Source organism: Lissotriton helveticus, assembly GCF_964261635.1.
Source record: "Lissotriton helveticus chromosome 1_1 unlocalized genomic scaffold, aLisHel1.1 SUPER_1_unloc_61, whole genome shotgun sequence".
NCBI classification, from domain to species: domain Eukaryota; kingdom Metazoa; phylum Chordata; class Amphibia; order Caudata; family Salamandridae; genus Lissotriton; species Lissotriton helveticus.
This window is the reverse complement of record NW_027611705.1, coordinates 600,781-1,177,496: the sequence shown is the minus strand read 5'-3', so window position 1 is coordinate 1,177,496 and position 576,716 is coordinate 600,781. Positions and strand designations below refer to the sequence as shown.

The following is a 576,716-nucleotide window of genomic DNA, read 5'->3' as shown; positions in this document are numbered from 1 at the left end:
TTACTAAACCATTCGCATTATCTAGCATGTTTCCCCCAACTCAGAAACTCTGCAATGGACTATCGGACTTCTTTCATCCTTCGTTCTACGGAGGCCTTCCTGGCCGTGCTACCCAGAGTAAGGAGAGCCAGGACCGGAGGAAGGATGTTCTCCTTAAACGCCTCTAAGATGTGGAACTCACTCCCCCTACAACTCCGGACTAATTCAAACCTACTCTCTTTCCGCAAACAATTGAAAACCTACCTGTTTGCTAGATCCACCGAATCCTAATCCTCTCCATTACTCCCAGTTCTGTCTTCATGCTTCAGCGCTTGGACGCCCACTAGGCAGCAACCGCGCTATATAAATAACAATACAATTTCAAGATAAAATTTTAGACATTTACTCTACGTTTGGCCCTACTCTGGTTTGCACTGTCCAAAACTCAGTGGTAACCAATAGTGAGCCATTCACCACGTTTTTAAAAATTACCGCCCCGTTTTCCCTGGTACCTAAACCAGCCAAAGTCCTGGAAAAAGTAGTTCAGGAGCAATTAATGACCCATCTTGAGACGTAGTCGTCAAGGAGGAGGAAGGGTGATCAATCGATCAGTCGGGCACCAATTACCACCCAAGGAGGGGGAAGGTCCAGTGTCAGCTTGTGCCCGTGTCAATTACACGTTAAACAAAGGAGATTGCTGAACTGTTCCTAAAGAAAGTGAGGAATTAAATGAGACTGGTGTGACCGGAGGTGTGTGTGTTACACATTTGGACATCCATTTTGTTGGACGTGTTTGCCTCACACACCCAAAAGGGTATCATGCTCCATCATAGGTGTTGCTCCGCGTCGGGGAGGCGGTGCAATCCCCGACGGGCTCACCTCAGAGAGGGGCTCTTTGGCGGAGATCTTTTTGTCCAACAGCCTATTGGTGAAGTGCGGGTGTGTGGGTTAGGGCAGTAAGTTTCCTGGAGAAAGTGATTAAAATGTAGCAGGGGGTGCCGGAAAACACTTTATTCTGGGGGTCCCCCTACTGCAGTTAAAAACGTGAGTCTAGCTCGCTGGGTGACGGCAGGTTAGGTAGCGTAACCCTAGAAGAGACTAGAGTGAGGGTTGGTCGACATGTTTCTCGCATGGGAACGTTTCCAGCGATTCTTCAGGACCTAGTGATGGTGAGAGCTAAAAAGAAAAGAAAAACATGCTGGTGTCATGTGTTAGGTGTGGGTATAGTTTACCTCAATGGTTAATCCTATGCCTAAACAGGGGAGAAAAAGGAACAAGGTTAACATATTTATAATTCTCCTGTAAGCATATGAGGTCAGAGCCAGAACAATAACATGATACAGTATGTTAGCGGCGGTGTAGAACTACTCGCACGGCTAAGACATGCCTGTGATGTCGCAGGGTGCAGTGCATAGTGAACACTCTTACACACTATGTACGTGAAAGGAATGGTGTGGTGAAAACTCATTTAAAAACAGTGTACTAAAAACCGCAGCAGCAGTCTCGGAGAGAATCCCATGACTGTGGATGTGGAGGGCCCAACAGTGATGGTGGTACAATGCTGACTCCTGACTCACCTAATGGTCGGGGATTAATTACCACATGAGTAGTCGGCGAGTCGGTACATCAGGGTTGTGCCTACAGTTTTGGCTGAGGGAGAAGATGAACCTGTTAGCTTTGGAAGGTTCGATTCAGAAGGGGTCAAGTCAAGTTGACTCCTGCGGTGGGTTTGCAGGGGTAACCAGGGGTTGGTTGGGAGGGGATTGTCTTACCTCAAACTTCCCGTGTCCGTGCGGATTCACCTACCCATCGCCGCCGAGCTCGAATAGGTAAAGACGCTCGGGGGCGTGTACTATTTATAGGTGGCCGCGTCATAAGGATGCGTCAGTTTACGCCCACTTAGTGGATCACGTGTTAAGTAAGAGGATGGTGTCAGCCATAGTGCAATGGTTTAGATGGTATCTGGAGTTAACGGCCGAACTGAAGTTCGCTGTATCATTAAAAGGGAATTTTTGTTGGGCTGGCAGATAAGCACAAGGGAAGTGGACGGTTAGCAATGGATGAGAGCATATTAAAAAGCTGGTGGTTAGCGGGACAGTCAGTGACTAGTTTACAGGGAGTGCCAAGGAATATCCTCATTGAGTCCCTGTTTATCAGAAGAGAGGACCCACCTTTGTTCTTTCCGGAATAAGGCATTCTTGGGGCAGTTAGGACTGGATTCAAGCACCACCCACCTCAATAAGTCCGCGTTGTGGTTGTTTTCCACATAGTGCTTACACATTTTAGTGTGGGTTTTCTTACAGCGAAAGTTGCTTCGGTGTTCAATGATACGTGTTTTGATTGGGCGGGTTGTCATCCCAATATATTGTAGACGACATGGGCATGTCAGCATGTATATGCAGTGGGTGGTGTTGCAGTTAGTGTGACCCCTGATTTCCCACTTGGAAGTGTCAGAGAGTTGTATGGATTTATGCAGTGTAGTGTATTTACATACCCCGGATGTGCCACATGGGTAATGGCCAGTGACGGGAGGTAGGTTCCATAAGGTCTGCTGAGTGCATTTCTTTGTCGTTTTAGGTCTTGTATTATTCAGGATGTCTTTAACGTTCTGTGACCTTTTGAATGCGAATCTAGGTTGTTCGAGGTTCATATCGCCTGTGTTAAGGATACCCCAGTGGCGTTTGATTGTGCTCTTGATTTTGTTTGATAGGGGGGTGAAAGTGATAACACAGGTGATTTGCTGGTTCTCAACAGGTGTTTTCTTCAGTCTTTCCAGTAGGGCTTCTCTGTTGTTGTTTCTGGCCCGTTTGTTTGCCTTAGGGACTTCTCTTTTCGGATAATCTCTGTCAAGTAGATTCCTAGAAAGGATGGTAGATTCTTTTTTGTAGTCTGCCACATCACTACAATTACGCCTGATCCGGAGAAATTGCCGAAAGGTAAATTGGAGCGTAAAGCTCTCGGGTGATGGCTTTCGTAATGGAGCAAGCTATTACGATCTGTGGGCTTTCTGAACATCGTGGTGTTGAGTCTCCCCTCTAGTAATGAAACGTATTCCCTCCTACATTCAGGACACCACCGATGTCTTGCGACTATTGAACTCACTCCAAGACATAGGACACATTGACCTCCTGGTTACTCTAGATGTGGAGGCCCTCTATACCAACATCCCCCAGAGGGCCACACTAGAAGTAATAGAGGAACGGTTAGGACTGGAAGAGTGGAATTCGAACACTCCACCTTCGTTCATCATGGAATGCGCCACCTTGGCTCTTACTGAAAATTTCTTTGAGTTCAAGGGTAAATATTTCCATCAGACCCAAGGGACTTCGATGGGCAGTACTTTTGTCCCCTCAGTGGCATGTCTTTACATGGCTGATTTCGAAGAGAAACATATACACCACCAATCAAACCCCTTTTCAGATAACATCAAAATGTGGAGGCGCTTCATAGATGATATTCTTGTCCTATGGACGGGCCCACCCAATTCACATGAGGCTTTCTTTGAATAGGTTAATACACTCAACCCTTATCTACACTTTACTATGTCCTCCTCAGCGAATGAGATTGCTTTCCTTGACCTGACGATAAGATTACTAGAGGGGAGACTCAACACCACGATGTTCAGAAAGCCCACAGATCGTAATAGCTTGCTCCATTACGAAAGCCATCACCCGAGAGCTTTACGCTCCAATTTACCTTTCGGGCAATTTCTCTGGATCGGGCGTAATTGTAGTGATGTGGCAGACTACAAAAAAGAATCTACCATCCTTTCTAGGAATCTACTTGACAGAGGTTACCCGAAAAGAGAGGTCGCTAAGGCAAACAAACGGGCCAGAAACAACAACAGAGAAGCCCTACTGGAAAGACGGGAGAAAACACCTGTCGAGAACCAGCCAATCACCTGTGTTACCACTTTCACCCCCCTATCAAACAAAATCAAGAGCACAATCAAACGCCACTGGGGTATCCTTAACACAGGCGATATGAACCTCGAACAGCCTAGATTCGCAGTCAAAAGGTCACAGAACGTTAAAGACATCCTGATTAATACAAGACCTAAAACGACAAAGAAATGCACTCAGCAGACCTTATGGAACCTACCTCCCGTCACTGGCCATTACCCATGTGGCACATGCGGGGTATGTAAATACACTACACCCCATAAATCCATACAACTCTCTGACACTTTCAAGTGGGAAATCAGGGGTCACACTAACTGCAACACCACCCACTGCATATACATGCTGACATGCCCATGTGGTCTACAATATATTGGGATGACAACCCACCCAATCAAAACACGTATCATTGAACACCGAAGCAACTTTCGCTGTAAGAAAACCCACACTAAAATGTGTAAGCACTATGTGGAAAACAACCACAACGCGGACTCATTGAGGTGGGTGGTGCTTGAATCCAGTCCTAACTGCCCCAAGAATGCCTTATTCCGGAAAGAACAAAGGTGGGTCTACCGCCTCTCTTCTGATAAACAAGGACTCAATAAGGATATTCCTTGACACTCCCTGTAAACTAGTCACTGACTGTCCCGCTAACCACCAGCTTTTTATTATGCTCTCATCCATTGCTAACCGTCCGCTTCCCTTGTGCTTATCTGCAAGCCCAACAAAAATTCCCTTTTAATGATACAGCGAACTTCAGTTCGGCCTTTAACTCCAGATACCATCTAAACCATTGCACTATGGCTGACACCATCCTCTTACTTAACACGTGATCCACTAAGTGGGCGTAAACTGACGCATCCTTATGACGCGGCCACCTATAAATAGTACACGCCCCGAGCGTCTTTACCTATTCGAGCTCGGCGGCGATGGGTAGGTGAATCCGCACGGACACGGGAAGTTTGAGGTAAGACAATCCCCTCCCAACCAACCCCTGGTTACCCCTGCAAACCCACCACAGGAGTCAACTTGACTTGACCCCTTCTGACTCGAACCTTCCAAAGCTAACAGGTTCATCTTCTCCCTCAGCCAAAACTGTAGGCACAACCCTGATGTACCGACTCGCCGACTACTCGTGTGGTAATTAATCCCCGACCATTAGGTGAGTCAGGAGTCAGCATTGTACCACCATCACTGTTGGGCCCTCCACATCCACAGTCATGGGATTCTCTCCGAGACTGCTGCTGCGGTTTTTAGTACACTGTTTTTAAATGAGTTTTCACCACACCATTCCTTTCACGTACATAGTGTGTAAGAGTGTTCACTATGCACTGCACCCTGCGACATCACAGGCATGTCTTAGCCGTGGGAGTAGTTCTACACCGCCGCTAACATACTGTATCATGTTATTGTTCTGGCTCTGACCTCATATGCTTACAGGAGAATTATAAATATGTTAACCTTGTTCCTTTTTCTCCCCTGTTTAGGCATAGGATTAACCATTGAGGTAATCTATACCCACACCTAACACATGACACCAGCATGTTTTTCTTTCCTTTTCAGCTCTCACCATCACTAGGTCCTGAAGAATCGCGGAAAACTTTCCCATGCGAGAAACATGTCGACCAACCCTCACTCTAGTCTCTTCTAGGGTTACGCTACCTAACCTGCCGTCACCCAGCGAGCTAGACTCACGTTTTTAACTGCAGTAGGGGGACCCCCAGAATAAAGTGTTTTCCGGCACCCCCTGCTACATTTTAATCACTTTCTCCAGGAAACTTACTGCCCTAACCCACACACCCGCACTTCACCAATAGGCTGTTGGACAAAAAGATCTCCGCCAAAGAGCCCCTCTCCGAGGTGAGCCCGTCGGGGATTGCACCGCCTCCCCGACGAGGAGCAGCGCCTATGATGAAGCATGACACCCTTTTGGGTGTGTGAGGCAAACACGTCCAACAAAATGGATGTCCAAAGGTGTAACACACACACCTCCGGTCACGCCAGTCTCATTTAATTCCTCACATTCTTTAGGAACAGTTCAGCAATAACCATCTTGAGACGTGCCATCATTTACACGACTCACAATCCGGGTTTAGATCCGGATATAGCACAGAGACTGAGCTGCTGGTGGTTTCTGAAACCCTTTGTGAATGTTTGGACACAGGTGAAGCAGCGATGCTGGTGCTTCTCGACCTGTCAGCGGCATTCGATACGGTCTCTCATGATATTTTGCTTGAGAGACTTTACATCCTCGGGATTCAGGGTACCCCTCTATCCTGGATCAGATCCTTTCAAGATCGCCGCACTCAACAGGTCTCCCTTCAGCCATTTGTGTCCGAGGAGAAACCACTGAACTGTGGAGTCCCTTCGGGCTCAGCACTGGGCCCGCTATTTTGTTATGTATATCTCTCTCCTCTGGCCGCAGTGGTAGAATCTTGTGATGTCAGAGTGATTTCTTATGCTGACAACACACAATTGGTGTTCTCATTTAAGGATTACTCTGAAGCAGCTTTCTCAAATTTTAGACACTGCTTGTGCAACATCTCCACCCGGTTGGCATCAAACACGCTTAGGCTCAACTCTGATAAAACCGAGGTGCTGTTTTTTCATCAAAAAACCCTCCTGCACCTCTATGATGGTGGCCATTGGAGTTAAACCCCCCTCCGGAACCTGTGGACTCAGCCAGGAACTCGGATTCCGGTTCAACAACGAGTTATCCTGTAAATTTCAATTTAACCAAGTTTCATCAGCGTGTTTCAGTAAATTGTACATGAATCACAAAATTCTCCCTTTTCTCCCTCTGGAATTTTGCCATACCATTGTTCACACCCTGATCACCTCACATCTGGAATATGCCACCTGTCTCTACGCTGGGGCTCCTGCCTACCTGATCAAACGCTTACAGATTGTTTAGAACGCGGCGGCCAGGTTGATCGATAACATCCCATACCGCCACTCGATTTCTCCCCACCTGAAGAAGCTTCACTGGCTTTCAGTGACCTGGCGCATTCAGTTTAAGTCATTGGTTTTGGCTTTTAGAGCAATGCAGGGTCAGGGACCGTCCTACTTTAGACCCCGACTTAAGCATGCTTTTTCTAACCGCTCACTCAGATCAAACCATCTCCGCCTTTTGGTGACTCCCCGTTTTCTCCGCTCCAGAATGGATGGCAGAGCTTTCGCAGTGATCACAGCCAAAGCCTGGAGCAGCCTGCCAATGTCCTTGTGGATGGCTGAATCTGAATCTATTTTCCGATGAGTACGGCCAGAAAGAAAGCTACAAAGCTTTCTTTCTGGCCGTACTCAAGGTGTCAGACTGGGCTCCCACTCCTCACCCTCAAGGGTGTTAACTAAGGGAGTGCCACAGGGCTCGTGCCTTAGCCCCACGCTTTTTAACATTTATGTGGCCCCCTTAGCAAATCTGATAAGATCTTATGGATTCTCTCCGGTGTCATACGCTGATGACACCCAGCTCTTGTTTCCCTTTCAAACTCTCACACCGGCAATTCAGTCAACCTTTGCGGATGGGATGAGAGCAGTAGCGCATTGGATGGCTCAGAACTTCTTCCAATGCAATGTGTCCAAAACCAAGGTCATGCTGTTTGAAATGAAATGAAATGAAAATTAGGTTTATAAAGCGCTGCAGTTGCCCTGAGGCGTCCAGGCGCTGAAGCTAACCTAACAAACCTGACCGCTAAGGCTGTTAATTGTTGAACAGGAGAGTTTTGAGCTGTTTCCTAAAGCTGGTGAGATTTGTATTGTTTCGCATCTGCAGCGGGAGAGTATTCCACAGTTTGGCAATGTTGTATGAAAATGAGCGTCCTCCTGCTCTGGATCTAAATATTCGAGGGATTGTGGCAAGAGTAGCAGTTGAGGAACGTAGAATTTTATTGGGTTGGTATGGGGAAATCAGGGAAGAGTTGATTTCTGGGCCCGTTTTCCAGAAAGTCTGGTGGGCGATGCAGAGAGCCTTAAACTTTACTCTCTCCCTGACAGGCAGCCAGTGCAAAGTTTTTAGGCCGGATTTTATTGAGGTCCTCCGAGGGATTCCCAGGAGCGCCCGGGCAGCACAGTTTTGAGTGCGCTGAAGTTTTTGTAGAGTATAGTCCGGGGCTCCAAGATAAAGGGCATTGTTAAAATCCAGCCGTGATTGGATCAAGCCCTGTATGACAATTTGTCTGGCCTCGAATGGAAGGAGGGGAAGGATTTTTTTAATTACCCTGAGAAGGCCAATACAAGTGGCTGACACTTTGGTGGCTTGAGTGTTTAGGCTCAGCGACTTGTCAAGCCATACTCCCAGACTTTTGATAGTATCTTTGGGGAGGGGGGGGGAGCCCATACTTGAGGGCCAAATTAGCTCCAGAGTAGAGGGAGTTGCTGGGCCAAGGAGCATAAGCTCCGTTTTATCATCATTAAGTTTCAAGCATGAGCTCGACATCCACCCTTTTACGTCCTCCAGACAGGCCGCCAGGTCAGGTGGAGTCTGAAGACCGCTCTTCTGTGCAAGGGAGACCACCAGCTGGGTGTCGTCCGCATAGGAGATGATATTAACACCATGCGGACGAACAATCCCAGCCAGCGGCCTCATGTACACATTGAAGAGCGTAGGGCTTAGGGAGGAGCCCTGCGGCACTCCGCACCCCAGTGGCCTACTGGAGGATACTGCTGTGCCGTCGAAGACCTGGAAGGTCCTGTCTGACAGGAAGGATTCCAGCCACGACAGGGCATCTCCGGATACCCCTAGGTCGGCAAGACGGTTCAACAGGATCTTGTGATGTACCGTGTCGAACGCGGCGCTTAGATCGAGGAGGATCACTGCCACTGATCCCCCCTCGATCCAAGATCCGTCTTGCGTCCTCGGTTACAGCTAAAAGGGCAGTCTCTGTCCCGTGTTTGGGGCGAAAACCCGTCTGGGAAGCATCAAGGAGGTGGTTGTCCTCGAGAAATGTCGTCAGAGTGGCATTGACGTGCTTCTCCAGGATTTTTGACACCCAAGGGAGCAAAGAGATAGGACGATAGTTACCCGCATTAGCTGGGTCCAGGGAGGGTTTCTTTAGGAGGTCCCGCACCATTGCGTGCTTCCAGGTTACGGGTACTGTCTTGCTCAGCATAGAGGAGTTCAGCAGCTCCAACAGGGTGGGGAAGACAATATCACTGGCTAGACCCAGTGGGCCTGGAGGGGCTGGATCGCGGGGAGAGCCTGTTTTTATTTGTAGGGCTAGTTTCTTCAAAATTTCCATAGTTAGCAAGGGAAATGATTTCAGCTCAATATCCCTGTCAGGGGCAAAGTCCAAGCATTGAGAGGACTGATCGGTGGGTAAATTGGGGAAAGAGGAGGGCGACTCTTCTATGGTCCCCAGAATGGTGGCCCCTGGAGTTAGGCCCTGTCCCCAACCCCAAACCAATAGCAAAAAACCTTGGCGTCAAACTAGACCAGGCGCTCCTGCTCAAGGAGCACACCACTCAAGTGGCAGGTGCTTGCCTCCACGTGGTGGGGCTACTGCAACACGTTTTTCCATTTCTGCCAGACAATCATAGAAAAACACTCATACAAACCATTATAATAAGCAGAATGGATTACTGCAACGGTCTATACCTATCGGCAAATGAGGAACAGCTGGATAAACTTCAGGTTGTCCAAAATACGGCAGCTAGACTGGCTCTCAATGCCCCTCCCAGAACACCTTCCCGTCCTCTACTTCGCCAACTTCATTGGCTGCCAGTAAAGCAGCGCATCAAATTTAAAATTTGTAGTATGATACACAGATGCTTGTTTGGAACTAGCCCCAAATACCTAAAAGAAAAATTTGTCCCATACACCCCCGGACGTACTCTACGTTCAAGCAACCATCAGCTGCTACAGGTCCCAAAGATAAGAAGAGCCAGACAGGGCGGTCGAGCCCTGTCCTAAAAAGGACCTATCCTCTGGAACTCCCTACCCACTGAACTGAAACAGATCAGTAATCTTGAACCCTTCAGGAAAAAACTCAAAACTTACCTCTTTACCCTGCCATAAAGCTAGTCAACTTCCCCCGTACAGCTCAAATCGTACAGTAAACTGTCCAGTATAAGCAACAGCGCAGAGATATCCCTTCGGGAATTGACTCAGGCGCTTTACAAGCAAATAAATAAATAAATAAACTTGAAGACCTGGCTGTTTTCCAACTCTTAGCCCTCTATGAGTTCCCGCTCCTGCCACTTGTCTTAGAGCCGGGAAACGCCTGCTGGGGGTAGCTGTGCACTTTACAAGCTTTAAATATTAATAATAATAATGTTGATTCTGTTAATGACCTGAGTTTGACTCCGTTCCACATTCCTCTTCATTAGAAGCTCAGCCTTTGACTTCCCTTTCTCTTCTTTCTTAATCCTCAACATGCAAGGTACAAGTTTTGAAGAAAGTTTCCTTCCTCTTAACACCTCAAACGGCATTCTACCTTTTACTGAATGAGGTTTTGCAGCCCCCCCATTGTACATTGGAGGCCATCTTGGACAAGATGAATGCAGCCTGAGAGCGGAGGAGGAGAATGGCAGAAAACAATAACTGCAGAAATGATGCAAAAGACACAAACAAGCAGAAACATGCCAATAACAAGAAGGCAGCAATGCACACTGGAGGTGGGAGTCTAGCGCCACACCAGGAGCTGGATGACATGGAGGAAATGGTATCCACCATATCAGTCTGGAGACGATGGCAGGACTCGGGGACAGGAAACTGCACCAAACAACAGACACAACAGCAACAGGGAGAAGAACCAGCAAGGACTGGGGGAAGGGGGAGGTCGGCACAATGGCACACATGAACACCTAAGCACAGCACAACTGCAGACAAACCATGCCCAAGAGTAACAAAACCAACCAGGAGCACAAGTGACACAACACAGCAATGTGACACCACTGAACAAGAACAGAAGTGAAGACAACACCACCTGAAAGGAAGAAGGGTGAGCCACATCAGAGAGGAAGGAACATTTCACACACAATGCAGCACACACACATAGGAAGCACAGCACCCCAACATCGAACACAATGTGGTACAAACTCCAACTTGTGCACAAACAAACACAGGACACAAGTGCACCCGCCTGTGGCCGGTAAAAGTCCATATGCAACTGGCATAGCATGAAACAGGGACATGATAATGCCCAAGTAGAAACACACAGTCCTGATGGCCTAGAAATGCACGTATGGCAGGGAACCAGAGAGTCTGTAACATACACATTGGCATACAAATCAAGAAACGACACCGTTGGAGACAAGTGAAAGTGCGGAAACTTTATCAACAAGTGCGAGTCAGTATGGCCAAGAGAAGTCAATAAACAGCCTGTGGAGACTTCGAAATATCGCAACATCGCAAAAACAGGAGCAGGAGTGGGTTAATTTCCTCAGGGAAAATTTTAAAGACGAACAACCACATGACCTGGACAACTTCCATTTACCAACTGTGAAGCACATTGGTGAAAAAGGAATACAATCGCAGATCACTTGAGTAAACTACTCAACAGAAGGAATAACAAACATAATAAAGAAAGGCAAAAGGGATTGTGCTCCCGGTCCAAATGGTATTCCCCAGGCTACTTTTAAATATGATTCGGAGTACTGGAGCCCAATACTAGGGAAACTACACACTGATGTAGAATTAATCAATCAAATCCTAGAAAGCTGGCAAGGATCAATCATTACTCCCATTTACAAAGGAGGGGACAGATCGAGTCCAAAAAAGTATAGGCTAATCGCCTGACAGGATGTTGAAGCCAAATATTTTGCCTGATTAATCCTTAAAGATCTGTCTGAATGGTCTAGTGATAGTAACCTTATACACCAATCAATCAAACTGGATTTAGGAGATGCATCGGAACCCCTACAAATATATTGTCACTTTCGTTGATCGCAGAAAGATGTAAAAACAGAAAACAAGATCTCCATCTCTTTTACATCGATCTAAAAGCTGCCTTCGACAGTGTCGATGGGAAACTCTTGTGGTTCAAATTAAAATCCTGGGGTATACCTGAAAGGATATTGAAAGGTCTACTACTTTTTTATAGAGATACCTGGGTACGTATGAAACTTGGAAATGGAGCCAGACTATCAAGGAAAGTGTACACCCACATGGGTCTAAAGCAGGGGTGCCTACTAGCACCACACCTTTTTAATTTATTTATTTTAGACCTTTCAAGAAAACTAGATGGAATTAACTCACACCCACCTAAATTATGAAAACTTTTATTATCGTACCTGGTCTATGCAGATGATATTGTTCTCTTAAGCCTGACTAAGTTAGGTCTGATAAGGCTATAAAATGAACTCTCCGATATTCTGTTGGCAAACAACCTGGAATTAAATCTCTCAAAAACCAAAACGATGCTTATTACAAATCAGACAGCTACGACTCAACGAAATAGACTAAAGGTAAACCCGCTGGAGAAAGTATCATGTATTAAATATCTGGGATTTTTCAATGATGATAAACTTTCGTTTCATGATCACCAAAAGTACACGAAACAATGAGAAGGGGGCCTAACATTCGCCCTCAAAACTTTGGCTAAGAAGTTGGAGGGTCCGTCCTTGAAACCATTACTAACGATAATGTCAGCAAAAGCGCTACCAACATTATCATACGCCAGCGCTGCAATTCATGGAAACGACCCAGAAACCCTAAACAGTCTAATAACGCCATTTACAAAAACTGCCTCACCAGCTCAGATGCGCTTGGAGTTCAGGCTAATGAATGAAACATTGGGTAGGCTCTACTCATACATCAAAGTATGGCATCAAATAAAACAAAACATAGAAAAAACGGCCTTAATGAATCCCTATGGCAGGAAATGGATCGAGATAAATATTCGCCAGTACGCAAATTTCTTAAACACTCCTTAAAGATCACAAGCACAAGGGAGCTGTGGAGTAAACAAATGCCTTGCCAAGCATTCAAATTAATAATAAATAAAGCTGCAAGGTGCCACTCATTACTGACCGATAAAGATCTTTTTTGCACAAGAAGTCACTCGTGGACACTGATCAACACCTATGAAACCTTGAAACAAGCAGCCTATCTGAACTCTACTTATTCCATCTACATAAAGAGGAAATTAATAACGTTAAGGTTCCGGCAGTTCCCTACTCTTGCGGAAGCCCCTCACTGGAAACTAAAAGAAAACAAAAATTGCTGGCATTGCGGTCATAAAAAAGAAGATTTGATTTATCTTGTATGTCACTTTAAGACATTGCAACCAGCCCGAACCACAATATTGCGGCGAGCAATTCAGGACAGAGGCATAAGATCGTGCCGGTCAGCTATCATATGTGGACTAGACTCCAACGACCCCCAAATGAATTGCAAATTGATTACATTTTTACAAAATTCACAGGCACGAACTGAATGTTAAATCACAGTAATAATATGATACGCATTTTACAATTATATAACTTTCTAGGATTTTATGCTTTTACAGAGATGTAAATTTTATGTGACGCAGACTTTTTAAAATTAGAATTTGGTATATTGTTATGGTTTTAACTAACTGAACAATAAAATAAACAAACAAACAAACAAACTACTCTACATTAAGAGAAGTGCCACGATATGCAGACAACAGCAGCAGAATGTCAGAATGAGGAACATAGGAAAGGGCCCATGTCCACCCCGGGGGAGTAACTCACCAACACAAGTCAGTGCCAACCTGTGTTGGTTGTCCGCGCCTGGAACATGAATCCTGGCCAATGAAGCCATGTCCACTGTCATCTTGGGACATGTGACCATACCCACAACATGCAACCATGTGTCGGGACACGTGCAATAGCTCACATCCAGTTGTGGCTGCAGGTACCTTGTCACTCATCCATGAATGCAACTGCAGCTGCGTAGGCCAACATTTCAAATGAGCGATCATCGTCCACCACATCTGACATGTCACGACATAATCCATCTGCTGACCTCAACAGATGTGCTGACTCCAACTACTGGACCCATTGTGCACCAAAGCCCAATCGGGTAGTGGGTCAATGTGCTCCCTGCACACTACAACTCGTGCAATCTCCCAGGTCCAGTTTTCAGCCTGCATGCCAAACATCCATGCATTCCATAAAAGGTCATCCTGGTGACACTCTTGGTCGTGGGCCTACAGGGGGCGCACACACACCTAGTAATCCAGGTCAACTATCATTACGTTAGAGAGGCAGACATCCATGGGCCAATCGAATATGCACGAGCGACAATGCAACACAAGCTGCATGCAGGTGACGTGCGCAAGGCGGAAGCTCAGCTGGTAACTGTTATGCAGCACTGCCAAAGGCAGTGCACCCAGTACGTGCAGCAGACGTGCATGGTATAACTCCAAGTCACTGGAGTCGAGCATGTGTCCAGGATGGTCTACCATTGCGTCTGTGCCTCTGCTTGAAGCAGCACTGGCTTGCCCTGGGACAGTCCGGTAGATGAAATGGCACAGCTCGGTGCAGTGAGCAGTGTCTGTGTGCAATGGGTGCAGTCCTTGCGTGGGGTGGGAAGGCCATTTCACGCTAATTATGGGCGAATGTTACAAATCAGCGGTTCGCGAATTCGTGCGAAATCGCAAAAAAATTAGCAGATTTTCCTGTGAAATCGTGGATTTATTTTGTGATTTTGCACCACTGCTAGTGTGTGTGGGGAGGTAAACGGGGGGCTTCTATGCGACTTCACATGCCTCTTGTGCGTATAAAAGGGCAGGCACCGATCAGAGCAGCAGATGAGGAGAAAGAAGCTTGTGGTCACAGGAACTGCACGGGGATAGAGCTCGTGAAAGTCAAGGATGCAAAGGCCTCCATCAAGCATAATAGCTAATTTTCGATGGTAGATATGAGGAGAACACACACCTGCCCAGCCTCGACAAAGCGCACTTTTTTTTGGGGCTGATTAACTTTGCCATCGCGCTGAAGGGCGCCGGGTCCCTCGAGTGAGCTGTCCATCATAGTGGCTAAAGGGCGGGAAGACGATGCATGCCACCCTTCTTACCCTGGAACTCCTCAATCAGCTCCTCGACAAGCTCAAATCTGGATCCCCCTTGGACCCATGTCCTTTAAAAATTCTGAAAGAGTGCAGAGAGGTCTTGCTAACCCCTTTTCTAGAGATAATGAACCTGGCAATCTCCAAAGGTGTCTTCCCCGCGCCTTGGAAGATGGCCATTGTTAAGCCCCTTTTGAAGAAGGCTACCCTAGACCCCGGGATTTAAAAAAACTTTCGCCCCATATCCCTGCTCCCCGCTCCCGCCAAGATGCTCGAGGCCCACCTTAACTACCATCTGAACGCCTTCCTGGATAAATCTAGCCTTCTAGACTCCTCTCAGCATGGCTTTCGGAAGGCGCATAGCACGGATCCAGCCCTTACAGTGGTGATCAGTAACATCCTCGCTAAGGTCGGCAGTGGTCAGACTACCCTTCTGATCCTGCTCGACCTTACAGCCGCATTTGACACCCTGTCCCCCACCATTCTGGCCACCCGCCTTAGTGAGATGGGAGTGGATGGGCCTGCTCTGAGCCTCTTGGCGTAGTTTCTCAATCAGTGTGAGCAAAGGGTCAAACTGGGCGACTTCCTCTCCCCAGCTAAGCCTGTGCAGTGTGGGGTCCCTCAGGGCTCATCTTTGAGCCCTACACTTTTTAACATATATGTGGCCCCACTTGCCAGGCTAGTAAGATTGTTCGGATTGGAAGTACTGTTGTATGCTGACGACACCCAGATTATGGTTTCCCTTTCTCAAACTGTGGAGATTGCGGCCTTAAATTTCAGGAACTGCATGGAAGCAGTGGTAGGATGGATGACCAAAAATGTCCTTAAATTAAATGGGGAAAGACCGAGGTCCTCATCTTTGGAGGTAAACAGGAGGTCTGGTCGGCTGACTGGTGGCCGCCTGCCCTTGGAATCTGTCCCAAGCCCTCCCCTGCCGCCCGTAATTTGGGTGTAATTCTTGACACCACACTCTTATTTGACAAGCAAGTCAATAGGACCGTTTCCACCTGTTGTGGTGTCTTAAGGATTCTGAGAAAACTCACACACTACCTCTCTCCAGAAGCCCGGAAACTAGTCTCGGTGGCCCTCATCTCCTCACTGTTGAACTATTGTAACGCTCTCTATTTAGGCATAAATAAGAGGCTGATTCATCGCCTTCAAGTTGTTCAGAATGCGGCAGCTAGGTTCGTTGTTGATGCCCCCAGGCGTTCATCAGGCTCCTCTATCAGAAAAAACCTTCACTGGCTTCCTGTGCAGGCCAGGATAAACTTTAAGGTTTTGTGTCTTACCTACCGTGCTCTTCATGGATCTGGTGCAGAAGACATTAGGTCTCTTGTGTCCTACTGTACCCCGGGCAGGGCTTTGCGCTCTGCCAACAAGAACCTTCTGTCTGTTCCCCGAACTGTTAAGGCCAGGTGGGGAGTGAAGGCCTTTTTTCCCTTGCCCCAAGACTCTGGAACATGCTTCCAGTTGAACTCAAGGGCCTGGCGTCCCTCGCTCTTTTCCGCAAAGCTCAAAAAACCTGGCTCTACACAGAAGCCTACCTGTAGTCGACATCTGGCTTTACCTTTCAGGGGCGTGGCTTGGATGCCGAGGAGGTAGGCAGCGTGAGCTCGGAGCTCCGTGCCCGATCCCGGAAAATATCCTGAAAATTCGCTCGAAACCCGAGATAACTGATATTATCTGGTGCTGGACGGTACTGCGGAGGGTCCGGGACCCACGGAGGACGACACCGAGCCTTCCCACAGCAGTACTTCGATTTGGGAAGCTGAACCCAGCCGAGAAGTCGCGGACCCCAAAATGGCGGCGAGGGCATGAGATCCCTTGCGACGGAGACATCTGCCCGGAGACCCACTGAAGTCTGCTCCCGGACACACTAGAGGTGTTGGCGGCCGCATCGCGTCTCTCCCCAGGTGCTGAATGGACTTTGGGCGCGCCCGTGGGCGGTGGTTGAGGACCGTCTCCTGATTAGGGCGCCGACGGTGCGACAGTGACCCGGAGACGAGAGCCCCGGACCTCTGGCGCATCTGGAGCTGGCCGGGCTGCGACCGCTCGGTGTCTCCTGCTTCTTGGTGACGTATCCGGGCCTGAGAACCCGACCGGAGGACGGTGCCCGGCGACGATCGGAGGGCGACCAAGAGCACACTTGAGGACCACCGCCCGTCCCGGCCCAGATGGGGAAACCGAAGGGGAAGGGAGATGGCGCGACCGACACTGAGGCGGCGGAAGGAGCGGAAAGAGACCAAGCGGCATTGCAGCGGATGCAGGATCGTATCCTGGAAGCCATCGCCACCACGAAGGACGCCCTGCAGCAGGATATAGCTCAGGTGGCGACGGGCCTGGGCCTCCTGAAGGCCGACCACGACAAACTCAAAGACAGGGTGAAATCCGTGGAGGCCACGGTTAAGGACTTAGCCCCGGGCCAGGCAACGATGAAGGCCCAAATGACCGACGTGATGGACCGACTGAAGGTGCTGGAAAGAAGGGCCGAGGATGCAGAAAACAGAAACAGGCGCAACAACGTACGCCTAGTGGGCCTGCCGGAGAAAATTGAAGGTGACGACATGGTGGGCTACTTGGACAACTGGCTGCGGACGGAGGTGGCACCAGAAGGTCTGTCCCCCTTCTTCTCCCTGGAGCGGGCACATAGAGTTCCGGCGCGTCCGCCAGCCTTGGGCCTTCCTCCTCGCCCGGTGGTGTTCAAATTGCTCCATTACCGGGACAGAGACTGGCTATTACAGAGGGCGAGAGAGGCAGGGCCCTTTCAAGTGGAAAATAACAGAGTCACCATGTTCCCGGACTACACGTTTGAGACGCAGAGACTCCGGGCGAACTTCCTGTCCCTCAAGCGGGAGCTCCGCCAGGAAGGCATCAAGTACTCCCTGTTGTTTCCTGCCAAGCTGAGAGTGGTGGTGGACGAGAAGTCTCTATTTTTCACGACCTCCGCGGACGCATGGGACTGGTGGGACACTTATAAAGCGGGTACGGACGGTGCTAAGGCCAGGGAGGAAGAGGCTAAGGAGGCGAGGCCGGTCAGGCAGTCCCAACGGATCAGGAGGAACCGCAAGAGAACCGGGAAACCTTCGATGTCGCAGACGGAGGCGGAGAGGCAGGCGGCCCTACAGGCGGTGGTGGACTTATCTAGAACCGCCAGGACTCACTCTGGGAAGGGTACAGATTCGGAGGGCCCGGGCACGGGCTCAGAGACGGGACAATCAGAATTTGGTGGAGCCCGGGGCCCTATTGTGACGCCGCAGACCTCGGGGGAGATACTGGAGGCGTGTTGAGCTGACCCGGCGGAATGGACTCGCTGGTTGGACACCGGGGCAATGGGCCCGCAGCAGTGGAACGATATTGACTGAGGTTTTGGGGAGTTGTACTGTGGGGATTGTGGGATGGAGCGCGCGGGGCTGATTTGTTTGAGGTCCTATAGCATTGAGCCGCGCCTTACTGGCCCCTAAGGTCATCGCAGTGGGGACTGCGATTATTGCCACCTTTCCTTGAGGGGTGGTCGGGAGTGTGGGTTTGGATGGGGGTACTTCCAGTTGCGGGGGGACCTGTCCTGGGGGGGCGGGAGTGGCGAGCTGTTGGGGTTGCTCGGGGGGTTGTTGTTGTTGGAGGGGTTCGGCTTCCTGTTTGGAGAGGGTGGGTGGGGGGGCCCGTGGTCGCGGGACTTATGCGAACATTGTTCTTTGCTGTATGGTCCGGTTGTGTAGGGGGGAATGGCTAGCACTGGAGCGTTGAAATGTGTGACCTGGAATGTGCGGGGTATGCAGTCCATGACGCGCAGACATAAGGTTCAGGCGTACCTTAAGCGTAGGGGGGTTCATATAGCGTTTCTGCAGGAGACGCATCTGAATAAGCAGGAAGGGGCGGCTCTGCAAAGGCGCTGGAGGGGGCAGTTATTCTATACGACATTTTCAGCATTCGCAAGGGGGGCATTGATTTGGATACGAGCGGGGGTCCCCTTCCAAGTCTCGAAGTCATCGATAGACCCTGAGGGCAGGTTTGTGGCTGTGGAAGGGAGGCTGAGAGGCAGGATGATTTCTCTCTGCAATGTGTACGCTCCTAATGTAGACCTGCCCGCTTTCTTGTCTAACATCTCGGGCAAATTGGCGGGTTATTTGGCAGGGCCGGTTCTCTTGGGGGGGGACTTCAACTCAGTTGAGGATGTGCTACTAGATAGGTCCCATCCCCCGCTGCGCGCGTCCCCGGTACATAGGATCGCCAAGCGTAGATTAGAATGGCAGGAGAGCTGGGCCCTCACGGATGCATGGCGGGCATTGCACCCCACCACTAGGGACTACTCCTTTCATTCGCACCTGCATGATTTGCATGTGAGGCTGGATGCGTTTCTTTGTTCGGAATGTGTGCTCCCCGCGGTGGGAGGGGCGGAATACTTGGCCAGGACGATATCGGACCACAACCCCTTGTTGATGTCTCTGGAATGGATGGTGACTGTTAACTGCGTGCCAACATGGCGCCTGCAACCTGACACCCTGGACGACTTGTTGTTCAGGGAGGCCCTGAGTGACTGTATTGAGAGGTATTTTGAAGTGAACAGTGGCTCGGCTTCCACGAGGGCGGTTGAATGGGATGCTTTCAAGGTGGTGGTGCGGGGACACTGTATTGGACACACGGCAGGGGCGCGGAAGACTCTGTTGGATGACTTAGATAAGGCTGAGACACGGCTGAGGGATCTCGAGAAGAGGCGCCCGAACCACCCTGAACTGCAGGAGGGGCTTAGCGGGGCACGGGAGGGGCTGGCGGTAGAGCTAGAGCGGCTGCGTAGCTTCGACCATAAGGCGTACGTGACGAGGGCGCATGCGGAAGGTGATAAGGCGGGGGCGATGTTGGCTTGGCTTGCTAATCCTAGCCGGGGGGGAGGGCCGATCATGAGGATCCAGGAGCCAGGGGAGGAGCCTTGCCACTCCCAACCCGGGATCCTGAACAAGTTCCGTGCTTACTATGAGGGGCTCTATCTGAGTGGTGATACGGGAGGGACGGAGGAGCTTGAGGAGTTCTTAGACGGGCTACAGTTGCCGCGAGTGGAGGACTCGGAGGCAGAAGAGTTGGGGCGGCCCATCTCCCTCGGAGAGATAGGCTGTGCTGTGAAACAGATGGCCAGAAACAAGACCCCGGGCCTTGACGGTCTACCGATTGAATTTTATGGCAAATACCTAGAGCATCTTGCTCCGCGGCTGCGCGAGGTGTATAATGAGGCGCAGGCGAAGGGCCGACTCCCGGGCTCAATGCGCGAGGCCCTTATGATCCCACTCTTGAAGCCGGGCAGAGAGGGTGCGGCGCTGTCCTCGTATCGTCCGTTATCTATGTTGACGACGGACTACAAGATCCTCAGTAAAATTCTGGCCAACAGATTGCTAGTGCATATGACAGGCCTGGTCCATGGTGACCAGTGCGGTTTCATACCAACACGCAATACCACTCATAACATCCGTAGGCTCACGAGACTGATGGGTGAGGACTGGCCCGACACCGTCTCCCCATTTGTCCTGTCCATTGACATTGAGAAGGCATTTGACAGCCTCGAATGGGGGTACCTGTATGAGGTGATGCGTCGCTTCGGATTGGGAGACGGATACATACGATGGACCAAGGTCCTTTACACTGAGGCGGTGGCGAGGGTCCGAGTGGGCGCACTGATCTCGAGACAATACCCGATTAGGCGTGGCACTAGACAGGGTTGTTCCCTATCCCCGCTATTGTTTGCATTGGCAATGGAACCCTTCGCTGCGGTAGCCAGACTGGGCCGCCACTACACAGGCTTGTCCTTTAGGGGGAGGCCACATTTCATCTCCCTGTACGCAGATGATTTGCTGATGTTTTTGGCCGATGCGGGCGCCGACTTACAGGGGGCGCGGAGGTTACTGGAGCAGTTCGGTAGGCTGTCGGGCCTGAGGGTCAACTGGCCTAAATCCTGTCTGTTTCCCCTGAGGCCGGGGGAACCGTGCCCACTCACTGCTCAGGAACTCCGGTGGGAGCCGCGCTGCCTGCATTATTTAGGGGTCTATGTTTACCACGCCCCGTCCGACCTGCTGGATGGCAACATAACTCGCTGTATTAACGCCCTGCGTGGATCTATGGACTTCTGGGCGACTCTACCGCTCTCCCTGGCTGGTAGAATTTCCCTGCTTAAAATGATAGCCCTGCCCAGGCTTTTGTACTATTTTAGGACACTGCCGGTATGGGTCCCGAACTCTGTTTTCAGGCGCCTGAGGTCACTGATCATAGCGTTCCTGTGGGGCACGGGTAGGAGGCGCATAGCGCTCGACACGCTGTTGCGCCCCAAAGATGAGGGGGGTATGGCAGTGCCGGACTTCGAAGGATATTACCTAGCCGCACAGCTGCAGACTTTTACTCAGGAGGTGGCGAGAGTGTATAGAGGCCCCGAGGACGCGAGAGCTGAAGGCACTCCGCGGCACGTTCTGGCCTATATCACGCTGCACCAGAGACTCCGAGTGGGAGACCTGACGGTCGAGGAGCAGACTTTCCGGCTCTGCTGGGACCGGGCCCGTAAGCGAGCGGGTGTCCGCCTTATGTATGCCCCCGAAATACCGCTGGGAATGGTCACTGCCCTCCCACATGGAGGTGACTGGTCGCGCTTGCTAGGGTGGGAGGAGGCGGGAATACACATGCTGGGTGACCTCTACGAAGATGGGGTGTTGCTGCCGTTTCGGGACCTGCAGGAGAGGTTTGACCTACCGAGGGGTGACTACCTGCTACACGCGGCAGTTACGGGCGCCATGCGAACCCACTGGGGGGAAGGACTGCAGGAACCGGGCACCTCGATGGCTTGCCAGTACGCCATGATGGCGGCGGGAATCTTTAAGGCCGTCACGTGCCTGTACTCGAGGATGCAGCGGGAGGCCTTGCAACCTTTGGCAGCCCTGAAGGCCAAGTGGGAGCTGGACCTCCAGGTGGAGATACCAGACACGACCTGGGGCCAACTGCTGAGGCGGGCACGGAGGACCTCGAGGAATGCCAGGTTCCAATTGATCCACTTTTATGTTATTCACAGGGCGTACCTCACGCCCGGGAAAATCCAACAGTATTTTGGGGCGGCCGACGCTGCTTGCCCCAGATGTACTACAGAGGGGGCGGATCTGTGTCATATGCTGTGGGATTGCCCCTCTTTGGGCGAGTATTGGCTGGCAGTTGGGCGGGCCCTTAACGGCGCGACGGACAGGGATATCCAATATACTAAGGCAGTTGGCATCCTTCACTGGTTCCCGCACACACCTAGAACTAAGATGTCAAGTAAATTTATAGATTTAGGGCTTATCTTGGCCAAGCGGGAGATCACACGAAATTGGAAGTCCCGAGTGGGGCCCACGTATAAAAGATGGTATGGGGAGTGTCTGAGATGGGCCGCGTGTGAAAGTACCCTGCGGTACCAGATGGCCTGGAGGTCGAATGACGAGAAAGCACTGGAAAGGGCGACTGCATGGGAGGTGATGGTGCAGGCGCTCAGGGATGTGGACGACGAGGGGCAGGATGGCGAGAGCGAACTAGCTGGAGCAGACCCTAACACTACACAGGAGAACACACCTTAGCGATTGATTACTACCTCCTGCTCTACCCCGGGCACTATTACATGGCTACTTAAATACAGCGCGACCACGAGGGAGGGTGGGTAGGAAGCTAATCTGGGGGGATGTTGGGGTACCGAAATTTGGGGAGGGGGAGGGGCGTAAAGCACAAAAGCATTCCAGAGTTATGTGCATGATGAAGCGGTCGGACAATGTAAGATGTACGAGAACGGGACACAGATGAAGTCACCCACGTCAGGAGCGAGGTGCTCCCTCCGGAAGATGACCAAATATATCAACTGTATCGATACATGTCATGTTATTATTGCTGAATATCTTGTCTGTACAATTATATTGGTGATGCAATAAAAATGATGTTAAAAAAAAAAAAATCTGGCTTTACCTTTCATTCAGCTGTACCATCTGATGTGCCTTGACACCTCAGCGCTAAGTCGCGCAATATAAATCCCAAATTCGTTCATTCATTCATTCACCACTAGTGTGTGGGGGGGGGCAAATGGGCGGGATTCTATGCGAGTTCACATGCCTCTTGTGTGTATAAAAGGACAGGCACCGATCAGAGCAGCAGATCCAGGGAGAAAGAAGCTCATGGTCACAGGAACTGCACGGGGATAGAGCTCGTGAAAGTCAAGGATGCAAAGGCCTCCATCAAGCATCATAGCTAATTTTCGACGGTAGATATGGGGAGAACACACACCTGCCCAGCCTCGACAAAGCGCACATTTTTTTTTTGCTGATTAACTTTGCCATCGCGCTGAAAGGCGCCGCGGTTCTTCAGGTAAGCTGTCCATCATAGTGGCTAAAGAGCGAGAAGACGGTGCACACCACTAGTGTGTGTGGGGTGGGGGGGCAAACGGGCAGGCTTCTATGTGAGTTCACATGCCTCTTGTGTGTATAAAAGAATAGGCACCGATCAGAGCAGCAGATCCGGGGAGAAAGAAGGTTGTGGTGACAGGAACTGCACAGGGATAGAGCTTGTGAAAGTCAAGGATGCAAAGGCCTCCATCAAGCATCATAGCTAATTTTCGACGGTAGACATGGGGAGAACACACACCTGCCCAGCCTCGACAAAACGCACATTTTTTTGGAGTGATTAAGGAGTTACTGAATTTGACCTTCAACTCAGGCACCTGCTTTATCTATATCTGTAAGTGGGGAGACAAGCCAGCACCTACCAGGAGGACGCCGCCACCGCCACGAGTCATTTTGGGGCAGACAGGAGCCTTACCAGCACGCCGCCACCGCCAAGAGTCAAGTAACAGCAGACTCCACGCGCCGCCGCTCCGGGACTACAATTCCCGGCAGCCTACGCGGCGGCGCGCGTTCTGACGACGCGAGGGCGCCAGGAGGCGCACTTAAGCGGCGCGGCTACCGGCGGAGCGGGGGAGACAAGCCAGCACCTACCAGGAGGACGCCGCCACCGCCACGAGTCATTTTGGGGCAGACAGGAGCCTTACCAGCACGCCGCCACCGCCAAGAGTCAAGTAACAGCAGACTACACGCGCCGCCGCTCCGGGACTACAATTCCCGGCAGCCTACGCGGCGGCGCGCGTTCTGACGACGCGAGGGCGCCAGGAGGCGCACTTAAGCGGCGCAGCTACCCGCATCGCGGGACGCCCGGAGCGAAGCCCGGGCAAAGGGCGGGCCCTCTATGGCCCTCATCGGCACGAAGAGGCAGGAGCAGGGCCAAGACCGCTGCTCAAAAACATCCAAGTAAGTGAAGCACTCTCCTCATTCCTGTAAGCGCCTGGGTCACCATATTGATTCTAACCCTACGGACCAGCATTGTTGCTACCTTGTAAAATGTCTAAAGCTAAAGCATCTTCTGCTCCACTTAATACAATAGACAATTACATGGTACAGAAAGTTGCCAAAATTAACCAGGATAGGAGATCATCTTTGGGTCTTAGCTATTCACCGGACTTGCTTATCGACAACACGCCTCTACCACCCTCAGTTCTTGATATTAGTAATGAGGTCTTCCAAACCCCAGATAATAACCCTCTGACCCAATTACTAGTTGCAATCAATGAACCAGTTCCTGAATGTATAACTGATACTGACATTATTACTCTAGAAGAAGAAACCCCTACACCGGTCCCAGCCCCTAGAGTAACAAAGGGAGGGGGAAAGAATATACCAAAAAGGGGTGGTCTTCGATCAGGTAAAAAGCGCCTTGAGGCTTCTCCTCTGGAGAAAACTGGAGATGATACTAGGAGTAACGGGGGAGGAAAGGTTTACCTGGATGAAGATCAATTCAAAAAGCTACTGAATGCCATAGATAACAAAATTAAAACTATCACCAAACCGCTCCTAAGCAAAATTGACCAGCTCACAGCAGAGGTTACCAGACTGGGGTTACTTTTGCAAAAAACTACAGAAGAAAGACCAAAGCCTGCTCTAACAAATTTGGTTATGGTTGACCCGAAAACTACCAAAGCCGCACTTGGGCCAGATTCTACAGCAAATACTTCCCAGAACACCATGTGGAGGCCTGTCCAAGGGGGAGAGGGGTCGGGAATCCCAAACCCAGCTTCCATGGTTGAGGATTCTGCAAGGCCCACCTCTAGAAGTACAAAAGAGATAGAGAATACAGATAAAGGGCCTGTAGAACTAATAGTGGAAGCTTCCCCACTAATATTGGTTTTAGCAAATGTCCCTCAATTAGAACCAGGGCAAGTAGAGAACATCCCTTCTTTGATAAATAAATCACTTCACTGGTTATCAAAGAACATGGCTTTTAAACCAGGAGGCAGGGATCAGTTGGCACAGGAAGTAGTAAAATCTAGAAGGGTTGAATGGATCGGGGGTGGCATCAAAAAGTTCAGGGGGGATTGCGTGGTGTTGCACTTCTCAGATCCCGAAGTCCTTCCAAACATACTAGCTAATATATATCCCCCCAGCGTAGATCTACTGAAATAGTGCCATTAACGTTGGACTTCTTTTACATAAAAAAGGGAAACAATATAAATCCAACACTGTTAAAAACCATATGGAACCCTGTAATAAGAAAAGCCAAACTCCCTGTAAATAAAAACAATTGGGGAATTTCGATAGAAAACAGGTTCTCTGCCCTTTCAGGGCTAAGTCAATGTGACTGACTGGAAAAATCAATGAGTTTAGGGGAATCAAAGATTGCAAAGGTCAAACACGGGAATACTAGTATTCTCATGACAATAGGAACAGATTGTTGTGAGTGCAAGATACCTGACCCTAGAGATTACACCTTTAACCCAGTAGAGAACAACTCACTACTTGTTCATACTGGTATTAATGTAGATGAAGTTAGTTCTCCACCTTGTGCGCCTCTCCCTAACCTGACTATTCCCTTAAATAAGAGGAATATGGAAAGGGAAGGTAGCATTAAGATCATCTCATGGAATATCGCGGGTATCCAACATAAAATAGAGACTCCAGAAGGGTGTGACTTTATAGACTGTTATGACATTGTGCTACTACAAGAAACATGGTCAGTGTCACCAGTCTTTCGTCAGGGCTTTTTAAACTTTTATGTGCCCGCGAAAAAGAATAACAAGGGACACCCTTCAGGGGGTCTAATTATCTGGATACGTCAATCCCTGCAATGCACTATCAAGCAGAGCCATATTACTAATAGCGACCTACTTTCTATAGTGCTCACCTGTAATGACGGTTACAAGTTGGCAATATATAATATCTATGCAAGGGGAACCCAAGGGGGCACGTCCTCTGACATAGTAGGAGCTTTAGACAATGACCTAGAGATGCTACCCACGCAGTACACTATTCTGGTGGGTGGAGACTTAAACACAACATTTGAACCTCTAGGCTGCGAGGATAACGATCTGACACATGAGGAAGACACCAAATGGGGAATTCCCTAGTTAGACCTTCCGTTGGTAAAAAATGGACAGAAGTAGCTATACAGGTTAAAAGTTTATGCCTATCCAGAGGACTGAGGGCAGCCAATGGCCGCACCCCTTCTGACTTTCAGGGCAGGCATACCTTTGATAACCTAAGATCAAGTAGTAGGATAGATTATATTCTGATAGATGTTAGAGGTTGGAGCAAAGTGGATGACATGCAGGTCCATATCCAGGTTGGAGAGCGATCACAATCCTTTGTCTTTGCTATTCAACTTAGAACAAAAAGCAACTATAGAAAATTTAGCTAGGAACTTTACGACCTTAGATGTTGTCCCATCTAATAATCTCCGTCACATTAGATGGGCAACTCTAGCAGGCAACCCAGAGGATATGCAGGTCCTTGAGGGGTTAGTTATTGATGAAGTCGCCAGACTACAGGTTTTAATGAATGATGAAAATTTTAAATTAAGAATTGAAGAGTCACAGCCAAAGTTTTTTGCTAATATCCAGAAGCTATTCTTTAAAACAAACAAGAAGAGGAAGCGTACTGGACCACCCATAAAGAAGGGATGGTACGACCAATCCTGTAGAATAGCAAGACATAACCTTAGCATAGCACTAAGATCTAAAACGGGAGTCTTAAATGCTAGGGATGAATATAGAAAAATCCAGATCAAGGCAAAAAAGCAATGGGATGAGAACCTTTGGCTAGATTTGAAGAAGGCATGTGCTGATAAACACCAGAAAGAGTTCCGGGCCATACTAAAGTGGGGCTCAGGGGGTGTAGCTGACTGCCCGAAAAATCATGTAGCAAAGGAGGATGGATGGATTTTTTCAAACCCCAATATGCAGACAATTCAGGTTCGCAGGCTGTTCCCCTCCTAGAAAGGGTATTTTTTACTAATGAATTATTCTCATTAAAAGATGTACACGAGGCAATGGATGGAGTGACCAGAGATAGGGCGCCAGGAATCGATGGTATACCGGCAGATGTTTTCCTATCGGACAGGGATAGCTGGTGTAAATACTTTGTATGGCTTGGAAATGCCATTTCACAAGGGGCAAAGATACCAGCAACATGGAAAGGAGCAGAAATAATCCCAGTCTACAAAAAAGGGGACAAGGCTCTACCAAGCAACTATAGGCCCATCAGCCTCATCGATTGCGCCCAAAAACTGATGGGCAGGATGGTTCAAAATAAGATACAAGCCTGGATAGTTGATAAGGACATCCTTTCCCCATACCAAGCGGGATTTCGCCCTTTAACCAGCTCTGTCGATCAGGTATTCCACTTTCTAACTATATACTGGAAAAATGTAACCCTGCTAAATGGTCCTCTGTTTGCTGTTTTCGTTGACCTGAAGTCAGCATTTGATTTAGTTCCCCGGCAAAAACTCTGGGATGTCTTAAGGGATTTCGGAATAAGTCCTGAATTACTAACTTTGCTTGTAAGGCTCCATGAGAACAATTATGCCCGGATTAGGTGGGGAGCCCAGGGAGAGGTCACGGAATCCTTCCCTGTTGAGAGAGGCGTGAGACAGGGCTGCGTCCTGGCCCCCACCTTATTCTCCCTCTACATTAATGGCATAGTGGACTTTTTGAAGCAATTTCCGACGGATGCTCCATTATTAGACGGGAAGCGAGTTCCAGTACTAATGTTCGCAGATGACACCCTGCTGGTCTCGCGGACCCCTAGTGGTCTACAAAAGACAATAAACGCTTTTGGTGATTTCTGCCGGATTCGGGGCTTGGAAATAAATACAACTAAGACTAAATTTATGAATCTGAATCCCTCTAAGAAATTCAAGGGGAAAATGGTTCACAATGGGGCCTTTTTGGAAGAAGTGGATGCTTTCACCTACCTAGGTATCTCTTTGAATGCTAACATGAACTGGAGATCTCATATGGACTCTGTAGTGTGAAAATGTAACCAGTTGGCAGGGGCAAAAGCCCAAAAGCACAAATCTTCATTCACAAAACCAATACAGCCAATAATGGAGATCTATGGCATGAAAGTGCTGGGTGCATGTCTTTATGGATCAGAATTATGGGGTTTCACCAATTTGAACACTTTAACAGTGGCAGAAAACAAATTCCTGCGGCGCTTAATTGGTGTTCCACAGAGCACCCCCTCGACCCCACTCCACCACGACCTTGGGAGGAAAAGGATCGAGGACATGGTCAGACTGCGTCTGACCCAGACTTTTACACTGAGCTGTGGCACCAAATAGTGAAAATGGGCCACGGAGCTATAACCTCGGGGGGGAAATTTTAATGTAATCCTAGATCTGAACTAGAGAGATCAGGAGCTGCTCGGCGGGCCCATCCTAAAGAAATGGCACATGCTTTAATGCAAGATTTCAACATAAACGATGTATGTTGATATAAGAACGGGACACGTATGTAGGGATCATGAGTGACATTAGCACATGAAGCGTGGTCGCGCATAGACTGCTGGCTGACCACCCGAGACGTGACTTCATGGTCAACAGCAACAGCCATGACACGCCACCATTGGACAGTGTCTGACCATGTTCCAGTGCTTCTAGAGCGTACCCTTCCTACGACCTCAAACTGTGCCTTCACTTGGCGCCACACGCAGCGGCGCACAGTGTGATCAGGTATTCTAGGCTGAAATACACTAGGCCATCACAGATATTTTTGTAGTCTATGAGGGCTCAGTCAGCTTCCCCCAGATACTATGGGAGGCATTCAAGGCTGTGGTAAGAGGGGCTTGTATCACAAAGCAGACTGGGGTGCTAAAAGCAATCCATTCCAGACTTGCTGGAAAAAGATCTGCGTGAACTCGAAACGCTACTCTGTGACATGAGATCCCGTGCTACACTAGCGTCAATACGAGAGAAACTCACCGAATACGAGGAAGAAGCAAACCGCTAACTTCACTATTTACCCACAAATCCTAAGCGAGACAGTACAGGGAAGGTGAAGGTGAAGGTGCTAGCAAACTCCTGGGAGACATGCTTCGCAGGCCTAGAGCTCAACACTATATTACGGAACGCCAGGATGAATGAGCAATCAACAAACCAGATTTCCCCACAGGCCATACTCGACACGATGACCTCCTTCTACTCTAATCTCTACCATACTACGGAAGAGATACCTGAGGAAATGCTAATAGAATACTTTGATTGCATGAAACTGCTGTGGCTTGACGATGTGAGGTGACAGTACTTGGACTCACCCTTCATTGAAGAGGACGTCCTGCAAGTCAACCGCATTCTCCAGTATGACAAACGCCCTGGTCTAGACGGCCAACCTGCCTCTTTTCATAAAGAATAGGCCACCCTGCTAGTCCTCCATATGGTAGTTATGTACCAAGGATCGTTAGAGGCCCAAATGCTGCCACCCTTCTTGAGAGAAACAATGATCATTTCCATACCGAAACCCAGGAAATCACCACATTTATGTGACTCTTATCACCCCGTGTCAGTGATTAACAGTGATAACAAAATCCTAGCTAAACTGATTTCCAATAGAAAATGGCCCATTTTTCCAGACATAATTCTCCCCGACCAATCAGACTTTGTCCCAGACAATTCGACAGCACATAATCTCAGAACACAGTTCACACTCAAGCAAAGTGTGGAGCCCACATTAGCGGCGGGCACCACCCTCCTAGGCGCCACAAAGGTGTTTGATTCCCTGGAATGACCTTTCCTGTTTGGTCTCCTCGGGCGATTAGGATTTTGCCCCCAGTTCATCCGCCTCATTACTTTGATATATCAGTCCCCGATTGCACCATTACACCTTAACGGAATGACATCAGCCCCATTCCAAGAGGTACCCGACAGTGATGTCCTCTTTCTCCCATTCTGTTCGCCATGGTAATAGAACCACTAGCAGCCCAACTACGACAACACCACGTGCACAGAGGGCTTAACTTCAGACTCCGCAGAGTGATGGTCTCAGAGTATACAGATGACATAGCCCTTTATGTTCTAGAACCCCATATTAACCTTGAAGCGGTTATCTGGGAGGTCATACACATCGGGGAACTGTCGGGCTTCAAAATGAACTGGACTAAGTCACGGAAAACACCCCACAAATTGAATTAGGAATACTCACTAACATGGGTGACGGAACCAGTCAAATATCTGAGGGTATGGCTTAGCCACGACAGCGGAGACCTCTGGACAGAAAATTACGGTAGGGTCATCTGGCTAGAGGACAGACTCCCAATATGAAACCATCTACCGCTCTCCCTCTTGGGACTGTTGGCAATACCCAAGATGGTGGTTCTGTCAAAATTCCTGTATCAATTTGGCAACCTGACCTTATCCTCCAAATTCCCAAAGCGCCTAAGATCACTATTAATAACACTTGCGTGGTCTGGGAAACAGCCCATGATAGCATGAGAAGTCCTCACCCTGCCCCTCCGGCAGGGTGGATTAGACGCCCCAGATATGACATTATATGTTTTGTCACCCTTAAAATGCTAAGGAAAACTTTGGACATCCTTCCCGCCTCGGCAAGGAAAACTGTAGTCCACACTCTGATGACCTCGCAGCTGAACTATGAGAATGTCCTATATTTGGGAGCATCAAAAGAAAGCCTGCAACGGTTGCATCGGATTCAGAATTCAGTGGTACGCCTAGTTCTCAATCTACCTAGACGGGCTGCAGCGACGAAAGCCCCGGACTCCCTTCACTGGATGCCAATCAGTAAAAGAATTCTCTTTAAAGCTTTATGTTTCTGTCACCAGAGTCTACAGGAAAAAGGTCTTAGCTACCTGTATGATCTCCTGACCCCCTACAAACCTACTCAGAAGTTGAGATCGACAGGAGCACATCTGCTCAAAGTAACGAAAATCAAAAGGGCAAGGATGCGTGCATGCTCATTTGGCTATCTGGCAGCAAAAAATGGGAACACTCTGCCTGGAAGATCTGCACAGGTCATCTAAGGCCAGTGTCAGGTTCTCGCAGGATCTCAGGGTTACCAGGGACCTGGCCATTAAAAGGGGAGTTAGACAGGGTTGTATAATGGCCCCATTCTTATTCAACTTATATATAAATGATTTGGACAAAGTCTTCAGTAACCTTGAGGTAGATTTGCCATATGTAGGGTGTTGTGGACTTCCTGTTCTACTGTATGCGGGCGATGCTGTCCTCATAGCGAGGATGACATTAGGCCTCCAAACTTTATTGGAGGCTTTTTCTAGCTTTATGTCCGACTGGGATCTGGCTATCAACCACTCGAAATCGTACGTTATGCAAGTGGGACTACGCCCAAAAAAAAGCCTTCAATTTAGGGTTGGCTCTTCCCCCATCGCCTGTACAAATGTTTTCTCATACCTAGGGGTTCTCCTGGGTGATAAGTTACAATGGGAGCCTCAAATCATTAAGAACAGGGGGGCTCTGATCAGGGCTAATGCAGCAATTTAATGTTTTCACAAAGATAGGGAGGAAACCAATAGGTGCCTTGTTAAAGGTATATCAGGCAAAAAGCCTGGCTATAGCCAGTTACGGGAGTGAAATCTGGGGTCACACTATGGTGAGCCCCTTACAGGTGGCAGAGAACACATTTTTAAAGCGCCTGATGTGCGCCCCTCAAAGCCTTTCTAATTTGTCGGCCCGCGAAGAATTTGGGGTTCCGTTTTTGTGGGGTACTCTAGCCTCGCGCCCTATTGTATTTTGGTTTAAATGCTGGCTGAATCCTGAGCTAAATCTCACTCACATTATATTGAGGGAGTCTTGGGATGCCTGGAAGAGATAGGACGTGTAGAGCTATTTCATAAGCCTGAAACAATCACCAAGAGGGATGTGGAGTCAGTAAAGTTAGCCTATTTGTACTGGATAGGGACGAGCAGGAACTCAAAACAGTAAATGTCCGCAGGTTTATAATGCTCAAAACAACCGCAATTACGGAGCCCGACCTCCTGGGGGCCCTGTCCACTCACGAGAAGTTTCTTCTAACCAGGTTCAGGATAAATTTGTTTCATTTTTTGCTGGCTAGACCCAAGGGCTGTCACAGAGGTCAAGTGGTAGCGTCCTGTGACTGCGACGGCTTGCCTCCACAGGATTTGCTGCACTTTATGTTCTTCCGCAAATTTGACTCTGTTCCATGGAAACATTTCCTGGTACCTCTCTTGACAAGTTCGCCCAGCCCTCTTGTACCTACAACTGTTGAATGATGACTGTCTGTTCTTTGTTGTGGGGTTTCTAAAATCTACAATGAAATCAAGGGCTTGTATGGATGCATAATGTGTGGGCCGTTGGTCCACGGGCATTTCACAGTATGTTACCCTAGCTTTCTTTAAGGTGTAAAAGGAAAGCAGGCCCATTTTTAACTTTTATGATGTTTTATGGGGCGTCTGCTCTTTATGATTAGTAGCTTTGTATATTTTGATATTTTTGGCATCTCGCACTTTATATCGAGTAGTATTTTGGAGTGGGCTCGTTTTTTATGCTGTTTTTTTAATATGTCTGAATCTTTCTATGTATTGTAAAATTTTAACTTTCATGGCTGCCTTTGTGTAACCGAATAAAGTTTATTTGGATTGGAACACTCTGCTACCTTTGCTGCGTGCATAAAAATCTGAGAACATCTTCCACAGATGCCTAAAAACCTGGGGCCTTATTTATGAAGGACTTGCGCCGCCGGTGCGTCACTTTTAACATGGGAAAAAGTAACGCACCGGTGGCGCAAGGCTCTCATAAAAGAGGCCCCTGGCTTTACCAGTTATAAGAATAATGAACTTAGAGCGAGTATCACTCTAACCGGACGCACAGCTGATTCACGATGACGCTCTCCAATATACCACAAAAGAGTTCAAGAGTGTGTTTATCGTTGATATTCCATAATTTCATTCGATTACAAAATCCTTCTCCTGCCACAAGGGAGACGATTGTTTATGCAAGGAAAGTTTCTGATGCGTCAGATATGCCATTCCGAGCCTTTTTCTGAGGCACGAAGTTTGCATGAAACATCCTCAGTAGTAGTAAATCATGTTCCCAATGCATTTCGAGCTTTGTTTAGCTCTTCGTCAGGGGACTACTGTAAATATTAAAAACAACAACATTTAGACTGTGTGATCTATCCTTAAAGACATCACAAGTCGTGCTTTTGGCTGCATTTCTTCTCTTAAAGGAGCACGGCTGCGGGCTCATTGTGGGCCATTGTGAAAATATTGATGTTAAGTGCAGCGCATTACGGCGCTACAATTAACAAATATTTTCACAATGGCCCACCAACAGCCCTCAGCCGCACTTCATGAAGGAGAAAATACAGCAAGTGCAGGAGCCACCATTAACATTTTTCGCACCGGCACAAATTATCTCCTGGGACGTGCTGTGGGTGCGCGCTCCACTTGAAGCACTGCGCGCTCGGAGGAACAGTCACTGCTTATAACCATTTCTATAGTGCAGGGACACACCAGTCGGTGTAGCCAGGCACTTTACAAATTACTTTATTATTATTATATGCACTATGTGCACAGGCTCTATCTGCCCACTACTGGACATATCCCATCAAATTTCAACCGCACGTGGCGGTGGAGGGAGACCTGGTACATCGCACGCCCCTATCCACGGCACTATATCATCCACCCTTACAGAAGGACAGATGTTACCACGACTGACTGTGTGCGATGGGTATGGGACGGCCTAAGACGTCATTGCATTGCTCCCATTTTCTTACGCTCCTTCCATTCTGATAATCAATAACCCACTGATACCGGCACTGGTGGACTCCAACACTAAAAACAAGCATTTGCAATGCAATAGGTCTTGCATTTGCGAGAGTTTAAGCTACTGGCATTATAAACGACAATGCCTTTAATTTATGTTTTAAAAACCAACACATAAATAAAAAGTATTGTCATTTACAATGCCTATGGCTCAAACTCTTGCAAACGATTGACCTATTGCATGGTAAATGCTTGTCTCCCTAGGCGGCCGTGCTTCTTGTGAAGATTACTATTTTGTCTCGGCTGTGAGTTATTGCCATCCCTCCTTCTTTTTTTAGGTCGAGCCTAGGCAGCGCAGCTGCCAGGTGATCTGCTGTGTTTACTTTGTGGGATCTGACACATCCCACTGGTTCGGATTGGTTTATGTCTGTGTCATTCCAAAATCATAGCCTACAATTGGTTAATGGTTGGCACATGCCCATCCTTTTCTTGCAAGTTCAATCAATCAATCAATCAGTAATTAGTTAAGCGCACTACATACCCGCGAGGGTCTCAACGCGCTGGGAGGGCCACTACTGATCAAACAGGCAGTGCCCTCCCGAAGGTCAGCAGGTCTTGGGTCTGACATAGGCTCAGTGGGAGGGTGTTCCATGTCTTGGCGGCGAGGTGGCAGAAGGATCTTCTGCCGGTGGTTGTTCTTCAGACACGGGGACGGTGGTGAGTGAGAGGTCGGCAGAGCGTAGCTGGCGGTTGGGGGTGTAGAAGGAAAGTCGTCTGTTGAGGTAGGCTGGACCGGTTTTGTGGAGTGCCCTGTGTGCGTGGATGAGGAGCTTGAAGGATATCCTCCTGTTGACGGGGAGCCAGTGCAGGTCTCTCAGGTGGGGGGTAATGTGGCCGTGGCGTGGTACGTCAAGGATCAGTCGTGCCAAGGCGTTTTGGATGTGTTGTAGTCATTTGATGAACTTGGTGGGGGCTCCTGCGTAGAGGGTGTGTCCATAGCCGAATCTGCTGCTGACGAGAGCCTGGGTGATTGTCTTTCTTGTATCTGTCTGGATCCATCTGGAGATCTTGTGGTGCTTGCAGAGGGTGTTGAAGCAGGAGGTGGAGACGGCGTTGACTTGCTTGATCATTGAGAGCATTGAGTCGAGGATGATTCACAAGTTGCGTGCGTTGTTGGTGGGTGTCGGGGCTGCCCCCAGTGCCGTCGGCCACCAGGAGTCATCCCAGGCTGAAGGGTTGAAGCTGAGGATGAGGACCTCCGTTTTGTCTGAGTTCAGCATCAGACGGCTGATCTTCATCCAGTCGGGGACGGCCTTCATTCCTTCGTGGAAGTTGGCATTGGTGGTGATGGGGTCCTTGGTGAGGGAGAGGATCAGCTGAGTGTCGTTGGTGTAGGAGATCATGTTGAGGTCATGCTGTCGGATGACGTCTGCGAGCTGGGCCATGTTAATGTTGAACAGTGTTGGGCTGAGGGAGGATCCCTGGGGTATGCCGCAGATAATCCCAGAGGCTGCGGATCACAATGGGGAAGGCAGACGCTCTGGGTTCTGCTGGAGAGGAAGGAGGTGGTCTGTTCCAGAGCCTTGTCTTGGATCCTGTGGCGTGGAGGCCTGCGGTGGCAGACGGTGTCGAAGGCAGGGTAGAGGTCTAGGAGGATGAGTGCTGCGGTCTCGCCGTTGTCCAGCAGGGTCCTGATGTCATCGGTGGCAGCGATGAGGGTGGTCTCGGTGCTGTGGTTGCTGCGGAACCCTGACTGGGAAGGGTCCAGGATTCTGTTTTCTTCGAGGTATCGAGTTTGCTGTCTGTTGATGATCTTCTCGATAACCTTGGCCGGGAATGGGAGCAGAGAGATTTGCCGGAAGTTCTTGAGGTCTCTTGGGTCTGCCTTGGGTTTTTTGAGTAGGGCGTTGATCTCGGCATGTTTCCAGCTCTCTGGGAAGGTCACGGTCTTGAGGGAGAGGTTGATGACATTGCGGAGGTGGGGTGTGATGGAGCTGCATGCTTTGTTGAAGACGTGGTGCGGGAGTGAGTCTAACGGAGAGCCGAGTGGATTGTGCTCATGGTCTTGATGGTGTCATCAGTGCTCACGCTGGCCCAGACTAGCATGGGGTCATGGTCGATGATGTGCTGAGAGTCTGTTGTGTTGCTGTCTGTTGGGGCTGTCTGGGTGTTGAAGCTGTCCTGGATGTCTACTATCTTGCAGTGGAGGAAAGTGGCGAGGGAGTCGCACATGGCTTGCAACGGTGGTATGTCGTTGGTGTTGGAGCTGGGGTTAAAGAGTTCCTTCACAATGTTGAAGAGCTCTTTGCTATCGTTTGTAGTGTTGTCGAGTCAGTCTTTGAAAGTGGTCCACTTGGCAGCCCTGACGAGATGGTGGTTTATTTATTTATTTATTTATTTAATTTGTATAGCGCTACAGCTACCCACCAAGGGGTTTCCCGGCGCTAGTATTTCAGAAATGCGTATTTTGCCAGTCAATATCAGATGTTAAAAAGCCACGTTTTTAATGCTTTCCTAAACTTCACATGGCTGACTTCCGAACGTAAGGAATGAGGCATCTTGTTCCAGAGGGATGGGCCTAAGAAGGCAAAGGATCTTCCCCCCATCCGTGATAATTTGATTTTGGGAATAATGAAATTGTTAGCGGTTGCTGATCTAAGGACTCTCGAAGGTAAGTAAGGATGCACAAGGTTCCGGAGATATTTAGGAGCAGTTCCAGTTGAAATTTTGTGCATAAAGCATAAGGATTTGAACCTAATCCTATTTTCAATTTTCAACCAATGGAGGTCACGGATGTATTTAGTAGTGGGGCAGGACATAGGGATTTTGAAAAGAAGTCTCGCCGCTGCATTTTGTACTAATTGCAGCCTTCTGATTGTAGCTTTCTTTGCCCCTAGGTACAGCACATTACTGTAATCTAGCCTTGAAGTAATCAAGGCATTGATGACAGTTTTTTTGGTGCCATCAGGGAGCATCCAGCAGATCTTCTTTAGCCATTTTAAGACTGCAAAACATGTAGCAGAAGTCTTAACGGCTTGCTGGTGCATATCTAAAGATTCGTCAATGATGACTCCCAAGTTACGTGCCTGTGAAACAGGTATAGGAAGAGGGCCCATTTCAGATGGCCAGTGTTGTGGTCCCCAGGCCTCTCTATTTTTTCCAAGAATAATTAGCTCCGTTTTCTCGCCGTTAAGCTTTAGAAAATTATCCTGCATCCATCCAGCGATCTTACCTAACCCTAATTTTAGCATGGAAGGATGGTTACTTTCGGCTGAAGAAAGAGAGAAAAGGAGCTGTGAGTCGTCAGCATATGAAAACTTATTCAAACCTGTCTCCTCAACTAATCTCGCAAGAGGACTCATATACAAATTAAAAAGCAGTGGACTTAAAATTGAGCCCTGTGGTACTCCATGTTTAAGAAGTAAAGTCTCAGAGCAGGCAGACTGAGAAAAAACTTGAAACGTACGATTGCTTAACAGTGACTCAATCCAATTTATGGCTGCGCCATGAATACCTATGGAGGAGAGTGTTCGTAACAGCACCACATGTGAAACAGTGTCGAACGCGGCACTCAGGTCTAATAATATGAGTGCCACAGTTTCTCCTCTATCTATCATGGTGCGGATGTTTTCTGTCACTCCAAGTAACGTCATTTCCGTAGAAAAACCTACACGGAATCCAGATTGTTGTAAAGGAAGGAGATCGTGTGTTTTTATGAATTCCGACAGCACCTGATGCACGTGCTTTTCCAAGATTTTTGAAAAGATAGGCAGAAGAGATATTGGTCTAAAGTTGGAGGGCATATTTGGATCTGCTCCAGCCTTCTTCAACAATGGGTGGACCATAGCATGCTTCCATTCTGCTGGAACGTATGCTTCCTGAAGAGAGGCATTAAGTAGATCTGTAATGGACGTCAATACATTTCTATTCAATTGTTTTAGGACAGAGCAGGGTAAGGGGATACTGCAGATGCGCAACAAGGGGAGGGTCACCTGGTTTACAGGTAGGCCAAGATTAATACAGCCTTTGCTGTCTATTATTCTAACGTCTATGGGTGCTCTGATGTGGCCCCCTCTGTCAGCAAGTACGAACCAAATGTCACCGGCAGTGGCTGCATCCTTAGGAGGTGAAATCACAAACCAGGAAGTGATGGGAGCGATTAAAGCCCTGGGCAAGGTATCAGGCTCTAATGGCTTACCCATGGGATTTTGTGCATTGTATGTAGACACGCTTACCCCAATCTTGACTACATTGTATAATGCAGCAAGAGCAGCGGGGGTCTCCCGCCAACGATGGGAGAGTCCCTCTTTGTTCCCCTCCACAAAAAGGGTAGGGTGATAAGGTACCATCCTGTAGAGCCCTCTTCACATTAAATGTGAATTATGAAATACTCAGTAAAATGTTAGTGACTGGGCAACCATCTAGGTGATCTTATTCACATAACCCATGCGGGTTTTATACCTGTATGATCCCTAATATTCACCGAATGCCCCATACCCCATTAGTGGACTATTCTAAAGCACTAGCGATCCGCACTGACATAGAGAAAGCTTCTGCTCTGGGTCTTTTTTCACATTAACTGGTGAGCATGGGATGGGAAACGGGCTACCTCACCTGGGCACGTCAGCTAAATTCATCCTCGATGACTTGAGTCTGAGCCTGGGCTGTCATATCAACACCCTGTAGGATGGGGCATAGCACCCAACAGTGTTGCCTGCTGTCGCAAGTGCTATTTGCCACGACTGTTCTGCTCTGCACCGCCCATTATTATCGCGGAATAGTGTCTGACAAACACCCCATCTCCCTATATAGGGATGATCTATATGTGTACCAGCAAGGGGTACGCAACGATGCGGTGGGTGCATTTAGAAATTTGTATAATTATAGCCAGATATCACGAGTCCGGGTGAATTGGGATAAGTCAAATGCATTCCCAATATGTGCTCCGACGGTGGGTGCTATTCTGCCAATGGTAGGATAGGATCTCCGCTGGGAACCAGTCACATTTCGCACTCCGGGCGTTTGTATTTACTAGACCTTGGCCGACCTCCTTGAGGGCATTCTTTGGCTGGCATGGACTTTCATACATTTCTGGCTAACACTTCCTGTATCCGTCGCGGGAAAATCATACTGTTGAAAATAGTTTTCCTTGCCCATCTCTTGTATTACTTTGCAGCTCGGCCAATTTGGCTCCCGGAATCCATCTTTCGGGAGATGGACAACCTCCTGGTGGAGAAGTGTGGCTCACTGGTTAGAGGAGGCAGACCTGACCGAGGTCAGCCCGGGACCAGGGTTCAATTCCCGGCTCGGCGGGGTCTTGAGTCCATGGACTCGACAATTCTCGCTCCGGTGCCTAGTTGATTCACCGGTTCACACTCTGCGACTCTGGGCAATAGCTTGCTTAATCTCCACAACGGCCCCTCGCGGTGGGATGCCTGGCTTTCACCTTGTGGATACCCTGTTGGGTTATCTCACAGGGGAATACCAGGACAGGTTCCCTAAGCAAGCGCTTAGAGACCGATTGGTGATTTGCACTATATAAATTCCTGCACATTTATTGATATACCTCATGTGGGGCATGGGACGTTGTAGACTGGCATTAACCAAACTGTGGCTCCCCACTCATGGAGGTGGGCTGGTGTTCCCTGACCTGGAGCTTTATTACCTGGCAACACAACAGAAATGGGCAGCTTACTGGAGATACTGTGAATGGGGTGGGGAGGGGAATAGCGACTGGCATACATTTTCTCCCCACACATACCACGCTATTGGCCACATTGATTAGCCCTAATGTTCCAACAGGCATCGACAATTCTGGTCTCCTACTGAATACCCTACGTCTGGGCTTTGGCTTTGCAGCGAACACAGACAAGGGTTCCCTACGCAAAGGACACCCCCGTTGGCATTATTACAACTCCCACATGAGGGATATTGGTCTGGGTTAAGGGAAAGAAGGGATATGAAAGTGCTAGGGAACTGGGCATGAGGATGGAGAACTAAGAGACTTTGTGGGTCTCATAGACAAATAAACTCTACCTTTACATCACTTTTTACTGTACGGGGATTGTGGGGGCAAACATGGAGAGCATGAGGGAGGACAGGCAAAAAACCCCCGAGCAGAAACCTAGAAACCATTTGCACCATCACCGGGCCAACGCTTGCGATTACTCTCTTATATAGAGCGCTGTCAACACAGACACAAAACGCATTGCACAAACTACGAGACCAATGGTCTCGCCCAGGCACTCTCAGATGAGGACTGGCACAAAAGTCTATGATATACGCCCGGTATATCTCACAAGCCCGGTTCCAACTAATCCAGGTATATTATCTCCACAAGGTATATTTACCTCCCAAGCGCATTAAACTGAAGTTCCCAGGAACACAGGCGAGGTGGATTTTTATCACGTAGTGTGGGAATATGTGACCCTTGCCCTTTATCAGGAAACAGTGATAAGTTACATTAATGCTGCAACAGGGCATAACATAGTCAAATCCAATTCCTCAGTGGCTTGCCTCCTAGGCGTATTTCCTAAACCTAAAGCCAATAAGATTTTCTCAGGATTTGCAGATCTAACCTTGGCTCTTGCACGAAGCTAGATGACCCGATTTTGGAACCCTTCAGGGGACCCACACTCCAAGAGTGGGGAAATGAACTAATCAAATGGGCCACATGCAAGGGAACAATACTAAAAGCTGAAGCACAGAAGGGGCTGAGGAGTCCAGACCACACACAGGCATGGGAATTGATTATTCAAGATTGTCCCTATATAGATGATACAGCTGATTACTCCTGCTGTTGGACGATGACTCCACTGAGAAGGAATAGATTATCTCACCCCTGGCCTTCCAGATGTAGTGGTGTGTGGCGTTTTAGATTCTGAATGGATTTTCCCGATTCATGCCCTTATATAGGTACAATTCTCGTTGCCTTTATATAGGCATAAGAAATCCTGCCCTTATTTAGGTACAGGCCAGGCTACCCAAATACAGGCATTGCTACTTCCATTCGTTCACCAAAAGTCACAACGATTTTTTGGAAAACCAGCTTAAGCCTGTTTAGGGACTTTCTCTAGCTTGGATATTGATTTCTCCAAGAACTCAGTTACTTTACAATGAACAACTATTCCCCAGGGGTTCATTCATGACGTTCTTATGCCCGACTTTACGTCAACTATGGTATAAATATACCTTCACTTGCTATTGCAAGATACAGTGGTTCGGAGCAGTTCGAAGACCTACTTGCCAGACGCAGCTCGCTACAGCAAGTGCCGAAGGAAGCCGACTTCCCAGCTGACGCACTGATCAGGAAGCTGCCCTTCTCTGCCGAGAATCCAGCTGTGGTGTTTCCGGCTTCCCTTGCAGGGTGTTGACAAATCGAGTCCCGAGACAGAGATACCAGACCTCCTTCGTTCTAAAAAGGTATGGAGCTGATTAGAACCTAGAGAAACCTTTGGTAGATTCTTGGCAAAAACTAAACCTATGCAAAGACCATACTTACTTCCTCCCTTGTACTAGACTTAGGTTAGGTACATTGGGGTAAGCGTATTTTAGAAGCACCAGTTGAGTATTTTAGTCTATGTTGTAAATGTAAATGTATACGCATTTATATAGCGCACTACTTACCCGGAGGGTCCCAAGACGCTTCGACCGCTGCGAAACCCTTCCTGGCTTCCCTGAGAGATGGTCCCTTAATGGGTATCTCCAGGGTGAGACCAGGCATCCCCGGCGGTCTGGTGGGGCCGTTAGTGAAGATGAGGCAAGCTAATGCCCAGAGTTGCCGAGTGTGATCGCTGATCAGAGTGGGCACCGAGGCGAGAGAATTATCGAGTCCGCTGACCCTGGTCCAGAAACCTGCCGCGCCGGGAATCGAACCCTGGTCCCGGGCCGTCCTCTGCTCTCGGGTCTGAAACCATACAATGCTCTTACAGTATTATTTCATATTATTGTTTACGCTGTATGCATTATACTTTGCATTCTGTCTAACGATTGTATCAGTTCACCTCTCTTGCATGAGAAAGAAGACTGTTCAATAACCCTTTTTATTGAAAACGCATGTCTCACTATTTCTCTGCAACTCTGTAGAAACGAAGCATGCACAATTGACTTAGTAAAATAGTTATCTATTGTTTCCACGACTCTGAGAGATATATTCTTATTCTTGGGAAACAAAGTTGTCATGTTTTATGCGGTTGTCAGAAACTAATCCCTTCTTGTTTATTCGAGAAAGTTTCTAGGGACCTCTGAGCTAGCTGGCACTCACTATTAAGTTTAGTATATTCAATAGAGACCTATTGACTTAAGTCCTACGGCAAATCTATAGGATATATTATTCCAATGTGCAGAGCCTATTGGGAATATAGGAACTACACTACATGGCGCCCAATGTTTGGTAAGGCACTAATTTAACGCTAGATACTAAAGTAACTCAGTCGTGCTTTTCTCAGAGACCCCTTTTTTCCCGTAAAATAGTCCAATAGACGTCTGGAATGGGTAAAAGGATGAGTAGGACGAAAAATCCTATGTATTCGTTTTTGGTTTGTTCAACGTTGAAGGATACAGTGTTCCAAACTATTGTGCACCTTATCTTTGTTTTATCAATGTTCTCTCTGAGCACTCTTGAATATCACAATTCCAAAGTAAGTCCACAATCCAATATCAAAGTCTCATATCGCAGGAAGAAACACTCCAATCCAATTGATCCACAGTAATGGATTTTTATCATCCACTTTAATCTTCAAAACGCAGCCAACACGTGTTTCGTCATGCCTTATAATACATATTGACTTCTTCAGGGCTGCAACCCAAACACATAATATATATATTACTCGAGCATTATATATTGTAAGACGCTCAAAATCAAATTCAAAGCACACGGAAAAACTACTGTTTCACTAGAATCCCGTGAAGAGGAAATTCCATAAAGTCAAAACCAGATACTGGTCACCAATTTATTGTGCCCACCATGCCACCCCAGTTTAGACCTGGCCATATGCAAATCAGTCATCAATTGTGTCACGCTTGTATTTTGTGTTTCTGATACTTGTGAAGGAGGTCGAAGTGGGACGTTCTCCTCTTACCCCTCAACCTTTGTGTGTTCAGGGAAATTCTTTCGTCATAATAGGAGGCCTGAGCCAGTTCCAGTTCGGCTTTATATGACTGATCTTATGGCTTCCCTGTATTCCGTTCTCCTGTTTAGTGAGAAATACTTTCTCCAGGCTCTTTCATGTTTCTTACAAATCTGTTTTAGTGTCCGGAGCTTGGGGGAACATCACAGTCTTCTGTTCGGACCTACTTTCAATTGGGTCAGTTTTTGTGGGAGAACTTGGTCTAAAGTGCTCTTGATCCAGTAGTTGAATCTTTCGTTGGCGATGGTTGGATCGCTACTGGTGCACAGGTTGGCGTTTTCTAGCTCCCGTATCCACTTTTCTGAGAGAGTTTAGACCAGGGACGTGACTGCATTTTTATTGGCCTGGATGAGGAGCTGAGGCATGTGGGGGTCCAAGAGAAATAGATCAAAAAATGATCCGATTAAGGTATGGGGAAGGGGGCATTCCTGTTAATTCCTCCAAGTTAGAGAAAATGGGGTCTAAGACAAGACTTTTTGCGTAGGTCACGTTGGTGACCTTCTGTGTAAGTTGATACGAGGCAAGATCTTTAGTGATCTGTGACGTGGCCACATGAGATGGATCATCAAAATGCAGGTTGAAGTCACATAACAGGGTGAAATTGGCCGGGTTACTAGCGAGACTGGCGGCCATCTCTGGTAACATTTTACAGAATTTACCCAGGCCACCAAGGGGGGCGGTAGATTAGAATGCCTGTCAAGGAGAGATTAGGGGTGAATCCTATTGAAGGTAAGAGGTTCTCGCAACTTGGTAAAGGAATTGTAAATGTTCGGGAAACCAGTGTGAGTGTAAAGCAAGTGAACTCTTGACACAAATGACCACATGAAAGTATAACTGAGTCAGTAAGCCTTGGAGGCTTTAAAAGTTATGAACTACAATAATGCTTTGGTAGGTACAGCAGAAGAAGTGTGAAGAGAATACATCGTAGTAAGAAAGACGGGTCCTGTGACCTGCTGGAATCAGAGAGATCATCTTTATGCAAATAAACCTGTAAGGGATACAAGGGCAGTGTAATGAACACGAGCAGAAAGAAGTCCCGACCAGAACGGCTGAATACACCCAGGAAGACGCTACACCTAGGTACTCTCAGGGAGGAACTGACAGATACAGGGGCTGGAAGAAGTGATGACCAGAGCAGCTGAAAACGCTCTCCTGGACACTCCACCTGGGTACTCTCAGGCAGGAGCCGTCGGATACAGTGGCTGGAAGAAGTGATGACCAGAGCAGCTGAAAGCACTCTCCTGGACACTCCACCTGGGTACTCTCAGGCAGGAGCCGTCAGATACAGGGGCTGGAAGAAGTGATGACCAGAGCAGCTGAAAGCACTCTCCCAGACACTCCACCTGGGTACTCTCAGGCAGGAGCCGTCGGATACGGTGGCTGGAAGAAGTGATGACCAGAGCAGCTGAAAACACTCTCCCGGACACTCCCCCTGGGTACTCTCAGGCAGGAGCCATCGGATACAGGGGCTGGAAATGCCTTTTCTTGGGGTCTTGTGATCAGTCAGTGGTGATGGGGCAGTATTACTGGCAGGCACAGTGTACAACAGCGACACCAATGCTGCATCACTTCAACTGAATGACCAGGCTGCTTCCTTTGAGTAAATGACTCTTGAAGTAGTAAGGCCAAGCAGTCAAGGCATGACCTGGAACAGATTAGAAATCAGACACAGCACAACACAGTAAAAGGCACAATAAGGCAAATGTTCAACCAGAGCTACAACAATAAATAGGAAGTGGAATTTCACCAAGAGTACAAAAAAGGAGCAGCTAAAATGTACAGAAGATGCTGATACCCTCTTAGGGAGAGATACAAAGCCAAAAACATTTATTGTGCTTTTGTGCACAAGCTGAGGTCTCAAACAACATTGAATCCCATGTCCATTTTAAAACTTGGGGATAGCGCTTGGGTGTTCTCAGAAGGGTCTAGGACTCAGTAGCTCTTCCTACGTTTGTGAATAAAACTACTAAATTGGAAAGTGGTGCCACATATACACCAGACAACACATTGAGTCTGCGTCCCTGCTACTGTGTTTCAAGTTATAAACATTAAAAAAAATCCCTCCTTGACACCAAAAAACATTTAAGCAACAAAAGGATCCACCAAAGTGAGGTTTATGGCACTAAGCGTCTCAGTGTCCAGTCAGAAAGTCGTTGATGGTTCCTCTGATGTCTGGCATTGACCCACACAAGAATACCTGCAGGTGTGAATATTTTGTCACTCTATAATTTTCAACCACATCTGCGTAGAATACACAGGTATGGTTTGCTTTGTCAGTTTGTAAACTCCAATTTTAACCTTCCACGACTTAGAGAAGATTCGATTTCTCTTCAGCAGGATGCCGGAGTAGCTCTCCTACTAGAGGGGCAAAAGGAAATGGATCACCCGCCAAACTTGGTGGCGTGTACAAGGGTTTCTCTAAGGAAAACTGGCGAAATGGCAAAAAATCCTGAAAAATAGTATGATAATAAAGAGTGACAACATTTCCACTGCAAATAAGTTTTAATTTTAATTTTTTCAGTTAGGGCACTGTAGGAAGGTGGCTACCTGACTATGGTTACCCCAGATTTTTTGCCTGTGTTTAGCTGGTTTTTTGACTTAGTTGACCTGGTTCCCTGCTAATCAGGGCCCCAGGCCATCTGCTCTCTCTGTAAAATGGATTCCCTGTACCCTAGGTACATACCAATTGGAAATGGACTCCTTGTCAGCCCCTGTAGAATGCACTATAGGTGCACAGGGCACAGGAGCCACTAAGGCCTACCAGGGGCTGCAGCATATCTTTTGCCACCCCTGGCTGGTTCTTAAATTGACACAACTGGCTGATCACTCAGCTGGGGTAAGGTGGTGTACACACCCCTTGCTTAGATATAGTATACCTATGTCTAAACCTATATCTGGACACATGTAAACCTGTGAGCCACTCCTATAGACAGGCCTCACCAATCCTGGAGGCTGGGTGCTTGGTTTTTATGTGAGATGGAGCTCTAGCATGAGCTGAGCCTGTCTGCAGCCGTCGGGAACAAATCCCTAAGCTGTTTCAGGATAATGCCATACCATATACTATTAAGTGCCTTATAATCCTCGCGGTTATTTAGCAACTCTGGTTTGGCTTTATCAAAACATGTCGTGTAAGGTGTCATACGCTTTGGAATACCATCCCCTCGCCAGTTCTGGCGACGGGGATGGCATTCCACCCCTCTAGAGGGGTAAGACATGTTACTTCACTTTAATGCGGTTGATTTCTCCAAAGGCCTTAAGATCCACAAAATGGATGCCTCTGCCACAGACAAATGTCTGGACCCCTGGAGCTGACCGAAACCCAGTCAAGGGGGTCCTGGACAAAGGGTTTCCTGTCACAGGAGGGTGTCACCGCCCTCCAGACAGGAGATAGTGTATTGTAGCAGGGAGGTTTGAAAGAAACCAGACACTGCCTGGGGCGCACAAGGCTGCCCCTTGCATAATCCGGCCAAACCGGTTCTGGGGCACTCCAGCCCTCGTGCCAGGGCGGCCTGGATCAAAGGAAGGGGGTGTATCCACCCACTTCCTGGGTCCCACCCATAGGAGGGGACCTAGCAGGTAATCACGCCCACCAGATTCGAATAAGAGTGGGAGCAGTGCCAATGCACATCAGATTTCCTGGAAGAAACATTTGAAACGATATTCTGGACCCTTCGCCCTCCATCTCAACGTGGAAGCCCGAAGAATCTCCCTTGTGGTCAAGGAGTGACCACCCTGCAGCAGCAGGCACCATCCAGCCCTCGACGTCTACTTGGTTGCAGTTCCCGCCGGAACTCGAGCGACTGAGATCGACGAGATCAAGCCTGCCCAGCTTCTAACAGCCCGATCCACAGTCCCTGCAAAGCTGAGACCCGTGGAGGCGACCGGAAGCGTGGGGCACGCCATCTTGAAGTGACCACGAGACGCTGACCGTGCAGCCCACGAGTGACCCTCGAAGCTGTACACCGGGGTTTGAGAAGCCCCCACCCTGAGCTACTCCTGAGCCGAAGTTCAGCCCTCCACACTCGACGAGTGCTGCGTGGGGCCCTTTGGCACGATTTGGCTCAACGCGTTGGCCCGGTCACTTGCCAGCTGGCTTGTGGTCCCTGTGCCGACGAACTACAAAAGAAGACTCGTGATTCTGGTTGCTCCAGATCCACACCAGCTCCCCTGAAAGGGAGCCCCGACTCTGACCTTCCTGGTCCGAGTAAGACGCCATCTTCCAATCCCGCGTGGATTGCTCTTACCAAGGCTTGTTTGCTCCAAACCGGAAGCCGACTGCACCGACGGTGAGAGCCTGCGTGGGACAGATCGTGACCTGCTCCTGGACGTCGCAGATGCCCCAGAGCCCACGTGACAGCGAAGAGAAGCGCCTCGACGACCACCTGATTGCGCCCGACATTGCCTGGTTCCGTCCTGGTTCCACCCTGGTCACTGCTGAGTGACCCAGACTCTGTCCCCTCTGCTTTCAGGTACTCTACAACTTGAGTCCACCCTTGGACTCCACCGGACACTTCGTCTTCACCCTGCCTGCAGCCCTTTCAGCTTCAAGCACCAAGAGCCTGCGTGTCAAAACCCGACGCCACTTCGACCCTGTGCACCCACTTCCTGTGGGTGAGGTAACTTTGCTCCGCCGGTGTTCCCACACTGGTGCACACCTCTAGGGTCTGTGTGTTAAGTTTTGTTCCTCTAGGTTCAGCGGAAGTGTCCTTAAACTTTAACTATTTGACTTTTACGCACCATTGGTTAACATTGGTGCATGCGTGCGCTTTCCGCACATCTCCCGAATCCCGAGGGCCATTCCCGACTTCAGCATTGCTTGTCCTGACTGCTCCCAGCGATTCCCTAGGCCCTAGGCCTAACCACTGTTCGAGTGGCCTCTCTTATACCACTTGTTTAGTATATGGTTTGAGTGGCCCCCTGCCCTCATCCATAATTGTGCAACTTTGTATGTTTAAACAGTGCTTTTGATTTAACGCTTGTGCCCCTTTATTCATAAAGAATACTGGGGATTGTTTTTAGTAATAAACACATATATTTTTATAATATATACTTGTGTGGTGTCCTTTCATTTGGTATTACAGGATTGTATGTGGTAAAACAGCTCGCTTAACACGACCTCTTAAGTTAAGCCTTTAGGCTGCTTAGTCCATGCTACCACTAGGATAGCTTGTCTAATAAGGTTGACTTACAACCAGACACCATAAGGGGATTGTTTGGTCAGGTAGTAGGTGGTTCCAGAATTGGAAACATCCCCTACCAGGCCAACTTACCACATTGGTGAGCAGCGGTGCGGATTTGAGCTTGCTGTTGTTTTACCATTGCAATCTTTATATCAAATTGAAAGATCACATCAAGTACCTCTAGGTACATATAAAATCAAAAGCTTAGCATATTAAGTTCTACTGAACTTAGTAGTTGTAGGTTGAAGGGAGTAGCACACCCCTGACTACAACTCACTAGCAAGGTCCAGTAGGAAAACACTTAGTGTAGGTAAGTGCACCACTTACACCTCACTAGTAACCATGTCCGACACAGGAAAGGCCTCAGGGTCTAGTCCTGTGACAGTTGACCCTACCCAGGCAACTTCTGGATATGACAAACTAACCCGCAGAGACTTAATTGTCTTGTGCAAAGCAAGAGGGTTAAAAAGGGGCAGAAGCCCCACCTGCCTAATCCTGATAGGACTCCTAGAACAGGATGACTTAGAGAGGGCAAAAGCAGCTTCCCTAGATACAGGAACTGGAGGGAACCCCCCTGCAGTTGATCCCCCTGAAGAGGAGGATGATGATGACTTGGATGAGGACTCAGAGGTTGAGGACTTAGAAGTACAGGATCAGGGTAGCCAGGTTCCAGTTGGTAGGCTTAGCCAGGCCAACTTGGACCTACTGGGGAATGGAGAGGGCCAGCACCTCCCCAGAACCCAACATATGATTCCCCCAGGCAACAGAAGAGTGAGATCTCCCTCAGGAGACTCTCATCTTTCTAGTGCCTCCAGGGAATCACAGAGAGGCATGAATGCTTCTCAAAAGTTAGAGCATAGGGCCAGAATGAGGGCTGTCAAACTCCAGATAGAGAGGGAGGAGGTAGCCTTGGCTCAAGCTAGACTTGCCTTGGCAAGAGAGCAGAAATTGTGTGGCTTAGATGCCACTGGTGGCAGCAATATTCCTAAAGAGAAACCCAGGTCCTATGATAGTAGAAACCTGACAAAGATTGTGCCCCCCTACAAGGAAGGGGATGACATCCACAAGTGGATGACTGCTCTTGAGAGAGCCTGCATGGTACAGCAGGTTCCTGAGGAACAGTGGGCAGCAATCTTATGGTACTCCTTTTCAGAGAAAGGGAGGGACAAGCTCCTCACTGTCAGACATGAGGATGCAAACAATTACAAAGTCCTGAAGAGTGTTCTGATAGATGGGTTTGGCTTAACCACTGAACAGTACAGGTTCAAGTTCAGAGACACCCAGAAGACACAGACTCAGGACTGGACTGATTTTGTAGATTGTGCTACTAAGGCTCTGGAGGGTTGGCTACATGGCAGCAAAGTACATGACTTTACAGGATTGTATAATTTGATTATGAGGGAGCAGATCCTAAGTAATTGTCAGAACCAGCTCTTACACCAGCACCTGGTAGACTCTGATCTGACCTCTCCCCAAGAATTGGGAAAGAAGGCAGACAAATGGGTCAGAACCAGGATTAGGCCTAAGAATCAGGACAGTAACCAGAAGAAGGAGTCTACCAAGCCTCAAGATAAGGGTGGGGATAAAAGTAAAGAAAAGACTTCCCCAGGGCCCCAAAACTCCAAGGATGGGGGTGGGTCCCAAGACACTTCTTCAACTGAGAAAAAGCCCTATTGTTATCCCTGTAAACAGGTGGGGCATTACAAAACAGACAGCTGTTGTCCCAAGAATAACAATAAAGAAAATATACCTCCAAAGCCAGCTTCAACACCTCCTGTTACTGTCAGCAGTAATCCCCCAGGAAGTGGAAGCACACCCAGGAATCTGGGTGGGTTTACTTTTGGAAATCAGGTGGACCCTGGCCTATCCAGGTCCCCATCACCCAATGATCTTGTTTATGAGGCTGGCATGGGGTTTGCCAACTTCTCTGCTTGCCCAAATACTTTGAGCAAGTATAGACAAGAACCCATCATCAATGGTTTAAGAGTTGAAGCTTTTAGAGACACAGGGGCTAGCATCACCATGGTGGCTGATGGCATAGTCCCCTCTAAGCAACTTTTACCTGGTGCCACATACCAGGTAATAAACATTGATGGCATCCAAACAAATCATCCCATGGCAGTAGTAAGTCTCAGCTGGGGAGGTGTCACTGGCCCAAAGAGAGTGGCAGTGTCCCCAAACTTGCCTGTAGACTGTCTACTGGGTAATGATTTAGAAATCTCAGCCTGGGCTGGGGTTGAACAGGAAATCCATTCTAGAATGGTAAATTCCAATGGAAAGGTTAGTGGGGCTGTAATGGCTACAGCCCCAATTCAAGATGTCCTTCCTGAAAAGGTTGGTAGGGCGGAGATACTCCCTGCCCCATCTTTAGCAAAAGCTCTTCCTGAACAGAATAGCAAAGCTGTTATGATAACAGCAGAAACCCAAACTGAGTCTCCTCCTGAAAAGGTTGGTGGGGCTGTGATGGCCACAGCCCAAACTCAAACTGACACGTGTGTTGTGAAACCTGAAATGATGGATAACTCCACACAAACTGAGAGCATGGAGGAGGAAGAGAAATCTCCCCCTCACCAGACTTTAGGACAGGATCAACCTCCTCAGGGAACTGATCTTACCCCTGATGAAGGAACTGCCCCAGAGGTGGTTGGGCCTAGCCTGACAGAACCTCTGATGTCAGTGGACCCTTCTCAGGTGGGACCCAGTCTGGAGCAGGTAACCTGCCCCTCTCTCCCTTGCCTTAGCCAGCCCAGGGCTGCAGAGGACAAGAAGGACAGTGAGACCCAGAGGGCCCCCTGTCAAATAAAGCACCCCCATCAAAAGATTAGGTGCACCAAAACTAGTAGCCCTAGTAAGGTGAAAACTTTAAAAACTCCTGAGGGAGCCCCCTTAAAAACAGTTAGGGACCTCCCCCAGATGGATTCTGTTGGGCACAGCCAAACCTGGGACCCAAAGGGCCCAAACCTGAACTGTCCCTCCAGCAAGCCAAACAGAGGGACCCAGCCTCCAGCTTTAGGTAGCCAGAGGTTGACCCTGAGAGCACAGTGCAACTCAGTTAAAGAAAGAAAGGCACACATGGTGGAAGATAATTGGAGGAAGCTAAGCCCTAAATTAGTAGAGCCTCACTTCAATACTCCATATCCAAACCAGCCTTTAACTTTGCATAAACACACCCAAGGTAGTGATTCCCTATGGTGGAGACCCTCTAATACCCAAAGGGTGAGGGACTGCTTAGTGGACCATGAGACAGGGGGTACCCATGCTAGTGCAGGTACTTCCTTATATGGCCACTCAGGCAATATAGGCTTACCTGGCCAAGGATAGCCTTATCTCCTTTCGTTTGGGGGGGGGTTATGTAGGAAGGTGGCTACCTGACTATGGTTACCCCAGATTTTTTGCCTGTGTTTAGCTGGTTTTTTGACTTAGTTGACCTGGTTCCCTGCTAATCAGGGCCCCAGGCCATCTGCTCTCTCTGTAAAATGGATTCCCTGTACCCTAGGTACATACCAATTGGAAATGGACTCCTTGTCAGCCCCTGTAGAATGCACTATAGGTGCACAGGGCACAGGAGCCACTAAGGCCTACCAGGGGCTGCAGCATATCTTTTGCCACCCCTGGCTGGTTCTTAAATTGACACAACTGGCTGATCACTCAGCTGGGGTAAGGTGGTGTACACACCCCTTGCTTAGATATAGTATACCTATGTCTAAACCTATATCTGGACACATGTAAACCTGTGAGCCACTCCTATAGACAGGCCTCACCAATCCTGGAGGCTGGGTGCTTGGTTTTTATGTGAGATGGAGCTCTAGCATGAGCTGAGCCTGTCTGCAGCCGTCGGGAACAAATCCCTAAGCTGTTTCAGGATAATGCCATACCATATACTATTAAGTGCCTTATAATCCTCGCGGTTATTTAGCAACTCTGGTTTGGCTTTATCAAAACATGTCGTGTAAGGTGTCATACGCTTTGGAATACCATCCCCTCGCCAGTTCTGGCGACGGGGATGGCATTCCACCCCTCTAGAGGGGTAAGACATGTTACTTCACTTTAATGCGGTTGATTTCTCCAAAGGCCTTAAGATCCACAAAATGGATGCCTCTGCCACAGACAAATGTCTGGACCCCTGGAGCTGACCGAAACCCAGTCAAGGGGGTCCTGGACAAAGGGTTTCCTGTCACAGGAGGGTGTCACCGCCCTCCAGACAGGAGATAGTGTATTGTAGCAGGGAGGTTTGAAAGAAACCAGACACTGCCTGGGGCGCACAAGGCTGCCCCTTGCATAATCCGGCCAAACCGGTTCTGGGGCACTCCAGCCCTCGTGCCAGGGCGGCCTGGATCAAAGGAAGGGGGTGTATCCACCCACTTCCTGGGTCCCACCCATAGGAGGGGACCTAGCAGGTAATCACGCCCACCAGATTCGAATAAGAGTGGGAGCAGTGCCAATGCACATCAGATTTCCTGGAAGAAACATTTGAAACGATATTCTGGACCCTTCGCCCTCCATCTCAACGTGGAAGCCCGAAGAATCTCCCTTGTGGTCAAGGAGTGACCACCCTGCAGCAGCAGGCACCATCCAGCCCTCGACGTCTACTTGGTTGCAGTTCCCGCCGGAACTCGAGCGACTGAGATCGACGAGATCAAGCCTGCCCAGCTTCTAACAGCCCGATCCACAGTCCCTGCAAAGCTGAGACCCGTGGAGGCGACCGGAAGCGTGGGGCACGCCATCTTGAAGTGACCACGAGACGCTGACCGTGCAGCCCACGAGTGACCCTCGAAGCTGTACACCGGGGTTTGAGAAGCCCCCACCCTGAGCTACTCCTGAGCCGAAGTTCAGCCCTCCACACTCGACGAGTGCTGCGTGGGGCCCTTTGGCACGATTTGGCTCAACGCGTTGGCCCGGTCACTTGCCAGCTGGCTTGTGGTCCCTGTGCCGACGAACTACAAAAGAAGACTCGTGATTCTGGTTGCTCCAGATCCACACCAGCTCCCCTGAAAGGGAGCCCCGACTCTGACCTTCCTGGTCCGAGTAAGACGCCATCTTCCAATCCCGCGTGGATTGCTCTTACCAAGGCTTGTTTGCTCCAAACCGGAAGCCGACTGCACCGACGGTGAGAGCCTGCGTGGGACAGATCGTGACCTGCTCCTGGACGTCGCAGATGCCCCAGAGCCCACGTGACAGCGAAGAGAAGCGCCTCGACGACCACCTGATTGCGCCCGACATTGCCTGGTTCCGTCCTGGTTCCACCCTGGTCACTGCTGAGTGACCCAGACTCTGTCCCCTCTGCTTTCAGGTACTCTACAACTTGAGTCCACCCTTGGACTCCACCGGACACTTCGTCTTCACCCTGCCTGCAGCCCTTTCAGCTTCAAGCACCAAGAGCCTGCGTGTCAAAACCCGACGCCACTTCGACCCTGTGCACCCACTTCCTGTGGGTGAGGTAACTTTGCTCCGCCGGTGTTCCCACACTGGTGCACACCTCTAGGGTCTGTGTGTTAAGTTTTGTTCCTCTAGGTTCAGCGGAAGTGTCCTTAAACTTTAACTATTTGACTTTTACGCACCATTGGTTAACATTGGTGCATGCGTGCGCTTTCCGCACATCTCCCGAATCCCGAGGGCCATTCCCGACTTCAGCATTGCTTGTCCTGACTGCTCCCAGCGATTCCCTAGGCCCTAGGCCTAACCACTGTTCGAGTGGCCTCTCTTATACCACTTGTTTAGTATATGGTTTGAGTGGCCCCCTGCCCTCATCCATAATTGTGCAACTTTGTATGTTTAAACAGTGCTTTTGATTTAACGCTTGTGCCCCTTTATTCATAAAGAATACTGGGGATTGTTTTTAGTAATAAACACATATATTTTTATAATATATACTTGTGTGGTGTCCTTTCATTTGGTATTACAGGATTGTATGTGGTAAAACAGCTCGCTTAACACGACCTCTTAAGTTAAGCCTTTAGGCTGCTTAGTCCATGCTACCACTAGGATAGCTTGTCTAATAAGGTTGACTTACAACCAGACACCATAAGGGGATTGTTTGGTCAGGTAGTAGGTGGTTCCAGAATTGGAAACATCCCCTACCAGGCCAACTTCTCACAGGCACTCTGTGTTTAGTTTATCGAGGCCCTGTGTTTAGTATCAAGTCAACACATGCTGAAGGGTTAGACTAATTAATACCCTAATTGGTCTCGTGGTTGCAAGGTACTCAATAGGAGATAAAGGCAGTGCTGAGTCAGTGCCCTGCATGGAGTGATCTGGGATAGGATTTCACTGCCGTGTCATGAAAGCTTCCAGCTTCAGACACTGCTTTTAGTGGTGGAGGAAGTTTAAGGACTGAGTTCAGTCCCTAGTCTGAACAGTTTTTGAGTCTGTCAAACACTTCTGGTCGCCTATCCCTTGATAGAAGGCTTTGGAGGCAGGCTCTCCAATCATTCTGCCCTTGTGTGGGGGTTCTCACAATGCCGCTCTTCCGCTCAGCAATAAAACTGAGCAACTCAAAGGCTATGCCATCTCACCCTTAATATGTATGTGGCATCCCTGAGGGGTTTGTCCACGCCTTTGGCGTGAACGTATTGACCTATGGGGATGAAACACAGCTGTTCCTCACACTGGACCAGGATTCTGACTATTGCCTCAGTCCTCTGGGGGGGTCTGCTTGATAGCCACTTATGTCCCGATGACTACTAAATATATTCCAATGAACAGAGATAAAATAGAATTTCTCGTTGTTGGTGGAACAGCGTACCTGGGAAGTTGGAGCATTGGTTAACACCGGTTGTAGCTGAAAGGATTATGGTTTTTACTATGTCTTTTTAGGTTAAAGACAAGCTAAATTACCAGAAGCCAGCAGTCCCAAAGTAAAATGCAGAAGAAAGATGGGAAAAGGCTTCTCTTCACTTTGGTAATATAGAGATATAGGTCTGTGTAACACAAAGACTGGAAATCAGAATTAATCTAGATCTGAGATTATCAGAGCAAACCCTTTTCAGCCAGTGACCCTAAAGATACCTGTACAGAGAAGAGAGGCCAGGAAGAGTGACTGACAGCCTGCCAACATCTGCGACGACATACACCCTGCAAAGAGATGGACGCACTACAGACACACCACACACACACACACACACACTGCAGTGTGTACAAAGTGACACACTGCAGACACACCTCATACACACACACAGCCTGCAAGACAACCCTACCCTGTTCAAATGCACAAACGTCCAATTTACAGACACACACATCTCCTTGTAGAGATACATTAAAAATACAGACATATACCTTCCACTGCTTGACAGGCCTACTACATGGCATGCCCAAAGTCTGTGCACACACACAATCTCTGCAGCAGGCACACAACCTCTGTAGCAGATAATGCCATAAGCCAACCTATGGCACAGGAAACTATTGCAATGACTGAAGCTTCTGCCTAGTCTGAGAGATGGAAGGGCCAAGGGAAGAAAAGGGGCCCAGGGCAGCCTTGACGTCAACTGCCTGGGGGACATGCTTCCGACATGGGGTAGAGGTGGGCAAGTCAATAAAATTAACAGCAAGAGCTGAGCAAACGGTGTGTACCCATTCCTCACAGTGCAATAAGATACAGAGCAGCGTGCACAGATACCTCACCGTGCAGTAAACGGCAGTGCAGTGGCACAGAAGTCTCAAAGTATATTAAGATGTAGTGCAATGCATAGATTTATCATAGTGCAGTAGGATGTAGTACAGTGGCAGAGATTGCTCATAGTGCATTAAGAGGCAAAGCAGCAGAACAGATTCATCATAGAGCAGTAAGATGCAGTGCAGTGCACAGATCCCCTCTTTAACACAAATGAAGCCCACAAACACCCCCAGGGCGGTAGGAAAGCCCCCCAGGGGCCCCCGGATAGAAGAGCCCAGCTCAGCCCCAGTGGCCCCGGATTGAAGAGCCTAGTTCAGCCCCAAGGGCCCCGGATAGAAGAGCTCAGCTCAGCCCCAAGGGCCCCGGATAGAAGAGCCCAGCTCAGCCCCACGGGCCCCGGATAGAAGGGCCCAGGGGCCCCGGATAGAAGAGCCCAGCTCAGCCCCAGGGGCCCTGGAAAGAAGAGTCCAGCTCAGCCCCAGGGGCCCCGGATAGAAGAGCCCAGCTCAGCCCCAAGGGCCCCAGATAGAAGAGCCCAGCTCAGCCCCATGGGCTCCGGATAGAAGAGCCCAGCTCAACCCCAGGGGCCCTCGGATAGAAGAGCCCAGCTCAGGCCCAGGGGCCCCCGGATAGAAGAGCCCAGGCCAGCTCCAGGGCCCCCGGATAGAAGAGCCCAGCTCAGCCCGAGAGACCCCGGATAGAAGAGCCCAGTTCAGCCCCAGGGGCCCCGGATAGAAGAGCCCAGCTCAGCCCCAGGGCCCCGGATGGAAGAGTCCAGCTCACCCCCCAGGGCCCCTGGATAGAAGTGCCCAGCTCAGCCCCGGGGCCCACGGATAGAAGGGCCCAGCTCAGCCCCAGGGGCCCCGGACAGAAGAGCCCAGCTCCGCCCCAGGGGCCCCCGGATAGAAGAGCCCAGCTCAGCCCCAGGGGCCCATGGATAGAAGGGCCCAGCTCCGCCCCAGGGGCCCCAGACAGAAGAGCCCAGCTCAGCCCCAGGGGCCCCCAGATAGAAGAGCCCAGCTCAGCCCTGGGGGCCCATGGATAGAAGGGCCCAGCTCAGCCCCAGGGGCCCCGGATAGAAGAGCCCAGCTCCGCCCGGCTCCTGTAGAGATTCCCTCCAGGATTATTCAGTATATTTCTACAAACACAGCAGAAGATGCTGACAATCTCCTACCTGAGCAGAGACCTGTGCAGACATGTCCAGGCTCTCTCGTCCTCTTGGGGCTGGGGGAGGGGGCAGATCTGGGGTATGAGGGGGGCAGATCTGGGGTCTGTGAGGATCTGAAGATGGAGGTAACTGCACACCAGACAGGGGTCCTTCCTCCTTGGCAGCAGGCTGGACGTATGAGGAGAGGCCGGAAGTGATGTCACCACCGCTGCTGGCGCTGTCACCCGGAAGAGGAAACCCTTCTCCCTTTCATACAATGTGCAGCTCAGTGGGATCCATCAGCAGGCCAGGAGCGCCCTCTGGTGGTGGCTGACGGAACCGCTGCCTCCAGGCTCCAGCAGTAAATACATTTCACACAAACAAGCATTTATACCTGTAAAGACCTGGGATTTCAGATGTCACAGACGTGAATGTTTTTAGGGCTCAGACAGTTCAAGTACAGGGCCTCCCACCTGGCTTCTGCTGTAAAAAAGTATTTAAAGCTTCACTTCAGATGAGCATCTTCCAAACACTGATGTAAAGGACTAAAGAGTATTTACAGAAAGGTGATAACTGGAAGTGGCAGTCTGTATTTCAATGAATATATGAACATATTGGTCAGTTTTGCAATTAAACTGGGCAGTTTATTTAAAAAAAAAATGTATTTGCAGTTTCTCAAATCCACAGCGTGGTACATAGGAAAGTAAACAGTGGAAAATACCATGGCGTTTTAAACACCAGATCAGTGACAATGTGGCATAGGTCATGTATCAAAGTGAAAATTAAAGGAACAGCTTATTTCTAATTTTACTGTGTGCCAGATTGCTGATATTTGATACGGTTTTATATCCTCGAACAAGATTGAATTTTAGGCCCTAATTAGGTTTTGAGTTTTTGATTTTAGAGCACAACTGTCTCCAACAATATCAGTGTAATTTCCAAACAGCGGGACACATTCAGCCACCTTGCACATTGTTGTCTGCATTCGATCACAACAACGTGTAGGCGGGAACGGGGCTTTCTTATTTCTGACTCCTGCTGTCCCTTAACAAAGGCCAAGTCTGAAGGGTCATCAGGCCTCCTTTTGTTGGAGTTTCCTGGCTGGCAGCATTCAGGAGCCTCACACCTAATGCAAATGCAACAGAGGGGAAACAAAGGCTCGCACCTTGTTAGCACGTCACACATACTTGAGGGGCAGCTTTTCACTTTGTTCAGGCTCTGTTTAGGAGATATGCATGCACTGTTAGAACGTCAGATGTGTTGATCTTTCCCAGTATTTGCACAAAATAAATAGCATTTATATGCGCTTACTACCCTTGAGGAGGCGTTGCAATAATTTAAGTATCACTATTTCTTTTAAAGAACTATGGCTATAGAAAGCTTAACGCTGACAAAAGGTAACATTGTTTTATGTGTAGCCTACAAAAGTGTGAATCTTGTGCCTAAATCATTAGGGTTTCCAAGTATGCTCGAAATGTGCTCAAACGTACTCATGATACACCTGCTAAACATATATGTGAGGGCTTAAGATCTGATATCACGTCTTGTCAGGCCAGTTCCTGTGATTTCACACACTGTGATGTCACACGCTGCGATGCCGCGCGCTGTGATGCCTCGCGCTGCGATGCCATGCACTGCAATGTCACACGCTGCGATCCCACTTGCATACTGATTAACTAGTTTAGTCCCCCCACTTCCTTTTTTAGGACTTGTGCCCAGGTTGCAGACATGCCAACGCTCCCGATTCAGACAGGAGACTACTGATTTCAAGGCTAGTCTCCCGATTCCTGCAATCAAACCCCGATTCTGATTTCTCTGGTTTTCAGCGGACAGGCTTGATATTGTGTAATGTGCTAATTCTCCCACCAATAGTCAGAGTGGCGATGCAGGGGCTCTAGATGGGGGGAAAACCCTCAAAGCCTCATTAACAAGCGAATGGTCTTTTAAAGACCTGTGAAGTATTCGGAGGCGGCTGTGTGTGTGCCTGGGAAGCTCTTTCAGCTCGGACTGCCATATGGGAGGGGTGAGGGGGGGTGGTGGGCGGTATATGCACTGCCAACAACATGCCAGGCCAGTGCACAACACTTACATCACTCTCTCTCTGCCTGCTACTGCGCTTCATGCTTCTGAAAGGAAAGAAAAAACGTGCATTTGCGTTTCAAAAGTCCGATCCTGCAGCAGCACTCTTCCAAAGCCCATTCATGAGAGTAACCCGATTCAAGGCCCCATTATCCCGATTTAGTTTTTTAAATCTCCCACTTTGCTCTTCTGAAATGTTGGCATGTATGCTGTTGTTTAGTGAGTGTGTCAACTCTTTGTATCATTGTCATGCAAGCAGCCTTGAGTGCCAGTGACATCAGTTCAAACGTGCACACATTTGAGCCCTCAAGCCTCACTCATCACGAGTGACACTCACACATTTAGAGGTCGTGATGAAGTCTCACTCAAACCTGGCTCATTCTTCTAAATTATGGGGATTTACTAGAACTTCACACATGCTGTGTGCTGAGTAGGGGCGTGGCTTGGACGCCGAAGGAAATGGCAGCGTGAGCCCGGAGCTCCGCACCTATTCCCCACGACTAACGGAGCAAGGAGCCCAGGAAAGCCCCGGAGACGAGGGGTCATAGCAAGGGGGCTCGAGGAGTGTACGGGGAACTGCCGATGGGGCTGACTGCCTGAGTGCAGCCGCCAAAGGCCGGAGTCGCCGGAGCACAGAGGAATCCGAAATGGCGGCCGCGAGGAGAGGCCGATTGCACTGAGGCTAGCCCGGCCGTCTGCCGGGGCGCGGCCCTGTACTGCCGCCGGCGGAGGAGTGATCACCAAGCGGTGTCCCCCGGGAGCTGGGGGCCCAACGGGAATCTCGCTCACTGCTTCGGGAGACGGCTGAACCGCATTGCGGAGTGCCCAGGTGGCTGCGCCGCGAAGAGGGAGCCACCCGAGTGCGCCCGACACTGAAGCCGGTGTGGAGATCGGACCGGCGAGGCCGGGACTCGTGAGACGGAGTCTGCGCCAAGCCCTCCCCCACAGGAGAAACGGTGAGAGGAGGGACTGAGCATTGGGCCGGCGGCGGGAAGGGACAGTCGAGAGCTGCCTGAGGCCCGGTGGAGCCCGGGTGTTTCCCAGCGCTAAGCGGTCGACTGAAAGGGGAGAGAGCCGATATGGAGGCAGGGACTGCTGCCAATAGACGCAACGAGAAGCGACATCGGCCTGCCTGAGAGTTGCGGGGGAGCCCAAAAACTACACAGGGGCAGTTATCTGAGGCCGGATTGCTCACGCCGAGCGGCCTATGAAGAACGGCGGACAGTGAACGATCGCCGGAGTTCGGGGGTCGGAAGGGATAGGCGGGATTCCCCCGATAACCCCAGTTGAGAGCAGTAGAGACCGCGGCTGACACCGCGGCGTTCATACAGCGGGACCTCACCGGCTGCTGGGGGGCCCACGGGACGGCAGGAGGCCTGCGGTGTTGCGTGCTTATCTAGGTTCCTGATCGATACTGTGACCTTATGCCCCTATTGGGCTATAAATCAATTTATTCCCTATATTGGCATAACCGTTCAAGTGCGATTTTCTGAAAAGTCATCTCTGGCCTCACACGAACAGAGCCACATTCCAGCATAGTTCTCTCTGCCACTTCCTTTGCGACCAATTAGTGCAATGACAGAGCAGCAGTCACTATCTGATATTCCTAGATAACACTCCGAGTTCTTCAACAAGATAAAAACTTAGCAAACCTGGAAATCCCCGCTTGCTATGTTTTGATTAGTAATGGAACTCTAATGAGCAACTGATAACTGTCACTGCCTAGTGACATCTTTAATTGACGTCTTATGTCCAGCAAACTTGCGTCAAACCCGGCACCTGTCAGGTATAAATATTACCAACATTGCCTTAAGCAAGAGAGAGATACGAGCTGTGAGTTCGTTGCCTGTTGCTGATGCCAGCTGCCTGCATGACCCTGTGTTGGTAAAAACTAGCACTCTGTCGCTGCAGCCTGCTATCCTGTGGTGGTGAAGCTGCTGATTACCATTATCGCCGCTACAGCGCGACCTATGGTGCAGTACGCTTGAGGAGCCGAGCAGCCGTCCTCTGCGAAGACATCCAGCCGATTCCAGCTGCCCGCGGACGCTGTCACCCCTCCTTCCTCGACGCGCTGAGAGAAGCCGCTGCATTTCTCGTGCAGAGAAATCCAGTCCCGGCGCTTCCGGTTTACCCTCGCGGGTGACTGGGATATCGAGAGAGACCCCTGAAGGAGATACCAATCCTCCATCATTCTATTCAGAGGTATGGTGTTGACTAAACCCTTAGACGAGAATTCTTGAAACAAACCTTGGCAAAACCAACTTAACTTAAAGCTACTTACTTGCTCCCCTTTCACGTGTTAGGCTTAGGTCAGGCACACTGGGGTAGGCTTAGTTAGAAGCACCAGTTGAGTATGTTAGCCTAATGTATATATGACTGTATATATGTGTTATTACTTTTAAACCATTGTATGGCTAAGAAACCATATCAATGCTTTTACAGTTCTATTTCGCAATACTTATCTTACTGTACGTACTTTTTACAATAACAGTTATTGCAATTGTGGCAATACATTTCTCTTGTACGAGAAGAAAGACTGTTCAATAAATGTTAACCCTTTATTGATAAACGCCCGTCTCTCTATTCTCTACATACTGTGAAAGTAAACTGCACTAGACTGACTGAGTGAAATCTGTGTCTATTGTTTCACACGACCCTAGAGATCGACTCTTGATCTGAGGAGCAAAGTTGTCATGTTGCACGGTTGTTGGAAAACTGAATCCCTTCTTGTCTGTGCCAAGGAAGCTGATCACTTCCTATGCAGAGAAGAAAGTTTCCAGTGACCTCTGAGCTAGTTGGTAACACAACCCAATTAAGTTTAGCATAGTCAGTGGAGGCCTGGAATATAAGCAGTTCCACGTCGATACTACTGTTTATGTTATTCCAATGCGCAGGGCCTAGTGGGAAACTAGGAACTACACTACATGGCGCCCAACCGTTTGGTAAGGCGATAAACTAACGCAAGACTTGTAGAGTAACTCAGTCGTGCATATTTCACACCCCTTTCTCCCTTAAATACTCCAATAGACGTCTGGAGTGGGTGAAAGGTTAAAATCCGCCGACCTTAGTAGGAAGAGATTCCTATGTAAAGCTCTGGTTTATTCAACGTTGAAGGATACAGTGTTCCAAAATATTGTGCATCTAATCTTTGTCTCCTTGGAGACCTACTCTGCAAAAACTGCATTTATACAATGTCAGTAGAAAACAACGGCACCGCTGGGGCCACAGCAGATGCGACTCAGCAAGGTCCTGAATACACAGACCCGGGTGCTATTATCATCCCGGTCCAGTTAAGAAGATCTATAACTTTAAAACTTATAGAACACGGACTGACACCTCAAGGTGGTACAGTAATTTTCGTGATAGAGGCTCACGAATATCGGCAGACAGAGGTATTCTATTCATGGATAAACTTTCCAGCGGTAAACGCTATAACACAAGAGTTTCACTATTACAAAATAGAGGAACCTCCGGGAGAGTACGCTCCTTTCGAGGAGATTGAAATCCCACTTAAATTTCAAGAGCACCTGCTCTGGTTTAATGGCGCCCTAAAACACAATGATCACATAACCAGGCTCGGTCCACTAGGTAGACCAGGAGCCACGTGGCCGGTTCTAGCCAGCTACACACCACATCCTGACATTGCAAAAATGTCTAAAGAAGAACTCTTAGTTAACATAGGAGAATTGACAAAAGCATATAGAGAGTTAGTAAAATTATTTAAAAATTATTTAAACACTCCTAAAAAGAGCTGGGATGGAAATAAACAATCCACTCCCAAGGAAAAAGTTTTCCAGTCCAGAGGAAGGTCTCCTCGACGGAGGGAAAGAACTCCGACTCGAGAACGCCAGTCTCCCCAGCGGGAGCCCTCTGAGAAAAGATATAACCTTAGAAATAGGGATAATATAAAAAAACCTGATAGATATCAAAGTATTGATACACGTCCCTCTCGATCTTTTCCACAGAATTCGGAAAGAAGAGGACGGTCAGACCCAGGAGAGCACACCAAGTCCAAAGACAAGGAACCTGCTCAAAATAAGAAATCTCAATTTCAGAAAAAGAAGGTAGCCAGTATTAGAGTAATCAACCATGCCGAGAATACTGAGGACACAGTTGAAAAACGGGGAGTGGGCATTGACAATGTTGGACAGTGCAGCAGAAATCAGTATAGCGCGCAAGATCTTGATGAGTCATCTGGAGACAGTGGACACGAATGAATACATTCAGGTTGAAACTGCCGACGCCAGACTTAGCGAGCCCCATAAAATATACGAAATAACATTGCGTATAGAGGGTGATAAGACTAGGAAAATTAAGGGTCTATTTTGGGATAAGCTCTCAAAAGGCTATGATATTCTGTTAGCTGAAAAAGATTGGCCCCCGGAGTTTGTCAGGGAGTGCCCTCGTGGCGAAGAAGTGATTATGCCTGCCTTCTCGAATCACATTCCGATTCACAAAAAATACACATATGCAAGGAAATGGGCAGTAGCCCAGGCACCTGCATTGTATAAAAATCATGTAGGATGGGATGAGGATTCACCGCCTCACAAAATCCAACTAAAAAGTGAACCAACTGCCCAACGGCAGTATCCCATAAAGCAAGAAGCTAAAAAACAAGTCAGGGAGATCTTAGATCAACTTGAGTACCAGGGGGAGATTGAAACATGCACCTCTCAAATGAACAATCCTTTGTTTCCTGTCTCCAAGCCAGACAATTCATATCGTCTAGTTTTGGACTACAGACATCTTAATACATGTTGCAAAACTTTTGCGGTACAAAACTCGCATAGTGCAGCCCTAATGAATAACATAGTTAGGAAAAAATATAAAACGACATTAGACATTTCTAATGGTTTCTTTTGTCAAAACATTGCACCAGAAAGCAGATATTTGACCGCTTTCTCCGCATTTGGGTCACAGAAAAAATTCTGTCGACTCCCACAGGGGTTCAAGAACAGCCCAGGACTATTCTCAGCTAGGGTAACAGAGTTACTACAAATCTATGATGATGAAGCATTATCTTACGTAGATGATATTTATCTCACAGACGACGACTTGGATACTCACTTGAAAAGAGTGAACACCATTATACTTGGGTTCGCAGCAGAGGGTTACAAATTCAACTTTAAAAAGTCTTGAATTGCCCATCTGACAGTACTGTTCTTAGGGTACGAATTATCAAGTGAAGGGAAAAGCCTAGCGGACAACTTCTTAGAGAAGTGCGCTGTACTCCAAGCTCCAAAAACGCTGAAGAATTTACAATCCATACTAGGTTTTCTGAATTTCGGAAGAACTTACATTCTAAATTACGCAGAGAGGGTTAAACCTCTCTACGAATTAATAAAACCTGATTTAAAACAAATCAATTGGACTCAAAAACACACAGAAATTTTGAGATCACTGCAAACAGACATGTTAGCAAAAATTAAATTAGATACACGTGACAACACGATCGATCTTGTAATCCGAGTCATCCCAGGAAGATGCGGATTCACGTACCTGACCTCTAATGAGGGAGAAAAGGTACCAATTTCAATTAAATCTCACTTGTACACACAAGCAGAAAAAACATTCAGTCACACAGAAAGAACTGTGAAAGCAGTGCAAATCGCATTAGCATATGAACGAGAACTAGCACACGGCAAACGGATTAATATCCTTACAGCGGAATCCGCCTTCGAGGCGCTATTCAGCCCAGTAAACCTGCCTACAGTGTCACTGGATCCGAAATGGATACAGTGCATAGATTCTCTAGGAGCGGAAGACGTGAAATACTATTTCGCCCCGCAATTTGAAGAACTGAATGATTTAGAATATGATGAAGAATATCCTCTGCCAATTGAAATTCTGCCTCTCCCACAATACGCCTGTATAATCTATACAGATAGCTTTGTACAGCATTTTAATGTAGAGAGTAGATCCTACAATGCAGCATGTGCGATCATTAAAGGTCGTTGGCTGTGCGGTAAATTCAGACCGAAAGTAACAAAAACTGAATCTGTAAGAAACTGTTCGGTTCAAAGAACTGAAATCAGATCTTTAAAGATGGCGCTCGAAAATGCAGAACGCGAATTCCCCACACTTATAGTGTGCGATTCTCATTTTTGCGTCAACTCTTACAACAATAAACTGCAGAGTTGGATCGAAAACGACTACAAAGATGACACAGGTGCCACAATAAAGCATAAATTGCTCTGGAACGAGGTAGCTCTTTTAAGTAAAGAACTACAAAAGACTCACGTGATTCACGCACAGAGTCTTCAACGTGATGGCGTTCACGTTGCAGGGAATTCATTGGCTAATACAGCCACCGCGGAAGCAACTAAACCGGCTTCCGTAGCCACAAAAAAGCGTACAGATAAGTACATAGACGGGGAAACCATGCTGGCAGTAAAAACGACCGTAAAAGGCGACTGTGCAGCACTACCCGTAAACTATCCACTCAATTATGCATACATAATCGATGCAAACTCCGTTCCTTTTGCTCGAATCCCTGGAGTGGGGGACAGAGTAATTCCAAACACGAACAGGAGAATATTTTTAATAGCAGACGCACACATGGGTTTGGGTCTAAGGCACAGAGAGATCAAGGAATCACTGACTGAATTACAATCAGTATTCTGGTGGCCGGGAATGAGTGTAGAACACCAAATATATGCAAACAACTGTGAAAACTGTAATAGGGATCGCAGTAGCGAACCTTGCTACCGGCTACCAGTCAGAAAGAGCGTAACGCTGCCTACACCCCATCCTGCGTCCTATTAATAGTTAAGACGAAAAGCACTTAAAAAATGAGGTCCCCAGCGCTCGGCTGACGCTAGAACGGTTATAAAAGATTTGCGAGTCAATATCGGCACATACGCAATTACCACGTTCCATTCTGACCAGGGTCCTGCTTTCAGCTCTCGAGCCTATAAGGAGGCCATGGCCAACATGGGAATTGGGTTGCGGTATTCTTGTCCGTCGCACCCCGAAGGGAATAGTGTGGTAGAAAGAAAAAACCGTGACATAAAGCAATCTATAACAGCGAAGGTATTAGGTTCAGGCGCTGGGTGGGTCAAACATTTAATAAGTGTCCAGACTAGTCTTAACAACATGCCAAGAAATTCTCTAAAAGGTTTCAGCCCATACGAACTATTGTTCGGAATTAGAATGAACGTTCAGGACCTCGATAGTCAGATGTCAGTGGTACAAGAAGAAAAAACGCACTTTGATGTAAAAGACCGTTTGGCTGTTTTACAGGAACTGAATGAAACAAGAAAATCATTAAGCAACATAAAGTTAAAGCAACAGCCAAGTACCACTGACGAGGCACCACCCGCAACAGCCCCAGCAAGGCCTGTCTGGATTCCAAAGATTGGGGATCTAGTCAGAGAAAAGATCGCGGTTAAGAAGGAATTTGGGCCTTCTTACAGAAAAGCAGTACCTGTCTTGGCAGTCACCGGAACAAGATCAGTTGTGCTACCGCCCCTTGCTGGTAAAAAGGAGAACAGAGTCGTGTCTATCGATCTGGTAAAACCACAAGCATGTGGCCTATAATCAACAGTAGGCCCAGTGGACTCCCGAGAAACAACAGAATACCCAAACTTGCAACAATCCAAGAGGTTCAAACTGAAAGACTAATCACATTCGATCAGCCTGCAGTGTACTATGCAATAATGCCATGGAACTTGTGCCTCTTGAAACACAGATTGAAACAGTTCATCAAGAAACAACACCAGTCTACAATGATGTGGCATCAGAAAGTGCTACCGAGAGACAGATTGAAAGAACAATCCCATCAATTGACAGAACTGCCTCTGGTTATTTCATCAACTTCGACAACTTCTCTGAAGATTTAAATGACCCCGAAGTGATGCCAGAAACAAAAAAGTATTCTAAAGAAAATACAACAGGACTCCTTCAACAAATCAAAGAACTATATCTGGATTCACCGTTGATTGAGCATTGGATTATCTCAGGGGTATTCATACTCCTACTCTGCCTAATTTTAGTTTTAATTTTAGGAAAGTTCATTACAATTGAATGGACACAGGAAGTCAGAACATCAACCTAGTCCTGAAACCACACAGATCATCCCACGTGAAGAAAAGAGAACTGTCAACAGTAAATGTCACAGCAATTCCAATACCTGGTGGGGTAGTATGGGAGAAAACAGACTATGAGATCTATGGTCCGGTCGAAATCCTGAAGTATCCTCATCAACTAAAGGTTTCCTTAAGTGACTTTTTGACACCAAGTACATTCTCTGATGATTAGGACTTTAACAGTATTAATGACATGATGTCTGATTTAGTAATGTCAGCTAGATTCACAGATCATGATTATTTACAAGGTTCATCTAGTTATGAGCAGTTATTCTGTTACACCCACTATGGGGATCATTACTTGCATAAATCTGCACAGCCTAGAAATGTTTTTATGTATAATCAATGGGAACATTGTTCTACACCACCTAAAAGCAGTTCTAAAGCATTTTTTGAGAAATTCAACTACTTCTCAGGGTTTAACACCAGTGATGCAGAAACGTTTTATTACAAACTGTTAGATAAAACAGGAATGAAAACAATGCTGACAAATTCTAAATTGATATATTCAGAAGCATTTTATGACAAAATGATGACATTTGGTTTTGATTATTGGAAAAATAATATTGAAACGAAAACGATTTGGGGTACAAAAGATTGGCAGGTGCAAGGCATAGAAGCACTATTTAGAACCTGCATGATACCAGAACAAATGTTATTTTTAAATGACACAATACACCAAACATCTTGTCTTGGCCTAGCCAAGAACAAAGAAATGAAAACACCAAAGCCAATACCTGAAAATGCAACAGCTGATATTGAGTTAGACGTGTCACAAATTTTACATTTCAACAGAACACATCCTGATTGGAAAAAGTGGTTAATCTGGCCTACAGACACAAATAGCTGTCAAGATAGGTTCCTGAATAAAACACAGGGGTTAAAAATGACCAGATTAGACTCTAGATATTCCCAGAGACAACATCCAGGGATTATAACAACATACAGTGTAGGGAAACTCTGCCTTGAATGGCTAACCTCATCCACACTGGCTGAAATTAAGCAACACTTGTCTTTATTAAAAGATGGTGCTGATTTGCGCGATTTCATTCTTGGACCACGCAAACAGCGTCAAAAGCGTTTCATAGCGACCAGTATCTATGCTGCTTACAACGAGGCTTGGAAAGTAAAGCAAATTGAAACTGCTGAAAAAATACGTGAGATTGATAGTATTAATTTGGAGAAATCACTTTCTGTGGTAGACAATGGGTTAATGACTCTGTCTTCCAGAATATATTCTTTGGACAATATTGTATCCTCTGCCTTTGATGTGATAGACAGAGATTTGCTAATGTTACAACATGGCCAGTCTCAATTACGCTCTATTATAGAACTAGGCTGGACGCTGCAAAATCTTCGTTCAGGCTATGTGCCTTGGCGTTTAATCAACACAACGTCATTATTTTCCAGTTTTAACCTTACTGATAAACAGATCATATTGGCACAGAAAGGAGCAGACTATACAATCCTGAGCATCGAAAAACTCGAGAGATTATCATTGACAATGTCAGAGAGTCCTGTCATTGAATGGATAATACACGGAATTATCACAATTCCGATAACAACTTTCCGATTTAAAAAGTGCCTTGAGTACATACCTGCTGGCCAATATGAACAGTTGGGTAAAGGATATGTTAAATCTATATGGAAATTACCATACACTCATTCTTGCTATAGTGACAGCGACAAAAATGTATTTCTTAGTGGTGACAACTGTAAACACTCACTAAGCGGTATACTTTTGTGTCAAGGTATTAATTTACACGGAGCATGTGATGGAAATTCAAACAACCTTTCATGCCACAAGCTAGTCACACCTGCAACTCAGATAGAGCCCTTCTTTATGCAACTCGCAAACGGGAGTTACATTCTTAGAACGGATCACAGGTGTTGTGGCCTCGCGCCAGGGAAAAGTTATCTAGTACAAGTTACGTCCATGGTCAAATGCTGTATGCAAGCATTGTTCCCGAGCGGGCCTCCAGACATAGTGACTCCCCTCTGGCCTCGTCTGAATCTCTATTCTATACGAATTGATACATTAAGCAAAATGAAATCTGTGCTTTTACAGACAACAGTGCCTATAACGTCATCTAAAGAGACGTATGATCTTCTAGTCGCAAGGACGGCTACTGAAGTCCATGACCTTTTATCAACAAATTGCCCCGTGCATTTCGTAGAAATGTTCAGCCAACTCCTTAACATGTCTAGTGCAACAAGCATCCCAGGCATATTTAAGACAGTCTTTACGGGACTGCTAACACCCTTCCAGGCAATTTTGGGAATCTTTCCTAATTTTGTGCACTCCATCTTTGGCGGCATACCACTGTTTTTGGGACTCATTGCAGGGATTCTATTTTTGATCCTCCTGCTACGATATGGCAAGCCTCGGCTCAGACATAGCTCCCATGGGAATGGAAGAGACAATCCTAGCAATGCGCTACAGGGACAGGATAACTAACGTCCTCGGATTGGCCAGGCTGAGAGATCTAAACATGACCTGGTTCCTTTCATTCAGACCGATATGGCAAAATTGCATTTTACCTGTGCTACGGTGTATGCTTTGCAGCGAGGAATGCGTGTTAGACATCTGTCTTTCACTTCCATCAGCAGTACCAATGGACGTCGATACTTTGCTCAGTCCAATAACGGCTCACGCATTGTGTTGTCCCCAGCGGCTACCAATCCTGATGGCGGCATTCGTGGAGACTCCTGTACTACAGCCAAGTGGTAACAGTGGAGCGAGTGACAAAAGCAACATCATCCAGGTACAACGTTCTGTGAGCATTGCTGGTCCCGACTATGATGACAGCAATCATTCTCACACCTGCCAAGTTACAGCGCTATCTAATTTGGTTGAACTATCACCTGATTTTGTAGACCAATTCTTTGAGAGCCTGTCTGATACGATGTTCTCACCCATAGAGAAACAATAACTTTTGAAAAGCTTTCCGACACACAGCGTTCCCATGAACTCTGAATTCGGCCTTCAGTTTTGATCAACAAAAACTGCCAGGAGCTTTGGAAATCTATTCCTTTTTTGAATTGGACATTTTTAATAATTCACCCTTTTTGGCACGAACAATTCTTTGCTTAACGTAAAAACTATTCTTAGAGAACAGAAGCTTCACACTTCTATTTCTAAACACATCTAGAGACATAACAACTTAACACCAGCCTCTAGCACACATGTTATTACAATGCATTTTTATGTGATGATTTATCTCGCATTTCTTCTGTCAGAGATACTTCATGTGTAATTCCTTATGCATAATCGTTCATTGATTTCATATGCAATAATTTTTTGAATGATTACTATGCTTTAAAAAACGTACAGTACCTAAATTCCATGTATTACAAGTACGCCTATTTCGAATGCATTATGTATTTTGGGGTGGGCAATGTTACACATGCATCTTATTGCTTAGTTTTAGTAATTTTGATGGACATGAAAACGTGGAGTGGGTGTTGCGTGCTTATCTAGGTTCCTGATCGATACTGTGACCTTATGCCCCTATTCGGCTATAAATCCACTTATTCCCTATATTGGCATAACCGTTCAAGTGCGATTTTCTGAAAAGTCATCTCTGGCCTCACACGAACAGAGCCACATTCCAGCATGACTCTCTGCTACTTCCTTTGCGACCAATTAGTGCAATGACAGAGCAGCAGTCACTATCTGATATTCCTAGATAACACTCCGAGTTCTTCAACAAGATAAAAACTTAGCAAACCTGGAAATCCCCGCTTGCTATGTTTTGATTAGTAATGGAACTCTAATGAGCAACTGATAACTGTCACTTCCTAGTGACATCTTTAATTGACGTCTTATGTCCAGCAAACTTGCGTCAAACCCGGCACCTGTCAGGTATAAATATTACCAACATTGCCTTAAGCAAGAGAGAGATACGAGCTGTGAGTTCGTTGCCTGTTGCTGATGCCAGCTGCCTGCATGACCCTGTGTTGGTAAAAACTAGCACTCTGTCGCTGCAGCCTGCTATCCTGTGGTGGTGAAGCTGCTGATTACCATTATCGCCGCTACAGAGCGACCTATGGTGCAGTACGCTTGAGGAGCCGAGCAGCCGTCCTCTGCGAAGACATCCAGCCGATTCCAGCTGCCCGCGGACGCTGTCACCCCTCCTTCCTCGACGCGCTGAGAGAAGCCGCTGCATTTCTCGTGCAGAGAAATCCAGTCCCGGCGCTTCCGGTTTACCCTCGCGGGTGACTGGGATATCGAGAGAGACCCCTGAAGGAGATACCAATCCTCCATCATTCTATTCAGAGGTATGGTGTTGACTAAACCCTTAGACGAGAATTCTTGAAACAAACCTTGGCAAAACCAACTTAACTTAAAGCTACTTACTTGCTCCCCTTTCACGTGTTAGGCTTAGGTCAGGCACACTGGGGTAGGCTTAGTTAGAAGCACCAGTTGAGTATGTTAGCCTAATGTATATATGACTGTATATATGTGTTATTACTTTTAAACCATTGTATGGCTAAGAAACCATATCAATGCTTTTACAGTTCTATTTCGCAATACTTATCTTACTGTACGTACTTTTTACAATAACAGTTATTGCAATTGTGGCAATACATTTCTCTTGTACGAGAAGAAAGACTGTTCAATAAATGTTAACCCTTTATTGATAAACGCCCGTCTCTCTATTCTCTACATACTGTGAAAGTAAACTGCACTAGACTGACTGAGTGAAATCTGTGTCTATTGTTTCACACGACCCTAGAGATCGACTCTTGATCTGAGGAGCAAAGTTGTCATGTTGCACGGTTGTTGGAAAACTGAATCCCTTCTTGTCTGTGCCAAGGAAGCTGATCACTTCCTATGCAGAGAAGAAAGTTTCCAGTGACCTCTGAGCTAGTTGGTAACACAACCCAATTAAGTTTAGCATAGTCAGTGGAGGCCTGGAATATAAGCAGTTCCACGTCGATACTACTGTTTATGTTATTCCAATGCGCAGGGCCTAGTGGGAAACTAGGAACTACACTACAGCGGGAAGGCCGGGCGCTGGGCTGGTGCTTGAGGCAAGACGCTGAGCAGCATGGGGAAACCAAGAGGTAAACCGGAGTGAACGGCGACCTCAGATGCAGAGGAAGGCAACCCAGTTGAACCCACAGACCTGCAGTGGCTACAAGATCGCATTCTGGAGGCCATAACGGCCACGCGGGACACGCTGCAAAATGACATTGCGCAGGTGGCGTCGGGGCTGGGCCTACTCCGAGCGAACCATGATAAGCTGAAAGATAGGGTTAAGGAAGCTGAGATCACCCTAAAGGACCTGGCTCCAGCTCATAAAACTCTAGAGAGTAAACTTACAGATGCCCTGGACCGAATCCAAGTCTTAGAAATGCGGGCTGAGGATGCAGAAAATAGAAGCCAACGCAGCAACGTTCGAATAGTAGGTGTACCGGAAAAAGAGGAAGGAAAGTACATGGTGAACTATCTTGATAATTGGCTTAAAACTGTGGTGGCACCAGAGGGCCTGTCGCCCTTCTTCACCTTGGAGCGAGTGCATCGAGTCTTGTTCGGGCCGCCGAAACCAGGGCTGCCGCCAAGACCGATCGTAGCCAAGCTACTACATTATAAGGAGAGGGACCTGCTGCTACAAAGAGCCCGGGACGCAGGCCCATTTCAAATTGCGAACAGCAAAGTCACACTATTTCCTGACTTCACCTTTGAAACACAAAGACTGCGGGCCTCCTTCTTAACGCTTAAAAAGGAGTTGCGAACCGAGGGCATCTCGTACTCCTTGCTATTCCCAGCTAGACTCCGGATAGTGGTGGATGACAAAACGCTTTTCTTCAGTACGGCAGCGGACGCTTGGGACTGGTGGGAAACATATAAGGCGGGAACGGACGGCGCCAAGGTCCGGGAAGAAAGGGAAAAGGAACGTGAGCGAGCACCGGCGGGCCTGTGGAAGTCGCAGAGACTGCGCAAACGAAGACATGGGACACGAAAACCAACGGCCACACAAACCGAAGCTGAACGGAAGGCTGCGTTACAGGCAGTGGAAACGATGGCACGGGCCGGGGACTCCCAATCCAGACAGGGCACGGACACGGGAACGCATGCTTTGGCATCAGGCTCAGAATCGGACCTATCTGGGATCCATGATGCCAAAGGCCCGTTGGTGACGCCGCAGACGTCGGAGGAGATCCTGATGTTTGACTTGCACCTTGCGGGTAGAGGGAGGGGTAACTGATGAGAATCCCCCGACTAGCAGGTATGAGGAATCGGGGCTGGACACTGGGCGCACAGCGAGATACTATCATGGGGGACCGGAGGAAGGGTGCGGGGACGGGCCACGTGGCTCCCTTCTAGGCAAGGCCACGCTCCATAGGCCCTTAAGGCACCCACGGTTACGGCCGTGTATTAGCAACCTGGGTCGGTCAGGTACGGGAGTTTGGATGGAAACTGATATCTTGGTATTGGGGCTTACTCTTGGGGGGGGGGGTTGCACTGTTGGGGACTGTTTGCATTCTTTGAAACCGCTGACCCCGGAACTGCTGGGGGTTGGACAGTTGGGAGATCATGGTTTGTTTTGGGGGGACCACCATCTGCAAGGGATTGACAATGGGGGGAAGACACTGTTTTGACCTAATGGACAATGGCTAATGTGAATGTGTTGAAATGCATAACCTGGAACGTGAGGGGGCTACACACGATGCAGCGCAGACATAAAGTGCACGCCTATTTACTGCGAAGGGGGTACATATTGCGCTTCTACAGGAAACACACATTACGAAGCAGGAAGGAGCGGCGCTGCAGAGGAGATGGAGGGGGCCGATCTTTCATACTTGTTACTCAGCATATGCTAGGGGCGCCTTGATATGGGTCAGAGCAGGAACACCTTTTTAACCAACACGACAGCTGATAGACCCGGAGGGGAGGTACGTGGTGGTGGAGGGTAAGCTGAGGGGCAGAGACATTGTCCTGGGTAGTGTGTATGCCCCGAATATAGAGCAGTTGGCTTTCTTTGCAGGACTATCAGGGACACTGGCACATTTCCTAGGGGGCCCGATCCTACTTGGGGGGGGGGACTTTAACTCCATAGCGGACATAACTCTAGATAGATCTCACCCGCCATTAAGGGACTCCCCTGTACATCGACTAACAAAGGGTAGGCTGGAGTGGCAGGAGAGTTGGGGGTTGACCGATGCATGGAGAGCACAACACCCAACCGACCGTGACTACGCGTTCTTTTCCGGGTTACATGATCTCCACGTCCGACTGGACGTGATACTATGCTCTCAAGGCGTATTGCCAGCAGTAACCTGGTCTGAGTATTTATCAAGAACAATCTCAGACCACAATCCGCTCCTGCTTCACTAAGCCTGGGTGAACGAGACGCCCCGAGTGCCGACCTGGAAACTTAGGCCGGAAACTTTGGAGGACCCGCTATTTGGGGCGGCCCTGGAGGAGGGTATGATCCAGTACTTCACTGACAACGAGGGGACAACGGCCTCTAGGGCAACGGAATGGGATTCTTTTAAGGTGGTGACGAGGGGCAAATGTATAACAAAGTACGTGGGCACGAGGAGGGTGTTGCTGGAGGACCTGGGCAGGGCAGACACTAAATTGCGGGACGCAGAAAAGGAGCGACCTGGCCGCCCTGATCTCCAAGAGGCAGTGAGCTCAGCTAGAGAGGCGGTAGCGGTAGAGGTGGAGCGGCTCCGTGCTTTTGATTATCGGGCATATATGCTTCGGTCCCACGTAGAGGGGGATAAGACAGGCACCCTAATGGCGTGGCTTGCAAACCCTACGAAATGTTGCTCCCCCATTCTGCATGTGAAAGATGAGGAGGGCCATATGCACTACACCCAATCGGCTATAGTGGATGGCTTCCAAAAGTATTACGAGGGCCTTTATAAAAGCGACCCGGGCGACCGGGAGGGTGCGGCCATGGCCTTCCTAGATGGTCTAACCCTACCGAGGCTGGATGAGGAGCAGGCGAAGGAGCTGGGGAAAGATATTGATTTGGGAGAGATCAGGAGAGCCGTAAAGAAAATGGCCCGCAATAAGACGCCGGGGATAGACGGGTTACCCATTGAATTCTAAAGCAAGTATCTGGACATCTTAGCAGCGCGACTCCAGACAGTTTACAAGGAGGCCAGAGATACGGGCCACCTGCCTCAATCAATGAGAGAAGCAATAGTGGTACCGCTCCTGAAACCAGGTAGGGAGAGCAGCAGCCCCGCGTCTTACAGGCCGCTCTCCATGTTGACCCCCGACTATAAAATCTTGAGCTCTATACTAGCGGCGAGGATCTTACAACACATGCCTGACCTGATACATGAAGACCAGAACGGTTTTATCCCTGCCCGGAATACGACACTTAACATTAGACGGCTCATACGCCTCATGGATGAGTCGCAAACGGAAGGCAGAGCCTCACTGGTCCTATCAGTTGACATAGAAAAAGCGTTCGATAGTTTAGAATGGGACTATCTATACACGGTAATGGATCGTTTTGGATTAAGCGAAGGTTATATTCAGTGGACGCGGGTTCTCCATGCGGCGGCAGTGGCGAGAGTGAGAGTCGGAACCTTGATTTCCCACCAATACCCGGTGGAGAGAGGCACCCGACAGGGATGCTCCCTGTCCACCCTTTTATTCGCGCTAGCGATCGAGCCGCTAGCATCTGAGGCTCGAGCGGGACGATATTTTGCCGGAGTGAGTGCCAGAGATGGGCAGCAGTTCATTTCACTGTACGCCGACGACCTACTGTTGTTTCTTGAAAACGATGCAACAGAGCTGGAGGGCGCGGAAGGAATGCTAGAGCGGTTTGGTGAACTATCAGGGCTGAAGGTTAATTGGACGAAGACGAGCCTGTTCCCGATGCGGGGGGGCACTGCTCGGCCTGACCACCGGCCGACGCTGACTTGGGAGCCGACTTGTCTCAAATACCTCGGAGTTCACATTTATCATTCAGCCGCGGATCTGTTCGAGGGTAATGTAGGGCGCTGTGTGCGGGGGCTGAAGGGCAGCATGGCCTTTTGGGCCACACTTCCACTCTCCATAGCAGGCTGGATATCCCTGTTGAAGATGGTCGCGCTTCCGCGATTGTTATATTATTTCCGCACGCTCCCGGTCTGGATCCCCGTCTCTTTTTTCCGGCAACTCAGGTCCCAGCTGTCCGCATTCCTGTGGGGAGCGGGTAGATGCAGGGTGGCACTGACAACGCTCACCCGCCCGAAGGATGAGGGGGGACTTGCAGTGCCGGACTACGAGCACTATTATCTTGCTGCCCAACTGCAGATTTGCACGCAGGAGGTGGCGCGAGTGTATCGGGGCCCAGAGGACGGCAGGCTGCGGGGCACGCCACGGCATGTCCTGGCCTATATCGCCTTACAACAGAAGATTGATGTTTGAGACTTGTCCCTTGAACAACGCACGTTTCGGCAGTGCTGGAACCGTTCGCAGCGGCGCGCGGGAGTACGGCGCCCATACGCCCCAGAAATACCGCTGGGCATGTTAACGGCATTGCCGCACGGGGGCGATTGGTCGCGACTACAGCAATGGGAGGAGGCAGGCATACAGGTCGTAGGAGACCTTTACGAAAACAGGGCGTTCCTCCCGTTCCAAGACCTTCAGGAACGCTTCGACCTCTCACGGGGGGGTTACCTTGAAGGACTGGGTTCTTTAAGACCCAGCGGTGCCAGGGCACAACACCTGAAACCTTCGTGGGTAACCTGCTCCGGCGTACGAATGACAGAGACACGGGGCACTTCCTTCGGCGTCAAAGATTCAAGGTTTATTTACTGCAGGGAACACAGAAGTCACGACAAGTACAACACGTGCAACTTGGGGAGACTGCTTCAAATTGGTTCTGTGGATCGCTCCTTTTATACAGATTTTACCCATAGGACAACATGGTACACAAAAGTTTACAACCCGGTTCCCATAATTATCCCCCAGAGGGGTCGTTTTGGTCACTTTGATACACATAAGGTCCGGAACACAAGTGCGGAAACATTTGGCGGTTCCCAACTGTAAAAACCCATCTTCCCAACATTAGCGCATTCCAATCGGCAGTAAAACAAATCGAAAATAGGAACAAAGACAGGTGCAGAGGAAGACGGAGACAGTGGGGAGATCGGAAAGGGTGTAAAAGGGGAGGTATCGGGAAACACGAGATACAGGCATCAAAGGGACGTGCTTAATGAGATGCACGGCTGAGACAATAAACCGGCACGGCGAGATGAGCCTCAAGCGGGGCCATCTGCCTTACAGTATCATCCCCCTCGTCATAAAGACACTTTACAAAGAACATGTGTCTTCCACAAATATCTTGGGAGTCCCAGGGTCGCGAAGCGGACAGCGTCCGTTCGCTGGCTACTTGAGGGCAAGAAACAAAATGGATGCCGTATCTAAGATGGAACCCGTGGGTATAGATGAAAAACCCACATAACAAACGAACGGTTTAAGTTAGCACAACAAAACTGCACACACTTACTAAACTCGTCATTTGCGGTTCATAGATACCAGACTCGACCATATTCGTGCGAGTCGAAAACATCACTTACAATTGTCACGGAACCTCAGACGCTCCTTTTGCCCTCATGTAGGCAAGCACTAATCAGAATCATATTCGATATTCATCAGACCATCGAGATGTCGCTGTAGCATAGCTCTGTCCAACCGAGTCCCCTTGGTAACAGGTGGCTGTCTCATACACGTTGTAGCACAGAGGCCACATAAGGCAGGACCGCACTGCACACAAAGGCAACACGTGAACAGGAACGCCACAACGACTCCAATGATCATCAGAATCTTCCAACCCCAAGTCGACATTAGGCCCCAAAACCATCCAAGTAGCGTCCAATCCCCTACATCCACGTGTATGGATTCGGAGATCTTATGCAACTTCGAGATGGCTTGATAAACAGTCGGAGCGTTATCAGGAATGTAAATACAGCAGTTCGAATGGATCACCTTACATACCCCACCACGATCTGCTAAGATCACGTCTAAAACCATACGGTTTTGTAACGTCATAAGTCTATCCGCCTGAAGTTCAGTGGTGATATTACCAAGGGCGCTGGCAGTAATATTAGCTGTCGATTCTACCACTCGAGTCAACTGTCTCAGGTTCCTACTATTAACCATAGGTCCCCAAAACGGGAGGAAACCCTTGAAAAAGTCTCCTGCCTCTTGACCGGCAGTATCCTCTTCGCTAATTACGCCTCTCACAACTCTAGTCTTGTGATAATCTGCATCTACAGTGAACGTCGGAGGCAACAAGTTGGCGATGAAACATGAGCCCATGAAGTCAGAGGGCAACCATGCATATGCACGATCATGACAGATAAAGTATGTACCCTTGGCGGCCAGGAACACAGGGGACGAGACCATTGGCAGAATGTAATTTTCAGTGCAAGCACTCTCTCCAAGTCGGGCTTTCGATCTTCGGCCGCGACCTATGAGACAAAAATTACCAATGTGGGGTACGACCCATATCGGAGGCGAGCTTTTAAGCTGCTTTTCACTAGTGAACACACTATATTCGCCTCTACTTAGGACCCTATAGGCTTGTACCTCTTCTTCAGGAATAAGCGAGGGATCATAGATATCGCTATCTAAATCCTCTATTGCTATAGACAAAGGTTTTTGGTACGAGGTAGGACCAGAGTAGGGGGAACGTGGTTCTCGAATGGGGTGGAAACCCAGTGCGCTTCGAAACATTGTCTGAAATGCTCGAGCAGACCCTTGGGAACTATACGGTAACACCAGATATGGAATTCCCTTATCCGTAGTATGTGGCATCAACCCACACACCCAACAATTAGTAGTGTTAACCACTAACTGATGCTGATGGAGGAGCTGAATAAAGGAATTGTTGCGGAATTCTGCACGTCTAGCCTGCTCGTGTTCAGGTAAGATATGAAAAGAATGAGGAGAAGCGGTGGAGGTAAGTTTAGGGTCAGGGGTAGGAGTAGGTGTAGCAGAAGGTAAGAAGTAAAACATCGTGTAATACACCCCACCCGCCAATAATGCAGAAACAGTCAAAAACAATACGAATATTTGGAATATAAAACATTTGGTACGACTGAGTTGCTGCAGCTTGAATCTTTGTGCTTGAGCTCCTTCCAAATTCATCAGCTTCGAGAATGCCATTCCCTATGACCGTCCGCAACGTTTCTTGACGCACTTCGTTCTGTGTAGCAACAGTCAATCCCTAGGAGTTCCCAGGAGCCGACGGTCTTTAACCTAGCGTCAAGACCTACTAACCAGAAGGAAGTACGCGCGCGGCCCTACGGCCTTTATTTCACAAGTGTATATATGCGAAAACAATGTTTCTCAGCTGTGGAAGCAAAAAGTGTAAGGAACGAAGCTCAATAAATATGTACAAAATAATTACAATGGTACGAATGTTCAAACTGATCGTGGAAAACGGGATAATGCAATTATCAAGGGACAGAACAGGATCTTTTATCAGTCTTTAGTGCTGGATCGCAAAAAGTATCGGGTTTTCCCAGGACGTGTCTGTTCGTCAAACAAAGGATCCGTTGAAGGGACAACGTCCTGTTGATCAGCTGAATGTTCTGGTCTTGAGTCTTTTGCTGACAAATGTTCAACAATGTCTTTTTGCTGCACTGAGGATTCTCCGACAGGTTGTGCGTCACTGAAAGGTACAAACGCCGGCAATCCTTCGGTTTCAGTTGATGCAATGCCTTTCCTCACCCACGAGTCTGCTGGCAACGGGATAGGGACTTTCTTTGTATGGGTGGCGTGCACCCAATTCTTCCGCCCCTCAAGACGAACTGCAGTTCTCGTGGCAAGGAGGACCTGGTAGGGTCCAGTGAACCTGGGATCCAAGTTGTTCTTGCGCGAGAAGTTGCGCGTCACCACCCAATCTCCGGGCTGGAGCTGGTGGCCTGGACCCTCCGTCTGCGTCGGCAATGCTTCGTGAACCTGTTGGTGAATTAACCTTAGTTTAGCAGTCAAGTCATGAAGATAATCGATCAACATTGGATACTCAAGGTCACAGAAAGTACCCGGCCTAGGAACCCCCCAAACATTCGCAGGACGACCGAATACTATTTCATAGGTACTGAGCCCTACTCGGGAGTGTACAGTCGCCCTAGTTGACAGTAATGCTAAGGGTAAAGCGTCAGGCCACGAGAGACCAGTCGTAGCCTGAATCTTTGCTAGCTTTAGTTTAAGGGTGCCGTTATACCCTTCAACCAAACCAGCTGACTGGGGATGGTTGGCACTATGGAATTTCTGATTAATTTCAAGGCCCTTACACACACTCTTCATCACACTCCCCACAAACTCACTTCCGTTATCTGACCACACAATTCTAGGCATTCCGTACCGAGGAAAGTATTCCTTCAGTAGGATTTTCGCAGTAGACAAAGCAGTATTGTCTTTGAGAGGATAGGCCTCGATCCATCGGGAGAATGCGCAAACAACAACTAAAACGTATTTCAGGTTATTGCATCGCTCCATATGGATGAAGTCCAATTGAATCACCTCGAAGGGACATGAAGGGGGAGCAAAACTGCCAGGAGGAGTTGGGGTTCCCTTGCCAGGATTGTACATCATACACACCATACAGTTCTTAACCAAGCGTTCAGCACATTTCGTAATACCATCATTCTTCCACACAGGGGACAACAACTTACAAATACCTTTCGCACTAATATGTGCTAACCCATGCGCCATTGTCACAACGGCCAGCACACACGCATCCGGAAACATCCATCTTTTCTGATCCGATAAATCAATCCAACAACCATTCGCATCCAACTTTCCCGTACTTTCTTTCCACTTCGTCTTTTCAGTCTCGGTGGCCCCATTCTGAATTGCCTTTACACTCTCGATAGTGTCCTCACACATACTCGATTCTGTAGGCCACCTAACCGAACTCGTCACATACATTCGAGTGCTAAGGTTCCGGGCAGTCTCCTTAGCAGTCTCATCCGCAAACGCATTACCACGACCCACATCATCCGTCACCTTACGATGCGCACTACATTTAACAATCGCCACTTGCTTAGGCAACGTAAGTGCATCCAAAAGATCATTCACAAGCTGGCCATGCTGAATATTCGTACCATGCGATGTTAGAAAACCTCTCTCTCTCCACAACCGTCCAAAACTATGGGCGACGCCAAATGCATATTGGCTGTCGGTAAACACATTCACGCGTTTCCCTTTCGCTAACACACACGCTCTAGTGAGAGCGATCAGCTCTGCAGCTTGGGCAGAATTCTGATTTAATCGTGCAGTCTCAACAACAGTATTCAATGTTACAACAGCATAAGCAGTAGTCACATCACCATTCGGCAACTTGAAACATGAACCATCCACATACAGTGTACCATCTGGGTCTTCCAATGGGGTGTTTTTAAGGTCCACTCGACCTTTCGTTTCCTCCTCTGTCCTCAAATAACAATCATGTTCTGTTATTTCATCTGACTCTGAGCTAATTGGTAACAAAGTCGCCGGGTTCAGAACATTGCAACGTTTTATTTGAATGTGGCTTGCCAACAGCGTCAACTCGTACCCAGACAACCTCGCACTCGTCAAGTGCTGAGTTTTCGTACGATTCAAAAGAGTATCGACTGCATGCGGAACCATCACCGTAAGCATATTATCCATGACCAATCCTGCTGATTGTCGGATAGAGACCGCGGCTGCCGCTGTTGCTCTCAAACAACTCGGCAATGCTCTAGCTACCGGGTCCAAGGTCGAGGAAAAATATGCACATAGACGTTGCTTACCACCAAAAGGTTGCGTTAAAACACTCAACGCACAACCTTCTCTCTCGTGAACATATAATGTAAACGGCTTACTATAGTCAGGAGTACCTAACACAGGAGCCGAACACAATGAATCACGTAATTCAGAAAAACTTTTCTGACATTCTTCCGTCCATGGTAAAGGAGTCGAAACATCCTTGCACGTAAGAGCTACTAATGGTTTCGCTAGCAATGAAAAATTTGGAATCCATTGCCTGCAGTACGACGTGATACCTAGAAAGGCACGCACATCTCTTTGGGTTTGTGGCACAGCCATTCGTGCAATTGCTGCAATTCTCTCTGGGGTCAACCGTCTTCCCTCCTTTGACAATAAGTGACCTAGATAGGTTACTTCTTGACAACAATATTGGAGTTTAGAAGGTGACACCTTGTGATTTAGCTCGCAGAGATGTTGCAGCAACGACACCGTAGCAATTTTGCAAATGTCCTGAGTATCTGCAGCCACCAATAGGTCATCGACGTATTGGATTAAGGCCGCACCAGCCGGCAACCTAAACGCATCCAGTTGACCCTTCAAGGCTTGACTGTAAATCGACGGACTTTCACAGTAGCCCTGAGGAGCGCGTTTAAACCGGAAGCTGCGTCCACCAAGAGAGAAACCGAAAAGGTCTCTGCTCTCTTCTGCAATCGGGATGCTGAAGAACGCATTTTTCAAGTCAATCACCGAAAACCACGATGCAGAAGCTGGAATCAGAGTCAGTAGCGCCGTGATGTCAGGCACAACAGGGAACTGAGGAATCACAATTTTATTCACCTCCCGTAAATCGATAACAAAACGATAAACAGGTGGTTTTGAAGGATCAGTACGTTTTAGAATAGGCAGTACAGGGCTGTTGCACACGTTTCCCCGTGTTTCCTCAATAACATCTTTCTCGATCAAATCATGGATGATCGCTAACAATGCTCGTTCACCATCAAGAGAGATACGATATTGGGGAATACGTGGCAATCGCACGTTAGATTTCAACTGAACAACATAAGGGGAGATGTCAAGCAGGCCCACATCATTGGGACCTGTTGCCCACAAAGACGCAGGAAGAGAACTCAATTCCGGTGGAAGCTTGTCGAGAGACAAGTACATGGGAGAGACAACCCTCTCTCCCAACGTAAGCTTTACACCCGCAGGAGAACAATACAAAGTTGCATACAAACGTTTTAGCAGATCCAGGCCCAAAAGATTCTCACCACAACCCGTGGTTAAAATCAACGGAGCTTCTAGCTCACGAGGCCCAATTGTAAGGGGCAAAGGGCGCGAAACTGGATTGCTAACGGGGGCGCCAGAGAATCCAACGGAAACATTTGTTAAGCCAGACAAAGGTGCGCCAGGGAGTTTCGAATGCTTTATGGAACTTTTCGCTGCACCAGTGTCCAACAGAAAAGGCTCAACGACGCCCGATGTAGCAACTGCGACGTAAGGCCCTCTCTGATCAACCGGAACTGATACCACTCCCTCTCCTTGTCTATAGCTGTCCTAGTAATTACTGTCGTCAGTTCCCTGATCGACGTAATAATCGTCTACATTATACTGCGCAGATCGTCCTTGCGACGATCCACGTTGATCAAAACAATTATCAGAATTTGATGAGTTATCTGAGCGATCGTTCTGAGCACCACGACCTCTACCACGTGGTGCCTGCTGTGAACCACCACGACCTCCTCTAGATGAATTACCACTATTACGTTCGTTTAGAACAGGACAATTGAATTTGATATGTCCCTCCTGTCTACAATAAGCACATTGATTGTATCCCAATGAGGATCTTTGGGAAGAGGAGTCATTACGAGATTGTGATCTATTCGATTGCGACTGCGATCTATTTTGTTGCGAATTATTCTGATTCGAACGTGGAGGATACGCTTGCTGAAGCAACACTTTAGTTTTAAGCTCTTTAAATATGTGCATGTACAGGAAGCGCCGCGGACGAGCGCAGCGGGCGCGACGATTGCGCGCCGAAGGCGCGCATAAGGCAAGCTCGTCTGCGCTCGTCCGCGCCGAGTACGGGCCAAGGGCCAGAACCCCTGCCCCCCTAACTACCGATCGTATATTCTACAGTGCGGACCTCCTACACAGTCTGAGGGCCCCCACAGACAACCACAGTTGTCACAGTTTCCTCGCTGACAACCTACCCCAACTCTGCCCAAAGTGCCTCAAACCCCTCAAACCCACTACTACCCCCAAACCGCTTCACAATTTTCGGATGTTTTTGCTGAACTGCCGCTCCCTCCCCAAACATACAGCCGAAATAATGCTGTTAATAGAAGAACACTCACCTGACATTTTGTTCCTAACAGAAACCTGGCTCTCCCCGGAAGCCGATCCAGCCGTAATAGCTGCGCTTCCTGCAGGCTTCCAAATCCTGCGCCAGGACCGGCCAAAAGGGAGGGGAGGAGGTCTAGCTATAATATACAAAGAGCAGTTCAACTGCAGAGTGGTCGCTGAAACCATTCTAGACTGTGAAAGCCTCACCTTTAATATTGAACTGTCCCCCAATAATTGCCTCTCAGGCACTCTGATCTATCGACCTCCAGGCCCCCCGAGACAGTTCCACATCAGCTTACCCACAAATGTATCCGAACGCATTATCTCCTCACCCAACTTTATCCTGCTAGGTGATTTTAACTTTCACTTTGACTCACCCTCTGACCTCACTGCTTCGATCTTAACAGGCGACCTAGCAGCCCTGCTGCTCTCACAACGGGTTACCCTGCCCACACACGTAAAAGGCCATTTGCTTGACCCCGTTTTTAGCAACTGCACTGATTTCCTAACTAGTCCTCCCATACCGCTTCCCTGGACGGATCATCTCCTGATCCCCATCAACTGGTCTATCCCTAAACCCCCTGAACATATCCCCACCACAAGACTCAAGAGAGCCTGGTCCCATCTAGCGATAGATAATTGGACCAATGCACTTACAGAGACCCGACCCCTTATCACGGATAACCCCGATCCAGCCTACCTGGCCTACGTCAACTGGATCTCCCAATCTCTCGACAGCACTCTCCCGAAAAAGGAAATTACGCTTAAACGCCTCCATAAAACTGCCCCGTGGTACACGGAGAATCTGAGAGAGGAAAAACGGTGCTGTAGGAAACTCGAAAGACGCTGGCGAACTGATTACTCAGCTGCACATAAAACCTTCTACCGAGAAGCTATCAGTAACTACAAAAGGCTGATTAAGGAAGCCCAGGCCGCCTACTTCTCGGAAAAAATTGTCCTTGCTAAATCCAAACCGAAGGAAATTTTCAAAATCATTAATCAACTAACCAAAACCCCCCCCAGCCTACCAGTGGACAAACCTGTTTCCCACTGCAACAAAATCGCCGACTTTTTCCATCAGAAAATCAGTTCCATCTACTCGGCCTTCCCCTTGATCACCCCTCCTCCGCCCATTACAGCTCCACATCCGGCTGAGCCAGTTCGTAACTCTCAATTTCCCACGCTGTGCCATTTTCCTCCACTGGAGCTTACCTTGTTGGAGTCTCTGGCACGCAAAGTCAAATCTGGCTCTCCCAACGACCCTGCCCCCCAGAGATAATAATGGCAGCCGCTCAAACTACCCTACCCACACTAAGGGACGTCCTAAACACTTCCATCTCTACAGGCACAGTTCCTACAGTTTGGAAGCAGGCCATGGTGAAGGCCCTGCTGAAGAAGCCCAGCCTAGACCCCACGGATATGAGCAATTACCGCCCAATATCCCTGCTCCCCTGGGCGAGCAAGGTCCTGGAGAAATACATAAACCTCCAACTTACCAACTTTTTAGAAACCCACCTTCTTCTGGACCCCACCCAAACCGGCTTTAGACCCAAACATGGGACCGAGACCGCCCTCCTCATGGTCACCGAGGAGGCCAGGAAAATCTTAGATCAGGGAGGATCAGTGGCAGTGATCCTCCTTGATCTCAGCGCGGCCTTCGATACGGTCAGCCATGTTACCTTGCTGGACCGTATGGCCCAGGTCGGGATCAAGGGTAAAGCATGGTCCTGGTTCCGGTCTTTCCTGGAGGATAGATCCTTCCAGGTGTTCGATGGTAACTCAGTCTCCACCAGCATTCCCCTGAACTGCGGCGTCCCCCAAGGATCCTCTCTGAGTCCGGCACTCTTTAATCTGTACATGAGACCACTAGCTGATGTCGTCCGTCCGTTCGGGATCAAGATCATTTCCTACGCGGACGACACGCAGCTGGTGGTCTCCCTAACACAGGAGACCAATCTACCTGTACAGAGCGGACTCAGAGAGTGTCTAGAGGAGGTAAAATCCTGGATGTCCCAATCATCCTTAAAATTAAACGGGGACAAAACCGAGCTTATGGTCCTCGGCAATTCGGTCCCTAGCCTCCCGCCCACCCTTTGGCCTCCCAGCATGGGCCCTCCACCTACCCCAAAAAACAGTATTAAAAGTCTGGGAATATGGATGGACAGATCTCTCTCCTTCGATGTACAAGCCACCAAACTCTCGGCCACCTGCTTCGGCATCATGAAGATGCTTAGGAAAATCTTCCCCCTCCTTCCTATGGAAGCCAAACAAGCTGCGGTACAAGGCCTGATCCAATCCCGTCTCGACTTCAATAACGTCCTCTACCTTGGAGCCCCAGAATCCACCCTGAGGAGATTGCAGATAGTGCAAAACTGCGCTGCACGTCTGCTACTTGACATCCCTCGTAGACAGTCAGTCAGGTCCGGGCTACTCTCTCTCCACTGGCTACCTGTACGCCTAAGGGTTTTGTTCAAAGCCTTGTGCATAGCCCACCAGTCCTTTTGGAACTCTGGCCCCAGGATTACACAGGACCTAGTCCATCACTACAGGCCCAACAGGAACCTAAGATCAGACCAGTCCTTCCTAGCAGTCACTCCGAGAGTAAGGAGATCCAGATCTGGAGGTAGGTCCTTCTCCTACAATGCGGCGAGGGCTTGGAACGCCCTCCCATTACATTTAAGATCCAACTCCAATCTCACGACCTTCCGCAAACAACTAAAAACTTTCCTATTTCATCCAGTCTAACTCCCCCCCCTCCCTCTGTGTATTTCTCTCCTCGGGTCGGATCTGGTATTCTCAGCGCTTGGACGCCTCCGGGCAACAATTCGCGCTATACAAATCCACATCCTATCCTATCCTATCCTATTGTCTTTTTATCAGCACGGTCGTTCTCTTCTTTCTCCCTATTCTCATAATATTGTGCCGTGGCCAATATCTGAGCTGAAGTAGAAACGGCCCACGCACTTTCCGAATTCTTTAATTTGTTGCTCAAATCGGGCAATAAGTTCGAAACAAATTTATCCACAAACAATCGTTGACCACCCTCGGTACCCATATCCTGTCCACTGTGGTCGATGAATGCCTCCTCGAACCTCGTAAAGAAGTCGGAAACACTCTCGTCCTTTTTCTGCTTACAAGCTGACAATTTGTCCCAATTCACTCTCATAGCTGGCATAAGAGTTTTCATTAACGTGATTATTCTTTGAGGGAGAGCAGTAATCAACTGGTCGGGTTTAGCGCCACCAGTTTGCAACCCATCCGCCGCTATAATGGCCGCCCAATCACCACCTAATTCGTTTGCGTGATTTTCCTGACGAATCTTAGCCCATACCGGTTGCGGTACAACATTGCCAAACAGCATATCAATATCGGCAAGATTCATTATCGTAGCATCTACAAGCTGCGATAATTCCTTATAATACCCTGCAGGATTTTTGCGAGGGTCAGGCAAAGATTGCTTCACCTGTAACACTTCTGAGCGTATCCACGGAAGATGTATCCATACTCTCTGAAAATACGGCAGGATAGGTGGAACGTGAGCAGCATCACCTGGCATCCATACGGGTGGAACTTCACGCATAGGAAACTGACCAGACTCATCTGGCAGTCTTTCGACATCCTCAACAAACAAGGCTTGAGGTATAGGAGTGGGACGGAGAGATAACAACCGTTCGACAGCACGCCGAACATTGGTATCCACTATCAGTCCAGCCGAAAACTGAAGCTGTAGATCAGACAAAGCGGTCAGCACCTCGTCAGGTGCGTCGGCCGATATCTGATCACGAAGGACCTTACACATTTCCTCGAACACAAATCTTTGGGTTGGTATATTGAACTGACAAAACGTGTCGAGTACAATACGTGGTGGATTTCTAAGGGGGTGCGTCATCCAACCCATCGCCATATTATATAGCGAAGCACGTTCCCTATTACCAGGAAGCTGACTACGTCTCTGAGGACCATCTGAACCAGCGGACCCAAGAACAGGTCCGAGTGAGTGAAAGAAACTAGGCGCAAGAGGAGAATTACGACTACGAGTAGAGGGAGAAGTATAGGACACAGGACTAACAAGTGAAGGAGTAGAAACAGAAGCAACAGCAGGAGTTAACAGAGCAGGAGCAGTAGCATGAGCAGGAGTATGTGGAAGCGGAGGAGCAGTAGAAATAACAACAGACGAAGGAGCAGGAACAGTCGGAAGAACGGGTGCAGGTTGAGGAACAGGCAAAGGGAGAATAGGTGCAGGATCAGGTACAGGGGGAATCACAGGGGCTGTGGTACCCTGTACATACGGAGGTGGTGATTTCATAAGATAGGACATTAAAGGATCCTCAACTGACTCATCCTTCTTTTCCGACTCCGTAGGCAAAGTAGGATAGCATTTATCTATAGTCATACGCTGTAATCTATCAAACACTTCCTTTTCCTTAACCTCCTTATCATGCTGAAACTGCTCTGCTTTCTTTACAATAGTAGCAACATTATCTCTCTGATTTCGTTTAGTCTGTCTGATTTCTTTCTGTCGGGCTTCTTTACGCCAAAACCGAAAGGCATCAAACATGGCCGGCCTTGAGTTTTTCTCGAACAATTTAGCCTCTAGATTATCTAAGATCGGGGCCTCGAAGCTACCATGTGGTGGCCAGCGAAGGTCACCGTCCTTCTTCGTGTATTTGATCCAGTATTCATTAAAAGTAATCGGGCCTAGCCCATGTTTACTGTACAGTTCATAAGTCGGAGTTCCAACCAGAGGTATCGGACACGAGTCCTCCAGTCGGGAATCCGCACCACAAGGTCTGAAACAACTGAACAAAGTACTACGACCAGGCATCTTGCACACTAGCCGAGTTTCACAAACTTCAAGGGTTACGGAATTTACCAAGTCCCCAGCAAAGAACAAAAACCCTCGGTTTTTGGCGGCTGCAGTCGTCAAATAACACAACAAAGTACGCTAGCAAAGTGTCACCGACAAAAACACTCACACAGCGTCAACAACAAAAACACTCGCTAAAGTGTCAACAACCAAGAACTCTGGGAGCGACCCACAAATACTTAACTCAAAGATCGATGGTGTCTCCAGGAAGGCCCGTCAATCGTCTCGCTATACCAAGGTCTACGCCAGGCGCCAAAGCAGGTCTACAGTCAGGGCAGCAGTCCGTCGCAGCCGTCAGGAGGCGGGAATCTTCGCGGGAAAAGTCTTCGGGCCACTTATTTCGACAACAGGATCGATGAAGCGGAGTGCACCTTCCCTCGGAGATTTCACACGAAGTTCCTCACGATCGTCGGGCTTGGACCGGTACCACTGATGCAGCCCCACGTTGGGCGCCAACTGAAGGACTGGGTTCTTTAAAACCCAGCGGTGCCAGGGCACAACACCTGAAACCTTCGTGGGTAACCTGCTCCGGCGTACGAATGACAGAGACACTTCCTTCGGCGTCAAAGATTCAAGGTTTAGTTACTGCAGGGAACACAGAAGTCACGACAAGTACAACACGTGCAACTTGGGGAGACTGCTTCAAATTGGTTCTGTGGATCGCTCCTTTTATACAGATTTTACCCATAGGACAACATGGTACACAAAAGTTTACAACCCGGTTCCCATAATTATCCCCCAGAGGGGTCGTTTTGGTCACTTTGATACACATAAGGTCCGGAACATAAGTGCGGAAACATTTGGCGGTTCCCAACTGTAAAAACCCATCTTCCCAACATTAGCGCATTCCAATCGGCAGTAAAACAAATCGAAAATAGGAACAAAGACAGGTGCAGAGGAAGACGGAGACAGTGGGGAGATCGGAAAGGGTGTAAAAGGGGAGGTATCGGGAAACACGAGATACAGGCATCAAAGGGACGTGCTTAATGAGATGCACGGCTGAGACAATAAACCGGCACGGCGAGATGAGCCTCAAGCGGGGCCATCTGCCTTACAGTATCATCCCCCTCGTCATAAAGACACTTTACAAAGAACATGTGTCTTCCACAAATATCTTGGGAGTCCCAGGGTCGCGAAGCGGACAGCGTCCGTTCGCTGGCTACTTGAGGGCAAGAAACAAAATGGATGCCGTATCTAAGATGGAACCCGTGGGTATAGATGAAAAACCCACATAACAAACGAACGGTTTAAGTTAGCACAACGAAACTGCACACACTTACTAAACTCGTCATTTGCGGTTCATAGATACCAGACTCGACCATATTCGTGCGAGTCGAAAACATCACTTACAATTGTCACGGAGCCTCAACCTTCTTCACGCGGCTGTGATAGGTGCGATTCAGACGCACTTGGGAACAGGGCTGGCAGAGCCTGAGACGTCCCCGTCTTGTCAATATACTATGATGGCAGCGGGAACATTCAAGGCGGTGACGTGCCTGTATAATAGGATGATCCGCGAGCGTCTGCCACCCCTCGTGACGCTAAAGTCTAAGTGGGAAACTGACTTGGGCAAAGACATCCCTGAAACGACGTGGGCACAGCTCGTGCGCCGGGCCCGTAATAGCACGAGAAATGCGAGATTTCAGATCATCCACTACTTCATACTGCACAGAGCATATATGATCCCTGGGACGATTAAGAGGTATTTTGGGGTGGCAGAGGCGGCGTGCCCTCGTTGTATAGAGGAGGGAGCTGAGCTAGTACACATGCTGTGGTCTAGCCCGGCCCTCCGGGACTATTGGCAGGCCATAGGGGAGACCCTGAATGAGGTGATGGAGAGAACCATCGACTTCGACCCAGCGGTGTGTATACTGCATTGGTTCCCTCATACCCCCAAAAACAAACTTTCAAGCAAATTCATTGACATGGGATTGATGGTAGCCAAACGGGAGATAACCAGACATTGGAAGGCGAAAACAGGCCCAACTCACAGGCGTTGGTACAACAAATTTTTGAAATGGGCGGTCTGCGATAGCACACACAGGTACCAGATGGCGCACAGGACTCCTAATCCAAGGGCGCTGGAAGTGGCGACAGCCTGGGAGGTACTAGTACAGGCCCTCAGGGATAGCGAGGTGGTAGAGGAAGAGGAGACCCTCAGCGCAAACAGGGATTGCACTTTAAACTAATTGAGAGGGAATAGAGCCATTAGTCGCAGGAGACCCGAGATTACGCCCTAGGCAGATATACCAAGAGACCCTTTGAGCGGATGGCGGGGAGGGAGGGGGGAGGGAGGGGGTGTTCCACCAGTTAGGGGGGATTACGGGGGGGCTGTATAGGTCAGATAGGAGAGGGAAGAAAAGTAGTCATGCACACACTACTGAGGAACGTTATTCCTGCAACATCGTCCTCAGGCATAGGGGAGCTGAGAGATTGCTGCCGCCCGGCCCCCGGGATGTGGGCACGCAGGCTGTGTATAATAGGATAAGACATGATATGAAGCAGCACCCTGATTAATATTGTACATGTATGAGCAATGGCTTGAGCAATGTGTGGCTACAATAAAAATTACTTTAAAAAATAAATTAAAAAAATGATGTGCTGAGTAGCATCTCCCAAACTTTTCTGCACATAGCAGACTCTCTGTCCCACATTTCGGTGGCAAAGCCTTTCTCATGATTGACCTTGAGCACTGCACATGTTATAGTTCAGTAGAATGCTAATGTGAATGTCTGTTTTAGTGAGACTGAGTGGTTAATTGTATCACTTTACGTGTGTTCTCATCATGTCTATAAATTCAGTAATGTCTCTAATGGCCTTTTTAATATCTCAATTCTTTATTGATTTTCTATATACAATCAGCATATAACTCGTATGAAAGATTATTAAGTAATTCATTATTGTTTGATTATTTAAAATCTTACAATGTTACCAATATAAAGCATATACTATAATGTTAAAACCAATAAAAACAATTACATATAAAATACATAACAACTTATTAAGCCTCTTAATTTTACAACTTAATCTCCCAAGTTTGCTTTAGCTACCAGTAAAAACCTTACGAAGGCAGAGTTCATACTTATATCATTAGGGTGCAGACACTTTATTAGTGCGTGCCTACATGTCCTTATTCCTCGTATATTAAAAGGTAGTTTAAGTAACATTTTTCTTTCGCTCTGAAGTCCAGGACAAATGCATAGCAAGTGGACAATATTCTCCTCTCCATTTTTACACAGTCTGCATAGCGTACAACTCTCCATTTTGTTCCACGGTGGAAGATGACTAAGGCCCGGGAGTATTCCAAATCTTGCTTTAACAAGTACTTGCTTATTTTTTTCTGACCAGGGTATTTCCAAATATTCTTGTACCTTCTTTTTTGTATATCCCTTTATTATTGACCATGCATGTTTTCTTTTTACCAGCATATCTTTGTCATTTACAAGCGACAGTTGATTTGTTGTTCGGTTAATTATTTTTTTAAATGATGCCTTACTTATTGTGTTATTCCAGATTGGTATTCCAGAAAATTCTTCTATCGCTTTTTTAAGATAATTCCAGGCAGGTGACTTTACATTATAATTGTGACAACTGATTCTCGTGGTCATTTTTTATCCGATTCCATGTTTTGATAAATTGGCCCTTTCTTGCATAGTACTGGTTATTTAATCCAAATTCTAATCTAATTTGTGCAGGTGAGGCATTGTTTGGGAGGTAGAAAAGAGATTTAAATGTTTTGGTTAGAGCATTATTTATTATTTCAGAATCTTTCCCAATTAATGCCTCAGTGCCATATGTGATAGTCGGAAGAAGTTTTGCCGCTTTAAGAGGGGACGGTATGTGAGATTACCAAGGGATTTCTGTAGGATCCTGAAAGCTGTCATCAGAGCATTTACCTTCCTTTGTATGTCCATTTTTTGTGGATGATAATTTCCCTTTTCATCGAATAATACACCCAAATACCTATATACTTCGAGTTGTTCAAGTTGGGTGTTCTCCATATACCATTTGCTTTTGTATCTTAAATTTACATTTTTAGTGACCACCATGATTTTAGTTTTGGTTTCATTTATCACCATTCCATTTTCCTTTGCGTACCTGGTTATTCGATTAATTAGACGCTGTAATCCAACTTTAGTTTGGCCTAAAAGGATGGCATCATCTGAATATAGTAGATTAGAAATTTGTTTGCAGGCTAGGTTCGGCGGATGTGCATTTATTTCATCCAGGAACACTGTCAAATCTGCCTGGGACGAATTAAAAAGTAGGGGGGCCAATACCCATCCCTGCTTAAGACCTTCAGTTGTTGGGATTTCTCTTGTTAATGTTTGGCCATCCCCCATCCTCACTCTGACCCAGGTTTTAATGTAGAGAAGTTGAATCAGTTTTAATAATTCAGTTGGAATATTTTTTTGCTAGAGCTTCTTCCGCAGTAGGTTTCTTTGGACGCAATCAAAGGCAGATTTAAAATCTAAAAAACATAGGTACAGCGGCTGTTTGGCTCTAATTGATTTATCGATTAGTAGAGATAATGCTAAGATGTTTGTTGTCATTCCGAGTCCTCTAATAAATCCAGTCTGGTTTGGAGGCAGTACCTTATTTTCTATTGCCCATTCATTTAAGTAGGTAAGCAGAATCCCTGCAAACAACTTATCATCTGAATCTTGTAGAGTGATAAGCCTATAATTTTCTTATTATGAATCCGAAACCGGTCCCAGGATGCTTGTTTCCAGTCCAGGGAAGACATGGCAGTTCGGGCTGGACTGTTCCCATGAGGCACAGGGTCAGACTGTTGTCTGAACTGGGGTGGCTGAGTGGGCTAAAGAATGGTGATGGATTAAACCCAGATCAGTTGACTGGGGGTGAGTGTTTGATTTGCTCAAACGCTCCGTCCATCATCCCCTTTTGTATCGCTTTATAATTTTCAGGAAGCGCCCAGTTTCCTTTTTTAAAGATTGGCGAAATTAAGGACCCTCGCCATGATTCAGGAATAACACCTGTCTGTACTATTTCTTTAAATACTTTTACAAGATATCCTGCCCATAGATCCCAATTTTCTTTATAGAGAGCAAACGGAATTCCATTTGGTCCTGGTGCCCCATCTTTTTGTTTCTTAATTCATTTCGTTAGTTGAGCTTTTGATATGTCAATTTGTTCTTCAATCTCGTACTCTAGTCTATTTGTAGGCCGTGTTTCTTCCTTTGTTTTTATTTTTTATTTTCGATTTAGGTGTTTTTTGAGGAAACTGACCCATTCTTGCTCCGTTAATGTTGATGAGACCACCAATTTATTTGGTCCCACTAGACCATTTATGATTTTCCAGAATTCTCTTGAGTTTGCTTGTTTGCTTGCATAGAATAGTTCTGACCAGAATACTTGTTTGGCTTGATTTTTTTCATTCCATATTAGTTTCTTCAGGTTTTGATTTAAAGTTTTTAAATTACTCAGTTTTTCGTCATTGTCGGTGGAATTTGTAATTTGTCTTCTTACCTTATTACGAGTTCTTTTTAGTTTCGTTATTGTGAATGGAAGATTTATATATATGAATATGTTTTCATTCCATCTCCTTGCTTGTTTTGGTTCCTCTTATTTGATCGTGTTTGAGCTTGAGGTTTGACCAGCTTCCGGGTAAAGTTTACCCATTGTTCAATCGGCGATTCCAATGTTTTATCATTGAAACAATTCTCTATAAGTTTCTGGACTGGATCATTCATCTCTTCCTTATTCTGGATAGTCCAAATCAGTTTCTTATAATTTATCGTTCCGAGGTGCCTCGGCACAGTTTTGTATGGTTGGTATGTATTACTCATGATGTGTGTAGTTGCGCCGTTGCGCTATACTAAATAAAAAAATAACATAACATAACATAACATAACAATTATCTGTTGGCAATGGTCACTGTCTGAAACCTTCTCCAGTTGATACGAGGAGATATTACAAAAGATGTTAACCCCTTCGGAGCTGATGACGAGCTGGGCTCGTCATCGCGTAGCCCGCTCGCACGCTGATGCCGAGCCCAGCTCGTCACGCAAAGTGCGATTTTCGAATTCTCAGCGCGAGAGCGGAATTCCGCTAGCGCGCATGAGGTTAAGTGATGCCATTGTGTAATCAATCCTAGTCTTTGCATTATGCGAAATGTACGTATATGCAGGAGGAGTATCTGCTTTAAATCTCCCATTAAAGATTTGTAAACCCATTGCTTCTATATCCTTGACAAATTGTGTGCCAATTTTGTTTCCTAAGGGGTTTGTCTCCATTCCTAAATCCTGATGGGGGAATCGACCATTGATGAACTTGTGATTGGGTAATGTCGTCTCTTATAAAAGGTGCTAATAAATTCAGGTTAAAATCCCCTGTCATCATGTAGTCTGCTAATGGGTCATCCAACGTTTGTTCCAGCAAAAAGTTATTAAGTGTTGCACATGATGATTCTCTACTACTTCACGTTGGATGTATATATACATTAATCAGAATTAAGGTCTTTGTTTTCTGATTACTTGTTTTGTATTTCAACTTGACTATTAGAATGTCAGGGCTAATTGAGACCAATTGCTCATGTTCAGCACGTAGGTTACTAGAAATAAATATTGCTAGCCCCCCACTTGGACGGTCATATTTATGGGTTTTATTTGCGTATTCAAAGTAATCTATATAGCCCTGTAACATAAATGGATTGGTCTCCCATGTTTCCTGCAGTAGGATGATCTTGCTTGGATGTGCAATAGAATTTATGTGAGCATTATATATCTTAGTTCCTACTCCATTTATGTTCCATGAACACATCGTAATTTTTCCGAGATCTTTTTCGTTCTTTGCGGGGACAGTGATTATATTCCGTCATGGATCCTTCTTGCTATGTAATGCCAGGGTAATCCTTTTTTCATTTATTCCTGAATTTTTTTCTATTTTCCTTTGCGGCGATGTTGCTCCTACATTATGGGCAGATCCACCCCTGACATTTTTTAATACGGTACAGATTTGCATGTTACACTTTACCTTCTGTGCCTGATCTATCTCACTAATGAGTGGTGTTGGATAGACCTTTGGAGCTGGCTTACTAATTACTATACCCCAGGCATTGAATGTTTTCCGTTTGTTTATCATTTGATCTGCTGTTAACATTGAATTTAACGTAGTTAATGCTGGTGCCTGGAGACTATCCGTATTAGTCATAAATTCAATGGAGTCGATATCTTCACTCACAATTTTAGATAACGACGGGATTGATTTAAATAGTCGAAGAATATTCCCTCTATTTAATATATCTTGTTTGCCTCTCGATTCGAATTCTGGTTTAAAAATGAGTTGTGCCTTTTCATTAGATAGATGGTCATCATGTCTATCTATTTCCATAGCTTGTTTTACTTTGTAAGTAATTTGCTTTACCCCATCCTGATTTTCAATAACAAGTTGGTCCCAATCTGGTAATTTTGTTTTTGTCTCTACTGTTTTTAATGTATTCCTTCTGTCCTCATTTACATTGGGTTTCCTGTGTGTTTCTATCTTTTCGTCAACATCTTGATTTTGATGTTGACTTGTTTTTATAGTTACCTTTAAAGGTGTACTGTCGTTCCATCTCTGAGAACTATAGTTAGTCGGGCCAGTATCATGTTCTTCTTCCTCTTTTTCTAGTAACTTGTCTTTAAGTTCAAGTGGGCTTGTTGTAATCCTTCGTTCTACTGATTCTTCTAATTGTCTCCTTTTTTTGAACACCGGCGCCTGCTCTATATTGGGCTCTTTGCAAGAGGATTTTATTTTTCTCAGACTGTTACTTTCCTCCATTGTTTTCTGTTCCTTCCCCAGTTGGCTCGTTTTAGCTGTCATAATAGCTGTATTCTTTTGGGCATTTATTTTTTCCGTAAATGGTTCTTTTTCAAATATTGCAAAATATTTGTTGTCCCCACTCTTAGTTGTTGGTGAGCTCTTTTTTTCCTCTCTTGGCAATTCATTTCGTGGTTCATATCCTTGAGTGTCTATAGTTGTTATCAATTCTTCATCCGGTTGTATTACTACGCAATTTAGGGGTTTCGCCTTTTTTCTTGCCTTACGTAATTTTTTCCTATGACGTTTTGTCATGGTAAAACCGTGAGAATCATGGTCTTGAATTTCTTGATCTGCCCTTGTTTCTATATTGGTTATCTCATCCCTTGCCTGGTCCAATGTTTGTATGACTATTGATGTTATCCCTTCGTTTTGTGTTTTTGAGTTTGTCTGCAACTTTATTGCTGATGTTTGTTCTAGCCCATCAATAATTTCCACACTGCTGTTATATTCCTCATCAGTCTTCATAATGAACTTGTTTTTTTCTTTCATTTTTTCATTATCATTTTCTTTTTCCTTTTGAAGAGTCTTTTTAGTATCTTCTATTATGGTATACAAAACCTCAGGTATTGTTGCTAACTTGTCTATAATAGGTATACAAATGCAGTCTGTGACCATTTTTTCACTGTCAGTTTGAGCTCTAACTATCAGGCCATTGAGCTGGGCTAGTTTTTTGTCAATCCCCGCAACTGCATTTGCCATCATTTTGAGGAGATCTATTTGTATGTCCATTTTGTTAGATTGGTACTTTAGTGCTTCTAATAGCAGAGTAGAAGTTTGGTAAAAAAATGTCCCAGCTCATCCCCATATCTTGTTCTTTTATTCCTATTCGATTATCTTGTGTTGGCTTTCCATTTTGATCTTCAGTGGTTAGTGAAGTTGAATGTTCCTGCATGGGCATGTCATTTATTTTTCAGTCACTACCTTCATTTATTTCATTTCTTGAACCACCCCCCCCCCCCCATTTAGTTTGTACTGCTTTGTTCCATGAAGATCATCATCTTCATGATTGTCACTCCCTGCATTGCAGTTTGATTAGTCAATTGTCTAGGCATTCTTTCCTCAGTAATTGTCTGATATCTGTTCTTGATTTCTACATTTACTTCTATAGGAACCATTGGCCTAGATGGAAGTTTTTCTTCATTCGTACCGCTTTGATTAGCATGATTAACAATGGTATAATTAAAATCAGTATGACTTGTGTAGCAATTTATATCATCATTATATAGTACACCTGACACATCCATTGCTTTTAGTTTATCAGGTTGATTTCCATTGAATGGTGAAGTTACGCTTAATGTATCCTGATCTGTAAGTTGGAATTCATTATCCTTTGCTTCATTAATCTTAATTTGTGAGTTGCACTCTTCTTCTTCTTGGATGTTTTGTGTGACTTGCATGCTGGATTTCTCACTACTATTAGGTTTGATTGGGGTTTGTAATTACATTTTTTCTGCATCTATTTGCATTGTCATCAGAACTCCAGTTGGATCTTTCATAAATTGAAATTTATCCGGCACTTTTCCCGATTTTTCAAAACATCCTTGCTATTGGAGATATTAGTGACTGATTCACTCCTACGGTGTTAACTTTCACCTTTTTTAACACTTTCAGCATTTGTATTTTCTTTGTACGTCTTGTAATTGGTCCTGATGCCTTCTCTTTACCAGAGCGCATAGTTCCCCCCTATTGCGTAATATCGGGTACCGCTGATCCCTTTTCGTGTTTTCTTACCCTGATCGTTGCCTGAGGTTTTTGAGTTTTGAATCTTTTGAGTTTTGATTCCCCTGCAATCAGTCCCTCAGGATTTCCTAATAGAGGGTAATTAGAGTAATTGCTGTAATTCCACTTATAGTTCAACACAAACTGACTGATCAGTTGGGTGGTAACCTCTCCAGTTAGTTTTTAGGCTATACACACCCCCTATGTTCTCCTACACTACCTTATTCCCTTATTCAGACCAACTGCTCAGTGGCTCAGGGGATCAGGGGGCTCAGGAGGCCAAAGAAATAACACTCTCCCCCCGTAATGCTCTCGGCCACTGCTCAGCAGGCCACTTATCCCAACAGCTCCAAAATCTTCTAGGATATAATGTATTTCTATGCTCCAAAAAGAAATGAATTAACACTCCCCCGTAGTGCTCACCACCAGAGTTCGCTTGTCCAAGCAGGAGCAAGAGCCACTCGGGTGTAATACTCCAGTCTCCAAACTCCGTCCCCAGGAACCGCGTCTCGAGGCTCAGCAGGAGGGGAGCGCCAGACACAAACCCAACAATCGGCAAACGGCAGCCGGCAGGCTGACTCTGGCGACTCCAATCAACGGTGAAGGCTCACAGCGTGCTCCACGCTGCGCCTGCCAGTCAATGCCAGGCTCCGCGTCTGCTAGCTCCCGAGTCCGGGCTCCTGACTCTGTGCTCCTGGCTCCACGGGAGGTGGGAGGAGGGGGGGTGTCCACGCTCAGCAATCAGCAACCGGGAACACAGCTACCGCCGACTTGCCGACTCGACCTGCCGACACACTCGCTTTCCGCGCGTTCTCAGCAAAACATGAACTGGACTCGACTCACAACGAACAGGAGAGCCTCTCCAAACAGTGGTACAAGAGCGAGAGTAAGACCAAAACATCAAGATTATTGATTCAGCAGAGTCCAAGATACTGTGTAAACTAGAACTTGTGAGAATACATCGATAACAGGAAAAACAATAAATAGCATAACTCCTCCAGATAGAGGTGGTACAGCCCAGAAGATCCCGCAGATGATCAGGGAAGGAGGACGAGGGGAAACACGAGGGGAAGGGACATGGGAACGTGAGAGAAAAGTCAGGGTGCCAGGCCACCTGGCAGCCCCTCAAGAAGCTAACTCCCACCCCCGAAGTAGTCAAGGGGCAGGCACAGAGGACGGAACTAGGCCGATTGGTGTTAGCGTATACCGCTACCCATGTAGGAAGGGACCCCAAACTTCTGCAGTTGGTCTTTCAGCTTACACATAGGTCTTTTGTAAGTGGCCATGTTGTGCATGTCAAAGAGCCATGTACTATGAGACGGTAGTGTGGTGGATGACCAATGGTGTAAAATACCACCTTTGCCTCTACGAAGGCCGTAGCCAGCCAACTCTTACCATGGTGGGTTAAATCTGGGAATATTGACATTTTGTGAAGCAGGTCAGATGGGTCATTAATTGTGGTGTCACCCCTGGGTTGGTCATCAAGGTATCCCAAACTGAGCCCCAGTAGCACAAAAGTACTATACAGTCCCACAGGAAATGCAAAATGTCACAGGCCAGTGAACCACACCTTCAGCACCTCCAGGACTTGGAATCCTCTGCCATATGTGCTTTATAGACAAACTCCGGTGTCCAGTGCCAGTGGTGTAGGAACTTGAAATAACTGAATTTCAACCTTTTTGATTCAGTCCTTGGTGCAATTATATCACACCAATCGGACTCTTAGATCTATCAATAAACAACTTCTTGCAGTCCCTAGGATTAAACAGTCACGGACGGGAGGTCGACAGTTCCCCTACAACGCGGCCAAGTTTTTGAACCAGCTTCCGGACCATATTCGTCTTGAACATAACTATCTTAGGTTCAGGAAGCAGTTGAAAACGTTTCTCTTTCCTTGAGCAGTGGTGAATGATAAGGTGTCACAAGAAGCGCTGGGATGCCCTTGGGTAGCCATGCGCTATACAAGTGCGTATTTAGTCATTCATTCAACCTGGCCTCTTGAAGGGAACTGCCATGGTCTTTCCAAAGTTCATGGGAGTCCTCCTCAGAGAGTGAGAGGCACAGCCTCTGCTCCAACAAACAGCATACATTTTGGAAGGTGACGCTCGAAAAAATGCTGTCTGCAGCAGTGTAGCAAAGTAGGATCTGCTTCTATGGTTGCCCGGTGTTTTACTGTTTCTGACTAGTCTGGCTGGGATCCTGCTAACCAGTACCCTAGCCTATGTTCTTTCTTCCCTAAATTGGCTATGGCAAGTACCTTGGTACATTCCTGCTTGGCTACTGGTGCACCCTTGTAAGTCCCTAGTATATGGCACTGAAGTACCTGGGGCATAGGTGCCCCAGGGTTCCTCCCTGGGCTGAAGAATGCATTATGCCATCCGTGAGGGTCCCCCCAAATCCTGACTACAGGCCTGCCATTGCAGACCGTGTGAGTTGATGCCTGTAACTTTCAGGAGAGATATAAGCTCCTTATATCTCTCTCCACTGCACTTAGACCCTATAAGTCACCCCTCTGGCAGGCCTTTTCAGCCCCATAGGCAGGGTGCTCGGTTTTAAGTGTGAGATGCCCCTGCATGAGCAGGTCACCCCTACAAACTCTGGAGTCCATTCTCCAGGCTTTGTAAGTGGAACAGCCATCCTGAAATAGAGAGGTCAAGAGTCATTACGCGATGACCATCTCGAAACTGACTGGAACGAACCTGGGCATGTTTGGTATCAAACCTGTTGGAATCATACATGAACACCATATCCGGTGTTGAAGGTATGATTCCAATCATAGGAGAGATCTTCTAGGGAACCCTCCCTGCTCCCGGGACCGATGTTACAGAGCATAACAGCAACCTAGGTCTGCTGCCGATGCCAGACACAATTCTGCCCTCCTGCTGCTGGGCCATGGCCGAGCAGGGGAAGTTAGGACAATAGGTTTCCTGTCACAGGGAGGTCACTCCCCACACTGCAACAGCACCACCTGTTTGCCCGTGTCTCCCAGCTCGCTGCTGTTGCCTGGGACAGGAGTTCAAGGCCCTCCTCCCCCCGCAGGCTACCACCCGTGCCTCATCCCTGGTGGCCAGTGGTAGATTGCTTTGTGTAATTGTATTGCTTGTATTGTTTATTTTGTTTGCTTTATTCCCCCTGTTGCCTCTTGCACTACTTCTGTGGCCTGTGCCCTTCTGCCTTCTCGCCATTCCTCCTGTGGTTTCCCTGCCGCTGTGTCCCCTGCGCCCCTGCCCCCGCTCGCTACACTTAGCCTTAGTGTATTTTGTATTGCATTTTGTTGGATTGTTCGTTGTTTTCCTTTCCATTCCTCCTTTTCCACTTGTGCCATTTCTGTGCCCTTTTTGCCTTCTGTACACTCGCCGTTCCCCGTTTTCCCGCCGCTGCGCCCCCTGCGGCCCCAACCCCCCGCTCGCCCATTCATGCGCCCCCACCTCCCAGATGCTCCTCCTTCCCATCTTCCCTTCTTATTGTGGCTGCTGCACGGTGGGGAGAACGACCCTTGACCCTTTCACAGACAGGTGGCTCCCCACGCCGCAACAGCACCACCTGTCTGCCCGTGTCTCCCAGCTCGCTGCAGCTGCCTTGGACGCGAGTTCGGGCCCTCCTCCACCTGCAGGCTACCACCTGTGCCCCATCCCTGGTGACCAGTGGTAGGTTGCTTTGTGTAATTGTATTGCTTGTTGTATTGCTTATTTTGTTTGTTTCATTCCCCCTGTTGCCTCTTGCGCTACTTCTGTGCCCAGTGCCCTTCTGCCTTCTCACCGTTCCTCCCATGGTTTCTTCGCCGCTACGTCCCCTCTGACCCCACCCCTCCACTTGCTACACTTCGCCTTAGTGTATTTTGTATTGCATTTTGTTGGATTATTAGTTCTTTTCCTTCCCATTCCTCCTTTTCCTCTTGTGCCATTTCTGTGCCCTTTCTGCCTTCTGTACCCTCGCCGTTCCTCCCCCGTTTTCCAGCCGCTGCGCCCCCGCCCCCCGCTCGCCCATTCATCTGCCCCCACCACCCAGCTACTCCTCCCTTCCACCTCCCCTTCTTATGGCGCCCGCGCCTGGACCGCGCCCAGAGCCAGAACACCTGGCCCCCGCGAACGCCACGACACCCGTCTCCGCTACAACTTCAGCTCCCTCCACGCACTCAATGCCGGACAATCATGCACCTGCTGTCTTGCTGCCCCGTAACGCACCCAAGGACCCTTCTCTTGCCGGAACTGCAGCTTCACCAGCATCCGGCCCGCCAACCCTCCTACCAGGAAAGAACCCAACTACCTTAGATGCATTCATCTCAACACTCGCAACACTAGAAAGCATGTTAAGACTCACTTACCAGCCGGGATGAGATGAAAACTGTGGATCAATGTTTTATCCCCGGGGCAAAGTAACATGATTTGGAAAATTAGCTAAATTAGGATTGCTATATAAGATACAGTGCCAAAGTTCATAATGCCACCTTTGATGTAATCTTTCCTAGTTTTTCAGTGCAGGGCAGTAGAAAAACAAATTTGCAGGAAGTCGCGCTGAGTATGGCACTTCTTTACAATCCCAAAGAGATTCTATAAGGACAGTATCCACTTGTCCTAGCTCAAATTTACATTTTGTTACAATCAGTCAGGGAGCTTAGAGTCAAAGAACTTAAAGTATAAGTAAAAGATTCATATATTCATTTGAAATGTAAATGCTCCACGTTCGATTTCTGAAGAACGAATAAATCATTGTGGCTTCTCTCCGCGCTTCTAGTTAACAAAACATGGCTGAGAAGACCTACAACATAAACGGGATGCAGCCGGCAGCCACAGCGTGTATATGCAGTGTTCAAAGGCCTCGTGTAAGATGGCCGATCAGTTGGGTGGCGGTTTAGCTGCCGCTTGCTGTATGGTACAAGTGGGATTATACGAAGTATGCATCTAAGACTACCCAAGGTTACAGTCCTGTTTTTCTATCACAAACTTACTTCAAATGTTTTGTTTGATTTAAGCTATTCCTGTAACTGTTCAAAATGAAGAAATTGATCTTGAGAACACAATTTGTCACAAGGGTAGGCTGATAATTAAGAAAAACAACAAATCTCCTGGTTTTATAGATGCCATCTTGTTTCTTAGTGTATGTCACTGTCTGTGATGGTGAGACCGGGACTGTTCTTATCATGGAAATGCCACTGAGTGCAAGCTGCCCAGACCTTAAATAGAGAGTTCTCAAGTACAATATTTTGGAAAAGAGTTGAAGCCACAAATAAATGAGTGAGGTTTGTGGCTGCCCAAATCAGTGAACACCTTGTTGGCGGGGGGGGGGGGGGGGGGGGGGTTGGGGAGGGGTCTGGATTCACAAGAATTTTTTTAAAGCACTCGCTACTTTAACAGAGCCAGTTTCCAAGCACTCAAAGTGTTTACCGATAAGAGACTAAGGGCCAGATGTAGGTAGCTAAATACCAGTCGGTAACAGCCAAAAGTCAGTGAATTTTCCGTTACAGCCTGGTATTTAGCCCTTTCCAATGTAGGAGGCTGTAAATAAGGATTCAGTAATTTACCGATTCGTTATTTTAGGGAATCGGTAAAATACAGATTCCTTATTTTAAGGAATCAGTAAATTACCGAATCCTTAAAACCTATGTAGGTAGCACTTAAGTTGTAGTGTAGTTCCTATATTCCCAATAGGCTCTGCGCATTGGAATAATATATCCTGTAGTTTAGACGTAGGACTGAGCTTTACTAGGTCTCTACCGGCTATATTAGACTTAATTGTGAGTGCCAGCTAGCTCAGAGGTCACTAGAAACTTTCTCAAATAAACAAGAAGGGATTAGTTTCTGACAACCGCATAAAACATGACAACTTTGTTTCCCAAGAATAAGAAATCAAATCTCTAGAGTCGCGGAAACAAAAGATAACTATTTCACTCAGTCAACTGTGCATGCTTAGTTTCACCAGAGGTGCAAGAGAAATAGAGAGACGGGCGTTTTCAATAAAAAGGTATTTATTGAACAGTCTTCTTTCTCAAGCATTGAAAATGAACTGCTACAATAGCAAAGCTCACTATGAAGTACAATGCATATATTACGAACAGTATTTTAAAGTAGTACTGTAAAAGCATGATATGGTTTCTAAGCCATAAAGTGAATAAAATGTATAAAATACATACAGTGATAAAAGGAGGACTAAAATACTCAACTGGTGCTTCTAGAATACGCCTACCCCGGTGTACCTAACCTAAGTCTGGTAAGAGGGAGGGAGTATTAGAGGAGGAGTTTAAGTGTAGGTGTTCTCTGCCAGGAATCTGATTCCAATAATTCTCTAGGAGGTCTAATCAGCTCTGTACCTTTGTTCTAGCATGAAGGAGGTCTTGTATCTCATTCTCGGGACTCGATTTCCCAGATACCCGCAAGGGTAGCCCGGAAACACTGGAGCTGGATTTCTCGGCAAGAGAAATTACAGAGTCTCGCAGTGCGTCTGCTGAAGGGTCGGCTTCCTTCAGCACTTGCTGATGCCGGGTGTCGGGGAAGTAGATAGTCGATCTGCTCCAAACCACTGTGTGTTTGTTTAGGCAAATCAAGGCATATTTATACTTTGAAGGTGCAGAGTTTGACGCATGTTTGGACTTAATAACGTCACTCAAAGGCTCATTTCTTGGAAAACGCCGGGAGTTCTAGGAGAACTTAATATTCAAGCAGGGGGAAGTCCCGGGCTGCTGAAGGCAGGTTTTTCCAAGAAAACTTTGTTTATTCTTGGAGCTTAGTGGAAGTATCCATGCCGTATTTGGGCTGTTTGGGCCAAATATGGTAATGATTTCTACGCCTATATAAGGGAATGATAAAGTATACCTATATAAGGGCATGAATCGGGAAATTTATACTAGGGTCCGAGATTCATTTACAATACCCACTCCACGGATATTAAGTTCAATAAAGCTAGTATAGCAAGCACTGAACATATCTAAAGCTAGTTGAAACACAATCCTATGCACACACAAAAGTTCAATATACAGATACATAGATGATTAAAACATGCAACAACATCAAAAAACTCAGTCCCAATCTTCTTGTTTGTGAAGTTTTTTCTTTTTAATACTCGAGTTACACCGCGCCAGCCGACACGTGTTTCATCAAAACAAGTGTTGCTTAGACTCTTCAGGGCTGCCTTCTAATCAAGGCTTGTGTTGTCTTTCCGCTTAACCGGTGATAATTCCAACCCGGTAAGGGTATCTCTGTATATCCCGGTTCGGACGGGGCTCGGTTATCCTAATTCCTGGACACTAAATTGCCAGAGTGTGGCCGTACTATAGTCGAGGAACAGAGCAGGGATCTCAATCACTGAAAATGTAATGTGCTTAGGTTATTGTCACTAAAATTCACATCAGTATCCGGTTTTCTAGAAATAAAATGTATAAATGTCCCTCGGAGAACTCTTTGATTTATGTCTTATATTTGACCATCCATATCCGTTTTTCTAAAATGTGACCCCACTTCGTAGGAACCTGCTCTGTCTTCCTGACGCGAATCCGGCGTTCTCTCTTGACGGTGACTGCAATTGCAGTCACCGTCGAGAGAGAACGCCCTGAATAGTGAAAGCAACACTTGTTTTGATGAAACACGTGTCGGCTGGGTGGCACGGTGTAACTCGAGTATTAAAAAGAAAAAACTTCACAAACAAGAAGATTGGGACCGAGTTATTTGATGTTGTTGCATGTTTTAATCATCTATGTATCTGTATATTGAACTTTTGTGTGTGCATAGGATTGTGTTTCAAATTTCAGGTGTTGTGTAAACAACATCCCTAAAGGGGTTGGAAGGGTCGCCCCTTTCCTGTAGCACCACCACCATAATTGATCGAGCCTTACAGGCACATTCAGAAAATATTTGCAGAGCGCAGCCAATCCCCATGATAAAGAACCCTGCCCGTTGCATAAACATATCTAAAGCTAGTGTTTACAATCCCACCCCAAAACAAAGAATGCATTTGAACTGGGCAAGTAGAAAAAATATTTTTAGCATTTCTACAGTACACATAATGCTTAATGGAAACATTTCTAAGCATACAGTCTTTTAGTCTAATTCATGCAATTTGAAAAGAATCATGTGATTACATTCATAAAAACGTCTCTTAAATACAGAAGAAAAAGACGAGATCATTCCATAACATACCATCTCATAGCAATCTTTCTATTAATAGGGATAAGGCCTAAATAATTCTTTTAGTCAGTCTTCAAAAAATGACTTATTCTCTAGGAATAGTTCTACTTTAAGCAGATTAGTCTGTGCCAAAAAGTTCAATGTTTTGGAAAGAGAAAAAAATTACAACTTTGTTGTGAAAATAGAGTTCCAAATGTTAGAAGTCATTGTTTAAAATTTTTTTTTAAAAACCAAGGCCGAAGGCCGAATTTCAGAGTTCAGAGAACACTGTGTGCATGACTCAAAAGTTATTCTCGGTGTCAGGAGAAAACATCAAGTCTTCTAGGCTGGCAAAGAAATCGTCTACCACAGTAGGTGAAGGTGAAACCATTTGATCCAGCAGATCAAATGTGCATAGATGCCGTCAGCACTTGTTGCTGCATTAGCAATAGTCATATCAGATGGTACCTGTGTGCCTGTTGTTTCTCGTACCTCAACCTCAGTTAGACTTACTGGTGAGATCTCAATAAATGCCTTCATCAGGATTTGCAGCCATTGGGGGGCAACACAATGCATGAGCCGTTACAGGACCTAGGTGTGAGAAGTTGGCCTGGTAGGGGATGTTTCCAATTCTGGAACCACCTACTACCTGACCAAACAATCCCCTTATGGTGTCTGGTTGTAAGTCAACCTTATTAGACAAGCTATCCTAGGGGTAGCATGGACTAAGCAGCCTAAAGGCTTAACTTAAGAGGTCGTGTTAAGCGAGCTGTTTTACCACATACAATCCTGTAATACCAAATGAAAGGACACCACACAAGTATATATTATAAAAATATATGTGTTTATTACTAAAAACAACCCCCAGTATTCTTTATGAATAAAGGGGCACAAGCGTTAAATCAAAAGCACTGTTTAAACATACAAAGTTGCACAATTATGGATGAGGGCAGGGGGCCACTCAAACCATATACTAAACAAGTGGTATAAGAGAGGCCACTCGAACAGTGGTTAGGCCTAGGGCCTAGGGAATCGCTAGGAGCAGTCAGGACAAGCAATGCTGAAGTCGGGAATGGCCCTCGGGATTCGGGAGATGTGCGGAAAGCGCACGCATGCACCAATGTTAACCAATGGTGCGTAAAAGTCAAATAGTTAAAGTTTAAGGACACTTCCGCTGAACCTAGAGGAACAAAACTTAACACACAGACCCTAGAGGTGTGCACCAGTGTGGGAACACCGGCGGAGCAAAGTTACCTCACCCACAGGAAGTGGGTGCACAGGGTCGAAGTGGCGTCGGGTTTTGACACGCAGGCTCTTGGTGCTTGAAGCTGAAAGGGCTGCAGGCAGGGTGAAGACGAAGTGTCCGGTGGAGTCCAAGGGTGGACTCAAGTTGTAGAGTACCTGAAAGCAGAGGGGACAGAGTCTGGGTCACTCAGCAGTGACCAGGGTGGAACCAGGACGGAACCAGGCAATGTCGGGCGCAATCAGGTGGTCGTCGAGGCGCTTCTCTTCGCTGTCACGTGGGCTCTGGGGCATCTGCGACGTCCAGGAGCAGGTCACGATCTGTCCCACGCAGGCTCTCACCGTCGGTGCAGTCGGCTTCCGGTTTGGAGCAAACAAGCCTTGGTAAGAGCAATCCACGCGGGATTGGAAGATGGCGTCTCACTCGGACCAGGAAGGTCAGAGTCGGGGCTCCCTTTCAGGGGAGCTGGTGTGGATCTGGAGCAACCAGAATCACGAGTCTTCTTTTGTAGTTCGTCGGCACAGGGACCACAAGCCAGCTGGCAAGTGACCGGGCCAACGCGTTGAGCCAAATCGTGCCAAAGGGCCCCACGCAGCACTCGTCGAGTGTGGAGGGCTGAACTTCGGCTCAGGAGTAGCTCAGGGTGGGGGCTTCTCAAACCCCGGTGTACAGCTTCGAGGGTCACTCGTGGGCTGCACGGTCAGCGTCTCGTGGTCACTTCAAGATGGCGTGCCCCACGCTTCCGGTCGCCTCCACGGGTCTCAGCTTTGCATGGACTGTGGATCGGGCTGTTAGAAGCTGGGCAGGCTTGATCTCGTCGATCTCAGTCGCTCGAGTTCCGGCGGGAACTGCAACTAAGTAGACGTCGAGGGCTGGATGGTGCCTGCTGCTGCAGGGTGGTCACTCCTTGACCACAAGGGAGATTCTTCGGGCTTCCACGTTGAGATGGAGGGCGAAGGGTCCAGAATATCGTTTCAAATGTTTCTTCCAGGAAATCTGATGTGCATTGGCACTGCTCCCACTCTTATTCGAATCTGGTGGGCGTGATTACCTGCTAGGTCCCCTCCTATGGGTGGGACCCAGGAAGTGGGTGGATACACCCCCTTCCTTTGATCCAGGCCGCCCTGGCACGAGGGCTGGAGTGCCCCAGAACCGGTTTGGCCGGATTATGCAAGGGGCAGCCTTGTGCGCCCCAGGCAGTGTCTGGTTTCTTTCAAACCTCCCTGCTACAATACACTATCTCCTGTCTGGAGGGCGGTGACACCCTCCTGTGACAGGAAACCCTTTGTCCAGGACCCCCTTGACTGGGTTTCGGTCAGCTCCAGGGGTCCAGACATTTGTCTGTGGCAGAGGCATCCATTTTGTGGATCTTAAGGCCTTTGGAGAAATCAACCGTATTAAAGTGAAGTAACATGTCTTACCCCTCTAGAGGGGTGGAATGCCATCCCCGTCGCCAGAACTGGCGAGGGGATGGTATTCCAAAGCGTATGACACCTTACACGACATGTTTTGATAAAGCCAAACCAAAGTTGCTAAACAACCGCGAGGATTATAAGGCACTTAATAGTATATGGTATGGCATTATCCTGAAACAGCTTAGGGATTTGTTCCCGACAGCTGCAGACAGGCTCAGCTCATGCTAGAGCTCCATCTCACATGAAACCACGCACTCTGCCTCCAGGATTGATGAGGCCTTCCATAGGAGTGGCTCACAGGCTAATATGTGTCCAGATATAGGTTTAGATATAGGTATACTATATCTAAGCAAGGGGTGTTTACACCACCTTACCCCAGCTGAGTGATCAGCCAGTTGTGTCAATTTAAGAACCAGCCAGGGGTGGCAAAAGATATGCTGCAGCCCCTGGTAGGCCTTGGTGGCTCCTATGCCCTGGGCACCTATAGTGCATTATACAGGGGCTGACAAGGAGTCCATTTCCAATTGTGGTATGTACCTAGGGTACATGGAATCCATTTTACAGAGAGAGCAGATGGCCTGGGGCCCTGATTAGCAGGGAACCAGGTCAACTAAGTCAAAAAACCAGCTAAACACAGGCAAAAAATCTGGGGTAACCATAGTCAGGTAGCCACCTTCCTACATAACCCCCCCCCAAACGAAAGGAGATAAGGCTATCCTTGGCCAGGTAAGCCTATATTGCCTGAGTGGCCATATAAGGAAGTACCTGCACTAGCATGGGTACCCCCTGTCTCATGGTCCACTAAGCAGTCCCTCACCCTTTGGGTATTAGAGGGTCTCCACCATAGGGAATCACTACCTTGGGTGTGTTTATGCAAAGTTAAAGGCTGGTTTGGATATGGAGTATTGAAGCGAGGCTCTACTAATTTAGGGCTTAGCTTCCTCCAATTATCTTCCACCATGTGTGCCTTTCTCTCTTTAACTGAGTTGCACTGTGCTCTCAGGGTCAACCTCTGGCTACCTAAAGCTGGAGGCTGGGTCCCTCTGTTTGGCTTGCTGGAGGGACAGTTCAGGTTTGGGCCCCTTGGGTCCCAGGTTTGGCTGTGCCCAACAGAATCCATCTGTGGGAGGTCCCTAACTGTTTTTAAGGGGGCTCCCTCAGGAATTTTTAAAGTTTTCACCTTACTAGGGCTACTAGTTTTGGTGCACCTAATCTTTTGATGGGGGTGCTTTATTTGACAGGGGGCCCTCTGGGTCTCACTGTCCTTCTTGTCCTCTGCAGCCCTGGGCTGGCTAAGGCAAGGTAGAGAGGGGCAGGTTACCTGCTCCAGACTGGGTCCCACCTGAGAAGGTTCCACTGACATCAGAGGTTCTGTCAGGCTAGGCCCAACCACCTCTGGGGCAGTTCCTTCATCAGGGGTAAGATCAGTTCCCTGAGGAGGCTGATCCTGTCCTAAAGTCTGGTGAGGGGGAGATTTCTCTTCCTCCTCCATGCTCTCAGTTTGTGTGGAGTTATCCATCATTTCAGGTTTCACAACACACGTGTCAGTTTGAGTTTGGGCTGTGGCCATCACAGCCCCACCAACCTTTTCAGGAGGAGACTCAGTTTGGGTTTCTGCTGTTATCATCACAGCTTTGCTATTCTGTTCAGGAAGAGCTTTTGCTAAAGATGGGGCAGAGAGTTTCTCAGCCCTACCAACCTTTTCAGGAAGGACATCTTGAATTGGGGCTGTAGCCATTACAGCCTCACTAACCTTTCCATGGGAATTCACCATTCTAGAATGGGTTTCCTGTTCAACCTCAGCCCAGGCTGAGATCTCCAAATCATTACCAAGTAGGCAGTCTACAGGCAAGTTTGGTGACACTGCCACCCTCTTTGGGCCAATGACACCTCCCCAGCTGAGACTTACTACTGCCATGGGATGATTTGTTTGGATTCCATCAATGTTTGTAACCTGGTATGTGGCACCAGGTAAAAGTTGCTTAGAGGGGACTATGCCATCAGCCACCATGGTGATGCTAGCCCCTGTGTCTCTAAAAGCCTCAACTTTCAAACCATTGATGATGGGTTCTTGTCTATACTTGCTCAAAGTATTTGGGCAAGCAGAGAAGTTGGCAAACCCCATGCCAGTCTCATAGACAAGATCATTGGGTGATGGGGACCTGGATAGGCCAGGGTCCACCTGATTTCCAAAAGTAAACCCACCCAGATTCCTGGGTGTGCTTCCACTTCCTGGGGGATTACTGCTGACAGTAACAGGAGGTGTTGAAGCTGGCTTTGGAGGTATATTTTCTTTATTGTTATTCTTGGGACAACAGCTGTCTGTTTTGTAATGCCCCACCTGTTTACAGGGATAACAATAGGGTTTTTTCTCAGTTGAAGAAGTGTCTTGGGACCCACCCCCATCCTTGGAGTTTTGGGGCCCTGGGGAAGTCTTTTCTTTACTTTTATCCCCACCCTTATCTTGAGGCTTGGTAGACTCCTTCTTCTGGTTACTGTCCTGATTCTTAGGCCTAATCCTGGTTCTGACCCATTTGTCTGCCTTCTTTCCCAATTCTTGGGGAGAGGTCAGATCAGAGTCTACCAGGTGCTGGTGTAAGAGCTGGTTCTGACAATTACTTAGGATCTGCTCCCTCATAATCAAATTATACAATCCTGTAAAGTCATGTACTTTGCTGCCATGTAGCCAACCCTCCAGAGCCTTAGTAGCACAATCTACAAAATCAGTCCAGTCCTGAGTCTGTGTCTTCTGGGTATCTCTGAACTTCAACCTGTACTGTTCAGTGGTTAAGCCAAACCCATCTATCAGAACACTCTTCAGGACTTTGTAATTGTTTGCATCCTCATGTCTAACAGTGAGGAGCTTATCTCTCCCTTTCTCTGAAAAGGAGTACCATAAGATTGCTGCCCACTGTTCCTCAGGAACCTGCTGTACCATGCAGGCTCTCTCAAGAGCAGTTATCCACTTGTGGATGTCATCCCCTTCCTTGTAGGGGGGCACAATCTTTGTCAGGTTTCTACTATCATAGGACCTGGGTTTCTCTTTAGGAATATTGCTGCCACCAGTGGCATCTAAGCCACACAATTTCTGCTCTCTTGCCAAGGCAAGTTTAGCTTGAGCTAAGGTAAGCTTAGCTTGACTCAGGGCTACCTCCTCTCTCTCTATCTGGAGTCTGACAGCCCTCATTCTAGCCCTATGCTCAGCTTTTTGAGAAGCACTCATGCCTCTCTCTGATTCTCTGGAGGCACTAGAAAGATGAGAGTCCCCTGAGGGAGATCTCACTCTTCTGTTGCCTGGGAGAATCATATGTTGGGTTCTGGGGAGGTGCTGGCCCTCTCCATTCCCCAGTAGGTCCAAGTTGGCCTGGCTAAGCCTACCAACTGGAACCTGGCTACCCTGATCCTGTACTTGTGAGTCCCCACCATCTGAGTCCTCATCCAAGTCATCATCATCCTCCTCTTCAGGGGGATCAACTACAGGGGGGTTCCCTCCAGTTCCTGTATCTAGGGAAGCTGCTTTTGCCTTCTCTAAGTCATCCTGTTCTAGGATTTCTACCAGGATTAGGCAGGTGGGGCTTCTGCCCCTTTTTAACCCTCTTGCTTTGCACAAGGCAATCAAGTCTCTGCGGGTTAGTTTGTCATATCCAAAAGTTGCCTGGGTAGGGTCAACTGTCACAGGACTAGACCCTGAGGCCTTTCCTGTGTCAGACATGGTTACTAGTGAGGTGTAAGTGGTGCACTTACCTACACTAAGTGTTTTCCTACTGGACCTTGCTAGTGAGTTGTAGTCAGGGGTGTGCTACTCCCTTCAACCTACAACTACTAAGTTCAGTAGAACTTAATATGCTAAGCTTTTGATTTTATATGTACCTAGAGGTACTTGATGTGATCTTTCAATTTGATATAAAGATTGCAATGGTAAAACAACAGCAAGCTCAAATCCGCACCGCTGCTCACCAATGTGAGAAGTTGGCCTGGTAGGGGATGTTTCCAATTCTGGAACCACCTACTACCTGACCAAACAATCCCCTTATGGTGTCTGGTTGTAAGTCAACCTTATTAGACAAGCTATCCTAGGGGTAGCATGGACTAAGCAGCCTAAAGGCTTAACTTAAGAGGTCGTGTTAAGCGAGCTGTTTTACCACATACAATCCTGTAATACCAAATGAAAGGACACCACACAAGTATATATTATAAAAATATATGTGTTTATTACTAAAAACAACCCCCAGTATTCTTTATGAATAAAGGGGCACAAGCGTTAAATCAAAAGCACTGTTTAAACATACAAAGTTGCACAATTATGGATGAGGGCAGGGGGCCACTCAAACCATATACTAAACAAGTGGTATAAGAGAGGCCACTCGAACAGTGGTTAGGCCTAGGGCCTAGGGAATCGCTGGGAGCAGTCAGGACAAGCAATGCTGAAGTCGGGAATGGCCCTCGGGATTCGGGAGATGTGCGGAAAGCGCACGCATGCACCAATGTTAACCAATGGTGCGTAAAAGTCAAATAGTTAAAGTTTAAGGACACTTCCGCTGAACCTAGAGGAACAAAACTTAACACACAGACCCTAGAGGTGTGCACCAGTGTGGGAACACCGGCGGAGCAAAGTTACCTCACCCACAGGAAGTGGGTGCACAGGGTCGAAGTGGCGTCGGGTTTTGACACGCAGGCTCTTGGTGCTTGAAGCTGAAAGGGCTGCAGGCAGGGTGAAGACGAAGTGTCCGGTGGAGTCCAAGGGTGGACTCAAGTTGTAGAGTACCTGAAAGCAGAGGGGACAGAGTCTGGGTCACTCAGCAGTGACCAGGGTGGAACCAGGACGGAACCAGGCAATGTCGGGCGCAATCAGGTGGTCGTCGAGGCGCTTCTCTTCGCTGTCACGTGGGCTCTGGGGCATCTGCGACGTCCAGGAGCAGGTCACGATCTGTCCCACGCAGGCTCTCACCGTCGGTGCAGTCGGCTTCCGGTTTGGAGCAAACAAGCCTTGGTAAGAGCAATCCACGCGGGATTGGAAGATGGCGTCTCACTCGGACCAGGAAGGTCAGAGTCGGGGCTCCCTTTCAGGGGAGCTGGTGTGGATCTGGAGCAACCAGAATCACGAGTCTTCTTTTGTAGTTCGTCGGCACAGGGACCACAAGCCAGCTGGCAAGTGACCGGGCCAACGCGTTGAGCCAAATCGTGCCAAAGGGCCCCACGCAGCACTCGTCGAGTGTGGAGGGCTGAACTTCGGCTCAGGAGTAGCTCAGGGTGGGGGCTTCTCAAACCCCGGTGTACAGCTTCGAGGGTCACTCGTGGGCTGCACGGTCAGCGTCTCGTGGTCACTTCAAGATGGCGTGCCCCACGCTTCCGGTCGCCTCCACGGGTCTCAGCTTTGCATGGACTGTGGATCGGGCTGTTAGAAGCTGGGCAGGCTTGATCTCGTCGATCTCAGTCGCTCGAGTTCCGGCGGGAACTGCAACTAAGTAGACGTCGAGGGCTGGATGGTGCCTGCTGCTGCAGGGTGGTCACTCCTTGACCACAAGGGAGATTCTTCGGGCTTCCACGTTGAGATGGAGGGCGAAGGGTCCAGAATATCGTTTCAAATGTTTCTTCCAGGAAATCTGATGTGCATTGGCACTGCTCCCACTCTTATTCGAATCTGGTGGGCGTGATTACCTGCTAGGTCCCCTCCTATGGGTGGGACCCAGGAAGTGGGTGGATACACCCCCTTCCTTTGATCCAGGCCGCCCTGGCACGAGGGCTGGAGTGCCCCAGAACCGGTTTGGCCGGATTATGCAAGGGGCAGCCTTGTGCGCCCCAGGCAGTGTCTGGTTTCTTTCAAACCTCCCTGCTACAATACACTATCTCCTGTCTGGAGGGCGGTGACACCCTCCTGTGACAGGAAACCCTTTGTCCAGGACCCCCTTGACTGGGTTTCGGTCAGCTCCAGGGGTCCAGACATTTGTCTGTGGCAGAGGCATCCATTTTGTGGATCTTAAGGCCTTTGGAGAAATCAACCGTATTAAAGTGAAGTAACATGTCTTACCCCTCTAGAGGGGTGGAATGCCATCCCCGTCGCCAGAACTGGCGAGGGGATGGTATTCCAAAGCGTATGACACCTTACACGACATGTTTTGATAAAGCCAAACCAAAGTTGCTAAACAACCGCGAGGATTATAAGGCACTTAATAGTATATGGTATGGCATTATCCTGAAACAGCTTAGGGATTTGTTCCCGACAGCTGCAGACAGGCTCAGCTCATGCTAGAGCTCCATCTCACATGAAACCACGCACTCTGCCTCCAGGATTGATGAGGCCTTCCATAGGAGTGGCTCACAGGCTAATATGTGTCCAGATATAGGTTTAGATATAGGTATACTATATCTAAGCAAGGGGTGTTTACACCACCTTACCCCAGCTGAGTGATCAGCCAGTTGTGTCAATTTAAGAACCAGCCAGGGGTGGCAAAAGATATGCTGCAGCCCCTGGTAGGCCTTGGTGGCTCCTATGCCCTGGGCACCTATAGTGCATTATACAGGGGCTGACAAGGAGTCCATTTCCAATTGTGGTATGTACCTAGGGTACATGGAATCCATTTTACAGAGAGAGCAGATGGCCTGGGGCCCTGATTAGCAGGGAACCAGGTCAACTAAGTCAAAAAACCAGCTAAACACAGGCAAAAAATCTGGGGTAACCATAGTCAGGTAGCCACCTTCCTACACTAGGAAGGTGTCGACATCCGATGGCAGGACTGATGGAAGTGTAAGACAAATGTCTAACACGCATTCCTCTCCGCAAAGCAGGCATCGTAGAACAGGTAAGATGCAATCTTGCCAGATTGGTCTGAATGATAGAAGCCATGTCGTATTCAGATCTCCTAAACGAGCCAAGCCGAGAATCTGTGTTATCCTCTCACGATACCTCTGGGCACGGACCGTCTGTTCCATGAGGTTCTGGGTATCGCCGGTTACTGGACTTGCTATATCGGAGCAGAAGAAATAAAAATAGTATTCCTGCGACGAGTCCCAAGATGAGAGGCAGGCCGCCGAACACAGAGTGCACGAAATTTGGGAAAATGCAGAGGACTGCTTCAAATGGTGCTAACAGTCCAGAAAAAATCATTTTAAATACATGTGCGATGCCACTGGTATCAGACATGTTTAAGATTTGACTTAACATTTCTGCGAAATGTACAGGGCAGTTTGTTGATAATAATGCATGTATCTCTGCAGATGTCCTTGCAACTTGCAGATCATACGTTGCTTTTGATGATGTCAGTGGCACAGATTTTTGCAGAATAATGGACTTTAGTCTGCTTAAAGTATCAATTCGTATAGAAGAGATATTCGATGAAGGCCATATTGCCGTCTGACTGTCTGACTTGAGAGTTGGATACAATACTTGCATACAACAAGTGACCATGGATGACACACTAACCAGATAAGCTTTTCCTGGCACCATTCCACAGCAGCTGTGATCATTTAACATAAAGTAACTGCCATTGGATAGCTGCCTGAAAACGGGTTCTATCAGAGTGGAGGGAGTACCGTGCAGGTGGCATGAAGACACATGTCCGGGTTTAGGGTCTATGTGGAGTGTTTTTTTATTCGGATCGATAGGATCCAGTCGAAAAAGTTCTTCCTCTTCGGTAGACGCTTTCGGTGCCGATCTTTTCGGGTCCAAGCGAGGTTTGGATTTCTGCTCCGGAGCCTTGGAAAGTATTTTTGGAACCGTCGGCTTCGATGTGGAGGCGGAAATCTTTTTCGGTTCCGAATGTGTTGATTTCGGATCAGATGCCTTTTCTTTCGGCGTCGGGGTGGTCGATGCTGATTTCTTTCTGGGAGTAGGCTGTGCTCCCGACTTCGGTGCCGATGGAGCCTGTGGGACACTAACATGCAGCTTGCTCGGTCACAAGCTGCCTGAAGGCTTATCCTTTGTCTTTGGAGCTGAGCCTGGGGGCGGGGCTTCTGAATATTGTTTTCGGTCAACAGGCAAAGTCTTCTTTTTTGCAGGTGGGGTTGGGGTTGCGGCGGTGGTACTCACTCGTTGATCTGGAGGGATGGGGTGGTCTGAGTTGGAGTCGTCTGTTTCGGACACGATTTCCAGTTCCTCCGAATCTTCCTCCGGGACATCGGGCCTTCATCAAAAATGTCCACCGGTACCAGAGCTGCTTGCTGCGCCATGATGTGTCGTCGGGCCTGGCAATCACGGATGGTCTTTTTGGATCGAAAGGAGGCGCAGGCATGGCAATTATTCTCGTCGTGCTCTGTCGAGAGACCCAGATTACAGACCTTGTGGTGGTCACTGTGTGGAGTCCTTTCCATGAGCAGTAGGCCCGAATGGCAACGATAGGCCCAGCGGCCCGTGTCGACGACTGGAATGGGATATTTGAGGAGCGCGTCGAAGGTCACACGATCGAGAAACAATACCGTCGAATTTTATGATGGTTGGCGCGTCGAAAAGGTTTGGAGATATGGTGCCGAACCGGAGCGCAGAAGTTACATCTGAACCCGATGGCAGAAAAAAAACAATCTGAGGATGATGCCCATGCACACTATCGTCCAAGGGAGGAGTCACCTATCGTGTGACTACAAAAGACTTCTTCAAAGACAACAAGGTGCAAGCATCCAAACCCAACACCATATGGCGATCTATGCACAGAGTGTGAATTCTGCAGCTCATATGCCTCGAACAGTGGGATTCTGTTGCAGTAACTTGGTGCAGAACAAAATGAAGAGTCGACATGGCACACATCCTTGTGTGCCATGCCCACAAACCACTGCCCTGTCATACAACAGTCACCTCTCTAAATTGGGTGCCCTATGCCAGTGGTGAGTGTACAGGTGCATGAGCCCTATATCTCTACAGTGCCCAAGTCTATTCCTGGGCATTGTAAGTGCAGTGCTGCCATTAAGAATATATGGTGCTGGGAGCTTGTCATTACGAACTCATCAGCACCATAATGGCTACAGTGAAGACTGGGAAGTTTGGAAGTTCTCAGCACATTAAACCCACACTGATGCCAGTGTGGTATTTAATGTAAAATGCACAACAGAGGGCATCTTAGAGATGCCCCCTGAAACTCGACCAACTCCTAGTGACCTGACTGAGTGGCTGCTTAGGCTGCCACCGCCAGACATGTTTCTGGATGCCTGGGTCGAGAGCTTGCTGCTCTCGGGGGCCTTAAACAATGCACATCCTGGGAAGAGGTGCCAAGCTTCCTCCCCCAGGATAGGCAGGGTTCACGAAGGGGAAGCTTCAAAGGCATGCCACCTTTGTGAGACTCTCCAGACCATTTGCCGCTTTCAGCAATGGGTCCCCAGTGGTTCTACCCCCCACTTTGGGCGGGAGAACCGGCGGGAAAAACAAGTACGGAAGAGAGGTGTGCCCACCTCTGCCAACTCCACCCCTAAGGTGGGGGAGGCGAGGTGAAGCACAACCTCGAGTCCCCACCATCTTGAGATTGGGGGACCCAGCCAACCGGGGACAGGCTCCTGCCCCCCTCCCACTAGAGAGTGACAGAATAAGGGGTGTACCCACCCCAGGGAAGGGACCTATTGGTCCCTGCCTTTTACCTGAGAATAGAACAAAAGAAAGCAACCCTGTCTTATGATATAATGGTCCTAAAAGTGGGATCCAAACAATGTATACGGGGTGATTTATCTAAGAGCCAGCATTGCACATAACAAGAAACGGGTCAATCCAAGTATACTCAAAGAAGATTTTTTAGAATATATATATATTTTTATTTTTTTGTATTCTTTGAATTAATGTAGAAAAAGGTACAAAAATAGATAGCATTATTTAGAACATCAAAAACATCCATTGGTAAAGGGAACGATAAAAAGAGGAAAATTCACCTACCTGTAACGCCCCTAAATTTAGTATTTAGTGGCAGCTCTTTCTTCGCTTCAGCTGGACTCTAACGCACTGGTGGCGCCGCTAGGCCCTGTTTGCGGCCCTGACAATGACACGCTCCAGAGGGGGCAAAGCGGATCCAGCAACGACCTCGAAGACCAACTCTGTGGTGGCCATGTGGGGTAAAGCAGGGGAAACGACACCGACCGAGAGCTCCTCCCAACCCGCAGAAGAGTCGCCACCAGAGACCCAGGCCTTTATGTCCTCCTTTATGGCTGAACTCAAGACAGAGATAGGCTCCCTGCGCTCGGAAGTGCACTCCTGTGTTAAAGAGTTGCGCAAAGAGGTTACTGAGCTGGGGGATAGGGTTAATGGCCTCGAGAAAATTGTCGATGAGCGTACGGGGGACCAGGAGCAGCTCTGGCAGAGGGTAGCAGCACTGGAGGAATAAAACATCGAGCTGCAGGTCAAACAGGAGGATCTCGGAAACAGAAGTCGCCGGAACAACCTGCATATTCGGGGAGTTCCAATTGAAGCAGAGGGGAAAGACATCATGACCTACGTGGCGCAGCTCCTCCACCAGGTCTGGGGAGACGAAGATGCCTCCCCCTGACTCTGGACCGTGCGCATCGGGTTGCTGGCCCCGCGGGTCGTAGAGGCCTGATCCCGGACATCCTGACCAGAGTCCACTACTTCACTGAGAAGGAAGCCATCCTCAAGGCGGCGAGAGATAACCCGGACCTCACCTATGACGGCCACAAGATCCAAATCTTCCAGGACCTGGCCCCCAACACCCTGCGCAGGCGGAGAGGATTCCGGCCGGTGACGGAGAAGCTGCGGTCCCTCAACATCTCCTACCAGTGGGGGCATCCCTTCGCCCTCATCTTCCACTGGGAGGGCAAGCGTAGAGTCACTCGATCCTACAGGGAGGTGGCGCAGCTGCTCAAGATGCCGGAGTCGCTGGCGGGAAGCCCTCCCCGACCGCGGCCCCAGGGGAGGATTCCGCCTAGACCTGACTGGACTACAGTTCTGCGCCGGCGTCGCTCCCCCCGGTGGATGAGAGATCCTCCTCGCAGGCTAAGCAAGACATCATAGCGCACATCCGCTCTCTTGAGGGTGATCGCGAGGGGACGGGATCCCATCCGTCGACTCCGTGACTTGTTGCGGCTCCCGTCGCCTTTGACTCCTGCCTCCGATGGTGTTTGCGTTCCATTCAGTGCGGACGCTGGCCACTGGATAAGCTGTCTGCTCTTGTCCTATTTTGACGGGTGGCATGAGCCGCTGCTGCGACACGTAGATCTGCCGCCCTTACTGGGTGCCAGCCTTGTCTTCCCTGGGGCTCGCTGATCCTTTCTGGACCTGCAGTCACGGTGCTCCACATGGCGGCTGGAGACTCCTCGCCCTCGTCGATTGCTCGGGGCCTCCCAGGAACCGGGGCACACTACCTTGGCCGTTCTGCTTGATCCACCCCGGGTTGCCGTGTCTTGAAAACAGCCACGATACTCTGTTTGTGAATTTGCATTGCATCCTGACTCCCACTTGGGCGGTGGGGGCACTGGGGCTGCTGTCTCCTGAATTTCTTGAGAGGTCCCCCCCTCTTCCTGGTACTGCTCCATAGGGAGTGACATTCCTGAGTGCGTCCAAACCCTTGGGTAGAGGATTCCCGGCGGCTGGGGCAGTCCAATGTGGCCCTGTTGGCCTTTTTTGACCTTGAACGTTGTGAGGCCTGCTTGGCCGTTTCCGAAGTCTCTCTCCCCTCTTCTTTCTTCCCCTTTCTCCTTCTGGTCTGGTTTCCCTCTGCCCTCTCCTCTATCTACCCATTTTGACTTGGCGTGTGGTGGGGTGGTGGTGAGCTGGTTGCTGTCCCCTGGGTGGGATGAGTGGAGTAGGGTTGCTTCTGCTCGTTCCCCCTTGTGGTGGTGGGAGCGGGGATCAAGGGCGGACCATGACTGTTACCCGCTATGTCTGCGCCTATCCCCCAGACCCTAAACGTATTGACACTCAATGTCAAGGGCTTAAACTCCCCTAATAAGCGAAAACAGGTCTGGCGCTATCTCCTTCAATGCCGTCCTGATGTCATATTCCTCCAGGAAACTCATTTAATGCAGGGGACACACACCGCATGGCGCACCCCAAGTATCCCCTTCAGTTCTGGGCCTCTACGGACACTAAAACTGCCGGGGTAGGCATTTTGTGCAGAGCTGGTTTCGGGCGGAGGGCTCCAAAACCCTATAAAAGTGGGATGGGCGCTTTCTTAAGGTTACGGTACACGTGGGGGGGTGTCGACTTACCCTATGTAATGTGTATTCACCCAATCAGCTGCAAGACCGATATCTCCAGACACTTTTGCGGGACCAGCTCCCATGTGGTGATCCGAACTTGATTTTGGGAGGAGACTTCAACTTAGTCTGGGACCCGACTATGGACCGCAGTGATGCTGCTTTTAATGATACTGGGGCAATGTCTTCTGCGCTGCGTAAACAGATCGCGGACCTAGGGTTAATGGATGTGTGGCGCTACCACTACCCGGATCTGCGGGACTACTCGTTCTACTCGCACGCCCACAGTTCCTACTCCCGCATCGACTTTCTCTTTGTCTCGCTGGAGCTGTTACACGATACACTGGGAGCCTCCATTTCAGACATATCGCTGTCCGATCATGCTCATGTCGAGATGCTCCTCCAGGACCAGGCTGTGCGCTCCCCTCGTGAGGTGCGTTGGACCTTACCGCCAAGTATCCTTCGGGATGCTGAGGATGTGGACAGCATCCGAGAGGCCATCAACTCCAGTTTGCTACTAATTACACCCCAGAGATGTCCTTCCCGGGGGTATGGGATGCCTTCAAAGCCACGGTCCGGGGACACGTCACCTCTCTGGCAATTGCTCGGAGGCGGGCCGCCTGCAAATTGGAGGCGATCTGGCGGGAGACATCAAAAAGGCCGAAGTGCAGGATAGGGCACATCCGTCATTTGCCTCTAAGAGGAAGCTAGCTAATCTTAGGGGGCAGTTGCGGCTCTTGCGCACTAATAAGGCGGAGGGCGCTTTGTTGGCTCTGAAGCAGAGGTATTTCGAGGGAGGCGACAAGGTGGGCCGACTACTGGCGGGGAGGTTGCGAGTGCGTGCCACCAAGGCCCATATAACTAGTGTTCGGCTGCCGGACGGGACGCGAGCTGTCTCGGAGGCGGCTAAACAGGCAGCATTTGTGGACTACTATGTTGCCTTGTATAGAAGGGAACCGACCTCGGCTGATGCGATTGCGACAGTCCTGGCAGACTACGAGGGGGCGACACTCCCCCCGGGGAGCGCGGCGGACCTGGAAGGCCCCATTAATGAGGGGGAAATAGCGGCGGCACTCGCAGATCTTCCTTTAGGGAAAACGCCTGGCCCGGATGGCCTACCCTTATCCTTCTATCGCACATTCCAGGCTCAACTTTGACCTTACCTCCTGCGACTGTTTAACTCTTTTACAGATGACACAGGGCCATCCCCTGACATGGGCATGGCGGAAATAGTGTTGTGTTCTAATCTAGGACCCTGATCGATACTGTGACCGTATGCCCCTATACGGCTATAAATCCATTTATTCCCTATATTGGCATAACCGATCAAATGCAATATTCAGAAACTCGTCTCTGGCCTCACACGAACAGAGCCACATTTCAGAATCGCTTCCTCTGCCACTTCCTTTGCAGCTAATTAGTGCAATGACATCGCAGAAGTTACTATCTAAGATTCCTAGATTAACACTCCGAGTTCTTCAACAAGATAAAAACTCAGCAACCTGGGAAATCCCGCTTGCTATGTTTTGATTAGTAATAGAACTCTAATGAGCACTGATAGACGATCACTTCCTAATGACATCTTTAATGACGTCTTATGTCCAACAACTTACGTCAAACAAGGCACCTTTCAGGTATAAATATTACCAACGTTGCCTTAAGCAAACGCTGCTGTTTTCGCTGAGCTGATCCTATCGCTGCTGCAAGCTGCTGCTGCTGCTGCTGCTGCAAGCTGCTGTTATGCTGATTATACCATAGCTGCTATCGCTACTGCTATCGCTTATAACCAGCGAACGATGGTGTGGTGAATTTAGGAGCTGAACAGCCGTCCCCTGCAAGAAGCCCAGCAAAAGCAAGCTGCCCGAGGACGCTGCCCCTCCTCCTCTTCCTCGACGCGCTGAGAAAGACGCTGTCTTTTCTCCTGCAGAGAAATTCAGCTCCGGCGTTTCCAAGCCACTCTTGCGAGTGACTGGGATATCGAGTTCTCTGAAGGAGATACCAGACCTCCATCATTCTACTCCAGAGGTATGGTGTTGACTAAACCCTTAGTGAGAATTCTTGAAGCAAACCTTGGCAAAACCAACTTAACTTAAAGCTACTTACTTACTCCCTTCCACGTGTTAGGCTTAGGTCAGGCACACTGGGGTAGGCATAGTTAGAAACACCAGTTGAGTATTTTAGCCTAATGTATATATGACTGTATATATGTTTTATTCATTTTAACCATTGTATGGCTAAGAAACCATATCAATGCTTTTACAGTATTATTTCGCAATACTCATTCTACTGTACGCACTTTATCTAATAACAAGTATTGCAATTGTGGCAAACCATTTCTCTTGTATGAGAAGAAACACTGTTCAACAAATGTTACCTTTTATTGAAAACGCCCGTCTCTCTATTCTCTACATATTGTGAAAGTAATCTGCACAACAACTGACTGAGTAAAATAACTGTCTATTGTTTCACACGACTCTAGAGATTGACTCTTATCTGAGGAGCAAAGTTGTCATGTTGCACGGTTGTTGGAAAACTGAATCCCTTCTTGTCTGTGCCAGGGAAGCTGATCACTTCCTATTCAGTCAAGAAAGTTTCCAGTGACCTCTGAGCTAGTTGGTAACAAACCCCATTAAGTTTAGCATAGTCAGTAGAAGCCTGGAAGACCCGCACTTCTACGTCGATACTACTGTTTATGTTATTCCAATGCGCAGGGCCTATTGGGAAAATAGGAACTACACTACATGGCGCCCAACGTTTGGTAAGCTAACTAACTAACTATAAACTAACGCAAGACGTTAGAGTAACTCAGTCGTGCATTTTTCACACAGACCCCTTTCTCCCGTAAATACTCCAATAGACGTCTGGAGTGGGTGAAAGGTTAAAATCCGCCCGACCTTAGTAGGAAGAGATTCCTATGTAAAGCTCTGGTTTATTCAACGTTGAAGGATACAGTGTTCCAAAATATTGTGCACCTAATCTTTGTCTCCTTGGAGACCTGCTCTGCAAAAACTTTCCTGACAATAAAATGTCAGATTTAGAGAACGGAACCAATGATGCCGCAGTAAATGCGACTCAGCAGGGTCCCGAAGTAATCACTGAACCGGGTGCGATTATCATCCCGGTCAATTTAAGAAAAACTATAACTTTAAAACTTATAGAAAACGGACTGACACCACAAGGTGGTACAGTGATTTTCGTGATAGAGGCACACGAATATCGGCAGACAGAGGTATTCTATTCATGGATAAACTTTCCAGCGGCAAACGCTAGAACAAAAGAGTTTCACTATTACATGATAGAGAAACCACCGGATGAGTACGCTCCTTTCGAGGAGGTTGAAATCCCATTAAAATACCAAGAACATTTACTTTGGTTTAAAGGCGCCCTAAAACACAATGATCATATTACCATGCTCGGTCCACTAGGTAGACCAGGAGCAACGTGGCCGGTTCTAGCCAGCTACACACCAGATCCGGACATTGATAAAATGTCAAGTGAAGAACTCTTAATTAAAATGAGAGAACTAACAAATGCATATAGAGAATTAGTACAATTATCTATTAAAAATAATTCAAACACTCCTAAAAAGAACTGGGATGGAAATAAACAATCCACTCCCAAGGAAAAAGTTTTCCAGTCCAGAGGAAGGTCTCCTCGACGGAGGGACAGAACTCCGACTCGAGAACACCAGTCTCCTCAGAGGGAGCCCTCTGAGAAAAGATATAACCTTAGAAATAGGGATAATTTGAAGAAGCCTGATAGATATCAAAGTATTGATACACGTCCCTCTCGATCTTTTTCGCAGAAATCGGAAAGAAGAGGACGGTCAGACCCAGGAGAGCACACCAAGTCCAAAGACAAGGAACCTGGTCAAAGTAAAAAGTTACAATTTCCAAAAAAGAAGGTAGCCAGTATTAGAGTAATCGAACATGCCGAGAATACTGAGGACACAGTTGAAAAACGGGGAGTGGGCTCAGACATTGATAGACAGTGCAGCAGAAATCAGCATAGCTCGCAAGATCCTGATGAGTCATCTGGAGACAGTGGACACGAATGAATACATTCAGGTTGAAACTGCCGACACCAGAGTTAGTAAACCTCATAAGATATACGAAATAACACTGCGTATAGAGGGTGATAAGACTAGGAAAATAAGGGGTCTATTTTGGGATAACCTCTCAAAAGGCTATGACATCCTGTTAGCTGAAAAAGATTGGCCCCCAGAGTTTGTAACGGAGTGCCCTTGTGGCGAAGAAATGATTATGCCTGCCTTCTCGAATCACATTCCGATTCACAAAAAATATACATATGCAAGGAAATGGGCAGTAGCCCAAGCACCGGCATTATATAAAAATCATGTAGGATGGGATGAGGACTCTCCTCCTCACAAAATCCAGTTAAAAAGTCAACCTACTGCACAAAGGCAGTATCCCATTAAGCAAGAAGCTAAAAAACAAGTCAGGGAGATTTTAGATCAACTTGAATACCAGGATGTGATTGAAACCTGCACCTCTCAAATGAACAATCCTTTGTTTCCTGTCTCCAAACCAGACAATTCATATCGTCTAGTTTTGGACTACAGACACCTTAACTCATGTTGCAAAACATTTGCAGTGCAAAATTCGCATAGTGCAGCCCTAATGAATAATATAGTTAGGAAAAAATATAAAATGACATTATACATTTCTAATGGTTTCTTTTGTCAAAACATTGCACCAGAAAGCAGATACTTGACCGCTTTCTCAGTAATGGGGTCACAGAAAAATTTCTGTAGGCTCCCACAGGGATTCAAGAACAGCCCAGGACTATTCTAAGCTAGAGTAACAGAGCTACTACAAATATATGATGATGAGGCATTATCTTATGTGGATGACATCTATCTCACAGATGACGACTTGGATACTCACTTGAAAAGAGTGAACACCATTATACTTGGGTTCGCAGCAGAGGGTTACAAATTCAACTTTAAAAAGTCCCGAATTGCCCATCTGACAGTATTATTTTTAGGATAAGAATTATCAAGTGAAGGAAAAAGCCTAGCGGACAACTTCTTAGAGAAGTGCGCTGTACTCCAAGCTCCAAAAACGCTGAAGAATTTACAATCGATTCTAGGTTTTCTGAATTTCGGAAGAACTTACATTCTAAATTACGCAGAGAGGGTTAAACCTCTCTACGAACTAATTAAACCTGATTTTAAAACAATCAACTGGACTCAAAAACACACAGAAATTTTGAGATCACTGCAAACAGACATGTTAGCAAAAACAAAATTAGATACACGTGACAATACACGCAATTTTGTAATCCGAATCATCCCAGGAAGATGCGGATTCACGTACCTAACCTCTAATGAGGGAGAAACGGTACCAATAGCTTACAAATCACACTTGTACACACAAGCAGAAAAAACATTCAGTCCCACAGAAAATACTGTGAAAGCAGTGCAAATTGCATTAGCAAATGAACGAGAACTAGCACACGGCAAAAGGATTAATATCCTCACAGCGGAATCCGCCTTCGAGGCGCTATTCAGCCCAGTAAACCTGCCTACAGTGTCACTGGATCCGAAATGGATACAGTGTGTAGATTCTCTTGGAGCGGAAGATGTGAAATACTATTTCGCCCCACAATTCGAAGAACTGAATGAATTGACTTATGAAGAAGAATATCCTCTGCCAATCGAACTTCTGCCTCTCCCACAGTACGCCTGTATAATCTATACAGATAGATTTGTACAGAATTTCAACGTAGAGTGCAAATCCTACGATGCAGCCTGTGCGATTGTTAAAGGTCGTTGGCTGTGCCGTAAATTCAGACCGAAAATAACAAAAACTGAATTACTGATAAAATGTTCGGCTCAGCGAGCTGAAATCAGATCTTTAAAGATGGCGCTTGAAAATGCAGAACGTGAATTCCCGACACTAATCGTGTGCGATTCTCATTTTTGCGTTAACTCTTACAATAATAAGTTGCAGAGCTGGATCGAAAACGATTACAAAGATGACACAGGTGCCACAATAAAGCATAAATTGCTCTGGAACCAGGTAGCTCTTTTACAGAAAGAACTACAAAAGACTCACGTGATACACGCACAAAGTCTTCAACGTGATGGCGTTCACGTTGCAGGGAATTCATTGGCTAATACAGCCACAGCGGAAGCAACTACACCGGCTTCCGTAGCCACAAAAAAGCGTTCAGTGAAATACATTGACGGGGAAACCATGCTGGCAGTAAAAACGTCCGTAAAAGGCGACTGTGCAGCACTACCCGTGAACTATCCACTCAATTATGCATACATAATCGATGCGAACTCCGTTCCTTTTGCTCGAATCCCTGGAGTGGGGGATAGGGTAATTCCAAACACGAACCGGAGAAAGTTATTAATAGCAGACGCACACATGGGTGATGGTCCAAGGCACAAACAGATGAAGGAGTATCTGACTGAATTACAATCAGAGTACTGGTGGCCAGGAATGAGCCTGCACCACTATAAATATGTAAAGAACTGCCCGGACTGTGACAGAGATCGCAGCAATGAGTCAAGCGCATTAATGCCATGGTAGGCATAATGCTGTCTAAATGCCATCCAGCGTCCTATTAATTGATTTTAAGACTACATTCACTTAAAAAATGTGGCCCCAGCGCTCGGCTGACGCCAGAACGGTTATAAAAGATCTGCGAGTCTTTATCGGCACATACGCAATTGCCATGTTCCATTCTGACCAGGGTCCTGCTTTCAGCTCTCGAGCTTATAAGGAGGCCATGGCCAGCATGGGAGTTGGGTTGCGGTATTCTTGTCCGTCACACCCTAAAGGGAATAGTGTGGTAGAAAGAAAAAACTGGGACATAAAGCAATCTATAACAGCAAAGGTATTAGGTTCAGGCGCTGGGTGGGTCAAACATTTATTAAGTGTCCAGATCAGTCTTAATAATTTGCCAAGAAATTCTCTAAAAGGTTTCAGCCCATACGAACTATTGTTCGTAACTAGAATGCAAATTCAGGACCTCGATAGTCAGGTATCAGTGGTACAAGATAAGATCATTTGGCTGTTTTACAGGACTTGAATGAAACAAGAAAATCCTTAAGCAACATAAAGTTAAAGCAACAGCCAGATACCACTGACGAGGCACCACAAGCAACAGCCCCAGCAAGGCCTGTCTGGATTCCAAAGATTGGGGATCTAGTCAGAGAAAAAATAGCGGTGAAGAAGGAATTTGGGCCTTCTTACAGAAAAGCAGTACCTGTCTTGGCAGTCACCAGAACAAGATCAGTAGTACTACCGCCCCTTGCTGGTAAAAAGGAGAACAGAGTTGTATCAATCGACCTGGTAAAACCACAAGCATGTGGCCTATATTCAACAGTAGGCCCAGTGGACTCCCGAGAAACAACAGAATACCCAAATTTGCAACAATTCAAGAGGTTCAATCTGAAAGACTTATCACATTTGATCAGCCTGCAGTGCACAGAGAAGGACTATGCAATAATGCCATGGAACTCGTGCCCCTTGAAACACAGATTGAAACAGTTCGTCAAGAGACACCAGTCTACAATGATGTGGAATCAGAATCTGCTACTGAAAGACCAATGGAGAATACAATTCCAACAATTGACAGAACTGCCTTTGGTTATTTCATCAACTTCGACAACTTCTCTGAAGATCAAAACGACCCCGAAGTTATGCCAGAAACAAAAAAGACTTTTAAAGAGAAAGCAACGTAACTCTTTCATCAACTGAAGGAAATCTACCTTATTTCCCCATGGTTAGAGTTCTGGTTCGGTCTAGGTGTATTTTTCCTCCTGCTTTGGCTCATCATGGTACTTTGTTTGGGAAAATTCATTGAGGGAAAATATGGTACAATGGACACAGCAAGTCAGAACATCAACCTAGTCCTGAAACCACACAGATCATCCCACGTGAAGAAAAGAGAACTGTCAACAGTAAATGCCACAGCCATTCCGATACCCGGTGGGGTAGTATTGGAGAAAACTGACTATGAGATCTATGGTCCGGTCGAGATCCTGAAGTATCCTCATCAACTGAAGGTTTCCTTAAGTGACTTTGTAAAACCGAGTACATTCTCTGATGATTGGGACTTTGAAAGTATTAATAATATGATGTCTGATTTAGTAATGTAAGCTAGATTCACAGATCATGATTATTTACAAGGTTCGTCTAGTTATGAACAAATGTTCTGTTTTACACATTATGGCGATCATTACTTGCATAAATCTGCACAGCCTAGAAATGTTTTAAAGTATAACCAATGGGAACATTGTGCTACTCCACCAAAAAGTAGTTCTAAAACATTCTATGAGAAATTCAAGTACTTCCCAGGGTTTAACACCAGTGATGCAGAAACGTTTTATTACAAACTGTTAGATAAAACAGGATTGAAAACAATGCTGACAAATACTAAATTGATATATTCAGAAGCATTTTATGAAAAAATGATGACATTTGGTTTTTATTATTGGAAAAATAACATTGAAACAAAAACCATCTGGGGTACAAAAGAGTGGCAGGTACAAGGCCTAGAAGCACTGTTTCGAGCCTGCATGATCCCAGAACAAATGATGTTTCTAAATGACACAATTCATCAAACATCCTGTCTTGGCCTAGCTAAGATCAAAGACCTTAACAAACCGTCTATTCAAAAGCCAATTCCTGATAATGCAACTACAGATATTGAATTAGACGTATCAAAAATTTTACATCTTAACAGAACACATCCTGATTGGAAAAAGTGTTTAATCTGGCCTACTGACACGAATAACTGTCAAGATAGATTCCTGAACAAAACACAGGGGTTAACAATGACCAGACAAGACCCTAGATATTCCCAGAGACAACATCCAGGGATAGTAACAACATACAGTGTAGGGAAACTCTGCCTTGAATGGCTACAAACATCCACACTGGCTGAAATTAAGCAACACTTGTCTTTACTTAAAGAGGGTGCTGATTTGCGCGATTTTCTTATGGGACCACGCAAACAGCGTCAAAAGCGTTTCATAGCGACCAGTATCTATGCTGCATACGAGGCTTGGAAAGTCACACAAATTGAAACAGCTGAAAAAATACGAGAAATTGATCGTATTCATTTGGAAAAATCACTTTCTGTAGTGGACAATGGGTTAATGACTCTGTCCTCCAGAATATATTCGTTGGACAATATTGTATCTTCTGCCTTTGATATAATAGACAGAGACTTGCTAATGTTACAGCATGGCCAGTCACAATTACGTTCTATTGTACAATTAGGCTGGACGCTGCAAAATCTTCGTTCAGGCTTTGTGCCTTGGCGTTTAATCAACACAACGTCATTGTTTTCCATTTTTAACCTTACTGATAAACAAATCAGAAAGGAGCAGACTGTACAATCCTGAGCATCGAAAAACTTGAGAGATTACCATTGACAATGTCAGAAAGTCCTGTCATTGAATGGATAATACACGGGATTATCACAATTCCGATAACAACTTTCCGATTTAAAAAGTGCCTTGAATACATACCTACTGGCCAGTATGAACGATTGGGTAAAGGTTACATTAAGTTAGCATGGAAATTACCATACACACATTCATGCTATAGTGACAGCGACAAAAATGTATTTCTTAGTGGTGAAAACTGTAAACGTTCACTAAGCGGTATACTTTTGTGCCAGGGTATTAATTTACATGGAGCCTGTGAAGGTAATACTAACAACCTTTCATGCCACCAGCTTGTCACACCTGCAACGCAGATAGAGCCTTTCTTTATGCAACTCGCGAATGGGAGTTACATTCTAAGGACGGATTACAGATGTTGTGGCCTTTTGCCAGGGAAAGCATATCTCGTGAGCGTAACATCCATGGTCAAATGCTGTATGCAAGCATTGTTCCCGAGCGGCCCTGGAGACATAGAGACTCCCATCTGGCCTCGTCTGCATTTCTCTTCTATACGAATTGATACTTTAAGCAAAATGAAGTCTGTGCTTTTGCAGACAACAGTGCCCATCACGTCATCAAAAGAGACGTATGATCTCCTAGTTGCAAGGACAGCTACGGAGGTTCATGACCTTTTATCAACAAATTGCCCCGTGCATTTCGTAGAAATGTTGAGCCAACTCCTTAACATGTCTAGTGCCACAGGCATCCCAGGCATATTTAAGACGATTTTTACGGGACTGCTAACACCATTTCAAGCAATTCTGGGAATCGTTCCAAATTTTGTCCACTCTGTATTTGGCGGCATACCCCTATTTTTGGGACTTGTAGCAGGGATTTTATTTTTGACTCTCCTGCTTTGATATGGCAAGCCACAGCTCAGACATGACTCCTATGGGAATGGAAGAAACAATCCTAGCAATCCGCTACCGGGACAGAATAACTAGAGTCCTTGGATTGGCCAGGCTGAGAGATCTAAACATGACCTGGTTCCTTTCATTCAGACCTATATGGCAGAACTGTATCTTACCGGTACTTCGATGTATGCTATGCGGTGATGAATGCGTGTTGGACATCTGTCTTGCACTTCCATCAGCAGGCCCAATGGATATCGATACTTTGCTCAGTCCGATAACGGCTCACGCATTGTGTTGTCCCCAGCGGCTACCAATCCTGATGACGGCATTCGTTGAGACTCCTGTACTACGACTAGGTGGTAACAGTGGAGTGAGTGACAAAAGCAACATCATCCAGGTACGACCTTCTGTGAGCTTTGCTGATCCAGACTTTGATGACAGCAATCATTCTCACACCTGCCAAGTATCAGCGCTATCGAATTTGGTCGAACTGTCACCTGATTATGTAGACCAATTCTTTGAGAGCCTGTCTGATATGATGTTCTCACCCGAACAGAAACAATAACTTTAGAGAAGCATTCCGACACACAGCGTTCCCATGAACTCTGAATTCGGCCTTCAGTTTTGAACAACAAAAACTGCTAAAAGCGTTGGAACTCTGTTCCCCCGTTCAGCAAGAATTCTTTTGAATTGAACACTTTTTAATATTCACCTTTTTTCTGGCACGAAAATTCTTTGCTTAAAGTAGACCTATTCTTAAAGAACAGAAGCTTCTACCTCTATTTAGGTAAATCTAGAGACATAATAACTTTACACCGACCTCTAGCACATTTTACTGCAATGCATTTATATGTGATGAAATTATCTCGCCCTTCTTTCTATATTCAGAGATATTTCATGTGTAATTCTTTTTTGCAAAATCGTTCATTGATTGCATATGCTATAATTTTGAATGATTTCTATGCTTTACAAAAACGTACAGTAGATACCTTTTCACGTATTTCAAATACGCCTATTTCAAATGCAAATATGTATTTTGGAGTGGGCAATGTTACACATGCATCTTATTGCTCTAGTTTTTAGTAATTTGATGGACATGAATTCGTGGAGTGGGTGTTGTGTTCTAATCTAGGACTCTGATCGATACTGTGACCTTATGCCCCTGTACGGCTATAAATCCATTTATTCCCTATATTGGCATAACCGATCAAATGCAATATTCAGAAACTCGTCTCTGGCCTCACACGAACAGAGCCACATTTCAGAATCGCTTCCTCTGCCACTTCCTTTGCAGCTAATTAGTGCAATGACATCGCAGAAGTTACTATCTAAGATTCCTAGATTAACACTCCGAGTTCTTCAACAAGATAAAAACTCAGCAACCTGGGAAATCCCAGCTTGCTATGTTTTGATTAGTAATAGAACTCTAATGAGCACTGATAGACGATCACTTCCTAGTGACATCTTTATTGATGTCTTATGTCCAACAACTTACGTCAAACAAGGCACCTTTCAGGTATAAATATTACCAACGTTGCCTTAAGCAAACGCTGCTGTTTTCGCTGAGCTGATCCTATCGCTGCTGCAAGCTGCTGCTGCATCTGCAAGCTGCTGTTATGCTGATGATACCATAGCTGCTATCGCTACTGCTATCGCTGCTAACCAGCGAACGATGGTGTGGTGAACTTAGGAGCTGAACAGCTGTCCCCTGCAAGAAGCCCAGCAGATGCAAACTGCCCCTCCTCCTCTTCCTCGACACGCTGAGAAAGACGATGTCTTTTCTCCTGCAGAGAAATCCAGCTCCGGCGTTTCCAAGCCACTCTTGCGAGTGACTGGGATATCGAGTTCCCTGAAGGAGATACCAGACCTCCATCATTCTATTCCAGAGGTATGGTGTTGACTAAACCCTTAGTGAGAATTCTTGAAGCAAACCTTGGCAAAACCAACTTAATTTAAAGCTACTTACTTACTCCCTTCCACGTGTTAGGCTTAGGTCAGGCACACTGGGGTAGGCGTAGTTAGAAACACCAGTTGAGTATTTTAGCCTAATGTATATATGACTGTATATATGTTTTATTCATTTTAACCATTGTATGGCTAAGAAACCATATCAATGCTTTTACAGTATTATTTCGCAATACTCATTCTACTGTACGCACTTTATCTAATAACAAGTATTGCAATTGTGGCAATCCATTTCTCTTGTATGAGAAGAAAGACTGTTCAATAAATGTTACCTGTTATTGAAAACGCCTGTCTCTCTATTCTCTACATATTGTGAAAGTAATCTGCACAACAACTGACTGAGTAAAATAAAGTCTATTGTTTCACACGACTCTAGAGATTGACTCTTATCTGAGGAGCAAAGTTGTCATGTTGCACGGTTGTTGGAAAACTGAATCCCTTCTTGTCTGTGCCAGGGAAGCTGATCACTTCCTATTCAGTCAAGAAAGTTTCCAGTGACCTCTGAGCTAGTTGGTAACAAACCCAATTAAGTTTAGCATAGTCAGTAGAGGCCTGGAAGACCCGCACTTCTACGTCGATACTACTGTTTATGTTATTCCAATGCGCAGGGCCTATTGGGAAAATAGTAACTACACTACAATAGCACTGATACCGAAACCCGGAAAGGACCCTACAGTATGCGCCTCCTACCGTCCTATAGCCTTACTAAACACAGATCTTAAAATATATACGAAACTCCTTGTCAAGCGCTTAGACCCGCACATGCCGGGGTTTGTGGACCCTGATCAGGCCGGATTTATTCGAGACCGGCAGGGAGCGGACAATGTGCGTAAGCTTGCACACCTAGTGGGGAAGGTGCATCATTGGGAAATCCCGGCCTGCCTTCTATCCCTGGACGCGGAGAAGGCGTTCGATCGGGTAGACTGGGCCTTCCTTAGAGCGGTGCTCCACAAATTCGGGCTGGGTCCGAAAATGATTGCCAGGATTATGGCCCCTTACCTAGGGCCTCAGGCCAGAATCCGGGTTAATGGGGGCTTAACACCTCCGCTGACGATATATAGGGGCACTAGGCAGGGGTGCCCCCTCTCACCCCTATTGTTTGCGCTTGCAGTGGAACCCCTCACGGAGATGATAGGGCGCGAGCCGGACATCCACGGGATAACTCATGTCGGCCGGGATAATAAGGTGGCGCTGTTTGCAGACGATTTGATTCTTACCCTCACACGCCCGCGCGACTCTCTGCCAGCTATCCATAAGATGCTTTGCCTTTATGAGAGCTCCTCTGGTCTCAAGATCAACCATGATAAGCCCTGGGCTCTTAATCTTACCATCCCGATAGAGGAGATCCCTGCTTTACAGAGGGCTGTGCCCTATCAGTGGGCTGAGAATCATATTCGGTACCTGGGCCTCACCTTGACCTCCTCATTGGACGCCTGGTCGTCTGTGAATTGGCGGGACTGCCAAAAGGAAGTCCTGGAGGATCTAAAACGTTGCAAGCCACTGATGTTATCTTGGTTAGGACGGCTCAATGCGGTTAAAATGTCGATTCTCCCCAAAATTCTATACGTGTTTCAGTGCCTCCCCACCCCAATCCCGCTACACTGCATACGGAGCCTGCAGCGCGAGCTTACGTCCTTTGTGTGGGGTGGTAAGCGTCCGCGCTTCTCCAAAAAAATTCTTATGGCCCCACGAGACAGAGGAGGTCTCGCCTGTCCCAACCTAGCGCATTACTATTGGGCCGCACATCTCCGTTTTGTGGTGGAATGGGGGTGCGAGAGAGTGAAAAAGGATGGTTGCACATGGATAGGGCGGTGGCAGGGCGCACAATCTGGGATTTGCCGTGGCTCCATCGAACAGCCCGTTCTAAGAGTGCATACATGGCGGTACCCACGAAAACGGTACTCGACGTTTGGATCACCGTTGCCGTGTCCAGAGGGCTCACCACGTTCCCATCCCCGCACACTCCCACAGCATTGAATCTGCATTTTCCGCCGGCTCACTCGTCGCGAGCCTTTACGCCCTTTGAAAAACTGGCACGCTCCCTTGGGGGTTTGAAACGATTGGTCACCCAGATCTACTACATCCTGCAACATTCGACGCATGTATTTACCCACCCATACCAGCGCCAATGGCAGCAAATGATCGCTGCAGACATTGAGCCTACACAATGGGATAGAGTATGGAGGGATATCCCTAAGGTTTATCGGAGCATCCCGCAGAGGGAGAATGCTTACAAGCCCCTAACTCAGTGATACTACACTCCTCTGCGACTGCATAAGATGTTCCCCAAAGTTTCCTCATTGTGCTGGAGATGTCGGTCTGCAACGGGGGATTTTGTTCACATTTGGTGGTCGTGTCCGCTCTTGACTGTATTTTGGAAGGAGGTCCTCAGCCACGTTAGGGGGGTGTAGGGGGGTGTTGGGGTTCCCCTTACCTGAAGCCATAAGCACAATCCTACTTGGCCTACCTTAAGGCACTTACCCGCAGTGACTGGGTTCTGGCACTTCAAATGCTGGGGGCGGCCAAGCAGCTTATAGCCCTATACTGGAAGAAGACTGAAGCGCCCCCCATAGCCTCTTGGTTCGTCCGGCTCTGGCATGTTTTAGCTATGGAACTACTGACTGCGCGAATACAACTGCGCGACACTCACTTTGGGACAGTTTGTAAGCCCTTGGTGCGTTATCTTTGCTCATTAGAACACGCGCGATACATGCCCACTAGACTTCGGACTTTACACCTTTTCGATGACGCTGTCCTTCCCACTGACCCCTACAGACTGCTCCCTTAGACATCCTACAGGACGCGGGAGCCCCTGCGCCACCCCTGCTGGGCACCTGCCCCCCCCCCCTCCCCTCCCTAGAGCAACATACACGCCCAGCTTGCATGACACCCTCCCGGTCTTTCGCTTCCTACCCTTCTCTTTCTTTCCTATACTCATCTTTAACTCTCCTTCATGTTTGTTGGCCCCCGTTGGCCATGTGTGAGTGCTAGCCTTGTTACACGCCTACCTGCTCTTACTGTCCTGACGCCTGGACTTCAACCACACCACATAGGCCTTACAGTTGTTTCTATGCCACGCGGCCGGCCCTGATGGGGTTGTAGGCATGGCGCTGTGTTAATTCGTTCCTATAGGCGGGTCATATAACCTACTTGCTATTTTATACGCGGCCGGCCTCGAAAAAGAGGTTGTAGGCTTATCGCTGTGTTTCTTGTGCCCCTGTCCGGGGATTTGTTTAAAATAAAACAGACTTGGTACAAAGAAAAAAAATTTAAAAAAATGCTGCAGTTGTAAACACATATCAACTACCATTTGTTGTGTTTGAAACATTTTATTGAATAATAAAACCTAATAAACATAAGCTGATTATTAAAGCAAACAGATCAGTTGCCTTACACATAAGAAACGAAAGTTGTACATAAAAATCAACAAACTGTAACTTAGCAAAGTTAGGGAGAGCACAATTCTTAATTTCGGGCAGTCTTTGAAGTTCAACAATAGAAACGTTCATAAAGAGCAGGAAAGGAAAGAAAGAAAGTGGGATACAGTGGTTTCATTAATGTAATGCTTGCTACATATAGAAAAACAAATACTAATTATTTTCCTTAAGCAATAAAGTCCTCACATTAAAATACTAAGAGAAATATATTGAACAATGAACATTTCATGTGTAATTAGAATTCAATTTGAATATTTTAACCTTCTCAGCTTTATTTGACTCATGATTACAACCTGAATGCTTTCTGGAAAGGAACCACCTCATGGGGTTCAAAATTACATCTTTTCTAACAATAGGATTAAAATGATAAACTTGAATTTCAATTCGATTTATTGATTTAAGCCTTTTTGGAGATCAACAATTTTAATTATATACAAAATCCATACACTTTTGTAAAATTGTCACCTAAACTTGAATTCAATCCACCTTTTGATTAAACACTTCCTATTCCAGCAAGCATCACAGGACCACGTGTTGTTATCTTCCCAATTAGTGATCATGTTTCAGATGGCAACAACAATAAATATGTTTAGAATTTTACGTCCGAAAGCAAAAACATGTTATTTCTGAATCATGGTGCACAATAAAATGTAGGAACAGAAGGGCATCTTTAGGTATAGCATTCATTAAGGTTTGACCAGGCTTGAAATTAGAATTCCTGAACTTTTGGACATTTAAATGTCATATTTTAAAAGAATTCACACAGACCCAGCCTGAGCTCCGTGAAAAATTGAAGATGAGTGAATTGTACTGTCATATGGTTACTACGTTTCTATATATTGTGTTAAGTTAGCATGTGCTTATTAAATGTTTAAACGCCATATTTTCTTTCTGCTTCGGTTTGCACACGACACCTAATTGTTATTGTAGCTTTCAACCTAGACGAAAGATGTGATTTATTTGAGAATAATATGTTATTACCCTGGTATCAGTCGTGCTTGGTACACTTGGTACAACTGTCTGCACACTGAGAACTGCACACTCTAACAATAACCTAACACAAGGTTGCTGAAGGCCTGATCCTCGCACCACGTTAGTCATAACACAAATAATGTTGCTGCCAACATTGGGCTCTACGTGGGTTTAAGATAGAGTTACAGGGAATGAAAAACACACTTGATGCTTCGCATGCTGAGAGCTGATAGCGGTTGATGTGATCTCCTCCTACTGAGAATTAGAGGTATGGGTCCGACCTGCTAAGAACCCAGATGAGACCTTCTTAGATATAATATAATATGCTAATTAGGTTGCGCGAAATATAGGTGATACAGAATTCTATAGATCTTTGCATCATAACATGCTATCACCTTTTGCTTATTATGGATTAGTGACTATGCTGCTAACTCTGATTTTTATAATATGTATGTTGATATTATATAAGATACTGCGTTTGAGAATGTTGCATTGAAAAATAAACATTTCAAACTTGCACGTGTGTTCTCTGCCTCCCAGTTTCGGTTTGTAATGATTATATAACGAAAGAGTGTTCATGTGTTCCACGATACCTGAGGTATTCTAAGTTCATGTTCTGGATTGTCTAAGTCATTGGGAAGTATTTACTACCGATGAGACACTGTAGCTAGCTTGGTAAGGGGATTTCTGAAACAAAGGTGAGTTCTGGGTCACCCTGACTAACCCAGGTTCTAGATCTCTGTGCACAGTTCTGTGGGAGAACGGAAACCCTGCTACATGGCGCCCATACGTTGGTTGGCCTTATATCATGACACTCGAGTAGTATAACATTCAAACCCTAACGCCTTCATTCCCGTTTCCGGAAAACGGCGGTGTCGGAAAAACCTACCTATTTTTGAAATAGGTCTTTTTCAAGCTTGAATCTATCTGTAAACGGTTTCTTTGAATTACTACCCAGTTGTGCTACAAAGTAATCTTTGTGTTTTCACTTTCCTGTGCTGACATGGCACAAGCCGTGGACATCCCGCAGCATAGTCGCATTGCGGTGCGTGACCATTTGCGGATGTATGATGTTCCTGTGGAAGGTTTGGCTGTCGTTCTGGTAGTGAGTGCGGAACATGCTTACCCGTACGAACTGTTTTATTCGTGGGTGACGTTTCCGCCAGTGGACGCTAATTCTGGAGTGTTCCATTCATACACTGCTACAGCTGTACCGGCTGCGTATGCTCCGTACAGAGCACTGGAAGTTCCTATTGATGCATGGCAGCATGGAGTTTGGTTTGGTGGCGCCCTACCACACTCATTATCGGCTTCGAGGTTAGGTCCTTTGTCCATTCCGGGCACACCTTGGCCCGCTTTGGCTGGGTTCACTCCTCACCCTCAACGCGCCACTTGTAACGTGGCTGATCTGCGGCGGGTTCATGAAGTCGCAGTGGCAGTGATTAGAGCGCTTGTTCATTACACTAGCCGTAATGTTCAGGACGCGCCCCCACGGGGCGCACAGCTTTGTGCAGAACATGCTGGTCTGAAAATCAATCCGGTCATGGTAAATTCCGTGATGGGTAAAAAGCCCCAGGAAAAGGATGATTTTCCGTTCTGGCTTGCTGAGAAATTCGGCCAGCTGGAAGCTGTGTTTCCCAACACGAGTCCGGGTGATAAACACCGGATTCTTACTCTAAGCTTGCCGAAGGATTTGGCTCCTGAACTTGTTGACTGTGAGACCTGGGGCAAGACTGTCGCAGCGGTCTATTCGAGGTGCTATGGCTCCCCGTCTGTGACCGATCTAGGTGGGGTCCTTAAACGTGTTCAAGACGAACACGGACCGGAGTCGGCTGTTGAATTGGGTATGCGCCTGTGTGGCTCCTTTGATGTGGTTTGCGATCTGATCCTTGCGAATGTCAAGGGGGATGCAGTGAACTTTCAGGTTACTAACGCATTGGCGTTGGTTCCAGAGGCCGAACGACCCCGACGGTTAGCAATGATAATTGTAGCTGCTTACAAAATGGTTGGCCGCAATGCAATGGGGGTTAAAGCTTTTCCTGATAAGGAGAAGAAACAGCCCCAGGGTCAGACTTCGGAAACTAGTGGTCAACAAAAGTCCAAGAAGCAAAATTGGCCTAAAAAGCAGAATCAGGGTAAGCAACAACAACAACAAACACAGGTTTCTGCTCCTGCGTCTCCGTTGCCTGCGCAGTCGGATCGTGTTTATGATTTGCGCGACCGCGCGATGATTAAATCGCCTGAGAGGTTTTAGGCTTCTGACCAACGCTCTCCTCGTTCCTTTCAGGACTCATCGGCTCCGTCAACCGGTGGTGGAGGGGGCGGCAGGGGCCGGGGTGGCCAGCAAGGACGTGGTCAGCCCCGCCCGCGAAACAGTGGAGAGCAGCAGGAAGGCTCTACGCCCAAGAGACCACAGTTTGCCACGAAGAAAGTCGCCGCCCTGACAGCGCATCGTTATGCCCCAGATAGTGAGAACGCGGCTTCGGAATCTGACGTGGGCTCTGACCTTGCTGGACAGCGCAGCAGAGATTACCATAGTGAGAGAGGCCCTCCGTCCACTGTTGAAGGTGACAGCGACTGATACTTATGTTGTAATTGAAACTGCTGACACGCATGTTGCTCCCCCTGAACGTCTTTTTGAAATTGTCCTGTTAATTGAAGGCAAACTGTAAAAGGGGTATTTTGGGAAAATCTCTCGTCTACGTATGACATTTTGCTTTCGGAGGCTGACTGGCCCCCACCTTTTGTTCTCGCAGCTCCGCGAGGGGAGGAGGTAATCCTACCCAGTTTCGCGCACACTGTGCCGAGAGTGGAAGCGCTGCATTTTGCAGAAGAGTGGGCTCTGGCGCTTGCGCCAGCTGTGTACCGCAATCAGTGTGGCTGGGATAAATTATCACCGAGCCACGAGATTCCTTTACGGTCTCAGCCACAGCCTCAACCTCAATATCCCATACGGCGTGAAGCCAAAGCTTCAGTTGCGGCTATCCTTGAACAATTGGAATATCAAGGTGTAATTGAAACGTGTGTGTCACCGATGAATAACCGCCTTTTCACTGTAAACAAGCCGGACGGCTTATATCGTTTGGTTTTGGATTATAGGCATTTGAACTCGCATTGCCGTAACTGCGCAGTACAGAATACTCATGGCTCTGCGTTAGTGAATAGTCTTGAGCGTAAACGGTTCAAAACCATGCTTGACATTTCCAATGGTTTTTATGCCCATAGATTAGACGGTCTAAGTTCCCAATGGACCAGTTTTACATGCGGCGGTGTGCAAAAAATGTTTTGGCGACTCCCAATGGGCTACAAGAACAGTCCTGAAGTATTCTCCGCACGCATTGTCTCTCTTCTGGAGAGTTTCGACCCAGTTGCTTGTTCGTATGTGGATGACATTTATCTCACAGACGACGATCTTTGGGAGCATCTGTGTCGAGTAAATAGCATAATTTGTAACTTTGCTGACATAGGTTACAAGTTTAACTTTGCAAAGTCGCACATTGCAGAGTACACAGTGTTGTTTCTAGGTTACGAGCTTAACAACGAAGGAAAGGGTTTAGCACCCCACTTCCTGGAGAAATGCGCACAGTTGCGTTCTCCGACAACACTGAAAAAATTACAATCTCTGCTGGGCTTTTTGAATTTCGGGAGGACTTACATTCCGGAATATGCCCAGCGTATCAAGCCTTTGTATGCTTTGATACAACCATCTTTTTCCAAATCATGCTGGCTGCCTGAGCATTCGGCCATTCTACAGTCTTTGCAGGCTGATTTGCTCGCTTCTGAATACTTACAGACTCGTGATAACCAGACCAACCTGGTGATAAGGATTATCCCTGGGGCGGTGGGTTTCACGTACCTGACTTTTAATGAAGGAGATACAGTACCTATTGCTTACAAGTCACACTTGTACACTTCGGCTGAACTGCGATTTCCCACTGTAGAAAAAGTTTTAACGGCTGTGCAGATGGCGATTCTTAAGGAACGTGCCCTGTCACAAGGAAAGCGCATGTTGGTTGTTACCCAGTGTCCAGCCTTAGAGGCGGTTACGAAAGCCAGTGTACCTAATTCCAAAGCTTTGCACCCTCGGTGGATTCAATGGGCTGCATCCTTGACGTCACAAGATTTCACGTTTATTTTTGACGCCACTTTACGGTTGCAGGAGTATTTACAGTATGAATTTGTTCATCCTGCTCCTTTAGCAATGCGGCCGTTGGAGGATTTCCATTGCATCATTTACACTGATGATTCGGCGCAGGTTGCGCATGGCTCTAAACATGCCTACGTTTCCGCTTGCGCCATTGTGGTCGGTGCCATGGTGAACGATGAGTTCAAGTCCAGTGTCGTGCACACGCAGACGCTTGGGGACTGCACCGCACAATTAGCAGAGCTTCGTGCTCTGATGCTTGCATTGGAGTACGCAGATCCTAGTGTGACGACTTTGATCGTAAGTGACTCTTACTACTGTGTCCAGTCTTACAATGAAAACTTGTTCTTTTGGATTCAGAATGAATTTTGTGACTCCAAAGGTAGCACAATAAAACATAAAACGATCTGGGTCCGAGTGGCGGAACTTAAAGAGAAGCTGCCACTTGTGTTTGTGATTCATACTCTCGGTCATCAGCGCGTGGGGGTCCACGCTGTTGGCAATTCGCTTGCTGATGAAGCAGCGAAGTCAGCAGTATCAAAATACTTGGTTGCAGCAGTCACGAGGTCCAAAAGCAAAATAGATGATGACATCTTGGCAGCTGTTGCTGCAACAGAGAAGGGAAGTAAATATCCTGCGGGGTTCCCTTCTAAATACACATACCACTTAAGTCCCGATAAGGTTCCTTATGTGAAAATCCCTGATGTTGGCGAACGTCTAGTTCCCAACTCGGATCGCAGGGCTGCTTTGATTGCAGCGGCTCATGAAGGTGTGGCGTCTGCGCATGCGGGCGTCTCAGCCACTGTAACTCAGCTACAACAAAGATTCTGGTGGTGGGGACTGTACAAACAAACGCGCGAATATGTTCTTCTATGTGACATTTGCCAGCAGATTAAACCTTCGACTGCTGCGCGTCCGCCTCAGACACAGTTGTACATCTCGAATAAACCACTTGGATGCGTTTATTTGGATCACTGCGGTCCATTTTCCTCTGATACTGCCTACAAGTACATCTTAGTAGCAGTAGATTCATGCACACGCTTTGTGTGGGTATGGCCACATCGGAGCGCTGATTCACGTACTGTCATTAAGGATTTGCGAGTCTTTGTGGGAATTTTTGCCTGTGGTACCTTCCATTCGGATCAGGGTCCGGCTTTTGCCTCTAAGGCATATAAGGATGCTATGGTTTCGATGGGGGTCCAAGTCAAGTTTTCGAGTCCCTACAGACCTGAGGGTAACAGTGTAGTTGAACGAATGAACCGCGACTTAAAGCAATCTTTGACAGCTCGAGTTATAAGCACTGGCAGAAACTGGTTAGCCCACCTCATAGGCGTGCAGCGTGCGCTTAATAATCTCCCTAGAAGGTCTCTGGGTGGGCGGACACCATACGAAATGCTCTTTGGTATCAAGATGTATGTCCCTGACCTCGATGGGCTGGACTGCAAGGCCCAGACCACGGCCTTTGACGTAGATGAACATTGCAATGTTTTACAGAATCTACAAAAGACCAGAGACAGTCTTGCAAAGTAAATGTAAATGTAAATGTAAATGTGGGATACTTGTATAGCGCACAGTTACTCTACCCGAGTGTCCCGGCGCTGTAGACCGCTGGGGAACCCGTCCTGGTTTTCCCTGTGAGATGGTCCCTTTTGGGTATCTCCAGGGTGAAACCAGGCATCCCTGGCGTCTGTGGGGGGCCGTTGTAGAGATGAGGCAAGCTAATGCCCAGAGTTGCCGAGTGTGCTCCCTGGTCGGAGTGGGCACCGATGCGAGAATTATCAGTCCGCTGATCCTGGTCCAAGACCCTGCCGCGTCGGGAATCGAACCCTGGTCCCGGGCCGTTCTCTGCACTCGGGTCTGCCGCCTCTAACCAGTGAGCCACACCTCAAAGGAACATTTGCCCTCCACATCGGATGATGCGCTGCAGATCCCGGTAGTTGGCTGGCTACCCCAGGTTGGAGAACTGGTTCGAGAGAAGATCGATAACAAGAAAGAGTTTGGTCCCTCATATAGAGCACCGGTTCGAGTTCTTGGAGTGAAGGGCACAAGAACAGTGATTTTACCACCACTTCCAGGTCGTAAGGAAAACAGATTTATTTCTATTGACAATGTCAAGACACACAGGGTGGCCGATTCTTCATAGCATGACACCGGCTGTATCCTGTCCTTCCATGGTGAGGCACTCTGTACTAGCAATAACATCTGGCGCAGAACAGGAGGTGTCCCTCGAGATGCCTGCCATATCCAGTCCTTTATTAAATACTATTCCTGTTACTGACATTGATGAGCTGAACTACACTTATCCTGCTGATTTATCGATGCCTGATTTGCAGACCCGTTTGGCCAACCAGTCCAGATTCTCTTTTGACTCTGTTTCGGAACCTTCAAAGAAACCCTCAAACATTGCAAGATATGCCACGTTGTTTAAAAAACATTTTTTAATTCCCCCTTGGACATACATTTGGTTGATCCTATTTTCATTTTATCTTTTTATGTCAATTGGTTTTGTGTTTTATTTTTTCCGTCTGATTGATGGTCACTACGTTAAAGAAAGAACAGGAATTCGGTACCTTAATGGAACATTGGCCCCTCTTTCCTCTTCACATTCAGCGCACAGACTGAAACGAAACTTAAATACAGTTAACATTACTGCTTGGCCTGTCCTTGATGGAATTGTGTGGGATGCGGTTAGGTTTCAGATACATGGGCCCACTGAAGTGATTAATGTTCCAAATGTGCTTAGAGTAAACATGGGAGATGTAATTAAACAGAATATACGTTCTGATGATTGGGATATTCAGGCCGTAGAAGCATTATTCTCTGATTTGAAGTATTATGCTGCCTTCGATGCTGAGGATCTGTACACAGATTCTATTAATTATGGTGATTTGTTTTGTTATCAACACTATGGTAATCATTTTTTACATAAGACAAATTCCAGGAGGGTTGCTGTAAATTATACACAATGGGAACATTGCCCTGCTCCATTCGGTGGCAGCTCCAATACGTTTCTGAAAAAATACACCTATTTTACAGACTTTAATCAATCTAATCCCGAGTCATTTTATTTTAAAATGACACAAAAGTCAATGTCCAAAGTTAAACTTACCAATACAAAATTGCTGTATTCGAAGTCCTTTCTAGACAACTTGGCTGTAGATGGCTACGAGTTTTGGAAAGGAACAATTGACCTTAAATCGGTTTGGGGTACCAAAGATTGGCAGGTACAAGGCACTGAGGCTTTGCACCGTGCATGTCTCATCCCGAATCACATGTTGTTTTTAAATTCAACCATTTTCCAAACAACATGCTTTGGATTGGCTACTTCTAAAAAATTAAATACACCGACCATCCCAGATTTAGAGGAATATACAGGTTGGGGTAATTTTACTGATTTGTCCATTCATGAGTTGCAAACTCTTTTACACAATTCGTCCTTTAACATTTCCAGTTTGGATTCCAAGGGTTGGCTGGTGTGGCATAGGAGTGCTGATTCTTGCCACCGCCGTTTTCTGGGTTTGGCTGAGGGGTTCACAGAAGTCAGACTCGATCCCCTTTTTGAAGAAGACTATACTGTCACGACTTATTCTGTGGGGAAGCTGTGTCAGAATTGGTTACAACATTCCACATTAGCTGCAGTTAAACTACATCTGTCTCTATTAAATGATAATGTGGATTTGAACGATTTTATAAAAGGCCCAGCTAAAGGTAGATCTAAACGATGGCTGTATGCGATTTACAATGAAATTTGGAAAGTTACCCAGGTTGAGGCTGCTAAACGCCTGAGAGCTATTGATCAAGCAAATTTAGAAAAGGTGCTTGCAGTTGTTGATAACAGTATTAACACGCTTTCTTCCCGAATTTACACGTTGAACAATATAGTGTCTTCTGTTGTTGACATTGTACATGATGAAGTGTCCGTGTTATATCATGGTCAAAATCAATTGCGTTCTGTGATGCAGTTTGCTTGGACACTTCAGACTCTTAAGTCTGGTCGAGTGCCTTGGAATTTTATGAACGTCTCATCACTATTTGCCCCATTTAATTTGACTGAAAAACAGCGCATGCTATCAATGAGAGATGCGACATTTTCTATGTTACACATTGAAAAATTAGAATCCTTGCCCTTTTCTGTGGCTGAGGTGACCGCTGCTACATGGCTTATCCATGGTGTTATTACCTTACCTTTTGCTTTGTATAAATTTACAAATTGTATGAAATATATAGCCATTGGGCGATATGAACCATTAGGCAGTGCTTTCCTCCATGAGACATGGTCTTTACCATACACTTACAGATGCCTAAAAGAGGGAAATGAAGTGAATCTGAATGGTGAAGAATGTACACAGTCGCCTGACCGCTCACTAATATGCAGACACATCCAGTTGCATGGTTCTTGTAATCAGGACAAACCTAATTTGGCCTGTGTTTTGAAAGGGACACCAGTTCCTGCAATAGTTCCCACGTTCACTTTGTTGTCCAACGGTAGTTATTTACTTTTGAATAACGAATTTTGTTGTGGGTTAGAGGCCGGTATCGCTTATGTGGTTACCGTGTCAGAAAGGGTGGTTTGCTGCAAGAATGTGTTATATCCACCCACGCATGGGAATTCAGATGTTTTAATTTGGCCAAGAATACCAACCTTGAGAGCTGAGTTCAATGGTTTAGGCCGTATAAGAGCCCTATTGTCTCAAAAGCAGGTGGCCCTGAGCTCTGCCCGCGAAACTTATGTCCTTCACATAGCAAACACACGCACAGAAGTACAGGCACTTTTAAGTACTGATTTGCCGTTTCATTTCTGCGAGCTGGTTCATCAAATCTTCAATGCCTCCTCCACAACGAGCCTGGCTCATTTTTTTAAAATGGTTAGCAGTGGTCTTGTGACTACATTTGAAAGAGTATTTGGTATTATCCCTGCGTTCTTTCATTCTATATTCGCTAGCCTGTTTGGCGGATTTCCTGTTTTACTGGCTTTGGCTGCAGGTGTTCTGGTGATATTTTACTTTATAAAACATGGATGCCCACCCTGCGCAAGGAAACGCTCAGCCCCTACTGATGCAGTTTCGCAACCGGATGCTTGATTACTATGGCTCCTTGCCGCTTGCGACTTTAAGCACGGCTTTTGGATTATCCTTCAGATTTTCCTATTTCACATGTGTCCAGCCCGTGTTTCATTGCCTGAGCTGTGATTTCGACTGGGCCATTGATTTGTGTCTCTGTTTACCGACTTCTCCTGACGTCAACTTTGATCAGCTGATGAACCCCGTAGTGGCTCACGAGCTGGTCTGTTCTGGCGAAAGGGTTATGGCTGTGGCAGCGATGCATGGACTAATGGGTCAGTGGGACATATTCGCAGCGGCGCATGACTTTCTGGCACAGAGCGTTCTCGAGAACCCACTGAGTTGTCCTCTGATGTTGCTAGAGGAATCAGTGTTGGAGGAGCACGTATGTTCTTTCCCATTGCTTAATTGGATGGCTGAACTGTTTTCGGATGATGACAGTGATTTCATGTTGGAAGCTGTGGCTACCTATTTTGCATATTCATTCAACCATGAGTGACTTTGAAGACTTCCATCATTATGGCACGTGACTTTTTAGTAATTCTGAATGGTGCCTTTTTCAATACGAACATTCGATTTTTTCATATGTTCTGGGCCTATTAACTGAGAGTAGGCCTTAAGTTCGACTTTTTATATTTTGTGTGGCCACTATAGGCATTCATACATAAATTTTGTTTTTAAATTTTACATACATTTGCATACATTTAGCTTGGCTCAATATCATTGAACTCTGCTTTCATGTCTTGCCTCTCATAGAGTATTGGCTTATATTTTTTCTTTTTTAACCGTCCTCGGATCATTGGGGGGGTGTCATATGGTTACTACGTTTCTATATATTGTGTTAAGTTAGCATGTGCTTATTAAATGTTTAAACGCCATATTTTCTTTCTGCTTCGGTTTGCACACGACACCTAATTGTTATTGTAGCTTTCAACCTAGACGAAAGATGTGATTTATTTGAGAATAATATGTTATTGCCCTGGTATCAGTCGTGCTTGGTACACTTGGTACAACTGTCTGCACACTGAGAACTGCACACTCTCAGAATAACCTATCACAAGGTTGCTGAAGGCCTGATCCTCGCACCACGTTAGTCATAACACAAATAATGTTGCTGCCAACATTGGGCTCTACGTGGGTTTAAGATAGAGTTACAGGGAATGAAAAACACACTTGATGCTTCGCATGCTGAGAGCTGGTAGCGGTTGATGTGATCTCCTCCTACTGAGAATTAGAGGTATGGGTCCGCCCTGCTAAGAACCCAGATGAGACCTTCTTAGATATAATATAATATGCTAATTAGGGTGCGCGAAATATAGGTGATACAGAATTCTATAGATCTTTGCATCATAACATGCTATCACCTTTTGCTTATTATGGATTAGTGACTATGCTGCTAACTCTGATTTTTATAATATGTATGTTGATATTATATAAGATACTGCGTTTGAGAATGTTGCATTGAAAAATAAACATTTCAAACTTGCACGTGTGTTCTCTGCCTCCCAGTTTCGGTTTGTAATGATTATATAACGAAAGAGTGTTCATGTGTTCCACGATACCTGAGGTATTCTAAGTTCATGTTCTGGATTGTCTAAGTCATTGGGAAGTATTTACTACCGATGAGACACTGTAGCTAGCTTGGTAAGGGGATTTCTGAAACAAAGGTGAGTTCTGGGTCACCCTGACTCACCCAGGTTCTAGATCTCTGTGCACAGTTCTGTGGGAGAACGGAAACCCTGCTACAGTACTTAGACAACATGTGCTGATTAGTAATCTATTGATGTAAAATACAGTGGTCAGGCAATGCTTGTGGATCTAATCTATTCAGATTTTAACTCCATAGTTTGTTCAATAAATTGACTTTGAAGGTCCATCTCTCAGATCAGTTCTATTACAGTTTTATTTGCGATAACACTAAAAGAGATCAATGATAAATAGATTTTAAAAGCCATGGGTGGAATAGATCCTTGGTCTAAATCTAGATTATTGTCTGCAATAGAAACCAGTACAAACAGATCAAATCTAAAAGCATTGAAAATGTTTATTATAGTGGTTTAGAGTAAACACAGATAACACACATTGTTCCTGGAACTCAGAAAATGTATCGAAAGATTAGGATTACAACCTATTTTATGTCCAGAGACCGGTTTAGATTCTTTCCTGTTTAAGTGGCAACATTTGCAAATATATTTAACAAAACATTAAAGCTGGATGTCAGAAATTCTGTCTTTAGGTATTGTGTAAGAGTTATGTATGATGGTTTTTATTTGATCTGAAGCAACACTAACACTAAATAGGTACATGCACCGGTTATCATTCAACTAACATTATTAGGAAACTTAATTTGGAGGGAATTGAGAACAATTGACTCATGTACCAAGAGTTTTATTGTTCAAAAATCCACTAGTTCGGTAATTCACAGAGTTTGCAAATGCTAAACCGCTTTTTGAAATTTACTAAGCCCATTTAACAATTCAGAATTTGGAAGGGGAATGTTAATAGTGTCCCTTCTAAATACGTAATACATCCTTAAGGTATGTATTAAGCTTTGAAACTATACATGGGCTGAAAAACAGTAACAGGAGGTAGTAACCCAAGGGATCATTTGTGAATCTGAAAGTAAAATGGGGTGCATTAAAAATGCCTTTATTTAAAAGCAATCGCAGACACAGTAGTGTGCTGACTCCACAAGCAACCAGTTTTACCAAATGGATTATTAATACATGAACCTCAGTATTTCCTATATTGCTGAAATGTAGTCTCTAATATTTTTGTCATGTGGTGTAAATATTTGTTTCTATTATTTTATTTCCCAATTCCATATTGTCATGAAATGTACCTATTCTTTTTGTCAAACATATTGAAATATCTTTGTCACAATTTTTGAGGCATTCTAAAAAGTGTTTTCACTCTCCAACTTAAAGCTTCCTAAGAAAAATACTGACGCGTTGTGGAAATTAGCAAAATTAATGTACCTAAGCGGCGTTCATTTGCCCCCTCCCGTCCCCCTCCCTGTAGGCACCACGTATACCCTGAAATATTGACCGTATCACTCCGCCAGTAAAAGCCCGTGCCCATATGTACATGACAGCCATTTTAGGCACCTTGGCCTCTTGCCCACTCATTAGAATCACTGGCTTCCCTCCTGCGCGCATTTGAGCACCCCCCTCCCACTCTCACATGCATAGACCATGAAACCCAGCACTCTGCGCGACCCTGCTATGAAAGGCAACCCTCCTGCTTGACCCAGGCACCCCCCCCCATTTCCCTCTTGAAGAAGCATCCTTCGCCTCAGCCGACATAGCCCCCCAGCTGTATCTGACTGCCCCTGTTCTCTCATGTACGGGTCATAAGACCTCTCTCTCTCTGTGCGACTCTGACCCTGCGCGCACCCTGACCCCCCTCCTTCTCCCTCACATGGACAAGTCATAAACCTTCCTCCTCTGCAAGACCCTGTCCTTGGGAGTCACGGCCGCGCCTGACCAACACCTCCTTTCCTTTCATGAATAACCCCTCTGTTAGCAAACCCTCCCTCCGCGATGGACTGTCCACACATGTCCGAGGCCATCGCCTAAGCCGGGAGACACTGTTTACTGCCCTTTATTGTATGGAGTCACTCCTCTTCAAAGGACCCACTATTGATCCTGGCCTCCCCACCCCCTGGGCTACGATCAGGCGCACACATCCTAATAATCAGCGGAACATTCAGCTGCGTCATTGCCCCCTCTCTTATCAGCAGGTCAAGGGTCCCTATTGTGAACACATGTGGGGTAGGATTGACACGAGGATTATGGGGTTGTCTTTTCTGTGTTTCACAATGCTGTGACTGTAATGCCAAGTGTTTTGTAAAGTATAAAAGACAGAGTCTCAGCTCACTTGTTAGAGCACCTCCCGATGGCACCTTGTTTCGTGTCTGACATGACAGGCTCTCCTCATGAGAATTAAACTCTGTTCTTGATTCCTGCTTTCAGCGCCCGTCTCTTTATTTTGGTAATTATTCAGAATGGGAACTAAGAGGCGTCTTGCGCCAGCAGCCTGCGCATCGATGGTAATATGGGCTCCTGTTCCACAATTGGCGTCCCAACGCGGGGTCCATCAGTGACATAAGGTCCAGTAAGAGAGATCCAGACGATGAGGTGAACATCTAAATGATCGGAGTATACCTGCCTTGAGAGGGCCCTCGTCCGGCTGCCGATTGAATGAACTTCACCAATTCTGAACGGACCTCTCTTGAGTGACCTACTGTCCTGACTGGAATCCCACAGGACTGCTGCGGTAAATTCATGGAGTAAGAGAACGATCGGGCGCTGGAAGGAGGAAGGCGAAGAACTGCCCACACGGTCCGGTCCGGGTAAGGTCGCATAAATGCGACAAATTGTGAAATGATCGTTTGTTGGATAATACTAGTATTACGCTTTTGTTGAAACCTCTGGAGATTCACCGTCTGCAAACGGAGAAAAACAACAGGCTCTCCCTTTGCAAGCAGTGAAGGATAGGTAACGCAGACTTTTGTCCCCGTTGTAATCCGTCGTGCCTATCTTCCTCCCCCACTGTTTCCCGAACTGTCGTTCGTGGATTATTGTCTGGAGATTCTTTGTCTGCAAACAGGGAAAGAACAAGGTCTCTCTTTGCAGGTAGAGAAAGAGTGGGTAGCGATAACTTTTCGTGCCCACTTATTCTCCCCACTGAATTGTTTGATTGGCCGATTATTCGGTATTGGTTCGTTTGAGGTATTCACCGCCGCCAAACAACGGAGAATAGAAATATTCTGCCTAGTCTTTGCCCGCCGTGATAAGATAGGTAATGCAGACTTTTGTCCCCGTTGTAATCCGTCATGCCTATCTTCTCCCCACTGGTTGGTAGCCTGTTTAGCCCGGACCGCTTATTAGAGTTGAACCATCCAGCTCCACTGGAGGGCACATCTAATAAGGACCTGTTCATTAAGTGTGGACTAGTCGCTATAGCTTATAATAGGTTATGGCATAAAAAAGAAAAATACAAGACAAAGGAGTTGAGCGAAATCAGTAGGCCACTGAGGAGTTATCAACTTCGCTAAAAATAAAATAAGAAACGTTAAGAAACAGCCCGCAATAAGAAACATAAAAATGGCGAAGGAAGACAAGCTTGACACCAAGGCAGCCACGAGGTAGCTAGGTTCCGTTGCCTATTCCTGCCCTAAACATGTTTGCCTCATTGCCCACCACGCCCAAATAACGGTCACATGAAATAGATACAAATCAATAGGTACCTACCCCTATTCCGGAAACTCCCGAAGTGCCACAGGTCCGCGGTTACGCCCATCCGGTAGGCGAGGCCTCGAGGCATGCGGGGCTCGCCTGGACGCAGTCGGAAGGGGAGGCTGTGGGGCGGACGGCCCAGAAAACCGTGATGGCCTCTCCTTCTCTCCTCTTCTGCTGCCCTGCAGGCCACGGGGGGGGGGGCTGTCTTGCCTCAGCCACCGACCACCCCCCCCTCTGTCTCTCGCCTGGTCCGACCCGCGAAGAAGGCCGAAGCCAAAAGCGAGAACGGCGGCGCTTACAGGTAGTCCCGCCACATGTCAAATTCCTGGATAGTTACAGGTAGTCCCGCCACATGTCCACTCCTGGAGAGTTGGAGGTAGTCCTGCCACATGTCAAAAGGAGGAGGGGCTGTCTTGCCTCAGCCGCCGACCACCCCCCCCATCTTCAATAGCTGGCACGGCCAATATCGAAACGACGGAGCCGAGGATCGGCGAGGGGTCGCTGGAAGGGGGAGGCGGCGCGAACGAGCCTCCCCCACCTCCCTCCAGGTGGAGGCTTCCAGCGACACCCCAACGCTCTTACTTAAAGAGGGTCCACATCGAAAAGCGGTCTTTTGCCCGGGGCGGGCACACGCCCCATGCCTTCTCTCCTCAACCTTGAAGATTCTATGAGAGCCGGGGGGGACCCCCGACCCCTCCGCATGGGTGCCCCCGTCCTCCCCACTGGAACCGCGACATCGGCGCACTCCTGCCGGCGCCAGCCTCAGTTTGGAAATGGCTAAAACACCGCCAAGGTACAGACTTGTTCAGTTCCGGTGGAACGCCAGAGTGACCCGGTAGGAAAATTGTTGTTGCCCTCCCCACTCTTTGACTGATGGTCCATATTGTTAGACTGTTACCACATTGCGAAAAACTTTTTGAACTGCCAACGGAAGGCTCTGGTCCAACCATGAGTCGCTGGAGGCATTCTGACTATACCGAAACCTGCCTGACCTCGCCCAAAATGGCGCCGATACACGAAACGAAAAACTTTCGAACTCCCTGTTCACCTGGATTGCTCGAATATTGATGCTCTGAGATATGTATGCAATGGAAGTCGATAAGATGGATAATGAGTATGTGTTTAAAGAAAGAAGCAAATGTAAGACAGATATTGACCATGTGTTTGGACAATGAACTGATTTAGGGTGGGTACTAATTATGAATGGGAACTATGGATTGGTGTAAATTAGACAGTGAACGAGCATCTGGATAATGAATTAATGAATTAATTGAAAAACTGAATTCTTGATATGCATCATGCCTGCTCTGTAGTAAAGTTCGGTACGATTTTATTGCACTGCCGCACTTTATGCAATAAACTGCCACCAACTTCTTTCTCCCTATGTACAGTTCCAATCTGCTCCGTGTTGGTCCACTGGGTTGTAGGCCTGTATTTTATACACCAGCACTTTTTATTAAAAGCATTTTTGAAAAAGAAAGCATAGTTGTAGTGGTTGCATTAATGAGTTTTGAATGTATTACTACTGAGAGCAACGAGAAAAATATGATGAAGGCTGAAGGTTAAAAAGGACCCGATATTTAGCAGCTACATTATGTGTGACAGGCAGCCGGAAAAGTGTTTTAGACGCTTTTAAACGACACCACAGAAACACCACCTGACCGCCACCCTTGCACACAACCTAAAGGGGTCGCGACCAAGTAACTCATGTAGATACGCAGATCGTCAATGATTATCTATCTGACACTACTGGTCCCTCTGGGCTTAAATGCCGAGATGGCAAAGAAATGCACCACGTGGAGATAGTTCGAGTATGTGGTAGGTAAAAACATTTCCGGATTACTGCATGCTGATGAGGTTTGAATGCTGCCCCCCCACCCCTTCTTTCTCCTCCCTTCTGCAGGTCGCGTTGGAACATCGGCTGAAGTATGGGAGAACGATGATCGAACCACCGACGAAAAAGGGAAGGAGGGAATATGAGCATAGTCCTTATGACGATAAGTTTTTAGAGACGTAGACTTAAATATGACTGCTCCTCCATTAGGGCATAGCGACTGGAAAATGGACTGACATGGAAACTCGACGGGTACTGTATGACGGAAATTGACTGGAAATTAGCACGTTAGAACGTCTGGGAGGAGGGACTAAACTTGAAACTCGACGGGTACTGTATGACGGAAATTGACTTGAGATAACACGTTAAAGAATATAACTAGACGTTTAACTAGGTAGGGAAAGGACAAAAGAAAAATGTACGGGTAAGGGTTACCAAGGCTACTGCCGTCTGGGAAGTTAGAAATGTTGCTAATGATCAAAATATACTGCTCCCCCCCCTTCTCACACTCTTATAGATCTAGCCAAGCTGTCCGACTGTTCTCCCGATCAATACTTGCCGTTGCCTCAGCCTGGAGAACTTCCCACCAAAGGAAGGAACTGAAAAATGGTTTAAAATCCAACCATGGGTAAATAGCGCGACCAGGTTAATTTCAGATCGACTGATCGAGGTGTAAGTATTGGCAATTGATAACGCTCGCAGAAATAACAAGCGAGAGGGAAAAGGAGGGAAAGGTAAAAAGAGCTAGGCACGTAGATAAATAGGATAGTAAAAGATAAATGGGATTTAAAAAGAAGATTTTGTTGGCCAACTATTGTTTTCTGTTTTGTTATGAACGTCTTATATATGTAATACAGGTACTGTCTACCTTCGTCTGAGTTTTGTGTGTGTGTGTGTACTGTAGGGGTTTATGTTCTCCCTCTGTTTGCGTCTCTCCTTTACCTGACCCCCCTACTGTTCTGTGTTATGAACGCACTAAATGACCTATTTTTGTACACGTCTCTCCCTCTCTCTATCTCTCTCCCTTTCTCTATCTCTCTCCCTCACTCTGTCTCTCTCTCTCTCTACATGTCATACGTGTACCAAATGGCTCGTTTAGATTGCGGACGACTCTCACTCTCTGAGAGTCTCCCTATTTCCTCTTCCTTTTTATGGTAAAATTGTGCCTCGCTGGCACCAGTCTGATTGGATACTTATTGAACGCGAAGGTGTTCAGCGAAATTGACCGAAACTAAAATGATTGTATCTCGCCATATTACTACCTCTCCTTTCTACAAAATGAATGAACCCGAATTGGCTGAGAAGGAAAGGACAGGTAAGACGACTAAGGTCTCCCAATTTGGCCCTTTTTTTAGGGGGAACTGTAAGTCAATGGCACCTTATTTTTCTGTTCATTAGAGACAAGCACCAACGTCTAGATTGACCCCCAATGCCCAGATTGCCCCACCCCCTTTGCACCCAAGCGCGAACGCCCGAAGCATCCCCGCCCCATTTGATAGACCCCAGCTGCTGTTCCGGATATAAACATGATGACCATGAGTAACTGCCGTCCCTCGAGAAAAACCTGTTTTACCCTGACTCTCGATGATAGCGTCCCCGCCCTGTTTAAAAAGGTTAGCCAGCCTTGAAGGGAAATGTTCCGAAATGTTGAATATGGTGAAATGCACAGTTGATGGGAATCTTATTTATCCCTGCTTGAGTTATAAATAGGACGATGAATAAACTTGGCATGAACTCAGTAGGAATGCCGACATATGCACTGCTTGGTAATAGATCTCTGACTGTGACCGATGAGCGTATCTCCCAAGTGCGTAGATTCGAGGGAGGAATTCGCCTGCATAGATGACTTCTTCTGTCAGTTCTCTAAAAACTTGTTTTGTACTTATTCAAAGATTTGCGATCACCGGAGGAGAAGGGTCGGACGTGCCTGGCTGCAGATCTTGAGACACATGCGACCTCGACCCAAGGTGGAGCTGCAGAGCAACAAGATACGGGACGAGACAGCAATTTCAAACGTGGAAAATGAAAAATGACGGGCTGCCCTGAAGCCCTCCGTCTGCTAACCCACGTGTGCCTGGAGTCTCCGTCCCCCTTCTTTGAGCCCGATTGATGGGCCTGCCTGCTTGTTATCCTTTGCTCCCTTGGTCCCTTTTGTGTGTCCCAGGAACTCTGACCCAACCCTGCTCTCTCTCCTATCGACTATTCGAACCACACCCCCTTTTCCTTATGACTTCACGCCAAAAGGAAGAACGGCATTTAGATGGGAAAAGGGTGTTGCCACGGAAATATAGGTGCCGAGCATAAGGCACCACTAAACGGATTGGTTAGGGAACAGGACTGTGGTCTAACAGCAGAGGACTGACTGCACCCTGCAACGCGTAAGGATAAGACCCGAGCTGGACCCATAGCTCCACCACCGGTGCTCAACAGCGCCAACGAAAGGACACGGACTAGAGCCTACCAGTGATGGCTCACTGCTAAAAGACACTGTGACGAAGAGATCTTGTGTATTGAACTGAATTCCGCCCTCAACTGCTTGGTCAAAATGTTCATTGGTCACATTTTTAAGTCAGAAACATTTATGCTATGTAGTGCTTTTGAAATGATAGGAACTCGACAAATGCAATTTCCTATGTGCTGCATTCTGCCCATCACATCAACTGTTCATGATTTTTATGCAATATGTTAGTATTGACAAATGCTATTTCATCAACCACATGTTTATATGTACGCCCCTTAACTAGGAAGAATAGGAAAATGAACTCGCTTATGTTAAAAGCGGCGACTGTGGAAATTAGCAAAATTAATGTACCTAAGCGGCGTTCATTTGCCCCCTCCCGTCCCCCTCCCTGTAGGCACCACGTATACCCTGAAATATTGACCGTATCACTCCGCCAGTAAAAGCCCGTGCCCATATGTACATGACAGCCATTTTAGGCACCTTGGCCTCTTGCCCACTCATTAGAATCACTGGCTTCCCTCCTGCGCGCATTTGAGCACCCCCTCCCACTCTCACATGCATAGACCATGAAACCCAGCACTCTGCGCGACCCTGCTATGAAAGGCAACCCTCCTGCTTGACCCAGGCACCCCCCCCCCATTTCCCTCTTGAAGAAGCATCCTTCGCCTCAGCCGACATAGCCCCCCAGCTGTATCTGACTGCCCCTGTTCTCTCATGTACGGGTCATAAGACCTCTCTCTCTCTGTGCGACTCTGACCCTGCGCGCACCCTGACCCCCCTCCTTCTCCCTCACATGGACAAGTCATAAACCTTCCTCCTCTGCAAGACCCTGTCCTTGGGAGTCACGGCCGCGCCTGACCAACACCTCCTTTCCTTTCATGAATAACCCCTCTGTTAGCAAACCCTCCCTCCGCGATGGACTGTCCACACATGTCCGAGGCCATCGCCTAAGCCGGGAGACACTGTTTACTGCCCTTTATTGTATGGAGTCACTCCTCTTCAAAGGACCCACTATTGATCCTGGCCTCCCCACCCCCTGGGCTACGATCAGGCGCACACATCCTAATAATCAGCGGAACATTCAGCTGCGTCATTGCCCCCTCTCTTATCAGCAGGTCAAGGGTCCCTATTGTGAACACATGTGGGGTAGGATTGACACGAGGATTATGGGGTTGTCTTTTCTGTGTTTCACAATGCTGTGACTGTAATGCCAAGTGTTTTGTAAAGTATAAAAGACAGAGTCTCAGCTCACTTGTTAGAGCACCTCCCGATGGCACCTTGTTTCGTGTCTGACATGACAGGCTCTCCTCATGAGAATTAAACTCTGTTCTTGATTCCTGCTTTCAGCGCCCGTCTCTTTATTTTGGTAATTATTCAGAATGGGAACTAAGAGGCGTCTTGCGCCAGCAGCCTGGGCATCGATGGTAATATGGGCTCCTGTTCCACAATGTAGTCCTGGTTTCTCCTAGATCATTTCGCTTTCTCACTAAACCAAGCACAATTTTCCTTTGAGAGAGGTGGTTATTGTAGTTATACGCACTGGAGTTAGTTTAGAAAAGACAAATATAGAATTTCCTTTATCTTTAAAAATAATACTTGCAAAAGTATATGTGCAATAATTTTAGATAAGTTACTGATAAAGATATCAGATAAAGATCCCCTAATTTCTTATACCTTGTGGTATTAATAATCTGCTTGAATTAACAGACTTCTCTTCTAGATAAATCCAGGTATGAGAAGGTATTAAATGCAATTATCAACTTTCCGTTATTTTAACACATTTTCTCAGTTCACAGAGTATTTTTCCTACATTGATCACAACATTTCAAGCAATGGTCTGTGCTTAAACGTACAATGAAGGGGTAAAAATGTATTTCTACCACAATCAAGAAACCCTTGGGTCTATGAGGATTACTGTTGCAAATGAAGACCTAGCTAAGATGAAATATCCCTTTAAAGGGAAGATTTCCCTCACCCACCATAGTTGGCATGCTTCCTCATTCAGAACCTCCTCCCACCGTTATACCTAGTTACAGTACAGGGTACAACCCCCTCACTGAGAGGGAGGAGTTCAGGCATGTTTTATTATAGAGAATGGTATACACAATACCACAAAAATGAGCTCAGGGTAGTGGGGGCAGCAGAGTGAAAGTTAATAAGAGGTCAACATGTTTCAGCCTATTAACCCTCCAAAGAGGTGTATGCGGCTTTCTTCAGGACCTAATCAAAAGTGCTGATGCTCATTGTACTCAATCAATAACAAGCATTGGCATAGCCAATAGGTCTCGCCTATGGGACCTTATAAGTGTTTAGCCATGCAGATCCAGTAACAATGTGAAATAATTTCTCTTAAAAAAGAAGACTATAAACTAACTAAGCTAGACGTGACTTTATAACTGGTTAATCAAATGTTTCTGGAGGTTTAGTATATATAAAGAACTCCTTTTTTCTATGGCGTGTCATATAAAATTGATGCTCTAAATTTTGGTAAGAGTACACAATATCAAAAAATTCAATACTGCTTTTATTTCAATTTACTTTTGAAAGCTTGCAGTGAAAGAGAATTCTAAATGTCATTTGCTTATGAGTAGGCGCTAATGACTTTTTCCGGATGACAATGTAGTTAACATTTTTTTGTAAAAGATGTGTTAGAAGTATGGGTAGGGAAAATGGCTATTTTGGCCAAAGGCTCACCTTTCTTTATGCATGCTAGTTTTAATTTGTACACAGAATCACCATTTTTTTATGTGGTACACTATAATGTTAGATGAATTTGTTTTACCCTTTTGATAAGCAAGAGATGACAATGAATAGGTTTTTCGTCCCTGGGTTTAAATGGATTCAGGTTGGAACAGACAAGGTGTTGACTGCCTCAGAAAATAGTTGTTTCCCGCATGCTGCTTTCATGCGACTTAAATCTCTTCAGTCGAAGAGGCGGCTGCATGCCTGCAGATATGGCCAGATCAGTACTTGGCTGGTTCAGTTCACCAGTGGGGCTAGAATAGAAGCTGTTAAGGGCAGGGGCTTAGCTTCCTATTGGTGCAGCAGGTGCAGTGGCACCAGGGCCCAGACGCCTTAAAGGCCCACTGAACCCTGATAACTGCTGTTTGTCACAGTTCAAACAAAGGCCTGAGGGGCCCACTGAACAATGATTATTGCTGTTTTCCACAGTCCAAACAGAGGGCAGGTGTCACATTTCCTTTCTTGCCTTAGGGCCCAGGGCACACTGGCTAGGCCACTGGTTAAGGATTCATTGGGGAAGAGGTGGGGAGACAGGTGGATATTTAAACAGCTCGACAATGACTTCATGCCTGGGTATTAAAGTATTCATTGCAATTAAGGACTGAAGCAGGAATAGATCTCATAATATAGGGAGGCCTATGTACAAATGCAACTCGATTAGCAGCTGCCTTTAACTTCTCACTTATCACCTCTCCTAATTTACAGTTTTATTTTAGATGCAGACTTAAATCGTGACCTATGAATATGTTTTATCTATCTTTAGGTTCCAAATGGCCCATCTTTTCCATATGCAAGTATCAGACAGGTCGGGAACACCCAATGGCTTTGAACTTCATAAAGCCACATTAATCACTGGTCTTGAAATGCAAATGGCAGCATTAGGCACGCAGAGGTGTAATCTACGTAATCTCATTATGTTCCGGGTACGGGAGGGTGTTTAGGGCGTTAAGACTTTGACAAAAACATTGCTGCCACCGTAGAAATTCAATCTTCCTTGTCCTACCTTAGTATACAAGTAGTACCACATACTTTGCATACCTGAATTAAATAGGCACACAAAATAGTACAGTATTTAAAGGCCCAGTTCAGAATTACAGGGAAGGTGCACTGTCCCAGACTACACAACGGTGCAGTCTTTAGCGGGTGCTGTCATGTCACACAGGGGGAGTACACCAGATTATGCTGGAAAAAGCATGTAGTGCCCCAACGTAGGTGCAGTTGTAAACCACAAGTCTGATTACAAAGTAAACCGTCTGGCAGCTATTAAACAAGGTGGCATGTTTCTCCTGCAGGTGGTTGGGGTCTGTCACCATCCTGTCAGGTGGGGGTATACAATCAGTGCGCCTCCTAACTGCCTGTTTGCCCTTTTGCCCGTGTCAATAATACAGTGCAGTCGCAAGACAAATGGTTTTCCCACATTTGAATGTGGCCATGCCCAATACAAAGGAAAGCATGCCCGCTCAGAATCTCTCCTACGTGATCCACACTACATAAAGGGCTATGGAAGTGTCTGCAGCCTCTTCTGTAGAACAAAAGACAAAATGCCCATGGGACACAGAAAGAGGGTGCACCCCCATGCTTCCTTATGTACGAGGACCTTTGGCGTTCGTCTGTACTAAGCGAGTGACAGAGTTAGTGGAGTGTTTTTTGCCCTCTATGTCACTCTACTTCTAAGCACCTAATACAGCTTGTACAGAGGTTACTGTCATCTGTTCACCTACATTATGCTTAATATAAATAGTGCCCAATTTCAGCGTTTGTGTCTGCCTACAACGTGGACCTGATACAAATAGCAGTACCTACAAGTTGGATGGTACAATTCAACAAGAGTCTAGGATACTCAAGCACAGATGACTTTGCATCAACATTACGGGGCATCAGTCTTGATGGAAAGCCAACTTTGTATACATTATTATCAGAGACTATACTTGCCTCTTAGATACAACTTTACAACAGAATGTTATGAATTTTCGTACAGTTGAATTAATATAATAAAACAACCTACCCACAATAATTGATCTATCTATTCATCTTGTTGGGTTCTGGAGTAGCAAGCTACTCGCTGAAAAGCACTTCAACACTTCATCAGGGGTAGCAAGCGCTATATAAATTTAAAACCTTCCCTCTTCTATCCCTCCACTCTCTTCTTCAACCCAACTAACAGAACAACATGTCCAGCTCTCAAATACATTTTATATTTCCCTACACTAATTCACCACTAATCATTTTTGGATCCTGGAGTAGCGTGCTACTCGCTGAAAAAGCGCTTCAAATTGACCCTAACGCACTCTGCTGCTCGCAGAACTCTGAATTGAGCGGTTGAGTTTTTTTGACACTTTGCCGGGTTCTTCATTGCGGAACACTGCCTAGGCCTAATCTTATCATGAAAATCTAGATTTCAGTCTTATGTTAAGAAACAAGTGTGAGTAGAAACCTTTTGGGTGGAGAACATTTAAGACATTATTATTGTGAATTTTTTGTTAATTAGTTGATTTTTGCAAGTACGAACACTTCTCTGTGTCAAGTAAAGACCTTGAGAGTTTTGTAACTTTCAGATACTCAAATTGTGGATTCTGTTGCAATTAAAATATTTCCAGGAGGTTGCATGCGGGCAGCCTAAGTTATCCTGCAAGAGTTTCTTGATGAATCCTATTGCAACTACAATATGTGCTCTCTCATGTAAAGTCAGGTTGTTAGAAGCTTTTCTGCAACTCAAGATACGCCTTACTTTTCACCTGGTGTGGGTGCATTTCTCATGTTAAGTGAGATCTCATTTCTGAGTATAACGTTTCTGGCTTTCCCCTCCTGTATAAGGCTTTAGCCCAGTGTGAATTCTCTCATGTGAAATGACATTGTATTCGTGAATAAACCTTATCTAACATTCCGAACACACATAAGGCTTTTTTCTCCTGTGTCAGATTGCTCATGACAAGTGAGATGTAATTTGTGACCAAAACTTTGCTTGCATTTCGAGCACTCATAAGGTTTTTCCCCAGAGTGGGATCTCTCATGAAGCATAACTCTGTCTTTCAGATTCAAGCTTTTATGGCATAAGGATTTTCTCCAGTGTGGAGTTTCTCATGGTTTCTCTGGCATTCAGAGCACTCATAAGGTTTTTCATCAGTATGGAGTCGCTTATGGTTAGTGAGGCTGTGCCTATCAAATAGGAATTTCTGGCATTCACAGCATTGGTAATGTTTTTTCCCTGTGTGCGTCTGCTCATGTAGAGTGAGATTGCATTTAAAATTGATGCTTTTCTGACACTTGGAGCACTGAAGTATTTTTGATGGTGTGTTTTCTTATGGTGCATGTAACCATCACTACCTCTGAATCTTTTCTGACATTTAGAGCACTGATAATGTTTTTTCCCCAGTGTGGATTCTCACATGTGCAGTGAGATCAGATTTACAGCTGAAACATTTTTGGCATTAGGAGCACTGATAAGGTTTTTCCCCAGTGTGGGTTCTTATATGGTGAATGAGATTGATTTTTTCACTGAAACATTTGTGGCATTCAATGCACTGATAAGGTTTTTCCCCAGTGTGGGTTCTTGTATGCCGAGTGAGTATTCTTTTTTCACTGAAACATTTCTGACATTCAATGCACTGATAAGGTTTTTCCCCAGTGTGGGTTCTTGTATGTGTAGTGAGTATTCTTTTTTCACTGAAACATTTCTGGCATTCAATGCACTGATAAGGTTTTTCCCCAGTGTGGAATCTCATATGTGCAGTTAGAAGTGATTTACAGATGAAATGTTTTGGGCATTCAGAGCACTGATAAGGGTTTTCCCCAGTGTGGATTCTGATGTGCTTTGTGAGTCTACTTTTTAAACTGAAACATTTCTGGCATTCAGAGCACTGATAAGGTTTTTCCCCAGTGTGGATTCTTATGTGCTTTGTGAGACTACTTTTTAAACTGAAACATTTATGGCATTCAGAGCACTGATAAGGTTTTTCCCCAGTGTGGGTCATTGCATGTTGAGAAAGACTTTGTTTTTTACAAAACCTTTTCTGGCATTCAGAGCACTGATAAGGTTTTTCCCCAGTGTGGATTCTTGTATGTTCAGTGAGTCTGAATTTTACACTGAAACATTTCTGGCATTCAGAGCACTGAAAAGGTTTCTCCCTAGTGTGGGTCCTTATATGATGAGTGAGACTGTTTTTGTCAATGAAACATTTCTGGCATTCCGAGCACTGATAAGGTTTTTCTCCAGTGTGGGTTCTTCTATGCCGAGTGAGACTGTTTTTGTCAATGAAACATTTCTGGCATTCCGAGCACTGATAAGGTTTTTCCCCAGTGTGGGTTCTTATATGATTTATGAGATTGTCTTTCGTACCTAAATATTTGTGGCATTCAGAGCACTGGTAAAGTTTTTCCCCAGTGTGGGTCCTTGTATGTACAGTAAGGTCTCTTTTTTCACTGAAATATTTCTGGCATTCAGAGCACTGGTAAGGTTTTTCTAAAGAGTGGGTTAATACATGTCGATTTAGACTCCCTTTGAAACTAAACCTTTTCTGACATTCAGAGCACTGGTAAGGTTTTTCGCCAGAGTGGGTTATTACATGTCGAGAAAGACTTAGTTTGTTATAAAACCTTTCCTGGCATTCAGAGCACTGATAAGGTTTGTCCCCAGTGTGGATTCTTATATGTTCAGTGAGATGAGATTTACTGCGGAAACTTTTTTGGCATTCAGAGCACTGATAAGGGTTTTCCACAGAGTGGGTTAATGCATGTTGATAAAGTTGCGATTTGAAACTAAACCTTTTCTGGCATTCAGAGCACTGATAAGGGTTTTCCCCAGTGTGGATTCGTATGTGATGTGTGAGCCTACTTTTTAAACTGAAACATTTCTGGCATTCAGAGCACTGGTAAGGTTTTTCTACAGAGTGGGTTAATACATGTCGAGAAAGACTTTGTTTGTTACAAAACCTTTTCTGGCATTCAGTGCACTGATAAGGTTTTTCCCCAGTGTGGATTCTCATATGCTCAGTGAGATAAGATTTACTGCTGAAACTTTTTTGGCATTCAGAGCACTGAGAGAGGATTTTCCCAGTGTGCATTCTCTCAAATTCAGTGAGATGAGATTTATGGCTTAATCTTTTTTGGCACAGGTAACTTTTTCCCCAACTTGGGTTATTTTGCTTTGATTGAGTGTAGGAAGGTGGCTACCTGACTATGGTTACCCCAGATTTTTTGCCTGTGTTTAGCTGGTTTTTTGACTTAGTTGACCTGGTTCCCTGCTAATCAGGGCCCCAGGCCATCTGCTCTCTCTGTAAAATGGATTCCATGTACCCTAGGTACATACCAATTGGAAATGGACTCCTTGTCAGCCCCTGTAGAATGCACTATAGGTGCACAGGGCACAGGAGCCACTAAGGCCTACCAGGGGCTGCAGCATATCTTTTGCCACCCCTGGCTGGTTCTTAAATTGACACAACTGGCTGATCACTCAGCTGGGGTAAGGTGGTGTACACACCCCTTGCTTAGATATAGTATACCTATGTCTAAACCTATATCTGGACACATGTAAACCTGTGAGCCACTCCTATAGACAGGCCTCACCAATCCTGGAGGCTGGGTGCATGGTTTTTATGTGAGATGGAGCTCTAGCATGAGCTGAGCCTGTCTGCAGCCGTCGGGAACAAATCCCTAAGCTGTTTCAGGATAATGCCATACCATATACTATTAAGTGCCTTATAATCCTCGCGGTTATTTAGCAACTCTGGTTTGGCTTTATCAAAACATGTCGTGTAAGGTGTCATACGCTTTGGAATACCATCCCCTCGCCAGTTCTGGCGACGGGGATGGCATTCCACCCCTCTAGAGGGGTAAGACATGTTACTTCACTTTAATGCGGTTGATTTCTCCAAAGGCCTTAAGATCCACAAAATGGATGCCTCTGCCACAGACAAATGTCTGGACCCCTGGAGCTGACCGAAACCCAGTCAAGGGGGTCCTGGACAAAGGGTTTCCTGTCACAGGAGGGTGTCACCGCCCTCCAGACAGGAGATAGTGTATTGTAGCAGGGAGGTTTGAAAGAAACCAGACACTGCCTGGGGCGCACAAGGCTGCCCCTTGCATAATCCGGCCAAACCGGTTCTGGGGCACTCCAGCCCTCGTGCCAGGGCGGCCTGGATCAAAGGAAGGGGGTGTATCCACCCACTTCCTGGGTCCCACCCATAGGAGGGGACCTAGCAGGTAATCACGCCCACCAGATTCGAATAAGAGTGGGAGCAGTGCCAATGCACATCAGATTTCCTGGAAGAAACATTTGAAACGATATTCTGGACCCTTCGCCCTCCATCTCAACGTGGAAGCCCGAAGAATCTCCCTTGTGGTCAAGGAGTGACCACCCTGCAGCAGCAGGCACCATCCAGCCCTCGACGTCTACTTAGTTGCAGTTCCCGCCGGAACTCGAGCGACTGAGATCGACGAGATCAAGCCTGCCCAGCTTCTAACAGCCCGATCCACAGTCCCTGCAAAGCTGAGACCCGTGGAGGCGACCGGAAGCGTGGGGCACGCCATCTTGAAGTGACCACGAGACGCTGACCGTGCAGCCCACGAGTGACCCTCGAAGCTGTACACCGGGGTTTGAGAAGCCCCCACCCTGAGCTACTCCTGAGCCGAAGTTCAGCCCTCCACACTCGACGAGTGCTGCGTGGGGCCCTTTGGCACGATTTGGCTCAACGCGTTGGCCCGGTCACTTGCCAGCTGGCTTGTGGTCCCTGTGCCGACGAACTACAAAAGAAGACTCGTGATTCTGGTTGCTCCAGATCCACACCAGCTCCCCTGAAAGGGAGCCCCGACTCTGACCTTCCTGGTCCGAGTGAGACGCCATCTTCCAATCCCGCGTGGATTGCTCTTACCAAGGCTTGTTTGCTCCAAACCGGAAGCCGACTGCACCGACGGTGAGAGCCTGCGTGGGACAGATCGTGACCTGCTCCTGGACGTCGCAGATGCCCCAGAGCCCACGTGACAGCGAAGAGAAGCGCCTCGACGACCACCTGATTGCGCCCGACATTGCCTGGTTCCGTCCTGGTTCCACCCTGGTCACTGCTGAGTGACCCAGACTCTGTCCCCTCTGCTTTCAGGTACTCTACAACTTGAGTCCACCCTTGGACTCCACCGGACACTTCGTCTTCACCCTGCCTGCAGCCCTTTCAGCTTCAAGCACCAAGAGCCTGCGTGTCAAAACCCGACGCCACTTCGACCCTGTGCACCCACTTCCTGTGGGTGAGGTAACTTTGCTCCGCCGGTGTTCCCACACTGGTGCACACCTCTAGGGTCTGTGTGTTAAGTTTTGTTCCTCTAGGTTCAGCGGAAGTGTCCTTAAACTTTAACTATTTGACTTTTACGCACCATTGGTTAACATTGGTGCATGCGTGCGCTTTCCGCACATCTCCCGAATCCCGAGGGCCATTCCCGACTTCAGCATTGCTTGTCCTGACTGCTCCCAGCGATTCCCTAGGCCCTAGGCCTAACCACTGTTCGAGTGGCCTCTCTTATACCACTTGTTTAGTATATGGTTTGAGTGGCCCCCTGCCCTCATCCATAATTGTGCAACTTTGTATGTTTAAACAGTGCTTTTGATTTAACGCTTGTGCCCCTTTATTCATAAAGAATACTGGGGATTGTTTTTAGTAATAAACACATATATTTTTATAATATATACTTGTGTGGTGTCCTTTCATTTGGTATTACAGGATTGTATGTGGTAAAACAGCTCGCTTAACACGACCTCTTAAGTTAAGCCTTTAGGCTGCTTAGTCCATGCTACCCCTAGGATAGCTTGTCTAATAAGGTTGACTTACAACCAGACACCATAAGGGGATTGTTTGGTCAGGTAGTAGGTGGTTCCAGAATTGGAAACATCCCCTACCAGGCCAACTTCTCACATTGGTGGCAGCGGTGCGGATTTGAGCTTGCTGTTGTTTTACCATTGCAATCTTTATATCAAATTGAAAGATCACATCAAGTACCTCTAGGTACATATAAAATCAAAAGCTTAGCATATTAAGTTCTACTGAACTTAGTAGTTGTAGGTTGAAGGGAGTAGCACACCCCTGACTACAACTCACTAGCAAGGTCCAGTAGGAAAACACTTAGTGTAGGTAAGTGCACCACTTACACCTCACTAGTAACCATGTCTGACACAGGAAAGGCCTCAGGGTCTAGTCCTGTGACAGTTGACCCTACCCAGGCAACTTTTGGATATGACAAACTAACCCGCAGAGACTTGATTGCCTTGTGCAAAGCAAGAGGGTTAAAAAGGGGCAGAAGCCCCACCTGCCTAATCCTGGTAGAAATCCTAGAACAGGATGACTTAGAGAAGGCAAAAGCAGCTTCCCTAGATACAGGAACTGGAGGGAACCCCCCTGCAGTTGATCCCCTTGAAGAGGAGGATGATGATGACTTGGATGAGGACTCAGATGTTGAGGACTTAGAAGTACAGAATCAGGGTAGCCAGGTTCCAGTTGGTAGGCTTAGCCAGGCCAACTTGGACCTACTGGGGAATGGAGAGGGCCAGCACCTCCCCAGAACCCAACATGTGATTCTCCCAGGCAACAGAAGAGTGAGATCTCCCTCAGGGGACTCTCATATTTCTAGTGCCTCCAGAGAATCAGAGAGAGGCATGACTGCTTCTCAAAAAGCTGAGCATAGGGCCAGAATGAGGGCTGTCCAACTCCAAATAGAGAGGGAGGAGGTAGCCTTGGCTCAAGCTAAACTTAGCATGGCCCAAGCTAAACTTGCCTTGGCAAGAGAGCAGAAATTGTGTGGCTTAGATGCCACTGGTGGCAGCAATATTCCAAAAGAGAAACCCAGGTCCTATGATAGTAGAAACCTGACAAAGATTGTGCCCCCCTTCAAAGAAGGGGATGACATCCACAAATGGATGACTGCTCTTGAGAGAGCCTGCATGGTACAGCAGGTTCCTGAGGAACAGTGGGCAGCAATCTTATGGTACTCCTTTTCAGAGAAAGGGAGAGATAAGCTCCTCACTGTTAGACATGAGGATGCAAACAATTACAAAGTCCTGAAGAGTGTTCTGATAGATGGGTTTGGCTTAACCACTGAACAGTACAGGTTGAAGTTCAGAGATACCCAGAAGACACAGACTCAGGACTGGACTGATTTTGTAGATTGTGCTACTAAGGCTCTGGAGGGTTGGCTACATGGCAGCAAAGTACATGACTTTACAGGATTGTATAATTTGATTATGAGGGAGCAGATCCTAAGTAATTGTCAGAACCAGCTCTTACACCAGCACCTGGTCGACTCTGATCTGACCTCTCCCCAAGAATTGGGAAAGAAGGCGGACAAATGGGTCAGAACCAGGATTAGGCCTAAGAATCAGGACAGTAACCAGAAGAAGGAGACTACCAAGCCTCAAGATAAGGGTGGGGATAAAAATAAAGAAAAGACTTCCCCAGGGCCCCAAAACTCCAAGAATGGGGGTGGGTCCCAAGACACTTCTTCAACTGAGAAAAAGCCTTATTGTTATGCCTGTAAACAGGTGGGGCATTACAAAACAGACAACTGTTGTCCCAAGAATAACAATAAAGAAAATATACCTCCAAAACCAGCTTCAACACCTCCTGTTACTGTCAGCAGTAATCCCCCAGGAAGTGGAAGCACACCCAGGAATCTGGGTGGGTTTACTTTTGGAACTCAGGTGGACCCTGGCCTATCCAGGTCCCCATCACCCACTAATCTTGTTTATGAGGCTGGCATGGGGTTTGCCAACTTCTCTGCTTGCCCAAATACTTTGAGCAAGTATAGACAAGAACCCATCATCAATGGTTTAAGAGTTGAAGCTTTTAGAGACACAGGGGCTAGCATCACCATGGTGGCTGATGGCATAGTCCCCTCTAAGCAACTTTTACCTGGTGCCACATACCAGGTAATAAACATTGATGGCATCCAAACAAATCATCCCATGGCAGTAGTAAGTCTCAGCTGGGGAGGTGTCACTGGCCCAAAAAGAGTGGCAGTGTCCCCAAACTTGCCTGTAGACTGTCTACTGGGGAATGATTTAGAAATCTCAGCCTGGGCTGAGGTTGAACAGGAAACCCATTCTAGAATGGTGAATTCCCATGGAAAGGTTAGTGAGGCTGTACTGGCTACAGCCCCAATCCAAGATGTCCTTCCTGAAAAGGTTGGTAGGGCTGAGAAACTCTCTGCCCCATCTTTAGTAAAAGCTCTTCCTGAACAGAATAGCAAAGCTGTTATGATAACAGCAGAAACCCAAACTGAGTCTCCTCCTGAAAAGGTTGGTGGGGCTGTGATGGCCACAGCCCAAACTCAAACTGACATGTGTGTTGTGAAACCTGAAATGATGGATAACTCCACACAAACTGAGAGCATGGAGGAGGAAGAGAAATCTCCCCCTCACCAGACTTTAGGACAGGATCAGCCTCCTCAGGGAACTGATCTTACCCCTGATGAAGGAGCTGCCCCAGAGGTGGTTGGGCCTAGCCTGACAGAACCTCTGATGTCAGTGGACCCTTCTCAGGTGGGACCCAGTCTGGAGCAGGTAACCTGCCCCTCTCTACCTTGCCTTAGCCAGCCCAGGGCTGCAGAGGACAAGAAGGACAGTGAGACCCAGAGGGCCCCCTGTCAAATACAGCACCCCCATCAAAAGATTAGGTGCACCAAAACTAGTAGCCCTAGTAAGGTGAAAACTTTAAAAACTCCTGAGGGAGCCCCCTTAAAAGTAGTTAGGGACCTCCCACAGATGGATTCTGTTGGGCACAGCCAAACCTGGGACCCAAGGGGCCCAAACCTGAACTGTCCCTCCAGCAAGCCAAACAGAGGGACCCAGCCTCCAGCTTTAGGTAGCCAGAGGCTGACCCTGAGAGCACAGTGCAACTCAGTTAAAGAAAGAAAGGCACACCTGGTGGAAGATAATTGGAGGAAGCCAAGCCCTAACTTAGTAGAGCCTAACTTCAATACTCCATATCCAAACCAGCCTTTAACTTTGCATAAACACACCCAAGGTAGTGATTCCCTATGGTGGAGACCCTCTAATACCCAAAGGGTGAGGGACTGCTTAGTGGACCATGAGACAGGGGGTACCCATGCTAGTGCAGGTACTTCCTTATATGGCCACTCAGGCAATATAGGCTTACCTGGCCAAGGATAGCCTTATCTCCTTTCGTTTGGGGGGGGGTTATGTAGGAAGGTGGCTACCTGACTATGGTTACCCCAGATTTTTTGCCTGTGTTTAGCTGGTTTTTTGACTTAGTTGACCTGGTTCCCTGCTAATCAGGGCCCCAGGCCATCTGCTCTCTCTGTAAAATGGATTCCATGTACCCTAGGTACATACCAATTGGAAATGGACTCCTTGTCAGCCCCTGTAGAATGCACTATAGGTGCACAGGGCACAGGAGCCACTAAGGCCTACCAGGGGCTGCAGCATATCTTTTGCCACCCCTGGCTGGTTCTTAAATTGACACAACTGGCTGATCACTCAGCTGGGGTAAGGTGGTGTACACACCCCTTGCTTAGATATAGTATACCTATGTCTAAACCTATATCTGGACACATGTAAACCTGTGAGCCACTCCTATAGACAGGCCTCACCAATCCTGGAGGCTGGGTGCATGGTTTTTATGTGAGATGGAGCTCTAGCATGAGCTGAGCCTGTCTGCAGCCGTCGGGAACAAATCCCTAAGCTGTTTCAGGATAATGCCATACCATATACTATTAAGTGCCTTATAATCCTCGCGGTTATTTAGCAACTCTGGTTTGGCTTTATCAAAACATGTCGTGTAAGGTGTCATACGCTTTGGAATACCATCCCCTCGCCAGTTCTGGCGACGGGGATGGCATTCCACCCCTCTAGAGGGGTAAGACATGTTACTTCACTTTAATGCGGTTGATTTCTCCAAAGGCCTTAAGATCCACAAAATGGATGCCTCTGCCACAGACAAATGTCTGGACCCCTGGAGCTGACCGAAACCCAGTCAAGGGGGTCCTGGACAAAGGGTTTCCTGTCACAGGAGGGTGTCACCGCCCTCCAGACAGGAGATAGTGTATTGTAGCAGGGAGGTTTGAAAGAAACCAGACACTGCCTGGGGCGCACAAGGCTGCCCCTTGCATAATCCGGCCAAACCGGTTCTGGGGCACTCCAGCCCTCGTGCCAGGGCGGCCTGGATCAAAGGAAGGGGGTGTATCCACCCACTTCCTGGGTCCCACCCATAGGAGGGGACCTAGCAGGTAATCACGCCCACCAGATTCGAATAAGAGTGGGAGCAGTGCCAATGCACATCAGATTTCCTGGAAGAAACATTTGAAACGATATTCTGGACCCTTCGCCCTCCATCTCAACGTGGAAGCCCGAAGAATCTCCCTTGTGGTCAAGGAGTGACCACCCTGCAGCAGCAGGCACCATCCAGCCCTCGACGTCTACTTAGTTGCAGTTCCCGCCGGAACTCGAGCGACTGAGATCGACGAGATCAAGCCTGCCCAGCTTCTAACAGCCCGATCCACAGTCCCTGCAAAGCTGAGACCCGTGGAGGCGACCGGAAGCGTGGGGCACGCCATCTTGAAGTGACCACGAGACGCTGACCGTGCAGCCCACGAGTGACCCTCGAAGCTGTACACCGGGGTTTGAGAAGCCCCCACCCTGAGCTACTCCTGAGCCGAAGTTCAGCCCTCCACACTCGACGAGTGCTGCGTGGGGCCCTTTGGCACGATTTGGCTCAACGCGTTGGCCCGGTCACTTGCCAGCTGGCTTGTGGTCCCTGTGCCGACGAACTACAAAAGAAGACTCGTGATTCTGGTTGCTCCAGATCCACACCAGCTCCCCTGAAAGGGAGCCCCGACTCTGACCTTCCTGGTCCGAGTGAGACGCCATCTTCCAATCCCGCGTGGATTGCTCTTACCAAGGCTTGTTTGCTCCAAACCGGAAGCCGACTGCACCGACGGTGAGAGCCTGCGTGGGACAGATCGTGACCTGCTCCTGGACGTCGCAGATGCCCCAGAGCCCACGTGACAGCGAAGAGAAGCGCCTCGACGACCACCTGATTGCGCCCGACATTGCCTGGTTCCGTCCTGGTTCCACCCTGGTCACTGCTGAGTGACCCAGACTCTGTCCCCTCTGCTTTCAGGTACTCTACAACTTGAGTCCACCCTTGGACTCCACCGGACACTTCGTCTTCACCCTGCCTGCAGCCCTTTCAGCTTCAAGCACCAAGAGCCTGCGTGTCAAAACCCGACGCCACTTCGACCCTGTGCACCCACTTCCTGTGGGTGAGGTAACTTTGCTCCGCCGGTGTTCCCACACTGGTGCACACCTCTAGGGTCTGTGTGTTAAGTTTTGTTCCTCTAGGTTCAGCGGAAGTGTCCTTAAACTTTAACTATTTGACTTTTACGCACCATTGGTTAACATTGGTGCATGCGTGCGCTTTCCGCACATCTCCCGAATCCCGAGGGCCATTCCCGACTTCAGCATTGCTTGTCCTGACTGCTCCCAGCGATTCCCTAGGCCCTAGGCCTAACCACTGTTCGAGTGGCCTCTCTTATACCACTTGTTTAGTATATGGTTTGAGTGGCCCCCTGCCCTCATCCATAATTGTGCAACTTTGTATGTTTAAACAGTGCTTTTGATTTAACGCTTGTGCCCCTTTATTCATAAAGAATACTGGGGATTGTTTTTAGTAATAAACACATATATTTTTATAATATATACTTGTGTGGTGTCCTTTCATTTGGTATTACAGGATTGTATGTGGTAAAACAGCTCGCTTAACACGACCTCTTAAGTTAAGCCTTTAGGCTGCTTAGTCCATGCTACCCCTAGGATAGCTTGTCTAATAAGGTTGACTTACAACCAGACACCATAAGGGGATTGTTTGGTCAGGTAGTAGGTGGTTCCAGAATTGGAAACATCCCCTACCAGGCCAACTTCTCACATTGAGGCAGGTTTGAACGCTGAAATTGTTCTAACAGCCCGTGTTTTTAAAAGGTGTATTCCTAGAGTTAATATCTCTACATTTAGTTTTCTCTTGCTTATATGCCACGATAAGAGTGAACCCGATTTTAGAGTCGGGCTTGTTTAGATAATGTTCAGCATTTATCTCTAAAAGATATTGTGTTTAATCTTCTTAACACTTGCATTGAGCAAAATATGTCTGGATGCAGCCCTGTAACACCTGTCGAAATGTTTGTAGCAGATAATAGTCTTTTGGTTATAGCCTCTCCGGCAGCAACTTATTTTGTGATTGAAGTTTTTCTCAAATCTATTTGTATAGGTTCTCAGCAATGCAGTGATAAGGCGTTAGTCTGATATTTAATGATTAAACTGAGAAGTACCTTTTTGCACTGGCGTAATGGCAGTAACTGAGAGCATTAGAACATGCACAGTAATATTGTAGCTCATCAGTCACAGAACATCAGTTCCTTTTACCCGTTCTGTGTTTAGTGTACGGTTAAGGATTGTAGTTATGAAGACGAGGATTTATTTACATTAGCTATAGCGCAACGGTGCTCATTTAATCTATTTTGATATTTAACAGTTTTACATATCATTCCTGCACAACAGATAAGGTTGAGGCGATTTACATAGAATTACAGAACAGTACACAATAAAAAGGAAACAATCTGAGATGGTCATGAACAACACAATAAAGTGGTGAATTTTTAAGGTTTTCGCCAGAGTGAGCAGAGTGGGTCGAGGTGTTCTATCCCGAGGCAGATAGACTCAAACTTGCGTAACTGGTTAAAAACAGTTGTTGAACAAAGGTGATTTTTCAATCTTTTGGTTGTTGGTTGTTAGCGTGTCAGCTTCGGAGTCTTCTATCAGTGTCTTTTCTTTGATGGTTTGCAGAAGAAACCTTTTGTTATATCTTTCTTTTATGCAGTGTGTGCTTCCTCTCTGGAATTACATGATGCTTTAGATCATGCGTGCTTTAGATGAACGTTATTCTGTCATGCTGAGGCAATTTGTCTTTCTGATAATATTTCAGATGAGGATGTTGTGATTGGCTGGCACTATTTCTGATGCTGTGTGGACAGATATGACTTTGTTCTGGGTTAACGAAATGCAAAATTAGAGACTTCACTTACAGGTATAGTACTTTCCTCAGCTCCCACTTCCTCGCCACACCTAGATTTTGGAAATTGTTTAAACTTAGAATGCTGGATGTCCTTCGGTTTTTCAAAATAATCCTTCTTATGGCACTAACATTCAGTTGGCTGGTGCTAAATCTTGCTTTCTTCGTCCGTAATTTCAATCACCTATAGTATTAAAATTAAATAGTTAATACATGTAAATATCCCAAAAATAATTTACAAGCCATATCAAAGCAGAATTGCAGAATTTTGAAAGTGTTGAGCTGTTCTTCAGACAGAGCAGAGTGTAGAATGGTAGCATGAGAGTACTTGGATGTAGGAGTGAGGAATTGTAGAATGTCCAACATTTCATTAAGCTCGGAAAGGATGCATGTACCCTATGGACTTGTAACATAGTATCCCAAAAGCAGACATTAAAGTCATATGGACTGGCACCAAAAAGATATTTAAAATAGAATTCTAATAATTAATTTTTAATGTAGATTTCTAGGATGGGAATTTCCCCTCCACGGACAACAGGCATTTCGCCCTACCCTGAGTTACCACCTACTTGTATCTGGTAACCTGACTTTTGAGCTCTGGCCTCTGCCGCAAGCAAATCTATTGTGTGTTGTGAGGACTATGCCTAGACCTATCCCTCAACTATGGTCCAGAGTATGAATCAAGGGCAATGAAATTAAGGAGTACGTTCATGTGTTGATTTTATTCCACCTGATTATCAGTTGTTAGGCTTTTGTGCAGAAAAACAGGACACCATTTTTTTCCAGACAGAAAAATTAGACTGAAAAGACCCACAAGACTCTGGGTGCAGCAGAAGCAGCCAAGACTTATGCTGTTTTTCTTACTAACTGGGGGAAACACACAATTCTTCCCTCTGTTAGAAATATCTTTCCCCTTCCCTCCCCTGCTTCGCCCATCTCCCCCCCAACCAACCACATGCATAAAACAAGTGGTAAGTAAAAGCAGAAAAACACTATGAAATAGTGAATGGCATGTGGTTTGACAGGCAGAAGAATATCAGACCATTCGCTGGTGGAGGTGCAACTCGATGGTCCGGTTGGTATGAATTAGGTGACTAAAAACGGTTCTGACATTTGCAGGTGGTTCACGCTCTGCAAGGTAACATCTGGGAAGGGGGGGGGGAAGTTGCCTGATGCATCCCCACTGGAGGACCAGCTGCTAACTAATCCCCTGACTGAAAAAGCAATCTCAACCATCTATAGGAAGTTGATCTACAATATGTGTTGTAGTAATGTGGCTCACTGGTTAGAGGCGGCAGACCCAGAAGCAGAGGACGGCCCGGGACCAGGGTTCAATTCCCAACGCGGCAGGGTCGTGGACAAGGGTCAGCGGACTCGATAATTCTCGCTTCGGTGCCTACTCTAACCAGGGGTCTCACTCGGCAACTCTGGGCATTAGCTTGCCTCATCTCCACAACGTCCCCATCAATGCCGGGGATGCCTGGCTTCACCTTGGGGATACCCAGGAGGGACCATCCCACAGGGAAAGCCAGGACGGGTTCCCCAGCGGTATACAGCGCCAGGACGCCGCTCGGCAACAGTGCGCTTTACAAGTATACATTACATTACATTACACCACGCTTGTGAAGGAGTACCCTGCTCACCAAAGTCTAAATCAAGACCTTCATCTTGTCTGTGCTATGCATGTATCTCTAGGTCCGCTTCATTATGTCCATCAGTCTTTCTATGATGTACCTGTTATTGCGGCGTGTGTGTTTAGTACAGGTTTAATCTTACGGTGTGTGTGGGGGTTTATTTGAACCCTGTGGTTTAATCTGCACTTGTTGCTTATGCGGTGTTATGTGGTGTTGTCACACCCTTGTAATTATAACAAGCATTTGCAATGCAATAGGTCTTGCATTAGGAAAGTTTGAGCTATTGGTATTGTAAATGACACATTTTTTATTTATGTGTTGGTTTTGAAAATAGCGAAATTAATAGCTATGTCATTTACAATGCCAATAGTTTTAACTTTCGCAAATGTGACACCTATAGCATTTGTAATGCAATATGTGTTGTATTTACGTGACTTAGATTATTGATGTTACAAATAACAATGGCTTTTAATTTTTTTAAATAATTAATACTTAAGTAAAAGTTATTGTAATTTATAATGGCAATTGCTTAAACTTTTGTAAATAATTTTATTGTGACGAAAATCCAAGAACAGAAGTGAAATATTAACATCTTTTTGTGACATTTGTAATAAAGCTTGAAACATTGAGAGAACATATTTGAACTAGTTGTTGAATTGTTGCACAGATTGCTGCTGTGGTGGCGCTGAGTGATGTTTTGGTGGCGCTGAGTGATGCTGTCGCGTTCAGTGATACTGTGGTAGCGCATAGTGATGTTGGGGTGCCCCTGAGTGATGCTGTGGTGATGCGACAGACAGACAGAGGGAGGGAGGGCGACAGACAGAGTGAGGGCGACAGACAGAGTGAGGGCGACAGTCATGTCAAAGTCATTAGATATGGTCCAAACTCCAGACAATCAGGCGACAGCACCCTCTGGAACCTTCACCTCAGAGGCTCAGGCTCTCCAATTTTTTAGCACAAGTGTGGCATAAGAGCCAAGGAGAAGAGGGGAGCCTCTGAGGGGAGGTGGGTGAGTCACATGTGAATCTATGAAAGATATCAATACTGGAGAAGCACAGTTTTCAGGTAAGTAACTTATGTTCTTCTCCAGTATTGGGGTATCTTTCATAGATTCACATGCTTGAATCAGAGAAGATAGGAGTAATTCGAGAACTGTGCATAGTAAGCCATACGTACATTGTAAACAGAGTACGAGAGAATACATATACGTATATTACAGTATAGCAGTAAACATGGGCACATCTGCAAAAAGCAGAAATATATACATGTATACAATGTGTGCAGGAGGAGGTAAGAAACAGAGGCTCACCTTACTTAAAAAGATTACGTAGCACCGCTTGCCCAACAGCTGTGTCAGCATTGTTGGCAGCTTCCATACAGTAGTGCTTGGTTGCAGCTCTGCAAATCTGATGAAGAGGCACACCAGCAAAGAGAGAAGTAGAAGAGGAGACTGCTCTAGTAGAGTGCGCTTTAATCGTTGCTTGAAGTGTCTTGCCTGCTTGCTGATTGCAAAAGGAAATTGCTCTAGATATCCAACGTGCAATAGTCTGTTTAGCAACTGGAGGTTCTGTACGCATCCTGCCGTAGGCTATGAAGAGCTGATCAGTTTTACGGATACTGGTTGTTCTTTGCAAATAAAATGTCAAACATCTCTTAACATCTAGAGAATGTAAAGTCTTTCCTGCTGGCAACTGTGGATTAGGGGAAAAAGTCTTCAAGATGACTGGCTCATTCAGGTGGAAATCAGAAGGAACTTTAGGAATTAAGGCCGTATTAGTGCGGAGCACCACAGCGTCTTTGGTGAATTGAAGAAAAGGTGGTTTGATAGTAAAAGCTTGTATCTCGCTGACTTGAAGTAAGAGCTAAAAGCAGCGAGGTCTTCCAGGAGATGAATTTAAGATCAGCAATACGAATGGGCTCAAATGGGGACTTCATGAGTTGTGCCAACACAATGTTCAGATGCCAAGGAGGAGGCGGGCGTCGATTGGAGGGAACATCTGAAATAAGCCTTTGAAAAATTGTTGAATAATTCTTGAAGAATAAAGAGAATTGGAGCCATTGTGCTGGAATCTGGAAACTGCATCCAGAAAAACCTTCAGGGTAGAGTGAGAGTGGACGGATTTTGCTAATTGTAAGATAAAAGGCAGAAGCTGCTCTGGCGTAGAGGGAACAGGGTGAACATTTATTTATTTTTTAAAGTTAGCAACTGACACCCTATGGGTAACCTGGCGCTGTGATACAGGCGACTAGATTAGGGCCGAGAGACTGTGTCCCCTGTCAGGAAGGAGTTAGCAGGATGCCAAGGAGCCTACTCGAGGGTAGAGCCAGGTTTTTAACCTTTTTCTAAACTGCAGGATGTTGTCCATTTGTCTTGTATCAAATGGAAGAGTATTCCAAAGGCAGGTCTCCGACGCACTGAAGGCCCTACCTCCTGATTTGACTTTCCTAACTCTAGGCACACTCACCAGATTAGCCGATGAGGAGCGCAGTGCTCATGAAGGGACATACCATGTCAGTTTCTCCTACAGAGATTTGGGCCCTTGACCATGTGGAGCCTTAAATACTATACATAATACCTTAAATCGTATCCTCTGCAAGACTGGCAGCCAGTGTAAATCTGAGAGTGCCCGGGAGGCGGAGGAGTGGCGTGGTTGCACTAGTACCATTTTGGCCACCATGGTCTGTACTCTCTGCAATCTCTCAATCAGATATTGCGGGGATTCTAGTAACAGGGCATCACAATAGTCCAGCTTACTGAGGATGGTGCTCCGGACTATCATCGCTCTGTTCTGTAAGAGAACATCGGAAGGATTTTCTGAAATGATCTGATCAGAGTAAAACCACTTCCAGCTGTTTTGTTGACAGTTTTCTAATGTCAATTTGTTGTCAACCATGACTCCCAGATTATGTACCACGCTACTGGGAGCCAATGGAGTAGCAGGGGATGTTGGCCAAAACTCAAGCGGAAGTTTAGGAGGGATTCTATCTACTGCACAGTGTAGAATCTCTGTCTTCTCAGAGTTAAACTGAAGAATTTGAAGCTTCACACCAAAGATAGAACCGTTTCCACTTGAGTTTGTAGGTTTTGATAGTGGAGGGTGCTCTAGCGTTAGTGAGGACCTCCCTGCAGTCTGGAGGAATAATCAAATTAGAAAACTCATAGTGCTCATGCACCAGTAGGATTCGGATGGCAGATCAGGCCATGGTTCATAGTAAGAAGATTCGAAATTGGGCGCAGCCAAATTGGATTGCACTCCGACAGAAGGAGGAGCTCCGTAAAACAGAACTGGCGAGGCCATCTGGGGGCTATGAGAAGAATGCCGCAGGGTTCTTTCTGCATTTTCCAAAGTACCCTTGCGACTAGAGGAATCAGTGGAAAAGAGTGAGCATATATTTTTGACCAGTTCATCAAAAACGCATTTCTGCACGATTCTGAGTGGGGAAGCCAACTTGCATAGAATGGGCATTTGCGGTTCAGGTTGGTCACCAATAAATACAGATTGGGGTGTCCGCAAAGCTGAAAGATGCGGTCCAGCGTCGGCTGATGAAGTTCCCACTAGTGGTTTGACGAGACCGACCTGCTCAGGGAGGTCGCTAGAAGGTTGGACACCCCCGGAACATGCACTGCTGTGATCTGATGTTGAATCGCCCAATCCCAAATTTGCTGAGCTTGTAGGGATAGCAAAGTGTATCTCGTGCCCCCTTGTTTGGTCGAATAATGCATTCTTTTTTCTTTTTTTTAAACAGATTTTTATTGAGTGCATAATAAGCAAATATTCTGTAATACTCTGTCACCCAGAGTCAATCACCATCATCATGAAAGTTGAACACATATGCAGTCATTTTCTCGTGTTACATTATAAGGAGATGAAAAGAAAATGCAATGCAAGGATACAACAAACTGGTCCCTCCCCTCCATCCCCCCACCACCCGTAACTCCCTCCCCCTCCCTATGCGCTGCTGCCTGCTCAACTGGGTAATGCACTTCCAGTGCACAGTGTGGTACTGCCACTGATCATTGTTCAGTAGTGCCAAGGTAGTCCGGCTACATTCGAGGCTGCTCCGTGGTGTCATCGGGAGGCGGGTCCAGTTCCAGACCACGATAGTCCGCCCACCGCTTCCACACCCTGTAATGTTTGAGCGGGCACCCCCTGGCCACAAATACAGGCTGCTCCATCCCCATGCAGAAGTCCATGCCCCGCTTCCATGCCGCCAGAGAGGGAGCCTGGGGCGCTTTCCACGAACGCGCAATGTCTCGTTTCGCCAAGGTTAAGCCCAAGAGGAGCAAGTGGCGCTTGTACCTGTTGCCTCCCACCCCGGCCATAACATGTAGCAGAGTCAGTTTAGGGTCCCTCTGAAGTACCTAGGCTAGAACCTCATCCAAGCACCGAAGCACTCCCGTCCAAAATCTCTGCAACGCTCTGCATTCCCACACTGTATGAAGCAGCGTTCCAACCTCTGTCCCACACCTGAGGCAATCCGGGGACGCAATCAGCCCCGCCTTCCATAAGCGCTGCCTAGTGTAGTATGTGCGGTGTAGGTACCTAAATTGTATGAGTCGCAGGCGCGTGGATATTGCAGCTCCCCTTGGGCTCTCCAGTGCCTCCACCCAATCCTCCTCATCCATGTCCCCAACATCCTGTTCCCATATTGTTCTAAGGTGCTGCAGGTCTGTGGTACAGTGTCGGACTACGGTCTGATAAATTCGGGACAGTTTCTTGTCAGGTAGCTCCCCCATGAATAGTTTTGCCTCTATCGGGCTAAATTCAGGCAGGTCATCCAACCCCACTATATATGGTGTCAAAGCATGTTGGAATTGAAGATATTTATAGAACTGGGTTCTCGGCATCGCGTATCCTACGCGCAGGTCATCGAAGGACTTGAGCACACCCCTTGACACAACATCGCCTAAGGTGGAGATGCCGATCGCATCCCATCCCCGAAAGCCCGGCAAGGTGTCCAACTGAGGAAAGCGGCCATTATGCAAAAGTGGGGTCTCCCGGGTTAACACATTCCACCAACCCATTCTACTTAGCGTCTGCCTCCACGTTTGAAAGACCACCTGCGTGGCTGATGGCAAAGCCTTCCTGAGCGGCGCTGAGTATAGAAGCGTATGGACGGACGCGGTACCCATCAAAGCCCTCTCCACCGCGAAGGCGGGGTCACTCCTGTCGGTATACCACCAGTCATTCAGGACCAACAGGTGGGATGCCTGGTAATAGGAAAGAACATCGGAGGTAGCCAGGCCCCAGTATAGGTTGACCGGAAGCAGGTCCGCAGGGCAACGCGCGCCGTGCCCCCCTCCCATAGAAAGCGGCTGAGCGCCGAGTTAAGGCGCCGAAACCAACTCTGCGCAATCAGGACTGGGTGATTCGGCAGCTGGTATATCAAACGTGGGAGAGCCACCATCTTAAAAATGGCCGACCTACCATGTATGGAGAGTGGCATTCTGGACCAGACTTTAAAATCGTCTCGGGTGCGCTCCCACACCGGGGTGATGTTACGTTCCATAGCAACAATGGCGTCCTCCGACAGGAACACCCCCAAGTATTTCATGCCGTCTGAGGCTATTTGAAGCTCCCCCACCCAAGTCCCAACAGGCTGCGAGCCGCCTAGGATCCACAAGGTAGATTTCCGAGGGTTCAAGTACAATCCAGAGGTTTCACCAAAGATTTGCAGGATTCGCAGGAGCCTAGGCCCCGAGCGCTCCAGGTTGGTGAGGAAAAACAGTACGTCATCGGCGTACAGCGCTATTCTGTCAGTCACTCCCCCCGCCCACTGGAAACCCCTGAGCTGAGCGTCTATTCGCACCCACGCCGCAAGGGGCTCCATAGCAAGGGCAAACAGATATGGGGAGAGGGGGCAGCCCTGCCTCGTCCCACTTTCGAGCCGAAAGGAGCGGGAAATCTCCCCCCCCCACCCGTACCGCCGCCGTGAGGTCAGTGTATAGGAGCCTCACATAAGCCAAAAATCTAGGACCCAAGTTGAGACGTCCCAAAAGAGCGAACAAATACGTCCAGCTCAGGGAACCAAACGCCCTATCCATGTCTGCTAAGAACAGTGCAGCCCCCTCCCCCAGCTGTCGCCAGGCCGACACTGCAACCTGCGCCCGTCGTATATTATGACGAGTAGCCCGCTGTGGCTTAAAACTGGCCTGGTCTGGATGCACCAGATCGGTAATGTATGGCTTGAGTCTATTGGCGAGGGCCTTAGCTAGTATCTTGGTCTCTGTGTTGAGCAGAGATATCAGACGGTAGGACGCATGAGCCTCTGGAGGTCGCCCAGGCTTCAAAAAGACCACCACCTCTGCGTGGCTCCAGTTCGGAGGCAGCGAGCCAGTCTCACGTGCCTCCTCTATGACTGGGCGAAAGTGCGGGCCCAACTGAGTCACAAAGTGTTTGAAGAACTCGCTAGGGAACCCATTCGGCCCCGGAGCCTTGCCCGGGTTCAGTTCACCCAGCGCTGTGGCGAGCTCCTCATCCGACAGGGGGCGGTCTAGCACCTCACGAGCCTCATCGGTGACTGCCTTTGGAGGAAGGTCATCTATGAAGCGATGTACCATCTCCACCTCCAAACATTCACGTGGCGCGTAAAGAGCCTCATAATATATGGCGAAACTGTCAGCCAACGCCGCTGGCTCCATGAGGGGCTCCCCATCCATTCCCACTAATTGGGGCAGTGGCTGGGCGTGCATGACGCCCTGGCACAGGCGATGTAGCATTTTACTGGACTTATCGCCCCACTGATAGATACGACTACGCGTGGCTAGCCATGCCTGCTTGGCCTCATCTAAGATAGGGGTAGATAGACTAAAAAATAGTAAACAATTTACACCCTACAATATTTCTTTGCTAGAACGTCAAGCACTTGAGAATTTGAAAAAGGATACCTCTATAATATTCAAACCAGCTGACAAGGGGGGAGGAATAGTAATACAGGAAAGGACTGATTACGAGGCTGAAGTGAATAAACAAATCTCTGAAGAAAAGCATTACAAAAAACTCCACCATAACCCTCTAAATGAAATTCGTGAAAGGATTGTGTCTATTACCAAGGAAGGATTGGATCAGGGATTTCTGACCAAAAAAGAATTTGAATTTCTAAATTCCACTAATCCTAGAACCCCTGTCCTCTATACTCTCCCTAAAGTACATAAGAGTACAACACAACCACCTGGGAGACCGATCCTATCAGGATGTGGCTCGATTTTAGAGCCTATTGGCAAGTATATTGATTTTTTTATAAGAGACTATGTGCCCCTACAAGCAAGTTATGTTCGTGACACAATGCACATGATAAACTTAATAGAAGACCGAGCGTATAACAGAGACACTGATTGGCTAGCAACTCTAGATATATCAGCACTCTACACAAACATCCCTCAAAAAGAAAGCATTGAATGCATACAAGAACTACTTGACTCTCGACAACGACCATTTGATGTTCCCACTTCTTTTATAATTTCCTTATTAGAAGTGGCACTTCAGAGAAACTACTTTGTCTCAAATGGACAATATTATGAGCAATGTGGTGGCATGAGCATGGGAGCAGTTTTTGCTCCAAATTTGGCAAATATCTATATGAACAAAGTAGAAAATGATCTTGTACTGTGTGAGAAGAATCCTTTCTATGCCAGCATTAATTGCTGGTATAGATACATAGACAACATTTTTTTCATTTGGAGAGGGAATGAAGAGGAGTTTAAGAGTTTTGTTTTATATCTGATTACCATTCAAATACATTTGACCTTCACATCTACCATACAGAAAGATACCATCCCATTTCTGGATTTAAACATCCAACATGATGAGAACAAACTATACACATCCCTTCATAGAAAACCCACTGAAAAGAACACTTTACTGTCTTATAAAAGTCAACACCCCAGGGCATTGAGAGATGGATTGCCCTTTGGACAATTCCTGAGGATCCGTCGCAATTGTGCCCGTAGAGAGGATTACCTGAAGGAAGCAGAAATATTGAAGAATAAATTACTCTTAAGAGGTTACCCCAACAAAATAGTCAAACAATCGCTCAAACGTGCCTGGTATTGTCCCCGAGAAGAACTGTTGATCACCAGACCAAAAGCCAAAATGGAGAAAATAGTATGCGTAACGACTTTCGGAACTCATACTAACAAAATCCGGAATAGCATTACGAAGAATTGGGACATCATACAAAGTATTGATCCTACAATTGAGGTGCCCTTGTTTGCGTACAAAAGAGGGAAAAATTTGAAAGATCACTTAGTTAGATCTTCCAATGAAAAGACCACTAAGACAGGGAGCACATTAGACACACTTTGGAATCTTCCACCAATTCTAGGCCACCATCCCTGTGGAAACTGTGTGATCTGTCCATTGACAGAAAAGACAAACATCTTCAAATTTGGAAACTCTGAACATACACTAAAGTTCTTTTCCAATTGCAATACACGCAATGTTGTATACTGCATTTGGTGCCCCTGTGGTCTGCCCTACATTGGACAGACGCAACAACCGGTTAAGGCGAGAATAGGACAGCACCGAAGTCGCATACGAAAGGCAGTTCTGACAGCCCCATTGGTATGCCACTTTCAAGAAAAAAATCACTCTGCAGACCAGTTGAAATGGCAAGTCATAGATATCGCTACTGTACCTGAGAGAGGTGGTGACATTTCACAAATACTGCAACGTCGTGAATGTCACTGGATTGACAGAGTCAATTCCATCAATAATGGGCTCAATTCTGCTGACGAATGGAGAGGATTTGTCTCCAGCTTGACAAATTAATTGTGACCAATTTTTCAACTATACTTCCCTGTACTAACCTGAGGTATAACTATATAATGTAGGGTGGTTTACTGTATGCATGGAAGAATCATTGTTCTGTGACGAGTACATTAATATGATTGGTATAATTTTAATTCTACATATTATGCTGATTTAATCATGCTTAAAACATCTTGTAAATGTGGTAGCACATATTACTGTTATAACTGTTTTGTGCAGCCTTATCCTACCAACAAGTGATAATGACTGTTGTAATTGTAGAAGATAAATGAAGTGGTAATCCATGTTTTTCAGGTTGATATAATTTATGCAATTGCGGTAAAACATCTTTAAATCGACACATAGCCACACTTCATTATCAATGCGTGGCGAGCTGCCTTGTATATTAGTACACATCGCACTATCTCGCGCACCCGCCTCCCATGCATAAACGCTACCTGACAACAATGACGCGCCATGATTACTCCCGCCCTCCTAGATGCGCGCGCACAATCTACGTTATAGACGCGCTGACGCACTGAACCCGGAACTCCACTGTTTACCAAACAGCCGACCGGGAAAGTGCGATCGAGCGATTCCGCGTCCATAGAGCAGGTAAGCTCTGAGACACTTTGTCCAATACCACCCTCTCCCGTTATTAGACAACATTCTTACCACATGGCCCTTTTTCACCAGGTATTATCCTGTTTCTCCAACCGCAACCTTAGTGCCAACAGACTGAAATACCACAATCAACCACAGTGGTAAGTGGCCTTACTATTCCATGACTGGCCCAATGGTAACCTTGTCCCACAGCGCTCGTGAATCTTAACCAATGTTTTACCTTTTTCCTCAACAGTGCCCGGCTGGGTACACTGTAAGTCCGATTTAATTTATTTTATCACGCATGGGTTGCGCCACGTCAAGACACTACGAGGTATTACAATCCCCATTTTTTAAGTCCACACAACACTGTAAAATACAGCAACCACACCTATTAACACCCACTCTCACCTTCTCCCTAGATGTCCCCCACTGTCTAGTCCTGACGAGACCTCCATCTAACAGGTCGAAACGCCGTCGACGCTATAGGGAAGGAACCCATTCAGCACAGTGATTTGTGATTTCATGTAGTCACTGTTAGCAATTATTGTATTATATTGCTTGGTCCTTTCCCTGTGTAAAATACCCAAAACGCAAAAACTGTATAGACCCTTTATTATTTGTGTTTGTTCTGGTTTTTTGTTCACAAAATCACTTGGGACGCACTGCACTTTTCACTGTATATACAATCTTTTGTATATGTGTTGCTGTTGTAAATATGGACACTTTTCATGAGTTGAAATATAAGAAGCCCTTCTTATAAATTTTGCATATGTGTGTTTCTTTTTCTGCCAAATCCTTCTCTGTTACAAGTGAATATTGCTTATTTAAGCTGTCAAGTATTGTATATTCTATAAATTCGTATGCCACAGGAACCATTGTTCTTTGGATATACACTTTGCCCTGGTTCCGCTGTGAGTAGGGTTCCCTTGTTTCCCCTTTTCGCATTTGGCCTCATCTAAGAGCACCGCTGAGTATTGCTGCTGAGCTAAGACCAACTGTCTCCTGGCCGCCCCTCCATCCTCCTCTATGCCCCTTCGCTCCAGCGCCTCTAAGTCCGCCTCGCGCCGCACCAGGTCCCTACGCCTCTCCTTGCGCGCAGCCGCACACCATGAGATGTCCACACCGCGCAGCGTGGGCTTCATCGCCTCCCAGAGCATCGCCGTGGTGTCCACTGTGCCCACATTCACTGACAAATAGTGTGCAATCTCACATGTCATATGGGCCCGATATGGTCCCTGCACCAGTTGCCACAGCGACAAACGCCACCTGAACGGCTGCCGGGCTCGACCAGTGTCTAGTATTACGTACACCGGCGAGTGGTCAGACAACGCCCTCGGCAGGACATCAGCGGACAACACTCTATTTACCATGCCTCGGAACAAAAATGCAATCCAGCCTGGAGAAGGAGTCGCGCGCTGCCGAAAAATAAGTATACTCCCTGCGCATGCCATGTTTATGCCTCCACGCGTCCACCCAATCCAAGCCTGTGGCCAAAGCCCGCAACCGGGACGTGTGACTGCCCCCACCCGCCGCTCCACGCTCACCATCCACACTACGCCATCTATCCATTGCAACATCCATTACGTCATTCCAATCCCCACCCACGACGGACAAGGCGTTTGGCATGTCAACCCATAGGGAAAGCAGTTTCTCTACTAGGGGCCATTGTAGCGGTGGTGGGGCATACACACTACCAATGAGGACCGGGTCACCCCTAATCTCACCATGTACAAACACAAATCTACCTTGTGGGTCTGTTCAGGTACATTTATGAATAAATGGGACCCTTCGATGGACGAGGACCGCTACCCCCGCGAACCCCTAGTGAACCCTGAGTGGTATGCATGTACGAACCCATTCCTCTGCAGACACAGGGCTTTGGTACCGAGAAGATGAGTTTCCTGCAGGAGGAGTATATCCGTCCCCCTCCTCTTGGCCCATGTAAAAACAGCCCCCCGCTTCACTTTATCCAACATGCCCCGCACATTCCAGCACAAAAGTCGTGTCCCACCCGGGCCTAACCGCACCCCCTCACCCGCCATAACCTTTGTAGTAGTGCAAATTGTCGCAGCCTCACGCTGCCCAAGCAACCCCGGCACCCACCTGGACAGTCAGCAAGCAGTAGTTTCAGCGCAACCCTACCCCCCCTTCCCTCGCAAACAAACCCCAACTTCCCCCCTCCCACCCCTCACCCCGCACCTGCCAAACGTGGAAGCACCTGTTGTGGTCGGAGCATGATCTCGGCCCCAACTGGGAGCCAAGTACCACCCCCTCCAACTGAACCCCTCGCAGCAGCCCATATAGAACTGGGCCGTCGCCCCCTCCCAACCAACCCTTGTGGGAACACCAGCCTCGACAGTTAAGTGACCGGTCTCTATACATACAGTATTTAAACAAGTTATTAGTCAGGTCTCACATAAGTCAAGGCACATCCCCCTGTGCGTCCTGGGCTCACCCGTCTCGACGCGTGGCTGATATAGATTTCGAGCTGCGGCTTGAGCGTGAACGGCCCCTGCGCTTACGTTGGCTTTCCTGGTCTCCCCCTGCCGGATTACTTGTAGAGGAATCGGACTCTCCTCCCTTTGCTCCGTTGGGCCGAATTTTCAGTCTCATCCGTCCATTGAAAGACCTCCTCTGGGGTGTTGAAGAAGAAGGTGCGAGACTGAAAGATCACCCGCAGCTTTGCAGGATAAAGTAGGGCATATTGTAGCTGCAGACCCCTTAGGCGGGCCTTAGCCGCTGCGAAGGATTGGCGTTGTTGTTGCACTTGCTTGGTGTAATCCGGAAAGATCAAGATATTGGCATTGTCATAAGTCAGCTTGCCCTTCAGCCTCGCCTGCTTTAGAATCACATCCCTGTCTGCATAGTTCAGGAGTTTAGCAATCATGGGGCGCGGGCGCTCGCCAGGCGGCGGCTTCTGAGTCAGCGCCCGATGGGCCCTCTCGATCACAAAGCAGCGTGAGAGAGCCTCAGGTGGAATCCAACTCTCCAGCCATTGTGTAAGGAAGTTTTCAGCATTCCCCTTCTCACAGCCCTCCGGGAAGCCTATAAACCTCAGATTACTACGTCTTGCCCGTCCTTCCGCCTCCTCAGCCCGTTGTACAAGGCCCTTCTGCGTCCTCTCCAGGACCATGACTCTCTTCTTCAAGGACGTAACATCATCTTCCACCTCGGTTATGCGCATTTCTGTACCCGCTATCCGCTCCACAGCATTCCGCAGGTCTTGCCGGAGGAGCGTAACATCTGAGCCCACTGACCCGATTTTGGCATCCAGGACATCCCGAGACTGCGTGATGGCCGCCATTAGCGCCGCATTGTCCGATACCTGCGCCGGAGTACCCTTCGTGCCAGCCGCCTCCGTGAACTTGTCAATGGGCTCCTGCTTACTCTTGCTGCCGTTACCCCTCGTCATGTTGGTTTTTTTTTAAAATATATTTTTATTGCGAAAGTATAAAATAGGCACAAAGTACATGGTCATCGAGACCGCTTATATGTAAAAGATGATAACACGCTGGTGCAAGGATAATACACAGCCAAATATGGCCCACATCCCGGAGGCTGGGCGGCGTAGGAGCAAAGCATGTAAAAAGGAAAGGAAAATTGCATTTGTGCTCTGAGGATACGAAACTATTATTACATTCGCTAATTTTCTTATTTTGCATTCTTATTTTATGTAACATTTTAACAATAACCAAAACCCCAAATATGGCATCATTAGTACAGAGTCGAACGAAGTAGGTCATATATGTGGGGCCCAGCTAAGGCACAGTCATTATAATGTAGTATGGACCTATGGGGATCACAGCTGTGTACAAGCATACATATCAAGGAATATCGGTGCGGCTACGGAGGGTCTTTACACTGGATCCAAGCTCCCCACATCAGCCTCCTCCCCAGCACAGTCAGACTCCGAGTCAGCGGGAGTAAATAACTCAGCGCTGGTGGCATCCGAATCATCTTCCGCCAGCCCCTCCATGCACAACGCCCTCCATGCAAGCAGATCATCCTGCAGCTTCCCATCCCTGCGAGTGCCTTGCATGTGCGTCTCCTCAGCCAAGGCCCATTCTCTTGCATCCCTCAGCCAAAGGGAAATCTCGGGTGCCCTCTGACCCATCCAAGTGATATCCACGCGCCTCCTTGCCAGAACCAGCAAGAGTTGCAAGAATTTATAAGACAGCTTCTTCTTTCTGGGCTTGGGTACCAGCGCCAGGAGGCAGTGGATTGGGTCTAAAAGAAGCCTGATTTGTGTGGCCCGGGCAATGTGGGCCACCGCTTTCCGCCAAAAGTCCTGAACCAGAGGGCACACCCATGCCAAGTGCAGGAAACCCACCCTCTGCGCTCCACACCTCGGGCAAGTGTGCCGTCTATCCGCCAATATGCGATGCAGGGAGACAGGGGTCATATAGGTTCGATGGACAAAGTTAAAATGTATAAGTTTAAAACGCGCATTGCAGGAGACCTTACGGGTCAAAAGCCCGATCCGTTTCCGTTGGTCAGGTTCCAGTTCCACCCCTAAGTCCGTCTCCCAAGCCACCCAAGTTGGTGCCATCGGGGGGGTTGAGTCCCGGCGCATGGCCGAGTAGAGAAGGGAGACTAACCGTTTGCCTCTTCCACAGGATAAAATGATGTCGAGAGTATATGTGAGTGGAGGCGCCTCCGGATATTGGGGCCATGTTGTCCTGGCCACGTCTTGGAGGCTTCTGTAGTGGAGGTATTGCCCCCCTCTTAGCTCAAAGGACTCCATGGCACGTTCAAAGGACAGGAAGGAGTCGTCCGGATAGAGGTCCGCTAGTGTCTCACATCCGCCAGAGCGCCACTCCCGGTAGGACATATTCTCTTCCAACCGGAGCATCGGGGCCAAGATCCATATTGGGAGCTCCCTATGAAACGGTGCCCGTCTCTACACCCTTTCGACAAACCGCTGCCAAATTCTGGCTGTGTGGCGCACCACATATGGTAGAGTGTTATCGGCGCCGCGGCCCTGCATCAAAGCCTCCCGTAGGACCCTTTTATTTGCCGTACCAGCCAGCAGCGCCAGTTCCCAATTTTCCTCTTCAGCAAACCACCTTGCGGCTGGGAGAAGCTGCGCCGCATAATAATATAGGTCAAATCTCGGGCCTCGAGGCCTCCTTCTTCCCAAGACCGCGTTACCGTGCGCAAAGCTACCCTGCTGCGCCCACCCGCCCAGAGTAGGGAGGTGAGGAGCGAGTCCAACGTGCGAAACACTCGGAGAGGTAACGGACATAGGGTGTTCTGTAACACATATAGGATCCTAGGGAGCATCACCATTTTGGCGATCGCCAACCGTCCCATGAGAGAAAGAGGAAGTGTATTCCAAAAGGTAACAGATTTGTGGAGGGCTTTGAGTACCCTGTCTACATTGTGAGTCAGTAGGGCCTCATCAGATGTGGCCACCTGGATGCCAAGATATCGGAACGCCTCTTGCTCACAACGGAGGCCCAGATAGGGCATATCCATGCCCGGGTCCGGGACACAGCCCGTCAGCGGAAAAAACAGGGATCTGTTAAGATTAATACGCAACCCAGAGGCTGCACCAAAGCGGTCCAGAATCAGCATCAAGACGGGGAGGGCCTCAGAGGGGGAGGTCAGATAGAAGAGCGCATCATCTGCGTAGAAGGAGACCACATTAGTAGTGTCACCCACAGCTATCCCCCAGTGCTGTAGTTCAGTGTGGGCGGAAACGGCAAGGGGCTCAATTGCGAGAGCGAAGAGGAGAGGGGAGAGAGGACAACCCTGCTGGGTGCCTCTCTCCAATGACCACTCCTCCGAACGGGCCGATCCCAACCGCACTCTGGCCCGGGGAGCTCCATAGAGCACTCGGATCCAACTGCGGAATCCAGGTCCGAACCCTGTCCTCCGGAGCACCTGCATCAAATATCCCCAATGTACCGTGTCAAAGGCTTTAGCTAAATCAATCGACACCAACACGTGAGGACCCTCTCTTCCTCGTACATCATGCAGGACATGATTTAGGCGGCGTAAATTAATCGCCGTGTTACGACCCGGGATAAATCCGCACTGGTCGGAGTGTATCAGTCGAGTCATGAGTGGGGCAAGGCGAGTGGCCAACAACTTAGTGAGGATTTTTGCATCCGTAATAATCAGGGTGATAGGGCGGTACGCCGCGGGATCAGCACTATCACCGCCTGGCTTCAAAATTATGCACACTTCTCCTCGATTCATGGTCGGCGGAAGGGCGCCCGTATGCAGAGCCTCATTGTAAACTTGCAACAGGAGGGGAGCCAGGATGTGCCCGAAGGAATAATAGAACTCGGCCGGATAACCGTATCCACCAGGGGCCTTAGCACGAGGGAGAGCGGCTATCGCTGCACTAATCTCACCCAGTGTCAGCTTCGTATCTAGTTCTTTTGCCGCCGCCTCCGGCAGGGTTTGAAAGTCCAGGTCCTCGAGGTACGAGTAATAGGTATCCTCCGTAACCGATGGGTCAGCTTCATATACAGCCTGCAGATGGCACCGGAGGACCTCAAGGATATCGGACTCCGAGTGGACCATAACTCCATTCGAGTCGCGCAAAGCAACTATCCTTTCAGGTGCGAACTCACGGCGAAGTATCCAGGCCAATAAGCGGCCAGATTTATCGCCTTCGCGGTGGAGACGTTGCCGGTATTGGCCCAGCGTAAATTTGTCAAGTCGGGTGAGGATGTCATGGATCGATACCAGGGCGTCCTCCTCCGTTCGTTGATCTAATGCGTCCGGATCGTATCGTGACTGGGTGCGTTGAAGCACAACTTCTGCATCTTGCAACTCAGACAACAATTGTTTCCGGACCCCATAAGTGAGGCCCATACACGCTCCACGCACCACTGCCTTCAAGGCGTCCCACTTGATAGAGTAGGGTAGCCCATCACCCCCCCAGTTTAGGTCCAAATCCAAATAGTCCGACAGCGATGCTGCCACATGGTCCTTGCCCACCTGATCCTGGAGGAGGTCAGCGGGCATTCTCCATGTGCGGGGACGTGCAGCTCGATCAGGCCACTGCGCAACGCATGTCACTGGGGCGTGGTCCGATAAATATCGGGCCTGATGGGTAACCGTCAAGGTGAGAGACGGGGTGAGGTTAGCCGCAAGAATGCGGTCCAATCTGCTATGGGTACCATGTGTCGGGGTGTAACATGTGTAGAGCTTCTGGGCAGGATGACAAGTACGCCACACGTCTAGCGCCCCAAGATTGTGCATCACTTCCCGTAAATGCGCCGTCAATCGGGGCTTAGTGCCCGATCGGGGTGGATGACGGTCCAACTCAGGGTGCAATACGCAATTAAAATCCCCAAACCAAAGGAGGGGTGCATCCAAACTCGGGGCCACAAGATCTTGGATTCGAGGGAAAAAGGCCGGATCGTCAGTGTTTGGGGCATAGGTGTTAAGAAGCAGGAGTTCCTTGTCGTCTAATCTAAGTCTCACTAATAGATACCTACCGTCCACATCCGCGTCAATATACTGAACAGCACAAGGAATACCCGGGGCCACCCAGATGAGGACCCCCCCTAGCATACGTAGAGAAGGAGGAATGGAAAATCTGGCCCCTCCATTTCCTGGACAGCCGCTGCGCGCCGTCGTCATCTAGATGGGTCTCTTGTAGACAAGCTACTGAGACCCCATGTCGTTTAAGGAAGGTGAGGACTCTATGTCTCTTGGTGCAAGTACCCAAACCACGCACATTCCACGTTAAAAATGTAAAACCCATGGCCAATGATTACGTCCATTCAGGCCACAGTATAGGTACAACATGACCTGCCACCACTCGGTCCCCACTGTAGTAGCCCTGTCAGTGAGCCATCCACAAATCGGATTCAATATACACATGATGCCAGCAATACCTTCTTCACAAACCCCAACCCACCCTCCAGAAACCCCAAAACACGGAACATTTGCAAAAACAGATTCCCCACCCCCACCCACGAGCAAGAGGATAGCAACAAAGAAAAACGCCACCCCGCCCTTCCCCTGCCAGTGCCAGGACGTACACAGCCACCCCATACAACTCACTCAACACACACTCACACACAACAAATCAACCCCATCCACCCTCCCTCCCAGCTCCCTGAAAGACCCAATGATCCTAAGATAGTACCCGGGCATGTCTTTTCACCTCTATTAGCAGTTCGGGCAAGATGTTACTCAAGACGAAAGTTGGCCCCATTCCCCCCCCCCCCCGCTCAGTGATAATGAGGAGCCGTGGTAGCTTACCAATGTGTCAATATGAGGTCCCCCAATCGGTGGACATCCGCACATACAGGAACATTCAACTCAAGTCAATTTATTCCAACCTTGGCTCAGGGAGGGCCGTCTCCGGGACCACCGGAGCTGTAGAGTCTGTGTCCAGCGGCGTTTCCTGCAGAGTGTCTGGAACCAAAATCTCACCAGGGGTAGGACCCCCCGACGATCTCGGTCCCGCTCTCAACGGTGATACCTCCATATGAATAGCTCCATCCGCCCCCACTGTAGGTCGAGTCTCAGGAGAACCACGGGATCCAGACCGGCGTCTTCCCCTACCTCGGCGCTTCTTCTGCGGTCTGGTCCCCCAAGTTTCACGGGGGCCACCTCGCTCACCCGGGGGTAGGTCATCTCCTCTGATCTCAAGCCACTCCCACACCTCCGCTGGTGTCTCAAAGAAGTGCGCTTGGCCCTGGGAGAGCACCTTGAGTTTGGCCGGATATAAAAGCATATATTGGAGTTTCATTTCACGGAGTTTCTGCTTAACTCCCAAGTAGGATTTTCTTTGTTCCTGAACTTGTTGGGTGTAGTCAGGGTAAATTGACACGCGGCTGTTCTCAATCATGAGGGACTCCGTCTCCCTTGCAGCTCTGAAAATACAGTCACGGTCCTTATAGTTCAGGATCTTTGCGATGAGGGCTCTAGGAGTCTCGCCTGGGCGCGGAGGGGGCACAAGGGCTCTATGCGCTCGTTCCACAATGAATACACTCGACAAACCAGACGGGCACAGATGCGTGCAGATCCAAGTTTCTAGGAAGCGATCAGGGTTTCCCGCCTCCAATCGTTCCGGCACTCCCAGGACCCTTATGTTGCTTCGACGGGCCGTCCCCTCCGCGTCCTCAGCACGTCTCTCCAACGCACGGGTGGTAGATGCAAGTTGCGCGACTGTTTTTTGTAAAGAGGCCTCCTCACCCTGTAATCGTGTAATATTGCCCTCCGCATCCGAAACTTTGTCTGCCACTTTGCGGAGATCGGTCCGGAGTAGGTTCACATCTATAGAAACAGTCTCTATCTGTCGCTCCAGGGCACAATGAGAACCTTGAATAGCTTTCAAGATTTCGGCCCTAGATGGTTCCGCAGGGCCCTCGCTCCCGTCCTCGGGGCCCGTCTGACGCGTGATCCTCTGCGATGGCAGGCGTGGGGTAGTATATTGCACAATAGTATTAGGTTGGGAGCCTTTTGAGGACCGATCTTTGCGTGCCGCCATCTTACAAGGTAGATGCTGCACCTATCTAGCGTGTGCTAAAGGACTCTCCCTAGGCTTCGCCGGTCTGAGAAGGCAAGTGCGAGGAGGCCCAGGCCAGGGGCAGGTAGCGATAAGGTCGCGGTAAGACTCGCGACAATCAGAGTACAGGCAGCGTCCAACGCAAGCCAGGCGACCCCACAGCTATGATAGTACGGTGGTAGCAGGTTCCCGACCCCCTGACAATGTGACGAGTCCAGCAGTGATCAGAGCACTGCGCCTGTCAAAGGAGCAAAGAGGGGGCGGTCGGTCTGCTCATCAATGCACCCCACTAAGAACCTCACACCTTCAGTTGGCAGCAGTTCGGTCTCAAGGACTCCAGGAGCACCCAACCGGACGGGCACTCAATTGCAGGTCAAGCTGCATCAAGGATCTCCCCCCCGCAGGCGTCCACAGTGTAGGAGAGTAGGGTCTGCAATCCTATGATCACCCAGATTTTTTGCTTTTGTTTCACTGGTTTACGACTTTCTCTGGCTGTGGGCCTGCCAATCAGACCCACAGCCTAGCTGTTCTCTCACTAAATTGACATGTGTACCTTAGGTGCATTATCCAATTGGTACTGGGCCACCTTATCAGACCCTGTAACTCAGGGCATAGGTGTGCCCAGGGCCTACCAGGGGCTGAAGCATGTATTATGCCACCCCTGGATGGCCATCTAAATCTGACACAACTGGCTGCACGACAGCTGGGGCAAGGTGGTGTAATCACCCTTTGCTTTAGATATAGTATACCTATATCTAACCCTAAAAAATGGACACACAGATTCCTATCAGTCACTCCTATGGCAGGCCTTGACAGTCCTGAAGGCAGAGTGCGGGAATCGTGTGAAATGGTGCTCTGGCATGAGCTGAGCCCGTTTGCAGCTTGCGGAACCAAGTCCTAATAGCTGTTCCAGGATAACGCATACCATATACTCTTAAGTGCATTATAATCCTCGCGGTTATATGCTATCTCTGGTATTGCTTTATCAAAACATGTCGAGTAAGGTGTCATACGAATTGGAATACTAACCCCTCGCCAATTCTGGCGACGGGGTTAGCATTCCACCCTTCTAGAGGGACATGACATGTATGTAACTGTGAACCCCGGTTAAAGTTAACTGAAGCCTTAGCTCCACAAAATGCTGCCACCACAGACACGAGTCTGACCTCCTGCTGCTGGGAGTCCCTCCAGCGAGGAGAGCTTGGACTAAGGGTTTCCTGTCAGGAGCGGTGCTAGCACCATCCCAGACAGGGTTTTGTGTATCCTGGGTAGGCAGGGCTTTACAGGAAGGTGACTGCAGAGTGGCACCCCGGTGCTCACTACGCATCTTCCGGCTAGAACCAGTTCCAGGGGCACACCAGCCCCTGGCCTGGGGAAAGTCCGGCATGGGAGAGGGGTGTAACCACCCCCCTTCCTGGTCCCACCCCTAGGGCAGGACCTAGTCGAGTACCCACCCCTTTCTTTAGGATAAAGGCAGGAGTGGGGACCCTTTCAAATTAGATCATCTTTGAATCAAGAACTACTTTCTACGAAAGGAAACTCAAGACTCTTCTCAAGATTTCTCCCTTGTGGCTAAGGAGTAGTCACCCTGCATCCGCAGGCACCATCTAAGAACTCTGCGGTTTGCTGCACGTCCTTCCTCAGGAATCCGACCGACCAGCACGACGAGACCCGGCTTCCCTGGCACCTCTGACCTCTACCTACCTCTACAGCTAAGCTGAGAACCATAGGTGCGACGAGACCTCGAGGGACCGGCCATCATCTGAACTGCACGACTCTTATCCAGCACGACCGCCGAGGGATCCTCTGGTGAGTGCTTTGGGGTCCGAGAAGCCCCGACCCTGAGCAGCTCCAGCACCGAAGTCCAGCCTCCCAGCATCTCCACGATCTGCGTGGGGCCCTTCTGCTTTTTGCTGCTCACCGTTTGGCTACTAGCCCGCTGGCTTGTGGCCTTCTTAACGACACCCGACGACATCACTGCTGCTGGTCTGGTTGCTCCAGACTGGCCCTTGCTCCCTTCCAAAAGAGGAGAACCCCGGACCCTCCTGGTCCACTCCAGACGCCATTTTGAGTCCACCGCGTGGGCTTGAATTTGCCAAGGCTTTGTTGCCCAATCCTGGGTCCAGCGACGTCGACAGCATCATCCATCGTGGGACAGCTCGCACCTCCATCCTGGTCGCCGACAACGCCTCCTGGTCCGTGAGACTGCAGAGCCCAGCGTCGCCCACTCACCTAGTCGAGGTGACTACCATCCGGTGCCCTCCTGGTGCCACCTGACTACCGGCTAGTAGTCACGAACTTGATCCCCTCTGCTTTCAGGTGTCATCCATCTTCGATCCAGGCTTGGATCACTCGAACTATCTTCACTGGTTGCCTGCCAGCAACTTCTTTCTTCAGGCTCCTGGTCCGTCTACGAGGATTCGCGACGTCTTTTGAGACATATGCAGCTGCAGCCCCTGGGCTAGGTAACTTCGGCATTTCGGTGCCCCAGCATAGCCTCACTATCCAAGGGTCAGGATCCACTTTCGTTTTCCTCCTACCAGGTCGGGTTCGCCCGAGAATACTAACTTTGTCTTTTCTAGCTACCATAGACTTTGTCCCGCATCCCGCGTGAGAGTGCACACTCTGCACCCGAGTCCCCTAGGCCTCCTATTAGTAATCTGAAGGTTCAGTAGTCAAGTCCTAGCGATTCCAAAGCCTATTAGTACAGTACTTACCTGCTAGTAATTTCGCATTCCACTTTTAGAGTATATGGTTTTTCGTGCCCCTCGGGCATTTGTGTAAATTGTGCAACTCAAAGTATTTTCCAAAGAGTTTTGTTGTGTGCTTAGTACCCTGTCCTCATAAAGAGTACAGGGCTGTTGTGATCTAAATAAATACACTGTTTATTTTCATAACACTTGTGTGGTGTCCTTTCACTTGGTGTTCAAGGGGTATATGTGATGGTATAACAGCTGGCTTAACACGCCCTCTAGAGTTTAGCCCGAAGACTGCTCGTATCCACGCTACTAGGATAGCTGGTCTATAGGTTGACTTACAACCAATCACCATAAGGGTCGTTTGGACTGATACAAAGTGCTCACTAGAATAGTGAACATTATATATCAGGCCAACTTCTCACATTGGTGAGCAGCGGTTGGGATTTGAGCTTGCTGTTGTTTTACCACACGTATCCTAAGAATATCTTGTGAAAGATCACATAAGTACTTCAGGTACATTTAACTTAGTTTAGAATACTCTGAGTTCTACTGAACCAGCTGTTGTAGCTCCTCAAGGCTTAGCACACCTTGGCTACAACTCTTAGCAAGGGAAGGACTTGTGGATGAAGTTCCCACTCGTGTATTTGTTTAGTCTGACGACTTAACAGATCCGCTATCTGATTGTTTACTCCTGGAAGATGTTCTGCCATTTAGACAAGGCCACCCAGCGTAATAACCCACCAAGGCCCCCTAATTCCTATGGGAGTTCAATCTTTGGGATCACAACGCACAACAGATACCAGGCACTGAGTTCGATAGATCAGAATGATTGACTCCCATTGATTGACAGAAATTGTTTGGGAACCAATCTAAGTAATAAAGTAGGTAAACCTAATATGACTAGTCTAGAAGCTGAATATTCACAGGAGCGGGTAGTGGTGCACACACTTAATACCAATGACAGGTTAACACACAGGCCTGTTCAAAGGGCTGTTGAAATGGATAAGATTACTAACTGTGTTGGTGACATTTGTGATACCCCAGACGAGGGGATCACATGCCAGTTTGATAGGAGTGTGCTTGAGGGCCTTAATAGAGCAAACAATACTGTGAATGAAATATGTAGTCAAACACAACCCCTGGCCGCTAAAATCACACAAGACCCACTGTTGGATGTACCCTCACCCAGTCCCAGTGACAAGTTATTTTTAAAATTAATATCATGGAATATAGCGGGCTAGCTAAGAATCTTCGGGACCTTGACTGGTGTACTTACACTGAGGACTACGATATCATCCTCCTTCAGGAGACTTGGTCTCTAATAGCTCCACACAGGCTTGGGTTTAAAACCTTTAGTTGTGACGCAATTCCCTCAACAAGAGGAAGACCATCAGGGGGCCTAGTGATCTGGGTTAAAGTTAATCTAGAAATAGAAGTTACCCCATTAAATATCCCTTCCCCAGATCTGTTAGGAGTAAAGATGGTTACAAGGGGGAATGATACTATATATCTAATAAACATATATAATAGGCCACAGGCACCAAATAAAGATTCTAAGGTAATAGAATTATTAGATACCTTCTTAGATACCTTAGGACCCAACGCCCAAGTAATAGTAGGAGGGGATTTTAATTGTAAATATGAACCGGTACTGGGCCTAGACAACTTACTTGAAGAGCAGGACACTGCAAATGATATTCCAAACTTGGATGTTAATGGGCCAGTTAAATGCACTGTAGCGGTAACCCAAATCTACCAGGTAACTGTAGGTCATGAATTAAGAGCTTGTAATGGCCGCTTGCAGTCAGACAGACCGGCAGCCCCAACTTTCTGCAAAACAAATTGCAAGACCCATATAGACTTTATATTGGTGTCTCTGAACTTATGGCACCTACTCATTGATCTAAAAATAGACACCAGAACCGTGAGTGATCACCTCCCACTCCAATTATGGGTAAATTCACAACCTTTTATATCCAATCGAGATGAGGAGGTTGCACAAAATAGCTTCTCAGGGGAACCACAGATATCTAACAATAGACGTGCACTAAGATGGCCCAATATCCTGTCTAAAGAAGATGTAATGACAAATATCTATAATACTTTTTCTGATATTGTTGCATCTTGTAAGGATCCCTTATTGGGTAGCCAGGGAGTCTTAGACCTTCACTATAAATTGGTTGATGCTCTAGGCCCCCTCTTGAGCAAAGCTTGCAAAGGAGAAAAGACCCCAAACCATTTAGAGTTGGTCAACCCTTGGTTGACCAACTCTTCAACCCCAACGCCGGAAACAACGACATCACCCCTTCGCAAGACCTCTGCAACTCCCTCGCCTCCTACTTCCACAACAAGATCGCGGACATACACAACAGCTTCAGCACTCAACCGACGCACGCCACGACCGAACCACCGCCCCCCACCACCACCCTCCGCGCCAGGACCCCGATCAGCACCGAGGATACCGTCCGCACGATGAACTCCATCCACTCCGGATCTCCGACCGACCCCTGCCCTCACCACGTCTTCAACAAGGCCGACGCTGTCATCGCACCCCACCTGCGGGACATAATCAACACCTCCTTCGACACCGCGACCTTCTCAAGAAGCCATCAGCCGACCCCACCGACCTCAAGAACTACCGCCCCATCTCGCTGCTCCCGTTCCCTGCAAAAGTCATCGAGAAGACCGTCAACAAGCAGCTGGCCGCCTTCCTCGAGACGAACGGATCCCTCGACCTCTCGCAGTCTGGCTTCCGAGCCAACCACAGCACCGAGACCGCCCTGATCGCAGCCACCGATGACATCCGAGCACTGCTTGACAACGGAGAAACAGCGGCCCTCATCCTCCTAGAACTCTCCGCGGCCTTCGACACTGTCTGCCACCGTACACTAGTGCAGCGACTCAGCAACGTCGGAATCCAGGAGAAGGCACTGGAATGGATCATCTCCTTCCTCGCCGGAAGGACACAGAGAGTCCGCCTCCCCCCGTTCAGATCTGAAGCCACCGAAGTCATCTGCGGCGTTCCTCAAGGGTCCCCGCTCAGCCCAACCCTCTTCAACGTCTACATGAGCCCCCTCGCAGACATCCCACGCCAGCACAACCTCAACATCATCTCCCACGCCGACGACACCCAGCTGATCCTCTCCCTCACCAACGACCCGCCACCGCCAGAGCCAACCTTCATGAAGGGATGAAAGAGGTAGCCGAATGGATGAAGAACAGTCGCCTGAAACTGAACTCGGACAAGACGGAAGTCCTCATCCTGGGATCCTCACCCTCCGCCTGGGACGACTCCTGGTGGCCCCCCGCCCTAGGCAGCGCACCCCAACCAACAGACCACTCACGCAACCTGGGCTTCATCCTGGACTCCTCCCTCTCCATGACCAGACAAGTCAACGCCGTCTGCTCGTCGTGCTTCAACATCCTGCGCATGCTACGTAAGATCTTCCGGTGGATCCCCACCGAGACCAGGAAGACGGTCACCCAGGCCCTCGTCACCAGCCGTCTGGACTACGGCAACTCCCTCTCCGCCGGAACCACGGCCAAACTCCAGAAGAGACTCCAGCGGATACAGAACGCCTCAGCATGACTCATCCTGGACATCCCCCGTCGCAGCCACATCTCCGGACACCTGAGAGACCTGCACTGGCTCCCGGTCAACAAGAGAATCACCTTCCGTCTCCTCACCCACGCACACAAAGCCCTACACAACCAAGGCCCGGGATACCTCAACAGCCGCCTCAACTTCTACGCTCCCAAACGCCAGCTTCGATCGACCGGCCACGCCCTCGCCACCGTCCCCCGCATCCGAAGAGCCACCACAGGGGGACGGTCCTTCTCCTACCTCACCGCCAAGACATGGAACTCCCTCCCGGCCCACCTCCGCCTGACCCAGGACCACCTCGCCTTCAGGAAACAACTCAAGACCTGGCTGTTCGAGCAGTAGCGGACCCCCCTCCCCTAGCGCCTTGAGACCCTCTGGGTGAGTAGTGCGCTATATAAATGCCTTGATTGATTGATTGATTGGTACAACAAGGAATGTCGCACAGCAAAATCTAATCTCATTCAGGCTGTTAAAACTAAAAATTCCCATTCTATAAGAGAATGCAGACATGTCTATAATAAAATTTTGTCCCAAACGAAAAAAACCTGGGATGATGCATTATGGGAAGATTTACTAATAGCAGCCAAACTAAGAGATGAAGGTACCTTTTGGAGCTTATTATTCAAAGGGAACAGAAAGGGTAGATCACCCAAGGACGTCTATTTAGACGAAAAAAGTTCCCATTCGTGTATTTGTTGAGTCTGACGACTTAACAGATCCGCTATCTGATTGTTTACTCCTGGAAGATGTTCTGCCAGGAGATATATGTTTTGTGTAATGGCCCACCTCCATATATTTTGCGCTAGGTGAGACAGCTGCAAATTCTATGTTCCTCCTTGCTTTTGTATGAAGTACATTGCTGTCATATTGTCCATCCGGACTAAGGCAGCCTTGTTGAGAAGATGTACTTGGAACTAGAAATATTGCCAGTGGTTCTAGGTGATTGATGTGGAGCGCTTTTTGTTGAGTGGTCCACTTGCCCTGAATTGTGTAATTTAGGAGATTGGCTCCCCAGCTGGTGAGTGATGCGTCTGTTGTTAGCACTATTTGTGAAACTGGCTCTAGGAACGGCCGTCCTTTGGAAAGGTTTTGTGTGTTCCATCACTGCAGAGAGCGATGTGCTTGGCTGTCTGCCAACATCAGATCTGTAAGTTGTCCCTGAGCCTGATTCCACTGACATGCCAAACATGCTTGTAAAGGGCGTATCTGAAGTCTTGCGTGAGGTACAATGAAAATGCAAGACCCATCATCCCTATTAGCTGCATAAACACCTGTGCTTAGAGAGAGTGCTGAGGCTGAAACTGGGTGATGAGGATTTGCATGCTGGCTATCCAGGCTGGATTGGGGTATGCTAGAGCTTTGCAAGTGTCTATTGTAGCTCCTAGATACTGATGTACGTAGGAGGGTTGAAGGTGTGACTTGGTGTAGTTTAGTGTGATCCCTAAGTCGTGTAATAGCTGGATCATTTGATAAGTGTGATGAACACACTGACGTATGACTTGGCTTTTAAGAGCCAGTCGTCCAGGTATGGAAATGCGTGGATTTTCTGCCTTCTTAAGTGCGCTGCTACTACTGCAAGGCACTTTGTGAACACCCTGAGTGCTGTGGTCACCCTAAATGGATGGACCTTGAACTGATAATGCTGGCCGTCCACTGTGAATCCTGTGAGCAGGGTGAATGGGAATTTGGAAGTAGGAGTCCTTGAGATCTAGTGTGGCAAGGAAGTCGCCTCTTTGAAGCAGTGGAAGGATCTGCTGAAGAGTGATCATATGAAAATGATCTGATTGAACGTAGAAATTGAGAGGTCTGAGGTCCAGTATTGGTCTTAGAGTCCCGTCTTCTTTGTGGATTAGGAAATACAGGGAGTAAACCCCTGTTCCTTGATGTTTTATGGGAATGGTTCTATTGCGTGCTTTTGAAGCAGTGAAAGAACTTCTTGTTTGAGGAGTGTTAGATGTTCCCCGGACATTGGACGCTGTTTGGGTGGTATGTTGGGGAGAGTAGCAGAAAGTTCCAGGCAGTAACCATACTGGATAATATGTCTTACCCACTTGTCCATAGTGATTGAATTCCAGACAGGTAGCAACTGTGATAATCTGCCTCCGACCGGAGTGGAATGGGCTGGAGGGAAGTCACTGCTTACTAGCGGGGGAGGTGCGAGTGTTGTTACCTCAACCTCTCCCTTTGTTGTTACTTTCCCTGTATCAACCTCTAAAATATCCCCTACTGGTATATGTTTGTGTGGTGTTTTTGTATGACGAGGACGTAGTGTCTGTACCAATGTTCTTGGATTATCCTCTGTAGAAGGAGCGGCGAAAGGAACCACGTGTGGATGGAGACTGTAATGCTCCCATGGATTTAGCAGTCTCCGTGTCCTTTTTAATTTTTTGGTGTCTACAGCCGGTCCAAAAAGGTGTTGCTGATTAAACACCTGGTTGAGGATAGTTGTTTGTACCTCCTGTTTGAAGCCAGAAATGTGCAACTAAGCATGTTGTCTGAGTAACATGCTAGTGTTAAAGGTCCTAGAGGCGGTGTCTGCTGCATCAAGGGCACACTTGATTGATGCATTGGTTATTAATTTACCCTCTTGGATGAGATCATTGGCCTTGGTCTTGTATTGATCTGATAAATGTTGCAATAGGGTTTCTAGTTGGTCATAGTGAGCCCTATCATACCTAGCAAGTAATGCTTGTGTGTTGGCTATCCACCAGTGATTAGCTGCTTGAGCAGCAACTCGTTTGCCGGAAGCATCTAATAATTTATACTTCTTTCCGGAGGTGGTACCTCACCAGAGGTCTGAGAATTAGCCCGTTTTCTAGCATTAGCTACCACCAGGGAATCTTAAGGGAGTTGACTTTGATGTAGGCGGGATCATTGAGAGGAGGTTTATTATTTTTGAATAGTGTGTTGAATGCTAATATCATCTTATCACCTGTATTAATAATATTTGGAATTCAAATGGAACTTACAGAGTTATCGGCAGCTGAAGAAGGTTTTCTATTTATTGCAATGGCAGTATTACGATCTTGCATAACTTCCCGTTGGCTCGACACGGATTCGCCAACGTTTTATCATTGGCAATCTAAATTATTAAATATTTATAGGCTGGAGAATGCTGTTTACAAATTTAAGGGTCGGAAAAGGAAGATCTTTGGCCAAAAATTATGGTCACCAATCGCAAATTGGATATGAGAATTCTGTCTAGTTTTTCTTTTTCTTTTAGGGTGTTTCTTCTTTCTGTAGTTTTATTGTCATGAATAATTGTGCCTTCTTCTGTTATATGTATTGTATGCTATATGTGCTGTATATGCAATTTACCACTGCCCAAAAAACTCAATAAAAAATATTTTTAAAAAAAAGAGAGGAGGTTTATATTTTTTGTCAATTCTCACATTGAGAATTCTAGCCCTAACAGGGTCTTTAAATATGTCAGGGGCATGTTTAATGACACCTTTTAACATTGGCAGGGTTTGTACAGTCTTCAGTGACTGCTCAAAAGTGTCTGAATGCATTGAAACACCATGGTATGTAGCTGCCCTATTTACCAACTGACTAAAACCAATATTGTCATCTGGGGAGTTGGCTTTGTTGGGTATGCCTGGGTATGCCTGTTGGGTATGCCTGGGGATCAGGGAGGTCTGGAGGGTCGACCGGGTCATCATAATCGTCCCAGTCGTCCTGTGGTACGTCTGTTGGTATCAGGGTCTGTAAAAGGGTCATTGTTGCCTCCCCCATCCCCTAAATCATCATCGACCTGTGGTAATGGTAAGTTTGGTGGAAGTATAGGAGAGTGTGGAGGAGAGATAGGATTGGTAGGAAGAAAAGGAGAAGAGGGTTGTATAGGTTTAGTAACACCGTTTTTTTCCTTAACAGGCACTGCAGGAATGTGGAGTGTTTTTTTATTCGGATCGATAGGATCCGGTTGAAAAAGTTCTTCCTCTTCGGTAGACGCTTTCGGTGCCGATCTTTTCAGGTCCAAGCGAGGTTTGGATTTCTGCTCCGGAGCCTTGGAAGGTATTTTTGGATTCTTAGGCTTCGATGTGGAGGCGGAAATCTTTTTCGGTTCCAAATGTGTGGATTTCGGATCAAATGCCTTTTCTTTCGGCGTCGGGGTGGTCGATGTAAATTTCTTTCTGGGAGTAGGCTGTGCTCCTGACTTCGGTGGCGATGGAGCCTGTGGGACACTAACATGCGGCTTGCTCGGTCACGAGCTGCCTGAAGACTTGTCCTTGGCTTTGGAGCCGAGCCCGGGTGCGGGGCTTCTGAATATTGTTTTCAGTCAACAGGCAAAGTCTTGACCAGGGCCTTCTTTTTTGCAGGTGGGGTTGAGGTTGCGGCAGTGGTACTCACTCGTTGATCTGGAGGGATGGAGTGGTCTAAGTTGGAGTCGTCTGCTTCGGACACGATTTCCAGTTCCTCCGAATCTTCCTCCGGGACATTGGGCCTTCATCAAAAATGTCCACCGGTACCAGAGCTGCTTGCTGCGCCATGATGTGTCATCGGGCCCGGCAATCACAGATGGTCTTTTTGGATCGAAAGGAGGCGCAGGTATGGCAATTATTCTCGTCGTGCTCTGTCGAGAGACCCAGATTACAGACCTTGTGGTGGTCACTGTGTGGGATCCTTTCCATGAGCCATAGGCCCAAATGGCGTCGATAGGCCCAGCGGACCGTGTCGACGACCGGAATGGGATATTTGAGGAGCGCGTCGAAGGTCACATGATCGAGAAACAATACCGTCGAATTTTACGATGGTTTGCGCGTCGAAAAGGTTTGGAGATAGGGTGCCGAACCGGAGCGCAGAAGTTACATCCGAACCCGATGGCGGAAAATGCACACTATCGTCCAAGGGAGGAGTCACCTATCTCGTGACTACAAAAGACTTCTTCAAAGTCAACAAGGTGCAAGTATCCAAACCAAACACCAGATGGCGATCTATGTACAAAGTGTGAATTCTGCAGCTCATATGCCTCGAACAGTGGGTTTCTGTTGCAGTAACTTGGTGCAGAACAAAGTGAAGAGTCGACATGGCACACATCCTTGTGTGCCATGCCCACAAACCACTGCCCTGGCATACATCAGTCACCTCTCTAGCTGGGTGCCCTATGCCAGTGGTGAGTGTACAGGTGCATGCGCCCTATATCCCTACCATGCCCAAGTCTATTTCTGCGCATTGTAAGTGCAGTGCTGCCATTAAGAATATATGGTGCTGGGAGCTTGTCATTACGAACTCCACAGCACCATTATGGCTACACTGAAGACTGTGAAGTTTGGTATCAAACTTCTCAGCACATTAAACCCACACTGATGCCAGTATGGTATTTAATGTAAAAGGAGGGCATCTTAGAGATGCCCCCTGAAACTCGACCAACTCCTAGTGACCTGACTGAGTGGCTGCTAAGGCTGCCACCACCAGACATGTTTATGGACGCCTAGGTCAAGAGCTTGCTGCTCTCGGGGGCCTGAAACAATGCACATCCTGGGAAGAGGTGCCAAGCTTCCTCCCCCAGGATAGGCAGGGTTCAAGAAGGGGAAGCTTCAAAGGCATGCCACCTTTGTGAGACTCTCCAGACCATTTTCCGCTTTCAGCAATGGGTCCCCAGTGGTTCTACCCCCCACTTTGGGTGGGAGAACCGGCGGAAAAAACAAGTGCGGAAGAGAGGTGTGCCCACCTCTGCCAACTCCACCCCTAAGGTGGGGGAGGCGAGGTGAAGCACAACCTCGAGTTCCTACCATCTTGAGGATGGGGGACCCAGCCAACCAGGGACAGGCTCCTGCCCCCCTCCCACTGGAGAGTGACAGAATAAGGGGTGTACCCACCCCAGGGAAGGGACCCATTTGTCCCTGCCCTTCACCTACCTGTAACGCCCCTAAATATAGTATTTAGTGGCAGCCTGAACCTTCCTTCCTCAGGTCCAGCAACAACAAGAAACGAAGAGAAGAAGGATGAGAAGCCGTGCAGAGCTAACAAGAGGACGAAGTAATTGTAATTGTAATTGTAAAAATTATTTATAGAGCGCTCGGACACCACTGGTTTCATGGCGCTGTAGGACAAGGAACTCAGAAGGAGGAGACAGGGAGAAGGAGCATGTGATCAGTCCTTATATGCTTGTCAGAACAGGTGGGGTTTTAGTAGTTTCCTGAAGGGCATGTAATAGGTGGTTGATCGAATTTCGTGAGGGAAGGTATTCCAAGTTTTAGGGGCCAGAAAAGAAAACCCGAGGCCGCCGTGTTTTTTCCGCTTAAAGGAAGGGACTGACAGGAGGTTGTGATGCAAGGAGCGCAAGTTACGAGAGGGAACATAGCGATGGATCCTGGAAGTTATAAAGCCCGGACCATGGCTAGTCAAGGATTTGAAGACGGTGCAACCAAGTTTGGAAAGACCACGTTTCATCACTGGTAACCAATGGAGCTTTTTCAGTATAGGGGAGACATGTTAATGTCTAGGTTGACGAAATACGAGTCTCGCCGCTTGATTCTGCACCAGTTGTAATTGGCGGAAGTCCACTGACTTGGCCCCAGCCCTACAGGCCTGTCTCCCCTTGAACCTTCTCCTGCGAAACCCCAGCCTTTCCAGCAGCCAGCACCCTCACAGACCCCAGAGGACCTGCCTGCCTTCACTTTCAAGACTGTTTCTCCTGTGAACACCTGACGTATTTAAACTGCAGCTTCTGGTGCCAGCCAGAAACCGAGAATCCAGCCCACTCCACACCCGCCGAACCCGACCCAAGCTCGAGTGGAAAAACACCACAAGGAGGTCCCCCCGGCGGTCCTGACCCGAGATCCGGCGACCCATGACTTGCTTCAAGCCTCCAGAAGACGTCTGTAGCCTCAATCCAGAGGGCTCCCTCTACCGTGACCGGAGCGGGTAAGAAAATCCGACGTCCAAAGGCACCCCTACATCCGACGCCCCACGGCCTTGTGTGCCCAACCCAGTGGTGCCTAACCAACCTACAAGATCCCAACTTACCACTCGAAGTGGTGGTCGCTCCTGAAAGATCCTCGTCCACAAGCCTGCAGTGTTTCTTTGTCCCGGAGAATCTCCATTGAAATCAACAGGGCACCCGACCTCAAAACAGCCCCTGCCCCCGGCCGCCCTAATGCCGCTGAGGGTGCACCTTTGGTCCCCAACTTGCCCCGAGCTAAACCCCAGGAGCTTTGCTCCCACAATCCTGTGGCCTGCTTGCCAGCGGCCACCAAACGAAGCCCCCCTATACTCCATAGGATAACATTGGGCCTCAACACTCTGCACCCGTCCGTCCTAGTGCCGCTGAGGGTGCAACAACAGTGCATCACTGACCCTGGGAGACCCCCTGAGTCTAACCCCAGAACCTTAACTCCGACAGTCAATTACTTACCTGAGAACCGTTAACCTGTTTTCCCTCCTTTGGATAACATGGACACTTTTTCTCCAAAATGTTTTGAAGTGTGGAGTTTTGAAATCTAAAAATATTTTTTTAAATTGCACAAATAACTAAAACGTGTTTACTTACCTGTTCCAAGGGAATGTCCCAGTGCTGAATCTAGGTATCCAAAGCGATACAAAAGGGGATGATGGATGGAGCGTTTGAGCAAATCAAACACTCATCCCCAGTCAACTGATCTGGTTTTAATCCATCACCATTCTTTAGCTCACTCCGCCACCCCAGTTCAGATATGGCCATATGCAAATCAGTCTGACTCTGTGCCTCATGGGAACAGTCCAGCCCGAACTGCCAAGCCATGTCTTTCCTGGACCGGAAACAAGCATCCTGGGACCGGTTTCGGGTTCATAACCCTCATCAATGAGGCTAACTTGAATCCAGTGGCAAAGTGAGCAAGGGACTCACGTCTGAGCATACCCTGCCAACTTAGGGTGAACAACGCGATACAAAAGGGGATGATGGAGGGAGCATTTGAGCAAACCAAACACTCACCCCCAGTCAACTGATCTGGGTGTAATCCATCACCATTCTTTAGCTCACTCCGCTACCCCAGTTCAGACATGGCCATATGCAAATCAGTCTAACCCTGTGCCTCATGGAAACAGTCCAGACCGAACTGCCAAGCCATGTCTTCCCTGGACCGGAAACAAGTATCCTGGGACCGGTTTCGGGTTCATAACCCTCATCAGCCAGGCTATCTTGAATCAAGTGGCAAAGTGAGCAAGTGATTCACATCTGAGCATACCCTGCCAACTTAGGGTGAACAACGCGATACAAAAGGGGATGATGGAGGGAGCATTTGAGCAAACCAAACACTCACCCCCAGTCAACTGATCTGGGTGTAATCCATCACCATTCTTTAGCTCACTCTGCTACCCCAGTTCAGACATGGCCTTATGCAAATTAGTCTGACCCTGTGCCTCATGGGAACAGTCCAGCCCGAACTGCCAAGCCATGTCTTCCCTGGACCGGAAACAAGTATCCTGGGACCGGTTTCGGGTTCATAACCCTCATCAGCCAGGCTATCTTGAATCAAGTGGCAAAGTGAGCAAGGGACTCACGTCTGAGCATACCCTGCCAACTTAGGGCAAACAAAGCGATACAAAAGGGGATGATGGACGGAATCAAGGTATCCAGCACTGAGTTATAAAAGTAACACGAAAAGTAACTTACCTGCAATTTATTGTAGAAGCCCATTCATTTCAATGTACTGCTCCAAAAAGTTTCCAAGTGTGGAGTTTTGAAAACTGGAAATATTCTTTAAAAATCATGCGAATAACCAAAACGTAATTACTTGGCTGTTTCTAGGAAATGTACCAGTGCTGAGTCTAGGTATCCAGCACTGAGTTAGAAAAGTAAAGCAAAAAGTTACTTACCTGCAATTTAGTGAAAAAGCCTATTCATTTCAATGTACTGTATTTGCTAAGTGTTGCATACTACTGCTTCCCTGTAAATCAAACAAAGTACAATTTCTACTGCCTACTTGAATTGTGTTGATACAAGTAAATGATTACCGCAAAGTATTTTTATGCTTACCTGTGCCAGGCTTGCTTGGTTCTAGAAATAAAACAACAATTTATTTTTTTATACAAAAACAATTGGCCTAGAGTTCAGTTCTTGAGTGTGTGAATTCATTTGCTGACTGAGTGTGAACATCAAATGCTTAACACTGTCCTCTGATACTGCCTTACTGCTCGACCAAGCTACCACTTTAGAGAGTAAGGTTCTATCTAACTTTAACCTCTGCCTACCTCTGGAGACCCTTGGACTCTATACACACTGTACCTCACTTTGGTGCAGTATACAGAGCCAGTTTCTTACAATACCTCACTGTATGTCTCTCTCAATTTACATTGATGTTGTTGCCCAGTGGAAGGAGCAAGCTGCTCTGGTAACTTTTTCAACGCTGGCGTTAAACACCCGGATGAGGGAAATATAACTCTGCTGGGGTCTGTACTTCAGCATAGCATCTTGAAAGGTCAGAGTTATCACTACATTTTTTTAACAGGGGATTTTAACACTCATGTGTATGGACATCATGCAAGGAGGAGTGAAAGCTATGGGCTGTGCACGAGAAGCAGGCTTACACATGGAACATACTCCCCAGGGTATTGAGCTTAACTCCATCTTGCTTGAATTTGATCTAACATCTGTAATAAATAAGCTGCCTCCGGGGAAAACAGACATTACTCCCACCTTTATTGGGAGAGGGTGTGAGACCGTTATTGGTTTCACCTTTGTATATACCCCCTTTTACTCTCTGTGCAGGCGAGTGAATGCAGTGACCACAACCCCATTTGTGTCTCAACTGGCTGGACCCTAACACTCGGACACACCAAGGTGGGCGGGGGGTTGGTGACGATGAGGCAAGTGCTCCGGACAGCATGGGTGCATTTGGATCCATGTCTACTGTCATAAGGAACTTTCTACGGGGTCTGTTGGCAACCAGGTCCACAATAGATTTATTCGGCGTGCTCCCAGGCTTCCAGGAACCTGAGACAGGCCTTGGGTGTTAAGCCCCGAGACCGGGTGTCGGTCAAAGGACTACGAAGAGCATATAAGGCTGCTCTAGCAACTCGCAAGTCTGCCCTGAAGGAGGAGGCCTGGATCGATTTAGTGAAGGCTAGTACACTGCGTAATAGCTCAAAGTTCTGGGGTATTATTAACAGCCCATTTTTATCTGGAAATATAGCTAATTTACTGGATGCCCAAATCACACAGGACGGTTCGGTACATCATTTTGAGGGTATCTTCCAGTCTGATACCCTGCCAACTGAAGGGCAGAAAAGGGTGGAAGGCAAGTCGGAACTTATTTTCACCACGCCAGAGGTGAGAGCCGGTATTCTGGGTCTATCTAAAAACAAGGCCCCCGCGCCAGATGGGATCCCGCCAGATCTCTACATCGCCCACATAGAAACCTGGGTGCCTGGCCTCACAGATGTTAGCAATGCTGCAGTCCAGGTTGGCCGCCCAGATTCTTGGGCTTTATCGATTATAGTCCCGGTATTTAAAAAGGGATAACAGGACAGTACCTATTGTTATAGGCCCATTTCTCTGCTGCACTCTGTGGTGAAGGTGGTGGGCCGCATGGTACTTGACACACTTTTATCATGGGTTGATGAAAAAAACTTTTTATCCGATATCCAAATCGGCTTTCAACCAGGTCGTTCCACTGTGGAACAGTGTTTAAACCTGTACATGGTCCTGAACAAATACACTGTGGCTCGTTCCAGCCCCATATACCTAGCGGTTGTCCGCTATTCAAAGGACCTGAACGTGTCCTGTCAGCTTGACATCAAGAGAGGGGTGCATCAGGGGTGCATTTTAGCAACTTTTCTTTCTAACCTATATAATAATTCCATAGAGAAGGCCCTTTTGGCGACAAACGCGGATTGTCGCCAGGTAGGCAAGCGTAGACTGCCAGACTCCTATACGTGGACGGCGCAGTCCTCTTGGCGAGGACAGCTAGGGGCCTACATCTGCTTCTGAATTCTTTTGCCATTTTTATGGAGGACTTGGACCTGTTGTTTCATCATGCCAAGTCGTAATTGCTTGTTGTTTCCCTCTGAGGCGGAAGCCGGAGGTTTGTTTTGCTTACTTGCACCTTTTGCTACTAGAAACGCTAATAAACGATTGAGACACGAATTGTTTTTTAAAGCCTTGTAAAATATTTTAATTGGTGCGCTTTTAGATCCCTGTCAGCCCCTAAGGCGAGATTACTTCGCCGAGGCTCGAACAAACTCCCTTCCCACAGCGCCGCTGTATTGAGGCGCAGGGAAGCTATCTACATTACTTTGGCCGCCATCTTCAATTGGGAAGACTGGCCGATAGCTCTGCGCCCCTCCCACCCTCCTCCCGTCCCGCCCAAATCATGTACTTTAACAACAGGACCGCCCGTCTGCGCCCGTCCGCGCCGGGACCGGGCCCAGGGCCACAACCCCTGCCCCTCCTCTCTCATACAGCCGTAGTACGTTTCTGGAGATCTGTCCCTCTCACGCCCCGCTCTGCTCAAAATACGATTTATCTATCTTGCCTCTGGAGAAACAAACACAATGCCCACAGTGTAACATCGTGCCCGTGTTTGTTAACCCCACTATCGCTGCTAAATCCTCAGCTTTTGAGAGTGACACGCACGTATCCATGGCACTCATTAATGCGCGCTCCCTGAGCAAACATTGCCAGGAAATAGCCGATCTCATCAGCGACCTCAACTTAGATGTTCTCTACATCACAGAGACATGGACCGACGAGGCGTCTGCCCCTGACTATGTAACGGCAGTTCCCTCAGGCTATAGCGCCTATCGGCAGGACAGGCCCAAAGGGAAAGGAGGTGGGATAGCCATCATAGCACGAGACCAATTTGAGGTCCGCTTCTACCAGATTCCCACTATCTCATGCGAAGCTATGCACTTTAATATAAAATTGTCTTCCACCTATAACTTCAAGGGAATACTTCTTTACAGACCCCCTGGGACCAGATCTGCGTTCCTTGCTAATCTAAGCAATATCACTGAGTCTATAGTCACAGAAGACTCCATTACTATTATGGGCGACTTCAACTTCTATCTGGAGCAACTCAGTGATAGGGATACTACTACCCTCATGTCAGATTTAGAAATAATGGGCCTCAGACAATTGGTCACAACCCCTACCCATCAGGCAGGCCACACGCTGGATGGAATTTTTTCAAATGTGGAAGGACTATGCATAACCTCGGTTCTCCCCATGACATGGACAGACCACTCAGTCATTCTTAGCAGCCTCACCATTAAAAGCCCGCGGAAAAAAAGGCTGCTCTTTCGAAAACCGGCACGTTTAAAGCATGGAAGGACATTAACCCCAATGACCTATCATTGCTTCTAAATAACACCAGCCCGGAACTGTCCACCGATCCCAACATCGCAACCAACCAATTCCAGACCTGGCTGGGCGAAGCCACGACTCAGCTGGCACCTACCAAATCCCTCTCAAGAAATAGAAATTCGCCTAAAGCTCAGTGGTATACAAAAGAATTAAAAATCCAAAAACAACTAACTAGGAATAGGGAAAGGCACTGGCGAAGAACCTACGACAGCGAAAATAAGGAAAAATACAAAAAAGCCCTCGCCACTTATAAAGCAATGATAATAGCAGCAAAAAAACATTTTTTCACACTCCACATAGAGACTGCGAAAAACTCCAGTAAACAGTTATATAACCTCGCCAAAACTCTCTCTGGAAATACCCCGGATCTTAATCCACCCCCATCACAAGCACTATGTGATGCCTTATCGGATTTTTTCTTCGCAAAGGTCAATGATATTTACCAAACCTTTAACTCAGACCCGTCCAGTAGTAGTGCTACTATCCCCATGATCACTCCAAAAATTACCACGACCAGTTTTAAACCCCTCACCACTGACCAAATCAAGAGCATAGTAACCTCGATTAAAGCTGGCTCAGCTCTGGATCCATGCCCGACCTCTGTGATCGCTACGGTGCCAGACACAGTAATCCCCATTATCACCTGTGTCTGTAACACTATATTGACATCTGGAAGTTATCCCGATTCATTAAAAAACACACTGATCAAACCCCTGCTCAAAAATCCCGGTCTAGATAAAGGTGAACTAAAAAACTACCGCCCCATAGCGACCTCCCTCTTCTAGCCAAAGTCACAGAAAAGGCTATGAATCAGCAGCTATCGGCCTACATCGAAAGTCACAACCTGCTGGATGACACTCAGTTCGGTTTCCGTAAGCATCATGGTACGGAAACCGCTCTCATCAAAGCAGCTGATGACATAAAAGTCATCCGCGATCAAGGAGGAACAGCTTTGCTTGTTCTCCTTGATCTATCAGCAGCCTTCGACACGGTTGACCACAAGATCTTGGTCGACCGTGTCGAAAGGATGGGTATTCAGCTTACTGCTAGGGACCTACTTGCTTCCTTCCTAGCCAACAGAACCCAGGCGGTTACACTGGGCCCCTTCCAATCAGCTGATCTGTCGCTACCGTGTGGGGTTCCCCAAGGCTCATCCCTAAGTCCGACACTATTTAATATATATGTGTCGGACATTGCCAGTGTCATCAAAGCATACGGGATGAGCCTAACCTCATACGCCGACGACACTCAACTGGTGGTGGCCATAAAGGGTGATGGACAGGAGGTGGCAGAGAGATTCCAAAGAGGGATGACTGCTATCGGTGAGTGGATGGCAAAAAATTGCCTTAAGCTCAACTCCGATAAAACGGAGGTAGTTATCTTCGGTAACCTGCTGCCAGTCTGGTCTGCAGCCTGGTGGCCTTCGGCCCTAGGTACTCCTCCTTGCCCCACGGTCAAAGTCCGAAACCTAGGGGTAACATTCGATGACCAGCTTAATCTCATGGCCCACGCAAATAAGGTGGCGACCAACGCCCATTTTAAGCTCAGAATGGTGAGAAAAATCCTGCCTTATCTACCAGACTCAGCAGCCAAAACGCTAGTCACCTCCCTGGTATTGACATCGTTGGACTACTGTAACGGTCTTTTGCTCAACGCACAAAACAGAGTTACCAAAAAGTTGCAGACCGTGCAGAACGGGGCGGCACGCGTACTGTCCAAAAAACCCAAATTTGCACCTATCTCGGATACGCTGAAAAGCTACCACTGGCTAACCATCCACAACAGGGTAAAATTTAAATCGTTGTGCATAGTCTACAAGACATTACAGGACCAAGGACCCCGTTTCCTCAAAGAGCAACTGATTCCCTATAACCCGCCTAGAACACTTCGATCTACCTCACTCAATCAACTAGTGGTTCAACGCAGTAGAACAGTTTCTTGGGGTGACCGCCGCTTTTCAATTGCGGCCCCTAAACTCTGGAATACCCTACCAAACCACATAAAAACAAGCCCCTCACTTCTTCAGTTTAGAAAAAAACTGAAGACCTGGTTATTCAATCAGTAAATCATGCCTCTGGACAATCGGATCAGGTAGAGACATCATTGCATTTTAGCGCCGAGACGCCCACGGGTAATTGTACGCGCTCTATAAATGTTACTAATAAATAAATAAATAAATAAATTATGCAAGTGGGACCTCGTAAAGCTAAGCAGTTTACTTTTAAACTCGGACTATCATCAATACCGAAGACCAATGTTTTCTCCTGTTTGGGAGTTGAATTTGACGATTCCTTTGAGTTGGTGCCCTTTGCTTACTTGGAAGAAAGGGGATCTATTGAAAGCTTTTGCAGCTGTTTTTAACTTTGCCAGCAGAGTGGGAGGGAAGCCAATAGAGGCTTTTTTGAAGACATATGAAGCCAAATACATCTCAAAGGTTATTTATGGGAGTGAGATATCGGGCCACATTGGGGTAGGGGCAGTGCAAAGTGCTGAAAACTTTTTCCTGCGAAGGGCCCTTTCTGCCCCACAAAGCACTCTGTTTTATGTTGTGCACGAAGAGTTGGGAATGCCTTTTGTCTCAGATGTACTGGCATTCCGTCCCCTGGCTTTGTGGCTTAATATTTGGGCTAAACAAGAAAATACACTTAGCAAACACATCCTACAGGAATGCCTTTCACTTGACCGTGTCTCACGCATCTGATGGCTCCAGTATATAAGAGTTGGCCTCTCCAGGGTAGGTAGGAACTATTCGATAACCCTGAGAGCATATGTAAGAGGGACCTTTCTTTGGTCAAAGAGTGCTTTTTAAGAATGAGCCACTGTGATAGCGAGGGAAATAAGATGTGTAAGCCTAGTGTGTGTAAGTGCAACATGTTAAAAACTGTACAAACTCCCGAACCTTATCATCTAGAGCTTAAAAGCATCCATGATCGTTTTCTATTGACTCGGTTTTGGCTCAACCTCGCCCATTACCTCATGGCACATCCTTGTGGCTTCCACAGAGGCCAGTGCCTCATGCCCTGTGGCTGCAACGGTGAGTCTCCTCAGGACATGATGCACTTTACAATGTTTTGTAGTTTTTATGCTGTCACTAGAAAGGTATTTATAATTCCCATTCTCAAGACAGCGGGTTTTAGGAGGGTGAGACCAGCTCTTATCTTTTTACAACTCCTCTCTAATGACACTGTTTTGCATACGCTTAACTTTTTACGGTACGCTGCTAGACTCAGATCAAGCTGCCATTAACTAATGTATTGTAATTCATGAATTTGTATCTTGTGTTTTGATTAACTTGGACATATTATATATGTCAATCTGTAACTTGGAAGATGTTTTCTCATTTTATGTATGACTTTTATTGTTTTCATTTTATAAAACCGAATAAAGTTTGTTGATAATAATCACTAGTGGATTCATTTAGAGGGTAGCATGGTATCACTCAAAATAACTCCAGGAGTCACAGTCCACACAATGTACATGCGTTGTTCCCCCTACTTCCAACCTTACATGTACCCCTAATCACCTGCCCAAACCTCTCTCTGCTGATGCCAATGTGGTCCTCCGTCAACCCGCAGACCATATTTTTTGGCCACTTTGAAACTGCCCATACAATAAAAATGCTGCAGTTGTAAATACATATCAACTACCATTTGTTGTGTTTGAAACATTTTATTGAATAATAAAACCTAATAAACATAAACTGATTATTAAAGCAAAACAAAACATCAGTTGCCATACACATAAGAGACACAAGTTGTACATAAAAATCAACATACTATAACACAGCAAAGTTATGTAGAGCACAATTCTTAATTCCAGGCAATCTTTAAAGTTCAACAATAGAAACGTTCATAAAGAACAGAAAAGGAAAGAAAGACGGTGAGATGCAGTGATTTCATTAATGTAATACTTCCTACATATAGAAAAACAAATACTAATTATTTTCTTTAAGCAATAAAGTCCTTAAATTAAAAAACTAAGAGAAATATATTGAACAATGAACATTTCATGTGTAATTTGAATTCAATTTGAATATTTTAACCTCCTCAGCATTATTTGACTCATGATTACAACCTGAATGTTTTCTGGAAAGGAACCGCCACATGGGGTTCGAAACCCATCTTTTCCAACAATATGATTAAAATGATAAACTTGAATTTCAATTCAATTTATTGATTCAGGCCTTTTTGAAGATCAACAATTTTAAATATATACAAAATCCATACACATTTTTAAAATGATCACCTAAACTTGAATTCAATCCACCTTTTGATTAAACACTTCCCATTCCAGCAAGCTTGTACAGTGGTTATTGTCATCTGCTCACCTACATTATGCTTAATATAAATAGTGCACAATGTCGGCGTTTGTGTCTGCCTACAACGTGGACCTGATACAAATAGCAGTACCTACAAGGTGGATGTTACAATTCAACAAGAGTCTAAGATAGTCTAGCGCAACTGACTTTGCATCAACATTACGGGGCATCAGTCTTGATGGCAAGCCAACTTAAAACTTATCAGTATTGTATATATTATTATCAGAGACTATACTTGCCTCTTGGATACAACTTTACAACAGAATTTTTTTAATTTTCATTCAGTTGTGTGTATATAATAAAACAACCTACCTACCATAATCGATCTATCTATTCATCTTTTTGGGTTCTGGAGTAGCATGCTACTTGCCGAAAAGCGCTTCAACACTTCATCAGGGGTAGCAAGCACTATATAAATGCAAAACCTTCCATCTTCTATCCCTCCACTATCTTTTTCAACCCAACATGTCCAGCTCCCAAAATATTTTCTATATTTCCCTATACTAATTCACCACTAATCATTTTTGGATCCCAGAGTAGCGTGCTACTCGCCGAAAGAGCGCTTCAAAGTTCGTCTGGGGTAGTAAGCGTTATATAAATGCAAATACATTACAATTACTGTTTACATCGGGCTGCACTAACACGAGGATAGCAGTAGAGTGGGGCTTAGAGTTTATCTGCCCAGAACGAATCATACTACAGAAAGTGTGTGAACAGTCTATATATTGTGTGCCAGGCAGATAAAAAACTGCATACAATATTTATCTTAGAGTCTATTGGCTCAGTCAAGGCTTCTATTTTTAATACAATTCATGTTTGCAAGCACAAGGGTAGGAAAAAAGCTTTCTAAATACACAAAAGAAAATTTAATGTGTTTGAAAAACGTTCCGGCCCACACCCATCAACCATATAGCAGGAAGGATACACTGTGAATGCAATATCCTCTGTGGAAATGTGTGCCTTTACAGGACTTACATTTGAATTATCAAAAACATACCTCCTCCCAAAAAGAAAATGTTACAAGGCCAACTGGAAAGTAAATGTAAAGGAATAAATAGGCACTGTATCAATACTGAAGGCATTTTTCACAAACAGGGGTTAAATGTTTCAAAAGGCAACAATTCGATGAACCAGACTACCAAAGCACAGGAATGCGGTCTCCAGCTCTGGGTAGGATTCCTGTAATGATGCACGCGCCGCAGGGAACAGATACAAGGGGCACGCAGCGTTCTCGTAAACTACCTTGACCTATATGGTGCAAAAATCTAGGCGCTTTCATTATTTGTTATTAAAACACATAGATATAGAAGACAGACCCCACGCTTCGGACCTCAAAAGAATGGATTCTTAGGCATTCTGAAATTTTTTTGTGCATGGAGGGATTTAAAATTAACTACATTGACTGCAAAAGGTCAGAGGGCACGACATGCTCCGCAGTGTGCATGACTTGGTTCCCAGAACTCCTTGCAAGGAGCTTCTGAATTTGAGTCTCCACAGAGCTGCTGCGGGATCTCTGATGGGTCAGTTCATGTGTCCAAGCTATTATGCAATTCATTTCTCCTTAGTTAATGCTCAGAAACCAGCAGACGAGGTCCATTTTTCATGGGTTCGTCGTACTCCAATCTGCCATAATTTACTAGGAACAGGGTGATAAAAAAAAGAACAACGATCGGTCAGCAGGTTTTACAGCTTTTTGTTAAACACTGAAAAGGTCCCAAAGAAAGAGAGGGAAAGGCAGAAAAGAGGAAGGTGACAAAGAGAGGCAGCAAGGATGAACAAGCGAGGCCGCGAGCGCCAGGTCGGCGGCGAAAGTGAAAGTGCCACATTTGGAGCAAAAGTGCACCAGGGCCAGCGCGACCTCCATCTGTTTCCAATTACCGCGACAGCGAGACGCGGGCATGATAACTGGAAAAAGATGGCACTGCTGCTCGCTCCCGAGCTGCCTAGTCCAGGGGTGAGAGAAGGCGGGACATGCACCCCCCTTTGGCCAATTGCATGCTGTCTTTCTTAGAAAGACAAATGTAAAGGCCGATAGCTAGTGATAAAAAACAAAAAGCACACGCATGGGCGTGTGTTCAGAATTTAAAGCACTTACTAAAAGCCTTGCAGAGCAGCGCATGCACGCTGGCTCAGGCGAGACCGAAAAATGGTGTACGAACGAATATAAGTATACAGAAGGGTTTTAATGTACAAAACCATCCATTGATCATATTAATCTACATAGAGTGGTGAATTTACTGGTGGTACCTAAAAGAATACATACATAGGAAATATAAGAATAGTTTGAAAAAATCTAGGTCAGGCATTTGAACATCTGTGCAAGCGTTACATATCAAAGCTATTCAGTCCAGGACATACAAAACCATCTGAACGGGACTACCGTAAACTGTATAGTCAATGTCTGTTATTCTTCGTATATGTGAAAAATAAAATCATTTTTAGACAACAAGATTCACTACAATAACAATATACTGTAGAAGGGTTAATCATCTGACGTTGGGAAATGTGCCTCAACTCACCGTGGCATGCGGCTCAGGGTGACTCTCCGCCCTATCAAATAATTATAGGAAGGGGAGCATGGTAAGAAAATAAGTCTTTTGGAAGGCTGTAAGTGTTCTAGGCATTTCACAAACAAGTGCAAAGATAAAGTGTGCCCATGTAGATTAAAAACCATCCAAATACTCATAGGCGGTGTCTGCAATAGTGAATTATGTATTTTCGTATGGCTGTGAAGTCCCTAATAGGTTCCCCAAGCATGTATTCAAATGTCACTAAGGTCTACCGAGACAAGCGGGCAGCGTAATGGTGTTGAACACTAGGGGGAGACACACCAAGACCATAGAGGCAGTCGTGTGTCTGCCTTGAAGTTTGTGTATCAATGCATTTGATGGCTTGTGCTTCATAACAGGCGTGTGTTAAGGTGGCGCAGGGTGAACAAAGGCAGAACCTAGTGCAGTATCTTCCATAGCAAACGTGGTGTTTTAGGGAAAAAAAAGACTCTTAGAGCTAGTTGGCCTAACACACAAGTACAGTGTGCTTAAATTTCAGAAGCAACTGCCCCATCAAAATATGCAGCGGTAAGGCACATGATAACACTGCCTAGTTTAAACATAGATGCAACATTCTTCAAGTAAAAACAGCGGACGTGTTTGATGTGCACTGCAATAACAAGGCTGCGATGCAAAGGAGGAAATGCGCTTAAAATTGTTGACCTCAGCACGGGTGCAGCATGCTTTGTTTTCAAGACAAAACACCTGCCACATATGTACTGAGAGCTTTCCTATGACATGAGATAGTGTGCTTTGAAACCTCCATATCTTCAACACAAATGCAACATTCTTTACGTTTTCATAACAAGAAAAAAAAGAAAAGACGCGCTCAAGGCACAAAAGATTCAAGTAAAACAAAAAGGTAGGTTCAGGGACCCATTTCTGCATACAAGGAACAAGCTGCTTCGGTGCAGAAACAATTACAGATATAACAAACGTAGGGTCAGAGACCCATACCTATATACGGGGAGCCAGCAATCCGTTATACCACTGCAGATGAAGGACGGTGCCCAGAGTAATTGTTTTTTGCTTGAATAGAGGATCCGGGGCTAGCTAAAGCCGAATTTGGTGTGTGGCTACTCACTCAGGTTGTATAATCGAATCACTCTGATGCAGTCACGTGACCATGTGTACTTGGGAAATGTAGTCCCAGGCCAGCAGCATGAATCTGAATGAACACGCACTAAATGCTGAAGGCTTTCGTGCCTCTGTCACATGCAGCAGGGTTCTTCTTGTGGAATAGAATCACTAACGATGGGCCTCCATCGAAGTTAAATGCAAATGCCACGATGTACTGGCATGTGTTTTTAATGGGTCAGCGCCATAAACCCAAGGGCAGAAGACCCATTAGGAAATTCAGCACACCCGAAAATCAGATTGCTCATAGTAGAAATGAGTGATGGGTGTGTAAACCATGTCCCTTGTGCTACGCATGTATCCTGTTGCAAGCGGTCAGCCCCATATGTCTAAGGGTATAGAGAAGTCAGTGCACCCGACTCAGAGTGCCCAGGCTTGTATGGATAGGTGTATGATGCCCAACGGACAGTCTGTTACAGGTATCTGGTGGTGGTAATCTTCTTCTGAGCTTATGAGAGGACAATAAAAAAAAATATATATGAAAATATAGGAAAGAACAGGCAGTGTCCCTGGCACATATTCTATGGGACCTGGTTATCAGGAGCCATAGTTCTATATGGTTAGCCATACGTATTCTCTTGTATGTTAGGTGACCTGTGGCACTGCACCACACACCCTGAAGAATTGCTCACGTGGAAAAGGTCAAGTCTAATGGGGCCGCCTCCGCCAGAGAAGGGACAACTCCCTTGTTCCTATAGCAACCAATCGAGATTTGGTACCATCCTACATGGACAAGGGAAAATGGTGTTCAGGCCCGGTCCTATCCCAATCACTGCTTTTGTTACCATGGTTTGTCTGTGCCAATTGGGATTTCAGTTATATGTGTATATCAACGGTATTTTGGTCATCTGTCGAGGTGAAGATCAATCTATCACTACCATCGAAAAATCGATTTGCAAAAACAAAGAGTGTGGCATGCCAATGACTGCTTCCACAACAACTTCAAGAAATGATTGTCCTACCTTATGGTCCCTATTAACTGGCACAAATAAAATTTTCCTAAAGTAAACAATTGGTTTAATAAGGAATTCAGACTATCAAATAGATATCTGGGTAAGGCACTTTGCACAAAGGACATCACAGAAATCAGTCTGGGTGGAGAGAGGTACAAAAGGGCCCAGGCTCGGGCTACGAAAGAATGGGAGGAAGAAAGATGGCAGGAACTCAAATTGGCTTGCTCTCTTAAGAACTCCACCAGGTTTTGGGCACTTGTAAAGTGGAGGGGAGAGATGTCTCTGCTTCACCTCTGCAAAATAACATGTATCCCCAGACCTGGGTTGATCATTTCAACAATCTTTATTCAGTAAGTCCATTTAATGAGCCGGACACTGTGCTGGGGACTGTGTAAACAGACAACTCTATAGCTATACCTGGCTCTTTCCTTGACCTGGCCGACATCCTCAGCTCTGGATGCAATAACCAGAGGTAGGGCTCCAGGATTAGTCAGCATTCCAGCTTATATCCTTCTGCTAGAAATTCGGAGCACTGAATTATTTTGATGGTGTGTTTTCTTATGTCGCTTGAAACCATCTCTACCGCTGAATCTTTTCTGACATTTAGAGCACTGATAATTATTTTACCAAGTGTGGATTCTCATATGTTTAGTGAGAGTAGATTTACAGCTGAAACATTTTTGGCATTCGGAGCACTGATAAGGTTTTTCCCCAGTGTGGGTTCTTATATGCAGAGTGAGACTTCTTTTTTCAATGAAACATTTCTGGCATTCAGAGCACCTATAAGGTTTTTCCCCAGTGTGGGTTCTTATATGGTGAGTGAGACTGATTCTTTCACTGAAACATTTGTGGCATTCAGAGCACTGATAAGGTTTTTCCCCAGTGTGGGTTCTTATATGCTGAGTGAGACTGCTTTTTTCACTGAAACATTTGTCGCATTCAATGCACTGATAAGGTTTTTCCCCAGTGTGGGTCCTTGTATGTTTAGTGAGTTTGCTTTTTTCACTGAAACATTTCTGGCATTCAGAGCACTGATAAGGTTTTTCCCCAGTGTGGAATCGCATATGTGCAGTTAGAAGTGATTTAAGTTTGAAATCTTTTGGGCATTCAGAGCACTGATAAGGTTTTTCCCCAGTGTGGAATCTCACATGTGCAGTTAGAAGTGATTTAAGTTTAAAATCTTTTGGGCATTCAGAGCACTGATAAGGTTTTTCCCCAGTGTGGGTTCTTATATGCTGAGTGAGACTGGGTTTGTTTCTGAAACATTTCTGACATTCAGAGCATGGATAAGGTTTTTCCCCAGTGTGGGTTATTGTATGTCGAGAAAGACTTCCTTTGTCGCTGAAACATTTCTGGCATTCAGAGCACTGATAAGGTTTGTCCCCAGTGTGGGTTTTTATATGCAGCGTGAGATGGCACTTTTCACTGAAACATTTCTGGCATTCAGAGCACTGATAAGGTTTTTCCCCAGTGTGGGTTCTTGTATGCCGAGTGAGCCAGCTTTTTTCACTGAAACATTTGTGGCATTCAGAGCATTGATAACGTTTTTCCCTAGCGTGGATCTTTGTATGCCGTGTGAGACTACTTTTTACAATGAAACATTTCTGGCATTCAGAGCACTGATAAGGTTGTTCCACAGAATGGGTTATTGCATGTCGAGAAAGACTTTGTTTGTTACAAAACCTTTCTTGGCATTTAGAGCACTGATAAGGTTTTTCCCCAGTGTGGAATCTCACATGTGCAGTTAGAAGTGATTTAAGTTTGAAATGTTTTGGGCATTCAGAGCACTGATAAGGGTTTTTCCCACAGTGGATTCTTGTATGTTCAGTGAGTCTGATTTTGTAACTGAAACATTTCTGGCATTCAGAGCACTGAAAAGGCTTCTCTCCAGTGTGGGTTCTTCTATGATGAGTGAGACTGTTTTTGTAAATGAAACATTTCTGGCAATCGGTGCACTGATAAGGTTTATCCCCAGTGTGGATTCTTCTATGCCGTGTGAGAATGAATTTGTCAATGAAACATTTCTGGCAATCCGTGCACTGATAAGGTTTTTCCCCAGAGTGGGTCCTTGTATGATGAGTGAGTCCTCTTTTGTCACTGAAACATTTCTGGCATTCAGCGCACTGGTAAGGTTTTTCAACAGAGTGGGTTAATACATGTTGAGAAAGACTTTGTTTGTTACAAAACCTTTTCTGGCATTCAGAGCACTGATAAGGGGTTTCCCCAGAGTGGATTCTCATATGTTCAGTGAAATAAGATTTACGGCTGAAACTTTTTTGGCATTCAGAGCACTGATAAGGTTTTTCCACAGAGTGGGATAATGCATGTCGAAGTAGACTCGGTTTGATACTAAACCTTTTCTGGCATTCAGAGCACTGATAAGGTTTTTCCCCAGTGTGGATTCTCATATGCTCAGTGAGATAAGATTTACGGCTGAAACTTTTGTGGCATTCAGAGCACTGAGAGAGGTTTTTCACAGTGTGCATTCTCTCAAATTCAATGAGATGAGATTTATGGCTGAATCTTTTTTGGCACGGGTAACTTTTTTCCTCAAATTGGGATATTTTGCTTTGATTGAGGCGGGTTTGAACACTGAATTTGTTCTCACAGCCCGTGTTTTTATAAGGTGTATTCATAAAGTTAATATCTCTACATTTAGTTTTCTCTTGCTTATATGCCACGGTAAGAGTGAACCCGATGTTAGATTCGGGCTTGTTTAGATAATGTTCAGCATTTATCGCTAAAAGAAATTGTGTGTAATCTTCTTAACACTTGAATTGAGCAAAATATGTCTGGAAGCAGCCCTGTAACACCTGTTGAAATGTTTCTAGCAGATAATAGTCTTTTGGTTATAGCCTCTCCGGCAGCAACTTATTTGTGCCTGAAGTTTTTCTCACATCTATTGTATAGGTTCTTAGCAATGCAGTGATATGGTGTTAGTCTGATATTTAATGATTAAACTGAGAGATACCTGTTTGCACTGACGTAATGGCAGTAACTGAGAACATTAGAACATGCACAGTATTGTAGATCATCAGTTGCAGAACATCAGTTCCTTCTACCCTCTCTATGTTTGGTGTAAGGTTAAGGTTTGTAGTGCTGTAGACGAGGATTTATGTACATTAGCTATAGCGCAACAGTGCTTACTTAATCAGCTTTTACAAATCACTCCTGCACAACAGATTATGTTGAAGCGATTTACATAGAATTACAGAACAGTACACAATAAAAAGGAAAGAATCTGAGAAGGTCATGAACACAATAAAGTGGTAAATTTTTAAGGTTTTCGTAAGAGTGAGCAGAGTGGGTCGAGGTGTAATATCCCGAGGCAGATAGTCTAAAACTTGTGTAACTGGTTAAAAATGGTTGTTGAACAAAGGTGATTTTCCAATCTTTTGGTTGGTAGCATGTCAGCTTCGGAGTCTTCTTTCAGCGTCTTTTCTTTGATTGGCTGCAGAAGAAACCTTTTGTTATAACTTTCTTTTATGCAGTGTGTGCTTCCTCTCTGGAATTACATGATGCTTTAGATTGACGTTATTCTGTCATGCTGAGACAATTTGTCTTTCTGATAATATTTCAGATGAGGATGCTGTGATTGGTCGTTCTGGGATTATTTCTGAAGCTGTGTGCACAGATATGACTTTGCTCTGGGTTAATGAAATGCAAAATTAGAGACTTCACTTACAGTTATAGTACTTTCCTCAGCTCCCATTTCCTCGCCACACCGAGATTTTGGAAATTGTGTTTAAACTTAGAATGCTGGATGTCCATCAGTTTTTCAAAATAATCCTTCTTATGGCACTAAAATTCAGTTGCCTGGTGCTAAATCTTGCTTGCTTTCTTCGTCCGTAATTTCAATCACCTATAGTATTAAAATTAAATAGTCAAAACATGTAAATTTCCCCCAAAAATAATTTCCAAGCCATATCAACGCAGCATTGCAGAATTTTGAAAATGTTGAGCTGTTCTACAGACAGAGAAGAGTGAAGAATGGTAGCCTGAGAGTACTTGAATGTAGGAGTGAGGATTTGTAGAATTTTCAACATTTTATTAAGCTCACAAAGGATACCTGTACCCTATGGACTTGTAATATAGAATCCCAAAGGCAGAAATTAAGGTCATATGGACTGGCACCAAACAGGCATTTAAAAAAGAATACTATTAATTAATTTTTAAAGTAGATTTCTGGGACGGGAATTTCCCCTCCACGGACAACAGGCGTATTCCCCTGCCCTGAGTTACCACCTACTTGTATCTGGTGTTCTGACTTTTGAGTTTGGCCTCTGCTGCACGCAAATCTATTGTGTGTTTTGAGGACTATGCCTAGACCTATCTCTCAACTATGGTCCAGAGTATGAATCAAGGGCAATGAAATTAAGGAGTACTTTCATGTGTTCATTTTATTCCACCTGATTATCAGTCGTTAGGCTTTTCTGCACCTGGATTTAGAGAAACAGGACACCATTTTTTTCCAGACAGAAAAATTAGACTGAAAAGACCCACAAGACTCGGTGCAGTAGAAGCAGCCAAGACTCATGCTGTTTTTTACAAACTGGGGGAAACACACAATTCTTCCCTCTGTTAGAAATATCTTTCCCCTTCCCTCCCCTGCTTCGCCCATCTCCCCCCCCAACCAACCAACCACATGCATATATCTACCTCCTGCTTAAAACAAGTGGTAAATGAAAGCAGAAAAACAGTATGAAATAGTGAATGGCATGTGGTTTGAAAGGCAGAAGAATCTGTTCCTCGTGGCAACTCCCCAGTACATTGCGTCAAAACTGTAACTGCACGTTACTGGGATAAATCTACCACAAAACAATTACATGAGATTTTTCTGCCACCCCAGTACTGTGCAACTTCTAACAAGGGACTATAAGAGATCTTGGACCGGTCCTGTGACCTGGAGGGTCACACCAAGTGTGCCCTCATTTAAGGCAGAGGACTGTCATGTGTTTAACAGCTAGAGCGGTGGTGGCAATGCACCCTGTTGTAAGGATCAATAGCCTGATTAGATCTTTGCATCATGGTCAGTGGAGTGGCTTTCTACTGACACACCCATGTAATGCTCCCTTTCTATACCTGTGCCCAGACTTTGCAATAACATCAAGTGCATGTTTACGGTGTTGGTGTGCGTAGCATAAATGCAATGTGAGAGTGTGACAGAGTAAACACCATCTCCTGCCTGCCAGTTGTGTATACAAGTGGGACCATCTTTCCCTCATTTATACCAGAGTTCAAAGTCCTCTGTTACCAAGGAATAATGTGCTCTACAAAGTAAGCAGGTGCCTGCTGTGGCACCAGGGATGGTGTCAGCCTGACAGTTTATCTAAATTGAATGGACATCACCTGTAGGCTGAATTACTTAATGGAAAAGCTGTGTAACTGTCCACAAGAGCCTAGAAGTCTGCCTAGAAGCCTGCCTGTCTGGTGAGAAAAGGAAGGGAGTTTCACTATCCAGCAGGAGGACAAGGCTGTCCTGGAAAAAGCAAGGTCCGACACATCCTCGTTATCTGTAGGGCGAGCCGGAAAGCCATCCAGCAAGACCAGCTAGTCTGAGGGATGCCAAGACTCTCCCAACAGTTCAAGGTAGAAAATAAAACTCTACGACAACATGATTGTTGAGGCCCAGTAGGACGATTGTGTGCTGCCAACGGGCCCATTCAAGGTTGCATTTGCCAAATTCCTAACACAACAAAGTCTGAATCTACTGACTTGAATGTGGGCTCAATTGCTGATGGTCAGGCCTCCAGAGGGGGCTGCACTTACAGACAGGCCAGGTGTGACTTGCTACCTTGGGACTGCTGATCTACAGGCAACTGCAAAGAAAAGAGAGTGGGTGCCCTACTGAATGCAGCACTATATCCAGGACAAAAGCGCTCCACAAAACCTGCTGGTGGGTCACTGCTCTCGCGAGTCTTCGGAGGTGCCATTCAAATGTCGGGAAACAGGAAAGAGACCCAGACAAGACTGACTCATCCTGTGAAAGGGTAAGACACTTACGACAGAGCATACACGCATTGGGGGTAACTGGAGTGACAGAACTGACCCTATACTATATTCATGATACTCATAAATGCCCCTAGAGCGCAAGAGGGTATCAGAACTGGACGCACCTGTCTGCAGCACATGGTAGTCTGGCATGCCTGCACTATCTTTTCACCCGGACTGTCCATAAAGATGACTTTAGGGCCGCTACACACATAGAAGGGGGAATCTCAGACCATTTGCTGGTGGAGGTGCAACTCGATGGTCCGGTTGGTATGAATTAGGCGACTAAAAACGGTTCTGACATTTGCAGGTGGGTCACGCTCTGCAGGGTAACATCTGGGAAGGGGGGGGAAGTTGCCTGAGGCCTCCCCACTGGAGGACCAGCTGCTAACTAATCCCCTGACCGAAAAAGCAATCTCAACCATCTATAGGAAGTTGATCTACAATTCTCTGGATCCCTTGGGACTATGCTGTTACCACCTTGCATACAATTGTAGAAACAGCACGCATTAGGAAGAATTCAGCCCAAGCAGCTGAATTGATAGCTCTGACTAGAGCTTGTGTATTGGCTAAAGGAAAAAGAGTGAATGTGTTCACCGATAGCCAATACGCATTCGGGGTAGTCAATAGTTTTGGCCGCCTCTGGAAGGAAAGAGGATTCTTTACCTCACACGGTACTAAAATACAGCATGGCCAGCTAGTAAATGACCTCTTAGAATAACTTGCCTTGCCCACTCAGATAGCGATTGTGAAGTGTAGTGCACATAAGAGGATCACTGATGACGTAGGTGAAGGAAATGCTTTCGCGGATCAGATAGCAAAAGAGACAGCTAGAGATGTGACAAGTCGTATGTATTTTGCTGGACCTGCCAGATGGGTCAGTCAAGGAGGAATGTGTGAGGACACAATAGAAAGTGTGAAAATGATTCAGGAAGAGGCTACAGAGAAAGAATTAAGTAAGTGGAAAGATGGTACGGGAATGTTAGATGTGACGGGGTGTTGGATAGAATTGTCGGAACATCAGCGTTGGCTGCTAACAGACGCCTATGTACTTCCAGTAGTGACTATGGCGCATTGTCCAGTCCACATCAGAGCGAAAGGAATATGCAAGCTTTTGGCTATGGTATGGCAGAATGCGGGAATCCCTAAATGTGCAGACAATCTAGTTAAGCATTGCATTGTTTAATGCATAACCCAGGAAGAGGGACACCAACTCCAGCAGGCCATTTTGCTCCCCCAACATATCCTTTTGAGGTGTTGCAGATAGACTACATTCATATGGAGAGATGCAATAACCTAAAGGATGTCCTTGTGGTGGTGTGCGCCTTTTTCTAGATGGATAGAGGCCTACCCCCTAAAGGATAATACTGCTTTGTCTACAGCAAAGGTCCTTCTGAAGGAATACTTCCAGAGGTTTGGTTTACCTCGAATTGTCTGGAGTGACAATAGAAGTGAATTTGTGGGCCAAATCATGCAGAAAGTATGTACAGGTCTTGGTATTAAGCAGAAATTCCATGCGGCAAATGACCCTCAGTCAGCGGGTTTGGTAGAGTGCTATAATGGCACTCTCAAGCTTAAACTTGCAAAGATACAGGCCAGCACGGGTCTTGCCTGGGCCGATGCTTTACCTTTGGCTCTCTTGTCCACCCGAACAGCTGTTCATTCTCGTGTGGGACTTCGCCAATATGAAATTGTGTTCAGATGCCAGGCTAATGTCTGGGGTGTCCCTAGGCCCAAAAAGTACTCGGATATAGAGTATCCAATGTTGGTTGATTATTTGCATGACATCACCACTAAATTGCGTGTTCTCCATCAGCAGGTACAAGACGCTTTTGCCTCAGGCCTCTTCTGATCCCGGGCACACCATCCAACCTGGGGACTGGGTGTGTCTGAAGAATTTCCAAAGAAAAAAGAATATGGAGCCCCGCTGGGGACCGCCAAGACAGGTCCTGCTGACGACACGTACAGCCGTGAAGGTTGTTGGGAAAAAGAACTGAACTGCATTCATGGTGTGCACTGCAAAAAGGTACCCTTGCCTTTGCCTTTTGACCAGTGGGTCCGCGATGGTATAGGTGATTTTGAAGGAGAAAGGGTCCCCCGGTTTGTACCTTGAATGAACTCGGACTGAGAAGGAAGACGATGATGTTTTGCAAGAAGCTGTACCATCGCATCTCAAAATAGATACAACTGATCCAGAGACACTTTTTCAGGACCAGACTGCGCCGAACAAAAACAAATACAATCTTTGGCCTAGAAAGACAAGAGACATTTGAAAACTTTTCCTTTTTCTGAACTTACATTTCAAATTTTGAATTGCATATATATTTTTTTCTCTCCTTTCCTGTGTGATACTGGAATCATCCAATTTAAGTTGCAGGGTCGTGGTAGGAGACTTGGTTTGTGACCAGAGTAGTGGAAATAGGCCTGCAGGACCTGTAGTGTCATAGGACGGCTAATAACCACAACTAAGTGAGATAGGAAGATTGCCACGAGCAACACTTTAGAGGATGAATTCTGGTGAATCGGAAAATGATAAAAGAGCAGAAATGAAAAAGAAATATTGTAAAATATTGTTTAGTAGATGTGGCGTAGTATTATGTGTTTTGATTTTTCTATGTGTTTTATTAGCTTGTGTGGGTTGGGTTACTCACACTTTGCAGCCAATACCTGTACCCATACCCACCTCTCACCCTATATCTTTTCACACTACTGTCTCCCCGCACCAGCTACGTACCCTCTCTGAACATGAACAGACCAGGAGAACGGAATACTTTAACAATTCATTCATACAGTTGTTGCATCAGCATCAACTGGTCACTAACACCACCGATTGTTGGGTCTGTGGGCTCATGCCTCACAGCACGGATAAGGGGATGCCATATTTAGTCTTGCCGTTTTCTTATGAAGGATCCTCCTGGGCATTTCTGGCCATGCTTTCCAACGCATATGAGCACCAACCTCGATACCCTGTTAATACTGATGTTTGGTCACGAACCCTTGATGAAGGGAATAGTAGACCATGACAAAGAATACTGGTGAAGGTGGGAAGATCCCACCTGACGAGAAGCAAGCATATGATGGTTGGAACTTGACCCGATACAAAAACAGCCTTACAGATAGGGCTGGACGAAAAAGATCTCCACCCGTTTGGACTCTACCCCGTCGAGGCCATTACTGTTTGCAAGGGAATGGTCAGAATGTCAAAGCCCAATTAGGAAAGAGCACTTGTAACCATACTTATACTTTTTCATCTCAGACTTCTGCTCTGTTAATACCAGCTCAAGGTACATATTTTGTCTGTCACATGGTTGCCGATAAATTTTTCGGGATCGTGTTATGTGGCTTTCCTCCTTCCTCCAACATATACAGCCCCACACGGCAGGACAAGAGGGAGGGGACTTTATCAAAGGACTCCTCCAATTTTGGGGCCCTATGGCTAATAGCGGAGACATCAGACACCTTATTCGCGTTGTCGAGGCTACAGTAAACAATACGGTGGGGGCATTGAGACCTCACCGCTGAGCTTCTGGCGGACTGTCTCGTAACTTTACAGAACAGAATGGTGTTGGATGTTATTCTTGCAGATAGAGGCGGAGTATGCAAATTGATTGGGCCTAGCTGTTGTATTTACATACCAGACAACGCCCCTACAGTATACCTAGCCACTTTGTGAATAGGTCTGCTTTTCCCTGGAGACCTTGGTTTTGATCGAAGGCAGGCAGTCCTCCCAAGGTTCTGGAGGTAGCTGGGCTGCAAGACGAGTTGACTTTTGGTTCAGGATCATCCAGGGATGCAGGCAGGCCAGTAGGGCTGGGACCATGTCCGGCTTTCGAGCTGGGTACTCGACAGAATCCGCGCTGCTTCTTGCCACTGAATCCATCAGGCAATTTGTGGATGCAGGTCAAACGGTGGCCTTGATCCTGTTGGATCTAAGTGCCGCCTTTGACACTGTAGCCCATCACACGTTGGTAGTGTCTGAGGAAGGGTGGGGTATCTGGCAATGCCCTGAATTGCCTACAATCTTTTCTGTCGGGTCACTGCTTCCAGGTGAGACCGGGCAAACACTACTCCAGGGTCATCATGCTGAACCAGGGAGTGCTGCAGGGCTCGACCCTGAGCCCGACCCCGTTTAATCTCTATGTAGCTCCCGTAGCGGAGACTGCTGAGGGGTCGGGATCAGGGTGGTATCCTATGCCGATTAAACGCACCTGGTGGTCTCCCTGACCCAGGCACAGGAGTTGGCTGCCTCCAACTTCATGGCATGCATGCAAGAATTGGCTGCATGGATAGCTAAGAACTGCCTGAAGTTGAATAGCAACAAGACAGAGGTGCTTGTGGTGGGTAAGGCCCCGACTGTGTTGTCATCGGCATGGTGGCCCCCAGGACTTGGGGGGTCACCTACGCCCTGTGTGCAGGCAAAGAACTTGGGAGTTTGGTTAGATCCCAGTCTTTCCTAAGACTATAAAACAAGACGGGTAGCAGGCGCCTGTTTTGGGATCCTGAAGGTCCTGCGTTAAACCTTGGACCTACTCCCTGTAGCGTCTAGGAAGACTCTGGTTCATGCCCTGGTGACGTTGCGCCTGGACTATGGTAATGTCCTTTATCTAGGCGCAACAACCAAGTGTATGCTCCGTCTGTAGGGAGTGCAGAATGTGGCAGCCCGCCTTATTTTGAGGCGTCCGAGAAGGGCATCGGCTAGGGCAGCCCTGGCCGCGTTACACTGACTCCCAATTAAAGAAAGAGTCACTTTCAAGGCACTTTGTGTCTGTCATCGGATCCTGCAGGGAAGGGCCCCTCCGTCGCGGTCGGATCTCCTGACCCCCCTATGTCCCCACACGTCAGCTGAGGTCAGGTGGGGTAGGATTGGTGTGCGTACCCGCCATTAAGAAAGCCAGTAGTGTACTGCCAGTGTCAATGGAACAAGCTAAGAAAAAACGGTGCAGAAAACCACAATAAGTGTAAATAATGCACGAGTAGTGTACTGCCAGTGTCAATGCAACAAGCTAAGAAAAAACGATGCAAAAAAGGCTGGCGACGAGTAGACGGACCATGTCGCGGGAATAGAGGCCAACGCTATCGGAACGAGAACGGAGATTCAAGCAGCCAAGATCAAAGGCAATCAGACCGGGAATGTTCACAGCGGACAGAAGTGGACGACCTCGACCACGGATAAAACTGGAAAGCGGGCCGATCAATAGACACCCAAACATAGATAACGCTGCAGACGCGCCGGCTTTGGACACTGGGCTGATGCGGGCCATGGAGGGAAGGGAAGGTCTGCGCTTCTCCATGGACTTTCTACCCCCTTCACGCAAGTACACTGTTCTGGGTTGGGATGAAGCCCTCTGCTGAGTTGGGGTAGCGGGAAGTTCAGAGTCCGTCGGGCAGGGAGGCAGGGTGGGAGGGTTTGACAAGGGGTTGGGAAGTATGGGTTCCGAGTTTTTTTGTTCTAGTTTGTAACGGCAATGATAACATGGTGGAATATCCCCTGGCTGACAGGTTTCCACATAACATGGTTGGATTACGGCTCACGCTCATCAACTACCGCATCACACACCCCAGTTGATTGTACCCAGGACACAGCCCCTGAAGCTGAGGTGACCCCGTCACACTACTCACTTGGAATGTACACAGGCTAGGAGACAAGATTAAGAGAGGACTGGTGCTACAGGCCCTGAAACGTCAAGCTCCCACATTGGCACTCCTGCAGGAAACACACCTCACAGTCACTGAGTGTAAGGCATTAGATAGATGGGGTATAAGATGGTGGTACACTCGGAGTTCTCGTCGGACTCCAGGGGAACGGGTATCCTGGTGCGGAAAAACTCTTCCTTCATAGTAATCCAAACCAGAAAAGATGATCAGGGGAGATTTGCAGCAATACAGGGTCAATGGGAAGGTAAGCTTATTAATGTGAGATCAGTATACATCCCCCCGGCGCTCCACACAGTGGCATTCCCAGCTCTTAGTGAATTTCTGCCTGCCCTGCCGGAAGGAGACCTTATTATCGGGGAGGGGGGGGAGTTTAATGACACAATGAATGCTAACTTAGACAGATATCCAATGGTGACGCGGGCACCTGGAGTGTCTCGCTTGTAGAGTTTCGCAGAGGCACTGGGGCTGGTTGACGTATGGAGGCATACCATCACACAACGCGACAATACACGTTTCATTCAAATGTACACATCAGTCTATCTAGAATAGACTATTTTTTGACATCGGAACCAGTCCGCAGAAAGTTGATGACATTACGATCAAACCCAGAGGTATATCAGACCACTCACCAGTAGTGTTAACCTTCTCCTACCACCACATGTCCCGTAAGAGGCTTTACTTTATCTATCCCGGATACTTACAAGTCCCGAAAATTTTAAAAGAAATCCGCAAAGCCACGAAATACTTCTTTGGGGAAAACACTGCATCTGTTGGTTCCCCGTCAGTTTTATGGGAAGCTTACAAGACTGTAATTAGGGGGCAGGCAATAGTCTCCAATACGGGACACAAACGAGAAAAAAAGAAAGAACTAATGGATCTAGAGCTAGAATTACACTCAGCCGAAACAGACCACTCGACGGACCCCACACCTGACTCGACGCACACTCTGCACCTCAAACAACAACAGTATAGGGATCATCTGCGAAGAGAGACGATGTCCAACCTCACAGCAACCAGACATAAGGTATATGATGTAGGGGACAAGGACGGGAAGCTCCTGGCTTGGCTTGATCGGTAAGAGCAGAGCACTAAGGGAATAGCGCACCTACAGGCAGCAGAGGGACAGTTCACAACAGACCCGTGGGCCATTATACGCACATTGGCAGGGCATTTCCGAGATGTTTATACATCGGCATCGGGCATGTCCGAGGCCGAGGCAGCAGCCTCCATAAAAGGTATAGAAATGCATAAAACTAACGCAGGAGGCTTCCTTGGAGCTGGAGGCGGATCTCACAGAGGACGAGTTGCAAGCCGCAATCTTCTCGCTGCAGTCAGGCAAAGCGCTGGGACCCAAAGGGATCCCGATAGAATTATATAAACAGATGGCGGACACTATCAGTTCACACTTACTGCGAATGTACACCGACAGCTTAGATAGAGGCGAACTGCTGCTTGACCAGCGACTGGCCACAATAGTGGCTATCCAGAAACCTGGTAAACCTCTGTCAGAGTGTACCTCTTATCGCCCAATATACCTGCTCAATGCGGAGGCAAAAATGTTTGCTAAAGTACTGGCAAAAAGACTGATGGCACACCTCCCGCATTTAGTTCACCCGGACCAATCAGGCTTCATGCCAAATAGAAACACTGCGCTAAACCTCAGACGCTTGCATGGAGCGATGGCTCAAGCACCAGCCCTGTCAGAGCCGGCGGTTGTCATATCCCTAAATGCGAGGATGGCTTTTTATATGGTGGAGTGGAGTTACCTTTTCGCTGTCCTTCCTCATTTGGGATTTGTCCCTAAGTTTTGTGTGTGGATCCGCCTACTGTACACCGGACCACTGGCGTATGTAACGGACAATGGGCACATATCGAACGCTATACCACTGGCGAGAGGAGACCTGCCGGAAGGAGACCTTATTATCGGGGGGATTTAATACCACAATGGATGCTAAGTTAGACAGATATCCGGTGAGGACGCAGGCACCTGGATTCTCTCGCTTGCAGAGTTTCGCGGAGGCACTGGGGCTGGTTGAATTTGGAGGCATACCCATCACACAACACAACAATACACGTTTCATTCAAATGCACACAACAGTCTATCTAGAATAGACAATTTTTTGACATCGGAAACCAGTCTGCAGAACGTTGATGACATTACGATCAAACCCAGAGGTATATCAGACCACTCACCAGTAGTGTTAACCTACTCCTACCACCAAATGTCCCGTAAGAGGCTTTACCCTATTTACCCCAGATACTTACAAGTCCCGTACATTTGGAAAGAAATCCGCAAAGCCTCAAAATACTTCTTTGCGGAAAACACTGCATCTGTTGGTTCCCCGTCAGTTTTATGGGAAGCTTACAAGACGGTCATTACTTTGGCACCGCATCGTGTACATTGGGAGTTTGTTGCATCTTTTGAGTTTCACTCACGCTTGTTAAGCGGCACTGCAGAATTCCAACACCGACGAACGTCCATGGCAACTGAGTCTTGGCAATGATTTCAGCGCGTTGATCTTCGTCAAGACGTTACACAAGTCAGCGCGTTGATCTTCGTCAGGACATAGCACGCTTACGTCTGATGTCATCAGCAGGCATTTTTATCACCGGGGCAACTGTTCTTAAACAAAACACGAACAAATACGGTGATTTACATCTAAAGACTACACGACATTAAATGCTTCGTTTTTCTTGTTTTCTACAGTTTAACACTACGCAGCAATTTATTCTTCATTTTCTGGTAAACTACAAATAAACACTACGCAACCATTTATTCCTCAAAGTTAGCCAGCTTCTCTTCCTGGTGTTCTACGAAGAAATACTACACGGTGATTACTCTTCATTTCAACGCAAAGGACAACTAATGTGGTGTTTCTTTACAATGTGGTATTTAATTTTTTTTTAAATGATAGGGTATTTTCAAATGATATTAATATGTTAAGAGTCATAGTATAAAAATTATCATTCTATTACCACACAATATATAGTTACACATTTAAAACTTAGTTGATGCATATATACTGTATTTAATTCTGCTAGTTACATTTTCTTAATACAACGTGTAACTATGCAATTTGACCCCCAGCAAAGTTTTTGCAGTCCAAGGGTGATCCTCCCATGCCTTGGGCGAGATGGAAGGAAGAATTTATCACAAACATGAAGGCTATAGATGGCGAACACATGGGGGCAGAAAGAAAGAAAAGTATTTTTTTGCATTGTTTAGGTTCGGAGGGCAAGTTATTTTTAGATCATTGCCTCAAATTACTTCCCAGAGCTATGGAAGCGGTGATAATTTGAATGTGTATAATGAGGCTTTATTAAGAACAGAAAAAAGATTTAAGCCTGTTACAAGTATTGCTTTAAACAGATTCAAGTTCTATACTAGAGAGCAAAAATATGATGAAAGTTTCGATGACTTCCTCACAGGATTGAGATCTTTATCTTTGCATTGTAATTTTGGGTTGTTAACAGATGAAATGATAAGAGATCAAATCATAGTACATGTTAAAAATAAAACAATACAGGAAAGATTATGGGTTTTAGGAAATCCTAGTTTGGCTGAGGCAATTTCAGAAGCAAAGGCATTAGAACAGTCGGAAAAATGGATGGAGGTTGTCAAAGACAATGCAAATAAAAAATGGCAGAGGAGGAGGTTTGTTATATTAAACCAAAAAATGAGAACCAAATGCAACGACAACCCACACGTTTCCAACACAACTATCGAGGAAGTTCGAACACTAATATGTACAGGAATGTTCAAGGGTCAACACGGAACAATGCGGTTTGTTTTAGATGTGGCAATAAGTCTCATTTAGCATCATTTCCGGGTTGTCCTGCAATCAACAAGGAATGTAGGAACTGTGGTAGAGTAGGGCACTTCACAAGTGTATGTCGGGACATTAGACATAATGTCACACCCTCCAGAGGTGCAGTGTCATGTGTTGCGAATAATGAAGTAAACAGGCCTAATCTTGTACATGAAACAGACAAAGTAGATAGATGTTTTGTTGTTTCTATTATTGATGGAGTTCCTGATTATATTAGGAAATAACCTAATGGTGATTTTAGAGTTTGTGGAGTGAACATAGTGTTAATGGTAGATTCAGGGTCCCAGTAGACAATTATCACACATCAATATTTTGTAGAGCAGTTGAACAATTGTGTTTAGAGAATTTAGTACCATCTCACTTTTTGGCTGAAAGTTTTGAAGGCAATCAGATTGAAGTTGAGGGTTACTTTGGAGTGAGAATCTGTTTTAAGCATAGGAGTACTGATATTAAACTGTACATTGCAAGGAAAGGGGTTAATGTCCTGGGATGGCGTGATCAATATAAACTAGGAATTATATTGAATCCAAGAGCAAAAGAACCAGTCACTTTATAGTTCAAGTTCAAGTTCAGGAATTTGTATAGCGCACTACTCACCCAGAGGGTCTCAAGGCGCTTGAGGGAGGGTGGGTGCATTACTTATCGAATAGACAGGTTTTAAGCTGCTTTCTGAAGGAGAGGTGGTTCTGTGTAAGGCGGAGGTGAGTGGGGAGAGAATTCCAGGTTTTGGCCGCTAAGTAGGAGAAGGATCTTCCTCCAGCGGTGGATCTATGGACGCCTGGAATTACGGCGAGGGCTTGATTGGATGATCGTAGTTGGCGGGTGGGTGTGTAGAAGGACAGTCTTGTGTTGAGGCATTCGGGTCCTAGGTCCTAGAGGGCCTTGTGTGCGTGGGTGAGGAGACGGAACATTATTCTCTTGTTGACGGGGAGCCAGTGGAGGTCTTTCAGGTGACCGGAAATGTGAGCTTGACGGGGGATGTCCAGTATGAGTCTGGCTGAGGCGTTTTGGATGCGTTGGAGTTTTTTCTGTAGTTTGGCTGTGGTTCCGGCGTAAAGGGTATTTCCATAATCCAGTCGGCTAGTGACCAGTGCGTGGGTGACTGTCTTTCTTGTTTCGGTGGGGATCCAACAGAAGATTTTTTTGAGCATGCGTAGGATGTTGAAGCATGAAGATGAGACGGCGTTGACTTGTCTGGTCATCGAGAGGGAGGAGTCTAGTATGAAGCCCAGTGAACGTGCGTGATCTGTAGGTATGGGTGCTGTGCCCAGGGCCGGTGGCCACCATAAGTCGTCCCAGGAAGAGGGGGATGATCCTAAAATGAGTACTTCTGTTTTGTACGAGTTTAGCTTTAAACGTCTGTTCTTCATCCATTCGGCTACTTCGTGTAGATTGGATTTGGCGGTGTTTGGGTCTTTGGTGAGGGAGAGGATCAGCTGGGTGTCGTCTGCGTAGGAGATGATGTTGAGGTTGTGTTGTCGCGCGATGGATGTTGGACTCATGTAAACGTTGAAGAGGGTGGGACTGAGAGATGATCCTTGTGGAACGCCGCAGATGACTTCGGTGGCCTCTGATTTGAATGGGGGGAGGCGTACTCTCTGAGTCCTTCCGGCGAGGAACGAGATGATCCAGTCCAGAGCTTTTCCTTGTATTCCGACATTGCTGAGGCGTTGTATGAGGGTGCTATGACAGACTGTGTCGAAGGCGGCGGAGAGGTCGAGTAGGATGAGGGCAACTGTTTCTCCGTTGTCCAGTAGCGTTCGGATGTTGTCTGTAGCTGAGATGAGGGCGGTTTCGGTACTGTGATTGGCTCGGAAGCCAGACTGTGAGGGGTCGAGGGAATTGTTGGATTCAAGGAAGGCGGCGAGCTGATTATTGACGGCTTTCTCAATGACTTTGGCAGGGAATGGAGGAGTGAGATGGGGCGGTAGTTCTTTAAGTTCTTTATGTGATGATACACTATATAATCAGATTGCCACCATTGGTAACAACGATAACTGTAATGATAAAGAGAAGCAATTGGTAAACAGTTACAAGAATGTGTTTTGTGACAAGTTAGGGAAATTAAAGGATTTCTCTCATAGAATAGTTTTAAAGGAAAATGCCACACCTATCAAACAAAAAATTAGGGGAGTTCCAATTAGTGTAGGACAAGAATTGAAGGATATGTTAAAGAATTATCAGATGAGGGCATTATTGAAACTATTGAATCGGCTGAGTGGGTTTCCCCCATAGTTTTGGTCCGCAAACCGGATCAAAAATGGAGAGTATGTGTTGACCTTAGAGCTCTCAACTCTAATATTGTCATAGATTGTCACCCAATGCCAAATATTAACGAAGTTGTATCAATGTTTGAGGGAGCCCAGATATTTTCAATGTTAGATTTGCGATCAGCATACCACCAAATAGAACTTGAGGAGGAGTCAAAGAAACTCACAGCGTTAATTACGCCTTTTGGCCTATACCAATATACGAGAATGCCATTTGGCCTGGCGTCGGCGCGTCAGTGTTCCAAAGAGTGATGTTCCAGATATTTAGAGATTTGGATGAATTTGTCAAATGCTTCCAGGATGATATTTTAATTTTCTCAAGGAACGAAACTCAGCATGTATTTCATTTAGATGAAGTGTTGCAAAAGGTTAGAGAGCCATGGTCTCACATTGAGGGCACACAAATGTTATCTTTTCAAACGTACAGTCGAGTATTTGGGTCACACATTGTCTGGAAATGGAATTGTTCCAAAGAAGACTAATGTAGATGCAATTGTTAAAGCCCCATAATCTATTAATAAGGATCAGTTGTTATCGTTCACGGGTATGTGTGAATATTACAGTAAGTTTGTGGAAAATTTTGCGACTAAAATGGAACCATTGCGGGTTTTATTAAGACAAAATGTGTGGTCAAATGAACAACAGGAGGCTTTTGAATGTATAAAGATGGATATAATTAATGCTCCTACATTGAAACCCATTAGAATGAAGAAAGAGTGCATAATCACGGTGGATGCCAGTTTATATGGTTTAGGGGGCATTCTGTCCCAAAGAGAAGGAAAAGAGAAGTTGTGCGTGGCTTTTGCCTCACCCACATTGAACGAGTGTGAACGGAAATATGCAGCAATTGAGAGAGAATTGCTCGCGTGTGTGTGGGCGGTGGAACATTTTAGGTTATATGTGTGGGGTTGTAGATTTATCCTTAGGACAGACCATAAACCGCTAGTTAATATATTGTCCACAGGTGGCGGTTGGTATTCTTCTGCCAGGATTGCGAGGTTATCATCAAGATTGCAGGAGTACAATTTTAGCACAGAGTATGTTCCAGGAAAGAAAAATGTCACTGCCGATTTTCTATCTCGTCTGCTGTGTGAACAGGACAAGGTGGATGTGGTTAAGGAAGGAGAATTTATTGTGACTATAGCTGATGTGATGGGTGACCATTTTCAAGAGATTACAGAGGAGAAGTGGGACAGTTGTGTCAGGATAGAGGATAGGTGGAGTACTCTTAAAAAATATATAATGGAAGGATGGCCTAAAAAAAATTTAATTAAAGAAGAGCTCTTACCATTTGCAAGGGTGACGGATGAATTGGAATGGGAAAATGGTTTCTTGTTTAAGTCAGGCAAATGTGTTCCACCACAAGGTATGCAGGATGTCATACTCAAGTTGTCTCATAAGACACATCCGGGTATATCTTCTATGAAGAGGTTGATTAGGAGTTTCTTTTGGTGGCCTGGAATGGATGCATTTATAGATAGGACAGTAAGAGAATGTAAGAGTGTGTGTCGAGTAAGAAAATTCTAAAAACTAATGTTCCACCTTTAAAGGTTGTTAAGTGGCCAGACATGCCGAGGCAAAAGTTAGCCTTTGATATTTCAGGCCCATTTAAGAATTTACCAGAAAATTCACAATATGCGCTAGTGTTGATTGATTTCCACTTAAAATGGCCAGAAGTAAAATTTGTACCCAATGCCACTACCAATGCGGTGATTGTTTTTTCAAAGAGATATTTGCTCGAGAAGGTTGTCCTTCTGTGTTAGTTACGGTCAATGGGGTGCAATTGAAATCATTAAAGATGGAGAATTTCTTAAAGGAACATGGTATTACACACAAGTGTATATCAGTATATGAACCACATGAGAATGGCCAGGTGGAACGGTTTAATAGGGTGTTGAAGTCTTATATAACAGATGTGGTGAGAACGCGTGGTGAATGGATGAATGAGTTAAGAGAGAGATTGTGGGTGTATCAAATTACACCCCATACAACAACAGAGCTTAGTCCATTTAAACTACTCAAAGGAAGAGATCCAGCTTCAAAAATGTGTCCATGGTGGTTTAAGAATAAGTGTCAAGGTAAACTGGACATTAAAGAATGTGTACATGATACAGCTAAGAGAGTAGAAGCGAAGCAACACAAGACCATGAGTTGGTACTGTAAAAAATGGAAGGTCAAAACTCATAATTTTGTTGTGGGGGATTGGGTAAGGATTATGAGACCAGGTCTGATGATGAAAGGGTCATGTAAGTTTGGTAAACCTATACAAATCAAAAAAGTGTTTAGTAATTCTGTAATTACTCAAGATGGAAAATTGTGGAATGTAAGAAGAATTGCTAAGTGTAATAATGTTGTTTCTGATTCTAGTTATAGATATAAACCCAAAACAGATGTATATATACAGATATAAACCCAACACAGATGTTTTGGCAATTTAAATACCTCAAACACTAATAATGTGCAGAATAAGAGATGATCCTTGCGATGTTTGCAGGAACCTGGGAAACTGAAACATGAATCAGACGGCACACAATGGGATGTCACAGTCAATGGTCCCAGCCCAACTGGCCTTTGTGACGAGCATGCAGAATCAAAGGCAGATATATTGGAACATGCCTTCAGTCCTGATGGCCCCACAGCCCAATACAGAATAGAAGAAAACAAGTTACTTACCTGTAACTTTGGTTCCCCAGTATTGGTAACTTTCATAGATTCCCATGCTTTGTATCATTCCCCGTCGTCGGAATGGGAGCCTCGGTAGTATAAAAAATCATAGAAACAAAAGAGAAACCTAGGCCTAGGCCTCATCTCATTTTGTATTCTATCCACCTCTTTTTGTGAAAAAGAGACCAAACTTTTGCCAGGACCAATCAGAGCAGCCTCACCCTCTAGAACCTTCCTGAGAGAGCTCAGAGCCTCAGATTTTCGTAGCCGTTGTGCAAACAGCCACTAACTCTGTAAAAGGATGAGCTTTCCCAGGGGAGGTGGGCGGGCGCATGGGAATCTATGAAAGTTACCAATACTGGGGAACCAAAGTTACAGGTAAGTAACTTGTTTTCTTGCCCCAGTATTGGAACTTTCATAGATTCCCATGCTTTGTATCAGAATAGCTAGCAGTACAGCACCATGAACACATTTTGTAAATACATGGCATCACATAACCATAGAAAAATACATAAAGTACAGTAAAAACAAACAAAATGTGCTCACCAGGATGGAGGGATCGTAGGGAAAGCTCACCTCTCAATGAAACAGATTACGCAGGACTGCCTGGCCAACAGCCGCATCATCTCGTCCTGCAGAATCCAGGCAGTAGTGTTTCGTGAAGGTATGAGTACTGCTCCACGTTGCTGCCCTGCAGATGTCTTTAATGGCAACTCCCGAAAAGAGAGCCACAGATGAAGCCACCGACCTCGTGGAATGTGCACGGACTCTGCCGTCCAGCGGCTTGCCCGCTTCCTGATGACAGAATTGAATCGCACTGGAGATCCAGCGGGAAATGCCAGTCTTTGCCAAAGGCAACCCCTTACGAGGTGCACTGTAGGACACAAACAACTGAGTAGACTTCCGAAAGGGACGTGTGCGCTCCAAGTAAAACTTTAAGCACCGTTGAATGTCCAAAGAATGGAGCGTACGCTCCGCAGGTGTAGAAGGATGTGGAAAAAATGTTTTCAGAATCACCGGTTCATTCAAGTGGAACTCAGATGGCACTTTCGGGATGAATTTGGGATTAGTCCGAAGAACCAGACCTTGTTTAGTAAATTGCAGGAATGGATGCACTATGGAGAGTGCCTGAAGCTCACTCACTCGTCTAGCCGATGTTAGAGCTAAGAGGAGTGCTAGTTTCCAGGAGAGGAACTTTAAGTCTGCCTTGTGAACCGGCTCGAACGGAGCTTTCATGAGTTGAGCCAAGACAAGGTTGAGCTGCCACACTGGTGGAGGAGGACGAACTGGCGGATACATCCGGAATAGGCCCTTCAAGAATTGTTTAACCACCCTAGAGGACCATAAGGAAGGACCTGCCGAACTGCGTCGAAACCTTGATATGGCCGCTAGATGCACCTTTACTGATGAATGTGCCAAACCAGACTTAGCCAGAGATAGCAAATACGGCAGCAACTGATGAGGTTGGGAAGTGTAAGGATGGAGACCTTCCCGTTGACACCACAAGCAGAATCTCTTCCATTTTGCCGTGTACGTCTTGTTGGTACTTGATGCTCTGGCATGAGCCAAGACCTCTCTGCATTCTTGAGACAAAGCTAGATGACTGAATTCTCTGTGTTCAGGAGCCACGCCGTCAAGTGGAGGGATCTCGGATCCGGGTGGAAAACCTGTCCCTGACTCCTGGACAAGAGGGACGGAATGGGCCTCAAGTGAATTGGAGGAGCTTGGGAGAGTCGCAGCAGTTCTGTGTACCAGAATTGTCTGGGCCACGCTGGAGCAATTAGAATCATCCTGCAGGGTTCCGCCTTCATTTTCTTGAGAACTCGAGGAATGAGGGGAATGGGAGGAAAAGCGTAAAAGAACGCGCTGTACCAGGCCATCGAAAGAGCGTTCCCTAGGGACCCCCGATGGTGAACCTTGCTTGCGTAGAACCGGCATTTGGCGTTCTCCGGCGAAGCAAAGAGGTCGATGGTCGGCATCCCCCAAACTGAGAACACTCCGTCGAGAATGGATTGATTCAACTCCCACTCGTGAGTCACTTCCGTCTGGCGACTCAAGGCGTCCGCCTTGACATTGAGAGTTCCCGCCAAGTGCTCGGCTCTCAGAGTGATGTTGTTGTGAATTGCGAAATCCCAAATCCGTTGAGCTTCTGCGGACAGAGTCTGCGATTTGGTGCCTCCTTGTTTGTTTACATAGTGCATGGCCGTCGTATTGTCCGTCCGGACCAGCACTGAGCGATTGCCCACTCTGGGTAGAAAAGCTTGCAAGGCCAACCGAATGGCTGTCAGCTCCAGGAAATTGATATGGCACTGCCGCTGTCCTGGACTCCAATGGCCACTGACTTGAAGCTCTCGGAGCACTGCACCCCAGCCTTCCAACGAGGCGTCCGTGGTCATCACCATGGGTGAAGGAGAAATCCTGAATGTTAGGCCTTGGGCGAGATTGCTTTTCTGAAGCCACCATTCGCTCGCTGTTCTCATTGCTGATGTTACGACAACCCTGTCGTCGAACGACCCCTCTGCTTGGCGCCATTGCTTGTCCAGCTCCTCCTGTAGAGGACGCATCCTTAGCCTGCAATGCGGTACTAATGGTATGCAGGAGGACATCGATCCGAGAAGGGATTTGTATTGGCGGACCGATAGGACCTTGCTGCGGCAGAGTAGTTGAGCCGAAACCATCAATTTTTGTTGTCGCTCTTCTGAGGGACGAGCCGTACAATGCGTGGTGTCCAGCACGGACCCCAGGAATCTTGCAGATTTGGAAGGCAGGAGGACTGACTTGTGTTCGTTCAACTGAAGGCCCAGGCAGCGGAACAAATGGAGGCAAGTAGACACGGCTTGCGAAGCGTCCTGGAAAGATGGTGCCTTGACGAGCCAGTCGTCCAAGTAAGGGAAAACTTCGAGAGATTGTCGTCGAAGGAAAGCTGCCACCGGTGCCAATACTTTGGTGAACACTCTCGGTGCCGATCGAAGGCCGAATGGAAGCACTTTGAACTGGAAATGGCTCTTTCCCACTGTAAAGCGAAGGTATTGTCTGTGAGCTGGGTGTATTGGAATATGGAAATATGCGTCTTCTAAATCCAGCGACGCCAAGTAGTCGCCTGGATTTAAGAGAGGAAGAATTTCCTGGAGAGTGACCATCCTGAAGGAGAGCTTTACGAGATAGGTGTTGAGCTCCCGAAGATCGAGGATGGGACGCCAAGTGTCTTTCGTCTTCCGCACTAGGAAGAATCTTGAATAGAACCCCCGGCCCCTCTGAGAGAGCGGGACCGGTTCTATTGCTCCTTTGAGGAACAACTGGTGGGCTTCTAGATGTAGTAATCCTAGATGTCCTGAGCGGATGGCGCCCGGAGCTCGTGTTGGAGGAAAGTCGTGAAACTCCAACGTATGGCCACTCTTCACTATGTTGAGGACCCATTGGTCCGATGTTATTGACATCCAACTGTCCAGACAAAGGGATATCCTGCCCCCCACTGATGTGATCGGGAGGGGAGGAACAGCAGGTAGAGCCGGGAGGCCGCTATTGTCGTTTGGTGTTGTCACGGCCTTGTCGCTGTTGACGGCCTCGCGGAGGGTTGCGAGAGAAAGATGCTGATTGCCCTTGTCGCTGATTCGAGTAATTGGGTTTATATGACTGGGAAGACTGCGAGGAAAAACGTTGTTGGTTTCCTCTGTAAGATGTAAATCCTCTCCCTCGTGCGCCCCTAAAGGGGACCTTGCGATAGGTGAGAGAGCCCAAGGACTTTGCTGTGTCTGTGTCCTTCTTAATATTCTGTAGGGTATCATCCACATGCTTCCCGAACAGCATCTCCCCATCAAAAGGGAGGTCTAGGACTCTGTTCTGGACCTCCTGACGAAACCAGGTGGCCTTCAGCCAACCCTGACGCCGTAAGACGGCGGAGCCGGCCAAGGCCCGGAAGGCCGTGGAAGCAATGTCCATTGCGCAGTCAATCACTTCTGCAGACGATTTCTCTCCTTCCGCCAGCACCTTCTTGGCGTCCTCCTTAGTGGGCTCAGGTAATAGGTCCACGAAGGGTTCCATGTCGCACCACATCTGGCGGTCGTAACGGCCTAAGATGGCAAGGGCATTCGCCGCTCTAACCAGTAAGCTGGCCATAGAGGAAAATCGTTTTCCAACATTATCCAGACGTCTGCCGTCTTTGTCCGGAGGAGTGGTCAACGGTGTGGACGGATTCTTTGACTTGCTTTGTGCCGCCTGAGAAATCACCGAGTCAGGCTTTGGCTGACCAATAAGGCAAGCTGGACTGCCTTCAGGAGCTTTATATTTCTTCTCCAGTCTGGGGAGGACTGGAATCACCGTGGCAGGACTCTGCATGATCTTCATGCCCTCCTCCCATACATGCTCTATAATGGGAATAGATTTGACAGAGCGTTGGTGTTGTTCCTTAAAGTCATAAAGGAAACATTCCGATTCCTCTCTTGAAATAGGTAGTCCAAACCTCTTAGCAGCCCGTTCCATCAGATGATGAAAACCCCCTATATCCACCGGAGGGGAGATGGAAGTGTCACGACCAGCAGCATTTGGGTCTTGCGGGTCAATGTCCCCCTGATCCGGGTCAGGGTCCTGTAAAGGATCCATCAAGGGATCCACTGGAACAACCTCCTCATCCGAAGAGGTATCCTGATGGGCATCGGGCAGTGGTACGGGATCTGGTGTGGGAACCCGGGCCAAAGGTGTCACTGGCGGTGGTGTGGAGGGTACCACCGGAACACTAGTAGCCGGCTGCACTTGCGGCTGTGGTGGAAGTGGAAAAAACGTAGTCTGTCCGGAAGGGTCTGACGGAAACCTTTTACGATAATCCTGAAGCATGTCCTGAAGATCCGAAATGAGAGAGGAGGGCATGGCTACCATGCCTTGTCCCAAACTCGGCGGATGTCGCTCTTCCACAACATAAGGATGTAGTTGTTGGCCACCTGCCTGGTCGAAATACTCCTCCGTGTCCGTCTCCTGCAACTTTACGTTCAAGTCCGAGGGACTATAGGCAGGTCCATAATTGTCCTGAAACTCATCCTCGTCAGACTCATCATCTAACAGCATTGTCGGTAGATGGGAAGAGACTCGTCGCGGAGACGTCATCTCCGGCGTGATTTTCATTCTCTGAACTGGAAAATGCAATTTTTGGACCGTCGACGGTCTCGTCGACGACGCCGTCGTCGTCGGAGCATCAGTTACTGTAACCGTCGACTGCACCACAGCCTTCGTCGACACAATCCTCGTCGTCGATGGGACCACCGTCGACGGTCTCGTCGACGAACTCGTCGTCATTATCATCGTCGTCGACGTGGAAGCCGTCGTCGTCGACGTCGTCGACGTAGTCTTCGTCGTCGTTGCGGCCGTCGACAGCGGCCTGCTAGTCGTCGTCGACGTGGAAGCGATCATCGTCGACGAGCTCGGAACCTTGAACGTCGACGAAGTCGTCGTCGTGGACACCACTACCGTCGACGAGCCCGTCGACGGAGCCACAGAAACAGCGGGAACTTTAGCCAAAGTCACAGCCGTCGACGTACCTGGTGTTCTCGTCGTCGACGGACGCTGTTTTTTCTCCGGCCCAGATCCTGACGTGCCAGTAGAGTGTTTATCACTGGGCTTGATCTTTTTGGACGGAGGAGAAAGGATCACCACCTCCTTTTTGTCCTTTAAGGCTGGCACCACTGCTGTAGCCTGTCCCTGCCTCTCCTTTACACTTTCGTGAGGAGATTGAAGGGGACCAGCCCTCTCAGACCTGTCAGAGATCTTGTGAGGGGCTTTAAGAGGGGGCTCAGATGTCGAAGAACCAGGGGGAGACCTACCCCTCTTCTTTGATCTTTGCGAGGAAGCAGCAGACACGGAATCCTCCTCATCCGAAGAGAGCACCTCCTTGCGTGTCTTCATCTTCTGAAGCCAGGTAAGTAGCCGGCCTTCTCTGTCCCGAAGAGTCTTGTTCGAGAAAGTCCTGCAGATCTTGCAGTCTGTGGCCTTGTGGTCAGGATATAAGCAATAGATGCAATTATCGTGCTTATCCTCCACAAAAAGACGTTTTTTGCCACAAGAGGCACAGGACCTGAATAAGGCCTTCTTCTCCTTGTCAGACATGACGATTTGAAGCAGAAACTTGAAGAAATAAGTAGAAAAACAGTGAAAACTGAGCAGAGCTCAGTGGAGACTCCCTAGCACAACGTGCGGTAGAAAAATCTGAGGCTCTGAGCTCTCTCAGGAAGGTTCTAGAGGGTGAGGCTGCTCTGATTGGTCCTGGCAAAAGTTTGGTCTCTTTTTCACAAAAAGAGGTGGATAGAATACAAAATGAGATGAGGCCTAGGCCTAGGTTTCTCTTTTGTTTCTATGATTTTTTATACTACCGAGGCTCCCATTCCGACGACGGGGAATGATACAAAGCATGGGAATCTATGAAAGTTCCAATACTGGGGCAATGCCAAATTCTCAACAAATTCAGGATTTCAACAAAATTCTTCAGTGATTAATAAGGATTTTTCACAACTTGCATCTACACTAGGAGTTTCTACTGGACTGAATCAGACTCAATGACTGTGCCTGAGACGGGAGAAGGATTGCATGCTTGGTGCAGTCCTAGAGGTCACCCAGAGCGGCCCTTTTGTTGAAGAAGTAAATGGTAATCCAGCATCTCTTTTAATCAATAAATGTCCTACACGTTCCACAGTCAGACTGACGGGAGCTCCCAACCCACCCCTCTTGGGAAAGTAGTGCAGGTTTAATTTGATTTGATTTGATTTATTATTTTATAGAGCGCGCGAATGCCCGAGGGCATCTTGGCGCTAAGACATAAGAAGGTTTTCTGGCCTGATCAAGCCCTCTAGCAGACTACCGTGAAAAGCCAGGTTTTCACTGCTTTTCTAAAAGAAAGCAGGGATGGACTGTTTTTTATAGAAATTGGAAGCAGGTTCCAAACTTTTGCTGTATGTAGAAGGAAACTTCTGCCTCCCCATCTGGCTCTTTTGAATCTGGGCACCAGGATCAATTTGGCTTGACTGGAAAAAAAGAAGCCTGGAGGGTTCATACTGTTTCAGACGGGTCTTTAAGAACTGAGCGCCAGACCCCTGGAGTGCCTCGTAGGCCAGACACAGTAATTTAAATTGAATCCTTTTGACGATAGGGAGCCAGTGCAGGGATTTTAAATTTATGGGTAATTGGCTCGTGTTTAGGAATGTCTAGCACCAGCCTTGCAGCTGCATTCTGCAGGCGCTGAAGTTTTGATAGAATTTGCAGCTTAGCTCCGGCATACAGGGCATTCCCATAGTCTATCCTAGACAGGGCAAGGGCAGTTACCATCTTTTTCCTGGCATCCTTTGGGATGAAGGGCAATAGTTTTTTAATCATTTTTAAAATGAACCAGACTGCCGAAGCCAATTTACTGGCCTGGGCGTCGAAGGAAAGATTGATATCTAAGGTCATACCCAGATTTTTGACCTTCTCTGCTGGAACCGAACAGCTGCCCAGGCTATCAGGCCACCACTCCGGGGACCAGATGTTTGAATCACCCCCTAGCACCAGAACCTCACTTTTATCTCCATTCAATTTCAGACAATTGGTGAGCATCCATTGACTGACTTGTACCATGCAGGATCTGAATTTCTCCGCTGTCTCTTTCACATCCTTGCTAATAGACACCACAATCTGGGTGTCGTCGGCGTAAGACACCGGTGTGAAGCCAGCTGCCCTAATGATTTCAGCTAATGTGGCTACATACAAATTAAAAAGGGTTGGACTTAAAGAGGACCCCTGGGGCACTCCGCAAGGGGAACTGAAAGTTTTTGAACTAGCTTCCCCCAGCTCGACTGAACAAATTCTGTTGCACAGATACGAGGCTAGCAGAGCCCGTGCCGAGCTGTTAACTCTAGCCTCGGTTATTTCTAATAAACAACTAATGAGCTGTCAGCAAATGTTCCCGTACAAATTGGGTCAATTATGAATGGCCAGAAACTTAAACTGTGATTAAGATCCAGTTATTATGTTAGGGAATAACCTTGTAAAATGACTTGTGGCTTTTAGGGGAAAAGTCACAATTAATTATTCATTTTGTAGGTGTGGTTTACTTAACTACATTTTGTTGTGCCATGTTTTCATGAACATTCATTGGTTGCTGTCATTTTTACCTCATCATGAACCATGTCAATAATGTGTTCTCTCTGTCTTAAAACTTATAAAATGTACTGTTTTGGGATATTTCCTGGAATTGTTTTATTTTACAGTTTTCCTATAGTCAAACTACATGTCAGTCCTCTTACTGATTTTGTACTTAAGAACTTTTCCTTGATTTTTACTTAAGCAAATTCTATGCCAGTTTGCTATTTGATATTATAGAAACAGTTTTTCTTATTTCGTAGCACACATTTGTTGTGGTGGTCTGTCTATTGACTTTACAGATAGAGTTATTTCTGAGTCTGGCTTTTGATATACTTTAGAGGATACCTTTATGTGATCCTCCTGCAAATATTATGATAATTATTTCTCTGACTGAGTAACCATGTTTATGCTTTCAGTAATTATTTGAAACCTTTAATATAGCTTTGAAGCTTGTTGTAGCTCCAAAGGCAATGGCCTTTATCAAGGGAGCGATCCTTTAATGGGCAGTATTGCCTGCTACGGCTAACTATAAGGTCATTACACTGTTTGCCCCATGAGGGCAGAATGTGTTCATTAATAAAACAACGGTGTCCCAGAGACCGAGGGGGTTGAAACACCGCCGGTACTCTGAAACCTTTGTTTCATAGCTGTTGCTGTGAATGTTCAACAGTTAACAGCTGCATGCAGGACCATGGCGGTTAATTGTTGAAAATTTACAGCAATAGCTGTGAAAAGAGGCTGAAGTCAGCCCCTGGTTCTCCCTGGGCTCGGCTAAACTGCTTGTCATCATTCAGGTGAGCCGGAGAGATGCAAGAGATGAGCAGAACCCCACCTCCTTCCTAGACGCCAGTGACACTGCGAGGAGGAAGGGGGGGAGGCTCTTGTGTGCCCTGCTGCAGGCTCTATCCTCTGCCTTCTCCTGCCCAATCCATATATTTTGGAGAGGCAGGGGAAAGAGAAAGGCAGAGGCTGTGTTTTAGGACATTGTGATGTTGAGAGCAGCGGGCCTATATCCGTTTTTAGAGGCTGCTGCTGCTCCGTTGACTTCAATGGAGGTCTCAACATTTCAATATTCTAAGCTTTGTCTTGCGAAGGATTTATTCCAAATTAAAGTCCTTGGGTCGCCGTCCTGTAGGGCTCACAAGACACTGACCCTCCGCATCACACCTTTAAATAATTTATAAATTCAAAGCGCCAACACATTGATGCCTTGTTGCTCCCATTGGTCAGCATTCAGTGAGCCACTACTCGCACATAAACGTTGCGATGAATTAGCACATTATTTTGCTACTAAAGTGGCCAAAATCTACTCCTTGTTTCAGCAGGTTGACCCGGTACCACTCCTCCCTCCCCCTCTTGTGATGACTAGGCTTGAGGAGTTTAATCCGCTCGACTGCTCGACACTGCAGTTACTGCAGGGAAATCTTAAGTCCGGGTCCCCCGCCGATGCTGCTCCCCGTACCATTCTTAAGAGGGTATCAGAGACGGTGGCGCCAGTCATTCAGGAGGTAATTCATTCTTCCATGGCATCGGGTCTTGTTCCACCTCCTTGGAAGCAGGCGAGTGGAAGGCTATTTTAAAAAAAAAACGAATCTAGACCCGGAGGACTGGACAAATTATCGCCCCATTTCCTTGCTGCAGGGCATTAGTAAGCTGGTGGAAAAACATGCGAACGCTATACTTTCCACCTTCCTGGAAAACCACAAATCCTTACACCCCACCCAGACGGGCTTTAGGCGCAAACAGGGCACAGAGACCGCCCTCATTGCAGTGGTCAAAGAAGCCAGGAAAACTGTGGATGCTGGAAGCTGTGCAGCCATCATCCTATTAGACCTAAGCGCAGCCTTCGACACTGTCAATCATACAGTCATGATTCAAACGTTAAGTGACATAGGGGTATCTGGTGTGGCCCTGAAATGGCTTCATTCCTTTCTCACGGACAGAACTTTTGCTGTCTTTGAGGAGGAGGTAATTTCAACCCAGATGCCCCTGCACTGCGGCGTCCCCCAGGGAGCCTCCCTCAGTCCCACCAGTTTAACATCTACATGAGGCCGTTGGCTGAGGTGGTTTTGCCCAGGGGGGTGCAACTGGTCACCTATGCCGATGACACCCAGTTAGTAATTTCACTCTGGTCAGGGCTCTGCTTGTAATAATCTCTCTGCATGCCTAAGTGAAGTACTCGATTGGATGGACGAGTCCTTCCTGAAGCTTATGGTACAAAAACCGAGGTCATGATGTTGGGGCACAATGCACCCACTACTGTGGATGCTTGGTGGCCTAGCAGCTTTGGCCAGCCCCCTTCCCACAAGAAACAAATTAAGAGTTTAGGTGTCTGGCTAGACCCACCTCTTAGTTTCCTGGTTCAATCTCGTAAGGTGGCAACCACCTGTTACGCCCTAATAAGATTAATAAGAAAGATTCTTAAGCTTTGAAGCCAGGCGCCTCCTGGTGCAGGCCCTGATCCTATTGCGGCTGGATTACGCGAATGCAGTTTATCTGGGTGCCCCTCAGGGAACGATTAAAATCCTGCAGACAGTCCAAAACTGTGCGGCTCGTCTGCTGTTGGACATCCCTAGGAGGAGCTTGACTAAGCCAGCATTACGTCAACTGCACTGGTTGCCAGTGCGACAAAGGATTTGGTTCAAGGCTATGACTATTGTGCATAAGTCGATGATAGATTCCGGACCTGCCTTGATACAACCTATGTTCAAACTCCATCAAACTCCACGGACTTTAAGGTCCAGCAATAAGAAATTTCTGAATGTCCCTAGGATCAAAAGGACCCGTATGGGTGGCAGACGTTTTTCCCTACAGGCTGCGAAATTTTGGAACCAGCTTCCCGATGCCATCCGATTGGAAGTTAACCATCTGAGGTTCAGGAAACTTTTAAAGACCTTTTTGTTTTCCTGAACCGTTGAGTAATGACTAGGTTGTCTAATGCGCTGGGATGCCTCCGGGTAGTCATGCGCTATATAAGTGCGTATTCATTCATTCATTCATTCGAACTCTGCATCAGCTTGAGCTAGAATTGCAGTTACTCAGAGAACATGGTTTGGAAAAATCTAAGAGTCTGGTTGAATTATTTATGAATGGTGGACAGAATTATGTACAAGGACTTTAACATGCCTTTTGTGAACCAGATTGTTTTGATATGCAAGTTTCATGGGATCTAAATGGAAAGATGGGGGTTATGAAAACGTGGACTGGGTTGTTAGGGTTTGTTCTCTGACACTGTGGGTGCACTCCATATTCACAGAGACATTTCCCAGCAAAGGATCGTGGTTCTTGAACCAAAAAAAGTATTTATTCATAACCAGAGTTGCTTGGCAATGGCGTCCAGAGAACAAGAGATTCTTTTGTTTTGGAAGTTCAGGACGGTTATTTGGAAGATGGGATGAAATGTGATCGTCTGAAGCAAAACTATTTCTTTACTTCCTTTCAAGATATTCTGGTGATGACCAGGCAGTGCAGCGTGGCTGCCACCCTCGGAGGAACAAAATATAATATAACTGTCAGGTAAGGATTCCTATAACTCTAAGTTTCCTTTTCCCCTGTTTCTTCTTTCTCTATTCCCTTTCTTAATCTCAGTTTTTTTTGTCTCTTCAACTTCAACATTTGACTCCCTCTGTGCACTATTCTTGTTGTTATCAAACTTCTGATAATCACCTGATGGAGCAACATTCCTCCTGGAACATGTTGGGAGTGTAGTGCAGGTCCTGTTCCTTTTTAGGTCTCGCTGAGCTAACGCACATGCGTTGCTCTGTGAGAGTTTAGTAAGGGGTTTTCAAAAGTGCTCCCAAAGGCTGCAGGCGGATGAGATACAGTGCATGTGCGCTATGCGCGTGCACCATTCGTCAGCCTGCTGCCATTGGGAGCACTTTCACGGCCGCTTTGTTGTTCTCAGTGAGCCGCGTGGCACTGAGAACATTAAAGTGGCCGCGACAGTGCTCACCATTTGCCACCCCCTCCCTTATACCACTTCCTGCTTGTGCTGTTCTCGTCTCTGTCCTCGTATGCTGTTCCTTCACCACCCTTTTTCGACGATCCCTCCCTTCCGAGTGAACTGACCGTTTCTTTCACCCTCGCCAGCCCCTTTTCTCGCTCGTTTCTGTGCTTCTCCCTCCTTCCTCACCAGCATATTTCCTCTTGTGGCCTGCCGCCCCTCTGCCCTCCTTCCTCGTATTCTGTTACCCGTCCTTCCCTCATCCATTGTTACTCTGCCCCGCTTTCTTATGATGCCCTGGTACGCCTCTTAGGATTTCGATCAGCGCTGGGCTTTTTTCAACAGCCGAGTTCGCATCTCTTAAGACCCATCTTCTACGGCACTCTCTTTCTGCACCCCAAGCTGTCATGTTCTTATCTAGGTCCCTAATCTAAATTGCCCGATTCATGCCCGATAACGGATTCAATCATTCAAACCCCTATGTGGACATTAGAATCAAGCCCATATTAGAGTAAGAGTTGACGCACTCCTTACATGGCGTTTCCTCTTCCACCAAGCCCCTAGAAAGTACAAAACTGGCTCTGAGACAAAATCAGCCCACTGTAAGTCCCGGGGAATTTTACCCACGTCTTCAGTATTGATTTGTACCCGACCCATGGAGAGATAGACGCACTTCGTGCATATAGTGACGTTAATATGTCCACCCTTGACATTAATATGTCTACCTTGATGTTAACCTGTCTACATTGACGTTAACATGTCTACATTGACGATAACTTGTCCACCTCTTGACATCAAGCCAGGCACCTGTACAGTATAAATATGCCCAGGTTTTTCCAGTAAAACACACGGTGGTATTCATGGAGCAGATCGACCGTCTTCACGCCCGATGTCCTACTGAAGCTGAAGGAAGGCGACGCTCCTGTCCGACGCACTGGGATAGACGCTGTCTTTTCTCCAGCCGAGAAATCCAGCTCCGGTGTTTCCCGACTGCTCTCGCGGGAAGCCGGGAGATCGAGTTCCGAGTGAGATACAAGTCCTCTCGCATTCTAGATAAGGTATGGAGCTGATTAGACGCTGAGAGAATTCTTGGTTTTATAAATTTTTAGCAAAACGATTTAACTTAAAGTACTTCTCACTTACTTCAACCCAGTACTAGACTTAGGTTAGGTACACCGGGGTAGGCGTAACTTAGAAGCACCAGTTGAGGAAGTTTCGTATTTTATTACAGTATATATTTTAAACCGTCTTAGATGCATCATATGGCTTAGAAACTATATTATGCTTTTACAATATTATTTTATGCTACTCTTTGTACTGTACGCACTTTACTTTATGACAAGTATTGCGATCGTAGCAATTCACTTCTCATGTACGAGAAAACAGACTGTTTAATAAATAGCATCTTTTATTGAAAACGCCCGTCTCTCTTTCTCTAATATTCTGGTGAAACTAAGCATGCACGAACTTACTGAGTGAAACATCCCCTCTATTGTTTTTCACGACTCTGGAGATTCCCTCATAACTCATGGAGATGCAAAGTTGTCATGTTGTATGGTTGTCAGAAACTAATTCCTTCCTGTCTAAGTAGGAGGCGTAAAACCCTCTTGCACATTCGAGAAAGTTTCTAGTGACCTCTGAGCTAGCTGGTAAACACTTAAGTCTAATATAGTCAGCAGAGACCTAGGTGACCTCAGTTCCAGGTCTACACTGGTGTCTATATTATTCCAATGCGCAGATGCCTATTGGGAATATAGGAACTACACTACAAAGCTACCCACGTAGTGTTATTTAGCGCTCCCTCCTCTGCCCACTAGTCTGTGAGCTACCAGCATTCCACCGCCCTCCGTAGGCGGGGCTGTCTCTGTGCCCGACTCTCTCTACTGCTGCCAGTTTCTCTGGTATTTTGTGGCCACAGGGCGTGTGCGCCGCTACCCAGTGAGCTGTCTCTGTGCTTGGCAGTCTGTCCCTCAAACCCCTCTTAACTCTGCCTCTTCGTGGTCACGGGATTGTTTACCCTCTCCAACCGTCCTGTCTCCGTCTCTAACTATCTCTAAAAGCCCCGCCTCCCCCTCCGCTTTCATGCTACCCACAGTTGGGACATTATTCATGTCCAGGACGCTTGGCTGAAATATCCCCCCTCGTGACATCAGCGTGTTGTGTTCTTCAACCCGCCCCCTCCCGAAACACACACAGTCCCTTTCACACTCCTCCCACACCAATCCCCTCCCGTGGTATTGAAATAGATAAAGAAGCCCCACCTCTAAAGCCTCCTGTAAAAAGAAATGACATTTGCTATGCGTGACTGCGTTGTTACCCAGCTCTTATTCCAAATTATATGACGTTGAGTGGAATCGTGTGGCATTGTGTAGTATGGATTGGACTTGCATTACTTTAGGCGGGCAAGGGTCCATTGGACTGCCTGAATTAGTGGTAAGCACCTCTTGCCGAATTTACCTGCTGTAGGAGGGATGAAATGGAACAGTGTGAATTGGGCTGATTGTTCCGCTAGATTTGTTAGGTGTGAGAGAGCCTGGGCTGCGTTATCTGGGTGGTGACTTTTAAAGGAATCATAAACTTAGGATACCTTGTTGACAAAGAGTTCACCCAATGTGTTACGACATTGCTTCCGAACTATTGTTTCCAATTTTTTATAGTTTTTTTTACAGTGGCAAAGAGAGCTTTACTAGAATTTTTTGACTCATTGATTTTTTGCACAAAGTATTTGCTTTTTTCCGTCATTGTTAATTTTTTATAGCTAGCTAGGACTGCTTTATATTCCTGTTTGAGCTTGGTGTCGTGATTGGTTCTCCACTTTTTCTCTGCCCTTCTGCACGTCTGTTTCTGTGCCTTCAGTGCTTCTGAGAACCATGGATGTGAGGGGGTTTTCCCTTTGAAAGTCACTCTCCTTTGTGGGAAGTGACCTGAACTGCGGCATCCAACCACCCATTAAATTGCTTACAGGCTGTATTGCTGTCCGCATCAAGAACTGGGTAGGATGAGCGGAGTGTGTCAAGAAGAGCCTGAGGGTTGACTTTTGACCAGTCGGGATATGTAGTGTTCCTAAAAATTTCAGCGGGCCTCCCTGTGTCTTCTTTAATTTCTAATAGGAAGAAGACCAGCTTGTGGTCTGACCATGGAACCTGGAGAGTGCCAATTTTGTTTAGGCTCATGAGGTGAAAATACCATCTAAGGTATGGCCAGCACAATGAGTGTCGGGTATACCTTTTGGTCCAAGGCAAAGTTTGCCAATGCATCCTTGAATGAAGCTACCTTGGGATCAGAAGTTTTCTCCAAGTGTAGGTTAAAGTCTCCTAGAATTGTGTAGTCAGGGCCTATCACACTAGATTCTAAGAACGGACTTCGTAGCTCAATTAGAGGCGTTTTGGCACTGGGTGGTCTGTAAATTAATAGGCCATTGAACGTGTAATTGTTTGTGATCTTAATCTGAAAGATCAGGGTTTCACAGTCCGGGTTACTCCCTTTTTCTGAACTCTTGATTCTAAGCCCCTCTTTTGCTATGATTGCTAAACCTCCCCCGCGTTTCATTTTCCTGTTGGCTCTATAAATGGAGAAGCCCTCGGGGATAGCCAAGGTCAGATCAGCATCCGAGGCTTCATCTGCCCAGGTTTCCGTAACAAATAGTAGGTCAATTTTTTGGCTTTCAATCAGTTCCGCTGTGTGGATGTTGTGTTTAACCAAGAACCTGACATTGATTAAGCCAGCCTTGATAGTGGTGTTTCTATGATTTGGTATCTTGGACTGGTTTTGGGGCAGGTTTGGGTCCCCGATAGATGCGAATGCAAAAGCGCGCGAGCAGGATGGACAGTTTTTAACTTCCTTCTGTAACTCGATAATGGGACATTTAGCACTGGGCCTTAGCGATAGGAGCTCCTGGCTGGAGTAAGTCAGCTGCCCTCTGTCAGGAAGATTTTGGGCAGGGAGTGTGGCCCTTGGCCCGGACGGGCGCAGACGGGCTTGCCTTAGGCGCGCCTTTGGCGCGCCCGCTGCGATCGTCCGCTGCGCGGTCGAGAGTGTGATGTCATTTTTTGCTGTTCAGGGTGGGATCGTCCGGCCAAATGCACCGTCACCCAGCACCTTCCCTAAGATGGCGGCAAAACTATCAATCAGTTTCCCCTCCCAGTGCCTGATAGGCTGCAGAGGGCAAGGCCACTAAATTAAATGGGTAAGGGTAAGTGGGATGTGCAAAATGAGCAATGTGAGCAATATTACAACAACAATTTTAAATTTTAAAAAAAAAAATCTTTGAGCTGCTCCCGGCTTCCGCCTCAGGAGACAAGCGCTCTGTCAATGAAATGCGCTGCTGAGGAGGCGCCTTAAGAACTGACTGGGGGTGGGATCGTCCGGCCAAATGCACCGTCACCCAGCACCTTCCCTAAGATGGCGGCAAAACTAGCAACGAGCATAATGATGGATTCAACCCAGATCTCTTGACTGGGGGTGAATGTTTTGATTTGTTCTGCATTCCGTCCATCAATTGTGTGTCTTTTGCTCTATTATCATTGCAGCACATAAATTCTATACAAGAATTCCGATGGTTCAATTAATAGTGAAACTGCTAATGATATGTTTTTTTAATTTGATATCGCACACAAGGTACCCCTAAGCAGAAACTACTTTAAGGAGAAATTTAGGATTGGTACGTAGAACCCCTCTGTCTTTGTGAAGTTGAAAGAAAGGCTCTTGTATAGGTAATGCCTGAAGTTCATCAACTCTCCTTAGTGAGGTTATCGTTATGGGGAAAGCAACTTTCCATGACAGGAATTGTAACGGACATGTGTGCATTGGTTCAAAAGGCGGGCCCATTAGCCTGGTAAGGACTATGTTTAAGTTCCACTCTGGAGCAGGGGGAATACTTGGCGGTATAACCCTTTCTAATCCTTCCATGAAGGCTTACATCACTGGTACTCTGAAGAGAGATAGGTGTTGTCTATTTTGCAAGTATGCAGCTACGACTCCCAGGTGTAAACAAATGGATGTGTAAGTGAATCCACATTGCTGTAAATGCAACAGTTAACAAATGATGTTCTGCACAAACGCATCAAGATGATTGATATTGTTGTTGTTACAATATGCAACAAAACGTTTCCATTTGCTGCATAACATGCTCTAGTAGTAGGCTTTCTAGCTTCCTTTAGAATATTCATACAGTCTGATGGTAGTTGTAAATAACCAAACTCTATGACTTCAGGAGCCAAATCGCTAGGTTGAGTTCTCTGTGAATTGGATGTCTGATTTCTCAATGGCTCTGAGTAAGGAGACTAGATGTGAGATGTAGCTTTTGATGTGGAACCACTGAGAGTTCTAAGGATGAGAGTACCACGGTTGACGAGAACATGTGGGGGCTATTAAGATCAATGTGAGGGACGTTTGTCTGAGCTTCCGAACTAGTAATGGAATTAGCAGGAAAGGCGGAAAAGCATAAGCAAATATCCCTGACCAAATCGTCCATAGGGCATTGCCCTTGGATGCTGGGTGTGGGAACCTGGATGCAGAGTTTGGGTATTTTGTGTTGTGCACTGTGGCAAACAGATCTATCTGTGGAAAATGTACGTTTTAAACGTAGGGAAGAAGAACTTGGGGATGAAGTTCCCACTCGTGGACTTGCTACCTGTGTCTGCTGAGCAGGTCTGCAATCTGATGGTCTACCCCTGGGAGGTGTTCTGCTAGGAGATAGATATTTTGGTGAATCGCCCAATCCCAAATGCTTTGTGCAAAGTGCGACAGCTGGAGAGAGAGAGTCCCTCCCTATTTCTGTAGGTAGTACATTGCTGTCATGTTGTCTGTGCGAACTAAGATAGTCTTGCCTACAAGTTGGGTGAGAAAAGCTGAGTGCTAGGAACACTGCTAGAAGTTCCAGGTAGTTGATGTGGAGACGTTTGTGTTTGTCCGACCGCAGCCCCTGGACTTTGTAATGTTGAAGATGGGCACCCCAACCGGTTACTGTGGAATCGGGTCTATGAAAGGCCGCCCTTTTACTAAGTTTTGAGGGTTCCACCACTGCAGCGAGCGATGGTTGCCACTGCCTACCAACACTAGGTCGGGGTCGCAAATTGCAAGCCCATTGGGAATGCCAACCCAACCAGGGATGGTGGCCTGCTGAGCTCAGCAGACCACCATGTCTGGGATTGTTTTTTAATAAAGCAGCTTTTATTTCTTTCTTTTTTTTAAATGCAGCCTGTTTTTCTTAAAGAAAACGGGATGCATTTTTTAAAAAAATGAAACGTTCTTGTTTCATTCTTTAACGGCCCTTAAAAATATTTTTAGACAGTCACAAAGTGGAAGGGGTACCCTGGGGACCCCTTCGAAATTGCGACTGCAATGTCACCCTCTTAAAGAGGGTGGTCATTTGCAAGTGTTTTGCGACCGCAATTGTGGTCACAAAGCATTCACACATAGCATTGTGGACGGAAATAGGAAGGGAATACCCCTTCCTAATTGCGACTTGCAATTCTTAAATAGAGAGTCGCAAATAAACTGCAACTCGCTATTTTGGAATTGTACATGGCCAACAGTGATTTTGCATGTGCAAACGGGTTCGCAAATCCGTTTGCCCATGCAAAATCACGTCGTACATTTGGCCCCCTGTGATTGATTCCACTGACTCGCTAGACATAGTGGCAGAGGACGCATGTGAAGCCTTGCATGAGGTACGATTGCAATGCACAATGCCATCATTCCAAGCAGTTGCATGAGGACTTTGGCTGGTAATGATTGGTGGGGTTGAAATTGTAATAGTGTGGCCTGGATATTGTGACTCCTGGCTATATTTGGAGTGGCAAGAGCTTTGAGAGTGTTGATGGAAGCTCCCAGATAAGATTGCACTTGTGCCGGACACAGGTGAGATTTTTGTGCAATTATTGTAAAACCCAATTGGTGAAGTAGATGTACTATTGTCTGATTGTGTCCTTGGTGAGAGAGAGGATGACGTGGATGTCGTGGGGGTAGGATACTATACTGAGTCCGTACTGTTTGACGATGGTGGCGAGGAGGGCCATGCAGATGTTGAAGAGCGTGTGGCAGAGCGACGATCCTTGTGGTACTCCGCAGTTGATTTCTGTGGGTTCGGAGAGGAAGGGTGGCAGTCTGATTCTTTGGGTTCTGCCGGTGAGGAAGGAGCGGATCCAGTAAAGGGCGGTTCCCTGTATGCCGGTGTCGTGGAGTCTGCCGGTGAGGGTGCACTGGGAGACGGTGTTGAATGCCGCAGAGAGATCGAGTAGGATCAGAGCTGCAGTGTGCCCTTGGTCGAGCAGGGTGTGGATGTTGTCTATGGCAGCGAGGAGAGCTGTCTCGGTGCTGTGGTTGCTGCGGAATCTGGATTGGGAGGGGTCGAGATGGAGATTTCTTTGATGAATTTTGTTAGCTGGGCATGGACGATCTTCTCTGTGACTTTGGTCACGAAGGGGAGGAGGGAGATGGGTCGGTAGTTCTTGAGGTCGGTGGGGGCGCTGAGGGCTTCATGAGCAGGGGTCTGCCTTTGGAATGGTTTCCTCTATATCCTCCTCTGTAGAAACCTCTAGAGGAAATGGATTGGATGTTACCTTTGTAAGAGGAAGCATTTGAGTCGGAGGGTGTTGTTTTGGACCCTGCTATGTAAAAGGAGTGGTGAAAGGAGCCTCTATTGGATGGGGACTGGGGTGCTCCAATGGATTTTGCTACTTCAGTGTCCTTTTCTTCTTTTCTAAGGTTTGGTCAACTACAGGAACAAACAGGTGTTCTTTGTCAAAAGGAGTGTTCAAAACGGGCTGTTGATCCTTAGGCTTAAACCCTGAGATCCTAAGCCATGCACGCCTTCTGAGGAGAATGCTGGTATTGATCTCTCGAGCTGAGACCCTAAGCCATACACGCCTTCTAAGGAGAATGCTGGTATTGATCTCCCTAGCTGAGATCCTAAGCCATGCACGCCTTCTGAGGAGAATGCTGGTATTGATCTCCCGAGCTGAGATCCTAAGCCATGCACGCCTTCGGAGGAGAATCCTGGAATTGATCTCCCGAGCTGAGATCCTAAGCCATACACGCCTTCTGAGGGGAATGCTGGTATTGATCTCCCGAGCTGAGACCCTAAGCCATACACGCCTTCTGAGGGGAATGCTGGTATTGATCTCCGGAGCTGAGATCCTAAGCCATGCCGCCTTCTAAGGAGAATGCTGGTATTGATCTCCAGGGCTGAGATCGTAAGCCATACACGCCTTCTGAGGGGAATGCTGGTATTGATCTCCCGAGCTGAGACCCTCAGCCATGCACGCCTTCTGAGGAGAATGCTATTATTGATTTCCCGAGCTGAGACCCTAAGCCATGCATGCCTTCTAAGGAGAATTCTGGTATTGATCTCCCGAGCTGAGACCCTAAGCCATACACGCCTTCTGAGGAGAATGCTATTGTTGATCTCCCGAGCTGAGACCCTAAGCCATACACGCCTTCTAAGGAGAATTCTGGTATTGATCTCCCGAGCTGAGATCCTAAGCCATGCACGCCTTCTGAGGAGAATGCTGGTATTGATCTCCCTAGCTGAGATCCTAAGCCATGCACGCCTTCTGAGGAGAATGCTGTTATTGATCTCCCGAGCTGAGACCCTAAGCCATACACGCCTTCTGAGGGGAATGTTGGAATTGATCTCCCGAGCTGAGACACTAAGCCATACACGCCTTCTGAGGAGAATGCTGGTATTGATCTCCCGAGCTGAGATCCTAAGCTGTGCATGCCTTCTATGGAGAATTCTGGTATTGATCTCCCGAACTGAGACCCTAAGCCATCCACGCCTTCTGAGAAGAATGCTGGTATTGATCTCCGGACCTGAGATCCTAAGCCATGCACGCCTTCGGAGGAGAATGCTGGTATTGATCTCCGGAGCTGAGATCCTAAGCCATGCACACCTTCTAAGGAGAATGCTGGTATTGATCTCCCGAGCTGAGACCCTAAGCCATACACGCCTTCTGAGGGGAATGTTGGAATTGATCTCCCGAGCTGAGATCCTAAGCCATGCACGCCTTCTGAGGAGAATGCTGGTATTGATCTCCTGAGCTGAGACCCTAAGCCATTCATGCCTTCTGAGGAGAATGCTGGTATTGATCTCCCGAGCTGAGATCATAAGCCATGCACGCATTCTGAGGAGAATGCTGGTATTGATCTCCCGAGCTGAGACCCTAAGCCATGCATGCCTTCTGAGGAGAATGCTGGTATTGATCTCCCGAGCTGAGACCCTAAGCCATGCATGCCTTCTAAGGAGAATGCTGGAATTGATCTCCCAAGCTGAGATCCTAAGCCATGCACGCCTTCTGAGGAGAATGCTTGTATTGATCTCCCGAGCTGAGACCCTAAGCCATGCATGCCTTCTGAGGAGAATGCTGTTATTGATCTCCTGAGCTGAGACCCTAAGCCATACACGCCTTCTGAGGGGAATGTTGGAATTGATCTCCCGAGCTGAGACACTAAGCCATACACGCCTTCTGAGGAGAATGCTATTATTGATCTCCCGAGCTGAGACCCTAAGCCATGCACGCCTTCTGAGGAGAATGCTGGTATTGATCTCCCGAGCTGAGATCCTAAGCCAAGCATGCCTTCTAAGGAGAATTCTGGTATTGATCTCCCGAGCTGAGATCCTAAGCCATGCACGCCTTCTGAGGAGAATGCTGGTATTGATCTCCCGAGCTGAGACCCTAAGCCATGCACGCCTTCTGTGGAGAATGCTGGTATTGATCTCCCGTGCTGAGATCCTAAGCCATGCACGCCTTCTGAGGAGAATGCTGGTATTGATCTCCCGAGCTGAGATCATAAGCCATGCACACCTTCTGAGGAGAATGCTGGTATTGATCTCCGGAGCTGAGATCCTAAGCCATGCACGCCTTCGGAGGAGAATGCTGGTATTGATCTCCGGAACTGAGATCCTAAGCCATGCACGCCTTCTGAGGAGAATGCTATTATTGATCTCCCGAGCTGAGACCCTAAGCCATGCACGCCTTCTGTGGAGAATGCTGGTATTGATCTCCCGTGCTGAGATCCTAAGCCATGCACGCCTTCTGAGGAGAATGCTGGTATTGATCTCCCGAGCTGAGATCATAAGCCATGCACACCTTCTGAGGAGAATGCTGGTATTGATCTCCGGAGCTGAGATCCTAAGCCATGCACGCCTTCGGAGGAGAATGCTGGTATTGATCTCCGGAACTGAGATCCTAAGCCATGCACGCCTTCTGAGGAGAATGCTGGTATTGATCTCCCGAGCTGAGATCCTAAGCTGTGCATGCCTTCTATGGAAAATTCTGGTATTGATCTCCCGAGCTGAGACCCTAAGCCATCCACGCCTTCTGAGAAGAATGCTGGAATTGATTTCTTGAGCTGAGACCCTAAGCCATGCACGCCTTCTGAGGAGAATGCTGGTATTGATCTCCCGAGCTGAGATCCTAAGCCGTGCATGCCTTCTATGGAGAATTCTGGTATTGATCTCCCGAGCTGAGACCCTAAGCCATCCACGCCTTCTGAGAAGAATGCTGGAATTGTTTTCTTGAGCTCAGATCCTAAGCCATGCACGCCTTCTGAGGAGAATGCTGGTATTGATCTCCCGAGCTGAGACCCTAAGCCATGCACGCCTTCTAAGGAGAATGCTGGAATTGATCTCCCGAGCTGAGATCCTAAGCCATGCACGCCTTCTGAGGAGAATGCTGGTATTGATCTCCCGAGCTGAGATCATAAGCCATGCACGCCTTCTGAGGAGAATGCTGGTATTGATCTCCCGAGCTGAGACCCTAAGCCATGCATGCCTTCTGAGGAGAATGCTGGTATTGATCTCCCGAGCTGAGACCCTAAGCCATGCATGCCTTCTAAGGAGAATGCTGGAATTGATCTCCCGAGCTGAGATCCTAAGCCATGCACGCCTTCTGAGGAGAATGCTTGTATTGATCTCCCGAGCTGAGACCCTAAGCCATGCACGCCTTCTGAGGAGAATGCTGTTATTGATCTCCCGAGCTGAGACCCTAAGCCATACACGCCTTCTGAGGGGAATGTTGGAATTGATCTCCCGAGCTGAGACACTAAGCCATACACGCCTTCTGAGGAGAATGCTATTATTGATCTCCCGAGCTGAGACCCTAAGCCATGCACGCCTTCTGAGGAGAATGCTGGTATTGATCTCCCGAGCTGAGATCCTAAGCCATGCATGCCTTCTAAGTAGAATTCTGGTATTGATCTCCCGAGCTGAGATCCTAAGCCATGCACGCCTTCTGAGGAGAATGCTGGTATTGATCTCCCGAGCTGAGAACCTAAGCCATGCACGCCTTCTGAGGAGAATGCTATTATTGATCTCCCGAGCTGAGACCCTAAGCCATGCACGCCTTCTGTGGAGAATGCTGGTATTGATCTCCCGTGCTGAGATCCTAAGCCATGCACGCCTTCTGAGGAGAATGCTGGTATTGATCTCCCGAGCTGAGATCATAAGCCATGCACACCTTCTGAGGAGAATGCTGGTATTGATCTCCGGAGCTGAGATCCTAAGCCATGCACGCCTTCGGAGGAGAATGCTGGTATTGATCTCCGGAACTGAGATCCTAAGCCATGCACGCTGTCGTAATTGGCATGGCCGCGTTAGCGATTAGCTGAAACTACACGTTTTCCTCCTTAACTTGGCTATATATGAAAACACCATTTTGAATGTTACGGCGGCCATCTTAGACCATAAGCGGCCTCGTGGCTAGCGTGCCCTTTAGTCCGTTGTCCGTACCACTGACCACTACAGTTTGCCCAGCAACAGGCTATTTTTAGTACTGGTCAAGCTTGTACATGCGCAGTCCCCACTGACCAGTCACCCCTCAGGAATGTGCCGCCAAACTGACCAGCGGAGTTGTACCCCCTCCAATGAGCTAGCTGTGTTCCAAAACATGACCATATATGTACATAATGTCTTGTAACTTGTGCCGCCTATCTTTATTACCTCAAAAGTGTATAAAAGACGGGGTCACACCGGTGTTCGGTGTGATACCTCTTGCATTACCGAAGGGTGCTGTATGAGTGTACCACCACCCCATGGGGTCTTAATAAACTTGCTCTTTGAATTTTACAGTTTCCGTGCCAACAGTTCTTGAGTGTAAGTGGGTTATCTACGGAGCATGTAGGCCTTGGGAACCCTGATTACTTCAAATTGGCGACCACGACCAGGGACTCATCGGCGACTCGGATGCCCGAAGGAGAGGTCGTGACGAAGGCTTGGAAACTCGCCATGGACGCGCGCTGCCACTGAGTGACCCGAGTCTTGGCACCCACGGTGTTTCTTCCTTTCCTTCTGATCTGACCTTCCAGGTGGCGCCGGTCTCCGACTGAGTTTTCGATTGTCTGCGTTGCTGGGAAAGTGCCGTTTGGCTGATTTGATTACAAGACCTTGGCAGTTGGAATCTGGACATTTGAGATTTTGGGTAAGATTTGTGTTCGGTAAGGTAGTCTTCGGACGCTTACTGAAGTTCTATGATTTGTGTTCGGTAAGGTAGTCTTCGGACGCTTACTGAATTTCTATGATTTGTGTTCGGTAAGGTAGTCTTCGGACGCTTACTGAAGTTCTATGATTTGTGATCGGTAAGGTAGTCTTCGGACGCTTGCTGAAGTCCCATGATCTATGATTTGATTTGAGTTAGCTAACGTTTGTGAATTTGTGACCTTTGAATCTATATGTGTAGTGCACTTCACATAGGCAGGCATGTAGAGATGTTTCTCTAACTTTGTTTTTTCCTCTGAGCGGCACATTTGTGTGAAGTACTGTAAGTGCCATTTTATACGGTGTCACGCTTTCGTGATACTTCTTGAACATGCCTGTTTTCAGCACACTCCGAGGGATGTGCTGTCTTGGGAATGGTACCACAATTAGGTTAGCAGAAGCACAGCCGGCTCCCCCAGAAGGAACACCAAACCGTGAGATGTACATCAAATTTGGTCTTCCCCCTATTATGTACAGCAAATTATGGCATAAATATACAAAATCCGATCCTGAATTGCAATGGCCTCTACATGGGTCGTTCGATTTACGTAAAGTACAGTTTGTGGAACAATGTTTGTTTCAACGCAGGTCTAGACAAAACATGTTTGATTGTGTGCGAATGTGGGAGAAAGCGGTGCGCGAGCGAATGAAACGTGAAGTTGCCTTGGCGGACAAAGAGCAGCGCAAGGCTGCTCGGATAAGGCTTTACAGCTTGAGGAGAAAGAGGCTCAGGAGAAAAGAGAGAGGGAGGAACGGGAACGTAAATTGCAAACGACTGGTCAATTTCCTATTCGCCGACCGCTTTATCCTGTCCTTAATAATGAAATTGATGATTTTTCATTGCTAGATCGGTCACCGCCTCCGTACGTTTCGCCTACGGCTCCAGCTGCAGATTCGGAAGATGATGGACAGGATAAGCCGGAAAAGAAGGGTGTATCCGCTCTCAGGTTTACTGCGGAGAGGTCCGCACATTTACGTAGTTGGGCTCGTAAAGTGAATAAGAATTGTGTTTCTCAGTCTGAGGTGATTGCGGAAAGGAGTAGTTGGACGGATCATGAATTACTGTATTTTCTGTCTAATTTGGCGGAAGAAGTTGTTGCCGCGTATCGTCTACTTTCAGATACGTTAGAATCTAAAGTTGTGTCAGTTCATCGTGAGAATCTGGATAAAGGTTTATTTGCTCTTACAGATGTCGATGACTTTTACAAGCAACTGGTCCAGCTGCGAGATGAGACTACCGGATTGCGGGAGGAGCGGAAAAGGAAACAAAAGGAGTCCGGGCCGGAGTCTAACGAGCGGTCTAAGGAGTGTTCTCTCCGGGGTTCAGATAAGAGTTCTGCACTGCATGTTATGCCTATGCGTGAAGCCGCACCTTTGTATGTCCCTCCTAAAGGGCAAGGTACAGATGATGATAAATTGTCAAAGGATGCGAAGGGATATTTTATATATGACTGGGTGTATACGCCTTGGAATAGAGCAGATGTTATGGCATTGAAAAATTCTTTACCTGACCTCCGGAAAAATCCGGCGGCGTTTTATGAAGGGGTGGAAGGGGCCATTTCGTCTTGTGTGATGACTCTTGTTGACATAGATTTGTTTTTTGGGTTAATTCTTCCACCTGATATGTGGAGGCAAATTCGTAAAAATAATGATGAAACAATACTTGGGGGGACATGGAAAGAAATAAATGCTGCCGATTTAGATAGGGAACCGGCATGTAAGCCTTGTCAGTTGATTTTAGACCTTCCGGCGGCTGTCTTGATTAAATTAAAAACGCTTGTTCCTTCTAAAAAGATCGATTGGACCATGTTAGCTTCGTGTAAACAAAAGCCTGATGAAACGGTTTCAGATTTCTTTACACGCTTCGAGGAGGCGTTCCATGATTACAGTGGTCAATCTTTAACAGACGATACGGGTCGGCATTTGTTCGTAGATAAGTATGTGGCTAATCTCCTACCGGAGATTGCAAAGCGATTGAAATCGAGTGAAAGTTCCTGGGCCACGGCGACCCCTGCGTCTTTGTTAACTATGGCTCAGTATTATGAGCGGCAGGAGTTGGAGGCTAAGGAAAGTGTTGATAAGAAGGCGAAAGAATTGAAAACGAAGGTGATGTTGGCGCAGGTTCGGGGAACACAGGGTAGAGGGAATGATAGAGGTAGACGAGGTGGAGGAAATACGTCGTATGGTCGTACGGATATAGCGGAGGATCAATGTGCCTATTGTAAGGAGTTTGGGCATTGGGCTGATGATTGTCCGGTACTTCGTGAGCAGCGTAGCCAGCGTGGTCGAGGAGGTGGTAGGTCGAGAGGCAGTTATACGGGAGTGAGAGGTGGCGGAGGTGATCGTGGAAGGGTTGAGGAAAGGGGCCGTGGCCAGGATGAACGAAACACGTTTGATAGACGGAATCAATATCAAATATCGGAGGGTGAGAATGTGGAGCACCAGGATTATGTGCATGCATAGGACTGCGTAGGATGGGGTAAGGAATCAATTGAAGTGCCGGTAGATCAGAAGGGTCCATATGTAACAGCGGGTATTCTGGGTTCTACTGATCAATTTCTAGTCGACACAGGGGCTACTCGTAGCGCTTTGTCGAAAAATTTGGTTCCGAGGGCTCCCCTGTCTGGCGAAATGATAACATGTGTAGGGTTCGATGGCACACCCTCCCCTAGCCCATTGTCAAAACCCCTTGCACTATGTCTTGACAAATTTTTCAGTTTTGGTCAATTTTTGTTATCGCCCCATACACCAGACAATATCCTGGGCATTGATTTGCTTAAATATTTTCGAGCAACGATAAGGTGCGCTCCTGAGGGAGTGCGGGTTATCCTGAATGACAATTATCCTGACCCAGATAGGTTTTGCACTATATTAGACATTCCAGCTTTGGCCTCTCTACCGCACACGTTATGGGCGACCTCAGATACGGATGTGGGAGAGATGCGTATTCCACCTATACACATTACTGTTAAGGAGGGGGCCCCTCTACCACGAGTGCCACAGTATAAGATTGAGAGAAGGTGAAATTGCATTGACACATATTGTTCAGGATTTGATCTCTGCAGGAGTGGTGGAGGAGGTTCCTTATAATGTTTGTAACAGCCCTATTCTTCCGATCCTTAAGAGAGATACTGACGACAAAGTCTATCGGTTTATTATTGACTTGAGATAGATCAACAAAATTGTCATTCCCCAATACCCGGTGGTGTCCGACATTACGACCTTGCTTACATTGGTGCCACCAACGGCCACAACCTTTAGTGTTATTGATTTGAAAAACGCGTTCTTTTCCATTCCTGTCCATCCTGATAGCAGATATTTGTTTGGCTTCACGTTAAATAATAAATCGTATAGATTTTGTCGTGTTCCCCAAGGTTATACTGAGAGCCCGAGCATCTACAGCCAGGCTTTGAAAAGACAGCTAGATTCCTTTGAGTTGCAGACTGGCGTTGTTCTCATCCAGTACGTGGATGACCTTCTGCTTGCTGCAGACTCTTATGCACAATGTGAAGAAAGTACAATTGCGTTGCTTTCCTTTCTGGCACAGAACAATCATAAGGTTTCGAAGAAAAAGCTCCAATACTGTAGACCTCAGGTGACCTACCTCGGTCATCTTTTGTCTAAGGAGGGGCGTGCATTAACATCTGATCGAATTCAAGCAATTTTAGACACACCAGTCCCCCGCACGCAGAGAGATGTACGTGCCTTCATAGGGTTGACGTCCTTTTGTAGACAGTGGATCATGGGGTTTTCACACATTATAAAGCCTTTGCTAGCGTTACTGTCCAAAGCTACACCAATGCCCCTTGAATGGACAGATGAATGTCAGAATGCTTTTGAACAGTTGAGACAGGCTCTTTGTTCTGCACCCGTGTTAGGCACACCAGACTACACGAAACTTTTCACATTGTACGTGCACGAGAATGATGGGTGCGCGTTGTCAGTGTTAGTGCAAGTACACGGGGACAAGCAGAGACCATGTGCGTATTTCTCTGCCATTCTTGATCCTGTAGCACGAGGGTTGCCTGGATATTTCCGAGCGGTAGCAGCAACAGCAGTAGCCATACGGCAGAGTGAGGGAATAGTGTTATCACACAAACTGCTGGTGTTAGTTCCTCACGCAGTAGATGCTCTGCTAAATCAAACAAAGACCCAATACCTTACGAGTGCACGGCTAACAGGATATGAGCTTACACTTTTGGCGCCACATATCACACTGAAAAGATGCGCTACCCTGAACCCTGCCACTTTATTGCCCTATCCGGTCGAGGAGGGTCAGGAAGAAAAACATCACGACTGTGTTTTCCTGACCGAGGAACAGACAAAGGGTCGTGTTGACCTACAGGATATGCCACTTCCAGATGTGGATGGGGAACTGTGGGTTGATGGATCGTGTTTGAGGCTGCCAGATGGTACGACTTCCGCAGCCTATGCGATCACGACACTTAAGACAGTGGTAGAAACAGCACGAATACCACAGAAATCGGCTCAGGCAGCAGAGCTGATAGCCTTAACAAGAGCCAGCGAATTGAGTGCTGGCCTATGTGTGAACATATACACAGACAGCCGGTACGCCTTCGGAGTAGCACATACTTCGGGCTACTCTGGAGAGAGCGTGGGTTTTTAACGTCTCATGGAGAACACATTATGCACGGAGAACTGGTGCGTGATCTCCTAAACGCGTTGCTTTGCCCAAAGAAAGTAGCGATAATAAAATGTAGTGCCCACAAAAAGATTACGGATAAAGTGGGCCAAGGAAATGCCTTCGCAGACAGCATAGCGAGACAAACGGCTATGTCCCGGACTAACTCCCCCATGTATGTGACACAATCACAGGCTGAGCGATGGAGCGATGCTAGAGCAGAAATCTTGGATATTCAGAAATCGGCTACTGAATCAGAACTTGCGGCATGGGCAGCAGATGGGGTACTAGATGACGAGGGTTGTTGGAGAAGCAAGGACATGGAGAAATGGAAATTGCCTGCAGCTTATTTGCAGGCGATGGTCCAGATGACACATGGATTGGCGCATGTCGGAGCTCTTGCAATCACTCGACTGTTAACACGAGTCTGGGAACATCCCGAGATTGCTAATACTGCCAAGAGAGTAGTGCAGACCTGCCTGGTATGTTTACAACACAATCCTGGAAAGGGGACCCATACTCCGAAAGGAAGGTTCGTTCCACCCTCTGCACCATTTGAGGTACTCCAAATGGATTATATCCAACTAGAGCGCTGCAACAACCTGAAGTACGTCCTAGTGGTGGTATGTGCCTTTAGCAAATGGGTTGAGGCCTTCCCCACGAAAGACAATACAGCCCTAACAACGGCTAAGGTGTTGCTTAAGGAATTCTTTCCTCGCTTTGGAGTTTGCAAATTTTTGTGGAGCGATAATGGGCCTCATTTTGTTGGGAAGATTGTGGAGTATGTACTGAAGGGGTTAGGGATTCAGCAGAAGTTCCACGCTGTGTTCCACCCTCAGTCGGTAGGTCTGGTTGAGCGGTACAATGCTACGTTGAAACTTAAACTGGCCAAAATTGTGGCATCCACGTCGTTGAAGTGGCCAGATGCTTTGCCGCTAGCACTGCTCTCTCTTAGATCAGTACCCCATTCACGAACTGGCCTCACACCATATGAGGTGGTGTTTGGTCGCCCCATGAATATCTGGGGGGTGCCCAAGCCGCGATTAATACATGATGTGCCTTGTGTTATGATGAACGACTATTTGGCACGATTAACAAATGATTTGCTTTCTATTCATCAACAGGTTCGAGAAGCGCTCCTGACAACTCTACTGGAGAGGGCCATGATCTCCGCCCCGGCGACCATGTGATGATTCGGTCGTTTGAGAGAGCGAGCAGTTTGGAGCCGAGGTGGAAGGGCCCCGAGCAGGTCCTCCTGGCGACCCGGACCGCTGTACGAGTGACCAACAGGAAGCGGTGGGTGCACTCGACACACTGCCGTCGTGTCTCTCCAAATCTGGTGACTCCTGCTGTGTTGACTGACTACAAAGAGATTCTGGAGAAAGAAAAGAGCCCAGCTGTGACGTCGGCCGAAGTTGAGGGAGCCTTCCCGGACCACGCTGTTGCCGGACGAGAGCACTACAATCTGCGTCCCCGATAAGAAGATTTTTTTTTTTTTTTACGTGACTGGTTGGTTACCGCTCTGGGGTTTGTGAAACAGAGACCGGGAATTCCAAGGGGGGGGGATCAGTTCTGCCCAGTGTAACGACACCCGTCTTGGCCCGGAGAAGAAAACAACGGCTACCTCGGAGCTCAGCACTATATTTTTCTTTTTTTAGGTATACACACATGTGTATTTGAGACTTTGTGAACAATTCGAACTATTTGAGACTTTGCAAGAACTTTTTCTGAACTATGGCGTCATCAGCATCACGAGACAAACGAATATTAGGTGCCATTCTCTTTGTCTTGACTATTGTGGTGATAGCTGTAATAGCCTGGGTAGTTGAACTTGTGGTACCTGCACGTGAACATTTGCTGCCGACTACCCCGGCTCCATCTGAACATTTTCACTTTACCTTACCCTACCATGAAGAACGGCATTGGCAAACTTATCTGAATAATAGCTTTATCCAGATTCTCCATCACACGCATAATATGACCAATACTTCCAATTGCTGGGTGTGTGGGATGTTACCGGGGCACCAGAAGAGAGGGGGCACCCCACTCATTCCACTCCTGTTCTCGCATAATGGATCCTGCAATGCCTGGTACACCCTCCTCTTTACTCTGAGATGGCCAACGAAAGGGGGGGTGCTTTTCCGCTTGAATAAAATATGTTCCCATGACAAGGATGGGTTTCCACGGGCTGAGGGTACTCGATTTGAATGGGAGGAGTACCGGCCCGATAACATATCTGCCCCGCGTGTGTACAGCAATCAACGAAATATCAATGTATCCAGCTCACATGTCATTAATGTTATTGCTACTAAAGCCGATTTGTGTATAAGGAATAAAGGTTCGATTCCGGTAGGGAAAAGTGAATGCAACACCACACTTACTTTTGATAGCCCGAATGGCATCTCGTTTGTAGCATCTCGAAACACGTATTTCATTTGTGGAACGAAGGGTTATCATCAGCTTCCATTGGGATGGTTAGGCACGTGTTATGTATCGTTTGTGCTACCTCCTGTATTCATTGCCCCACCAATGTATCATAATGACTACGTCTTGTATCACGATTTTGTCCTGAATAGAGTCAAGCGGACTGTTGTTCTGGATGACATAGATCAGACTGATACTGCCTTACAACAGTATGTGGACTTCAATTTGGGACTGTTTTCCTTCGTGGGGGCCACGTTGAACAGTCGGAAAATAAGACGATTGACACGTGTTGTTGAGGCTGTAGCAAATGACACTGCCATTGCCCTTGGAAATATTACTGAGGAACTCCAGATTTCTAGGATCGTTACACTCCAAAATAGGATGGTGTTGGATGTAGTTCTAGCTGACCGTGGGGGGGCATGCAGAATTATCGGAAGTAGCTGCTGTGTATACATACCTGACAATTCACCATCTGTTTATGATGCCATATTAAAGCTACATAAAATAGCAGCTGAAATACACCCGGACAATGGAACTTGGACACTTTCAGGATGGTTCTGGTCAATGCTTACTGCTTGGGGCTGGAAACTGTTAACGATTCTATGTATAATTGTAGGGGCACTGTTCTTTGTGTGCTTATGTATCCAATGTGGCCCAGCTTTATGTTCTATGTGCCTATCAGCTTGTGTACCATCAAGACGAGCTCTTGCCCCTGACAAAATGATGCTTCATAAAGAAGTGACAAAAATAATGTTAATAGACATCGAGGAGAATGCTGGTATTGATCTTCCGAGCTGAGACCCTAAGCCATGCATGCCTTCTGAGGAGAATGCTGGTATTGATCTCCCGAGCTGAGACCCTAAGCCATGCATGCCTTCTAAGGAGAATGCTGGAATTGATCTCCCGAGCTGAGATCCTAAGCCATGCACGCCTTCTGAGGAAAATGATTGTATTGATCTCCCGAGCTGAGACCCTAAGCCATGCACGCCTTCTGAGGAGAATGCTGTTATTGATCTCCCGAGCTGAGACCCTAAGCCATACACGCCTTCTGAGGGGAATGTTGGCATTGATCTCCCGAGCTGAGACACTAAGCCATACACGCCTTCTGAGGAGAATGCTATTATTGATCTCCCGAGCTGAGACCCTAAGCCATGCACGCCTTCTGAGGAGAATGCTGGTATTGATCTCCCGAGCTGAGATCCTAAGCCATGCATGCCTTCTAAGGAGAATTCTGGTATTGATCTCCCGAGCTGAGATCCTAAGCCATGCACGCCTTCTGAGGAGAATGCTGGTATTGATCTCCCGAGCTGAGACCCTAAGCCATGCACGCCTTCTGAGGAGAATGCTATTATTGATCTCCCGAGCTGAGATCCTAAGCCATGCACGCCTTCTGAGGAGAATGCTGGTATTGATCTCCCGAGCTGAGATCATAAGCCATGCACACCTTCTGAGGAGAATGCTGGTATTGATCTCCGGAGCTGAGATCCTAAGCCATGCACGCCTTCGGAGGAGAATGCTGGTATTGATCTCCGGAACTGAGATCCTAAGCCATGCACGCCTTCTGAGGAGAATGCTGGTATTGATCTCCCGAGCTGAGATCCTAAGCCGTGCATGCCTTCTATGGAAAATTCTGGTATTGATCTCCCGAGCTGAGACCCTAAGCCATCCACGCCTTCTGAGAAGAATGCTGGAATTGATTTCTTGAGCTCAGATCCTAAGCCATGCACGCCTTCTGAGGAGAATGCTGGTATTGATCTCCCGAGCTGAGACCCTAAGCCATGCACGCCTTCTAAGGAGAATGCTGGAATTGATCTCCCGAGCTGAGATCCTAAGCCATGCACGCCTTCTGAGGAGAATGCTGGTATTGATCTCCCGAGCTGAGACCCTAAGCCATGCACGCCTTCTGAGGAGAATGCTGTTATTGATCTCCCGAGCTGAGACCCTAAGCCATACACGCCTTCTGAGGGGAATGTTGGAATTGATCTCCCGAGCTGAGACACTAAGCCATACACGCCTTCTGAGGAGAATGCTATTATTGATCTCCCGAGCTGAGACCCTAAGCCATGCACCCCTTCTTAGAAAAATGCTGGTATTGATCTCCCGAGCTGAGATCCTAAGCCATGCATGCCTTCTAAGGAGAATTCTGGTATTGATCTCCCGAGCTGAGATCCTAAGCCATGCAAACCTTCTGAGGAGAATGCTGGTATTGATCTCCCGAGCTGAGACCCTAAGCCATGCACGCCTTCTGAGGAGAATGCTATTATAGATCTCCCGAGCTGAGACCCTAAGCCATGCACGCCTTCTGTGGAGAATGCTGGTATTGATCTCCCGTGCTGAGATCCTAAGCCATGCACGCCTTCTGAGGAGAATGCTGGTATTGATCTCCCGAGCTGAGATCATAAGCCATGCACACCTTCGGAGGAGAATGCTGGTATTGATCTCCGGAGCTGAGATCCTAAGCCATGCACGCCTTCGGAGGAGAATGCTGGTATTGATCTCCGGAGCTGAGATCCTAAGCCATGCACACCTTCTAAGGAGAATGCTGGTATTGATCTCCCGAGCTGAGACCCTAAGCCATACACGCCTTCTGAGGGGAATGTTGGAATTGATCTCCCGAGCTGAGATCCTAAGCCAAGCACGCCTTCTGAGGAGAATGCTGGTATTGATCTCCTGAGCTGAGACCCTAAGCCATGCATGCCTTCTGAGGAGAATGATGGTATTGATCTCCCGAGCCTCATTCCCAAGCCATGCACGCCTTCTGAGGAGAATGCTGGTATTGATCTCCCGAGCTGAGACCCTAAGCCATGCATGCCTTCTAAGGAGAATGCTGGAATTGATCTCCCGAGCTGAGATCCTAAGCCATGCACGCCTTCTGAGGAAAATGATTGTATTGATCTCCCGAGCTGAGACCCTAAGCCATGCACGCCTTCTGAGGAGAATGCTGTTATTGATCTCCCGAGCTGAGACCCTAAGCCATACACGCCTTCTGAGGGGAATGTTGGCATTGATCTCCCGAGCTGAGACACTAAGCCATACACGCCTTCTGAGGAGAATGCTATTATTGATCTCCCGAGCTGAGACCCTAAGCCATGCACGCCTTCTGAGGAGAATGCTGGTATTGATCTCCCGAGCTGAGATCCTAAGCCATGCATGCCTTCTAAGGAGAATTCTGGTATTGATCTCCCGAGCTGAGATCCTAAGCCATGCACGCCTTCTGAGGAGAATGCTGGTATTGATCTCCCGAGCTGAGACCCTAAGCCATGCACGCCTTCTGAGGAGAATGCTATTATTGATCTCCCGAGCTGAGACCCTAAGCCATGCACGCCTTCTGTGGAGAATGCTGGTATTGATCTCCCGTGCTGAGATCCTAAGCCATGCACGCCTTCTGAGGAGAATGCTGGTATTGATCTCCCGAGCTGAGATCATAAGCCATGCACACCTTCTGAGGAGAATGCTGGTATTGATCTCCGGAGCTGAGATCCTAAGCCATGCACGCCTTCGGAGGAGAATGCTGGTATTGATCTCCGGAACTGAGATCCTAAGCCATGCACGCCTTCTGAGGAGAATGCTGGTATTGATCTCCCGAGCTGAGATCCTAAGCCGTGCATGCCTTCTATGGAAAATTCTGGTATTGATCTCCCGAGCTGAGACCATAAGCCATCCACGCCTTCTGAGAAGAATGCTGGAATTGATTTCTTGAGCTGAGACCCTAAGCCATGCACGCCTTCTGAGGAGAATGCTGGTATTGATCTCCCGAGCTGAGATCCTAAGCCGTGCATGCCTTCTATGGAGAATTCTGGTATTGATCTCCCGAGCTGAGACCCTAAGCCATCCACGCCTTCTGAGAAGAATGCTGGAATTGATTTCTTGAGCTCAGATCCTAAGCCATGCACGCCTTCTGAGGAGAATGCTGGTATTGATCTCCCGAGCTGAGACCCTAAGCCATGCACGCCTTCTAAGGAGAATGCTGGAATTGATCTCCCGAGCTGAGATCCTAAGCCATGCACGCCTTCTGAGGAGAATGCTGGTATTGATCTCCCGAGCTGAGACCCTAAGCCATGCACGCCTTCTGAGGAGAATGCTGTTATTGATCTCCCGAGCTGAGACCCTAAGCCATACACGCCTTCTGAGGGGAATGTTGGAATTGATCTCCCGAGCTGAGACACTAAGCCATACACGCCTTCTGAGGAGAATGCTATTATTGATCTCCCGAGCTGAGACCCTAAGCCATGCACCCCTTCTTAGAAAAATGCTGGTATTGATCTCCCGAGCTGAGATCCTAAGCCATGCATGCCTTCTAAGGAGAATTCTGGTATTGATCTCCCGAGCTGAGATCCTAAGCCATGCAAACCTTCTGAGGAGAATGCTGGTATTGATCTCCCGAGCTGAGACCCTAAGCCATGCACGCCTTCTGAGGAGAATGCTATTATAGATCTCCCGAGCTGAGACCCTAAGCCATGCACGCCTTCTGTGGAGAATGCTGGTATTGATCTCCCGTGCTGAGATCCTAAGCCATGCACGCCTTCTGAGGAGAATGCTGGTATTGATCTCCCGAGCTGAGATCATAAGCCATGCACACCTTCCGAGGAGAATGCTGGTATTGATCTCCGGAGCTGAGATCCTAAGCCATGCACGCCTTCGGAGGAGAATGCTGGTATTGATCTCCGGAGCTGAGATCCTAAGCCATGCACACCTTCTAAGGAGAATGCTGGTATTGATCTCCCGAGCTGAGACCCTAAGCCATACACGCCTTCTGAGGGGAATGTTGGAATTGATCTCCCGAGCTGAGATCCTAAGCCAAGCACGCCTTCTGAGGAGAATGCTGGTATTGATCTCCTGAGCTGAGACCCTAAGCCATGCATGCCTTCTGAGGAGAATGATGGTATTGATCTCCCGAGCCTCATTCCCAAGCCATGCACGCCTTCTGAGGAGAATGCTGGTATTGATCTCCCGAGCTGAGACCCTAAGCCATGCATGCCTTCTGAGGAGAATGCTGGTATTGATCTCCCGAGCTGAGACCCTAAGCCATGCACGCCTTCTGAGGAGAATGCTATTATTGATCTCCCGAGCTGAGACCCTAAGCCATGCACGCCTTCTGAGGAGAATGCTGGTATTGATCTCCCGAGCTGAGACCCTAAGCCATGCATGCCATCTGAGGAGAATGCTGGTAATGATCTCCCGTGCTGAGATCCTAAGCCATGCACGCCTTCTGAGGAGAATGCTGGTATTGATCTCCCGAGCTGAGACCCTAAGCCATGCAGGCCTTCTGAGGAGAATTCTGTTATTGATCTCCCGAGCTGAGACCCTAAGCCATACACGCCTTCTGAGGGGAATGTTGGAATTGATCCCCTGAGCTGAGACCCTAAGCCATGCACGCCTTCTGAGGAGAATGCTGTTATTTATCTCCCGAGCTGAGACCCTAAGCCATACACGCCTTCTGAGGGGAATGTTGGAATTGATCTCCCGAGCTGAGACCCTAAACCATACACGCCTTCTGAGGGGAATGCTGGTACTGATCTCCGGAGCTGAGATCCTAAGTCATGCATGCCTTCTAAGCAGAATTCTGGTATTGATCTCCCGAGCTGAGATCCTAAGCCATGCACGCCTTCAGAGGAGAATGCTGGTATTGATCTCCTGAGCTGAGACCCTAAGCCATGCACGCCTTCTGAGGAGAATGCTGGTATTGATCTCCCGAGCTGAGATCCTAAGTAATGCACGCCTTCTGTGAAGAATGCTGGTATTGATCTCCCGTGCTGAGATCCTAAGCCATGCACGCCTTCTGAGGAGAATGCTATTATTGATCTCCCGAGCTGAGACCCTAAGCCATGCACGCCTTCTGAGGAGAATGCTGGTATTGATCTCCCGAGCTGAGACCCTAAGCCATGCATGCCTTCTGATGAGAATGCTGGTATTGATCTCCCGAGCTGAGATCCTAAGCCATGCACGTCTTCTGAGGAGAATGCTGGAATTGATCTCCCGAGCTGAGATCCTAAGCCATGCACGCCTTCTGAGGAGAATGCTGGTATTGATCTCCCGAGCTGAGACCCTAAGCCATGCAGGCCTTCTGAGGAGAATGCTGGTATTGATCTCCCGAGCTGAGACCCTAAGCCATGCACGCCTTTTGAGGAGAATGCTATTATTGATCTCCCGAGCTGAGACCCTAAGCCATGCACGCCTTCTGTGGAGAATGCTGGTATTGATCTCCCGTGCTGAGATCCTAAGCCATGCACGCCTTCTGAGGAGAATGCTGGTATTGATCTCCCGAGCGGAGATCATAAGCCATGCACACCTCCTGATGAGAATGCTGGTATTGATCTCCGGAGCTGAGATCCTAAGCCATGCACGCCTTCGGAGGAGAATGCTGGTATTGATCTCCCGAGGTGAGATCCTAAGCCGTGCATGCCTTCTATGGAAAATTCTGGTATTGATCTCCCGAGCTGAGACCCTAAGCCATCCACGCCTTCTGAGAAGAATGCTGGAATTGATTTCTTGAGCTGAGACCCTAAGCCATGCACGCCTTCTGAGGAGAATGCTGGTATTGATCTCCCGAGCTGAGATCCTAAGCCGTGCATGCCTTCTATGGAGATTTCTGTTATTGATCTCCCGAGCTGAGACCCTAAGCCATCCACGCCTTCTGAGAAGAATGCTGGAATTGATTTCTTGAGCTCAGATCCTAAGCCATGCACGCCTTCTGAGGAGAATGCTGGTATTGATCTCCCGAGCTGAGACCCTAAGCCATGGACGCCTTCTAAGGAGAATGCTGGAATTGATCTCCCGAGCTGAGATCCTAAGCCATGCACGCCTTCTGAGGAGAATGCTGGTATTGATCTCCCGAGCTGAGACCCTAAGCCATGCACGCCTTCTGAGGAGAATGCTGTTATTGATCTCCCGAGCTGAGACCCTAAGCCATACACGCCTTCTGAGGGGAATGTTGGAATTGATCTCCCGAGCTGAGACACTAAGCCATACACGCCTTCTGAGGAGAATGCTATTATTGATCTCCCGAGCTGAGACCCTAAGCCATGCACCCCTTCTTAGAAAAATGCTGGTATTGATCTCCCGAGCTGAGATACTAAGCCATGCATGCCTTCTAAGGAGAATTCTGGTATTGATCTCCCGAGCTGAGATCCTAAGCCATGCAAACCTTCTTAGAAAAATGCTGGTATTGATCTCCCGAGCTGAGATCCTAAGCCATGCATGCCTTCTAAGGAGAATTCTGGTATTGATCTCCCGAGCTGAGATCCTAAGCCATGCAAACCTTCTGAGGAGAATGCTGGTATTGATCTCCCGAGCTGAGACCCTAAGCCATGCACGCCTTCTGAGGAGAATACTATTATAGATCTCCCGAGCTGAGACCCTAAGCCATGCACGCCTTCTGTGGAGAATGCTGGTATTGATCTCCCGAGGTGAGATCCTAAGCCGTGCATGCCTTCTATGGAAAATTCTGGTATTGATCTCCCGAGCTGAGACCCTAAGCCATCCACGCCTTCTGAGAAGAATGCTGGAATTGATTTCTTGAGCTGAGACCCTAAGCCATGCACGCCTTCTGAGGAGAATGCTGGTATTGATCTCCCGAGCTGAGATCCTAAGCCGTGCATGCCTTCTATGGAGATTTCTGTTATTGATCTCCCGAGCTGAGACCCTAAGCCATCCACGCCTTCTGAGAAGAATGCTGGAATTGATTTCTTGAGCTCAGATCCTAAGCCATGCACGCCTTCTGAGGAGAATGCTGGTATTGATCTCCCGAGCTGAGACCCTAAGCCATGGACGCCTTCTAAGGAGAATGCTGGAATTGATCTCCCGAGCTGAGATCCTAAGCCATGCACGCCTTCTGAGGAGAATGCTGGTATTGATCTCCCGAGCTGAGACCCTAAGCCATGCACGCCTTCTGAGGAGAATGCTGTTATTGATCTCCCGAGCTGAGACCCTAAGCCATACACGCCTTCTGAGGGGAATGTTGGAATTGATCTCCCGAGCTGAGACACTAAGCCATACACGCCTTCTGAGGAGAATGCTATTATTGATCTCCCGAGCTGAGACCCTAAGCCATGCACCCCTTCTTAGAAAAATGCTGGTATTGATCTCCCGAGCTGAGATACTAAGCCATGCATGCCTTCTAAGGAGAATTCTGGTATTGATCTCCCGAGCTGAGATCCTAAGCCATGCAAACCTTCTTAGAAAAATGCTGGTATTGATCTCCCGAGCTGAGATCCTAAGCCATGCATGCCTTCTAAGGAGAATTCTGGTATTGATCTCCCGAGCTGAGATCCTAAGCCATGCAAACCTTCTGAGGAGAATGCTGGTATTGATCTCCCGAGCTGAGACCCTAAGCCATGCACGCCTTCTGAGGAGAATACTATTATAGATCTCCCGAGCTGAGACCCTAAGCCATGCACGCCTTCTGTGGAGAATGCTGGTATTGATCTCCCGTGCTGAGATCCTAAGCCATGCACGCCTTCTGAGGAGAATGCTGGTATTGATCTCCCGAGCTGAGATCATAAGCCATGCACACCTTCTGAAGAGAATGCTGGTATTGATCTCCGGAGCTGAGATCCTAAGCCATGCACGCCTTCGGAGGAGAATGCTGGTATTGATCTCCGGAGCTGAGATCCTAAGCCATGCACACCTTCTAAGGAGAATGCTGGTATTGATCTCCCGAGCTGAGACCCTAAGCCATACACGCCTTCTGAGGGGAATGTTGGAATTGATCTCCTGAGCTGAGATCCTAAGCCAAGCACGCCTTCTGAGGAGAATGCTGGTATTGATCTCCTGAGCTGAGACCCTAAGCCATGCATGCCTTCTGAGGAGAATGCTGGTATTGATCTCCCGAGCTGAGATCCCAAGCCATGCACGCCTTCTGAGGAGAATGCTGGTATTGATCTCCCGAGCTGAGACCCTAAGCCATGCATGCCTTCTGAGGAGAATGCTGGTATTGATCTCCCGAGCTGAGACCCTAAGCCATGCACGCCTTCTGAGGAGAATGCTATTATTGATCTCCCGAGCTGAGACCCTAAGCCATGCACGCCTTCTGAGGAGAATGCTGTTATTGATCTCCCGAGCTGAGACCCTAAGCCATGCATGCCTTCTGAGGAGAATGCTGGTATTGATCTCCCGTGCTGAGATCCTAAGCCATGCACGCCTTCTGAGGAGAATGCTGGTATTGATCTCCCGAGCTGAGACCCTAAGCCATGCAGGCCTTCTGAGGAGAATTCTGTTATTGATCTCCCGAGCGGAGACCCTAAGCCATACACGCCTTCTGAGGGGAATGTTGGAATTGATCCCCCGAGCTGAGACCCTAAGCCATGCACGCCTTCTGAGGAGAATGCTGTTATTTATCTCCCGAGCTGAGACCCTAAGCCATACACGCCTTCTGAGGGGAATGTTGGAATTGATCTCCCGAGCTGAGACCCTAAACCATACACGCCTTCTGAGGGGAATGCTGGTACTGATCTCCGGAGCTGAGATCCTAAGTCATGCATGCCTTCTAAGCAGAATTCTGGTATTGATCTCCCGAGCTGAGATCCTAAGCCATGCACGCCTTCAGAGGAGAATGCTGGTATTGATCTCCTGACCTGAGACCCTAAGCCATACACGCCTTCTGAGGAGAATGCTGGTATTGATCTCCCGAGCTGAGATCCTAAGTAATGCACGCCTTCTGTAAAGAATGCTGGTATTGATCTCCCGTGCTGAGATCCTAAGCCATGCACGCCTTCTGAGGAGAATGCTATTATTGATCTCCCGAGCTGAGACCCTAAGCCATGCACGCCTTCTGAGGAGAATGCTGGTATTGATCTCCCGAGCTGAGACCCTAAGCCATGCATGCCTTCTGAGGAGAATGCTGGTATTGATCTCCCGAGCTGAGATTATAAGGCATGCACGCCTTCTGAGGAGAATGCTGGTATTGTTCTCCCGAGCTGGGATCCTAAGCCATGCACGCCTTCTGAGGAGAATGCTGGTATTGATCTCCCGAGCTGAGACCCTAAGCCATGCAGGCCTTCTGAGGAGAATGCTGTTATTGATCTCCCGAGCTGAGACCCTAAGCCATACACGCCTTCTGAGGGGAATGTTGGAATTGATCTCCCGAGCTGAGACCCTAAGCCATGCACGCCTTCTGAGGAGAATGCTGTTATTGATCTTTCGAGCTGAGACCCTAAGCCATACACGCCTTCTGAGGGGAATGTTGGAATTGATCTCCCGAGCTGAGACCCTAAGCCATACACGCCTTCTGAGGGGAATGCTGGCACTGATCTCCGGAGCTGAGATCCTAAGTCATGCATGCCTTCTAAGGAGAATTCTGGTATTGATCTCCCGAGCTGAGATCCTAAGCCATGCATGCCTTCTAAGGAGAATGCTGGTATTGATCTCCCGAGCTGAGTCCCTAAGCCATGCACGCCTTCTGAGGAGAATGCTGGTATGGATCTCCCGAGCTGAGATCCTAAGCCGTGCATGCCTTCTATGGAGAATTCTGGTATTGATCTCCCAAGCTGAGACCCTAAGCCATGCACGCCTTCTAAGGAGAATTGCTGGTATTGATCTCCTGAGCTGAGACCCTAAGCTATGCACGCCTTCTAAGGAGAATGCTGGAATTGATTTCTCGAGCTGAGATCCTAAGCCATGCAAGCCTTCTATGGAGAATTCTGGTATTGATCTCCCGAGCTGAGACCCTAAGCCATGCACGCCTTCTGAGGAGAATGATGGAATTGATCTCCCGAGCTGAGATCCTAAGCCATACACGCCTTCTGAGGGGAATGTTGGAATTGATCTCCCGAGCTGAGATCCTAAGCCATGCACGCCTTCTGAGGAGAATGCTGGTATTGATCTCCCGAGCTGAGACCCTAAGCCATGCAGGCCTTCTGAGGAAAATTCTGTTATTGATCTCCCGAGCTGAGACCCTAAGCCATACACGCCTTCTGAGGGGAATGTTGGAATTGATCCCCGAGCTGAGACCCTAAGCCATGCACGCCTTCTGAGGAGAATGCTGTTATTGATCTCCCGAGCTGAGACCCTAAGCCATACACGCCTTCTGAGGGGAATGTTGGAATTGATCTCCCGAGCTGAGACCCTAAACCATACACGCCTTCTGAGGGGAATGCTGGTACTGATCTCCGGAGCTGAGATCCTAAGTCATGCATGCCTTCTAAGCAGAATTCTGGTATTGATCTCCCGAGCTGAGATCCTAAGCCATGCACGCCTTCAGAGGAGAATGCTGGTATTGATCTCCTGAGCCAAGACCCTAAGCCATGCACGCCTTCTGAGGAGAATGCTGGAATTGATCTCCTGAGCTGAGATCCTAAGTAATGCACGCCTTCTGTGAAGAATGCTGGTATTGATCTCCCGTGCTGAGATCCTAAGCCAGGCACGCCTTCTGAGGAGAATGCTATTATTGATCTCCCGAGCTGAGACCCTAAGCCATACACGCCTTCTGAGGGGAATGCTGGTATTGATCTCCGGAGCTGAGATCCTAAGCCATGCACGCCTTCTACGGAGAATGCTGGAATTGATCTCCCGAGCTGAGACCCTAAGCCATGCACGCCTTCTGAGGAGAATGCTGGTATTGATCTCCCGAGCTGAGACCCTAAGCCATGCATGCCTTCTGAGGAGAATGCTGGTATTGATCTCCCGAGCTGAGACCCTAAGCCATGCATGCCTTCTGAGGAGAATGCTGGTATTGATCTCCCGAGCTGAGATCCTAAGCCATGCACGCCTTCTGAGGAGAATGCTGGTATTGATCTCCCGAGCTGAGATCCTAAGCCATGCACGCCTTCTGAGGAGAATGCTGGTATTGATCTCCCGAGCTGAGACCCTAAGCCATGCAGGCCTTCTGAGGAGAATGCTGTTATTGATCTCCCGAGCTGAGATCATAAGCCATGCACACCTTCTGAGGAGAATGCTGGTATTGATCTCCGGAGCTGAGATCCTAAGCCATGCACGCCTTCGGAGGAGAATGCTGGTATTGATCTCCGGAACGGAGATCCTAAGCCATGCACGCCTTCTGAGGAGAATGCTGGTATTGATCTCCCGAGCTGAGATCCTAAGCCGTGCATGCCTTCTATGGAAAATTCTGGTATTGATCTCCCGAGCTGAGACCCTAAGCCATCCACGCCTTCTGAGAAGAATGCTGGAATTGATTTCTTGAGCTGAGACCCTAAGCCATGCACGCCTTCTGAGGAGAATGCTGGTATTGATCTCCCGAGCTGAGATCCTAAGCCGTGCATGCCTTCTATGGAGAATTCTGGTATTGATCTCCCGAGCTGAGACCCTAAGCCATCCACGCCTTCTGAGAAGAATGCTGGAATTGATTTCTTGAGCTCAGATCCTAAGCCATGCACGCCTTCTGAGGAGAATGCTGGTATTGATCTCCCGAGCTGAGACCCTAAGCCATGCACGCCTTCTAAGGAGAATGCTGGAATTGATCTCCCGAGCTGAGATCCTAAGCCATGCACGCCTTCTGAGGAGAATGCTGGTATTGATCTCCCGAGCTGAGACCCTAAGCCATGCACGCCTTCTGAGGAGAATGCTGTTATTGATCTCCCGAGCTGAGACCCTAAGCCATACACGCCTTCTGAGGGGAATGTTGGAATTGATCTCCCGAGCTGAGACACTAAGCCATGCACGCCTTCTGTGGAGAATGCTGGTATTGATCTCCCGTGCTGAGATCCTAAGCCATGCACGCCTTCTGAGGAGAATGCTGGTATTGATCTCCCGAGCTGAGATCATAAGCCATGCACACCTTCTGAGGAGAATGCTGGTATTGATCTCCGGAGCTGAGATCCTAAGCCATGCACGCCTTCGGAGGAGAATGCTGGTATTGATCTCCGGAGCTGAGATCCTAAGCCATGCACACCTTCTAAGGAGAATGCTGGTATTGATCTCCCGAGCTGAGACCCTAAGCCATACACGCCTTCTGAGGGGAATGTTGGAATTGATCTCCCGAGCTGAGATCCTAAGTCAAGCACGCCTTCTGAGGAGAATGCTGGTATTGATCTCCTGAGCTGAGACCCTAAGCCATGCATGCCTTCTGAGGAGAATGCTGGTATTGATCTCCCCTGCTGAGATCCTAAGCCATGCACGCCTTCTGAGGAGAATGCTGGTAGTGATCTCCCGAGCTGAGATCCTAAGCCATGCACGCCTTCTGAGGAGAATTCTGTTATTGATCTCCCGAGCTGAGACCCTAAGCCATACACGCCTTCTGAGGGGAATGTTGGAATTGATCCCCCGAGCTGAGACCCTAAGCCATGCACGCCTTCTGAGGAGAATGCTGTTATTGATCTCCCGAGCTGAGACCCTAAGCCATACACGCCTTCTGAGGGGAATGTTGGAATTGATCTCCCGAGCTGAGACCCTAAACCATACACGCCTTCTGAGGGGAATGCTGGTACTGATCTCCGGAGCTGAGATCCTAAGTCATGCATGCCTTCTAAGCAGAATTCTGGTATTGATCTCCCGAGCTGAGATCCTAAGCCATGCACGCCTTCAGAGGAGAATGCTGGTATTGATCTTCTGAGCCAAGACCCTAAGCCATGCACGCCTTCTGAGGAGAATGCTGGAATTGATCTCCTGAGCTGAGATCCTAAGTAACGCACGCCTTCTGTGAAGAATGCTGGTATTGATCTCCCGTGCTGAGATCCTAAGCCATGCACGCCTTCTGAGGAGAATGCTATTATTGATCTCCCGAGCTGAGACCCTAAGCCATACACGCCTTCTGAGGGGAATGCTGGTATTGATCTCCGGAGCTGAGATCCTAAGCCATGCACGCCTTCTACGGAGAATGCTGGAATTGATCTCCCGAGCTGAGACCCTAAGCCATGCACGCCTTCTGAGGAGAATGCTGGTATTGATCTCCCGAGCTGAGACCCTAAGCCATGCATGCCTTCTGAGGAGAAGGCTGGTATTGATCTCCCGAGCTGAGACCCTAAGCCATGCATGCCTTCTGAGGAGAATGCTGGTATTGATCTCCCGAGCTGAGATCCTAAGCCATGCACGCCTTCTGAGGAGAATGCTGGTATTGATCTCCCGAGCTGAGATCCTAAGCCATGCACGCCTTCTGAGGAGAATGCTGGTATTGATCTCCCGAGCTGAGACCCTAAGGCATGCAGGCCTTCTGAGGAGAATGCTGTTATTGATCTCCCGAGCTGAGATCATAAGCCATGCACACCTTCTGAGGAGAATGCTGGTATTGATCTCCGGAGCTGAGATCCTAAGCCATGCACGCCTTCGGAGAAGAATGCTGGTATTGATCTCCGGAACTGAGATTCTAAGCCATGCACGCCTTCTGAGGAGAATGCTGGTATTGATCTCCCGAGCTGAGATCCTAAGCCGTGCATGCCTTCTATGGAAAATTCTGGTATTGATCTCCCGAGCTGAGACCCTAAGCCATCCACGCCTTCTGAGAAGAATGCTGGAATTGATTTCTTGAGCTGAGACGCTAAGCCATGCACGCCTTCTGAGGAGAATGCTGGTATTGATCTCCCGAGCTGAGATCCTAAGCCGTGCATGCCTTCTATGGAGAATTCTGGTATTGATCTCCCGAGCTGAGACCCTAAGCCATCCACGCCTTCTGAGAAGAATGCTGGAATTGATTTCTTGAGCTCAGACCCTAAGCCATGCACCCCTTCTTAGAAAAATGCTGGTATTGATCTCCCGAGCTGAGATCCTAAGCCATGCATGCCTTCTAAGGAGAATTCTGGTATTGATCTCCCGAGCTGAGATCCTAAGCCATGCAAACCTTCTGAGGAGAATGCTGGTATTGATCTCCCGAGCTGAGACCCTAAGCCATGCACGCCTTCTGAGGAGAATGCTATTATAGATCTCCCGAGCTGAGACCCTAAGCCATGCACGCCTTCTGTGGAGAATGCTGGTATTGATCTCCCGTGCTGAGATCCTAAGCCATGCACGCCTTCTGAGGAGAATGCTGGTATTGATCTCCCGAGCTGAGATCATAAGCCATGCACACCTTCTGAGGAGAATGCTGGTATTGATCTCCGGAGCTGAGATCCTAAGCCATGCACGCCTTCGGAGGAGAATGCTGGTATTGATCTCCGGAGCTGAGATCCTAAGCCATGCACACCTTCTAAGGAGAATGCTGGTATTGATCTCCCGAGCTGAGACCCTAAGCCATACACGCCTTCTGAGGGGAATGTTGGAATTGATCTCCCGAGCTGAGATCCTAAGCCAAGCACGCCTTCTGAGGAGAATGCTGGTATTGATCTCCTGAGCTGAGACCCTAAGCAATGCATGCCTTCTGAGGAGAATGCTGGTATTGATCTCCCGAGCCTCGATCCCAAGCCATGCACGCCTTCTGAGGAGAATGCTGGTATTGATCTCCCGAGCTGAGACCCTAAGCCATGCATGCCTTCTGAGGAGAATGCTGGTATTGATCTCCCGAGCTGAGACCCTAAGCCATGCACGCCTTCTGAGGAGAATGCTATTATTGATCTCCCGAGCTGAGACCCTAAGCCATGCACGCCTTCTGAGGAGAATGCTGGTATTGATCTCCCAAGCTGAGACCCTAAGCCATGCATGCCTTCTGAGAAGAATGCTGGTAATGATCTCCCGTGCTGAGACCCTAAGCCATACACGCCTTCTGAGGGGAATGTTGGAATTGATCTCCCGAGCTGAGACCCTAAACCATACACGCCTTCTGAGGGGAATGCTGGTACTGATCTCCGGAGCTGAGATCCTAAGTCATGCATGCCTTCTAAGCAGAATTCTGGTATTGATCTCCCGAGCTGAGATCCTAAGCCATGCACGCCTTCAGAGGAGAATGCTGGTATTGATCTCCTGAGCTGAGACCATAAGCCATGCACGCCTTCTGAGGAGAATGCTGGTATTGATCTCCCGAGCTGAGATCCTAAGTAATGCACGCCTTCTGTGAAGAATGCTGGTATTGATCTCCCGTGCTGAGATCCTAAGCCATGCACGCCTTCTGAGGAGAATGCTATTATTGATCTCCCGAGCTGAGACCCTAAGCCATGCACGCCTTCTGAGGAGAATGCTGGTATTGATCTCCCGAGCTGAGACCCTAAGCCATGCATGCCTTCTGAGGAGAATGCTGGTATTGATCTCCCGAGCTGAGATCCTAAGCCATGCACGCCTTCTGAGGAGAATGCTGGAATTGATCTCCCGAGCTGAGATCCTAAGCCATGCACGCCTTCTGAGGAGAATGCTGGTATTGATCTCCCGAGCTGAGACCCTAAGCCATGCAGGCCTTCTGAGGAGAATGCTGGTATTGATCTCCCGAGCTGAGACCCTAAGCCATGCACGCCTTCTGAGGAGAATGCTATTATTGATCTCCCGAGCTGAGACCCTAAGCCATGCACGCCTTCTGAGGAGAATGCTGTTATTGATCTCCCGAGCTGAGACCCTAAGCCATACACGCCTTCTGAGGGGAATGTTGGAATTGATCTCCCGAGCTGAGACCCTAAACCATACACGCCTTCTGAGGGGAATACTGGTACTGATCTCCGGAACTGAGATCCTAAGTCATGCATGCCTTCTAAGCAGAATTCTGGTATTGATCTCCCGAGCTGAGATCCTAAGCCATGCACGCCTTCAGAGGAGAATGCTGGTATTGATCTCCTGAGCCAAGACCCTAAGCCATGCACGCCTTCTGAGGAGAATGCTGGAATTGATCTCCTGAGCTGAGATCCTAAGTAATGCACGCCTTCTGTGAAGAATGCTGGTATTGATCTCCCATGCTGAGATCCTAAGCCAGGCACGCCTTCTGAGGAGAATGCTATTATTGATCTCCCGAGCTGAGACCCTAAGCCATACACGCCTTCTGAGGGGAATGCTGGTATTGATCTCCGGAGCTGAGATCCTAAGCCATGCACGCCTTCTACGGAGAATGCTGGAATTGATCTCCCGAGCTGAGACCCTAAGCCATGCACGCCTTCTGAGGAGAATGCTGGTATTGATCTCCCGAGCTGAGACCCTAAGCCATGCATGCCTTCTGAGGAGAAGGCTGGTATTGATCTCCCGAGCTGAGACCCTAAGCCATGCATGCCTTCTGAGGAGAATGCTGGTATTGATCTCCCGAGCTGAGATCCTAAGCCATGCACGCCTTCTGAGGAGAATGCTGGTATTGATCTCCCGAGCTGAGATCCTAAGCCATGCACGCCTTCTGAGGAGAATGCTGGTATTGATCTCCCGAGCTGAGACCCTAAGCCATGCAGGCCTTCTGAGGAGAATGCTGTTATTGATCTCCCGAGCTGAGATCATAAGCCATGCACACCTTCTGAGGAGAATGCTGGTATTGATCTCCGGAGCTGAGATCCTAAGCCATGCACGCCTTCGGAGGAGAATGCTGGTATTGATCTCCGGAACGGAGATCCTAAGCCATGCACGCCTTCAGAGGAGAATGCTGGTATTGATCTCCCGAGCTGAGATCCTAAGCCATCCACGCCTTCTGAGAAGAATGCTGGAATTGATTTCTTGAGCTGAGACCCTAAGCCATGCACGCCTTCTGAGGAGAATGCTGGTATTGATCTCCCGAGCTGAGATCCTAAGCCGTGCATGCCTTCTATGGGGAATTCTGGTATTGATCTCCCGAGCTGAGACCCTAAGCCATCCACGCCTTCTGAGAAGAATGCTGGAATTGATTTCTTGAGCTCAGATCCTAAGCCATGCACGCCTTCTGAGGAGAATGCTGGTATTGATCTCCCGAGCTGAGACCCTAAGCCATGCACGCCTTCTAAGGAGAATGCTGGAATTGATCTCCCGAGCTGAGATCCTAAGCCATGCACGCCTTCTGAGGAGAATGCTGGTATTGATCTCCCGAGCTGAGACCCTAAGCCATGCACGCCTTCTGAGGAGAATGCTGTTATTGATCTCCCGAGCTGAGACCCTAAGCCATACACGCCTTCTGAGGGGAATGTTGGAATTGATCTCCCGAGCTGAGACACTAAGCCATACACACCTTCTGAGGAGAATGCTATTATTGATCTCCCGAGCTGAGACCCTAAGCCATGCACCCCTTCTTAGAAAAATGCTGGTATTGATCTCCCGAGCTGAGATCCTAAGCCATGCATGCCTTCTAAAGAGAATTCTGGTATTGATCTCCCGAGCTGAGATCCTAAGCCATGCAAACCTTCTGAGGAGAATGCTGGTATTGATCTCCCGAGCTGAGACCCTAAGCCATGCACGCCTTCTGAGGAGAATGCTATTATAGATCTCCCGAGCTGAGACCCTAAGCCATGCACGCCTTCTGTGGAGAATGCTGGTATTGATCTCCCGTGCTGAGATCCTAAGCCATGCACGCCTTCTGAGGAGAATGCTGGTATTGATCTCCCGAGCTGAGATCATAAGCCATGCACACCTTCTGAGGAGAATGCTGGTATTGATCTCCGGAGCTGAGATCCTAAGCCATGCACGCCTTCGGAGGAGAATGCTGGTATTGATCTCCGGAGCTGAGATCCTAAGCCATGCACACCTTCTAAGGAGAATGCTGGTATTGATCTCCCGAGCTGAGACCCTAAGCCATACACGCCTTCTGAGGGGAATGTTGGAATTGATCTCCCGAGCTGAGATCCTAAGCCAAGCACGCCTTCTGAGGAGAATGCTGGTATTGATCTCCTGAGCTGAGACCCTAAGCAATGCATGCCTTCTGAGGAGAATGCTGGTATTGATCTCCCGAGCCTCGATCCCAAGCCATGCACGCCTTCTGAGGAGAATGCTGGTATTGATCTCCCGAGCTGAGACCCTAAGCCATGCATGCCTTCTGAGGAGAATGCTGGTATTGATCTCCCGAGCTGAGACCCTAAGCCATGCACGCCTTCTGAGGAGAATGCTATTATTGATCTCCCGAGCTGAGACCCTAAGCCATGCACGCCTTCTGAGGAGAATGCTGGTATTGATCTCCCAAGCTGAGACCCTAAGCCATGCATGCCTTCTGAGAAGAATGCTGGTAATGATCTCCCGTGCTGAGACCCTAAGCCATACACGCCTTCTGAGGGGAATGTTGGAATTGATCTCCCGAGCTGAGACCCTAAACCATACACGCCTTCTGAGGGGAATGCTGGTACTGATCTCAGGAGCTGAGATCCTAAGTCATGCATGCCTTCTAAGCAGAATTCTGGTATTGATCTCCCGAGCTGAGATCCTAAGCCATGCACGCCTTCAGAGGAGAATGCTGGTATTGATCTCCTGAGCTGAGACCCTAAGCCATGCACGCCTTCTGAGGAGAATGCTGGTATTTGTGAGAAGTTGGCCTGGTAGGGGATGTTTCCAATTCTGGAACCACCTACTACCTGACCAAACAATCCCCTTATGGTGTCTGGTTGTAAGTCAACCTTATTAGACAAGCTATCCTAGGGGTAGCATGGACTAAGCAGCCTAAAGGCTTAACTTAAGAGGTCGTGTTAAGCGAGCTGTTTTACCACATACAATCCTGTAATACCAAATGAAAGGACACCACACAAGTATATATTATAAAAATATATGTGTTTATTACTAAAAACAATCCCCAGTATTCTTTATGAATAAAGGGGCACACGCGTTAAATCAAAAGCACTGTTTAAACATACAAAGTTGCACAATTATGGATGAGGGCAGGGGGCCACTCAAACCATATACTAAACAAGTGGTATAAGAGAGGCCACTCGAACAGTGGTTAGGCCTAGGGCCTAGGGAATCGCTGGGAGCAGTCAGGACAAGCAATGCTGAAGTCGGGAATGGCCCTCGGGATTCGGGAGATGTGCGGAAAGCGCACGCATGCACCAATGTTAACCAATGGTGCGTAAAAGTCAAATAGTTAAAGTTTAAGGACACTTCCGCTGAACCTAGAGGAACAAAACTTAACACACAGACCCTAGAGGTGTGCACCAGTGTGGGAACACCGGCGGAGCAAAGTTACCTCACCCACAGGAAGTGGGTGCACAGGGTCGAAGTGGCGTCGGGTTTTGACACGCAGGCTCTTGGTGCTTGAAGCTGAAAGGGCTGCAGGCAGGGTGAAGACGAAGTGTCCGGTGGAGTCCAAGGGTGGACTCAAGTTGTAGAGTACCTGAAAGCAGAGGGGACAGAGTCTGGGTCACTCAGCAGTGACCAGGGTGGAACCAGGACGGAACCAGGCAATGTCGGGCGCAATCAGGTGGTCGTCGAGGCGCTTCTCTTCGCTGTCACGTGGGCTCTGGGGCATCTGCGACGTCCAGGAGCAGGTCACGATCTGTCCCACGCAGGATCTCACCGTCGGTGCAGTCGGCTTCCGGTTTGGAGCAAACAAGCCTTGGTAAGAGCAATCCACGCGGGATTGGAAGATGGCGTCTCACTCGGACCAGGAAGGTCAGAGTCGGGGCTCCCTTTCAGGGGAGCTGGTGTGGATCTGGAGCAACCAGAATCACGAGTCTTCTTTTGTAGTTCGTCGGCACAGGGACCACAAGCCAGCTGGCAAGTGACCGGGCCAACGCGTTGAGCCAAATCGTGCCAAAGGGCCCCACGCAGCACTCGTCGAGTGTGGAGGGCTGAACTTCGGCTCAGGAGTAGCTCAGGGTGGGGGCTTCTCAAACCCCGGTGTACAGCTTCGAGGGTCACTCGTGGGCTGCACGGTCAGCGTCTCGTGGTCACTTCAAGATGGCGTGCCCCACGCTTCCGGTCGCCTCCACGGGTCTCAGCTTTGCAGGGACTGTGGATCGGGCTGTTAGAAGCTGGGCAGGCTTGATCTCGTCGATCTCAGTCGCTCGAGTTCCGGCGGGAACTGCAACTAAGTAGACGTCGAGGGCTGGATGGTGCCTGCTGCTGCAGGGTGGTCACTCCTTGACCACAAGGGAGATTCTTCGGGCTTCCACGTTGAGATGGAGGGCGAAGGGTCCAGAATATCGTTTCAAATGTTTCTTCCAGGAAATCTGATGTGCATTGGCACTGCTCCCACTCTTATTCGAATCTGGTGGGCGTGATTACCTGCTAGGTCCCCTCCTATGGGTGGGACCCAGGAAGTGGGTGGATACACCCCCTTCCTTTGATCCAGGCCGCCCTGGCACGAGGGCTGGAGTGCCCCAGAACCGGTTTGGCCGGATTATGCAAGGGGCAGCCTTGTGCGCCCCAGGCAGTGTCTGGTTTCTTTCAAACCTCCCTGCTACAATACACTATCTCCTGTCTGGAGGGCGGTGACACCCTCCTGTGACAGGAAACCCTTTGTCCAGGACCCCCTTGACTGGGTTTCGGTCAGCTCCAGGGGTCCAGACATTTGTCTGTGGCAGAGGCATCCATTTTGTGGATCTTAAGGCCTTTGGAGAAATCAACCGCATTAAAGTGAAGTAACATGTCTTACCCCTCTAGAGGGGTGGAATGCCATCCCCGTCGCCAGAACTGGCGAGGGGATGGTATTCCAAAGCGTATGACACCTTACACGACATGTTTTGATAAAGCCAAACCAGAGTTGCTAAATAACCGCGAGGATTATAAGGCACTTAATAGTATATGGTATGGCATTATCCTGAAACAGCTTAGGGATTTGTTCCCGACGGCTGCAGACAGGCTCAGCTCATGCTAGAGCTCCATCTCACATAAAAACCAAGCACCCAGCCTCCAGGATTGGTGAGGCCTGTCTATAGGAGTGGCTCACAGGTTTACATGTGTCCAGGTATAGGTTTAGACATAGGTATACTATATCTAAGCAAGGGGTGTGTACACCACCTTACCCCAGCTGAGTGATCAGCCAGTTGTGTCAATTTAAGAACCAGCCAGGGGTGGCAAAAGATATGCTGCAGCCCCTGGTAGGCCTTAGTGGCTCCTGTGCCCTGTGCACCTATAGTGCATTCTACAGGGGCTGACAAGGAGTCCATTTCCAATTGGTATGTGCCTATAGCACATGTGTCATTAATTTAGTGAGAGAACAGCAGGCTGGGGGTCTGATCAGCAGGCCCACAGCCTCAGTAGTCGAAAACCAGTGAAGCAAAAAGCAAAAATTTGGGGTGACCATAGGATAGCAGACCCTACTCTCCTACACAACCCCCCCCCAAACGCAGGGACATTAAACTAACCTTGACCAGATAAGTCTTCATGTTCTAAGTGGAAGTACCTGGAGAGACCATCTGCATTACCATGGTCAGTCCCTGGGCGGTGCTCCACTGTAAAGTCCATCCCCTGTAGGGAAATGGACCACCTGAGCAGTTTGGGATTTTCACCCTTCATCTGATTAAGCCATAAGAGGGGCTTATGGTCTGTTTGCACCAGGAAGTGAGTTCCAAACAAGTAGGACCTCAACTTCTTTAATGCCCAAACCACAGCAAAGGCCTCCCTCTCAATGGCTGACCAACGTTTTTCTCTTGGGGTTAGCCTCCTGCTAATGAAAGCAATTGGCTGGTCTTGACCATCTTGATTAAGTTGTGAGAGTACAGCTCCCACCCCCAACTCAGAAGCATCTGTCTGAACAATGAACTGTTTGGAGTAGTCAGGACTCTTTAGGATAGGTGCAGAGCACATGGCCTTCTTCAGGTCCTCAAATGCCTTCTGACAGCTAACTGTCCACTGAACCTTTTTTGGCATCTTCTTGGATGTCAAGTCATTTAATGGTGTCACTATAGACCCATAGTTTTTCACAAACTTTCTGTAATACCCAGTCAGGCCCAAGAAGGCTCTGACTTGTGTCTGGGTAACTGGAGGAGCCCAGTCCTGTATGGCCTGGATTTTGCTTTCCAGTGGCTGAACCTGGCCTCCACCTACTAGGTGGCCCAGGTATACAACCTTACTCTGCCCTATCTGGCACTTTGTGGCCTTGATAGTTAGGCCTGCCTTTTGCAGGGCCTCCAAAACTTTCTTCAGGTGGATCAGGTGATCCTCCCAGGTGGAGCTAAAGACAGCAATATCATCCAGATAAGCTGCACAAAAGTCATCCAACCCAGTAAGGACTTGGTTCACCAACCTTTGAAAAGTGGCAGGTGCATTCTTCAAACCAAAGGGCATTACCACAAACTGATAATGCCCACTAGGGGTAGAGAATGCTGTCTTGGCCTTTGACTCCTCAGCTAGTCTGATTTGCCAGTAGCCAGCTGTCAGATCAAATGTGCTCAGAAACTTGGCAGAAGCCAATCTGTCAATGAGCTCATCTGCTCTTGGAATGGGGTGAGCATCTGTCCTAGTGACAGCATTGAGACCCCTGTAATCCACGCAAAACCTCATTTCTCTCTTACCATCTTGGGTATGAGGTTTTGGCACCAGGACTACTGGGCTGGCCCATGGGCTCTCTGATGGCTCAATCACTCCAAGCTCCAACATCTTTTGCACCTCAGCCTTGATGCAATCCCTGACATGATCAGGTTGCCTGTAGATCTTATTCTTGACAGGCAGACTGTCACCAGTGTCCACAACATGGGTACACCAGTCAGTTTGGCTGGGTGTGAGTGAAAACATTTGCCTGTGAGCCTGCAAAACTTGTCTGCAGTCCCTCTGTTGCTGGTCAGTGAGGCTGCCTGCCAAGGCTACTCCATCAACTGAACCATCATCAGGGTTCTGGGAAAGCAGGTCTGGGAGAGGGTCACTCTCTTCCTCCTGTTCCCCATCTGTGGCCATGAGCAAGCTCATGTCCTCCCTGTCTACAAATGCTTTCAAGCGATTCACATGGATTACCCTGTGAGGGCTCCTGGGTGTTCCAAAGTCTACCAAGTAGGTGACTTCCCCTTTCTTCTCAATAATAGGATAGGGTCCACTCCATTTGTCTTGGAGTGCTGCTGGAGCCACTGGCTCCAGTACCCATACCTTCTGTCCTGGTTGGAACTCTACCAGTACAGCCTTTTGGTCATGCCAAGCTTTCTGCAATTCTTGGCTGGCCTCCAGGTTTTTGGATGCTCTTTCCATGTACTCAGCCATCCTGGAGCGGAGACCAAGTACATAGTCCACTATGTCTAGTTTGGGCTTTTTGAGAGGTAACTCCCATCCTTCCTTCACCAAACACAATGGACCTCTCACAGGGTGGCCAAACAAAAGTTCAAAAGGGCTGTAGCCAACCCCCTTCTGTGGGACCTCTCTGTAAGCAAAGAGCAGGCAGGGTAAAAGAATGTCCCATTTCCGCCTGAGCTTCTCTGGTAATCCTTTTATCATGCCTTTAAGGGTCTTGTTAAATCTCTCCACAAGCCCATTGCATTGTGGATGATATGGGGTGGTAAACTTATAGTTTACTCCACATTCCTTCCACATTGCTTTTAGATAGCTGGACATAAAATTTGTCCCTCTATCTGATAGTACCTCCTTAGGAAAGCCCACTCTTGAGAAAACTGCAATGAGGGCTTTTGCCACCACAGGTGCTGTGGTGGTCCTTAGGGGAATAGCCTCTGGGTACCTGGTGGCATGATCCACTACCACCAGTATGAATCTGTTCCCAGATGCTGTTTGGGGGTCCATTGGACCCACAATATCAATTCCAACTCTCTCAAAGGGGACCCCCACCACAGGTAGTGGTATTAGGGGGGCCTTTGTTGTGCCACCTGACTTACCACTGGCTTGGCAAGTGACACAGGAGCGACAAAACTCCTTGACATCCTCTGACATGTGAGGCCAGTGAAAGTGTGGAACAAGCCTGTCCCACGTCTTGTTCTGGCCTAAGTGTCCTGCAAGGGGAATATCATGGGCCAAGGTAAGGAGGAATCCCCTAAACTGCAGAGGTATCACCAACCTCCTGGTCATGCCAGGCTTGGGGGCTCTAGCCTCTGAGTAAAGGAGTCCCTCATCCCAATACACAGTATGGGTACCTTGGGCATCCCCAGCAGCCTCAGCAGCAGCCTGCTGTCTGAGGGGTTCAAGGGAAGGGCAATCTAATTGAGCCTGCCTCAGGTCTGCCCTTGAGGGTCCCCCTGTCCCCAGAAACTCAACCTGGTCAGGTTCAAGCTCCTCAGAGACAGTCTCCTCTTGGACTGCAGAATCAGTTTCCTCTGAAACCTGATCCTCAACCTGGGGCAAGGTGGAAGGCGAGGCCTTTCCTCTCTTGCTCCTTCTCTTGGGTTGTGGCTGGTCTATTGTCTCAAGATCCACCACTGGTTCAGGAAGGCACTTCTTAGCCTGAGCCCTTGTCATGGCAAGGACATGCTCTGAAATCCCTAGCATTTCTGCATGAGTCCTGTACTCCACTTCTGACCATGCTGAGCTTTCAAGGTCATTGCCTAACAGACAGTCTACTGGTAGGTCTGCACTCACCACAACTTTCTTTAGGCCATCAACCCCTCCCCAGGAGAAGTTCACAACTGCCACACTATGGGAGGTAGTGGAGTTGCTTGCATTGGTTACTAGGTAGCTCTCTCCTAGTACAATCTGTCCAGGGTCCACAAAGCCAGGGGTCACCATGGTGACACTAGCACATGTGTCCCTGTAAGCTTGAGCCAGTTTCTCATTTATTAAGGGAGTCTGCCTGTATTTGCCCAGGTTAGTGGGGCTTACTGCAGTGGGCAACTCAATGTCCACATCATACAGGAGAACTGCCTGTGTAGGGACTCTGACTAGGCCAGATCCTACTTCAATACCCAGGGTCAACCCAGCTACACCCTTGGACTGTGTTCCACCACTGCTTACTGTACTTGGGGTTGCAGTTGCTTTAGGAGCTGTAGTGGTGGGAACTGGATTTGCCTTGGTGCACTCACTGCCCCAGTGTGAAACTGATTTGCAGGTATTACACCAAGGTGTCTTTGGACCTTTGTTCTTCTTCTTCTTGTTACCATTTTGGGAACCACCCTCCTTACTATTAGTTTGGGGGCCTGAAGACTTCTGGTCTTTTTCTTTATCTTTCTGATTCTGATTACCACCCTTCTGGTCTGTTTTCTTCTGGTCACCACCTTGGTTCTGGGGTTTCTGCTTAATCCTTGTTCTGACCCATTTGTCTGCCTTCTTTCCCAATTCTTGGGGAGAGGTCAGATCAGAGTCAATAAGGTATTGATGCAACAGCTGGTTTGTACAGTTATTAAGGATCTGTTCTCTCATCATAAGATTGTACAATCCTGTATAGTCTGAAACTTTACTTCCCTGCAACCAACCCTCCAAAGCCTTAGTGGCACACTCCACAAAATCAGTCCAGTCTTGAGTCTGTGCTTTCTGGGTGTCTCTGAACAACAACCTGTATTGCTCAGTGGTTAGGCCATACCCTTCAATGAGAGCACTCTTCAAAACAGAGTAGTTTTTGGCATCCTCAGGTCTAACTGTGAGGAGCCTGTCCCTCCCTTTCTCAGAAAAGGAGTACCACAAAATTGCAGCCCACTGATTCTCAGGAACCTGCTGTACCATGCAGGCTCTCTCAAGAGCAGTCATCCATTTGTGGATGTCATCCCCTTCTTTAAAGGGGGGCACAATCTTGGTCAGGTTTCTATTGTCATAGGCCCTGTCTTTTTCTCTTGGAAAATTGCTGCCACCAGTGACATCTAAGCCACTTAATTTCTGCTCTCTTGCCAAGGCAAGTTTAGCTTGAGCCAAGGCTACCTCCTCCCTCTCTATCTGGAGTTTGACAGCCCTCATTCTGGCCCTATGCTCTAACTTTTGAGAAGCATTCATGCCTCTCTGTGATTCTCTGGAGGCACTAGAAAGATGAGAGTCCCCTGAGGGAGATCTCACTCTTCTGTTGCCTGGGAGAGTCATATGTTGGGTTCTGGGGAGGTGCTGGCCCTCTCCATTCCCCAGTAGGTCCAAGTTGGCCTGGCTAAGCCTACCAACTGGAACCTGGCTACCCTGATCCTGTACTCCTAAGTCCTCAACCTCTGAGTCCTCATCCAAGTCATCATCATCCTCCTCTTCAAGGGGATCAACTGCAGGGGGGTTCCCTCCAGTTCCTGTATCTAGGGAAGCTGCTTTTGCCTTCTCTAAGTCATCCTGTTCTAGGATTTCTACCAGGATTAGGCAGGTGGGGCTTCTGCCCCTTTTTAACCCTCTTGCTTTGCACAAGGCAATCAAGTCTCTGCGGGTTAGTTTGTCATATCCAAAAGTTGCCTGGGTAGGGTCAACTGTCACAGGACTAGACCCTGAGGCCTTTCCTGTGTCAGACATGGTTACTAGTGAGGTGTAAGTGGTGCACTTACCTACACTAAGTGTTTTCCTACTGGACCTTGCTAGTGAGTTGTAGTCAGGGGTGTGCTACTCCCTTCAACCTACAACTACTAAGTTCAGTAGAACTTAATATGCTAAGCTTTTGATTTTATATGTACCTAGAGGTACTTGATGTGATCTTTCAATTTGATATAAAGATTGCAATGGTAAAACAACAGCAAGCTCAAATCCGCACCGCTGCTCACCAATGTGAGAAGTTGGCCTGGTAGGGGATGTTTCCAATTCTGGAACCACCTACTACCTGACCAAACAATCCCCTTATGGTGTCTGGTTGTAAGTCAACCTTATTAGACAAGCTATCCTAGGGGTAGCATGGACTAAGCAGCCTAAAGGCTTAACTTAAGAGGTCGTGTTAAGCGAGCTGTTTTACCACATACAATCCTGTAATACCAAATGAAAGGACACCACACAAGTATATATTATAAAAATATATGTGTTTATTACTAAAAACAATCCCCAGTATTCTTTATGAATAAAGGGGCACAAGCGTTAAATCAAAAGCACTGTTTAAACATACAAAGTTGCACAATTATGGATGAGGGCAGGGGGCCACTCAAACCATATACTAAACAAGTGGTATAAGAGAGGCCACTCGAACAGTGGTTAGGCCTAGGGCCTAGGGAATCGCTGGGAGCAGTCAGGACAAGCAATGCTGAAGTCGGGAATGGCCCTCGGGATTCGGGAGATGTGCGGAAAGCGCACGCATGCACCAATGTTAACCAATGGTGCGTAAAAGTCAAATAGTTAAAGTTTAAGGACACTTCCGCTGAACCTAGAGGAACAAAACTTAACACACAGACCCTAGAGGTGTGCACCAGTGTGGGAACACCGGCGGAGCAAAGTTACCTCACCCACAGGAAGTGGGTGCACAGGGTCGAAGTGGCGTCGGGTTTTGACACGCAGGCTCTTGGTGCTTGAAGCTGAAAGGGCTGCAGGCAGGGTGAAGACGAAGTGTCCGGTGGAGTCCAAGGGTGGACTCAAGTTGTAGAGTACCTGAAAGCAGAGGGGACAGAGTCTGGGTCACTCAGCAGTGACCAGGGTGGAACCAGGACGGAACCAGGCAATGTCGGGCGCAATCAGGTGGTCGTCGAGGCGCTTCTCTTCGCTGTCACGTGGGCTCTGGGGCATCTGCGACGTCCAGGAGCAGGTCACGATCTGTCCCACGCAGGCTCTCACCGTCGGTGCAGTCGGCTTCCGGTTTGGAGCAAACAAGCCTTGGTAAGAGCAATCCACGCGGGATTGGAAGATGGCGTCTCACTCGGACCAGGAAGGTCAGAGTCGGGGCTCCCTTTCAGGGGAGCTGGTGTGGATCTGGAGCAACCAGAATCACGAGTCTTCTTTTGTAGTTCGTCGGCACAGGGACCACAAGCCAGCTGGCAAGTGACCGGGCCAACGCGTTGAGCCAAATCGTGCCAAAGGGCCCCACGCAGCACTCGTCGAGTGTGGAGGGCTGAACTTCGGCTCAGGAGTAGCTCAGGGTGGGGGCTTCTCAAACCCCGGTGTACAGCTTCGAGGGTCACTCGTGGGCTGCACGGTCAGCGTCTCGTGGTCACTTCAAGATGGCGTGCCCCACGCTTCCGGTCGCCTCCACGGGTCTCAGCTTTGCAGGGACTGTGGATCGGGCTGTTAGAAGCTGGGCAGGCTTGATCTCGTCGATCTCAGTCGCTCGAGTTCCGGCGGGAACTGCAACTAAGTAGACGTCGAGGGCTGGATGGTGCCTGCTGCTGCAGGGTGGTCACTCCTTGACCACAAGGGAGATTCTTCGGGCTTCCACGTTGAGATGGAGGGCGAAGGGTCCAGAATATCGTTTCAAATGTTTCTTCCAGGAAATCTGATGTGCATTGGCACTGCTCCCACTCTTATTCGAATCTGGTGGGCGTGATTACCTGCTAGGTCCCCTCCTATGGGTGGGACCCAGGAAGTGGGTGGATACACCCCCTTCCTTTGATCCAGGCCGCCCTGGCACGAGGGCTGGAGTGCCCCAGAACCGGTTTGGCCGGATTATGCAAGGGGCAGCCTTGTGCGCCCCAGGCAGTGTCTGGTTTCTTTCAAACCTCCCTGCTACAATACACTATCTCCTGTCTGGAGGGCGGTGACACCCTCCTGTGACAGGAAACCCTTTGTCCAGGACCCCCTTGACTGGGTTTCGGTCAGCTCCAGGGGTCCAGACATTTGTCTGTGGCAGAGGCATCCATTTTGTGGATCTTAAGGCCTTTGGAGAAATCAACCGCATTAAAGTGAAGTAACATGTCTTACCCCTCTAGAGGGGTGGAATGCCATCCCCGTCGCCAGAACTGGCGAGGGGATGGTATTCCAAAGCGTATGACACCTTACACGACATGTTTTGATAAAGCCAAACCAGAGTTGCTAAATAACCGCGAGGATTATAAGGCACTTAATAGTATATGGTATGGCATTATCCTGAAACAGCTTAGGGATTTGTTCCCGACGGCTGCAGACAGGCTCAGCTCATGCTAGAGCTCCATCTCACATAAAAACCAAGCACCCAGCCTCCAGGATTGGTGAGGCCTGTCTATAGGAGTGGCTCACAGGTTTACATGTGTCCAGGTATAGGTTTAGACATAGGTATACTATATCTAAGCAAGGGGTGTGTACACCACCTTACCCCAGCTGAGTGATCAGCCAGTTGTGTCAATTTAAGAACCAGCCAGGGGTGGCAAAAGATATGCTGCAGCCCCTGGTAGGCCTTAGTGGCTCCTGTGCCCTGTGCACCTATAGTGCATTCTACAGGGGCTGACAAGGAGTCCATTTCCAATTGGTATGTGCCTATAGCACATGTGTCATTAATTTAGTGAGAGAACAGCAGGCTGGGGGTCTGATCAGCAGGCCCACAGCCTCAGTAGTCGAAAACCAGTGAAGCAAAAAGCAAAAATTTGGGGTGACCATAGGATAGCAGACCCTACTCTCCTACAGTATTGATCTCCCGAGCTGAGATCCTAAGTAATGCACGCCTTCTGTGAAGAATGCTGGTATTGATCTCCCGTGCTGAGATCCTAAGCCATGCACGCCTTCTGAGGAGAATGCTATTATTGATCTCCCGAGCTGAGACCCTAAGCCATGCACGCCTTCTGAGGAGAATGCTGGTATTGATCTCCCGAGCTGAGACCCTAAGCCATGCATGCCTTCTGAGGAGAATGCTGGTATTGATCTCCCGAGCTGAGATCCTAAGCCATGCACGCCTTCTGAGGAGAATGCTGGAATTGATCTCCCGAGCTGAGATCCTAAGCCATGCACGCCTTCTGAGGAGAATGCTGGTATTGATCTCCCGAGCTGAGACCCTAAGCCATGCAGGCCTTCTGAGGAGAATGCTGGTATTGATCTCCCGAGCTGAGACCCTAAGCCATGCACGCCTTCTGAGGAGAATGCTATTATTGATCTCCCGAGCTGAGACCCTAAGCCATGCACGCCTTCTGAGGAGAATGCTGTTATTGATCTCCCGAGCTGAGACCCTAAGCCATACACGCCTTCTGAGGGGAATGTTGGAATTGATCTCCCGAGCTGAGACCCTAAACCATACACGCCTTCTGAGGGGAATACTGGTACTGATCTCCGGAACTGAGATCCTAAGTCATGCATGCCTTCTAAGCAGAATTCTGGTATTGATCTCCCGAGCTGAGATCCTAAGCCATGCACGCCTTCAGAGGAGAATGCTGGTATTGATCTCCTGAGCCAAGACCCTAAGCCATGCACGCCTTCTGAGGAGAATGCTGGAATTGATCTCCTGAGCTGAGATCCTAAGTAATGCACGCCTTCTGTGAAGAATGCTGGTATTGATCTCCCATGCTGAGATCCTAAGCCAGGCACGCCTTCTGAGGAGAATGCTATTATTGATCTCCCGAGCTGAGACCCTAAGCCATACACGCCTTCTGAGGGGAATGCTGGTATTGATCTCCGGAGCTGAGATCCTAAGCCATGCACGCCTTCTACGGAGAATGCTGGAATTGATCTCCCGAGCTGAGACCCTAAGCCATGCACGCCTTCTGAGGAGAATGCTGGTATTGATCTCCCGAGCTGAGACCCTAAGCCATGCATGCCTTCTGAGGAGAAGGCTGGTATTGATCTCCCGAGCTGAGACCCTAAGCCATGCATGCCTTCTGAGGAGAATGCTGGTATTGATCTCCCGAGCTGAGATCCTAAGCCATGCACGCCTTCTGAGGAGAATGCTGGTATTGATCTCCCGAGCTGAGATCCTAAGCCATGCACGCCTTCTGAGGAGAATGCTGGTATTGATCTCCCGAGCTGAGACCCTAAGCCATGCAGGCCTTCTGAGGAGAATGCTGTTATTGATCTCCCGAGCTGAGATCATAAGCCATGCACACCTTCTGAGGAGAATGCTGGTATTGATCTCCGGAGCTGAGATCCTAAGCCATGCACGCCTTCGGAGGAGAATGCTGGTATTGATCTCCGGAACGGAGATCCTAAGCCATGCACGCCTTCTGAGGAGAATGCTGGTATTGATCTCCCGAGCTGAGATCCTAAGCCATCCACGCCTTCTGAGAAGAATGCTGGAATTGATTTCTTGAGCTGAGACCCTAAGCCATGCACGCCTTCTGAGGAGAATGCTGGTATTGATCTCCCGAGCTGAGATCCTAAGCCGTGCATGCCTTCTATGGGGAATTCTGGTATTGATCTCCCGAGCTGAGACCCTAAGCCATCCACGCCTTCTGAGAAGAATGCTGGAATTGATTTCTTGAGCTCAGATCCTAAGCCATGCACGCCTTCTGAGGAGAATGCTGGTATTGATCTCCCGAGCTGAGACCCTAAGCCATGCACGCCTTCTAAGGAGAATGCTGGAATTGATCTCCCGAGCTGAGATCCTAAGCCATGCACGCCTTCTGAGGAGAATGCTGGTATTGATCTCCCGAGCTGAGACCCTAAGCCATGCATGCCTTCTGAGGAGAATGCTGGTATTGATCTCCCGAGCTGAGATCCTAAGCCATGCACGCCTTCTGAGGAGAATGCTGGAATTGATCTCCCGAGCTGAGATCCTAAGCCATGCACGCCTTCTGAGGAGAATGCTGGTATTGATCTCCCGAGCTGAGACCCTAAGCCATGCAGGCCTTCTGAGGAGAATGCTGGTATTGATCTTCCGAGCTGAGACCCTAAGCCATGCACGCCTTCTGAGGAGAATGCTATTATTGATCTCCCGAGCTGAGACCCTAAGCCATGCACGCCTTCTGAGGAGAATGCTGTTATTGATCTCCCGAGCTGAGACCCGAAGCCATACACGCCTTCTGAGGGGAATGTTGGAATTGATCTCCCGAGCTGAGGAAAATTAAATTTATGGTCATGTTATGTTCCCTAGCGCGTACCCCACCGACTCCATGTATCAGCTTAAAGTACATATAACTTCCCTCCTGTGCCAGCTATGAAGACGCAAATACATTTGCGTCCACCGTTAACTTGTCCTCTTTCAGATCCACCATGAATGGATTATATAGTCCGTTCCTAAGTATGCTATGCCACCGTCTTTTTGTAGTACACTTTACATGTTTTTCCTGCTCTAGCAGAGTAGGCCCTGAATTCCTGTTACCGAGCCTCTTTTGTGGCTCCTGACTCTGGCAGCCTCTGCCCAGGCTACCTCTGTACCCATGAACTCTGACTTACTTTCAGCGCGGCCCCTCGCGCTCAGCTCAGCCTGCTTTCTGCCAAGACTGACTATAACCTTCGAGTTATCTGTTCCGCTCCCCGAGAATGCATTCCTGCCTACTAGATCCTGTAAACATCCTCTCCAGCTGCAGAGCCAAAGGGCCGACCTGTCTCAATGCAAGTAATTCATAGCCTCTGTTACCAAGCTTCCATGGAAGGCCCCGTGCCCCCACGCTTCTCATGTAGACACTTAGACGCTTATACACGCATCCACAGTTAGCATAGAATAGCTTCTGCCCTAGAGACCTTTCCGCCCAGATAGTATAGTTCCTAAACATCAGATATCAGATATGATAGAAGTACAAGTTGATCTGACATGCCAGACTTCTGTCTCTTTCCGTCAGTGTAAATGTCAAGTCCCCTGCACCCCGTCAATCACACGTCATGCAGCTGCGCGCGCATCCAAGCTTCCGATTTCTGCTGACATTGCAACAATTCTGTTAGCACCACCCCTTGGTGCCACCCACTTGCGTCACCTATCAGTGACGTTTCTAGCACACACCTCTGATTCACGCCTAGTTTACGCCTCTTGATTACGTATTAGTAACACGTGTATACTGTTATCTTGTCTTCTCTCAGCTGTTACGCCTCTCACATTACTTCTTATGGTATATGTCAAGTATATAAGCTATGTACTGTCAATAAACGAGAGCGCGCTCATCTATCCCTTCTGACACCCCTGTGGTGGTCAGAACATGATATTCTTGTCTAGACCATTCCTTTATGAGGAATAAAAAACCCTTAGAAACTCTAACACCACGGACTCTGTCTTTTTTCATCCGATCTGAGTTATTATTGATTAAGTACTTACCTGCATAGAAATTAAGAGAGTAAATTAATTATTTACGTCAGAGCTGAGACCCTAAACCATACACGCCTTCTGAGGGGAATACTGGTACTGATCTCCGGAGCTGAGATCCTAAGTCATGCATGCCTTCTAAGCAGAATTCTGGTATTGATCTCCCGAGCTGAGATCCTAAGCCATGCACGCCTTCAGAGGAGAATGCTGGTATTGATCTCCTGAGCCAAGACCCTAAGCCATGCACGCCTTCTGAGGAGAATGCTGGAATTGATCTCCTGAGCTGAGATCCTAAGTAATGCACGCCTTCTGTGAAGAATGCTGGTATTGATCTCCCGTGCTGAGATCCTAAGCCATGCACGCCTTCTGAGGAGAATGCTATTATTGATCTCCCGAGCTGAGACCCTAAGCCATACACGCCTTCTGAGGAGAATGCTGGTATTGATCTCCGGAGCTGAGATCCTAAGCCATGCACGCCTTCTACGGAGAATGCTGGTATTGATCTCCCGAGCTGAGACCCTAAGCCATGCATGCCTTCTGAGGAGAAGGCTGGTATTGATCTCCCGAGCTGAGACCCTAAGCCATGCATGCCTTCTGAGGAGAATGCTGGTATTGATCTCCCGAGCTGAGATCCTAAGCCATGCACACCTTCTGAGGAGAATGCTGGTATTGATCTCCCGAGCTGAGATCCTAAGCCATGCACGCCTTCTGAGGAGAATGCTGGTATTGATCTCCCGAGCTGAGACCCTAAGCCATGCAGGCCTTCTGAGGAGAATGCTGTTATTGATCTCCCGAGCTGAGATCATAAGCCATGCACACCTTCTGAGGAGAATGCTGGTATTGATCTCCGGAGCTGAGATCCTAAGCCATGCACGCCTTCGGAGGAGAATGCTGGTATTGATCTCCGGAACTGAGATCCTAAGCCATGCACGCCTTCTGAGGAGAATGCTGGTATTGATCTCCCGAGCTGAGATCCTAAGCCGTGCATGCCTTCTATGGAAAATTCTGGTATTGATCTCCCGAGCTGAGACCCTAAGCCATCCACGCCTTCTGAGAAGAATGCTGGAATTGATTTCTTGAGCTGAGACCCTAAGCCATGCACGCCTTCTGAGGAGAATGCTGGTATTGATCTCCCGAGCTGAGATCCTAAGCCGTGCATGCCTTCTATGGAGAATTCTGGTATTGATCTCCCGAGCTGAGACCCTAAGCCATCCACGCCTTCTGAGAAGAATGCTGGAATTGATTTCTTGAGCTCAGATCCTAAGCCATGCACGCCTTCTGAGGAGAATGCTGGTATTGATCTCCCGAGCTGAGACCCTAAGCCATGCACGCCTTCTAAGGAGAATGCTGGAATTGATCTCCCGAGCTGAGATCCTAAGCCATGCACGCCTTCTGAGGAGAATGCTGGTATTGATCTCCCGAGCTGAGACCCTAAGCCATGCACGCCTTCTGAGGAGAATGCTGTTATTGATCTCCCGAGCTGAGACCCTAAGCCATACACGCCTTCTGAGGGGAATGTTGGAATTGATCTCCCGAGCTGAGACACTAAGCCATACACGCCTTCTGAGGAGAATGCTATTATTGATCTCCCGAGCTGAGACCCTAAGCCATGCACCCCTTCTTAGAAAAATGCTGGTATTGATCTCCCGAGCTGAGATCCTAAGCCATGCATGCCTTCTAAGGAGAATTCTGGTATTGATCTCCCGAGCTGAGATCCTAAGCCATGCAAACCTTCTGAGGAGAATGCTGGTATTGATCTCCCGAGCTGAGACCCTAAGCCATGCACGCCTTCTGAGGAGAATGCTATTATAGATCTCCCGAGCTGAGACCCTAAGCCATGCACGCCTTCTGTGGAGAATGCTGGTATTGATCTCCCGTGCTGAGATCCTAAGCCATGCACGCCTTCTGAGGAGAATGCTGGTATTGATCTCCCGAGCTGAGATCATAAGCCATGCACACCTTCTGAGGAGAATGCTGGTATTGATCTCCGGAGCTGAGATCCTAAGCCATGCACGCCTTCGGAGGAGAATGCTGGTATTGATCTTCGGAGCTGAGATCCTAAGCCATGCACACCTTCTAAGGAGAATGCTGGTATTGATCTCCCGAGCTGAGACCCTAAGCCATACACGCCTTCTGAGGGGAATGTTGGAATTGATCTCCCGAGCTGAGATCCTAAGCCATGCACGCCTTCTGAGGAGAATGCTGGTATTGATCTCCCGAGCTGAGACCCTAAGCCATGCACGCCTTCTGAGGAGAATGCTGTTATTGATCTCCCGAGCTGAGACCCTAAGCCATACACGCCTTCTGAGGGGAATGTTGGAATTGATCTCCCGAGCTGAGACACTAAGCCATACACGCCTTCTGAGGGGAATGCTGGTACTGGTCTCCGGAGCTGAGATCCTAAGCCATGCATGCCTTCTGAGGAGAATGCTGGTATTGATCTCCTGAGCTGAGATCCTAAGCCAAGCACGCCTTCTGAGGAGAATGCTGGTATTGATCTCCTGAGCTGAGACCCTAAGCCATGCATGCCTTCTGAGGAGAATGCTGGTATTGATCTCCCCTGCTGAGATCCTAAGCCATGCACGCCTTCTGAGGAGAATGCTGGTAGTGATCTCCCGAGCTGAGATCCTAAGCCATGCACGCCTTCTGAGGAGAATGCTGGTATTGATCTCCCGAGCTGAGACCCTAAGCCATGCAGGCCTTCTGAGGAAAATTCTGTTATTGATCTCCCGAGCTGAGACCCTAAGCCATACACGCCTTCTGAGGGGAATGTTGGAATTGATCCCCCGAGCTGAGACCCTAAGCCATGCACGCCTTCTGAGGAGAATGCTGTTATTGATCTCCCGAGCTGAGACCCTAAGCCATACACGCCTTCTGAGGGGAATGTTGGAATTGATCTCCCGAGCTGAGACCCTAAACCATACACGCCTTCTGAGGGGAATGCTGGTACTGATCTCCGGAGCTGAGATCCTAAGTCATGCATGCCTTCTAAGCAGAATTCTGGTATTGATCTCCCGAGCTGAGATCCTAAGCCATGCACGCCTTCAGAGGAGAATGCTGGTATTGATCTCCTGAGCCAAGACCCTAAGCCATGCACGCCTTCTGAGGAGAATGCTGGAATTGATCTCCTGAGCTGAGATCCTAAGTAATGCACGCCTTCTGTGAAGAATGCTGGTATTGATCTCCCGTGCTGAGATCCTAAGCCATGCACGCCTTCTGAGGAGAATGCTATTATTGATCTCCCGAGCTGAGACCCTAAGCCATACACGCCTTCTGAGGGGAATGCTGGTATTGATCTCCGGAGCTGAGATCCTAAGCCATGCACGCCTTCTACGGAGAATGCTGGAATTGATCTCCCGAGCTGAGACCCTAAGCCATGCACGCCTTCTGAGGAGAATGCTGGTATTGATCTCCCGAGCTGAGACCCTAAGCCATGCATGCCTTCTGAGGAGAAGGCTGGTATTGATCTCCCGAGCTGAGACCCTAAGCCATGCATGTCTTCTGAGGAAAATGCTGGTATTGATCTCCCGAGCTGAGATCCTAAGCCATGCACGCCTTCTGAGGAGAATGCTGGTATTGATCTCCCGAGCTGAGACCCTAAGCCATGCAGGCCTTCTGAGGAGAATGCTGTTATTGATCTCCTGAGCTGAGATCATAAGCCATGCACACCTTCTGAGGAGAATGCTGGTATTGATCTCCGGAGCTGAGATCCTAAGCCATGCACGCCTTCGGAGGAGAATGCTGGTATTGATCTCCGGAACTGAGATCCTAAGCCATGCACGCCTTCTGAGGAGAATGCTGGTATTGATCTCCCGAGCTGAGATCCTAAGCCGTGCATGCCTTCTATGGAAAATTCTGGTATTGATCTCCCGAGCTGAGACCCTAAGCCATCCACGCCTTCTGAGAAGAATGCTGGAATTGATTTCTTGAGCTGAGACCCTAAGCCATGCACGCCTTCTGAGGAGAATGCTGGTATTGATCTCCCGAGCTGAGACCCTAAGCCATGCACGCCTTCTGAGGAGAATGCTGTTATTGATCTCCCGAGCTGAGACCCTAAGCCATACACGCCTTCTGAGGGGAATGTTGGAATTGATCTCCCGAGCTGAGACCCTAAACCATACACGCCTTCTGAGGGGAATGCTGGTACTGATCTCCGGAGCTGAGATCCTAAGTCATGCATGCCTTCTAAGCAGAATTCTGGTATTGATCTCCCGAGCTGAGATCCTAAGCCATGCACGCCTTCAGAGGAGAATGCTGGTATTGATCTCCTGAGCCAAGACCCTAAGCCATGCACGCCTTCTGAGGAGAATGCTAGAATTGATCTCCTGAGCTGAGATCCTAAGTAATGCACGCCTTCTGTGAAGAATGCTGGTATTGATCTCCCGTGCTGAGATCCTAAGCCATGCACGCCTTCTGAGGAGAATGCTATTATTGATCTCCCGAGCTGAGACCCTAAGCCATACACGCCTTCTGAGGGGAATGCTGGTATTGATCTCCGGAGCTGAGATCCTAAGCCATGCACGCCTTCTACGGAGAATGCTGGAATTGATCTCCCGAGCTGAGACCCTAAGCCATGCACGCCTTCTGAGGAGAATGCTGGTATTGATCTCCCGAGCTGAGACCCTAAGCCATGCATGCCTTCTGAGGAGAAGGCTGGTATTGATCTCCCGAGCTGAGACCCTAAGCCATGCATGTCTTCTGAGGAGAATGCTGGTATTGATCTCCCGAGCTGAGATCCTAAGCCATGCACGCCTTCTGAGGAGAATGCTGGTATTGATCTCCCGAGCTGAGACCCTAAGCCATGCAGGCCTTCTGAGGAGAATGCTGTTATTGATCTCCTGAGCTGAGATCATAAGCCATGCACACCTTCTGAGGAGAATGCTGGTATTGATCTCCGGAGCTGAGATCCTAAGCCATGCACGCCTTCGGAGGAGAATGCTGGTATTGATCTCCGGAACTGAGATCCTAAGCCATGCACGCCTTCTGAGGAGAATGCTGGTATTGATCTCCCGAGCTGAGATCCTAAGCCGTGCATGCCTTCTATGGAAAATTCTGGTATTGATCTCCCGAGCTGAGACCCTAAGCCATCCACGCCTTCTGAGAAGAATGCTGGAATTGATTTCTTGAGCTGAGACCCTAAGCCATGCACGCCTTCTGAGGAGAATGCTGGTATTGATCTCCCGAGCTGAGATCCTAAGCCGTGCATGCCTTCTATGGAGAATTCTGGTATTGATCTCCCGAGCTGAGACCCTAAGCCATCCACGCCTTCTGAGAAGAATGCTGGAATTGATTTCTTGAGCTCAGATCCTAAGCCATGCACGCCTTCTGAGGAGAATGCTGGTATTGATCTCCCGAGCTGAGACCCTAAGCCATGCACGCCTTCTAAGGAGAATGCTGGAATTGATCTCCCGAGCTGAGATCCTAAGCCATGCACGCCTTCTGAGGAGAATGCTGGTATTGATCTCCCGAGCTGAGACCATAAGCCATGCACGCCTTCTGAGGAGAATGCTGTTATTGATCTCCCGAGCTGAGACCCTAAGCCATACACGCCTTCTGAGGGGAATGTTGGAATTGATCTCCCGAGCTGAGACACTAAGCCATACACGCCTTCTGAGGAGAATGCTATTATTGATCTCCCGAGCTGAGACCCTAAGCCATGCACCCCTTCTTAGAAAAATGCTGGTATTGATCTCCCGAGCTGAGATCCTAAGCCATGCATGCCTTCTAAGGAGAATTCTGGTATTGATCTCCCGAGCTGAGATCCTAAGCCATGCAAACCTTCTGAGGAGAATGCTGGTATTGATCTCCCGAGCTGAGACCCTAAGCCATGCACGCCTTCTGAGGAGAATGCTATTATAGATCTCCCGAGCTGAGACCCTAAGCCATGCACGCCTTCTGTGGAGAATGCTGGTATTGATCTCCCGTGCTGAGATCCTAAGCCATGCACGCCTTCTGAGGAGAATGCTGGTATTGATCTCCCGAGCTGAGATCATAAGCCATGCACACCTTCTGAGGAGAATGCTGGTATTGATCTCCGGAGCTGAGATCCTAAGCCATGCACGCCTTCGGAGGAGAATGCTGGTATTGATCTCCGGAGCTGACATCCTAAGCCATGCACACCTTCTAAGGAGAATGCTGGTATTGATCTCCCGAGCTGAGACCCTAAGCCATACACGCCTTCTGAGGGGAATGTTGGAATTGATCTCCCGAGCTGAGATCCTAAGCCAAGCACGCCTTCTGAGGAGAATGCTGGTATTGATCTCCTGAGCTGAGACCCTAAGCCATGCATGCCTTCTGAGGAGAATGCTGGTATTGATCTCCCGAGCCTCGATCCCAAGCCATGCACGCCTTCTGAGGAGAATGCTGGTATTGATCTCCCGAGCTGAGACCCTAAGCCATGCATGCCTTCTGAGGAGAATGCTGGTATTGATCTCCCGAGCTGAGACCCTAAGCCATGCACGCCTTCTGAGGAGAATGCTATTATTGATCTCCCGAGCTGAGACCCTAAGCCATGCACGCCTTCTGAGGAGAATGCTGGTATTGATCTCCCGAGCTGAGACCCTAAGCCATGCATGCCTTCTGAGGAGAATGCTGGTAATGATCTCCCGTGCTGAGATCCTAAGCCATGCACGCCTTCTGAGGAGAATGCTGGTATTGATCTCCCGAGCTGAGACCCTAAGCCATGCAGGCCTTCTGAGGAGAATTCTATTATTGATCTCCCGAGCTGAGACCCTAAGCCATACACGCCTTCTGAGGGGAATGTTGGAATTGATCCCCCGAGCTGAGACCCTAAGCCATGCACGCCTGCTGAGGAGAATGCTGTTATTTATCTCCCGAGCTGAGACCCTAAGCCATACACGCCTTCTGAGGGGAATGTTGGAATTGATCTCCCGAGCTGAGACCCTAAACCATACACGCCTTCTGAGGGGAATGCTGGTACTGATCTCCGGAGCTGAGATCCTAAGTCATGCATGCCTTCTAAGCAGAATTCTGGTATTGATCTCCCGAGCTGAGATCCTAAGCCATGCACGCCTTCAGAGGAGAATGCTGGTATTGATCTCCTGAGCTGAGACCCTAAGCCATGAACGCCTTCTGAGGAGAATGCTGGTATTGATCTCCCGAGCTGAGATCCTAAGTAATGCACGCCTTCTGTGAAGAATGCTGGTATTGATCTCCCGTGCTGAGATCCTAAGCCATGCACGCCTTCTGAGGAGAATGCTATTATTGATCTCCCGAGCTGAGACCCTAAGCCATGCACGCCTTCTGAGGAGAATGCTGGTATTGATCTCCCGAGCTGAGACCCTAAGCCATGCATGCCTTCTGAGGAGAATGCTGGTATTGATCTCCCGAGCTGAGACCCTAAGCCATGCACGCCTTCTGAGGAGAATGCTATTATTGATCTCCCGAGCTGAGACCCTAAGCCATGCACGCCTTCTGTGGAGAATGCTGGTATTGATCTCCCGTGCTGAGATCCTAAGCCATGCACGCCTTCTGAGGAGAATGCTGGTATTGATCTCCCGAGCTGAGATCATAAGCCATGCACACCTCCTGAGGAGAATGCTGGTATTGATCTCCGGAGCTGAGATCCTAAGCCATGCACGCCTTCGGAGGAGAATGCTGGTATTGATCTCCGGAACTGAGATCCTAAGCCATGCACGCCTTCTGAGGAGAATGCTGGTATTGATCTCCCGAGCTGAGATCCTAAGCCGTGCATGCCTTCTATGGAAAATTCTGGTATTGATCTCCCGAGCTGAGACCCTAAGCCATCCACGCCTTCTGAGAAGAATGCTGGAATTGATTTCTTGAGCTGAGACCCTAAGCCATGCACGCCTTCTGAGGAGAATGCTGGTATTGATCTCCCGAGCTGAGACCCTAAGCCATCCACGCCTTCTGAGAAGAATGCTGGAATTGATTTCTTGAGCTCAGATCCTAAGCCATGCACGCCTTCTGAGGAGAATGCTGGTATTGATCTCCCGAGCTGAGACCCTAAGCCATGGACGCCTTCTAAGGAGAATGCTGGAATTGATCTCCCGAGCTGAGATCCTAAGCCATGCACGCCTTCTGAGGAGAACGCTGGTATTGATCTCCTGAGCTGAGACCCTAAGCAATGCACGCCTTCTGAGGAGAATGCTGTTATTGATCTCCCGAGCTGAGACCCTAAGCCATACACGCCTTCTGAGGGGAATGTTGGAATTGATCTCCCGAGCTGAGACACTAAGCCATGCATGCCTTCTAAGGAGAATTCTGGTATTGATCTCCCGAGCTGAGATCCTAAGCCATGCAAACCTTCTTAGAAAAATGCTGGTATTGATCTCCCGAGCTGAGATCCTAAGCCATGCATGCCTTCTAAGGAGAATTCTGGTATTGATCTCCCGAGCTGAGATCCTAAGCCATGCAAACCTTCTGAGGAGATTGCTGGTATTGATCTCCCGAGCTGAGACCCTAAGCCATGCACGCCTTCTGAGGAGAATACTATTATAGATCTCCCGAGCTGAGACCCTAAGCCATGCACGCCTTCTGTGGAGAATGCTGGTATTGATCTCCCGTGCTGAGATCCTAAGCCATGCACGCCTTCTGAGGAGAATGCTGGTATTGATCTCCCGAGCTGAGATCATAAGCCATGCACACCTTCTGAGGAGAATGCTGGTATTGATCTCCGGAGCTGAGATCCTATGCCATGCACGCCTTCGGAGGAGAATGCTGGTATTGATCTCCGGAGCTGAGATCCTAAGCCATGCACACCTTCTAAGGAGAATGCTGGTATTGATCTCCCGAGCTGAGACCCTAAGCCATACACGCCTTCTGAGGGGAATGTTGGAATTGATCTCCTGAGCTGAGATCCTAAGCCAAGCACGCCTTCTGAGGAGAATGCTGGTATTGATCTCCCGAGCTGAGACCCTAAGCCATGCACGCCTTCTGAGGAGAATGCTATTATAGATCTCCCGAGCTGAGACCCTAAGCCATGCACGCCTTCTGTGGAGAATGCTGGTATTGATCTCCCGTGCTGAGATCCTAAGCCATGCACGCCTTCTGAGGAGAATGCTGGTATTGATCTCCCGAGCTGAGATCATAAGCCATGCACACCTTCTGAGGAGAATGCTGGTATTGATCTCCGGAGCTGAGATCCTAAGCCATGCACGCCTTCGGAGGAGAATGCTGGTATTGATCTCCGGAGCTGAGATCCTAAGCCATGCACACCTTCTAAGGAGAATGCTGGTATTGATCTCCCGAGCTGAGACCCTAAGCCATACACGCCTTCTGAGGGGAATGTTGGAATTGATCTCCCGAGCTGAGATCCTAAGCCAAGCACGCCTTCTGAGGAGAATGCTGGTATTGATCTCCTGAGCTGAGACCCTAAGCCATGCATGCCTTCTGAGGAGAATGCTGGTATTGATCTCCCCTGCTGAGATCCTAAGCCATGCACGCCTTCTGAGGAGAATGCTGGTAGTGATCTCCCGAGCTGAGATCCTAAGCCATGCACGCCTTCTGAGGAGAATGCTGGTATTGATCTCCCGAGCTGAGACCCTAAGCCATGCAGGCCTTCTGAGGAAAATTCTGTTATTGATCTCCCGAGCTGAGACCCTAAGCCATACACGCCTTCTGAGGGGAATGTTGGAATTGATCCCCCGAGCTGAGACCCTAAGCCATGCACGCCTTCTGAGGAGAATGCTGTTATTGATCTCCCGAGCTGAGACCCTAAGCCATACACGCCTTCTGAGGGGAATGTTGGAATTGATCGCCCGAGCTGAGACCCTAAACCATACACGCCTTCTGAGGGGAATGCTGGTACTGATCTCCGGAGCTGAGATCCTAAGTCATGCATGCCTTCTAAGCAGAATTCTGGTATTGATCTCCCGAGCTGAGATCCTAAGCCATGCACGCCTTCAGAGGAGAATGCTGGTATTGATCTTCTGAGCCAAGACCCTAAGCCATGCACGCCTTCTGAGGAGAATGCTGGAATTGATCTCCTGAGCTGAGATCCTAAGTAATGCACGCCTTCTGTGAAGAATGCTGGTATTGATCTCCCGTGCTGAGATCCTAAGCCATGCACGCCTTCTGAGGAGAATGCTATTATTGATCTCCCGAGCTGAGACCCTAAGCCATACACGCCTTCTGAGGGGAATGCTGGTATTGATCTCCGGAGCTGAGATCCTAAGCCATGCACGCCTTCTACGGAGAATGCTGGAATTGATCTCCCGAGCTGAGACCCTAAGCCATGCACGCCTTCTGAGGAGAATGCTGGTATTGATCTCCCGAGCTGAGACCCTAAGCCATGCATGCCTTCTGAGGAGAAGGCTGGTATTGATCTCCCGAGCTGAGACCCTAAGCCATGCATGCCTTCTGAGGAGAATGCTGGTATTGATCTCCCGAGCTGAGATCCTAAGCCATGCACGCCTTCTGAGGAGAATGCTGGTATTGATCTCCCGAGCTGAGATCCTAAGCCATGCACGCCTTCTGAGGAGAATGCTGGTATTGATCTCCCGAGCTGAGACCCTAAGCCATGCAGGCCTTCTGAGGAGAATGCTGTTATTGATCTCCCGAGCTGAGATCATAAGCCATGCACACCTTCTGAGGAGAATGCTGGTATTGATCTCCGGAGCTGAGATCCTAAGCCATGCACGCCTTCGGAGGAGAATGCTGGTATTGATCTCCGGAACTGAGATCCTAAGCCATGCACGCCTTCTGAGGAGAATGCTGGTATTGATCTCCCGAGCTGAGATGCTAAGCCGTGCATGCCTTCTATGGAAAATTCTGGTATTGATCTCCCGAGCTGAGACCCTAAGCCATCCACGCCTTCTGAGAAGAATGCTGGAATTGATTTCTTGAGCTGAGACCCTAAGCCATGCACGCCTTCTGAGGAGAATGCTGGTATTGATCTCCCGAGCTGAGATCCTAAGCCGTGCATGCCTTCTATGGAGAATTCTGGTATTGATCTCCCGAGCTGAGACCCTAAGCCATCCACGCCTTCTGAGAAGAATGCTGGAATTGATTTCTTGAGCTCAGACCCTAAGCCATGCACCCCTTCTTAGAAAAATGCTGGTATTGATCTCCCGAGCTGAGATCCTAAGCCATGCATGCCTTCTAAGGAGAATTCTGGTATTGATCTCCCGAGCTGAGATCCTAAGCCATGCAAACCTTCTGAGGAGAATGCTGGTATTGATCTCCCGAGCTGAGACCCTAAGCCATGCACGCCTTCTGAGGAGAAGTTATTATAGATCTCCCGAGCTGAGACCCTAAGCCATGCACGCCTTCTGTGGAGAATGCTGGTATTGATCTCCCGTGCTGAGATCCTAAGCCATGCACGCCTTCTGAGGAGAATGCTGGTATTGATCTCCCGAGCTGAGATCATAAGCCATGCACACCTTCTGAGGAGAATGCTGGTATTGATCTCCGGAGCTGAGATCCTAAGCCATGCACGCCTTCGGAGGAGAATGCTGGTATTGATCTCCGGAGCTGAGATCCTAAGCCATGCACACCTTCTAAGGAGAATGCTGGTATTGATCTCCCGAGCTGAGACCCTAAGCCATACACGCCTTCTGAGGGGAATGTTGGAATTGATCTCCCGAGCTGAGATCCTAAGCCAAGCACGCCTTCTGAGGAGAATGCTGGTATTGATCTCCTGAGCTGAGACCCTAAGCAATGCATGCCTTCTGAGGAGAATGCTGATATTGATCTCCCGAGCCTCGATCCCAAGCCATGCACGCCTTCTGAGGAGAATGCTGGTATTGATCTCCCGAGCTGAGACCCTAAGCCATGCATGCCTTCTGAGGAGAATGCTGGTATTGATCTCCCGAGCTGAGACCCTAAGCCATGCACGCCTTCTGAGGAGAATGCTATTATTGATCTCCCGAGCTGAGACCCTAAGCCATGCACGCCTTCTGAGGAGAATGCTGGTATTGATCTCCCGAGCTGAGACCCTAAGCCATGCATGCCTTCTGAGGAGAATGCTGGTAATGATCTCCCGTGCTGAGATCCTAAGCCATGCACGCCTTCTGAGGAGAATGCTGGTATTGATCTCCCGAGCTGAGACCCTAAGCCATGCAGGCCTTCTGAGGAGAATTCTGTTATTGATCTCCCGAGCTGAGACCCTAAGCCATACACGCCTTCTGAGGGGAATGTTGGAATTGATCCCCCGAGCTGAGACCCTAAGCCATGCACGCCTTCTGAGGAGAATGCTGTTATTTATCTCCCGAGCTGAGACCCTAAGCCATACACGCCTTCTGAGGGGAATGTTGGAATTGATCTCCCGAGCTGAGACCCTAAACCATACACGCCTTCTGAGGGGAATGCTGGTACTGATCTCCGGAGCTGAGATCCTAAGTCATGCATGCCTTCTAAGCAGAATTCTGGTATTGATCTCCCGAGCTGAGATCCTAAGCCATGCACGCCTTCAGAGGAGAATGCTGGTATTGATCTCCTGAGCTGAGACCCTAAGCCATGCACGCCTTCTGAGGAGAATGCTGGTATTGATCTCCCGAGCTGAGATCCTAAGTAATGCACGCCTTCTGTGAAGAATGCTGGTATTGATCTCCCGTGCTGAGATCCTAAGCCATGCACGCCTTCTGAGGAGAATGCTATTATTGATCTCCCGAGCTGAGACCCTAAGCCATGCACGCCTTCTGAGGAGAATGCTGGTATTGATCTCCCGAGCTGAGACCCTAAGCCATGCATGCCTTCTGAGGAGAATGCTGGTATTGATCTCCCGAGCTGAGATCCTAAGCCATGCACGCCTTCTGAGGAGAATGCTGGAATTGATCTCCCGAGCTGAGATCCTAAGCCATGCACGCCTTCTGAGGAGAATGCTGGTATTGATCTCCCGAGCTGAGACCCTAAGCCATGCAGGCCTTCTGAGGAGAATGCTGGTATTGATCTTCCGAGCTGAGACCCTAAGCCATGCACGCCTTCTGAGGAGAATGCTATTATTGATCTCCCGAGCTGAGACCCTAAGCCATGCACGCCTTCTGAGGAGAATGCTGTTATTGATCTCCCGAGCTGAGACCCGAAGCCATACACGCCTTCTGAGGGGAATGTTGGAATTGATCTCCCGAGCTGAGGAAAATTAAATTTATGGTCATGTTATGTTCCCTAGCGCGTACCCCACCGACTCCATGTATCAGCTTAAAGTACATGTAACTTCCCTCCTGTGCCAGCTATGAAGACGCAAATACATTTGCGTCCACCGTTAACTTGTCCTCTTTCAGATCCACCATGAATGGATTATATAGTCCGTTCCTAAGTATGCTATGCCACCGTCTTTTTGTAGTACACTTTACATGTTTTTCCTGCTCTAGCAGAGTAGGCCCTGAATTCCTGTTACCGAGCCTCTTTTGTGGCTCCTGACTCTGGCAGCCTCTGCCCAGGCTACCTCTGTACCCATGAACTCTGACTTACTTTCAGCGCGGCCCCTCGCGCTCAGCTCAGCCTGCTTTCTGCCAAGACTGACTATAACCTTCGAGTTATCTGTTCCGCTCCCCGAGAATGCATTCCTGCCTACTAGATCCTGTAAACATCCTCTCCAGCTGCAGAGCCAAAGGGCCGACCTGTCTCAATGCAAGTAATTCATAGCCTCTGTTACCAAGCTTCCATGGAAGGCCCCGTGCCCCCACGCTTCTCATGTAGACACTTAGACGCTTATACACGCATCCACAGTTAGCATAGAATAGCTTCTGCCCTAGAGACCTTTCCGCCCAGATAGTATAGTTCCTAAACATCAGATATCAGATATGATAGAAGTACAAGTTGATCTGACATGCCAGACTTCTGTCTCTTTCCGTCAGTGTAAATGTCAAGTCCCCTGCACCCCGTCAATCACACGTCATGCAGCTGCGCGCGCATCCAAGCTTCCGATTTCTGCTGACATTGCAACAATTCTGTTAGCACCACCCCTTGGTGCCACCCACTTGCGTCACCTATCAGTGACGTTTCTAGCACACACCTCTGATTCACGCCTAGTTTACGCCTCTTGATTACGTATTAGTAACACGTGTATACTGTTATCTTGTCTTCTCTCAGCTGTTACGCCTCTCACATTACTTCTTATGGTATATGTCAAGTATATAAGCTATGTACTGTCAATAAACGAGAGCGCGCTCATCTATCCCTTCTGACACCCCTGTGGTGGTCAGAACATGATATTCTTGTCTAGACCATTCCTTTATGAGGAATAAAAAACCCTTAGAAACTCTAACACCACGGACTCTGTCTTTTTTCATCCGATCTGAGTTATTATTGATTAAGTACTTACCTGCATAGAAATTAAGAGAGTAAATTAATTATTTACGTCAGAGCTGAGACCCTAAACCATACACGCCTTCTGAGGGGAATACTGGTACTGATCTCCGGAGCTGAGATCCTAAGTCATGCATGCCTTCTAAGCAGAATTCTGGTATTGATCTCCCGAGCTGAGATCCTAAGCCATGCACGCCTTCAGAGGAGAATGCTGGTATTGATCTCCTGAGCCAAGACCCTAAGCCATGCACGCCTTCTGAGGAGAATGCTGGAATTGATCTCCTGAGCTGAGATCCTAAGTAATGCACGCCTTCTGTGAAGAATGCTGGTATTGATCTCCCGTGCTGAGATCCTAAGCCATGCACGCCTTCTGAGGAGAATGCTATTATTGATCTCCCGAGCTGAGACCCTAAGCCATACACGCCTTCTGAGGAGAATGCTGGTATTGATCTCCGGAGCTGAGATCCTAAGCCATGCACGCCTTCTACGGAGAATGCTGGAATTGATCTCCCGAGCTGAGACCCTAAGCCATGCACGCCTTCTGAGGAGAATGCTGGTATTGATCTCCCGAGCTGAGACCCTAAGCCATGCATGCCTTCTGAGGAGAAGGCTGGTATTGATCTCCCGAGCTGAGACCCTAAGCCATGCATGCCTTCTGAGGAGAATGCTGGTATTGATCTCCCGAGCTGAGATCCTAAGCCATGCACACCTGAGGAGAATGCTGGTATTGATCTCCCGAGCTGAGATCCTAAGCCATGCACGCCTTCTGAGGAGAATGCTAGTATTGATCTCCCGAGCTGAGACCCTAAGCCATGCAGGCCTTCTGAGGAGAATGCTGTTATTGATCTCCCGAGCTGAGATCATAAGCCATGCACACCTTCTGAGGAGAATGCTGGTATTGATCTCCGGAGCTGAGATCCTAAGCCATGCACGCCTTCGGAGGAGAATGCTGGTATTGATCTCCGGAACTGAGATCCTAAGCCATGCACGCCTTCTGAGGAGAATGCTGGTATTGATCTCCCGAGCTGAGATCCTAAGCCGTGCATGCCTTCTATGGAAAATTCTGGTATTGATCTCCCGAGCTGAGACCCTAAGCCATCCACGCCTTCTGAGAAGAATGCTGGAATTGATTTCTTGAGCTGAGACCCTAAGCCATGCACGCCTTCTGAGGAGAATGCTGGTATTGATCTCCCGAGCTGAGATCCTAAGCCGTGCATGCCTTCTATGGAGAATTCTGGTATTGATCTCCCGAGCTGAGACCCTAAGCCATCCACGCCTTCTGAGAAGAATGCTGGAATTGATTTCTTGAGCTCAGATCCTAAGCCATGCACGCCTTCTGAGGAGAATGCTGGTATTGATCTCCCGAGCTGAGACCCTAAGCCATGCACGCCTTCTAAGGAGAATGCTGGAATTGATCTCCCGAGCTGAGATCCTAAGCCATGCACGCCTTCTGAGGAGAATGCTGGTATTGATCTCCCGAGCTGAGACCCTAAGCCATGCACGCCTTCTGAGGAGAATGCTGTTATTGATCTCCCGAGCTGAGACCCTAAGCCATACACGCCTTCTGAGGGGAATGTTGGAATTGATCTCCCGAGCTGAGACACTAAGCCATACACGCCTTCTGAGGAGAATGCTATTATTGATCTCCCGAGCTGAGACCCTAAGCCATGCACCCCTTCTTAGAAAAATGCTGGTATTGATCTCCCGAGCTGAGATCCTAAGCCATGCATGCCTTCTAAGGAGAATTCTGGTATTGATCTCCCGAGCTGAGATCCTAAGCCATGCAAACCTTCTGAGGAGAATGCTGGTATTGATCTCCCGAGCTGAGACCCTAAGCCATGCACGCCTTCTGAGGAGAATGCTATTATAGATCTCCCGAGCTGAGACCCTAAGCCATGCACGCCTTCTGTGGAGAATGCTGGTATTGATCTCCCGTGCTGAGATCCTAAGCCATGCACGCCTTCTGAGGAGAATGCTGGTATTGATCTCCCGAGCTGAGATCATAAGCCATGCACACCTTCTGAGGAGAATGCTGGTATTGATCTCCGGAGCTGAGATCCTAAGCCATGCACGCCTTCGGAGGAGAATGCTGGTATTGATCTTCGGAGCTGAGATCCTAAGCCATGCACACCTTCTAAGGAGAATGCTGGTATTGATCTCCCGAGCTGAGACCCTAAGCCATACACGCCTTCTGAGGGGAATGTTGGAATTGATCTCCCGAGCTGAGATCCTAAGCCATGCACGCCTTCTGAGGAGAATGCTGGTATTGATCTCCCGAGCTGAGACCCTAAGCCATGCACGCCTTCTGAGGAGAATGCTGTTATTGATCTCCCGAGCTGAGACCCTAAGCCATACACGCCTTCTGAGGGGAATGTTGGAATTGATCTCCCGAGCTGAGACACTAAGCCATACACGCCTTCTGAGGGGAATGCTGGTACTGGTCTCCGGAGCTGAGATCCTAAGCCATGCATGCCTTCTGAGGAGAATGCTGGTATTGATCTCCTGAGCTGAGATCCTAAGCCAAGCACGCCTTCTGAGGAGAATGCTGGTATTGATCTCCTGAGCTGAGACCCTAAGCCATGCATGCCTTCTGAGGAGAATGCTGGTATTGATCTCCCCTGCTGAGATCCTAAGCCATGCACGCCTTCTGAGGAGAATGCTGGTAGTGATCTCCCGAGCTGAGATCCTAAGCCATGCACGCCTTCTGAGGAGAATGCTGGTATTGATCTCCCGAGCTGAGACCCTAAGCCATGCAGGACTTCTGAGGAAAATTCTGTTATTGATCTCCCGAGCTGAGACCCTAAGCCATACACGCCTTCTGAGGGGAATGTTGGAATTGATCCCCCGAGCTGAGACCCTAAGCCATGCACGCCTTCTGAGGAGAATGCTGTTATTGATCTCCCGAGCTGAGACCCTAAGCCATACACGCCTTCTGAGGGGAATGTTGGAATTGATCTCCCGAGCTGAGACCCTAAACCATACACGCCTTCTGAGGGGAATGCTGGTACTGATCTCCGGAGCTGAGATCCTAAGTCATGCATGCCTTCTAAGCAGAATTCTGGTATTGATCTCCCGAGCTGAGATCCTAAGCCATGCACGCCTTCAGAGGAGAATGCTGGTATTGATCTCCTGAGCCAAGACCCTAAGCCATGCACGCCTTCTGAGGAGAATGCTGGAATTGATCTCCTGAGCTGAGATCCTAAGTAATGCACGCCTTCTGTGAAGAATGCTGGTATTGATCTCCCGTGCTGAGATCCTAAGCCATGCACGCCTTCTGAGGAGAATGCTATTATTGATCTCCCGAGCTGAGACCCTAAGCCATACACGCCTTCTGAGGGGAATGCTGGTATTGATCTCCGGAGCTGAGATCCTAAGCCATGCACGCCTTCTACGGAGAATGCTGGAATTGATCTCCCGAGCTGAGACCCTAAGCCATGCACGCCTTCTGAGGAGAATGCTGGTATTGATCTCCCGAGCTGAGACCCTAAGCCATGCATGCCTTCTGAGGAGAAGGCTGGTATTGATCTCCCGAGCTGAGACCCTAAGCCATGCATGTCTTCTGAGGAAAATGCTGGTATTGATCTCCCGAGCTGAGATCCTAAGCCATGCACACCTTCTGAGGAGAATGCTGGTATTGATCTCCCGAGCTGAGACCCTAAGCCATGCAGGCCTTCTGAGGAGAATGCTGTTATTGATCTCCTGAGCTGAGATCATAAGCCATACACACCTTCTGAGGAGAATGCTGGTATTGATCTCCGGAGCTGAGATCCTAAGCCATGCACGCCTTCGGAGGAGAATGCTGGTATTGATCTCCGGAACTGAGATCCTAAGCCATGCACGCCTTCTGAGGAGAATGCTGGTATTGATCTCCCGAGCTGAGATCCTAAGCCGTGCATGCCTTCTATGGAAAATTCTGGTATTGATCTCCCGAGCTGAGACCCTAAGCCATCCACGCCTTCTGAGAAGAATGCTGGAATTGATTTCTTGAGCTGAGACCCTAAGCCATGCACGCCTTCTGAGGAGAATGCTGGTATTGATCTCCCGAGCTGAGACCCTAAGCCATGCACGCCTTCTGAGGAGAATGCTGTTATTGATCTCCCGAGCTGAGACCCTAAGCCATACACGCCTTCTGAGGGGAATGTTGGAATTGATCTCCCGAGCTGAGACCCTAAACCATACACGCCTTCTGAGGGGAATGCTGGTACTGATCTCCGGAGCTGAGATCCTAAGTCATGCATGCCTTCTAAGCAGAATTCTGGTATTGATCTCCCGAGCTGAGATCCTAAGCCATGCACGCCTTCAGAGGAGAATGCTGGTATTGATCTCCTGAGCCAAGACCCTAAGCCATGCACGCCTTCTGAGGAGAATGCTAGAATTGATCTCCTGAGCTGAGATCCTAAGTAATGCACGCCTTCTGTGAAGAATGCTGGTATTGATCTCCCGTGCTGAGATCCTAAGCCATGCACGCCTTCTGAGGAGAATGCTATTATTGATCTCCCGAGCTGAGACCCTAAGCCATACACGCCTTCTGAGGGGAATGCTGGTATTGATCTCCGGAGCTGAGATCCTAAGCCATGCACGCCTTCTACGGAGAATGCTGGAATTGATCTCCCGAGCTGAGACCCTAAGCCATGCACGCCTTCTGAGGAGAATGCTGGTATTGATCTCCCGAGCTGAGACCCTAAGCCATGCATGCCTTCTGAGGAGAAGGCTGGTATTGATCTCCCGAGCTGAGACCCTAAGCCATGCATGTCTTCTGAGGAGAATGCTGGTATTGATCTCCCGAGCTGAGATCCTAAGCCATGCACGCCTTCTGAGGAGAATGCTGGTATTGATCTCCCGAGCTGAGACCCTAAGCCATGCAGGCCTTCTGAGGAGAATGCTGTTATTGATCTCCTGAGCTGAGATCATAAGCCATGCACACCTTCTGAGGAGAATGCTGGTATTGATCTCCGGAGCTGAGATCCTAAGCCATGCACGCCTTCGGAGGAGAATGCTGGTATTGATCTCCGGAACTGAGATCCTAAGCCATGCACGCCTTCTGAGGAGAATGCTGGTATTGATCTCCCGAGCTGAGATCCTAAGCCGTGCATGCCTTCTATGGAAAATTCTGGTATTGATCTCCCGAGCTGAGACCCTAAGCCATCCACGCCTTCTGAGAAGAATGCTGGAATTGATTTCTTGAGCTGAGACCCTAAGCCATGCACGCCTTCTGAGGAGAATGCTGGTATTGATCTCCCGAGCTGAGACCCTAAGCCATGCACGCCTTCTAAGGAGAATGCTGGAATTGATCTCCCGAGCTGAGATCCTAAGCCATGCACGCCTTCTGAGGAGAATGCTGGTATTGATCTCCCGAGCTGAGACCATAAGCCATGCACGCCTTCTGAGGAGAATGCTGTTATTGATCTCCCGAGCTGAGACCCTAAGCCATACACGCCTTCTGAGGGGAATGTTGGAATTGATCTCCCGAGCTGAGACACTAAGCCATACACGCCTTCTGAGGAGAATGCTATTATTGATCTCCCGAGCTGAGACCCTAAGCCATGCACCCCTTCTTAGAAAAATGCTGGTATTGATCTCCCGAGCTGAGATCCTAAGCCATGCATGCCTTCTAAGGAGAATTCTGGTATTGATCTCCCGAGCTGAGATCCTGAGCCATGCAAACCTTCTGAGGAGAATGCTGGTATTGATCTCCCGAGCTGAGACCCTAAGCCATGCACGCCTTCTGAGGAGAATGCTATTATAGATCTCCCGAGCTGAGACCCTAAGCCATGCACGCCTTCTGTGGAGAATGCTGGTATTGATCTCCCGTGCTGAGATCCTAAGCCATGCACGCCTTCTGAGGAGAATGCTGGTATTGATCTCCCGAGCTGAGATCATAAGCCATGCACACCTTCTGAGGAGAATGCTGGTATTGATCTCCGGAGCTGAGATCCTAAGCCATGCACGCCTTCGGAGGAGAATGCTGGTATTGATCTCCGGAGCTGACATCCTAAGCCATGCACACCTTCTAAGGAGAATGCTGGTATTGATCTCCCGAGCTGAGACCCTAAGCCATACACGCCTTCTGAGGGGAATGTTGGAATTGATCTCCCGAGCTGAGATCCTAAGCCAAGCACGCCTTCTGAGGAGAATGCTGGTATTGATCTCCTGAGCTGAGACCCTAAGCCATGCATGCCTTCTGAGGAGAATGCTGGTATTGATCTCCCGAGCCTCGATCCCAAGCCATGCACGCCTTCTGAGGAGAATGCTGGTATTGATCTCCCGAGCTGAGACCCTAAGCCATGCATGCCTTCTGAGGAGAATGCTGGTATTGATCTCCCGAGCTGAGACCCTAAGCCATGCACGCCTTCTGAGGAGAATGCTATTATTGATCTCCCGAGCTGAGACCCTAAGCCATGCACGCCTTCTGTAGGAAGGTGGCTACCTGACTATGGTTACCCCAGATTTTTTGCCTGTGTTTAGCTGGTTTTTTGACTTCGTTGACCTGGTTCCCTGCTAATCAGGGCCCCAGGCCATCTGCTCTCTCTGTAAAATGGATTCCATGTACCCTAGGTACATACCAATTGGAAATGGACTCCTTGTCAGCCCCTGTAGAATGCACTATAGGTGCACAGGGCACAGGAGCCACTAAGGCCTACCAGGGGCTGCAGCATATCTTTTGCCACCCCTGGCTGGTTCTTAAATTGACACAACTGGCTGATCACTCAGCTGGGGTAAGGTGGTGTACACACCCCTTGCTTAGATATAGTATACCTATGTCTAAACCTATATCTGGACACATGTGAACCTGTGAGCCACTCCTATAGACAGGCCTCACCAATCCTGGAGGCTGGGTGCATGGTTTTTATGTGAGATGGAGCTCTAGCATGAGCTGAGCCTGTCTGCAGCCGTCGGGAACAAATCCCTAAGCTGTTTCAGGATAATGCCATACCATATACTATTAAGTGCCTTATAATCCTCGCGGTTATTTAGCAACTCTGGTTTGGCTTTATCAAAACATGTCGTGTAAGGTGTCATACGCTTTGGAATACCATCCCCTCGCCAGTTCTGGCGACGGGGATGGCATTCCACCCCTCTAGAGGGGTAAGACATGTTACTTCACTTTAATGCGGTTGATTTCTCCAAAGGCCTTAAGATCCACAAAATGGATGCCTCTGCCACAGACAAATGTCTGGACCCCTGGAGCTGACCGAAACCCAGTCAAGGGGGTCCTGGACAAAGGGTTTCCTGTCACAGGAGGGTGTCACCGCCCTCCAGACAGGAGATAGTGTATTGTAGCAGGGAGGTTTGAAAGAAACCAGACACTGCCTGGGGCGCACAAGGCTGCCCCTTGCATAATCCGGCCAAACCGGTTCTGGGGCACTCCAGCCCTCGTGCCAGGGCGGCCTGGATCAAAGGAAGGGGGTGTATCCACCCACTTCCTGGGTCCCACCCATAGGAGGGGACCTAGCAGGTAATCACGCCCACCAGATTCGAATAAGAGTGGGAGCAGTGCCAATGCACATCAGATTTTCCTGGAAGAAACATTTGAAACGATATTCTGGACCCTTCGCCCTCCATCTCAACGTGGAAGCCCGAAGAATCTCCCTTGTGGTCAAGGAGTGACCACCCTGCAGCAGCAGGCACCATCCAGCCCTCGACGTCTACTTAGTTGCAGTTCCCGCCGGAACTCGAGCGACTGAGATCGACGAGATCAAGCCTGCCCAGCTTCTAACAGCCCGATCCACAGTCCCTGCAAAGCTGAGACCCGTGGAGGCGACCGGAAGCGTGGGGCACGCCATCTTGAAGTGACCACGAGACGCTGACCGTGCAGCCCACGAGTGACCCTCGAAGCTGTACACCGGGGTTTGAGAAGCCCCCACCCTGAGCTACTCCTGAGCCGAAGTTCAGCCCTCCACACTCGACGAGTGCTGCGTGGGGCCCTTTGGCACGATTTGGCTCAACGCGTTGGCCCGGTCACTTGCCAGCTGGCTTGTGGTCCCTGTGCCGACGAACTACCAAAGAAGACTCGTGATTCTGGTTGCTCCAGATCCACACCAGCTCCCCTGAAAGGGAGCCCCGACTCTGACCTTCCTGGTCCGAGTAAGACGCCATCTTCCAATCCCGCGTGGATTGCTCTTACCAAGGCTTGTTTGCTCCAAACCGGAAGCCGACTGCACCGACGGTGAGAGCCTGCGTGGGACAGATCGTGACCTGCTCCTGGACGTCGCAGATGCCCCAGAGCCCACGTGACAGCGAAGAGAAGCGCCTCGACGACCACCTGATTGCGCCCGACATTGCCTGGTTCCGTCCTGGTTCCACCCTGGTCACTGCTGAGTGACCCAGACTCTGTCCCCTCTGCTTTCAGGTACTCTACAACTTGAGTCCACCCTTGGACTCCACCGGACACTTCGTCTTCACCCTGCCTGCAGCCCTTTCAGCTTCAAGCACCAAGAGCCTGCGTGTCAAAACCCGACGCCACTTCGACCCTGTGCACCCACTTCCTGTGGGTGAGGTAACTTTGCTCCGCCGGTGTTCCCACACTGGTGCACACCTCTAGGGTCTGTGTGTTAAGTTTTGTTCCTCTAGGTTCAGCGGAAGTGTCCTTAAACTTTAACTATTTGACTTTTACGCACCATTGGTTAACATTGGTGCATGCGTGCGCTTTCCGCACATCTCCCGAATCCCGAGGGCCATTCCCGACTTCAGCATTGCTTGTCCTGACTGCTCCCAGCGATTCCCTAGGCCCTAGGCCTAACCACTGTTCGAGTGGCCTCTCTTATACCACTTGTTTAGTATATGGTTTGAGTGGCCCCCTGCCCTCATCCATAATTGTGCAACTTTGTATGTTTAAACAGTGCTTTTGATTTAACGCTTGTGCCCCTTTATTCATAAAGAATACTGGGGATTGTTTTTAGTAATAAACACATATATTTTTATAATATATACTTGTGTGGTGTCCTTTCATTTGGTATTACAGGATTGTATGTGGTAAAACAGCTCGCTTAACACGACCTCTTAAGTTAAGCCTTTAGGCTGCTTAGTCCATGCTACCACTAGGATAGCTTGTCTAATAAGGTTGACTTACAACCAGACACCATAAGGGGATTGTTTGGTCAGGTAGTAGGTGGTTCCAGAATTGGAAACATCCCCTACCAGGCCAACTTCTCACATTGGTGAGCAGCGGTGCGGATTTGAGCTTGCTGTTGTTTTACCATTGCAATCTTTATATCAAATTGAAAGATCACATCAAGTACCTCTAGGTACATATAAAATCAAAAGCTTAGCATATTAAGTTCTACTGAACTTAGTAGTTGTAGGTTGAAGGGAGTAGCACACCCCTGACTACAACTCACTAGCAAGGTCCAGTAGGAAAACACTTAGTGTAGGTAAGTGCACCACTTACACCTCACTAGTAACCATGTCGGACACAGGAAAGGCCTCAGGGTCTAGTCCTGTGACAGTTGACCCTACCCAGGCAACTTCTGGATATGACAAACTAACCCGCAGAGACTTGATTGTCTTGTGCAAAGCAAGAGGGTTAAAAAGGGGCAGAAGCCCCACCTGCCTAATCCTGGTAGAACTCCTAGAACAGGATGACTTAGAGAAGGCAAAAGCAGCTTCCCTAGATACAGGAACTGGAGGGAACCCCCCTGCAGTTGATCCCCCTGAAGAGGAGGATGATGATGACTTGGATGAGGACTCAGAGGTTGAGGACTTAGAAGTACAGGATCAGGGTAGCCAGGTTCCAGTTGGTAGGCTTAGCCAGGCCAACTTGGACCTACTGGGGAATGGAGAGGGCCAGCACCTCCCCAGAACCCAACATATGATTCCCCCAGGCAACAGAAGAGTGAGATCTCCCTCAGGGGACTCTCATCTTTCTAGTGCCTCCAGAGAATCAGAGAGAGGCATGACTGCTTCTCAGAAAGCTGAGCATAGGGCCAGAATGAGGGCTGTCCAACTCCAAATAGAGAGGGAGGAGGTAGCCTTGGCTCAAGCTAAACTTAGCATGGCCCAAGCTAAACTTGCCTTGGCAAGAGAGCAGAAATTGTGTGGCTTAGATGCCACTGGTGGCAGCAATATTCCAAAAGAGAAACCCAGGTCCTATGATAGTAGAAACCTGACAAAGATTGTGCCCCCCTACAAGGAAGGGGATGACATCCACAAGTGGATAACTGCTCTTGAGAGAGCCTGCATGGTACAGCAGGTTCCTGAGGAACAGTGGGCAGCAATCTTATGGTACTCCTTTTCAGAGAAAGGGAGAGATAAGCTCCTCACTGTTAGACATGAGGATGCAAACAAATACAAAGTCCTGAAGAGTGTTCTGATAGATGGGTTTGGCTTAACCACTGAACAGTACAGGTTGAAGTTCAGAGACACCCAGAAGACACAGACTCAGGACTGGACTGATTTTGTAGATTGTGCTACTAAGGCTCTGGAGGGTTGGCTACATGGCAGCAAAGTACATGACTTTACAGGATTGTATAATTTGATTATGAGGGAGCAGATCCTAAGTAATTGTCAGAACCAGCTCTTACACCAGCACCTGGTAGACTCTGATCTGACCTCTCCCCAAGAATTGGGAAAGAAGGCAGACAAATGGGTCAGAACCAGGATTAGGCCTAAGAATCAGGACAGTAACCAGAAGAAGGAGTCTACCAAGCCTCAAGATAAGGGTGGGGATAAAAGTAAAGAAAAGACTTCCCCAGGGCCCCAAAACTCCAAGGATGGGGGTGGGTCCCAAGACACTTCTTCAACTGAGAAAAAACCCTATTGTTATCCCTGTAAACAGGTGGGGCATTACAAAACAGACAGCTGTTGTCCCAAGAATAACAATAAAGAAAATATACCTCCAAAGCCAGCTTCAACACCTCCTGTTACTGTCAGCAGTAATCCCCCAGGAAGTGGAAGCACACCCAGGAATCTGGGTGGGTTTACTTTTGGAAATCAGGTGGACCCTGGCCTATCCAGGTCCCCATCACCCAATGATCTTGTTTATGAGGTTGGCATGGGGTTTGCCAACTTCTCTGCTTGCCCAAATACTTTGAGCAAGTATAGACAAGAACCCATCATCAATGGTTTGAAAGTTGAGGCTTTTAGAGACACAGGGGCTAGCATCACCATGGTGGCTGATGGCATAGTCCCCTCTAAGCAACTTTTACCTGGTGCCACATACCAGGTTACAAACATTGATGGAATCCAAACAAATCATCCCATGGCAGTAGTAAGTCTCAGCTGGGGAGGTGTCATTGGCCCAAAGAGAGTGGCAGTGTCACCAAACTTGCCTGTAGACTGCCTACTTGGTAATGATTTGGAGATCTCAGCCTGGGCTGAGGTTGAACAGGAAACCCATTCTAGAATGGTGAATTCCAATGGAAAGGTTAGTGGGGCTGTAATGGCTACAGCCCCAATTCAAGATGTCCTTCCTGAAAAGGTTGGTAGGGCTGAGAAACTCTCTGCCCCATCTTTAGCAAAAGCTCTTCCTGAACAGAATAGCAAAGCTGTTATGATAACAGCAGAAACCCAAACTGAGTCTCCTCCTGAAAAGGTTGGTGGGGCTGTGATGGCCACAGCCCAAACTCAAACTGACAGGTGTGTTGTGAAGCCTGAAATGATGGATAACTCCACACAAACTGAGAGCATGGAGGAGGAAGAGAAATCTCCCCCTCACCAGACTTTAGGACAGGATCAGCCTCCTCAGGGAACTGATCTTACCCCTGATGAAGGAACTGCCCCAGAGGTTGTTAGGCCTGGCCTGACAGAGCCTCTGATGGCGGTGGACCCTTCTCAGGTGGAACCCAGTCTGGAGCAGGTAACCTGCCCCTCTCTCCCTTGCCTTAGCCAGCCCAGGGCTGCAGAGGACAAGAAGGACAGTGAGACCCAGAGGGCCCCCTGTCAAATAAAGCACCCCCATCAAAAGATTAGGTGCACCAAAACTAGTAGCCCTAGTAAGGTGAAAACTTTAAAAACTCCTGAGGGAGCCCCCTTAAAAACAGTTAGGGACCTCCCACAGATGGATTCTGTTGGGCACAGCCAAACCTGGGACCCAAGGGGCCCAGACCTGAACTGTCCCTCCAGCAAGCCAAACAGAGGGACCCAGCCTCCAGCTTTAGGTAGCCAGAGGTTGACCCTGAGAGCACAGTGCAACTCAGTTAAAGAGAGAAAGGCACACATGGTGGAAGATAATTGGAGGAAGCTAAGCCCTAAATTAGTAGAGCCTCGCTTCAATACTCCATATCCAAACCAGCCTTTAACTTTGCATAAACACACCCAAGGTAGTGATTCCCTATGGTGGAGACCCTCTAATACCCAAAGGGTGAGGGGCTGCTTAGTGGACCATGAGACAGGGGGTACCCATGCTAGTGCAGGTACTTCCTTATATGGCCACTCAGGCAATATAGGCTTACCTGGCCAAGGATAGCCTTATCTCCTTTCGTTTGGGGGGGGGTTATGTAGGAAGGTGGCTACCTGACTATGGTTACCCCAGATTTTTTGCCTGTGTTTAGCTGGTTTTTTGACTTCGTTGACCTGGTTCCCTGCTAATCAGGGCCCCAGGCCATCTGCTCTCTCTGTAAAATGGATTCCATGTACCCTAGGTACATACCAATTGGAAATGGACTCCTTGTCAGCCCCTGTAGAATGCACTATAGGTGCACAGGGCACAGGAGCCACTAAGGCCTACCAGGGGCTGCAGCATATCTTTTGCCACCCCTGGCTGGTTCTTAAATTGACACAACTGGCTGATCACTCAGCTGGGGTAAGGTGGTGTACACACCCCTTGCTTAGATATAGTATACCTATGTCTAAACCTATATCTGGACACATGTGAACCTGTGAGCCACTCCTATAGACAGGCCTCACCAATCCTGGAGGCTGGGTGCATGGTTTTTATGTGAGATGGAGCTCTAGCATGAGCTGAGCCTGTCTGCAGCCGTCGGGAACAAATCCCTAAGCTGTTTCAGGATAATGCCATACCATATACTATTAAGTGCCTTATAATCCTCGCGGTTATTTAGCAACTCTGGTTTGGCTTTATCAAAACATGTCGTGTAAGGTGTCATACGCTTTGGAATACCATCCCCTCGCCAGTTCTGGCGACGGGGATGGCATTCCACCCCTCTAGAGGGGTAAGACATGTTACTTCACTTTAATGCGGTTGATTTCTCCAAAGGCCTTAAGATCCACAAAATGGATGCCTCTGCCACAGACAAATGTCTGGACCCCTGGAGCTGACCGAAACCCAGTCAAGGGGGTCCTGGACAAAGGGTTTCCTGTCACAGGAGGGTGTCACCGCCCTCCAGACAGGAGATAGTGTATTGTAGCAGGGAGGTTTGAAAGAAACCAGACACTGCCTGGGGCGCACAAGGCTGCCCCTTGCATAATCCGGCCAAACCGGTTCTGGGGCACTCCAGCCCTCGTGCCAGGGCGGCCTGGATCAAAGGAAGGGGGTGTATCCACCCACTTCCTGGGTCCCACCCATAGGAGGGGACCTAGCAGGTAATCACGCCCACCAGATTCGAATAAGAGTGGGAGCAGTGCCAATGCACATCAGATTTTCCTGGAAGAAACATTTGAAACGATATTCTGGACCCTTCGCCCTCCATCTCAACGTGGAAGCCCGAAGAATCTCCCTTGTGGTCAAGGAGTGACCACCCTGCAGCAGCAGGCACCATCCAGCCCTCGACGTCTACTTAGTTGCAGTTCCCGCCGGAACTCGAGCGACTGAGATCGACGAGATCAAGCCTGCCCAGCTTCTAACAGCCCGATCCACAGTCCCTGCAAAGCTGAGACCCGTGGAGGCGACCGGAAGCGTGGGGCACGCCATCTTGAAGTGACCACGAGACGCTGACCGTGCAGCCCACGAGTGACCCTCGAAGCTGTACACCGGGGTTTGAGAAGCCCCCACCCTGAGCTACTCCTGAGCCGAAGTTCAGCCCTCCACACTCGACGAGTGCTGCGTGGGGCCCTTTGGCACGATTTGGCTCAACGCGTTGGCCCGGTCACTTGCCAGCTGGCTTGTGGTCCCTGTGCCGACGAACTACCAAAGAAGACTCGTGATTCTGGTTGCTCCAGATCCACACCAGCTCCCCTGAAAGGGAGCCCCGACTCTGACCTTCCTGGTCCGAGTAAGACGCCATCTTCCAATCCCGCGTGGATTGCTCTTACCAAGGCTTGTTTGCTCCAAACCGGAAGCCGACTGCACCGACGGTGAGAGCCTGCGTGGGACAGATCGTGACCTGCTCCTGGACGTCGCAGATGCCCCAGAGCCCACGTGACAGCGAAGAGAAGCGCCTCGACGACCACCTGATTGCGCCCGACATTGCCTGGTTCCGTCCTGGTTCCACCCTGGTCACTGCTGAGTGACCCAGACTCTGTCCCCTCTGCTTTCAGGTACTCTACAACTTGAGTCCACCCTTGGACTCCACCGGACACTTCGTCTTCACCCTGCCTGCAGCCCTTTCAGCTTCAAGCACCAAGAGCCTGCGTGTCAAAACCCGACGCCACTTCGACCCTGTGCACCCACTTCCTGTGGGTGAGGTAACTTTGCTCCGCCGGTGTTCCCACACTGGTGCACACCTCTAGGGTCTGTGTGTTAAGTTTTGTTCCTCTAGGTTCAGCGGAAGTGTCCTTAAACTTTAACTATTTGACTTTTACGCACCATTGGTTAACATTGGTGCATGCGTGCGCTTTCCGCACATCTCCCGAATCCCGAGGGCCATTCCCGACTTCAGCATTGCTTGTCCTGACTGCTCCCAGCGATTCCCTAGGCCCTAGGCCTAACCACTGTTCGAGTGGCCTCTCTTATACCACTTGTTTAGTATATGGTTTGAGTGGCCCCCTGCCCTCATCCATAATTGTGCAACTTTGTATGTTTAAACAGTGCTTTTGATTTAACGCTTGTGCCCCTTTATTCATAAAGAATACTGGGGATTGTTTTTAGTAATAAACACATATATTTTTATAATATATACTTGTGTGGTGTCCTTTCATTTGGTATTACAGGATTGTATGTGGTAAAACAGCTCGCTTAACACGACCTCTTAAGTTAAGCCTTTAGGCTGCTTAGTCCATGCTACCACTAGGATAGCTTGTCTAATAAGGTTGACTTACAACCAGACACCATAAGGGGATTGTTTGGTCAGGTAGTAGGTGGTTCCAGAATTGGAAACATCCCCTACCAGGCCAACTTCTCACACCTTCTGAGGAGAATGCTGGTATTGATCTCCCGAGCTGAGACCCTAAGCCATGCATGCCTTCTGAGGAGAATGCTGGTAATGATCTCCCGTGCTGAGATCCTAAGCCATGCACGCCTTCTGAGGAGAATGCTGGTATTGATCTCCCGAGCTGAGACCCTAAGCCATGCAGGCCTTCTGAGGAGAATTCTATTATTGATCTCCCGAGCTGAGACCCTAAGCCATACACGCCTTCTGAGGGGAATGTTGGAATTGATCCCCCGAGCTGAGACCCTAAGCCATGCACGCCTGCTGAGGAGAATGCTGTTATTTATCTCCCGAGCTGAGACCCTAAGCCATACACGCCTTCTGAGGGGAATGTTGGAATTGATCTCCCGAGCTGAGACCCTAAACCATACACGCCTTCTGAGGGGAATGCTGGTACTGATCTCCGGAGCTGAGATCCTAAGTCATGCATGCCTTCTAAGCAGAATTCTGGTATTGATCTCCCGAGCTGAGATCCTAAGCCATGCACGCCTTCAGAGGAGAATGCTGGTATTGATCTCCTGAGCTGAGACCCTAAGCCATGAACGCCTTCTGAGGAGAATGCTGGTATTGATCTCCCGAGCTGAGATCCTAAGTAATGCACGCCTTCTGTGAAGAATGCTGGTATTGATCTCCCGTGCTGAGATCCTAAGCCATGCACGCCTTCTGAGGAGAATGCTATTATTGATCTCCCGAGCTGAGACCCTAAGCCATGCACGCCTTCTGAGGAGAATGCTGGTATTGATCTCCCGAGCTGAGACCCTAAGCCATGCATGCCTTCTGAGGAGAATGCTGGTATTGATCTCCCGAGCTGAGACCCTAAGCCATGCACGCCTTCTGAGGAGAATGCTATTATTGATCTCCCGAGCTGAGACCCTAAGCCATGCACGCCTTCTGTGGAGAATGCTGGTATTGATCTCCCGTGCTGAGATCCTAAGCCATGCACGCCTTCTGAGGAGAATGCTGGTATTGATCTCCCGAGCTGAGATCATAAGCCATGCACACCTCCTGAGGAGAATGCTGGTATTGATCTCCGGAGCTGAGATCCTAAGCCATGCACGCCTTCGGAGGAGAATGCTGGTATTGATCTCCGGAACTGAGATCCTAAGCCATGCACGCCTTCTGAGGAGAATGCTGGTATTGATCTCCCGAGCTGAGATCCTAAGCCGTGCATGCCTTCTATGGAAAATTCTGGTATTGATCTCCCGAGCTGAGACCCTAAGCCATCCACGCCTTCTGAGAAGAATGCTGGAATTGATTTCTTGAGCTGAGACCCTAAGCCATGCACGCCTTCTGAGGAGAATGCTGGTATTGATCTCCCGAGCTGAGACCCTAAGCCATCCACGCCTTCTGAGAAGAATGCTGGAATTGATTTCTTGAGCTCAGATCCTAAGCCATGCACGCCTTCTGAGGAGAATGCTGGTATTGATCTCCCGAGCTGAGACCCTAAGCCATGGACGCCTTCTAAGGAGAATGCTGGAATTGATCTCCCGAGCTGAGATCCTAAGCCATGCACGCCTTCTGAGGAGAACGCTGGTATTGATCTCCTGAGCTGAGACCCTAAGCAATGCACGCCTTCTGAGGAGAATGCTGTTATTGATCTCCCGAGCTGAGACCCTAAGCCATACACGCCTTCTGAGGGGAATGTTGGAATTGATCTCCCGAGCTGAGACACTAAGCCATACACGCCTTCTGAGGAGAATGCTATTATTGATCTCCCGAGCTGAGACCCTAAGCCATGCACTCCTTCTTAGAAAAATGCTGGTATTGATCTCCCGAGCTGAGATACTAAGCCATGCTTGCCTTCTAAGGAGAATTCTGGTATTGATCTCCCGAGCTGAGATCCTAAGCCATGCAAACCTTCTTAGAAAAATGCTGGTATTGATCTCCCGAGCTGAGATCCTAAGCCATGCATGCCTTCTAAGGAGAATTCTGGTATTGATCTCCCGAGCTGAGATCCTAAGCCATGCAAACCTTCTGAGGAGATTGCTGGTATTGATCTCCCGAGCTGAGACCCTAAGCCATGCACGCCTTCTGAGGAGAATACTATTATAGATCTCCCGAGCTGAGACCCTAAGCCATGCACGCCTTCTGTGGAGAATGCTGGTATTGATCTCCCGTGCTGAGATCCTAAGCCATGCACGCCTTCTGAGGAGAATGCTGGTATTGATCTCCGGAGCTGAGATCCTATGCCATGCACGCCTTCGGAGGAGAATGCTGGTATTGATCTCCGGAGCTGAGATCCTAAGCCATGCACACCTTCTAAGGAGAATGCTGGTATTGATCTCCCGAGCTGAGACCCTAAGCCATACACGCCTTCTGAGGGGAATGTTGGAATTGATCTCCTGAGCTGAGATCCTAAGCCAAGCACGCCTTCTGAGGAGAATGCTGGTATTGATCTCTTGAGCTGAGACCCTAAGCCATGCATGCCTTCTGAGGAGAATGCTGGTATTGATCTCCCGAGCTGAGATCCCAAGCCATGCACGCCTTCTGAGGAGAATGCTGGTATTGATCTCCCGAGCTGAGACCCTAAGCCATGCATGCCTTCTGAGGAGAATGCTGGTATTGATCTCCCGAGCTGAGACCCTAAGCCATGCACGCCTTCTGAGGAGAATGCTATTATTGATCTCCCGAGCTGAGACCCTAAGCCATGCACGCCTTCTGAGGAGAATGCTGGTATTGATCTCCCGAGCTGAGACCCTAAGCCATGCATGCCTTCTGAGGAGAATGCTGGTATTGATCTACCGTGCTGAGATCCTAAGCCATGCACGCCTTCTGAGGAGAATGCTGGTATTGATCTCCCGAGCTGAGACCCTAAGCCATGCAGGCCTTCTGAGGAGAATTCTGTTATTGATCTCCCGAGCTGAGACCCTAAGCCATACACGCCTTCTGAGGGGAATGTTGGAATTGATCCCCCGAGCTGAGACCCTAAGCCATGCACGCCTTCTGAGGAGAATGCTGTTATTTATCTCCCGAGCTGAGACCCTAAGCCATACACGCCTTCTGAGGGGAATGTTGGAATTTATCTCCCGAGCTGAGACCCTAAACCATACACGCCTTCTGAGGGGAATGCTGGTACTGATCTCCGGAGCTGAGATCCTAAGTCATGCATGCCTTCTAAGCAGAATTCTGGTATTGATCTCCCGAGCTGAGATCCTAAGCCATGCACGCCTTCAGAGGAGAATGCTGGTATTGATCTCCTGAGCCAAGACCCTAAGCCATGCACGCCTTCTGAGGAGAATGCTGGAATTGATCTCCTGAGCTGAGATCCTAAGTAATGCACGCCTTCTGTGAAGAATGCTGGTATTGATCTCCCGTGCTGAGATCCTAAGCCATGCACGCCTTCTGAGGAGAATGCTATTATTGATCTCCCGAGCTGAGACCCTAAGCCATACACGCCTTCTGAGGGGAATGCTGGTATTGATCTCCGGAGCTGAGATCCTAAGCCATGCACGCCTTCTACGGAGAATGCTGGAATTGATCTCCCGAGCTGAGACCCTAAGCCATGCACGCCTTCTGAGGAGAATGCTGGTATTGATCTCCCGAGCTGAGACCCTAAGCCATGCATGCCTTCTGAGGAGAAGGCTGGTATTGATCTCCCGAGCTGAGACCCTAAGCCATGCATGTCTTCTGAGGAGAATGCTGGTATTGATCTCCCGAGCTGAGATCCTAAGCCATGCACGCCTTCTGAGGAGAATGCTGGTATTGATCTCCCGAGCTGAGACCCTAAGCCATGCAGGCCTTCTGAGGAGAATGCTGTTATTGATCTCCTGAGCTGAGATCATAAGCCATGCACACCTTCTGAGGAGAATGCTGGTATTGATCTCCGGAGCTGAGATCCTAAGCCATGCACGCCTTCGGAGGAGAATGCTGGTATTGATCTCCGGAACTGAGATCCTAAGCCATGCACGCCTTCTGAGGGGAATGTTGGAATTGATCCCCCGAGCTGAGACCCTAAGCCATGCACGCCTTCTGAGGAGAATGCTGTTATTTATCTCCCGAGCTGAGACCCTAAGCCATACACGCCTTCTGAGGGGAATGTTGGAATTGATCTCCCGAGCTGAGACCCTAAACCATACACGCCTTCTGAGGGGAATGCTGGTACTGATCTCCGGAGCTGAGATCCTAAGTCATGCATGCCTTCTAAGCAGAATTCTGGTATTGATCTCCCGAGCTGAGATCCTAAGCCATGCACGCCTTCAGAGGAGAATGCTGGTATTGATCTCCTGAGCCAAGACCCTAAGCCATGCACGCCTTCTGAGGAGAATGCTGGAATTGATCTCCTGAGCTGAGATCCTAAGTAATGCACGCCTTCTGTGAAGAATGCTGGTATTGATCTCCCGTGCTGAGATCCTAAGCCATGCACGCCTTCTGAGGAGAATGCTATTATTGATCTCCCGAGCTGAGACCCTAAGCCATACACGCCTTCTGAGGGGAATGCTGGTATTGATCTCCGGAGCTGAGATCCTAAGCCATGCACGCCTTCTACGGAGAATGCTGGAATTGATCTCCCGAGCTGAGACCCTAAGCCATGCACGCCTTCTGAGGAGAATGCTGGTATTGATCTCCCGAGCTGAGACCCTAAGCCATGCATGCCTTCTGAGGAGAAGGCTGGTATTGATCTCCCGAGCTGAGACCCTAAGCCATGCATGTCTTCTGAGGAGAATGCTGGTATTGATCTCCCGAGCTGAGATCCTAAGCCATGCACGCCTTCTGAGGAGAATGCTGGTATTGATCTCCCGAGCTGAGACCCTAAGCCATGCAGGCCTTCTGAGGAGAATGCTGTTATTGATCTCCTGAGCTGAGATCATAAGCCATGCACACCTTCTGAGGAGAATGCTGGTATTGATCTCCCGAGCTGAGATCCTAAGCCGTGCATGCCTTCTATGGAGAATTCTGGTATTGATCTCCCGAGCTGAGACCCTAAGCCATCCACGCCTTCTGAGAAGAATGCTGGAATTGATTTCTTGAGCTCAGATCCTAAGCCATGCACGCCTTCTGAGGAGAATGCTGGTATTGATCTCCCGAGCTGAGACCCTAAGCCATGCACGCCTTCTAAGGAGAATGCTGGAATTGATCTCCCGAGCTGAGACACTAAGCCATACACGCCTTCTGAGGAGAATGCTATTATTGATCTCCCGAGCTGAGACCCTAAGCCATGCACCCCTTCTTAGAAAAATGCTGGTATTGATCTCCCGAGCTGAGATCCTAAGCCATGCATGCCTTCTAAGGAGAATTCTGGTATTGATCTCCCGAGCTGAGATCCTAAGCCATGCAAACCTTCTGAGGAGAATGCTGGTATTGATCTCCCGAGCTGAGACCCTAAGCCATGCACGCCTTCTGAGGAGAATGCTATTATAGATCTCCCGAGCTGAGACCCTAAGCCATGCACGCCTTCTGTGGAGAATGCTGGTATTGATCTCCCGTGCTGAGATCCTAAGCCATGCACGCCTTCTGAGGAGAATGCTGGTATTGATCTCCCGAGCTGAGATCCTAAGCCAAGCACGCCTTCTGAGGAGAATGCTGGTATTGATCTCCTGAGCTGAGACCCTAAGCCATGCATGCCTTCTGAGGAGAATGCTGGTATTGATCTCCCGAGCCTCGATCCCAAGCCATGCACGCCTTCTGAGGAGAATGCTGGTATTGATCTCCCGAGCTGAGACCCTAAGCCATGCATGCCTTCTGAGGAGAATGCTGGTATTGATCTCCCGAGTTGAGACCCTAAGCCATGCACGCCTTCTGAGGAGAATGCTATTATTGATCTCCCGAGCTGAGACCCTAAGCCATGCACGCCTTCTGAGGAGAATGCTGGTATTGATCTCCCGAGCTGAGACCCTAAGCCATGCATGCCTTCTGAGGAGAATGCTGGTAATGATCTCCCGTGCTGAGATCCTAAGCCATGCACGCCTTCTGAGGAGAATGCTGGTATTGATCTCCCGAGCTGAGACCCTAAGCCATGCAGGCCTTCTGAGGAGAATTCTATTATTGATCTCCCGAGCTGAGACCCTAAGCCATACACGCCTTCTGAGGGGAATGTTGGAATTGATCCCCCGAGCTGAGACCCTAAGCCATGCACGCCTGCTGAGGAGAATGCTGTTATTTATCTCCCGAGCTGAGACCCTAAGCCATACACGCCTTCTGAGGGGAATGTTGGAATTGATCTCCCGAGCTGAGACCCTAAACCATACACGCCTTCTGAGGGGAATGCTGGTACTGATCTCCGGAGCTGAGATCCTAAGTCATGCATGCCTTCTAAGCAGAATTCTGGTATTGATCTCCCGAGCTGAGATCCTAAGCCATGCACGCCTTCAGAGGAGAATGCTGGTATTGATCTCCTGAGCTGAGACCCTAAGCCATGAACGCCTTCTGAGGAGAATGCTGGTATTGATCTCCCGAGCTGAGATCCTAAGTAATGCACGCCTTCTGTGAAGAATGCTGGTATTGATCTCCCGTGCTGAGATCCTAAGCCATGCACGCCTTCTGAGGAGAATGCTATTATTGATCTCCCGAGCTGAGACCCTAAGCCATGCACGCCTTCTGAGGAGAATGCTGGTATTGATCTCCCGAGCTGAGACCCTAAGCCATGCATGCCTTCTGAGGAGAATGCTGGTATTGATCTCCCGAGCTGAGACCCTAAGCCATGCACGCCTTCTGAGGAGAATGCTATTATTGATCTCCCGAGCTGAGACCCTAAGCCATGCACGCCTTCTGTGGAGAATGCTGGTATTGATCTCCCGTGCTGAGATCCTAAGCCATGCACGCCTTCTGAGGAGAATGCTGGTATTGATCTCCCGAGCTGAGATCATAAGCCATGCACACCTCCTGAGGAGAATGCTGGTATTGATCTCCGGAGCTGAGATCCTAAGCCATGCACGCCTTCGGAGGAGAATGCTGGTATTGATCTCCGGAACTGAGATCCTAAGCCATGCACGCCTTCTGAGGAGAATGCTGGTATTGATCTCCCGAGCTGAGATCCTAAGCCGTGCATGCCTTCTATGGAAAATTCTGGTATTGATCTCCCGAGCTGAGACCCTAAGCCATCCACGCCTTCTGAGAAGAATGCTGGAATTGATTTCTTGAGCTGAGACCCTAAGCCATGCACGCCTTCTGAGGAGAATGCTGGTATTGATCTCCCGAGCTGAGACCCTAAGCCATCCACGCCTTCTGAGAAGAATGCTGGAATTGATTTCTTGAGCTCAGATCCTAAGCCATGCACGCCTTCTGAGGAGAATGCTGGTATTGATCTCCCGAGCTGAGACCCTAAGCCATGGACGCCTTCTAAGGAGAATGCTGGAATTGATCTCCCGAGCTGAGATCCTAAGCCATGCACGCCTTCTGAGGAGAATGCTGGTATTGATCTCCTGAGCTGAGACCCTAAGCAATGCACGCCTTCTGAGGAGAATGCTGTTATTGATCTCCCGAGCTGAGACCCTAAGCCATACACGCCTTCTGAGGGGAATGTTGGAATTGATCTCCCGAGCTGAGACACTAAGCCATACACGCCTTCTGAGGAGAATGCTATTATTGATCTCCCGAGCTGAGACCCTAAGCCATGCACTCCTTCTTAGAAAAATGCTGGTATTTGTAGGAAGGTGGCTACCTGACTATGGTTACCCCAGATTTTTTGCCTGTGTTTAGCTGGTTTTTTGACTTAGTTGACCTGGTTCCCTGCTAATCAGGGCCCCAGGCCATCTGCTCTCTCTGTAAAATGGATTCCATGTACCCTAGGTACATACCAATTGGAAATGGACTCCTTGTCAGCCCCTGTAGAATGCACTATAGGTGCACAGGGCACAGGAGCCACTAAGGCCTACCAGGGGCTGCAGCATATCTTTTGCCACCCCTGGCTGGTTCTTAAATTGACACAACTGGCTGATCACTCAGCTGGGGTAAGGTGGTGTACACACCCCTTGCTTAGATATAGTATACCTATGTCTAAACCTATATCTGGACACATGTAAACCTGTGAGCCACTCCTATAGACAGGCCTCACCAATCCTGGAGGCTGGGTGCATGGTTTTTATGTGAGATGGAGCTCTAGCATGAGCTGAGCCTGTCTGCAGCCGTCGGGAACAACTCCCTAAGCTGTTTCAGGATAATGCCATACCATATACTATTAAGTGCCTTATAATCCTCGCGGTTATTTAGCAACTCTGGTTTGGCTTTATCAAAACATGTCGTGTAAGGTGTCATACGCTTTGGAATACCATCCCCTCGCCAGTTCTGGCGACGGGGATGGCATTCCACCCCTCTAGAGGGGTAAGACATGTTACTTCACTTTAATGCGGTTGATTTCTCCAAAGGCCTTAAGATCCACAAAATGGATGCCTCTGCCACAGACAAATGTCTGGACCCCTGGAGCTGACCGAAACCCAGTCAAGGGGGTCCTGGACAAAGGGTTTCCTGTCACAGGAGGGTGTCACCGCCCTCCAGACAGGAGATAGTGTATTGTAGCAGGGAGGTTTGAAAGAAACCAGACACTGCCTGGGGCGCACAAGGCTGCCCCTTGCATAATCCGGCCAAACCGGTTCTGGGGCACTCCAGCCCTCGTGCCAGGGCGGCCTGGATCAAAGGAAGGGGGTGTATCCACCCACTTCCTGGGTCCCACCCATAGGAGGGGACCTAGCAGGTAATCACGCCCACCAGATTCGAATAAGAGTGGGAGCAGTGCCAATGCACATCAGATTTCCTGGAAGAAACATTTGAAACGATATTCTGGACCCTTCGCCCTCCATCTCAACGTGGAAGCCCGAAGAATCTCCCTTGTGGTCAAGGAGTGACCACCCTGCAGCAGCAGGCACCATCCAGCCCTCGACGTCTACTTAGTTGCAGTTCCCGCCGGAACTCGAGCGACTGAGATCGACGAGATCAAGCCTGCCCAGCTTCTAACAGCCCGATCCACAGTCCCTGCAAAGCTGAGACCCGTGGAGGCGACCGGAAGCGTGGGGCACGCCATCTTGAAGTGACCACGAGACGCTGACCGTGCAGCCCACGAGTGACCCTCGAAGCTGTACACCGGGGTTTGAGAAGCCCCCACCCTGAGCTACTCCTGAGCCGAAGTTCAGCCCTCCACACTCGACGAGTGCTGCGTGGGGCCCTTTGGCACGATTTGGCTCAACGCGTTGGCCCGGTCACTTGCCAGCTGGCTTGTGGTCCCTGTGCCGACGAACTACAAAAGAAGACTCGTGATTCTGGTTGCTCCAGATCCACACCAGCTCCCCTGAAAGGGAGCCCCGACTCTGACCTTCCTGGTCCGAGTGAGACGCCATCTTCCAATCCCGCGTGGATTGCTCTTACCAAGGCTTGTTTGCTCCAAACCGGAAGCCGACTGCACCGACGGTGAGAGCCTGCGTGGGACAGATCGTGACCTGCTCCTGGACGTCGCAGATGCCCCAGAGCCCACGTGACAGCGAAGAGAAGCGCCTCGACGACCACCTGATTGCGCCCGACATTGCCTGGTTCCGTCCTGGTTCCACCCTGGTCACTGCTGAGTGACCCAGACTCTGTCCCCTCTGCTTTCAGGTACTCTACAACTTGAGTCCACCCTTGGACTCCACCGGACACTTCGTCTTCACCCTGCCTGCAGCCCTTTCAGCTTCAAGCACCAAGAGCCTGCGTGTCAAAACCCGACGCCACTTCGACCCTGTGCACCCACTTCCTGTGGGTGAGGTAACTTTGCTCCGCCGGTGTTCCCACACTGGTGCACACCTCTAGGGTCTGTGTGTTAAGTTTTGTTCCTCTAGGTTCAGCGGAAGTGTCCTTAAACTTTAACTATTTGACTTTTACGCACCATTGGTTAACATTGGTGCATGCGTGCGCTTTCCGCACATCTCCCGAATCCCGAGGGCCATTCCCGACTTCAGCATTGCTTGTCCTGACTGCTCCCAGCGATTCCCTAGGCCCTAGGCCTAACCACTGTTCGAGTGGCCTCTCTTATACCACTTGTTTAGTATATGGTTTGAGTGGCCCCCTGCCCTCATCCATAATTGTGCAACTTTGTATGTTTAAACAGTGCTTTTGATTTAACGCTTGTGCCCCTTTATTCATAAAGAATACTGGGGATTGTTTTTAGTAATAAACACATATATTTTTATAATATATACTTGTGTGGTGTCCTTTCATTTGGTATTACAGGATTGTATGTGGTAAAACAGCTCGCTTAACACGACCTCTTAAGTTAAGCCTTTAGGCTGCTTAGTCCATGCTACCCCTAGGATAGCTTGTCTAATAAGGTTGACTTACAACCAGACACCATAAGGGGATTGTTTGGTCAGGTAGTAGGTGGTTCCAGAATTGGAAACATCCCCTACCAGGCCAACTTCTCACAGTATTGATCTCCCGAGCTGAGATACTAAGCCATGCATGCCTTCTAAGGAGAATTCTGGTATTGATCTCCCGAGCTGAGATCCTAAGCCATGCAAACCTTCTTAGAAAAATGCTGGTATTGATCTCCCGAGCTGAGATCCTAAGCCATGCATGCCTTCTAAGGAGAATTCTGGTATTGATCTCCCGAGCTGAGATCCTAAGCCATGCAAACCTTCTGAGGAGATTGCTGGTATTGATCTCCCGAGCTGAGACCCTAAGCCATGCACGCCTTCTGAGGAGAATACTATTATAGATCTCCCGAGCTGAGACCCTAAGCCATGCACGCCTTCTGTGGAGAATGCTGGTATTGATCTCCCGTGCTGAGATCCTAAGCCATGCACGCCTTCTGAGGAGAATGCTGGTATTGATCTCCCGAGCTGAGATCATAAGCCATGCACACCTTCTGAGGAGAATGCTGGTATTGATCTCCGGAGCTGAGATCCTATGCCATGCACGCCTTCGGAGGAGAATGCTGGTATTGATCTCCGGAGCTGAGATCCTAAGCCATGCACACCTTCTAAGGAGAATGCTGGTATTGATCTCCCGAGCTGAGACCCTAAGCCATACACGCCTTCTGAGGGGAATGTTGGAATTGATCTCCTGAGCTGAGATCCTAAGCCAAGCACGCCTTCTGAGGAGAATGCTGGTATTGATCTCTTGAGCTGAGACCCTAAGCCATGCATGCCTTCTGAGGAGAATGCTGGTATTGATCTCCCGAGCTGAGATCCCAAGCCATGCACGCCTTCTGAGGAGAATGCTGGTATTGATCTCCCGAGCTGAGACCCTAAGCCATGCATGCCTTCTGAGGAGAATGCTGGTATTGATCTCCCGAGCTGAGACCCTAAGCCATGCACGCCTTCTGAGGAGAATGCTGGTATTGATCTCCCGAGCTGAGACCCTAAGCCATGCATGCCTTCTGAGGAGAATGCTGGTATTGATCTCCCGTGCTGAGATCCTAAGCCATGCACGCCTTCTGAGGAGAATTCTGTTATTGATCTCCCGAGCTGAGACCCTAAGCCATACACGCCTTCTGAGGGGAATGTTGGAATTGATCCCCCGAGCTGAGACCCTAAGCCATGCACGCCTTCTGAGGAGAATGCTGTTATTTATCTCCCGAGCTGAGACCCTAAGCCATACACGCCTTCTGAGGGGAATGTTGGAATTGATCTCCCGAGCTGAGACCCTAAACCATACACGCCTTCTGAGGGGAATGCTGGTACTGATCTCCGGAGCTGAGATCCTAAGTCATGCATGCCTTCTAAGCAGAATTCTGGTATTGATCTCCCGAGCTGAGATCCTAAGCCATGCACGCCTTCAGAGGAGAATGCTGGTATTGATCTCCTGAGCCAAGACCCTAAGCCATGCACGCCTTCTGAGGAGAATGCTGGAATTGATCTCCTGAGCTGAGATCCTAAGTAATGCACGCCTTCTGTGAAGAATGCTGGTATTGATCTCCCGTGCTGAGATCCTAAGCCATGCACGCCTTCTGAGGAGAATGCTATTATTGATCTCCCGAGCTGAGACCCTAAGCCATACACGCCTTCTGAGGGGAATGCTGGTATTGATCTCCGGAGCTGAGATCCTAAGCCATGCACGCCTTCTACGGAGAATGCTGGAATTGATCTCCCGAGCTGAGACCCTAAGCCATGCACGCCTTCCGAGGAGAATGCTGGTATTGATCTCCCGAGCTGAGACCCTAAGCCATGCATGCCTTCTGAGGAGAAGGCTGGTATTGATCTCCCGAGCTGAGACCCTAAGCCATGCATGTCTTCTGAGGAGAATGCTGGTATTGATCTCCCGAGCTGAGATCCTAAGCCATGCACGCCTTCTGAGGAGAATGCTGGTATTGATCTCCCGAGCTGAGACCCTAAGCCATGCAGGCCTTCTGAGGAGAATGCTGTTATTGATCTCCTGAGCTGAGATCATAAGCCATGCACACCTTCTGAGCAGAATGCTGGTATTGATCTCCGGAGCTGAGATCCTAAGCCATGCACGCCTTCGGAGGAGAATGCTGGTATTGATCTCCGGAACTGAGATCCTAAGCCATGCACGCCTTCTGAGGAGAATGCTGGTATTGATCTCCCGAGCTGAGATCCTAAGCCATGCACGCCTTCTGAGGAGAATGCTGGTATTGATCTCCCGAGCTGAGACCCTAAGCCATGCAGGCCTTCTGAGGAGAATGCTGTTATTGATCTCCTGAGCTGAGATCATAAGCCATGCACACCTTCTGAGGAGAATGCTGGTATTGATCTCCGGAGCTGAGACCCTAAACCATACACGCCTTCTGAGGGGAATGCTGGTACTGATCTCCGGAGCTGAGATCCTAAGTCATGCATGCCTTCTAAGCAGAATTCTGGTATTGATCTCCCGAGCTGAGATCCTAAGCCATGCACGCCTTCAGAGGAGAATGCTGGTATTGATCTCCTGAGCCAAGACCCTAAGCCATGCACGCCTTCTGAGGAGAATGCTGGAATTGATCTCCTGAGCTGAGATCCTAAGTAATGCACGCCTTCTGTGAAGAATGCTGGTATTGATCTCCCGTGCTGAGATCCTAAGCCATGCACGCCTTCTGAGGAGAATGCTATTATTGATCTCCCGAGCTGAGACCCTAAGCCATACACGCCTTCTGAGGGGAATGCTGGTATTGATCTCCGGAGCTGAGATCCTAAGCCATGCACGCCTTCTACGGAGAATGCTGGAATTGATCTCCCGAGCTGAGACCCTAAGCCATGCACGCCTTCTGAGGAGAATGCTGGTATTGATCTCCCGAGCTGAGACCCTAAGCCATGCATGCCTTCTGAGGAGAAGGCTGGTATTGATCTCCCGAGCTGAGACCCTAAGCCATGCATGTCTTCTGAGGAGAATGCTGGTATTGATCTCCCGAGCTGAGATCCTAAGCCATGCACGCCTTCTGAGGAGAATGCTGGTATTGATCTCCCGAGCTGAGACCCTAAGCCATGCAGGCCTTCTGAGGAGAATGCTGTTATTGATCTCCTGAGCTGAGATCATAAGCCATGCACACCTTCTGAGGAGAATGCTGGTATTGATCTCCGGAGCTGAGATCCTAAGCCATGCACGCCTTCGGAGGAGAATGCTGGTATTGATCTCCGGAACTGAGATCCTAAGCCATGCACGCCTTCTGAGGAGAATGCTGGTATTGATCTCCCGAGCTGAGATCCTAAGCCGTGCATGCCTTCTATGGAAAATTCTGGTATTGATCTCCCGAGCTGAGACCCTAAGCCATCCACGCCTTCTGAGAAGAATGCTGGAATTGATTTCTTGAGCTGAGACCCTAAGCCATGCACGCCTTCTGAGGAGAATGCTGGTATTGATCTCCCGAGCTGAGACCCTAAGCCATCCACGCCTTCTGAGAAGAATGCTGGAATTGAATTCTTGAGCTCAGATCCTAAGCCATGCACGCCTTCTGAGGAGAATGCTGGTATTGATCTCCCGAGCTGAGACCCTAAGCCATGGACGCCTTCTAAGGAGAATGCTGGAATTGATCTCCCGAGCTGAGATCCTAAGCCATGCACGCCTTCTGAGGAGAATGCTGGTATTGATCTCCTGAGCTGAGACCCTAAGCAATGCACGCCTTCTGAGGAGAATGCTGTTATTGATCTCCCGAGCTGAGACCCTAAGCCATACACGCCTTCTGAGGGGAATGTTGGAATTGATCTCCCGAGCTGAGACACTAAGCCATACACGCCTTCTGAGGAGAATGCTATTATTGATCTCCCGAGCTGAGACCCAAAGCCATGCACTCCTTCTTAGAAAAATGCTGGTATTGATCTCCCGAGCTGAGATACTAAGCCATGCATGCCTTCTAAGGAGAATTCTGGTATTGATCTCCCGAGCTGAGATCCTAAGCCATGCAAACCTTCTTAGAAAAATGCTGGTATTGATCTCCCGAGCTGAGATCCTAAGCCATGCATGCCTTCTAAGGAGAATTCTGGTATTGATCTCCCGAGCTGAGATCCTAAGCCATGCAAACCTTCTGAGGAGATTGCTGGTATTGATCTCCCGAGCTGAGACCCTAAGCCATGCACGCCTTCTGAGGAGAATACTATTATAGATCTCCCGAGCTGAGACCCTAAGCCATGCACGCCTTCTGTGGAGAATGCTGGTATTGATCTCCCGTGCTGAGATCCTAAGCCATGCACGCCTTCTGAGGAGAATGCTGGTATTGATCTCCCGAGCTGAGATCATAAGCCATGCACACCTTCTGAGGAGAATGCTGGTATTGATCTCCGGAGCTGAGATCCTATGCCATGCACGCCTTCGGAGGAGAATGCTGGTATTGATCTCCGGAGCTGAGATCCTAAGCCATGCACACCTTCTAAGGAGAATGCTGGTATTGATCTCCCGAGCTGAGACCCTAAGCCATACACGCCTTCTGAGGGGAATGTTGGAATTGATCTCCTGAGCTGAGATCCTAAGCCAAGCACGCCTTCTGAGGAGAATGCTGGTATTGATCTCTTGAGCTGAGACCCTAAGCCATGCATGCCTTCTGAGGAGAATGCTGGTATTGATCTCCCGAGCTGAGATCCCAAGCCATGCACGCCTTCTGAGGAGAATGCTGGTATTGATCTCCCGAGCTGAGACCCTAAGCCATGCATGCCTTCTGAGGAGAATGCTGGTATTGATCTCCCGAGCTGAGACCCTAAGCCATGCACGCCTTCTGAGGAGAATGCTATTATTGATCTCCCGAGCTGAGACCCTAAGCCATGCACGCCTTCTGAGGAGAATGCTGGTATTGATCTCCCGAGCTGAGACCCTAAGCCATGCATGCCTTCTGAGGAGAATGCTGGTATTGATCTCCCGTGCTGAGATCCTAAGCCATGCACGCCTTCTGAGGAGAATGCTGGTATTGATCTCCCGAGCTGAGACCCTAAGCCATGCAGGCCTTCTGAGGAGAATTCTGTTATTGATCTCCCGAGCTGAGACCCTAAGCCATACACGCCTTCTGAGGGGAATGTTGGAATTGATCCCCCGAGCTGAGACCCTAAGCCATGCACGCCTTCTGAGGAGAATGCTGTTATTTATCTCTCGAGCTGAGACCCTAAGCCATACACGCCTTCTGAGGGGAATGTTGGAATTGATCTCCCGAGCTGAGACCCTAAACCATACACGCCTTCTGAGGGGAATGCTGGTACTGATCTCCGGAGCTGAGATCCTAAGTCATGCATGCCTTCTAAGCAGAATTCTGGTATTGATCTCCCGAGCTGAGATCCTAAGCCATGCACGCCTTCAGAGGAGAATGCTGGTATTGATCTCCTGAGCCAAGACCCTAAGCCATGCACGCCTTCTGAGGAGAATGCTGGAATTGATCTCCTGAGCTGAGATCCTAAGTAATGCACGCCTTCTGTGAAGAATGCTGGTATTGATCTCCCGTGCTGAGATCCTAAGCCATGCACGCCTTCTGAGGAGAATGCTATTATTGATCTCCCGAGCTGAGACCCTAAGCCATACACGCCTTCTGAGGGGAATGCTGGTATTGATCTCCGGAGCTGAGATCCTAAGCCATGCACGCCTTCTACGGAGAATGCTGGAATTGATCTCCCGAGCTGAGACCCTAAGCCATGCACGCCTTCCGAGGAGAATGCTGGTATTGATCTCCCGAGCTGAGACCCTAAGCCATGCATGCCTTCTGAGGAGAAGGCTGGTATTGATCTCCCGAGCTGAGACCCTAAGCCATGCATGTCTTCTGAGGAGAATGCTGGTATTGATCTCCCGAGCTGAGATCCTAAGCCATGCACGCCTTCTGAGGAGAATGCTGGTATTGATCTCCCGAGCTGAGACCCTAAGCCATGCAGGCCTTCTGAGGAGAATGCGGTTATTGATCTCCTGAGCTGAGATCATAAGCCATGCACACCTTCTGAGGAGAATGCTGGTATTGATCTCCGGAGCTGAGATCCTAAGCCATGCACGCCTTCGGAGGAGAATGCTGGTATTGATCTCCGGAACTGAGATCCTAAGCCATGCACGCCTTCTGAGGAGAATGCTGGTATTGATCTCCCGAGCTGAGATCCTAAGCCATGCACGCCTTCTGAGGAGAATGCTGGTATTGATCTCCCGAGCTGAGACCCTAAGCCATGCAGGCCTTCTGAGGAGAATGCTGTTATTGATCTCCTGAGCTGAGATCATAAGCCATGCACACCTTCTGAGGAGAATGCTGGTATTGATCTCCGGGGCTGAGACCCTAAACCATACACGCCTTCTGAGGGGAATGCTGGTACTGATCTCCGGAGCTGAGATCCTAAGTCATGCATGCCTTCTAAGCAGAATTCTGGTATTGATCTCCCGAGCTGAGATCCTAAGCCATGCACGCCTTCAGAGGAGAATGCTGGTATTGATCTCCTGAGCCAAGACCCTAAGCCATGCACGCCTTCTGAGGAGAATGCTGGAATTGATCTCCTGAGCTGAGATCCTAAGTAATGCACGCCTTCTGTGAAGAATGCTGGTATTGATCTCCCGTGCTGAGATCCTAAGCCATGCACGCCTTCTGAGGAGAATGCTATTATTGATCTCCCGAGCTGAGACCCTAAGCCATACACGCCTTCTGAGGGGAATGCTGGTATTGATCTCCGGAGCTGAGATCCTAAGCCATGCACGCCTTCTACGGAGAATGCTGGAATTGATCTCCCGAGCTGAGACCCTAAGCCATGCACGCCTTCTGAGGAGAATGCTGGTATTGATCTCCCGAGCTGAGACCCTAAGCCATGCATGCCTTCTGAGGAGAAGGCTGGTATTGATCTCCCGAGCTGAGACCCTAAGCCATGCATGTCTTCTGAGGAGAATGCTGGTATTGATCTCCCGAGCTGAGATCCTAAGCCATGCACGCTGTGAGAAGTTGGCCTGGTAGGGGATGTTTCCAATTCTGGAACCACCTACTACCTGACCAAACAATCCCCTTATGGTGTCTGGTTGCAAGTCAACCTTATTAGACAAGCTATCCTAGGGGTAGCATGGACTAAGCAGCCTAAAGGCTTAACTTAAGAGGTCGTGTTAAGCGAGCTGTTTTACCACATACAATCCTGTAATACCAAATGAAAGGACACCACACAAGTATATATTATAAAAATATATGTGTTTATTACTAAAAACAATCCCCAGTATTCTTTATGAATAAAGGGGCACAAGCGTTAAATCAAAAGCACTGTTTAAACATACAAAGTTGCACAATTATGGATGAGGGCAGGGGGCCACTCAAACCATATACTAAACAAGTGGTATAAGAGAGGCCACTCGAACAGTGGTTAGGCCTAGGGCCTAGGGAATCGCTGGGAGCAGTCAGGACAAGCAATGCTGAAGTCGGGAATGGCCCTCGGGATTCGGGAGATGTGCGGAAAGCGCACGCATGCACCAATGTTAACCAATGGTGCGTAAAAGTCAAATAGTTAAAGTTTAAGGACACTTCCGCTGAACCTAGAGGAACAAAACTTAACACACAGACCCTAGAGGTGTGCACCAGTGTGGGAACACCGGCGGAGCAAAGTTACCTCACCCACAGGAAGTGGGTGCACAGGGTCGAAGTGGCTTCGGGTTTTGACACGCAGGCTCTTGGTGCTTGAAGCTGAAAGGGCTGCAGGCAGGGTGAAGACGAAGTGTCCGGTGGAGTCCAAGGGTGGACTCAAGTTGTAGAGTACCTGAAAGCAGAGGGGACAGAGTCTGGGTCACTCAGCAGTGACCAGGGTGGAACCAGGACGGAACCAGGCAATGTCGGGCGCAATCAGGTGGTCGTCGAGGCGCTTCTCTTCGCTGTCACGTGGGCTCTGGGGCATCTGCGACGTCCAGGAGCAGGTCACGATCTGTCCCACGCAGGCTCTCACCGTCGGTGCAGTCGGCTTCCGGTTTGGAGCAAACAAGCCTTGGTAAGAGCAATCCACGCGGGATTGGAAGATGGCGTCTCACTCGGACCAGGAAGGTCAGAGTCGGGGCTCCCTTTCAGGGGAGCTGGTGTGGATCTGGAGCAACCAGAATCACGAGTCTTCTTTTGTAGTTCGTCGGCACAGGGACCACAAGCCAGCTGGCAAGTGACCGGGCCAACGCGTTGAGCCAAATCGTGCCAAAGGGCCCCACGCAGCACTCGTCGAGTGTGGAGGGCTGAACTTCGGCTCAGGAGTAGCTCAGGGTGGGGGCTTCTCAAACCCCGGTGTACAGCTTCGAGGGTCACTCGTGGGCTGCACGGTCAGCGTCTCGTGGTCACTTCAAGATGGCGTGCCCCACGCTTCCGGTCGCCTCCACGGGTCTCAGCTTTGCATGGACTGTGGATCGGGCTGTTAGAAGCTGGGCAGGCTTGATCTCGTCGATCTCAGTCGCTCGAGTTCCGGCGGGAACTGCAACTAAGTAGACGTCGAGGGCTGGATGGTGCCTGCTGCTGCAGGGTGGTCACTCCTTGACCACAAGGGAGATTCTTCGGGCTTCCACGTTGAGATGGAGGGCGAAGGGTCCAGAATATCGTTTCAAATGTTTCTTCCAGGAAATCTGATGTGCATTGGCACTGCTCCCACTCTTATTCGAATCTGGTGGGCGTGATTACCTGCTAGGTCCCCTCCTATGGGTGGGACCCAGGAAGTGGGTGGATACACCCCCTTCCTTTGATCCAGGCCGCCCTGGCACGAGGGCTGGAGTGCCCCAGAACCGGTTTGGCCGGATTATGCAAGGGGCAGCCTTGTGCGCCCCAGGCAGTGTCTGGTTTCTTTCAAACCTCCCTGCTACAATACACTATCTCCTGTCTGGAGGGCGGTGACACCCTCCTGTGACAGGAAACCCTTTGTCCAGGACCCCCTTGACTGGGTTTCGGTCAGCTCCAGGGGTCCAGACATTTGTCTGTGGCAGAGGCATCCATTTTGTGGATCTTAAGGCCTTTGGAGAAATCAACCGCATTAAAGTGAAGTAACATGTCTTACCCCTCTAGAGGGGTGGAATGCCATCCCCGTCGCCAGAACTGGCGAGGGGATGGTATTCCAAAGCGTATGACACCTTACACGACATGTTTTGATAAAGCCAAACCAGAGTTGCTAAATAACCGCGAGGATTATAAGGCACTTAATAGTATATGGTATGGCATTATCCTGAAACAGCTTAGGGATTTGTTCCCGACGGCTGCAGACAGGCTCAGCTCATGCTAGAGCTCCATCTCACATAAAAACCATGCACCCAGCCTCCAGGATTGGTGAGGCCTGTCTATAGGAGTGGCTCACAGGTTTACATGTGTCCAGATATAGGTTTAGACATAGGTATACTATATCTAAGCAAGGGGTGTGTACACCACCTTACCCCAGCTGAGTGATCAGCCAGTTGTGTCAATTTAAGAACCAGCCAGGGGTGGCAAAAGATATGCTGCAGCCCCTGGTAGGCCTTAGTGGCTCCTGTGCCCTGTGCACCTATAGTGCATTCTACAGGGGCTGACAAGGAGTCCATTTCCAATTGGTATGTGCCTATAGCACATGTGTCATTAATTTAGTGAGAGAACAGCAGGCTGGGGGTCTGATCAGCAGGCCCACAGCCTCAGTAGTCGAAAACCAGTGAAGCAAAAAGCAAAAATTTGGGGTGACCATAGGATAGCAGACCCTACTCTCCTACACAACCCCCCCCCAAACGCAGGGACATTAAACTAACCTTGACCAGATAAGTCTTCATGTTCTAAGTGGAAGTACCTGGAGAGACCATCTGCATTACCATGGTCAGTCCCTGGGCGGTGCTCCACTGTAAAGTCCATCCCCTGTAGGGAAATGGACCACCTGAGCAGTTTGGGATTTTCACCCTTCATCTGATTAAGCCATAAGAGGGGCTTATGGTCTGTTTGCACCAGGAAGTGAGTTCCAAACAAGTAGGACCTCAACTTCTTTAATGCCCAAACCACAGCAAAGGCCTCCCTCTCAATGGCTGACCAACGTTTTTCTCTTGGGGTTAGCCTCCTGCTAATGAAAGCAATTGGCTGGTCTTGACCATCTTGATTAAGTTGTGAGAGTACAGCTCCCACCCCCAACTCAGAAGCATCTGTCTGAACAATGAACTGTTTGGAGTAGTCAGGACTCTTTAGGATAGGTGCAGAGCACATGGCCTTCTTCAGGTCTTCAAATGCCTTCTGACAGCTAACTGTCCACTGAACCTTTTTTGGCATCTTCTTGGATGTCAAGTCATTTAATGGTGTCACTATAGACCCATAGTTTTTCACAAACTTTCTGTAATACCCAGTCAGGCCCAAGAAGGCTCTGACTTGTGTCTGGGTAACTGGAGGAGCCCAGTCCTGTATGGCCTGGATTTTGCTTTCCAGTGGCTGAACCTGGCCTCCACCTACTAGGTGGCCCAGGTATACAACCTTACTCTGCCCTATCTGGCACTTTGTGGCCTTGATAGTTAGGCCTGCCTTTTGCAGGGCCTCCAAAACTTTCTTCAGGTGGATCAGGTGATCCTCCCAGGTGGAGCTAAAGACAGCAATATCATCCAGATAAGCTGCACAAAAGTCATCCAACCCAGTAAGGACTTGGTTCACCAACCTTTGAAAAGTGGCAGGTGCATTCTTCAAACCAAAGGGCATTACCACAAACTGATAATGTCCACTAGGGGTAGAGAATGCTGTTTTGGCTTTTGACTCCTCAGCTAGTCTGATTTGCCAGTAGCCAGCTGTCAGATCAAATGTGCTCAGAAACTTGGCAGAAGCCAATCTGTCAATGAGCTCATCTGCTCTTGGAATGGGGTGAGCATCTGTCCTAGTGACAGCATTGAGACCCCTGTAATCCACGCAAAACCTCATTTCTCTCTTACCATCTTGGGTATGAGGTTTTGGCACCAGGACTACTGGGCTGGCCCATGGGCTCTCTGATGGCTCAATCACTCCAAGCTCCAACATCTTTTGCACCTCAGCCTTGATGCAATCCCTGACATGATCAGGTTGCCTGTAGATCTTATTCTTGACAGGCAGACTGTCACCAGTGTCCACAACATGGGTACACCAGTCAGTTTGGCTGGGTGTGAGTGAAAACATTTGCCTGTGAGCCTGCAAAACTTGTCTGCAGTCCCTCTGTTGCTGGTCAGTGAGGCTGCCTGCCAAGGCTACTCCATCAACTGAACCATCATCAGGGTTCTGGGAAAGCAGGTCTGGGAGAGGGTCACTCTCTTCCTCCTGTTCCCCATCTGTGGCCATGAGCAAGCTCATGTCCTCCCTGTCTACAAATGCTTTCAAGCGATTCACATGGATTACCCTGTGAGGGCTCCTGGGTGTTCCAAAGTCTACCAAGTAGGTGACTTCCCCTTTCTTCTCAATAATAGGATAGGGTCCACTCCATTTGTCTTGGAGTGCTGCTGGAGCCACTGGCTCCAGTACCCATACCTTCTGTCCTGGTTGGAACTCTACCAGCACAGCCTTTTGGTCATGCCAAGCTTTCTGCAATTCTTGGCTGGCCTCCAGGTTTTTGGATGCTCTTTCCATGTACTCAGCCATCCTGGAGCGGAGACCAAGTACATAGTCCACTATGTCTAGTTTGGGCTTTTTGAGAGGTAACTCCCATCCTTCCTTCACCAAACACAATGGACCTCTCACAGGGTGGCCAAACAAAAGTTCAAAAGGGCTGTAGCCAACCCCCTTCTGTGGGACCTCTCTGTAAGCAAAGAGCAGGCAGGGTAAAAGAATGTCCCATTTCCGCCTGAGCTTCTCTGGTAATCCTTTTATCATGCCTTTAAGGGTCTTGTTAAATCTCTCCACAAGCCCATTGCATTGTGGATGATATGGGGTGGTAAACTTATAGTTTACTCCACATTCCTTCCACATTGCTTTTAGATAGCTGGACATAAAATTTGTCCCTCTATCTGATAGTACCTCCTTAGGAAAGCCCACTCTTGAGAAAACTGCAATGAGGGCTTTTGCCACCACAGGTGCTGTGGTGGTCCTTAGGGGAATAGCCTCTGGGTACCTGGTGGCATGATCCACTACCACCAGTATGAATCTGTTCCCAGATGCTGTTTGGGGGTCCATTGGACCCACAATATCAATTCCAACTCTCTCAAAGGGGACCCCCACCACAGGTAGTGGTATTAGGGGGGCCTTTGTTGTGCCACCTGACTTACCACTGGCTTGGCAAGTGACACAGGAGCGACAAAACTCCTTGACATCCTCTGACATGTGAGGCCAGTGAAAGTGTGGAACAAGCCTGTCCCACGTCTTGTTCTGGCCTAAGTGTCCTGCAAGGGGAATATCATGGGCCAAGGTAAGGAGGAATCCCCTAAACTGCAGAGGTATCACCAACCTCCTGGTCATGCCAGGCTTGGGGGCTCTAGCCTCTGAGTAAAGGAGTCCCTCATCCCAATACACAGTATGGGTACCTTGGGCATCCCCAGCAGCCTCAGCAGCAGCCTGCTGTCTGAGGGGTTCAAGGGAAGGGCAATCTAATTGAGCCTGCCTCAGGTCTGCCCTTGAGGGTCCCCCTGTCCCCAGAAACTCAACCTGGTCAGGTTCAAGCTCCTCAGAGACAGTCTCCTCTTGGACTGCAGAATCAGTTTCCTCTGAAACCTGATCCTCAACCTGGGGCAAGGTGGAAGGCGAGGCCTTTCCTCTCTTGCTCCTTCTCTTGGGTTGTGGCTGGTCTATTGTCTCAAGATCCACCACTGGTTCAGGAAGGCACTTCTTAGCCTGAGCCCTTGTCATGGCAAGGACATGCTCTGAAATCCCTAGCATTTCTGCATGAGTCCTGTACTCCACTTCTGACCATGCTGAGCTTTCAAGGTCATTGCCTAACAGACAGTCTACTGGTAGGTCTGCACTCACCACAACTTTCTTTAGGCCATCAACCCCTCCCCAGGAGAAGTTCACAACTGCCACACTATGGGAGGTAGTGGAGTTGCTTGCATTGGTTACTAGGTAGCTCTCTCCTAGTACAATCTGTCCAGGGTCCACAAAGCCAGGGGTCACCATGGTGACACTAGCACATGTGTCCCTGTAAGCTTGAGCCAGTTTCTCATTTATTAAGGGAGTCTGCCTGTATTTGCCCAGGTTAATGGGGCTTACTGCAGTGGGCAACTCAATGTCCACATCATACAGGAGAACTGCCTGTGTAGGGACTCTGACTAGGCCAGATCCTACTTCAATACCCAGGGTCAACCCAGCTACACCCTTGGACTGTGTTCCACCACTGCTTACTGTACTTGGGGTTGCAGTTGCTTTAGGAGCCGTAGTGGTGGGAACTGGATTTGCCTTGGTGCACTCACTGCCCCAGTGTGAAACTGATTTGCAGGTATTACACCAAGGTGTCTTTGGACCTTTGTTCTTCTTCTTCTTGTTACCATTTTGGGAACCACCCTCCTTACTATTAGTTTGGGGGCCTGAAGACTTCTGGTCTTTTTCTTTATCTTTCTGATTCTGATTACCACCCTTCTGGTCTGTTTTCTTCTGGTCACCACCTTGGTTCTGGGGTTTCTGCTTAATCCTTGTTCTGACCCATTTGTCTGCCTTCTTTCCCAATTCTTGGGGAGAGGTCAGATCAGAGTCAATAAGGTATTGATGCAACAGCTGGTTTGTACAGTTATTAAGGATCTGTTCTCTCATCATAAGATTGTACAATCCTGTATAGTCTGAAACTTTACTTCCCTGTAACCAACCCTCCAAAGCCTTAGTGGCACACTCCACAAAATCAGTCCAGTCTTGAGTCTGTGCTTTCTGGGTGTCTCTGAACAACAACCTGTATTGCTCAGTGGTTAGGCCATACCCTTCAATGAGAGCACTCTTCAAAACAGAGTAGTTTTTGGCATCCTCAGGTCTAACTGTGAGGAGCCTGTCCCTCCCTTTCTCAGAAAAGGAGTACCACAAAATTGCAGCCCACTGATTCTCAGGAACCTGCTGTACCATGCAGGCTCTCTCAAGAGCAGTCATCCATTTGTGGATGTCATCCCCTTCTTTAAAGGGGGGCACAATCTTGGTCAGGTTTCTATTGTCATAGGCCCTGTCTTTTTCTCTTGGAAAATTGCTGCCACCAGTGACATCTAAGCCACTTAATTTCTGCTCTCTTGCCAAGGCAAGTTTAGCTTGAGCTAAGGTAAGCTTAGCTTGACTCAGGGCTACCTCCTCTCTCTCTATCTGGAGTCTGACAGCCCTCATTCTAGCCCTATGCTCAGCTTTCTGAGAAGCACTCATGCCTCTCTCTGATTCTCTGGAGGCACTAGAAAGATGAGAGTCCCCTGAGGGAGATCTCACTCTTCTGTTGCCTGGGAGAATCATATGTTGGGTTCTGGGGAGGTGCTGGCCCTCTCCATTCCCCAGTAGGTCCAAGTTGGCCTGGCTAAGCCTACCAACTGGAACCTGGCTACCCTGATCCTGTACTTCTAAGTCCCCAACATCTGAGTCCTCATCCAAGTCATCATCATCCTCCTCTTCAAGGGGATCAACTGCAGGGGGGTTCCCTCCAGTTCCTGTATCTAGGGAAGCTGCTTTTGCCTTCTCTAAGTCATCCTGTTCTAGGATTTCTACCAGGATTAGGCAGGTGGGGCTTCTGCCCCTTTTTAACCCTCTTGCTTTGCACAAGGCAATCAAGTCTCTGCGGGTTAGTTTGTCATATCCAAAAGTTGCCTGGGTAGGGTCAACTGTCACAGGAGCAGACCCTGAGGCTTTTCCTGTGTCAGACATGGTTACTAGTGAGGTGTAAGTGGTGCACTTACCTACACTAAGTGTTTTCCTACTGTACCTTGCTAGTTAGTTGTAGTCAGGGTGTGCTAATCCCTTCAACCTACAACTACTAAGTTCAGTAGAACTTAATATGCTACGCTTTTGATTTTATATGTACCTAGAGGTACTTGATGTGATCTTTCAATTTGATATAAAGATTGCAATGGTAAAACAACAGCAAGCTCAAATCCGCACCGCTGCTCACCAATGTGAGAAGTTGGCCTGGTAGGGGATGTTTCCAATTCTGGAACCACCTACTACCTGACCAAACAATCCCCTTATGGTGTCTGGTTGTAAGTCAACCTTATTAGACAAGCTATCCTAGGGGTAGCATGGACTAAGCAGCCTAAAGGCTTAACTTAAGAGGTCGTGTTAAGCGAGCTGTTTTACCACATACAATCCTGTAATACCAAATGAAAGGACACCACACAAGTATATATTATAAAAATATATGTGTTTATTACTAAAAACAATCCCCAGTATTCTTTATGAATAAAGGGGCACAAGCGTTAAATCAAAAGCACTGTTTAAACATACAAAGTTGCACAATTATGGATGAGGGCAGGGGGCCACTCAAACCATATACTAAACAAGTGGTATAAGAGAGGCCACTCGAACAGTGGTTAGGCCTAGGGCCTAGGGAATCGCTGGGAGCAGTCAGGACAAGCAATGCTGAAGTCGGGAATGGCCCTCGGGATTCGGGAGATGTGCGGAAAGCGCACGCATGCACCAATGTTAACCAATGGTGCGTAAAAGTCAAATAGTTAAAGTTTAAGGACACTTCCGCTGAACCTAGAGGAACAAAACTTAACACACAGACCCTAGAGGTGTGCACCAGTGTGGGAACACCGGCGGAGCAAAGTTACCTCACCCACAGGAAGTGGGTGCACAGGGTCGAAGTGGCTTCGGGTTTTGACACGCAGGCTCTTGGTGCTTGAAGCTGAAAGGGCTGCAGGCAGGGTGAAGACGAAGTGTCCGGTGGAGTCCAAGGGTGGACTCAAGTTGTAGAGTACCTGAAAGCAGAGGGGACAGAGTCTGGGTCACTCAGCAGTGACCAGGGTGGAACCAGGACGGAACCAGGCAATGTCGGGCGCAATCAGGTGGTCGTCGAGGCGCTTCTCTTCGCTGTCACGTGGGCTCTGGGGCATCTGCGACGTCCAGGAGCAGGTCACGATCTGTCCCACGCAGGCTCTCACCGTCGGTGCAGTCGGCTTCCGGTTTGGAGCAAACAAGCCTTGGTAAGAGCAATCCACGCGGGATTGGAAGATGGCGTCTCACTCGGACCAGGAAGGTCAGAGTCGGGGCTCCCTTTCAGGGGAGCTGGTGTGGATCTGGAGCAACCAGAATCACGAGTCTTCTTTTGTAGTTCGTCGGCACAGGGACCACAAGCCAGCTGGCAAGTGACCGGGCCAACGCGTTGAGCCAAATCGTGCCAAAGGGCCCCACGCAGCACTCGTCGAGTGTGGAGGGCTGAACTTCGGCTCAGGAGTAGCTCAGGGTGGGGGCTTCTCAAACCCCGGTGTACAGCTTCGAGGGTCACTCGTGGGCTGCACGGTCAGCGTCTCGTGGTCACTTCAAGATGGCGTGCCCCACGCTTCCGGTCGCCTCCACGGGTCTCAGCTTTGCATGGACTGTGGATCGGGCTGTTAGAAGCTGGGCAGGCTTGATCTCGTCGATCTCAGTCGCTCGAGTTCCGGCGGGAACTGCAACTAAGTAGACGTCGAGGGCTGGATGGTGCCTGCTGCTGCAGGGTGGTCACTCCTTGACCACAAGGGAGATTCTTCGGGCTTCCACGTTGAGATGGAGGGCGAAGGGTCCAGAATATCGTTTCAAATGTTTCTTCCAGGAAATCTGATGTGCATTGGCACTGCTCCCACTCTTATTCGAATCTGGTGGGCGTGATTACCTGCTAGGTCCCCTCCTATGGGTGGGACCCAGGAAGTGGGTGGATACACCCCCTTCCTTTGATCCAGGCCGCCCTGGCACGAGGGCTGGAGTGCCCCAGAACCGGTTTGGCCGGATTATGCAAGGGGCAGCCTTGTGCGCCCCAGGCAGTGTCTGGTTTCTTTCAAACCTCCCTGCTACAATACACTATCTCCTGTCTGGAGGGCGGTGACACCCTCCTGTGACAGGAAACCCTTTGTCCAGGACCCCCTTGACTGGGTTTCGGTCAGCTCCAGGGGTCCAGACATTTGTCTGTGGCAGAGGCATCCATTTTGTGGATCTTAAGGCCTTTGGAGAAATCAACCGCATTAAAGTGAAGTAACATGTCTTACCCCTCTAGAGGGGTGGAATGCCATCCCCGTCGCCAGAACTGGCGAGGGGATGGTATTCCAAAGCGTATGACACCTTACACGACATGTTTTGATAAAGCCAAACCAGAGTTGCTAAATAACCGCGAGGATTATAAGGCACTTAATAGTATATGGTATGGCATTATCCTGAAACAGCTTAGGGATTTGTTCCCGACGGCTGCAGACAGGCTCAGCTCATGCTAGAGCTCCATCTCACATAAAAACCATGCACCCAGCCTCCAGGATTGGTGAGGCCTGTCTATAGGAGTGGCTCACAGGTTTACATGTGTCCAGATATAGGTTTAGACATAGGTATACTATATCTAAGCAAGGGGTGTGTACACCACCTTACCCCAGCTGAGTGATCAGCCAGTTGTGTCAATTTAAGAACCAGCCAGGGGTGGCAAAAGATATGCTGCAGCCCCTGGTAGGCCTTAGTGGCTCCTGTGCCCTGTGCACCTATAGTGCATTCTACAGGGGCTGACAAGGAGTCCATTTCCAATTGGTATGTGCCTATAGCACATGTGTCATTAATTTAGTGAGAGAACAGCAGGCTGGGGGTCTGATCAGCAGGCCCACAGCCTCAGTAGTCGAAAACCAGTGAAGCAAAAAGCAAAAATTTGGGGTGACCATAGGATAGCAGACCCTACTCTCCTACACACGCCTTCTGAGGAGAATGCTGGTATTGATCTCCCGAGCTGAGACCCTAAGCCATGCAGGCCTTCTGAGGAGAATGCTGTTATTGATCTCCTGAGCTGAGATCATAAGCCATGCACACCTTCTGAGGAGAATGCTGGTATTGATCTCCGGAGCTGAGATCCTAAGCCATGCACGCCTTCGGAGGAGAATGCTGGTATTGATCTCCGGAACTGAGATCCTAAGTGTGAGAAGTTGGCCTGGTAGGGGATGTTTCCAATTCTGGAACCACCTACTACCTGACCAAACAATCCCCTTATGGTGTCTGGTTGTAAGTCAACCTTATTAGACAAGCTATCCTAGGGGTAGCATGGACTAAGCAGCCTAAAGGCTTAACTTAAGAGGTCGTGTTAAGCGAGCTGTTTTACCACATACAATCCTGTAATACCAAATGAAAGGACACCACACAAGTATATATTATAAAAATATATGTGTTTATTACTAAAAACAATCCCCAGTATTCTTTATGAATAAAGGGGCACAAGCGTTAAATCAAAAGCACTGTTTAAACATACAAAGTTGCACAATTATGGATGAGGGCAGGGGGCCACTCAAACCATATACTAAACAAGTGGTATAAGAGAGGCCACTCGAACAGTGGTTAGGCCTAGGGCCTAGGGAATCGCTGGGAGCAGTCAGGACAAGCAATGCTGAAGTCGGGAATGGCCCTCGGGATTCGGGAGATGTGCGGAAAGCGCACGCATGCACCAATGTTAACCAATGGTGCGTAAAAGTCAAATAGTTAAAGTTTAAGGACACTTCCGCTGAACCTAGAGGAACAAAACTTAACACACAGACCCTAGAGGTGTGCACCAGTGTGGGAACACCGGCGGAGCAAAGTTACCTCACCCACAGGAAGTGGGTGCACAGGGTCGAAGTGGCGTCGGGTTTTGACACGCAGGCTCTTGGTGCTTGAAGCTGAAAGGGCTGCAGGCAGGGTGAAGACGAAGTGTCCGGTGGAGTCCAAGGGTGGACTCAAGTTGTAGAGTACCTGAAAGCAGAGGGGACAGAGTCTGGGTCACTCAGCAGTGACCAGGGTGGAACCAGGACGGAACCAGGCAATGTCGGGCGCAATCAGGTGGTCGTCGAGGCGCTTCTCTTCGCTGTCACGTGGGCTCTGGGGCATCTGTGACGTCCAGGAGCAGGTCACGATCTGTCCCACGCAGGCTCTCACCGTCGGTGCAGTCGGCTTCCGGTTTGGAGCAAACAAGCCTTGGTAAGAGCAATCCACGCGGGATTGGAAGATGGCGTCTTACTCGGACCAGGAAGGTCAGAGTCGGGGCTCCCTTTCAGGGGAGCTGGTGTGGATCTGGAGCAACCAGAATCACGAGTCTTCTTTTGTAGTTCGTCGGCACAGGGACCACAAGCCAGCTGGCAAGTGACCGGGCCAACGCGTTGAGCCAAATCGTGCCAAAGGGCCCCACGCAGCACTCGTCGAGTGTGGAGGGCTGAACTTCGGCTCAGGAGTAGCTCAGGGTGGGGGCTTCTCAAACCCCGGTGTACAGCTTCGAGGGTCACTCGTGGGCTGCACGGTCAGCGTCTCGTGGTCACTTCAAGATGGCGTGCCCCACGCTTCCGGTCGCCTCCACGGGTCTCAGCTTGGCATGGACTGTGGATCGGGCTGTTAGAAGCTGGGCAGGCTTGATCTCGTCGATCTCAGTCGCTCGAGTTCCGGCGGGAACTGCAACTAAGTAGACGTCGAGGGCTGGATGGTGCCTGCTGCTGCAGGGTGGTCACTCCTTGACCACAAGGGAGATTCTTCGGGCTTCCACGTTGAGATGGAGGGCGAAGGGTCCAGAATATCGTTTCAAATGTTTCTTCCAGGAAATCTGATGTGCATTGGCACTGCTCCCACTCTTATTCGAATCTGGTGGGCGTGATTACCTGCTAGGTCCCCTCCTATGGGTGGGACCCAGGAAGTGGGTGGATACACCCCCTTCCTTTGATCCAGGCCGCCCTGGCACGAGGGCTGGAGTGCCCCAGAACCGGTTTGGCCGGATTATGCAAGGGGCAGCCTTGTGCGCCCCAGGCAGTGTCTGGTTTATTTCAAACCTCCCTGCTACAATACACTATCTCCTGTCTGGAGGGCGGTGACACCCTCCTGTGACAGGAAACCCTTTGTCCAGGACCCCCTTGACTGGGTTTCGGTCAGCTCCAGGGGTCCAGACATTTGTCTGTGGCAGAGGCATCCATTTTGTGGATCTTAAGGCCTTTGGAGAAATCAACCGCATTAAAGTGAAGTAACATGTCTTACCCCTCTAGAGGGGTGGAATGCCATCCCCGTCGCCAGAACTGGCGAGGGGATGGTATTCCAAAGCGTATGACACCTTACACGACATGTTTTGATAAAGCCAAACCAGAGTTGCTAAATAACCGCGAGGATTATAAGGCACTTAATAGTATATGGTATGGCATTATCCTGAAACAGCTTAGGGATTTGTTCCCGACGGCTGCAGACAGGCTCAGCTCATGCTAGAGCTCCATCTCACATAAAAACCACGCACCCAGCCTCCAGGATTGGTGAGGCCTGTCTATAGGAGTGGCTCACAGGTTTACATGTGTCCAGATATAGGTTTAGACATAGGTATACTATATCTAAGCAAGGGGTGTGTACACCACCTTACCCCAGCTGAGTGATCAGCCAGTTGTGTCAATTTAAGAACCAGCCAGGGGTGGCAAAAGATATGCTGCAGCCCCTGGTAGGCCTTAGTGGCTCCTGTGCCCTGTGCACCTATAGTGCATTCTACAGGGGCTGACAAGGAGTCCATTTCCAATTGGTATGTGCCTATAGCACATGTGTCATTAATTTAGTGAGAGAACAGCAGGCTGGGGGTCTGATCAGCAGGCCCACAGCCTCAGTAGTCGAAAACCAGTGAAGCAAAAAGCAAAAATTTGGGGTGACCATAGGATAGCAGACCCTACTCTCCTACACAACCCCCCCCCAAACGCAGGGACATTAAACTAACCTTGACCAGATAAGTCTTCATGTTCTAAGTGGAAGTACCTGGAGAGACCATCTGCATTACCATGGTCAGTCCCTGGGCGGTGCTCCACTGTAAAGTCCATCCCCTGTAGGGAAATGGACCACCTGAGCAGTTTGGGATTTTCACCCTTCATCTGATTAAGCCATAAGAGGGGCTTATGGTCTGTTTGCACCAGGAAGTGAGTTCCAAACAAGTAGGACCTCAACTTCTTTAATGCCCAAACCACAGCAAAGGCCTCCCTCTCAATGGCTGACCAACGTTTTTCTCTTGGGGTTAGCCTCCTGCTAATGAAAGCAATTGGCTGGTCTTGACCATCTTGATTAAGTTGTGAGAGTACAGCTCCCACCCCCAACTCAGAAGCATCTGTCTGAACAATGAACTGTTTGGAGTAGTCAGGACTCTTTAGGATAGGTGCAGAGCACATGGCCTTCTTCAGGTCTTCAAATGCCTTCTGACAGCTAACTGTCCACTGAACCTTTTTTGGCATCTTCTTGGATGTCAAGTCATTTAATGGTGTCACTATAGACCCATAGTTTTTCACAAACTTTCTGTAATACCCAGTCAGGCCCAAGAAGGCTCTGACTTGTGTCTGGGTAACTGGAGGAGCCCAGTCCTGTATGGCCTGGATTTTGCTTTCCAGTGGCTGAACCTGGCCTCCACCTACTAGGTGGCCCAGGTATACAACCTTACTCTGCCCTATCTGGCACTTTGTGGCCTTGATAGTTAGGCCTGCCTTTTGCAGGGCCTCCAAAACTTTCTTCAGGTGGATCAGGTGATCCTCCCAGGTGGAGCTAAAGACAGCAATATCATCCAGATAAGCTGCACAAAAGTCATCCAACCCAGAAAGGACTTGGTTCACCAACCTTTGGAAAGTGGCAGGTGCATTCTTCAAACCAAAGGGCATTACCACAAACTGATAATGCCCACTAGGGGTAGAGAATGCTGTCTTGGCCTTTGACTCCTCAGCTAGTCTGATTTGCCAGTAGCCAGCTGTCAGATCAAATGTGCTCAGAAACTTGGCAGAAGCCAATCTGTCAATGAGCTCATCTGCTCTTGGAATGGGGTGAGCATCTGTCCTAGTGACAGCATTGAGACCCCTGTAATCCACGCAAAACCTCATTTCTCTCTTACCATCTTGGGTATGAGGTTTTGGCACCAGGACTACTGGGCTGGCCCATGGGCTCTCTGATGGCTCAATCACTCCAAGCTCCAACATCTTTTGCACCTCAGCCTTGATGCAATCCCTGACATGATCAGGTTGCCTGTAGATCTTATTCTTGACAGGCAGACTGTCACCAGTGTCCACAACATGGGTACACCAGTCAGTTTGGCTGGGTGTGAGTGAAAACATTTGCCTGTGAGCCTGCAAAACTTGTCTGCAGTCCCTCTGTTGCTGGTCAGTGAGGCTGCCTGCCAAGGCTACTCCATCAACTGAACCATCATCAGGGTTCTGGGAAAGCAGGTCTGGGAGAGGGTCACTCTCTTCCTCCTGTTCCCCATCTGTGGCCATGAGCAAGCTCATGTCCTCCCTGTCTACAAATGCTTTCAAGCGATTCACATGGATTACCCTGTGAGGGCTCCTGGGTGTTCCAAAGTCTACCAAGTAGGTGACTTCCCCTTTCTTCTCAATAATAGGATAGGGTCCACTCCATTTGTCTTGGAGTGCTGCTGGAGCCACTGGCTCCAGTACCCATACCTTCTGTCCTGGTTGGAACTCTACCAGTACAGCCTTTTGGTCATGCCAAGCTTTCTGCAATTCTTGGCTGGCCTCCAGGTTTTTGGATGCTCTTTCCATGTACTCAGCCATCCTGGAGCGGAGACCAAGTACATAGTCCACTATGTCTAGTTTGGGCTTTTTGAGAGGTAACTCCCATCCTTCCTTCACCAAACACAATGGACCTCTCACAGGGTGGCCAAACAAAAGTTCAAAAGGGCTGTAGCCAACCCCCTTCTGTGGGACCTCTCTGTAAGCAAAGAGCAGGCAGGGTAAAAGAATGTCCCATTTCCGCCTGAGCTTCTCTGGTAATCCTTTTATCATGCCTTTAAGGGTCTTGTTAAATCTCTCCACAAGCCCATTGCATTGTGGATGATATGGGGTGGTAAACTTATAGTTTACTCCACATTCCTTCCACATTGCTTTTAGATAGCTGGACATAAAATTTGTCCCTCTATCTGATAGTACCTCCTTAGGAAAGCCCACTCTTGAGAAAACTGCAATGAGGGCTTTTGCCACCACAGGTGCTGTGGTGGTCCTTAGGGGAATAGCCTCTGGGTACCTGGTGGCATGATCCACTACCACCAGTATGAATCTGTTCCCAGATGCTGTTTGGGGGTCCATTGGACCCACAATATCAATTCCAACTCTCTCAAAGGGGACCCCCACCACAGGTAGTGGTATTAGGGGGGCCTTTGTTGTGCCACCTGACTTACCACTGGCTTGGCAAGTGACACAGGAGCGACAAAACTCCTTGACATCCTCTGACATGTGAGGCCAGTGAAAGTGTGGAACAAGCCTGTCCCACGTCTTGTTCTGGCCTAAGTGTCCTGCAAGGGGAATATCATGGGCCAAGGTAAGGAGGAATCCCCTAAACTGCAGAGGTATCACCAACCTCCTGGTCATGCCAGGCTTGGGGGCTCTAGCCTCTGAGTAAAGGAGTCCCTCATCCCAATACACAGTATGGGTACCTTGGGCATCCCCAGCAGCCTCAGCAGCAGCTTGCTGTCTGAGGGGTTCAAGGGAAGGGCAATCTAATTGAGCCTGCCTCAGGTCTGCCCTTGAGGGTCCCCCTGTCCCCAGAAACTCAACCTGGTCAGGTTCAAGCTCCTCAGAGACAGTCTCCTCTTGGACTGCAGAATCAGTTTCCTCTGAAACCTGATCCTCAACCTGGGGCAAGGTGGAAGGCGAGGCCTTTCCTCTCTTGCTCCTTCTCTTGGGTTGTGGCTGGTCTATTGTCTCAAGATCCACCACTGGTTCAGGAAGGCACTTCTTAGCCTGAGCCCTTGTCATGGCAAGGACATGCTCTGAAATCCCTAGCATTTCTGCATGAGTCCTGTACTCCACTTCTGACCATGCTGAGCTTTCAAGGTCATTGCCTAACAGACAGTCTACTGGTAGGTCTGCACTCACCACAACTTTCTTTGGGCCATCAACCCCTCCCCAGGAGAAGTTCACAACTGCCACACTATGGGAGGTAGTGGAGTTGCTTGCATTGGTTACTAGGTAGCTCTCTCCTAGTACAATCTGTCCAGGGTCCACAAAGCCAGGAGTCACCATGGTGACACTAGCACATGTGTCCCTGTAAGCTTGAGCCAGTTTCTCATTTATTAAGGGAGTCTGCCTGTATTTGCCCAGGTTAGTGGGGCTTACTGCAGTGGGCAACTCAATGTCCACATCATACAGGAGAACTGCCTGTGTAGGGACTCTGACTAGGCCAGATCCTACTTCAATACCCAGGGTCAACCCAGCTACACCCTTGGACTGTGTTCCACCACTGCTTACTGTACTTGGGGTTGCAGTTGCTTTAGGAGCTGTAGTGGTGGGAACTGGATTTGCCTTGGTGCACTCACTGCCCCAGTGTGAAACTGATTTGCAGGTATTACACCAAGGTGTCTTTGGACCTTTGTTCTTCTTCTTCTTGTTACCATTTTGGGAACCACCCTCCTTACTATTAGTTTGGGGGCCTGAAGACTTCTGGTCTTTTTCTTTATCTTTCTGATTCTGATTACCACCCTTCTGGTCTGTTTTCTTCTGGTCACCACCTTGGTTCTGGGGTTTCTGCTTAATCCTTGTTCTGACCCATTTGTCTGCCTTCTTTCCCAATTCTTGGGGAGAGGTCAGATCAGAGTCAATAAGGTATTGATGCAACAGCTGGTTTGTACAGTTATTAAGGATCTGTTCTCTCATCATAAGATTGTACAATCCTGTATAGTCTGAAACTTTACTTCCCTGTAACCAACCCTCCAAAGCCTTAGTGGCACACTCCACAAAATCAGTCCAGTCTTGAGTCTGTGCTTTCTGGGTGTCTCTGAACAACAACCTGTATTGCTCAGTGGTTAGGCCATACCCTTCAATGAGAGCACTCTTCAAAACAGAGTAGTTTTTGGCATCCTCAGGTCTAACTGTGAGGAGCCTGTCCCTCCCTTTCTCAGAAAAGGAGTACCACAAAATTGCAGCCCACTGATTCTCAGGAACCTGCTGTACCATGCAGGCTCTCTCAAGAGCAGTCATCCATTTGTGGATGTCATCCCCTTCTTTAAAGGGGGGCACAATTTTGGTCAGGTTTCTATTATCATAGGCCCTGTCTTTTTCTCTTGGAAAATTGCTGCCACCAGTGACATCTAAGCCACTTAATTTCTGCTCTCTTGCCAAGGCAAGTTTAGCTTGAGCTAAGGTAAGCTTAGCTTGACTCAGGGCTACCTCCTCTCTCTCTATCTGGAGTCTGACAGCCCTCATTCTAGCCCTATGCTCAGCTTTCTGAGAAGCACTCATGCCTCTCTCTGATTCTCTGGAGGCACTAGAAAGATGAGAGTCCCCTGAGGGAGATCTCACTCTTCTGTTGCCTGGGAGAATCACATGTTGGGTTCTGGGGAGGTGCTGGCCCTCTCCATTCCCCAGTAGGTCCAAGTTGGCCTGGCTAAGCCTACCAACTGGAACCTGGCTACCCTGATCCTGTACTTCTAAGTCCCCAGCATCTGAGTCCTCATCCAAGTCATCATCATCCTCCTCTTCAGGGGGATCAACTACAGGGGGGTTCTCTCCATTTCCTGTGTCTAGGGAAGCTGTTTTAGCCTTCTCTAAGTCATCCTGTTCTAGGATTTCTACCAGGGTTAGGCAGGTGGGGCTTCTGCCCCTTTTTAACCCTCTTGCTTTGCACAAGGCAATCAAGTCTCTGCGGGTTAGTTTGTCATATCCAAAAGTTGCCTGGGTAGGGTCAACTGTCACAGGACTAGACCCTGAGGCCTTTCCTGTGTCAGACATGGTTACTAGTGAGGTGTAAGTGGTGCACTTACCTACACTAAGTGTTTTCCTACTGGACCTTGCTAGTGAGTTGTAGTCAGGGGTGTGCTACTCCCTTCAACCTACAACTACTAAGTTCAGTAGAACTTAATATGCTAAGCTTTTGATTTTATATGTACCTAGAGGTACTTGATGTGATCTTTCAATTTGATATAAAGATTGCAATGGTAAAACAACAGCAAGCTCAAATCCGCACCGCTGCTCACCAATGTGAGAAGTTGGCCTGGTAGGGGATGTTTCCAATTCTGGAACCACCTACTACCTGACCAAACAATCCCCTTATGGTGTCTGGTTGTAAGTCAACCTTATTAGACAAGCTATCCTAGGGGTAGCATGGACTAAGCAGCCTAAAGGCTTAACTTAAGAGGTCGTGTTAAGCGAGCTGTTTTACCACATACAATCCTGTAATACCAAATGAAAGGACACCACACAAGTATATATTATAAAAATATATGTGTTTATTACTAAAAACAATCCCCAGTATTCTTTATGAATAAAGGGGCACAAGCGTTAAATCAAAAGCACTGTTTAAACATACAAAGTTGCACAATTATGGATGAGGGCAGGGGGCCACTCAAACCATATACTAAACAAGTGGTATAAGAGAGGCCACTCGAACAGTGGTTAGGCCTAGGGCCTAGGGAATCGCTGGGAGCAGTCAGGACAAGCAATGCTGAAGTCGGGAATGGCCCTCGGGATTCGGGAGATGTGCGGAAAGCGCACGCATGCACCAATGTTAACCAATGGTGCGTAAAAGTCAAATAGTTAAAGTTTAAGGACACTTCCGCTGAACCTAGAGGAACAAAACTTAACACACAGACCCTAGAGGTGTGCACCAGTGTGGGAACACCGGCGGAGCAAAGTTACCTCACCCACAGGAAGTGGGTGCACAGGGTCGAAGTGGCGTCGGGTTTTGACACGCAGGCTCTTGGTGCTTGAAGCTGAAAGGGCTGCAGGCAGGGTGAAGACGAAGTGTCCGGTGGAGTCCAAGGGTGGACTCAAGTTGTAGAGTACCTGAAAGCAGAGGGGACAGAGTCTGGGTCACTCAGCAGTGACCAGGGTGGAACCAGGACGGAACCAGGCAATGTCGGGCGCAATCAGGTGGTCGTCGAGGCGCTTCTCTTCGCTGTCACGTGGGCTCTGGGGCATCTGTGACGTCCAGGAGCAGGTCACGATCTGTCCCACGCAGGCTCTCACCGTCGGTGCAGTCGGCTTCCGGTTTGGAGCAAACAAGCCTTGGTAAGAGCAATCCACGCGGGATTGGAAGATGGCGTCTTACTCGGACCAGGAAGGTCAGAGTCGGGGCTCCCTTTCAGGGGAGCTGGTGTGGATCTGGAGCAACCAGAATCACGAGTCTTCTTTTGTAGTTCGTCGGCACAGGGACCACAAGCCAGCTGGCAAGTGACCGGGCCAACGCGTTGAGCCAAATCGTGCCAAAGGGCCCCACGCAGCACTCGTCGAGTGTGGAGGGCTGAACTTCGGCTCAGGAGTAGCTCAGGGTGGGGGCTTCTCAAACCCCGGTGTACAGCTTCGAGGGTCACTCGTGGGCTGCACGGTCAGCGTCTCGTGGTCACTTCAAGATGGCGTGCCCCACGCTTCCGGTCGCCTCCACGGGTCTCAGCTTGGCATGGACTGTGGATCGGGCTGTTAGAAGCTGGGCAGGCTTGATCTCGTCGATCTCAGTCGCTCGAGTTCCGGCGGGAACTGCAACTAAGTAGACGTCGAGGGCTGGATGGTGCCTGCTGCTGCAGGGTGGTCACTCCTTGACCACAAGGGAGATTCTTCGGGCTTCCACGTTGAGATGGAGGGCGAAGGGTCCAGAATATTGTTTCAAATGTTTCTTCCAGGAAATCTGATGTGCATTGGCACTGCTCCCACTCTTATTCGAATCTGGTGGGCGTGATTACCTGCTAGGTCCCCTCCTATGGGTGGGACCCAGGAAGTGGGTGGATACACCCCCTTCCTTTGATCCAGGCCGCCCTGGCACGAGGGCTGGAGTGCCCCAGAACCGGTTTGGCCGGATTATGCAAGGGGCAGCCTTGTGCGCCCCAGGCAGTGTCTGGTTTCTTTCAAACCTCCCTGCTACAATACACTATCTCCTGTCTGGAGGGCGGTGACACCCTCCTGTGACAGGAAACCCTTTGTCCAGGACCCCCTTGACTGGGTTTCGGTCAGCTCCAGGGGTCCAGACATTTGTCTGTGGCAGAGGCATCCATTTTGTGGATCTTAAGGCCTTTGGAGAAATCAACCGCATTAAAGTGAAGTAACATGTCTTACCCCTCTAGAGGGGTGGAATGCCATCCCCGTCGCAAGAACTGGCGAGGGGATGGTATTCCAAAGCGTATGACACCTTACACGACATGTTTTGATAAAGCCAAACCAGAGTTGCTAAATAACCGCGAGGATTATAAGGCACTTAATAGTATATGGTATGGCATTATCCTGAAACAGCTTAGGGATTTGTTCCCGACGGCTGCAGACAGGCTCAGCTCATGCTAGAGCTCCATCTCACATAAAAACCACGCACCCAGCCTCCAGGATTGGTGAGGCCTGTCTATAGGAGTGGCTCACAGGTTTACATGTGTCCAGATATAGGTTTAGACATAGGTATACTATATCTAAGCAAGGGGTGTGTACACCACCTTACCCCAGCTGAGTGATCAGCCAGTTGTGTCAATTTAAGAACCAGCCAGGGGTGGCAAAAGATATGCTGCAGCCCCTGGTAGGCCTTAGTGGCTCCTGTGCCCTGTGCACCTATAGTGCATTCTACAGGGGCTGACAAGGAGTCCATTTCCAATTGGTATGTGCCTATAGCACATGTGTCATTAATTTAGTGAGAGAACAGCAGGCTGGGGGTCTGATCAGCAGGCCCACAGCCTCAGTAGTCGAAAACCAGTGAAGCAAAAAGCAAAAATTTGGGGTGACCATAGGATAGCAGACCCTACTCTCCTACACTAAGCCATGCACGCCTTCTGAGGAGAATGCTGGTATTGATCTCCCGAGCTGAGATCCTAAGCCGTGCATGCCTTCTATGGAAAATTCTGGTATTGATCTCCCGAGCTGAGACCCTAAGCCATCCACGCCTTCTGAGAAGAATGCTGGAATTGATTTCTTGAGCTGAGACCCTAAGCCATGCACGCCTTCTGAGGAGAATGCTGGTATTGATCTCCCGAGCTGAGATCCTAAGCCGTGCATGCCTTCTATGGAGAATTCTGGTATTGATCTCCCGAGCTGAGACCCTAAGCCATCCACGCCTTCTGAGAAGAATGCTGGAATTGATTTCTTGAGCTCAGATCCTAAGCCATGCACGCCTTCTGAGGAGAATGCTGGTATTGATCTCCCGAGCTGAGACCCTAAGCCATGCACGCCTTCTAAGGAGAATGCTGGAATTGATCTCCCGAGCTGAGATCCTAAGCCATGCACGCCTTCTGAGGAGAATGCTGGTATTGATCTCCCGAGCTGAGACCATAAGCCATGCACGCCTTCTGAGGAGAATGCTGTTATTGATCTCCCGAGCTGAGACCCTAAGCCATACACGCCTTCTGAGGGGAATGTTGGAATTGATCTCCCGAGCTGAGACACTAAGCCATACACGCCTTTTGAGGAGAATGCTATTATTGATCTCCCGAGCTGAGACCCTAAGCCATGCACCCCTTCTTAGAAAAATGCTGGTATTGATCTCCCGAGCTGAGATCCTAAGCCATGCATGCCTTCTAAGGAGAATTCTGGTATTGATCTCCCGAGCTGAGATCCTAAGCCATGCAAACCTTTTGAGGAGAATGCTGGTATTGATCTCCCGAGCTGAGACCCTAAGCCATGCACGCCTTCTGAGAAGAATGCTATTATAGATCTCCCGAGCTGAGACCCTAAGCCATGCACGCCTTCTGTGGAGAATGCTGGTATTGATCTCCCGTGCTGAGATCCTAAGCCATGCACGCCTTCTGAGGAGAATGCTGGTATTGATCTCCCGAGCTGAGATCATAAGCCATGCACACCTTCTGAGGAGAATGCTGGTATTGATCTCCGGAGCTGAGATCCTAAGCCATGCACGCCTTCGGAGGAGAATGCTGGTATTGATCTCCGGAGCTGACATCCTAAGCCATGCACACCTTCTAAGGAGAATGCTGGTATTGATCTCCCGAGCTGAGACCCTAAGCCATACACGCCTTCTGAGGGGAATGTTGGAATTGATCTCCCGAGCTGAGATCCTAAGCCAAGCACGCCTTCTGAGGAGAATGCTGGTATTGATCTCCTGAGCTGAGACCCTAAGCCATGCATGCCTTCTGAGGAGAATGCTGGTATTGATCTCCCGAGCCTCGATCCCAAGCCATGCACGCCTTCTGAGGAGAATGCTGGTATTGATCTCCCGAGCTGAGACCCTAAGCCATGCATGCCTTCTGAGGAGAATGCTGGTATTGATCTCCCGAGCTGAGACCCTAAGCCATGCACGCCTTCTGAGGAGAATGCTATTATTGATCTCCCGAGCTGAGACCCTAAGCCATGCACGCCTTCTGAGGAGAATGCTGGTATTGATCTCCCGAGCTGAGACCCTAAGCCATGCATGCCTTCTGAGGAGAATGCTGGTAATGATCTCCCGTGCTGAGATCCTAAGCCATGCACGCCTTCTGAGGAGAATGCTGGTATTGATCTCCTGAGCTGAGACCCTAAGCAATGCACGCCTTCTGAGGAGAATGCTGTTATTGATCTCCCGAGCTGAGACCCTAAGCCATACACGCCTTCTGAGGGGAATGTTGGAATTGATCCCCCGAGCTGAGACACTAAGCCATACACGCCTTCTGAGGAGAATGCTATTATTGATCTCCCGAGCTGAGACCCTAAGCCATGCACGCCTTCTGAGGAGAATGCTGGTATTGATCTCCCGAGCTGAGACCCTAAGCCATGCATGCCTTCTGAGGAGAATGCTGGTATTGATCTCCGGAGCTGAGATCCTAAGCCATGCACACCTTCTAAGGAGAATGCTGGTATTGATCTCCCGAGCTGAGACCCTAAGCCATACACGCCTTCTGAGGGGAATGTTGGAATTGATCTCCTGAGCTGAGATCCTAAGCCAAGCACGCCTTCTGAGGAGAATGCTGGTATTGATCTCCTGAGCTGAGACCCTAAGCCATGCATGCCTTCTGAGGAGAATGCTGGTATTGATCTCCCGAGCTGAGATCCCAAGCCATGCACGCCTTCTGAGGAGAATGCTGGTATTGATCTCCCGAGCTGAGACCCTAAGCCATGCACGCCTTCTGAGGAGAATGCTGTTAGACCTGGCACCTTGGCGTGAGTCTCCCTTCCACTTTTTGCTGATGTGCCTCCGATGTTTTGCTGGTTTTCCGATACTCAGGGCACTGCGCCACGGCTGATCCGTGCCGCAGTGCAAGTGCTCCCTACTGTAAATTGTACATGCGATTGGCATCCATGATTGGTTCTTTGGATTTACTGTTAGTCCCTAGTAAAGCGCACGAAAGAGTGCCGGGGCTTGTAGATGCCAATACTGCTGGTGGGCCTGCAGCGCTGGTTGCGCCACCCACCGAAGCAGCCGTAAAGATGTGTCTGGGAACTGCGACCGCAGAACCCGCGTGCGGTCTCGTACTGTCACGCTAGCTGGGCAAGTGTCCCCACTTGCCAGCACCGACCCTTCCCTTGACTACATATTAGTCACCCCTATGGTAGGCCTGCGGGCAGGGTGCGTTGTAGGTGCAAGGTAGGACAAGCCCTGATGTGCGTGGCATGTCCTAGTAGTGACTTACAACGAAGACCGTATTTCACTATTGAAGGCTACCTGCTCCATTAGGCCAGACTGAGCTGCGAGGATTATTACACCCTATAATCCCCGCAGGCTCAAGGAGCATGGTAGCGAGTCATGTTTAGTATGCCTGAACTCAGGATGATAAGATATTTCTTGTAGTCAAGTTTATTTTAATATCCTGGGCTTGCAAATGCTACTTTTAGAAAGTTAGCCTTTGCTTGCTTAACCATTTCAGCCGCCTCTGCTGGTATGTGTATCTGACTGTCTGGGATGTGTGAGTGACAGGGCTGGAGGGATGACAGGTGGTGAATGCGCAGATTACACCTTAGTGGGAGGTAGGAGTGCCTCTTGACTCGAACTGTCACTGTGCTCGGCCACCACAATGCTGGCTCCACCCTCCTGGGGAGCGGCGGATGACTCTGCCGGCACCTGGCCCAGGAAGGGCGAAGCCCCCATCAACAAGGTACTCTGGCCACCCCTGTCCGGACAATGCTGGCTCCACCTCCTGTGGGGCGTCTGATGCGCCTGCCCCTCACACTGAAAGCAGAAGCCGGAGTACACCCGCCTGGGTACTCCAGAACTGAGAGTGGCTATGCAAAGGCCCCCCTGGCCTGCGAGAACAAAAGAATTGGCCTATAAAAGAAGGAGCCCCGCTCCTTGAAAATTAGATCCGGTTTGGACCACAGAAGGACTCTGCCCTACGAGAAGGACCGTGAGAGACAAGGAAGGGTGCTGACTCTTGCCTGTGTCTGGTGCCTTGCTGCCGAAGGAGAGACAAGAGAAAAGACTACGAGAAGACTTTTGCTTTACTTTGTGCCAAACTCTGCTGAAGAGATCTCCAAGGGCTTGCAACTGAACTTGCCCCCTGACCAGCGTCCCAGGACCAGTGGACGCTAAACCCCTTGGAAGAAAGCGACTGCGGGTGCTGATCATCGCCGCAGTATCGACAGAGGAATCTCCTCTAAGGCATCAACGTCCTCCTGACCACCGTGACCGGGGCCCAACGCAACAGCGAGAGCAAAGTAAGGACCAGCCGCCGCTGGCCCGAACACCGTGACCGCAACTGCACCGGGAGCCCGGGAGCAAAGTGAAGGAGAACCCATCCGGTCCGAGCTCTCGAGGTGACTACATAGCGAGCAGTCACTCACCTGCAAGGACGGGCAGTTGCCCTACGAGAATCCGCAACGTCGGTAACCTGCCCGACAGCCCAGCTGTGAGCCCACAGCTGCATCGACATTTGGCTGGGTACGTCCTGCACTTGGGGACCGTACTGCCACTTGTCACCGCCGCACAGCCGCCGTCTCCAGGGTCGGAGCGGACGACGAGGAGAGGACCCTGCCGCCACAGAACACCGCTGCCCCGGATGACCAGTGATCTGCTCGGCTGAAGAGCCGCAACGATCAGCGACCCCGGGAAGGCAACGCGACGTGGGACAGATCCCCTGGAAGCCGCCGGCTCCAAAAGAACTTTTGTTAACACCGGCCTACGGGCCTCAAGAGAACTGCTATAAGAACTGTGGTAACCCGAATTAAGTAATCTGCAACCGTTTTCATAAAGTACATTGACTGTATTCACAAGCCTGCTTAAAGTCTATATAAAGATATCTATTTTTACAGAATACAGTCTGGTCTCGTTGTGTGGTGGGTTGGTTGTAAAGGTGTACTGTTGCAAGTGTTTAACCCTATGTGCCCCAAAGATTAGCCTACGACTGCTTAAGCCACACTACCTAGAGGGTAAGCAGAGGTTGTCTGGAAGGTAACCCTCAGCCCTGACGAGGAAGAGAGAGTCCCTGCTTGTCGCTAGTGTTGCACTGCGCCAACTAGAGCCTTCCCCATCGTACATTGGACGCAGCGGTGAGGATTTCGAATTTACACTTGCGATATCTATACCTGAGCTTCTGACCACTACACAAGGATTACGGTCCAGTTACTTAGCCACAGACTTTGCTTTTTGAATTTTGCCGAAAGAAGATTCCGAGTGCAGGAACCATGCCGGGCACAAAGAGCCTGGATGGAGCGGAGTCCACGACCTCCGAGGTGTTGGAGGTAGAGTGGGACGCCGCAAAGCTGGACAAATACTCGAAGATGGAACTGAAGTTTTTCTGTAGGAAACTCAAGGTTCCGCACGCTGGTTGCAAAAACAAACCGGAATTCTACAAGGCCCTGAAAGCCTGGGTGGAGTCCAGAAAGACCCCGGAAGAGCAAGACGTCCTCGCCGAGCAGAATACGACGGAGGAGCAGAATGCGCTTGGGGATCTGATCGATCTAGAGAGGCAAGACAGCGAGCACAGCTTGGGTAAAGGCCTGTCGCCAGAGGAGCTGGCGGACAGGAAGGAAACCCGGAATCACGAGAGAAAGTTGGCAGAAATGAAAATCCAGCTGGAGCTTGAAACCAAAAGAATGGCGCTGGAAGAGCGAAAGCACCAGATGGATTACGAAGTGAAAATGAGGGAGATAAGTCTCAAGGAGAGAGGCTTGGATCGTCCTCCCTCTGGTGGCAGCACATCGCCAGTGCAGGTAGAGTCAAGAGTGCACATCCCGAAGGACGTAGTTAAGGAGTTCTTTAAGGGGGAGGACATAGGACAGTGGTTTAGAGCATACGAGGTAGCCATGTCCTCCCACCGGGTCCCTGACAAGGATTGGGGAGCGGGGTTGTGGGGAAGGTTCCTTAGCGAAGGGAGAGATACCTTGCTAGATTTGCCCGTTGAGAATCAGAGATCCTATGCCCACATGAAAGAAGCTTTATTAAACAGGTACGGGCTTACCCCTGAAATGTATAGACAGAAGTTTAGGGGATGTACTAAGCGGCCTGGGAATACGTATGTGGAGTATGTGACTTACTTTTGCAGAGCACTGGATGGTTGGGTGAAAGGTAACAAAGTTAATGATTTTCAAGGTCTCTTTGATTTAATTGCATGGGAGCACTTGTCTGATCACTGTTTTCCTGAGTTACGCCAACACCTGATCGATAGCAAGCCGTCCAACCCGAGGAAGCTTGCTGAGGAGGCGGACCGCTGGCTCAGCACCAGGGTCCACAAGGGTCCCGTGGGAGATTCCGCCAAGAGTGGGCAGGGTCCCCAGCAGAAGAGTGGGGGGGACAAGGGGGGAAAACAGAAAGGGTTCCAAAAAGGCCCCCAAAGTAGTTCCCAAGGGAATCTGCAGCAGGGTTCTCAGCCTCCCCCACCCCCGAAGCAGAATGGGGCCCCGACAGGTAAACCTGTTCCAAAGGGGCCCTTCAATTGTTTCAAATGTGGCGAGCCTGGGCACATATCCAGTGACCCCAAGTGTCGCCTATTTGGAAAACCCGCACCCACTGGTGCTCCACCCCGACAAGTGACTAGCGTTCACCTGGGAGAAGAAATGATGGTCCCGGGGGGTGGAGATCCCGTTCACATGACCCTGGTCTCGTTAGGAGACAGCGAGATGATCCCTACGAACTACCTGCCCTCTAACACTAAAAAATATGGGCAGGTGGTGATCATCAATGGTAAGGAAGCCGAGGCTCTTAGAGACACAGGAGCCAGTGTGACTGCAGTGAGGCAGCACCTGGTGTCTCAGGAGCAGGTTGTACCCCATGCCTACTGTAGGGTTATCAACGCTGATAATTCTGAGAGTCAGTGTCCGATGGCTCAAGTTCCCTTCGAGTGGGGGGGGGTCTCTGGTACTCTGCAGGTCTGTGTGAGAAAAACCATGCCTGTTGACTGTTTGCTAGGGAACGACTTGGAGCACTCCCCTTGGGAAAAGGTGGAGAAAACGACTCACCTGCGGATGGTGGGTCTGCCTGACTGGGCGTGCCTGACCACCCGGACGATGGCAGCCAGTAGGGGTGATCGAGAGGTCCTGGGGCCTGAAGGAGAGGCCCAGGAACCGGCCTTAGGGAGGAGGCGCAGGGGGCGCGGGAAACCGGCCCCTGAAGTTCCTACGGTCCAGGAGGAGGCAGACCTTGAGGGGGATGCCCTGGAGCCTACAGGGGAACAGATCGCCGAACTGGGGAACCTGCCTGAGCTGACCCATTGGCAGCAAGAAGGAGGACCCTCCAGGGAGGAATTCTGCAGGGAGCAGAAGGAATGCCCTTCTCTCATGGGTATGCGGCAGCAGGCTGCAGACCAGGCCAATGGTGTTCAGGCCAAAACACATTACGTGTACTGGGAGAACGACCTCCTGTATTCGGAGCCTAAGGCTGCTGAACCTGGGTCAGCCCGTGTGCTGGTGGTACCCCTGAAGTTCAGAGCCTTCCTACTGGGTCTGGCTCATGATGTGCCTTTAGCAGGACATTTGGGGATGGACAAGACCTATGACAGGCTTGTCACCCACTTTTACTGGCCCCAAATGCATAAGAGCTCAGACGCTTATTGCAGAACCTGTCCGACTTGCCAGGCAAGTGGGAAGACGGGAGGGAAGAACAAGGCTCCCCTCCAACCCTTCCCTGTGGTCGGTACGCCATTCCAGCGGGTGGGTATTGACATCGTTGGGCCTCTGGACCCCAAGACAGCCATGGGCAACAGGTTCATCCTGGTCTTGGTGGACCATGCCACCCGGTACCCTGAAGCCATCCCTCTGAGGACAGTGACGGCTCCCGTGGTGGGGCGTGCACTGATGGGAATTTTCTCACGAGTAGGATTCCCTCTAGAGGTGGTGAGCGACAGGGGGACCAATTTCATATCGAAATATATGAAGTCCCTTTGGCAGGAGTGTGGCGTAACGTACAAGTTCACCACACCCTACCATCCCCAAGGTAACGGGTTGGTTGAAAGATTCAACCGAACCCTCAAAGGCATGATCATGGGCCTGGAAGGTCTGATGAGGCGTAAGTGGGACGTCCTCTTGCCATGCCTGCTTTTTGCATATCGCGAGGTACCACAGAAGTCCCTAGGGTTCAGCCCCTTTGAACTGCTGTACGGCCACCCCGTGAGAGGACCACTGAGTTTGGTAAAGGGAGGCTGGGAGCAATCTCCCAGGAAACCTCCCCAGAATGTATATAGCTACATGCTGGCCTTCAGAAACCAAACCAGACGCTTCAGACAACTTGCCGAGGCAAATCTGGAAGCGAGCCAGGAGGAAATGAAGCGGTGGTACGATCAGAATGCCACTCTGGTCGAGCTTCAGCCTGGACAGGAGGTGTATGTCTTGGCCCCAGTGGAGCCCTGTGCCCTTCAGGATAAGTGGACAGGACCATTTGAGGTTGTGGAGCGCAAGAGCCCCGTGACATACTTGGTGGACATGAAGACGCCCAGGAACCCTTTGCGGGTCCTACATGTCAACCGCCTCAAGCCCCACTTGCGAAGGTCCGAAGTGGGCATGTTGTTGGCAACCGATGACGGAATGGAGGAGGAGTCGGAGCCTCTTCCTGACCTCTTGGTGGTCTGTGAGAAGGATGGGTCAGTGGATGGAGTTAACCTCTCACCCTCCCTGACCGCCGAACAACAGGAGGACTGCCGCCAGTTGCTGGGGCAGTTTCCAGACCTGTTCTCCCTGGTTCCGAGTGTCACAGATTGGTGCGTCCATGATGTGGACACTGGAGACAGCTTACCGGTGAAGTATAAGGCTTACAGGGTAACTGACAGGGTACGGGCCTGCATCAAGGAGGAGGTCTCCAAGATGCTTGCCCTCGGGGTGGTTGAGTCTTCCAGCAGTCCTTGGTCCAGCCCCGTGGTCTTGGTGCCGAAGGCTGCTGCGCCGGGAGCCACACCCGAACTCCGGTTCTGTGTGGACTACAGAGGACTCAATTCAGTCACGAAGACTGACGCGCACCCCATCCCCAGAGCTGACCAGCTCATTGATCGGCTAGGGGCTGCCCGGTTTCTCAGCACGTTTGATTTAACGTCTGGGTACTGGCAGATCGCCTTGACCGATGGGGCAAAGGAGAGGTCGGCATTCTCTACACCAGATGGGCATTTCCAGTTCCGGGTTATGCCATTTGGAATGAAGAATGCCCCTGCCACCTTTCAGAGATTGGTCAACCAGGTGTTGGCTGGACTGGACGAGTTCAGTGCCGCCTACCTGGATGACATCGCGGTGTTCAGCGGCACCTGGCCCGAACACCTGCGACACCTCTGGGAAGTGTTGATGGCCCTGCGCAGAGCAGGCCTCACAATCAAGGCAAGCAAGTGCCAGATTGGGCAGGGTTCAGTGGTGTACTTGGGACACCAAGTTGGGAGCGGCAAGGTAGCCCCCTTGCAGCCCAAGATCGAAACCATCCTGGCTTGGGAACCCCCCAAGACCCAGACTGCAGTGAGAGCCTTCCTGGGGCTCACTGGGTATTACAGGAGGTTTGTCAAGGGCTATGGCACGATCGTGACCCCCTTGACAGAGCTGACTTCGAAGAAGCAGCCCAGGAATGTGATTTGGACTGACACCTGTCAGAAGGCTTTCGACACCCTGAAGACTGCCATGTGCACGGCGCCCGTGCTCCTGGCCCCCGATTTCTCCAAGGAGTTCATTGTGCAAACAGACGCTTCAGAGCATGGTGTAGGGGCTGTTCTCTCACAGATGACTGAGGAGGGCTTTGACCAACCCGTAGCCTTCATAGGTCGGAGGTTACTTCCACGGGAAAGTAGGTGGAGTGCAATAGAGCGAGAAGCATTTGCTGTGGTCTGGGCGCTGAAGAAGCTAAGACCCTACTTGTTTGGGTCTCACTTCCGAGTTCAGACGGACCACAGGCCCCTCAGATGGTTGATGCAAATGAGGGGTGAGAACCCGAAACTGTTGAGGTGGTCCATTTCTCTACAGAGTATGGACTTTACGGTGGAACACCGCCCTGGCACCGATCACGCCAACGCTGACGGTCTGTCCAGATTTTTCCGCCTTAGTGATGTGGAACTCCCTGGGGAAGGGTAGTTCCCCCCACATTTCAGCTGGAGGGGACACATGTTAGACCTGGCACCTTGGCGTGAGTCTCCCTTCCACTTTTTGCTGATGTGCCTCCGATGTTTTGCTGGTTTTCCGATACTCAGGGCACTGCGCCACGGCTGATCCGTGCCGCAGTGCAAGTGCTCCCTACTGTAAATTGTACATGCGATTGGTATCCATGATTGGTTCTTTGGATTTACTGTTAGTCCCTAGTAAAGCGCACGAAAGAGTGCCGGGGCTTGTAGATGCCAATACTGCTGGTGGGCCTGCAGCGCTGGTTGCGCCACCCACAGAAGAAGCCGTAAAGATGTGTCTGGGAACTGCGACCGCAGAACCCGTGTGCGGTCTCGTACTGTCACGCTAGCTCGGCAAGTGTCCCCACTTGCCAGCACCGACCCTTCCCTTCACTACATATTAGTCACCCCTATGGTAGGCCTGCGGGCAGGGTGCGTTGTAGGTGCAAGGTAGGACAAGCCCTGATGTGCGTGGCATGTCCTAGTAGTGACTTACAACGAAGACCGTATTTCACTATTGAAGGCTACCTGCTCCATTAGGCCAGACTGAGCTGCGAGGATTATTACACCCTATAATCCCCGCAGGCTCAAGGAGCATGGTAGCGAGTCATGTTTAGTATGCCTGAACTCAGGATGATAAGATATTTCTTGTAGTCAAGTTTATTTTAATATCCTGGGCTTGCAAATGCTACTTTTAGAAAGTTAGCCTTTGCTTGCTTAACCATTTCAGCCGCCTCTGCTGGTATGTGTATCTGACTGTCTGGGATGTGTGAGTGACAGGGCTGGAGGGATGACAGGTGGTGAATGCGCAGATTACACCTTAGTGGGAGGTAGGAGTGCCTCTTGACTCGAACTGTCACTGTGCTCGGCCACCACAATGCTGGATCCACCCTCCTGGGGAGCAGGGGATGACTCTGCCGGCACCTGGCCCAGGAAGGGCGAAGCCCCCATCAACAAGGTACTCTGGCCACCCCTGTCCGGACAATGCTGGCTCCACCTCCTGTGGGGCGTCTGATGCGCCTGCCCCTCACACTGAAAGCAGAAGCCGGAGTACACCCGCCGGGGTACTCCAGAACTGAGAGTGGCTATGCAAAGGCCCCCCTGGCCTGCGAGAACAAAAGAATTGGCCTATAAAAGAAGGAGCCCCGCTCCTTGAAAATTAGATCCGGTTTGGGCCACAGAAGGACTCTGCCCTACGAGAAGGACCGTGAGAGACAAGGAAGGGTGCTGACTCTTGCCTGTGTCTGGTGCCTTGCTGCTGAAGGAGAGGAAGAAGAAAAGACTACGAAAAGACTTTTGCTCTACTTGTGCCAAACTCTGCTAAAAAGATCTCCAAGGGCTTGCAACTGAACTTGCCCCCTGACCAGCGTCCCAGGACCAGTGGACGCTACCCCCTTGGAAGAAAGCGACTGCGGGTGCTGACCATCGCCGCAGTATCGACAGAGGAATCTCCTCTAAGGCATCAACGTCATCCCGACCACCGTGACCGGGGCCCAAAGCAACAGCGAGAGCAAAGTAAGGACCAGCCGCCGCTGGCCCGAACACCGTGACCGCAACTGCACCGGGAGCCCGAGAGCAAAGGGAAGGAGGACCCGTCCGGTCCGAGCTCACGAGGTGACTACATAGCGAGCAGTCACTCACCTGCAAAGACGGACAGTTGCCCTACGAGAATCCGCAAAGTCGGTAGCCTGCCCGACAGCCCAGCTGTGAGCCCACAGCTGCACCGACATTTGGCTGGGTACGTCCTGCACTTGGGGACCGTACTGCCACTTGTCACCGCCGCATAACCGCCGCCTCCAGGGTTGGAGCGGACGACGAGAAGAGGACCCTGCCGCCACAGAACACCGCTGCCCCGGATGACCAGTGACCTGCTCGGCTGAAGAGCCGCAACGATCAGCGACCCCGGGAAGGCAACGCGACGTGGGACAGATCCCCTGGAAGCCGCCGGCTCCACAAGAACTTTGAGTAACACCGGCCTACGGGCCTCAAGAGAACTGCATAAGAACTGTGGTAACCCGAATTAAGTAATCTGCAACCGTTTTCATAAAGTACATTGACTGTATTCACAAGCCTGCTTAAAGTCTATATAAAGATATCTATTTTTACAGAATACAGTCTGGTCTCGTTGTGTGGTGGGTTGGTTGTAAAGGTGTACTGTTGCAAGTGTTTAACCCTATGTGCCCCAAAGATTAGCCTACGACTGCTTAAGCCACACTACCTAGAGGGTAAGCAGAGGTTGTCTGGAAGGTAACCCTCAGCCCTGACGAGGAAGAGAGAGTCCCTGCTTGTCGCTAGTGTTGCACTGCGCCAACTAGAGCCTCCCCCTTCCTACAAATGCTGTTATTGATCTCCCGAGCTGAGACCCTAAGCCATACACGCCTTCTGAGGGGAATGTTGGAATTGATCTCCCGAGCTGAGACACTAAGCCATACACGCCTTCTGAGGAGAATGCTATTATTGATCTCCCGAGCTGAGACCCTAAGCCATGCACACCTTCTGAGGAGAATGCTGGTATTGATCTCCCGAGCTGAGACCCTAAGCCATGCACGCCTTCTGAGGAGAATGCTATTATAGATCTCCCGAGCTGAGACCCTAAGCCATGCACGCCTTCTGTGGAGAATGCTGGTATTGATCTCCGGTGCTGAGATCCTAAGCCATGCACGCCTTCTGAGGAGAATGCTGGTATTGATCTCCCGAGCTGAGATCATAAGCCATGCATCCTTCTGAGGAGAATGCTGGTATTGATCTCCGGAGCTGAGATCCTAAGCCATGCACGCCTTCGGAGGAGAATGCTGGTATTGATCTCCGGAGCTGAGATCCTAAGCCATGCACACCTTCTAAGGAGAATGCTGGTATTGATCTCCCGAGCTGAGACCCTAAGCCATACACGCCTTCTGAGGGGAATGTTGGAATTGATCTCCCGAGCTGAGATCCTAAGCCAAGCACGCCTTCTGAGGAGAATGCTGGTATTGATCTCCTGAGCTGAGACCCTAAGCCATGCATGCCTTCTGAGGAGAATGCTGGTATTGATCTCCCGAGCCTCGATCCCAAGCCATGCACGCCTTCTGAGGAGAATGCTGGTATTGATCTCCCGAGCTGAGACCCTAAGCCATGCATGCCTTCTGAGGGGAATGTTGGAATTGATCTCCCGAGCTGAGACCCTAAGCCATGCACGCCTTCTGAGGAGAATGCTGTTATTGATCTCCCGAGCTGAGACCCTAAGCCATACACGCCTTCTGAGGGGAATGTTGGAATTGATCTCCCGAGCTGAGACCCTAAGCCATACACGCCTTCTGAGGGGAATGCTGGTACTGATCTCCGGAGCTGAGATCCTAAGTCATGCATGCCTTCTAAGGAGAATTCTGGTATTGATCTCCCGAGCTGAGATCCTAAGCCATGCATGCCTTCTAAGGAGAATGCTGGTATTGATCTCCCGAGCTGAGACCCTAAGCCATGCACGCCTTCTGAGGAGAATGCTGGTATGGATCTCCCGAGCTGAGATCCTAAGCCATGCATGCCTTCTATGGAGAATTCTGGTATTGATCTCCCGAGCTGAGACCCTAAGCCATGCACGCCTTCTGAGGAGAATGCTGGTATGGATCTCCCGAGCTGAGATCCTAAGCCGTGCATGCCTTCTATGGAGAATTCTGGTATTGATCTCCCGAGCTGAGATCCTAAGCCATACACGCCTTCTGAGGGGAATGTTGGAATTGATCTCCCGAGCTGAGATCCTAAGCCATGCACGCCTTCTGAGGAGAATGCTGGTATTCATCTCCCGAGCTTAGACCCTAAGCCATGCAGGCCTTCCGAGGAGAATTCTGTTATTGATCTCCCGAGCTGAGACCCTAAGCCATACACGCCTTCTGAGGGGAATGTTGGAATTGATCCCCCGAGCTGAGACCCTAAGCCATGCACGCCTTCTGAGGGGAATGTTGGAATTGATCTCCCGAGCTGAGATCCTAAGCCATGCACGCCTTCTGAGGAGAATGCTGGTATTGATCTCCCGAGCTGAGACCCTAAGCCATGCATGCCTTCTGAGGAGAATGCTGGTATTGATCTCCCCTGCTGAGATCCTAAGCCATGCACGCCTTCTGAGGAGAATGCTGGTAGTGATCTCCCGAGCTGAGATCCTAAGCCATGCACGCCTTCTGAGGAGAATGCTGGTATTGATCTCCCGAGCTGAGACCCTAAGCCATGCACGCCTTCTGAGGAGAATGCTGGTATTGATCTCCCGAGCTGAGACCCTAAGCCATGATTGCCTTCTGAGGAGAATGCTGGTATTGATCTCCCCTGCTGAGATCCTAAGCCATACACGCCTTCTGAGGGGAATGTTGGAATTGATCCCCCGAGCTGAGACCCTAAGCCATGCACGCCTTCTGAGGAGAATGCTGTTATTGATCTCCTGAGCTGAGACCCTAAGCCATACACGCCTTCTGAGGGGAATGTTGGAATTGATCTCCCGAGCTGAGACCCTGAACCATACACGCCTTCTGAGGGGAATGCTGGTACTGATCTCCGGAGCTGAGATCCTAAGTCATGCATGCCTTCTAAGCAGAATTCTGGTATTGATCTCCCGAGCTGAGATCCTAAGCCATGCACGCCTTCAGAGGAGAATGCTGGTATTGATCTCCTGAGCCAAGACCCTAAGCCATGCACGCCTTCTGAGGAGAATGCTGGAATTGATCTCCTGAGCTGAGATCCTAAGTAATGCACGCCTTCTGTGAAGAATGCTGGTATTGATCTCCCGTGCTGAGATCCTAAGCCATGCACGCCTTCTGAGGAGAATGCTATTATTGATCTCCCGAGCTCAGACCCTAAGCCATACACGCCTTCTGAGGGGAATGCTGGTATTGATCTCCGGAGCTGAGATCCTAAGCCATGCACGCCTTCTACGGAGAATGCTGGAATTGATCTCCCGAGCTGAGACCCTAAGCCATGCACGCCTTCTGAGGAGAATGCTGGTATTGATCTCCCGAGCTGAGACCCTAAGCCATGCATGCCTTCTGAGGAGAAGGCTGGTATTGATCTCCCGAGCTGAGACCCTAAGCCATGCATGCCTTCTGAGGAGAATGCTGGTATTGATCTCCCGAGCTGAGATCCTAAGCCATGCACGCCTTCTAAGGAGAATGCTGGTATTGATCTCCCGAGCTGAGATCCTAAGCCATGCACGCCTTCTGAGGAGAATGCTGGTATTGATCTCTCGAGCTGAGACCCTAAGCCATGCAGGCCTTCTGAGGAGAATGCTGTTATTGATCTCCCGAGCTGAGACCCTAAGCCATACACGCCTTCTGAGGGGAATGTTGGAATTTGTAGGAGAGTAGGGTCTGCTATCCTATGGTCACCCCAAATTTTTGCTTTTTGCTTCACTGGTTTTCGACTACTGAGGCTGTGGGCCTGCTGATCAGACCCCCAGCCTGCTGTTCTCTCACTAAATTAATGACACATGTGCTATAGGCACATACCAATTGGAAATGGACTCCTTGTCAGCCCCTGTAGAATGCACTATAGGTGCACAGGGCACAGGAGCCACTAAGGCCTACCAGGGGCTGCAGCATATCTTTTGCCACCCCTGGCTGGTTCTTAAATTGACACAACTGGCTGATCACTCAGCTGGGGTAAGGTGGTGTACACACCCCTTGCTTAGATATAGTATACCTATGTCTAAACCTATATCTGGACACATGTAAACCTGTGAGCCACTCCTATAGACAGGCCTCACCAATCCTGGAGGCTGGGTGCTTGGTTTTTATGTGAGATGGAGCTCTAGCATGAGCTGAGCCTGTCTGCAGCCGTCGGGAACAAATCCCTAAGCTGTTTCAGGATAATGCCATACCATATACTATTAAGTGCCTTATAATCCTCGCGGTTATTTAGCAACTCTGGTTTGGCTTTATCAAAACATGTCGTGTAAGGTGTCATACGCTTTGGAATACCATCCCCTCGCCAGTTCTGGCGACGGGGATGGCATTCCACCCCTCTAGAGGGGTAAGACATGTTACTTTACTTTAATGCGGTTGATTTCTCCAAAGACCTTAAGATCCCCAAAATGGATGCCTCTGCCACAGACAAATGTCTGGACCCCTGGAGCTGACCGAAACCCAGTCAAGGGGGTCCTGGACAAAGGGTTTCCTGTCACAGGAGGGTGTCACCGCCCTCCAGACAGGAGATAGTGTATTGTAGCAGGGAGGTTTGAAAGAAACCAGACACTGCCTGGGGCGCACAAGGCTGCCCCTTGCATAATCCGGCCAAACCGGTTCTGGGGCACTCCAGCCCTCGTGCCAGGGCGGCCTGGATCAAAGGAAGGGGGTGTATCCACCCACTTCCTGGGTCCCACCCATAGGAGGGGACCTAGCAGGTAATCACGCCCACCAGATTCGAATAAGAGTGGGAGCAGTGCCAATGCACATCAGATTTCCTGGAAGAAACATTTGAAACGATATTCTGGACCCTTCGCCCTCCATCTCAACGTGGAAGCCCGAAGAATCTCCCTTGTGGTCAAGGAGTGACCACCCTGCAGCAGCAGGCACCATCCAGCCCTCGACGTCTACTTGGTTGCAGTTCCCGCCGGAACTCGAGCAACTGAGATCGACGAGATCAAGCCTGCCCAGCCTCTAACAGCCCGATCCACAGTCCCTGCAAAGCTGAGACCCGTGGAGGCGACCGGAAGCGTGGGGCACGCCATCTTGAAGTGACCACGAGACGCTGACCGTGCAGCCCACGAGTGACCCTCGAAGCTGTACACCGGGGTTTGAGAAGCCCCCACCCTGAGCTACTCCTGAGCCGAAGTTCAGCCCTCCACACTCGACGAGTGCTACGTGGGGCCCTTTGGCACGATTTGGCTCAACGCGTTGGCCCGGTCACTTGCCAGCTGGCTTGTGGTCCCTGTGCCGACGAACTACAAAAGAAGACTCGTGATTCTGGTTGCTCCAGATCCACACCAGCTCCCCTGAAAGGGAGCCCCGACTCTGACCTTCCTGGTCCGAGTGAGACGCCATCTTCCAATCCCGCGTGGATTGCTCTTACCAAGGCTTGTTTGCTCCAAACCGGAAGCCGACTGCACCGACGGTGAGAGCCTGCGTGGGACAGATCGTGACCTGCTCCTGGACGTCGCAGATGCCCCAGAGCCCACGTGACAGCGAAGAGAAGCGCCTCGACGACCACCTGATTGCGCCCGACATTGCCTGGTTCCGTCCTGGTTCCACCCTGGTCACTGCTGAGTGACCCAGACTCTGTCCCCTCTGCTTTCAGGTACTCTACAACTTGAGTCCACCCTTGGACTCCACCGGACACTTCGTCTTCACCCTGCCTGCAGCCCTTTCAGCTTCAAGCACCAAGAGCCTGCGTGTCAAAACCCGACGCCACTTCGACCCTGTGCACCCACTTCCTGTGGGTGAGGTAACTTTGCTCCGCCGGTGTTCCCACACTGGTGCACACCTCTAGGGTCTGTGTGTTAAGTTTTGTTCCTCTAGGTTCAGCGGAAGTGTCCTTAAACTTTAACTATTTGACTTTTACGCACCATTGGTTAACATTGGTGCATGCGTGCGCTTTCCGCACATCTCCCGAATCCCGAGGGCCATTCCCGACTTCAGCATTGCTTGTCCTGACTGCTCCCAGCGATTCCCTAGGCCCTAGGCCTAACCACTGTTCGAGTGGCCTCTCTTATACCACTTGTTTAGTATATGGTTTGAGTGGCCCCCTGCCCTCATCCATAATTGTGCAACTTTGTATGTTTAAACAGTGCTTTTGATTTAACGCTTGTGCCCCTTTATTCATAAAGAATACTGGGGATTGTTTTTAGTAATAAACACATATATTTTTATAATATATACTTGTGTGGTGTCCTTTCATTTGGTATTACAGGATTGTATGTGGTAAAACAGCTCGCTTAACACGACCTCTTAAGTTAAGCCTTTAGGCTGCTTAGTCCATGCTACCACTAGGATAGCTTGTCTAATAAGGTTGACTTACAACCAGACACCATAAGGGGATTGTTTGGTCAGGTAGTAGGTGGTTCCAGAATTGGAAACATCCCCTACCAGGCCAACTTCTCACATTGGTGAGCAGCGGTGCGGATTTGAGCTTGCTGTTGTTTTACCATTGCAATCTTTATATCAAATTGAAAGATCACATCAAGTACCTCTAGGTACATATAAAATCAAAAGCTTAGCATATTAAGTTCTACTGAACTTAGTAGTTGTAGGTTGAAGGGAGTAGCACACCCCTGACTACAACTCACTAGCAAGGTCCAGTAGGAAAACACTTAGTGTAGGTAAGTGCACCACTTACACCTCACTAGTAACCATGTCCGACACAGGAAAGGCCTCAGGGTCTAGTCCTGTGACAGTTGACCCTACCCAGGCAACTTCTGGATATGACAAACTAACCCGCAGAGACTTGATTGTCTTGTGCAAAGCAAGAGGGTTAAAAAGGGGCAGAAGCCCCACCTGCCTGACCCTGATAGAACTCCTAGAACAGGATGACTTAGAGAGGGCAAAAGCAGCTTCCCTAGATACAGGAACTGGAGGGAACCCCCCTGCAGTTGATCCCCCTGAAGAGGAGGATGATGATGACTTGGATGAGGACTCAGATGCTGGGGACTTAGAAGTACAGGATCAGGGTAGCCAGGTTCCAGTTGGTAGGCTTAGCCAGGCCAACTTGGACCTACTGGGAAATGGAGAGGGCCAGCACCTCCCCAGATCCCAACAAATGATTCTCCCAGGCAACAGAAGAGTGAGATCTCCCTCAGGAGACTCTCATCTTTCTAGTGCCTCCAGAGAATCACAGAGAGGCATGAGTGCTTCTCAAAAGTTAGAGCATAGGGCCAGAATGAGGGCTGTCAAACTCCAGATAGAGAGGGAGGAGGTAGCCTTGGCTCAAGCTAGACTTGCCTTGGCAAGAGAGCAGAAATTAAGTGGCTTAGATGTCACTGGTGGCAGCAATTTTCCAAGAGAAAAAGACAGGGCCTATGACAATAGAAACCTGACCAAGATTGTGCCCCCCTTCAAAGAAGGGGATGACATCCACAAATGGATGACTGCTCTTGAGAGAGCCTGCATGGTACAGCAGGTTCCTGAGAACCAGTGGGCTGCAATCTTGTGGTACTCCTTTTCTGAGAAAGGGAGAGACAGGCTCCTCACAGTTAGACCTGAGGATGCCAAAAACTACTCTGTTTTGAAGAGTGCTCTCATTGAAGGGTATGGCCTAACCACTGAGCAATACAGGTTGTTGTTCAGAGACACCCAGAAAGCACAGACTCAAGACTGGACTGATTTTGTGGAGTGTGCCACTAAGGCTTTGGAGGGTTGGTTACAGGGAAGTAAAGTTTCAGACTATACAGGATTGTACAATCTTATGATGAGAGAACAGATCCTTAATAACTGTACAAACCAGCTGTTGCATCAATACCTTATTGACTCTGATCTGACCTCTCCCCAAGAATTGGGAAAGAAGGCAGACAAATGGGTCAGAACAAGGATTAAGCAGAAACCCCAGAACCAAGGTGGTGACCAGAAGAAAACAGACCAGAAGGGTGGTAATCAGAATCAGAAAGATAAAGAAAAAGACCAGAAGTCTTCAGGCCCCCAAACTAGTAGTAAGGAGGGTGGTTCCCAAAATGGTAACAAGAAGAAGAAGAACAAAGGTCCAAAGACACCTTGGTGTAATACCTGCAAATCAGTTTCACACTGGGGCAGTGAGTGCACCAAGGCAAATCCAGTTCCCACCACTACAGCTCCTAAAGCAACTGCAACCCCAAGTACAGTAAGCAGTGGTGGAACACAGTCCAAGGGTGTAGCTGGGTTGACCCTGGGTATTGAAGTAGGATCTGGCCTAGTCAGAGTCCCTACACAGGCAGTTCTCCTGTATGATGTGGACATTGAGTTGCCCACTGCAGTAAGCCCCACTAACCTGGGCAAATACAGGCAGACTCCCTTAATAAATGAGAAACTGGCTCAAGCTTACAGGGACACATGTGCTAGTGTCACCATGGTGACCCCTGGCTTTGTGGACCCTGGACAGATTGTACTAGGAGAGAGCTACCTAGTAACCAATGCAAGCAACTCCACTACCTCCCATAGTGTGGCAGTTGTGAACTTCTCCTGGGGAGGGGTTGATGGCCTAAAGAAAGTTGTGGTGAGTGCAGACCTACCAGTAGACTGTCTGTTAGGCAATGACCTTGAAAGCTCAGCATGGTCAGAAGTGGAGTACAGGACTCATGCAGAAATGCTAGGGATTTCAGAGCATGTCCTTGCCATGACAAGGGCTCAGGCTAAGAAGTGCCTTCCTGAACCAGTGGTGGATCTTGAGACAATAGACCAGCCACAACCCAAGAGAAGGAGCAAGAGAGGAAAGGCCTCGCCTTCCACCTTGCCCCAGGTTGAGGATCAGGTTTCAGAGGAAACTGATTCTGCAGTCCAAGAGGAGACTGTCTCTGAGGAGCTTGAACCTGACCAGGTTGAGTTTCTGGGGACAGGGGGACCCTCAAGGGCAGACCTGAGGCAGGCTCAATTAGATTGCCCTTCCCTTGAACCCCTCAGACAGCAGGCTGCTGCTGAGGCTGCTGGGGATGCCCAAGGTACCCATACTGTGTATTGGGATGAGGGGCTCCTTTACTCAGAGGCTAGAGCCCCCAAGCCTGGCATGACCAGGAGGTTGGTGATACCTCTGCAGTTTAGGGGATTCCTCCTTACCTTGGCCCATGATATTCCCCTTGCAGGACACTTAGGCCAGAACAAGACGTGGGACAGGCTTGTTCCACACTTTCACTGGCCTCACATGTCAGAGGATGTCAAGGAGTTTTGTCGCTCCTGTGTCACTTGCCAAGCCAGTGGTAAGTCAGGTGGCACAACAAAGGCCCCCCTAATACCACTACCTGTGGTGGGGGTCCCCTTTGAGAGAGTTGGAATTGATATTGTGGGTCCAATGGACCCCCAAACAGCATCTGGGAACAGATTCATACTGGTGGTAGTGGATCATGCCACCAGGTACCCAGAGGCTATTCCCCTAAGGACCACCACAGCACCTGTGGTGGCAAAAGCCCTCATTGCAGTTTTCTCAAGAGTGGGCTTTCCTAAGGAGGTACTATCAGATAGAGGGACAAATTTTATGTCCAGCTATCTAAAAGCAATGTGGAAGGAATGTGGAGTAAACTACAAGTTTACCACCCCATATCATCCACAATGCAATGGGCTTGTGGAGAGATTTAACAAGACCCTTAAAGGCATGATAAAAGGATTACCAGAGAAGCTCAGGCGGAAATGGGACATTCTTTTACCCTGCCTGCTCTTTGCTTACAGAGAGGTCCCACAGAAGGGGGTTGGCTACAGCCCTTTTGAACTTTTGTTTGGCCACCCTGTGAGAGGTCCATTGTGTTTGGTGAAGGAAGGATGGGAGTTACCTCTCAAAAAGCCCAAACTAGACATAGTGGACTATGTACTTGGTCTCCGCTCCAGGATGGCTGAGTACATGGAAAGAGCATCCAAAAACCTGGAGGCCAGCCAAGAATTGCAGAAAGCTTGGCATGACCAAAAGGCTGTACTGGTAGAGTTCCAACCAGGACAGAAGGTATGGGTACTGGAGCCAGTGGCTCCAGCAGCACTCCAAGACAAATGGAGTGGACCCTATCCTATTATTGAGAAGAAAGGGGAAGTCACCTACTTGGTAGACTTGGGAACACCCAGGAGCCCTCACAGGGTAATCCATGTGAATCGCTTGAAAGCATTTGTAGACAGGGAGGACATGAGCTTGCTCATGGCCACAGATGGGGAACAGGAGGAAGAGAGTGACCCTCTCCCAGACCTGCTTTCCCAGAACCCTGATGATGGTTCAGTTGATGGAGTAGCCTTGGCAGGCAGCCTCACTGACCAGCAACAGAGGGACTGCAGACAAGTTTTGCAGGCTCACAGGCAAATGTTTTCACTCACACCCAGCCAAACTGACTGGTGTACCCATGTTGTGGACACTGGTGACAGTCTGCCTGTCAAGAATAAGATCTACAGGCAACCTGATCATGTCAGGGATTGCATCAAGGCTGAGGTGCAAAAGATGTTGGAGCTTGGAGTGATTGAGCCATCAGAGAGCCCATGGGCCAGCCCAGTAGTCCTGGTGCCAAAACCTCATACCCAAGATGGTAAGAGAGAAATGAGGTTTTGCGTGGATTACAGGGGTCTCAATGCTGTCACTAGGACAGATGCTCACCCCATTCCAAGAGCAGATGAGCTCATTGACAGATTGGCTTCTGCCAAGTTTCTGAGCACATTTGATCTGACAGCTGGCTACTGGCAAATCAGACTAGCTGAGGAGTCAAAAGCCAAAACAGCATTCTCTACCCCTAGTGGACATTATCAGTTTGTGGTAATGCCCTTTGGTTTGAAGAATGCACCTGCCACTTTTCAAAGGTTGGTGAACCAAGTCCTTACTGGGTTGGATGACTTTTGTGCAGCTTATCTGGATGATATTGCTGTCTTTAGCTCCACCTGGGAGGATCACCTGATCCACCTGAAGAAAGTTTTGGAGGCCCTGCAAAAGGCAGGCCTAACTATCAAGGCCACAAAGTGCCAGATAGGGCAGAGTAAGGTTGTATACCTGGGCCACCTAGTAGGTGGAGGCCAGGTTCAGCCACTGGAAAGCAAAATCCAGGCCATACAGGACTGGGCTCCTCCAGTTACCCAGACACAAGTCAGAGCCTTCTTGGGCCTGACTGGGTATTACAGAAAGTTTGTGAAAAACTATGGGTCTATAGTGACACCATTAAATGACTTGACATCCAAGAAGATGCCAAAAAAGGTTCAGTGGACAGTTAGCTGTCAGAAGGCATTTGAAGACCTGAAGAAGGCCATGTGCTCTGCACCTATCCTAAAGAGTCCTGACTACTCCAAACAGTTCATTGTTCAGACAGATGCTTCTGAGTTGGGGGTGGGAGCTGTACTCTCACAACTTAATCAAGATGGTCAAGACCAGCCAATTGCTTTCATTAGCAGGAGGCTAACCCCAAGAGAAAAACGTTGGTCAGCCATTGAGAGGGAGGCCTTTGCTGTGGTTTGGGCATTAAAGAAGTTGAGGTCCTACTTGTTTGGAACTCACTTCCTGGTGCAAACAGACCATAAGCCCCTCTTATGGCTTAATCAGATGAAGGGTGAAAATCCCAAACTGCTCAGGTGGTCCATTTCCCTACAGGGGATGGACTTTACAGTGGAGCACCGCCCAGGGACTGACCATGGTAATGCAGATGGTCTCTCCAGGTACTTCCACTTAGAACATGAAGACTTATCTGGTCAAGGTTAGTTTAATGTCCCTGCGTTTGGGGGGGGGTTGTGTAGGAGAGTAGGGTCTGCTATCCTATGGTCACCCCAAATTTTTGCTTTTTGCTTCACTGGTTTTCGACTACTGAGGCTGTGGGCCTGCTGATCAGACCCCCAGCCTGCTGTTCTCTCACTAAATTAATGACACATGTGCTATAGGCACATACCAATTGGAAATGGACTCCTTGTCAGCCCCTGTAGAATGCACTATAGGTGCACAGGGCACAGGAGCCACTAAGGCCTACCAGGGGCTGCAGCATATCTTTTGCCACCCCTGGCTGGTTCTTAAATTGACACAACTGGCTGATCACTCAGCTGGGGTAAGGTGGTGTACACACCCCTTGCTTAGATATAGTATACCTATGTCTAAACCTATATCTGGACACATGTAAACCTGTGAGCCACTCCTATAGACAGGCCTCACCAATCCTGGAGGCTGGGTGCTTGGTTTTTATGTGAGATGGAGCTCTAGCATGAGCTGAGCCTGTCTGCAGCCGTCGGGAACAAATCCCTAAGCTGTTTCAGGATAATGCCATACCATATACTATTAAGTGCCTTATAATCCTCGCGGTTATTTAGCAACTCTGGTTTGGCTTTATCAAAACATGTCGTGTAAGGTGTCATACGCTTTGGAATACCATCCCCTCGCCAGTTCTGGCGACGGGGATGGCATTCCACCCCTCTAGAGGGGTAAGACATGTTACTTTACTTTAATGCGGTTGATTTCTCCAAAGACCTTAAGATCCCCAAAATGGATGCCTCTGCCACAGACAAATGTCTGGACCCCTGGAGCTGACCGAAACCCAGTCAAGGGGGTCCTGGACAAAGGGTTTCCTGTCACAGGAGGGTGTCACCGCCCTCCAGACAGGAGATAGTGTATTGTAGCAGGGAGGTTTGAAAGAAACCAGACACTGCCTGGGGCGCACAAGGCTGCCCCTTGCATAATCCGGCCAAACCGGTTCTGGGGCACTCCAGCCCTCGTGCCAGGGCGGCCTGGATCAAAGGAAGGGGGTGTATCCACCCACTTCCTGGGTCCCACCCATAGGAGGGGACCTAGCAGGTAATCACGCCCACCAGATTCGAATAAGAGTGGGAGCAGTGCCAATGCACATCAGATTTCCTGGAAGAAACATTTGAAACGATATTCTGGACCCTTCGCCCTCCATCTCAACGTGGAAGCCCGAAGAATCTCCCTTGTGGTCAAGGAGTGACCACCCTGCAGCAGCAGGCACCATCCAGCCCTCGACGTCTACTTGGTTGCAGTTCCCGCCGGAACTCGAGCAACTGAGATCGACGAGATCAAGCCTGCCCAGCCTCTAACAGCCCGATCCACAGTCCCTGCAAAGCTGAGACCCGTGGAGGCGACCGGAAGCGTGGGGCACGCCATCTTGAAGTGACCACGAGACGCTGACCGTGCAGCCCACGAGTGACCCTCGAAGCTGTACACCGGGGTTTGAGAAGCCCCCACCCTGAGCTACTCCTGAGCCGAAGTTCAGCCCTCCACACTCGACGAGTGCTACGTGGGGCCCTTTGGCACGATTTGGCTCAACGCGTTGGCCCGGTCACTTGCCAGCTGGCTTGTGGTCCCTGTGCCGACGAACTACAAAAGAAGACTCGTGATTCTGGTTGCTCCAGATCCACACCAGCTCCCCTGAAAGGGAGCCCCGACTCTGACCTTCCTGGTCCGAGTGAGACGCCATCTTCCAATCCCGCGTGGATTGCTCTTACCAAGGCTTGTTTGCTCCAAACCGGAAGCCGACTGCACCGACGGTGAGAGCCTGCGTGGGACAGATCGTGACCTGCTCCTGGACGTCGCAGATGCCCCAGAGCCCACGTGACAGCGAAGAGAAGCGCCTCGACGACCACCTGATTGCGCCCGACATTGCCTGGTTCCGTCCTGGTTCCACCCTGGTCACTGCTGAGTGACCCAGACTCTGTCCCCTCTGCTTTCAGGTACTCTACAACTTGAGTCCACCCTTGGACTCCACCGGACACTTCGTCTTCACCCTGCCTGCAGCCCTTTCAGCTTCAAGCACCAAGAGCCTGCGTGTCAAAACCCGACGCCACTTCGACCCTGTGCACCCACTTCCTGTGGGTGAGGTAACTTTGCTCCGCCGGTGTTCCCACACTGGTGCACACCTCTAGGGTCTGTGTGTTAAGTTTTGTTCCTCTAGGTTCAGCGGAAGTGTCCTTAAACTTTAACTATTTGACTTTTACGCACCATTGGTTAACATTGGTGCATGCGTGCGCTTTCCGCACATCTCCCGAATCCCGAGGGCCATTCCCGACTTCAGCATTGCTTGTCCTGACTGCTCCCAGCGATTCCCTAGGCCCTAGGCCTAACCACTGTTCGAGTGGCCTCTCTTATACCACTTGTTTAGTATATGGTTTGAGTGGCCCCCTGCCCTCATCCATAATTGTGCAACTTTGTATGTTTAAACAGTGCTTTTGATTTAACGCTTGTGCCCCTTTATTCATAAAGAATACTGGGGATTGTTTTTAGTAATAAACACATATATTTTTATAATATATACTTGTGTGGTGTCCTTTCATTTGGTATTACAGGATTGTATGTGGTAAAACAGCTCGCTTAACACGACCTCTTAAGTTAAGCCTTTAGGCTGCTTAGTCCATGCTACCACTAGGATAGCTTGTCTAATAAGGTTGACTTACAACCAGACACCATAAGGGGATTGTTTGGTCAGGTAGTAGGTGGTTCCAGAATTGGAAACATCCCCTACCAGGCCAACTTCTCACAGAATTGATCTCCCGAGCTGAGACCCTAAGCCATGCACGCCTTCTGAGGAGAATGCTGTTATTGATCTCCCGAGCTGAGACCCTAAGCCATACACGCCTTCTGAGGGGAATGTTGGAATTGATCTCCCGAGCTGAGACCCTAAGCCATACACGCCTTCTGAGGGGAATGCTGGTACTGGTCTCCGGAGCTGAGATCCTAAGTCATGCATGCCTTCTAAGGAGAATCTGGTATTGATCTCCCGAGCTGAGATCCTAAGCCATGCATGCCTTCTAAGGAGAATGCTGGTATTGATCTCCCGAGCTGAGACCCTAAGCCATGCACGCCTTCTGAGGAGAATGCTGGTATGGATCTCCCGAGCTGAGATCCTAAGCCGTGCATGCCTTCTATGGAGAATTCTGGTATTGATCTCCCGAGCTGAGACCCTAAGCCATGCACACCTTCTGAGGAGAATGCTGGTATGGATCTCCCGAGCTGAGATCCTAAGCCGTGCATGCCTTCTATGGAGAATTCTGGTACTGATCTCCCGAGCTGAGACCCTAAGCCATGCACGCCTTCTAAGGAGAATGCTGGTATTGATCTCCTGAGCTGAGACCCTAAGCTATGCACGCCTTCTAAGGAGAATGCTGAAATTGATTTCTCGAGCTGAGATCCTAAGCCATGCAGGCCTTCTATGGAGAATTCTGGTATTGATCTCCCGAGCTGAGACCCTAAGCCATGCACGCCTTCTGAGGAGAATGCTGGAATTGATTTCTCGAGCTGAGATCCTAAGCCATGCACGCCTTCTAAGGAGAATGCTGGAATTGATTTCTCGAGCTGAGATCATAAGCCATGCACGCCTTCTGAGGAGAATGCTGGTATTGATCTCCCGAGCTGAGACCCTAAGCCATGCATGCCTTCTGAGGAGAATGCTGGTATTGATCTCCCGAGCTGAGACCCTAAGCCATGCATGCCTTCTAAGGAGAATGCTGGAATTGATCTCCCGAGCTGAGATCCTAAGCCATGCACGCCTTCTGAGGAGAATGCTTGTATTGATCTCCCGAGCTGAGACCCTAAGCCATGCACGCCTTCTGAGGAGAATGCTGTTATTGATCTCCCGAGCTGAGACCCTAAGCCATACACGCCTTCTGAGGGGAATGTTGGAATTGATCTCCCGAGCTGAGACACTAAGCCATACACGCCTTCTGAGGAGAATGCTATTATTGATCTCCAGAGCTGAGACCCTAAGCCATGCACGCCTTCTGTGGAGAATGCTGGTATTGATCTCCCGTGCTGAGATCCTAAGCCATGCATGCCTTCTAAGGAGAATTCTGGTATTGATCTCCCGAGCTGAGATCCTAAGCCATGCACGCCTTCTGAGGAGAATGCTGGTATTGATCTCCCGAGCTGAGACCCTAAGCCATGCACGCCTTCTGAGGAGAATGCTATTATTGATCTCCCGAGCTGAGACCCTAAGCCATGCACGCCTTCTGTGGAGAATGCTGGTATTGATCTCCCGTGCTGAGAACCTAAGCCATGCACGCCTTCTGAGGAGAATGCTGGTATTGATCTCCCGAGCTGAGATCATAAGCCATGCACACCTTCTGAGGAGAATGCTGGTATTGATCCCCCGAGCTGAGACCCTAAGCCATGCACGCCTTCTGAGGAGAATGCTATTATTGATCTCCCGAGCTGAGACCCTAAGCCATGCACGCCTTCTGTGGAGAATGCTGGTATTGATCTCCCGTGCTGAGATCCTAAGCCATGCACGCCTTCTGAGGAGAATGCTGGTATTGATCTCCCGAGCTGAGATCATAAGCCATGCACACCTTCTGAGGAGAATGCTGGTATTGATCTCCGGAGCTGAGATCCTAAGCCATGCACGCCTTCGGAGGAGAATGCTGGTATTGATCTCCGGAACTGAGATCCTAAGCCATGCACGCCTTCTGAGGAGAATTCTGGTATTGATCTCCCGAGCTGAGATCCTAAGCCGTGCATGCCTTCTATGGAAAATTCTGGTATTGATCTCCCGAGCTGAGACCCTAAGCCATGCATGCCTTCTGAGGAGAATGCTGGTATTGATCTCCCGATCTGAGACCCTAAGCCATGCATGCCTTCTAAGGAGAATGCTGGAATTGATCTCCCGAGCTGAGATCCTAAGCCATGCATGCCTTCTGAGGAGAATGCTTGTATTGATCTCCCGAGCTGAGACCCTAAGCCATGCACGCCTTCTGAGGAGAATGCTGTTATTGATCTCCCGAGCTGAGACCCTAAGCCATACACGCCTTCTGAGGGGAATGTTGGAATTGATCTCCCGAGCTGAGACACTAAGCCATACACGCCTTCTGAGGAGAATGCTATTATTGATCTCCCGAGCTGAGACCCTAAGCCATGCACGCCTTCTGAGTAGAATGCTATTATTGATCTCCCGAGCTGAGACCCTAAGCCATGCACGCCTTCTAAGGAGAATTCGGGTATTGATCTCCCGAACTGAGATCCTAAGCCATGCACGCCTTCTGTGGAGAATGCTGGTATTGATCTCCCGAGCTGAGATCCTAAGCCATGCATGCCTTCTAAGGAGAATTCTGGTATTGATCTCCCGAGCTGAGATCCTAAGCCATGCACGCCTTCTGAGGAGAATGCTGGTATTGATCTCCCGAGCTGAGACCCTAAGCCATGCACGCCGTCTGAGGAGAATGCTATTATTGATCTCCCGAGCTGAGACCCTAAGCCATGCACGCCTTCTGTGGAGAATGCTGGTATTGATCTCCCGTGCTGAGATCCTAAGCCATGCACGCCTTCTAAGGAGAATTCGGGTATTGATCTCCCGAACTGAGATCCTAAGCCATGCACGCCTTCTGTGGAGAATGCTGGTATTGATCTCCCGAGCTGAGATCCTAAGCCATGCATGCCTTCTAAGGAGAATTCTGGTATTGATCTCCCGAGCTGAGATCCTAAGCCATGCACGCCTTCTGAGGAGAATGCTGGTATTGATCTCCCGAGCTGAGACCCTAAGCCATGCACGCCTTCTGAGGAGAATGCTATTATTGATCTCCCGAGCTGAGACCCTAAGCCATGCACGCCTTCTGTGGAGAATGCTGGTATTGATCTCCCGTGCTGAGATCCTAAGCCATGCACGCCTTCTGAGGAGAATGCTGGTATTGATCTCCCGAGCTGAGATCATAAGCCATGCACACCTTCCGAGGAGAATGCTGGTATTGATCTCCGGAGCTGAGATCCTAAGCCATGCACGCCTTCGGAGGAGAATGCTGGTATTGATCTCCGGAACTGAGATCCTAAGCCATGCACGCCTTCTGAGGAGAATGCTGGTATTGATCTCCCGAGCTGAGATCCTAAGCCGTGCATGCCTTCTATGGAAAATTCTGGTATTGATCTCCAGAGCTGAGACCCTAAGCCATCCACGCCTTCTGAGAAGAATGCTGGAATTGATTTCTTGAGCTCAGATCCTAAGCCATGCACGCCTTCTGAGGAGAATGCTGGTATTGATCTCCCGAGCTGAGACCCTAAGCCATGCACGCCTTCTAAGGAGAATGCTGGAATTGATCTCCCAAGCTGAGATCCTAAGCCATGCACGCCTTCTGAGGAGAATGCTGGTATTGATCTCCCGAGCTGAGATCATAAGCCATGCACGCCTTCTGAGGAGAATGCTGGTATTGATCTCCCGAGCTGAGACCCTAAGCCATGCATGCCTTCTGAGGAGAATGCTGGTATTGATCTCCCGAGCTGAGACCCTAAGCCATGCATGCCTTCTAAGGAGAATGCTGGAATTGATCTCCCGAGCTGAGATCCTAAGCCATGCACGCCTTCTGAGGAGAATGCTTGTATTGATCTCCCGAGCTGAGACCCTAAGCCATGCACGCCTTCTGAGGAGAATGCTGTTATTGATCTCCCGAGCTGAGACCCTAAGCCATACACGCCTTCTGAGGGGAATGTTGGAATTGATCTCCCGAGCTGAGACCCTAAGCCATGCACGCCTTCTGAGGAGAATGCTGTTATTGATCTCCCGAGCTGAGACCCTAAGCCATACACGCCTTCTGAGGGGAATGTTGGAATTGATCTCCCGAGCTGAGACCCTAAGCCATACACGCCTTCTGAGGGGAATGCTGGTACTGGTCTCCGGAGCTGAGATCCTAAGTCATGCATGCCTTCTAAGGAGAATTCTGGTATTGATCTCCCGAGCTGAGATCCTAAGCCATGCATGCCTTCTAAGGAGAATGCTGGTATTGATCTCCCGAGCTGAGACCCTAAGCCATGCACGCCTTCTGAGGAGAATGCTGGTATGGATCTCCCGAGCTGAGATCCTAAGCCGTGCATGCCTTCTATGGAGAATTCTGGTATTGATCTCCCGAGCTGAGACCCTAAGCCATGCACACCTTCTGAGGAGAATGCTGGTATGGATCTCCCGAGCTGAGATCCTAAGCCGTGCATGCCTTCTATGGAGAATTCTGGTACTGATCTCCCGAGCTGAGACCCTAAGCCATGCACGCCTTCTAAGGAGAATGCTGGTATTGATCTCCTGAGCTGAGACCCTAAGCTATGCACGCCTTCCGAGGAGAATGCTGGTATTGATCTCCGGAGCTGAGATCCTAAGCCATGCACGCCTTCGGAGGAGAATGCTGGTATTGATCTCCGGAACTGAGATCCTAAGCCATGCACGCCTTCTGAGGAGAATGCTGGTATTGATCTCCCGAGCTGAGATCCTAAGCCGTGCATGCCTTCTATGGAAAATTCTGGTATTGATCTCCCGAGCTGAGACCCTAAGCCATCCACGCCTTCTGAGAAGAATGCTGGAATTGATTTCTTGAGCTCAGATCCTAAGCCATGCACGCCTTCTGAGGAGAATGCTGGTATTGATCTCCCGAGCTGAGACCCTAAGCCATGCACGCCTTCTAAGGAGAATGCTGGAATTGATCTCCCAAGCTGAGATCCTAAGCCATGCACGCCTTCTGAGGAGAATGCTGGTATTGATCTCCCGAGCTGAGATCCTAAGCCATGCACGCCTTCTGAGGAGAATGCTTGTATTGATCTCCCGAGCTGAGACCCTAAGCCATGCACGCCTTCTGAGGAGAATGCTGTTATTGATCTCCCGAGCTGAGACCCTAAGCCATACACGCCTTCTGAGGGGAATGTTGGAATTGATCTCCCGAGCTGAGACTCTAAGCCATGCACGCCTTCTGAGGAGAATGCTGTTATTGATCTCCCGAGCTGAGACCCTAAGCCATACACGCCTTCTGAGGGGAATGTTGGAATTGATCTCCCGAGCTGAGACCCTAAGCCATACACGCCTTCTGAGGGGAATGCTGGTACTGGTCTCCGGAGCTGAGATCCTAAGTCATGCATGCCTTCTAAGGAGAATTCTGGTATTGATCTCCCGAGCTGAGATCCTAAGCCATGCATGCCTTCTAAGGAGAATGCTGGTATTGATCTCCCGAGCTTAGACCCTAAGCCATGCACGCCTTCTGAGGAGAATGCTGGTATGGATCTCCCGAGCTGAGATCCTAAGCCGTGCATGCCTTCTATGGAGAATTCTGGTATTGATCTCCCGAGCTGAGACCCTAAGCCATGCACACCTTCTGAGGAGAATGCTGGTATGGATCTCCCGAGCTGAGATCCTAAGCCGTGCATGCCTTCTATGGAGAATTCTGGTACTGATCTCCCGAGCTGAGACCCTAAGTGTGAGAAGTTGGCCTGGTAGGGGATGTTTCCAATTCTGGAACCACCTACTACCTGACCAAACAATCCCCTTATGGTGTCTGGTTGTAAGTCAACCTTATTAGACAAGCTATCCTAGGGGTAGCATGGACTAAGCAGCCTAAAGGCTTAACTTAAGAGGTCGTGTTAAGCGAGCTGTTTTACCACATACAATCCTGTAATACCAAATGAAAGGACACCACACAAGTATATATTATAAAAATATATGTGTTTATTACTAAAAACAATCCCCAGTATTCTTTATGAATAAAGGGGCACAAGCGTTAAATCAAAAAGCACTGTTTAAACATACAAAGTTGCACAATTATGGATGAGGGCGGGGGGCCACTCAAACCATATACTAAACAAGTGGTATAAGAGAGGCCACTCGAACAGTGGTTAGGCCTAGGGCATCGCTGGGAGCAGTCAGGACAAGCAATGCTGAAGTCGGGAATGGCCCTCGGGATTCGGGAGATGTGCGGAAAGCGCACGCATGCACCAATGTTAACCAATGGTGCGTAAAAGTCAAATAGTTAAAGTTTAAGGACACTTCCGCTGAACCTAGAGGAACAAAACTTAACACACAGACCCTAGAGGTGTGCACCAGTGTGGGAACACCGGCGGAGCAAAGTTACCTCACCCACAGGAAGTGGGTGCACAGGGTCGAAGTGGCGTCGGGTTTTGACACGCAGGCTCTTGGTGCTTGAAGCTGAAAGGGCTGCAGGCAGGGTGAAGACGAAGTGTCCGGTGGAGTCCAAGGGTGGACTCAAGTTGTAGAGTACCTGAAAGCAGAGGGGACAGAGTCTGGGTCACTCAGCAGTGACCAGGGTGGAACCAGGACGGAACCAGGCAATGTCGGGCGCAATCAGGTGGTCGTCGAGGCGCTTCTCTTCGCTGTCACGTGGGCTCTGGGGCATCTGCGACGTCCAGGAGCAGGTCACGATCTGTCCCACGCAGGCTCTCACCGTCGGTGCAGTCGGCTTCCGGTTTGGATCAAACAAGCCTTGGTAAGAGCAATCCACGCGGGATTGGAAGATGGCGTCTCACTCGGACCAGGAAGGTCAGAGTCGGGGCTCCCTTTCAGGGGAGCTGGTGTGGATCTGGAGCAACCAGAATCACGAGTCTTCTTTTGTAGTTCGTCGGCACAGGGACCACAAGCCAGCTGGCAAGTGACCGGGCCAACGCGTTGAGCCAAATCGTGCCAAAGGGCCCCACGCAGCACTCGTCGAGTGTGGAGGGCTGAACTTCGGCTCAGGAGTAGCTCAGGGTGGGGGCTTCTCAAACCCCGGTGTACAGCTTCGAGGGTCACTCGTGGGCTGCACGGTCAGCGTCTCGTGTTCACTTCAAGATGGCGTGCCCCACGCTTCCGGTCGCCTCCACGGGTCTCAGCTTTGCAGGGACTGTGGATCGGGCTGTTAGAAGCTGGGCAGGCTTGATCTCGTCGATCTCAGTCGCTCGAGTTCCGGCGGGAACTGCAACTAAGTAGACGTCGAGGGCTGGATGGTGCCTGCTGCTGCAGGGTGGTCACTCCTTGACCACAAGGGAGATTCTTCGGGCTTCCACGTTGAGATGGAGGGCGAAGGGTCCAGAATATCGTTTCAAATGTTTCTTCCAGGAAATCTGATGTGCATTGGCACTGCTCCCACTCTTATTCGAATCTGGTGGGCGTGATTACCTGCTAGGTCCCCTCCTATGGGTGGGACCCAGGAAGTGGGTGGATACACCCCCTTCCTTTGATCCAGGCCGCCCTGGCACGAGGGCTGGAGTGCCCCAGAACCGGTTTGGCCGGATTATGCAAGGGGCAGCCTTGTGCGCCCCAGGCAGTGTCTGGTTTCTTTCAAACCTCCCTGCTACAATACACTATCTCCTGTCTGGAGGGCGGTGACACCCTCCTGTGACAGGAAACCCTTTGTCCAGGACCCCCTTGACTGGGTTTCGGTCAGCTCCAGGGGTCCAGACATTTGTCTGTGGCAGAGGCATCCATTTTGTGGATCTTAAGGCCTTTGGAGAAATCAACCGCATTAAAGTGAAGTAACATGTCTTACCCCTCTAGAGGGGTGGAATGCCATCCCCGTCGCCAGAACTGGCGAGGGGATGGTATTCCAAAGCGTATGACACCTTACACGACATGTTTTGATAAAGCCAAACCAGAGTTGCTAAATAACCGCGAGGATTATAAGGCACTTAATAGTATATGGTATGGCATTATCCTGAAACAGCTTAGGGATTTGTTCCCGACGGCTGCAGACAGGCTCAGCTCATGCTAGAGCTCCATCTCACATAAAAACCATGCACCCAGCCTCCAGGATTGGTGAGGCCTGTCTATAGGAGTGGCTCACAGGTTTACATGTGTCCAGATATAGGTTTAGACATAGGTATACTATATCTAAGCAAGGGGTGTGTACACCACCTTACCCCAGCTGAGTGATCAGCCAGTTGTGTCAATTTAAGAACCAGCCAGGGGTGGCAAAAGATATGCTGCAGCCCCTGGTAGGCCTTAGTGGCTCCTGTGCCCTGTGCACCTATAGTGCATTCTACAGGGGCTGACAAGGAGTCCATTTCCAATTGGTATGTACCTAGGGTACATGGAATCCATTTTACAGAGAGAGCAGATGGCCTGGGGCCCTGATTAGCAGGGAACCAGGTCAACTAAGTCAAAAAACCAGCTAAACACAGGCAAAAAATCTGGGGTAACCATAGTCAGGTAGCCACCTTCCTACATAACCCCCCCCCCAAACGAAAGGAGATAAGGCTATCCTTGGCCAGGTAAGCCTATATTGCCTGAGTGGCCATATAAGGAAGTACCTGCACTAGCATGGGTACCCCCTGTCTCATGGTCCACTAAGCAGTCCCTCACCCTTTGGGTATTAGAGGGTCTCCACCATAGGGAATCACTACCTTGGGTGTGTTTATGCAAAGTTAAAGGCTGGTTTGGATATGGAGTATTGAAGTGAGGCTCTACTAATTTAGGGCTTAGCTTCCTCCAATTATCTTCCACCATGTGTGCCTTTCTTTCTTTAACTGAGTTGCACTGTGCTCTCAGGGTCAACCTCTGGCTACCTAAAGCTGGAGGCTGGGTCCCTCTGTTTGGCTTGCTGGAGGGACAGTTCAGGTTTGGGCCCTTTGGGTCCCAGGTTTGGCTGTGCCCAACAGAATCCATCTGTGGGAGGTCCCTAACTGTTTTTAAGGGGGCTCCCTTAGGAGTTTTTAAAGTTTTCACCTTACTAGGGCTACTAGTTTTGGTGCACCTAATCTTTTGATGGGGGTGCTTTATTTGACAGGGGGCCCTCTGGGTCTCACTGTCCTTCTTGTCCTCTGCAGCCCTGGGCTGGCTAAGGCAAGGTAGAGAGGGGCAGGTTACCTGCTCCAGACTGGGTCCCACCTGAGAAGGGTCCACTGACATCAGAGGTTCTGTCAGGCTAGGCCCAACCACCTCTGGGGCAGTTCCTTCATCAGGGGTAAGATCAGTTCCCTGAGGAGGCTGATCCTGTCCTAAAGTCTGGTGAGGGGGAGATTTCTCTTCCTCCTCCATGCTCTCAGTTTGTGTGGAGTTATCCATCATTTCAGGTTTCACAACACACATATCAGTTTGAGTTTGGGCTGTGGCCATCACAGCCCCACCAACCTTTTCAGGAGGAGACTCAGTTTGGGTTTCTGCTGTTACCATAACAGCTTTGCTATTCTGTTCAGGAAGAGCTTTTGCTAAAGATGGGGCAGAGAGTTTCTCAGCCCTACCAACCTTTTCAGGAAGGACATCTTGAATTGGGGCTGTAGCCAGTACAGCCTCACTAACCTTTCCATGGGAATTCACCATTCTAGAATGGGTTTCCTGTTCAACCTCAGCCCAGGCTGAGATTTCCAAATCATTACCAAGTAGGCAGTCTACAGGCAAGTTTGGTGACACTGCCACTCTCTTTGGGCCAATGACACCTCCCCAGCTGAGACTTACTACTGCCATGGGATGATTTGTTTGGATTCCATCAATGTTTGTAACCTGGTATGTGGCACCAGGTAAAAGTTGCTTAGAGGGGACTAGGCCATCAGCCACCATGGTGATGCTAGCCCCTGTGTCTCTAAAAGCCTCAACTTTCAAACCATTGATGATGGGTTCTTGTCTATACTTGCTCAAAGTATTTGGGCAAGCAGAGAAGTTGGCAAACCCCATGCCAACCTCATAAACAAGATCATTGGGTGATGGGGACCTGGATAGGCCAGGGTCCACCTGATTTCCAAAAGTAAACCCACCCAGATTCCTGGGTGTGCTTCCACTTCCTGGGGGATTACTGCTGACAGTAACAGGAGGTGTTGAAGCTGGTTTTGGAGGTATATTTTCTTTATTGCTATTCTTGGGACAACAGTTGTCTGTTTTGTAATGCCCCACCTGTTTACAGGCATAACAATAAGGCTTTTTCTCTGTTGAAGAAGTGTCTTGGGACCCACCCCCATTCTTGGAGTTTTGGGGCCCTGGGGAAGTCTTTTCTTTATTTTTATCCCCACCCTTATCTTGAGGCTTGGTAGACTCCTTCTTCTGGTTACTGTCCTGATTCTTAGGCCTAATCCTGGTTCTGACCCATTTGTCTGCCTTCTTTCCCAATTCTTGGGGAGAGGTCAGATCAGAGTCCACCAGGTGCTGGTGTAAGAGCTGGTTCTGACAATTACTTAGGATCTGCTCCCTCATAATCAAATTATACAATCCTGTAAAGTCATGTACTTTGCTGCCATGTAGCCAACCCTCCAGAGCCTTAGTTGCACAATCAACAAAATCAGTCCAGTCCTGAGTCTGTGTCATCTGGGTGTCTCTGAACTTCAACCTGTACTGTTCAGTGGTTAAGCCAAACCCATCTATCAGAACACTCTTCAGGACTTTGTAATTGTTTGCATCCTCATGTCTAACAGTGAGGAGCTTATCTCTCCCTTTCTCTGAAAAGGAGTACCATAAGATTGCTGCCCACTGTTCCTCAGGAACCTGCTGTACCATGCAGGCTCTCTCAAGAGCAGTTATCCACTTGTGGATATCATCCCCTTCCTTGTAGGGGGGCACAATCTTTGTCAGGTTTCTGCTATCATAGGACCTGGGTTTCTCTTTAGGAATATTGCTGCCACCAGTGGCATCTAAGCCACACAATTTCTGCTCTCTTGCCAAGGCAAGTTTAGCTTGAGCTAAGGTAAGCTTAGCTTGACTCAGGGCTACCTCCTCTCTCTCTATCTGGAGTCTGACAGCCCTCATTCTAGCCCTATGCTCAGCTTTCTGAGAAGCACTCATGCCTCTCTCTGATTCTCTGGAGGCACTAGAAATATGAGAGTCCCCTGAGGGAGATCTCACTCTTCTGTTGCCTGGGAGAATCACATGTTGGGTTCTGGGGAGGTGCTGGCCCTCCCCATTCCCCAGTAGGTCCAAGTTGGCCTGGCTAAGCCTACCAACTGGAACCTGGCTACCCTGATCCTGTACTTCTAAGTCCCCAACATCTGAGTCCTCATCCAAGTCATCATCATCCTCCTCTTCAGGGGGATCAACTACAGGGGGGTTCTCTCCATTTCCTGTGTCTAGGGAAGCTGCTTTAGCCTTCTCTAAGTCATCCTGTTCTAGGATTTCTACCAGGGTTAGGCAGGTGGGGCTTCTGCCCCTTTTTAACCCTCTTGCTTTGCACAAGGCAATCAAGTCTCTGCGGGTTAGTTTGTCATATCCAAAAGTTGCCTGGGTAGGGTCAACTGTCACAGGACTAGACCCTGAGGCCTTTCCTGTGTCAGACATGGTTACTAGTGAGGTGTAAGTGGTGCACTTACCTACACTAAGTGTTTTCCTACTGGACCTTGCTAGTGAGTTGTAGTCAGGGGTGTGCTACTCCCTTCAACCTACAACTACTAAGTTCAGTAGAACTTAATATGCTAAGCTTTTGATTTTATATGTACCTAGAGGTACTTGATGTGATCTTTCAATTTGATATAAAGATTGCAATGGTAAAACAACAGCAAGCTCAAATCCGCACCGCTGCTCACCAATGTGAGAAGTTGGCCTGGTAGGGGATGTTTCCAATTCTGGAACCACCTACTACCTGACCAAACAATCCCCTTATGGTGTCTGGTTGTAAGTCAACCTTATTAGACAAGCTATCCTAGGGGTAGCATGGACTAAGCAGCCTAAAGGCTTAACTTAAGAGGTCGTGTTAAGCGAGCTGTTTTACCACATACAATCCTGTAATACCAAATGAAAGGACACCACACAAGTATATATTATAAAAATATATGTGTTTATTACTAAAAACAATCCCCAGTATTCTTTATGAATAAAGGGGCACAAGCGTTAAATCAAAAAGCACTGTTTAAACATACAAAGTTGCACAATTATGGATGAGGGCGGGGGGCCACTCAAACCATATACTAAACAAGTGGTATAAGAGAGGCCACTCGAACAGTGGTTAGGCCTAGGGCCTAGGGAATCGCTGGGAGCAGTCAGGACAAGCAATGCTGAAGTCGGGAATGGCCCTCGGGATTCGGGAGATGTGCGGAAAGCGCACGCATGCACCAATGTTAACCAATGGTGCGTAAAAGTCAAATAGTTAAAGTTTAAGGACACTTCCGCTGAACCTAGAGGAACAAAACTTAACACACAGACCCTAGAGGTGTGCACCAGTGTGGGAACACCGGCGGAGCAAAGTTACCTCACCCACAGGAAGTGGGTGCACAGGGTCGAAGTGGCGTCGGGTTTTGACACGCAGGCTCTTGGTGCTTGAAGCTGAAAGGGCTGCAGGCAGGGTGAAGACGAAGTGTCCGGTGGAGTCCAAGGGTGGACTCAAGTTGTAGAGTACCTGAAAGCAGAGGGGACAGAGTCTGGGTCACTCAGCAGTGACCAGGGTGGAACCAGGACGGAACCAGGCAATGTCGGGCGCAATCAGGTGGTCGTCGAGGCGCTTCTCTTCGCTGTCACGTGGGCTCTGGGGCATCTGCGACGTCCAGGAGCAGGTCACGATCTGTCCCACGCAGGCTCTCACCGTCGGTGCAGTCGGCTTCCGGTTTGGAGCAAACAAGCCTTGGTAAGAGCAATCCACGCGGGATTGGAAGATGGCGTCTCACTCGGACCAGGAAGGTCAGAGTCGGGGCTCCCTTTCAGGGGAGCTGGTGTGGATCTGGAGCAACCAGAATCACGAGTCTTCTTTTGTAGTTCGTCGGCACAGGGACCACAAGCCAGCTGGCAAGTGACCGGGCCAACGCGTTGAGCCAAATCGTGCCAAAGGGCCCCACGCAGCACTCGTCGAGTGTGGAGGGCTGAACTTCGGCTCAGGAGTAGCTCAGGGTAGGGGCTTCTCAAACCCCGGTGTACAGCTTCGAGGGTCACTCGTGGGCTGCACGGTCAGCGTCTCGTGGTCACTTCAAGATGGCGTGCCCCACGCTTCCGGTCGCCTCCACGGGTCTCAGCTTTGCAGGGACTGTGGATCGGGCTGTTAGAAGCTGGGCAGGCTTGATCTCGTCGATCTCAGTCGCTCGAGTTCCGGCGGGAACTGCAACTAAGTAGACGTCGAGGGCTGGATGGTGCCTGCTGCTGCAGGGTGGTCACTCCTTGACCACAAGGGAGATTCTTCGGGCTTCCACGTTGAGATGGAGGGCGAAGGGTCCAGAATATCGTTTCAAATGTTTCTTCCAGGAAATCTGATGTGCATTGGCACTGCTCCCACTCTTATTCGAATCTGGTGGGCGTGATTACCTGCTAGGTCCCCTCCTATGGGTGGGACCCAGGAAGTGGGTGGATACACCCCCTTCCTTTGATCCAGGCCGCCCTGGCACGAGGGCTGGAGTGCCCCAGAACCGGTTTGGCCGGATTATGCAAGGGGCAGCCTTGTGCGCCCCAGGCAGTGTCTGGTTTCTTTCAAACCTCCCTGCTACAATACACTATCTCCTGTCTGGAGGGCGGTGACACCCTCCTGTGACAGGAAACCCTTTGTCCAGGACCCCCTTGACTGGGTTTCGGTCAGCTCCAGGGGTCCAGACATTTGTCTGTGGCAGAGGCATCCATTTTGTGGATCTTAAGGCCTTTGGAGAAATCAACCGCATTAAAGTGAAGTAACATGTCTTACCCCTCTAGAGGGGTGGAATGCCATCCCCGTCGCCAGAACTGGCGAGGGGATGGTATTCCAAAGCGTATGACACCTTACACGACATGTTTTGATAAAGCCAAACCAGAGTTGCTAAATAACCGCGAGGATTATAAGGCACTTAATAGTATATGGTATGGCATTATCCTGAAACAGCTTAGGGATTTGTTCCCGACGGCTGCAGACAGGCTCAGCTCATGCTAGAGCTCCATCTCACATAAAAACCATGCACCCAGCCTCCAGGATTGGTGAGGCCTGTCTATAGGAGTGGCTCACAGGTTTACATGTGTCCAGATATAGGTTTAGACATAGGTATACTATATCTAAGCAAGGGGTGTGTACACCACCTTACCCCAGCTGAGTGATCAGCCAGTTGTGTCAATTTAAGAACCAGCCAGGGGTGGCAAAAGATATGCTGCAGCCCCTGGTAGGCCTTAGTGGCTCCTGTGCCCTGTGCACCTATAGTGCATTCTACAGGGGCTGACAAGGAGTCCATTTCCAATTGGTATGTACCTAGGGTACATGGAATCCATTTTACAGAGAGAGCAGATGGCCTGGGGCCCTGATTAGCAGGGAACCAGGTCAACTAAGTCAAAAAACCAGCTAAACACAGGCAAAAAATCTGGGGTAACCATAGTCAGGTAGCCACCTTCCTACACTAAGCCATGCACGCCTTCTAAGGAGAATGCTGGTATTGATCTCCTGAGCTGAGACCCTAAGCTATGCACGCCTTCTAAGGAGAATGCTGGAATTGATTTCTCGAGCTGAGATCCTAAGCCATGCATGCCTTCTATGGAGAATTCTGGTATTGATCTCCCGAGCTGAGACCCTAAGCCATGCACGCCTTCTGAGGAGAATGCTGGAATTGATTTCTCGAGCTGAGATCCTAAGCCATGCACGCCTTCTAAGGAGAATGCTGGAATTGATTTCTCGAGCTGAGATCATAAGCCATGCACGCCTTCTGAGGAGAATGCTGGTATTGATCTCCCGAGCTGAGACCCTAAGCCATGCATGCCTTCTGAGGAGAATGCTGGTATTGATCTCCCGAGCTGAGACCCTAAGCCATGCATGCCTTCTAAGGAGAATGCTGGAATTGATCTCCCGAGCTGAGATCCTAAGCCATGCACGCCTTCTGAGGAGAATGCTTGTATTGATCTCCCGAGCTGAGACCCTAAGCCATGCACGCCTTCTGAGGAGAATGCTGTTATTGATCTCCCGAGCTGAGACCCTAAGCCATACACGCCTTCTGAGGGGAATGTTGGAATTGATCTCCCGAGCTGAGACACTAAGCCATACACGCCTTCTGAGGAGAATGCTATTATTGATCTCCAGAGCGGAGACCCTAAGCCATGCACACCTTCTGAGGAGAATGCTATTATTGATCTCCCGAGCTGAGACCCTAAGCCATGCACGCCTTCTGTGGAGAATGCTGGTATTGATCTCCCGTGCTGAGATCCTAAGCCATGCATGCCTTCTAAGGAGAATTCTGGTATTGATCTCCCGAGCTGAGATCCTAAGCCATGCACGCCTTCTGAGGAGAATGCTGGTATTGATCTCCCGAGCTGAGACCCTAAGCCATGCACGCCTTCTGAGGAGAATGCTATTATTGATCTCCCGAGCTGAGACCCTAAGCCATGCACGCCTTCTGTGGAGAATGCTGGTATTGATCTCCCGTGCTGAGATCCTAAGCCATGCACGCCTTCTGAGGAGAATGCTGGTATTGATCTCCCGAGCTGAGATCATAAGCCATGCACACCTTCTGAGGAGAATGCTGGTATTGATCCCCCGAGCTGAGACCCTAAGCCATGCACGCCTTCTGAGGAGAATGCTATTATTGATCTCCCGAGCTGAGATCATAAGCCATGCACGCCTTCTGTGGAGAATGCTGGTATTGATCTCCCGTGCTGAGATTCTAAGCCATGCACGCCTTCTGAGGAGAATGCTGGTATTGATCTCCCGAGCTGAGATCATAAGCCATGCACACCTTCTGAGGAGAATGCTGGTATTGATCTCCGGAGCTGAGATCCTAAGCCATGCACGCCTTCGGAGGAGAATGCTGGTATTGATCTCCGGAACTGAGATCCTAAGCCATGCACGCCTTCTGAGGAGAATTCTGGTATTGATCTCCCGAGCTGAGATCCTAAGCCGTGCATGCCTTCTATGGAAAATTCTGGTATTGATCTCCCGAGCTGAGACCCTAAGCCATGCATGCCTTCTGAGGAGAATGCTGGTATTGATCTCCCGATCTGAGACCCTAAGCCATGCATGCCTTCTAAGGAGAATGCTGGAATTGATCTCCCGAGCTGAGATCCTAAGCCATGCATGCCTTCTGAGGAGAATGCTTGTATTGATCTCCCGAGCTGAGACCCTAAGCCATGCACGCCTTCTGAGGAGAATGCTGTTATTGATCTCCCGAGCTGAGACCCTAAGCCATACACGCCTTCTGAGGGGAATGTTGGAATTGATCTCCCGAGCTGAGACACTAAGCCATACACGCCTTCTGAGGAGAATGCTATTATTGATCTCCCGAGCTGAGACCCTAAGCCATGCACGCCTTCTGAGTAGAATGCTATTATTGATCTCCCGAGCTGAGACCCTAAGCCATGCACGCCTTCTAAGGAGAATTCGGGTATTGATCTCCCGAACTGAGATCCTAAGCCATGCACGCCTTCTGTGGAGAATGCTGGAATTGATCTCCCGAGCTGAGATCCTAAGCCATGCATGCCTTCTAAGGAGAATTCTGGTATTGATCTCCCGAGCTGAGATCCTAAGCCATGCACGCCTTCTGAGGAGAATGCTGGTATTGATCTCCCGAGCTGAGACCCTAAGCCATGCACGCCTTCTGAGGAGAATGCTATTATTGATCTCCCGAGCTGAGACCCTAAGCCATGCACGCCTTCTGTGGAGAATGCTGGTATTGATCTCCCGTGCTGAGATCCTAAGCCATGCACGCCTTCTAAGGAGAATTCGGGTATTGATCTCCCGAACTGAGATCCTAAGCCATGCACGCCTTCTGTGGAGAATGCTGGTATTGATCTCCCGAGCTGAGATCCTAAGCCATGCATGCCTTCTAAGGAGAATTCTGGTATTGATCTCCCGAGCTGAGATCCTAAGCCATGCACGCCTTCTGAGGAGAATGCTGGTATTGATCTCCCGAGCTGAGATCATAAGCCATGCACACCCTCCGAGGAGAATGCTGGTATTGATCTCCGGAGCTGAGATCCTAAGCCATGCACGCCTTCGGAGGAGAATGCTGGTATTGATCTCCGGAACTGAGATCCTAAGCCATGCACGCCTTCTGAGGAGAATGCTGGTATTGATCTCCCGAGCTGAGATCCTAAGCCGTGCATGCCTTCTATGGAAAATTCTGGTATTGATCTCCCGAGCTGAGACCCTAAGCCATCCACGCCTTCTGAGAAGAATGCTGGAATTGATTTCTTGAGCTGAGACCCTAAGCCATGCACGCCTTCTGAGGAGAATGCTGGTATTGATCTCCCGAGCTGAGATCCTAAGCCGTGCATGCCTTCTATGGAGAATTCTAGTATTGATCTCCCGAGCTGAGACCCTAAGCCATCCACGCCTTCTGAGAAGAATGCTGGAATTGATTTCTTGAGCTCAGATCCTAAGCCATGCACGCCTTCTGAGGAGAATGCTGGTATTGATCTCCCGAGCTGAGACCCTAAGCCATGCACGCCTTCTAAGGAGAATGCTGGAATTGATCTCCCAAGCTGAGATCCTAAGCCATGCACGCCTTCTGAGGAGAATGCTGGTATTGATCTCCCGAGCTGAGATCATAAGCCATGCACGCCTTCTGAGGAGAATGCTGGTATTGATCTCCCGAGCTGAGACCCTAAGCCATGCATGCCTTCTGAGGAGAATGCTGGTATTGATCTCCCGAGCTGAGACCCTAAGCCATGCATGCCTTCTAAGGAGAATGCTGGAATTGATCTCCCGAGCTGAGATCCTAAGCCATGCACGCCTTCTGAGGAGAATGCTTGTACTGATCTCCCGAGCTGAGACCCTAAGCCATGCACGCCTTCTGAGGAGAATGCTGTTATTGATCTCCCGAGCTGAGACCCTAAGCCATACACGCCTTCTGAGGGGAATGTTGGAATTGATCTCCCGAGCTGAGACCCTAAGCCATGCACGCCTTCTGAGGAGAATGCTGTTATTGATCTCCCGAGCTGAGACCCTAAGCCATACACGCCTTCTGAGGGGAATGTTGGAATTGATCTCCCGAGCTGAGACCCTAAGCCATACACGCCTTCTGAGGGGAATGCTGGTACTGGTCTCCGGAGCTGAGATCCTAAGTCATGCATGCCTTCTAAGGAGAATTCTGGTATTGATCTCCCGAGCTGAGATCCTAAGCCATGCATGCCTTCTAAGGAGAATGCTGGTATTGATCTCCCGAGCTGAGACCCTAAGCCATGCACGCCTTCTGAGGAGAATGCTGGTATGGATCTCCCGAGCTGAGATCCTAAGCCGTGCATGCCTTCTATGGAGAATTCTGGTATTGATCTCCCGAGCTGAGACCCTAAGCCATGCACACCTTCTGAGGAGAATGCTGGTATGGATCTCCCGAGCTGAGATCCTAAGCCGTGCATGCCTTCTATTGAGAATTCTGGTACTGATCTCCCGAGCTGAGACCCTAAGCCATGCACGCCTTCTAAGGAGAATGCTGGTATTGATCTCCTGAGCTGAGACCCTAAGCTATGCACGCCTTCTAAGGAGAATGCTGGAATTGATTTCTCGAGCTGAGATCCTAAGCCATGCAGGCCTTCTATGGAGAATTCTGGTATTGATCTCCCGAGCTGAGACCCTAAGCCATGCACGCCTTCTGAGGAGAATGCTGGAATTGATTTCTCGAGCAGAGATCCTAAGCCATGCACGCCTTCTAAGGAGAATGCTGGAATTGATTTCTCGAGCTGAGATCATAAGCCATGCACGCCTTCTGAGGAGAATGCTGGTATTGATCTCCCGAGCTGAGACCCTAAGCCATGCATGCCTTCTGAGGAGAATGCTGGTATTGATCTCCCGAGCTGAGACCCTAAGCCATGCATGCCTTCTAAGGAGAATGCTGGAATTGATCTCCCGAGCTGAGATCCTAAGCCATGCACGCCTTCTGAGGAGAATGCTTGTATTGATCTCCCGAGCTGAGACCCTAAGCCATGCACGCCTTCTGAGGAGAATGCTGTTATTGATCTCCCGAGCTGAGACCCTAAGCCATACACGCCTTCTGAGGGGAATGTTGGAATTGATCTCCCGAGCTGAGACACTAAGCCATACACGCCTTCTGAGGAGAATGCTATTATTGATCTCCAGAGCTGAGACCCTAAGCCATGCACACCTTCTGAGGAGAATGCTATTATTGATCTCCCGAGCTGAGACCCTAAGCCATGCACGCCTTCTGTGGAGAATGCTGGTATTGATCTCCCGTGCTGAGATCCTAAGCCATGCATGCCTTCTAAGGAGAATTCTGGTATTGATCTCCCGAGCTGAGATCCTAAGCCATGCACGCCTTCTGAGGAGAATGCTGGTATTGATCTCCCGAGCTGAGACCCTAAGCCATGCACGCCTTCTGAGGAGAATGCTATTATTGATCTCCCGAGCTGAGACCCTAAGCCATGCACGCCTTCTGTGGAGAATGCTGGTATTGATCTCCCGTGCTGAGATCCTAAGCCATGCACGCCTTCTGAGGAGAATGCTGGTATTGATCTCCCGAGCTGAGATCATAAGCCATGCACACCTTCTGAGGAGAATGCTGGTATTGATCCCCCGAGCTGAGACCCTAAGCCATGCACGCCTTCTGAGGAGAATGCTATTATTGATCTCCCGAGCTGAGACCCTAAGCCATGCACGCCTTCTGTGGAGAATGCTGGTATTGATCTCCCGTGCTGAGATCCTAAGCCATGCACGCCTTCTGAGGAGAATGCTGGTATTGATCTTCCGAGCTGAGATCATAAGCCATGCACACCTTCTGAGGAGAATGCTGGTATTGATCTCCGGAGCTGAGATCCTAAGCCATGCACGCCTTCAGAGGAGAATGCTGGTATTGATCTCCGGAACTGAGATCCTAAGCCATGCACGCCTTCTGAGGAGAATTCTGGTATTGATCTCCCGAGCTGAGATCCTAAGCCGTGCATGCCTTCTATGGAAAATTCTGGTATTGATCTCCCGAGCTGAGACCCTAAGCCATGCATACCTTCTGAGGAGAATGCTGGTATTGATCTCCCGATCTGAGACCCTAAGCCATGCATGCCTTCTAAGGAGAATGCTGGAATTGATCTCCCGAGCTGAGATCCTAAGCCATGCATGCCTTCTGAGGAGAATGCTTGTATTGATCTCCCGAGCTGAGACCCTAAGCCATGCACGCCTTCTGAGGAGAATGCTGTTATTGATCTCCCGAGCTGAGACCCTAAGCCATACACGCCTTCTGAGGGGAATGTTGGAATTGATCTCCCGAGCTGAGACACTAAGCCATACACGCCTTCTGAGGAGAATGCTATTATTGATCTCCCGAGCTGAGACCCTAAGCCATGCACGCCTTCTGAGTAGAATGCTATTATTGATCTCCCGAGCTGAGACCCTAAGCCATGCACGCCTTCTAAAGAGAATTCGGGTATTGATCTCCCGAACTGAGATCCTAAGCCATGCACGCCTTCTGTGGAGAATGCTGGTATTGATCTCCCGAGCTGAGATCCTAAGCCATGCATGCCTTCTAAGGAGAATTCTGGTATTGATCTCCCGAGCTGAGATCCTAAGCCATGCACGCCTTCTGAGGAGAATGCTGGTATTGATCTCCCGAGCTGAGACCCTAAGCCATGCACGCCTTCTGAGGAGAATGCTATTATTGATCTCCCGAGCTGAGACCCTAAGCCATGCACGCCTTCTGTGGAGAATGCTGGTATTGATCTCCCGTGCTGAGATCCTAAGCCATGCACGCCTTCTGAGGAGAATGCTGGTATTGATCTCCCGAGCTGAGATCATAAGCCATGCACACCTTCCGAGGAGAATGCTGGTATTGATCTCCGGAGCTGAGATCCTAAGCCATGCACGCCTTCGGAGGAGAATGCTGGTATTGATCTCCGGAACTGAGATCCTAAGCCATGCACGCCTTCTGAGGAGAATGCTGGTATTGATCTCCCGAGCTGAGATCCTAAGCCGTGTGTAGGAGAGTAGGGTCTGCTATCCTATGGTCACCCCAAATTTTTGCTTTTTGCTTCACTGGTTTTCGACTACTGAGGCTGTGGGCCTGCTGATCAGACCCCCAGCCTGCTGTTCTCTCACTAAATTAATGACACATGTGCTATAGGCACATACCAATTGGAAATGGACTCCTTGTCAGCCCCTGTAGAATGCACTATAGGTGCACAGGGCACAGGAGCCACTAAGGCCTACCAGGGGCTGCAGCATATCTTTTGCCACCCCTGGCTGGTTCTTAAATTGACACAACTGGCTGATCACTCAGCTGGGGTAAGGTGGTGTACACACCCCTTGCTTAGATATAGTATACCTATGTCTAAAACCTATATCTGGACACATGTAAACCTGTGAGCCACTCCTATAGACAGGCCTCACCAATCCTGGAGGCTGGGTGCTTGGTTTTTATGTGAGATGGAGCTCTAGCATGAGCTGAGCCTGTCTGCAGCCGTCGGGAACAAATCCCTAAGCTGTTTCAGGATAATGCCATACCATATACTATTAAGTGCCTTATAATCCTCGCGGTTATTTAGCAACTCTGGTTTGGCTTTATCAAAACATGTCGTGTAAGGTGTCATACGCTTTGGAATACCATCCCCTCGCCAGTTCTGGCGACGGGGATGGCATTCCACCCCTCTAGAGGGGTAAGACATGTTACTTCACTTTAATGCGGTTGATTTCTCCAAAGGCCTTAAGATCCCCAAAATGGATGCCTCTGCCACAGACAAATGTCTGGACCCCTGGAGCTGACCGAAACCCAGTCAAGGGGGTCCTGGACAAAGGGTTTCCTGTCACAGGAGGGTGTCACCGCCCTCCAGACAGGAGATAGTGTATTGTAGCAGGGAGGTTTGAAAGAAACCAGACACTGCCTGGGGCGCACAAGGCTGCCCCTTGCATAATCCAGCCAAACCGGTTCTGGGGCACTCCAGCCCTCGTGCCAGGGCGGCCTGGATCAAAGGAAGGGGGTGTATCCACCCACTTCCTGGGTCCCACCCATAGGAGGGGACCTAGCAGGTAATCACGCCCACCAGATTCGAATAAGAGTGGGAGCAGTGCCAATGCACATCAGATTTCCTGGAAGAAACATTTGAAACGATATTCTGGACCCTTCGCCCTCCATCTCAACGTGGAAGCCCGAAGAATCTCCCTTGTGGTCAAGGAGTGACCACCCTGCAGCAGCAGGCACCATCCAGCCCTCGACGTCTACTTGGTTGCAGTTCCCGCCGGAACTCGAGCGACTGAGATCGACGAGATCAAGCCTGCCCAGCTTCTAACAGCCCGATCCACAGTCCCTGCAAAGCTGAGACCCGTGGAGGCGACCGGAAGCGTGGGGCACGCCATCTTGAAGTGACCACGAGACGCTGACCGTGCAGCCCACGAGTGACCCTCGAAGCTGTACACCGGGGTTTGAGAAGCCCCCACCCTGAGCTACTCCTGAGCCGAAGTTCAGCCCTCCACACTCGACGAGTGCTGCGTGGGGCCCTTTGGCACGATTTGGCTCAACGCGTTGGCCCGGTCACTTGCCAGCTGGCTTGTGGTCCCTGTGCCGACGAACTACAAAAGAAGACTCGTGATTCTAGTTGCTCTAGATCCACACCAGCTCCCCTGAAAGGGAGCCCCGACTCTGACCTTCCTGGTCCGAGTGAGACGCCATCTTCCAATCCCGCGTGGATTGCTCTTACCAAGGCTTGTTTGCTCCAAACCGGAAGCCGACTGCACCGACGGTGAGAGCCTGCGTGGGACAGATCGTGACCTGCTCCTGGACGTCGCAGATGCCCCAGAGCCCACGTGACAGCGAAGAGAAGCGCCTCGACGACCACCTGATTGCGCCCGACATTGCCTGGTTCCGTCCTGGTTCCACCCTGGTCACTGCTGAGTGACCCAGACTCTGTCCCCTCTGCTTTCAGGTACTCTACAACTTGAGTCCACCCTTGGACTCCACCGGACACTTCGTCTTCACCCTGCCTGCAGCCCTTTCAGCTCCAAGCACCAAGAGCCTGCGTGTCAAAACCCGACGCCACTTCGACCCTGTGCACCCACTTCCTGTGGGTGAGGTAACTTTGCTCCGCCGGTGTTCCCACACTGGTGCACACCTCTAGGGTCTGTGTGTTAAGTTTTGTTCCTCTAGGTTCAGCGGAAGTGTCCTTAAACTTTAACTATTTGACTTTTACGCACCATTGGTTAACATTGGTGCATGCGTGCGCTTTCCGCACATCTCCCGAATCCCGAGGGCCATTCCCGACTTCAGCATTGCTTGTCCTGACTGCTCCCAGCGATTCCCTAGGCCCTAGGCCTAACCACTGTTCGAGTGGCCTCTCTTATACCACTTGTTTAGTATATGGTTTGAGTGGCCCCCTGCCCTCATCCATAATTGTGCAACTTTGTATGTTTAAACAGTGCTTTTGATTTAACGCTTGTGCCCCTTTATTCATAAAGAATACTGGGGATTGTTTTTAGTAATAAACACATATATTTTTATAATATATACTTGTGTGGTGTCCTTTCATTTGGTATTACAGGATTGTATGTGGTAAAACAGCTCGCTTAACACGACCTCTTAAGTTAAGCCTTTAGGCTGCTTAGTCCATGCTACCCCTAGGATAGCTTGTCTAATAAGGTTGACTTACAACCAGACACCATAAGGGGATTGTTTGGTCAGGTAGTAGGTGGTTCCAGAATTGGAAACATCCCCTACCAGGCCAACTTCTCACATTGGTGAGCAGCGGTGCGGATTTGAGCTTGCTGTTGTTTTACCATTGCAATCTTTATATCAAATTGAAAGATCACATCAAGTACCTCTAGGTACATATAAAATCAAAAGCTTAGCATATTAAGTTCTACTGAACTTAGTAGTTGTAGGTTGAAGGGAGTAGCACACCCCTGACTACAACTCACTAGCAAGGTCCAGTAGGAAAACACTTAGTGTAGGTAAGTGCACCACTTACACCTCACTAGTAACCATGTCCGACACAGGAAAGGCCTCAGGGTCTAGTCCTGTGACAGTTGACCCTACCCAGGCAACTTCTGGATATGACAAACTAACCCGCAGAGACTTGATTGTCTTGTGCAAAGCAAGAGGGTTAAAAAGGGGCAGAAGCCCCACCTGCCTGACCCTGATAGAACTCCTAGAACAGGATGACTTAGAGAGGGCAAAAGCAGCTTCCCTAGATACAGGAACTGGAGGGAACCCCCCTGCAGTTGATCCCCCTGAAGAGGAGGATGATGATGACTTGGATGAGGACTCAGATGCTGGGGACTTAGAAGTACAGGATCAGGGTAGCCAGGTTCCAGTTGGTAGGCTTAGCCAGGCCAACTTGGACCTACTGGGAAATGGAGAGGGCCAGCACCTCCCCAGATCCCAACAAATGATTCTCCCAGGCAACAGAAGAGTGAGATCTCCCTCAGGAGACTCTCATCTTTCTAGTGCCTCCAGGGAATCACAGAGAGGCATGAATGCTTCTCAAAAGTTAGAGCATAGGGCCAGAATGAGGGCTGTCAAACTCCAGATAGAGAGGGAGGAGGTAGCCTTGGCTCAAGCTAGACTTGCCTTGGCAAGAGAGCAGAAATTAAGTGGCTTAGATGTCACTGGTGGCAGCAATTTTCCAAGAGAAAAAGACAGGGCCTATGACAATAGAAACCTGACCAAGATTGTGCCCCCCTTCAAAGAAGGGGATGACATCCACAAATGGATGACTGCTCTTGAGAGAGCCTGCATGGTACAGCAGGTTCCTGAGAACCAGTGGGCTGCAATTTTGTGGTACTCCTTTTCTGAGAAAGGGAGAGACAGGCTCCTCACAGTTAGACCTGAGGATGCCAAAAACTACTCTGTTTTGAAGAGTGCTCTCATTGAAGGGTATGGCCTAACCACTGAGCAATACAGGTTGTTGTTCAGAGACACCCAGAAAGCACAGACTCAAGACTGGACTGATTTTGTGGAGTGTGCCACTAAGGCTTTGGAGGGTTGGTTACAGGGAAGTAAAGTTTCAGACTATACAGGATTGTACAATCTTATGATGAGAGAACAGATCCTTAATAACTGTACAAACCAGCTGTTGCATCAATACCTTATTGACTCTGATCTGACCTCTCCCCAAGAATTGGGAAAGAAGGCAGACAAATGGGTCAGAACAAGGATTAAGCAGAAACCCCAGAACCAAGGTGGTGACCAGAAGAAAACAGACCAGAAGGGTGGTAATCAGAATCAGAAAGATAAAGAAAAAGACCAGAAGTCTTCAGGCCCCCAAACTAATAGTAAGGAGGGTGGTTCCCAAAATGGTAACAAGAAGAAGAAGAACAAAGGTCCAAAGACACCTTGGTGTAATACCTGCAAATCAGTTTCACACTGGGGCAGTGAGTGCACCAAGGCAAATCCAGTTCCCACCACTACAGCTCCTAAAGCAACTGCAACCCCAAGTACAGTAAGCAGTGGTGGAACACAGTCCAAGGGTGTAGCTGGGTTGACCCTGGGTATTGAAGTAGGATCTGGCCTAGTCAGAGTCCCTACACAGGCAGTTCTCCTGTATGATGTGGACATTGAGTTGCCCACTGCAGTAAGCCCCACTAACCTGGGCAAATACAGGCAGACTCCCTTAATAAATGAGAAACTGGCTCAAGCTTACAGGGACACATGTGCTAGTGTCACCATGGTGACCCCTGGCTTTGTGGACCCTGGACAGATTGTACTAGGAGAGAGCTACCTAGTAACCAATGCAAGCAACTCCACTACCTCCCATAGTGTGGCAGTTGTGAACTTCTCCTGGGGAGGGGTTGATGGCCTAAAGAAAGTTGTGGTGAGTGCAGACCTACCAGTAGACTGTCTGTTAGGCAATGACCTTGAAAGCTCAGCATGGTCAGAAGTGGAGTACAGGACTCATGCAGAAATGCTAGGGATTTCAGAGCATGTCCTTGCCATGACAAGGGCTCAGGCTAAGAAGTGCCTTCCTGAACCAGTGGTGGATCTTGAGACAATAGACCAGCCACAACCCAAGAGAAGGAGCAAGAGAGGAAAGGCCTCGCCTTCCACCTTGCCCCAGGTTGAGGATCAGGTTTCAGAGGAAACTGATTCTGCAGTCCAAGAGGAGACTGTCTCTGAGGAGCTTGAACCTGACCAGGTTGAGTTTCTGGGGACAGGGGGACCCTCAAGGGCAGACCTGAGGCAGGCTCAATTAGATTGCCCTTCCCTTGAACCCCTCAGACAGCAGGCTGCTGCTGAGGCTGCTGGGGATGCCCAAGGTACCCATACTGTGTATTGGGATGAGGGACTCCTTTACTCAGAGGCTAGAGCCCCCAAGCCTGGCATGACCAGGAGGTTGGTGATACCTCTGCTGTTTAGGGGATTCCTCCTTACCTTGGCCCATGATATTCCCCTTGCAGGACACTTAGGCCAGAACAAGACGTGGGACAGGCTTGTTCCACACTTTCACTGGCCTCACATGTCAGAGGATGTCAAGGAGTTTTGTCGCTCCTGTGTCACTTGCCAAGCCAGTGGTAAGTCAGGTGGCACAACAAAGGCCCCCCTAATACCACTACCTGTGGTGGGGGTCCCCTTTGAGAGAGTTGGAATTGATATTGTGGGTCCAATGGACCCCCAAACAGCATCTGGGAACAGATTCATACTGGTGGTAGTGGATCATGCCACCAGGTACCCAGAGGCTATTCCCCTAAGGACCACCACAGCACCTGTGGTGGCAAAAGCCCTCATTGCAGTTTTCTCAAGAGTGGGCTTTCCTAAGGAGGTACTATCAGATAGAGGGACAAATTTTATGTCCAGCTATCTAAAAGCAATGTGGAAGGAATGTGGAGTAAACTACAAGTTTACCACCCCATATCATCCACAATGCAATGGGCTTGTGGAGAGATTTAACAAGACCCTTAAAGGCATGATAAAAGGATTACCAGAGAAGCTCAGGCGGAAATGGGACATTCTTTTACCCTGCCTGCTCTTTGCTTACAGAGAGGTCCCACAGAAGGGGGTTGGCTACAGCCCTTTTGAACTTTTGTTTGGCCACCCTGTGAGAGGTCCATTGTGTTTGGTGAAGGAAGGATGGGAGTTACCTCTCAAAAAGCCCAAACTAGACATAGTGGACTATGTACTTGGTCTCCGCTCCAGGATGGCTGAGTACATGGAAAGAGCATCCAAAAACCTGGAGGCCAGCCAAGAATTGCAGAAAGCTTGGCATGACCAAAAGGCTGTGCTGGTAGAGTTCCAACCAGGACAGAAGGTATGGGTACTGGAGCCAGTGGCTCCAGCAGCACTCCAAGACAAATGGAGTGGACCCTATCCTATTATTGAGAAGAAAGGGGAAGTCACCTACTTGGTAGACTTTGGAACACCCAGGAGCCCCCACAGGGTAATCCATGTGAATCGCTTGAAAGCATTTGTAGACAGGGAGGACATGAGCTTGCTCATGGCCACAGATGGGGAACAGGAGGAAGAGAGTGACCCTCTCCCAGACCTGCTTTCCCAGAACCCTGATGATGGTTCAGTTGATGGAGTAGCCTTGGCAGGCAGCCTCACTGACCAGCAACAGAGGGACTGCAGACAAGTTTTGCAGGCTCACAGGCAAATGTTTTCACTCACACCCAGCCAAACTGACTGGTGTACCCATGTTGTGGACACTGGTGACAGTCTGCCTGTCAAGAATAAGATCTACAGGCAACCTGATCATGTCAGGGATTGCATCAAGGCTGAGGTGCAAAAGATGTTGGAGCTTGGAGTGATTGAGCCATCAGAGAGCCCATGGGCCAGCCCAGTAGTCCTGGTGCCAAAACCTCATACCCAAGATGGTAAGAGAGAAATGAGGTTTTGCGTGGATTACAGGGGTCTCAATGCTGTCACTAGGACAGATGCTCACCCCATTCCAAGAGCAGATGAGCTCATTGACAGATTGGCTTCTGCCAAGTTTCTGAGCACCTTTGATCTGACAGCTGGCTACTGGCAAATCAGACTAGCTGAGGAGTCAAAAGCCAAAACAGCATTCTCTACCCCTAGTGGACATTATCAGTTTGTGGTAATGCCCTTTGGTTTGAAGAATGCACCTGCCACTTTCCAAAGGTTGGTGAACCAAGTCCTTACTGGGTTGGATGACTTTTGTGCAGCTTATCTGGATGATATTGCTGTCTTTAGCTCCACCTGGGAGGATCACCTGATCCACCTGAAGAAAGTTTTGGAGGCCCTGCAAAAGGCAGGCCTAACTATCAAGGCCACAAAGTGCCAGATAGGGCAGAGTAAGGTTGTATACCTGGGCCACCTAGTAGGTGGAGGCCAGGTTCAGCCACTGGAAAGCAAAATCCAGGCCATACAGGACTGGGCTCCTCCAGTTACCCAGACACAAGTCAGAGCCTTCTTGGGCCTGACTGGGTATTACAGAAAGTTTGTGAAAAACTATGGGTCTATAGTGACACCATTAAATGACTTGACATCCAAGAAGATGCCAAAAAAGGTTCAGTGGACAGTTAGCTGTCAGAAGGCATTTGAAGACCTGAAGAAGGCCATGTGCTCTGCACCTATCCTAAAGAGTCCTGACTACTCCAAACAGTTCATTGTTCAGACAGATGCTTCTGAGTTAGGGGTGGGAGCTGTACTCTCACAACTTAATCAAGATGGTCAAGACCAGCCAATTGCTTTCATTAGCAGGAGGCTAACCCCAAGAGAAAAACGTTGGTCAGCCATTGAGAGGGAGGCCTTTGCTGTGGTTTGGGCATTAAAGAAGTTGAGGTCCTACTTGTTTGGAACTCACTTCCTGGTGCAAACAGACCATAAGCCCCTCTTATGGCTTAATCAGATGAAGGGTGAAAATCCCAAACTGCTCAGGTGGTCCATTTCCCTACAGGGGATGGACTTTACAGTGGAGCACCGCCCAGGGACTGACCATGGTAATGCAGATGGTCTCTCCAGGTACTTCCACTTAGAACATGAAGACTTATCTGGTCAAGGTTAGTTTAATGTCCCTGCGTTTGGGGGGGGGTTGTGTAGGAGAGTAGGGTCTGCTATCCTATGGTCACCCCAAATTTTTGCTTTTTGCTTCACTGGTTTTCGACTACTGAGGCTGTGGGCCTGCTGATCAGACCCCCAGCCTGCTGTTCTCTCACTAAATTAATGACACATGTGCTATAGGCACATACCAATTGGAAATGGACTCCTTGTCAGCCCCTGTAGAATGCACTATAGGTGCACAGGGCACAGGAGCCACTAAGGCCTACCAGGGGCTGCAGCATATCTTTTGCCACCCCTGGCTGGTTCTTAAATTGACACAACTGGCTGATCACTCAGCTGGGGTAAGGTGGTGTACACACCCCTTGCTTAGATATAGTATACCTATGTCTAAAACCTATATCTGGACACATGTAAACCTGTGAGCCACTCCTATAGACAGGCCTCACCAATCCTGGAGGCTGGGTGCTTGGTTTTTATGTGAGATGGAGCTCTAGCATGAGCTGAGCCTGTCTGCAGCCGTCGGGAACAAATCCCTAAGCTGTTTCAGGATAATGCCATACCATATACTATTAAGTGCCTTATAATCCTCGCGGTTATTTAGCAACTCTGGTTTGGCTTTATCAAAACATGTCGTGTAAGGTGTCATACGCTTTGGAATACCATCCCCTCGCCAGTTCTGGCGACGGGGATGGCATTCCACCCCTCTAGAGGGGTAAGACATGTTACTTCACTTTAATGCGGTTGATTTCTCCAAAGGCCTTAAGATCCCCAAAATGGATGCCTCTGCCACAGACAAATGTCTGGACCCCTGGAGCTGACCGAAACCCAGTCAAGGGGGTCCTGGACAAAGGGTTTCCTGTCACAGGAGGGTGTCACCGCCCTCCAGACAGGAGATAGTGTATTGTAGCAGGGAGGTTTGAAAGAAACCAGACACTGCCTGGGGCGCACAAGGCTGCCCCTTGCATAATCCAGCCAAACCGGTTCTGGGGCACTCCAGCCCTCGTGCCAGGGCGGCCTGGATCAAAGGAAGGGGGTGTATCCACCCACTTCCTGGGTCCCACCCATAGGAGGGGACCTAGCAGGTAATCACGCCCACCAGATTCGAATAAGAGTGGGAGCAGTGCCAATGCACATCAGATTTCCTGGAAGAAACATTTGAAACGATATTCTGGACCCTTCGCCCTCCATCTCAACGTGGAAGCCCGAAGAATCTCCCTTGTGGTCAAGGAGTGACCACCCTGCAGCAGCAGGCACCATCCAGCCCTCGACGTCTACTTGGTTGCAGTTCCCGCCGGAACTCGAGCGACTGAGATCGACGAGATCAAGCCTGCCCAGCTTCTAACAGCCCGATCCACAGTCCCTGCAAAGCTGAGACCCGTGGAGGCGACCGGAAGCGTGGGGCACGCCATCTTGAAGTGACCACGAGACGCTGACCGTGCAGCCCACGAGTGACCCTCGAAGCTGTACACCGGGGTTTGAGAAGCCCCCACCCTGAGCTACTCCTGAGCCGAAGTTCAGCCCTCCACACTCGACGAGTGCTGCGTGGGGCCCTTTGGCACGATTTGGCTCAACGCGTTGGCCCGGTCACTTGCCAGCTGGCTTGTGGTCCCTGTGCCGACGAACTACAAAAGAAGACTCGTGATTCTAGTTGCTCTAGATCCACACCAGCTCCCCTGAAAGGGAGCCCCGACTCTGACCTTCCTGGTCCGAGTGAGACGCCATCTTCCAATCCCGCGTGGATTGCTCTTACCAAGGCTTGTTTGCTCCAAACCGGAAGCCGACTGCACCGACGGTGAGAGCCTGCGTGGGACAGATCGTGACCTGCTCCTGGACGTCGCAGATGCCCCAGAGCCCACGTGACAGCGAAGAGAAGCGCCTCGACGACCACCTGATTGCGCCCGACATTGCCTGGTTCCGTCCTGGTTCCACCCTGGTCACTGCTGAGTGACCCAGACTCTGTCCCCTCTGCTTTCAGGTACTCTACAACTTGAGTCCACCCTTGGACTCCACCGGACACTTCGTCTTCACCCTGCCTGCAGCCCTTTCAGCTCCAAGCACCAAGAGCCTGCGTGTCAAAACCCGACGCCACTTCGACCCTGTGCACCCACTTCCTGTGGGTGAGGTAACTTTGCTCCGCCGGTGTTCCCACACTGGTGCACACCTCTAGGGTCTGTGTGTTAAGTTTTGTTCCTCTAGGTTCAGCGGAAGTGTCCTTAAACTTTAACTATTTGACTTTTACGCACCATTGGTTAACATTGGTGCATGCGTGCGCTTTCCGCACATCTCCCGAATCCCGAGGGCCATTCCCGACTTCAGCATTGCTTGTCCTGACTGCTCCCAGCGATTCCCTAGGCCCTAGGCCTAACCACTGTTCGAGTGGCCTCTCTTATACCACTTGTTTAGTATATGGTTTGAGTGGCCCCCTGCCCTCATCCATAATTGTGCAACTTTGTATGTTTAAACAGTGCTTTTGATTTAACGCTTGTGCCCCTTTATTCATAAAGAATACTGGGGATTGTTTTTAGTAATAAACACATATATTTTTATAATATATACTTGTGTGGTGTCCTTTCATTTGGTATTACAGGATTGTATGTGGTAAAACAGCTCGCTTAACACGACCTCTTAAGTTAAGCCTTTAGGCTGCTTAGTCCATGCTACCCCTAGGATAGCTTGTCTAATAAGGTTGACTTACAACCAGACACCATAAGGGGATTGTTTGGTCAGGTAGTAGGTGGTTCCAGAATTGGAAACATCCCCTACCAGGCCAACTTCTCACACCGTGCATGCCTTCTATGGAAAATTCTGGTATTGATCTCCCGAGCTGAGACCCTAAGCCATCCACGCCTTCTGAGAAGAATGCTGGAATTGATTTCTTGAGCTGAGACCCTAAGCCATGCACGCCTTCTGAGGAGAATGCTGGTATTGATCTCCCGAGCTGAGATCCTAAGCCGTGCATGCCTTCTATGGAGAATTCTGGTATTGATCTCCCGAGCTGAGACCCTAAGCCATCCACGCCTTCTGAGAAGAATGCTGGAATTGATTTCTTGAGCTCAGATCCTAAGCCATGCACGCCTTCTGAGGAGAATGCTGGTATTGATCTCCCGAGCTGAGACCCTAAGCCATGCACGCCTTCTAAGGAGAATGCTGGAATTGATCTCCCAAGCTGAGATCCTAAGCCATGCACGCCTTCTGAGGAGAATGCTGGTATTGATCTCCCGAGCTGAGATCATAAGCCATGCACGCCTTCTGAGGAGAATGCTGGTATTGATCTCCCGAGCTGAGACCCTAAGCCATGCATGCCTTCTGAGGAGAATGCTGGTATTGATCTCCCGAGCTGAGACCCTAAGCCATGCATGCCTTCTAAGGAGAATGCTGGAATTGATCTCCCGAGCTGAGATCCTAAGCCATGCACGCCTTCTGAGGAGAATGCTTGTATTGATCTCCCGAGCTGAGACCCTAAGCCATGCACGCCTTCTGAGGAGAATGCTGTTATTGATCTCCCGAGCTGAGACCCTAAGCCATACACGCCTTCTGAGGGGAATGTTGGAATTGATCTCCCGAGCTGAGACACTAAGCCATACACGCCTTCTGAGGAGAATGCTATTATTGATCTCCCGAGCTGAGACCCTAAGCCATGCACGCCTTCTGAGGAGAATGCTGGTATTGATCTCCCGAGCTGAGATCCTAAGCCATGCATGCCTTCTAAGGAGAATTCTGGTATTGATCTCCCGAGCTGAGATCCTAAGCCATGCACGCCTTCTGAGGAGAATGCTGGTATTGATCTCCCGAGCTGAGACCCTAAGCCATGCACGCCTTCTGAGGAGAATGCTATTATTGATCTCCCGAGCTGAGACCCTAAGCCATGCACGCCTTCTGTGGAGAATGCTGGTATTGATCTCCCGTGCTGAGATCCTAAGCCATGCACGCCTTCTGAGGAGAATGCTGGTATTGATCTCCCGAGATGAGATCATAAGCCATGCACACCTTCTGAGGAGAATGCTGGTATTGATCTCCGGGGCTGAGATCCTAAGCCATGCACGCCTTCGGAGGAGAATGCTGGTATTGATCTCCGGAACTGAGATCCTAAGCCATGCACGCCTTCTGAGGAGAATGCTGTTATTGATCTCCCGAGCTGAGACCCTAAGCCATGCACGCCTTCAGAGGAGAATGCTGTTATTGATCTCCCGAGCTGAGACCCTAAGCCATGCACGCCTTCAGAGGAGAATGCTGGTATTGATCTCCCGAGCTGAGATTCTAAGCCATGCACGCCTTCTGAGGAGAATGCTGGTATTGATCTCCCGAGCTGAGACCCTAAGCCATGCATGCCTTCTGAGGAGAATGCTGGTATTGATCTCCCCTGCTGAGATCCTAAGCCATGCACGCCTTCTGAGGAGAATGCTGGTAGTGATCTCCCGAGCTGAGATCCTAAGCCATGCACGCCTTCTGAGGAGCATGCTGGTATTGATCTCCCGAGCTGAGACCCTAAGCCATGCAGGCCTTCTGAGGAGAATTCTGTTATTGATCTCCCGAGCTGAGACCCTAAGCCATACACGCCTTCTGAGGGGAATGTTGGAATTGATCTCCCGAGCTGAGACCCTAAGCCATGCACGCCTTCTGAGGAGAATGCTGTTATTGATCTCCCGAGCTGAGACCCTAAGCCATACACGCCTTCTGAGGGGAATTTTGGAATTGATCTCCCCAGCTGAGACCCTAAACCATACACGCCTTCTGAGGGGAATGCTGGTACTGATCTCCGGAGCTGAGATCCTAAGTCATGCATGCCTTCTAAGCAGAATTCTGGTATTGATCTCCCGAGCTGAGATCCTAAGCCATGCACGCCTTCAGAGGAGAATGCTGGTATTGATCTCCTGAGCTGAGACCCTAAGCCATACACGCCTTCTGAGGAGAATGCTGGTATTGATCTCCCGAGCTGAGATCCTAAGTAATGCACGCCTTCTGTAAAGAATGCTGGTATTGATCTCCCGTGCTGAGATCCTAAGCCATGCACGCCTTCTGAGGAGAATGCTATTATTGATCTCCCGAGCTGAGACCCTAAGCCATGCACGCCTTCTGAGGAGAATGCTGGTATTGATCTCCCGAGCTGAGACCCTAAGCCATGCATGCCTTCTGAGGAGAATGCTGGTATTGATCTCCGGAGCTGAGATCCTAAGCCATGCACACCTTCTAAGGAGAATGCTGGTATTGATCTCCCGAGCTGAGACCCTAAGCCATACACGCCTTCTGAGGGGAATGTTGGAATTGATCTCCTGAGCTGAGATCCTAAGCCAAGCACGCCTTCTGAGGAGAATGCTGGTATTGATCTCCTGAGCTGAGACCCTAAGCCATGCATGCCTTCTGAGGAGAATGCTGGTATTGATCTCCCGAGCTGAGATCCCAAGCCATGCACGCCTTCTGAGGAGAATGCTGGTATTGATCTCCCGAGCTGAGACCCTAAGCCATGCACGCCTTCTGAGGAGAATGCTGTTATTGATCTCCCGAGCTGAGACCCTAAGCCATACACGCCTTCTGAGGGGAATGTTGGAATTGATCTCCAGAGCTGAGACACTAAGCCATACACGCCTTCTGAGGAGAATGCTATTATTGATCTCCCGAGCTGAGACCCTAAGCCATGCACCCCTTCTTAGAAAAATGCTGGTATTGATCTCCCGAGCTGAGATCCTAAGCCATGCATGCCTTCTAAGGAGAATTCTGGTATTGATCTCCCGAGCTGAGATCCTAAGCCATGCAAACCTTCTGAGGAGAATGCTGGTATTGATCTCCCGAGCTGAGACCCTAAGCCATGCACGCCTTCTGAGGAGAATGCTATTATAGATCTCCCGAGCTGAGACCCTAAGTCATGCACGCCTTCTGTGGAGAATGCTGGTATTGATCTCCCGTGCTGAGATCCTAAGCCATGCACGCCTTCTGAGGAGAATGCTGGTATTGATCTCCCGAGCTGAGATCATAAGCCATGCACACCTGAGGAGAATGCTGGTATTGATCTCCGGAGCTGAGATCCTAAGCCATGCACACCTTCTAAGGAGAATGCTGGTATTGATCTCCCGAGCTGAGACCCTAAGCGATACACGCCTTCTGAGGGGAATGTTGGAATTGATCTCCCGAGCTGAGATCCTAAGCCAAGCACGCCTTCTGAGGAGAATGCTGGTATTGATCTCCTGAGCTGAGACCCTAAGCCATGCATGCCTTCTGAGGAGAATGCTGGTATTGATCTCCCGAGCCTCGATCCCAAGCCATGCACGCCTTCTGAGGAGAATGCTGGTATTGATCTCCCGAGCTGAGACCCTAAGCCATGCATGCCTTCTGAGGGGAATGTTGGAATTGATCTCCCGAGCTGAGACCCTAAGCCATGCACGCCTTCTGAGGAGAATGCTGTTATTGATCTCCCGAGCTGAGACCCTAAGCCATACACGCCTTCTGAGGGGAATGTTGGAATTGATCTCCCGAGCTGAGACCCTAAGCCATACACGCCTTCTGAGGAGAATGCTGGTATGGATCTCCCGAGCTGAGATCCTAAGCCGTGCATGCCTTCTATGGAGAATTCTGGTATTGATCTCCCGAGCTGAGACCCTAAGCCATGCACGCCTTCTGAGGAAAATGCTGGTATGGATCTCCCGAGCTGAGATCCTAAGCCGTGCATGCCTTCTATGGAGAATTCTGGTATTGATCTCCCGAGCTGAGACCCTAAGCCATGCACGCCTTCTGAGGAGAATGCTGGTATGGATCTCCCGAGCTGAGATCCTAAGCCGTGTGTGAGAAGTTGGCCTGGTAGGGGATGTTTCCAATTCTGGAACCACCTACTACCTGACCAAACAATCCCCTTATGGTGTCTGGTTGTAAGTCAACCTTATTAGACAAGCTATCCTAGGGGTAGCATGGACTAAGCAGCCTAAAGGCTTAACTTAAGAGGTCGTGTTAAGCGAGCTGTTTTACCACATACAATCCTGTAATACCAAATGAAAGGACACCACACAAGTATATATTATAAAAATATATGTGTTTATTACTAAAAACAATCCCCAGTATTCTTTATGAATAAAGGGGCACAAGCGTTAAATCAAAAGCACTGTTTAAACATACAAAGTTGCACAATTATGGATGAGGGCAGGGGGCCACTCAAACCATATACTAAACAAGTGGTATAAGAGAGGCCACTCGAACAGTGGTTAGGCCTTGGGCCTAGGGAATCGCTGGGAGCAGTCAGGACAAGCAATGCTGAAGTCGGGAATGGCCCTCGGGATTCGGGAGATGTGCGGAAAGCGCACGCATGCACCAATGTTAACCAATGGTGCGTAAAAGTCAAATAGTTAAAGTTTAAGGACACTTCCGCTGAACCTAGAGGAACAAAACTTAACACACAGACCCTAGAGGTGTGCACCAGTGTGGGAACACCGGCGGAGCAAAGTTACCTCACCCACAGGAAGTGGGTGCACAGGGTCGAAGTGGCGTCGGGTTTTGACACGCAGGCTCTTGGTGCTTGAAGCTGAAAGGGCTGCAGGCAGGGTGAAGACGAAGTGTCCGGTGGAGTCCAAGGGTGGACTCAAGTTGTAGAGTACCTGAAAGCAGAGGGGACAGAGTCTGGGTCACTCAGCAGTGACCAGGGTGGAACCAGGACGGAACCAGGCAATGTCGGGCGCAATCAGGTGGTCGTCGAGGCGCTTCTCTTCGCTGTCACGTGGGCTCTGGGGCATCTGCGACGTCCAGGAGCAGGTCACGATCTGTCCCACGCAGGCTCTCACCGTCGGTGCAGTCGGCTTCCGGTTTGGAGCAAACAAGCCTTGGTAAGAGCAATCCACGCGGGATTGGAAGATGGCGTCTCACTCGGACCAGGAAGGTCAGAGTCGGGGCTCCCTTTCAGGGGAGCTGGTGTGGATCTGGAGCAACCAGAATCACGAGTCTTCTTTTGTAGTTCGTCGGCACAGGGACCACAAGCCAGCTGGCAAGTGACCGGGCCAACGCGTTGAGCCAAATCGTGCCAAAGGGCCCCACGCAGCACTCGTCGAGTGTGGAGGGCTGAACTTCGGCTCAGGAGTAGCTCAGGGTGGGGGCTTCTCAAACCCCGGTGTACAGCTTCGAGGGTCACTCGTGGGCTGCACGGTCAGCGTCTCGTGGTCACTTCAAGATGGCGTGCCCCACGCTTCCGGTCGCCTCCACGGGTCTCAGCTTTGCAGGGACTGTGGATCGGGCTGTTAGAAGCTGGGCAGGCTTGATCTCGTCGATCTCAGTCGCTCGAGTTCCGGCGGGAACTGCAACCAAGTAGACGTCGAGGGCTGGATGGTGCCTGCTGCTGCAGGGTGGTCACTCCTTGACCACAAGGGAGATTCTTCGGGCTTCCACGTTGAGATGGAGGGCGAAGGGTCCAGAATATCGTTTCAAATGTTTCTTCCAGGAAATCTGATGTGCATTGGCACTGCTCCCACTCTTATTCGAATCTGGTGGGCGTGATTACCTGCTAGGTCCCCTCCTATGGGTGGGACCCAGGAAGTGGGTGGATACACCCCCTTCCTTTGATCCAGGCCGCCCTGGCACGAGGGCTGGAGTGCCCCAGAACCGGTTTGGCCGGATTATGCAAGGGGCAGCCTTGTGCGCCCCAGGCAGTGTCTGGTTTCTTTCAAACCTCCCTGCTACAATACACTATCTCCTGTCTGGAGGGCGGTGACACCCTCCTGTGACAGGAAACCCTTTGTCCAGGACCCCCTTGACTGGGTTTCGGTCAGCTCCAGGGGTCCAGACATTTGTCTGTGGCAGAGGCATCCATTTTGTGGATCTTAAGGCCTTTGGAGAAATCAACCGCATTAAAGTGAAGTAACATGTCTTACCCCTCTAGAGGGGTGGAATGCCATCCCCGTCGCCAGAACTGGCGAGGGGATGGTATTCCAAAGCGTATGACACCTTACACGACATGTTTTGATAAAGCCAAACCAGAGTTGCTAAATAACCGCGAGGATTATAAGGCACTTAATAGTATATGGTATGGCATTATCCTGAAACAGCTTAGGGATTTGTTCCCGACGGCTGCAGACAGGCTCAGCTCATGCTAGAGCTCCATCTCACATAAAAACCATGCACCCAGCCTCCAGGATTGGTGAGGCCTGTCTATAGGAGTGGCTCACAGGTTTACATGTGTCCAGATATAGGTTTAGACATAGGTATACTATATCTAAGCAAGGGGTGTGTACACCACCTTACCCCAGCTGAGTGATCAGCCAGTTGTGTCAATTTAAGAACCAGCCAGGGGTGGCAAAAGATATGCTGCAGCCCCTGGTAGGCCTTAGTGGCTCCTGTGCCCTGTGCACCTATAGTGCATTCTACAGGGGCTGACAAGGAGTCCATTTCCAATTGGTATGTACCTAGGGTACATGGAATCCATTTTACAGAGAGAGCAGATGGCCTGGGGCCCTGATTAGCAGGGAACCAGGTCAACTAAGTCAAAAACCAGCTAAACACAGGCAAAAAATCCGGGGTAACCATAGTCAGGTAGCCACCTTCCTACATAACCCCCCCCCAAACGAAAGGAGATAAGGCTATCCTTGGCCAGGTAAGCCTATATTGCCTGAGTGGCCATATAAGGAAGTACCTGCACTAGCATGGGTACCCCCTGTCTCATGGTCCACTAAGCAGTCCCTCACCCTTTGGGTATTAGAGGGTCTCCACCATAGGGAATCACTACCTTGGGTGTGTTTATGCAAAGTTAAAGGCTGGTTTGGATATGGAGTTTTGAAGTGAGGCTCTACTAAGTTAGGGCTTGGCTTCCTCCAATTATCTTCCACCATGTGTGCCTTTCTTTCTTTAACTGAGTTGCACTGTGCTCTCAGGGTCAACCTCTGGCTACCTAAAGCTGGAGGCTGGGTCCCTCTGTTTGGCTTGCTGGAGGGACAGTTCAGGTTTGGGCCCTTTGGGTCCCAGGTTTGGCTGTGCCCAACAGAATCCATCTGTGGGAGGTCCCTAACTGTTTTTAAGGGGGCTCCCTTAGGAGTTTTTAAAGTTTTCACCTTACTAGGGCTACTAGTTTTGGTGCACCTAATCTTTTGATGGGGGTGCTTTATTTGACAGGGGGCCCTCTGGGTCTCACTGTCCTTCTTGTCCTCTGCAGCCCTGGGCTGGCTAAGGCAAGGTAGAGAGGGGCAGGTTACCTGCTCCAGACTGGGTCCCACCTGAGAAGGGTCCACTGACATCAGAGGTTCTGTCAGGCTAGGCCCAACCACCTCTGGGGCAGCTCCTTCATCAGGGGTAAGATCAGTTCCCTGAGGAGGCTGATCCTGTCCTAAAGTCTGGTGAGGGGGAGATTTCTCTCCCTCCTCCATGCTCTCAGTTTGTGTGGAGTTATCCATCATTTCAGGTTTCACAACACACATGTCAGTTTGAGTTTGGGCTGTGGCCATCACAGCCCCACCACCCTTTTCAGGAGGAGACTCGGTTTGGGTTTCTGCTGTTATCATAACAGCTTTGCTATTCTGTTCAGGAAGAGCTTTTACTAAAGATGGGGCAGAGAGTTTCTCAGCCCTACCAACCTTTTCAGGAAGGACATCTTGGATTGGGGCTGTAGCCAGTACAGCCTCACTAACCTTTCCATGGGAATTCACCATTCTAGAATGGGTTTCCTGTTCAACCTCAGCCCAGGCTGAGATTTCTAAATCATTACCCAGTAGACAGTCCACAGGCAAGTTTGGTGACACTGCCACTCTCTTTGGGCCAGTGACACCTCCCCAGCTGAGACTTACTACTGCCATGGGATGATTTGTTTGGATGCCATCAATGTTTATTACCTGGTATGTGGCACCAGGTAAAAGTTGCTTAGAGGGGACTATGCCATCAGCCACCATGGTGATGCTAGCCCCTGTGTCTCTAAAAGCTTCAACTCTTAAACCATTGATGATGGGTTCTTGTCTATACTTGCTCAAAGTATTTGGGCAAGCAGAGAAGTTGGCAAACCCCATGCCAGCCTCATAAACAAGATCATTGGGTGATGGGGACCTGGATAGGCCAGGGTCCACCTGATTTCCAAAAGTAAACCCACCCAGATTCCTGGGTGTGCTTCCACTTCCTGGGGGATTACTGCTGACAGTAACAGGAGGTGTTGAAGCTGGCTTTGGAGGTATATTTTCTTTATTGTTATTCTTGGGACAACAGCTGTCTGTTTTGTAATGCCCCACCTGTTTACAGGGATAACAATAGGGCTTTTTCTCAGTTGAAGAAGTGTCTTGGGACCCACCCCCATCCTTGGAGTTTTGGGGCCCTGGGGAAGTCTTTTCTTTACTTTTATCCCCACCCTTATCTTGAGGCTTGGTAGACTCCTTCTTCTGGTTACTGTCCTGATTCTTAGGCCTAATCCTGGTTCTGACCCATTTGTCTGCCTTCTTTCCCAATTCTTGGGGAGAGGTCAGATCAGAGTCTACCAGGTGCTGGTGTAAGAGCTGGTTCTGACAATTACTTAGGATCTGCTCCCTCATAATCAAATTATACAATCCTGTAAAGTCATGTACTTTGCTGCCATGTAGCCAACCCTCCAGAGCCTTAGTTGCACAATCAACAAAATCAGTCCAGTCCTGAGTCTGTGTCTTCTGGGTGTCTCTGAACTTCAACCTGTACTGTTCAGTGGTTAAGCCAAACCCATCTATCAGAACACTCTTCAGGACTTTGTAATTGTTTGCATCCTCATGTCTAACAGTGAGGAGCTTATCTCTCCCTTTCTCTGAAAAGGAGTACCATAAGATTGCTGCCCACTGTTCCTCAGGAACCTGCTGTACCATGCAGGCTCTCTCAAGAGCAGTCATCCATTTGTGGATGTCATCCCCTTCTTTGAAGGGGGGCACAATCTTTGTCAGGTTTCTACTATCATAGGACCTGGGTTTCTCTTTAGGAATATTGCTGCCACCAGTGGCATCTAAGCCACACAATTTTTTCTCTCTTGCCAAGGCAAGTTTAGCTTGAGCTAAGGTAAGCTTAGCTTGACTCAGGGCTACCTCCTCTCTCTCTATTTGGAGTTGGACAGCCCTCATTCTGGCCCTATGCTCAGCTTTCTGAGAAGCACTCATGCCTCTCTCTGATTCTCTGGAGGCACTAGAAATATGAGAGTCCCCTGAGGGAGATCTCACTCTTCTGTTGCCTGGGAGAATCACCTGTTGGGTTCTGGGGAGGTGCTGGCCCTCTCCATTCCCCAGTAGGTCCAAGTTGGCCTGGCTAAGCCTACCAACTGGAACCTGGCTACCCTGATCCTGTACTTCTAAGTCCTCAACCTCTGAGTCCTCATCCAAGTCATCATCATCCTCCTCTTCAGGGGGATCAACTACAGGGGGGTTCCCTGTGTCTAGGGAAGCTGCTTTTGCCTTCTCTAAGTCATCCTTTTCTAGGATTTCTACCAGGATTAGGCAGGTGGGGCTTCTGCCCCTTTTTAACCCTCTTGCTTTGCACAAGGCAATCAAGTCTCTGCGGGTTAGTTTGTCATATCCAAAAGTTGCCTGGGTAGGGTCAACTGTCACAGGACTAGACCCTGAGGCCTTTCCTGTGTCAGACATGGTTACTAGTGAGGTGTAAGTGGTGCACTTACCTACACTAAGTGTTTTCCGACTGGACCTTGCTAGTGAGTTGTAGTCAGGGGTGTGCTACTCCCTTCAACCTACAACTACTAAGTTCAGTAGAACTTAATATGCTAAGCTTTTGATTTTATATGTACCTAGAGGTACTTGATGTGATCTTTCAATTTGATATAAAGATTGCAATGGTAAAACAACAGCAAGCTCAAATCCGCACCGCTGCTCACCAATGTGAGAAGTTGGCCTGGTAGGGGATGTTTCCAATTCTGGAACCACCTACTACCTGACCAAACAATCCCCTTATGGTGTCTGGTTGTAAGTCAACCTTATTAGACAAGCTATCCTAGGGGTAGCATGGACTAAGCAGCCTAAAGGCTTAACTTAAGAGGTCGTGTTAAGCGAGCTGTTTTACCACATACAATCCTGTAATACCAAATGAAAGGACACCACACAAGTATATATTATAAAAATATATGTGTTTATTACTAAAAACAATCCCCAGTATTCTTTATGAATAAAGGGGCACAAGCGTTAAATCAAAAGCACTGTTTAAACATACAAAGTTGCACAATTATGGATGAGGGCAGGGGGCCACTCAAACCATATACTAAACAAGTGGTATAAGAGAGGCCACTCGAACAGTGGTTAGGCCTAGGGCCTAGGGAATCGCTGGGAGCAGTCAGGACAAGCAATGCTGAAGTCGGGAATGGCCCTCGGGATTCGGGAGATGTGCGGAAAGCGCACGCATGCACCAATGTTAACCAATGGTGCGTAAAAGTCAAATAGTTAAAGTTTAAGGACACTTCCGCTGAACCTAGAGGAACAAAACTTAACACACAGACCCTAGAGGTGTGCACCAGTGTGGGAACACCGGCGGAGCAAAGTTACCTCACCCACAGGAAGTGGGTGCACAGGGTCGAAGTGGCGTCGGGTTTTGACACGCAGGCTCTTGGTGCTTGAAGCTGAAAGGGCTGCAGGCAGGGTGAAGACGAAGTGTCCGGTGGAGTCCAAGGGTGGACTCAAGTTGTAGAGTACCTGAAAGCAGAGGGGACAGAGTCTGGGTCACTCAGCAGTGACCAGGGTGGAACCAGGACGGAACCAGGCAATGTCGGGCGCAATCAGGTGGTCGTCGAGGCGCTTCTCTTCGCTGTCACGTGGGCTCTGGGGCATCTGCGACGTCCAGGAGCAGGTCACGATCTGTCCCACGCAGGCTCTCACCGTCGGTGCAGTCGGCTTCCGGTTTGGAGCAAACAAGCCTTGGTAAGAGCAATCCACGCGGGATTGGAAGATGGCGTCTCACTCGGACCAGGAAGGTCAGAGTCGGGGCTCCCTTTCAGGGGAGCTGGTGTGGATCTGGAGCAACCAGAATCACGAGTCTTCTTTTGTAGTTCGTCGGCACAGGGACCACAAGCCAGCTGGCAAGTGACCGGGCCAACGCGTTGAGCCAAATCGTGCCAAAGGGCCCCACGCAGCACTCGTCGAGTGTGGAGGGCTGAACTTCGGCTCAGGAGTAGCTCAGGGTGGGGGCTTCTCAAACCCCGGTGTACAGCTTCGAGGGTCACTCGTGGGCTGCACGGTCAGCGTCTCGTGGTCACTTCAAGATGGCGTGCCCCACGCTTCCGGTCGCCTCCACGGGTCTCAGCTTTGCAGGGACTGTGGATCGGGCTGTTAGAAGCTGGGCAGGCTTGATCTCGTCGATCTCAGTCGCTCGAGTTCCGGCGGGAACTGCAACCAAGTAGACGTCGAGGGCTGGATGGTGCCTGCTGCTGCAGGGTGGTCACTCCTTGACCACAAGGGAGATTCTTCGGGCTTCCACGTTGAGATGGAGGGCGAAGGGTCCAGAATATCGTTTCAAATGTTTCTTCCAGGAAATCTGATGTGCATTGGCACTGCTCCCACTCTTATTCGAATCTGGTGGGCGTGATTACCTGCTAGGTCCCCTCCTATGGGTGGGACCCAGGAAGTGGGTGGATACACCCCCTTCCTTTGATCCAGGCCGCCCTGGCACGAGGGCTGGAGTGCCCCAGAACCGGTTTGGCCGGATTATGCAAGGGGCAGCCTTGTGCGCCCCAGGCAGTGTCTGGTTTCTTTCAAACCTCCCTGCTACAATACACTATCTCCTGTCTGGAGGGCGGTGACACCCTCCTGTGACAGGAAACCCTTTGTCCAGGACCCCCTTGACTGGGTTTCGGTCAGCTCCAGGGGTCCAGACATTTGTCTGTGGCAGAGGCATCCATTTTGTGGATCTTAAGGCCTTTGGAGAAATCAACCGCATTAAAGTGAAGTAACATGTCTTACCCCTCTAGAGGGGTGGAATGCCATCCCCGTCGCCAGAACTGGCGAGGGGATGGTATTCCAAAGCGTATGACACCTTACACGACATGTTTTGATAAAGCCAAACCAGAGTTGCTAAATAACCGCGAGGATTATAAGGCACTTAATAGTATATGGTATGGCATTATCCTGAAACAGCTTAGGGATTTGTTCCCGACGGCTGCAGACAGGCTCAGCTCATGCTAGAGCTCCATCTCACATAAAAACCATGCACCCAGCCTCCAGGATTGGTGAGGCCTGTCTATAGGAGTGGCTCACAGGTTTACATGTGTCCAGATATAGGTTTAGACATAGGTATACTATATCTAAGCAAGGGGTGTGTACACCACCTTACCCCAGCTGAGTGATCAGCCAGTTGTGTCAATTTAAGAACCAGCCAGGGGTGGCAAAAGATATGCTGCAGCCCCTGGTAGGCCTTAGTGGCTCCTGTGCCCTGTGCACCTATAGTGCATTCTACAGGGGCTGACAAGGAGTCCATTTCCAATTGGTATGTACCTAGGGTACATGGAATCCATTTTACAGAGAGAGCAGATGGCCTGGGGCCCTGATTAGCAGGGAACCAGGTCAACTAAGTCAAAAACCAGCTAAACACAGGCAAAAAATCCGGGGTAACCATAGTCAGGTAGCCACCTTCCTACACCGTGCATGCCTTCTATGGAGAATTCTGGTATTGATCTCCCGAGCTGAGACCCTAAGCCATGCACGCCTTCTGAGGAAAATGCTGGTATGGATCTCCCGAGCTGAGATCCTAAGCCGTGCATGCCTTCTATGGAGAATTCTGGTATTGATCTCCCGAGCTGAGATCCTAAGCCATACACGCCTTCTGAGGGGAATGTTGGAACTGATCTCCCGAGCTGAGATCCTAAGCCATGCACGCCTTCTGAGGAGAATGCTGGTATTGATCTCCCGAGCTGAGACCCTAAGCCATGCAGGCCTTCCGAGGAGAATTCTGTTATTGATCTCCCGAGCTGAGACCCTAAGCCATACACGCCTTCTGAGGGGAATGTTGGAATTGATCCCCCGAGCTGAGACCCTAAGCCATGCACGCCTTCTGAGGGGAATGTTGGAATTGATCTCCCGAGCTGAGATCCTAAGCCATGCACGCCTTCTGAGGAGAATGCTGGTATTGATCTCCCGAGCTGAGACCCTAAGCCATGCATGCCTTCTGAGGAGAATGCTGGTATTGATCTCCCCTGCTGAGATCCTAAGCCATGCACGCCTTCTGAGGAGAATGCTGGTAGTGATCTCCCGAGCTGAGATCCTAAGCCATGCACGCCTTCTGAGGAGAATGCTGGTATTGATCTCCCGAGCTGAGACCCTAAGCCATGCACGCCTTCTGAGGAGAATGCTGGTATTGATCTCCCGAGCTGAGACCCTAAGCCATGCATGCCTTCTGAGGAGAATGCTGGTATTGATCTCCCCTGCTGAGATCCTAAGCCATACACGCCTTCTGAGGGGAATGTTGGAATTGATCCCCCGAGCTGAGACCCTAAGCCATGCACGCCTTCTGAGGAGAATGCTGTTATTGATCTCCCGAGCTGAGACCCTAAGCCATACACGCCTTCTGAGGGGAATGTTGGAATTGATCTCCCGAGCTGAGACCCTAAACCATACACGCCTTCTGAGGGGAATGCTGGTACTGATCTCCGGAGCTGAGATCCTAAGTCATGCATGCCTTCTAAGCAGAATTCTGGTATTGATCTCCCGAGCTGAGATCCTAAGCCATGCACGCCTTCAGAGGAGAATGCTGGTATTGATCTCCTGAGCCAAGACCCTAAGCCATGCACGCCTTCTGAGGAGAATGCTGGAATTGATCTCCTGAGCTGAGATCCTAAGTAATGCACGCCTTCTGTGAAGAATGCTGGTATTGATCTCCCGTGCTGAGATCCTAAGCCATGCACGCCTTCTGAGGAGAATGCTATTATTGATCTCCCGAGCTGAGACCCTAAGCCATACACGCCTTCTGAGGGGAATGCTGGTATTGATCTCCGGAGCTGAGATCCTAAGCCATGCACGCCTTCTACGGAGAATGCTGGAATTGATCTCCCGAGCTGAGACCCTAAGCCATGCACGCCTTCTGAGGAGAATGCTGGTATTGATCTCCCGAGCTGAGACCCTAAGCCATGCATGCCTTCTGAGGAGAAGGCTGGTATTGATCTCCCGAGCTGAGACCCTAAGCCATGCATGCCTTAGGAGGAGAATGCTGGTATTGATCTCCCGAGCTGAGATCCTAAGCCATGCACGCCTTCTAAGGAGAATGCTGGTATTGATCTCCCGAGCTGAGATCCTAAGCCATGCACGCCTTCTGAGGAGAATGCTGGTATTGATCTCCCGAGCTGAGACCCTAAGCCATGCAGGCCTTCTGAGGAGAATGCTGTTATTGATCTCCCGAGCTGAGACCCTAAGCCATACACGCCTTCTGAGGGGAATGTTGGAATTGATCTCCCGAGCTGAGACCCTAAGCCATGCACGCCTTATGAGGAGAATGCTGTTATTGATCTCCCGAGCTGAGACCCTAAGCCATACACGCCTTCTGAGGGGAATGTTGGAATTGATCCCCCGAGCTGAGACCCTAAGCCATGCACGCCTTCTGAGGGGAATGTTGGAATTGATCTCCCGAGCTGAGATCCTAAGCCATGCACGCCTTCTGAGGAGAATGCTGGTATTGATCTCCCGAGCTGAGACCCTAAGCCATGCATGCCTTCTGAGGAGAATGCTGGTATTGATCTCCCCTGCTGAGATCCTAAGCCATGCACGCCTTCTGAGGAGAATGCTGGTAGTGATCTCCCGAGCTGAGATCCTAAGCCATGCACGCCTTCTGAGGAGAATGCTGGTATTGATCTCCCGAGCTGAGACCCTAAGCCATGCACGCCTTCTGAGGAGAATGCTGGTATTGATCTCCCGAGCTGAGACCCTAAGCCATGCATGCCTTCTGAGGAGAATGCTGGTATTGATCTCCCCTGCTGAGATCCTAAGCCATACACGCCTTCTGAGGGGAATGTTGGAATTGATCCCCCGAGCTGAGACCCTAAGCCATGCACGCCTTCTGAGGAGAATGCTGTTATTGATCTCCCGAGCTGAGACCCTAAGCCATACACGCCTTCTGAGGGGAATGTTGGAATTGATCTCCCGAGCTGAGACCCTAAACCATACACGCCTTCTGAGGGGAATGCTGGTACTGATCTCCGGAGCGGAGATCCTAAGTCATGCATGCCTTCTAAGCAGAATTCTGGTATTGATCTCCCGAGCTGAGATCCTAAGCCATGCACGCCTTCAGAGGAGAATGCTGGTATTGATCTCCTGAGCCAAGACTGTGAGAAGTTGGCCTGGTAGGGGATGTTTCCAATTCTGGAACCACCTACTACCTGACCAAACAATCCCCTTATGGTGTCTGGTTGTAAGTCAACCTTATTAGACAAGCTATCCTAGTGGTAGCATGGACTAAGCAGCCTAAAGGCTTAACTTAAGAGGTCGTGTTAAGCGAGCTGTTTTACCACATACAATCCTGTAATACCAAATGAAAGGACACCACACAAGTATATATTATAAAAATATATGTGTTTATTACTAAAAACAATCCCCAGTATTCTTTATGAATAAAGGGGCACAAGCGTTAAATAAAAAGCACTGTTTAAACATACAAAGTTGCACAATTATGGATGAGGGCAGGGGGCCACTCAAACCATATACTAAACAAGTGGTATAAGAAAGGCCACTCGAGCAGTGGTTAGGCCTAGGGCCCAGGGAATCGCTGGGAGCAGTCAGGACAAGCAATGCTGAAGTCGGGAATGGCCCTCGGGATTCGGGAGATGTGCGGAAAGCGCACGCATGCACCAATGTTAACCAATGGTGCGTAAAAGTCAAATAGTTAAAGTTTAAGGACACTTCCGCTGAACCTAGAGGAACAAAACTTAACACACAGACCCTAGAGGTGTGCACCAGTGTGGGAACACCGGCGGAGCAAAGTTACCTCACCCACAGGAAGTGGGTGCACAGGGTCGAAGTGGCGTCGGGTTTTGACACGCAGGCTCTTGGTGCTTGAAGCTGAAAGGGCTGCAGGCAGGGTGAAGACGAAGTGTCCGGTGGAGTCCAAGGGTGGACTCAAGTTGTAGAGTACCTGAAAGCAGAGGGGACAGAGTCTGGGTCACTCAGCAGTGACCAGGGTGGAACCAGGACGGAACCAGGCAATGTCGGGCGCAATCAGGTGGTCGTCGAGGCGCTTCTCTTCGCTGTCACGTGGGCTCTGGGGCATCTGCGACGTCCAGGAGCAGGTCACGATCTGTCCCACGCAGGCTCTCACCGTCGGTGCAGTCGGCTTCCGGTTTGGAGCAAACAAGCCTTGGTAAGAGCAATCCACGCGGGATTGGAAGATGGCGTCTCACTCGGACCAGGAAGGTCAGAGTCGGGGCTCCCTTTCAGGGGAGCTGGTGTGGATCTGGAGCAACCAGAATCACGAGTCTTTCTTTGTAGTTCGTCGGCACAGGGACCACAAGCCAGCTGGCAAGTGACCGGGCCAACGCGTTGAGCCAAATCGTGCCAAAGGGCCCCACGCAGCACTCGTCGAGTGTGGAGGGCTGAACTTCGGCTCAGGAGTAGCTCAGGGTGGGGGCTTCTCAAACCCCGGTGTACAGCTTCGAGGGTCACTCGTGGGCTGCACGGTCAGCGTCTCGTGGTCACTTCAAGATGGCGTGCCCCACGCTTCCGGTCGCCTCCACGGGTCTCAGCTTTGCAGGGACTGTGGATCGGGCTGTTAGAAGCTGGGCAGGCTTGATCTCGTCGATCTCAGTCGCTCGAGTTCCGGCGGGAACTGCAACTAAGTAGACGTCGAGGGCTGGATGGTGCCTGCTGCTGCAGGGTGGTCACTCCTTGACCACAAGGGAGATTCTTCGGGCTTCCACGTTGAGATGGAGGGCGAAGGGTCCAGAATATCGTTTCAAAATGTTTCTTCCAGGAAATCTGATGTGCATTGGCACTGCTCCCACTCTTATTCGAATCTGGTGGGCGTGATTACCTGCTAGGTCCCCTCCTATGGGTGGGACCCAGGAAGTGGGTGGATACACCCCCTTCCTTTGATCCAGGCCGCCCTGGCACGAGGGCTGGAGTGCCCCAGAACCGGTTTGGCCGGATTATGCAAGGGGCAGCCTTGTGCGCCCCAGGCAGTGTCTGGTTTCTTTCAAACCTCCCTGCTACAATACACTATCTCCTGTCTGGAGGGCGGTGACACCCTCCTGTGACAGGAAACCCTTTGTCCAGGACCCCCTTGACTGGGTTTCGGTCAGCTCCAGGGGTCCAGACATTTGTCTGTGGCAGAGGCATCCATTTTGGGGATCTTAAGGCCTTTGGAGAAATCAACCGCATTAAAGTGAAGTAACATGTCTTACCCCTCTAGAGGGGTGGAATGCCATCCCCGTCGCCAGAACTGGCGAGGGGATGGTATTCCAAAGCGTATGACACCTTACACGACATGTTTTGATAAAGCCAAACCAGAGTTGCTAAATAACCGCGAGGATTATAAGGCACTTAATAGTATATGGTATGGCATTATCCTGAAACAGCTTAGGGATTTGTTCCCGACGGCTGCAGACAGGCTCAGCTCATGCTAGAGCTCCATCTCACATAAAAACCATGCACCCAGCCTCCAGGATTGGTGAGGCCTGTCTATAGGAGTGGCTCACAGGTTTACATGTGTCCAGATATAGGTTTAGACATAGGTATACTATATCTAAGCAAGGGGTGTGTACACCACCTTACCCCAGCTGAGTGATCAGCCAGTTGTGTCAATTTAAGAACCAGCCAGGGGTGGCAAAAGATATGCTGCAGCCCCTGGTAGGCCTTAGTGGCTCCTGTGCCCTGTGCACCTATAGTGCATTCTACAGGGGCTGACAAGGAGTCCATTTCCAATTGGTATGTGCCTATAGCACATGTGTCATTAATTTAGTGAGAGAACAGCAGGCTGGGGGTCTGATCAGCAGGCCCACAGCCTCAGTAGTCGAAAACCAGTGAAGCAAAAAGCAAAAATTTGGGGTGACCATAGGATAGCAGACCCTACTCTCCTACACAACCCCCCCCCAAACGCAGGGACATTAAACTAACCTTGACCAGATAAGTCTTCATGTTCTAAGTGGAAGTACCTGGAGAGACCATCTGCATTACCATGGTCAGTCCCTGGGCGGTGCTCCACTGTAAAGTCCATCCCCTGTAGGGAAATGGACCACCTGAGCAGTTTGGGATTTTCACCCTTCATCTGATTAAGCCATAAGAGGGGCTTATGGTCTGTTTGCACCAGGAAGTGAGTTCCAAACAAGTAGGACCTCAACTTCTTTAATGCCCAAACCACAGCAAAGGCCTCCCTCTCAATGGCTGACCAACGTTTTTCTCTTGGGGTTAGCCTCCTGCTAATGAAAGCAATTGGCTGGTCTTGACCATCTTGATTAAGTTGTGAGAGTACAGCTCCCACCCCCAACTCAGAAGCATCTGTCTGAACAATGAACTGTTTGGAGTAGTCAGGACTCTTTAGGATAGGTGCAGAGCACATGGCCTTCTTCAGGTCTTCAAATGCCTTCTGACAGCTAACTGTCCACTGAACCTTTTTTGGCATCTTCTTGGATGTCAAGTCATTTAATGGTGTCACTATAGACCCATAGTTTTTCACAAACTTTCTGTAATACCCAGTCAGGCCCAAGAAGGCTCTGACTTGTGTCTGGGTAACTGGAGGAGCCCAGTCCTGTATGGCCTGGATTTTGCTTTCCAGTGGCTGAACCTGGCCTCCACCTACTAGGTGGCCCAGGTATACAACCTTACTCTGCCCTATCTGGCACTTTGTGGCCTTGATAGTTAGGCCTGCCTTTTGCAGGGCCTCCAAAACTTTCTTCAGGTGGATCAGGTGATCCTCCCAGGTGGAGCTAAAGACAGCAATATCATCCAGATAAGCTGCACAAAAGTCATCCAACCCAGTAAGGACTTGGTTCACCAACCTTTGAAAAGTGGCAGGTGCATTCTTCAAACCAAAGGGCATTACCACAAACTGATAATGTCCACTAGGGGTAGAGAATGCTGTTTTGGCTTTTGACTCCTCAGCTAGTCTGATTTGCCAGTAGCCAGCTGTCAGATCAAATGTGCTCAGAAACTTGGCAGAAGCCAATCTGTCAATGAGCTCATCTGCTCTTGGAATGGGGTGAGCATCTGTCCTAGTGACAGCATTGAGACCCCTGTAATCCACGCAAAACCTCATTTCTCTCTTACCATCTTGGGTATGAGGTTTTGGCACCAGGACTACTGGGCTGGCCCATGGGCTCTCTGATGGCTCAATCACTCCAAGCTCCAACATCTTTTGCACCTCAGCCTTGATGCAATCCCTGACATGATCAGGTTGCCTGTAGATCTTATTCTTGACAGGCAGACTGTCACCAGTGTCCACAACATGGGTACACCAGTCAGTTTGGCTGGGTGTGAGTGAAAACATTTGCCTGTGAGCCTGCAAAACTTGTCTGCAGTCCCTCTGTTGCTGGTCAGTGAGGCTGCCTGCCAAGGCTACTCCATCAACTGAACCATCATCAGGGTTCTGGGAAAGCAGGTCTGGGAGAGGGTCACTCTCTTCCTCCTGTTCCCCATCTGTGGCCATGAGCAAGCTCATGTCCTCCCTGTCTACAAATGCTTTCAAGCGATTCACATGGATTACCCTGTGGGGGCTCCTGGGTGTTCCAAAGTCTACCAAGTAGGTGACTTCCCCTTTCTTCTCAATAATAGGATAGGGTCCACTCCATTTGTCTTGGAGTGCTGCTGGAGCCACTGGCTCCAGTACCCATACCTTCTGTCCTGGTTGGAACTCTACCAGCACAGCCTTTTGGTCATGCCAAGCTTTCTGCAATTCTTGGCTGGCCTCCAGGTTTTTGGATGCTCTTTCCATGTACTCAGCCATCCTGGAGCGGAGACCAAGTACATAGTCCACTATGTCTAGTTTGGGCTTTTTGAGAGGTAACTCCCATCCTTCCTTTACCAAACACAATGGACCTCTCACAGGGTGGCCAAACAAAAGTTCAAAAGGGCTGTAGCCAACCCCCTTCTGTGGGACCTCTCTGTAAGCAAAGAGCAGGCAGGGTAAAAGAATGTCCCATTTCCGCCTGAGCTTCTCTGGTAATCCTTTTATCATGCCTTTAAGGGTCTTGTTAAATCTCTCCACAAGCCCATTGCATTGTGGATGATATGGGGTGGTAAACTTGTAGTTTACTCCACATTCCTTCCACATTGCTTTTAGATAGCTGGACATAAAATTTGTCCCTCTATCTGATAGTACCTCCTTAGGAAAGCCCACTCTTGAGAAAACTGCAATGAGGGCTTTTGCCACCACAGGTGCTGTGGTGGTCCTTAGGGGAATAGCCTCTGGGTACCTGGTGGCATGATCCACTACCACCAGTATGAATCTGTTCCCAGATGCTGTTTGGGGGTCCATTGGACCCACAATATCAATTCCAACTCTCTCAAAGGGGACCCCCACCACAGGTAGTGGTATTAGGGGGGCCTTTGTTGTGCCACCTGACTTACCACTGGCTTGGCAAGTGACACAGGAGCGACAAAACTCCTTGACATCCTCTGACATGTGAGGCCAGTGAAAGTGTGGAACAAGCCTGTCCCACGTCTTGTTCTGGCCTAAGTGTCCTGCAAGGGGAATATCATGGGCCAAGGTAAGGAGGAATCCCCTAAACTGCAGAGGTATCACCAACCTCCTGGTCATGCCAGGCTTGGGGGCTCTAGCCTCTGAGTAAAGGAGTCCCTCATCCCAATACACAGTATGGGTACCTTGGGCATCCCCAGCAGCCTCAGCAGCAGCCTGCTGTCTGAGGGGTTCAAGGGAAGGGCAATCTAATTGAGCCTGCCTCAGGTCTGCCCTTGAGGGTCCCCCTGTCCCCAGAAACTCAACCTGGTCAGGTTCAAGCTCCTCAGAGACAGTCTCCTCTTGGACTGCAGAATCAGTTTCCTCTGAAACCTGATCCTCAACCTGGGGCAAGGTGGAAGGCGAGGCCTTTCCTCTCTTGCTCCTTCTCTTGGGTTGTGGCTGGTCTATTGTCTCAAGATCCACCACTGGTTCAGGAAGGCACTTCTTAGCCTGAGCCCTTGTCATGGCAAGGACATGCTCTGAAATCCCTAGCATTTCTGCATGAGTCCTGTACTCCACTTCTGACCATGCTGAGCTTTCAAGGTCATTGCCTAACAGACAGTCTACTGGTAGGTCTGCACTCACCACAACTTTCTTTAGGCCATCAACCCCTCCCCAGGAGAAGTTCACAACTGCCACACTATGGGAGGTAGTGGAGTTGCTTGCATTGGTTACTAGGTAGCTCTCTCCTAGTACAATCTGTCCAGGGTCCACAAAGCCAGGGGTCACCATGGTGACACTAGCACATGTGTCCCTGTAAGCTTGAGCCAGTTTCTCATTTATTAAGGGAGTCTGCCTGTATTTGCCCAGGTTAGTGGGGCTTACTGCAGTGGGCAACTCAATGTCCACGTCATACAGGAGAACTGCCTGTGTAGGGACTCTGACTAGGCCAGATCCTACTTCAATACCCAGGGTCAACCCAGCTACACCCTTGGACTGTGTTCCACCACTGCTTACTGTACTTGGGGTTGCAGTTGCTTTAGGAGCTGTAGTGGTGGGAACTGGATTTGCCTTGGTGCACTCACTGCCCCAGTGTGAAACTGATTTGCAGGTATTACACCAAGGTGTCTTTGGACCTTTGTTCTTCTTCTTCTTGTTACCATTTTGGGAACCACCCTCCTTACTATTAGTTTGGGGGCCTGAAGACTTCTGGTCTTTTTCTTTATCTTTCTGATTCTGATTACCACCCTTCTGGTCTGTTTTCTTCTGGTCACCACCTTGGTTCTGGGGTTTCTGCTTAATCCTTGTTCTGACCCATTTGTCTGCCTTCTTTCCCAATTCTTGGGGAGAGGTCAGATCAGAGTCAATAAGGTATTGATGCAACAGCTGGTTTGTACAGTTATTAAGGATCTGTTCTCTCATCATAAGATTGTACAATCCTGTATAGTCTGAAACTTTACTTCCCTGTAACCAACCCTCCAAAGCCTTAGTGGCACACTCCACAAAATCAGTCCAGTCTTGAGTCTGTGCTTTCTGGGTGTCTCTGAACAACAACCTGTATTGCTCAGTGGTTAGGCCATACCCTTCAATGAGAGCACTCTTCAAAACAGAGTAGTTTTTGGCATCCTCAGGTCTAACTGTGAGGAGCCTGTCTCTCCCTTTCTCAGAAAAGGAGTACCACAAAATTGCAGCCCACTGATTCTCAGGAACCTGCTGTACCATGCAGGCTCTCTCAAGAGCAGTCATCCATTTGTGGATGTCATCCCCTTCTTTAAAGGGGGGCACAATTTTGGTCAGGTTTCTATTATCATAGGCCCTGTCTTTTTCTCTTGGAAAATTGCTGCCACCAGTGACATCTAAGCCACTTAATTTCTGCTCTCTTGCCAAGGCAAGTTTGGCTTGAGCTAAGGTAAGCTTAGCTTGACTCAGGGCTACCTCCTCTCTCTCTATCTGGAGTCTGACAGCCCTCATTCTAGCCCTATGCTCAGCTTTCTGAGAAGCACTCATGCCTCTCTCTGATTCTCTGGAGGCACTAGAAAGATGAGAGTCCCCTGAGGGAGATCTCACTCTTCTGTTGCCTGGGAGAATCATTTGTTGGGATCTGGGGAGGTGCTGGCCCTCTCCATTTCCCAGTAGGTCCAAGTTGGCCTGGCTAAGCCTACCAACTGGAACCTGGCTACCCTGATCCTGTACTTCTAAGTCCCCAGCATCTGAGTCCTCATCCAAGTCATCATCATCCTCCTCTTCAGGGGGATCAACTGCAGGGGGGTTCCCTCCAGTTCCTGTATCTAGGGAAGCTGCTTTTGCCTTCTCTAAGTCATCCTGTTCTAGGAGTTCTACCAGAATTAGGCAGGTGGGGCTTCTGCCCCTTTTTAACCCTCTTGCTTTGCACAAGACAATCAAGTCTCTGCGGGTTAGTTTGTCATATCCAGAAGTTGCCTGGGTAGGGTCAACTGTCACAGGACTAGACCCTGAGGCCTTTCCTGTGTCGGACATGGTTACTAGTGAGGTGTAAGTGGTGCACTTACCTACACTAAGTGTTTTCCTACTGGACCTTGCTAGTGAGTTGTAGTCAGGGGTGTGCTACTCCCTTCAACCTACACTACTAAGTTCAGTAGAACTTAATATGCTAAGCTTTTGATTTTATATGTACCTAGAGGTACTTGATGTGATCTTTCAATTTGATATAAAGATTGCAATGGTAAAACAACAGCAAGCTCAAATCCGCACCGCTGCTCACCAATGTGAGAAGTTGGCCTGGTAGGGGATGTTTCCAATTCTGGAACCACCTACTACCTGACCAAACAATCCCCTTATGGTGTCTGGTTGTAAGTCAACCTTATTAGACAAGCTATCCTAGTGGTAGCATGGACTAAGCAGCCTAAAGGCTTAACTTAAGAGGTCGTGTTAAGCGAGCTGTTTTACCACATACAATCCTGTAATACCAAATGAAAGGACACCACACAAGTATATATTATAAAAATATATGTGTTTATTACTAAAAACAATCCCCAGTATTCTTTATGAATAAAGGGGCACAAGCGTTAAATAAAAAGCACTGTTTAAACATACAAAGTTGCACAATTATGGATGAGGGCAGGGGGCCACTCAAACCATATACTAAACAAGTGGTATAAGAAAGGCCACTCGAGCAGTGGTTAGGCCTAGGGCCCAGGGAATCGCTGGGAGCAGTCAGGACAAGCAATGCTGAAGTCGGGAATGGCCCTCGGGATTCGGGAGATGTGCGGAAAGCGCACGCATGCACCAATGTTAACCAATGGTGCGTAAAAGTCAAATAGTTAAAGTTTAAGGACACTTCCGCTGAACCTAGAGGAACAAAACTTAACACACAGACCCTAGAGGTGTGCACCAGTGTGGGAACACCGGCGGAGCAAAGTTACCTCACCCACAGGAAGTGGGTGCACAGGGTCGAAGTGGCGTCGGGTTTTGACACGCAGGCTCTTGGTGCTTGAAGCTGAAAGGGCTGCAGGCAGGGTGAAGACGAAGTGTCCGGTGGAGTCCAAGGGTGGACTCAAGTTGTAGAGTACCTGAAAGCAGAGGGGACAGAGTCTGGGTCACTCAGCAGTGACCAGGGTGGAACCAGGACGGAACCAGGCAATGTCGGGCGCAATCAGGTGGTCGTCGAGGCGCTTCTCTTCGCTGTCACGTGGGCTCTGGGGCATCTGCGACGTCCAGGAGCAGGTCACGATCTGTCCCACGCAGGCTCTCACCGTCGGTGCAGTCGGCTTCCGGTTTGGAGCAAACAAGCCTTGGTAAGAGCAATCCACGCGGGATTGGAAGATGGCGTCTCACTCGGACCAGGAAGGTCAGAGTCGGGGCTCCCTTTCAGGGGAGCTGGTGTGGATCTGGAGCAACCAGAATCACGAGTCTTTCTTTGTAGTTCGTCGGCACAGGGACCACAAGCCAGCTGGCAAGTGACCGGGCCAACGCGTTGAGCCAAATCGTGCCAAAGGGCCCCACGCAGCACTCGTCGAGTGTGGAGGGCTGAACTTCGGCTCAGGAGTAGCTCAGGGTGGGGGCTTCTCAAACCCCGGTGTACAGCTTCGAGGGTCACTCGTGGGCTGCACGGTCAGCGTCTCGTGGTCACTTCAAGATGGCGTGCCCCACGCTTCCGGTCGCCTCCACGGGTCTCAGCTTTGCAGGGACTGTGGATCGGGCTGTTAGAAGCTGGGCAGGCTTGATCTCGTCGATCTCAGTCGCTCGAGTTCCGGCGGGAACTGCAACTAAGTAGACGTCGAGGGCTGGATGGTGCCTGCTGCTGCAGGGTGGTCACTCCTTGACCACAAGGGAGATTCTTCGGGCTTCCACGTTGAGATGGAGGGCGAAGGGTCCAGAATATCGTTTCAAAATGTTTCTTCCAGGAAATCTGATGTGCATTGGCACTGCTCCCACTCTTATTCGAATCTGGTGGGCGTGATTACCTGCTAGGTCCCCTCCTATGGGTGGGACCCAGGAAGTGGGTGGATACACCCCCTTCCTTTGATCCAGGCCGCCCTGGCACGAGGGCTGGAGTGCCCCAGAACCGGTTTGGCCGGATTATGCAAGGGGCAGCCTTGTGCGCCCCAGGCAGTGTCTGGTTTCTTTCAAACCTCCCTGCTACAATACACTATCTCCTGTCTGGAGGGCGGTGACACCCTCCTGTGACAGGAAACCCTTTGTCCAGGACCCCCTTGACTGGGTTTCGGTCAGCTCCAGGGGTCCAGACATTTGTCTGTGGCAGAGGCATCCATTTTGGGGATCTTAAGGCCTTTGGAGAAATCAACCGCATTAAAGTGAAGTAACATGTCTTACCCCTCTAGAGGGGTGGAATGCCATCCCCGTCGCCAGAACTGGCGAGGGGATGGTATTCCAAAGCGTATGACACCTTACACGACATGTTTTGATAAAGCCAAACCAGAGTTGCTAAATAACCGCGAGGATTATAAGGCACTTAATAGTATATGGTATGGCATTATCCTGAAACAGCTTAGGGATTTGTTCCCGACGGCTGCAGACAGGCTCAGCTCATGCTAGAGCTCCATCTCACATAAAAACCATGCACCCAGCCTCCAGGATTGGTGAGGCCTGTCTATAGGAGTGGCTCACAGGTTTACATGTGTCCAGATATAGGTTTAGACATAGGTATACTATATCTAAGCAAGGGGTGTGTACACCACCTTACCCCAGCTGAGTGATCAGCCAGTTGTGTCAATTTAAGAACCAGCCAGGGGTGGCAAAAGATATGCTGCAGCCCCTGGTAGGCCTTAGTGGCTCCTGTGCCCTGTGCACCTATAGTGCATTCTACAGGGGCTGACAAGGAGTCCATTTCCAATTGGTATGTGCCTATAGCACATGTGTCATTAATTTAGTGAGAGAACAGCAGGCTGGGGGTCTGATCAGCAGGCCCACAGCCTCAGTAGTCGAAAACCAGTGAAGCAAAAAGCAAAAATTTGGGGTGACCATAGGATAGCAGACCCTACTCTCCTACAAAGACCCTAAGCCATGCACGCCTTCTGAGGAGAATGCTGGAATTGATCTCCTGAGCTGAGATCCTAAGTAATGCACGCCTTCTGTGAAGAATGCTGGTATTGATCTCCCGTGCTGAGATCCTAAGCCATGCACGCCTTCTGAGGAGAATGCTATTATTGATCTCCCGAGCTGAGACCCTAAGCCATACACGCCTTCTGAGGGGAATGCTGGTATTGATCTCCGGAGCTGAGATCCTAAGCCATGCACGCCTTCTACGGAGAATGCTGGAATTGATCTCCCGAGCTGAGACCCTAAGCCATGCACGCCTTCTGAGGAGAATTCTGGTATTGATCTCCCGAGCTGAGACCCTAAGCCATCCACGCCTTCTGAGAAGAATGCTGGAATTGATTTCTTGAGCTCAGATCCTAAGCCATGCACGCCTTCTGAGGAGAATGCTGGTATTGATCTCCCGAGCTGAGACCCTAAGCCATGCACGCCTTCTAAGGAGAATGCTGGAATTGATCTCCCGAGCTGAGATCCTAAGCCATGCACGCCTTCTGAGGAGAATGCTGGTATTGATCTCCCGAGCTGAGATCATAAGCCATGCACGCCTTCTGAGGAGAATGCTGGTATTGATCTCCCGAGCTGAGACCCTAAGCCATGCATACCTTCTGAGGAGAATGCTGGTATTGATCTCCCGAGCTGAGACCCTAAGCCATGCATGCCTTCTAAGGAGAATGCTGGAATTGATCTCCCGAGCTGAGATCCTAAGCCATGCACGCCTTCTGAGGAGAATGCTTGTATTGATCTCCCGAGCTGAGACCCTAAGCCATGCACGCCTTCTGAGGAGAATGCTGTTATTGATCTCCCGAGCTGAGACCCTAAGCCATACACGCCTTCTGAGGGGAATGTTGGAATTGATCTCCCGAGCTGAGACACTAAGCCATACACGCCTTCTGAGGAGAATGCTATTATTGATCTCCCGAGCTGAGACCCTAAGCCATGCACGCCTTCTGAGGAGAATGCTGGTATTGATCTCCCGAGCTGAGATCCTAAGCCATGCATGCCTTCTAAGGAGAATTCTGGTATTGATCTCCCGAGCTGAGATCCTAAGCCATGCACGCCTTCTGAGGAGAATGCTGGAATTGATCTCCCGAGCTGAGATCCTAAGCCATGCACGCCTTCTGAGGAGAATGCAATTATTGATCTCCCGAGCTGAGACCCTAAGCCATTGTAGGAGAGTAGGGTCTGCTATCCTATGGTCACCCCAAATTTTTGCTTTTTGCTTCACTGGTTTTCGACTACTGAGGCTGTGGGCCTGCTGATCAGACCCCCAGCCTGCTGTTCTCTCACTAAATTAATGACACATGTGCTATAGGCACATACCAATTGGAAATGGACTCCTTGTCAGCCCCTGTAGAATGCACTATAGGTGCACAGGGCACAGGAGCCACTAAGGCCTACCAGGGGCTGCAGCATATCTTTTGCCACCCCTGGCTGGTTCTTAAATTGACACAACTGGCTGATCACTCAGCTGGGGTAAGGTGGTGTACACACCCCTTGCTTAGATATAGTATACCTATGTCTAAACCTATATCTGGACACATGTAAACCTGTGAGCCACTCCTATAGACAGGCCTCACCAATCCTGGAGGCTGGGTGCTTGGTTTTTATGTGAGATGGAGCTCTAGCATGAGCTGAGCCTGTCTGCAGCCGTCGGGAACAAATCCCTAAGCTGTTTCAGGATAATGCCATACCATATACTATTAAGTGCCTTATAATCCTCGCGGTTATTTAGCAACTCTGGTTTGGCTTTATCAAAACATGTCGTGTAAGGTGTCATACGCTTTGGAATACCATCCCCTCGCCAGTTCTGGCGACGGGGATGGCATTCCACCCCTCTAGAGGGGTAAGACATGTTACTTCACTTTAATGCGGTTGATTTCTCCAAAGGCCTTAAGATCCACAAAATGGATGCCTCTGCCACAGACAAATGTCTGGACCCCTGGAGCTGACCGAAACCCAGTCAAGGGGGTCCTGGACAAAGGGTTTCCTGTCACAGGAGGGTGTCACCGCCCTCCAGACAGGAGATAGTGTATTGTAGCAGGGAGGTTTGAAAGAAACCAGACACTGCCTGGGGCGCACAAGGCTGCCCCTTGCATAATCCGGCCAAACCGGTTCTGGGGCACTCCAGCCCTCGTGCCAGGGCGGCCTGGATCAAAGGAAGGGGGTGTATCCACCCACTTCCTGGGTCCCACCCATAGGAGGGGACCTAGCAGGTAATCACGCCCACCAGATTCGAATAAGAGTGGGAGCAGTGCCAATGCACATCAGATTTCCTGGAAGAAACATTTGAAACGATATTCTGGACCCTTCGCCCTCCATCTCAACGTGGAAGCCCGAAGAATCTCCCTTGTGGTCAAGGAGTGACCACCCTGCAGCAGCAGGCACCATCCAGCCCTCGACGTCTACTTAGTTGCAGTTCCCGCCGGAACTCGAGCGACTGAGATCGACGAGATCAAGCCTGCCCAGCTTCTAACAGCCCGATCCACAGTCCCTGCAAAGCTGAGACCCGTGGAGGCGACCGGAAGCGTGGGGCACGCCATCTTGAAGTGACCACGAGACGCTGACCGTGCAGCCCACGAGTGACCCTCGAAGCTGTACACCGGGGTTTGAGAAGCCCCCACCCTGAGCTACTCCTGAGCCGAAGTTCAGCCCTCCACACTCGACGAGTGCTGCGTGGGGCCCTTTGGCACGATTTGGCTCAACGCGTTGGCCCGGTCACTTGCCAGCTGGCTTGTGGTCCCTGTGCCGACGAACTACCAAAGAAGACTCGTGATTCTGGTTGCTCCAGATCCACACCAGCTCCCCTGAAAGGGAGCCCCGACTCTGACCTTCCTGGTCCGAGTAAGACGCCATCTTCCAATCCCGCGTGGATTGCTCTTACCAAGGCTTGTTTGCTCCAAACCGGAAGCCGACTGCACCGACGGTGAGAGCCTGCGTGGGACAGATCGTGACCTGCTCCTGGACGTCGCAGATGCCCCAGAGCCCACGTGACAGCGAAGAGAAGCGCCTCGACGACCACCTGATTGCGCCCGACATTGCCTGGTTCCGTCCTGGTTCCACCCTGGTCACTGCTGAGTGACCCAGACTCTGTCCCCTCTGCTTTCAGGTACTCTACAACTTGAGTCCACCCTTGGACTCCACCGGACACTTCGTCTTCACCCTGCCTGCAGCCCTTTCAGCTTCAAGCACCAAGAGCCTGCGTGTCAAAACCCGACGCCACTTCGACCCTGTGCACCCACTTCCTGTGGGTGAGGTAACTTTGCTCCGCCGGTGTTCCCACACTGGTGCACACCTCTAGGGTCTGTGTGTTAAGTTTTGTTCCTCTAGGTTCAGCGGAAGTGTCCTTAAACTTTAACTATTTGACTTTTACGCACCATTGGTTAACATTGGTGCATGCGTGCGCTTTCCGCACATCTCCCGAATCCCGAGGGCCATTCCCGACTTCAGCATTGCTTGTCCTGACTGCTCCCAGCGATTCCCTAGGCCCTAGGCCTAACCACTGTTCGAGTGGCCTCTCTTATACCACTTGTTTAGTATATGGTTTGAGTGGCCCCCTGCCCTCATCCATAATTGTGCAACTTTGTATGTTTAAACAGTGCTTTTGATTTAACGCTTGTGCCCCTTTATTCATAAAGAATACTGGGGATTGTTTTTAGTAATAAACACATATATTTTTATAATATATACTTGTGTGGTGTCCTTTCATTTGGTATTACAGGATTGTATGTGGTAAAACAGCTCGCTTAACACGACCTCTTAAGTTAAGCCTTTAGGCTGCTTAGTCCATGCTACCACTAGGATAGCTTGTCTAATAAGGTTGACTTACAACCAGACACCATAAGGGGATTGTTTGGTCAGGTAGTAGGTGGTTCCAGAATTGGAAACATCCCCTACCAGGCCAACTTCTCACATTGGTGAGCAGCGGTGCGGATTTGAGCTTGCTGTTGTTTTACCATTACAATCTTTATATCAAATTGAAAGATCACATCAAGTACCTCTAGGTACATATAAAATCAAAAGCTTAGCATATTAAGTTCTACTGAACTTAGTAGTTGTAGGTTGAAGGGAGTAGCACACCCCTGACTACAACTCACTAGCAAGGTCCAGTAGGAAAACACTTAGTGTAGGTAAGTGCACCACTTACACCTCACTAGTAACCATGTCCGACACAGGAAAGGCCTCAGGGTCTAGTCCTGTGACAGTTGACCCTACCCAGGCAACTTCTGGATATGACAAACTAACCCGCAGAGACTTGATTGTCTTGTGCAAAGCAAGAGGGTTAAAAAGGGGCAGAAGCCCCACCTGCCTAATCCTGGTAGAACTCCTAGAACAGGATGACTTAGAGAAGGCAAAAGCAGCTTCCCTAGATACAGGAACTGAAGGGAACCCCCCTGCAGTTGATCCCCCTGAAGAGGAGGATGATGATGACTTGGATGAGGACTCAGAAGTTGAGGACTTAGAAGTACAGGATCAGGGTAGCCAGGTTCCAGTTGGTAGGCTTAGCCAGGCCAACTTGGACCTACTGGGGAATGGAGAGGGCCAGCACCTCCCCAGAACCCAACACGTGATTCTCCCAGGCAACAGAAGAGTGAGATCTCCCTCAGGGGACTCTCATCTTTCTAGTGCCTCCAGAGAATCAGAGAGAGGCATGAGTGCTTCTCAGAAAGCTGAGCATAGGGCTAGAATGAGGGCTGTCAGACTCCAGATAGAGAGAGAGGAGGTAGCCCTGAGTCAAGCTAAGCTTACCTTAGCTCAAGCTAAACTTGCCTTGGCAAGAGAGCAGAAATTAAGTGGCTTAGATGTCACTGGTGGCAGCAATTTTCCAAGAGAAAAAGACAGGGCCTATGATAATAGAAACCTGACCAAAATTGTGCCCCCCTTTAAAGAAGGGGATGACATCCACAAATGGATGACTGCTCTTGAGAGAGCCTGCATGGTACAGCAGGTTCCTGAGAATCAGTGGGCTGCAATTTTGTGGTACTCCTTTTCTGAGAAAGGGAGGGACAGGCTCCTCACAGTTAGACCTGAGGATGCCAAAAACTACTCTGTTTTGAAGAGTGCTCTCATTGAAGGGTATGGCCTAACCACTGAGCAATACAGGTTGTTGTTCAGAGACACCCAGAAAGCACAGACTCAAGACTGGACTGATTTTGTGGAGTGTGCCACTAAGGCTTTGGAGGGTTGGTTACAGGGAAGTAAAGTTTCAGACTATACAGGATTGTACAATCTTATGATGAGAGAGCAGATCCTTAATAACTGTACAAACCAGCTGTTGCATCAATACCTTATTGACTCTGATCTGACCTCTCCCCAAGAATTGGGAAAGAAGGCAGACAAATGGGTCAGAACAAGGATTAAGCAGAAACCCCAGAACCAAGGTGGTGACCAGAAGAAAACAGACCAGAAGGGTGGTAATCAGAATCAGAAAGATAAAGAAAAAGACCAGAAGTCTTCAGGCCCCCAAACTAATAGTAAGGAGGGTGGTTCCCAAAATGGTAACAAGAAGAAGAAGAACAAAGGTCCAAAGACACCTTGGTGTAATACCTGCAAATCAGTTTCACACTGGGGCAGTGAGTGCACCAAGGCAAATCCAGTTCCCACCACTACAGCTCCTAAAGCAACTGCAACCCCAAGTACAGTAAGCAGTGGTGGAACACAGTCCAAGGGTGTAGCTGGGTTGACCCTGGGTATTGAAGTAGGATCTGGCCTAGTCAGAGTCCCTACACAGGCAGTTCTCCTGTATGATGTGGACATTGAGTTGCCCACTGCAGTAAGCCCCACTAACCTGGGCAAATACAGGCAGACTCCCTTAATAAATGAGAAACTGGCTCAAGCTTACAGGGACACATGTGCTAGTGTCACCATGGTGACCCCTGGCTTTGTGGACCCTGGACAGATTGTACTAGGAGAGAGCTACCTAGTAACCAATGCAAGCAACTCCACTACCTCCCATAGTGTGGCAGTTGTGAACTTCTCCTGGGGAGGGGTTGATGGCCTAAAGAAAGTTGTGGTGAGTGCAGACCTACCAGTAGACTGTCTGTTAGGCAATGACCTTGAAAGCTCAGCATGGTCAGAAGTGGAGTACAGGACTCATGCAGAAATGCTAGGGATTTCAGAGCATGTCCTTGCCATGACAAGGGCTCAGGCTAAGAAGTGCCTTCCTGAACCAGTGGTGGATCTTGAGACAATAGACCAGCCACAACCCAAGAGAAGGAGCAAGAGAGGAAAGGCCTCGCCTTCCACCTTGCCCCAGGTTGAGGATCAGCTTTCAGAGGAAACTGATTCTGCAGTCCAAGAGGAGACTGTCTCTGAGGAGCTTGAACCTGACCAGGTTGAGTTTCTGGGGACAGGGGGACCCTCAAGGGCAGACCTGAGGCAGGCTCAATTAGATTGCCCTTCCCTTGAACCCCTCAGACAGCAGGCTGCTGCTGAGGCTGCTGGGGATGCCCAAGGTACCCATACTGTGTATTGGGATGAGGGACTCCTTTACTCAGAGGCTAGAGCCCCCAAGCCTGGCATGACCAGGAGGTTGGTGATACCTCTGCTGTTTAGGGGATTCCTCCTTACCTTGGCCCATGATATTCCCCTTGCAGGACACTTAGGCCAGAACAAGACGTGGGACAGGCTTGTTCCACACTTTCACTGGCCTCACATGTCAGAGGATGTCAAGGAGTTTTGTCGCTCCTGTGTCACTTGCCAAGCCAGTGGTAAGTCAGGTGGCACAACAAAGGCCCCCCTAATACCACTACCTGTGGTGGGGGTCCCCTTTGAGAGAGTTGGAATTGATATTGTGGGTCCAATGGACCCCCAAACAGCATCTGGGAACAGATTCATACTGGTGGTAGTGGATCATGCCACCAGGTACCCAGAGGCTATTCCCCTAAGGACCACCACAGCACCTGTGGTGGCAAAAGCCCTCATTGCAGTTTTCTCAAGAGTGGGCTTTCCTAAGGAGGTACTATCAGATAGAGGGACAAATTTTATGTCCAGCTATCTAAAAGCAATGTGGAAGGAATGTGGAGTAAACTACAAGTTTACCACCCCATATCATCCACAATGCAATGGGCTTGTGGAGAGATTTAACAAGACCCTTAAAGGCATGATAAAAGGATTACCAGAGAAGCTCAGGCGGAAATGGGACATTCTTTTACCCTGCCTGCTCTTTGCTTACAGAGAGGTCCCACAGAAGGGGGTTGGCTACAGCCCTTTTGAACTTTTGTTTGGCCACCCTGTGAGAGGTCCATTGTGTTTGGTGAAGGAAGGATGGGAGTTACCTCTCAAAAAGCCCAAACTAGACATAGTGGACTATGTACTTGGTCTCCGCTCCAGGATGGCTGAGTACATGGAAAGAGCATCCAAAAACCTGGAGGCCAGCCAAGAATTGCAGAAAGCTTGGCATGACCAAAAGGCTGTACTGGTAGAGTTCCAACCAGGACAGAAGGTATGGGTACTGGAGCCAGTGGCTCCAGCAGCACTCCAAGACAAATGGAGTGGACCCTATCCTATTATTGAGAAGAAAGGGGAAGTCACCTACTTGGTAGACTTTGGAACACCCAGGAGCCCTCACAGGGTAATCCATGTGAATCGCTTGAAAGCATTTGTAGACAGGGAGGACATGAGCTTGCTCATGGCCACAGATGGGGAACAGGAGGAAGAGAGTGACCCTCTCCCAGACCTGCTTTCCCAGAACCCTGATGATGGTTCAGTTGATGGAGTAGCCTTGGCAGGCAGCCTCACTGACCAGCAACAGAGGGACTGCAGACAAGTTTTGCAGGCTCACAGGCAAATGTTTTCACTCACACCCAGCCAAACTGACTGGTGTACCCATGTTGTGGACACTGGTGACAGTCTGCCTGTCAAGAATAAGATCTACAGGCAACCTGATCATGTCAGGGATTGCATCAAGGCTGAGGTGCAAAAGATGTTGGAGCTTGGAGTGATTGAGCCATCAGAGAGCCCATGGGCCAGCCCAGTAGTCCTGGTGCCAAAACCTCATACCCAAGATGGTAAGAGAGAAATGAGGTTTTGCGTGGATTACAGGGGTCTCAATGCTGTCACTAGGACAGATGCTCACCCCATTCCAAGAGCAGATGAGCTCATTGACAGATTGGCTTCTGCCAAGTTTCTGAGCACATTTGATCTGACAGCTGGCTACTGGCAAATCAGACTAGCTGAGGAGTCAAAAGCCAAAACAGCATTCTCTACCCCTAGTGGACATTATCAGTTTGTGGTAATGCCCTTTGGTTTGAAGAATGCACCTGCCACTTTCCAAAGGTTGGTGAACCAAGTCCTTACTGGGTTGGATGACTTTTGTGCAGCTTATCTGGATGATATTGCTGTCTTTAGCTCCACCTGGGAGGATCACCTGATCCACCTGAAGAAAGTTTTGGAGGCCCTGCAAAAGGCAGGCCTAACTATCAAGGCCACAAAGTGCCAGATAGGGCAGAGTAAGGTTGTATACCTGGGCCACCTAGTAGGTGGAGGCCAGGTTCAGCCACTGGAAAGCAAAATCCAGGCCATACAGGACTGGGCTCCTCCAGTTACCCAGACACAAGTCAGAGCCTTCTTGGGCCTGACTGGGTATTACAGAAAGTTTGTGAAAAACTATGGGTCTATAGTGACACCATTAAATGACTTGACATCCAAGAAGATGCCAAAAAAGGTTCAGTGGACAGTTAGCTGTCAGAAGGCATTTGAAGACCTGAAGAAGGCCATGTGCTCTGCACCTATCCTAAAGAGTCCTGACTACTCCAAACAGTTCATTGTTCAGACAGATGCTTCTGAGTTGGGGGTGGGAGCTGTACTCTCACAACTTAATCAAGATGGTCAAGACCAGCCAATTGCTTTCATTAGCAGGAGGCTAACCCCAAGAGAAAAACGTTGGTCAGCCATTGAGAGGGAGGCCTTTGCTGTGGTTTGGGCATTAAAGAAGTTGAGGTCCTACTTGTTTGGAACTCACTTCCTGGTGCAAACAGACCATAAGCCCCTCTTATGGCTTAATCAGATGAAGGGTGAAAATCCCAAACTGCTCAGGTGGTCCATTTCCCTACAGGGGATGGACTTTACAGTGGAGCACCGCCCAGGGACTGACCATGGTAATGCAGATGGTCTCTCCAGGTACTTCCACTTAGAACATGAAGACTTATCTGGTCAAGGTTAGTTTAATGTCCCTGCGTTTGGGGGGGGGTTGTGTAGGAGAGTAGGGTCTGCTATCCTATGGTCACCCCAAATTTTTGCTTTTTGCTTCACTGGTTTTCGACTACTGAGGCTGTGGGCCTGCTGATCAGACCCCCAGCCTGCTGTTCTCTCACTAAATTAATGACACATGTGCTATAGGCACATACCAATTGGAAATGGACTCCTTGTCAGCCCCTGTAGAATGCACTATAGGTGCACAGGGCACAGGAGCCACTAAGGCCTACCAGGGGCTGCAGCATATCTTTTGCCACCCCTGGCTGGTTCTTAAATTGACACAACTGGCTGATCACTCAGCTGGGGTAAGGTGGTGTACACACCCCTTGCTTAGATATAGTATACCTATGTCTAAACCTATATCTGGACACATGTAAACCTGTGAGCCACTCCTATAGACAGGCCTCACCAATCCTGGAGGCTGGGTGCTTGGTTTTTATGTGAGATGGAGCTCTAGCATGAGCTGAGCCTGTCTGCAGCCGTCGGGAACAAATCCCTAAGCTGTTTCAGGATAATGCCATACCATATACTATTAAGTGCCTTATAATCCTCGCGGTTATTTAGCAACTCTGGTTTGGCTTTATCAAAACATGTCGTGTAAGGTGTCATACGCTTTGGAATACCATCCCCTCGCCAGTTCTGGCGACGGGGATGGCATTCCACCCCTCTAGAGGGGTAAGACATGTTACTTCACTTTAATGCGGTTGATTTCTCCAAAGGCCTTAAGATCCACAAAATGGATGCCTCTGCCACAGACAAATGTCTGGACCCCTGGAGCTGACCGAAACCCAGTCAAGGGGGTCCTGGACAAAGGGTTTCCTGTCACAGGAGGGTGTCACCGCCCTCCAGACAGGAGATAGTGTATTGTAGCAGGGAGGTTTGAAAGAAACCAGACACTGCCTGGGGCGCACAAGGCTGCCCCTTGCATAATCCGGCCAAACCGGTTCTGGGGCACTCCAGCCCTCGTGCCAGGGCGGCCTGGATCAAAGGAAGGGGGTGTATCCACCCACTTCCTGGGTCCCACCCATAGGAGGGGACCTAGCAGGTAATCACGCCCACCAGATTCGAATAAGAGTGGGAGCAGTGCCAATGCACATCAGATTTCCTGGAAGAAACATTTGAAACGATATTCTGGACCCTTCGCCCTCCATCTCAACGTGGAAGCCCGAAGAATCTCCCTTGTGGTCAAGGAGTGACCACCCTGCAGCAGCAGGCACCATCCAGCCCTCGACGTCTACTTAGTTGCAGTTCCCGCCGGAACTCGAGCGACTGAGATCGACGAGATCAAGCCTGCCCAGCTTCTAACAGCCCGATCCACAGTCCCTGCAAACCTGAGACCCGTGGAGGCGACCGGAAGCGTGGGGCACGCCATCTTGAAGTGACCACGAGACGCTGACCGTGCAGCCCACGAGTGACCCTCGAAGCTGTACACCGGGGTTTGAGAAGCCCCCACCCTGAGCTACTCCTGAGCCGAAGTTCAGCCCTCCACACTCGACGAGTGCTGCGTGGGGCCCTTTGGCACGATTTGGCTCAACGCGTTGGCCCGGTCACTTGCCAGCTGGCTTGTGGTCCCTGTGCCGACGAACTACCAAAGAAGACTCGTGATTCTGGTTGCTCCAGATCCACACCAGCTCCCCTGAAAGGGAGCCCCGACTCTGACCTTCCTGGTCCGAGTAAGACGCCATCTTCCAATCCCGCGTGGATTGCTCTTACCAAGGCTTGTTTGCTCCAAACCGGAAGCCGACTGCACCGACGGTGAGAGCCTGCGTGGGACAGATCGTGACCTGCTCCTGGACGTCGCAGATGCCCCAGAGCCCACGTGACAGCGAAGAGAAGCGCCTCGACGACCACCTGATTGCGCCCGACATTGCCTGGTTCCGTCCTGGTTCCACCCTGGTCACTGCTGAGTGACCCAGACTCTGTCCCCTCTGCTTTCAGGTACTCTACAACTTGAGTCCACCCTTGGACTCCACCGGACACTTCGTCTTCACCCTGCCTGCAGCCCTTTCAGCTTCAAGCACCAAGAGCCTGCGTGTCAAAACCCGACGCCACTTCGACCCTGTGCACCCACTTCCTGTGGGTGAGGTAACTTTGCTCCGCCGGTGTTCCCACACTGGTGCACACCTCTAGGGTCTGTGTGTTAAGTTTTGTTCCTCTAGGTTCAGCGGAAGTGTCCTTAAACTTTAACTATTTGACTTTTACGCACCATTGGTTAACATTGGTGCATGCGTGCGCTTTCCGCACATCTCCCGAATCCCGAGGGCCATTCCCGACTTCAGCATTGCTTGTCCTGACTGCTCCCAGCGATTCCCTAGGCCCTAGGCCTAACCACTGTTCGAGTGGCCTCTCTTATACCACTTGTTTAGTATATGGTTTGAGTGGCCCCCTGCCCTCATCCATAATTGTGCAACTTTGTATGTTTAAACAGTGCTTTTGATTTAACGCTTGTGCCCCTTTATTCATAAAGAATACTGGGGATTGTTTTTAGTAATAAACACATATATTTTTATAATATATACTTGTGTGGTGTCCTTTCATTTGGTATTACAGGATTGTATGTGGTAAAACAGCTCGCTTAACACGACCTCTTAAGTTAAGCCTTTAGGCTGCTTAGTCCATGCTACCACTAGGATAGCTTGTCTAATAAGGTTGACTTACAACCAGACACCATAAGGGGATTGTTTGGTCAGGTAGTAGGTGGTTCCAGAATTGGAAACATCCCCTACCAGGCCAACTTCTCACAGCCATGCACGCCTTCTGTGGAGAATGCTGGTATTGATCTCCCGTGCTGAGATCCTAAGCCATGCACGCCTTCTGAGGAGAATGCTGGTATTGATCTCCCGAGCTGAGATCATAAGCCATGCACACCTTCTGAGGAGAATGCTGGTATTGATCTCCGGAGCTGAGATCCTAAGCCATGCACGCCTTCGGAGGAGAATGCTGGTATTGATCTCCGGAACTGAGATCCTAAGCCATGCACGCCTTCTGAGGAGAATGCTGGTATTGATCTCCCGAGCTGAGACCCTAAGCCATGCATGCCTTCTGAGGAGAATGCTGGTATTGATCTCCCTGCTGAGATCCTAAGCCATGCACGCCTTCTGAGGAGAATGCTGGTAGTGATCTCCCGTGCTGAGATCCTAAGCCATGCACGCCTTCTGAGGAGAATGCTTGTATTGATCTCCCGAGCTGAGACCCTAAGCCATGCACGCCTTCTGAGGAGAATGCTGTTATTGATCTCCCGAGCTGAGACCCTAAGCCATACACGCCTTCTGAGGGGAATGTTGGAATTGATCTTCCGAGCTGAGACACTAAGCCATACACGCCTTCTGAGGAGAATGCTATTATTGATCTCCCGAGCTGAGACCCTAAGCCATGCACGCCTTCTGAGGAGAATGCTGGTATTGATCTCCCGAGCTGAGATCCTAAGCCATGCATGCCTTCTAAGGAGAATTCTGGTATTGATCTCCCGAGCTGAGATCCTAAGCCATGCACGCCTTCTGAGGAGAATGCTGGAATTGATCTCCCGTGCTGAGATCCTAAGCCATGCATGCCTTCTAAGGAGAATTCTGGTATTGATCTCCCGAGCTGAGACCCTGAGCCATGCACGCCTTCTGTGGAGAATGCTGGTATTGATCTCCCGTGCTGAGATCCTAAGCCATGCACGCCTTCTGAGGAGAATGCTGGTATTGATCTCCCGAGCTGAGATCATAAGCCATGCACACCTTCTGAGGAGAATGCTGGTATTGATCTCCGGAGCTGAGATCCTAAGCCATGCACGCCTTCGGAGGAGAATGCTGGTATTGATCTCCGGAGCTGAGATCCTAAGCCATGCACGCCTTCGGAGGAGAATGCTGGTATTGATCTCCGGAGCTGAGATCCTAAGCCATGCACGCCTTCTGAGGAGAATGCTGGTATTGATCTCCCGAGCTGAGATCCTAAGCCGTGCATGCCTTCTATGGAAAATTCTGGTATTGATCTCCGAGCTGAGACCCTAAGCCATCCACGCCTTCTGAGAAGAATGCTGGAATTGATTTCTTGAGCTGAGACCCTAAGCCATGCACGCCTTCTGAGGAGAATGCTGGTATTGATCTCCCGAGCTGAGATCCTAAGCCGTGCATGCCTTCTATGGAGAATTCTGGTATTGATCTCCCGAGCTGAGACCCTAAGCCATCCACGCCTTCTGAGAAGAATGCTGGAATTGATTTCTTGAGCTCAGATCCTAAGCCATGCACGCCTTCTGAGGAGAATGCTGGTATTGATCTCCCGAGCTGAGACCCTAAGCCATGCACGCCTTCTGAGGAGAATGCTATTATAGATCTCCCGAGCTGAGACCCTAAGCATTGCACGCCTTCTGTGGAGAATGCTGGTATTGATCTCTCGTGCTGAGATCCTAAGCCATGCACGCCTTCTGAGGAGAATGCTGGTATTGATCTCCCGAGCTGAGATCATAAGCCATGCACACCTTCTGAGGAGAATGCTGGTACTGATCTCCGGAGCTGAGATCCTAAGCCATGCACGCCTTCGGAGGAGAATGCTGGTATTGATCTCCGGAGCTGAGAACCTAAGCCATGCACACCTTCTAAGGAGAATGCTGGTATTGATCTCCCGAGCTGAGACCCTAAGCCATACACGCCTTCTGAGGGGAATGTTGGAATTGATCTCCCGAGCTGAGATCCTAAGCCAAGCATGCCTTCTGAGGAGAATGCTGGTATTGATCTCCCGAGCCTCGATCCCAAGCCATGCACGCCTTCTGAGGAGAATGCTGGTATTGATCTCCCGAGCTGAGACCCTAAGCCATGCATGCCTTCTGAGGAGAATGCTGGTATTGATCTCCCGAGCTGAGACCCTAAGCCATGCACGCCTTCTGAGGAGAATGCTATTATTGATCTCCCGAGCTGAGACCCTAAGCCATGCACGCCTTCTGAGGAGCATGCTGGTATTGATCTCCCGAGCTGAGACCCTAAGCCATGCATGCCTTCTGAGGAGAATGCTGGTATTGATCTCCCGTGCTGAGATCCTAAGCCATGCACGCCTTCTGAGGAGAATGCTGTTATTTATCTCCCAAGCTGAGACCCTAAGCCATACACGCCTTCTGAGGGGAATGCTGGAATTTATCTCCCGAGCTGAGACCCTAAACCATACACGCCTTCTGAGGGGAATGCTGGTACTGATCTCCGGAGCTGAGATCCTAAGTCATGCATGCCTTCTAAGCAGAATTCTGGTATTGATCTCCCGAGCTGAGATCCTAAGCCATGCACGCCTTCAGAGGACAATGCTGGTATTAATCTCCTGAGCTGAGACCCTAAGCCATGCACGCCTTCTGAGGAGAATGCTGGTATTGATCTCCCGAGCTGAGATTCTAAGTAATGCACGCCTTCTGTGAAGAATGCTGGTATTGATCTCCCGTGCTGAGATCCTAAGCCATGCACGCCTTCTGAGGAGAATGCTATTATTGATCTCCCGAGCTGAGACCCTAAGCCATGCACGCCTTCTGAGGAGAATGCTGGTATTGATCTCCCGAGCTGAGACCCTAAGCCATGCATGCCTTCTGAGGAGAATGCTGGTATTGATCTCCCGAGCTGAGATCCTAAGCCATGCACGCCTTCTGAGGAAAATGCTGGTATTGATCTCCCGAGCTGAGATCCTAAGCCATGCACGCCTTCTGAGGAGAATGCTGGTATTGATCTCCCGAGCTGAGACCCTAAGCCATGCAGGCCTTCTGAGGAGAATGCTGGTATTGATCTCCCGAGCTGAGACCCTAAGCCATGCACGCCTTCTGTGGAGAATGCTGGTATTGATCTCCCGTGCTGAGATCCTAAGCCATGCACGCCTTCTGAGGAGAATGCTGGTATTGATCTCCCGAGCTGAGATCATAAGCCATGCACACCTTCTGAGGAGAATGCTGGTATTGATCTTCGGAGCTGAGATCCTAAGCCATGCACGCCTTCGGAGGAGAATGCTGGTATTGATCTCCGGAACTGAGATCCTAAGCCATGCACGCCTTCTGAGGAGAATGCTGGTATTGATCTCCCGAGCTGAGATCCTAAGCCGTGCATGCCTTCTATGGAAAATTCTGGTATTGATCTCCCAAGCTGAGACCCTAAGCCATCCACGCCTTCTGAGAAGAATGCTGGAATTGATTTCTTGAGCTGAGACCCTAAGCCATGCACGCCTTCTGAGAAGAATGCTGGTATTGATCTCCCGAGCTGAGATCCTAAGCCGTGCATGCCTTCTATGGAGAATTCTGGTATTGATCTCCCGAGCTGAGACCCTAAGCCATCCACGCCTTCTGAGAAGAATGCTGGAATTGATTTCTTGAGCTCAGATCCTAAGCCATGCACGCCTTCTGAGGGGAATGTTGGAATTGATCTCCCGAGCTGAGATCCTAAGCCTTCTGAGGAGAATGCTGGTATTGATCTCCTGAGCTGAGACCCTAAGCCATGCATGCCTTCTGAGGAGAATGCTGGTATTGATCTCCCGAGCTGAGATCCCAAGCCATGCACGCCTTCTGAGGAGAATGCTGGTATTGATCTCCCGAGCTGAGACCCTAAGCCATGCATGCCTTCTGAGGAGAATGCTGGTATTGATCTCCCGAGCTGAGACCCTAAGCCATGCACGCCTTCTGAGGAGAATGCTATTATAGATCTCTCGAGCTGAGACCCTAAGCCATGCACGCCTTCTGTGGAGAATGCTGGTATTGATCTCCCGTGCTGAGATCCTAAGCCATGCACGCCTTCTGAGGAGAATGCTGGTATTGATCTCCCGAGCTGAGATCATAAGCCATGCACACCTTCTGAGGAGAATGCTGGTATTGATCTTCGGAGCTGAGATCCTAAGCCATGCACGCCTTCGGAGGAGAATGCTGGTATTGATCTCCGGAACTGAGATCCTAAGCCATGCACGCCTTCTGAGGAGAATGCTGGTATTGATCTCCCGAGCTGAGATCCTAAGCCGTGCATGCCTTCTATGGAAAATTCTGGTATTGATCTCCCAAGCTGAGACCCTAAGCCATCCACGCCTTCTGAGAAGAATGCTGGAATTGATTTCTTGAGCTGAGACCCTAAGCCATGCACGCCTTCTGAGGAGAATGCTGGTATTGATCTCCCGAGCTGAGATCCTAAGCCGTGCATGCCTTCTATGGAGAATTCTGGTATTGATCTCCCGAGCTGAGACCCTAAGCCATCCACGCCTTCTGAGAAGAATGCTGGAATTGATTTCTTGAGCTGAGACCCTAAGCCATGCACGCCTTCGGAGGAGAATGCTGGTATTGATCTCCCGAGCTGAGATCCTAAGCCATTCACGCCTTCTGAGGGGAATGTTGGAATTGATCTCCCGAGCTGAGATCCTAAGCCTTCTGAGGAGAATGCTGGTATTGATCTCCTGAGCTGAGACCCTAAGCCATGCATGCCTTCTGAGGAGCATGCTGGTATTGATCTCCCGAGCTGAGATCCCAAGCCATGCACGCCTTCTGAGGAGAATGCTGGTATTGATCTCCCGAGCTGAGACCCTAAGCCATGCATGCCTTCTGAGGAGAATGCTGGTATTGATCTCCCGAGCTGAGACCCTAAGCCATGCACGCCTTCTGAGGAGAATGCTATTATAGATCTCCCGAGCTGAGACCCTAAGCCATGCACGCCTTCTGTGGAGAATGCTGGTATTGATCTCCCGTGCTGAGATCCTAAGCCATGCATGCCTTCTGAGGAGAAATCTGGTATTGATCTCCCGTGCTGAGATCCTAAGCCATGCACGCCTTCTGAGGAGAATGCTGGTATTGATCTCCCGAGCTGAGACCCTAAGCCATGCAGGCCTTCTGAGGAGAATTCTGTTATTGATCTCCCGAGCTGAGACCCTAAGCCATACACGCCTTCTGAGGGGAATGTTGGAATTGATCCCCCGAGCTGAGACCCTAAGCCATGCACACCTTCTGAGGAGAATGCTGTTATTTATCTCCCGAGCTGAGACCCTAAGCCATACACGCCTTCTGAGGGGAATGTTGGAATTGATCTCCCGAGCTGAGACCCTAAACCATACACGCCTTCTGAGGGGAATGCTGGTACTGATCTCCGGAGCTGAGATCCTAAGTCATGCATGCCTTCTAAGCAGAATTCTGGTATTGATCTCCCGAGCTGAGATCCTAAGCCATGCACGCCTTCAGAGGAGAATGCTGGTATTGATCTCCTGAGCTGAGACCCTAAGCCATGCACGCCTTCTGAGGAGAATGCTGGTATTGATCTCCCGAGCTGAGATCCTAAGTAATACACGCCTTCTGTGAAGAATGCTGGTATTGATCTCCCGTGCTGAGATCCTAAGCCATGCACGCCTTCTGAGGAGAATGCTATTATTGATCTCCCGAGCTGAGACCCTAAGCCATGCACGCCTTCTGAGGAGAATGCTGGTATTGATCTCCCGAGCTGAGACCCTAAGCCATGCATGCCTTCTGAGGAGAATGCTGGTATTGATCTCCCGAGCTGAGACCCTAAGCCATGCAGGCCTTCTGAGGAGAATTCTGTTATTGATCTCCCGAGCTGAGACCCTAAGCCATACACGCCTTCTGAGGGGAATGTTGGAATTGATCCCCCGAGCTGAGACCATAAGCCATGCATGCCTTCTGAGGAGAATGCTGTTATTTATCTCCCGAGCTGAGACCCTAAGCCATACACGCCTTCTGAGGGGAATGCTGGAATTGATCTCCCGAGCTGAGACCCTAAACCATACACGCCTTCTGAGGGGAATGCTGGTACTGATCTCCGGAGCTGAGATCCTAAGTCATGCATGCCTTCTAAGCAGAATTCTGGTATTGATCTCCCGAGCTGAGATCCTAAGCCATGCACGCCTTCAGAGGAGAATGCTGGTATTGGTCTCCTGAGCTGAGACCCTAAGCCATGCACGCCTTCTGAGGAGAATGCTGGTATTGATCTCCCGAGCTGAGATCCTAAGTAATGCACGCCTGCTGTGAAGAATGCTGGTATTGATCTCCCGTGCTGAGATCCTAAGCAATGCACGCCTTCTGAGGAGAATGCTATTATTGATCTCCCGAGCTGAGACCCTAAGCCATGCACGCCTTCTGAGGAGAATGCTGGTATTGATCTCCCGAGCTGAGACCCTAAGCCATGCATGCCTTCTGAGGAGAATGCTGGTATTGATCTCCCGAGCTGAGATCCTAAGCCATGCACGCCTTCTGAGGAAAATGCTGGTATTGATCTCCCGAGCTGAGATCCTAAGCCATGCACGCCTTCTGAGGAGAATGCTGGTATTGATCTCCCGAGCTGAGACCCTAAGCCATGCAGGCCTTCTGAGGAGAATGCTAGTATTGATCTCCCGAGCTGAGACCCTAAGCCATGCACGCCTTCTGTGGAGAATGCTGGTATTGATCTCCAGTGCTGAGATCCTAAGCCATGCACGCCTTCTGAGGAGAATGCTGGTATTGATCTCCCGAGCTGAGATCATAAGCCATGCACACCTTCTGAGGAGAATGCTGGTATCGATCTCCGGAGCTGAGATCCTAAGCCATGCACGCCTTCGGAGGAGAATGCTGGTATTGATCTCCGGACCTGAGATCCTAAGCCATGCACGCCTTCTGAGGAGAATGCTGGTATTGATCTCCCGAGCTGAGATCCTAAGCCGTGCATGCCTTCTATGGAAAATTCTGGTATTGATCTCCCAAGCTGAGACCCTAAGCCATCCACGCCTTCCGAGAAGAATGCTGGAATTGATTTCTTGAGCTGAGACCCTAAGCCATGCACGCCTTCTGAGGATAATGCTGGTATTGATCTCCCGAGCTGAGATCCTAAGCCGTGCATGCCTTCTATGGAGAATTCTGGTATTGATCTCCCGAGCTGAGACCCTAAGCCATCCACGCCTTCTGAGAAGAATGCTGGAATTGATTTCTTGAGCTCAGATCCTAAGCCATGCACGCCTTCGGAGGAGAATGCTGGTATTGATCTCCGGAGTTGAGATCCTAAGCCATGCACGCCTTCTAAGGAGAATGCTGGTATTGATCTCCCGAGCTGAGATCCTAAGCCATACACGCCTTCTGAGGGGAATGTTGGAATTGATCTCCCGAGCTGAGATCCTAAGCCTTCTGAGGAGAATGCTGGTATTGATCTCCTGAGCTGAGACCCTAAGCCATGCATGCCTTCTGAGGAGAATGCTGGTATTGATCTCCCGAGCTGAGATCCCAAGCCATGCACGCCTTCTGAGGAGAATGCTGGTATTGATCTCCCGAGCTGAGACCCTAAGCCATGCATGCCTTCTGAGGAGAATGCTGGTATTGATCTCCCGAGCTGAGACCCTAAGCCATGCACGCCTTCTGAGGAGAATGCTATTATAGATCTCCCGAGCTGAGACCCTAAGCCATGCACGCCTTCTGTGGAGAATGCTGGTATTGATCTCCCGTGCTGAGATCCTAAGCCATGCATGCCTTCTGAGGAGAAATCTGGTATTGATCTCCCGTGCTGAGATCCTAAGCCATGCACGCCTTCTGAGGAGAATGCTGGTATTGATCTCCCGAGCTGAGACCCTAAGCCATGCAGGCCTTCTGAGGAGAATTCTGTTATTGATCTCCCGAGCTGAGACCCTAAGCCATACACGCCTTCTGAGGGGAATGTTGGAATTGATCCCCCGAGCTGAGACCCTAAGCCATGCACGCCTTCTGAGGAGAATGCTGTTATTTATCTCCCGAGCTGAGACCCTAAGCCACACACGCCTTCTGAGGGGAATGTTGGAATTGATCTCCCGAGCTGAGACCCTAAACCATACACGCCTTCTGAGGGGAATGCTGGTACTGATCTCCGGAGCTGAGATCCTAAGTCATGCATGCCTTCTAAGCAGAATTCTGGTATTGATCTCCCGAGCTGAGATCCTAAGCCATGCACGCCTTCAGAGGAGAATGCTGGTATTGATCTCCTGAGCTGAGACCCTAAGCCATGCACGCCTTCTGAGGAGAATGCTGGTATTGATCTCCCGAGCTGAGATCCTAAGTAATGCACGCCTTCTGTGAAGAATGCTGGTATTGATCTCCCGTGCTGAGATCCTAAGCCATGCACGCCTTCTGAGGAGAATGCTATTATTGATCTCCCGAGCTGAGACCCTAAGCCATGCACGCCTTCTGAGGAGAATGCTGGTATTGATCTCCCGAGCTGAGACCATAAGCCATGCATGCCTTCTGAGGGGAATGCTGGTATTGATCTCCCGAGCTGAGATCCTAAGCCATGCACGCCTTCTGAGGAGAATGCTGGTATTGATCTCCCGAGCTGAGACCCTAAGCCATGCATGCCTTCTGAGGAGAATGCTGGTATTGATCTCCCGAGCTGAGACCCTAAGCCATGCAGGCCTTCTGAGGAGAATTCTGTTATTGATCTCCCGAGCTGAGACCCTAAGCCATACACGCCTTCTGAGGGGAATGTTGGAATTGGTCCCCCGAGCTGAGACCATAAGCCATGCACGCCTTCTGAGGAGAATGCTGTTATTGATCTCCCGAGCTGAGACCCTAAACCATACACGCCTTCTGAGGGGAATGCTGGTACTGATCTCCGGAGCTGAGATCCTAAGTCATGCATGCCTTCTAAGCAGAATTCTGGTATTGATCTCCCGAGCTGAGATCCTAAGCCATGCACGCCTTCAGAGGAGAATGCTGGTATTGATCTCCTGAGCTGAGACCCTAAGCCATGCACGCCTTCTGAGGAGAATGCTGGTATTGATCTCCCGAGCTGAGATCCTAAGTAATGCACGCCTTCTGTGAAGAATGCTGGTATTGATCTCCCGTGCTGAGATCCTAAGCCATGCACGCCTTCTGAGGAGAATGCTATTATTGATCTCCCGAGCTGAGACCCTAAGCCATGCACGCCTTCTGAGGAGAATGCTGGTATTGATCTCCCGAGCTGAGACCCTAAGCCATGCATGCCTTCTGAGGAGAATGCTGGTATTGATCTCCCGAGCTGAGACCCTAAGCCATGCAGGCCTTCTGAGGAGAATGCTGGTATTGATCTCCCGAGCTGAGACCCTAAGCCATGCACGCCTTCTGTGGAGAATGCTGGTATTGATCTCCCGTGCTGAGATCCTAAGCCATGCACGCCTTCTGAGGAGAATGCTGGTATTGATCTCCCGAGCTGAGATCATAAGCCATGCACACCTTCTGAGGAGAATGCTGGTATCGATCTCCGGAGCTGAGATCCTAAGCCATGCACGCCTTCGGAGGAGAATGCTGGTATTGATCTCCGGACCTGAGATCCTAAGCCATGCACGCCTTCTGAGGAGAATGCTGGTATTGATCTCCCGAGCTGAGATCCTAAGCCGTGCATGCCTTCTATGGAAAATTCTGGTATTGATCTCCCAAGCTGAGACCCTAAGCCATCCACGCCTTCTGAGAAGAATGCTGGAATTGATTTCTTGAGCTGAGACCCTAAGCCATGCACGCCTTCTGAGGAGAATGCTGGTATTGATCTCCCGAGCTGAGATCCTAAGCCGTGCATGCCTTCTATGGAGAATTCTGGTATTGATCTCCCGAGCTGAGACCCTAAGCCATCCACGCCTTCTGAGAAGAATGCTGGAATTGATTTCTTGAGCTCAGATCCTAAGCCATGCACGCCTTCGGAGGAGAATGCTGGTATTGATCTCCGGAGCTGAGATCCTAAGCCATGCACGCCTTCTAAGGAGAATGCTGGTATTGATCTCCCGAGCTGAGATCCTAAGCCATTCACGCCTTCTGAGGGGAATGTTGGAATTGATCTCCCGAGCTGAGATCCTAAGCCTTCTGAGGAGAATGCTGGTATTGATCTCCTGAGCTGAGACCCTAAGCCATGCATGCCTTCTGAGGAGAATGCTGGTATTGATCTCCCGAGCTGAGATCCCAAGCCATGCACGCCTTCTGAGGAGAATGCTGGTATTGATCTCCCGAGCTGAGACCCTAAGCCATGCATGCCTTCTGAGGAGAATGCTGGTATTGATCTCCCGAGCTGAGACCCTAAGCCATGCACGCCTTCTGAGGAGAATGCTATTATAGATCTCCCGAGCTGAGACCCTAAGCCATGCACGCCTTCTGTGGAGAATGCTGGTATTGATCTCCCGTGCTGAGATCCTAAGCCATGCATGCCTTCTGAGGAGAAATCTGGTATTGATCTCCCGTGCTGAGATCCTAAGCCATGCACGCCTTCTGAGGAGAATGCTGGTATTGATCTCCCGAGCTGAGACCCTAAGCCATGCAGGCCTTCTGAGGAGAATTCTGTTATTGATCTCCCGAGCTGAGACCCTAAGCCATACACGCCTTCTGAGGGGAATGTTGGAATTGATCCCCCGAGCTGGGACCCTAAGCCATGCACGCCTTCTGAGGAGAATGCTGTTATTTATCTCCCGAGCTGAGACCCTAAGCCATACACGCCTTCTGAGGGGAATGTTGGAATTGATCTCCCGAGCTGAGACCCTAAACCATACACGCCTTCTGAGGGGAATGCTGGTACTGATCTCCGGAGCTGAGATCCTAAGTCATGCATGCCTTCTAAGCAGAATTCTGGTATTGATCTCCCGAGCTGAGATCCTAAGCCATGCACGCCTTCTGAGGAGAATGCTGGTATTGATCTCCCGAGCTGAGATCCTAAGTAATGCACGCCTTCTGTGAAGAATGCTGGTATTGATCTCCCGTGCTGAGATCCTAAGCCATGCACGCCTTCTGAGGAGAATGCTATTATTGATCTCCCGAGCTGAGACCCTAAGCCATGCACGCCTTCTGAGGAGAATGCTGGTATTGATCTCCCGAGCTGAGACCCTAAGCCATGCATGCCTTCTGAGGGGAATGCTGGTATTGATCTCCCGAGCTGAGATCCTAAGCCATGCACGCCTTCTGAGGAGAATGCTGGTATTGATCTCCCGAGCTGAGATCCTAAGCCATGCACGCCTTCTGAGGAGAATGCTGGTATTGATCTCCCGAGCTGAGACCCTAAGCCATGCAGGCCTTCTGAGGAGAATGCTGTTATTGATCTCCCGAGCTGAGACCCTAAGCCATACACGCCTTCTGAGGGGAATGTTGGAATTGATCTCCCGAGATGAGACCCTAAGCCATGCACGCCTTCTGAGGAGAATGCTGTTATTGATCTCCCGAGCTGAGACCCTAAGCCATACACGCCTTCTGAGGGGAATGTTGGAATTGATCTCCCGAGCTGAGACCCTAAGCCATGCATGCCTTCTGAGGAGAAATCTGGTATTGATCTCCCGTGCTGAGATCCTAAGCCATACACGCCTTCTGAGGGGAATGCTGGCACTGATCTCCGGAGCTGAGATCCTAAGTCATGCATGCCTTCTAAGGAGAATTCTGGTATTGATCTCCCGAGCTGAGATCCTAAGTCATGCATGCCTTCTAAGGAGAATGCTGGTATTGATCTCCCGAGCTGAGACCCTAAGCCATGCACGCCTTCTGAGGAGAATGCTGGTATGGATCTCCCGAGCTGAGATCCTAAGCCGTGCATGCCTTCTATGGAGAATTCTGGTATTGATCTCCCGAGCTGAGACCCTAAGCCATCCACGCCTTCTGAGGAGAATGCTGGAATTGATTTCTCGAGCTGAGATCCTAAGCCATGCACGCCTTCTATGGAGAATGCTGGTATTGATCTCCCTAGCTGAGACCCTAAGCCATGCACGCCTTCTGAGGGGAATGTTGGAATTGATCCCCCGAGCTGAGACCCTAAGCCATGCACGCCTTCTGAGGGGAATGTTGGAATTGATCTCCCGAGCTGAGATCCTAAGCCATGCACGCCTTCTGAGGAGAATGCTGGTATTGATCTCCCGAGCTGAGACCCTAAGCCATGCATGCCTTCTGAGGAGAATGCTGGTATTGATCTCCCCTGCTGAGATCCTAAGCCATGCACGCCTTCTGAGGAGAATGCTGGTAGTGATCTCCCGAGCTGAGATCCTAAGCCATGCACGCCTTCTGAGGAGAATGCTGGTATTGATCTCCCGAGCTGAGACCCTAAGCCATGCAGGCCTTCTGAGGAGAATTCTGTTATTGATCTCCCGAGCTGAGACCCTAAGCCATACACGCCTTCTGAGGGGAATGTTGGAATTGATCCCCCGAGCTGAGACCCTAAGCCATGCACGCCTTCTGAGGAGAATGCTGTTATTGATCTCCCGAGCTGAGACCCTAAGCCATACACGCCTTCTGAGGGGAATGTTGGAATTGATCTCCCGAGCTGAGACCCTAAACCATACACGCTTTCTGAGGGGAATGCTGGTACTGATCTCCGGAGCTGAGATCCTAAGTCATGCATGCCTTCTAAGCAGAATTCTGGTATTGATCTCCCGAGCTGAGATCCTAAGCCATGCACGCCTTCAGAGGAGAATGCTGGTATTGATCTCCTGAGCCGAGACCCTAAGCCATGCACGCCTTCTGAGGAGAATGCTGGAATTGATCTCCTGAGCTGAGAGCCTAAGTAATGCACCACTTCTGTGAAGAATGCTGGTATTGATCTCCCGTGCTGAGATCCTAAGCCATGCACGCCTTCTGAGGAGAATGCTATTATTGATCTCCCGAGCTGAGACCCTAAGCCATACACGCCTTCTGAGGGGAATGCTGGTATTGATCTCCGGAGCTGAGATCCTAAGCCATGCACGCCTTCTACGGAGAATGCTGGAATTGATCTCCCGAGCTGAGACCCTAAGCCATGCATGCCTTCTGAGGAGAATGCTGGTATTGATCTCCCGAGCTGAGACCCTAAGCCATGCAGGCCTTCTGAGGAGAATGCTGTTATTGATCTCCCGAGCTGAGACCCTAAGCCATACACGCCTTCTGAGGGGAATGTTAGAATTGATCTCCCGAGCTGAGACCCTAAGCCATGCACGCCTTCTGAGGAGAATGCTGTTATTGATCTCCCGAGCTGAGACCCTAAGCCATACACGCCTTCTGAGGGGAATGTTGGAATTGATCTCCCGAGCTGAGACCCTAAGCCATACACGCCTTCTGAGGGGAATGCTGGTACTGATCCCCGGAGCTGAGATCCTAAGTCATGCATGCCTTCTAAGGAGAATTCTGGTATTGATCTCCCGAGCTGAGATCCTAAGCCATGCATGCCTTCTAAGGAGAATGCTGGTATTGATCTCCCGAGCTGAGACCCTAAGCCATGCACGCCATATGAGGAGAATGCTGGTATGGATCTCCCGAGCTGAGATCCTAAGCCGTGCATGCCTTCTATGGAGAATTCTGGTATTGATCTCCCAAGCTGAGACCCTAAGCCATGCACGCCTTCTAAGGAGAATTGCTGGTATTGATCCCCTGAGCTGAGACCCTAAGCTATGCATGCCTTCTAAGGAGAATGCTGGAATTGATTTCTCGAGCTGAGATCCTAAGCCATGCAAGCCTTCTATGGAGAATTCTGGTATTGATCTCCCGAGCTGAGACCCTAAGCCATCCACGCCTTCTAAGGAGAATGCTGGAATTGATTTCTCGAGCTGAGATCCTAAGCCATGCACGCCTTCTATGGAGAATACTGGTATTGATCTCCCTAGCTGAGACCCTAAGCCATGCACGCCTTCTGAGGAGAATGATGGAATTGATCTCCCGAGCTGAGATCCTAAGCCATACACGCCTTCTGAGGGGAATGTTGGAATTGATCTCCCGAGCTGAGATCCTAAGCCATGCACGCCTTCTGAGGAGAATGCTGGTATTGATCTCCCGAGCTGAGACCCTAAGCCATGCAGGCCTTCCGAGGAGAATTCTGTTATTGATCTCCCGAGCTGAGACCCTAAGCCATACACGCCTTCTGAGGGGAATGTTGGAATTGATCCCCCGAGCTGAGACCCTAAGCCATGCACGCCTTCTGAGGGGAATGTTGGAATTGATCTCCCGAGCTGAGATCCTAAGCCATGCACGCCTTCTGAGGAGAATGCTGGTATTGATCTCCCGAGCTGAGACCCTAAGCCATGCATGCCTTCTGAGGAGAATGCTGGTATTGATCTCCCCTGCTGAGATCCTAAGCCATGCAGGCCTTCTGAGGAGAATTCTGTTATTGATCTCCCGAGCTGAGACCCTAAGCCATACACGCCTTCTGAGGGGAATGTTGGAATTGATCCCCCGAGCTGAGACCCTAAGCCATGCACGCCTTCTGAGGAGAATGCTGTTATTGATCTCCCGAGCTGAGACCCTAAGCCATACACGCCTTCTGAGGGGAATGTTGGAATTGATCTCCCGAGCTGAGACCCTAAACCATACACGCCTTCTGAGGGGAATGCTGGTACTGATCTCCGGAGCTGAGATCCTAAGTCATGCATGCCTTCTAAGCAGAATTCTGGTATTGATCTCCCGAGCTGAAATCCTAAGCCATGCACGCCTTCAGAGGAGAATGCTGGTATTGATCTCCTGAGCCGAGACCCTAAGCCATGCACGCCTTCTGAGGAGAATGCTGGAATTGATCTCCTGAGCTGAGATCCTAAGTAATGCACGCCTTCTGTGAAGAATGCTGGTATTGATCTCCCGTGCTGAGATCCTAAGCCATGCACGCCTTCTGAGGAGAATGCTATTATTGATCTCCCGAGCTGAGACCCTAAGCCATACACGCCTTCTGAGGGGAATGCTGGTATTGATCTCCGGAGCTGAGATCCTAAGCCATGCACGCCTTCTACGGAGAATGCTGGTATTGATCTCCCGAGCTGAGATCATAAGCCATGCACACCTTCTGAGGAGAATGCTGGTATTGATCTTCGGAGCTGAGATCCTAAGCCATGCACGCCTTCGGAGGAGAATGCTGGTATTGATCTCCGGAACTGAGATCCTAAGCCATGCACGCCTTCTGAGGAGAATGCTGGTATTGATCTCCCGAGCTGAGATCCTAAGCCGTGCATGCCTTCTATGGAAAATTCTGGTATTGATCTCCCAAGCTGAGACCCTAAGCCATCCACGCCTTCTGAGAAGAATGCTGGAATTGATTTCTTGAGCTGAGACCCTAAGCCATGCACGCCTTCTGAGGAGAATGCTGGTATTGATCTCCCGAGCTGAGATCCTAAGCCGTGCATGCCTTCTATGGAGAATTCTGGTATTGATCTCCCGAGCTGAGACCCTAAGCCATCCACGCCTTCTGAGAAGAATGCTGGAATTGATTTCTTGAGCTGAGACCCTAAGCCATGCACGCCTTCGGAGGAGAATGCTGGTATTGATCTCCCGAGCTGAGATCCTAAGCCATACACGCCTTCTGAGGGGAATGTTGGAATTGATCTCCCGAGCTGAGATCCTAAGCCTTCTGAGGAGAATGCTGGTATTGATCTCCTGAGCTGAGACCCTAAGCCATGCATGCCTTCTGAGGAGCATGCTGGTATTGATCTCCCGAGCTGAGATCCCAAGCCATGCACGCCTTCTGAGGAGAATGCTGGTATTGATCTCCCGAGCTGAGACCCTAAGCCATGCATGCCTTCTGAGGAGAATGCTGGTATTGATCTCCCGAGCTGAGACCCTAAGCCATGCACGCCTTCTGAGGAGAATGCTATTATAGATCTCCCGAGCTGAGACCCTAAGCCATGCACGCCTTCTGTGGAGAATGCTGGTATTGATCTCCCGTGCTGAGATCCTAAGCCATGCATGCCTTCTGAGGAGAAATCTGGTATTGATCTCCCGTGCTGAGATCCTAAAGCCATGCACGCCTTCTGAGGAGAATGCTGGTATTGATCTCCCGAGCTGAGACCCTAAGCCATGCAGGCCTTCTGAGGAGAATTCTGTTATTGATCTCCCGAGCTGAGACCCTAAGCCATACACGCCTTCTGAGGGGAATGTTGGAATTGATCCCCCGAGCTGAGACCCTAAGCCATGCACACCTTCTGAGGAGAATGCTGTTATTTATCTCCCGAGCTGAGACCCTAAGCCATACACGCCTTCTGAGGGGAATGTTGGAATTGATCTCCCGAGCTGAGACCCTAAACCATACACGCCTTCTGAGGGGAATGCTGGTACTGATCTCCGGAGCTGAGATCCTAAGTCATGCATGCCTTCTAAGCAGAATTCTGGTATTGATCTCCCGAGCTGAGATCCTAAGTAATACACGCCTTCTGTGAAGAATGCTGGTATTGATCTCCCGTGCTGAGATCCTAAGCCATGCACGCCTTCTGAGGAGAATGCTATTATTGATCTCCCGAGCTGAGACCCTAAGCCATGCACGCCTTCTGAGGAGAATGCTGGTATTGATCTCCCGAGCTGAGACCCTAAGCCATGCATGCCTTCTGAGGAGAATGCTGGTATTGATCTCCCGAGCTGAGACCCTAAGCCATGCAGGCCTTCTGAAGAGAATTCTGTTATTGATCTCCCGAGCTGAGACCCTAAGCCATACACGCCTTCTGAGGGGAATGTTGGAATTGATCCCCCGAGCTGAGACCATAAGCCATGCATGCCTTCTGAGGAGAATGCTGTTATTTATCTCCCGAGCTGAGACCCTAAGCCATACACGCCTTCTGAGGGGAATGCTGGAATTGATCTCCCGAGCTGAGACCCTAAACCATACACGCCTTCTGAGGGGAATGCTGGTACTGATCTCCGGAGCTGAGATCCTAAGTCATGCATGCCTTCTAAGCAGAATTCTGGTATTGATCTCCCGAGCTGAGATCCTAAGCCATGCACGCCTTCAGAGGAGAATGCTGGTATTGGTCTCCTGAGCTGAGACCCTAAGCCATGCACGCCTTCTGAGGAGAATGCTGGTATTGATCTCCCGAGCTGAGATCCTAAGTAATGCACGCCTTCTGTGAAGAATGCTGGTATTGATCTCCCGTGCTGAGATCCTAAGCAATGCACGCCTTCTGAGGAGAATGCTATTATTGATCTCCCGAGCTGAGACCCTAAGCCATGCACGCCTTCTGAGGAGAATGCTGGTATTGATCTCCCGAGCTGAGACCCTAAGCCATGCATGCCTTCTGTAGGAGAGTAGGGTCTGCTATCCTATGGTCACCCCAAATTTTTGCTTTTTGCTTCACTGGTTTTCGACTACTGAGGCTGTGGGCCTGCTGATCAGACCCCCAGCCTGCTGTTCTCTCACTAAATTAATGACACATGTGCTATAGGCACATACCAATTGGAAATGGACTCCTTGTCAGCCCCTGTAGAATGCACTATAGGTGCACAGGGCACAGGAGCCACTAAGGCCTACCAGGGGCTGCAGCATATCTTTTGCCACCCCTGGCTGGTTCTTAAATTGACACAACTGGCTGATCACTCAGCTGGGGTAAGGTGGTGTACACACCCCTTGCTTAGATATAGTATACCTATGTCTAAACCTATATCTGGACACATGTAAACCTGTGAGCCACTCCTATAGGCAGGCCTCACCAATCCTGGAGGCTGGGTGCATGGTTTTTATGTGAGATGGAGCTCTAGCATGAGCTGAGCCTGTCTGCAGCCGTCGGGAACAAATCCCTAAGCTGTTTCAGGATAATGCCATACCATATACTATTAAGTGCCTTATAATCCTCGCGGTTATTTAGCAACTCTGGTTTGGCTTTATCAAAACATGTCGTGTAAGGTGTCATACGCTTTGGAATACCATCCCCTCGCCAGTTCTGGCGACGGGGATGGCATTCCACCCCTCTAGAGGGGTAAGACATGTTACTTCACTTTAATGCGGTTGATTTCTCCAAAGGCCTTAAGATCCACAAAATGGATGCCTCTGCCACAGACAAATGTCTGGACCCCTGGAGCTGACCGAAACCCAGTCAAGGGGGTCCTGGACAAAGGGTTTCCTGTCACAGGAGGGTGTCACCGCCCTCCAGACAGGAGATAGTGTATTGTAGCAGGGAGGTTTGAAAGAAACCAGACACTGCCTGGGGCGCACAAGGCTGCCCCTTGCATAATCCGGCCAAACCGGTTCTGGGGCACTCCAGCCCTCGTGCCAGGGCGGCCTGGATCAAAGGAAGGGGGTGTATCCACCCACTTCCTGGGTCCCACCCATAGGAGGGGACCTAGCAGGTAATCACGCCCACCAGATTCGAATAAGAGTGGGAGCAGTGCCAATGCACATCAGATTTCCTGGAAGAAACATTTGAAACGATATTCTGGACCCTTCGCCCTCCATCTCAACGTGGAAGCCCGAAGAATCTCCCTTGTGGTCAAGGAGTGACCACCCTGCAGCAGCAGGCACCATCCAGCCCTCGACGTCTACTTAGTTGCAGTTCCCGCCGGAACTCGAGCGACTGAGATCGACGAGATCAAGCCTGCCCAGCTTCTAACAGCCCGATCCACAGTCCCTGCAAAGCTGAGACCCGTGGAGGCGACCGGAAGCGTGGGGCACGCCATCTTGAAGTGACCACGAGACGCTGACCGTGCAGCCCACGAGTGACCCTCGAAGCTGTACACCGGGGTTTGAGAAGCCCCCACCCTGAGCTACTCCTGAGCCGAAGTTCAGCCCTCCACACTCGACGAGTGCTGCGTGGGGCCCTTTGGCACGATTTGGCTCAACGCGTTGGCCCGGTCACTTGCCAGCTGGCTTGTGGTCCCTGTGCCGACGAACTACAAAAGAAGACTCGTGATTCTGGTTGCTCCAGATCCACACCAGCTCCCCTGAAAGGGAGCCCCGACTCTGACCTTCCTGGTCCGAGTGAGACGCCATCTTCCAATCCCGCGTGGATTGCTCTTACCAAGGCTTGTTTGCTCCAAACCGGAAGCCGACTGCACCGACGGTGAGAGCCTGCGTGGGACAGATCGTGACCTGCTCCTGGACGTCGCAGATGCCCCAGAGCCCACGTGACAGCGAAGAGAAGCGCCTCGACGACCACCTGATTGCGCCCGACATTGCCTGGTTCCGTCCTGGTTCCACCCTGGTCACTGCTGAGTGACCCAGACTCTGTCCCCTCTGCTTTCAGGTACTCTACAACTTGAGTCCACCCTTGGACTCCACCGGACACTTCGTCTTCACCCTGCCTGCAGCCCTTTCAGCTTCAAGCACCAAGAGCCTGCGTGTCAAAACCCGACGCCACTTCGACCCTGTGCACCCCCTTCCTGTGGGTGAGGTAACTTTGCTCCGCCGGTGTTCCCACACTGGTGCACACCTCTAGGGTCTGTGTGTTAAGTTTTGTTCCTCTAGGTTCAGCGGAAGTGTCCTTAAACTTTAACTATTTGACTTTTACGCACCATTGGTTAACATTGGTGCATGCGTGCGCTTTCCGCACATCTCCCGAATCCCGAGGGCCATTCCCGACTTCAGCATTGCTTGTCCTGACTGCTCCCAGCGATTCCCTAGGCCCTAGGCCTAACCACTGTTCGAGTGGCCTCTCTTATACCACTTGTTTAGTATATGGTTTGAGTGGCCCCCCGCCCTCATCCATAATTGTGCAACTTGTATGTTTAAACAGTGCTTTTGATTTAACGCTTGTGCCCCTTTATTCATAAAGAATACTGGGGATTGTTTTTAGTAATAAACACATATATTTTTATAATATATACTTGTGTGGTGTCCTTTCATTTGGTATTACAGGATTGTATGTGGTAAAACAGCTCGCTTAACACGACCTCTTAAGTTAAGCCTTTAGGCTGCTTAGTCCATGCTACCACTAGGATAGCTTGTCTAATAAGGTTGACTTACAACCAGACACCATAAGGGGATTGTTTGGTCAGGTAGTAGGTGGTTGTAGGAAGGTGGCTACCTGACTATGGTTACCCCAGATTTTTTGCCTGTGTTTAGCTGGTTTTTTGACTTAGTTGACCTGGTTCCCTGCTAATCAGGGCCCCAGGCCATCTGCTCTCTCTGTAAAATGGATTCCATGTACCCTAGGTACATACCAATTGGAAATGGACTCCCTGTCAGCCCCTGTAGATTGCACTATAGGTGCACAGGGCACAGGAGCCACTAAGGCCTACCAGGGGCTGCAGCATATCTTTTGCCACCCCTGGCTGGTTCTTAAATTGACACAACTGGCTGATCACTCAGCTGGGGTAAGGTGGTGTACACACCCCTTGCTTAGATATAGTATACCTATGTCTAAACCTATATCTGGACACATGTAAACCTGTGAGCCACTCCTATAGAAAGGCCTCATCAATCCTGGAGGCTGAGTGCGTGGTTTTATGTGAGATGGAGCTCTAGCATGAGCTGAGCCTGTCTGCAGCCGTCGGGAACAAATCCCTAAGCTGTTTCAGGATAATGCCATACCATATACTATTAAGTGCCTTATAATCCTCGCGGTTATTTAGCAACTCTGGTTTGGCTTTATCAAAACATGTCGTGTAAGGTGTCATACGCTTTGGAATACCATCCCCTCGCCAGTTCTGGCGACGGGGATGGCATTCCACCCCTCTAGAGGGGTAAGACATGTTACTTCACTTTAATGCGGTTGATTTCTCCAAAGGCCTTAAGATCCACAAAATGGATGCCTCTGCCACAGACAAATGTCTGGACCCCTGGAGCTGACCGAAACCCAGTCAAGGGGGTCCTGGACAAAGGGTTTCCTGTCACAGGAGGGTGTCACCGCCCTCCAGACAGGAGATAGTGTATTGTAGCAGGGAGGTTTGAAAGAAACCAGACACTGCCTGGGGCGCACAAGGCTGCCCCTTGCATAATCCGGCCAAACCGGTTCTGGGGCACTCCAGCCCTCGTGCCAGGGCGGCCTGGATCAAAGGAAGGGGGTGTATCCACCCACTTCCTGGGTCCCACCCATAGGAGGGGACCTAGCAGGTAATCACGCCCACCAGATTGGAATAAGAGTGGGAGCAGTGCCAATGCACATCAGATTTCCTGGAAGAAACATTTGAAACGATATTCTGGACCCTTCGCCCTCCATCTCAACGTGGAAGCCCGAAGAATCTCCCTTGTGGTCAAGGAGTGACCACCCTGCAGCAGCAGGCACCATCCAGCCCTCGACGTCTACTTAGTTGCAGTTCCCGCCGGAACTCGAGCGACTGAGATCGACGAGATCAAGCCTGCCCAGCTTCTAACAGCCCGATCCACAGTCCCTGCAAAGCTGAGACCCGTGGAGGCGACCGGAAGCGTGGGGCACGCCATCTTGAAGTGACCACGAGACGCTGACCGTGCAGCCCACGAGTGACCCTCGAAGCTGTACACCGGGGTTTGAGAAGCCCCCACCCTGAGCTACTCCTGAGCCGAAGTTCAGCCCTCCACACTCGACGAGTGCTGCGTGGGGCCCTTTGGCACGATTTGGCTCAACGCGTTGGCCCGGTCACTTGCCAGCTGGCTTGTGGTCCCTGTGCCGACGAACTACAAAAGAAGACTCGTGATTCTGGTTGCTCCAGATCCACACCAGCTCCCCTGAAAGGGAGCCCCGACTCTGACCTTCCTGGTCCGAGTGAGACGCCATCTTCCAATCCCGCGTGGATTGCTCTTACCAAGGCTTGTTTGCTCCAAACCGGAAGCCGACTGCACCGACGGTGAGAGCCTGCGTGGGACAGATCGTGACCTGCTCCTGGACGTCGCAGATGCCCCAGAGCCCACGTGACAGCGAAGAGAAGCGCCTCGACGACCACCTGATTGCGCACGACATTGCCTGGTTCCGTCCTGGTTCCACCCTGGTCACTGCTGAGTGACCCAGACTCTGTCCCCTCTGCTTTCAGGTACTCTACAACTTGAGTCCACCCTTGGACTCCACCGGACACTTCGTCTTCACCCTGCCTGCAGCCCTTTCAGCTTCAAGCACCAAGAGCCTGCGTGTCAAAACCCGACGTCACTTCGACCCTGTGCACCCACTTCCTGTGGGTGAGGTAACTTTGCTCCGCCGGTGTTCCCACACTGGTGCACACCTCTAGGGTCTGTGTGTTAAGTTTTGTTCCTCTAGGTTCAGCGGAAGTGTCCTTAAACTTTAACTATTTGACTTTTACGCACCATTGGTTAACATTGGTGCATGCGTGCGCTTTCCGCACATCTCCCGAATCCCGAGGGCCATTCCCGACTTCAGCATTGCTTGAACTGACTGCTCCCAGCGATTCCCTAGGCCCTAGGCCTAACCACTGTCCGAGTGGCCTCTCTTATACCACTTGTTTAGTATATGGTTTGAGTGGCCCCCTGCCCTCATCCATAATTGTGCAACTTGTATGTTTAAACAGTGCTTTTGATTTAACGCTTGTGCCCCTTTATTCATAAAGAATACTGGGGATTGTTTTTAGTAATAAACACATATATTTTTATAATATATACTTGTGTGGTGTCCTTTCATTTGGTATTACAGGATTGTATGTGGTAAAACAGCTCGCTTAACACGACCTCTTAAGTTAAGCCTTTAGGCTGCTTAGTCCATGCTACCCCTAGGATAGCTTGTCTAATAAGGTTGACTTACAACCAGACACCATAAGGGGATTGTTTGGTCAGGTAGTAGGTGGTTCCAGAATTGGAAACATCCCCTACCAGGCCAACTTCTCACATTGGTGAGCAGCGGTGCGGATTTGAGCTTGCTGTTGTTTTACCATTGCAATCTTTATATCAAATTGAAAGATCACATCAAGTACCTCTAGGTACATATAAAATCAAAAGCTTAGCATATTAAGTTCTACTGAACTTAGTAGTTGTAGGTTGAAGGGAGTAGCACACCCCTGACTACAACTCACTAGCAAGGTCCAGTAGGAAAACACTTAGTGTAGGTAAGTGCACCACTTACACCTCACTAGTAACCATGTCTGACACAGGAAAGGCCTCAGGGTCTAGTCCTGTGACAGTTGACCCTACCCAGGCAACTTTTGGATATGACAAACTAACCCGCAGAGACTTGATTGCCTTGTGCAAAGCAAGAGGGTTAAAAAGGGGCAGAAGCCCCACCTGCCTAATCCTGGTAGAAATCCTAGAACAGGATGACTTAGAGAAGGCAAAAGCAGCTTCCCTAGACACAGGGAACCCCCCTGTAGTTGATCCCCCTGAAGAGGAGGATGATGATGACTTGGATGAGGACTCAGAGGTTGAGGACTTAGAAGTACAGGATCAGGGTAGCCAGGTTCCAGTTGGTAGGCTTAGCCAGGCCAACTTGGACCTACTGGGGAATGGAGAGGGCCAGCACCTCCCCAGAACCCCACATGGGATTCTCCCAGGCAACAGAAGAGTGAGATCTCCCTCAGGGGACTCTCATATTTCTAGTGCCTCCAGAGAATCAGAGAGAGGCATGAGTGCTTCTCAGAAAGCTGAGCATAGGGCCAGAATGAGGGCTGTCAAACTCCAGATAGAGAGGGAGGAGGTAGCCTTGGCTCAAGCTAAACTTAGCATGGCCCAAGCTAAACTTGCCTTGGCAAGAGAGCAGAAATTGTGTGGCTTAGATGCCACTGGTGGCAGCAATATTCCTAAAGAGAAACCCAGGTCCTATGATAGTAGAAACCTGACAAAGATTGTGCCCCCCTTCAAAGAAGGGGATGACATCCACAAATGGATGACTGCTCTTGAGAGAGCCTGCATGGTACAGCAGGTTCCTGAGGAACAGTGGGCAGCAATCTTATGGTACTCCTTTTCAGAGAAAGGGAGAGACAAGCTCCTCACTGTTAGACATGAGGATGCAAACAATTACAAAGTCCTGAAGAGTGTTCTGATAGATGGGTTTGGCTTAACCACTGAACAGTACAGGTTGAAGTTCAGAGATACCCAGAAGACACAGACTCAGGACTGGACTGATTTTGTAGATTGTGCTACTAAGGCTCTGGAGGGTTGGCTACATGGCAGCAAAGTACATGACTTTACAGGATTGTATAATTTGATTATGAGGGAGCAGATCCTAAGTAATTGTCAGAACCAGCTCTTACACCAGCACCTGGTAGACTCTGATCTGACCTCTCCCCAAGAATTGGGAAAGAAGGCAGACAAATGGGTCAGAACCAGGATTAGGCCTAAGAATCAGGACAGTAACCAGAAGAAGGAGTCTACCAAGCCTCAAGATAAGGGTGGGGATAAAAATAAAGAAAAGACTTCCCCAGGGCCCCAAAACTCCAAGAATGGGGGTGGGTCCCAAGACACTTCTTCAACAGAGAAAAAGCCTTATTGTTATGCCTGTAAACAGGTGGGGCATTACAAAACAGACAACTGTTGTCCCAAGAATAACAATAAAGAAAATATACCTCCAAAGCCAGCTTCAACACCTCCTGTTACTGTCAGCAGTAATCCCCCAGGAAGTGGAAGCACACCCAGGAATCTGGGTGGGTTTACTTTTGGAAATCAGGTGGACCCTGGCCTATCCAGGTCCCCATCACCCAATGATCTTGTTTATGAGGTTGGCATGGGGTTTGCCAACTTCTCTGCTTGCCCAAATACTTTGAGCAAGTATAGACAAGAACCCATCATCAATGGTTTGAAAGTTGAGGCTTTTAGAGACACAGGGGCTAGCATCACCATGGTGGCTGATGGCCTAGTCCCCTCTAAGCAACTTTTACCTGGTGCCACATACCAGGTTACAAACATTGATGGAATCCAAACAAATCATCCCATGGCAGTAGTAAGTCTCAGCTGGGGAGGTGTCATTGGCCCAAAGAGAGTGGCAGTGTCACCAAACTTGCCTGTAGACTGCCTACTTGGTAATGATTTGGAGATCTCAGCCTGGGCTGAGGTTGAACAGGAAACCCATTCCAGAATGGTGCATTCCAATGGAAAGGTTAGTGGGGCTGTAATGGCTACAGCCCCAATTCAAGATGTCCTTCCTGAAAAGGTTGGTAGGGCTGAGAAACTCTCTGCCCCATCTTTAGCAAAAGCTCTTCCTGAACAGAATAGCAAAGCTGTTATGATAACAGCAGAAACCCAAACTGAGTCTCCTCCTGAAAAGGTTGGTGGGGCTGTGATGGCCACAGCCCAAACTCAAACTGACACGTGTGTTGTGAAACCTGAAATGATGGATAACTCCACACAAACTGAGAGCATGGAGGAGGAAGAGAAATCTCCCCCTCACCAGACTTTAGGACAGGATCAGCCTCCTCAGGGAACTGATCTTACCCCTGATGAAGGAACTGCCCCAGAGGTGGTTGGGCCTAGCCTGACAGAACCTCTGATGTCAGTGGAACCTTCTCAGGTGGGACCCAGTCTGGAGCAGGTAACCTGCCCCTCTCTCCCTTGCCTTAGCCAGCCCAGGGCTGCAGAGGACAAGAAGGACAGTGAGACCCAGAGGGCCCCCTGTCAAATAAAGCACCCCCATCAAAAGATTAGGTGCACCAAAACTAGTAGCCCTAGTAAGGTGAAAACTTTAAAAACTCCTGAGGGAGCCCCCTTAAAAACAGTTAGGGACCTCCCCCAGATGGATTCTGTTGGGCACAGCCAAACCTGGGACCCAAAGGGCCCAAACCTGAACTGTCCCTCCAGCAAGCCAAACAGAGGGACCCAGCCTCCAGCTTTAGGTAGCCAGAGGTTGACCCTGAGAGCACAGTGCAACTCAGTTAAAGAAAGAAAGGCACACATGGGGGAAGATAATTGGAGGAAGCTAAGCCCTAAATTAGTAGAGCCTCACTTCAATACTCCATATCCAAACCAGCCTTTAACTTTGCATAAACACACCCAAGGTAGTGATTCCCTATGGTGGAGACCCTCTAATACCCAAAGGGTGAGGGACTGCTTAGTGGACCATGAGACAGGGGGTACCCATGCTAGTGCAGGTACTTCCTTATATGGCCACTCAGGCAATATAGGCTTACCTGGCCAAGGATAGCCTTATCTCCTTTCGTTTGGGGGGGGGTTATGTAGGAAGGTGGCTACCTGACTATGGTTACCCCAGATTTTTTGCCTGTGTTTAGCTGGTTTTTTGACTTAGTTGACCTGGTTCCCTGCTAATCAGGGCCCCAGGCCATCTGCTCTCTCTGTAAAATGGATTCCATGTACCCTAGGTACATACCAATTGGAAATGGACTCCTTGTCAGCCCCTGTAGAATGCACTATAGGTGCACAGGGCACAGGAGCCACTAAGGCCTACCAGGGGCTGCAGCATATCTTTTGCCACCCCTGGCTGGTTCTTAAATTGACACAACTGGCTGATCACTCAGCTGGGGTAAGGTGGTGTACACACCCCTTGCTTAGATATAGTATACCTATGTCTAAACCTATATCTGGACACATGTAAACCTGTGAGCCACTCCTATAGAAAGGCCTCATCAATCCTGGAGGCTGAGTGCGTGGTTTTATGTGAGATGGAGCTCTAGCATGAGCTGAGCCTGTCTGCAGCCGTCGGGAACAAATCCCTAAGCTGTTTCAGGATAATGCCATACCATATACTATTAAGTGCCTTATAATCCTCGCGGTTATTTAGCAACTCTGGTTTGGCTTTATCAAAACATGTCGTGTAAGGTGTCATACGCTTTGGAATACCATCCCCTCGCCAGTTCTGGCGACGGGGATGGCATTCCACCCCTCTAGAGGGGTAAGACATGTTACTTCACTTTAATGCGGTTGATTTCTCCAAAGGCCTTAAGATCCACAAAATGGATGCCTCTGCCACAGACAAATGTCTGGACCCCTGGAGCTGACCGAAACCCAGTCAAGGGGGTCCTGGACAAAGGGTTTCCTGTCACAGGAGGGTGTCACCGCCCTCCAGACAGGAGATAGTGTATTGTAGCAGGGAGGTTTGAAAGAAACCAGACACTGCCTGGGGCGCACAAGGCTGCCCCTTGCATAATCCGGCCAAACCGGTTCTGGGGCACTCCAGCCCTCGTGCCAGGGCGGCCTGGATCAAAGGAAGGGGGTGTATCCACCCACTTCCTGGGTCCCACCCATAGGAGGGGACCTAGCAGGTAATCACGCCCCCCAGATTGGAATAAGAGTGGGAGCAGTGCCAATGCACATCAGATTTCCTGGAAGAAACATTTGAAACGATATTCTGGACCCTTCGCCCTCCATCTCAACGTGGAAGCCCGAAGAATCTCCCTTGTGGTCAAGGAGTGACCACCCTGCAGCAGCAGGCACCATCCAGCCCTCGACGTCTACTTAGTTGCAGTTCCCGCCGGAACTCGAGCGACTGAGATCGACGAGATCAAGCCTGCCCAGCTTCTAACAGCCCGATCCACAGTCCCTGCAAAGCTGAGACCCGTGGAGGCGACCGGAAGCGTGGGGCACGCCATCTTGAAGTGACCACGAGACGCTGACCGTGCAGCCCACGAGTGACCCTCGAAGCTGTACACCGGGGTTTGAGAAGCCCCCACCCTGAGCTACTCCTGAGCCGAAGTTCAGCCCTCCACACTCGACGAGTGCTGCGTGGGGCCCTTTGGCACGATTTGGCTCAACGCGTTGGCCCGGTCACTTGCCAGCTGGCTTGTGGTCCCTGTGCCGACGAACTACAAAAGAAGACTCGTGATTCTGGTTGCTCCAGATCCACACCAGCTCCCCTGAAAGGGAGCCCCGACTCTGACCTTCCTGGTCCGAGTGAGACGCCATCTTCCAATCCCGCGTGGATTGCTCTTACCAAGGCTTGTTTGCTCCAAACCGGAAGCCGACTGCACCGACGGTGAGAGCCTGCGTGGGACAGATCGTGACCTGCTCCTGGACGTCGCAGATGCCCCAGAGCCCACGTGACAGCGAAGAGAAGCGCCTCGACGACCACCTGATTGCGCACGACATTGCCTGGTTCCGTCCTGGTTCCACCCTGGTCACTGCTGAGTGACCCAGACTCTGTCCCCTCTGCTTTCAGGTACTCTACAACTTGAGTCCACCCTTGGACTCCACCGGACACTTCGTCTTCACCCTGCCTGCAGCCCTTTCAGCTTCAAGCACCAAGAGCCTGCGTGTCAAAACCCGACGTCACTTCGACCCTGTGCACCCACTTCCTGTGGGTGAGGTAACTTTGCTCCGCCGGTGTTCCCACACTGGTGCACACCTCTAGGGTCTGTGTGTTAAGTTTTGTTCCTCTAGGTTCAGCGGAAGTGTCCTTAAACTTTAACTATTTGACTTTTACGCACCATTGGTTAACATTGGTGCATGCGTGCGCTTTCCGCACATCTCCCGAATCCCGAGGGCCATTCCCGACTTCAGCATTGCTTGTCCTGACTGCTCCCAGCGATTCCCTAGGCCCTAGGCCTAACCACTGTCCGAGTGGCCTCTCTTATACCACTTGTTTAGTATATGGTTTGAGTGGCCCCCTGCCCTCATCCATAATTGTGCAACTTGTATGTTTAAACAGTGCTTTTGATTTAACGCTTGTGCCCCTTTATTCATAAAGAATACTGGGGATTGTTTTTAGTAATAAACACATATATTTTTATAATATATACTTGTGTGGTGTCCTTTCATTTGGTATTACAGGATTGTATGTGGTAAAACAGCTCGCTTAACACGACCTCTTAAGTTAAGCCTTTAGGCTGCTTAGTCCATGCTACCCCTAGGATAGCTTGTCTAATAAGGTTGACTTACAACCAGACACCATAAGGGGATTGTTTGGTCAGGTAGTAGGTGGTTCCAGAATTGGAAACATCCCCTACCAGGCCAACTTCTCACAGTGGTTCCAGAATTGGAAACATCCCCTACCAGGCCAACTTCTCACATTGGTGGCAGCGGTGCGGATTTGAGCTTGCTGTTGTTTTACCATTGCAATCTTTATATCAAATTGAAAGATCACATCAAGTACCTCTAGGTACATATAAAATCAAAAGCTTAGCATATTAAGTTCTACTGAACTTAGTAGTTGTAGGTTGAAGGGAGTAGCACACCCCTGACTACAACTCACTAGCAAGGTCCAGTAGGAAAACACTTAGTGTAGGTAAGTGCACCACTTACACCTCACTAGTAACCATGTCTGACACAGGAAAGGCCTCAGGGTCTAGTCCTGTGACAGTTGACCCTACCCAGGCAACTTTTGGATATGACAAACTAACCCGCAGAGACTTGATTGCCTTGTGCAAAGCAAGAGGGTTAAAAAGGGGCAGAAGCCCCACCTGCCTAATCCTGGTAGAAATCCTAGAACAGGATGACTTAGAGAAGGCAAAAGCAGCTTCCCTAGATACAGGAACTGGAGGGAACCCCCCTGTAGTTGATCCCCCTGAAGAGGAGGATGATGATGACTTGGATGAGGACTCAGATGGTGGGGACTCACAAGTACAGGATCAGGGTAGCCAGGTTCCAGTTGGTAGGCTTAGCCAGGCCAACTTGGACCTACTGGGGAATGGAGAGGGCCAGCACCTCCCCAGAACCCAACATGTGATTCTCCCAGGCAACAGAAGAGTGAGATCTCCCTCAGGAGACTCTCATCTTTCTAGTGCCTCCAGAGAATCAGAGAGAGGCATGAGTGCTTCTCAGAAAGCTGAGCATAGGGCTAGAATGAGGGCTGTCAGACTCCAGATAGAGAGAGAGGAGGTAGCCCTGAGTCAAGCTAAGCTTACCTTAGCTCAGGCTAAACTTGCCTTGGCAAGAGAGCAGAAATTAAGTGGCTTAGATGTCACTGGTGGCAGCAATTCTCCAAGAGAAAAAGACAGGGCCTATGATAATAGAAACCTGACCAAAATTGTGCCCCCCTTTAAAGAAGGGGATGACATCCACAAATGGATGACTGCTCTTGAGAGAGCCTGCATGGTACAGCAGGTTCCTGAGAATCAGTGGGCTGCAATTTTGTGGTACTCCTTTTCTGAGAAAGGGAGGGACAGGCTCCTCACAGTTAGACCTGAGGATGCCAAAAACTACTCTGTTTTGAAGAGTGCTCTCATTGAAGGGTATGGCCTAACCACTGAGCAATACAGGTTGTTGTTCAGAGACACCCAGAAAGCACAGACTCAAGACTGGACTGATTTTGTGGAGTGTGCCACTAAGGCTTTGGAGGGTTGGTTACAGGGAAGTAAAGTTTCAGACTATACAGGATTGTACAATCTTATGATGAGAGAACAGATCCTTAATAACTGTACAAACCAGCTGTTGCATCAATACCTTATTGACTCTGATCTGACCTCTCCCCAAGAATTGGGAAAGAAGGCAGACAAATGGGTCAGAACAAGGATTAAGCAGAAACCCCAGAACCAAGGTGGTGACCAGAAGAAAACAGACCAGAAGGGTGGTAATCAGAATCAGAAAGATAAAGAAAAAGACCAGAAGTCTTCAGGCCCCCAAACTAATAGTAAGGAGGGTGGTTCCCAAAATGGTAACAAGAAGAAGAAGAACAAAGGTCCAAAGACACCTTGGTGCAATACCTGCAAATCAGTTTCACACTGGGGCAGTGAGTGCACCAAGGCAAATCCAGTTCCCACCACTACAGCTCCTAAAGCAACTGCAACCCCAAGTACAGTAAGCAGTGGTGGAACACAGTCCAAGGGTGTAGCTGGGTTGACCCTGGGTATTGAAGTAGGATCTGGCCTAGTCAGAGTCCCTACACAGGCAGTTCTCCTGTATGATGTGGACATTGAGTTGCCCACTGCAGTAAGCCCCACTAACCTGGGCAAATACAGGCAGACTCCCTTAATAAATGAGAAACTGGCTCAAGCTTACAGGGACACATGTGCTAGTGTCACCATGGTGACCCCTGGCTTTGTGGACCCTGGACAGATTGTACTAGGAGAGAGCTACCTAGTAACCAATGCAAGCAACTCCACTACCTCCCATAGTGTGGCAGTTGTGAACTTCTCCTGGGGAGGGGTTGATGGCCTAAAGAAGGTTGTGGTGAGTGCAGACCTACCAGTAGACTGTCTGTTAGGCAATGACCTTGAAAGCTCAGCATGGTCAGAAGTGGAGTACAGGACTCATGCAGAAATGCTAGGGATTTCAGAGCATGTCCTTGCCATGACAAGGGCTCAGGCTAAGAAGTGCCTTCCTGAACCAGTGGTGGATCTTGAGACAATAGACCAGCCACAACCCAAGAGAAGGAGCAAGAGAGGAAAGGCCTCGCCTTCCACCTTGCCCCAGGTTGAGGATCAGGTTTCAGAGGAAACTGATTCTGCAGTCCAAGAGGAGACTGTCTCTGAGGAGCTTGAACCTGACCAGGTTGAGTTTCTGGGGACAGGGGGACCCTCAAGGGCAGACCTGAGGCAGGCTCAATTAGATTGCCCTTCCCTTGAACCCCTCAGACAGCAGGCTGCTGCTGAGGCTGCTGGGGATGCCCAAGGTACCCATACTGTGTATTGGGATGAGGGACTCCTTTACTCAGAGGCTAGAGCCCCCAAGCCTGGCATGACCAGGAGGTTGGTGATACCTCTGCAGTTTAGGGGATTCCTCCTTACCTTGGCCCATGATATTCCCCTTGCAGGACACTTAGGCCAGAACAAGACGTGGGACAGGCTTGTTCCACACTTTCACTGGCCTCACATGTCAGAGGATGTCAAGGAGTTTTGTCGCTCCTGTGTCACTTGCCAAGCCAGTGGTAAGTCAGGTGGCACAACAAAGGCCCCCCTAATACCACTACCTGTGGTGGGGGTCCCCTTTGAGAGAGTTGGAATTGATATTGTGGGTCCAATGGACCCCCAAACAGCATCTGGGAACAGATTCATACTGGTGGTAGTGGATCATGCCACCAGGTACCCAGAGGCTATTCCCCTAAGGACCACCACAGCACCTGTGGTGGCAAAAGCCCTCATTGCAGTTTTCTCAAGAGTGGGCTTTCCTAAGGAGGTACTATCAGATAGAGGGACAAATTTTATGTCCAGCTATCTAAAAGCAATGTGGAAGGAATGTGGAGTAAACTATAAGTTTACCACCCCATATCATCCACAATGCAATGGGCTTGTGGAGAGATTTAACAAGACCCTTAAAGGCATGATAAAAGGATTACCAGAGAAGCTCAGGCGGAAATGGGACATTCTTTTACCCTGCCTGCTCTTTGCTTACAGAGAGGTCCCACAGAAGGGGGTTGGCTACAGCCCTTTTGAACTTTTGTTTGGCCACCCTGTGAGAGGTCCATTGTGTTTGGTGAAGGAAGGATGGGAGTTACCTCTCAAAAAGCCCAAACTAGACATAGTGGACTATGTACTTGGTCTCCGCTCCAGGATGGCTGAGTACATGGAAAGAGCATCCAAAAACCTGGAGGCCAGCCAAGAATTGCAGAAAGCTTGGCATGACCAAAAGGCTGTACTGGTAGAGTTCCAACCAGGACAGAAGGTATGGGTACTGGAGCCAGTGGCTCCAGCAGCACTCCAAGACAAATGGAGTGGACCCTATCCTATTATTGAGAAGAAAGGGGAAGTCACCTACTTGGTAGACTTTGGGACACCCAGGAGCCCTCACAGGGTAATCCATGTGAATCGCTTGAAAGCATTTGTAGACAGGGAGGACATGAGCTTGCTCATGGCCACAGATGGGGAACAGGAGGAAGAGAGTGACCCTCTCCCAGACCTGCTTTCCCAGAACCCTGATGATGGTTCAGTTGATGGAGTAGCCTTGGCAGGCAGCCTCACTGACCAGCAACAGAGGGACTGCAGACAAGTTTTGCAGGCTCACAGGCAAATGTTTTCACTCACACCCAGCCAAACTGACTGGTGTACCCATGTTGTGGACACTGGTGACAGTCTGCCTGTCAAGAATAAGATCTACAGGCAACCTGATCATGTCAGGGATTGCATCAAGGCTGAGGTGCAAAAGATGTTGGAGCTTGGAGTGATTGAGCCATCAGAGAGCCCATGGGCCAGCCCAGTAGTCCTGGTGCCAAAACCTCACACCCAAGATGGTAAGAGAGAAATGAGGTTTTGCGTGGATTACAGGGGTCTCAATGCTGTCACTAGGACAGATGCTCACCCCATTCCAAGAGCAGATGAGCTCATTGACAGATTGGCTTCTGCCAAGTTTCTGAGCACATTTGATCTGACAGCTGGCTACTGGCAAATCAGACTAGCTGAGGAGTCAAAAGCCAAAACAGCATTCTCTACCCCTAGTGGACATTATCAGTTTGTGGTAATGCCCTTTGGTTTGAAGAATGCACCTGCCACTTTCCAAAGGTTGGTGAACCAAGTCCTTACTGGGTTGGATGACTTTTGTGCAGCTTATCTGGATGATATTGCTGTCTTTAGCTCCACCTGGGAGGATCACCTGATCCACCTGAAGAAAGTTTTGGAGGCCCTGCAAAAGGCAGGCCTAACTATCAAGGCCACAAAGTGCCAGATAGGGCAGAGTAAGGTTGTATACCTGGGCCACCTAGTAGGTGGAGGCCAGGTTCAGCCACTGGAAAGCAAAATCCAGGCCATACAGGACTGGGCTCCTCCAGTTACCCAGACACAAGTCAGAGCCTTCTTGGGCCTGACTGGGTATTACAGAAAGTTTGTGAAAAACTATGGGTCTATAGTGACACCATTAAATGACTTGACATCCAAGAAGATGCCAAAAAAAGGTTCAGTGGACAGTTAGCTGTCAGAAGGCATTTGAAGACCTGAAGAAGGCCATGTGCTCTGCACCTATCCTAAAGAGTCCTGACTACTCCAAACAGTTCATTGTTCAGACAGATGCTTCTGAGTTGGGGGTGGGAGCTGTACTCTCACAACTTAATCAAGATGGTCAAGACCAGCCAATTGCTTTCATTAGCAGGAGGCTAACCCCAAGAGAAAAACGTTGGTCAGCCATTGAGAGGGAGGCCTTTGCTGTGGTTTGGGCATTAAAGAAGTTGAGGTCCTACTTGTTTGGAACTCACTTCCTGGTGCAAACAGACCATAAGCCCCTCTTATGGCTTAATCAGATGAAGGGTGAAAATCCCAAACTGCTCAGGTGGTCCATTTCCCTACAGGGGATGGACTTTACAGTGGAGCACCGCCCAGGGACTGACCATGGTAATGCAGATGGTCTCTCCAGGTACTTCCACTTAGAACATGAAGACTTATCTGGTCAAGGTTAGTTTAATGTCCCTGCGTTTGGGGGGGGGTTGTGTAGGAGAGTAGGGTCTGCTATCCTATGGTCACCCCAAATTTTTGCTTTTTGCTTCACTGGTTTTCGACTACTGAGGCTGTGGGCCTGCTGATCAGACCCCCAGCCTGCTGTTCTCTCACTAAATTAATGACACATGTGCTATAGGCACATACCAATTGGAAATGGACTCCTTGTCAGCCCCTGTAGAATGCACTATAGGTGCACAGGGCACAGGAGCCACTAAGGCCTACCAGGGGCTGCAGCATATCTTTTGCCACCCCTGGCTGGTTCTTAAATTGACACAACTGGCTGATCACTCAGCTGGGGTAAGGTGGTGTACACACCCCTTGCTTAGATATAGTATACCTATGTCTAAACCTATATCTGGACACATGTAAACCTGTGAGCCACTCCTATAGGCAGGCCTCACCAATCCTGGAGGCTGGGTGCATGGTTTTTATGTGAGATGGAGCTCTAGCATGAGCTGAGCCTGTCTGCAGCCGTCGGGAACAAATCCCTAAGCTGTTTCAGGATAATGCCATACCATATACTATTAAGTGCCTTATAATCCTCGCGGTTATTTAGCAACTCTGGTTTGGCTTTATCAAAACATGTCGTGTAAGGTGTCATACGCTTTGGAATACCATCCCCTCGCCAGTTCTGGCGACGGGGATGGCATTCCACCCCTCTAGAGGGGTAAGACATGTTACTTCACTTTAATGCGGTTGATTTCTCCAAAGGCCTTAAGATCCACAAAATGGATGCCTCTGCCACAGACAAATGTCTGGACCCCTGGAGCTGACCGAAACCCAGTCAAGGGGGTCCTGGACAAAGGGTTTCCTGTCACAGGAGGGTGTCACCGCCCTCCAGACAGGAGATAGTGTATTGTAGCAGGGAGGTTTGAAAGAAACCAGACACTGCCTGGGGCGCACAAGGCTGCCCCTTGCATAATCCGGCCAAACCGGTTCTGGGGCACTCCAGCCCTCGTGCCAGGGCGGCCTGGATCAAAGGAAGGGGGTGTATCCACCCACTTCCTGGGTCCCACCCATAGGAGGGGACCTAGCAGGTAATCACGCCCACCAGATTCGAATAAGAGTGGGAGCAGTGCCAATGCACATCAGATTTCCTGGAAGAAACATTTGAAACGATATTCTGGACCCTTCGCCCTCCATCTCAACGTGGAAGCCCGAAGAATCTCCCTTGTGGTCAAGGAGTGACCACCCTGCAGCAGCAGGCACCATCCAGCCCTCGACGTCTACTTAGTTGCAGTTCCCGCCGGAACTCGAGCGACTGAGATCGACGAGATCAAGCCTGCCCAGCTTCTAACAGCCCGATCCACAGTCCCTGCAAAGCTGAGACCCGTGGAGGCGACCGGAAGCGTGGGGCACGCCATCTTGAAGTGACCACGAGACGCTGACCGTGCAGCCCACGAGTGACCCTCGAAGCTGTACACCGGGGTTTGAGAAGCCCCCACCCTGAGCTACTCCTGAGCCGAAGTTCAGCCCTCCACACTCGACGAGTGCTGCGTGGGACCCTTTGGCACGATTTGGCTCAACGCGTTGGCCCGGTCACTTGCCAGCTGGCTTGTGGTCCCTGTGCCGACGAACTACAAAAGAAGACTCGTGATTCTGGTTGCTCCAGATCCACACCAGCTCCCCTGAAAGGGAGCCCCGACTCTGACCTTCCTGGTCCGAGTGAGACGCCATCTTCCAATCCCGCGTGGATTGCTCTTACCAAGGCTTGTTTGCTCCAAACCGGAAGCCGACTGCACCGACGGTGAGAGCCTGCGTGGGACAGATCGTGACCTGCTCCTGGACGTCGCAGATGCCCCAGAGCCCACGTGACAGCGAAGAGAAGCGCCTCGACGACCACCTGATTGCGCCCGACATTGCCTGGTTCCGTCCTGGTTCCACCCTGGTCACTGCTGAGTGACCCAGACTCTGTCCCCTCTGCTTTCAGGTACTCTACAACTTGAGTCCACCCTTGGACTCCACCGGACACTTCGTCTTCACCCTGCCTGCAGCCCTTTCAGCTTCAAGCACCAAGAGCCTGCGTGTCAAAACCCGACGCCACTTCGACCCTGTGCACCCCCTTCCTGTGGGTGAGGTAACTTTGCTCCGCCGGTGTTCCCACACTGGTGCACACCTCTAGGGTCTGTGTGTTAAGTTTTGTTCCTCTAGGTTCAGCGGAAGTGTCCTTAAACTTTAACTATTTGACTTTTACGCACCATTGGTTAACATTGGTGCATGCGTGCGCTTTCCGCACATCTCCCGAATCCCGAGGGCCATTCCCGACTTCAGCATTGCTTGTCCTGACTGCTCCCAGCGATTCCCTAGGCCCTAGGCCTAACCACTGTTCGAGTGGCCTCTCTTATACCACTTGTTTAGTATATGGTTTGAGTGGCCCCCCGCCCTCATCCATAATTGTGCAACTTGTATGTTTAAACAGTGCTTTTGATTTAACGCTTGTGCCCCTTTATTCATAAAGAATACTGGGGATTGTTTTTAGTAATAAACACATATATTTTTATAATATATACTTGTGTGGTGTCCTTTCATTTGGTATTACAGGATTGTATGTGGTAAAACAGCTCGCTTAACACGACCTCTTAAGTTAAGCCTTTAGGCTGCTTAGTCCATGCTACCACTAGGATAGCTTGTCTAATAAGGTTGACTTACAACCAGACACCATAAGGGGATTGTTTGGTCAGGTAGTAGGTGGTTCCAGAATTGGAAACATCCCCTACCAGGCCAACTTCTCACACCTTCTGAGGAGAATGCTGGTATTGATCTCCCGAGCTGAGATCCTAAGCCATGCACGCCTTCTGAGGAAAATGCTGGTATTGATCTCCCGAGCTGAGATCCTAAGCCATGCACGCCTTCTGAGGAGAATGCTGGTATTGATCTCCCGAGCTGAGACCCTAAGCCATGCAGGCCTTCTGAGGAGAATGCTAGTATTGATCTCCCGAGCTGAGACCCTAAGCCATGCACGCCTTCTGTGGAGAATGCTGGTATTGATCTCCCGTGCTGAGATCCTAAGCCATGCACGCCTTCTGAGGAGAATGCTGGTATTGATCTCCCGAGCTGAGATCATAAGCCATGCACACCTTCTGAGGAGAATGCTGGTATCGATCTCCGGAGCTGAGATCCTAAGCCATGCACGCCTTCGGAGGAGAATGCTGGTATTGATCTCCGGACCTGTGATCCTAAGCCATGCACGCCTTCTGAGGAGAATGCTGGTATTGTCTCCCGAGCTGAGATCCTAAGCCGTGCATGCCTTCTATGGAAAATTCTGGTATTGATCTCCCAAGCTGAGACCCTAAGCCATCCACGCCTTCCGAGAAGAATGCTGGAATTGATTTCTTGAGCTGAGACCCTAAGCCATGCACGCCTTCTGAGGATAATGCTGGTATTGATCTCCCGAGCTGAGATCCTAAGCCGTGCATGCCTTCTATGGAGAATTCTGGTATTGATCTCCCGAGCTGAGACCCTAAGCCATCCACGCCTTCTGAGAAGAATGCTGGAATTGATTTCTTGAGCTCAGATCCTAAGCCATGCACGCCTTCGGAGGAGAATGCTGGTATTGATCTCCGGAGTTGAGATCCTAAGCCATGCACGCCTTCTAAGGAGAATGCTGGTATTGATCTCCCGAGCTGAGATCCTAAGCCATACACGCCTTCTGAGGGGAATGTTGGAATTGATCTCCCGAGCTGAGATCCTAAGCCTTCTGAGGAGAATGCTGGTATTGATCTCCTGAGCTGAGACCCTAAGCCATGCATGCCTTCTGAGGAGAATGCTGGTATTGATCTCCCGAGCTGAGATCCCAAGCCATGCACGCCTTCTGAGGAGAATGCTGGTATTGATCTCCCGAGCTGAGACCCTAAGCCATGCATGCCTTCTGAGGAGAATGCTGGTATTGATCTCCCGAGCTGAGACCCTAAGCCATGCACGCCTTCTGAGGAGAATGCTATTATAGATCTCCCGAGCTGAGACCCTAAGCCATGCACGCCTTCTGTGGAGAATGCTGGTATTGATCTCCCGTGCTGAGATCCTAAGCCATGCATGCCTTCTGAGGAGAAATCTGGTATTGATCTCCCGTGCTGAGATCCTAAGCCATGCACGCCTTCTGAGGAGAATGCTGGTATTGATCTCCCGAGCTGAGACCCTAAGCCATGCAGGCCTTCTGAGGAGAATTCTGTTATTGATCTCCCGAGCTGAGACCCTAAGCCATACACGCCTTCTGAGGGGAATGTTGGAATTGATCCCCCGAGCTGAGACCCTAAGCCATGCACGCCTTCTGAGGAGAATGCTGTTATTTATCTCCCGAGCTGAGACCCTAAGCCACACACGCCTTCTGAGGGGAATGTTGGAATTGATCTCCCGAGCTGAGACCCTAAACCATACACGCCTTCTGAGGGGAATGCTGGTACTGATCTCCGGAGCTGAGATCCTAAGTCATGCATGCCTTCTAAGCAGAATTCTGGTATTGATCTCCCGAGCTGAGATCCTAAGCCATGCACGCCTTCAGAGGAGAATGCTGGTATTGATCTCCTGAGCTGAGACCCTAAGCCATGCACGCCTTCTGAGGAGAATGCTGGTATTGATCTCCCGAGCTGAGATCCTAAGTAATGCACGCCTTCTGTGAAGAATGCTGGTATTGATCTCCCGTGCTGAGATCCTAAGCCATGCACGCCTTCTGAGGAGAATGCTATTATTGATCTCCCGAGCTGAGACCCTAAGCCATGCACGCCTTCTGAGGAGAATGCTGGTATTGATCTCCCGAGCTGAGACCATAAGCCATGCATGCCTTATGAGGGGAATGCTGGTATTGATCTCCCGAGCTGAGATCCTAAGCCATGCACGCCTTCTGAGGAGAATGCTGGTATTGATCTCCCGAGCTGAGACCCTAAGCCATGCATGCCTTCTGAGGAGAATGCTGGTATTGATCTCCCGAGCTGAGACCCTAAGCCATGCAGGCCTTCTGAGGAGAATTCTGTTATTGATCTCCCGAGCTGAGACCCTAAGCCATACACGCCTTCTGAGGGGAATGTTGGAATTGGTCCCCCGAGCTGAGACCATAAGCCATGCACGCCTTCTGAGGAGAATGCTGTTATTGATCTCCCGAGCTGAGACCCTAAACCATACACGCCTTCTGAGGGGAATGCTGGTACTGATCTCCGGAGCTGAGATCCTAAGTCATGCATGCCTTCTAAGCAGAATTCTGGTATTGATCTCCCGAGCTGAGATCCTAAGCCATGCACGCCTTCAGAGGAGAATGCTGGTATTGATCTCCTGAGCTGAGACCCTAAGCCATGCACGCCTTCTGAGGAGAATGCTGGTATTGATCTCCCGAGCTGAGATCCTAAGTAATGCACGCCTTCTGTGAAGAATGCTGGTATTGATCTCCCGTGCTGAGATCCTAAGCCATGCACGCCTTCTGAGGAGAATGCTATTATTGATCTCCCGAGCTGAGACCCTAAGCCATGCACGCCTTCTGAGGAGAATGCTGGTATTGATCTCCCGAGCTGAGACCCTAAGCCATGCATGCCTTCTGAGGAGAATGCTGGTATTGATCTCCCGAGCTGAGACCCTAAGCCATGCAGGCCTTCTGAGGAGAATGCTGGTATTGATCTCCCGAGCTGAGACCCTAAGCCATGCACGCCTTCTGTGGAGAATGCTGGTATTGATCTCCAGTGCTGAGATCCTAAGCCATGCACGCCTTCTGAGGAGAATGCTGGTATTGATCTCCCGAGCTGAGATCATAAGCCATGCACACCTTCTGAGGAGAATGCTGGTATCGATCTCCGGAGCTGAGATCCTAAGCCATGCACGCCTTCGGAGGAGAATGCTGGTATTGATCTCCGGACCTGAGATCCTAAGCCATGCACGCCTTCTGAGGAGAATGCTGGTATTGATCTCCCGAGCTGAGATCCTAAGCCGTGCATGCCTTCTATGGAAAATTCTGGTATTGATCTCCCAAGCTGAGACCCTAAGCCATCCACGCCTTCTGAGAAGAATGCTGGAATTGATTTCTTGAGCTGAGACCCTAAGCCATGCACGCCTTCTGAGGAGAATGCTGGTATTGATCTCCCGAGCTGAGATCCTAAGCCGTGCATGCCTTCTATGGAGAATTCTGGTATTGATCTCCCGAGCTGAGACCCTAAGCCATCCACGCCTTCTGAGAAGAATGCTGGAATTGATTTCTTGAGCTCAGATCCTAAGCCATGCACGCCTTCGGAGGAGAATGCTGGTATTGATCTCCGGAGCTGAGATCCTAAGCCATGCACGCCTTCTAAGGAGAATGCTGGTATTGATCTCCCGAGCTGAGATCCTAAGCCATACACGCCTTCTGAGGGGAATGTTGGAATTGATCTCCCGAGCTGAGATCCTAAGCCTTCTGAGGAGAATGCTGGTATTGATCTCCCGAGCTGAGATCCCAAGCCATGCACGCCTTCTGAGGAGAATGCTGGTATTGATCTCCCGAGCTGAGACCCTAAGCCATGCATGCCTTCTGAGGAGAATGCTGGTATTGATCTCCCGAGCTGAGACCCTAAGCCATGCACGCCTTCTGAGGAGAATGCTATTATAGATCTCCCGAGCTGAGACCCTAAGCCATGCACGCCTTCTGTGGAGAATGCTGGTATTGATCTCCCGTGCTGAGATCCTAAGCCATGCATGCCTTCTGAGGAGAAATCTGGTATTGATCTCCCGTGCTGAGATCCTAAGCCATGCACGCCTTCTGAGGAGAATGCTGGTATTGATCTCCCGAGCTGAGACCCTAAGCCATGCAGGCCTTCTGAGGAGAATTCTGTTATTGATCTCCCGAGCTGAGACCCTAAGCCATACACGCCTTCTGAGGGGAATGTTGGAATTGATCCCCCGAGCTGGGACCCTAAGCCATGCACGCCTTCTGAGGAGAATGCTGTTATTTATCTCCCGAGCTGAGACCCTAAGCCATACACGCCTTCTGAGGGGAATGCTGGTACTGATCTCCGGAGCTGAGATCCTAAGTCATGCATGCCTTCTAAGCAGAATTCTGGTATTGATCTCCCGAGCTGAGATCCTAAGCCATGCACGCCTTCAGAGGAGAATGCTGGTATTGATCTCCTGAGCTGAGACCCTAAGCCATGCACGCCTTCTGAGGAGAATGCTGGTATTGATCTCCCGAGCTGAGATCCTAAGTAATGCACGCCTTCTGTGAAGAATGCTGGTATTGATCTCCCGTGCTGAGATCCTAAGCCATGCACGCCTTCTGAGGAGAATGCTATTATTGATCTCCCGAGCTGAGACCCTAAGCCATGCACGCCTTCTGAGGAGAATGCTGGTATTGATCTACCGAGCTGAGACCCTAAGCCATGCATGCCTTCTGAGGGGAATGCTGGTATTGATCTCCCGAGCTGAGATCCTAAGCCATGCACGCCTTCTGAGGAGAATGCTGGTATTGATCTCCCGAGCTGAGATCCTAAGCCATGCACGCCTTCTGAGGAGAATGCTGGTATTGATCTCCCGAGCTGAGACCCTAAGCCATGCAGGCCTTCTGAGGAGAATGCTGTTATTGATCTCCCGAGCTGAGACCCTAAGCCATACACGCCTTCTGAGGGGAATGTTGGAATTGATCTCCCGAGATGAGACCCTAAGCCATGCACGCCTTCTGAGGAGAATGCTGTTATTGATCTCCCGAGCTGAGACCCTAAGCCATACACGCCTTCTGAGGGGAATGTTGGAATTGATCTCCCGAGCTGAGACCCTAAGCCATACACGCCTTCTGAGGGGAATGCTGGCACTGATCTCCGGAGCTGAGATCCTAAGTCATGCATGCCTTCTAAGGAGAATTCTGGTATTGATCTCCCGAGCTGAGATCCTAAGCCATGCATGCCTTCTAAGGAGAATGCTGGTATTGATCTCCCGAGCTGAGACCCTAAGCCATGCACGCCTTCTGAGGAGAATGCTGGTATGGATCTCCCGAGCTGAGATCCTAAGCCGTGCATGCCTTCTATGGAGAATTCTGGTATTGATCTCCCGAGCTGAGACCCTAAGCCATCCACGCCTTCTGAGGAGAATGCTGGAATTGATTTCTCGAGCTGAGATCCTAAGCCATGCACGCCTTCTATGGAGAATGCTGGTATTGATCTCCCTAGCTGAGACCCTAAGCCATGCACGCCTTCTGAGGGGAATGTTGGAATTGATCCCCCGAGCTGAGACCCTAAGCCATGCACGCCTTCTGAGGGGAATGTTGGAATTGATCTCCCGAGCTGAGATCCTAAGCCATGCACGCCTTCTGAGGAGAATGCTGGTATTGATCTCCCGAGCTGAGACCCTAAGCCATGCATGCCTTCTGAGGAGAATGCTGGTATTGATCTCCCCTGCTGAGATCCTAAGCCATGCACGCCTTCTGAGGAGAATGCTGGTAGTGATCTCCCGAGCTGAGATCCTAAGCCATGCACGCCTTCTGAGGAGAATGCTGGTATTGATCTCCCGAGCTGAGACCCTAAGCCATGCAGGCCTTCTGAGGAGAATTCTGTTATTGATCTCCCGAGCTGAGACCCTAAGCCATACACGCCTTCTGAGGGGAATGTTGGAATTGATCCCCCGAGCTGAGACCCTAAGCCATGCACGCCTTCTGAGGAGAATGCTGTTATTGATCTCCCGAGCTGAGACCCTAAGCCATACACGCCTTCTGAGGGGAATGTTGGAATTGATCTCCCGAGCTGAGACCCTAAACCATACACGCTTTCTGAGGGGAATGCTGGTACTGATCTCCGGAGCTGAGATCCTAAGTCATGCATGCCTTCTAAGCAGAATTCTGGTATTGATCTCCCGAGCTGAGATCCTAAGCCATGCACGCCTTCAGAGGAGAATGCTGGTATTGATCTCTTGAGCCGAGACCCTAAGCCATGCACGCCTTCTGAGGAGAATGCTGGAATTGATCTCCTGAGCTGAGAGCCTAAGTAATGCACCACTTCTGTGAAGAATGCTGGTATTGATCTCCCGTGCTGAGATCCTAAGCCATGCACGCCTTCTGAGGAGAATGCTATTATTGATCTCCCGAGCTGAGACCCTAAGCCATACACGCCTTCTGAGGGGAATGTTGGAATTGATCCCCCGAGCTGAGACCATAAGCCATGCATGCCTTCTGAGGAGAATGCTGTTATTTATCTCCCGAGCTGAGACCCTAAGCCATACACGCCTTCTGAGGGGAATGCTGGAATTGATCTCCCGAGCTGAGACCCTAAACCATACACGCCTTCTGAGGGGAATGCTGGTACTGATCTCCGGAGCTGAGATCCTAAGTCATGCATGCCTTCTAAGCAGAATTCTGGTATTGATCTCCCGAGCTGAGATCCTAAGCCATGCACGCCTTCAGAGGAGAATGCTGGTATTGGTCTCCTGAGCTGAGACCCTAAGCCATGCACGCCTTCTGAGGAGAATGCTGGTATTGATCTCCCGAGCTGAGATCCTAAGTAATGCACGCCTTCTGTGAAGAATGCTGGTATTGATCTCCCGTGCTGAGATCCTAAGCAATGCACGCCTTCTGAGGAGAATGCTATTATTGATCTCCCGAGCTGAGACCCTAAGCCATGCACGCCTTCTGAGGAGAATGCTGGTATTGATCTCCCGAGCTGAGACCCTAAGCCATGCATGCCTTCTGAGGAGAATGCTGGTATTGATCTCCCGAGCTGAGATCCTAAGCCATGCACGCCTTCTGAGGAAAATGCTGGTATTTATCTCCCGAGCTGAGATCCTAAGCCATGCACGCCTTCTGAGGAGAATGCTGGTATTGATCTCCCGAGCTGAGACCCTAAGCCATGCAGGCCTTCTGAGGAGAATGCTAGTATTGATCTCCCGAGCTGAGACCCTAAGCCATGCACGCCTTCTGTGGAGAATGCTGGTATTGATCTCCCGTGCTGAGATCCTAAGCCATGCACGCCTTCTGAGGAGAATGCTGGTATTGATCTCCCGAGCTGAGATCATAAGCCATGCACACCTTCTGAGGAGAATGCTGGTATCGATCTCCGGAGCTGAGATCCTAAGCCATGCACGCCTTCGGAGGAGAATGCTGGTATTGATCTCCGGACCTGAGATCCTAAGCCATGCACGCCTTCTGAGGAGAATGCTGGTATTGTCTCCCGAGCTGAGATCCTAAGCCGTGCATGCCTTCTATGGAAAATTCTGGTATTGATCTCCCAAGCTGAGACCCTAAGCCATCCACGCCTTCCGAGAAGAATGCTGGAATTGATTTCTTGAGCTGAGACCCTAAGCCATGCACGCCTTCTGAGGATAATGCTGGTATTGATCTCCCGAGCTGAGATCCTAAGCCGTGCATGCCTTCTATGGAGAATTCTGGTATTGATCTCCCGAGCTGAGACCCTAAGCCATCCACGCCTTCTGAGAAGAATGCTGGAATTGATTTCTTGAGCTCAGATCCTAAGCCATGCACGCCTTCGGAGGAGAATGCTGGTATTGATCTCCGGAGTTGAGATCCTAAGCCATGCACGCCTTCTAAGGAGAATGCTGGTATTGATCTCCCGAGCTGAGATCCTAAGCCATACACGCCTTCTGAGGGGAATGTTGGAATTGATCTCCCGAGCTGAGATCCTAAGCCTTCTGAGGAGAATGCTGGTATTGATCTCCTGAGCTGACACCCTAAGCCATGCATGCCTTCTGAGGAGAATGCTGGTATTGATCTCCCGAGCTGAGATCCCAAGCCATGCACGCCTTCTGAGGAGAATGCTGGTATTGATCTCCCGAGCTGAGACCCTAAGCCATGCATGCCTTCTGAGGAGAATGCTGGTATTGATCTCCCGAGCTGAGACCCTAAGCCATGCACGCCTTCTGAGGAGAATGCTATTATAGATCTCCCGAGCTGAGACCCTAAGCCATGCACGCCTTCTGTGGAGAATGCTGGTATTGATCTCCCGTGCTGAGATCCTAAGCCATGCATGCCTTCTGAGGAGAAATCTGGTATTGATCTCCCGTGCTGAGATCCTAAGCCATGCACGCCTTCTGAGGAGAATGCTGGTATTGATCTCCCGAGCTGAGACCCTAAGCCATGCAGGCCTTCTGAGGAGAATTCTGTTATTGATCTCCCGAGCTGAGACCCTAAGCCATACACGCCTTCTGAGGGGAATGTTGGAATTGATCCCCCGAGCTGAGACCCTAAGCCATGCACGCCTTCTGAGGAGAATGCTGTTATTTATCTCCCGAGCTGAGACCCTAAGCCACACACGCCTTCTGAGGGGAATGTTGGAATTGATCTCCCGAGCTGAGACCCTAAACCATACACGCCTTCTGAGGGGAATGCTGGTACTGATCTCCGGAGCTGAGATCCTAAGTCATGCATGCCTTCTAAGCAGAATTCTGGTATTGATCTCCCGAGCTGAGATCCTAAGCCATGCACGCCTTCAGAGGAGAATGCTGGTATTGATCTCCTGAGCTGAGACCCTAAGCCATGCACGCCTTCTGAGGAGAATGCTGGTATTGATCTCCCGAGCTGAGATCCTAAGTAATGCACGCCTTCTGTGAAGAATGCTGGTATTGATCTCCCGTGCTGAGATCCTAAGCCATGCACGCCTTCTGAGGAGAATGCTATTATTGATCTCCCGAGCTGAGACCCTAAGCCATGCACGCCTTCTGAGGAGAATGCTGGTATTGATCTCCCGAGCTGAGACCATAAGCCATGCATGCCTTCTGAGGGGAATGCTGGTATTGATCTCCCGAGCTGAGATCCTAAGCCATGCACGCCTTCTGAGGAGAATGCTGGTATTGATCTCCCGAGCTGAGACCCTAAGCCATGCATGCCTTCTGAGGAGAATGCTGGTATTGATCTCCCGAGCTGAGACCCTAAGCCATGCAGGCCTTCTGAGGAGAATTCTGTTATTGATCTCCCGAGCTGAGACCCTAAGCCATACACGCCTTCTGAGGGGAATGTTGGAATTGGTCCCCCGAGCTGAGACCATAAGCCATGCACGCCTTCTGAGGAGAATGCTGTTATTGATCTCCCGAGCTGAGACCCTAAACCATACACGCCTTCTGAGGGGAATGCTGGTACTGATCTCCGGAGCTGAGATCCTAAGTCATGCATGCCTTCTAAGCAGAATTCTGGTATTGATCTCCCGAGCTGAGATCCTAAGCCATGCACGCCTTCAGAGGAGAATGCTGGTATTGATCTCCTGAGCTGAGACCCTAAGCCATGCACGCCTTCTGAGGAGAATGCTGGTATTGATCTCCCGAGCTGAGATCCTAAGTAATGCACGCCTTCTGTGAAGAATGCTGGTATTGATCTCCCGTGCTGAGATCCTAAGCCATGCACGCCTTCTGAGGAGAATGCTATTATTGATCTCCCGAGCTGAGACCCTAAGCCATGCACGCCTTCTGAGGAGAATGCTGGTATTGATCTCCCGAGCTGAGACCCTAAGCCATGCATGCCTTCTGAGGAGAATGCTGGTATTGATCTCCCGAGCTGAGACCCTAAGCCATGCAGGCCTTCTGAGGAGAATGCTGGTATTGATCTCCCGAGCTGAGACCCTAAGCCATGCACGCCTTCTGTGGAGAATGCTGGTATTGATCTCCCGTGCTGAGATCCTAAGCCATGCACGCCTTCTGAGGAGAATGCTGGTATTGATCTCCCGAGCTGAGATCATAAGCCATGCACACCTTCTGAGGAGAATGCTGGTATCGATCTCCGGAGCTGAGATCCTAAGCCATGCACGCCTTCGGAGGAGAATGCTGGTATTGATCTCCGGACCTGAGATCCTAAGCCATGCACGCCTTCTGAGGAGAATGCTGGTATTGATCTCCCGAGCTGAGATCCTAAGCCGTGCATGCCTTCTATGGAGAATTCTGGTATTGATCTCCCGAGCTGAGACCCTAAGCCATCCACGCCTTCTGAGAAGAATGCTGGAATTGATTTCTTGAGCTCAGATCCTAAGCCATGCACGCCTTCGGAGGAGAATGCTGGTATTGATCTCCGGAGCTGAGATCCTAAGCCATGCACGCCTTCTAAGGAGAATGCTGGTATTGATCTCCCGAGCTGAGATCCTAAGCCATACACGCCTTCTGAGGGGAATGTTGGAATTGATCTCCCGAGCTGAGATCCTAAGCCTTCTGAGGAGAATGCTGGTATTGATCTCCTGAGCTGAGACCCTTAGCCATGCATGCCTTCTGAGGAGAATGCTGGTATTGATCTCCCGAGCTGAGATCCCAAGCCATGCACGCCTTCTGAGGAGAATGCTGGTATTGATCTCCCGAGCTGAGACCCTAAGCCATGCATGCCTTCTGAGGAGAATGCTGGTATTGATCTCCCGAGCTGAGACCCTAAGCCATGCACGCCTTCTGAGGAGAATGCTATTATAGATCTCCCGAGCTGAGACCCTAAGCCATGCACGCCTTCTGTGGAGAATGCTGGTATTGATCTCCCGTGCTGAGATCCTAAGCCATGCATGCCTTCTGAGGAGAAATCTGGTATTGATCTCCCGTGCTGAGATCCTAAGCCATGCACGCCTTCTGAGGAGAATGCTGGTATTGATCTCCCGAGCTGAGACCCTAAGCCATGCAGGCCTTCTGAGGAGAATTCTGTTATTGATCTCCCGAGCTGAGACCCTAAGCCATACACGCCTTCTGAGGGGAATGTTGGAATTGATCCCCCGAGCTGGGACCCTAAGCCATGCACGCCTTCTGAGGAGAATGCTGTTATTTATCTCCCGAGCTGAGACCCTAAGCCATACACGCCTTCTGAGGGGAATGTTGGAATTGATCTCCCGAGCTGAGACCCTAAACCATACACGCCTTCTGAGGGGAATGCTGGTACTGATCTCCGGAGCTGAGATCCTAAGTCATGCATGCCTTCTAAGCAGAATTCTGGTATTGATCTCCCGAGCTGAGATCCTAAGCCATGCACGCCTTCAGAGGAGAATGCTGGTATTGATCTCCTGAGCTGAGACCCTAAGCCATGCACGCCTTCTGAGGAGAATGCTGGTATTGATCTCCCGAGCTGAGATCCTAAGTAATGCACGCCTTCTGTGAAGAATGCTGGTATTGATCTCCCGTGCTGAGATCCTAAGCCATGCACGCCTTCTGAGGAGAATGCTATTATTGATCTCCCGAGCTGAGACCCTAAGCCATGCACGCCTTCTGAGGAGAATGCTGGTATTGATCTACCGAGCTGAGACCCTAAGCCATGCATGCCTTCTGAGGGGAATGCTGGTATTGATCTCCCGAGCTGAGATCCTAAGCCATGCACGCCTTCTGAGGAGAATGCTGGTATTGATCTCCCGAGCTGAGATCCTAAGCCATGCACGCCTTCTGAGGAGAATGCTGGTATTGATCTCCCGAGCTGAGACCCTAAGCCATGCAGGCCTTCTGAGGAGAATGCTGTTATTGATCTCCCGAGCTGAGACCCTAAGCCATACACGCCTTCTGAGGGGAATGTTGGAATTGATCTCCCGAGATGAGACCCTAAGCCATGCACGCCTTCTGAGGAGAATGCTGTTATTGATCTCCCGAGCTGAGACCCTAAGCCATACACGCCTTCTGAGGGGAATGTTGGAATTGATCTCCCGAGCTGAGACCCTAAGCCATACACGCCTTCTGAGGGGAATGCTGGCACTGATCTCCGGAGCTGAGATCCTAAGTCATGCATGCCTTCTAAGGAGAATTCTGGTATTGATCTCCCGAGCTGAGATCCTAAGCCATGCATGCCTTCTAAGGAGAATGCTGGTATTGATCTCCCGAGCTGAGACCCTAAGCCATGCACGCCTTCTGAGGAGAATGCTGGTATGGATCTCCCGAGCTGAGATCCTAAGCCGTGCATGCCTTCTATGGAGAATTCTGGTATTGATCTCCCGAGCTGAGACCCTAAGCCATCCACGCCTTCTGAGGAGAATGCTGGAATTGATTTCTCGAGCTGAGATCCTAAGCCATGCACGCCTTCTATGGAGAATGCTGGTATTGATCTCCCTAGCTGAGACCCTAAGCCATGCACGCCTTCTGAGGGGAATGTTGGAATTGATCCCCCGAGCTGAGACCCTAAGCCATGCACGCCTTCTGAGGGGAATGTTGGAATTGATCTCCCGAGCTGAGATCCTAAGCCATGCACGCCTTCTGAGGAGAATGCTAGTATTGATCTCCCGAGCTGAGACCCTAAGCCATGCACGCCTTCTGTGGAGAATGCTGGTATTGATCTCCCGTGCTGAGATCCTAAGCCATGCACGCCTTCTGAGGAGAATGCTGGTATTGATCTCCCGAGCTGAGATCATAAGCCATGCACACCTTCTGAGGAGAATGCTGGTATCGATCTCCGGAGCTGAGATCCTAAGCCATGCACGCCTTCGGAGGAGAATGCTGGTATTGATCTCCGGACCTGAGATCCTAAGCCATGCACGCCTTCTGAGGAGAATGCTGGTATTGTCTCCCGAGCTGAGATCCTAAGCCGTGCATGCCTTCTATGGAAAATTCTGGTATTGATCTCCCAAGCTGAGACCCTAAGCCATCCACGCCTTCCGAGAAGAATGCTGGAATTGATTTCTTGAGCTGAGACCCTAAGCCATGCACGCCTTCTGAGGATAATGCTGGTATTGATCTCCCGAGCTGAGATCCTAAGCCGTGCATGCCTTCTATGGAGAATTCTGGTATTGATCTCCCGAGCTGAGACCCTAAGCCATCCACGCCTTCTGAGAAGAATGCTGGAATTGATTTCTTGAGCTCAGATCCTAAGCCATGCACGCCTTCGGAGGAGAATGCTGGTATTGATCTCCGGAGTTGAGATCCTAAGCCATGCACGCCTTCTAAGGAGAATGCTGGTATTGATCTCCCGAGCTGAGATCCTAAGCCATACACGCCTTCTGAGGGGAATGTTGGAATTGATCTCCCGAGCTGAGATCCTAAGCCTTCTGAGGAGAATGCTGGTATTGATCTCCTGAGCTGACACCCTAAGCCATGCATGCCTTCTGAGGAGAATGCTGGTATTGATCTCCCGAGCTGAGATCCCAAGCCATGCACGCCTTCTGAGGAGAATGCTGGTATTGATCTCCCGAGCTGAGACCCTAAGCCATGCATGCCTTCTGAGGAGAATGCTGGTATTGATCTCCCGAGCTGAGACCCTAAGCCATGCACGCCTTCTGAGGAGAATGCTATTATAGATCTCCCGAGCTGAGACCCTAAGCCATGCACGCCTTCTGTGGAGAATGCTGGTATTGATCTCCCGTGCTGAGATCCTAAGCCATGCATGCCTTCTGAGGAGAAATCTGGTATTGATCTCCCGTGCTGAGATCCTAAGCCATGCACGCCTTCTGAGGAGAATGCTGGTATTGATCTCCCGAGCTGAGACCCTAAGCCATGCAGGCCTTCTGAGGAGAATTCTGTTATTGATCTCCCGAGCTGAGACCCTAAGCCATACACGCCTTCTGAGGGGAATGTTGGAATTGATCCCCCGAGCTGAGACCCTAAGCCATGCACGCCTTCTGAGGAGAATGCTGTTATTTATCTCCCGAGCTGAGACCCTAAGCCACACACGCCTTCTGAGGGGAATGTTGGAATTGATCTCCCGAGCTGAGACCCTAAACCATACACGCCTTCTGAGGGGAATGCTGGTACTGATCTCCGGAGCTGAGATCCTAAGTCATGCATGCCTTCTAAGCAGAATTCTGGTATTGATCTCCCGAGCTGAGATCCTAAGCCATGCACGCCTTCAGAGGAGAATGCTGGTATTGATCTCCTGAGCTGAGACCCTAAGCCATGCACGCCTTCTGAGGAGAATGCTGGTATTGATCTCCCGAGCTGAGATCCTAAGTAATGCACGCCTTCTGTGAAGAATGCTGGTATTGATCTCCCGTGCTGAGATCCTAAGCCATGCACGCCTTCTGAGGAGAATGCTATTATTGATCTCCCGAGCTGAGACCCTAAGCCATGCACGCCTTCTGAGGAGAATGCTGGTATTGATCTCCCGAGCTGAGACCATAAGCCATGCATGCCTTCTGAGGGGAATGCTGGTATTGATCTCCCGAGCTGAGATCCTAAGCCATGCACGCCTTCTGAGGAGAATGCTGGTATTGATCTCCCGAGCTGAGACCCTAAGCCATGCATGCCTTCTGAGGAGAATGCTGGTATTGATCTCCCGAGCTGAGACCCTAAGCCATGCAGGCCTTCTGAGGAGAATTCTGTTATTGATCTCCCGAGCTGAGACCCTAAGCCATACACGCCTTCTGAGGGGAATGTTGGAATTGGTCCCCCGAGCTGAGACCATAAGCCATGCACGCCTTCTGAGGAGAATGCTGTTATTGATCTCCCGAGCTGAGACCCTAAACCATACACGCCTTCTGAGGGGAATGCTGGTACTGATCTCCGGAGCTGAGATCCTAAGTCATGCATGCCTTCTAAGCAGAATTCTGGTATTGATCTCCCGAGCTGAGATCCTAAGCCATGCACGCCTTCAGAGGAGAATGCTGGTATTGATCTCCTGAGCTGAGACCCTAAGCCATGCACGCCTTCTGAGGAGAATGCTGGTATTGATCTCCCGAGCTGAGATCCTAAGTAATGCACGCCTTCTGTGAAGAATGCTGGTATTGATCTCCCGTGCTGAGATCCTAAGCCATGCACGCCTTCTGAGGAGAATGCTATTATTGATCTCCCGAGCTGAGACCCTAAGCCATGCACGCCTTCTGAGGAGAATGCTGGTATTGATCTCCCGAGCTGAGACCCTAAGCCATGCATGCCTTCTGAGGAGAATGCTGGTATTGATCTCCCGAGCTGAGACCCTAAGCCATGCAGGCCTTCTGAGGAGAATGCTGGTATTGATCTCCCGAGCTGAGACCCTAAGCCATGCACGCCTTCTGTGGAGAATGCTGGTATTGATCTCCCGTGCTGAGATCCTAAGCCATGCACGCCTTCTGAGGAGAATGCTGGTATTGATCTCCCGAGCTGAGATCATAAGCCATGCACACCTTCTGAGGAGAATGCTGGTATCGATCTCCGGAGCTGAGATCCTAAGCCATGCACGCCTTCGGAGGAGAATGCTGGTATTGATCTCCGGACCTGAGATCCTAAGCCATGCACGCCTTCTGAGGAGAATGCTGGTATTGATCTCCCGAGCTGAGATCCTAAGCCGTGCATGCCTTCTATGGAAAATTCTGGTATTGATCTCCCAAGCTGAGACCCTAAGCCATCCACGCCTTCTGAGAAGAATGCTGGAATTGATTTCTTGAGCTGAGACCCTAAGCCATGCACGCCTTCTGAGGAGAATGCTGGTATTGATCTCCCGAGCTGAGATCCTAAGCCGTGCATGCCTTCTATGGAGAATTCTGGTATTGATCTCCCGAGCTGAGACCCTAAGCCATCCACGCCTTCTGAGAAGAATGCTGGAATTGATTTCTTGAGCTCAGATCCTAAGCCATGCACGCCTTCGGAGGAGAATGCTGGTATTGATCTCCGGAGCTGAGATCCTAAGCCATGCACGCCTTCTAAGGAGAATGCTGGTATTGATCTCCCGAGCTGAGATCCTAAGCCATACACGCCTTCTGAGGGGAATGTTGGAATTGATCTCCCGAGCTGAGATCCTAAGCCTTCTGAGGAGAATGCTGGTATTGATCTCCTGAGCTGAGACCCTTAGCCATGCATGCCTTCTGAGGAGAATGCTGGTATTGATCTCCCGAGCTGAGATCCCAAGCCATGCACGCCTTCTGAGGAGAATGCTGGTATTGATCTCCCGAGCTGAGACCCTAAGCCATGCATGCCTTCTGAGGAGAATGCTGGTATTGATCTCCCGAGCTGAGACCCTAAGCCATGCACGCCTTCTGAGGAGAATGCTATTATAGATCTCCCGAGCTGAGACCCTAAGCCATGCACGCCTTCTGTGGAGAATGCTGGTATTGATCTCCCGTGCTGAGATCCTAAGCCATGCATGCCTTCTGAGGAGAAATCTGGTATTGATCTCCCGTGCTGAGATCCTAAGCCATGCACGCCTTCTGAGGAGAATGCTGGTATTGATCTCCCGAGCTGAGACCCTAAGCCATGCAGGCCTTCTGAGGAGAATTCTGTTATTGATCTCCCGAGCTGAGACCCTAAGCCATACACGCCTTCTGAGGGGAATGTTGGAATTGATCCCCCGAGCTGGGACCCTAAGCCATGCACGCCTTCTGAGGAGAATGCTGTTATTTATCTCCCGAGCTGAGACCCTAAGCCATACACGCCTTCTGAGGGGAATGTTGGAATTGATCTCCCGAGCTGAGACCCTAAACCATACACGCCTTCTGAGGGGAATGCTGGTACTGATCTCCGGAGCTGAGATCCTAAGTCATGCATGCCTTCTAAGCAGAATTCTGGTATTGATCTCCCGAGCTGAGATCCTAAGCCATGCACGCCTTCAGAGGAGAATGCTGGTATTGATCTCCTGAGCTGAGACCCTAAGCCATGCACGCCTTCTGAGGAGAATGCTGGTATTGATCTCCCGAGCTGAGATCCTAAGTAATGCACGCCTTCTGTGAAGAATGCTGGTATTGATCTCCCGTGCTGAGATCCTAAGCCATGCACGCCTTCTGAGGAGAATGCTATTATTGATCTCCCGAGCTGAGACCCTAAGCCATGCACGCCTTCTGAGGAGAATGCTGGTATTGATCTACCGAGCTGAGACCCTAAGCCATGCATGCCTTCTGAGGGGAATGCTGGTATTGATCTCCCGAGCTGAGATCCTAAGCCATGCACGCCTTCTGAGGAGAATGCTGGTATTGATCTCCCGAGCTGAGATCCTAAGCCATGCACGCCTTCTGAGGAGAATGCTGGTATTGATCTCCCGAGCTGAGACCCTAAGCCATGCAGGCCTTCTGAGGAGAATGCTGTTATTGATCTCCCGAGCTGAGACCCTAAGCCATACACGCCTTCTGAGGGGAATGTTGGAATTGATCTCCCGAGATGAGACCCTAAGCCATGCACGCCTTCTGAGGAGAATGCTGTTATTGATCTCCCGAGCTGAGACCCTAAGCCATACACGCCTTCTGAGGGGAATGTTGGAATTGATCTCCCGAGCTGAGACCCTAAGCCATACACGCCTTCTGAGGGGAATGCTGGCACTGATCTCCGGAGCTGAGATCCTAAGTCATGCATGCCTTCTAAGGAGAATTCTGGTATTGATCTCCCGAGCTGAGATCCTAAGCCATGCATGCCTTCTAAGGAGAATGCTGGTATTGATCTCCCGAGCTGAGACCCTAAGCCATGCACGCCTTCTGAGGAGAATGCTGGTATGGATCTCCCGAGCTGAGATCCTAAGCCGTGCATGCCTTCTATGGAGAATTCTGGTATTGATCTCCCGAGCTGAGACCCTAAGCCATCCACGCCTTCTGAGGAGAATGCTGGAATTGATTTCTCGAGCTGAGATCCTAAGCCATGCACGCCTTCTATGGAGAATGCTGGTATTGATCTCCCTAGCTGAGACCCTAAGCCATGCACGCCTTCTGAGGGGAATGTTGGAATTGATCCCCCGAGCTGAGACCCTAAGCCATGCACGCCTTCTGAGGGGAATGTTGGAATTGATCTCCCGAGCTGAGATCCTAAGCCATGCACGCCTTCTGAGGAGAATGCTGGTATTGATCTCCCGAGCTGAGACCCTAAGCCATGCATGCCTTCTGAGGAGAATGCTGGTATTGATCTCCCCTGCTGAGATCCTAAGCCATGCACGCCTTCTGAGGAGAATGCTGGTAGTGATCTCCCGAGCTGAGATCCTAAGCCATGCACGCCTTCTGAGGAGAATGCTGGTATTGATCTCCCGAGCTGAGACCCTAAGCCATGCAGGCCTTCTGAGGAGAATTCTGTTATTGATCTCCCGAGCTGAGACCCTAAGCCATACACGCCTTCTGAGGGGAATGTTGGAATTGATCCCCCGAGCTGAGACCCTAAGCCATGCACGCCTTCTGAGGAGAATGCTGTTATTGATCTCCCGAGCTGAGACCCTAAGCCATACACGCCTTCTGAGGGGAATGTTGGAATTGATCTCCCGAGCTGAGACCCTAAACCATACACGCTTTCTGAGGGGAATGCTGGTACTGATCTCCGGAGCTGAGATCCTAAGTCATGCATGCCTTCTAAGCAGAATTCTGGTATTGATCTCCCGAGCTGAGATCCTAAGCCATGCACGCCTTCAGAGGAGAATGCTGGTATTGATCTCTTGAGCCGAGACCCTAAGCCATGCACGCCTTCTGAGGAGAATGCTGGAATTGATCTCCTGAGCTGAGAGCCTAAGTAATGCACCACTTCTGTGAAGAATGCTGGTATTGATCTCCCGTGCTGAGATCCTAAGCCATGCACGCCTTCTGAGGAGAATGCTATTATTGATCTCCTGTGAGAAGTTGGCCTGGTAGGGGATGTTTCCAATTCTGGAACCACCTACTACCTGACCAAACAATCCCCTTATGGTGTCTGGTTGTAAGTCAACCTTATTAGACAAGCTATCCTAGTGGTAGCATGGACTAAGCAGCCTAAAGGCTTAACTTAAGAGGTCGTGTTAAGCGAGCTGTTTTACCACATACAATCCTGTAATACCAAATGAAAGGACACCACACAAGTATATATTATAAAAATATATGTGTTTATTACTAAAAACAATCCCCAGTATTCTTTATGAATAAAGGGGCACAAGCGTTAAATCAAAAGCACTGTTTAAACATACAAAGTTGCACAATTATGGATGAGGGCAGGGGGCCACTCAAACCATATACTAAACAAGTGGTATAAGAGAGGCCACTCGAACAGTGGTTAGGCCTAGGGCCTAGGGAATCGCTGGGAGCAGTCAGGACAAGCAATGCTGAAGTCGGGAATGGCCCTCGGGATTCGGGAGCTGTGCGGAAAGCGCACGCATGCACCAATGTTAACCAATGGTGCGTAAAAGTCAAATAGTTAAAGTTTAAGGACACTTCCGCTGAACCTAGAGGAACAAAACTTAACACACAGACCCTAGAGGTGTGCACCAGTGTGGGAACACCGGCGGAGCAAAGTTACCTCACCCACAGGAAGTGGGTGCACAGGGTCGAAGTGGCGTCGGGTTTTGACACGCAGGCTCTTGGTGCTTGAAGCTGAAAGGGCTGCAGGCAGGGTGAAGACGAAGTGTCCGGTGGAGTCCAAGGGTGGACTCAAGTTGTAGAGTACCTGAAAGCAGAGGGGACAGAGTCTGGGTCACTCAGCAGTGACCAGGGTGGAACCAGGACGGAACCAGGCAATGTCGGGCGCAATCAGGTGGTCGTCGAGGCGCTTCTCTTCGCTGTCACGTGGGCTCTGGGGCATCTGCGACGTCCAGGAGCAGGTCACGATCTGTCCCACGCAGGCTCTCACCGTCGGTGCAGTCGGCTTCCGATTTGGAGCAAACAAGCCTTGGTAAGAGCAATCCACGCGGGATTGGAAGATGGCGTCTCACTCGGACCAGGAAGGTCAGAGTCGGGGCTCCCTTTCAGGGGAGCTGGTGTGGATCTGGAGCAACCAGAATCACGAGTCTTCTTTTGTAGTTCGTCGGCACAGGGACCACAAGCCAGCTGGCAAGTGACCGGGCCAACGCGTTGAGCCAAATCGTGCCAAAGGGCCCCACGCAGCACTCGTCGAGTGTGGAGGGCTGAACTTCGGCTCAGGAGTAGCTCAGGGTGGGGGCTTCTCAAACCCCGGTGTACAGCTTCGAGGGTCACTCGTGGGCTGCACGGTCAGCGTCTCGTGGTCACTTCAAGATGGCGTGCCCCACGCTTCCGGTCGCCTCCACGGGTCTCAGCTTTGCAGGGACTGTGGATCGGGCTGTTAGAAGCTGGGCAGGCTTGATCTCGTCGATCTCAGTCGCTCGAGTTCCGGCGGGAACTGCAACTAAGTAGACGTCGAGGGCTGGATGGTGCCTGCTGCTGCAGGGTGGTCACTCCTTGACCACAAGGGAGATTCTTCGGGCTTCCACGTTGAGATGGAGGGCGAAGGGTCCAGAATATCGTTTCAAATGTTTCTTCCAGGAAATCTGATGTGCATTGGCACTGCTCCCACTCTTATTCGAATCTGGTGGGCGTGATTACCTGCTAGGTCCCCTCCTATGGGTGGGACCCAGGAAGTGGGTGGATACACCCCCTTCCTTTGATCCAGGCCGCCCTGGCACGAGGGCTGGAGTGCCCCAGAACCGGTTTGGCCGGATTATGCAAGGGGCAGCCTTGTGCGCCCCAGGCAGTGTCTGGTTTCTTTCAAACCTCCCTGCTACAATACACTATCTCCTGTCTGGAGGGCGGTGACACCCTCCTGTGACAGGAAACCCTTTGTCCAGGGCCCCCTTGACTGGGTTTCGGTCAGCTCCAGGGGTCCAGACATTTGTCTGTGGCAGAGGCATCCATTTTGTGGATCTTAAGGCCTTTGGAGAAATCAACCGCATTAAAGTGAAGTAACATGTCTTACCCCTCTAGAGGGGTGGAATGCCATCCCCGTCGCCAGAACTGGCGAGGGGATGGTATTCCAAAGCGTATGACACCTTACACGACATGTTTTGATAAAGCCAAACCAGAGTTGCTAAATAACCGCGAGGATTATAAGGCACTTAATAGTATATGGTATGGCATTATCCTGAAACAGCTTAGGGATTTGTTCCCGACGGCTGCAGACAGGCCCAGCTCATGCTAGAGCTCCATCTCACATAAAAACCATGCACCCAGCCTCCAGGATTGGTGAGGCCTGTCTATAGGAGTGGCTCACAGGTTTACATGTGTCCAGATATAGGTTTAGACATAGGTATACTATATCTAAGCAAGGGGTGTGTACACCACCTTACCCCAGCTGAGTGATCAGCCAGTTGTGTCAATTTAAGAACCAGCCAGGGGTGGCAAAAGATATGCTGCAGCCCCTGGTAGGCCTTAGTGGCTCCTGTGCCCTGTGCACCTATAGTGCATTCTACAGGGGCTGACAAGGAGTCCATTTCCAATTGGTATGTGCCTATAGCACATGTGTCATTAATTTAGTGAGAGAACAGCAGGCTGGGGGTCTGATCAGCAGGCCCACAGCCTCAGTAGTCGAAAACCAGTGAAGCAAAAAGCAAAAATTTGGGGTGACCATAGGATAGCAGACCCTACTCTCCTACACAACCCCCCCCCAAACGCAGGGACATTAAACTAACCTTGACCAGATAAGTCTTCATGTTCTAAGTGGAAGTACCTGGAGAGACCATCTGCATTACCATGGTCAGTCCCTGGGCGGTGCTCCACTGTAAAGTCCATCCCCTGTAGGGAAATGGACCACCTGAGCAGTTTGGGATTTTCACCCTTCATCTGATTAAGCCATAAGAGGGGCTTATGGTCTGTTTGCACTAGGAAGTGAGTTCCAAACAAGTAGGACCTCAACTTCTTTAATGCCCAAACCACAGCAAAGGCCTCCCTCTCAATGGCTGACCAACGTTTTTCTCTTGGGGTTAGCCTCCTGCTAATGAAAGCAATTGGCTGGTCTTGACCATCTTGATTAAGTTGTGAGAGTACAGCTCCCACCCCCAACTCAGAAGCATCTGTCTGAACAATGAACTGTTTGGAGTAGTCAGGACTCTTTAGGATAGGTGCAGAGCACATGGCCTTCTTCAGGTCTTCAAATGCCTTCTGACAGCTAACTGTCCACTGAACCTTTTTTGGCATCTTCTTGGATGTCAAGTCATTTAATGGTGTCACTATAGACCCATAGTTTTTCACAAACTTTCTGTAATACCCAGTCAGGCCCAAGAAGGCTCTGACTTGTGTCTGGGTAACTGGAGGAGCCCAGTCCTGTATGGCCTGGATTTTGCTTTCCAGTGGCTGAACCTGGCCTCCACCTACTAGGTGGCCCAGGTATACAACCTTACTCTGCCCTATCTGGCACTTTGTGGCCTTGATAGTTAGGCCTGCCTTTTGCAGGGCCTCCAAAACTTTCTTCAGGTGGATCAGGTGATCCTCCCAGGTGGAGCTAAAGACAGCAATATCATCCAGATAAGCTGCACAAAAGTCATCCAACCCAGTAAGGACTTGGTTCACCAACCTTTGAAAAGTGGCAGGTGCATTCTTCAAACCAAAGGGCATTACCACAAACTGATAATGTCCACTAGGGGTAGAGAATGCTGTTTTGGCTTTTGACTCCTCAGCTAGTCTGATTTGCCAGTAGCCAGCTGTCAGATCAAATGTGCTCAGAAACTTGGCAGAAGCCAATCTGTCAATGAGCTCATCTGCTCTTGGAATGGGGTGAGCATCTGTCCTAGTGACAGCATTGAGACCCCTGTAATCCACGCAAAACCTCATTTCTCTCTTACCATCTTGGGTATGAGGTTTTGGCACCAGGACTACTGGGCTGGCCCATGGGCTCTCTGATGGCTCAATCACTCCAAGCTCCAACATCTTTTGTACCTCAGCCTTGATGCAATCCCTGACATGATCAGGTTGCCTGTAGATCTTATTCTTGACAGGCAGACTGTCACCAGTGTCCACAACATGGGTACACCAGTCAGTTTGGCTGGGTGTGAGTGAAAACATTTGCCTGTGAGCCTGCAAAACTTGTCTGCAGTCCCTCTGTTGCTGGTCAGTGAGGCTGCCTGCCAAGGCTACTCCATCAACTGAACCATCATCAGGGTTCTGGGAAAGCAGGTCTGGGAGAGGGTCACTCTCTTCCTCCTGTTCCCCATCTGTGGCCATGAGCAAGCTCATGTCCTCCCTGTCTACAAATGCTTTCAAGCGATTCACATGGATTACCCTGTGAGGGCTCCTGGGTGTTCCAAAGTCTACCAAGTAGGTGACTTCCCCTTTCTTCTCAATAATAGGATAGGGTCCACTCCATTTGTCTTGGAGTGCTGCTGGAGCCACTGGCTCCAGTACCCATACCTTCTGTCCTGGTTGGAACTCTACCAGTACAGCCTTTTGGTCATGCCAAGCTTTCTGCAATTCTTGGCTGGCCTCCAGGTTTTTGGATGCTCTTTCCATGTACTCAGCCATCCTGGAGCGGAGACCAAGTACATAGTCCACTATGTCTAGTTTGGGCTTTTTGAGAGGTAACTCCCATCCTTCCTTCACCAAACACAATGGACCTCTCACAGGGTGGCCAAACAAAAGTTCAAAAGGGCTGTAGCCAACCCCCTTCTGTGGGACCTCTCTGTAAGCAAAGAGCAGGCAGGGTAAAAGAATGTCCCATTTCCGCCTGAGCTTCTCTGGTAATCCTTTTATCATGCCTTTAAGGGTCTTGTTAAATCTCTCCACAAGCCCATTGCATTGTGGATGATATGGGGTGGTAAACTTGTAGTTTACTCCACATTCCTTCCACATTGCTTTTAGATAGCTGGACATAAAATTTGTCCCTCTATCTGATAGTACCTCCTTAGGAAAGCCCACTCTTGAGAAAACTGCAATGAGGGCTTTTGCCACCACAGGTGCTGTGGTGGTCCTTAGGGGAATAGCCTCTGGGTACCTGGTGGCATGATCCACTACCACCAGTATGAATCTGTTCCCAGATGCTGTTTGGGGGTCCATTGGACCCACAATATCAATTCCAACTCTCTCAAAGGGGACCCCCACCACAGGTAGTGGTATTAGGGGGGCCTTTGTTGTGCCACCTGACTTACCACTGGCTTGGCAAGTGACACAGGAGCGACAAAACTCCTTGACATCCTCTGACATGTGAGGCCAGTGAAAGTGTGGAACAAGCCTGTCCCACGTCTTGTTCTGGCCTAAGTGTCCTGCAAGGGGAATATCATGGGCCAAGGTAAGGAGGAATCCCCTAAACTGCAGAGGTATCACCAACCTCCTGGTCATGCCAGGCTTGGGGGCTCTAGCCTCTGAGTAAAGGAGTCCCTCATCCCAATACACAGTATGGGTACCTTGGGCATCCCCAGCAGCCTCAGCAGCAGCCTGCTGTCTGAGGGGTTCAAGGGAAGGGCAATCTAATTGAGCCTGCCTCAGGTCTGCCCTTGAGGGTCCCCCTGTCCCCAGAAACTCAACCTGGTCAGGTTCAAGCTCCTCAGAGACAGTCTCCTCTTGGACTGCAGAATCAGTTTCCTCTGAAACCTGATCCTCAACCTGGGGCAAGGTGGAAGGCGAGGCCTTTCCTCTCTTGCTCCTTCTCTTGGGTTGTGGCTGGTCTATTGTCTCAAGATCCACCACTGGTTCAGGAAGGCACTTCTTAGCCTGAGCCCTTGTCATGGCAAGGACATGCTCTGAAATCCCTAGCATTTCTGCATGAGTCCTGTACTCCACTTCTGACCATGCTGAGCTTTCAAGGTCATTGCCTAACAGACAGTCTACTGGTAGGTCTGCACTCACCACAACTTTCTTTAGGCCATCAACCCCTCCCCAGGAGAAGTTCACAACTGCCACACTATGGGAGGTAGTGGAGTTGCTTGCATTGGTTACTAGGTAGCTCTCTCCTAGTACAATCTGTCCAGGGTCCACAAAGCCAGGGGTCACCATGGTGACACTGGCACATGTGTCCCTGTAAGCTTGAGCCAGTTTCTCATTTATTAAGGGAGTCTGCCTGTATTTGCCCAGGTTAGTGGGGCTTACTGCAGTGGGCAACTCAATGTCCACATCATACAGGAGAACTGCCTGTGTAGGGACTCTGACTAGGCCAGATCCTACTTCAATACCCAGGGTCAACCCAGCTACCCCCTTGGACTGTGTTCCACCACTGCTTACTGTACTTGGGGTTGCAGTTGCTTTAGGAGCTGTAGTGGTGGGAACTGGATTTGCCTTGGTGCACTCACTGCCCCAGTGTGAAACTGATTTGCAGGTATTACACCAAGGTGTCTTTGGACCTTTGTTCTTCTTCTTCTTGTTACCATTTTGGGAACCACCCTCCTTACTATTAGTTTGGGGGCCTGAAGACTTCTGGTCTTTTTCTTTATCTTTCTGATTCTGATTACCACCCTTCTGGTCTGTTTTCTTCTGGTCACCACCTTGGTTCTGGGGTTTCTGCTTAATCCTTGTTCTGACCCATTTGTCTGCCTTCTTTCCCAATTCTTGGGGAGAGGTCAGATCAGAGTCAATAAGGTATTGATGCAACAGCTGGTTTGTACAGTTATTAAGGATCTGTTCTCTCATCATAAGATTGTACAATCCTGTATAGTCTGAAACTTTACTTCCCTGTAACCAACCCTCCAAAGCCTTAGTGGCACACTCCACAAAATCAGTCCAGTCTTGAGTCTGTGCTTTCTGGGTGTCTCTGAACAACAACCTGTATTGCTCAGTGGTTAGGCCATACCCTTCAATGAGAGCACTCTTCAAAACAGAGTAGTTTTTGGCATCCTCAGGTCTAACTGTGAGGAGCCTGTCTCTCCCTTTCTCAGAAAAGGAGTACCACAAAATTGCAGCCCACTGGTTCTCAGGAACCTGCTGTACCATGCAGGCTCTCTCAAGAGCAGTCATCCATTTGTGGATGTCATCCCCTTCTTTGAAGGGGGGCACAATCTTGGTCAGGTTTCTATTGTCATAGGCCCTGTCTTTTTCTCTTGGAAAATTGCTGCCACCAGTGACATCTAAGCCACTTAATTTCTGCTCTCTTGCCAAGGCAAGTCTAGCTTGAGCCAAGGCTACCTCCTCCCTCTCTATCTGGAGTTTGACAGCCCTCATTCTGGCCCTATGCTCTAACTTTTGAGAAGCATTCATGCCCCTCTGTGATTCTCTGGAGGCACTAGAAAGATGAGAGTCCCCTGAGGGAGATCTCACTCTTCTGTTGCCTGGGAGAATCATTTGTTGGGTTCTGGGGAGGTGCTGGCCCTCTCCAGTCCCCAGTAGGTCCAAGTTGGCCTGGCTAAGCCTACCAACTGGAACCTGGCTACCCTGATCCTGTACTTCTAAGTCCTCAACCTCTGAGTCCTCATCCAAGTCATCATCATCCTCCTCTTCAGGGGGATCAACTGCAGGGGGGTTCCCTCCAGTTCCTGTATCTAGGGAAGCTGCTTTTGCCCTCTCTAAGTCATCCTGTTCTAGGAGTCCTATCAGGATTAGGCAGGTGGGGCTTCTGCCCCTTTTTAACCCTCTTGCTTTGCACAAGACAATCAAGTCTCTGCGGGTTAGTTTGTCATATCCAGAAGTTGCCTGGGTAGGGTCAACTGTCACAGGACTAGACCCTGAGGCCTTTCCTGTGTCGGACATGGTTACTAGTGAGGTGTAAGTGGTGCACTTACCTACACTAAGTGTTTTCCTACTGGACCTTGCTAGTGAGTTGTAGTCAGGGGTGTGCTACTCCCTTCAACCTACAACTACTAAGTTCAGTAGAACTTAATATGCTAAGCTTTTGATTTTATATGTACCTAGAGGTACTTGATGTGATCTTTCAATTTGATATAAAGATTGCAATGGTAAAACAACAGCAAGCTCAAATCCGCACCGCTGCTCACCAATGTGAGAAGTTGGCCTGGTAGGGGATGTTTCCAATTCTGGAACCACCTACTACCTGACCAAACAATCCCCTTATGGTGTCTGGTTGTAAGTCAACCTTATTAGACAAGCTATCCTAGTGGTAGCATGGACTAAGCAGCCTAAAGGCTTAACTTAAGAGGTCGTGTTAAGCGAGCTGTTTTACCACATACAATCCTGTAATACCAAATGAAAGGACACCACACAAGTATATATTATAAAAATATATGTGTTTATTACTAAAAACAATCCCCAGTATTCTTTATGAATAAAGGGGCACAAGCGTTAAATCAAAAGCACTGTTTAAACATACAAAGTTGCACAATTATGGATGAGGGCAGGGGGCCACTCAAACCATATACTAAACAAGTGGTATAAGAGAGGCCACTCGAACAGTGGTTAGGCCTAGGGCCTAGGGAATCGCTGGGAGCAGTCAGGACAAGCAATGCTGAAGTCGGGAATGGCCCTCGGGATTCGGGAGCTGTGCGGAAAGCGCACGCATGCACCAATGTTAACCAATGGTGCGTAAAAGTCAAATAGTTAAAGTTTAAGGACACTTCCGCTGAACCTAGAGGAACAAAACTTAACACACAGACCCTAGAGGTGTGCACCAGTGTGGGAACACCGGCGGAGCAAAGTTACCTCACCCACAGGAAGTGGGTGCACAGGGTCGAAGTGGCGTCGGGTTTTGACACGCAGGCTCTTGGTGCTTGAAGCTGAAAGGGCTGCAGGCAGGGTGAAGACGAAGTGTCCGGTGGAGTCCAAGGGTGGACTCAAGTTGTAGAGTACCTGAAAGCAGAGGGGACAGAGTCTGGGTCACTCAGCAGTGACCAGGGTGGAACCAGGACGGAACCAGGCAATGTCGGGCGCAATCAGGTGGTCGTCGAGGCGCTTCTCTTCGCTGTCACGTGGGCTCTGGGGCATCTGCGACGTCCAGGAGCAGGTCACGATCTGTCCCACGCAGGCTCTCACCGTCGGTGCAGTCGGCTTCCGATTTGGAGCAAACAAGCCTTGGTAAGAGCAATCCACGCGGGATTGGAAGATGGCGTCTCACTCGGACCAGGAAGGTCAGAGTCGGGGCTCCCTTTCAGGGGAGCTGGTGTGGATCTGGAGCAACCAGAATCACGAGTCTTCTTTTGTAGTTCGTCGGCACAGGGACCACAAGCCAGCTGGCAAGTGACCGGGCCAACGCGTTGAGCCAAATCGTGCCAAAGGGCCCCACGCAGCACTCGTCGAGTGTGGAGGGCTGAACTTCGGCTCAGGAGTAGCTCAGGGTGGGGGCTTCTCAAACCCCGGTGTACAGCTTCGAGGGTCACTCGTGGGCTGCACGGTCAGCGTCTCGTGGTCACTTCAAGATGGCGTGCCCCACGCTTCCGGTCGCCTCCACGGGTCTCAGCTTTGCAGGGACTGTGGATCGGGCTGTTAGAAGCTGGGCAGGCTTGATCTCGTCGATCTCAGTCGCTCGAGTTCCGGCGGGAACTGCAACTAAGTAGACGTCGAGGGCTGGATGGTGCCTGCTGCTGCAGGGTGGTCACTCCTTGACCACAAGGGAGATTCTTCGGGCTTCCACGTTGAGATGGAGGGCGAAGGGTCCAGAATATCGTTTCAAATGTTTCTTCCAGGAAATCTGATGTGCATTGGCACTGCTCCCACTCTTATTCGAATCTGGTGGGCGTGATTACCTGCTAGGTCCCCTCCTATGGGTGGGACCCAGGAAGTGGGTGGATACACCCCCTTCCTTTGATCCAGGCCGCCCTGGCACGAGGGCTGGAGTGCCCCAGAACCGGTTTGGCCGGATTATGCAAGGGGCAGCCTTGTGCGCCCCAGGCAGTGTCTGGTTTCTTTCAAACCTCCCTGCTACAATACACTATCTCCTGTCTGGAGGGCGGTGACACCCTCCTGTGACAGGAAACCCTTTGTCCAGGGCCCCCTTGACTGGGTTTCGGTCAGCTCCAGGGGTCCAGACATTTGTCTGTGGCAGAGGCATCCATTTTGTGGATCTTAAGGCCTTTGGAGAAATCAACCGCATTAAAGTGAAGTAACATGTCTTACCCCTCTAGAGGGGTGGAATGCCATCCCCGTCGCCAGAACTGGCGAGGGGATGGTATTCCAAAGCGTATGACACCTTACACGACATGTTTTGATAAAGCCAAACCAGAGTTGCTAAATAACCGCGAGGATTATAAGGCACTTAATAGTATATGGTATGGCATTATCCTGAAACAGCTTAGGGATTTGTTCCCGACGGCTGCAGACAGGCCCAGCTCATGCTAGAGCTCCATCTCACATAAAAACCATGCACCCAGCCTCCAGGATTGGTGAGGCCTGTCTATAGGAGTGGCTCACAGGTTTACATGTGTCCAGATATAGGTTTAGACATAGGTATACTATATCTAAGCAAGGGGTGTGTACACCACCTTACCCCAGCTGAGTGATCAGCCAGTTGTGTCAATTTAAGAACCAGCCAGGGGTGGCAAAAGATATGCTGCAGCCCCTGGTAGGCCTTAGTGGCTCCTGTGCCCTGTGCACCTATAGTGCATTCTACAGGGGCTGACAAGGAGTCCATTTCCAATTGGTATGTGCCTATAGCACATGTGTCATTAATTTAGTGAGAGAACAGCAGGCTGGGGGTCTGATCAGCAGGCCCACAGCCTCAGTAGTCGAAAACCAGTGAAGCAAAAAGCAAAAATTTGGGGTGACCATAGGATAGCAGACCCTACTCTCCTACATCTCCCGAGCTGAGACCCTAAGCCATACACGCCTTCTGAGGGGAATGCTGGTATTGATCTCCGGAGCTGAGATCCTAAGCCATGCACGCCTTCTACGGAGAATGCTGGAATTGATCTCCCGAGCTGAGACCCTAAGCCATGCATGCCTTCTGAGGAGAATGCTGGTATTGATCTCCCGAGCTGAGACCCTAAGCCATGCAGGCCTTCTGAGGAGAATGCTGTTATTGATCTCCCGAGCTGAGACCCTAAGCCATACACGCCTTCTGAGGGGAATGTTAGAATTGATCTCCCGAGCTGAGACCCTAAGCCATGCACGCCTTCTGAGGAGAATGCGGTTATTGATCTCCCGAGCTGAGACCCTAAGCCATACACGCCTTCTGAGGGGAATGTTGGAATTGATCTCCCGAGCTGAGACCCTAAGCCATACACGCCTTCTGAGGGGAATGCTGGTACTGATCCCCGGAGCTGAGATCCTAAGTCATGCATGCCTTCTAAGGAGAATTCTGGTATTGATCTCCCGAGCTGAGATCCTAAGCCATGCATGCCTTCTAAGGAGAATGCTGGTATTGATCTCCCGAGCTGAGACCCTAAGCCATGCACGCCATATGAGGAGAATGCTGGTATGGATCTCCCGAGCTGAGATCCTAAGCCGTGCATGCCTTCTATGGAGAATTCTGGTATTGATCTCCCAAGCTGAGACCCTAAGCCATGCACGCCTTCTAAGGAGAATTGCTGGTATTGATCTCCTGAGCTGAGACCCTAAGCTATGCATGCCTTCTAAGGAGAATGCTGGAATTGATTTCTCGAGCTGAGATCCTAAGCCATGCAAGCCTTCTATGGAGAATTCTGGTATTGATCTCCCGAGCTGAGACCCTAAGCCATCCACGCCTTCTAAGGAGAATGCTGGAATTGATTTCTCGAGCTGAGATCCTAAGCCATGCACGCCTTCTATGGAGAATACTGGTATTGATCTCCCTAGCTGAGACCCTAAGCCATGCACGCCTTCTGAGGAGAATGATGGAATTGATCTCCCGAGCTGAGATCCTAAGCCATACACGCCTTCTGAGGGGAATGTTGGAATTGATCTCCCGAGCTGAGATCCTAAGCCATGCACGCCTTCTGAGGAGAATGCTGGTATTGATCTCCCGAGCTGAGACCCTAAGCCATGCAGGCCTTCCGAGGAGAATTCTGTTATTGATCTCCCGAGCTGAGACCCTAAGCCATACACGCCTTCTGAGGGGAATGTTGGAATTGATCCCCCGAGCTGAGACCCTAAGCCATGCACGCCTTCTGAGGGGAATGTTGGAATTGATCTCCCGAGCTGAGATCCTAAGCCATGCACGCCTTCTGAGGAGAATGCTGGTATTGATCTCCCGAGCTGAGACCCTAAGCCATGCATGCCTTCTGAGGAGAATGCTGGTATTGATCTCCCCTGCTGAGATCCTAAGCCATGCAGGCCTTCTGAGGAGAATTCTGTTATTGATCTCCCGAGCTGAGACCCTAAGCCATACACGCCTTCTGAGGGGAATGTTGGAATTGATCCCCCGAGCTGAGACCCTAAGCCATGCACGCCTTCTGAGGAGAATGCTGTTATTGATCTCCCGAGCTGAGACCCTAAGCCATACACGCCTTCTGAGGGGAATGTTGGAATTGATCTCCCGAGCTGAGACCCTAAACCATACACGCCTTCTGAGGGGAATGCTGGTACTGATCTCCGGAGCTGAGATCCTAAGTCATGCATGCCTTCTGTAGGAGAGTAGGGTCTGCTATCCTATGGTCACCCCAAATTTTTGCTTTTTGCTTCACTGGTTTTCGACTACTGAGGCTGTGGGCCTGCTGATCAGACCCCCAGCCTGCTGTTCTCTCACTAAATTAATGACACATGTGCTATAGGCACATACCAATTGGAAATGGACTCCTTGTCAGCCCCTGTAGAATGCACTATAGGTGCACAGGGCACAGGAGCCACTAAGGCCTACCAGGGGCTGCAGCATATCTTTTGCCACCCCTGGCTGGTTCTTAAATTGACACAACTGGCTGATCACTCAGCTGGGGTAAGGTGGTGTACACACCCCTTGCTTAGATGTAGTATACCTATGTCTAAACCTATATCTGGACACATGTAAACCTGTGAGCCACTCCTATAGACAGGCCTCACCAATCCTGGAGGCTGGGTGCTTGGTTTTTATGTGAGATGGAGCTCTAGCATGAGCTGAGCCTGTCTGCAGCCGTCGGGAACAAATCCCTAAGCTGTTTCAGGATAATGCCATACCATATACTATTAAGTGCCTTATAATCCTCGCGGTTATTTAGCAACTCTGGTTTGGCTTTATCAAAACATGTCGTGTAAGGTGTCATACGCTTTGGAATACCATCCCCTCGCCAGTTCTGGCGACGGGGATGGCATTCCACCCCTCTAGAGGGGTAAGACATGTTACTTCACTTTAATGCGGTTGATTTCTCCAAAGGCCTTAAGATCCACAAAATGGATGCCTCTGCCACAGACAAATGTCTGGACCCCTGGAGCTGACCGAAACCCAGTCAAGGGGGTCCTGGACAAAGGGTTTCCTGTCACAGGAGGGTGTCACCGCCCTCCAGACAGGAGATAGTGTATTGTAGCAGGGAGGTTTGAAAGAAACCAGACACTGCCTGGGGCGCACAAGGCTGCCCCTTGCATAATCCGGCCAAACCGGTTCTGGGGCACTCCAGCCCTCGTGCCAGGGCGGCCTGGATCAAAGGAAGGGGGTGTATCCACCCACTTCCTGGGTCCCACCCATAGGAGGGGACCTAGCAGGTAATCACGCCCACCAGATTCGAATAAGAGTGGGAGCAGTGCCAATGCACATCAGATTTCCTGGAAGAAACATTTGAAACGATATTCTGGACCCTTCGCCCTCCATCTCAACGTGGAAGCCCGAAGAATCTCCCTTGTGGTCAAGGAGTGACCACCCTGCAGCAGCAGGCACCATCCAGCCCTCGACGTCTACTTGGTTGCAGTTCCCGCCGGAACTCGAGCGACTGAGATCGACGAGATCAAGCCTGCCCAGCTTCTAACAGCCCGATCCACAGTCCCTGCAAAGCTGAGACCCGTGGAGGCGACCGGAAGCGTGGGGCACGCCATCTTGAAGTGACCACGAGACGCTGACCGTGCAGCCCACGAGTGACCCTCGAAGCTGTACACCGGGGTTTGAGAAGCCCCCACCCTGAGCTACTCCTGAGCCGAAGTTCAGCCCTCCACACTCGACGAGTGCTGCGTGGGGCCCTTTGGCACGATTTGGCTCAACGCGTTGGCCCGGTCACTTGCCAGCTGGCTTGTGGTCCCTGTGCCGACGAACTACCAAAGAAGACTCGTGAATCTGGTTGCTCCAGATCCACACCAGCTCCCCTGAAAAGGAGCCCCGACTCTGACCTTCCTGGTCCGAGTAAGACGCCATCTTCCAATCCCGCGTGGATTGCTCTTACCAAGGCTTGTTTGCTCCAAACCGGAAGCCGACTGCACCGACGGTGAGAGCCTGCGTGGGACAGATCGTGACCTGCTCCTGGACGTCGCAGATGCCCCAGAGCCCACGTGACAGCGAAGAGAAGCGCCTCGACGACCACCTGATTGCGCCCGACATTGCCTGGTTCCGTCCTGGTTCCACCCTGGTCACTGCTGAGTGACCCAGACTCTGTCCCCTCTGCTTTCAGGTACTCTACAACTTGAGTCCACCCTTGGACTCCACCGGACACTTCGTCTTCACCCTGCCTGCAGCCCTTTCAGCTTCAAGCACCAAGAGCCTGCGTGTCAAAACCCGACGCCACTTCGACCCTGTGCACCCACTTCCTGTGGGTGAGGTAACTTTGCTCCGCCGGTGTTCCCACACTGGTGCACACCTCTAGGGTCTGTGTGTTAAGTTTTGTTCCTCTAGGTTCAGCGGAAGTGTCCTTAAACTTTAACTATTTGACTTTTACGCACCATTGGTTAACATTGGTGCATGCGTGCGCTTTCCGCACATCTCCCGAATCCCGAGGGCCATTCCCGACTTCAGCATTGCTTGTCCTGACTGCTCCCAGCGATTCCCTAGGCCCTAGGCCTAACCACTGTTCGAGTGGCCTCTCTTATACCACTTGTTTAGTATATGGTTTGAGTGGCCCCCTGCCCTCATCCATAATTGTGCAACTTTGTATGTTTAAACAGTGCTTTTGATTTAACGCTTGTGCCCCTTTATTCATAAAGAATACTGGGGATTGTTTTTAGTAATAAACACATATATTTTTATAATATATACTTGTGTGGTGTCCTTTCATTTGGTATTACAGGATTGTATGTGGTAAAACAGCTCGCTTAACACGACCTCTTAAGTTAAGCCTTTAGGCTGCTTAGTCCATGCTACCACTAGGATAGCTTGTCTAATAAGGTTGACTTACAACCAGACACCATAAGGGGATTGTTTGGTCAGGTAGTAGGTGGTTCCAGAATTGGAAACATCCCCTACCAGGCCAACTTCTCACATTGGTGAGCAGCGGTGCGGATTTGAGCTTGCTGTTGTTTTACCATTGCAATCTTTATATCAAATTGAAAGATCACATCAAGTACCTCTAGGTACATATAAAATCAAAAGCTTAGCATATTAAGTTCTACTGAACTTAGTAGTTGTAGGTTGAAGGGAGTAGCACACCCCTGACTACAACTCACTAGCAAGGTCCAGTAGGAAAACACTTAGTGTAGGTAAGTGCACCACTTACACCTCACTAGTAACCATGTCCGACACAGGAAAGGCCTCAGGGTCTAGTCCTGTGACAGTTGACCCTACCCAGGCAACTTCTGGATATGACAAACTAACCCGCAGAGACTTGATTGTCTTGTGCAAAGCAAGAGGGTTAAAAAGGGGCAGAAGCCCCACCTGCCTAATTCTGGTAGAACTCCTAGAACAGGATGACTTAGAGAAGGCAAAAGCAGCTTCCCTAGATACAGGAACTGGAGGGAACCCCCCTGCAGTTGATCCCCCTGAAGAGGAGGATGATGATGACTTGGATGAGGACTCAGATGCTGGGGACTTAGAAGTACAGGATCAGGGTAGCCAGGTTCCAGTTGGTAGGCTTAGCCAGGCCAACTTGGACCTACTGGGAAATGGAGAGGGCCAGCACCTCCCCAGATCCCAACAAATGATTCTCCCAGGCAACAGAAGAGTGAGATCTCCCTCAGGGGACTCTCATCTTTCTAGTGCCTCCAGAGAATCAGAGAGAGGCATGAGTGCTTCTCAGAAAGCTGAGCATAGGGCTAGAATGAGGGCTGTCAGACTCCAGATAGAGAGAGAGGAGGTAGCCCTGAGTCAAGCTAAGCTTACCTTAGCTCAAGCTAAACTTGCCTTGGCAAGAGAGCAGAAATTAAGTGGCTTAGATGTCACTGGTGGCAGCAATTTTCCAAGAGAAAAAGACAGGGCCTATGATAATAGAAACCTGACCAAAATTGTGCCCCCCTTTAAAGAAGGGGATGACATCCACAAATGGATGACTGCTCTTGAGAGAGCCTGCATGGTACAGCAGGTTCCTGAGAATCAGTGGGCTGCAATTTTGTGGTACTCCTTTTCTGAGAAAGGGAGGGACAGGCTCCTCACAGTTAGACCTGAGGATGCCAAAAACTACTCTGTTTTGAAGAGTGCTCTCATTGAAGGGTATGGCCTAACCACTGAGCAATACAGGTTGTTGTTCAGAGACACCCAGAAAGCACAGACTCAAGACTGGACTGATTTTGTGGAGTGTGCCACTAAGGCTTTGGAGGGTTGGTTACAGGGAAGTAAAGTTTCAGACTATACAGGATTGTACAATCTTATGATGAGAGAACAGATCCTTAATAACTGTACAAACCAGCTGTTGCATCAATACCTTATTGACTCTGATCTGACCTCTCCCCAAGAATTGGGAAAGAAGGCAGACAAATGGGTCAGAACAAGGATTAAGCAGAAACCCCAGAACCAAGGTGGTGACCAGAAGAAAACAGACCAGAAGGGTGGTAATCAGAATCAGAAAGATAAAGAAAAAGACCAGAAGTCTTCAGGCCCCCAAACTAATAGTAAGGAGGGTGGTTCCCAAAATGGTAACAAGAAGAAGAAGAACAAAGGTCCAAAGACACCTTGGTGCAATACCTGCAAATCAGTTTCACACTGGGGCAGTGAGTGCACCAAGGCAAATCCAGTTCCCACCACTACAGCTCCTAAAGCAACTGCAACCCCAAGTACAGTAAGCAGTGGTGGAACACAGTCCAAGGGTGTAGCTGGGTTGACCCTGGGTATTGAAGTAGGATCTGGCCTAGTCAGAGTCCCTACACAGGCAGTTCTCCTGTATGATGTGGACATTGAGTTGCCCACTGCAGTAAGCCCCACTAACCTGGGCAAATACAGGCAGACTCCCTTAATAAATGAGAAACTGGCTCAAGCTTACAGGGACACATGTGCTAGTGTCACCATGGTGACCCCTGGCTTTGTGGACCCTGGACAGATTGTACTAGGAGAGAGCTACCTAGTAACCAATGCAAGCAACTCCACTACCTCCCATAGTGTGGCAGTTGTGAACTTCTCCTGGGGAGGGGTTGATGGCCTAAAGAAAGTTGTGGTGAGTGCAGACCTACCAGTAGACTGTCTGTTAGGCAATGACCTTGAAAGCTCAGCATGGTCAGAAGTGGAGTACAGGACTCATGCAGAAATGCTAGGGATTTCAGAGCATGTCCTTGCCATGACAAGGGCTCAGGCTAAGAAGTGCCTTCCTGAACCAGTGGTGGATCTTGAGACAATAGACCAGCCACAACCCAAGAGAAGGAGCAAGAGAGGAAAGGCCTCGCCTTCCACCTTGCCCCAGGTTGAGGATCAGGTTTCAGAGGAAACTGATTCTGCAGTCCAAGAGGAGACTGTCTCTGAGGAGCTTGAACCTGACCAGGTTGAGTTTCTGGGGACAGGGGGACCCTCAAGGGCAGACCTGAGGCAGGCTCAATTAGATTGCCCTTCCCTTGAACCCCTCAGACAGCAGGCTGCTGCTGAGGCTGCTGGGGATGCCCAAGGTACCCATACTGTGTATTGGGATGAGGGACTCCTTTACTCAGAGGCTAGAACCCCCAAGCCTGGCATGACCAGGAGGTTGGTGATACCTCTGCAGTTTAGGGGATTCCTCCTTACCTTGGCCCATGATATTCCCCTTGCAGGACACTTAGGCCAGAACAAGACGTGGGACAGGCTTGTTCCACACTTTCACTGGCCTCACATGTCAGAGGATGTCAAGGAGTTTTGTCGCTCCTGTGTCACTTGCCAAGCCAGTGGTAAGTCAGGTGGCACAACAAAGGCCCCCCTAATACCACTACCTGTGGTGGGGGTCCCCTTTGAGAGAGTTGGAATTGATATTGTGGGTCCAATGGACCCCCAAACAGCATCTGGGAACAGATTCATACTGGTGGTAGTGGATCATGCCACCAGGTACCCAGAGGCTATTCCCCTAAGGACCACCACAGCACCTGTGGTGGCAAAAGCCCTCATTGCAGTTTTCTCAAGAGTGGGCTTTCCTAAGGAGGTACTATCAGATAGAGGGACAAATTTTATGTCCAGCTATCTAAAAGCAATGTGGAAGGAATGTGGAGTAAACTACAAGTTTACCACCCCATATCATCCACAATGCAATGGGCTTGTGGAGAGATTTAACAAGACCCTTAAAGGCATGATAAAAGGATTACCAGAGAAGCTCAGGCGGAAATGGGACATTCTTTTACCCTGCCTGCTCTTTGCTTACAGAGAGGTCCCACAGAAGGGGGTTGGCTACAGCCCTTTTGAACTTTTGTTTGGCCACCCTGTGAGAGGTCCATTGTGTTTGGTGAAGGAAGGATGGGAGTTACCTCTCAAAAAGCCCAAACTAGACATAGTGGACTATGTACTTGGTCTCCGCTCCAGGATGGCTGAGTACATGGAAAGAGCATCCAAAAACCTGGAGGCCAGCCAAGAATTGCAGAAAGCTTGGCATGACCAAAAGGCTGTACTGGTAGAGTTCCAACCAGGACAGAAGGTATGGGTACTGGAGCCAGTGGCTCCAGCAGCACTCCAAGACAAATGGAGTGGACCCTATCCTATTATTGAGAAGAAAGGGGAAGTCACCTACTTGGTAGACTTTGGAACACCCAGGAGCCCTCACAGGGTAATCCATGTGAATCGCTTGAAAGCATTTGTAGACAGGGAGGACATGAGCTTGCTCATGGCCACAGATGGGGAACAGGAGGAAGAGAGTGACCCTCTCCCAGACCTGCTTTCCCAGAACCCTGATGATGGTTCAGTTGATGGAGTAGCCTTGGCAGGCAGCCTCACTGACCAGCAACAGAGGGACTGCAGACAAGTTTTGCAGGCTCACAGGCAAATGTTTTCACTCACACCCAGCCAAACTGACTGGTGTACCCATGTTGTGGACACTGGTGACAGTCTGCCTGTCAAGAATAAGATCTACAGGCAACCTGATCATGTCAGGGATTGCATCAAGGCTGAGGTGCAAAAGATGTTGGAGCTTGGAGTGATTGAGCCATCAGAGAGCCCATGGGCCAGCCCAGTAGTCCTGGTGCCAAAACCTCATACCCAAGATGGTAAGAGAGAAATGAGGTTTTGCGTGGATTACAGGGGTCTCAATGCTGTCACTAGGACAGATGCTCACCCCATTCCAAGAGCAGATGAGCTCATTGACAGATTGGCTTCTGCCAAGTTTCTGAGCACCTTTGATCTGACAGCTGGCTACTGGCAAATCAGACTAGCTGAGGAGTCAAAAGCCAAAACAGCATTCTCCACCCCTAGTGGACATTATCAGTTTGTGGTAATGCCCTTTGGTTTGAAGAATGCACCTGCCACTTTCCAAAGGTTGGTGAACCAAGTCCTTACTGGGTTGGATGACTTTTGTGCAGCTTATCTGGATGATATTGCTGTCTTTAGCTCCACCTGGGAGGATCACCTGATCCACCTGAAGAAAGTTTTGGAGGCCCTGCAAAAGGCAGGCCTAACTATCAAGGCCACAAAGTGCCAGATAGGGCAGAGTAAGGTTGTATACCTGGGCCACCTAGTAGGTGGAGGCCAGGTTCAGCCACTGGAAAGCAAAATCCAGGCCATACAGGACTGGGCTCCTCCAGTTACCCAGACACAAGTCAGAGCCTTCTTGGGCCTGACTGGGTATTACAGAAAGTTTGTGAAAAACTATGGGTCTATAGTGACACCATTAAATGACTTGACATCCAAGAAGATGCCAAAAAAGGTTCAGTGGACAGTTAGCTGTCAGAAGGCATTTGAAGACCTGAAGAAGGCCATGTGCTCTGCACCTATCCTAAAGAGTCCTGACTACTCCAAACAGTTCATTGTTCAGACAGATGCTTCTGAGTTGGGGGTGGGAGCTGTACTCTCACAACTTAATCAAGATGGTCAAGACCAGCCAATTGCTTTCATTAGCAGGAGGCTAACCCCAAGAGAAAAACGTTGGTCAGCCATTGAGAGGGAGGCCTTTGCTGTGGTTTGGGCATTAAAGAAGTTGAGGTCCTACTTGTTTGGAACTCACTTCCTGGTGCAAACAGACCATAAGCCCCTCTTATGGCTTAATCAGATGAAGGGTGAAAATCCCAAACTGCTCAGGTGGTCCATTTCCCTACAGGGGATGGACTTTACAGTGGAGCACCGCCCAGGGACTGACCATGGTAATGCAGATGGTCTCTCCAGGTACTTCCACTTAGAACATGAAGACTTATCTGGTCAAGGTTAGTTTAATGTCCCTGCGTTTGGGGGGGGGTTGTGTAGGAGAGTAGGGTCTGCTATCCTATGGTCACCCCAAATTTTTGCTTTTTGCTTCACTGGTTTTCGACTACTGAGGCTGTGGGCCTGCTGATCAGACCCCCAGCCTGCTGTTCTCTCACTAAATTAATGACACATGTGCTATAGGCACATACCAATTGGAAATGGACTCCTTGTCAGCCCCTGTAGAATGCACTATAGGTGCACAGGGCACAGGAGCCACTAAGGCCTACCAGGGGCTGCAGCATATCTTTTGCCACCCCTGGCTGGTTCTTAAATTGACACAACTGGCTGATCACTCAGCTGGGGTAAGGTGGTGTACACACCCCTTGCTTAGATGTAGTATACCTATGTCTAAACCTATATCTGGACACATGTAAACCTGTGAGCCACTCCTATAGACAGGCCTCACCAATCCTGGAGGCTGGGTGCTTGGTTTTTATGTGAGATGGAGCTCTAGCATGAGCTGAGCCTGTCTGCAGCCGTCGGGAACAAATCCCTAAGCTGTTTCAGGATAATGCCATACCATATACTATTAAGTGCCTTATAATCCTCGCGGTTATTTAGCAACTCTGGTTTGGCTTTATCAAAACATGTCGTGTAAGGTGTCATACGCTTTGGAATACCATCCCCTCGCCAGTTCTGGCGACGGGGATGGCATTCCACCCCTCTAGAGGGGTAAGACATGTTACTTCACTTTAATGCGGTTGATTTCTCCAAAGGCCTTAAGATCCACAAAATGGATGCCTCTGCCACAGACAAATGTCTGGACCCCTGGAGCTGACCGAAACCCAGTCAAGGGGGTCCTGGACAAAGGGTTTCCTGTCACAGGAGGGTGTCACCGCCCTCCAGACAGGAGATAGTGTATTGTAGCAGGGAGGTTTGAAAGAAACCAGACACTGCCTGGGGCGCACAAGGCTGCCCCTTGCATAATCCGGCCAAACCGGTTCTGGGGCACTCCAGCCCTCGTGCCAGGGCGGCCTGGATCAAAGGAAGGGGGTGTATCCACCCACTTCCTGGGTCCCACCCATAGGAGGGGACCTAGCAGGTAATCACGCCCACCAGATTCGAATAAGAGTGGGAGCAGTGCCAATGCACATCAGATTTCCTGGAAGAAACATTTGAAACGATATTCTGGACCCTTCGCCCTCCATCTCAACGTGGAAGCCCGAAGAATCTCCCTTGTGGTCAAGGAGTGACCACCCTGCAGCAGCAGGCACCATCCAGCCCTCGACGTCTACTTGGTTGCAGTTCCCGCCGGAACTCGAGCGACTGAGATCGACGAGATCAAGCCTGCCCAGCTTCTAACAGCCCGATCCACAGTCCCTGCAAAGCTGAGACCCGTGGAGGCGACCGGAAGCGTGGGGCACGCCATCTTGAAGTGACCACGAGACGCTGACCGTGCAGCCCACGAGTGACCCTCGAAGCTGTACACCGGGGTTTGAGAAGCCCCCACCCTGAGCTACTCCTGAGCCGAAGTTCAGCCCTCCTGTGAGAAGTTGGCCTGGTAGGGGATGTTTCCAATTCTGGAACCACCTACTACCTGACCAAACAATCCCCTTATGGTGTCTGGTTGTAAGTCAACCTTATTAGACAAGCTATCCTAGGGGTAGCATGGACTAAGCAGCCTAAAGGCTTAACTTAAGAGGTCGTGTTAAGCGAGCTGTTTTACCACATACAATCCTGTAATACCAAATGAAAGGACACCACACAAGTATATATTATAAAAATATATGTGTTTATTACTAAAAACAATCCCCAGTATTCTTTATGAATAAAGGGGCACAAGCGTTAAATCAAAAGCACTGTTTAAACATACAAAGTTGCACAATTATGGATGAGGGCAGGGGGCCACTCAAACCATATACTAAACAAGTGGTATAAGAGAGGCCACTCGAACAGTGGTTAGGCCTAGGGCCTAGGGAATCGCTGGGAGCAGTCAGGACAAGCAATGCTGAAGTCGGGAATGGCCCTCGGGATTCGGGAGATGTGCGGAAAGCGCACGCATGCACCAATGTTAACCAATGGTGCGTAAAAGTCAAATAGTTAAAGTTTAAGGACACTTCCGCTGAACCTAGAGGAACAAAACTTAACACACAGACCCTAGAGGTGTGCACCAGTGTGGGAACACCGGCGGAGCAAAGTTACCTCACCCACAGGAAGTGGGTGCACAGGGTCGAAGTGGCGTCGGGTTTTGACACGCAGGCTCTTGGTGCTTGAAGCTGAAAGGGCTGCAGGCAGGGTGAAGACGAAGTGTCCGGTGGAGTCCAAGGGTGGACTCAAGTTGTAGAGTACCTGAAAGCAGAGGGGACAGAGTCTGGGTCACTCAGCAGTGACCAGGGTGGAACCAGGACGGAACCAGGCAATGTCGGGCGCAATCAGGTGGTCGTCGAGGCGCTTCTCTTCGCTGTCACGTGGGCTCTGGGGCATCTGCGACGTCCAGGAGCAGGTCACGATCTGTCCCACGCAGGCTCTCACCGTCGGTGCAGTCGGCTTCCGGTTTGGAGCAAACAAGCCTTGGTAAGAGCAATCCACGCGGGATTGGAAGATGGCGTCTCACTCGGACCAGGAAGGTCAGAGTCGGGGCTCCCTTTCAGGGGAGCTGGTGTGGATCTGGAGCAACCAGAATCACGAGTCTTCTTTTGTAGTTCGTCGGCACAGGGACCACAAGCCAGCTGGCAAGTGACCGGGCCAACGCGTTGAGCCAAATCGTGCCAAAGGGCCCCACGCAGCACTCGTCGAGTGTGGAGGGCTGAACTTCGGCTCAGGAGTAGCTCAGGGTGGGGGCTTCTCAAACCCCGGTGTACAGCTTCGAGGGTCACTCGTGGGCTGCACGGTCAGCGTCTCGTGGTCACTTCAAGATGGCGTGCCCCACGCTTCCGGTCGCCTCCACGGGTCTCAGCTTTGCATGGACTGTGGATCGGGCTGTTAGAAGCTGGGCAGGCTTGATCTCGTCGATCTCAGTCGCTCGAGTTCCGGCGGGAACTGCAACTAAGTAGACGTCGAGGGCTGGATGGTGCCTGCTGCTGCAGGGTGGTCACTCCTTGACCACAAGGGAGATTCTTCGGGCTTCCACGTTGAGATGGAGGGCGAAGGGTCCAGAATATCGTTTCAAATGTTTCTTCCAGGAAATCTGATGTGCATTGGCACTGCTCCCACTCTTATTCGAATCTGGTGGGCGTGATTACCTGCTAGGTCCCCTCCTATGGGTGGGACCCAGGAAGTGGGTGGATACACCCCCTTCCTTTGATCCAGGCCGCCCTGGCACGAGGGCTGGAGTGCCCCAGAACCGGTTTGGCCGGATTATGCAAGGGGCAGCCTTGTGCGCCCCAGGCAGTGTCTGGTTTCTTTCAAACCTCCCTGCTACAATACACTATCTCCTGTCTGGAGGGCGGTGACACCCTCCTGTGACAGGAAACCCTTTGTCCAGGACCCCCTTGACTGGGTTTCGGTCAGCTCCAGGGGTCCAGACATTTGTCTGTGGCAGAGGCATCCATTTTGGGGATCTTAAGGTCTTTGGAGAAATCAACCGCATTAAAGTAAAGTAACATGTCTTACCCCTCTAGAGGGGTGGAATGCCATCCCCGTCGCCAGAACTGGCGAGGGGATGGTATTCCAAAGCGTATGACACCTTACACGACATGTTTTGATAAAGCCAAACCAGAGTTGCTAAATAACCGCGAGGATTATAAGGCACTTAATAGTATATGGTATGGCATTATCCTGAAACAGCTTAGGGATTTGTTCCCGACGGCTGCAGACCGGCTCAGCTCATGCTAGAGCTCCATCTCACATAAAAACCAAGCACCCAGCCTCCAGGATTGGTGAGGCCTGTCTATAGGAGTGGCTCACAGGTTTACATGTGTCCAGATATAGGTTTAGACATAGGTATACTATATCTAAGCAAGGGGTGTGTACACCACCTTACCCCAGCTGAGTGATCAGCCAGTTGTGTCAATTTAAGAACCAGCCAGGGGTGGCAAAAGATATGCTGCAGCCCCTGGTAGGCCTTAGTGGCTCCTGTGCCCTGTGCACCTATAGTGCATTCTACAGGGGCTGACAAGGAGTCCATTTCCAATTGGTATGTGCCTATAGCACATGTGTCATTAATTTAGTGAGAGAACAGCAGGCTGGGGGTCTGATCAGCAGGCCCACAGCCTCAGTAGTCGAAAACCAGTGAAGCAAAAAGCAAAAATTTGGGGTGACCATAGGATAGCAGACCCTACTCTCCTACACAACCCCCCCCCAAACGCAGGGACATTAAACTAACCTTGACCAGATAAGTCTTCATGTTCTAAGTGGAAGTACCTGGAGAGACCATCTGCATTACCATGGTCAGTCCCTGGGCGGTGCTCCACTGTAAAGTCCATCCCCTGTAGGGAAATGGACCACCTGAGCAGTTTGGGATTTTCACCCTTCATCTGATTAAGCCATAAGAGGGGCTTATGGTCTGTTTGCACCAGGAAGTGAGTTCCAAACAAGTAGGACCTCAACTTCTTTAATGCCCAAACCACAGCAAAGGCCTCCCTCTCAATGGCTGACCAACGTTTTTCTCTTGGGGTTAGCCTCCTGCTAATGAAAGCAATTGGCTGGTCTTGACCATCTTGATTAAGTTGTGAGAGTACAGCTCCCACCCCCAACTCAGAAGCATCTGTCTGAACAATGAACTGTTTGGAGTAGTCAGGACTCTTTAGGATAGGTGCAGAGCACATGGCCTTCTTCAGGTCTTCAAATGCCTTCTGACAGCTAACTGTCCACTGAACCTTTTTTGGCATCTTCTTGGATGTCAAGTCATTTAATGGTGTCACTATAGACCCATAGTTTTTCACAAACTTTCTGTAATACCCAGTCAGGCCCAAGAAGGCTCTGACTTGTGTCTGGGTAACTGGAGGAGCCCAGTCCTGTATGGCCTGGATTTTGCTTTCCAGTGGCTGAACCTGGCCTCCACCTACTAGGTGGCCCAGGTATACAACCTTACTCTGCCCTATCTGGCACTTTGTGGCCTTGATAGTTAGGCCTGCCTTTTGCAGGGCCTCCAAAACTTTCTTCAGGTGGATCAGGTGATCCTCCCAGGTGGAGCTAAAGACAGCAATATCATCCAGATAAGCTGCACAAAAGTCATCCAACCCAGTAAGGACTTGGTTCACCAACCTTTGAAAAGTGGCAGGTGCATTCTTCAAACCAAAGGGCATTACCACAAACTGATAATGTCCACTAGGGGTAGAGAATGCTGTTTTGGCTTTTGACTCCTCAGCTAGTCTGATTTGCCAGTAGCCAGCTGTCAGATCAAATGTGCTCAGAAACTTGGCAGAAGCCAATCTGTCAATGAGCTCATCTGCTCTTGGAATGGGGTGAGCATCTGTCCTAGTGACAGCATTGAGACCCCTGTAATCCACGCAAAACCTCATTTCTCTCTTACCATCTTGGGTATGAGGTTTTGGCACCAGGACTACTGGGCTGGCCCATGGGCTCTCTGATGGCTCAATCACTCCAAGCTCCAACATCTTTTGCACCTCAGCCTTGATGCAATCCCTGACATGATCAGGTTGCCTGTAGATCTTATTCTTGACAGGCAGACTGTCACCAGTGTCCACAACATGGGTACACCAGTCAGTTTGGCTGGGTGTGAGTGAAAACATTTGCCTGTGAGCCTGCAAAACTTGTCTGCAGTCCCTCTGTTGCTGGTCAGTGAGGCTGCCTGCCAAGGCTACTCCATCAACTGAACCATCATCAGGGTTCTGGGAAAGCAGGTCTGGGAGAGGGTCACTCTCTTCCTCCTGTTCCCCATCTGTGGCCATGAGCAAGCTCATGTCCTCCCTGTCTACAAATGCTTTCAAGCGATTCACATGGATTACCCTGTGAGGGCTCCTGGGTGTTCCAAAGTCTACCAAGTAGGTGACTTCCCCTTTCTTCTCAATAATAGGATAGGGTCCACTCCATTTGTCTTGGAGTGCTGCTGGAGCCACTGGCTCCAGTACCCATACCTTCTGTCCTGGTTGGAACTCTACCAGTACAGCCTTTTGGTCATGCCAAGCTTTCTGCAATTCTTGGCTGGCCTCCAGGTTTTTGGATGCTCTTTCCATGTACTCAGCCATCCTGGAGCGGAGACCAAGTACATAGTCCACTATGTCTAGTTTGGGCTTTTTGAGAGGTAACTCCCATCCTTCCTTCACCAAACACAATGGACCTCTCACAGGGTGGCCAAACAAAAGTTCAAAAGGGCTGTAGCCAACCCCCTTCTGTGGGACCTCTCTGTAAGCAAAGAGCAGGCAGGGTAAAAGAATGTCCCATTTCCGCCTGAGCTTCTCTGGTAATCCTTTTATCATGCCTTTAAGGGTCTTGTTAAATCTCTCCACAAGCCCATTGCATTGTGGATGATATGGGGTGGTAAACTTGTAGTTTACTCCACATTCCTTCCACATTGCTTTTAGATAGCTGGACATAAAATTTGTCCCTCTATCGGATAGTACCTCCTTAGGAAAGCCCACTCTTGAGAAAACTGCAATGAGGGCTTTTGCCACCACAGGTGCTGTGGTGGTCCTTAGGGGAATAGCCTCTGGGTACCTGGTGGCATGATCCACTACCACCAGTATGAATCTGTTCCCAGATGCTGTTTGGGGGTCCATTGGACCCACAATATCAATTCCAACTCTCTCAAAGGGGACCCCCACCACAGGTAGTGGTATTAGGGGGGCCTTTGTTGTGCCACCTGACTTACCACTGGCTTGGCAAGTGACACAGGAGCGACAAAACTCCTTGACATCCTCTGACATGTGTGGCCAGTGAAAGTGTGGAACAAGCCTGTCCCACGTCTTGTTCTGGCCTAAGTGTCCTGCAAGGGGAATATCATGGGCCAAGGTAAGGAGGAATCCCCTAAACTGCAGAGGTATCACCAACCTCCTGGTCATGCCAGGCTTGGGGGCTCTAGCCTCTGAGTAAAGGAGTCCCTCATCCCAATACACAGTATGGGTACCTTGGGCATCCCCAGCAGCCTCAGCAGCAGCCTGCTGTCTGAGGGGTTCAAGGGAAGGGCAATCTAATTGAGCCTGCCTCAGGTCTGCCCTTGAGGGTCCCCCTGTCCCCAGAAACTCAACCTGGTCAGGTTCAAGCTCCTCAGAGACAGTCTCCTCTTGGACTGCAGAATCAGTTTCCTCTGAAACCTGATCCTCAACCTGGGGCAAGGTGGAAGGCGAGGCCTTTCCTCTCTTGCTCCTTCTCTTGGGTTGTGGCTGGTCTATTGTCTCAAGATCCACCACTGGTTCAGGAAGGCACTTCTTAGCCTGAGCCCTTGTCATGGCAAGGACATGCTCTGAAATCCCTAGCATTTCTGCATGAGTCCTGTACTCCACTTCTGACCATGCTGAGCTTTCAAGGTCATTGCCTAACAGACAGTCTACTGGTAGGTCTGCACTCACCACAACTTTCTTTAGGCCATCAACCCCTCCCCAGGAGAAGTTCACAACTGCCACACTATGGGAGGTAGTGGAGTTGCTTGCATTGGTTACTAGGTAGCTCTCTCCTAGTACAATCTGTCCAGGGTCCACAAAGCCAGGGGTCACCATGGTGACACTAGCACATGTGTCCCTGTAAGCTTGAGCCAGTTTCTCATTTATTAAGGGAGTCTGCCTGTATTTGCCCAGGTTAGTGGGGCTTACTGCAGTGGGCAACTCAATGTCCACATCATACAGGAGAACTGCCTGTGTAGGGACTCTGACTAGGCCAGATCCTACTTCAATACCCAGGGTCAACCCAGCTACACCCTTGGACTGTGTTCCACCACTGCTTACTGTACTTGGGGTTGCAGTTGCTTTAGGAGCTGTAGTGGTGGGAACTGGATTTGCCTTGGTGCACTCACTGCCCCAGTGTGAAACTGATTTGCAGGTATTACACCAAGGTGTCTTTGGACCTTTGTTCTTCTTCTTCTTGTTACCATTTTGGGAACCACCCTCCTTACTATTAGTTTGGGGGCCTGAAGACTTCTGGTCTTTTTCTTTATCTTTCTGATTCTGATTACCACCCTTCTGGTCTGTTTTCTTCTGGTCACCACCTTGGTTCTGGGGTTTCTGCTTAATCCTTGTTCTGACCCATTTGTCTGCCTTCTTTCCCAATTCTTGGGGAGAGGTCAGATCAGAGTCAATAAGGTATTGATGCAACAGCTGGTTTGTACAGTTATTAAGGATCTGTTCTCTCATCATAAGATTGTACAATCCTGTATAGTCTGAAACTTTACTTCCCTGTAACCAACCCTCCAAAGCCTTAGTGGCACACTCCACAAAATCAGTCCAGTCTTGAGTCTGTGCTTTCTGGGTGTCTCTGAACAACAACCTGTATTGCTCAGTGGTTAGGCCATACCCTTCAATGAGAGCACTCTTCAAAACAGAGTAGTTTTTGGCATCCTCAGGTCTAACTGTGAGGAGCCTGTCTCTCCCTTTCTCAGAAAAGGAGTACCACAAAATTGCAGCCCACTGGTTCTCAGGAACCTGCTGTACCATGCAGGCTCTCTCAAGAGCAGTCATCCATTTGTGGATGTCATCCCCTTCTTTAAAGGGGGGCACAATCTTGGTCAGGTTTCTATTGTCATAGGCCCTGTCTTTTTCTCTTGGAAAATTGCTGCCACCAGTGACATCTAAGCCACTTAATTTCTGCTCTCTTGCCAAGGCAAGTCTAGCTTGAGCCAAGGCTACCTCCTCCCTCTCTATCTGGAGTTTGACAGCCCTCATTCTGGCCCTATGCTCTAACTTTTGAGAAGCACTCATGCCTCTCTGTGATTCTCTGGAGGCACTAGAAAGATGAGAGTCTCCTGAGGGAGATCTCACTCTTCTGTTGCCTGGGAGAATCATTTGTTGGGATCTGGGGAGGTGCTGGCCCTCTCCATTTCCCAGTAGGTCCAAGTTGGCCTGGCTAAGCCTACCAACTGGAACCTGGCTACCCTGATCCTGTACTTCTAAGTCCCCAGCATCTGAGTCCTCATCCAAGTCATCATCATCCTCCTCTTCAGGGGGATCAACTGCAGGGGGGTTCCCTCCAGTTCCTGTATCTAGGGAAGCTGCTTTTGCCCTCTCTAAGTCATCCTGTTCTAGGAGTTCTATCAGGGTCAGGCAGGTGGGGCTTCTGCCCCTTTTTAACCCTCTTGCTTTGCACAAGACAATCAAGTCTCTGCGGGTTAGTTTGTCATATCCAGAAGTTGCCTGGGTAGGGTCAACTGTCACAGGACTAGACCCTGAGGCCTTTCCTGTGTCGGACATGGTTACTAGTGAGGTGTAAGTGGTGCACTTACCTACACTAAGTGTTTTCCTACTGGACCTTGCTAGTGAGTTGTAGTCAGGGGTGTGCTACTCCCTTCAACCTACAACTACTAAGTTCAGTAGAACTTAATATGCTAAGCTTTTGATTTTATATGTACCTAGAGGTACTTGATGTGATCTTTCAATTTGATATAAAGATTGCAATGGTAAAACAACAGCAAGCTCAAATCCGCACCGCTGCTCACCAATGTGAGAAGTTGGCCTGGTAGGGGATGTTTCCAATTCTGGAACCACCTACTACCTGACCAAACAATCCCCTTATGGTGTCTGGTTGTAAGTCAACCTTATTAGACAAGCTATCCTAGGGGTAGCATGGACTAAGCAGCCTAAAGGCTTAACTTAAGAGGTCGTGTTAAGCGAGCTGTTTTACCACATACAATCCTGTAATACCAAATGAAAGGACACCACACAAGTATATATTATAAAAATATATGTGTTTATTACTAAAAACAATCCCCAGTATTCTTTATGAATAAAGGGGCACAAGCGTTAAATCAAAAGCACTGTTTAAACATACAAAGTTGCACAATTATGGATGAGGGCAGGGGGCCACTCAAACCATATACTAAACAAGTGGTATAAGAGAGGCCACTCGAACAGTGGTTAGGCCTAGGGCCTAGGGAATCGCTGGGAGCAGTCAGGACAAGCAATGCTGAAGTCGGGAATGGCCCTCGGGATTCGGGAGATGTGCGGAAAGCGCACGCATGCACCAATGTTAACCAATGGTGCGTAAAAGTCAAATAGTTAAAGTTTAAGGACACTTCCGCTGAACCTAGAGGAACAAAACTTAACACACAGACCCTAGAGGTGTGCACCAGTGTGGGAACACCGGCGGAGCAAAGTTACCTCACCCACAGGAAGTGGGTGCACAGGGTCGAAGTGGCGTCGGGTTTTGACACGCAGGCTCTTGGTGCTTGAAGCTGAAAGGGCTGCAGGCAGGGTGAAGACGAAGTGTCCGGTGGAGTCCAAGGGTGGACTCAAGTTGTAGAGTACCTGAAAGCAGAGGGGACAGAGTCTGGGTCACTCAGCAGTGACCAGGGTGGAACCAGGACGGAACCAGGCAATGTCGGGCGCAATCAGGTGGTCGTCGAGGCGCTTCTCTTCGCTGTCACGTGGGCTCTGGGGCATCTGCGACGTCCAGGAGCAGGTCACGATCTGTCCCACGCAGGCTCTCACCGTCGGTGCAGTCGGCTTCCGGTTTGGAGCAAACAAGCCTTGGTAAGAGCAATCCACGCGGGATTGGAAGATGGCGTCTCACTCGGACCAGGAAGGTCAGAGTCGGGGCTCCCTTTCAGGGGAGCTGGTGTGGATCTGGAGCAACCAGAATCACGAGTCTTCTTTTGTAGTTCGTCGGCACAGGGACCACAAGCCAGCTGGCAAGTGACCGGGCCAACGCGTTGAGCCAAATCGTGCCAAAGGGCCCCACGCAGCACTCGTCGAGTGTGGAGGGCTGAACTTCGGCTCAGGAGTAGCTCAGGGTGGGGGCTTCTCAAACCCCGGTGTACAGCTTCGAGGGTCACTCGTGGGCTGCACGGTCAGCGTCTCGTGGTCACTTCAAGATGGCGTGCCCCACGCTTCCGGTCGCCTCCACGGGTCTCAGCTTTGCATGGACTGTGGATCGGGCTGTTAGAAGCTGGGCAGGCTTGATCTCGTCGATCTCAGTCGCTCGAGTTCCGGCGGGAACTGCAACTAAGTAGACGTCGAGGGCTGGATGGTGCCTGCTGCTGCAGGGTGGTCACTCCTTGACCACAAGGGAGATTCTTCGGGCTTCCACGTTGAGATGGAGGGCGAAGGGTCCAGAATATCGTTTCAAATGTTTCTTCCAGGAAATCTGATGTGCATTGGCACTGCTCCCACTCTTATTCGAATCTGGTGGGCGTGATTACCTGCTAGGTCCCCTCCTATGGGTGGGACCCAGGAAGTGGGTGGATACACCCCCTTCCTTTGATCCAGGCCGCCCTGGCACGAGGGCTGGAGTGCCCCAGAACCGGTTTGGCCGGATTATGCAAGGGGCAGCCTTGTGCGCCCCAGGCAGTGTCTGGTTTCTTTCAAACCTCCCTGCTACAATACACTATCTCCTGTCTGGAGGGCGGTGACACCCTCCTGTGACAGGAAACCCTTTGTCCAGGACCCCCTTGACTGGGTTTCGGTCAGCTCCAGGGGTCCAGACATTTGTCTGTGGCAGAGGCATCCATTTTGGGGATCTTAAGGTCTTTGGAGAAATCAACCGCATTAAAGTAAAGTAACATGTCTTACCCCTCTAGAGGGGTGGAATGCCATCCCCGTCGCCAGAACTGGCGAGGGGATGGTATTCCAAAGCGTATGACACCTTACACGACATGTTTTGATAAAGCCAAACCAGAGTTGCTAAATAACCGCGAGGATTATAAGGCACTTAATAGTATATGGTATGGCATTATCCTGAAACAGCTTAGGGATTTGTTCCCGACGGCTGCAGACCGGCTCAGCTCATGCTAGAGCTCCATCTCACATAAAAACCAAGCACCCAGCCTCCAGGATTGGTGAGGCCTGTCTATAGGAGTGGCTCACAGGTTTACATGTGTCCAGATATAGGTTTAGACATAGGTATACTATATCTAAGCAAGGGGTGTGTACACCACCTTACCCCAGCTGAGTGATCAGCCAGTTGTGTCAATTTAAGAACCAGCCAGGGGTGGCAAAAGATATGCTGCAGCCCCTGGTAGGCCTTAGTGGCTCCTGTGCCCTGTGCACCTATAGTGCATTCTACAGGGGCTGACAAGGAGTCCATTTCCAATTGGTATGTGCCTATAGCACATGTGTCATTAATTTAGTGAGAGAACAGCAGGCTGGGGGTCTGATCAGCAGGCCCACAGCCTCAGTAGTCGAAAACCAGTGAAGCAAAAAGCAAAAATTTGGGGTGACCATAGGATAGCAGACCCTACTCTCCTACACCTCCACACTCGACGAGTGCTGCGTGGGGCCCTTTGGCACGATTTGGCTCAACGCGTTGGCCCGGTCACTTGCCAGCTGGCTTGTGGTCCCTGTGCCGACGAACTACCAAAGAAGACTCGTGAATCTGGTTGCTCCAGATCCACACCAGCTCCCCTGAAAAGGAGCCCCGACTCTGACCTTCCTGGTCCGAGTAAGACGCCATCTTCCAATCCCGCGTGGATTGCTCTTACCAAGGCTTGTTTGCTCCAAACCGGAAGCCGACTGCACCGACGGTGAGAGCCTGCGTGGGACAGATCGTGACCTGCTCCTGGACGTCGCAGATGCCCCAGAGCCCACGTGACAGCGAAGAGAAGCGCCTCGACGACCACCTGATTGCGCCCGACATTGCCTGGTTCCGTCCTGGTTCCACCCTGGTCACTGCTGAGTGACCCAGACTCTGTCCCCTCTGCTTTCAGGTACTCTACAACTTGAGTCCACCCTTGGACTCCACCGGACACTTCGTCTTCACCCTGCCTGCAGCCCTTTCAGCTTCAAGCACCAAGAGCCTGCGTGTCAAAACCCGACGCCACTTCGACCCTGTGCACCCACTTCCTGTGGGTGAGGTAACTTTGCTCCGCCGGTGTTCCCACACTGGTGCACACCTCTAGGGTCTGTGTGTTAAGTTTTGTTCCTCTAGGTTCAGCGGAAGTGTCCTTAAACTTTAACTATTTGACTTTTACGCACCATTGGTTAACATTGGTGCATGCGTGCGCTTTCCGCACATCTCCCGAATCCCGAGGGCCATTCCCGACTTCAGCATTGCTTGTCCTGACTGCTCCCAGCGATTCCCTAGGCCCTAGGCCTAACCACTGTTCGAGTGGCCTCTCTTATACCACTTGTTTAGTATATGGTTTGAGTGGCCCCCTGCCCTCATCCATAATTGTGCAACTTTGTATGTTTAAACAGTGCTTTTGATTTAACGCTTGTGCCCCTTTATTCATAAAGAATACTGGGGATTGTTTTTAGTAATAAACACATATATTTTTATAATATATACTTGTGTGGTGTCCTTTCATTTGGTATTACAGGATTGTATGTGGTAAAACAGCTCGCTTAACACGACCTCTTAAGTTAAGCCTTTAGGCTGCTTAGTCCATGCTACCACTAGGATAGCTTGTCTAATAAGGTTGACTTACAACCAGACACCATAAGGGGATTGTTTGGTCAGGTAGTAGGTGGTTCCAGAATTGGAAACATCCCCTACCAGGCCAACTTCTCACACCTTCTAAGCAGAATTCTGGTATTGATCTCCCGAGCTGAAATCCTAAGCCATGCACGCCTTCAGAGGAGAATGCTGGTATTGATCTCCTGAGCCGAGACCCTAAGCCATGCACGCCTTCTGAGGAGAATGCTGGAATTGATCTCCTGAGCTGAGATCCTAAGTAATGCACGCCTTCTGTGAAGAATGCTGGTATTGATCTCCCGTGCTGAGATCCTAAGCCATGCACGCCTTCTGAGGAGAATGCTATTATTGATCTCCCGAGCTGAGACCCTAAGCCATACACGCCTTCTGAGGGGAATGCTGGTATTGATCTCCGGAGCTGAGATCCTAAGCCATGCACGCCTTCTACGGAGAATGCTGGAATTGATCTCCCGAGCTGAGACCCTAAGCCATGCACCCCTTCTGAGGAGAATGCTGGTATTGATCTCCCGAGCTGAGACCCTAAGCCATGCATGCCTTCTGAGGAGAAGGCTGGTATTGATCTCCCGACCGGAGACCCTAAGCCATGCATGCCTTCTGAGGAGAAGGCTGGTATTGATCTCCCGAGCTGAGATCCTAAGCCATGCACGCCTTCTGAGGAGAATGCTGGTATTGATCTCCCGAGCTGAGATCCTAAGCCATGCACGCCTTCTGAGGAGAATGCTGGTATTGATCTCCCGAGCTGAGACCCTAAGCCATGCAGGCCTTCTGAGGAGAATGCTGTTATTGATCTCCCGAGCTGAGACCCTAAGCCATACACGCCTTCTGAGGGGAATGTTGGAATTGATCTCCCGAGCTGAGACCCTAAGCCATACACGCCTTCTGAGGGGAATGCTGGTACTGATCTCCGGAGCTGAGATCCTAAGTCATGCATGCCTTCTAAGGAGAATTCTGGTATTGATCTCCCGAGCTGAGATCCTAAGCCATGCATGCCTTCTAAGGAGAATGCTGGTATTGATCTCCCGAGCTGAGACCCTAAGCCATGCACGCCTTCTGAGGAGAATGCTGGTATGGATCTCCCGAGCTGAGATCCTAAGCCGTGCATGCCTTCTATGGAGAATTCTGGTATTGATCTCCCGAGCTGAGACCCTAAGCCATGCACGCCTTCTGAGGAGAATGCTGGTATGGATCTCCCGAGCTGAGATCCTAAGCCGTGCATGCCTTCTATGGAGAATTCTGGTATTGATCTCCCGAGCTGAGACCCTAAGCCATGGATGCCTTCTAAGGAGAATGCTGGTATTGATCTCCTGAGCTGAGACCCTAAGCTATGCACGCCTTCTAAGGAGAATGCTGGAATTGATTTCTTGAGCTGAGATCCTAAACCATGCAGGCCTTCTATGGAGAATTCTGGTATTGATCTCCCGAGCTGAGACCCTAAGCCATCCACGCCTTCTGAGGAGAATGCTGGAATTGATTTCTCGAGCTGAGATCCTAAGCCATGCACGCCTTCTATGGAGAATTCTGGTATTGATCTCCCTAGCTGAGACCCTAAGCCATGCACGCCTTCTGAGGAGAATGCTGGAATTGATCTCCCTAGCTGAGACCCTAAGCCATGCACGCCTTCTAAGGAGAATGCTGGAATTGATCTCCCGAGCTGAGATCCTAAGCCATGCACGCCTTCTGAGGAGAATGCTGGTATTGATCTCCCGAGCTGAGACCCTAAGCCATGCACGCCTTCTGAGGAGAATGCTGGTATTGATCTCCCGAGCTGAGATCCTAAGCCATGCACACCTACTAAGGAGAATGCTGGTATTGATCTCCCGAGCGACCCTAAGCCATGCACGCTCCTGAGGAGAATGCTATTAGTGATCTCCAGAGCTGAGACCCTAAGCCATGCATGCCTTCTAAGGAGAATTCTGGTATTGATCTCCCGAGCTGAGACCCTAAGCCATGCACGCCTTCTGAGGAGAATGCTATTATTGATCTCCCGAGCTGAGACCCTAAGCCATGCACGCCTTCCAAGGAGAATGCTGGTTTTGATCTCCCGAGCTGAGATCATAAGCCATGCACGCCTTCTGAGGAGAATGCTGGTATTGATTTCTCTAGCTGAGATCCTAAGCCATGCACGCCTTCTAAGGAGAATTCTGGTATTGATCTCCCGAGCTGAGACCCTAAGGCATGCACGCCTTCTGAGGAGAATGCTGGAATTGATCTCCCGAGCTGAGAGCCTAAGCCATGCACGCCTTCTGAGGAGAATGCTGGAATTGATCTCCTGAGCTGAGACCCCAAGCCATGCACGCCTTCTGAGGAGAATGCTGGTATTGATCTCCCGAGCTGAGACCCTAAGCCATGCACGCCTTCTAAGGAGAATGCTGGTATTGATCTCCCTAGCAGAGATCCTAAGCCATGCACGCCTTCGGAGGAGAATGCTGGTATTGATCTCCCTAGCTGCGGTGTCTGCTGCGTCTAAAGCACATCTCCTTGAGGAGTTAGAAATGAGTTTCCCCTCTTCAACTAAATGCTCTGCCTTAGTTTTGTGTTCGTCTGGGAGATATTGGAGCAGTTGCTCCATCTCATCCCAGTGTGCCCCGTCGTACCTAGCTAGTAGGCCCTGTGTGTTTGCGATGCGTAAATGGGTAGTGGATTGAACAGCTACTCATTTCCCTGAGGCATCTGTAAGTTTGGATTCTTTATCTGGAGGAGGTGCATCCCCACAAGTTTGTGAGTTAGCTCTTTTGCGAGCGTTGTAGAGTCAAGGGGTAATTGTCCCTTAATAAACGCAGGATCTGATGGTGAGGGTTTTATTTTTTATCTACCCTTGGAGTTTAAATACATGCTCTGACAGGGTCTTTAAAGATATCATCTGCATGCCTCATCATGCCTTCAAGCATAGGGAGTGTTTGGCTTGACCTGTGCGTAGTGTTTCAAATAGAAAGCCCTCCTCTAATGTCTCTTTATGTAATGGTACCCCAATGATACTCTGCTGCTCTGGCAATGAGCTGTTCATAAGCCATATTATCATCTGGTGGTGATGGCTTTGCTGGGTGAAGGTCTGGCTCATTGTCTACTGGAGGTCACTGGTGTAATCATTCCATGGGTCTGCAGGCAAATGAGTATCATCACCACCTTATCCACATCTGGATCTGGATGTGGAGATCCCTGAGGCGTTATGTGTAAGGGCTCTTCAATTATTAACTGTGGAGAAGAAGGTGGAGGAGAGGAGGGTTGTGGGGCAGGATAAACACGGATAGTAGCCATGTCCTTCTTCTTTAAGAGAATCTTATCAGCGGTGTCCTCTCCAGGATGCTTGTGTTTGGCTGGATTATGTCCAGTATCAGGATTAATTAAAATGTTCTTTTGTTTGGGATCCAAATTGGCCTTAAGAACATCTAAAACTGGTTCTGGAGGCTCGAGAACATTGTCCTCGGATTTCGGCTAGTCTTTAGAATGTTTCGGCTCAGAAGCGAGTTGGTGTTTCGAAGCGGAGGGTTTTGGCTCCAAACCAGATTTGTCCTGGAGCCTAATGATTTCGGATCCGAAGGTAATTTCTTCTGACTCGATGGAAGGCGTGACGGTTATAAAAGATTATCTATCGTACAAATGTGAGTATCAACTTTAATACACAACCATTGCATTGTAGTTTAAATTTAAATCTAGCACTAAGGAACAAATAGGGCCTTCCATAATATCCTATATGTGTATCACTTAAAATTTATATTTTGGACTTTTCACAGACACTTTATAATACTCTATCAACATATGCTGTGTCTTCGTCACCTGACCTGTTAGAACCCACCTGTTTAGTAAGTATTCAACTAAATATCAAGAAATTATAAAGAAAACAGATCAGGTCGTTGTCAAAAAGAACAAGCCTTGTTTCTACAGACCTTTGTGTTTCTATCATTCTAACTACTTTTCTCCTCTTTTTGATCAAAATGAAAAGTGAAATAAACATGAAAAATAGACTGTATTGATTACATGTCTTGCCTTGTTGGCTATCAATTGAGAGGTTTTGACCATATTACATGTTAATGAACTACAGGTTTTGCCAACTGTTTAGTTAAAAAGTATATTGACTGTAATTTGACCTGCTATGTGAGATATTAAATAAGTTCTTTACAAGTTTTTATTAAAAAATATCTATTGTATATTTTCTTTAGGCAATACGTGGCTACTCCTGAAGAAGGCGCTGGTCGCCGAAACGCGCGTCAATAGTATTTTTGGGCCACTTTTTATGCTTCATTTATAAATTTGTGATATTGCTTTTTATATATATTGATGTGATTTGGTCTGAATAGATTTTGGATACAAATCTTTTAATGCAATATGCACTTTTCATGCAATTATGTCAATAAAAAGCAGAACCTGATTTGTTTATGTGTTACCTCTCTCTCTTGTCATTGTACAGACAAGCCTTTATAAATTGCCTAGGTTGGTATTTTCCATATAGTGGAACGACACCTGACCAGGGCGGAGCGGACCGTGACAATAATGGCCTACACAGATGATGATGCGGAACGACACCTGACTAGGGCACACCTGACCAGGGCAGAGTGTACAGTGATAATACTGGCCACAACAGATGATGACGCAGAATGACACCTGACCAGGGCGGAGTGCATAGTAATAATACTGGCCATGGGGGAGGAGCCACGCTAGCAACCAAGAAGGCCGCGTAGGCTCCCGGCTCCGCCGACCTCGGCCTCCCACCGGAATATCTGTCAATTATCCTGTCTTTGAGCCCAGCCACAATGTGTATGAACCTGTCGTGAGATTAATGGTGCTATCCCGAGATCTCTACTTGCTCGGCTGACGAAGATATGTCGAGTGGAAGTTTGCGGCCTAGATCTGCCCGGAAGCCAGGGTCTCGAGTGCTGGCCCATCCGGGTTTCAGTTGAACAACATCGGCTTTGGTGGTGTAATTGGGTCCGGTCTACCGGTGTGGAAAGAGAAAACATTTTCTTTCGCTTTTTCGGATTGATGTGGACGACGGTTGGCTGCCTTGGTGAAGGTTGTTGGAGGGGTGACAACCTAACGCTAGCAGTTGTGGACGGGGGCCCTGCCCGGTGACCCGGTAACCGGCCCGCTGGTGTTCGCTGGGTTTGGTTCTCCGCCTGCGGTGGCAGCCCCAGGATACCATCGAAACAATACATAAGTCTCCCTCTGTAGTCGACCGTCTCCTATTTGCCCGTTCCCCTTTGAGAGATTGAGCCACTGGGGGAAGCGATCATGATCGACACCGATCGAAGAGTGACTGAACAGACTGCGAGTGACCCATCGCTGCGAACGGTGTTGGCGGCCATTGAGTCACTTCAGGTGTACGTCGAAGACCGCATTCAGACGACGATGGAGCGCTTGGTTGAGATGCTACGAATTGGACCGGACCCTACTCCACTACAAGAAACAGCGACAACCGAGACACCCAATATGGCCACTCTGATGAAGGAAGAAGACCCCCCATTGTGTGCACTTTCGTTCTACTACTTTGTCTTGCATTGAGTTCTATTATAGTTTCTTTGCACTCGGACTGTCTTGTGGAAGAGGTGGTTTATCAGGAGGGGACTCATGTGTCTGATCGGAAGGGGCAAGGATGAGATCGAAAGACTGGGTTTGACTCAAGCATCGATGGGCACGGGATTTGCTGAACTTATGCTATAGTAGTCGACCGTCTCCTATTTGCCCGTTCCCCTTTGAGAGATTGAGCCACTGGGGGAAGCGATCATGATCGACACCGATCGAAGAGTGACTGAACAGACTGCGAGTGACCCGTCGCTGCGAACGGTGTTGGCGGCCATTGAGTCACTTCAGGTGTACGTCGAAGACCGCATTCAGACGACGATGGAGCGCTTGGTTGAGATGCTACGAATTGGACCGGACCCTACTCCACTACAAGAAACAGCGACAACCGAGACACCCAATATGGCCACTCTGATGAAGGAAGAAGACCCCCCATTGTGTGCACTTTCGTTCTACTACTTTGTCTTGCATTGAGTTCTATTATAGTTTCTTTGCACTCGGACTGTCTTGTGGAAGAGGTGGTTTATCAGGAGGGGACTCGTGTGTCTGATCGGAAGGGGCAAGGATGAGATCGAAAGACTGGGTTTGACTCAAGCATCGATGGGCACTGGATTTGCTGAACTTATGCTATAGTAGGCTGGGCGGTGTTTGAAGATTCCCTCATTAAGACACATAATTGTTGTCCGATTGATTTCTAGACTTCAACTTGGGGGTACTTGGTTCCGGCAGGGGGGTGAGGGGGGGGGGAGGGAAAGGGGGGGGGGGAAAGGGGGGGGGGAAAGGGGGGGGGCCCACCGGGAGCCTGTACGAACATGCCCTCCTCCACTTCTCTTCTCTACTTCGGTAGACTTTTTCTTTTAGAACCTAGTTAGTTGGGGCGACAGGCACGCTGCTATTGGGGGTTAGGCGATAGCCGTTTGCAGGGGTGCAGGGTGGGGGGATGGGTTTATTGTTTTCTTATTATTATCGCCCATATGGTTTTCTCTCTTTTTCATTTTTTTCTCAGCCTTTCCTTTACTCGTAATACTGGCGAAATATCCTGACGTTGATCCATATTTCTAGTACCTGGTTGCCATGATTCTCCTGTTGTTCTGATTTTATGGGTGGGAAGGTCTTGAGGATTCCCAACTAAACTGTTAACCGGTTATACTGAAGCAAATTTATTTTGTGCTTAATAGTGCGAGCCTCTCGAATATCTTTGCTGTTTCAAGACTATCCTGTTTTTTTGTACCAATTCACCCTGTCATTATTGGATGTATGTATGGCACCAGATACGACTGTTTATTTTTTGCTTTAAACAATAAACAGATTTATTAAAAAAAAAAATAATAATACTGGCAACAACAGATTATGACGCAGAATAGCACCCGACCAGGGAGGAGCGGATAGGGACAATACTGGCCACAACAGATGATGACACAAAATGACACCCGGCCAGGGAGGAGTGTATAGTGACAATACTGGCACACAACAGATGATGACGCGGAACGACATATGACCAGGGCGGGGAGTATAGTAGTAATACTAGTCACAACAGGTGATGACGCAATGGCCTGCATCTTTAAGTGGAGTTGATGTAACATTTCATTATGATCTGACTTTCGGCATTCAAGAATTTCTGCACTATACACAAAATATACCACAAACTCCTAATATCCTACCCACTGAGGACTATAAGAGAGTCTTCTATACAGATGGCTCTGCACGTCCTGTGGTTGTTATGACACAGAGATACTCCGTGACATGTGCTGCATGCAGGGAAATTGTGAAAATGTCAAATTCAAACCACTGTAGACTTAAATTAAAACCTTTGGTGACCGCACTGCACAGCTCGCAGATATTCACGCCTAAATGCTCACATGACAGAAGGCTGATCCATCCATTACCACACTGATAGTGTCAGATTCATCCTTCCGTGCAATGGTACAATATTGATTTAGCACAATGGCATTTCAAAAGGTACAAGACATTCAAAAAGAAAACCCACTTAAAATAAGCAAGCGCAAGGTAAGCAGTTTTCTTTTTTTTAATTTTAATTTTCCCTCGTCGTCGGCTGTTGACTAACGCCACCTTTACTTCACGGGCAGCTCCAGTGCATAGATTCCTCATAGGGAAGTAAGATGAGTTGCAGCGCACAGACTCATAGTGTCCTAAGAAGCAGTGCAGTGCACAGATCCCTCACAGTGCAGTAGGATGCAGTGCACAGATCTCTCACAGTGCAGTAAGATTCAGTGCACAGAACCCTCATAATACAGTCAGATGCAATGCAGTGCACACATTCCTCACAGTCCAGTAAGATGCAATGCAGCGCACAGATCCCGGATAGGTCCCCGGATAGAAGAGCCCAGCTCAGCCCCCCAGGGCCCACGGAGAGAAGAGTCCAGCTCAGGTCCAGGGGCCCCGGATAGAAGAGCCCAGCTCAGCCCCCAGGGCCCCCGGATATAAGAGCCCAGCTCAGCCCCAGGGGCCCCCGGATAGAAGAGCCCAGCTCAGCCCCAGTGGCCCCCAGATAGAAGAACCAAGCTTAGCCTCAGGGGCCCCGGGATAAAATAGCCCAGCTCAGCCCTAGGGCCCCCAGATAGAAGAGCCCTGCTCAGCCCCAGGGGCCCCCAGATAGAAGAGCCCAGCTCAGCCCCAGGGGCCCCCAGATAGAACAGCACAGCGCAGCCCCAGGGCCCCCTGGATATAAGAGCCCAGCTCAGCCCCAGAGGCCCCCGGATAGAAGAGCCCAGCTCAGCCCCCAAGGGCCCCAGGATAGAAGAGCCCAGCTCAGCCCCAGGGACCCCTGATAGAAGAGCCCAGCTCAGCCCCAGGGGCCGCCCGGATAGAAGAGCCCAGCTCAGCCCCAGGGGCCCCCGGATAGAAGAGCCCAGCTCAGCCCCAGGGGCCCCGGATAGAAGAGCCCAGCTCCGTCCCAGGGCCCCCGGATAGAAGAGTCAGCTCAGCCCCAGGGGCCCCGAATAGAAGAGCCCAGCTGAGCTCCAGGGGCCCCGGATAGAAGAGCCCTGCTCAACCCCAGTGGCCCCCGGATAGAAGAGCCCAGCTCAGCCCCAGAGGCCCCCGGATAGAAGAGCCCAGCTCAACCCAAGGGCCCCCGGATAGAAGAGCCCAGCTCAGCCCCAGGGGACCCCGGATAGAAGAATCCAGCTCCGCCCCAGGGGCCCCCGGAAAGAAGAGCCCAGATCAGCCCCAGGGCCCCTGGATAGAAGAGCCCAGCTCAGCCCCAGGGGCCCCCGGATAGAAGAGCACAGCTCAGCCCCAGGGCCCCCAGATAGAAGAGCCCAGCTCAGCTCCAGGACCCCCGGATAGAAGAGCCCTGCTCAGCCCCAGGGCCCCCAGATAGAAGAGCCCAGCTCAGCTCCAGGACCCCCGGATAGAAGAGCCCAGCTCAGCCCCAGTGGCCCCCGGATAGAAGAATCCAGCTCCGCCCCAGGGGCCCCCGGAAAGAAGAGCCCAGATCAGCCCCAGGGCCCCTGGATAGAAGAGCCCAGCTCAGCCCCAGGGGCCCCCGGATAGAAGAGCACAGCTCAGCCTCAGGGCCCCCAGATAGAAGAGCCCAGCTCAGCTCCAGGACCCCCGGATAGAAGAGCCCTGCTCAGCCCCAGGGCCCCCAGATAGAAGAGCCCAGCTCAGCTCCAGGACCCCCGGATAGAAGAGCCCAGCTCAGCCCCAGTGGCCCCCGGATAGAAGAGCCCAGCTCAGCTCCAGGGCCCCCAGAAAGAAGAGCCCAGCTAAGCCCCAGAGGCCCCCAGATAGAAGAGCCTAATTCAGCCCCCAGAGCCCCCGGATAGAAGAGCCCAGCTCAGCCCCAGGGCCCCCAGATAGAAGAGCCCAGCTAAGCCCCAGAGGCCCCCAGATAGAAGAGCCTAATTCAGCCCCCCAGGGCCCCCGGATAGAAGAGCCCAGCTCAGCCCCAGGGGCCCCTGATAGAAGAGCCCAGCTCAGCACCCCAGGGGCCCCCGGATAGAAGAGCCCAGCTCAGCCCCAGGGCCCCCAGATAGAAGAGCCCAGCTAAGCCCCAGAGGCCCCAGATCGAAGAGCCCAGCTCAGCCCAGCTCCTGCAGAGATTCCCTCCAAGATTATTCAGTCTATTTCCGCAAACACAGCAGAAGGTGCGGACAATCTCCTACCTGAGCAAAGACCTGTGCAGACATGTCCAGGCTCTCTCCTCCTGGGGCTGGGGGGGCCGGGGCAGATCTGGGGTCTGAAGGGGGCAGGGGCAGAGCTGGGGTCTGAGGAAGGGCAGGGGCAGATCTGGGGTCTGAGGGGGGCAGATCTGGGGTCTGAGGGGGGGGGGGTCTGTGAGGGTCTGAAGATGAAGATAACTGCACAGACACACAGGGTCCTCCCTCCTCTGCAGAGGCAGGAAGTGATGTCAGCACCGTTGCTGGTGCTGTCTCTGCCGCCACTGACCCGGAAGAGGAAACCCTTGTTTCATCCTATATGCAGCTCAGTGGTTTCATCAGCAGGTGAGGAGCGCCCTCTGGTGGCCGCTGACGGAACCGCTGCCTCCAACAGGGAAACAAGCACTGGCGCCTGCAAAGACACAGATGTGGATGTTTTAAGACACTCACAGTCCATGACAGGCCTCACCCCTGCATGGTGTGCTCTTGAGGAGCATCATATTCAGCCCCTCATGCCAGGTCTGCTCCCCCCTCAGTGAAATACCAGCAATGTGTTCATTGTTTAAACTTCTGCAAAGGAACAGACATGACATTCAGGAGTGAATTGAAATGACAACTTGTATTTCATTCAATGTGTGCAATGTAGACACAGCTGCTGCAAAGAAGCTGAGCAGCGTTTCTAATGTTCCTGTTCCTGGGGGTGATTCTTTATGTTCAACAGGGCCGTAAATCCTCAAACCATAGCTGCCAAGGTTTCAGATTGCATGTGTGACATTTTCATAATTGCAGTGAAATTATGAGTGACATTTCAATGACTATGAGTGACACTGTCTTGCGGCGGGCAAAATCAAGTAATGAAGATTGGGGAAACAGATAAATATCAGAAATTACCCCTATTTGAGCAACAAGAAACTCTAACAAGTGCATCAACGCAGCAGAAATGGAAGGAAGGGCACTAACCGGAGACAGCAACATGACTGCAGCTCTCAGTGACAGAGACATTTTCCCCCTGAAATAAAAACAAACACATAAGTCCGTGGAAAAAGCAAAATATCAGAAATTACGCCCTTTAAAACAGTATTAGCTTTGGAAAGACGTTCAAGATTCTGCATAGCCCCTGAATTGCAAACTGACTAACCTACAGCCCCTTTCTAAGATGAATGTTACTGGAAGGGGGCCTGCTAGCAAAAGGCTTGTGTTTTAAAACTTCATGGGATATAAATTGCACACAGAAGATCAAGGTAATGAAGAAATCATTTTTAAAACCATTAAGTGTGAACTGTAACTCGTCATGTTTTCTTTTTAAGGGACCACTTCTCCCTTTTCCCGTCTTCATACTGCTTTTCAAAAAAGTTTTTTTTTGGCATTTATAAAAACAGAAGAGTTCAGGTCTTACAAGCAATATTCTGCTTAGGCGGCATGTGGAGAGCAGGGCACGTGCACACTCCAGTACGGATGACAGCGCTGGGTCAGGTGTAACATGAAAACAAAGTACAGAACTCCCATGATCGCTTTTAGGTGACCTCGAGACGCCACAATGTACTAAAGAAACAGCCCATGGAAAATAAAATGCAATCGTTTTGACAAAAACACAGTCATGTAGCTAAGATCCGGAGTACGTGCAAAACAAGAGGGGTTCGATATTAAATACACTCGTATCACTGCTAAACAATTCCCAAGCAGGCCTCTGCAACAGGGTATGAAATAATTGCATAACATTATGATGTGAATGCAGAGCCCGCACACTGCCCAGATGAACAGAAGGCCCTGCACACATTTGTTTTCAGAAGTTGCTGTCACGGAGACCTACTACATAGATAATGAGCACGTGAGCTGCGCTGAATTAAGTTCGCTAGAAGAAACCAAGAGAACCCATTTACTAAATAGTCTATAAACAAAGCTACATTGGCACAACTTAGCTGAATAGCTTAGACAATTGTGACAAATGAGGCCTCTGTCTTTACAACAATGGAATTAGACACCTACAATGTATTTGCATATTTTGTAAAAAATAAAGCTCTGTTACACACGCTAGTTACATGATGAAAGAGAGCGCACGACAGGAACGTTGTACCACACATAAATCAAGGACAATTTGCAATTAAAGACATTTTTACTTTTTAAGGAACGCTACAAATTGAAGATATTTTCCATTCTTATTGAACGATGCCACTCCAGGAAGCAAAAGCTTAGCCGGGACTGCATAGAAGAGGGTTTCGCTGTGAATAAGCAGCACAACCTTTTACTATTTAGAACAAACAACTCAGGACACAAACTGGCACTGAAAGTATTAGGAACAGCAGCACTGGCAGCGCGTTAGCGCTATTAATAAAATGTAAAGTACACTGTGAAGAAAACTGATACCTCTCGCGGAGCAGCAATTGTAAGGGCCGGACCTCACCACAATGACTACCTCCGACAATCAACACTCTCCCGCTGCTTTGCACCACATCAGGGTTTGCATTTCTCTGCTGCTTTCTTGTCCACCTCCCCCTTCAGGGGCTCACTCATAAAACAAGGAAAGAAGCAGGTTGAAGTCACAATAAAGTCATGAGACAGAACCATCAGGTGTGACCCACACATGGGTCTCTGACTCAGTGGATGGGGTCTGATGGAGGGGGTATTTCACCCACACAGGGGTCTCTCACTCAGTGGATGGGGTCTGAGGACGGAGGGGGTATTTCACCCACACAGGGGTCTCTCACTCAGTGGATGAAGTCTGATGGAGGGAGGATTTCACCCACACAGGGGTCTCTCACTCAGTGGACGGGGTCTGAGGACGGAGGGGGTATTTCACCCACACAGGGGTCTCTCACTCAGTGGATGGGGTCTGAGGACGGAGGGGGTATTTCACCCACAGGGGTCTCTCACTCATTGGACGGGGTCTGAGGATGGAGGGGGTATTTTACCCACACAGGGGTCTCTCACTCAGTGGATGGGGTCTGAGGACTTAGGGGGTATTTCACCCACACAGGGACGGTGGCGAGGGTGAGGTCAGCGGAGCTAAGCTGGCAGTTCGTGGTGTAGAAGCTGAGTCGTCTGTTGAGGTACGCTGGTCCAGTGTTGTGGAGTGCCTTGTATGCGTGGGTGAGGAGCTTGAAGGGGATCCTCTTGTTGACGGGGAGACAGTGCAGGTCTCTCGGGTGGGATGTGATGTGGCTGTGGCGGGGGGTGTTGAGGCTGAGGCATGCAGAGGCATTCTGTATGCGTTGTAGTCTTTTCTGGAGTTTGGCGAGGTTCCTGCGTAGAGGGAGTTGGCGTAGTCCTGCCTGCTGGTGACAAGGGCCTGGGTGACTGTCCTTCTGGTTCCGGTGGGGATCCATCTGTAGATCATGCGGAGCACGCAGAAGGTGTTAAAGCAGGAGGAGGATACGGCGTTGACTTGCTGGATGCTTGACAGTGATGAGTCCTGAATGGACCCCAGATTGTGTGCGTGGTTGGTGGAAGTTGATGAAGCTCCCAGTGTGGCCGGCCATCAGGCGTCGTCCCAGGTGGACGGGGTGAAGCCGTCTTGTCCGAGTTCATTTTCAGGCGGCTGTCCTTCATACATTCGGTGACGGCCTTCATTCCTTCGTGGACGTTGGTTTTGGCAGTGGTGGGGGCCTTGGTGAGGGAGAGGATCAGTTGGAGCTGGGGTTGGAGATTTCCTTCATGATGTTGAAGAGCTCTTTGCTGTTATGTGCGTTGTTGTAAAGCGTTCCTTGAAGGAAGTCCTTTTGACAGTTTGGATGCGTCTGCGCTCTTTTGGGCTGCATTGCCAGCTGGTGTTTGTTCGTGGTGCCACTTCATCTCGAGCCTTCGACAGGTCTGCTTGGATGCCTGGAGGTCGGCGGTGAACGAGATAGATTTTCTGTTGGTGCGTCGGTTTGAGGGTTTCTTGATCGGGCGAGAGTGTTGTGAGGTAATATGAATTTTTATGGTCAAGAAATGTCCCCTAACGTGAACCCCACTGTCTCCATTTACGTGCTTCAAGTACATGTAACTTCCCTCCATGACCAGATATGAAGACGCAAATACATTTGCGTCCAACGTTAACAAGTCCTCTTTCAGATCCACCATGAATGGATTGAATATTCAGTTCCTAAGTATGCCATGCCAACGTCTTTACATGGTGCACTTTCACTTTTCTCTGGCTTTACAGAGCTAGGCCCTGATTTCTGCCATCAAATCCTTTCTGCTCTCTGCCGCCTGAAAGCTGCAGCCTGGATCTGCATCCATGACCTTTACCTTACTCCCTGCGCGGCGAGCGGTACCCGGCCCGGCCTGCTTGCCTGCCAAGACAGTAATTTGCCTTCAAGTTATCTGCTCCGCTCCTCGAAAATACATTCCTGTCTAGTGTTTTAGGTAAACATCCCCCCAGCTGCAGAGCAAAGGGCCCGGCCTTTCTGTCTCCTTACAAGTAATTCATTGCTCCCGTTACCATGGTAGGCCCATGGCCCTCGCATTACACGTAGACACATATGCACGCACTAGCAGTCAGTATAGAATAGCCTCTGCCCGAGAGACCTTTCCTTCTAGATACTACAGTTCTCCAAACACAAGATAGCAGATATGATTGGGTTTAGGTTGTTCTGACACGCCAGACTTCTGTCGCCCTTCTAATGCTAAATGTCAATTCCCCAGCACCCTCTGGTTCCACGTCAATCACACGTCATGCTGCCTGCGCGCGCATCCCTGCCATATATTTCTGCTGACACTGCAGGATTCCTCTAGGGATCCACCCACCTGTGACACTTTCATGTGACGTTTCTAGCACACACCTCCGTGTACGCCCTCGTGCACGCCTTCTGTCTGTCTGTTCTTATCTCGTCTCTTTCAGCTGTTACGCCTTCTGTATCCATCACCACTGTATGCATTTACTATATATATTGTGCACTGTTAATAAAGCATTGTCTATCCCTTCCTGAACCTTCGTGGTGATGGAACATGATACCATGGTTCGAACCATTCCATTTTATGGAATAATACCCTTATAAACTCAGATTCCACGGACTCTGCCTCTCATTTTGATTGAGCTATTTTATTGAACTTTACCGCATAGAAATTCAGCATACGGTAAATATTTATTTACCACATAATTTGGCGCCCGAATAGGGACCCCTCCCCCACCTTACGCGCCGGCGATGCGTCGCAGGCCTTGCCCCCTGCCACAGCCGTGACGGACAACTACGCGTACCCGCAGGATTTCCTGTATCCCCCTCAGGCCTACGGAGGTGACGGAGACTGCGATCGACATCCAGACGAGGCGGTGAGTGCGGAGGATCCCGACCAGAGCCCAGCCGAGAGAGCAAGGTCCGAGGTGTCTAGAGGCCCACCAGTTCCGAAGTACCTACGTCACGAGTCGAGTCGAGTCCAGTCCGGTCCAGTCCAGTGTCGAGTTTCCGAGGCCTTCTGTTCCGTGCTTCCCGGTGAGTACCGTTGCTGGGGACGCATCTAGACGGGTGCACTAATTTGTGTCCGGTCAAGACGGGTTTGGGTACACAGACCCGGTCTGCACTGTTTTAGCAGTGTATCTGTGCTGTTTAGCAGTACATCAAGTTGTTATAGAATTTCGTTAATATTCAGTATCTGTTAGAAATGTTTAAATGTGTTTAATGTCGTGGTATGAGTGATTGTTTGATCTCCATTACTGTGTTTATTGTATTAATTGTGTTCGAGTTCGAGAAGTATCAAGTTTCAGAATGCCACTGTTCACTAAACTACGTCAGATAGGAACCAGGAAAGGGATACTGGAAGAAGCGGTTCCTGTCCCACCTAGGGACACTCCAGGACATTTTATGTACCACAAGCACGGCTTA

At 49.2% G+C, this 576,716-nt stretch overlaps 1 long non-coding RNA gene across 1 annotated transcript; it reads right to left on the bottom strand.

Moving 5' to 3' along the window:
• Nucleotides 1–174,110: 174,110 nt before the first annotated feature.
• On the bottom strand, nt 174,111–571,053 carry LOC144806313 (uncharacterized). Its single transcript, XR_013605760.1, has 4 exons — nt 570,925–571,053; nt 236,767–236,948; nt 226,370–226,546; nt 174,111–174,851 (listed from the first exon to the last, which is right to left on the bottom strand). It is a non-coding gene; the product is annotated as an uncharacterized LOC144806313 (long non-coding RNA).
• Nucleotides 571,054–576,716: the final 5,663 nt, after the last annotated feature.